The 505,410-nt window shown below is 32.7% G+C and overlaps 3 protein-coding genes across 4 annotated transcripts; 2 read left to right on the forward strand and 1 right to left on the reverse strand.

Moving 5' to 3' along the window:
- Positions 1-3,255: 3,255 nt before the first annotated feature.
- LOC135128994 (neurotrimin-like) lies at positions 3,256-267,169 on the reverse strand. 2 transcript variants are annotated; one of them, XM_064056077.1, is made up of 10 exons: positions 267,064-267,169; positions 147,282-147,379; positions 116,333-116,540; positions 80,184-80,342; positions 60,903-61,031; positions 60,717-60,854; positions 53,030-53,179; positions 43,916-43,960; positions 32,477-32,533; positions 3,256-4,538 (listed from the first exon to the last, which is right to left on the reverse strand). In XM_064056077.1, the coding sequence occupies exons 1-10, from the start codon at positions 267,140-267,142 to the stop codon at positions 4,420-4,422; spliced, it is 1,182 nt and encodes a 393-aa protein (XP_063912147.1). In that variant the 5' UTR covers positions 267,143-267,169; the 3' UTR covers positions 3,256-4,419. The 2 variants fall into 2 exon arrangements, with proteins under 2 accessions (XP_063912147.1, XP_063912148.1); XM_064056078.1 differs by lacking the exon at positions 32,477-32,533.
- Positions 267,170-291,673: 24,504 nt separating this feature from the next.
- On the forward strand, positions 291,674-292,711 carry LOC135128824 (uncharacterized). Its single transcript, XM_064055903.1, has 2 exons — positions 291,674-292,006; positions 292,490-292,711. The coding sequence occupies exons 1-2, from the start codon at positions 291,674-291,676 to the stop codon at positions 292,709-292,711; spliced, it is 555 nt and encodes a 184-aa protein (XP_063911973.1).
- Positions 292,712-490,006: 197,295 nt separating this feature from the next.
- Positions 490,007-490,614, forward strand: LOC135128995 (calmodulin-like). The gene has a single exon (XM_064056079.1). The coding sequence runs from the start codon at positions 490,074-490,076 to the stop codon at positions 490,521-490,523; it is 450 nt and encodes a 149-aa protein (XP_063912149.1). The 5' UTR covers positions 490,007-490,073; the 3' UTR covers positions 490,524-490,614.
- Positions 490,615-505,410: the final 14,796 nt, after the last annotated feature.

Raw genomic sequence — 505,410 nt, forward strand, 5'->3', positions numbered from 1 at the left:
ATTTGTTATAGAAAAGTGAGCAGATGGTATTGACATCTAACAGAAATTAAAAGAAAATTCGACGGAACAATATTTTGGAAAAATTCGGTGTGAAATTCGAATTTTTTGAAATTTTTCAAAATTGCGATATCTCAATGGGCGATTCTAGAAAAACGGTTGGATTTATAGAAAGAATAAGGTTAGAAGTGACTTCTGCGGCCCGAAATCTACCAGAAAAGATTTTTTGTGAATTTCGATTTTCAAAAGTTACTTTCTAAGAAAATTCCTACCATTTTTCCAGAATACAAAAAAATGGAATGGGCGATTCTGCAAAAATGATAGGACTTATCGAAGAAATGAGTTTGAAACTAACGTCTGGAGGTCGAACTCTGTAAGAAAATGTTTAATTTCAAAAAATTCACTTTGGGACACAAATTAATGTCATCGTGCTGATTTGAAAAAGATAACTCATTTATGCTCCCGGTAGAACATTTAAAAATATTTGGGTTGAAAATAAAAGTTTTTTTTAAATCCACAAATTTAAATATTTCAATCAGCGATTCTGAAAAATTGGAAAGAAATGAGACCGAAATAACTTCTTGAGGTCGAAATCTATAAGAAAATGTCTTTAATTAAATCTCGAAAATTTGCCGAAATTTTTTTGAAAAATTGTACTATTGAAAAAGTTGCCAAAAAAAATTTCAAAAAATCTGGGTAATAGATTTCGTGGTGCTGATTCCAAAAATTGCGTGTTTATGCTCCCGATGCAAGATTTAAAAATATTAGATTTTGAAAATAAAGTTTTTTTTTAACCGAAAATTTAAATATACATTTCAGTAGGATAAGACTGAATTTTGCAAATGACATATCCCCTAAAAAAAGAGTGGGTGGGTGGGCGGGGCTAGTACCTGCTAAAATAAGACCGATCTTGGCCAATGAGATACCTTGTAAGAAAAGAGAGGGTGGGTGGGTGGCTGGGGTTAGTAGCTGCTAAGATAAAACTGATTTTAGCAGCTACTAGCTAGGATCTCATTTCATTTGCCAAAAACAGTCTTATCCTAGCAGGTACTAGACGAATGATAATTTAAAGTAATTAAGAGGGAGGGATGATGTAAATCTTCAAATTTGTCTACCACACATTGCTGGTTAGACAGAACCAAATCTAAGAATCTGCCATTGTTAGAAATACAAGATTGAAGATTTGGGTAATCTTCATTATTGTCTTGGAATGGAATAATAGAGTGCAAACAAAATCCCTCCACAAAGACGATTTCTATGAGTCAAAGAAAATATATTGAAGATGTTTTAGTTCGCTTTGGGATGGAAAACTCAAAACCAGTAACGACCCCGATAGATAATATTATTAAACTGAGCAAGAAAATGCAGCCAATTACTAAAGAAGAAATTTCTGAGATGAAAAGGATATCACTTTGTTTCTCGATCGAAAAAACTCGATAGTGATAAAATCTCGTTTGCTGATTGGTTGAGAGGCTGAGTTGGTGAGACATTTCTGTCACATTTTTCGATTCTGTCATAAAATCAAGTCTTCATGGAGTGATATTTTCTCGATAGCTCTGAGTGAAGTGATAAACTTTGGAGACACAACCTCGAAATTTATGTCAAAATAGAAGTTCAAAATCGTAATTCTGAGTTATAAGTTCTTAAAATTAAGGTAATTGTAAACTTTTGAGTATTTAATAAGGTTATATGCAAAGAATAAATGCAAACTTTGCATTTAAAAGCTACGCAATGACATTTATCGCAAGTGATAATTTATCACTTCGATCGAGAAACAAAATCCCACCCCATATCAGTCCCTTATAGGCTATTTGATGTATTTAGCAGTCTCTACGCGTCTTGACATTGCTTATTCAGTTTATTTTCTGAGCCAGTACACCACTAATCCAGCCAAAGCTCACTCACAAGCGGATTATCAGATATTTGAGACAGACAACGTATCACGATTTTGGTTTATCAGAAGACAGAAGATCCAGGATTTGTATTCAAGTTCGCAGGTGCTGCTGTAACCTGGGAATCAAAGAAGCAGAACAGTGTAGCCTTGTCGAGTACCGAAGCGGAGTATATGGCTTTAAGCGAGACAACAAAAGAAACAGTCTACCTCCGTAATTTACTGTCATCTGTCAATTACATTTTTTTAATCTTATTATTATTGTTGAGTAAAACGTTGTGTTTATCTTCCACGAGTAAATCCATCAGTCCTGTTAATGTAATTTAGAGCAACATTGTTGGAAAAGTTTTATTAGTATACAAAAAAAATACACGTTAGTTTAAATATTGTTGTTTCATGTTTTGTAGCAGTAGTGCATTTTCATGAAATTTTAAAAAAATTAATGTTTTGTAACAGTATCATGATCACACAACGTAAAAGCAAGCTTTACTAATTTTAACAACTAGTTGTTTAAGAATTTACTAACAATAGCTAATGGGCTTGTTAAAATTTAAATAGATTGAAATACACCGCATGAAACATTTATTACAGCGGCGTCCTGTTCCCGTAGTTTCCACCCTCGCTTCTAGCACAAATTGTTTGACAAACTTACCTTTCTATCTTGATATCCTTTATTATTCTTCAAGAGTTGTTAAAGAGCCATAATTACACAGCTTATAACCCTCTCTCTCTCTCTGACGCCGTTCTGAGCAACCCGATCCGTCTATACGGCAATATTTCGTTAGCGTTTTGTCACAAGTCATGAGTGGAGGCTCCATGACTTCCATTTATCGTGTGTTCTTCAGCACAATTTTAAATAACGATGCGAGATAAAGACGCTGTCTGCGTAAATTTTAACGAGACCGCCCGGAAACTACACAACTTGCACGGTTTTGATAACACTCCAACACCTCATTGCGATAATGCCTTTTGTGACGTAGAAGGCAAAAGTCGACTGCGTTCGTGGCTTTGTGTTCTTTTATAATTACAACGACGTTTTGGCTGTTCAACACGATCAACAGTCGACTTCAAATAAAACAAGAACTTTTACCGATATTGCTGGGGGATCCTCGCCAAATCGTTATCTTCCCTCGAATACACGTGCCAAGGATTTTAAGTGCTGCATTTACGGAAGTGCTAATGAAATTTATCCTGTCTTTTAAACCTATACATATAAATCGGTTTATTGTGCGGTCCATTAAAATTGACGCTACAACAATCAAACCGGGGCGAGATTATCGATAAATTGAAACGAGGAACGGCGGGGTGGAATATAAATTGGGCCGAAATGAAACGAGCTTTTAGAAAACTATTTTTATTTTCTTAGCAAGTTTCTTGATTTTTTCACAATACAAAATGGAATGATATACGGCTAGTCACCTACTCATTATTTATACACAAAGAGAATAAACTAGACAGGAAGAAACCTCGATATTTGACTTTGATTGGTAGGGATATGTTTAGCGACCAAGTTTGACATCCCTGAATACTGCATACTAATTTCGTTTTGATTGTAAGACAACTGCAAACATACACAGCGGAATCGGGAATGAAGCTTGCGAGAGCACGCACATCCATCTGGGGACGATTGTTCGCAACCGGTTATTGTTCCAGGAACAATTGTTCAAAGAAACATTGTTCGAACTACCGGTATTCCAATTTAAAACTGACCCAGCAAAATGTTTAACAAGTCTGTAATATCTCAAAATCCAATTCAAGCTTCGGGTGATTTTGCTCTGTTGTAAAAATGTGAAGTGTGTAAATGTCAAAGAAAAAATATTTGCTGACATTTTGCAAAATAATCAGTTTTGATATGTGTTATATAAATAAAAATAATTTGGCCTGCGTTGAAACAATGTGGTCTTTGAAAAATAAAACAGATTTCGAACGATCGTCCGCCCACGCACATCAGTTTCAGTTTTCAGAGAGCGGTTTGCAGACACCCCTAAGTTTAAAATGATCGGTCCCTTTCAAAATCCGTTTCGTTCGTGAATGACATCAGTATGTGCATAAATTTAGCTAGTCTAAGAAGTTGCATGTCGCTGTAATCCATATGTATGCGGCCCTGGCTGTACAACATCCACATACGACCTATTATTATACATACTGCCAATAATTTTATACTCTAAATTATGCGCTATTGCTTAAATTACTAACAAATTACCCACAAAGAATACAGTTATCGTCAGTCATAAACCGCTATATAAACCCGCCGCCGCGTCCATTTCAGAAGCATATAATTCATGAACGAGCTGTACATAAGCAGTAATCGTGGAAACGGCGCAAACATTGACCCGAGTACCTGTCGATACGAAAACCAAAATTCCAATCACTATATGCTTCGAACGGACCATATCACTAAAACCACTTGTAGCGAAGGAAGCATATAAAAAATAGTTAAGGAAGAGAAATTCATCGTCTGAACAACACAACTTGTTTCAGCGTTAATCTTGAGATTTCTCTTGTACACAGCACAACATGAGTAAGATTTATTATTGTAGGACCAAAGGCAGCGCGACTAAAAAAGCTACGAAGATAAGTTCGGTTTTTGCACGTTCCCCGGAACCGTCCTCCTCTTCCTGGAACAACGAATCCGGCTGGTCGTCCAACCCTGTAACAAAATCCGACAGCTTAATTTCAATCGAGACACGCTCCCAGAGGATGCTACACTGATCAAACATCCTGTTTCTAATTATTACGATCGTCGACAAGGGTTCTAGTAAGCATATCGCCGGCGTTTTTTTAAAATTCCACTCGGAGAATTTGAATCCGAAAACCATTTGTCTGCAGGACGTCGGGATTTCTTGGGTTAAATGGGGAAATTAGTCATCCGTGGCGATATAGCGAGAGTTACTACTAGTTTTTGTGCGGGGAAATATGTCTAGTGTTGAAAAAGCTAAAGTTGGGGGAATTTATGGAACGCAATCGTCCTAAAAAGAGTCATTTTTACAAAAATTATAGCTCTATTAACTTAAAACAGTGCGCTGGAGGAGTGCTAGAGAAAACGATATTTAAATTTTAAAAAGTAAAAAAGCGGCATCTAACGGTTTGTGCAGAAGCGAATTAAGATTATTCAGCTAGAGACAGAAACAATACTTTAAATTTAAATTGTATTTTTAATCGAGACGTCGATTCCATGGGTGTACCAAAGCTAGAAACCCAGACGAAAATTTGAATAAGAAAATTTAAATTTTTTACGTAGTTTGCTTGTTAGCCTAGAGTTCCTCTCATTCATTTAACAGTTAGTTTTTAGAGAAAAAAATACTTCATCCGTATTTTTTTAATCGTTTTTGTCTCCTTCAACAATGATTTTTTAAATTTTTGGATTTTAAAAAGATTATTTTCAAATCGATCGTTTTAAAATCTTGCAATGGGCGCATAAACACGCCATGTTTTTTGAATAAGCGGGACTAAATCGATATCGCAGAATTTTTTGGGAATTTTTTGGCAACTTATTCAAAAACCAAAATTTTCGACAATTTTTTAATTATGTCAGAAATGACATGAAATTGATTTTTAATTTCGGTTATTTAAAACATGGAAATGGTAATTGCTATTATCAGTTTGCGGAAAATTTTCTATCCTATAGCAGCATTTTTCGGTCAACTGGAATCATATTTGAAGATTCTAAGGAAAATTTTTGGAAAATCTTCCCTCGTTTTCCTCGATAATGTGAGCAATTGTATCGGCAATGACCTCAAATTCCTGATCCACAGAGAAATTCTCTGTAGATGCGATAGTACAATTTTCCGGTCGACTAAAGCCATATTTTTGATTTTCTGGAAATTTTGGAATTTAGAGCGTAAAGAGCTTAGAGAGTTTCTAGAAAATCTAAAATGGAGAAAACCTACCTAGAAGTGAGAATCTAGAATATCTAGAAATCCTAGAATGTATAGAGTCTACAGAAAGTATAAAGTCGAGGATACTCCTGATGATAGACAAGGTAGGATATCTAGAAAACCTATCAAACGTGTAGAGCTTGAAGCATCTATAGAATATTGTTTCAAAACCGAGAGAATGTAGACAATTTAAGTTATCTGAATTTTAAAAATTTGAAAAATTTCATAGTAGCTAGAAAACCCACAAAATTTATAAACTCTAGCAAGTCTAGAATCTATAGTTAGCAATTTAAGGGCTGGAGAATCTAAAGAGAATTTAGAGTGTCTACGAAACATAGAAGGCTTCTAGATCAATCAAGAAAATGTAGAGCACATAGAAACTTTAGAAAATCTAGAAGATCTAGAATCTTTTGGTTTAAGGTATAGAAGGTAAAGAATTTAGAAAGACTAGAGAACCTACAAAATGCAGATAGCCTACCTAGAAGTGGTAATCTACAATGCCTAGAGGCCCTAGAGTGTATAGACCCCACAGAAAGTACAAAGTCGTAGGTTACTCCTCACAAGATAGGAAATCTGGAAACCCTATCAGACCTAGAGTCTATACTTTGCAAATTAGGGATTGGAGAATCTAGAAAGAATTTGGAGAGTCTTTGGAAATTGGAAGGCTTCTAGATCATTGAAAATATAGAGCACTTAGAAACTTTAGAAAATCTTGAAAATCTGGACTCTTTTAGTTTAGAGTTTAGAGTATCTGCAGACTCTACAAATGGACAGACCATTCCGAGAAGAGAAAATCTAGAATGCCTAGAAGCCCTACAGTGTCTAGGGTCCACAGAAAGTGTAAAGTGGAGGTGGTGTCTTGATTATAGGAGAGGTAACATATCTAGAAACCCTATCAGAAGTATCTATAGAATATAGCATCCAAACCGAGGGAATATTTTCCTGATATTTCTCTAGTATTTAAAAAATTATTGCAAAAATGATACGAAATTCATTTTTAATGGAAAATTATTTCCATAATAACGTAAAATTCTTGGAAAATCTTTTGTCGTTTTCGAGTAATTGGATGAGTTGTAGTAGTAACGTAACCTACGGAAAATTCTCTATAAACAAACAGGATGGCACAGTTTTTCGGTCAACTAGAGCCCTATCTATGTATCTTCCGTAAAATTTTTCATTAAAATTTCCTCCATTTTCTTTAGTTAAAGATCTATGACAGATATCACATAATTTTAATGTTAATTTTCCATTGATTCGAGCCATATTTGAGAAAACTTTTGCAAAATATTTCCTCGTTTTACTCTACTATTTGAAGAATTCTAGTAAAAATAACATGTAATTTGTTACTTATGGAAAATTCTCTGTATGGGCATATTTAAAGATTTTCCGGAAAATTCTGCGAAAATTCTTCTTCCTTGCATTTCTCGAATATTTGACGATATATGACAACAGCGACTTGGAAGTCTTAACCTGCAAAGAATTTTCTATATGATAGCATAAATTCTGGTCGACTAAAGTTATAGTCGAAGATTTTCCGGAAAATTGTTGGAAAATATTTCCTCATTTGGTTATTTGAAAATCTGTGGCAATAACGACTTGAAATTCTTCTTTTTCTATACGATGGAATCAGAATTGAAAATTCCTCGGAAAATTTTGGGAAAAAAGGTCCTCGTTTTTTTCGATAATTCAAAGAGTTATAGCAGAAATAACATTCAATGCATAATGATCTACGGAAAAACCTCACAAAATAAAAGGGTTTCTAGTCTACGAAAGGCGTATTTATAGATTTTCAGGAAAATATATGGCACACATTTCCTCGTTCCTTTCGAATCGTTGAAGATATATGTCGATATAGATTTGGAATTTGGAAAAATTTATTATGATAGCATCATTTTCCGGCCGGCTAGCGCCTTAGTTAAAGATTGTTTTGGAAAATTGTTGGAAACTATTTCGTTTTGGGTTATTTGAAAATTTGTGGCAAAACGACTTGAGATTCTTAACATGCGGAAAATTTTCTTTTCACAAGACAAAATCATTTCTGGTCGATTTTCGATGGCTCCTACCATCTTTCCAAAATAAAAATATAAAGAAAAAAAATTTTCTAACGGGATATTTTAAAATCTTGTACCGGAAGTATACACACACTACCTTTTTGGAAGACAGCACGACGAAATCTTTATTCTAGAATTTCTGCAAATTTTTGCTGATTTTTTCAAAAACAAAATTTTGCGAAAACCCCCTGTGAAGATTTCGGCCAATTTATGGACAATTTTCGAAATTTAACTACATAGATAAATTCGAGATGATGTCATTAATTTTTAATGGGTATAAGTGTTTCATGAAAGTGCAAACAAAATTATAGTTAAGGACTATTTTAACACACTTTTTGACCTGACATTATTAAGTTTTTGGACAAAGTTAATTCGTAAAATTATGTTAAATTCTGTTCCCAACAAGTCCAAATTAGTTTATTACAAAAAAATTTAAACAATTTTGTTATACCAGGTGTCCTAGTTTAACCGTTCCACTCTAATAACTAAGTGTATCAGTTATTCGAAAAGACGGAAATCTGAAATTTAGAACCGTTAATTAACACTAAGTTATTTTTCAAGTGAATGTGGTTTTTGAGTGGTTAAACAATACTAACAGACACTTAAGTACTGTAAAATATTCGGTTTTTGAATGTCTAAAATTGAGAATGGAAATAGTTAGTTATATAGTGGGGTTTCTAGCTCACACTTTGACCGAAAAATTTTAAACTGTGCGCCGGATTCTGGAATGAAAATTTGAATTTGGGCTCAGTTAGGCCATGATCGTATTTTTCCGACTCAGTTTAGTCAAAGTCGACTAACTCCGGGTACGATCGACAGTCGTGTTTCGCGCATATTCGCGTTTTATCATATTGTTACCAAATAAACTCATACGCCGCCTATAGGTTTTTCTCTTATGTGTGTCTATGATGGGTAAATTCCAGAAAGACCCCGATCACACATCTAGAAGGAAGTATCGGTTTAAATAGAGGCCACCGTCGGGAACGAGGATTAATCAGTGGAGTCGAGTCCAACGAGTGTCGAGAAAACCCAGTGAAGTTGTGCCAGAATTATTTTATACATAATCGCTGTAATAGTCAGTCGTGTAAATTCGAGTTATTAAGAAATTAATTGTTGAGTTTTACCCACGCCAATTTTATTCACCAATCAAGGTAACAATATAATTGTCGAGTGAGTCGATCTTGGCCGAGGTAAACCGCGGCCTAAATTTTCCGTCCAAGTGGCCTATAACCCAAGAACGCATGCGCAGAAATAAGGATTTCAAATTGTCCAGCCAAAAAGTGGGCTAGAAGCCCCACTGTATAACTACTGGATTGTACACAAAGCTTGATTAATGAAACAAATTCGTCAAAATTACTGATAAAATGTTTTTTAGACAGTCTAATCTTCAACAAAGATTTATTAATTTTGTATTTAAAAAAACATTTATTTTCAAACCCAAAAATTTTAAAATCTTGCTACATTTTTAGAATTAATACGACGAAGTCTATGTTCTAGAATATTTTGGCAACTTTTTCGAAAGCAAAATTTTTGAAAATTTCAGTCAATTTTTGACAATTTTTTAAATTTAACTAAAAATCGTTTGTTATGGTTTTGGGTCTGCAAATGTTAGTTTCGGACTCATTTCTTCGAATGTTCTAACAAATTTTCGACAATTTTTTGGATTTGAAAAAGGGATATTTTCAAATTTTGACTATTTCCAGTCAACTAACGCCGTGCGTGGGGCTAGTACTTGCTAAAAATTAAAAAATGACCAATTGAAAAATTGGATAAATGAGAAATCGGAAAATCGTACAACTGTTTAATCGGAAAATCAAAAACTGAAATATCGAAAATTGAAAAAAAAACAATCTTCTAAAATCGAATTCAAAATTACAATTTTCATTTTTTTTAGATTTTTTAGATTTTTCAACTTTGGAATATTTCATTTGATAATTGGTTTGACAATTTTGCAGTTTCTAATTCCAATCTTTTGATTTTTCAAGTTTTAACTTTACAATTTTGGAATTTTTTGATTTTTTAACGAAGAGAACAATTTTATTCAAACCGAAATTATGAAAAATCGAAAAATCCAAAAATTGAAAATTAGAAACAAAATTTTCAGATGTTTTAAAGTTACGGTAAACATGGCAATCGCTGATCAAAATTACTTTTCACTCTTTTTCAACAACTCGTTGACAAAAAATCAAAAATCGAAAATTTAAAAAAATAAATATCTATTTTCTCAATATTTTTAAAATTCAAATAATTGAGAAATAGGAAAACTACCAAAATTGTAAAATTAAAAAATCGAAAGTTTTTTTCAGTTGCCCAGAGACATGAAAAATCGAAAGATCAAAAAATTGAAAATTGAAAAAGCGAGAAATTGAAAAATTCGAAAGTTAAAATATCGAAAAACTGAAAAATTTAGTAGTACCCGCTATGATAAGACTGATTTTGGCAAATGATCTACTCTCTAAGAAAACAAAGGGCGGATGGGTGGGGCTAGCACTTGCCAAATAACCTACCCTCTAAGAAAATAAAAGGCGCATGGGTCGGACTAGTATTTGCCAAAATAAGATTAATTTTGGCCAATGACCTACTCTTCTAAGAAAATAAAGAATAGGTCATCTGCCAAAGTCCGTCTTATCTTGGCAAGGATGTGACTGATTTTTGCAAATGAAATATCCTCTAAGAAAATAAAGGTGGGAAAACGTCAAAAATTTAATTTATTACGCAGAAATGATACGTTCACCTAGGAAAAGGATGTCACATTTCATTTTCACGCTTCAAAAAAGATGGTAAAAATTTTAGAAGTGAAGCCTTAAAAAACTTCTTGAGGTTGAAATTAACAAAAGAAATTATTTTGGTCATTTTCGACAGTCCTTCGGAAAAGGTCATAAAATTCAGCCGACCAAAAATTTGGGCAAGTTGCTAAAAATCCTGAAGAAATTCTGGAAAATACATTTCGACGAACTAAATTCTAAAACCTAGCATACTCATGGTTTCGGACCCATCTTTAAATTTCACAAGTTTTTACAAGATTAATAGGGACAAAGTTAGCTTTATCTTAACAAGTACACGGACCGCCCACCCACCCTTTACTTTCTTAGAGGGTATGTCATTTGCCAAGATCAGTCTTATCTTAACATGTACTAGCCCCACCCACCCACCCACTATTTTCTCAGAGGATATGTCATTTGCCAAAACAAGACTTATGTTAGCAAGTACTAACCCCACCCACCCGCCCTTACTGGTTAGTACTTGCTAAGATAAATCTTATTTTGGCAGATGACATATCGTCTGAGAAAATACGGGTGGGTGGGCGGGGCTAGTACTTGCTCAGATAAGACTAATTTTGGCAGATGATCCCCTCTTATAAGAAAATAAAGGGTGGGTGGGCGGGACTATTACCTTTTCTTGGAAGAGTAGGTCATTTACCAAAATGAGTCTTATTTTGACAAATACTTGCCTAGCCCACCCGTCTTTTATTTTCTGGGAGGGTAGGTTATTTGGCAAGTACTAGCAAATTTCAATCCAATTGCGACAATTTTCTAAATTTAACTAAATACTTTTTCTTGTAGATTTTGGGGTGCAGAAGCCACTTCCGGACTCGATATTATCAAAAGCACTAAAAAGTTAATAATTTTAAAGCAATTAATGAACAAAATGCATACAAAAAATATGTTAGCAAGTACTAGCCCCACCCACCCGCCCTTACTGGCTACTAGTTGCTAAGATAAATCTTATTTTGGCAGATGACATATCCTCTGAGAAAATACGGGTGGGTGGGCGGGGCTAGTACTTGCTCAGATAAGACTAATTTTGGCAGATGACCCCCTCTTATAAGAAAATAAAGGGTGGGTGGGCGGGACTATTACCTTTTCTTGGAAGAGTAGGTCATTTACCAAAACGAGTCTTATTTTGACAAATACTAGCCTAGCCCACCCGTCTTTTATTTTCTGGGAGGGTAGGTTATTTGGCAAGTACTAGCAAATTTCGATCCAATTGCGACTTTTTTCTAAATTTAACTAAATACTTTTTCTTGTAGATTTTGGGGTGCAGAAGTCACTTCCGGACTCGATATTATCAAAAGCACTAAAAAGTCAATAATTTTAAAGCAATTAATGAATAAAATGCATACAAATCGTAAAGATGTTAAATCAGTGAGAAATATACAATTCTTAGAAAACATACACCAGTCTATGCGAAATATAAAAGATGGTGTCATTTGCGCAAAAACTAGCACAAAAAAAATGTTAACGATTTAGTAATTTTATAGATTTTGTATATAACAGTTAGTGTTTCTAAATTTCAAACTTCTTTTTTTTTTTAATATCAATATCCGAGCGATTATAGTAGAAGAGGTTAATTTAGACAATTTAGACAATCTAAAAAAAGTGTATTCCAGTTTAAGTCGGTTATTTAGTACAATTCAACGTTTGTCAAACGTACCATTATCATGAGTAACTTAGCAAAATTATATGTTGGCTGCGACAAAAGCATGCTTTAGTAATGCCATCCTGTAACAGACAATCTATAATATTGATGAGGATGGATTGAAATACGGGTGGTGGGTGAATCTATAGTTAAAAACGGTCGGTTCTATGGTGATTTTATTACCCAAAAGGAACAATAAAAAGCTTTACTTTGTGTCGCTCAAACCCGTCGCTATTTCACACGTATTTAATATCAAATAAAAGCTAAATCTGTGTTTTTAACGGTTAACCTGTTTGAGCAACAAGCGTTAATTTCAAGAGCCTTTCCTATCGATATTTTGTATATCTATGATTCTATGAAATAGTCCAAAAAGTAGCGCTTTCAGAAAACTTTAATAAAATTGTTTATATTTTGTAGATATACACATTTTAAAATAGTTATAAAAAGGAGTCGCAACACTCTGTGGTAAAAACAAAACAAATTATAAATTTATAGCTGTGTTTGTTAAATAAATGTGCCCGTTTTTGTTGAAACTTTATATTCCGTGTTAACTGAAAAACACAATCCAACCGTTTTGTTTTATTTTTGAATTATTTATCTACTGCACGAAAGTTGCATACGATTGAATATTTCATATTGTTTAACTTCTGTTGTTATGTTTTAATGTAAATATATATACAATATTTATTTTGTGAGGCAATTTATTAATAAAACATTAATTTTTTTCTTAACAGATTATATGTTTATAAATTTGTAATATATCTAGCTGTGTATTTTTACAGATTCTGATTCTTCAAAAAGCACAGAGATCGAAACAAAGCTTTTTCGTTAAAAAATTCGTGGTCGTAGATAAAATGCCCCAAAATCCGAATTTCCTGATTACCTTTATTAGTAAATCACTCAAGCTGCAATTCTCCTGCATGCAGAAAGCAAGAAAGCTCGCAGCTGCGTCAATCAATCACTTTTTCTCGCAACTGAACAATCCGACGCGCTGAAACAATCCTTCGTGCACATTTTTTATTAAATTTTAAATTTTTGCCCAACATGATCGCGGGAACAGGAGTAATGGGGTGAGCTTGATTTCGAATCAATCTCGAGCTTACGCGACAGATATTAAAAGACATGTGCTCCACCGCTCCCATAAATCATCAGTCCCCAATGTATGGATAGGCGGCGAAAAGATGAAAAAGGAGCCGCAGGAAAGCGATGAATATAGACAACAAACTCGTACGCAGGAGTTGTGTCCTTAAACAATGGAGCCGCAGAACACGGATCGGATTTTTTTCCAGATTTTAATAATATTCGGTCGTGGCGCGTTTATCGGCTGAATGGGTTGCTGAATGATGTCGGGAATCATGGAGTATGGGAGATTTTGCCCGGGAAAGGTCAAGTGGTTAGATAGTGTTTATTAAAGCAGGAACTAGGAAACGAAAAAATAGAAAATCCGTTGTATTGACTATTCTGTCTGAAATATACGGATAAATGAAAATTAAAAACATCGTGACAATTCAAACTTCAAACTTCTCATTTGGCCCACGCGTCGTACAACCTGTTGCCTCAATCAAGTCGACGACATGTAAAATTAACTAGGACCCTTAAAACAAATAACAACTGCTCAAAGGACTAGCCAATTATTTCGTGACAATAATGAAGGCGTCAATTAATAAGTTTTCACAGGATTTTGATTAGTTTTTTTTGCCAAAGGCAGTGACCCAGAGGTATTGGTCACGTTTCACAAGGCAAGGAAGGAATTTGTTGTATAAACTCTTTAGACCAATTTTTCCGACGTACTGCAGATTTATGAATCTTTGTGCAAGTTCAGAACTCGTTGATAGTAACTTCAGTTTTCCAGTGTTTGCCCAGGAGACAAAAGTGTTTTCTACGAAACTCGTTTCTGAGTTCGGGTATTGTTTATTTGATCAAAAACATCAGTTCTACCATTCGATTTTACGAATTTTAGAAATTTGGAGAATTGTTTCAGATTGTATATAGGGAGGAAACGCGACCATCGACAAATAGTGCTGTGGGATTGATTTTTCATGAATCAGGTCAATCGTATCGAAATTATGTTCCATTTTTTTTAAATCATTGCTCAAAACTTTATAATCAATCAAATATAACCAAGTAGTACCAATTGAATGCGAAGTTCATCCTGTCTTACTTAATCTATTGTAGTGCGAGTTCGTGTGAAGTTTGTAGCAGACACCTTTGTTTCTATTGTCACTTTACTTTAGTTGGTAAGAGTTATAAAGTAAAGTCTCAGAGAAAATTGATTCCCAGGTTTAATCTGTGTGGCGAAATTAGACATGACCAAACTTTTTTAATTGATAATTTTCAATAGAGCGCGTATATTTTAACTATTCTCTTTTTAAATGCAGAACCTAGTTTCGTTTCGACCCTCTGAGTTCTGCACAATGCTTCAAATTAAAAAAATTAAAAAAGAAATGTTTTATATCGTGGAATTCTTAAATTTCTAATCTAGGGTGGCTTTGGAAAAAAAACACTTGTCGTTGATAATGTCATACAGTTGATACACGTACCTTCCGTCAAACTTTTGTGTTGAAACCGTCAAAAGCAAATACTTAGTAATTTTGATTGAATAAATTTATGTAATTTTCAAAAATCATAGTTAAAGTTGGAAAACCAACGTATGTTTTTTACTTTCCGGGCGTAACAAAAACAGACTTTTTCGTTTCCGTTTGTTTGCGGTCTGTCTATGATCTCCCTGTCATCTGTGTCGATATTTATAAGGTAGATGACAGATAATCTTCAAAACAACTGGATTGATTGTTGTCAAATTGTATATTTATAATTTCTGAAAACGTTCCTTAAAAATTTTACATAGTAAATTATATTTATTATTTAGTTAGGAACCACTGGGGTAATGAAAATTTTTTAAAAACCGTCAAAAATTCCAAAAAATAGATCTCGACAAACTGATGAAATGAAATGCATGAAATAAGTTTGTTAAATGTTCTCTCAGCAAGTCTTTCGAAAAATTCGATTTGAAAATATATATTTTTTTAAATAAATATATCATATTTTCGAAGAATGTTTCAATAATTCCAAAAATACGTGTGGTACTGACAAGTTGAGATTTTTGAAAAGTTGCCCAAAACCCTTCAAAAAATTCTGGGAAGTAGATTTCGACGAGCTGATACGAACAACATGAAAATGTTTTTGTTAATGGTCTCACATCAAAATTTTTAAAAAACTTTTATTCAAAAATGGATTTTTTTTTTAAATACGAGTACAGATATAGAAATGTTGAACAATAGTAAAAAAATCATGTATCGAAAAATTGAGGTTTGTGCAAAGCGCCTAACGATCTTCGAAAAAATCTGAGATATAAATCTGAAAGAGCTGATTCGAAAAAACTGAAGTGGTTTAATGGTCTCTACTATGATTTTGGAAAAATTCGAGGTGAAAAGTTCCCTAAAAATATTAAAAATATTCTGAACTCGACGAGCCAATCTGAAAAAATACTGTCTTCCGACAAATTCGAATTGAAAATGATTTTCTAAATATAACGTATTTTCGAAAAATGGTCAAACATTAACAGATTAAAATTAAAAAAAAAAAAACTCAAAAGATGGGCAATGGATCTCGAGGAGAGCTGATCCGAAAAACATAAAAGTGTTTGAATTGTCGCGGACTAAGATTCGAAAAATTCGATTTGAAAATAGATTTTTTTTTTTTAATATGTACCTTAATATCGAAATGTTGAAAAATAGTCAAAAAAAAATCATACATTAAAAAATTCAGGTTTTTGAAAAGTGCCTCAAGATCCTCCAAAAATTTGGGAATTAAAAGAATCTCAAAAGGCCGATTCGAAAAACTTGGCTGGTTTTAATGGTCTCGGACCAAGATTTTGGAAAAATTCGGTTTGAGAAGTTGAGATCTTTGAAAAGTTACCTAAAGATATTCAAAAAACCTCTGGGATATAAATATCTCGACGAGCTGATGTGAATAACAAAGTACTTAAGTTGTCCCGGACGAAGATTTCCGACAAATTAGATTTGAAAATCATTTTCTAAATACATTGTATTTTCGAAAAATGCTCAAGAAATTAATATTGCCTAATTAAGATTTTTGAAAAAAAATTCTCAAAATTTTCTGGGCTACGGATGTCGAGGAGAGCTAATGCGAAACACAGAAGGGTATTTGAATAGTCGCGGGCTAAGATTTTCGAAAAATTTGCTTTGAGAATGAAATTCTTTCAAATAACATGTATCGAAATGTTGAAAAATAGTCAAAAAAATGCATACATTGAAATATTGAGGTTTTTAAAAAGTGCCTCAAAAACCTAAAGTGTTTTAATGGACTCGGACCACGATTTTGGAAAAATTCGGTTTGAAAAGTTGAGATTTTTGAAAAGTTGCTTAAAAATTCATACATTGAGAAATCGAGGTTTTTGAAAAGGGCCTCGAAATACTCCAAATATTCTGGGATGAAAAGAATCTCAAAAGACTGATTCGAAAAACCTAGTGTTTTAATTGTCTCGAACCAAGATTTTGGAAAAATTCGGTTTAAAAACTTGAGGTTTTTGAAAAGTTACCTAAAAATATTCAAAAAATTTTGGGATATACTTAGTTTTCGACGAGCTGATTTAAAAAACAAAGTATTTAAGTGATCCCGGACCAAGTCTTCCAACAAATTCGATTTGAAAACGATTTTCGAAATATACTGTGTTTTCGAAAAATGGTAAAAAATTGACTGATTAAGATTAAAAAAAAAATCCTCAAAAAATTTTGGGCTGTGAATCTCGAAGAGAGCTGATCCGAAAAATATAAGCGTTTGAATAGTCGTGGACTAAGATATTCGAAAAATTCGATTTGAAAATCGATTTTTTTCTAAACATGTACCTTGTATCGAAATGTTGAAAAATAGTCAAAAAAAAACATACATTGAAAAATCGAGGTTTTTGAAATGTGCCTCAAAATACTCCAAATATTCTGGGATTAAAAGAATCTCAAAAGTCTGATTCGAAAAACCTAAAGTGTTTTAATGGTCTCGGACCAAGATTTTGGAAAAATTTGGTTTGAACAGTTGAGATTTTTGAAAAGTTACCTAACAAATTCAAAAAATTTTGGCATAGAGATTTCGACGAGCCGATCTAAAAAACAAAGTAGTTAAGTGATCCCAGACCAAGTCTTCCAACAAATTCGATTTGAAAATGATTTTCTAAGTATACTATATTTCGAAAAATCGTCAAAAATTGACTGGTTAAGATTTAAAAACAATCCTCAAAGAAGTCTGAGCTGTGGATCTCGAAGAGAGCTGATCCGAATAACATAGAAGTGTTTGAGTAGTCGCGAGCTAAGATTTTCGAAAAATTCGATTTGAAAACGGGAATTCTTTAAATACCTTATATCGAAATGTTGAAAAATAGTCAAAAAAATGCATACATTGAAAAACTGAGGTTTTTAAAAAGTGCCTAAAGACCCTCGAAAAATTCTGAGATTGAAGGCATCTCAAAAAGCTGATACCAGAAACCTAAAGTGTTTTAATGGTCTCGGACCAAGATTTTTGAAAAATTTGATTTGAAAATAGTTTTTTAAATATATTGCATTTTCGAAAGATGGTCAAAAAATTAATGTTGACTGGTTAAGATTTTTGAAAAAAAAATCCTCAAAAATTTCTGGGCTATGGATCTCCAAGAGAGCTAATCTGAAAAAAATAAGTGCTTGATTAGTTGCGGACCAAGATTTTCGAAAAATTCGAATTGAAAATGGAGATTTTTTTTTAAATATGTACTTTATATCGAAATGTTGAAAATTAGTCAAAAAAAATCATGCATTAAAAAATTGAGGTTTTTGAAACGTCCCTCATGATCCTTTAAAAATTTGTCCAGATTTTGGAAAAATTCGGTTTGAAAAGTTGAGATTTTTGAAAAGTTACTTAAAAATATTAAAAAAATTCTGGGAGCCGATCTGAAAAACAAAACATTTAGGTGATCCTGGACCAAGTCGTCCGGCAAATTCGATTCGAAAATGATTTTCTAAATATATTGTATTTTCGAAAAATGGTCAAAAAATTAATATTGACTAGGTAAAATTAAAAAAAAATCCACAAAAAACTCTGGGCTATGGATCTCGAAGAGATAAAAAAAAACTTAAAAGTGTTTGAATAGTAGAGGACTAAGATTTTCGAAAATTTTATTTTGAAAATGGAATTTTTTAAAAACTTTAGGTATATCGAAATGTTGAAAAATACTTAAAAAAATCATACATTGAAAAATTGAGGTTTTTGAGAAGTACCTAGAAATCCTCTAAAAATTCTCAGATTAAAGAAATCTCAAAAAGTTGATTCGAAAAACCTAAGGTGTTTTAATGGTCTCGGACCAAGATTTTGAAAAAATTCGATTTGAAAATTTTCCTAAAAATATTTAAAAAATTCTGATCTCGACCAGCCAATGTGAAAAACAAAGTATTTAAGTGTTTCCGAACCAAGTCTTCCAACAAATTCGATTTGGAAATGATTTTTAATATACTCTGTATTTTCGAAAAATCGTCAAAAATTGACTAATATTTTTGAAAAAAAATCCTCCAAAAATTCTGGACTATGGATCTCGCAGTGAGCTGATCCGAAAAACATAAAAGTATTTTAATAGTCTCGGGCTAAAACTTTCGAAAAATTCAATTTAAAAATAATTTTTTTTTAAGTATGTACCTTATATAGAAATGTTGAAAAATAGTCAAAAAAAATCATACATTGAAAAACTGAGGTTTTTGAAAAGGACCTAAACATCCTCGAAAAATTCTGAAATCTCAAAAAGCTGATTCGAAAAATATAAATTGTTTTAATGATCTCGGAACAAGATTTTGAAAAAATTCGATTTGAAAAGTTCCTTAAAAATATTTAGAAAATTCTGATCTTGACAAGCCAATGTGGAAAAATAAAGTATTTAAGTTGTTCTGGACTAACACTTCCGACAAATTCGATTTGAAAATGATTATTTAATATATTCTGTATTTTCGAAAAATTGTCAAAAATTGACTGGATAAGATTTTTGAAAAAAAAATCCTCCAAAAATTCTGGACTATGGATCTCGAACTGAGCTGATCCGATAAACATAAAAGTGTTTTAATAGTCTCGAGCTAAAACTTTCGAAAAAGTCAATTTAAAAATTACTTTTTTTTTTAAATACCTTATATAGAAATGTTCAAAAATAATAAAAAAAAAATCATACATTGAAAAACTGAGGTTTTCGAAAAGAACCTAAAGATCCTTGAAAAATTCTGGCACTGAAGGAATCTCAAAAAGCTGATTCGAAAAATCAAAAGTGTTTTAATGGTCCCGGACCAAGATTTTGAATAAATTCGATTTGAAAAGTTCCTTAAAAATGTTTAGAAAATTCTGATCTCGACCAGCCAATCTGAAAATCAAAGTGTTTAAGTTGTTCCGGGCCAAGTCTTCCCACAAATTCGATTTGAAAATGATTTTTTAATATATTCTGTATTTTAGAAAAATTGTCAAAAATTGACTGGATAAGATTTTTGAAACAAAATCCTCCAAAAATTCTGGACTTTGGATCTCGAACTGAGCTGATCCGACAAACATGAAAGTGTTTTAAAAGTCTCGGTCTGAAACTTTCGAAAAAGTCAATTTAAAAATTTTTTTTTAAATACCTTATATACAAATGTTGAAAAATCGTCAAAAAAAAATCATACATTGAAACACTGAGGTTTTTGAAAGAACCTAGAGATCCTCGAAAAATTCTGAGACTGAAGGAATCTCAAAAAACTGATTCGAAAAATCCAAAGTGTTTTAATAGTCTCGGACCAAGATTTTGAAAAAATTGGATTTGAAAATTTCCCTAAAAATATTCAAAAAATTCTGATTTGGACCAGCCAATCTGAAAAATAAAGTACTTAAGTGGTTCCGGACCAAGTCTTCCGACAAATTCGATTTGAAAATGATTTTTAATATATTCTGTATTTTCGAAAAATTGTCAAAAATTGATTGGTTAAGATTTTTGAATAAAAATCCCCCAAAAATTCTGGGCTACGGATCTCGAAATGAGCTGATCCGAAAAACATAAAAGTATTTCAATAGTCTCGGGCTAAGATTTTCGAATAATTCGACTTGAAAATGGATTTTTTTAAATACCTTGTATTAAAATGTTGAAAAACAGTCAAAAAATGTATACATTGAAAAATTCAGGTTTCTGAAAAATACCTAGAAATCCTCGAAAAATTCTCAGACTAAGAGTCTCAAAAAGCTGATACGGAAAACCTAAAGTATTTTAATGGTTTCAGACCAAGATTTAAAAAGAAAAATCGGTTTCAAAGATTGAGATTTTTAAAAAGTTGCCTAAAAATATTCAAAAAACTCTCTAAGAGGCGACCTAAAAAACAAGGTACTTAAGGGGTCCCGGACCATGGCTTCCGACAAATTCGATTTGAAGATGAGTTTCTAAATATATTGTATTTTCGAAAAATGGTCAAAAAATTAACATTGAATGGTTAAGACTTTTGAAAAAAAAATCTTCAAAAAATTCTGGGCTACGGATCTCGAAGAGAGCTGTTCCGAAGAACACAAACATGTTTGAAAAATCTGGGACTAAGATTTTCCAAAAATTCGATTTGAAAATGGTCAAAAAATTCATATTGACCATTGAAAAGTTTCAAATTTTTGTAAAGTGCTTAAAAATCCTTAAAAAATTCTGGGATGTAAATCTCAACGGGGTGATCTGAAATACAAAAAGTAGGTATTTGAATGATTTTAGAAAAGTTTATTTCATAACGAATTTTTTTAAATATAGTGAAATTTCAAAAAATGGTAAAAAAATTGATACTTGGGCTTTTCAAAAAAGTCTACAAGATCTTGACGAACCGATTGGTAAAACATAAATTCGATTTGAAAATGAATTTCTTTAAAGACATCGAAATCTCGAAAAATGATCAAAACATTAGGATATGGTAAAAATCTTCAAAACTTTGTATAGGTAGATCTCTTCGAAAAATATAATGTGTTTTAATGGCCTCGTACCAAGACTTTAGAAAAATTCTATTTAACTATCTAGGTATCGAAATCCCTCAAAAAGTAAGGGTAGAGAGAAGCTTAGATTTTTTTTGAAAAGTTGTCAAAAAATCCTCAAAAAATTCTGGGATATAGATCTCACTTGCTGATTCGCGAAACACAACGTGTCAATAGTTCCGGATCAAAGTTATCGAAAATTAGGTTCAAAAATAAAATTTTTAAAATATCTCGAAATTCCGAAAAATGTCAAAAATCCATACGGCGTAGTATTACAAAACTGATATTTTTTAAAAGTTGCTTGAAAAAAGCTCAAAAAATTCTATGATGAGGCGTTAATGGTCCGGGAACAAAATTCTTTAAATATGCCAAAAGTTCGGAAAACGATTAATATTATTATTAACAGATCATCAAATAATCGATCATCAGATGTTTCCCCAAAAATAATAATTAATTGTTAGCTTTAGACTCTGAACAAGTAACCCGCCACAACCACAAACAGTTAGATTTACAAGATTTCATTTTGCTTGAAGATCTTGACTCTCCAAAATTACTGCGTTATTAATATAACTAACTAAACTGTTCTTTCTAGATCATTGGTTCATAAATCGCCCACAAACTTTCTTCCAACTTCGCCACCATCTAGCAGACTTCCTAAGTAAACCACCCCATAAAGCACAAACAGCACACTCAAATGCGAACCAACCTGTCTTCGCGTTTTTGTTATTCCTCACCATTATTTATTTATCATCAAATACTCCTCAAGCATCGAACAAGAGCAGTACAATCCTGCCTGAGATTCGATTACATCTCAGTTACTGCACAATGCATTGGAATATCGGAAAACAGAATTCAAGGATTAAAAAGACTCGAGCTTGGAGCACTTACTTTAAATAAACTTCGCCTAACAACCATTTCGCGCTCTTTCTCGTGTCTTACAAGGCAGTGTTGTTGTAATCTCGCAAAAATTACAGCTTTGAGACATCTTCGACTGTTAATGTTATGCCGGTCTGAAATCAGTTATGCCAACTGTGAAGCGTCAGATTTAGTCAACGTTTCGATCGCAGGGTGTTACATATTTAAAAACAGTAAGAAGCTTTGGAGGAATAAGTGACTCTAAAATATTAGTCGAAGTGGAAAGAGTTTAAACCGTGAACGTGAGACTTAGTTCTAGATTTGTCGGAAGTTGGATTGGTAGTTTTGTTTTAAGTTTAGTCGGGGGATTAGCTTGAGGGGGCTTATCTTATTCATTATGATGTTGATATTCGTACAATTTAATTATATATTAAATGGGAGTATTCTGGATTAAAACTCTGTGTTTACCTCGTTTCTATTGACAAATATAATCTTAGTAAATACATATGTGGGTTTGATGCGACAGGTACATACTCACGAAAGAAGTAATTTGAATTGTTTTTACCAAATATCTGATTAATGTTGTGTTAGCTACATATTTACTTCGAAATGTTAAAACTCCAACCGTGCGTCCCTGGGTCGACGCACTCTTTTTTTTATTATTATTTTTTGAGACTAGTGAAACCCCCGTACATAACATACTGAAGTTACCAATGTGTCGCAGTGAGTATGTAGTCAGCATGTAACAAGGCTCGTACTATGTTAATTATATTACACGGTAGAGGGAACGTAGATGGGCGCAGTATGTAATGTAAGATCGATCAAGTTCGGAGGCATCGTCAACTTGCATTAACATCGGTGCAACGTAACTGTGTTCACCGCAAATTATCAACTTCTCCAATCTTAGTCTTTTATTAATCTATATTAAAGCTATTTCAGACAGATGGTCTAATGCCTGTACATGCAAATGCGATAATAATAGCTGCACCAATAGATAAGGACTTTTATACATCCTCTATCGCTGTGTTACTGCTATGCAAAGTTCCTGAAGCTGCAGGATTATTGTTGCAAGCTTATACTTGCAAATGGTGGTTGGCAAATGTGCACTTCACGAATAATAATTAACATTTAGAGAGGTTCCAGCACTTCTTTTGTTCTCTATAAAATTTCAAAACACAGTCAGACAAAACACAATGTTAATATGCCTGTAACGAACAAATTTATTGTTGTTTGAAGCTTTTACAGACGAGTTTATTACATCGGCTGTGTTTGTTAGTCACAGGATGTTTTGTGCGGCACTCAACCATATTTCGCAAGTAGTTTTAAGTCACTGATCAAAACCTTTGTGCTCCGCCGTTGTTTGTGTTTAACAGGCTGTGCTGATCTGAAATAATTGTGCTATAATTATATAATGCGGCGCACAACTCTGTAAACAAAATTAAATTATCCTTTTAGGTTTTCACTTAATGGCTTCTTCAAACTCCAAACTCCCGAAAGTTTACTGAGCCATGAAGTTCACATGGATGAAAATAATAATTTAAATTTCTTGTTGTTCGCCTCTTCCGTATCTTGAATTTTAGTAAACTCCCAGGTGGTTTAGGTAGGTACATAAAGCATATTTAGGTAGGTTGTAGTTCGTCTGGAAAGTAGGTACTTTACACGTCTGCAATGATTCTCCAAGTAAGTTATTCTTGTGAAGCAACTTGTTTTTACGAGGAAATATTTTGATGGGGAATTTTTATAACCGCAAGCATTTTGTTATATGAAGTAAGATATTACAAAAAAGCAAAGGGATAGCACGAAAAAGGCTTGTTTCAGCACGGGTTATTATATTTGCCGCGTTTAAAAGTAAATAGTAGGGGCTGTTACGTGAAACTTGCATCGTCGCTTCTATTTTGTATGAATAGAAGGTAATTTACTGGTGAAAGTAAATTCGAATTCAGTCTTTATACATTACCTTTTTAATGTACATCAAAGAAGCTGGGTTGACATTTAAAGCACTAAATGGACGAAGTCACAACTACAAAAAATCAAGCAAACATTCTTAAATGTGTTTGGCTTGAGTATGTAGTGTCTGGGGATTGGTTGTTAATATTCTTCTATTTTTTTATTCGCTTTCATTTCATATGACTGCTTTTACTTTTTTTTAACACAGCGTAATAAAATTTCTTTAGAGTTGCTACATAAAAGCATCCTTAGCGTGGCTTTGACGCAAAAATGTCTATCACAAAATTAAATTCGTCGCTAAAATGTTACAGGTGTTAACATACGGTTAAACTATCGTTTACAACCACCACATTTGAAATTGCCGGCAGCAGATTAGAACTTAGTAAATACGAATTAATATTTAGCTGTAGGTATCAGATATCATTCCATAGTATCAATTAATTAGCAAATCAATACAGGTAACGCGAACTACATAATCAGCTTTGATAATAATATATGATAATGGCTAATTAAAATTGTCATCCAATGTAAAGCAGCAGTAAGATGGAAATCCGTTTCTATGGAACGGAACTGAATACAAATTATTCGCTAAAAATCTGCCTTGGTTCGAACAGCGAAAGCGACATTCAACTCTAGAGAAGTAGACTAAATTACAAAATAAGTAGTACGCTCCATAAAAAAACACGAAAAATGCACACAAAGAAAGATGATAGATATTGTGGTTGAAAATTAGGACTTGGGCAAGGACTGGTATTTTTAGGTCCAGTTTTTAGACGGCGTGCTAAGAAAATGTTACTTCCGTTAAGATGAAACAAATGCTACATGAAGTTCCCCCTGGGTAATTTGTGTCGTATGCCTATGGGGGTGAATAATGCGGAATATGAAGCCATCTGAAAATATGATACGGTGATGGAAATCAAGAAAAAGAGAGACACATTTTACCGACGTGAACTCATTTACAGAGTAGTGGGCTAGGGGAAGTGGTGCACACATGTGTTACATAACACTGCAACATTTATGTGCAATTACTGAACTGAATTTTTGAAAAGTTTCGTAAAAATCCGGTTAAAATAAAATGGATTTTAGAAATGTTTGGCTTGAAAGTAATTTTTGAGTTAAGTCTTGGATAATTTTGAAGGTGATCGAAAAAAGGTTCAAAATTTTCGTAAGTATCTATTGAAAAATTGAGCTTTTTAGAAAGTTGTCTACAATTTTACAAAAATTTGTAAGGTATAATCTCGACGTGCTAATTCGAAAAGTATAACGTGGTGATAGTCATAAAGCAATATATTAGAAATATTCAGTTCCAAACTCAATTTTTTTAATACCTAAAAATGCCATATTCCATTGGGATATTCTGGAAAATGAATTTTCGTAAAAATGGGGACGAAAACATCTTTTGGAAGTAGAAATATACGAAAAATCTCTTCAGGTAATTTCCGAAGGTGCTAAAGTCGAAATTTTCATGAATATTGAAAATTTGAGCTTTTGGAAAGGTTGCCCAAGGATGTATATCTCGACTTACTGATTCGAAAAATTTTGCATGTTTATGTTTTCAGGGCTAGATTTTAGAAATACTTGGTTTGAAGTTCAAATTTTTTATGAAATATTAAAGGTGCCATAATTCTTGTGAGTGATTCTGGAAAACTCCTGGAAAATGCGAAGAAATCAAGCCGGAAACAAGTTTGGAGGTCGAAATGTACAAAAAAAAGTTCTACCTAGTAATTTTCTAAGGTGGTCAGAAAAGCTTGAAATTTTCATATAGTAAGGAAATAATTCAAAGAAGTTACTCTTTTGATTTTTGTATCAAAAAATTGAACTTTTTGAAAATTGCATAAAAATCCACCAAAAATTCCAGGATTAAAAATTTCGACGTCCTAATTGGAAATAGTTATTTTTCTTACAAGTACCTCAATGCAGTTTTTGAAGACGAATCGCTGGTGTTTACGGACGAGACGTAGCCGAGTCCTGAACAGCAGATGAGCCCGTAAAAACTTTTTTAGGTACGTGTTATAACAACAACAAAAACTTTTAGGTCCTAGTCCGAAGAAACAACGATTAATCCGAAAATACTGTGCAGTACTAGAGCGAAAAAAAAGTAGGAGTGTTCAAAGAAATGAGACCGAAAATGTTGAAGTAACTTTGGGACTTGGCCAAAAAAGGTCCCAAATTTCATAAGAGGGAATTTTGAAAAACGGGGTTTTCTGAAAAGTTGCCTAAAATCCACAAAAAATTCTGAAACGTACACCTTGACAACTTAGTTCGATAAATGCAGCTCGTCGATGGTCCCGGAGCAAGATCTACGAAATATTCGGGTGCAAAATAGAGTTTTGTTAACATTCCAAAAATTACCATATTTCGATTGGCGACTCTAGCGGTTGTGGTGGGTATTTTCCAAGAAATCAACTTTGAAATAGCTTTTAAAGATCGAAATTCTAGCCAACTTTGAAAGGTTGCCGGAAAAGGGTCGAAAATTTCATAAGGCTGGAAAAAATATATGAGAAAGTTGGACTGAATTTTTTTTTTTTAATCGGAAAAATTGCAATAATTTTTTGGGTGATTCTGGAAAAATGGTACGAGATTTCGATAAAATAAACCCGAAAATAAATTCTGGAATTCGCAGCCTACAGAAAAATCTGTTAGGTAATTTTCGAAGCTGGTTGGAAAATGTCTAAATAAATTTTCATAAAGGGGAAATATTACAAGCTTTTTGAAAAGTCGGCCTAAAATCCAGAAAAAAGTCTAAGTTGTAGATCCTGGCCACCTAATTCTTAAAATATAGCTTGTTGATTGTTCCGGAGCCAAATATTCGGCTTCAAATTCAATTTTTGCAAAAATCTAAAAGTAGCCATATTTTGTTTGGAGATTCCGGAAAATGGTAAGAATTATTATAAAAAAATCTTTAGCTAATTTCCAAAGGTAGTCGAAAAAAGGTCAAAATTTTCAAAATAAGAGAAGAATACTGAAAATTTGCGATTTTTGAAAAGTTTTTGAAAATCCACAAAAATTGCGGAACATAGATTTTGATTAGTTAATTAGAAAGACACAGCTTGTTGATTTGCTGTTCTGGCAGAAGTTTGAAGAAATGAAGTTGAAACTAGTTACTAAATAGATCTATGAAAAAAATATCTAATTAGTTTTCCATGATGACCGAAAATGGTAAGAATTTTCAAAAAAATCAAGCCGAAAATAAATTCTGGAATTCGCAAACTACAGAAAAATCTGTTAGGTAATTTTTGAAACTGCCTGGAAAATGTCTAATTAGATTTTTATAAGGGCGAATATTGAAAGATTGCGCTTTTTAGAAGTCGCCCTAAAATCCAGAAAAAATCTAAGTTGTAGAACTTGGCCACCTAATTCGAAAAATATAGCTTGTTGATTGTTCTGAAGCGAAATATTCGGTTTCAAATTCAATTATTGTAAAAATTCTAAAAGTTGTCATATTTTGTTTGAAGATTCCGGAAAATGGTAAGAACTATTATAAATAAATCTCTAGCTAATTTTCAAAGGTAGTCGAAAAAAGGTCACAATTTTCAAAATGAGAGAAGAATACTGAAAATTTGCGAATTTTGAAAAGTTTTTAAAATTCACAAAAATTGCGGAATATAGATTTTGATTAGTTAACTAGAAAAACATAGCTTGTTGATTTGCTGTTCTGGCAGAAGTTTGAAGAAATCAAGTTAAAACTAGCTATTGCATCTATGAAAAAATATCTAACTAATTTTCCATGGTGACCGAAAATGGTAAGAATTCTCACAGAAATGAAGCCGAGAATAGCTTCCGGAGGTTGTAATCTACGAAAAAAATTTTTAACTAATTTTCAAAGGTAGTCGGAAAAGGGTAAAAATTTTCAAAATGAGAGAAGAATATTGAAAATTTGCGTTTTTTGAAAATTTTCTTAAAAATCCGGAAAAATTTCGGAATATTGGTTTTGATTAGCTAACTTGAAAAATATAGTTTGTTGATTTGCTATTATGGCAGAAGTTCGAAAAAATGAAGTTGAAACTAGTTACTAGATCTATGAAAAAAATATCTAACTAATTTTCCACGGTGACCGAAAATGGTAAGAATTTTCGAAGAAGTGAAGCCGAAAATAGCTTCCAGAGGTTGTAATCTGCGAAAAAAATATTTAGCTAATTTCCAAAGGTAGTCGAAAAAAGGTCAAAATTTTCAAAATGAGAGAAGAATACTGAAAATTTGCGATTTTTGAAAAGTTTTTAAAAATCCACAAAAATTGCGGAACATAGATTTTGATTAGCTAACTAGAACAATATAGCTTGTTGATTTGCAATTCTGACAGAAGTCGAAGGAATGAAGTTGAAACTAGCTACTAGATCTATGAAAAGAATATCTAACTAATTTTCCACAGTGGCCGAAAATGGCAAGAATTTTCGAAGAAATGAAGACGAAAATAGTTTCCGGAGGTTGTAATCTACGAAAAACATTTTTAGCTAATTTACAGAGGTAGTCAAGAAAGGTCAAAATCTTCAAAAAGAGAGAAGGATATTGAAAATTTATGCTTTTTGAAGTTTCTTAAAAATCCAGAAAAAATCCGGAATATAGATTTTGATTTGCTAACTAGTAAAACATACCTTGTTGATTTGCTGTTCTGGCAGAAGTTCGAAGAAATCAGGTTAAAACTAGCTACTATGAGGTCTATGAAAAAATATCTAAATAATTTTCCAGACTGACCGAAAATGGTTAGAATTTTCGAAGAAATGAAGCCGAAAATAGCTTCCGGAGTTTGCAATCTATGAAAATCATGTTTAACTAATTTACAGAGGTAGTCGAAAAAGGTCAAAATCTTCAAAAAGAGAGAAGGATTTTGAAAATTTGCGCTTTTTTGAAGTTTCTTAAAAATCCAGAACAATTTCGGAATATAGATTTTGATTAGCTAACTAGAAAAATGTAGCTTGTTGATTTGCTATTCTGGCAAAAGTTCGAAGAAATGAAGTTAAAACTAGCTACTACATCTATGAAAATTTATCTAACTAATTTTCCATGGTGACTGAAAATGGTAAGAATTTTCAAAGAAATGAAGCCGAAAAAGCTTCCGGAAGTTGTAATCTACGAAAAAAATATTTAGCTAATTTTCAAAAGTGATCGAAAAAAGGTCAAAATTTTCAAAATGAGAGAAGGATATTGAAAATTTGCGTTTTTTGAAAAGTTTCTTAAAAATCCAAAAAAATTTCGGAATATAGATTTTGATTAGCTAGCTAGAAAAATATAGCTTGTTGATTTGCTATTCTGGCAGAAGTGCGAAGAAATGAAGTTGAAACTAGCTACTAGAACTATGAAAAAATATCTAACTAATTTTCCACGGTGACCGAAAATGGTAAGAATTTTCGAAGAAATGAAGCTGAAAATAGATTCCGGAGGTTTTAATCTACGAAAAAAATTTTTAACTAATTTTCAAAGGTAGTCGGAACAGAGTCAATATTTTCACAATGAGAGAAGAATACTGAAAATTTTCACTTTTTGAAAAGTTTCTTAAAAATCCAGAAAAATTTCGGAATATAGATTTTGATTAGCTAACTAAAAAAATATAGCTTGTTGATTTCCTATTCTGGCAGAAGTTCGAAGAAATGAAGTTGAAACTAGCTACTAGAACTATGAAAATATATCTACCTAATTTTTCACGGTGGCCGAAAATGGTAAGAAGTGAAGATGAAAATAGCTTCCGGAGGTTGTAATCTACGAAAAAAATGTTTAAGTAATTTTCAAAGGTAGTCGGAAAAGGGTCAAAATTTTCAAAATTAGAGAAGAATATTGAAAATGGATGCTCTTTGAAAAGTTTCTTAAAAATTCATAAAAATTGGGGAATATAGATTTTGATTAGCTGCTGATTTGGGGTTAAGATTGTGAAAATATTGGGTCTCAAAATTAAATATTTAGAAAATTCTAAAAAATTCATATTTCATTTATAAAATAATTCTGGCAAAAATTGTAGGAACTCTGAATCAATTAAAAATTATCTTTAGTTAATTTTCAAAGGTGGTCGAAAAAGGGTGGAAAATCTCTAAAGGGGGGGAGTGTGGAAAAACTAAACTTTGCCTAAAAATTAGCACGAAATTCTGAGATATAGATCCTGTTTATCGTCCTGGGGTGAGATTTTAGAAATTCGATTTGTTAAACCCTAAATATTGCAATTATTCTCTGAGCGATTCTGGGAAAGTGGTAGGAATTTTCGAAAAAATAAGACCAAAGATAAATTACGGAATTCGTAAAATACAGAAAAATCTCTCTTAGTAATTTTCAAAGCAGATCAACAAAACTTTGAAATATTCATACTGAGAAAATGCGCTTTTTGAAAAATTGCTTAAAATCCACAAAAAATTCTGAGATTTAGATTTTAATTATATTTAATTAAGAAAATGTAGCTTTTTCATAAGCAAAATTTTCAAAATATTTTGAATTTTTTTTGAACTCTTAAAAATTGTATTATTTTATTTCACGATTCTGGCAAAAATGGTAGGAAATTTATAAAAATAATCAATCTAAAGCTCAAAAAGAGTCAAAAATTTCCCAAGCTTCAAATATAGAAATATCTGACGTGTTTACGATTCCGGAGTAAGATGTTGGAGACATTGGGCTTGTTTTCATCTAAAATATTGTAATAATTCTTTGAGTAATTTTAAAAAACGGTCGGATGTTATCAAAGAAATGAGATCGAAATTAAAAAAAAATTAAAAGTGCAAAAAAAAATTCTGGAACCTAGATTTTGACTAGCCAATTCGAAAACTATAACTTTGTAATGATTCCAAAGCAAGATTTCCGTACTTTTCGTTTTCAAAATATAGTTTTTTAATCTTAAAAATTACCATATTTCGATTTTGTATTCCAGCAGAAGTGATAGGAATTTTCAAAGAAATGAAATTGAAAATAGCTATTAGATCTATAAAAAAATATCTAACTAATTTTCCACGGTGACCGAAAGAGGTTTTTGAAAAAATTACCTCAAAATAAGCAAAAAATTCTGAAAAATATAGCATGTTTATGGTCCCGTAGTAAAATTTTAGAAATATTCGACTTGAAATAATTTTGTCTTAATCCAAAATATTGCAACAATTCTTTGAACGATTTTGGGAGATTAGAAGGAAGTTTTCGAAGAAATGAGACCGAAAATAAATTCTGAAAATCATAATCCAAAGAAAAATCTCTTGGTCAAAAAAGTTTCAAATTTTCATAAAGAAACATTATTGAAATATTATTTTTGGAAGTTCTTTTTCTTCTAAATCCTGTTAATCACGATATGGTGGGAATTTAAAACATGAAACCGAAATTAACTTTGAAGATTGAAATCTACAAAAAAATGTCATAATAGTCATTAAGTAATTTTCACGATTTTGTGGTCAAAGAAAGCTCTAAATTTTCGTTAGAAAAATTTAGCTTTCGGAAAGTTGAGAAAATTAAAAAATAATTAGATCTCCACATATTGATTCGAAAAAACAGCATGTTAAGGGTCTCGAGTAAAATTATAGAAATATTTGGTTTGAAAAAAAAAAAAAGAATTTCAAGCCAAAAATTGCCCTTTTTCATTGGCCGATTCTGGAAAAATTGTAAGGAATGAGGCCAAAATTAACTTCTGCCTATCGAAAATAGCGAATAAACTCTAGGTAATTTTCGATGATGATCAAAAAAGTGTCCAAATTTTCCGAAGGGGGGAAATTTTGAAAAATTTAACTTTTGGAAAAATTGTGGAATCTAGATTTGGACTAGTTAGTTTAAAAAATAGCTTCATGATGGCAAGATTTTCTAAATATTCGGTGTCAAACTAAAGTTTTGTTAACCGAGAATAGATTCTAGAATTCGAAATGTATCAAAAATATCTTTAAGTAGTCTGAATTTTTGCAGCATTATAAAACTACACGCTTGTCCAAATACTACTCACTACACCGAAATCCGTGATTATTTTGCATGCTGTGGAACATAATATTTATGAAAGATGTCTCGTGAGGAAGTGCGAAGTGAACTAAATAACACAATTTAAAAATCTGGTGCGGCGTTCCATGCAACACAACGATCGTGTAAAACTGTCCGCGGTGTTTGTATTTTTCATTTTATGCGATCAAAGCCGAAAGCTCATCCTCCCCTAATAAAAATTTAACTAGAAGAGCTGGAGTTTCCTTACACGTTTAATTATTTCTTAGTCGCTGAAAACGAGCTCTTCCAGTGTCACGCTCCAAACCCGGAACGTACACCTTGGAAGTACGATCGGCCGAATCGAAGACGTAGTATCTTTATGAGTAAAATTTTTCCGGGTTTTGTGTCGGTTAAAAATGTGTGCCTTTGCGGTGCAACATAACGTGGAAAGCGTCGGTCTGCGGGTTGGGGTCGATTTATTATTTATGGTCATCCTCGTACTCTGTATACTTAGGGGACCATAAGCGGGTTCGTAAGATCCACGAAATATTCATTGCAATATGAATAATTTTCGAAAGCAATTGATTACTCACCGTCGGCGATATTTTCCAGTTCTCCGATGACGTCGTTGGTTTTCTTTTTTAGTTTGCCTGTGGTAACACAACGGCCTAAATTAATAACAGAAACGCTACGGTCGCGTCCTAATATATAATTTATAAAACGTAAGCGGCGTTACTTTACGGGGAAAATCAATTAAATGTGGCACCTAGCATGAATTTTTAATTAGTGTTTTTGTTGTGTAAACTGTTTAGCGCAGCGTTCATTTTTTCGCGCGATGTTTTTTATCTCTTTGTGTAATTTGTTTGCTCTTTTCACATGGCGCAAAATTCTGCGACATCGTAGTGTAAAGTCAAGTTTAGACGGCCTTTTCAACGCAAATTCGTATCGAGAGATCCAATATTAAATTCAATACAATGACTATATTTAGAAACCACGTTTAAGTTCCTAGTAACTGAATCAATTTCTATTCGAAAATTGTAGAATTCTAAAAATACACAACTAAAAAATTTATGAAAATTCTAGCTGAAATCCGAACCTGCGGCAACTTTTTTATAATTTTGTTAAGATTGCTACAGCAACTAACCCTGTTTTTTTCTGATGTCCCTTGATACTACCGAGTTTCGGATGACGGGAATTTTTCTCGTCTCTAAAGCTAATAAGCATACAAATGCCGCAAGTCAAGCCTGCTATCTAAATAATTCAGACTCTTTGTTGTTTACTTTTTACTTCCTGATAGTAACCTAGGTAAGTATTGTAGGAGGGTCCACCCGACTAAATAATAGCTTTCATGTTTCCGTCTATCGTCTGTAGTCCCCACCAACAATTTGATGACGTTATCTCAAAATATTGCACAGTAAGTGCCACTTGAATTTTAAAGAACACACTTCTGTGTTTGTGGTTTATGAATACACCTTGAATTTTTTCGCTATTATGGGAAATAAAGTTATAGTATACAGGTGACCCAAAAAAATTAGAGATTGAAGCAGTTTATTTTATTAAGCAACTATTGACTTGACTATTGTCAAGAAAATAACGACTATTATTATTTTTACTTCCCGAGACAGATAATCTAAACTACTGCCCGGTTGTTGTCAAATTTTGTGTGTAATATGTTAGAAATATTGTATACATGGTAAAACGCTAATCAAAATTTGTTTGATCATCTCTACCCATATTTTATAAAAAAATATATTCCTCCACTTGTAGTATATGAATTCGTGTTCAGTTTTTGCCCTAAGTGCCCAGATTTTTGTAAAAAAAAAAAGTCAAAATACTTAGTGTAACATTTTACAATATAACTTTGAAACTGCAAAGCCGAACGCTTTGAAACCTTGCAAACATTTTAAGGTTATCGGAAACATGGTAAATAGTTCATAAAAAATTATCCGTTTACGACCCTCATCTTAGAACTTTGTCTTTATCTTAGACATGCAGATTATTAGAAAAAAAATCCAAATTGTATAACAACAAAAACCGAATGATGTAACATTTTAGGTTAATCAAAATTTATCCATTTATCCCGTCCTAAAAAAATTTTACTTAATAAATCTTAAAATATGCACAATATTAAGAGTCTATACTTGTGCATTCATATTTTTTTAATTGCTTACACCAGGTGATTAAAAAAAAATAATGAAGGAAGCGACAATCTCAAAGTTAAATTTGATAATTTTTTCTAGTTTCGCTTAATGAACATCTTCAGGGGACAATTAAAATAACACTGGATACATATGATTTTATTTTAATAGGTCAACGTGTATCTAATGTTATTTTAATTCCCCCCGAATTTTATTTTATTTTATTTAGTAAAATCATAGAGAACAAAACTCTTCCAAAACAAAAATATTCGAAAATCTAAAAAAGGTTTACTAAAAATTCACAAAAAATTCTGGGATATAGATTTCCACGTACTCACTCGAAAAATTTAGATCGTTTATGACCTCGGAGCAAAATTTCAAAAAGTTCGTGTTTTTTGAGTCGAACTTTTAAAATTCTAAAAACTGCCAAATTTTATATTGGAGATTTTGGAAATATGCTAGGAATATTCGAAGAAATCCACCCGAAAATAACTTCTGGAGGAGAAGGTGATCGAGAAAACATCGAAAATTGGGAAATTGAGTTTTGGCCAAAATTACCTAAACACAAACACAAATCCAAGTAGAAAATTTCGACGACTGCAAACAAATTTCGAAAACCCTGGAGAACCCTTAGATTTTTATTTTGTAAATTAACTATTTAGCATAACTCCAGAAAATCTAAGTGGTAAAATTTAAGAAAAATAATACAAATTCGATACGAGAAGTGGTAAAGTAAATTTTGGAAGAACAAAAGTAAAAATAATTTATGAACGTCTAAATCTAAGAAAAAAAAATCTCTTCAGGTAATTTTCGAAAATCTAAAAAAAGGTTTACCAAAAATTCACAAAAAATTCTGGGATATAGATTTCCACGTGCTCATTCGAAACATTTCGATCCTTTATGGCCTTGGAGCAAAATTTGAAAAAGTTCCTCTTTTTTGAGTCCAATTTTTAAAATTCTAAAAACTGCCAAATTTTATGTTGGAGATTTTGGAAATCTGCTAAGAATATTCGAAGAAATCCACCCGAAAATACCTTCTGGAGGAGAAGGTGATCGAGAAAACATCGAAAATTGGGAAAATGAGTTTTGGCCAAAATTACCTAAATAAAAACACAAATCCAAATAGAAAATTTCGGCGACTGCAAACAAATTTAGAAAACCCTGTAGAACCCTTAGATTTTTATTTTGTAATTTAACTATTTAGCATAACTCCAGAAAATCTAAGTGGTAAAATTTAAGAAAAATAATACAAATTCGATACGAGAAGTGGTAAAGTAAATTTTGGAAGAAAAAAAGTAAAAATAATTTATGAACGTCTAAATCTAAGAAAAAAAATCTCTTCAGGTAATTTTCGAAAATCTAAAAAAGGTTTACCAAAAATTCAGAAAAAATTCTGGGATATAGATTTCCACGTACTCACTCGAAAAATTTAGATCGTTTATGACCTCGGAGCAAAATTTGAAAAAGTTTCTGTTTTTTGAGTCCAATTTTTAAAATTCTAAAAACTGCCAAATTTTATATTGGAGATTTTGGAAATATGCTAGGAATATTCGAAGAAATCCACCCGAAAATAACTTCTGGAGGAGAAGGTGATCGAGAAAACATCGAAAATTGGGAAATTGAGTTTTGGCCAAAATTACCTAAACACAAACACAAATCCAAGTAGAAAATTTCGACGACTGCAAACAAATTTCGAAAACCCTGGAGAACCCTTAGATTTTTATTTTGTAAATTAACTATTTAGCATAACTCCAGAAAATCTAAGTGGTAAAATTTAAGAAAAATAATACAAATTCGATACGAGAAGTGGTAAAGTAAATTTTGGAAGAACAAAAGTAAAAATAATTTATGAACGTCTAAATCTAAGAAAAAAAAATCTCTTCAGGTAATTTTCGAAAATCTAAAAAAGGTTTACCAAAAATTCACAAAAAATTCTGGGATATAGATTTCCACGTACTCACTCGAAAAATTTAGATCGTTTATGACCTCGGAGCAAAATTTGAAAAAGTTTCTGTTTTTTGAGTCCAATTTTTAAAATTCTAAAAACTGCCAAATTTTATATTGGAGATTTTGGAAATATGCTAGGAATATTCGAAGAAATCCACCCGAAAATAACTTCTGGAGGAGAAGGTGATCGAGAAAACATCGAAAATTGAGAAATTGAGTTTTGGCCAAAATTACCTAAACACAAACACAAATCCAAGTAGAAAATTTCGACGACTGCAAACAAATTTCGAAAACCCTGGAGAACCCTTAGATTTTTATTTTGTAAATTAACTATTTAGCATAACTCCAGAAAATCTAAGTGGTTAAATTTAAGAAAAATAATACAAATTCGATACGAGAAGTGGTAAAGTAAATTTTGGAAGAACAAAAGTAAAAATAATTTATGAACGTCTAAATCTAAGAAAAAAAAATCTCTTCAGGTAATTTTCGAAAATCTAAAAAAAGGTTTACCAAAAATTCACAAAAAATTCTGGGATATAGATTTCAACGTGCTCATTCGAAACATTTCGATCCTTTATGGCCTCGGAGCAAAATTTGAAAAGTTCCTGTTTTTTGAGTCCAATTTTTAAAATTCTAAAAACTGCCAAATTTTATGTTGGAGATTTTGGAAATCTGCTAGGAATATTCGAAGAAATCCACCCGAAAATACCTTCTGGAGGAGAAGGTGATCGAGAAAACATCGAAAATTGGGAAATTGAGTTTTGGCCAAAATTACCTAAATACAAACACAAATCCAAATAGAAAAATTCGACGACTGCAAACAAATTTCGGAAACCCTGCAGAATCCTTAGATTTTTATTTTGTAAATTAACTATTTAGCATAACTCTAGAAAATCTAAGTGGTAAAATTTAAGAAAAATAATACAAATTCGATACGAGAAGTGGTAAAGTAAATTTTGGAAGAAAAAAAGCAAAAATAATTTATGTACGTCTAAATCTAAGAAAAAAATATCTCTTCAAGTAATTTGCGAAAATCTAAAAAAGGTTTACCAAAAATTCACAAAAAATTCTGGGATATACATTTCCACGTGCTCACTCGAAAAATTTAGATCGTTTATGACCTCGGAGCAAAATTTGAAAAAGTTCCTGTTTTTTGAGTCCAATTTTTAAAATTCTAAAAACTGCCAAATTTTATATTGGAGATTTTGGAAATATGCTAGGAATATTCGAAGAAATCCACCCGAAAATAACTTCTGGAGGAGAAGGTGATCGAGAAAACATCGAAAATTGGGAAATTGAGTTTTTGCCAAAATTACGTAAATACAAACACAAATACAAATAGAAAATTTCGACGACTGCAAACAAATTTCGAAAACCCTGGAGAACCCTTAGATTTTTATTTTGTAAATTAGCTATTTAGCATAACTCCAGAAAATCTAAGTGGTAAAATTTAAGAAAAATAATACAAATTCGATACGAGAAGTGGTAAAGTAAATTTTGGAAGAAAGAAAGTAAAAATAATTTATGAACGTCTAAATCTAAGAAAAATTATCTCTTCAGGTAATTTTCGAAAATCTAAGAAAGCTTTACCAAAAATTCACAAAAAATTCTGGGATATAGATTTCCACGTGCTAACTCGAAAAATTTAGATCGTTTATGACCTCGGAGCAAATTTGAAAAAGTTCCTGTTTTTTGAGTCCTATTTTTACAATTCTAAACACTGCCAAATTTTATATTGGAGATTTTGGAAATATGCTAGGAATATTCGAAGAAATCCACCCGAAAATAATTTCTGGAGAAGAAGGTGATCGAGAAACATCGAAAATTGAGAAATTGAGTTTTGGCCAAAATTACCTAAATACAAACACAAATCTAAATAGAAAATTTTGACGACTGCAAACAAATTTCGAAAACCCTAGAGAACCCTTAGATTTTTATTTTGTAAATTAACTATTTAGTGTAACTCCAGAAAATCTAAGTGGTCAAATTTAAGAAAAATAATAAAAATTCGATACGAGAAGTGGTAAAGTAAATTTTGGAAGACAAAAAGTAAAAATAATTTATGAACGTCTAAATCTAAAAAAAAAAAATCTCTTCAGGTAATTTTCGAAAATTTAAAAAAGGTTTACCAAAAATTCACAAAAAATTCTGGGATATAGATTTCCACGTACTGACTCGAAAAATTTAGATCGTTTATGACCTCGGAGCAAAATTTGAAAAAGTTTCTGTTTTTTGAGTCGAACTTTTAAAATTCTATAATCTGCCAAATTTTATATTGGAGATTTTGGAAATATGCTAGGAATATTCGAAGAAATCCACCCGAAAATAACCTCTGGAGGAGAAGGTGATCGAGAAAACATCGAAAATTGAGAAATTGAGTTTTGGCCAAAATTACCTAAATACAAACACAAATTCAACTAGAAAATTTCGACGACTGCAAACAAATTTCGAAAACCCTGGAGAACCCTTCAATTTTTATTTTGTAAATTAACTATTTAACATAACTCCAGAAAATCTAAGTGGTAAAATTTAAGAAAAATAAGACAAATTCGACACGAGAAGTGGTAAAGTAAATTTTGGAAAAAAAAAAGTAAAAATAATTTATGAACGTCTAAATCTAAGAAAAAAAATCTCTTCAGGTAATTTTCGAAAATCTAAAGAAGGTTTACCAAAAATTCACAAAAAATTCTGAGATATAAATTTCCACGTGCTCACTCGAAAAATTTAGATCGTTTATGACCTCGGAGCAAAATTTGAAAAAGTTCCTGTTTTTTGAGTCCAATTTTTAAAATTCTATAAGCTGCCTAATTTTATATTGGAGATTTTGGAAATATGCTAGAAATATTCGAAGAAATCCATCCGAAAATAACTTCTGGAGGAGAAGGTGATCGAGAAAACATCGAAAATTGAGAAATTGAGTTTTGCCTAAAATTACCTAATAATAATTTAAATCCAAATAGAAAACTTCGACGACTGCAAACAAATTTCGGAAACCCTGGGGAACCCTTAAATTTTTATTTTGTAAATTAACTATTTAGCATAACTCCAGAAAATCTAAGTGGTAAAATTGAAGAAAAATAATACAAATTCGATACGAGAAGTGGTAAAGTAAATTTTGGAAGAAAAAAAAGTGAAAATAATTTATGAACGTCTAAATCTAAGAAAAAAAAATCTCTTCAGGTAATTTTCGAAAATCTAAAAAAGGTTTACCAAAAATTCACGAAAAATTCTGTGATATAGATTTTCACGTACTCACTCGAAAAATTAAGATCCTTTATGACCTCGGAGCAAAATTTGAAAAAGTTCCTGGTTTTTGAGTCCAATTTTTAAAATTCTAAAAACTGCCAAATTTTATATTGGAGATTTTGGAAATATGCTAGGAATATTCGAAGAAATCCACCCGAAAATAACTTCTGGAGGAGAAGGTGATCGAGAAAACATCGAAAATTGAAAAATTGAGTTTTGGCCAAAATTACCTAAATACAAACACAAATCCAAATAGAAAATTTCGACGACTGCAAACAAATTTCGAAAACCGTGGAGAACCCTTAGATTTTTATTTTGTAAATTAACTATTTAGTGTAACTCCAGAAAATCTAAGTGGTAAAATTTAAGAAAAATAATACAAATTCGATACGAGAAGTGGTTTTAGACATATTCGGTTTCCAAGTCATTTTCTTACACATCTCAAAAAATGCTATTTTTCAACTCAAAATAATTTGTAGAGGTCAAAATCTATGAAAAAATCTCTTCAGGTAATTTTCGAAAGTCCAAAAAAGCTCGAAAATTTAAAAATTGAATTTTTTGGAAATCTTATCTAAGCAATTGCAAAAAATTCTAGGACATAGATTTCGTCGTAATGATTTGAAAAATCGCGTGCTTAAGGTCCCGCATTTGGGAAATTTTTGGTACGATAACTCACTTTTTTGAAAAATTATAAAAATTCCCATAATTCAATTGGAGCTTCTGGAAAAATTCTAGGAGATATCGAAGAAATGGAGCCGAAAATAACTTCCAGAGGTCGAAATCTACAAGAAAATGTCTTTAACTGAATTTCGAAAATTGTCGAAAATGGGCCGAAATTTTCAGGTGAAAAATTGTTCTAAATTTGCTCCATTCCAAGAGACTTCGCACACAATTAATATATATATATTTAGATATATTTTAAACAGGCTTAAGAAATATATTTTAATCACGTTCCTCATTTCGCAATTTGAGTATTATTTTGAGAGAATTTTCTCGCCTCCAAAGTACGGTCCTACAAAGAATTAAAAATGATATAGTCTGATTTTTGAGCCAATTTTTTATGCTAATTTCTATATGTAAAAACATATAGGCGGGCGCGACATTACTCTATTCCTAAATTTTCCAGGGAATGGGATGAACCGTACCTGATTTTTTAATCCCAGCATTATGTGTCCAAAATAAAAGACAGTTTAAATAATAAACAAAAAAAATATAATAATACAGACGACAGACAACAGACTGATGACAGGCAAACAGCAAACAGGCCGACACAGGAGACCACTTCTTCGTACTCTGGGGGTCAAAAAACCTCGAGAAAATACGAAAGTAGCAGGTCGCCCTATGGACTCGATTACAGTACTTCGATTACGCCCACGGAAGTAATAAGAGTACTAGTTTAAATCGCAAGGTCATCTACATCTTGGTGAAATAAACAAATCTATTTTGATGTGTACAGTGTAAAAATAATTTGTTATAATTGAGGGTTCGAATTTTCTCGATGGGTCTGTCCGTCTGTCTGTCTGTCCGCCGTCGGTGGCAATTTTTATTAGTCAGACAATCTCCGACACTAAGTACTAGCCGCCCAACCCCCTCTTCTCATTCTAACGACTAAGTGTAAGATCATTCATTTCATTTAGACTGGGTAAAATCAATCACTGAAAAGGAGGCAGGGGGTGGGCGGGGCCCATTATGTTCTTCTGGACTGGTCCAGAAGTGGAAACCAATAATAGAATCTAGGATGTGAAAAAAGTAAAAAAAGCCCTAATCGTTATTTTTTTTTTGTTATACTATTCTCTATACAATTTATTTCTTATTTCATGTACCTGACCTAACTTGAGCTAACGTGACCTGACCTGTCCTGACTTCTCTATTGTCTCAAATAAATAAATTTTAGACATTTCTGTGTATATATTTTTTTAAATAAATTGTATTTTGTGATATAAACATTCATAAAAATGTCCTTTCTTATCTACAAAAATTTTATACCTAGCGAGCGATTTTGACGAAACTGTAAAAATTGCTATATTTCGGTTAGCGATTTTGGAAAAACGGTGGGAAAACGAAGCCGAAAATGACTTCTGTATATCGAAATTTAGAAGAAAATGTATTTTTATTAATCAAGTAATTTTCGAAAACAGTTTAAAAGTGGTCGAAAATGTCAAAAGCGCCAAAATCAGTCGTATCTTATTAAATACTAGCCCCGCCCACCCACCTTCTATTTTGTTAAAGAGTATGTCATTTGACAAAATCAGGCTTATCTTAGCAAGTACTTTAAAGTTTTAGTTTTAAATTGTATAAAATAACATAGTCCTACACATATAGTTCATGACTCGGGCTTAAGTTTTTACCCGAAACTTTTATATTTTTTGTAACAATATTTTCTAATTTGATTTTTAATCCGCATATCTGAATGCTTTAAAATCTTGCAGATGTTTTAAGTTATCATAAGCATGGGAAAATTTTATTCAAAATATATGTATTTGTTTATCCCCTCTCCAAAAATTTTGACATCACCTCAAAATTTTGCCTAATAAATCCTATCTAAAATGTGCAAAATAAAATAAGTCAATACTTATATACATATAATTATCATTGCAGTTATTTATATTGTTTAGATCTGCCAGTTGGCTCACTCGATTTTTTCGAAAATTTGGAGATACAGTATTGTAATTATTAGCATTACGCTGCACCAATCCATGTTGACATACTTTGATGACGTCATCACAAAATTGTGTAAAGTAAAAACTCATATTTATATCAATTTATAGGGATTCTTATAAAAAATAATATTCGCAAAATCAAATTTTACAATTTTTCGAGAATGCTGGATATGTGTCATTCATTGTACTACAGGGGCGTGGGAAGTTTTCGAAGCCACCTTCGAGCAATTTTTTTAAATATGTCTACATTAATATTCAAAAGGTTAACACTTTTAGCTTATATTACCTACGTAATTTAAGTTTTTGAAAACGATAACCAAATAATCTAAATTGTAAAATGTCATCATAAATTTTGATTTTTTTTTTTGTACATGTACAAGGTAAAAATCAAGGGAATTCATAAACCACAGGTAGAGAAATATATTATTTCCACGTTATTTCAAAAAAATTCAGACACAATCAACTATGAATGTGGAAAATATTTAATAAAAAATAAATAAAAAAACAATAAGATTCATAAACCACTGGTATAAATTATATTTATTATTTCCATGTTATCTAATAAAAATTTCAGAAACTATCAACTCTTGACGTAGAAAATTTTAGTAGCTAGTACCTGCTAGGATAAGACTGATTTTGGCGAATGAGAACTCTATAAAAGAAAAGAGGGCGTGTGGGCGGGGATAGTACCTGCTAAAATCTGTTTTATCTTAGCAGCTACTAGCCTCGCCCTTAGAGGATAAGTCATTTACCTAAATCAGTTTTTTCTTAGCAAGTATTAGCCCCGCCCACCCGCCTTTTCTTCTGTTAGGGGGTATCTAATTTGCCAAAATCAGTCTTATCTTAATTGTAGCGTTTTAAAAATTTTAACTGAATGGATTAGTTATGTAGTTTCTGAGATAAACTGATAAATTCGCAAAAAATAAAAAAAATGTGGACATAATTATGAAATCAAAAATAAAGAGTGGATTATAAAGGCACAACAAAAAAAAAACTAATCTAGAGTTACTTTTCACCAAAAAAACAAGAAAGTAATCACCGTTATCTTATCATTGGCCCAGTAATACTCAACATAGTTGACTTGTCCTATTCTTACCTAATTCAATATCAACTGAACTGTCCGGTCCTGTCTTGTCCTAACCTCACTTGACCTCTTCTGACCTGACCTGATCTGGCCTGACCTGACCTTATCTGACCCGACCTAACATGTTCAATTTTATAGTAACTGAATCATCGATATGGTTCAAAAAAATTCAAGACATAAAAATGCCATCAAAATTTAAGTTGGACTAGCTGGATCGCTCGGTATATATCTGCGTTTTTCAGTTCCAAGTCTGTAATAAGTTGAATTAACATGGCCCGACCTAACCGAACCGATCTGTGTTCTAGTTGGTGAAAAAGCTGAACCATCAGTCTTGTTGACTGATAATAATAAACCAAGATCCCAGGATTTAAATATCTCGTCAAAGTTTTAGTCGCTCAGTTATTTGGATCGCTCTATACATATGTGCGTTTAGTGTAGACTATTCTAAGGTTTTCTAATGACCCCTCGAGTTTTCTTTTTCATTTCGGTAGCACACCAGCGCAAATTAATATAAGAAACGCAACGATCCCGTCTAATATATAATTTATAAAACGTAACCGGCGTTGATTTGTAAGTGAAATAAATTATGAAATTGCATGTTAACATGACGTTTCCACCTAAATTCGCCAGTAAGTGACTGGGAAGTGCGGAATCGTGCTTGTTAATCGTGACAGTCTGCGCCATGCTGGGCTTTTGTGTATTAATCAAGAGTCGGCGCGAACTTTAAACCGCGCTTTCTTCCACAACCGGATCTCTCGACGGATTTTGCACGCCCGGGGGCAATTTATCCACAGTTATTATTAATAACTCGGTTAATTGATTGCGGGGAATGTTCTTCGTATGGAACATAAATACGCATCACCGCGCGATAAATTACCGACACAGAGAGAGCCGGCTTAGTTTTATAAATTACGTCACGTACCTTCCAACTTTCGGGGTTAAATGTTACGAACTCACCTTTCCTTGATAAACCATTTGAAAGTTTTGATGGCTTAGGTATGGCTGTAAAAAATATGAGCTACATTTAATGCCTGTCAATCAAACGAAAACTGTTCGGGGTTTTACACAAGGGGAATGAATGAACCGAAACGCTCTTTTATTATGTCTTATAAATACGTACTTTGCAAAGCTGTTTCTTCCACGTATAAATATCGAAAAATCTTAATCGCCCTTAGAGTCGCATCAAAATACTAGAAGGAAATTGTATTAACGTCCAATTTAATAGCGGGCGTACACAGAATGACCATTTGTTGGCAAATTAGTCGATAAAGTTTGTCTTTTTAAGTATTTACGTTTAGATCACCTCAACTGGGGATCTATTTTTATGGTTTCGCTGCCTGGAAATAAAATGTGTTGGCATTATTGACAAAGGATCAGTGCAGGTTCTAAGAGGATTATTTGCGATAAGTATTGTCAACGAGCGACAAACATTTAAAGAAACCACAAGTTCTTTGTTCACTTCACGTATAAGTACGAAACCACAATAAAATTAACTGAGTATTTTATTTTAGACTTAGTGTTGAATATTTGCCTTTAAAGTGTTAAAACCAATAATCAGTTAATTAATTTTATATTACTGTAATGAACTGGAAACTCTATGACAGGCAAGTGCTAATAAGTTTACACTTAAATTCTAGCTAAAATACATTAATTGTACATTACCTTTGATTAATTTGGTGTCACTGTCACCGTCTTTATGTAAACTGAATATTAGCATTTTATAATAGGTAATAATTCAACAAGAATTTTCTGTAGAAACTTTGAAATATAATGTCAGTCATCTGTCAATGCTGATTAAAAGTCATTATCCAGTGTAAAGAGCCTTATAACAAAACTACAATATCTTTATTTATAGTGGTTTTGTAGGAAGATGTCGAGATATTGTTCTCATAGTAAAATTTTGACTTGAGTGTGTACATTATGTAATTTTATGAAGTGTGTGTGCACAGCTATTGAAGAAAATTGGCTACAAAATGTTCTATTTATATATACATTACATAATTTTGTAATAATATAGGAAAAGTTATCTTTCAGTACAAAGCGTCTATTTTTGACGGAGACGAAATCGAGATCAAAAACACCGCTCCTTCTTTTTGTTTATAATTTTTTTGCTGACTTGCCTGATCACAAATATTAGGTCTTGTGTGCTTCTTCCCTTTCTTAACCCGCATTACGTTTCGCTATACTCGTTTTAATCTTTTCTTTATTTTCCTTTCCATTATTTTTCTCCGATATGTGCTTTTCTTAATTTCATCATTTCTGTTGCTTCTGATTAGTGAGACATAATTTTTCTTGCTATATTGAATCTATTTCCTGTGATTAGTTCTGCTCATCGTGTCCTTTTCTTTCCGAGATAGTCGGCGTTTTTTTTTTTGAAAAAATTTAAAAAAATTTTGGGGTTTTTGATATTTTTTTTAATTTAAAAGAATCAGGGAGGCTTGTGAAACTTTGCTTTTAAAAAATTTTTTTTTAAGAATCTAGAAAAGTCTTGGAGCGAGCCTACAGATGTTCTTAGAAACTCTAGCGTCATTTTTGAGAAGAATTTAGGTGAATTTTGGAAGCTCCTGGTGTTTTGTTTGTTTTTAAGAGGATTTGGAAGAATCTTGCGCCCTCTAATCTCCTTTTTTGTAAGAGTTTAAAAAATCTCAGGATTCCTTTTAGTTTAGTTTTAGCTTGTTTTAATGAAAAATTGAAAGATTCTTGGGACTCCTACTGTCCTTTTTTGAAAAAATTAAAAAGAATCTCGGTATTCTTGGTGTTTTATTTTTGCAAAAATCTCGGATATTTATCTACAGAAAGCATTTGAAAGGGTTTGAATAAAATTTGGAATCCTATTGTCCTTTTTTGAAACTCTAAAGTATTTAGGGGGTTCTTGATGTTGTCTTTTTGAAAGAATGTGGAAGAATCTCGGGGTTCCTGGGGTTTTGTTTTTGGAAAGATCTGAAAGAATCTTGGGGATTAGAAGTGTCTTCTTTTAAGAATTTAGAAAAATCTTAGGACCGCCAGGTGTTTTGTTTTTGAAAGAATTTAAACAAAATTTCGTGGGTTGTAGGTGTTTCATTTTTGAAAAAAATTTAAAGAATCTTTGGATTCGTGAAGATCTGTTTTTGATATGATTTTAAAGAAACTTGGGGCTCTTATTATTTTTTTGAAATAATTTAAAAGAAATCGGCGGTTTTGTTTTTTGTTTTTGAAAGGATCGGAAAAAATTCTTAGAAATTCTAGCGTCATTTTTGAGAAGAATTTAGGTGAATCTTGGAAGCTCCTAGTGTTTTGTTTGTTTTTAAGAGGATTTGGAAGAATCTTGGGACCTTTAATCTTCTTTTTTCTAAGAGTTTGAAAAATCCCAGGATTCCTTTTAGTTTAGTTTTAGCTTTTTTTAATGAAATATTGAAAGATTCTTGGGACTCCTACTGTCCTTTTTTGAAAGAATTAAAAAGAATCTCCGTATTCTTGGTGTTTTATTTTTGCAAAAATCTCCGGTATTTATTTACAGAAAGCATTTGAAAGGGTTTGAATAAAATTTGGAATCCTATTGTCCTTTTTTGAAACTCTAAAGTATTTAGGGGGTTCTTGATGTTGTCTTTTTGAAAGAATGTGGAAGAATCTCGGGGTTCCTGGGGTTTTGTTTTTGGAAAGATCTGAAAGAATCTTGGGGATTAGAAGTGTCTTCTTTTAAGAATTTAGAAAAATCTTAGGACCGCCAGGTGTTTTGTTTTTGAAAGAATTTAAACAAAATTTCGTGGGTTGTAGGTGTTTCATTTTTGAAAAAAATTTAAAGAATCTTTGGATTCGTGAAGATCTGTTTTTGATATGATCTTAAAGAAACTTGGGGCTCTTATCATTTTTTTGAAAGAATTTAAAAGAAATCGGCGGTTTTGTTTTTTGTTTTTGAAAGGATCGGAAAAAATTCTTTAAATCCCTAGCGTCATTTTTGAAAAGACTTTAAAAGAATATTGCGAGGTCTTGGTGTTCTGTTTTTGAAAGAATCTCGGTGTTTCTGCCGTTTTGCTTTTGAAAAATTCTGGAAGAATCTTGGTGCTCAGAAGTGTCTTTTTGTAAAGAATCTTAAGGGTCCCTGGTGTTCTGTTTTTGAAGGATTTAGAAAAAATTGGTGCCAGTTGTGGTTTGTTTTAAGAAGAATTTGAAAGAATTTTGGAACTACTGGTAAGAATTTAGAAGATCTCGGGGTTACTGGTATTTTGCAAGAACTTGAATGAGTCTTGGTCTCTTGGTGCCTTTTTTTAATTAAATAGAATATCTGGAGCTACTGATTTGTTTAGTTTTTCAAAGAATTTAAAAGAATTTTTGGGATTCTTGGTATATTCTTATTGACACAATTTGTAAAAATCTCAGTTTCTGCTGATTTGCTTTTGAGAACATTTTAAAAAATTTTGGCGACTCAGTTGGTTCCTTATAGTAAAATTTTGAAAGATTCTTGGGACTCCTGGGAATTTAAAACAATTTGAAATGTTCCACCCCTTTTATTTCTGAAAGAATTAAAATGTATCTCGGGGTTGTTGGTGGTTTGTTTTTGAAAAAATCTGAGGGTTTTACTTATTTAAAGTACATATTTGGAAGAATTTTAACGCCCCTTTTAGGAAGATATTGAAAGAATCTTGGGAATCCCAGTTTTTTTTTTTAAAGAATTCTGAAGTATCCTTGGGGGTTAATGGTGTTTTATTTATGAAAAACTATGAAAGAATCTTGGGTCTCAAAAGTGTCTTGTTTTAAGAATTTAGAAATATCTTAGGGTCTCCAGGTGTTTTGTTTTTAAATGATTTTAAAAGAATCCCGTTGTAAGTGTTTCATTTCTTAAAGAATTTGAAAGAATCTCGAGATCCCCGATGTATTGTTATTGAAAAATTAAAAAAAAATATAGGCTGTTTTTTGTTTCGTTTTTAAAAGAATTTTGAAAAGAACTTAGGAGAATATTGTCAGTTCTTGGTGTTCTGTTTTTGAAAGAATCTCGGTGTTTCTGGTGTTTTGATTCTGAATAATTCTGGAAGAATCTTGGTGCTCAGAAGTGTCTTTTTGTAAAGAATTTAGAAGAATCTCAAGGGCCCTTGGTGTTTTGTTTATGAAAGGGTTTAGAAAAAAAAAATTGCGCCAGTTGTCGTGTGTTTTAAGAAAAATTTGAAAGAAGTTTGGGACATCCAGTGTCTTTTTTGAAAAAAATAAAAAAAAATTCGAGGGCTCCAGTTGTTTTTTTTTCTGTAAGAGTCTAGAATATCTCGGAGTTCTTGGTATTTTTTTTTTTTTAAAGAGCTTGAATGAGTCTTGGGGTGTTAGTGTCTTTTTGTTAGTTGAAAAGAATATCCGGAGCTCCTGATATGTTTTGTTTTTCAAAGAATTTAAAAGAATTTTTGGGATTCTTGGTATTTTCCTATTGACACAATTTGTGAAAATATGAGTTTCTGCTGTTTTGTTTTTGAGAATATTTTAAATAATTTTGGCGTCTCTGTTGGTTACTTATAGTAAAAATTTGAAATATTCTTAGGACTCTTGGCAATTTAAAAGAATTTGAACGGTTCCAGAACTCTTATTTCTGAAAAAGAAACTCCGGGTTGTTGGTGTTTTCTTTTTGAAAAAATTTCGGGGTTTTGTTTATTGAAACCATTTGGAAGATTTTTAAAGCCTCTTTTTTGAAAGAATTCTAAAATATCCTTGCGGGTTCCTGGGGTTTTATTTCTGAAAAGCCATGAAAGAATTTAGAAAAATCTTGCAGTCTCCAGACGTTTTGTTTTTGAATGAATCTCAAATAATTCCGTTGTATGTGTTTCATTTCGGAAAGAATTTGAAAGAATCTCGGGATCCCTGATATTTTGTTTTTGAAATAATCTGAAAAAAAAATTGCGGCCCTTATTGTCTTTTTATTAAGAATTCAAAAAAACCTTGGGAGTTCTAGGTGTATTGTTTTTGAAAAAATTGTTGGAACCCCTAGCATCATTTTTGGAAAAAATGTCAGTGTTTCTGGTGTTTTGATTCTGAAAAAATCTGGAAGAATCTTGGTGCTCAGAAGTGTCTTTTCGTAAATAACTTACAAGAATCACAAGGACCCCTAGTATTCTGTTTTTGAAAGGATTTAGTAAAAATTTGCGCCACTTGTGATTTGTTCTAAGAAGAATTTGAAAGAATCTTGGGACCTCTAGTGTCTTTTTTTGATAGAATTTAAAGGAACTTCGAGAGCTCCAGCTGTCTTGTTTTTGCAAGAATTTGGAAGATTTCAGGGTTCCTGGTATTTTTTCAAGAACTTCCATGAGTCTTGAGACTCTTATTGTCTTTTTTTTTAAGAACTGACAAGAAACTCCTGATATGCTTGGTTTTTCAAAGAATTTGAAAAACTTTCGGGATTTTAGTATATTCTTTTTGACATTATTTGAAAAAAATCTCAGAGTTCTTGGTGTTTCGTTTTTGAAAACATTTAAAAGATGCTTGAGACTCCTATTGTCCTTTTTTGTAAGAATTTAAAAGGATTTGAAGGGTTCCAACTGTTTTGTTTATGAAAGAATTAAAAAGAATTTTGGGGTTCTTGGTGTTTTGTTTTTGAAAGAATCTCAGGGCTTTCTTTATTGAAAACATTTGAAAGAATTTTAGCGCCCCTGGTGGCTGTTTTAAAAAGAGATTTAAAGAATCTCGGGAATCTTAGTGTTCTTTTTGAAAGAATTCGTAAGTATCTCGGGCGTTGAATCTTAGGGATCAGAAGTGTCTTTTTTCAGATTTTATAAAAATCGTGGAGCCTCCAAGTGTTTTGTTTTTGAAAGAATTTAAAAGGATCTCGTTGTAGGTGTTTCATTCCTGAAAGAAACTTTTTTTTAAGAATTTAAAAGAACCTTGTAAGTTCCAGGTGTATTGTTTTTGAAAAAAATTAAAAGAATATAGGCGATTTTTTTTCGTTTTTGAAAGAATTTGAAAAAATTCTTGGAACCCCAGCGTCATTTTTGAAAAGAATTCATTGGGGGCTACTGGTGTTCTGTTTATGAAAGAACCTCGGTGTTTCTGGTGTTTGATTTTGAAAAATTATAGAGGAATCTTGGTACTCAGAAATGTCGTTTTATGAAGAATTTAGAAGAATCTCGAGGATTTTGTGTTTTGTTTATGAAAGAATTTAGAACAAAAATTAACACCAGTTCTGGTTATAGTATTCTTTTCTGAAAGAATTTTAAAAAATTTCGAGAGCTCCAGATGTTTTTTTTTTGTAAGATATGAAAGAACTCTGGTTTCTTGGTATTTGTTTCAGGAATTTGAATAAGTGTTGGGATCCTTGGTGTCTTTTTTAAAAATTGACAAGAACTTCCAGCGCTCCTGATGTTTTTGTTTTTCAAGTCAATTAAAAGAATTTTGGGGATTCCAGGTATTTTCTTTTTCAAAAAATTTGAAAGAATCTCGGAGGTCTTCTTTTTGAAAACATTTGAAAGAATTTTGGCGCCTTAGTTGGTTTGCTTTAATAAAAATTTGAAAGATTCTTTGGACCCTTAGTTTGCTTTTTTGGAAGAATTTCAAGGGTTCCAACTGTTTTATTTCTGATAGAGTTAAAAAAACCGCGGGGTTCTTGGTGTTTTGTTTTTGAAAGAATCTCGACGCTTTATTCTTCGAAAGCATTTGAAAGAATTTTGGCTCTTAAGGTGGTTTGCTTTAGGAAGAGTTTGAAAGAATTTTGGGAATCCTATTGTCCTTTTTTTAAAATAAATTTGAAGGATCTCGGCGTTCTTGGTGTTTTATTTTTGAAAAAAAATGAAAGAATCTTGAAGATCAAAGAATTTAAAGTATGTCGGGGATCCAGATGTTGTTCTCAAATAATTTAAAAGAATTTCCAGAGTTCCTGATGTATTGCTTTTGAAAGAATTTGAAAAAATTTGAATGAAAAAACCTCTTGATCTCATCCTCCGTCAATTCTTGGAATAGTTGTTACCATCTATCCATTATTTTTTCTTGGTGTGTAATTGTCTTTTGTGTTGTTCACATTATATTCCTTCTTTTGTTTTAACTCCTTAAATATTCTGAAAAAAAAATTTTTATCTCTGTTGTTTGAGCCATTTTCTCTCCGAATTTTGTTCATTATTCTTGTTTTGCTTTCTTTATTGCCTTCTTCACTTTTTCATTTTTCTTTGTATGCCTCAAAATCAAGTATTTCTGCGGTTCACCATTCTGGTTCAAACGAATATCACCATATCTAATTTTTCAAAACATTCGTAAAAAAATGTTTTACACTTTTTATTACCAAAGCCTGTAAACAATAACCGGAAAGCTCTCCTGACAATCACTTGCTATTAAAAAAACTTAAAAACAAATCCATTTAACACATTACCTAAATTCGATAAATGCTGGAAATTCCGTGTTCATCCGACAAAGCGTATGTTATGCTTTTCATAACATAAATGCATTTTCTGTTTTAGAGCTCTCTAAATATTCCATCATTTTGAAATTTACATATATATTCCATTTAATAACATTTTAACGAATAAAAAGCGTATTTTTTAGTGAAAAGTGCCTAGACACCCAGACGGCTAGAATTATTGAATGCAGTAAAGTATATCTCTAAAAATAATTTCCACCACTTTCTTTCACTTTGCTGTTATTCGTGTTAATTTTTTACGTCGCGAGGTAATTAATTTAGTTCATTTGCACTGCACTTCATGAAAAATTCGTCCGGAATAATTATAGAGTAATTAAATTTGGAGCTCTTTTACAGGCAAATTTTTTAAATCGTTAAATTAAACTAGTTATAACGTGGTAAAAATATCCATAAAGCGGCAGAAAATGGTATAGGTTTTCTAAATTTAGAATTTACACGGTCAGTTTTCCCACAAATATGCGAATTTAGTTTCCTATAACTAATACAGACGTTCCACTTTCATAGATAAAACTGCGACTTTACAACTTTAACATCTACTAGACGTAAAACTTCTAAGATCTCGAGTAAGACTTCTCTTTTCATAAATCTGAATTCCAGAGCGATAATTTCGAACTTTATTTTCGTATCTATGATTTGTGAAACAGAGTTTACACTAGTGTTGGTCAATCTTAGATAATAATCAGTGTTAGGTGTATCACATTTGGAGCATCACAGTGTAACATCTAACGGAAATCTGCCATCACGGGATAAATGCCATTTGCTGACTTACATATTTTCCTTGATTCCCAGTTATCATCTACGTGATAATCGATTGGACAGCGATTATCCCAAAGTCATAAAACCAACAGAATTTTGTGAAGGTCTCTTGCATATACTATAACATTCCATACACGTTCAGATGGCCACAGGTGTTCTATTGATACACATTTTATTGTCTTACCTCCAATAAAGCTTTCATTTTATCTTTAGTTTCCTTCAAGTGTGCAGAACAAGCAAAAAAAAATTTCGATTTTGCTGCGGTAGAACTTAATATTGTTATAAGATTCCGCAACCATGAACTATAAAATTTATCTTCAGAATATTCTATTGGAAAATTTCTTTCTTCCTTGTCCTGATTAACTCCCAAAGAAGAATGACTCACAGCTTTCATTACAAAACGAAAATTAAAAATGGAAAACGCGAGAAACTCAAATCGAAAAATTAAAGAGACAAAAATTAAAAATTGAAGAATTGCGAAGAAGCGTCTTCGACGATTTTTTTTGTCGATTTTGACTCAACAAAAAATCTTTACAGACTTTACAAATCAATCGCTTATTCTCATACCTATATATAACGTGACATAACGTGTTTGTTGCGTCTGTCAAATACGCAAATTCAATATATAACAATAACTTACGTGGTCGTCGATTTCAATTAATATTTAATAGGTACACCCTCAACCCTAGCACACTAATGTACAACATCATTTAGTTCAAAAATAAATTAGAAATCCACTAGTCTCAAAGCACAAATGCCTAATTAGGAATATGGCTGTGTATTTAGTAAAGTGGAGCGAAGTTATTTAGTTTAGTTTTTGATGCATAAAACACGATTGCTCGCTCCACCAGTCAAAGAAGAAATATTTCAGTCGAGAGCCAGAATAAGTTTCCCCTTTCGGTTCATTCTTCTCCTAATCATTTAAAATTCATTCAGAAATATCAATGTAATCAACTTACCGAAAACGTGGATGGTTCCGTCCGTATCGCCCAAGGAGTTTTTCGATACACACTTGTAGTCCCTGTAGTCTTGTGGACCTATCGACCGTATGGTCAGTTTCATGTGGATCTGGTAGCCGGTGGTCGAGTACGATGGTTCGTATTTTCCACCTGGAAATGCGGAATAATTTACGATTTATGGCGGATATAAAATCCGTATAATAATTTCGTGCTGAAATTTTCAGCATGAAAAATATCGATTCGGCTACGTCACTACGGTATTTCATCGATTGACGACCAATCTCGCCACATTATTATTGCCGATGGCTGCGGCTGCAGTTTCACGCGAGGGACAATGCTCCCGAGCAAAAAAAGAATCGTTTTATTGCCGACATACTTCAAAAAAAAAATTGAGCTAAAAGCTAGATTTAATGACACTTTGACTGTTTACTGCCACTGAAACCTAATAACCTAATAAACAATATCAGGGACAGCCGAAGTATTAATTCACTTCTTGTTACTAAGTAGAAGACCGAAAATGGAAGCAGCCACGGAAGCTTGCAACACAGTAAATCGAGGACTCATGAAATCTACATATGTCAATCAGATGTCATATGTGTATAACAAAATTAAATTAGGACTGACTCGAATTATTCCAATTTCCCGGATCGATTTTTAGACATAATTAACTTAGTTATTACGCGGGTTTAATGCCACCAAAAACGGAAATTTAGTAATAGATGACGTAAAGCAGTTTAGCTCGCTTCAGTTCAGTAACTCTGAAAATTCTTTATTAAGAATTAAAATTTTATCTGAACCGTCAAATTCGCCACAAAATAGATGAGTTGAAATAATGAAGTTTAAATTATGTAGTACCGACGTAAAATATACAGGCTGTCCCAAGTGAAAATTGCGCATTAATTGTGGATTATTGAAAAAAAAAATACAATTCTTTTCGAATATATAAGGCGTTTCAATAACAAGTCACACGCTACAGTTGTATGTTTTAAACGGAATACGTTATAAATTTTACAATATATATATTTTTTATGAAAATAAAATAGCGTCTTTAAGTCACCTTATCTTAATAAATATATAAGTCAGCCAAGGTTAAACTTGTTTATACTAGGTAGTTAAGTATGGTTCGTTTCTTCATGGTTTTCAAATGGAACGTGCAGTATTTTACAAAATTTTTGAACTTGTCTTTATGGAAAGTTTTCTTTGGTGTTAAGTTAGTTAGAGTTTAACCTAAACATAATTTTAAAACTGTCCGGATGAATCTTAATAATCTTGTCATCAAAAGGAAGCCTCTTAGATATAAGTTCAAAAATATTATAAAATATAGGGTGTCCCATCTGAATAATGTAAGAGACTAAGAATATCAAATTTAGTAGCTGTACAAATAAATTAAAACACCCCTGAGCTTTTTCTATATTTGTTAAAGCAAGGTAAATAAAGAAATTTGTGCAAAATTCTAGACCTCCATTTTTAAATATGGCGGCGCTGGAAAATTTTAAATATGATCATTTTTAATTTGGAAGGATCAATATGTTGAAAACTGTTGTTAAAAAAACCGTTGTGTCTAATATTGATTTTGTTGTTTTATAATAACTAATAAGGATTCTACATCTGGAAAAATATATAGGGTGCGATACGTAAAAATGTAGCTATTGTATGGGACTGTGTAATGAAAATCTTGGATATTTGAAATAATTCAGACAGACCGTGGAAAATTATTTTCAGTTTGCCAAAAAACGGAAAAATGAAGTTTAAAATATAGAACAGTAATATAAAATATACAGGGTGTCTCAACATTTAGTGGCTGAAAATTAAGCATTTTATTGTAGGTTATGGCAGAAATCGTTTATTGGGGTCTAATATAAGTCAAGTAGGGTTACAATTTACATTTTTTTCAAATATATAAGGTGTTTCATCTACAAGTTACACGCTAAAGTTTTTTGATCAAAATTGCAATAATACACTGGGTGATTTTGGAAAAATGGCAAAAACTACAGAAGAAATGAGGACGAAACTAAGTTCTTGAGCTCGAATTCTATTAGAAGATGCCCTTAGTTAAATTTTCAAATTTATATTTTAACTTTAATAACGATAATTTTCAAAAAATTTCAGACAGAAAATTTTGCTTTTGAAAAAGTTTGATGCTTCCAGTGCAAGACTGAAAATATTCGGTTTGAAAATATATTTTTTTAAATCCAAAAAATTGCAATATCTCAGTAGGCGATTCTGCAAAAGTCATTAATGACACAAATCCGATACTAACTTCTGGATGTCGAAATCTGTAAGAAAATGTTTCCAGTTAAATTTTGAAAATTGTGATAAATTTAGACTTGGAATTTTAATTATGCTTGATGGTCACGTAATTTTAACAGATATATAAAAATTCAAGAAGGACTAAATGTATTGATACCGGGTGGTTAAATATGCCAATGGTCCATTTCCTAATTTTTAAATGGTAGGCCCTTTATTTAACAATATTTTTGAACTGGTTCTTAAGTTTTTTTGATAGTAGATTTGTTAGGTTTGTCATGGTAATCATAAATAAAAAAATACTTATATAAGGATTAAGACATAATTTCAAAAATTTCATAAAATACAGAGTGATTTGAATAATATATGAAATTGACAAATTGTGAATTTAGTAATCTCTCTAAATGAATTAATACACTTGAGTTTCTTCTACGTTTGTCAAGGTACAATTAGTAAAATATTTTGTGCAAAATCCTAGACCTCCATTTTTAAATATGGCGGCGTTGGGAAAATTTGAAACATTACCGTTTTTAAAATAAGACGACCTAATATGCTGAAGACTTTTGTTAAAAAAATCGATTTTCTCTTTTTATAATAAGGATTTTAAATTTGCAAAAATACATAGGGTGCGACATAAAAAAATACTTATAGCTGTTTTGTGAAACGTTCAAACGAAACTATTCCATGTTTGAAATAATTACCCAAAATTGTTTTCAATTATAAAAAATAGTTGAGTTGCAAATATGTGATTACTGATTATACAACACTGACGTAAAATATACAGGATGTTTCTACATTTGGTATCTGGAAATTACGTATTTCATCGTGTGTTATTGGAAAATTCCCTTAATCTCGTCTAAAATCACTCACTTAGGGCTATAAATAATAATTATCTTTAAATATACATGGTGTCTCGTTTACAAATTAAACACAAAAGTTGTGGTATTTGGTCTTTAAAAGGATTTTTTATAGTAGGTTTGTCAGGCTTTATCGTAATCGTAATTAAAAAACTATTAATACTAATCTTAAAAACTTGTAATCAAGAGGAAGCTTCTGAAATATAAAGTAAAAAATTTCATAAAATACAGGGTGATATATTTGACCAACATACGAAATTGGCGATTTGCGAATTTTATCACGCTCAGAAATAAATTAAAACTCAGTTGAGTTTTTCTTACACTTCTCAAGTGAAGTGTTTTGTCCAAAATTCTAGACCTCCATTTTTAAATATGGAGACGTTGAGAAAATTTTAAATATGACCATTTTTATTATAGAAGGGCTAATATGATGAAGACTGTTGTTGAAAAAAATTATTATCTTCTTTTATAACAAGGATTCTAAATGTATAAAAATATATAGGGTGTGACATAAAAAAATACTTATAGCTGTTTTGTGAAACGTTCAAACAAAACTATTCCATGTTTGAAATAATTGCCCAAAATTGTTTTCAATTATAAAAAATAGTTGAGTTGCAAATATGTGATTATACAACACTGACGTAAAATATACAGGATGTTTCTACATTTAGTATCTGGAAATTACGTATTTCATCGTGTGTTATTGGAAAATTCCCTTAATCTCGTCTAAAATCACTCACTTAGGGCTATCAATAACAATTATCTTTAAATATACATGGTGTTTCGTTTACAAATTAAACAAAAAAGTTGTGCTATTTGGTCTTTAAAAGGTTTTTTTTATAGTAGGTTTGTTAGGCTTTATCGTAATCGTAATAAAAAGACTTTAATGCTAATCTTAAAAAACTTGTAATCAAGAGGAAGCTTCTGAAATATAAAGTCAAAAATTTCATAAAATACAGGGTGATCCATTTGACCAACATACGAAATTGACAATTTGCTAATTTTATCACGCTCAGAAATAAATTAAAACTCAGTTGAGTTTTTCTTACACTTCTCAAGTGAAGTGTTTTATCCAAAATTCTAGACCTCCATTTTTAAATATGGAGACGTTGAGAAAATTTTAAATATGACCATTTTTATTATAGAAGGGCTAATATGATGAAGACTGTTGTTGAAAGAAATTATTATCTTCTTTTATAACAAGGATTCTAAATGTATAAAAATATATAGGGTGTGACATAAAAAAATACTTATAGCTGTTTTGTGAAACGTTCAAACGAAACTATTCCATATTTGAAATAATTGCCCAAAATTGTTTTCAATTATAAAAAATAATTGAGTTGCAAATATGTGATTATACAACACTGACGTAAAATATACAGGATGTTTCTACATTTAGTATCTGGAAATTACGTATTTCATCGTGTGTTATTGGAAAATTCCCTTAATCTCGTCTAAAATCACTCATTTTGGGCTATAAATAACAATTATTTTTAAATATACATGGTGTTTCGTTTACAAATTAAACAAAAAAGTTGTGGTATTTGGTCCTTAAAAGGATTTTTTTATAGTAGGTTTGTTAGGCTTTATCCTAATCCTAATAAAAAAACTGTTAATACTAATCTTAAAAAACCTGTAATGAAGAGGAAGCTTCTGAAATATAAAGTCAAAAATGTCATAAAATACAGGGTGATGCATTTGACCAACATACGAAATTGACAATTTGCGAATTTTATCGCGTTCAAAAATAAATTAAAACTCAGTTGGGTTTTTCTTACACTTCTCGAGCAAAGTGTTTTATCCAAAATTCTAGACCTCCTTTTTTAAATATGGAGACGTTGAGAAAATTTTAAATATGACCATTTTTAATATAGAAGGGCTAATATGATGAAGACTGTTGTTGAAAAAAAAATATTACCTTCTTTTATAACAAGGATTGTAATTGTATCAAAATATACAGGGTGTGACATAAAAAAATATAGCTGTTGTGTGGAACTTTCAAATCAAACACTTCTACGTTGGAAATAATTGTAAAAAATTGTTTTCAATTTAAATGAAGTTTGAATTAGATAACACTGACGTAAAATACACAGGGTGTTCCCAAGATTTAATGCCTGAAACTGGAGCACTTATTGTGAGTTATTGATAAAAATCGTTTAATGGGGTCTAATAAAACTCACTGAAGGCCATAATTTACAACTACTTGGAAATATATAAAGTATTTCATTGTCACTTGTCATCAACAGGAAGTTTGCTATATATAAACTGAAAAATGTCATAAAATGCAGGGTGTCCCATTTCAATAATATAAGAAATTGACAATTTGCAAATTTGCTCACCCGTATCAATAAATTAAAACACATTTGACTTTTCCCTTCATTTGTCAAGTAAAGTATTTTATGCAAAATTCTAGACCTCCATTTTTAAATATGGAGGCTTTAGGAAAATTTTAAATATGACTAGTTTTAATTTAGAACGGCTAATATAGTGAAGAGTTTTGTTGAAAAAAAATAATTATCTTCTCTTATCTAAAGATTCTAAATATATAAAAATATATAGGGTGTAACACAAAAAGCTATAGCTGTTGTGAGGAATTTTGAAACGAAACCCTTCTATGTTTGAAATATTTGTAGAAAATTGTTTTCCATTTAAATAAAGTTTAAATTTTTTAACACTGACATAAAGTGTACAGGATGTCACAACATTTGATGGCTGAAAATTACGCATTTATCGCTGGACATTGGAAAAAATCGTTTAATGGCGTCTAGCAGAGCTCGTACTTAGGGCTATTATTTAGAACTATTTTGAAATATATAAGGTGTTTTATTTACAAATTTCACACTAAAATGGTGTTGATTTAAATAGCATATACTATATATTTTACAGACAAATATTGTAGGAAAACTAAAAAAAGATTCGTAGATATCACATCAAAAAGTTATAAAATACGAGGTGTCTCATTTAAATAATATATACATATGAGAAATTGACAATCTGTGAATTTAGTCACAGATAAAATATAAATTAATACACCTTGAGTTTTTTCTTTGTGGATTCTAAATTTTTAAAAATATAAAGGGTGTGACAAAAAAATGTAGCCCTTGTGTTGAATTTTCAAACTAAATCCTTGTTTATTTGAAATCATTTTTTTATACTGTAGCCCTAAAGAGCTGTCTCAGACTGTATAAAAAAAAATTAATCATGCACCCCCAGACAGTTGGGACACCCTGTGTAATAAAAAATACATTAAAAAATGCATGTTTTAATTGAGTTGACGTTTTCTAAACAGTCGAAAAAACAAGGGTAGCAGATACAAAATTAATGGCCAGGAAAACGTATAAAACGGATTTAAAGTTCTTCCTGCGATCCAGCACAACATATAGCTAAAAACATTAATTAAAGAGTAGATAACAATATAAACTGAATACATTTTTAATATATAACGGGTGATCAAAAAGTTTTCAGATTAGAGTTGGCCATGGAAATGTTAGTCATGTCTTGACATTTGCAGTGTAATCAAAGACATGACAATATTTCCATGGCCAACTGTAATCTAAAAACTTTTTGATCCCCATTACGTGTGCAAAGGAAACAATTTAGCCGTAAATTGAGGGCCATTTTTTTATTAGAACCAGTATGTGGCCTACTGGTGAAAATGTCGATAGTATGCGATAAAACCGACTTTAATAGCACACTAAACAACATGCAAAGATGGCGTGAAAAGCGTAATAAAATTAGCCATTCCCTATTTAATGCCGCATACCACTCATACTATCATTCATGCAACGGATCACTGGCGATAGAATGGAGGGTAGGGTTTTACAGCATTGAGCAGTCTTCCGGGTAATGTTCCGGTCGTCAATAAAATGGCATAATTTTTACTGGCTTCGTCAAAAACACATAGTTTAGCGTAGTTAGGCAAAGTTATCAGTTTTACTGGAATACCTAAATCTGGTGTCACAAAAATTGACCAAGCGGTTTGTACGACCCTGTCTGGAGACACATAAAAGTTGTTCTGATAAAAAAAATGTGGTTCAAGTTTTTTTTTAAAATGCACATAAATATGAACCGTCTTTCTAGTGGCACAGGACGCGTTCGTGGATAAGATTTTCCCTGATCTAATAAAACAAAATATTTACGTTTATAAAAAATTATCGTGGGCCTACAATAAAAGAAAGTTTTGTGGGCGACCTCGTTCAAATATTTAGTCACATCTATTATCTTAGAAATATTGCGCGTGTGGCGTTTCCTCCGTGTGGTCGTCCCTTTATATCGAAGCTGATAAAATTATTATACCCCGGGAGGCGGAAATTAATGAGAAGTCACCGAGCTCGTTAATAAAAAAAAGTTATAAAAGTGGCGCGACAAACCTCGAAAATGAGAACAAAGCCGTCATCGTAATTAAAAAAAAGAGCCCGAAAGAGGAGACAATAACATAATAACGCGGGGGCGGCGTCGAACCCATAGGTGGCGGCCGATCGTGATCTAAGCTTTCGAGAGAACAGCGGTCAACCTGCGCCGGAGCTTATCTAAAAAGCAACACGTTTTCCTTTTACACGGAGAAATAATAAAAAAGTACTAACTCTGTGGAACGATTTCGCCTTTATCAGTGGTCCAGTAGTTAATAGACTTCGGATAGGCCTCCGAGCGGCATTCGAGTGTTATCTGCTGTCCTTCGTAAGCTCCGACGAGCTGATTCTGGATCTCCATCATTGGGGCAACTGGAAAAGAGCGGATGAGAATGAGCCATGGACGGGCGAAACGCTTACAATGCACGATGAGCATGATGCGTTTGCTGACAGATGGAGGAATCCCGTTGGAAGCGATGCACAGGTAAGGCCCCATTTGTTGCCTGCTCACCCCAGAAATGTTCAGGACCGGGCCGTCGATGCTGGCCACTAAAAACACAAAAGAGGGACAAAGTAAATTTTTCGTGTTTGCGAATCATCCGCGTGTTGACCTAAGTTATCGCGGATTTTACGCCCCTGCAGCCGCTGTAAATTCTGTTTAATGATCAGATTCGACCCGAATTTCCGACTTTTAATTCTCGGAAGCGCGGCACAATTCACAGCTCAGGTGCTGGATGCTTTCATGCGCTACTAGCTGAAGTTTTAAAATTGAAACTTGGGAGAAAATGACGTTTTGCACTTGTTGGCAGTTCGGTTATTAACGTGTTAAGGTCGACGAGATCAACGACTTCGTCTCGGCACCTAGTCGTCGTTTTGCTTTTTTAAGAATCTGGCACGAACTTCTCCAACTTTGTATAAAGAATATTTAATGGTACGTTTTTAACTTCGACGGTAACAACGACAAGTTCTAACTTCGGAAGTGACGAAATTTACCTGATTTGTTATTTGGTTTGTATAGATCTCTTTGAGCTTTCCGTTAAATCGCCTGATTCAGCGCTGAGAATAAATTACTTTATTATAGGCAACAAATATGCACCAGGACTTCAAAAGCGTTGGATTTTATTATCCTGTCTGATAGTTACAGCCGCTAATGAAACCCCGATAACGTGAAGCAAAAAAAAACAAGCAAAAAATAAAAGAATAAAATCGATGAGAAACAAACAAAACTGTATCGATTTTCAAGGTCGAGCGTGTCGCTATTCAAATGAATAGCTTATATCCTCAACCATAAAAATAATGAAAAGTTCATTTTTAACGAAAAATCACATGAAGCCTTAAATTCTTCACTTCTCTACGCTCTTTATCGTGAATTCGGAACTAGTTTCCCAAGATTGAGCCAATTTTGAGAAGTGTGCTACAACCCGATTAAAATTTTACAACAAAAGTTACTTTAGCTACTTATGTTAATATAGTCCAAGTTCACCAAGCTTAATTAACATATGTGAAATCACAATAAAGCTCTACCTCTCTCCAGTATTTTTTATTTTTATTTTAATTTAACTTCAACACGAAGTTGTCATGTCGCAGTTAAGAATGACAACCTTTTTACGAATTTTAGTGCGAGCAGCGACAACAATAATAGTTTTTTTTTGATATTATGGGTCACCACATAGTGCTTTCTAGTAGCAATATTATTTTTTTAAATCAGGCCGAATATGAATTTCTAGATACATTCGAAATGTAAAATAGTCTAGGACGAGTTGTATTAATGAGGACTCATAATTCCAGTTGCCCTTTCATTGGCTAAAAATATTAATTAATTAATTAATCATTGCTTACGTGAGAAGATATTTATAAAATAACTGGAAAGCTGAATATAGTAAACTTTAAAAAAAGAGAAATCAATAATTACCGATTAGTTTCCTTAGTCCTTACAATAGAGGAAATATTTGAGACAGTAATAAAAAAAAATCGTCGAAGTTTATTTCGACAGAACTTCCTCCCACTGAAGTTATATAATTAGTTTTTGCGATTTTTCTTTTGTGATAATCTCGATAAAGTGAAAACCAGTGGCGTAAATAACACCCCCTCAGGCCTTGCGCGCGTAAGTATAAAATATATCTAAAGCAGATAACCTACGGGGAAAATGTCCTCTCAACAGTAATAAACATTCTTAATTTCTAGTGTTTATGCTTACAGTTCGAAATAATTCGTCTATAAGCACGTTCAGGCTAAAAACATCAGCGGCCACATGTATTTGTAGTACAAGAAAATGGAATTTGATTGATTTTGTCTCGTTAAAACAGAGGAGAGGACTTATCAATTAATTAAGCTTTGATGAGTTGTTATTATAATAACTATTATTATTTTAAAATTATTAAATATAGTCGGGTGCAATATTACCGTAATTTTCGATCAAATTAGATGAACTCTCCTTGATTTAATTAAAAAAAAACTTGTAATTTCGGATATTATTGTCTGTCTAATAGAAATCAGGACAGACGGCAGACAGACAAACTGACGAAAACGGATGACTATTTTTCCATACCCTTAACGTTAATGATTTTTTTTAACAAATGTGTTGTGTTCAAGCCATTCTATATGTGACCTTGTAATATGTAAGTACCTTTATGTACTATTTTATCGAAAAATCCACTGTTTGCTTATAAAAGACTTCCTAACAAAAACTTAAACTTAGCCCCGCCCACCCACCCGTTCTCTCATTGGTTTCATGTGAAATAAGAAATAAATTTTATAGCAAATAATATAACAAAAAATTACAATTAGCACTTTTTTTCTTTTTTAACAGCCTACATTCTATTAGTTCCCATTCCTAATCTACAGAAGAACATATAATTAACACCACCCACTCCGTTTCCGTGATTACTTTTATTTGATTGATTTTATCTGGTCCGAATGAACGGTGGAACTTCGTGAACAGAAATAAAATCGTTAGATTTTGCCTTTTTTCCTTAATGTTCATTCTTTTTTTCATAACTAAACACTTACATGTTTGAAATGGTAAATTTTTGTAAAAAAATATCGATTTTGCAGTTAAGGTCTTCCCCCGCTCTGATAACGAATGACACATTCATCACAAATAAAATCAGAGCGGATGGGTTGGGCTTGGCCTTTTTTTTTCTTTGAACAACACCATTACTTAAGAACATGATCCACATGGTAATTTCTTAGAGAGAAACGAGATTTGCAATTAAGCTCCACCCCCTGACACACGACGAATAATAAAATATCATCACAATTGAGATAAAGTGGGTGGGCGGGGCCTAGATTTTGCCTTTTATTGTACGTTTTTCTTTTCATAATAAAATACTTAAAACATGTTTAAAATGGTAAATTTTTGCAGAGAAATATCGATTTTGCAGTGAAGCTCCCCCCCCCCCGTGATAACGCATGAAAAAATTAAAAAAAAATTTTTTTTAACAACATGATTATTTAACAACATCTTTCACGTAGTAATTTTGGAAAATGGCATGTCCTCTAAGAAAATAGAGGGCGGGTGGGCGGGGTTAGTACTTGCTATGATAAGACTAATTTTGGCATATATAGGGTCGTTATAATATATGGAAACGGTTAAATATCTTGAGAACCAGTTGTACAAATCAACTAAAAGTAGGTTATGGAATATAAGAAGTTGTGCTCTAATCGTCAAAAAAAAATATTTGAAATAAGAATGAATAAAGAAAGATAGATGACATAGTTGCTTTTGAAAATATCTTTAATTTGATATGACATTTGATAAATAATAACCTAGGATTCCATTTTTTTGATAAACTTTTGTTTTTACTAGAGTTTATTTTTTTAAGCCAACTGAAAATCCACGTTCGAAAAAAGGGAATATGTCTTGAGGCTTCGGATGAAAAAGAAGTGCTGTGGCTGTTTCTCCAAAGTGAGAGCTACTTTTGAAGTGCCGAACCCCAGCTGAAAGAACCGACCACCGGAAGTACCGATTTCCCGTTCCAGGTTCGTCGTCCCCAGGTCCAAGAGGAGCCCTTCCTGAAGAAAGTCTCGGTCCAGGAGGGAACGACCATACCGGGCGTTTTATTCTTTTTGTTTGTTCCCCAGGAGAGAGATCTGGCGCCCGAGCGTCCACCGCTCCCGACCTAAGGCGCCACCCCTGGTGGCGTGAAAGTCCCCGCATAAGCCTAGGTCCGCTAGGCCTGTTTCTATTTCAGCGGCACTATTTGGGCCAAGGCTTAACACCGAGGCACGCCATCCCCTTGTGTTATCGGCGAAATTCCGGACCGTCACCGTCCATCCCACCAGATTTTCGTTGCAATCTTGACAAACTCTTCTTAAATACTTTCTGTACAATGATTTCTGAAGGTAAAGAAAGCTAACGTGAAACGTCAAAAACATGAAAGTAGCCTATTGCCCGATGGACTCAATTAAATTGAGTTTCATTTTCTTAAGCTTGGAAGTAAAAATATCAAGATGAAAATTGCAGAGGCGCAATTTTAAGAAAGGAAAATAAGGTAAGTCTAAAGTTATTTAGACAGGGCTTTATTTTATGGTAAACCTTATAAATTAAATAAATATAGATAATACCAGTCATAACGAAATGAAATATCTTTTAAAAACAATGACACTGTCACTGTAGTTATTTTTTCGTATCTCTCAAACCAAACAAGGAACGTGTGGGTGTTGCCAACATCAGAATGTACACAATTTATTTCATGGCCTACTGGAGGACGTTTCTTCGTTCATATAGTGTAAAATTTTATTATAAAATTTCGATTTTATTTTGGGAAAAATCTGAAAACCTAAGGTAAAAACTCAAGGGGGATTCATAAGTTACAACTACCGGACTTTATTGTTTTATAAAATTCCAGTGCCATTTGTCAAAAAAAGATATTGACATGACGTCATCAAATTGTTGGTAGGGATGACTAGATACATTTTGGTACTGTTTTACCATTATATCTATACGATATTCCTAACAAACATATAAAATATGACATTAATTTTTGAGAGAACAACTAAGGCAAGTACTAGCTCCGCCCACCCACCCTTTATTTTTTTAGAAGAACAGGTCATCTGCCAAATCAGTCTTATCTTGGCAAGTACTAGCCCCGCCCACCCACCCTTTATTTTCTTGGAAGAGCGGGTCATCTGCCAAATTCAGTCTTATCTTGGCAAGTACTAGCCCCACCCACCCACCTTTACTTTTTTAGAGGATATGTCATTTGGCATAATCAATCTTACCTTAGCAAGTACTAGCCACGCCCACCCACCCTTTATTTTCTTGAAAGAGCGGATTATCTGCCAAATTCAGTCTTATCTTAGCAAGTACTAGCCCCACCCACCCACCCTTATTTTTTTAGAGGAAATGTCACTTGCCAAAATCAGTCTAATCTTAGCAAGTATATAGAGAGACTAGAAAATTGACTAAATATTTTTGATCTAATCAATAAATAAACTACTTCATTCACTAATTTTTTGAAACATCCTGTGTACAAAATTCTAAAAATAACAGTAACTGCACATATTAAAGCATGCTAATTTCTACAATTCAAATGAGATTGTCTTTGTAAAATTTTGAAACGACGTTATTAAAGGGATTCTACAGGACAAATTTAACACGTGGGCAAAATTTCAGTTATCGAGTTTGCAGTTTCTAAAACAACAATCAACAGTTTTTGTTGTACAATTTTCAATATTTTTTCAGTTACATGAGTATGTTTAACAATTAGCATTGATAATAATTAAACTAGAAGTAGTGAAACATTTGGTTCTTATACTTTAAACAGTATTTTCTCATTAAATTTTTGATGAGGAAGAACAGACAAATTTTACTAACTACACGATAATCTCACACTAAAACCATAATTTTACAATAATCTGTTCAGTAATTACCAAAATTAATTGTTTAGTGAAATTATCAACGCACTGACGACAGACACACAGACGACATTCTAACGGAAAAGGAAGACCTACTTTCCTACATTCTAGGAGGTATAAAACGTCTAGAAAAGATGAAATTGATAATTTAGTGAACAATGTCGAATTAGACTTAACAAATGTGTCCGATATGGTTCGTTGTAAGTAATAAATTACTAAACTATTATCTTTGCCCGACAACCAGACTTAAATTAATAACGTCATATCTTTGCGATAGGACACAGTGTTCCTAATAATACTACTTCTTTCACAAAGAATATTCTTGGTAAAGTGCCTCAAGGGTTAGTCCTGGAGTTCTTTTAGTTATTGATTTTCACAGATAACTTGCAAATTAGTCTTAATAAGGTAAGGAAAATTAGTTTGGAAACTAGTTTCATGTAAATACATTCCTCGTAAAACAACGACAACTTTAAAGTAATCTGAAGTTTTTATTTCCTGAGCGTAAGCCAAACTCATCTGACTAATTTTTTTCTACGTTTCATGACCCCAAGTGTACGAAAAAGTAGGTCTTCCATTTCCGTCTGTTTGTCCATCGTTTTTCTGTGTCGCTTTCTATTAGACAAATACTCTCCAAAATCACCAGAGCGATATACGTCAAAAAATAAAATAATATATAAAAATATACTTGTTGTTTATGAGTCAGCCTTGATTTTTAATCACAATTACTTAACAAAAATGTTTCTGCAATATTTGCTTTTTCAAACTTCTCTCTACGTACGTAATTTTCCCTTTCCTATCAAACTCTGCCCCCTTTCACGCTTTCAATTAACCGCTTCAGATCCATTGACAATTTGTTATCGACTTTTGATGATTCTCTAAATTGTCCTAATCACCTATGACTGTGTATGGACTCCAACTGTTTCCAAGCTCCCTCAATACATTTATCCACCCCTAGTGTTTGTCCTCTGCATACTCGTAACGAATTGTTGTGTAACAGCGATGAAAGACCTTAGAGAATACGTTATCGAACGTTTTAAATCTTAAAGTTAACTTGAAGCAAAACAACGTTTTTAATATCGGAGATACTCAAAGAAAAATTCTCTCAATGTCTGAAAACGACTGAAACTGCGTGCGACTCGTCCCTCACTGATTATATTTTATTCTTAATAAGACTGTTCTAATAAAATTACGCAGACGAGTGAAGAAGGGTTGTTATTTCGGAAAAATGTAATTACGTATTTTGATGGCCTCTCATTATTTGTGTTCTTTGAGACATCAAACTCTTAGTTTACGAACGAAAAATTCGGATTGGAGTCTGTGGAAGTTTTGCGCATAAGTTAAACTATTACCTCGCAGTGTGTCCATCTGTCATCATTCGGTCCCCGCGGACGTTTTATTAGCGGGCAAAGCCGCATCTGACTGAGATAAATTCCCGTTCGATATGATTTCTACGTAAGCTTCCGTAACAGAGCAAGAATGATGGAAATTAATTATTCATTTGAGACTGAACATAAAGAATGGTTCTTTTTTTGTTTGCGAACGACGCAAATCAATGGCAGAGTGTCTTCCGAATTTCGAGCGGCACACTCCGTCACGTTTTTCCCCGTCATTTACCGTGACTCCTAAATACTTGCATTATGCCTCTCCCGAATTTACATATTTTTATTACGAGTTTTCGATAAACTCTGCGTGACAATCGCAGTTTTCGCGCATTTTTCTCACCTGAATTTCATTCGCTCGACTCTGGGTATTTTCGACAATAGCAACTGTATTCCGAACTCAGGCAATTTCGGAAATTTCACACCCAATACACCGCACTTGAGATTAATATCTCGATTGGTACACACCCAGAAAGCTGAGCAGATAACGAGGAAATTCATTTTTCAGGGCCGTTTTCAATTTCTGTATTATACATATTGAACTTTACAGCGAGGTGGAAGCGCTGCCGAATTTGGCAGCCACCCTACCGAGAACTTTCATTAATTAGTAATTGCGTGAAAATAACACGCATGCCTTTATGCTTTCATAATCATAACCAACAAGGTAACAGATAGCAGCTGGTTAGCGGTTAGTCAATCGATTAAGCAGGGAGGTATGCACCAGAGCGCTTTGAAACCGCTGCAATCCACACGATGTGCTTTCTGCGCTGCAAGCGCAGGTGGAGCTCCGGGAGCTTTGGCGGAAAACCTACGTACAATAGAACAGCTTTTCATAAAACACGTCCATATTTTCCACATTTTCCGGCTTTTATTTTTTGCAATTGCCGTGATATGTACAACACCAGGAAGCTAATTTCTCCGTTCTGCGAAGGCGGAATATTTGGGATTGTTAAATCTGTGCAGAAAGCGAATGTTCACATTTATAACTGGCGATTGATGACAGACAGGCAGTAAAAAGAGATATGGTGGGTTTTGACTACTATAAACTGACGCATATCGGAAAGTATTGAAATTACGTTTCTACTGGTAATTCAGTGACCATTTTAGATAGTCACTGATCATTTCTAAAGTTAAAATATGTTAATATGAAAACTTAACACATTCGAGTAGTCAAACAATATAGTGGCAAAACGGTTAAACGTAGAAGACAGGGTGATGGCGAATTATATACAATACTAATTGTAACCACGGCATCACGCATATTTAATAAATTAATTGTAGTTGAAACTAATGTACGTTCGTTTCAAGATGAAATGATTGAACTGAAAAAAATCATGTGTTCCCCAGAAAACACTTCACGTATTCGTTGTTTACATTCCTGCAAATCTATCAGTTGCTGACTTCGAGTCTTTTTTCGACGGCGTCTAGTGTTCTTAAATTTTGTGCAGAACACAATGACTCTAAAACTGTTACTAAATAAATTTTCAAGTTTTTCAAATTTAAGGCAGTGTAATGCAGTCTTAAATAATACAAATTGCCTCTTAGTCTTGGTGTTTACTAATCTACCCAGTTGTAAATTATCTGAAGAAGCTCTTCCCTTGGTCATGGAAGATAAATACTATCCTTGCTTCAATATTGAATCGCACATAACTCAGGTTTCTCAAGATCCATTACATGTTTGTTGCTGACATTGACAAAATCCCTTCGTTTCTTGCGAAGGATTATTCCGCTATACTTGTCAAACCCTTTATTATATCTTCCAACTTTCTCTTCCTTTAGCAACTCTTTTTCTATTAGATGATGCAGGATATATACATTGTCCATAGCCCCTCTACCTCTTCTAAATCCCGCTTGACTTTCCGGTAATATACTCTTTTCGTTCATCTCTGTCACCAACCTTTCATTTAACACCATTGCGTTTATATGCCGTATTTGGGAGTTATTCCCCGATAATTCTCTACTTTTTCTTTACTACCCTTTTTATGAATTGGGCATATTTGCCCTACTCTCCATTCCCTGGGAAAACCTTTACCCGTCCACACATCATTCATTAACTCGCTCAATCTTTCAATCATCCCATCCGTCCCAAATATCCACACTTCGTTTACCAACCCATCTCTCCCCGGTGCTTTTCCTGTTTTCAGTTTTCCTACTTGTTTTCCTACTTCCTCTACTCGAATCTCAGCCTCCCTTTCTCTACCACCAATCCCGGTTTTACTATCTTGCACTATAATTCTCTCTTCCTTTCGATTCAACAGTTCCATAAAATGTTTCTTCCACTGTATTATAGGTATGTCTTCACTAATCGTGATTTTGTTCCTCCGTTCTTTATTTATATACTGCCATGCCTCTTGCTGAGTTCTTACGGCTTTAATTTTTTCTTCTTCTTCTTGCTGTATCTCTTCTTTCTTTTCTTTGCATCGATTTCTATAATTATTTTTTGCTTGTCAGTACTCTTCTTTTATACTTTTTCCCTTTTTCCACCTTCCTAAACATTTCCTTGCTTCTGTTTTTAAATCTCATGCATCTGCTATCCCACCATCTGTTTCTCTTTTCTAAATTTCTCGTTACAATTTCTTTTCTTATGGCTGCTGTTTCAATTTCTCTTTTTGATTCTTCCATTTTATTTTCAGTTTCTTTTTCTTTAAATTCCACTTCCAACATTTTTTTTAATAATGCTCAATTCCTTTTTCATTCCATACCCATATCTTCTTCTCTTTTCCTACTTCATTCCTTAAGCATCCGCTCCATCTACTTATGCCCCTCACTTTTACTTCTAGTGGCATGCGATGATTGGAGTCACTCTTTCTCCTATCTTGAATGTTTCTACCTCTTCTTCTGCTAATCCATTTACTATTACGTAGTCTATTACCGATTCCCCTCTTTTACCTATCCAGGTAAATTCCCCCTCCTCGTCCCCTTCCTTAACCCCATTCAAGACTTCCCAACCACTTTCTTTAATTAATTCCCGTAGCAATTTTCCGTCTTTGTTTTCTACTTTATCTTTCGATTTTCGTGTGTTTTCCCCGTCTTCTTCCCTGCTTTTGTTCCCTATTCTGGCATTAAAATCGCCTCCTAACAGTAGGAATTCTTCTTCGGACTCTTCGATTTTTTCTTGTATTTCTTGTTTCGTGTTTCTCATTCCTCTAATATATATTGTGCAGATTCTCCATCTTTTTTTATTTACAGTCAGTTTTCTTTCAACTATGCCTTCCATTTCTATTGCCCCCTCTTCTATTTCTTTTATATCTTTCTTCACTCCTGTTATGATTCCACCTTTTGCTCTACCCTTGCGTTTTTCTTTTTTTGCCCCTTGCAATTTCTATTGAAATTCCTTTGACAACACGTCTTTCAGTATCCATGTTTCTGTTAGTCCCACAAAAACAAAATTTTTCACGTAGTCCCAAAATAAATTATCTTTCTTTTTCAAACCCGCAATATTCCAAAAGAGTAATTTTAAACCACGTTTATCTTCCCCATTTTTCTTTCCCATTCCCCTATTATGTACAAAATCTACATTCTTAAACCTAAAGTCTTTATTTGTCCCATCATTACTCCCCTCCCCTTTGTGTTTCTTTCTTCAGTTAGTGGTGACTTGATTTGAGAAATTTTTCTTCTAATTTTCCTTTATTTTCATTCCATGTATACCTTTTTGTCCCCTACTTCCAGCTTCTTATAACCCACCCTTGTTGTGTATCTTTTTTTTCTTTCCTCTTTAGCTACCTCCCTAATTCCTTTTTGAATTTTTTCCTCTTGTACTGTTCAATCATTATCAATATATATTCTCTTTCCTCTCAGATTATTTTATTCTTCATCACCTCTTGTTTTTCCTCCCAAAGCGCCTTAACCAGTATTTTCTTGCTTTCCTCTTTCCCTATAATTATTGTTTCCAACACTTTTACTTCTACCTCAATTTCTTTTTTTCAAAAATACCTCTACTTCTTTTGCAACTGTTTTTTCCCGTATTTCCATACCCGTAATTATGAAATTCTTTCTTCTTTCTTGCCTCTCTTTTTTTTTCAACTTCTTCTCTAAATTATTGATTCTTTCTTCGAAGCTTCTCTCCTTTTCTTTCCATTCTTCTCTTTCTCTTTCCAGTATTCCATTTATTGTCTGTAATTCTTTTTTTACACCTTGTATTTTCTTCTCTCTGTTGTTTCATTTTTTCCATTAGTTGCTTCATCATTTCCATCAACGGCTCTTGTCCTTGCTTTACTTGTTCTCTTTCTTCCATTTTCAATGTTCGTCTTCGTGCTATCATTTCGAAGCTTCTCCATAACGGTGCAGTATATTTATTTTTGTATGTTATTAAAAAATAAATGCGCTTTTATGATGATTAAAAAACGGAGTCATTCATTATTAGATTATTACCGTATTACTAAACCGCTGATACTTTTCGCTGAAAAACCACTGGATTTTTGCTGTATAAAACAAATAAAGCCAATTTTGGGTTTTTGATAAAATTAATGATCTTCTCTAGGAATAAAGTCAGATCAAATTTTTGGGAAGGCGTTACATGAAGTGGGTTTTGATCAAATTTGGGCATCTTGACCGAAGTGAGCCGAGCATGCGCGTCAATTCAAATTTTTCCGCCAAAATGTGCAGAACCCCTTTTCATAGCAATCAGTCCAGTAGTTTTGGAGAGGAGAAACTAGACATACTTTTCCTATTCTAAGATCTATAAAAAGTCGGTAAAGTTAAAGAGTTTGTTTCTAGAACAAGATCAAGTATTTCATCAAGTTGTCAAAAAGTTGAACAAAAAACGTTTGAAACTAATAAATAAATCAAAAACATAACTTGGAAATATCGAGTTACTCTTAATTGCGATTTTTTTGTCCAGTTGGCAACATATTTAAAAGTTCAAGATGGCGTACGTGATTGACAATTTGACATTTATGACAGCAAGTCAGTAGCTGCCATTTTCTCAACACGTTTGTTAACATTTTCCAAAGAGAATGTACAAAAAATAATCGGAAAAAACTCATCTAGTAGGCCCTACAATGTATTTTTAAAGTACTGATGTTGGCATTACGTCTATTTGACACTAACTGTCTAACTCTTCATTTACCAACATCATTATTTTAAAAATAAATCACAATTATTGTTTGTGATTTATTTGTCACGTTGGCAACATATTTAAAATTTTGTGATGGCATACCTGACTGTGAAAATGAAATTTGAGGCACCAGGGTCCTGTCAAAGTTGACAATTGTGAAGTGACATATTAACATTGCTGCCAATAATTCAGAACTACCAACCCAAAAAGAGTCACCCGGTATTTCAGAACATCATTGAGACGTTGAGTTTCGCCAGAATTGAACACATATTTTTTTCTACTTATTTTATTTCACTTGGTAATTTTTCGTAGAAAAATAAATATTTTGCAATTAAGCGCCGTCCCTCGGCTTACGACGAATAAAAAAAATCATCAGAATTGAGATAGGGTGGGTGGGCGGGGCTTATATTTTGTTTTTTTTTTAATGTACACAGCCACCTTTTCATAATTTTCCATTTTAAACATGTTGCAAATTTCATGTTATAAAAAGAAGCGTAGGCATGTTAAAGCAAAAAGGAAAAATGTAAGCCCGCCCACCCACCCTGTCTCAATTGTGATGATTTTTTTTTATTCGCCGTGAACAAAGAAAGCGGAGCTTAACTGCAAAATTGTTATTTCTTTACAAGAAATTAAAAACATGTTTTTCAGTATCGGGTTGTTCAAAGAATACTACTGTATTAAAAAAAAAGAACGAAAATATAAACCCCACCCACCCACCCCATCTCAATTGTGATGATTTTTTTATTCTTAGAAACTTAAAACACGTTTAAAATTGTAAATTTTTCAGGTAGGGGTGGGGTTTAATCTTTGGCTTTAATTTTTTGTTAATATACATAGCATTTTTTGAATAATACGATCCTCAAAATCATGTTTTTAATTTCTCCTAGCGAAATAAGGATTTTGCAGGTAACCTCTGCCCCCTTGGCTTACGACGAACAAAAAAATCATTACAATTGAGATAGGGCGGGTGGACGGGGCTTATATTTTCCCCTTTCTCTTCAGATTCATCGTAGTTTTTTCAGAAGAAGAAACTTGAAATATGTTTAAAATGGTAAATTCTTGTAGACAAATATGGATCTTGCCATTAAGCTCCCCCCCTCGACCTGACAACGAATGAAAAACTCATCACAATTGAGAATTGACATCAAAAATTTGGTTTAATCATGAATATTCAGCCGGTATTTCAGAACATCATTGAGACATTGGGTGTCGCCAGAATTGAAGACATTTTTTTTTATTTCAAGTTTAGATTCCCTTTTCTGCCTTTAAAACCGGGTGACTCTGTATGTTTGTGATTTATTCGTCAGGTTGGCAATACATTTAAAATTTTGTATACCTGACTGTCAAAATGAAATTTAAGGCGCCAGGGCTCCTGTCAAAGTTGACAACTGTGAAGTGACATATGTGTTAACATTGCTGACAATAATTCAGAATTACCAACCCAAAAATTTGCCTTCATCATTAACAGACACCCGCTATTTCAGAACATCATTGAGTTTCACCAGAATTGAACACATATTTTTTTTACACATTTCGCATGGTAATTTCTCGTAGAAAAATAACTATTTTACAATTAAGTTTCGTCCCCCGGCTTACGACGCATAAAAAAAAATCATCAGAATTAAGATAGAGCGGGTAGGTGGGGCTTATATTTTGTCTTTTTTTTTTTTCTTAATATACATAGCCAACTTTTCACAACAAGAAACTTAAAATATGGTTAAAATGATACATTTTTGCAAGGAAATATGAATTTTTGCAACCATGGGGCGGAGCCTAATTGCCACATCGATATTTCCTTATACAAATTTTCCATTTTAAATATGTTATAGGTTTCATCATGTGAAAAGAAGTCTACATCATATTAAAACAAAAAGACAAAGTGTAAACCCGCCCACCCGTCTTGTCTCAATTGTGATAACTTTTTTTTTATTAGCCGTGAACCAGGCGAGCGGAGCTTAACTGCAAAATACTTATTTTTTACAAGAAATTAAAAACATGTTTTTGAGTATCGGGTTGTTCAACGAATCCTATCTATATTAAGAAAAAAGAACGAAAATATATTACCCCGCCCACCCACCATCTCAATTGTAAGGAATGAAAATTTCATGACTATTTAGATCGGGTTAGGTATGGGTGGGGCTTAATGTTTGACCTTAATTTTTTCTTAATATACATAGCACTTTTTGAATAACACGATACGCAAAACCTTGTTTTTAATTTCTCGTAGAGAAGTAAGAATTTTGCAGTTAAGCTCCGCCCCCTTGGCTCACGACGAATAAAAAAAATCATCACAATTGAGATAGGGCGGGTGGGCGGGGCTTACATTTTCCCTTTTTTCTTAATATAAATAGTCGTCTTTTCACAACAAGAAACTTAAAACATGGTTCTTTACAAGAAATTACAAACATATTCTTGAGTGTCGGGTTGTTTCAAGAATACTATGTATATTAAAAAAAAGCGAAAATATAGAATATTAACAACTTTTCGACTAAATATTTCTTTTCTAGAATATCATCCAGACTTGGTGGATCCCTGATACTGACAGAAAACGAAATAGAAGCTATCGACCGTACAGAGATCGAGGTACTTTTTGTAGAAAATGTCTTCGAACGGACTGTCTAGTGTAAAACTTAAAAGACTTGATATCATCTTTATCAATGTATTGTTACGAAAGAACCCATACGCAGCCCCGGTACGACGCGTATTGGTACTAGTATGTACGGCTATGGAAGCGGAAGTCGCGATGGGCAACCCAGAATAACCTCGAAGCGGCGTTTTCGGTCCATCGAGAGGAAATAGATGCCACCGTCGGGAACGATGATTATTCAGTTAATGAATCGAGTTAACCGAAGACAGATTATTTTGTACATAATCGCTGCGTAAATTTGAGTTATTGAGAAATAGGTTGTTGAGTTTTACCCACGCCGATTTTAAATATCCGTTCAACGTAAGACTGGTGTAGGAAGTGAGATTTGAGATTAATATAACAGATTTTACGACGACTTTTGGGCAGATGGGACAAGAATTCTGAAGATACCTGTCGAGACGGAAGCTCAAGCTGGGAAAATGGAGGAAAAGATCATGCCTATGCTTACAAAAATGGATGAGAAAATGGACAAGATAATGGAAAAAATGGACGAGAAAATGGGCGCAAGAAATAAAGAAATAAAAGAAGAAATGGGCGCAGGAATTAAAAAAATTGACGAAAAAATGGACGCAAGAAATAAAGAAACGGGCGAAACAATGGACTCAAGATTAGACAAAACGAACGAAAAAATAAGCGCAAGAAGGGTAGAAATGAACGAAAAAATAGAAATGATGGACACAACAGACATCATCTGATACTAGCAACGATGACTCATTGTAGCTGACGGCGGCCGGAGAGGAACCTGGAAGCGGATATCGCGACGGCTGTTCGAGAACAAGCCTAGAAGTAGTGACGGAGACCTCCGACAAGGACCGAGCGGTTGTTTAAATGGGAACCACCGTCGGGAGCAGTTAGTGAAGTCTAGACAAAGGGAGTAGAGTCTAGTCAAATCCATTATTCAGTCGAGTCGAGTCCAACGAGTATCGAGAAAACCCTGTCAAGTTGCGCCGGAATGATTTTGTACCTAATCGCTCTGTAACTTGTCGTGTAAATCCGAGTTACTAAGAAATAAATTAAACCCCCATTCAACCTAACAATTTGCAATAATTAATCTAGGTCAGATAATTTAAAAAATGATAATTCAGCATACGGGATATGCGCAATTAGAAGAGTTATCTATACCTTCAGAAGACTTACCACTCCAGCACACGATTTTTCGTGTTGCAAAAGTTCTGTAAACTGAGAACGGTTTCAATAGCCAGCGTAAAACATTACATTTGATTCAGAAATTTCAGTAGCATGTAGCATAGGAATATTTGAATGTATAGCATATAAATTAACTGGAGAGCAGCTTTTGATGTAGGTGGATTAAAAAAATTGTGGAAAGCATCAACAATTACCTTAGGGTCAGTAAATTCTGGACATACATTAGGTAATTTATTTGGATTTGCAAAAGCTTTTGATGTACTCGTAGTAGACTACAGTATTGTCTCGCACAAGTTACACTTGTGTGTAACAAGTTATTAAGCTGGAAAAACTAATTTACACTATGATGAAAAACAGAACGAATATTTTATATGACGAATATTAGTCAAATTAGATTCCAGTTATTTGTGGTTTATTTAAGTAAACATCAACAGCATAATTAGGGTATGTAACAAGACCTGATGAAAATTTCGTTGACAAAAAATCTTAATATTAGAACCATAGTCTCATCTAGTAAAGGATACCGTTGCGTTTCAGGCGCATAATAAAGAAAGTTTCTAAAAATTCGAGCAGACACCTGAAACTCAAGAGTCCTATTACGCGTTAAGTGTTTGTTAATGAAATAGAAAAAACTGAAAAGAACTTTCATTATCCCACCTTTGAAGTGTTCAGATAGTTTGTAGCTGTTGATTAGGACAAGTCCTTTTAAATCTAATACACGACTTTGTAGTTAATCTGAAAAAAAAGCATGGAAATCTAGGAAATCTACTAAGTCGCTTGGTAACCAACGCTAGTAAGTTAGAGTTTTTTAAGAAAAGCTGATATTCTTTCGGTCCTTTTGGCTCGTCACTTATTTAAAGTTACGAACTGAGTATTACCAAAAGTATCTTCTAATACTTCAATTGTGCTACATTCTCTCATCCGAACACTCTATTTTATTTAACTAGGTGTGAGAACACTAGCACAGTCGAGGTCGAGCATCAGAAAATCGTTAACGTGTTTAATTATGCTACCTCTTCTCATCCGAACACTCCTCTTTAGAAACATAGACTGTTTTGTTATTTTCCTAGTATGCACTATTTTGACACGACGTGTTTCATTTACTCGCCATATAGGTCCTTCATTATTAATTTAATAATCAGGCAGAAGTACGTGATGAAATATGCAATTACCGCATTATATCTCCACAAAATAGCTTCCCAAATTTACGTTTCATCAAATTTCTTAACTACTACTGTTTCGACACTGGAGTTGTGGTAAGTTGTCATTATTTGACGTTTCGCGCTGTAATTAATTCCTCTAGACGTCTCTAATATCAAACGCCCAACTACCGTCTGCAACTTTTATTACTGTTGTATTATACTGCACGACCTTGCCGTGGACGTTTATTAAATAAATATAAGTTGGCTTTTGAAATGTTGCTACCGTAGAAACGCTGCTTTGTGTTCTTTTTATTTTGAAAACCCTGCGATGTGGCTGTCTGAACGAAGCACTGAAATTACCGGTCAGTGTTATTACGGTGTTGTGCGACTTGATATATGGCTTTTTAAAATGAGTGAGCTTTCTTTAATTACATGCATTACATGTTAATTTTTGAATTCAATACCAAGGTTCATGTTTCAGTGAGTTATACAGTAAGGCCAAATTTTTTGTGTAATTGAGGTAAATTTTGGAAACATCGACCGATTGAAGCGTTTACTTTTATCAAATTTTGTTCATATTATTAAGTATCGGAAATGAAATTTGTTTGAAAATATTTTGTGCATTATGGATATACCATTAATCATGATGTTAAATCAGTTACAATTCAACATTATTTCGGAAACCCCTACAGCAAGTTTCTTTTTTTAACCGGTTGTAAATTCCAGTATTATGAATATTTTTCTCAATGTTGTTAAATTACGAGTGAAATTTGTAAAAAAGTTTAAAACATCGTGTAAAACATGTTGAAACTAAGTCGCACACAAAGGGAGAATTTGGGCGGACATAGAGGGATCAGATTAGATTAAGACTTCACGAAATTACTAGAAGCCAGCAAAAAATTTTGTTTTTTATGTCCTCATAATCCATTTAATCCTCCTGTTGGTGCTAATTACTAAGCAAGTTATATCTCTGAAGATTATTTTGGCTAAATATTACTTGTTGAAAATTTCCACGAAAAAGTGACGTTATAATTATAAAGCATACAAACAGTATATTAGTTAACTGAAGGCGAGGTGCGCTTTCACACCCTACACCACGTTAAAAATGGGTAAACTCTCCAGAATGTCCAAGTTTTGTGTCGTCTTCCTAGTTAGGTAAAGAAAGAGTGTTTGGATGAGCAGACGAGGTACAATTAAACAGGCCAAACGATTTTATGCTGTTCGACCTTCATTGTGCTGATCTTCTCATCGAATCATTCGCTTCCCAATCCCCACACCACGGATGATGAGCTCTTCGAATATTGCTACAGATTTACTTTAACCTTTAATGACAATTGACAGGTTGGGGCGACTTCTGCTGACAAATAGAAGATGAGATCATTGTCCAGGGGATGTGATCATTTTAAAAATTGTGGGTGGAAACCAGTGCGTAGCGTTACTACCTAATTAGATAAAGAAAGAGTGTTTGGATGAGAAAACCAGCACAATTAAAGTTGAACGTCATAAAATCGTTTGACCTGTTTTGTCAGAAGTAATGTAATAAATTATTTAGCAAAAATATTAAATGTGCTTAAGTGTTAAATTAATTTCCACTGTCTACCAAAATAATAAGGACGTAACAATAATGTTCCGGCTGGGTTAAAAGCAGCCTTCGGCTAGACGACCGGGACCTGTGTAAACATCTCCGAAAAGTTTTCTACTGAAGGCCAACAAAATCGTAAAACTCACGGATTTTACCGGTCGAGCGTGACCAAAGCATTGTACTCGAGTCCAACCGGTGAATGACTACTTTCATGTTTGCCCGACATTTCAACAAATAAGAACACATACGTAAAACGAGAAAGTACTTTGTGTCTACACCATTCCGAGCCTAATGAACTTTGTAAAATATCGTAAAATGTAGAAATGGGTCTAATTTGGTAGTTGGCCAAACTAAATTCGCATTGTGGTGAGACTTTTACCCCAAATTTATCCACTTTATGATTGTCTTAAAAACAGCCGAATTACAGCAAAGTTCTTAATCTGTGAGACCAAACACACAAATGCGTCTTACTACTACATTTACTAAAACATTTTATTTATGTTTTAAGTTAGGATACAAATTTTGTAAAATAATGTTTTAGCTCGTAGTAAGTAACCGTTCCCCAGTCTTAGGTCAATAATTAAGGGTGCGCAATTACCAACGCTAATTTAAACTTTGAGTCAAGACTTTATTTTTTCGCCAATTAGCGGTTAGTCGATTAATCAAGCAACCGAAATGCACCCGAACGCTGCATTTCTCTCGTCCTTTTCGTCTGATGAAGTATGAGTTTAATTCATCTTTCACAATTCATTACCGTCATTTCTTCACAAAGACGCGTTTATCGAATTAGTTCAATAACATGGTATAAATAAGAGGCGCGAGTTGCTCATTCATCAACTTTACGTCAAATCTTTGCTTCTGTTGTGTATCACATGATAAATTATAATCACCTTCTTCTCCAGTTGGCAGTTTGAGCGGCTCTCCGGTTTCTCGTCTCCAAGTAATTGAAGGTTCTGGTGATCCTTTGGCAACACAACGGAGATTCACGTTGGATCCCTCACGCACCACCATATCGGTGCTAGTAGGGTAGTCCAGGATATCCGGAGGCACTGAAAGAACAACAACAAACTCAGTTATTGCAAAACACACCGCCGAAGGACTTATCTGAGCAAACGTTTGCGGATTCCATCCAACAACATCGCTCGCGAACTTCTAAAGGCTAACAGATTTACTTAATATTAAACAAATACAGCTAACCACGGGACTGCGTATGGAAGGGTGTTGGAGGAATAAGTCTAATCATATTTATCAGTGTGAAAATAGTACCAGTCATAAATCTTAGTTTGTTCATAAAAACTTTCATCTAAAGCATTTATAGTTTTCTATTATTTACGTCAGTCTTTGTCTGGAAGCAGAAAATATTTATTTTCCTCTCTATAACGTCTATCAATATTAGTAGCAGAAGCAGGCCATCCTTTGTTTCGTTTCTCTCCCACAGTTTTCAATTTTGCATATAACTAGTTCTTTCATAGTTCTCTGCTTCAGGCGAACTTTATTTTCATGAAAGCTTGATTTAGTCAGTTTATGCCAGAAATTATGATTTAAATACTTAGATATGAAATGTACAAGACGGCATTAAACTGGTTTGCTTTTTTTTCACCATTAATATCTATTAAAACAATGGGGGCATTTTTTTAAGTAAAAAGCTCCAATTTGGTGTTTACCTCTAGAAGTGTTTTACGTATATTAGCGCAAATAAAGCGGAAAAATAACCATTTAGTTAATTCGTATATTTATAGAAAGTTTGGCATTAGTTCTAAAAGGTAGTATAAATTATTTTAATGCGGCTGACTTTGTATTAATAATGCAAACTACTATTGAAATTTTTTATTAATACGTTGACTCATGTTGACTGGAACGGAAAACTTCGATCTTGTCCATAGCATGAGATTTGTTCGTCAGGTCAGCTCAGGTCAGGTCAGATCAAAGGTCAGAAGGTCAAAAGTCAGTACGTGGAAAACCAGGAAAACAGATTGGGGATATCGTGATCTAAAAAATTCCGTTGAAATTTTAAAAATAACATACTCCTCTACTTGTGGTTTATGATTCTGTCTTGAGTTTTGACCCCAGGCGATGAGATTTTCTCAAACAAATACACATTATATATCAATATTTTATGTTATGTTTGAAAAAAGCCTTCTAGAAGGCCATCAAACTTATTTTTAAAATCGTTATGTTCCTTGTTCGGTTTCACAATTAGGGTCACATAGCTGGAATGCCAACTTCATGGTTCGACCCCAAATGTTAAGTTTGGATGATGTAGAATCGGACTAACGACCGCGAAACACGTGGAGGTCGCCGGTTCGATCTCCTCATAACCACCTACTTTTTTTACACTGTGATTGGTAATAAGTATATATATTTTTTTATTTCTAAAATAAAATTTAAAAATTTTTCGAAGAAGCTGAATTTGTTGGGCCTTAAGGTCGGGGAAAGTTGTACCTAAATAGCCTTAGACGAATTTTTCAATTTTAAAAAATTGATAAATCGATAAATCGAAAAATCCCAAAACTAAAATACCGAAAAATTGAAAAATAGAAAAATTGAGGAATTCAAAAACTGAAACATCGAAAAATCGATTAACCAAAAAATCGAGAAATAGAAAAATCAACAAATAGAGAACTTGGTAACGCTAAAAGTTGACTATTTGAAAAATGGAACAAAAAAAAAAATAAAAAATTGAAAAATTAAAAAATTGGAAAATGGTAAAACTGAAATGTCGGAAAAATTAGACAACGGAAATAAAAACTGAGAAATCGAAAATTTGAAAAACCGGGAAATTGAGGAATTGAAAATGCTAAAACTGAAATATGGAAAAATCGAGAATCCGAATCATCGAAAAATTGAAGATTCGAAATACCGAAAATCCCAAAACTGAAATATACCAAAAAAAAAATGAAAAATCAAAAACATTGAAAAATTGAGGAGTACAGAAACTGAAAAATCGATTAATCAAAAAGTCGAGAATTCTAAAAATCCATAAACCAAAAATTTAAAAACGCCAAAAATTGAAAATTTGAAAAACGGGAAAATTAAAAAAATGAAAAATTGAAGAATCAGAAAATTGAAAATTCGTAAAACTGAAATATCGGAAAACTTACAGATCTTAAAATAAAAAAATCATAAATCGAAAATTTGATGAACTGTCAAACTGAAGAATTGAAATTTCCAACACTGAAATATTGAAAAATCCCAAAACTATCCAAAAATTCATAAATCGATAAATCCAAAGATCCCGAAACTGAAATACCGAAAAGTTGAAAAATTGAAGAATTGAAAAACTGAAAAAACGAAAAATCGATTAATCAAAAAATCGAGAAATAGAAAAATCGACAAATCGAAAACTTGTGACTATTAAAAAATGGAACAATCAAAAAAATTAAAACTGAAACATCAAAAAATAGAAAAATCGTAAAACTGAAATTTCGGGAAATTGAGGAATTGAAAATGCTAAAACTAAAATATAAAAAAATCGAGAAACCGAATCATCGAAAAATCGAGAAAATGATGAATCGAAATACTAGAAATCCCAAAACTGAAATATACCAAAAAATTGAAAAATAAAAAAAAATTGAAAAATTGAGGAATACAGAAACTGAAAAGTCGAGAATTTGAAAAATCCACAAATTAAAAACTTAGAAACGCCAAAAAAAATTTCAAAAACGAGAGAATTAAAAAAATGAAAAATTCAAGAATAAAAAAATTGAAAAATCGTAAAACTGAAATTTCAGAAAATTTAGAGATCGAAAAATAAAAAAGATCAGAAATCGAAAATTTGAAAAATTGGGGAATTGAAGAACTGAAAATTCCGAAACTAAAACATGGGAAAATCGAGAAATCGAATCATCGAAAAATTGAAGAAACGAAATATTGAAAAGTCAAAAAACTATTGAAAAATTGATAAATCCATTAATCCAAAAATCGCAAAATTGAAATACCGAAAAATTGAAAAATTGAGGAATTCAAAAACTGAAAAATCGAAAAATTGATAAATTGAGAAATAGAAAAATCGAAAACTTAGTATCGTAATAATAATTTATTTTCTACAGTATCTATAGTATCGTCCAAAGTTGACTCTTTGAAAAATGGAAAAATCAAAAAAATGAAAAACTGAAGAATCGTTAAACTGAAATGTGGGAAAATTTAGAGATCGGAAATAAAAACCTGAGAAATCGATAATTTGAAAAACGGAAAATTGAGGAATTGAAAATGCGAAAACTGAAATATGAAAAAAATCGAGAAATCTATTCATCAAAAAATCGAAAAATTGAACATTCGAAATGTCGAAAAATCTCGAAACTGAAATATACCGAAAAATTGAAAAATAAAAAAAAATGAAAAATTGAGGAATGCAGAGAGTGAAAAATCGTTTAATCAAAAAGTCGAGAATTCGAAAAATCGTAAAACTGAAATGGAAAATTTAAAGATCAAAATATAAAAAAATCAGAAATCGAAAATTTGAAAAATCTGGAAATTGAAGAATTAAAAATTCCAACACAGAAATATGGGACAATTGAGAAATCGCATCATCGAAAAATCAAAAACTTGAATAATCGAAATATCGAAAAATCCAGAAACTGAAATAAACAGAAAAATTGAAAAATCAAAAAAATTTAAAAAATGAGGAATACAGAAAATGAAAAAAGTTTAATCGAAAAGTCAATAATTCGAAAAATCAACAAATCAAAAACTTAGAAACGCCAAACATTGAAAATTTGTAAACGGGAAAATCAACAAAATTAAAAATTGAAGAATCAAAAAATTCAAAAATCGTATAACTAAAATATTGGAAAATTTAGAGATCAAAAAATAAAAAAAATCAGAAATTCAAGAATTGAATATTCCAACACTGAAACATGGGACACTCGCGAAATAGAAAACTTGAAGAATCGAAATATCGAAAAATCTCGAAAGTGAAATATACCGAAAAAAATTGAAACATCGAGGAACACAAAAACTGAAAAATCGATTAATCGAGAAGTCCAGTATTTGAAAAATTCAAAAACGAAAACTTAGGAACGTCAAAAATTGAAAATTTGAAAATGAAAAAATAAAAAAAATAAAAAATTGAAGAATTAAAAAATCGTGAAACTGAAATTTCGAAAAGTTTAGAGATCGGAAAATAAAAAAAAGGAAATCGAAAATTTGACAAATCGAGAATCTGAAAAATTGAAAATGCCAAAACTGAAAATCGAAAAATGGAGAAATCCGTAGTTGAAAAATCGAGAAACCGAAAAATCTAAAATTCCAATAATTGGGAAAGAGAAAAATTTTAATGTTTTAAAAAAACTCGATACCTAGGATAGAAATTCAACACGGATTTATAAACTACAAATGGAGTGGTACGTTTTTTTTATAAAAGTAGTTTTTAGGGCCAGTTTATACAATTTCAAGTGAGATTAAGTTAATCAGGCATTTAACGAGGTGTTTAGCGAGTCCGATTGGCGTAGAATCGGTCACGTGTTACTCTAACGCCATGTTGAAAATTTAATTTCAATCAAATATTTAATTGAACTTCTGTAAACCGTGTTTTACTATTATAAAATTTGGAGAAGACATCTTTCAATTGTTGGTGGGGATCAAAATCTGACAACAATCTGTCCGGTAATTTCGGTTATTAAATTTCTAACCTATGTTTCGTACTGCAGGGGTCATGAAACGTCGAGACAATATAGAAGTAGCCAGTCATCTAATGGCTTCGATTACAATACTCCTTTAGCTTACTTTTGGGAAGTAAAAATAAAAATTTAAAAAATCAAATCTAAAAGTTGGAAAATTGAAAACTGAACTGCACTAGAATGTTAAAATGAGTTTTATCCGAATAAAAAAAGTTCAAATAAATAAATTCCCCAAATCAAATTTTATAATATTTCGTATTGTAGTTTTCAGTGGCGATTTTGGAAAAATGTTAAGAGAGTCTGAAACTAACTTCATTCTGGAGGTCGAAATCTGCAAGAAAATATTTTTAGATTCGAACATTGTCCAAAATTGCCCAAAATTTTCATAATTTTGCGAAATTTGCTTTTGAAACAGTTGTCAAAAAATTATGGGATATACACAGATTTCGACATATTACCGGTGCTAGGCTTGAAAATAGCCGGCTTGAAAATATTTTCTTTAATCCAAAAAAAACTGCAATATTTCACTGAAAGATTCAGGCAAAATAGTAGGAGCTTCAAAAGAAATAAGTCGGAAAGTAACTTCTAGAAGTCAAAATTTGTAAGAAAATGTTTTTAGTTAAATTTCTGATATTGTACAAAATTGGCCGAAATCGTCATAGTACCTATTGCAAAATTTTGCTTTTGAAAGAGTTGAAAGAAAATTCGTCTATACAATACTATTGATTTTTTCACATTCTTCGTGTTTTTTTATTTGTGATGAAACTCTTTCCTCTAGACGACATTTATTTGGTTTTTATAACAGTTTCGGATCATATTCGCTTCATCAGAATAATAATAACAAGTCAAGGGAGACCAAACGTTTTTTTTTTTTGTCCGACAGTAAAGCTCCTAAGACGATTTACTAACTATGGAACTTGTTCCTCAGGTAATAAGTATTATCGTATTTATTGGGAACACTTTTGTTCCCAATAAATTGAAATTTAGCTTTCCTTTATTATAGTATTTTTGTGTTTTTTCGATTCTGCACATTATTGGAATTTATTAATAACGAATCCCCTATTTTTTGAGTAAAAATCTTCGATTTTAAACCACGTCAAGCTACCTCATCCTGATGAAGGGGTATTTTTGGCACTTTGTATTGTGAAAATATCTACGAGTAAACTTGTTTTCTCGTCTGCCCTTGAAGGAAAGTTTCTTATTCAGTTAATAGACAGATTTCGAACATAAACCTAAAGTTTGGCGTTGCGGTTCTTTAGTAGCAAATGTTGTATAGTTAAGGCTGCTAGGTCAGTGATCGCAGTCTTTTGCAGACGATTACAAAACGAAAACATGGTTGCCCTCGTGGAGTAAGTTAAGTCTTGTCATCAATATTTTGGTCACCATGACATGTTCATTACTATATTTACCAACAACTGGTTGAATGTGGTTTTAACATGTCAAAACTTACTTATTTGATCTAGTTTGTAGAAAGTTATAAGAGCCGAATTGTTAAAATCTAGATCTAGAAGTAATCCTTCAATATTAAATTTTAGCAATTCTTCCGTAGGTCGTATTTTCGCGTGATGGACGTAAAAGTCATTACTTGCTACGCGTATTCGGATTAGAATAATGATCCCGCGTTACATATCAAACAATATTATGAAGGATCAGCTTTAAACCCGGTCTGCCGTTTTGATAAAAACGTAGTGTTGTATTATGATTAGGGCAAACATTTATTATGATTAAAGCGAACGAAAGGGATAAAAATTTTAAGAATTTATACCGTTATCGCTATTACTCCATAAGCCCGAAAAATCTCTTGCAGAGGTAGGCGTGCACGTAATCTGAAAGAGAGACGTAGAATTTTTCCTTAATTCTGATAAGAACTAAATTAAAAGAGGATCATGTCTAAGGGCTGATGTTTTATCTTTTGAAAACTTTAGGCTAATTAACGAATGGAAAGCTCATAGTTTATTCATTTCGATCTCCGGAGATTAATTAGTAATATTCCGTTCCACTACACACGAAGGTGACCTTTCCCGTTTCGGAGGAAAAGATTTCGAACGCGATTCGAGCCAACTGATTGGCTAAATAAACATTTTCAACATTCTAATTAATTCCATTAGTGTCAGTCCTCGGAAGATCCACAAAGAAAAAGAAAATAAATACTTGTTCGAGTTTCTCACCCCGAGAATGCGTTTCGGGTTTGCCGTATAAATCAATTAGCTAGTAGTTATAAGCCTCCCCGTGATGTTCCTACAAGCCCAGCACAAGAAGCGATGTTAAAACGTTCTATGATTCGGTGTTATGTAATTTGATGGCTGTTTTACATACATTTGCATGTTATTGGATAGCGGGGAAAGGTGGCTGAAACACGACCGACTCACTAACCACGCATGGAGAGACAGCTATTACCTCCGCAAATTTAGTGGCTTTTGCAGAAGTGGTTTTACCTGATGTCCTCGGATTAGCTCCGGTCTGTTATCCTACATTTATTATAACAGCTTCGCCTAATTTGATTATTAATTTATTTGGAAAGTTAGCCGGTTGCGACTCTCAACTCCAACAATCCGCTAAGCGGACATTACGAGTTTCAAAATTGGATGAGCTCTATCGCCAACATTGATCTCGGCCGAATTAACAGAAATAACACCCAATCTCGCTGCGCGTTGGGCTCGGGGGGCAATTACGCCTCCTGAATAATGCACCTCGACGTGATATGATGGTGTATTGTCTCGGTTACGCTAAACTTTTTGCCAGAATTCACCTGGTTTTGATCATCATTTACGCGTTCATAATCTTCCTAAAGTCTACAGGAGCTGAGATGAGTAAAAGGGATTGATATTAAAGACTATTGATATCAAATAGTCGACAATAGACCTTCATAGCAAATAATCTTTTTTCGTATTCTTTTAGAATATTAGAATTAATAGTTATTTATGGTTATTCTGGCGAGTCCCCCTAATATTGTCGTTATAGTCGGGGAAATTTAAAGTGGCAGCTCTGACTTTTAAATCCATAAAATGTTAACTTCATCAGACTTGGATCAGCGAAAATACTGATATTCACCCTCAGAAATAAGTTGCAATGACTCTTCAGAAAGCACAAAAATATCTAAGTTTCTGGTGATTTTTCATAAGAAAAATTAAAATCACTTCGATGACCACATATTGGAAAAAATTTCAAAAATCTTTTGAAATTTTCCTGTGTGACGTGCCGGTAGGAGTAGTTCTGATTTTGAACGAAATGTCGTAATTTTTAATTATTTATGAAAATAAAAAAATAGTTCTAGACTAAATAAGACTACAAAAACTTGTTTTCTGCTTTGGAGAGTAATTAAGAAAATCAAATTAAAAAGCTTTTTTTTTATTCATTTTCTCAAGAATAAGCATCCTTTATATTCTTGGAGTACTTGAAAATTAAATTGTTTGTGGGTATTTTCAACAAAATTTATTCCAACTTTTTCCTTCAATGTAAAATAATTATTTAAACTATTTTCGTCTTTGAAAAAATCGTACCAAGTAATAAACAGAAGGAAATATTTTAATGTTAACACTATAAAAGTTAAGTCTGTCATTTCAGATTTCCCTTACTATACCCTAAAACTGGTAAGAAATGGCGCCGATTGATCGTCCACAAAAGTCAATGGTGATCTTAAGGCTTCTAGAGAAAACTAACTGCAATTTTATTATGCAATATTTCTTAAAAAGTTTGTAGGATTTTGAAAGACGAAAGATAAAAATACGTTTCTATAGGTTTATTTTAAAAATAAAATAAATAATAACAATGCTTTGATTGCGCGTGCGCCATGAACAAATTAACAGCGTCTTCATGTGTGATAAATTCTGCGGATTTTATATCAAATAGCTGCAAACAATGTGGTCAGTTAGTTGCAAGAAATGTGATTCTATGTTTCATCCGTCTTGCCTAAACAGAGCCCTCCAAGTGAAAAATCCTATCTCTTTGTATGAGGTAGACCAAGGTGACTGTGACTCGGCTAACATCCATGAAATCGTAGCGGATGTATTAAGAAGCCATGAATTTAAGATGGCGATTAGTGTAATTGTAAATGAGGCAACAGAAGATTTGCTAGCAGAACTTAAAGAACTAAGAACTGAAGTTAGGAATTTGCGAGACTCGAACATCGAACTTATCAGATTCATCACGAAAAAAGAGTTCGCTACATCTGATAATAGTGATCCAAAGAAATCTAACCTAAAAACGCTTACGAAAATCACCAACAATCCATCAGTCATTGGCCAACTTGTTTTGGGTAAACAGATTCAGTTATCCTCTCAAAATGTACTAGCTGATCAAGAAAACCAGGAAATTCCAGACCAGATAATCCAGTAACACCTAATAAAGACAATTCAAGAAAAGTCCAGGCTACAAGGATAATTAAAACTGCAGTAGAAAACAATAATACGATTTCTGATGTCCCTAAGGATATTCCTTGGAAAGAAGACTCTTACAAACGTGACAGAAAAAAGAAGCAGATAGCTAATATAAGTACAGCAATTGAAGATCGTTCTAAAGGACTTCTTATTGGTACAGCTAAACGTGCATGGTTGTATGTAGGAAGAATCAGCAATAAAAATGCCACCGAAAATACTGTAGTCAACTATCTCAAAGAAGAATATCCGGATGAGGATTTTATTGTAGAAAAACTTGATACCGTGGGTAACAACTCTGCTTTCAAAATTGGAGTCCCTTTCTCACTATGTGCAAATCTGTCTCTACCTAACTTGTGGCCTCCAGGTGTATGTGTTAGGAGGTTCAATTTTTTAGTAAAAACAATCAAGGTAACGTCACCAGCAAAGTAAAAAATAAAATGAAAATACTGTTTGTAAATATTTGCTCCATGCGCAATAAAATAGGTGCACTAGAACTATTAACTATCTATGACTCCATTTCAGTGTTATGCATCTGGTTCTCAAAAACGGAATGTGAATTGTTAAAAACTGAAAATTTTACAGCTCAGTCGTATTTTTCAAGAGATCAAGAAAATTATGGTGGATCTATTATTTTTACAGCTCAAAATTTAAAATGCATACGACTGTGTAGCCTTGAACAACTTTCGATAGAAAAGGTATGTGAAATATCAGCAATTAAATTAATTGATAGTAATGTAGCAATTGTCAACATTTATCGTCTTCCGGCAGGGGAATTCAATTTATTTATAGATATTATGAATAAATTATTAAGTAAATTAGAACACTATCAAAATGTTATCATAGGTGGAGACTTTAATGTAGTGTTTAATTCTACCAGTATGAAGAAAACTTTACTATGCGACTTATTTTTAAGCTATAATCTCATACCAACTGTACATTTCAATACAACAGGGTCTAATCGTATTGACAATATATTTACTAATATCAGTTTTCAATTTCAAGTAGATCGTCTATATTTAGGTCTATCTGATCACATAGGTATGTTGTTATAATTTGACTGTTCAACTTATCCAGTTATGAACTATTATAAACAAATAAGGCCTATAACCAAACTTGGAAAATTTGATTTATATCATTATTTATATGGTGTAGATTGGACCTTTGAGCTTCAAAAATTTGACAGTAATCCAAATGCTGGTTTTCAGAGATTTCTTGAAATCAGTTTACATTATTATCATCTTTCGTTTCCTGTAAAAATTATTAAGGCGGATAACCCCAAAAGAATTAGTTGGTTCAATGATAAACTTAGACTAATAAAAGAGAAACTGTCTTTTTTACATGAGTTATATTTACTTACAAATAACGATGATGTAAAAGTAGCTATGATTACCCAAAAGAAATTATATCAAAATGAAATTAGGTTAGCAAAAATAAAGGCTAATGATGAATATATACAAAATTCTAAAAACTGTGTCAAAGCTACTTGGGAGGTCATTAAAAATAAAAATAACAGTGTTAATATAAATCATGACTCCAAGAAATGTAATCTAAATGCTAAGGACTTTAATAATTATTTTAACAGCATAGCAGATAGTATAGTCAATAATATGTCTCCTCCAAATTGTGATCCTATTTCTTTATTATGTTCAAATAGTGATTGTAAAAGTAATCATGAAAGATCTTATTTTAAGTTCGACGTAGTATCTTGTACCCATGTTCGTGAAATAATAGACAAATTACGTAACAATAAAGCTAATGATTGTTATGGTATCAGTGTGGATCTCATAAAAAGTATTAAAGATGTGATAATCTCCCCACTGACAAAATTGATAAACAATTGTATAGTAAGATCTACCTTTCCCAATTGTCTGAAAATAGCTACCGGCATTCCGATTTTTAAGAAGGGTGAAAAAAGTAATATGGGTAACTACCGGCCAATTTCCCTTTTGCCGATATTCTCTAAAATATTGGAAAAAAATTTATATCTACAATTAAAGTCATATTTAGAACAGAATAATCTAATTTGTCGAAACCAATTTGGTTTTCGAACTGGAAAAAGTAGTTCAAATGCCATCATTGATTTTGTAGATGGAATAAATGATTGTTTACACCAAGGTAAAGTTGCTTCCGCGACTTTTTTAGATTTGAGGAAAGCTTTCGACTGCGTGTCCCATTCTGTATTGATTCGGAAACTCTATTGCTACTATTTACTTCCTGAGAGTTGTAGATTAATATCGTCCTTTCTAGGAAATAGGTTGCAAAGAGTAATTTACAATGGGGAGTTATCGGAATTTGCAACCATTAGAAAAGGGGTTCCCCAAGGATCCGTCCTAGGCCCTTTACTTTTTCTAATTTACGTTAATGATTTACCGCTACATTTACAAGATACGAAATGTACACTATTTGCAGATGATACCTCACTTCTAAATAGTAACAATGAGTATAACGACGTATTAATGGAGGATAGGGACACGCAGGCGAGAGCTACTGAATGGTTTATCAATAATTTACTTTCAATAAATCAAGAAAAAACCGTCAGAATGCTTTTTTCACTGAGAACCTCTACTGTTAAATACAGTAACATGTTTTCTGACCATACTTTATTTCTAGGCATTAATATTGATCATAAATTAAATTGGAATGCACAGGGAATTGCTGTTTCTCACAAATTATCGTCAGTTACGTTTGTGTTAAGGCAACTAAAAGACAAGATGTCCTTGACAATATTAAAAACTGCCTATTTTGCTTTATTTCAGTCCACGTTGCTCTATGGTATTTTGGTTTGGGGACATTCTCACATCAGACATTTAATTTTTAAGTTACAGAGAAGGGTAATAAGGGTGATGCCTGGATTAAACTATAGGGCAGATTGTAGACAGAGTTTTATTAATTTAGAGATTATGACTTTTCCTTCGTTATATATCTTTTCAAGCTTAATGTACGTTAAACAAAATTTTCAAGACTATTATTGCCACGCTGATACCCATAAGTATTATACTAGACATAGAAACAACTTCATATCGAAACACATTAGATTAACATGCACTCAAAACTGTACAAGATACTACGGAGTTAAATTTTTTAATATGTTGCCACCAAAAGTCCGTATTTTGCCACTGCCCAAATTTAAAAAACAAGTACGGTCTTTTGTCATTAGAAATTGTTTTTATTCATTTGAGGATTACTTTCTATGTAATTTTAATTTTAATAATGTTATGTAACTTTAAGCCGGCATTGTGTATTTAATTTGGAATTTTGACTTATGTAAAACTGCGGTTGTCACATCAATAAAGGTATTTGATTGATTGATTGATTGATTGATTGGAATCATCAAATTTGTCAAACTTTTGACACTAAATTACAAAATTATTTTAATCCTGAGAGCATTTTTTCATCCATAGAAACCTTGTATTATCATTTTTCTTTCTATATTACAAAACACACTTTTGAAATCTGTAAAACAGAAAAGCAGTTAGTTAATTTTTAACATAGTCACTATAAAATGATGCAGGATTAGTTAAAAAGAAATTTTAAATAAAAGTTGAAATCCTTGCGAGTGACTGAACATATAAAGGACAGATACACATTTATTCTAGTCTTATAAAAGTTTATATTCAAGATTCGCTTATCCATTTTTTAATTGGGTGATTTGCCGGTTTCATGTTTTCTAGACGTTTCATGACCCCTAGAGTCTGTCTGTCTATCTACCTGTTTTTGTCGTGTTATTAAACAGACAATCAGGAAACTTGGACCGATGTTTAATCAAATTTTGTACGTATATCAGAAATATCATATAAATGGTTAAACGCTAACCAAAATTTGGCTAATCATCCTCACGAAGAATTTGATGACGTCATCTCAAAAGATTTTATATTAAAATCAGCTTTGAGTTTTCATCAAGAATGGTTTAGCGTTTTTTTTTGGAAAATTGGGAATACTGTAATGTTGGACCCGCCTATATTTAATAATTAATAATAAAATGAGACTTATTTACGGTACTGTAGCTTCTGTATTCATATATATTGTACCATGTCATGAACAAAAAAATCAACAGCAAGATAAATAATCATTCTCAGAGGTTTTTTTTGAATGGGAGTGAAAAGTGAAGAGTTTGTCAAAGAATCTTGTGTTCTCTTTCATCTTTCATATATGATTTCCGCAGAAAAAATCGATAATATTTTCCATAAAATTCATGGAGTTTTGTAAACTGAAAACAAAAGTCGAGAAATCTACAAATCAAGCAATCGAAATAGCCCCAAATTGATAAATCGAAAAATTAAAATTTGAAAATTTGCAAATTTAAACAAAATAAAATGAGAAACCACAAAATTAAAAAAATTGAAAAATCGTAAAACTAAAAAATAAAAAGAAACGGAAAATCCAGAAATGGAAAAATTAAACTTTGAGAAAAAAAGTTGAAGAAACGAAAAATTGAAAAATCCCGAAAATCAAACAGTAAAATCAAAAACCTGAAAAAGTGAAGTATTGAAAATCGTAAAGTCGCAAAATCGGAAAATCGATGAATCAAAAAATTTAACATTTAGAAACGCCAAAAATTAAAATATTGAAAAACCAGAAAATTTTAAAATCGACAGATTGAAGAATGGAAAAATTGAAAAATCGAGAAATCGTAAAATTAACATTTTGGAAAATTGTTAATTTAGATTTAAAAAAAATGAAAAATCCAAAAATTAGTTAAACTGAAAAATCGAGAAATTTAAACACCGAAAAATCGATAAAAAGTAAAATTTAAGAAACGAAACATTGAAAAAGTAAATAACTGAAAAAAAATCAGAAATACAGAAATAGAAAACTCTGAAACTTAAGAAAAAAATTGAACAATAGAAAAATTGAAAAATCCCGAAACTCAAATTGAAAAATCAAAAACCTGAAAAATTGAAAAATTGAAAATCAAAAAATCCAGAAGTCGAGCAATGGAATCAAAATATCGAAAATTCGGAAAGTCCACAACTCGAAAAATTGAAAGATCGTAAAGTCGAAAAATCAAAAAATCGAAAAGTCGGTTAAAATAAAAAAATTGAAAATTTAGGAACGCCTAAAATTAAAATATTGAAAAATCAACATATTGAAGAAGGGAAAAATTGAAAAATCGTAAAACTCAATTATCAGAAAATTGAGAATTTCGATAATCGAGAAATTGAAGATTCGAAAAATTCTCAATCATAAAAATGAAATGTCGAACAAAATGAGTAATCGGGAAATTGATGAATCGAAAAATTCAAATTTTAAAAATTGCGAATTTAGATTTAAAAAAATTTAAAAATAGAAAAACTAATGAAGCTGAAAAATCCAGAAATTTAAAAACCGAAAAATTGAAAAATCTAAAAATGCAAAATTTAAAATTCGAAACATTGAAAAATCATAAAACTGAAAAATCATAAAACTGAAAAAAAACGAGAAATGCAGAAATAGAGAAATTTTAAATTGAAGAAAAATTTGAAGAATCGAAAAATTGAAAAATCCTGAAGCTCAAATTGAAAAATCCAAAAACCTGGAAAATTGAAGAATGAATATCAAAAAATCCAGAAATCGTGAAATGGAAAAATCAAAATATTGAAAAATTCAAAAGTCGATAAGTCGAAAAATTGAGAAATCGTTAAGTCGAAAAATCAAAAAATCGAAAAGTCGATTAGTCAATAAATTGAAAATTTAGGAACGCCAAAAGTTGAAATATTGAAAAATCCAAAAATATAAAAATCAACAAATTGAAAAATCGCAAAATTCAATTATCAAAAATAGAGAATTTGAAAAATCGAGAAATTGAACATTCGAAAAATTCTCAATCCCAAAAATGAAATGTCGAAGAAATGGGTAATCGGGAAATTGATGAATCTAAAAGTTAAAATTGGAGAAATTGCGAATTTCGATTTAAAAAAAAATGAAAAATCGAAAAATTAATGAAGCTGAAAAATCGAGAAATTTAAAAACCGAAAAATTGAAAAATCAAAAATCTATAATTTATTTAAAAAATATAGCCCCACAACTAGCAACATGGTACCATCGAAGATCAAAGAATTGAGTTCGGTACTCACTTAAAACGGTGTCTATGAGAAGTTATTTAGGTGTCGAGAGTTTTCAATCCTTAATTTTTTAGTTTTTCGATTTTCAATTTTTCGTTTCGGTTTTTTATTTTCTTTATTTTTTCAATGTTTTGGTTTTATAATTTTTTGTTTTTTCAATTTTAATTTTTTAATTTTCCCTTTAATTTTCCGACTTGAATTTTTTGAATTGTTCACTCCTTTGTTTCAATTCTTAGATTTTGCAACGTTTCGATTCTTCAATTTTTTATGTGTTAAAATTTTTTATTTACTACTTTTGATTTCGGTTTTCTGTTTTCTTTAACTTTACAATTTTTCGATTTTTAAATTTTTTGTTTTTTCAATTTTTTGTTTCTTCATTTCTTCGATTTACAATTTTCATTTTTTTTCCAATTTTACGATATATAATACTCGTCAAGTGTTCATTTTTAAATCATTCAGATTTTCCATTTTCCAACTTTATGATGCTTCAATTTTTAATTTTTCAGTTTGTCGATTATTAATTTTTCATTTTAAACATTTAAAAATTTTTCATTTTAAACATTTAAAAATTTTTCATTTTAAACATTTAAAAATTTTAAAAGTAATTATTACACATTTAAAATTTTTCACTTTTCCAATTTTATCATTTTAAGATTTTTCATTTTGCCGATTTCAATTTCTCGATTTTAATTTTTCAGTTTCTTGACATTTAATGTTTCAGTTTTTCAATGAGTGAATTTACAGTTTTGACGATTCTTTCTATAAGTTTTCGATTTTAGAATTTTTGAGTTTTCCAATTTTTCGCTTTAGCGTTTTTCCTTCTTTCCAATTTTTCGATTCGTTAATATTGCCTTTTTTTAAGTTTCTCGCTGGATGCTTTTTCCTAAGTTGTTATTTACGTTTCGCAACTTCTCATTTAAAATTCATTTTCATTCTTTGCGATGGAATCTAAAATTTCTCATGTATAAAATATTGCCAGACAACATTCGTTTTTATACATAAAAAATTGGTCGAAGGTTAGTTCAGCAGAACTTCCCTCACCCCTGAAATGCAACAAATCCCACTTTTTTGCAAAATGATACAACATTGATTGGGAATTTTTATTTTCTGATAATTTCGATAAAGTAAAAAGCAGTAACGTTATTTATACTCCTGCAGTTTTTTAGCTTGAGTTTTTCAATTTTTAAATTTTTAAGTTTTTTAATTTCCCTTCAATTTTCCGACTTGAATTTTTTTAATTATTCATCTTTTTGCTTTGATTCTTAGTTTTTTTTTAATTTCGGTTTTTTTTGCCTTTAATTTTACAATTTTTCGATTTTTTGACGTTTCAGTTTTATAATTTTTTGTTTTTTCAATTATCGTTTCTTCAAGTCTTGGATTTGCAATTTTCAATTAATTTTTTTCTCCAATTTTACTGTATACAATACTCGTCGAGTGTTCATTTTTAAATCATTCAGATTTTCGTTTTCCAACTTTATGATGCTTCAATTTTTAATATTTCAGTTTTGCTATTTTTCAATTTTTCATTTTAAATATTTGAACATTTTAAAAGTAATTATTATGTTTTTAAAATTTTTCACTTTTTCAATTTTACGATTTTAGAATTTTTCATTTTCTCGATTTCAATTTCTCGATTTTTAATAGTGACTCTACAATTTTGACCATTCTATAAGTTTTCGATTTTAGAATTTTTGGGTTTTCCCATTTTTCGAGTTCGCGTTTTTTCTTCCTTCCAATTTTTTGATTCGTCAATTTTTCCTTTTTTTTTTAATTTCTCGTTTATAGTTTTCTGTTCCAGTTATTCGTTTCTTCCATTAACAGTTTTTACTTCGCGAGTGTAAATAAACCAACCAACTATAGCAGCTGAGTCCATCGGGTGACGGGCTAATTTCATATTTTCTCGATCTGTCATGATGCCTAGAATATAAAAAAATATGTCCCCGCTTTCTATCTGTTTGTCTGTCTGTACGCCGCCTGTGTCGGTTTTTTGTACACAAAAAATCTGTCTTAGCTTAAAACAATTTTTTCAATTATAACACGTGATAGAAACTCACTTATTCAGACTTAACTATTTAACTTATGATATTATGTCTAATGTGTTGGAGGGTTTTTCCTAAGTTGTTATTTAAATTTCATAACTTCTCATTTTAAAATCCATTTAAGAGATCTAAAATTTGTTTTTATATAACAAATTGGTCCAAGAACTTCCCTCGCCCCTAAAATGTAACCCAACAAACCGCACTTTTTTGAAAAATGATAAATATTATTTGCGACTTTTATTTTCTGATAACTTCTATAAAGTAAAAAGCAGTGACGTTATTTACCGCTTCTGCAGTTTTTTAGCTTGACTTTTTCAATTCTTGATTTTTTTGTTTCTTCATCTTTTCGATTTTCAATTTTTCAGTTTATAAGTTTAAATTTTCAGTTTTTCAATTTTCAAGTGTTCGAATTTACCAATTTCAATTCTTGATTTTTTTGTTTCTTCATCTTTTCGATTTTCAATTTTTCAGTTTATAAGTTTAAATTTTCAGTTTTTCAATTTTCAAGTGTTCGAATTTACCAAGTTTTCGATTTAGGTGTCGCGAGTTTCCGTTTATCGATTTGCAATTTTTCGTTTCGGTTTTTTATTTTCTTTGCTTTTTCAATTTTTACGGTTTTACAATGTTTCGGTTTTATAATTATTTGTTTTTTCATTTTTAATTTTTTTATTTTCCTTTCAATTTTTCAACTTGAATTTTTTGAATTGTTGATTTTTTGTTTCAATTCTTCAATTTTTCATGTGTCAAAATTTTCGATTTACAGTTTCATTTCGGTTCTATTTTCTTTAATTTTACAATTTTTAGATTTTTGATGTTCCGATTTTTAAATTTTTTGTTTTTTCAATTCTTCGATTTACAATTTTCATTTATTTTTTCTCCAGTTTTACGATATATAATACTCGTCAAATGTTCATTTTTAAATTATTCAGATTTTCGATTTTCAAACATTGTGATGCTTCAATTTCTATTTTTTAAGTTTCTCGATTTTTCAATTTTTCAATGTCTTGATATTTAATTTTTCAGTTTTTCGCTGATACAGTGTTCAATTATGACGATACTATAAGTTTTCGCTTTTAGAATATCTGGGTTTTCATATTTTTCGCTTTCGCGTTTTTTCTTCTTTCCATTTTTTCGATTCGTTAATTTTTCCCTTTTTTTTTAAATTTCTTGTTTTTAGTTTCTGTTCCAATTATTCGTTTAAGTTTTATATAAAATATATATTTACTCTTTTTATTTATGCAAGAAATAGTCGTTTTCTATTTATCTTTACATTTTGACACAAAAAGTTTCAACAACGATTTCATTTTTACTTCCCCGTCGTAAGCTAATCTCCGAAATTACCTGATCGATTGTTGTCAAATTTTACACGAATGTTAAAAATATCGTGTATTCAGCAAAACGTTAATCAAAATTTATCTAATCATCTTCACCAACAAATCAATGACGTCACCTGACAGTTTTGGTTGGTAAATGCTATTCAAGTTTTCTAAAATAACATACCTCTCTATTTGTGGTTTATGAATCCGCCTTGATTTTTTACCCAATACATCCAAATTTTCGCAAAAAAATCCAAGTTGTATAACAACCTTTGATACCATTTAATACAGATAATGCAATCGATCGGTCGTAAAGCTTAGTTAGAATATAAAAATTTATTAAGTAGAGTAACATAAAGTACAGGAGTATATTATTTTATCTAATTTTAGTAATATTTACTACGCAAGATTTTGAGGTGACGTCATCAAATTATTGGTGGGGATATTTAGGCAATTATCAACGCGCGAGCCGACCTGATTTCTATGCCAATTGTGTCATGAACTGATGATCTTCAAATAGCTGAAGTGTTTGTCATGTAATGTAAAACACTCTAATTGAATATATTGAATAATTTGAAACATCCTAATTAGACCAGCGTTCAAACAAAAATAACCGCATTGAAATCAATTCATCATTCAATTTTGTCGGTCCCGATTCTATTATAGGTTACATTATCGATCCTTTCAATACGCAATTATCGTACAACCTATTACTAAATAATAATAGCAAATAATTTTACACAATTAAAAAATTATAAAAGTCATTATTTTGTAGGGGAACTAGGGGCTTGTTGTAACAGGGGTAAGTTGTAACATTAAATTTTTACCCACAATTTAAACTCTTTAACGTCAGGTATTTTACTGAATTTAATTCTTGCACCATAAGACATCATGTCATCACAACCACTGTTCCTTGAGTCAGCGCAGTAAGTGGATGTGTGCACGTGTTTCGTTTTGGCCAAGTAATGTAAAATATTGCTTTAGTAAAATTTGCTTTTTCGTATCAGTTATTAATTAATTTAAAACTTTTAGTTTTGCATGTAGCTCAAAAATTACTCAGCTTTGATATTCCTTACACATTTTGACGCTAAGCCACATAATTTTGTCGAAATGTAATTAAATGTAGAAAATTGTGCTACGGGGCATGTTGTAACAATAGCTTTGGGGCAAGTTGTAACATGTTACAACTTATCCCAAATTCACTTCTACAAATCTCGTACCTAGCATACGAAAAGCGAGCCAAAATTTTGACCTATGCCATATATCGCTTTCCAGATATATTAAGAAAAAGGAAGACAACACTCAAATGTTTAATGTTAACTCTTTTTCTAAAAGTTCATTTCAGTTTTACTGAAAAAAAATTGTATATAATGATGTGTTGTGTTGATTTTTGAAAAATAAAGTCTAAATATGTATCAACATCAGCTTTATTTTTACGGGTACTACCTGTCTCATGGCTGTTACAACTAGCCCCAACCACGGGGCAAGTTGTAACAATGCACTTTTTTTAAGAAAATGCCTGGTGTGAAGTGAAGATGAACAATTTTGACCTTTTGCCTGTTCAGTCCAATAGGGGAATAGTTAGACTACCGATAGATACTTTTATAATGGTCAAACAGCTAATAGATACCAAATTATATTCGTTTTCCTAAAAACTGTTACAACAAGCCCCTACTACATATTTACGCCACCTCATGCGAATCCGTGAAGTTGCTTTGTATTTTTGTATCTTATTTATTTAATTTTCTTTTTTCACCCTACATTCTGGGCATGGAAGAAGTGTAATTCTCGCTAAAACATATTTCAGCCGCTTACGCATAGCACGTAGAAGATTAAAACGGGGCAGATACCGACTTGGGGGATTAATTAGCGAATCCTTTTTTTTCTTGTAGTATCAGTGGGAGGTGCGTGGTTTGGTGTTAGTTCATTTCTGCCGCTTTTTATTTAGTTTGATGATCATTTAATTAAACTGATTAATTAAGGGATTTGTTTGTTTTAACCACTTCGCTAATTTAAGATTTTTTTTGGTAAATAACCCTCCAATATTGTTCACTAGCACGAAATTATTGTATATAAGCACATTTTAATTGTTTGTAATTTCATCGTCTGAGAACTTGTTTGATCTACAGACCAGAGCGCGCTCAGGCTAGTGTCGACTCTCAGCGTTCAGAAGCGATTTGGTTGGCTTGGACTACAATTTCTGCAGGAAATAGTTGCTTGGTTGGATTTTATAACGCAGTGAACATTCTTGGTACATATTTAGATGGTTTTATTATGTCACATGTTCCACTCGATTTTGACACGCAACTATTTTTTTGTTTAACTAAGAATTAATTCTTTAGTTGTGTTTTGTACTAAATAGCAAAACGTTTTAAAAAGAATATTATTGAAGTTGTAATAATCCCATGGATTTTTTCCGGGAAAATGTAATTGTTTTTATGTTTTGGAAACATTGTGTTCTGCTTTGTATGAAGTTATGAATGTTTTTTCTAACAACTTTTGGCGTTATTTTCGATTCATTGTTTGACATTAGCACTGAAAAAAAATGATAAATTAAAATAATCGAAAATTTGAAAAATCGAAAATCCAAGATGTCAAGATTTCGAAACATTAAAAAATCGAAATATGGGAAAATCGAAAAAATGTAAAATTAAAAAATCTAAAATTTAAAAACCGAAAAACCAAATCTCGAAACTCCAAAATTTAAGAAATCAAAAAATTGAAAAATTGAATAACTGAAAAATCGAAACATCGAAAAATTGGAAAATCGAATAACCGAAAATCTGAAAAGCAAAAAAGCGAAAAACCGAGAACTCGAAAAATCAAAAGAGGAGTCGAAGAGTCGAACAATTAAGAAACCGAAATAGGCCAAAATTGAAAAACCGAAAAGTTAAAAATTGAAAAATTGATAAATCGAGAAATTGACAATCAAAATATCGAAAAATCAAAATCTCGATAAATCGAGAAATCAAAAACTAAAAATTCGAAAAATTGAGAAATTGAGGAATCGAAAAAAACGCAAAGTTAAAAGTTGAAAAATTGAAAAAACGGAAAAATAAAAAAAAACAAAAAAACGGAAAAATAGAAAAACTGCGAAACCGAAATCGGCCAATATAAAAAATCGAAAAGTTATAAAATGAAAAACTGATAAATCGAAAAACTGAACAATCAAATCTCGATAAATTGGGAAATCAAAACATTGAAAAATTGAAAAATTAATAAATCGAAAATTTGAAAAAACGAAAAATTCAAAAACAGAAAATCTAAAACCGGGATGTCGAAAAACTGAAAAACAGAAAACGTAAAACTGGGAAGTCGAAGAATCGAAAGATTTGAAAAATTCAAAAACTTGAAAAATTGAAAAATTGCACAATTAAAAACTTTACTAATTTAGTACTAAATACTAAATGCTAAATATACTAAATATTTAAAAAGCGAAAAATTGAAGAATTCGACAACGGGAAAATAGATCATTTGAAAGTCAAAAAATGAATTGAAAAATGAAAATCTGAAAACTTAGAAAAGTCAAAAATTGAAAACTCGAAATATTTTAAAACAGTAAAATTAAAAGGAGAAAAATTGGAAAAATGAAACACTGAAATATCGGGAAATTGAAAAGTTGTAAAGTCGAAAAATTGAATAATAAATAATCTGAAAAATCCCTAAACTGAAATTTCGAAAAACTGAAAAATGAAAGAAAAGCTGAAGAATAGATAAATTGAAAGATCTCAAAAGTGAATTATCCAAAAACCGAGAAATTAAAAAATTTCAAAATTGAGAAACCGAAAAGTCAGGAGTGAAGTCAAAAAATCCAAACCTTAAAAAATTGAAAAATTGACAAATCAAAAACTTAAAAAATTGAAAAATTGAAGCATTGAAAAAACGAAAAATCTATAAAAGTCAAATCTGAAAAACTGAAAAATCAAATTATTGAAAAATCATAAAATTGAAGAGAGAAATTGGAAAAACGCAAAAATTGAAACATCGGAAAATTGAGAAATCATGGAATTGAAAAACTGAGAAATTGTAAATTCGAAAAATTCAATACTAAACTAAAAATTCCGAAAACTGAAATATCCAAAGTGAAATATCCAAAAACTGAGAAATTAAAAAATTGAAAAATTGTGAAACCAAACATTCAAAAGAGTGAAGACGAAAAATCAAAACCTTAAAAAATTTAAAAATTGAAAAATCAAAAACCTAAAAATTGGAAAAAACGGAAAAATAGAAAAACTGAGTAACCGAAATCGGCCAATATAAAAAATCGAAAAGTTATAAAATGAAAAACTGATAAATCAAAAAACTAAACAATCAAATCTCGATAAATCGGGAAATGAAAACATTGAAAACTTGAAAAATTAATAAATCGAAAATTTGAAAAAACGAAAAATCTAAAACCGGGATGTCGAAAAATTGAAAAACAGAAAACGTAAAACTGGGAAGTCGAAGAATCGAAAGATTTGAAAAATTCCAAAACTTGAAAAATTGAAATATCGAGAAATCGAAAAATCTAAAATTTAAATATTGAAAAGTGAAAGTATCAAAAAATTGAAAAATCGAAAAAATAAAAAAATCCACACATCGAAAAATTCAGAAATCAAAAAATTGGAAAATTTCAAAATTAAAAATCTTACTAATTTAGTACTAAATACTAAATACTAAATACTAAAAATACTATATATTTAAAAATCGAAAAATTGAAGAATTGGACAACAGAAAAACAGATCATTTGAAAGTCAAAAAATGAATTGAAAAATCGAAAATCTGAAAATTTAGAAAAGTCAAAAATTGAAAAATCGAAATATTTTAAAACAGTAAAATTAAAAAGGAGAAAAATTGGACAAATGAAAAACTGAAATATCGGGAAATTGAAAAGTTGTAAAATCGAAAAATTGAATAATAAATAATCTGAAAAATCCCTAAACTGAAATTTCGAAAAACTGAAATATGAAAGAAAAACTGAAGAATAGATAAATTGAAAGATCTCAAAAGTGAATTATCCAAAAACTGAGGAATTAAAAAATTTAAAAATTGAGAAACCGAAAAGTCAGGAGTGAAGTCGCAAAATCCAAACCTTAAAAAATTGAAAAATTGAAAAATCAAAAACTTAAAAAATTGAAAAAATGAAGCATTGAAAAAACGAAAAATCTATAAAAGTCAAATCTGAAAAATTGAAAAATCAAATTATTGAAAAATCATAAAATTGAAGAGAGAAATTGGAAAAACGCAAAAATTGAAACATCGGAAAATTGAGAAATCATGGAATTGAAAAACTGAGAAATTGTAAATTCGAAAAATTCAATACTAAACTAAAAATTCCGAAAACTGAAATATCCAAAGTGAAATATCCAAAAACTGAGAAATTAAAAAATTGAAAAATTGTGAAACCAAAATTCAAAAGAGTGCAGACGAAAAATCAAAACCTTAAAAAATTGAAAAATTGAAAAATCAAAAACCAAAAAACTGAAAAATTGAAGAATTGAAGAAACGAAAAATCTATAGAAGTCAAATCTGAAAAATTGAAAAATCAAATATTCGTAAAAAATCGTAATATTGAAAAGGAGAAAAATTGGAGAAATATAAAATTGAAACATCGCAAAATTGAGAAATGATGGAATTGAAAAATTGAGAAATTGTAAAATCTAAAAATTTGATAATAAACTGAGAAATCCGAAAACTGAAACTTCGAAAAATTGAAAAATCAAAGAAAAAGTGAAAAATCCCAAAACTGAAATATCCAAAACTAAGAAATAAAAAAATTGAAAAATTAAGAAATCGACAAATCAAAAACCTGAAAAATCGTAAAAATTGAACAAATGAAAAAATGAAAATCGAGAAATTGAAAAATTGAGAGTATAAAAGTGAAAAATCGAAAAATCGAAATATTTAAAAATCGTAAATTTCAAAAAACGTAAAACTAAGTAACATCTGAAAATTGAGAAACCGAAAAACTGAAAATCGAGCAATTGAAAAATTGAGAAATTGTATAATCCAAAAATTGAATAATAAATAAACTGAAAAATCCCAAAACTAAAATTTTGAAAAACTGAGAATTCGATTCAACTTTCGAAGCAAGAAATCGAAAAGCCGACTAACCGAAAAATCTCAAAGACAGGATAAAAATTTAACCCGAATTCTTAAACTACAAGTTCAAGGCTATGTCACTTTTTAACATTTAAAGTATTAGTTGTCAAGTTATTTTATTTTAAAATAGATGCATACCTGAATAATTTGTTTTCCTCGATAAATTATGGTTAGGATATGTATCAGATCACGGATCATGGCTTATAGCTCAAATCGTTTCTGAACGCTTAGAGTCGATATTAGCCTGAGTGCGCTCTGGTTTATGGATCAAACAAGTCTCAGATGACGATTTATCATTTAGAAGGAATGATAGCGTAGCTGTTGGAATTCGTCAGCGCGAAGTTCTTGATTAACATGTTTACAAAACTATAAAACAATTCGGTGTATCGGTACAGACAAACTCGGAGTCTTCACGATCTCGATACAATGTAGGTAGTTCTCAAAAATATAAAAGTTTCTCGCTGGAGGGATTTTCTTTGACGCTTTTGATGCTACACAACAAAGAACATTTTTTTACAAAGAAGCCAGAAATTGCATTAAATCGGGAATAATATCGTTCGAAAGATAAATATTTATGTCACAATTGTAGAAATTGCGGTCGTAGGTGTAACGTCCAGTTAAACTCGACAAAATACATTCTAGAATTTCTGAAATTATTAAAATTTCAAAAAGAAATATTTATGTCGTTGAGCTTTGATTAGAAAACGTATTCAGTAAAAATAAATCGTTTGATACACTAATTTCGAGGTATCATAAAACAGATTAATATCTGATGGGGCATAAAGCGTGCCCTTCCGCAGCATTCTGGAATTCAACTTCAATTTGGTGATTTTTAAGCGATGACAAATAAGGGGCAATTTTCTACCCTGACCCTCTTCTCGAGTCGTGTCACGTTTCTGTACAAAATAAGGGACGAAAATGCAATCCCTAAGATTTCATATTACCTACACCTAAAAACATCAATAAGTATGAGGAGAAGCTCTAACAACACTCGTGAAGAGATAAAAAGATTTTACCGATGCAAAGGCGTACAGCAATAAATTTTCGTAAACACAAAGTAATTTAAATTTAATACAGATAGGGAAATATCGCCAGTTCCTTCGAAATAAACGCTGGGTTGTTACTTCTTTTCACGGAAAAAAACATCAGATTGGCCTGCTTTGTCAGACATGTAGTGATATCAGGATTTGCCTTCATCAGAATGTAATTAATTGTGTGATAAATGATAACATAAGAAAAAATTATTTCTATTGTAATTATTTTTGTTCAAAGTGATGCGCTACGAGGTATAAATAATTTCGTCCTCACAAAATATCTTCGTCAATTAAGGTAAATTAAAAGATTTCAATTATGTAACAAAATAATTAATTCAGTGAAGCCTCGCCTTTTACGTCGAATGTTTACAAACTAAACAAGTACACAGATTTAATTAGAAAAGTAAAAATACAGTCACGTTGAACAAAGTATTGTTTAATTAAAAACTGAAATAAGAAAATTTTGCAACATTCCAGTATTTCAGACTTTATGAGCTCTGCACTAGAAGAAATCTGAAAAACGGAATTAAAATCTGATACCACTATTACACAGCCGACACCAGGCTGCTTTGTCTTTCTTTTACATTGGAAGTCCAATAATTTATCGAGAAACGTCGGAAACATCATTTAAAAATTTCAGATGCCGACAGGAAAAAATGCATTCTCAGACAGTCGTTATTGCTTTTGTATTCACCAATGTCAAATTCAAATTGATGTGAGACACGCGATTGGTACATAACAGTTTTTTATTGTTTGATTATTTCTATCGAAATAAAATCTATCTCAATCGGCTGGCTTGTAATTGCAATCGTAAAATTTCTTTCTTAATTTATTGCTGATTGGTTAATATTCCAGTTTTCCGAATAAATTTTCTAAAATTTTGTAGATTTCTTCTATGTCTAGCTGCTACTAAATGCAATTTCATTCTGTTACTCTACAGTACCCCATAACATGAATAACGACATTGGAGAGGATTTATTTACACATTATGCGGTATTCTAAGAGTTTGTAAATTCTATGATGCAAGCAGCAGTAATGGGAAAGTCGATATTCAATTTCTAAACATTTTATTGTGCTGTTTTAAATGTGCGTCGTCTTTCAGAGTTAAAAATTTATTATTTTTGTGTAGCCTCCACACGGATTCTGGTCTTGACATTAAAAAACCTTCGCGTGGGATAACTGTAAGCGAACTTCCATAAAACTTATTCAAATTTATGCAAAGTATGCTTAGAATTTCATTTAAGACTTTTTCGGGAGTTTTTATATACAAATATACTCTCAAAAATTATGACGGTTTATAATACGATTAGGGAGTGGAACACTAGAGCGTTAATCGTAGTCAACTCTAAATCCAAATATTTTCGACACCGGTTTTTGTTTTATGTTGGTATTAGTGAAATGTTTTAAATATCAGCACCATTTAACTTTTTATGTTCGTTGAAAAAATCTCGTTTATCGCACGCACGTTCGTAAGGAATTGCTTACCAATTATTATTTTCAAATAACATGCGAAAGTTATGTTAATCAGATCACAAATGTTCCACTAAGCTTGACAAATTGTTTACTGTTAAAAACCAAACATTTTACTTCTCGTACAATATCGTAGTACTCAGAATTGAATGTCTAGAAGTCCAAAAGGGTAACACGGAAATATGCCGAAGAAGTTAGAAGCAGCAATAACGTAAAGTTAATATAATTTTGCATAATCAACAACCTGAGAATATTAAATTCCTACTTTGAATGTAGAGACCTTTATACGTATATCGTAGAAGTTAAAGGAAGACATGAAAAATCGATAAGTGACTGTGTAGTAGCAGCAAAAGAAATTAAAAAAATATGTAGAGACGCGAAATTGAATGGAAATGAGGAGATTTCAACGAACCACTATTTGCTGATAAAAACGTCGGAAAGCAACTATACAAAACCGAGAAAAATAAGTGCAACAAATAGACACTTAGAATGTTTACGAGTCTAAGCAATGCGGGATCGATTGTTCGTTGCAGCTCCGCTTATATTTGTAGTATAAAAGGTTGGTATAAAATGTAAATTTTATCGTGAAAATCTGGATGATTAGGGAAAAACTCAAGGGGGATTCATAAACCATATTACTGTATAAAATTTAAGTATTGCTACTAACTATTGTACAAACTTTTGATCAAATTGTTGAATGTTCCTTTCAATATGCGATGTAAACCAATAAGGAAAATTAGAATGTGAAATCCATTTATTAAATATTTTGCGTAGGGTTGGATCAAAATGATCGAAGCGATGTTAAGTTTCCAGCCAATAATATGGTTAAGGATTTAAAAATTGTTCTAAATCATTAGATGAGATGTCTGGAGGTATGGATGCAATGTCCACAAAAATTGAAACTCTGAGATAACAAAGTTTATGTACGAAGGACGACGGTAATAAGAGGAACAATGCTTGAACGTAAAAATGTATCTGTTTCGGAATAGGAATATGTTATCAAAATAGTAAGGAAAATCCACCTGCTGTAACGCGTCCAGGTCGAATACTTCTCTCAGGCTGTATAAGATTGCAAAAAGACAACTGAGAATGTAAAACCGGAAATCATCAAAGGCAGGGGAAAGTATCAATGTCTTACGTGATATTTTATCACAACATAATTAATAGAGATTGGAGAAACCAATACAACAAGACGATTTCAGTCGGTGCACAAATAAACTGAAAATAAAAGGCAAAATTTGTGAACATAAACATCTGTCGACTTCTACGGAAAATGCTCGTGTTTTCTCGACATTTCATGGTTCCAAGAGTACAACAAAATAGGTCCCCGTTTCCAGCTGCCTGTCTGTATGTTGTTTCTGTGTCTATTTTTATTATTTTGTTAAGTAGTATATAATCGTTTCTGGGGATTTTAATGTCCAATTTGAGACTTCTCCAAATAAAGCTCATATTTTATTTAATATAAGTGTGTTCTTCTGTCGAGTAGGAGTGGAAACTAATAGATAATAGAATATAGGATGTGAAAAAAGTAAAAAAAAGCGCTAATCCAAAGTTTTTTTTGTTATACTATTTGCTACAAAATTGATTTCTTATTTCATGCATCCGACCTAACTTCAACTAATTTTCGGACATAGTTGAAAAATGGTCAATAATGTCAAAAGTGGCAAAATCAATCTTATCTTATCAAATACTAACCCCCACCCACCCACCCTCTATTTTCTTAAAGGGTATGTCATTTGCCAAAATTAGTCTTACCTTAGCAAGTACTAGCCCCGCCCACCCGCCCTCTATTTTCTTGGAAGGTATGCCATTTGCCAAAATCAGTCTTACTTTAGTAAGTACTAGCCCCGCCCACCCCCCCCCCTTCTCATTCTAACGATTATTTTTATTTCTGTTGAGTACAAGATCATTCATTTTACTCAAATTGGATAAAATCAATCACTGAAAAGAAGACAGGGTCGGTGGGCGGGGCTAATTATGTTCCTCTATCTGGTGGGAGTGGAAACTAATACACAATAGTACAGTGACCTTATTTCGTTCTTAAAAATTGCTAAGATTATTCCTGTTTTAAAAAAGAATTGTCCAAATGTTGTTTCCAATTATAGACCAATACCGCTTGTATCCATTAAGTAAAATATTTGTGACCATTCTTACAATGCAATTTAATGAACATTTGGAAAGGAATGACTTACTGCAGAGCTCTCAATTTCGTTTTCTTAATAATAGATCCACGAGTTTAGCTGCTACTACACTTTGGAATGAAGTTCTTCAGACAATTGGAAACAAAAGTTAGTCTTCAATGTTAAGTTTTGACTTATCTAAAGCCTTCGATTGTGTCGACCACAGTATTATTTTACAGAAGCTTCAATATTATTCTATCAATACGAACAGTATAATATTAATTGAATCGTTCTTAAGCACAAGAACTCAGTTTGTTCACTTTATCTATATTAGCGCTTCTATGGTGGTAGCTATTTGTTTCCATCTCTTCCGGTCTGTGACTACGCTTTTCCAGTTTTTCACTCCATTTGCTTTCAGATCTTTCTGCACCTCTTTCTTGGGCATCCTCTTCTTCGTTTCTCACCCCTTCTTTCTTCTAATACTCTTTTTGGTGTTCTTTGTCCTGGCATTCTAGTTATGTGTCCTAACCATCCGATTCTTTTGCTCGAATTTTTTGTGTGATCCTCGGTCTTCTATACAGGTTGATGACTTCCTGTTTGTCCTTCTTCTCCATTCTCCTTCTGTACTTTTGACCCCTCCGAAATTTTTTCTCAGTATTTTTCTTTACAATGTTTCTAATTTCATTTCGTCTTGTTTATTCAGTGTCCATGTTTCACTTGCATACGTTACCACTGGTCTTATGATTGTTTCGTACATTCGTATTTTTGATTTTCGTGATATAATTTTTCCCTGCATTTTAGCATTCTTTTTTCTTTTCCTTTGTTTCTTTGGCTTTATTTATTATTTATTTATTAAATATATCTGTCTTCTTTACGTCATCTGTATTCAATTCCATGTATTCCGTCTTCTGCTTATTTACCGTTAGACCGTACTTCTTCACCTCTTTTCAAATTGCTTAAAACCCCGTTCTAGCTCCTTTCTTGATCTTGTAAGCAAGGCAATTTTTTTGGTATTTCTAGCTTTTCCATTGCTTCGTATAAGATATTTCGGTCTATGGTATCGTAGGCTTGTTTAAAGTCTATGAAAATTATGTGGAGGCTTAGGTTTTGTTCATAGCTGTTATTTTGGATCGTTTTTAGAGTAAAAACGTGATTTATGATTGATCTTCCTGCTCTAAACCCTCTTTGATATTCTCCTATTGTTTGCGCAATCTAGTTTTTATGATTTTTGCTAAGATCTTATAAATTAGCTGATATATTCTCTTGGTAAGTTGTTCTGCTTTTCAGTAGTTCTGCAGGTACTAGTTCATTTTCTTCTTTTTTCACTACTTTTGGCTGTTGTTCTTCCTCCGTCTTGTCATTTAGTAGGTCTTCAAAATATTCCGCCCATCTGTCTAGTTGTTCTACTATGTCTCCAATCAGCTGTCTTTCTTTACTTCTGCAGTATACCGTTCTCGTGCTCGTGGTCTGTCTTGTCTTCCTGACTTCTTGGTAGACATTTTGTATCTATTTGCTTTGGTAGTGTTTTTCTATTGTATCTGTTTTTTTTTTTTCAAAGATTCTCTCTTTTTCCGTCTGCATATTTGCTTGTCTATTTTCCTTTTTTCTTCATAATCTTTTATTGCTTCCTTTCTTGGTTTTTGATCTTTTCCTATTTTTGCAATGTTTCTACTTAGATTCTTCATCATACCAATCTTCCTTTCTACTTCTTTGTTCGGTTATGTCCATGTATTTCTTTGCTGTTTCTACCATTTCTGCTTCAATTTGGCTCCATTCATCTTCTATTGCTTCGTGCGTTGTATCTTTAGTTCCTAGTCTTTTATTTAATTCTGTCTCAATTTGTTGTGTTATTTCTAGTCTTTTAGTATCCCAGCATTGAACCTTTTTCTTTCTTTTTTTAGTTTTCTATTGGTTGTCCACTTTAGCAGTATTAATTCAACTGTCCAGAAAATATATATGGGTGTTCCGCAGGCTTCGATACTTGGCCCTTTGCTTTTTCAACATATATTAATGACCTTCCAAATTGTATTACCAATGGCAAATGTATATTCTATGCCGATGACACCCGCCCGCCCGCCCTTTCTTTTCTTAGAGGGTACCTCATTTGTCCAAATCACTCTTATCTTAGCAAGTACTAACCCCGCCCACCCACCCTCTCTTTTCTTAGAAAATTTGTCATTAGCCAAAATGAGTCTTATCTTAACAGCTACTAGCCCCGCCTACCCACCTTCTCTTTTGTCAGAGGGTAAGTCATTTGCCAAATTCAGTTTTATCTTAGCAGGTATTAGCCACGCCCACCCGCCCTCTAACTAATGACTAACTTTTTACTTTTATAAAATTACGTTTTTTTTGTAATCTACATCATAAAAATTTGTTTTACTATTTTTATGGAACTCCCGAAACCCCGTACGTAACGTACTGAATAGTTAATCCGCCATTTTTCAGACATCCGGTTTTTTGACTCATAAGTGTCATCATAAAAACTCCTAAAATAAAATTTCATAATTATTTGAAGAAAACAGTTTTGTTGAATTGTACTTAAGGGACATGAGGGCATTTGTCTAAACACCCTTGGACCAATTTTTACATTTGCATTTCGTTCCTACAGAGGTTTTTCTACGTTAACAGCGGAAAAATAAATTATGGATTTCTCTATAAAAATTAAAAGGTTTTATGATAACTCCATATCCAACATGAGGAAATTACCCAGATTATTTTGTTCGTCAAGCTGCACATTGCGGAAAATTTTATAGTTATTATCGTAACCGGGGCTGGCTGGGGACTCATGTGCAGCTCCGACAACTACGTATTAGTTACTGTAATTCAAAGTATGTCATAAACTTTTTTAATTTTAATTTTTCCTATGAATTCAGCGAACGAAGTAGATATAAATTTCTGAACACACAAAATATTGCTACTAAGTAAATCCATACTCTACCCCGGTACGACGCCTATGGGTTTTCCAGTATGTACTTTGCGAGGATGACCGGTGACTCATCATCGCCGACGGCGGCGTGCGAATAAAGAAAAGCCTAGAAGCGGTTCGCGGGAAGTTTCGATGGCGCACTGCAGGAAGCAGCAATCGCGAACTCTGAGCTGTACATTAAAGCTGAATAGTTAGTTGTGTGGGTGCAAATTATCGAGAAATAAATTGTAGGGTTTTACTCATGCCAACTGAATTTGCGTAAATCATAAAAACTAAGAAATCTTCACTTAGAAATTCGATAAGTTTTATTTTCCATAGAAACACACACATATGTTAGATTTGAATCTACATTTTTGATTTGTTAAATTAACTTTAATTATTCGTGATACTTGGACTGCACTATGCATTAAAGGTTGCATAGTTACATTTTAGGTCTATTTTTGTAAAAAAAAAGGAATAAGGTTATTTAGACCAACTTCTTCTCATAAACTGCGTCATTCATTAATTTTTTCACCATGATTCTTAAATAGAGTTTATTCAAAATTTTGAAATAACGTCATCAAGTTTTGAGGAGGGGGGATAAAATTTAAACTTTAATTAACGACTCACTAGCTCTACGAGTACCTCAAAACGTTTACGACGTTTTATAGCATTCTGTTTGCTAATTTCTAAGTTATAAAATATAGTTAGCTACCTTCGATTTATTTAAAAAAAATGTGGATAGGGTAAAAGGTCAAGACGGTTCATCAGATAACAAGTGCAATCAAATTACTAGTGGGGATGATCAGGTTAATTTTGCTTAACTTTTTAAAATACATATAAAATTCGACAACAATCAATTCAGTAGTTTCGGAGATTATATGTATAATAAATGGCGACACAGATGATAGACAAACGACAGAGAGACGACAGAACGTCAAAAGACATGACGAAAACAGGTAATCTATTTTTTCATTCTCTAGGGATCAAGAAACGTCGATAAAACATGACAATACCATAGTCTTTCGACGAACGACCTTATTAAAATTTGTACTTTCTTAGTTTACGCTCGGAAAGGAAAAAACAAAAGCATGGACCCTATTACTACTAGCTGGCAGTTTGTCACCACTTGTCATGGTACAGCGAGAAATCTCATCTAAACTAAATATGTGTTACTGAAATACGTAGTAACTGCCAAGATAAGACTGATTTTGGCAAATGAAATATCCTCTAAGAGAAGGGAGGGCGGGTGGGCGGGGCTAGTATCTGCTAAGATAAGACTGAATTTATCTAATGAGATACCTTCCAAGAAAAAAGAGGGTGGGTGGGTGGGGCTAGTACCTGCTACTATAAGACTGACTTTGGCAAATGAGATCTCTCTTAGAAAAGAGAGGGCGGGTGAGTGGGGCTAGCATCTGCCAAAATCAGATTTGTCTTAACAGGTACTAGCCCCACCCACCCACCCTTTCGTTTCTTAAAAAGTATGTCATCTGCCAAAATGAGTTTTATCTTAGAAGATCCTAGTCCCACCCACCCACCCTCTCTTTTCTTACAAGGTATTTCATTTGCCAATATCAGTTTTATCTTAGCAGCTACTACCTAGGATAAGACTGATTTTGGCAAATCACATAGTTTCCAAAAAAATAGAGGGTGGGTGGGCGGGGCTAGTAACTGCCAAGATAAGACTGATTTTGGCAAATAAAATATCCTCTAAGAGAAGTGAGGGTGGGTGGGCGGGGCTAGTATCTGCTAAGACAAGACTGAATTTACCAAATGTGATACCTTCCAAGAAAAGAGAGGGTGGGTGGGCGGGGCTAGTACCTGCTACGATAAGACTGATTTTCGCAAAGAGATCTCTTGGCAAACATTTTTGTTCTAGTCTTCTTATACTGTTGTTTTTCTAATTTTCGACACAAATGAGTCTTTTCTTAGGCTACATCTTTGGTATGTTTTAAGACTGTGGTAACCGAATTTGAAACAAATTTTCGCGCTGAAAGTGATTAACAGCGGTGCGAAATCAGATTTGAATAATTTGAACTAAAAATTTTTAACGACGCTAACACGTTAGGAGTTTAATTGTTAACTAGTTCTAACATAATTTAACAGTCAGGAACTTGCTTAGATAAATCATAGCTAGGAGATTTCATGAAAGTCACTTAGTCAGGACTCGTTTGATTTTGTTTGTCTAATTATGAATAAGGTTTCTGGATGCAAATACTTAAGTGTTAATTTATAACATTTTTTAATTTCTCACACAAGATCGCTCATAATTCATTAACGGCTAAAATCAAACTAACGTTGCCCCACTTTGGGAAAAGACCGTAAATGTAAAAAGCAGAATTCATAATATCGTAGACTAGGGCGAGATTAAAATAATTTCTTGCTTTAGGCAGTTATCATCGTTATTATCACCGTTATCATCATTACATCACCGAGGCATTTTCTCGCAAATTTAAACATTACATCACCGAGGCATTTCCTCGCAACGTGGAAAATGACATCACCGAGACATTTGCTCGCAACGTTAAAAATTACATCACCGAGGCATTTCCTCGCAACGCTAAAAATTACATCACCGAGACGCTTATTTCTCGCAACGCTGACTGCACAATTTTAACTTCAGTAATTTTCGTTGATGTATAATTTAAATTGAACGTAAACTTTTATGCTCGGCAGTAAGTTTCTAACCTCATGTAATATTTTATCTGTACAAGTTTATTTCACACTAGATCTTTTGTTTTTATAAATCTTTGCTAGTTTTTTTTTATGTAAATATTTTGTTGATGAATATTTCCATCATATAAATTATCTAATGTCTAATCTTAATCTCAAATAAGAATTATTTGTTGTTTAAAATTTCACAAGATTGTATGGCGAATTTAAATGTTGTTTATTACCCTTTTTGAACTTTAACACTTGTTCAGTTGTAGTTTAATGTTCGAGTTACAGAAATTGAACATTTAAACGGTATTCCGGTTAGATAACGCAATAACACTTGGCAGAAGCGGAGTGCGCGGTCCTTTTTCGAGCTATCAAGCTACTTTTCGGCCGGATTTCCTTTGTCAACAAATTATTATTAATACACTAGATCAGAAATTAAAAAATTACCATGAAACCAGACAAAGTTACTGGTTTCGAAGAAACTTTGATTTTATTTCATTAGTTAGTAGCCTTTAATGCATTTTTTACCCTACAAGTTTTAAGCTCTATGCTCGCATAAGATTCGCTTAATATTTCGATTATTTTACTTTATTTTGAAACCCATTTGTTCCACAATTTTCTCATTTTTAAATTTTAGATACAAACTTAAACCAATTAAATATTATCCTCCCATATTGCAGTTTTCGTTTTTTAGTTTTAGCTGTTTCCCAACTCACCCTAGCATTTCCACTGAGCCAACTAAATTTTTGTTTTTTTTTGATAAATTTTTGTCAGAAAATTTCAACTCGAACCAGGTATATTCAAGAACACTGACTTGATTTGATTGGAAAGCTTTTTCTTTTTATCTTATTGAACCGAAAATGTCCCGCCCCCGCAAAAATCTTCCATGAATTTGACCTCTTGTGGTCGGAGTCAGGCAGCAACACAGGTCATGTTTTCTTTGGCACTCCACTGCACTCCGACTTTATTCAAATAAAACCACTTCTTTCGCCTGTTATACAAAAGCGTTTGTAGGTAGTTTTTCTGTCGCACAAGAAGAGGCGTCTGTTGTTCAGATTATACTATTGAATTACAAGTCCTGAGAGAAGTTTTCCTGAGAGGCAGAACGATGAGTGAATCGCACAACACACAAATAGCAAATAAGAGCGAGAACGGGAATAAAACAATCCGTTCGTGGAGATCTCGCACACTTGCTATTCATTACTTGCCTCGAGAGCCCTCTTACGGCCGACCGACCTACTTCTAGCAAGGATTTGTATACAATTTGCCTCGGATCACATCATCTTGCTTTGACTAAGGTTAAGGGAATTAGAAGGAAGTGTTGGAGAAAGGAAATGCTTTTACGTGCGCCATTTTTTCTTTGTTCTGAACTTACCGACCACATCCAGATATCCCACTTGGCTTTTCATTGGATCGGTATTTATTTGACACATGTACCAGCCCCGGTCGGACTCGCGTACCTCCTTTATGTGCAAATACCACGTCTTGTGTTCGCTGTGGGTCACTCCTATGCGGTGATTCTTTGTGATCACATGATTGTGGATCGTGAGGATGGTTTGGGTGTCAACTCGCAGCCATGCCACCTGAAAAGACGCAAAATGAAAAATTGCCAGAATTTCGGAAGCTCTAGATGCGAACGAACCGAGTTCGACACAGTTTTAATGAAACAACTAAATGCAGCCCGCAATTCTTCTAACTTCTAAATCCAACTCTACCAGTTTGTAACATAACAGTAATGTGTAAACGCAATTAAAAATTGTATGCCCGTCAAAGAATTGATGACGTCATATAGATCTATACCGTTTTATCTGGAGATTTACGTCTTTGCTCTTATTTTTGACTTTAACTCCTAGAGTTATTCTAAAAATACTTAGTTATACAGAATAATTAAGCTGATTTAAATTACTGGAAGCTTCTGGATGTTCAAAGGGGTAAGGTAAATCGTATGCGTTAGAACGTTTGTTTGACTTAATCTTATATATATATATTTGAGTGATGTAGTCTAGCGCTTAAGACGTGATAGAGGTATGTTCATTAATTCGTACTGTGAGATTAAACGGTGTAATTCTACCAAGCAGGATTTCGTTGCTTGTTGCACTTTCCAGATTCCCTGTAACACATACGAATATCATTCCACGTAATTCTGAGATACATCGTCTGTGTAATAGGAACATTTTGCTTTTTTGTGGGCATTAATTGCTTGAAACTAAAACCCGGCAAGTGGAAGGAACGCCTAACATTTTCGATAGTGAAATGTTGTTACCTGTTTAAAATTACGAGGAAATTTATAGCTTAGTTTTTAAGTGTAAAATACCTGCGACTAATTTGTTGCAGAAATGAAAACGCCAAACAAAATTCGTGTGGTCATCCTAACTGACAACTTGATGGCGCCATCTCAAAATTTTGCATGGTAATTGTTATTTTGTTCTGAATTTGTTCAAAACATTTTAATTGTAATGATTTAATAATAATTTTGTTAATGTAAAGTTGATTTGTATTTTAATAAAGATACAGAATCCAGTGAAACATTATTCATTTATTTCCCTAACGATTTCTCCCTTTACAGTCTACTTCTAAACAGTTATTGTGAGTTTAGCTTTACCAATATGATTACCTCATCACTCACTGCTGAATACACAGACAAAATATTTGTTTATTTTGCGAATTTAAAATAAATACTTCTGTAAAAAGCAATTTTCGCTTTAAATTATTCACAAATATTTAACGAAAATATTTGGAAACAAAAATGTATAATAATGCATTTTTACTAAAACGTTGGTATTTATTAGGTTATAGATACAAATTTTTCTCTAAATTATTTCGCTGTGTTTTATGTTTGTTCCTAGAGTATTACAAAGCTCACAGTAGTTGCGATGAGAAAGAGGAAATTTTACAGTAGTCAAATAAATAAACGAAACTGTTTTGCAAACGTTCCCGTTCAGCATCGCCGCCTCCCCACGAACCGAAACAGCACCGTCCAGACAGGAGCCAGCTAGAGGGACGTTTGTTATTTTAGATTTTACAGCTGGTGTTAGGGAATATAAGAAGACTATTTTTAAGTTTAGCTATTGCGTTATCACGACCCCTAGAAATCCGTTTTTAAAGTTAAAATCCCCCAAGTGCATCCTCTTCGGATAGGGAGTTGGCGCCCGAGCAAATTTTTTTGGTCGTTCGTATTAAATATACGATACCCCATATATCTGTGTTACTAATGATGAGATTTTGACGTAGGTTCTTACTCTGACCAAAAAGAAATTTGACAGTCCTTTGTCCAGCGGTACTTCCTGACGCAGATAATACTAGTAGACGGTCAACATATTTTTGACTTCGCTCCTCCGTCAATATACTCTCAAATGTCTTAGTTTTAATCCTTAATATCAGAACTTGTGTGTTTATTTCCTATCGTTACAAATTCTTATCATTGTTCTACATATGCACACATTCGTTGATTAAGATTAGTGATTTTGTAGAAAATAAAGGGATTAGAAGAAACAGTTAATTTTTCTTACTTCATCAATCTGTTTTGTAATTAGTAGTTATATGCTGGGGGTTCTAGCTCATTCATATGGAAAATTAACGTCGAAAATCGTAAAAAAACCTAAAACCTCCTGTTAAATTGGCCATCGTCAGTCGGAAAAATTACTTACGAAATGTTCAGAATTTCGTGAAATTTTTACGATTTTCCATGTTAATTACCACATGAGACCCCCCCCCCCCCATCATTCTTCCAGAGTTATTCTTTGTATATTAGTTGTTTATACCTAATTCTTACATTGAAAAATCCTCAACTAAAGTTTTTCTGAAATTTTTAGGATTTCTTAAGTTAATTTCTCATAAGAATGACACAGGGCCCCCACCATTCTTCCAGAGTTATTCTTTCTATATTGGTTGTTTGTGTCACACATATTTCCATTGAATAATCCTCAACTAAAATTTTGGCAGAAAACTTTACCTTCTGGGAGGTACGTTTAGATAGTCGTTATACACTTTTCTAAAAATTTTATAATTTCCCATAAGAATGAACCAGAACCCCCACCATTCTTCCAGAGTTACTCTTTCTATACTGGCTGTTTGTACCTCACTTTTCCATTGAAGGATCCTCAACTAAAATTTCGGCATAAAACTTTATTTCCCGAGCGTAAGCTAAGTATTTTTGTAAAGTGTATAAGATTCTTATGAAATTTTCTGAAAGTTTTATGATTTCTTATGTTAATTTCCTATAAGAATGACTCCCACCACTCTTCCAGAGGATGAAGAAGTGTTGTGGCTGTTTTTATTTCTGGAAGTGAGAAGTGTGCAGTTTGACCCTCCGACCACCGTAAGCACCTTTTTGCGTAACGGTTTTTGGAATCGCCGCCCCCGAGCGAAAAACCGTCACCGTTTTTTTTTGTCGTCGCCATCACAAGTCGGTACCGTCGTGCAATTTCCAGGTTCAAGGTCGCCGTCCCCAAGTCCAGGAGGAGCCCGTCCTGAAGGAAGTCTTCGCCCAGGAGGAACGACCGTGCCGGTCATTTAATTCACTTTTGTTTGTAAAACCGTTTTGTATTTTTTAATTTAAGTTTAGCCGTAACTTTTATTATTTTAGGCGTGTGTGGCAGCGAATAAACCCGATTTATTGTTAAAATATTCCTTGCAGTTTTATATTATTATCTTGTTTGCGGGCGCTCATCACCTGAAATCCGTGTCTCCGGCTTGAGAGCAACCCCGGCGCTCCCTACCTCGGAGTGGGAGCAGCCGCCTCATAAGCTTAGGTCGGCCAGACGTGTTTGTTTATGTCAGCGACACTAGTCACCCAAAGCTTGATACCCAGGTCCGGTACGCCGCCACCACACCGGAATTTCGTCGCACAATCCCCAACAAAAATTTTGACGTAAAACTTTACTTCGTGATGGTAATGTGTGTAAGGTCCTTTTGAATTTTTCTGGAACTTTTATGATCCCGTGTTAATTGTCCATAAGAGTGAGCCAGAAGCCCCATCATTCTTCCACAGTTATTCTTTCCACACTGGTGGTATGTACCACATTTTTTCATTGAACTATAATACTCAACTAAAATTTTGCCATAAAACTTCACTTTCTGAGAGGAAGCTTGTTATTGTGATGTGTATACGGTCGTTATAAATTTTTCTAAAAATTTTAAGATTTCCCATGTTAATTTTCCGTAAGAATGAGGCAGAACCCCCACCATTCTTCCAGACTTTTTCTTTCTATACTGGTGGTTTCTAGCACATTTTTCCATTGAACAATCCTCGACTAAAATTTTGGCATAAAAACTTACTTCCCGAGAGTAAGCTAAGTATTATTGTAATGTGTATTAGGTTCGTTGGATGACTGATCAATTGCAAGCTTTCTCGACGTTTCGTGACCTCTAGAGTACGGAACAGTAGGTCTCCTCTTTCCGTCTGTCAGTTCTGTGTTTAACTAAAATTTGTCTAATTGTCCGCACCAATAATTTGACTCATGCACTCGTGGTTTATGAATTTGCCTATACTGGTGGTTTGTACCACATTTTTCCATTGAACAATCCTCAACTAAAATTTTAGCATAAAACTTTACGTTCTGGGAGGAACGTTTATATACTCGTTATACATTTTTCTAAAATTTTTATAACTTCCCATGTTAATTTCCCATAAGTATGAACCAGAACCCCCACCATTCTTCCAGAGTTACTCTTTCTATATTGGCTATTTGTACTTCATTCTTCCATTGAAAAATCCTCAACTAAAATTTCGGCATAAAACTTTATTTCCCGAGCGTAAGCTACGTATTTTTGTAAAGTGTATAAGATTCTTCTGAAATTTTTATGATTTCTTATGTTAATTTCCTATAAGAATGACTCCCGCCACTCTTCCAGAGGGTGAAGAAGTGTTGTGGCTATTTTTATTCTGGAAGTGAGAAGTGTGCAGTATGACCCTCCGACCACCGTAACTACCTTTTGGATCATCTGCCCGTTTGCGTAACGGTTTTTGGAATCGCCGCCCCCGAGCGAAAAACCGTATCACCGTCACCGGGTTTTTTTGTCGTCGGCGTCACAAGTCGGAACCGTCGTGCGTTTTCCAGCTTCAAGGTCGCCGCCCCCAAGTCCAGGAGGAGCCCGTCCTGAAGGAAGTCGTCGCCCAGGAGGAACGACCGTGCCCGTCATTTATTTCAATTTTGTTTGTAAAACCATTTTGTATTTATTTAATTTAAGTTTAGTCGTAAGTTTTATTATTTTAGCCGTGTGTGACATCGAATAAACCCGATTTACTGTTAAAATATTCCTTGCAGTTTTATTTTATTATCTTGTTTTCGCGGGCGCTCACCACCTGAAATTCGTGTCTCCGGCTTGAGGGCAACCCGGGCGCTCCCTACCCCGGAGAGGGAGCTGGCGCCTCATAAACTTAGGTCGACTAGACGTGTTTGTTTATATCAGCGACACTAGTCGGCCAAAGCTTGGTACCCAGATCTGGTACGCCGCCACCACACCGGAATTTCGTCGCACAATCCCCAACAAAAATTTTGACGTAAAACTTTACTTCGTGATGGTAATGTGTGTAAGGTCCTTTTGAATTTTTCTGGAACTTTTATGATTCCCGTGTTAATTGTCCATAAGAGTGAGCCAGAAGCCCCATCATTCTTCCACAGTTGGTGGTATGTACCACATTTTTTCATTGAAGAATCCTTAGCTATAATTTTGGCATAAAACTTTACTTCCTGAGAGTAAGCTAAGTAAGTATTATTGCAATGTGTACTTCATTCGTTGAACGAGTGATAAATTTCAACCTTTCTCGACGTTTCATGACCTCTAGAGTACGGAATAGTAGGTCTCCTGTTTCCCTCTGTGACCACCAATAACTTGACTCGGGCACTTGTGGTTTATGAATATGCCTTGATTTTCACAATTCCAGAGTTTACAAAAAAATTGTCTCTGGAGTATTTTCCACGTGTTTCATGTTTCCGATATTTCTCTCATGCTTCAAATGTTACACATGCTTGGTGGTTTTTTTTCAGACTGTCTGGTATAATCAATATTTTTTCAAATTATAGTAGCTATTTTCAAATAAATAAAATTTTACAATATCAAATTTTGTAATTTATCAGGAAACTGGATCTAAGGAGTGGGGGAAGTTCTGTCTAAATAATTTTAGACCAATTTTTTAGAAAAAGTGTAGACGGTGTAAGAAAAAAAGGCAACTGTGAGAGTATCAAACCCGCTATTGAGTAATTGCTGACAAAAATCTGAATGTCTAGGATAAAAACTCAAGATGGATTCATAAATCACAAGTACAGGACATTGTTATTTTATAAAATTCAAAGGACATTTATCTTGTAAAATTTTGTCACTTTCTATTCATATTAGACAGATAATCTCCGAAACTACCGAACCGATTGTCGTCAACTTTTCTGTGTGTGTTAGGAATGTCGTGTAGTCGATAAAACACCAACCAAAATTTTGTCTAATCAGCCCCACCAGTAATTTGATGACGTGATCTCATCTAGTAAAGGTTATCGAAAATATATGGAATAATACACTCCTGTATTCGTGGTTTATTAATCCGTCTCGATTTTTATCACAATTACTTTACAATATATTACATTGTTAATATTACCACGAAATGAATAAAATTTTCAAAATCATAACATAAGTCAACAGAATAATTAATCCGAAACATGCTTAAAATTTTGGTCAAACATAGGTACAAATTTGACATCGCAGTGCTGCCACACCTCGGAAGTTACTTTTCAGTTTACTAAAAGTAAAAATTGTTAAATTAAATTATGCATAAAAGTTGAAAGATAATCGCAGGTAGAGGAAGAGGTTTATGAATAAATCCGGAACAAACTGTAGTAAAGTTTGTGTTGAAAACTTTTGCAAGGTTTCCGATCTAATTATTGGAAATACATTAGACAAATTATAAAACTTATTTACATTAAATGAAGGCACCGAGTTTGTCCTACACGACACACATACGATTTATTACTACCGACGAAATGACTTTTTTTGAGAAAAATTTCTCAAAAACGGTCAAATTTGGTTATTTTGTAAAAAAGTGGTACTACGACAACATTTTAGAAAATCTTTAAAAATTTATTAATGTTATCAAAATGAACGCAGGTTTAACCAGTCTGACAACGTTCCCAAGCTCATTAAAAATAATTATCCTAAATCATATTCTTTGAGCTGATATTTTCCGCTTGAATGTACTTATAACCCACCTGGAAGGTGTATAGTCGTTGTAATTACGTAATTACGCCATTACGTGTTGTCCTGAGATTCATTAATTTTTGTTTTAGGAGCATTTCGTTCTTGTAGAACATATAGGCAGTAAATTTAAAAGGGAGCTTAAAATTTTATGATTTTACCAATAAAATCGTGATTATAGTTTTAAGTACGAAGCACAATTTTGCGTAATTATGTGGTAATTTCAACTAAAAGTTTGTAGCGCAACATGACAGCAATAAAAATGTAAAAAATCATCACCTAGCGTTATTTCCTATTGCACAATGGACATAAGGATTAACAAATAATTGTAGTTTATTTATGCATAAATTGAATACTACAGTTAGGTCACACCGCTGCGTAAAAGCTCATTTAAAAACTAAGCTCGCTTCATGCGTTATGCATCAAAAGCACAGCTATCAAACGAAAATTCTCCATCTAAATAACGTTTTTGCCAACACTTGAATACAATTAAACAAACAAACAAAGGAAACTGTTTATGATGCAAAACACTTTGCTTCGGTGCCTTTGCCGCAATAACAAAATTCCACGTACATATTTTCAAGGGTTTGAGTCGTCCGTCGTGATTAAAATTTGTGCGGTTATTGCTCTGATCGCTGTCGTTGCTAAAAACAGTCACATATGAAAACCGAATTGAGTTGTCCTGTTTTCGTTGTTTGCCGAATTTGTGTGTTTTGCATCGTTTCCTGTGTTAATTTGGTGTTTATAAATTTTTGATGATAATCTGCCTGTACAAATATGCACAAAGGAAATCAAATTGAATAACATATACACGAAATTATCACCACAGCATTTTCAGTGGTTGCTCTTTGTGTCGCGCATAAACGACGTAATGGTTTTTTTATGACTTAGAAAAATCCATATCTGCCACATTAACGTCACTTCTCTATGACCCATCTAACATGTCGATATCACGTGGCGGAGAAAACGAATAAATAACTCGACGCTTCTAAGTCTGTGTTTGTTGTTGACGTTTTGGACTGCAAAAATGCGCTCAATGTTTTATATTTTTCTAGTACTTATTTCTTCCCGGGCGGAGTAAGGAAACTTCGGTCCACTAAAACAAAATAAAATGATTCTGCAGCCGTGAACTTGGTTCCGTCCCATTACCTCCACATAACTAGACGAAAATTACAGTTCCAGTTATGGTGAGTAAAACAGGACCATACGTGACTTAGACCTGTAACGACCGTCGTTACAAAATGCAAAATGCCAGCCGGCCATTTCTTCGCCCTTTATTGGCGTCTTTCCAGGTGAATTAAGTAATATTGAACGGTAACTGCTGACGTGTCGTTCCGTGTTTTTATTGTTATATAACTGTAAATCCGTGTTTCTTGAAGTTATTGGATATCGGGAAACATCACTTGTTCCACCAGCGGTGCTAAACTAAGTTGGCTAACTTGGTTTGCATGTAAGTTTGGGTCGCCACACCTTTTAATCCCTTCGGGTCTCTATTTAATTCGGCTTTGTGAATCCGGGTTTTGATATTACATTACGAATATATCTGATATGGGTGCTTCTGTAGGCCAGGCGTTAATCCGCAAGGTTGAATATATTGCGTTCTTTTGTGGAATAACTTTCGGATGACAGATAACAAGGAGTAATGAAGAAAATATCTAGCGATTTCATTTATTTAATTTTATTTAACAGGCGAGTTGAGTTCATTGTTTCACTTTATTGTTTTATTTTTGTTAATAAAAGAAATACAAGGGAATTTCAGTATTTCTGTAATACAATGTGCTTAATGAAATTTGCAAGTTTCTAACGAAATACAAAATATCGCTGGCAATATAATGTAACTGTACAATGTATGTGCTAATCAATTTTCCGTTCAGAAAAGGAATATTTGTTTGATATCAATTAAAATCTGTTATGTTTGTATATGTAAAATTCCACGGCCTCTGCAAATTTATTTTTTTTCCTAAAAATCTGAATACTAACAAATCAAAATGGAAAATTTAAACAACATTGACTATGTACATTTTTGAGGTAATATTTTCACATTCTTAGTGGGACGATTAGACAAAATTTTAATTGGCGCTTTGTCACCTAGACGAACTTCATAATACACATATAAAATTTGACAACGATCGGCTGTGTAGTTTTGGAGATTATTAGACAGACATACAGACGGAAACGGGTGAAATATTCTTCATGCTTATAAAATGTTGAGAAAATATGAAAGTAGCCATTCGTCCGATGGATCCTATTAAAATACTTCCTTAACTAACATCTACACTTCCTCCCACAATTTGGTCGTTAAAGTTACTCATCAAAACTTCGATAATTGACAAATCTGACAGTTGTTATATTGTTCATTTTTGCAAGCTATTAGATATGACACCTGATTAACAAATTTGCAATATAGTGTCCATAAGAGTCGCTATTTACATCTCGTCGCCTGAGAACTTGTTTGATCCATAGACCGGAGCGCACTCAGGAATGTCGACTCTAAGCGTTCAAAATTTCTGCGGTAAATTGAAATATCGAAAAATTTGAAAATCTAAAATTTAAAAATTACGATAATTGAAATACAGAAGAACTGAAAACTTGAGGAAACGAAAAACCTGAAATTTTAAAATTGAAAAGTTAAAATAGTTGAAAAATTGAGAGGTCGAAAAATCGAAAAGTCGGAATATTAAAAAATCCCTAAACTTAAATATGGGAAGATTAAAAAATAGAAGAAAAATTGAAACAATAACAAAATTGAACGAAATATCCAAAACTTAGGTAATTAAAAAACTGAGAAATCGAAAAGTCAAAAAAGCAAAGTTAAAAAATCGCAAACTGAAAAACTCGAAAAACTGAAAACTCAAAAACCTGACAAATCGAAAAATTGAAGAACTGAAGAACTGAAATATCGAAACTTGGGGAAGTCTAGAATTGGGAAAATCAAAAACTAGATTAATTTAGAAATCGGAAAAGTGAAAATTCAGAAACGTCAAAATTTGAAAAATGGAGAAATCCTAATATCAAATACAAAAAATAAAAATTCGAAAATCCAAATTTAAAAATCGAGAAACTCAAATATCAAGAAATCGACAAATCGAAACTCGAAAATTGAAAAATCGGATAATTCAAAAATCGAAACATCGAAAAATCTAAAAACCGACAAATCGAAAAATTCAAAATATCGAAAAATCGAGGAGTCGAAAACTCGAGAAGCTGAAAAATCGAAAAATTGACCAACCGAAATACACCAGAATCAAAAAATCGGAAAGCTAAAAATGGAAAATCGGGAAATTGAACAATCAAAAGATCGAAGCATTCGAAGCTCGATCAATCGAGATCTCGAAAAATTGAAAATTTAAAAAGTTGAAAAATTAAAATATCGAAAAGTTGAAAAATCTAAAGTTTAAAAAACGAAAAACTGAAATAAAAAATCGAAAAATCCAGAAGTCGAAAAATCAAAAAATCTAAGAATCGAAATATTGAAAAACCCCAAAACTGAAAGAAATATCCAAAAATTGCGAAATTAAAAAATTGAAAAATTGAGAAATCGAAAAACCAAAAAAGCAAATTCAGTCCTTTTCGTCCGTTTCTTCCTGTTTGGTCCTTTTTGATCCTTTTCGTGCTTTTTCGTTCTTTTCGTCCTTTTTGATCGTTTTCGTCCTTTCCGTCCTTTTTGGTCTTTTTCGTCCTTTTCGTCCTTTGTCGTCCTTTTCGTCCTTTTCGGTCCTTTTCGTCCGTTTCGTCCTTTTTCGTCCTTTTTCGTCCTTTTTGGTTCTTTTCGTCCTTTTTCGTCCTTATACTTTTTTCGTGCTTTTTGGTTCTTTTCGTCCTTTTCGTCCTTTTCGTCCTTATCGTCCTTTTTCGTCCTGTTTCGTCCTTTCTGATTCTTTTTCGTCCTATTTGGTTCTTTTCGTCCTTTTTCGTCCTTCTTGATCCTTTTTCGTCTTTTAACTTTTTTCGTCCTTTGTCGTCCATGTTCGTCCTTTTTCGTCGTTTTCGTCCTCTTTGATCCTTTTTGTCCTTTCCGTCCTTTTTAGTCCTTTTCGTCCTTGTCGTCCTTTTTCGTCCTTTTCGTCCTTTTGTTATTTTTTCGTCCGTTTCGTCTGTTTTCGTCCCTTTTTGTCCGGATCAAAAAGGACGAAAAGAACCAATAAACTTATTATTATTATTGGTTATTTTCGTCCTTTTTAATCCTTTTTCATCCTCTTACTTTTTTCGTCCTTTCTCGCCCTTGCTCGTCCTGTTTTGTCCTTTTCGTCCTTTTCGTCCTTTCTGATCCTTTTCGTCCTTTTGGTGCTTTTGGTCGTTTTACGTCCTTTTTCGTCCTCTTCGTCCTTTTCGTCCTTTTTGGTCCATTTCGTCCTTTTCGTCCTTTTTTGTCCTTTTTGATCATTTTTCGTCCTTTTTGGTTTTTTTCGTCCTCATTCGTCCTTTTCGTCCTTTTTCGTCCTTTTCGTCGTTTTTGGTCCTTTTTCTTCCGTTTCGTCCTTTATCGTCCTTTCTCGTCATTATCGTTCTTTTTCATCCTTATTCGTCCTTTTTGATCCTTTTTCGTCCTTTTTGGTCCATTTCGTCCTTTTCGTCCTTTTTCGTCCTTTTCGTTCTTATCGTCCTTTTTCGTCCTTTTCGTCCTTATCGTCCTTTTTCGTCCTTTTCGTCCTTATCGTCCTTTTTCGTCCTTTTTCGTCCTTTTTGATCCTTTTTCGTCCTCTTTGGTTCTTTTCGTCCTTTTTCGTCCTTTTCGTCCTTTTTCGTCCTTTTCGTCCTTTTTCGTCCTTTTCGTCCTCATCGTCCTTTTTCGTCCATGTTCGTCCTTTTTCGTCCTTTTCGTCCTTGTTGATCCTTTTTCGTCCTGTTTCGTCCTGTTTGATCCTTTTTCGTCCTTTTTCGTCCTTTTCGTCTTTATCGTCCTTTTTCGTCCTTTTTGATCATTTTTCGTCCTTATTGGTTTTTTTCGTCCTCATTCGTCCTTTTCGTCCTTTTTCGTCCTTTTCGTCGTTTTTGGTCCTTTTTCTTCCGTTTCGTCCTTTATCGTCCTTTTTGGTTCTTTTCGTCCTTTTTCGTCCTTCTCGTACTTATCGTCCTTTTTCGTCATTTTTCGTCCTCTTCAATCCTTTTTCGTTCTTTTACTCTTTTCGTCCTTTTTCGTTCTTGTTGGTTCTGTTTCGTCCTTTTCGTCCTTTTTGGTCATTTTCGTCATTTTCGTCCTTTTCGTCCGTTTCGTCCTTTTTCGTCGTTTTGGATCCTTTTCGTCCTTTTTCGTCCTTTCCGTCCTTTTCCGTCCTTTTTCGTCCTTATTGATCCTTTTTCGTCATTTTTCGTCCTTTTTGATCCTTTTTCGTCCTTTTTGGTTTTTTCGTCCATTTTCGTCCTTTTCGTCTTTATCGTCCTTTTTCGTCCTGTTTGATCATTTTTCGTCCTTTTTGGTTTTTTTTGTCCCTTTTCGTACTTTTCGTCCTTTTTCGTCCTTTTCTTCCTTTTTGGTCCTTTTTCGTCCGTTTCGTCCTTTATGCTCCTTTTTAGTTCTTTTCGTCCTTTTTCGTCCTTCTCGTCCTTATCGTCCTTTTTCGTTTTTTTTCGTCCTTTTCAATCCTTTTTCGTCCGTTTACTCTTTTTTCGTCCTTTTCCGTCCTTGTTCGTTCTGTTTCGTCCTTTTCGTCCTTTTTGGTCCTTTTCGTCATTTTCGTCCTTTTTCGTCCTTTTCGTCCTTTTCCGTTCTTTATCGTCCTTTTTTTCCTTTTTGTCCTTTTTCGTCTTTTTCGTCCTTTCACTCTTTTTTCGTCCTTTTTCGTCCTTGTTTGTTCTGGTTCGTCCTTTTCGTATTTGTTGGTCCTTCTTGATCCTTTTTCGTCTTTTTACTTTTTTTGTCCTTTTTGTTTCTTTTCGTCCTTTTTGATCCTTTTTCGTCCTTTTTCGTCCCTTTTGATCCTTTTTCGTCCTTTTTCGTCCCTTTTGATCCTTTTTCGTCATTTTTGGTTTTTTCGTCCATTTTCGTCCTTTTCGTCTTTATCGTCCTTTTTCGTCCTGTTTGATCATTTTTCGTCCTTTTTGGTTTTTTCGTCCTTTTTCGTCCTTTTTTTCCTTTTTCGTCCTTTTCGTCCTTTTTGGTCCTTTTTCGTCCGTTTCGTCCTTTATCGTCCTTTTTGGTTCTTTTCGTCCTTTTTCGTCCTTCTCGTCCTTATCGTCCTTTTTCGTCTTTTTTCGTCCTTTTCAACCCTTTTTCGTCCGTTTACTCTTTTTTCGTCCTTTTCCGTCCTTGTTCGTTCTGTTTCGTCCTTTTCGTCCTTTTTGGTCCTTTTCGTCATTTTCGTCCTTTTTCGTCCTTTTCGTCCTTTTCCGTTCTTTATCGTCCTTTTTTTCCTTTTTGTCCTTTTTCGTCTTTTTCGTCCTTTCTCGTCCTTTTCGTCCTTTTTCGTCTTTTTTTGCCCTTTTTGGTCCTTTTCTTCCTTGACAAAGTATTAAAGGGAAAACTTTTTTCGTCCTTTTTTGTCCTTGTTCGTCCTGTTTCGTCCTTTTGTCCTTTTTGATCCTTTTCGTCCTTTTTCGTCCTTTTTCGCCCTTTTTGATCCTTTTTCGTCCTTTTACTTTTTTCGTCCTTTTTCGTCCTTGTTCGTCCTGTTTCGTCCTTTTCGTCCTTTTCGGTCCTTTTCGTCATTTTCGTCCTTTTCTGCCTGTTTCGTCCTTTTCGTCCTGTTTCGGCCTTTTCGTCCTTTTCGTCCTTTTTCGTCCTTTTTTGCCCTTTTTGGTTCTTTCCTTCCTTGACTAAGTATAAATTGGAAAATATTGTTCATTTTGTTTTCCAAAAATCTTGACGTCTAAGATCAGGTCGCGTTGATTATTCTGCCAAATTTCAGTTGAAAATGAGTGCTATTTAGAAAACTCATTACAACGACGTAAAGTTTTAGTACGTAAGTCCCTATAGCCACAGTTAAAAAAGGGTTCGGACAATTTTTCTGAAGTAATTGTAAATTTCTCAGTCTTTAAAATTTTTCTGCATTGGTATTATTGCTAGATCTTTGTCGGTGTTTAAGACCCCACTCTGTTCTAAATATTTTATGAAAAGCAAATTTCAAGAAGCTGATCTAAGGTTATAGAGACGGTAGGCGAAGAAAGGGCCGATTGATAAGGTTGTATATCATGTTGTCAATCGTTTAAATTTTTGAATTTTGAAATTCAGTTGAACTATAAGCTTTTCACAACAATTATTTTTGATCTCATAAAATTGTCAGCTTAATACCTACCAAAGTTTTGCTTTTATTCATATTATTGCTATACTTTCGTCGACGCTTAAAACTCCATTATCTTGTGTTTTCTGAATGAACAAATTTTGGGAAGTAGGTAATAAACATAAATAAAGTGTGTGGATAGTTTTTCTTAAGTTATTATTGGTTCCTCAAAGCACTGTATAGACAAACACTGTCCACTCAAAATGTTCATAGAACAGTTTTATATATTTGTTTTTTCAGTGACCATATTCTTTCCATTTCTGGGTATCAGTAGACGAAACAACCGATTCATTTGCCAATTGTTTTTGGAATATTAGTGCGCATTCGTTAATATAATTGTTAAAATTGCGAATGCATAGAACAACAAACGAAACTAGTATTTAAACACGCCCTCAAACACGTGTAGTAATAAAGCAACTAAATTATTGAGTAGAGAGCACGTAACTAACAGAGCCGTTAATGCACGAAATCCAACACCTCCGAAGAGAACTCGCTGAAATAGAGGGCATGTATGAAGCTCGTTTACAGAGAAAGAAGAGATCAATTACGTAACAACGATCACATCATTTGTTAGATGACTTCGACTACTCAACAAACTCTATCGATGCCAGTAGTGATGAATCTGAATTTAAATCAGTTGTTAAGAAATGTTGGTTTCATCTTGGAAAAGTTCATAGGAATGTAAGAGGCAACAAATTGGTTTGAAATTAAGCTCTTGAATGGTCTTTATAACACTATTAATTGGGCACGCGATGTTATTGTGAAAAGATTCTTTTTTCTGTGGCATCAATCTGGACAATTTGCACAGTTCTTGAATAATAAATGGAGTTTCAAGTTCTTGTGTTTGAAGTGACTACACGAAACGGGCGCCACTTCTTTCTCCAGTCGAATAGTCCCAGTTTCGGACATTACGTCGGCGCGGCTGTCACGAATTAATCCCTGACCCCGGAATCCTTGTCACGCTTTCCAAAATTTGCACCATTACGATTTATAAGAAAAAATTAATACTCAATCCAGAGTGAGGAAAATCATCGGATAAAATAACTTTATATTACATTGATATTGACCGATATTAAGTTTCATACGCGCTCTTGTTAATGAGATTTAAAATGTGCTTAAATTATGTTGTGTCTTACGCTTTTGTAATATGATGAAAATGTTCACTCGACAATAATTTTGTTGTTATATAAAAAAAAAATCCTCGTTAGTTCCTGAGCGTAACCCGGACAGATAGTCTTGTAGTGGCGTTTTGATACATATCCAATTTCGTGTTTTCTTGACCTTTCAATTATTATTATACTGATATATAACTGAAATCTGTTGTAATTTTCAAGACATGTTCCGTCAAATGTAACAACAAAATACAAAAACTAATAAAGTGTTTAGCAACAGTCAAGTTTAATAATATAAAAAATGTAGTTTCAATGTGATACTCGTTATACAAGTGTAAAAACTAACTGAAGCTTCTGAAACTATGATATTCTCAATATTTCGAACAACCTCCTATGTTTTAAATACGAATAAAAAATGCAATATATATTATTATAATATCCGTAGCATACAACACATTTAACTCAATATAACCTGTCAGGACTTTTTATAAAAATCTGAGGAAATCCGACCAAAAGTTCATTCTTTTATGGCCTTTTAATCCATCTAATCCTTCTTGCTGGTGTTAATTACGTCGTGTATGCGTAAAGATTATTTAAACCAAATATTATGAAAAAATTCTCCAAATAACTGACGTTATGTCTCATCAAATTAACTTTGTCCTTTTGGAGCTTCACAGCACGTTAAAATTAAGTTCGTCAAAATGTAAAGTTTTCATTTAAGGGGTCTTAAAGTAATGCTAATGACGAAATGACTATCAATATAAACTACATTAAGCTTCTAATTTAACTTGTTGGCAAGTTAGTGAAAAAGTTATTTGTTTTTTTATTGTTGGTAACATTTTAGACAATTTTATTCAAAAATGTTTTTATATAACCCGTTGTAAACGTCATGCGAACGAAATAATAACTGAATACAGCAATGTTGCGCTCGCCTATATTTAATAATAATAAAATAATTATTTTCATAACAAGAGCTACTTACCAAAAATTATGTTCAGAACGTTTTGCTCCATTGTAGCTTAATTAATAATTTTAGTGTCTCCTCTGTTTTGAGAAGACAACTTGCTACGTGCTTAATCGTCGCATTCTTTTTGATGTATAAACACATACAATTGAAAATAAACCTAGCAAAATTAGATTTTTAATCTTTCGAAGAACCTGTATATATCCGAAATAATTCAGAGGCGAGGGAAGTTCTGTTCTAAACAAGCTGAGACCAATTTTAAACTACGGTGTTTTCAGATGTTCGATTTGTTGGTTTACTTAGCGCCTTGTGAGTAGTTTTAACTTTTCTAGAAACCTTCTTTCTGTGCAAAAACTAGTTTTAATATTTTTGACGTACCTGGAAATCATTAAGTCTTATTTTCGTTTAACTCATCTGCATACAGAGTGTTCAATTAGTTTATGAACGAAAGCGAAATAACTGATTGTTTGTAATCTCTTAAAGGTGTCATTTAAAAAAGAGATTTTTTTTTCGAATTCAACGAGACCTAACTTTAAAATGGCACAAGATTTCGCATTGCGGTTCAAAGTTTTCGATTTCTTGAGGTTTTTTAGGTCCGTGACCCGATTTTCAAGATGAATAGTCGCTCTGTTTAGGTTGGAAGGGCGAATCTATACGAAGGTGTGATTTCTGTGGTGGAATAAAAAAAGTTTTTTTTCAAATTCAATGTAACTGAACTTCAAAACGGCACGAGGTTGGGCATTACAGTTTAAAGTTTTCTATTCTATGAGGTTTTTTAGTTCCGTAAGCTACTTTTCGGACCGAATTGTCGATCCGTTTAGTTTGGGCCTCAAAACATTTTTTTTAACGAAACCTAATTTCAAAATGGAACGAAATTCCAAAGTGCAGTTTAAAGCATTTGATTCTTTGAGGACTTACAATTTCATAGGCCAAATTTCAGATCGCATGGGTGATCCGTTTAAGCTGGAAAGACAAATTACAAGAAGGTGTCATTTTTAGCTTACAAAATAGACGTTATTCAATTTCAACCAGACCTAATTTCAAGACGGGAAGAGATCCTAAGGTGCGGTTTGAAGCGTTGGATTCCTTGAGGCTTCCTAGTTTTGTAGTCCACTTTTCAGCGTTTATTGTTCAGAGATGAATTATAGAAAGCTGTCACTGTTGGTTTAAAAAGCAATGGTAAATAACATTGCAAATCGAAACATTAGATTCTTTGAAGATTTCCAAGCAGCATACGATGCAGTGGTTTAAAGCACTCGAGGTTTTGATGCTCTTAAGTTCCATAATCCAATTTTCAAACCGAATGGTTAATCCGTTTAGTTTGGAGAGGCAAACATTATGAAGGTGTCATTTTTGACTTAAAAACAGTCCCTTTTCAATTTCAACGAAACTTAACTTCAAAACGGCATCAGACTCCGCATTGCGGTTTAAAGCATTCGATTCGTTGAAGCTTTTTAGTTCCGTGAGCTAATTTTCAGACCGGATAGTCGATATTTTTAGGTAGGAAAGACGAATTGAAAGAAGGTGTCATTTTCAGCTTAAAACAGACTTTTTTCAATTTTAGCGAGACCTAACTTCAAAACAGCACAAGTTTCAACATTTGGGTTTAGAGCATTCGATTTATTGAAGCTTTTTAATTCCGTAGCTCAATTCTCAGAATAAATTAGTAATTCTGTTTAAGCTGAAAAGACGATTACGAATATAGGAAGGTGTCATTTCTGATAAAAAAAGTCATTGTCAATTTCAACGAGACCCAACTTCAAAACAGTACGAGATTCTGCATTGAGCACTCGATTTATTAACGATTTTTAGTTCCGTAAGCTAATTTTAACGCTGAACAGTAGATCCGTACAGTTTGGAGAGGCGAATTATGGAAAAGTGTCATGTTTGACTTCAAAACAGGCTTTTTTCAACTTCAACGAAAGCTGATCTCAAAACGGCAAGAAATTCAGAAATGGGGTTCAAGGCATTCAATTCGTTGAGGTTTTATAATTCAGCAAACCAATTTTCGAATCCGATCGACGATCTGTTTAAGTTGGGGAGACGAATTTATTGGAAGGTATCATTTTTGGCTTAAGAACGGCACCTTTCAATTTCAACGAAATCAAACTTCAAAACGGCACAAGATTTCGCATTGCGGCTTAAAACATTCGATTCGTTGAGGCTTTTTAGTTCCGTAGGAAAATTTCCAGACCGTATAGTCAATCCGTTTAGGTTAAAAGCACCAATTACAGCAAGGTATCATTTTTAGCTTTAAAAACAGATTTTCTTCAAATTCAACAAGACCTAACTACAAAACGTCACGTAATTTTACATTGCAGTTTAAAGCATTCGATTCCTTGATGGCCTCTAGTTTTGGAAGCATTTTCAGACGGGATAGTTGATCCGTTTAGGTTGGAGAGACGAAATACAGTCTTTCTTCAATTTCAACAAGACCTAATCTCAAAACGGCACAAGACTGAAGTTTTTTAGTTCCGTGGACAGATTTTTCAGACCAGACAGTCATTGTCGGATGTCATTCTTGGCTTAAAAACAGCTTCTTTTTAATTTCAACACCTAATTTCAAAACGGTACAAAATTTGTCGTTGCGGTTTAAACTGTTCGATTCCTTGAAGTTCTTTAGTTTCGCAGACCGGATGGTTGATAATTTTTAAGTGGACAAAATGATTATAAGAAAGTATCGTTTTTGGGTTAATTTTTTGTTTATTCAACGAGACGTAACTTTAAAACCGCACGAGATTCTACATTGCAGTTTAAACACTCGATTCCTTGAGATTTCTTCTTAACCACTGTTAAATCGGATAGTCGATCGGTTTAGGTTGGAGAAACAAATTATAAAAAGGTGTCATCCCGGGCTTAAAAAGAGTCTTTTTTTAATTTTAACCCCAATTTCGAAACGGCACGAAATATCGTATTGTGGTTTTCAGATCCGTTAATAGAGCCGTTTATGTTGGAGAGACGAATTATTTGAGAGTGTCATTTTTGGTTCAGAAGCAGTCTTCTTTCAATATCAACGAGACCTAACTTCAAAACGGGACAATATTCCGGATTGCAGCTTCAAGCGTTGGATTCCCTGAGCATTTTCAGTTTTGTAAGCCCATTGTTAGACCGGATACTCGATCCGCCTGGCTTGGAAAGACGAGTTAGAAAAATGTGTCATTTTTGACTTGAAAAACACACTTTTCAATTTCAACAAAACATAATTTTGGTTTAAAGAATTCGATTCCTTGAGACATTTCAGTGCCGCAAACGAATCTTCGAATCTGATAGTCGATGTGTCTAGGTTGGAGAGACGAATTATTTGAAAGTGTCATTATCGCTTTAAAAAGAGTCTTGCTTCAAAATGGCACAAGATTCCGCTTTGAGGTTTGAAGCATTGGATTCCCTGAGAATTTTTAGTTTCGTAGACCAATTTTTATACTAGATGGTCGATCTGGCTAGATTGGAGCGACGAATTACAGGAATGTGTCATTTTTGACTTGAAAAACACACTTTTTTCAATTTCAACAAAATATAATTTCAAATTGTCACGAAATTCCGAATTTCGGTTTAAAAAATTCGATTCCTTGAGGCTTTTCAGTTCCGCAAAGCAATCTTTGCATCCGATAGTCGATCCGTTTAGGTTGGAGAGACGAATTATTTCAAAGTGTAATTATTGGCTCGAAAGCAGACTTTTTTCAATTTCAACGATACCAAACTTCAAAACTTCACAAGATTCCACATGACGATTTGAAACATTCGATTCCCTGAGGAGTTTTAGTTTCGCAGGCAAATTTTTAGACCTGATAATCGATCCGTCTAGGTTGGAGAGACGAATTACAGCAATGTGTCATTTTTGATTTGAAAAACCGACTTTTTTCTGTTTGAAAGAAACAATTTCAAATTGTCACAAAATTCCGAACTTAAGTTTAGAGCATTCGCTTTCGTGAGGCTTTTTAGTTCCGTGAACCAATCTTCGCATCCGATAGTCAATCCGTTTAGGGTGGAGGGACGAATTATTTGAAAGTATCATTTTTGGCTCAACAGCAGTCTTCTGCCAATTTCAACGAGACCTAACTTCAAAATGGTACAATATTCCGAACTGCGGTTTGAAGCACCGAATTCCCTGATAATTTTTAGTTTCGTAAGCCAATTCGGAATTATTACACGAATGTGTCATTTTTGACTTGAAAAACACACTTTTTTCAATTTCAATAAAATATCATTTCAAATCGTTACGAAATTCTGACTTTCGGTTTAAAGAATTCGATTCCTTGAGGCTTTTCAGTTCCGCAAAGCAATCTTTGGATCCGATAGTCGATCCGTTTAGGTTGGAGAGACGAATTATTTGAAAGTGTAAATATTGGCTCGAAAGCAGTTTTCTTTCAATTTCAACGATATCTAACTTCGAAACGGCCCAAAATTCGGCATTTCGATTTAAAGCATTGGATTCCCTGAGGGGTTTTAGTTTCGCAGGCCAATTTTTAGAACTGATAGTCGATCCGTCTAGGTTGGAGAGACGAATTACAGCTATGTGTCATTTTTGACTTGATAAACCGACTTTTTTCAGTTTCAAAGAAACAATTTCAAATCATCATAAAATTCCGAATTTCAGTTTAAGGCATTCGATTCCGTGAGGCTTTTTAGTTCCGTGAACCAATCGTCGGATCCGATAGTCGATCCGTTTAGGTTGGAGTGATGAATTATTTGAAAGTGTCATTTTTGCTCAACAACAGTCTTCTGCCAATTTCAACGAGACCTGACTTCAAAATGGTACAAGATTCCGAACTGCGGTTTGAAGCAACGAATTCCCTGAGGATTTTTAGTTTCGTGAGCCAATTCGGAATTATTACAGGAATGTGTCATTTTTGACTTGAAAAACACACTTTTTTCAATTTGAACAAAATATCATTTCAAATTGTCACGAAATCTCGAATTTCGGTTTAAAGACGAATTATTGGAACGTCTCTAAAAATTGCGAAACGATCCATTTGAACGACGTAAATCGCTACAATTCGTTTGGCCTCTTTGTAGTAAAAAATATGTGAATTTATAACAAATAAAATTTGTCGAGCTTTCTGGTTATGTAAATATTTAATGTGTTACTTACGATAAAACATTCTGCATAATGTAAAACATATTTTCTCATTTATTTGCAAAAAGGGAGTAGCCAAGCAACAGAGGACTGTTGGAACACTAAAACGGACAAATGTTAAAATTTATTGAAAACGAAAATGCTAAGAAAGAAGATTAATATTTACTGACTATAAGTCGTGCATACATTCTGTAGACACAAATTCTAAGCTTAATTTTTTGCATTTTAAGTTTACCCCGGTAACGGTAATAATAATAATTAATAATGTATATAAAATATGACCTCTATAAAAATATAACATGAATAATTTGTTATTAAAATCCTGAAAGCATATTATAAAACACTAATATTTTTAATCATAATTTATTCTTCTAGCTTTGATAATATATATACACACAAAGTTTGAATCTACTGATAAAGGAAACATCTAGTTTAAAAGAACAAAACATCCATTCTAATAGGAATTATTTGTTTGTAATTTGTTCTTCTCGACTATAGCAGAATAACGTTTTTGTAGGTTTTACAGTTCATAGAAAATTTACGTGGGTTTTAAATTATCGTAAATGTTACCTTTGAGTTCCTAATAAAGAATAATAAAATAAGTTTAAGTTGAATTGCCCGCACTAGAACAAAGCTTTCAAAAGATCCATTAGGTAAATGTACTCTCCCTTCGAGCTAAGAACAACAGCGTACACCAAAACTTCAATATTTCATTACATCCTCGAAACACATCCCCGCGCTGTTTTATGTGCAAAATTCTCTAAACCATCGCCGTAAAACAGAAGACCGTTCCGCATGTCACCGCGCAACTAGGTGCAGCCCCCAGTTTTAGGTAGAAATACGTCTTTATTAACTTTTGACCGACAGTCAGGCAACATTATGTCAAATTCTTATCACCTGGCGAGGTATCGCGTCGCATGATCGATCCCTGTTGTTCCTGGATGACAACATGGAATCAAATAAGACACGCCAAAGGGAACACAAAGGAAAAAATTCAGATATAGCGGCGAGAAGAACCTCTGCAAAAACGCGGTCTGCCGCGTCAAAACTAATTTATTTCTGCGCTAATGACGGTTTAGCCGCCCAGTTCGATGTTAAGTGTCGTCGAAAAATTACCTCAGCATCTGCTTTTGTGGACCACCTCATCATCACCGTCCCGAATTACGCAATAATTATTATCGCCAGCGATACAATTCTGCAAAGAAAATCCAATTAGGGGTTGTTTTTGTGTTTGTTTCGTTCTCATCATGCAATTTAGTAATTGTGCAAACTAATTTTTGTTGCGGTATTTGTCAGTGTCGGATTCGGTCGGCGCTGAAACGGCTAGAATTAATGAAAATTTCATTAGTTTAATAAAATTAAAGCGGTAATTTTTGACGTGTTGTTTAAATAATCAGCCATAAAACTGCGACGGTGGGATGGAATGTGTCACTCTCGTTAGCACGTCACTAACAAACTCATTAACAGAACTCTGCCTTTTCAAGAATATTAATTTACCCCGGCTCGGATACAAAGAACCGAATCGTTTTGTTGTCGGAGTTTAACTCAAACAAAACAAATTGTTTTTCAGCCATTAGTCATCGACACCGCGTGGCGGTTTGGCGTGTTTCGATCAAACAGTATGAAACATTAATATTATATGATTTTGTAGCTGAATGATAAGGGATGGAAGACAGGTCCCCGCGGAACACCTTTCATGATTGTTATGAGTGTTATGGCGATAATCTATAAAACGTTTGCGTTTTTTTCAAAAGTTCGAAAGGAAGTTTTTTCGACGTGCACAACATCATCAATCATTAAAAATTGACTCATACATTAAAGGCCACTCGCCTGGGTCTAGCTTCTCGAAGCATGTTGAACTTGGTAATGCGTGTGCTTTTCCATAAAAAACTAATTGTTTACATTTACGTAGTGCAGCTCATAGGACCAATTGTTAAAGCACACGATTAAAATTTCAGGAGGCTAACACACTAATGTCTCACGATAGTGCTAGAAAAGCTGAAAAAATGTAAATATTTATTTAGAGGTCAAACAACATAAAAATAGATACGAATTAATACGAAGTTATAAAACCTATAATTAAAAAAAAATCCAATACGGTATTTTGGTAAAAGTTGGATTAGCACAGGCATCTAACGAAATAAACAACTTCAAAATTTTGGCTTCAGCAAACACCTAACTTAAAAAAAATGGAAATTTTAGTTGTGTTCATCCGATAAAAAAGTAGCTTACGGTTGGGAAGTAAAATTACGATTGTAAATATTTTTTAGGGATTCCTGTCCAGCTTGTTCTTTTGAACTCATTAATCATACTTTAATCACCACTGCCTCTGATTCCAACAAAACATATTCTGTAAAATTGTTTATATTTGGTCTGGCGCGGAGTGCGGGGAAATCGGATGAAACAATTAGTCAAACACGTAGAGAATAATTCAGAAACGAAAGTAAAACGGCTTTTTTAAACTTATTAAGTTGTTTTCTTCTTGTTGTTGCTGTTGTAATAGTCTGTGTAATTTAGTTCCGCTAGGATATAGTCCAAAAATAATTCATAAATGGATAACAAAATTATTATTACTTTCCGAGTATAACCTAAGAAAGTATTGTAATAGGTTTCATGGGGCAAATAGCTACTTTCATGTTTTCTCCACGTTCCACGACCCCTAGAATGCGAAACAATGTGTCTATCGCTTCCGTCATTATTCATAGCAAGTAGGCATTAAATTTTATAAAATAACATGTTTCACTACTTATGGTTTATGAATCCGTCTTGAGATTTTCCCTGAGCCATCCAAAGTTTATCAAAAAATTCGTAATTGTATTTTATTCTAATATGAGCGCATGTTGTGCAAGGATATTCGGTGGATTTTTGACGTGAAGGTTGGGCAATTTTGTAATTATATGATGGGGGTTCTAAAGCATTTTGACCTCATTTGACCTGTCCTAGGACCTCCATCATTTTCCATCGACAGATCGTTGACCTGTACTAGGACCCCCATTATTTTCTGTGGACCAATTTGATTTGTCTTAGGCCTCTCAGCCTAGGACGGGTGGTCGATAGAAAATTATGCCGTTTCTAAAACAGGTCAAATGAGGTCAAATTGTCCTAGAAACAGCATCACGTTCGATTCTCGCACAGGCTTTTTTTTACACTGTTATTAGTACTATCTATAATTTTGTATTGAACAAATCAACGGTATGCAAAGGCGAAATAGTCAGATTTTAAGAATTTTCTCAAATGGCAGAGATTTTCTTAAAATTTGCTCCACTTAGTAAGTTCAACCTCCTGAACAAGAATCTGCCTTCAAATTTGCTCTCTGAGGCCGCAATAATTTTTTGGTAGCTGACTTTTATAACCAAGTAAATAAGGTGCGCTTTCCTAACATAATGCGTTCTAATAAAAGGCAGTGGCGGAGTCTGCAAGAATCTTAAAAAAAATGTATAGGGTGGCATTAAAAAAGTAGATTGTCGAAGGCAAACACCAGAAAAGTTATATCTCCAGTGTCAAAATTCATTATAGGGTGTCAAAAATTTGTAAGGTATTATTTAATTTCTTACACTGTCATTGTATTGTCTATATATTTCTGAATGTTATAGAAGTTATCACAAATTAAATTTCGCAAAATCAAAGATTTAAAGATTCTAGATATTACTTACTTCCTTGCCCTTAAAAACATAACCTCATGGCATGACAGAAATTTTCTCCCATAGATTTCTTTGACAAGGAATTTTTTCAAAATCATTGGTATAAGTTTATTTAAACAGAACTTTTCTCGCCCCTGAAGTACAGTCCAAAAAATTTGGCTGCTAAGATAAAACTGATTTTGGCAAATGACACACCCTCTAAGAAAAGGGAGGGTGGGCGGTTCGGGGCTAGTACCTGCTAAGATAAGACTGATATTAGAAAATGACGTATCCTGTAAGACATTCAATTAAATTATTATAAGAAAAGACACTAAAGCACTTTCAAATTCCAAAATTCTTTCCAAACAGAAATACCTATAGTTTCAAGATTGTACAAAAATTTTTCAAAAAAAAAACGCGGTCCCAAAATTAACTCAAAAAGTCCCCCAAAATGGTTTTAATAATTTACAAAAAAAATCTCCCTGGGTTTCCAAAATAATACACCATGGGTACCCAAGAGTCTCCCAAATTAAAAAAAAACACTGTCGGACTCTAGATTGTTTCAAATTCGTAAAAAATAAAACACTAAAAGCTGAAAAGATTTTGTCACGTTCATCCAGCAGGAGACCTAAAATTAACTGCGAACATTTTAGGTGTTTTTAGGTTTCTCAATTTTTCGATATTTTATTTTTTCGTCTTTTCAATAAAAAATCAAAACAATTTTTTGATTTTTGATTTTGGCTATTTCCATTTTTCGAAGAAACACATCGAAAATATAAGATCAACACGAACAAAAATCCTGCTTTACAATTTTTCAAAATTTCAGTTTGAAGTAATCTTGTTCTTTTTGTCCAAAATTTGAAAATGCAAATTGAAAACTTGATTGTTTAAAAGCTAAAATTTGAATTGAAGACACGAAAATTAGAATTATCATTTAATTCAAATAAACGAATAATTAAAATATCTACAAACTGAAAAATCGAAGGAACGAAAAATTCAAAAACCGGAAACTTAAAAAGTCGAAACGTCTACATATAAGCGAAAAATTGGAAATCGAAAAACTGAAGGAATGAAAATATGCAAGATCAAGAACTTAAAAATTCGAAAAATTGAAAAACTGTAAAATTGAATAATTCTAAGTCGAAAAAGTCAAACTAAAAAATCTGAAAAATTCAAGAGTTGATAAATAGAAACTTTGAAAAACTTAAAACAAATTCGAGAAATGGCAAAATCGGAAAACTAATGAATTTTTAAAAACTCAATAATGTGTGTTGTTAAAAAAATGTTCAGTCAACACAATATAAGTAAGCGCGGTGTAAGTGATTAAAATTTGATTAGTTACAAAAATAAAATTACAAAATCAAAAAATAAAAAGTTCCAAAAATTCTAAAATTGAAAAATTAAAAATTGAAAACTGGAAAGCCTAAAATCGGAAAACTGTAAAGTCCAAAAATTGAAGAAACAAAACTTCATAAGTGGAAAATATGAAAATCGGAATATTAAAAATCGAGAAACTGGATCATCCAAAAACTGAAAAAACGATCTAGAAATTGACAAATCGAGGTAACTGTAAAATCGAAAAATTGTAAATTAAAAAATTGAAACAACCAAATCTTGATAAATCAAAATGTTGAAAAACTTTAATTTAAAACTCTAAAAACTTGCAAAACGAAATACTGTACAATTAAAAAATTGCAAAATAAAAATCGAAAAAATGAAAAATCATATTAACAAAAAACGGTAATTTTTAAAAATTCGAAAATAGGTTCTATTAAAAAATCTTCAATTAACACGATGTAAATAAACGTGGTGAAAGCAATAACATTCGAATAACACCGATGTGCTTTGTTGTTATTGTCGAAATTAATACATACCCTCATTAAAAATCATAGTGTTACAAAAATTTATATAAAAATTGAAAAAGTAAAAACGACAAAATCGTAAAACTGAAAAATTCAAAAGTTCAGAAATCAAAAATTGAAAAAGCCTAAAGTTGAAAATACGAAAAACTGCAAATCGAAGAATTGAAAATCACGTTTTTTGGCTTGCTTAATGATTCTAGCAGTTAAAAATATCTGACGTATCAAAAATTGCCAACGTTTTTAAAACCCTACGTTTAAAATGTTCGCAGTTAATTTAATAAAGGAATCTGTTGTTTTGTTGCTGGATAAAATGGAAAATATATTTTGAACTTTGTTTTATTTTTTACGAATTTGAAAAAGTCGTGAGTGCCGCAGTGTTTTTTTACGTATTGCGGGAGACTCTTAGGTACCCATGGTGTATTATTTTGGGAGTCCATGGGGTTTTTTTTGTAAATTATTTAAAACAATTTTGGAGGACTTTGGTGTTTTATTTTTGGAATTTGTGACCCTACCTTTTTTTTGAAAAATTTGAAATAATTTTGAGCTTCTAGGTATTCCTGTTTGGAAAAAATTTGAAAGTGTTTTGGAGCCTCTAGTGTCTTTTCTTATAATAATTCTTTTCATAACAGGTACTAGCCCCGTCCACCCACCCACCCTTGGTCATTTGCCAAAATCGGTCTTATTTTAGCAGTTACTAGCCCCGCCCCACTGTTAGCACTCGAACTGATAAGTGATAACATCTGCAAACCGGTCTAGGACAATTCGGCGCGGCCGACTTGGCGCGGCCGACTTGGCGCGAGACATTTTGGCGCAAAGCCAACTTGGCGCAGGGACACTTTGGCGCAAGCCATCTTGGCGCGGGCCATTTTGGCGTGGATGAACTCGTACCAAGAAAAATAGATATAAATATACAAAAATTGCAGCCGTTGTTAGCATAACCTAATTTTTATAGTCAGCAACGCGTGGAGGGGTAATGTCGACTTTTTAATGGACACACGGGCGCTTCGCGCCCTGCACCCCATTATAAACATACTCCTAAATGTGGAACTTCTTGCTCCGTGGATCATTTAGTTATTGGAATTTGTGCGAATGAAACTTTGTATTTGGTTGCCTACATTTGGCATAAATAACAAGGTGCTAACCACAGTACGAACAAGAAGTATTTTTTATATTATATACCGACGTACTCGCGCCAAGATGGCTTGCGCCAAAATGTCCCTGCGCCAAGTTGGCTTTGCGCCAAAATGGCTCGCGCCAAGTCGGCCGCGCCAAGTTGGCCGCGCCAAGTCGGCCGCGCCAAATAGTCCCATTCCGTCTGCAAACATAGTGTGACTTTCCTGTTGTTATACAAATTATATATATTTATTGTTCCGGCAATTAATGTGGTTACTCTTTCATTAGTGGCAGAAAGTACCGAAAAAACATTCACATAATTGTTGTTTATTGTATTTTATAGCATGGTTGTATTTTGGCACGCAATAATCAAATGCTATGTTAAATATCAGTCGACAAACAATGTTTTATTATTGGTTTATTGATTAATTCTGTAAACAAAGAAACTGGTTACAAAATTTTAAATTAGCTATTCTGTTGGTGTAAACCGCGAATAATTAATTAAATTTTTAACAAGTGAAAAACAGGAAAGGAAAATTTGTCCAAATTGCTTTCCTTTCTTGGAAAATCATCTCAAAAGATTCGAATTATTTGCCAAAGTTTACATTAAAAACACCAACTGACAACCTGACCATGTCAATCAGGGCACAGACTAGATCAAAGTATGTAATAATGTTCTGATAAGTGACACATACACATTTACAAAAGGGTAAAAACGTAGCGCATAAAATTAATGAAAGCTTTATGTCTAAATGTGTCAACAAAAGCTGATAATTGCTTTGAACATTGCAAGCTTTGTATTACATTATTACAAAATAAACGCAAAGGAATTGAAATGTCAGAGGTTGCAGCATCCCTCTCTGAACAAAAACAAAACAGCGCAAAAAAGCACTATTTATGTGTAATTAAAGATTTTAACACATTTCACGTATGGAGCTTAACACAACATCGCTGCAATATGTTTGGTTAAAGCTAATAACTGTTTGTTAAATAAACAAGCTAATATTTTGTTGATTTGTGCCCGTTACGGAAAAGTTAAATTTAACTTAAGCCGTAATTTACAGCTACACACAACAGACAAAATTACATTTCGCTAGTTAAATCCGTTTTGTTGTACAAAGCTTTCCGAATGAGACCATAAATTCGTGCCACATATTATTTGACACCGCGAAGTGAGCTTAGGAAGTGAACCGCAGCGGCGGTCATTGTGCTTATTCGACTAAATACAACTTTCCATGTCCGAAGGAGCGATGTCACAAGGTCACCCCGAAATATCCACGCAGGATTTATAATTGCGGAATATCGTTAGCGTTATCTGAAATGCAAATCTTTAAAGCAAACATTTAAAAGACCATTTCTCTTTCTTAAAAAAGGCACCCGTGTGTTTTTTAACAATTAGTAGATCGATAACGGCTTATTTTTAGAAGAAAATGACTTTAATAGCTGTGGTTGATATGAATCAGTTTCGAAGGTTGTTATATAGTAAATTCCTATGAAAGCAGTAAATCTTTTGTGTTGTTCTGGGGAAGGTAACTTCGGTATTGAACGTCTATCGTGCGACTTGGGCGAAGCGCGCTGCTTTCGAAATTCGGGACTCGACGTTATCATGACTACCATTAGCGACAGGACGGAGATCACTAAAGGGCGAATTTTAGGCTAAAATGTTGGTATTTTGCATAATAAGCGATTATTCGTTGAAATTTGGATACTAATAATATAGTTATATTTGTTTTTAATATAATAAATGGGTTCAAATTCTACAATAAGCTAAAATGTTTCATTTAATTTAGAATTACACAACAATGAGGGAGCTGGCGCCCGAGCACCACCGCTCCCGACCAAAGGCGCCATTCTCAGTAACGTATAAGCGTAGGTCGGCCAGACGTGTTTCTTGTCAGCGGCACTAGTGCACTGTTGGTGTATTTAATTGGCCTGAAACCTCGACATCACGTCCAGGAAAGAACATTAAAAACGCCGAACTGCGTCCAACGATTTTCTTGCAAAAATGTAAAATTATAAATAACATTTCCCTTTTGGTATGCTCAAAATTATCCTCGCTACTTCATAAACTTATACCGGTTATGCGTATGTATAAACCTGTCAGCCGCATTTGTTTAGATTTATTTGTTTTTCATTTCTTTCTGCGCTCAGTTAAATCTAAATAATTTTTTCGCGTATTCATTGTTTCCGTTTTACCTTAAAGTTGGCTCGATCATTGAAAGAGATATACTCGAATAAAATTGGAATTTCAGCCGCACTCAAACAAGATTGTACATTTCCGAAACACGCTGCTATGCATACACAAATACCCACTTTGTTAAGCGAAAGTTTAAAATCTCGATTTTATTTATCGAAATCGTAGAGGTACACTTTGCATAGTGCATCGGAGACGTGCTCCAGGTCACATGCATTTTTTCGTGGGCGGTGTTTTCCATCCCGAGAACGTGATCTAGACAGTACGTGATGGATATCGAGATTATTTCGTTTCTTTTCACGCAACGACTGCGCTCTTATTTTAGAAAATTTAATTTCGTCGTTGCAAAGAAAATCAGCAGTTTATTAAATGTGGGTGAACTTTTTTACATGTGACAATAGTTCTCCAGATTTTTCGTTGTTTTTCTCACTCTGATTATGAGACAGACAGCTTGCGTTAATATTGTAGTGGAGCTACAAAACAAAGTAATAATCTTAGCAATTTGGTATGCAGGAATAATTCACATCCACATCAAAAGATTCCTTTGATCAGACCACAAGCACCACTGGACCTCGTCCAAATACTCCAACAATGGAATCATTATGGGGAAAATTTTTATAATCCACCATATGTGTTAGCGGTGTAAATAAAATAGAAGCCGTTTACTAATTTACGCCCTATTAAAATGTATGTGTTAATTAACAGTGATTGTTTTTCATTATGCGCTACAGTGATCAGAAGTATTACTTGTTCAAACAATTAGCGAACATGTGTAATTTACAAAGTGCCAAATTTTGTTTACCTTGTTTTTGCTACCATACCTAATTTCATTATTCATTACAATTAGAATCGAAATATACAGAGTATTTGAGAATTTATGTCGACTGCTGGTAAAACATGGAAAAATAAGCCGTTTTGCAACACCTTGCCAAATTCGTCAAAATTTATTTATTGGTAAATAATTCAAAACGCAATAATAAACCAAACCTTGTATCCTCCCAGATCCTCCACCAAGCACGATAGAATAGCCTCCCTGCCGACGGGCACAGTAACATTCGTAATGGGTGCACTGAACTTCGGATTTTCTGGAAAAAAACGTTTTCATTAGTTCCCAAATTACGAACAAAAGAACTTATGATAAATTCATCAGGTAATGAAATATGCATCGCATCCAGGGTGTTCTTAATAACGGTGCTGGTTTATTTCCCGGGTGCAGTAATTTAATGGAGTGTGTTAATGACTGGCTGCGCGCAAACCAGAGCGACACAGATTAGCGAATGAACAAAGCTCCGCAGGACTTCCGGTCCAAAGCTCGGCGACTTTCACCCTCGCACGTACTCCATTCTAATAGTGTTCGAGTCATGAGCACAGTAAAAACTTCGGAGTTGCAGGAGCGGATCCGACGGAGCCCCAGAAGTGGCAGCTTTGGAGGGTGTTCGATAAACTAAAAAAGAGCTTAATTTTATACGTTATTATACTTCGTCGAATATTTTTTTTTTTAATTTAACAATCCATCTATCCACTAGATGCTCTGTTTTCTGAGAGCTTTCATGATTCTCCATTACTGTGACATATTTCTTCTCTTTCTCGTCCTATCCTGTATTACGAAACGCGTGTTTTTGACTTGGCTGAAGGTGATTACAATCTGTTAAGTGAATTTTATGCGTCGGTTCATTGGGGTTTTTTACTAATTAGTTGTGAAATATAGCGGCTGTAATTATCCAAAGTGGTTTACTTTTGAAGTTAAAGAGCTCTGTCGAAGAAAGCGGGAAGTGCATTATTAACATACAAAATCGGGGAAATTAAAATCAACGACTGTATCTTTGGCATAAGATTTATATTGTAATTTTAGTGAAATAACTACTGAAAATTATGTATTTTGTATGTTTCAAATCCTATTTTGTCAGAATATCAGTCGCCTTTTAATGAGACTTTCCCTGATTGATGTCAAATTTTAACTGGGTAAACCATAGACTGTTAATTATGAAGTTGCAAAGATTAAGCTTAGAGATTAACACTTAATTAGTTATGGTCGTTTTTGTGGAGTAGGATGCAACAAGTACTCCTTGAGGATTGTATTTCTTACTTTTTTTAAAGTTCCTTCTGCTGTACCACAAAGTACCCACTGTGGCCACATCCTTCTCTTTATTTGCTAATGGTGTGACTCACTGCTTTCAGTATTCGAATCACTTACAATGAGCAGACGATCTAATGCTTATCATTATCTACATTTTTAAATATAGATAACTAATAGATATGCATAACTATATTTTCGCCTATTTGGTTTCCAATTTATAATACAACTGTTTACTGTTGAAGAAAGTCCACAAGGACTGTCTTCGAACACTGGCTTTTAGGATTGGTCATCGGTAGATTATAGGTCATTGGTAGATTATAGACTAGTAGGAAAAAAGTGGGTTTTATTGGGGTAATATTGACAGTTTGGCCTCATTTAACCGACCTCGGCTTGCGGGATTATCGAAAATAATGGGGGTCCTAGGACAGATGGTCGGCTGAAAGAGACGAGGTCCTAGTTCAGATCAAATTGATTTACAAAAACTAATTGAGGTCCTCAAACAAATCAAGTTGATCTACAAAAAATGATTGAGGTCCTCGGGCAATCAAATTGATCGACAAAAAATCATAGGTGTCTTAAAACAGAAAATGATGCCGGTTCTAAGACAAAGCAAATTGATCGTCCAAAAATTCTAAAATTCAATTTATATTGAAGATCTTAATGAGGAAACCATTGTTTATGGCGATCTGTTTGATTAGATCATGTTCTTTTTGGGAGGCAGTTTCAGAAAGAACGCTGGGAAATGCAAATTTTTTCATTTTTGACTTAGGTCTGTCGAATTTTGGATGGCGTGTTCATTGCCGAAGGGGAGAATTCCCCTAAGGATTTGATTGAACAATTTCGAAAAGTTCGATACTGCGGAATTGGTAAATTAAACTAGGGACTTGAGAGGGCAAGGGTGTGGCTTGCTTATTTTAGGCTAAACATATGCTTGGGGGATCTAGGTATTCATGCAGTAGCTGTTAGCTATTCGTTTAATTTTAATTTCCGATTGTATTAATTTTTCAAAATCCTGGGGAAGTCCCAACTAGTAGGGGCGAAACGTTGGTAAAATAAAAATTATGCAAAGCCGAAAATTGTTCGAGTCCGCAACCCGAAACAAAATTGGTGTTTATCTCAGGATAACTATCACTAACCGAGACAATTCAGTGTATTTAGGTTGGCCGAGTGGCCTAACAACAGAGAGCGAGGGTTCGAATCCCACACCTGACAATTTTTTTTCAGCGATTTATAAATTAAATACCAAATAAAACAATTAAGGGCAGTAAGGTGCCGAACGGTGTAGAGCGTGAGATGTAAGCTCTGATTCTCGAAGGAGAGCGTGGGTTCGAATCCCACACCTGGCAGTTTTTTTCCTATGCGTTCTGCAATTTTGTTTTGCGTTTAATGAAAACACATTTTCATGTTATGTTATTGCGCATACAAAAGCTTGTAAGACTGACTCTTTCTTCAAGTTAGAAATGAAAGACGACATTTCAACTTTACAAACAGTAAAATAATTGGCAGTAAATAAATCGCGGACGAATAAATCGATATTTACGTAACTACAAAATAGATAGGAGGATACAATTCGAGTTTGCGCAAATCACAGCCTCTACGAACTCGACCAAATCAAGACGAACTCACCCGATGGAGTCAAGTCAACCGAGTACAAAGCGAAATCAGAACTTTGGATGAAAAGTAGTGCGGTTTCTAGCTCAGGTCAAATGCGGTGAAAATGAGCTAAGAACCCCACTATATAACTATTAGAGTGTATGTATCCTATGTCTCTCATTACAATACTTCTGTCTACAATGTCACTCCTCTCGATATTATTACATTTTTTCCTGGTTTCACTTTTTTCTTCTATCATCTTTTCGCATTCTTCATCGAAATATTGTTTGTTTTTCTTCGGGGATCCTAGGCCTAGTGTTTTATGCACTGCTAGGATAACATTTTTTTGATGTCGTTCCATTCGGTCTTTGCTGTTTTCATTGTTGTGTTCATGGATTATTGGAGTTCTAACTCCTTTCTTTTCGTATTATAGAACACGTATACGACGCGCGCCGGAATAGGAAGTCGAATTCGGCACCGACACCAACACCGACACCGACACCGGTCTGAACTGAGTCTGAAAATAAGCATGTAATGCCGCGCTATATTGGAGTTTTAACCCCTTTTTTTGGTATTATAAAACACGTTACGATGGGCGCCGGAATAAGATGTCGAGTTCGAGCTACGAGTTTGTTCTTCGGATGATTATTTTTCAGTGGTCTGGCTGTTTGTGAGGTCTGTTATATTAGTTGCTTGTGTGTTTTTTTTATGTTTTGGAAGCTGAATTCGTTCCCGTTGATTGTTAATTTGTTGTAGGTAAGTCTTGTTTCTTTCTTCGCTTTCTCGATACGCTACTTTTGGCAGTTTTTTCCTATGTTTCATTATTTTCTTTGAGAACTCTTCTTGGATGTTCGTTTCTTAGTTTCTTCTTTTCCCATTCTTTTTCTAGGTTGTCGACTCTTTCTTCTTGTTCTTTTACCTTGGGTTTTAGTTGTGGTTTCCATTTTGTAGTTGTTCGAGTATTTGCAGGTTTTTTTCCGTTTTTTCTAGTTTGTTCAGCTTACTTTCTTCTGGGTTTTTTAGTCTTTAATTCCTCTGTAATTTTTTGGCGTGCTATGTTTACTTAGTTACCTATGATTATTTGCTAGATAGCCCTTTTCGGTGGATCGATTTGTCAAGTAGTGAATAACTATAATTAGGCGTTCCGCAGGGTACTGTATTCGGACCTCTCCTGTTTCTTGTATATATATAGCCGACTTAAGAAAGCATATTCTGTCAACATGTGCGTTTTATGTTGAAGATTTTAAGATCTAATTCGTCGTGCAAAAGATATATTAGTAGACTACTTCGACTAATAAATTGAAAACTATAGTCATGGATTGGTCTCAATAACTAACATGAATATCTGCAAATGAAAGAAGCGCTGCGTTTAAATTGTGCTGCATTAAAAATGAGTGTAAAAATAAAGCAATTTGCGTAAATTGTTCAAGAATAAATAACACTTGATATTAGTCATTCAGGTCTTGAATTAAATTGCGAAGTTTATAAAAGGCAAGCGCAAATTGTTTAAAGTCGAACTCAATATTCACAATAGCAGTTACCGTATCAGAGCAATACTAAATTAGAAACTTTGCCGTCAGATTCAAATAACAGAAACCTTTATAATTCGTACCAATTCAATATTTACTATTTAAGGAGTAAAATTCTGGAATTTGAAGCTATTTTGAAAGAATGTGAACCGTTCGAAATAAGTAATTGGCAATACTTTAAAAATCAGTTTACATATAAAGAAGTTTAATAATAATTGGTTATCACGCCTCGCTTTATTTTTCGTTACTCCAAATCTGTCACATGTCCTATCCCTTCCAGGGCCCCGAAATCTGGCAGCCCGCCCCTGCAGGCACATCGCGTTCGCCCCCCGAAAGTATACTTTAGCTACACATTCCATGTTTTCAAGCGGCAACGTGAATTTTTCATTTCCTTAATTTCCTCGAAAAATCGTCGACGGAAAATTTTTAAGGAACATGTGTTTCGTGAGTTATGATGGTAGATTTTCCGGTGAGCTTCGGCTTGCTTGTTTTAATGTGATTACGTGTTGCAAGTATCAGATTCTAATATTGTTTCAGTGACGAGTTTTAACCGAACTTGCGAGACTATCATGCTGCAAATGCTGTACCTAATCGTCTTTAACAGTTCGGAGGGAAATGTAATTAAGGCTATAATTAATGTTCCGGTACGGATGATGGCAGTACTGCAGGTAGAACTAATAATCTCATGGATAGAAGACATTTTCATTAAAGATTATTTCTTACTACACGCTGCGCTCCAAATTTACGATTCAGGAGTCAGACCGGCGAGAAACGAAATGCAATTTCACGTTTTAACATACGCTGGAAATCAATATCTAATCAAAAAGTTTCTCTTAAGCGCTGGCAAGCTAAGATTATGCACATGTAGTGCTCTTTAAGACTTTCAAAGTAAAACGTATATTCTAGAAAAAGTGGTAGGTTTTTCGACGGAACTTTCCTCGCTCCTAAAGTGCAGCCCAACAAATTCACTTCTTTGAAAAATGATAAAAATCTTTTGCGATTTATGTTTTCTCGTAACTGCTATAAAGTAAAAAACAACTACCGCAGCTTCTTCTGAATGAATTTTTGAATTTTTGCCATTTTTTGTTTCTCCAAATTTTCGACTTTGAGATTTTATTTTCTCAGTTTTCGAATTTTTCAATTTTTTGATTTGGGTTTCTTGAGTTTTCAGTTTTTAATTTTTCAATTTACGATTGCCAATTTTTGGCGTCGGTTTTTTATTTTTTTATTTTTTCATTTTCGAATTTATAATTTTTTGTTCCTTCCATTTTAATTTTTTCATTTTCGCTCCTTCAATTTTCCTGTTCGAAACAGTCCAATTTTTTTTTGTTTCTTCAATTCTTAAATTTTGTTTTTTTTTGCGATTCACAATTCTTCGAGTTTTCAATTTTTTTTAAATTTTCAATTTTTCGTGCCTTAAAATTTTCGGTTTGTAATTTTCGTTTCGGTTTCTCTTTTCTGCATTTTTATAATTTTTCGAGTTTTCGATCTTCCGATTTTGTAAGTTTTTGTTTTATCAATTTTTCGTTTCTTCAGTGTTTCAGTTTCAATTTTCAATTTTTATTTTTTTTTATTTCATCAGTTTTACAATGCGCAGCTCTTCAAGTTATCATTTTTAAATTTTCCAGTCGTCCGATTTTCCAACTTTTGGATGCTTCAGTTTTTAGTATTTCATTTCTTCGATTTTTCCATTTTTCATTTCTTAAATTTATCGATTTACATTCTCAATTTATTATTTTCTTTATTTTTCAATTTTTTAGTTTTTCAATGTTCTGATTTTGAAATTTTTTATTTTTTACTATGTGAAATCTTCCAATTTTTAGATTTTTAATTTTTCGTTTTCTCAATTTTAGATTTTTATGTGTCTTGATTTTTCAGTTTTTCGCGTCTTCATTTTTGATTTGCAGTATTTATAGTTTTCTTTTTAAATATGTAATCAATTAATCATAAAAGCAATGTTTAAAATTTTTCACTTTATCAATTTTACGAATTTTAAATTTTTGGGTGCTCCAATTTCTCGCTTTTGGGCTTTTTCTTCTGTTTATCTTATCAATTCATTAATTTTTTCTAGTTTTTAGTTTCTCGTTATTAGTTTTCTGTTTCAATTTTTGGTTTCTAGGGTTCTTCGATTCGCAGTTTTTCGAGTTTCCACTTTTTTAATTTTGCGATTTTTCCTTTGTTCAAGTTTTTTCATTATAAATTTTTCAATTTCTCGGTATTTAATTTTTCACCTTCTAATCTTCCAATAATGCAGTTTTACAAGTTTGAAATTTAGACGGTTATATAATTTTTTAATTTTACAATTTTTGGGTTTTCCAATTTTTGGGTTTTCCAATTTTTCATTTTCGCGTTTTTTCTTCTTACCAATTTTTGGATTCATTAATTTTTTAGATTTTTAAGTCTTTCGTTTTTAGATTTGTGTTTCAGTTTTTGGTTTCCTGGGTTCTTCAATTTGCAATTTTTCGATTTTCCAATTCTTTCATTTCGCAATTTTTCGTTTTTGCAAGTTTTTCGATTTCTAATTTTTCAATTTCTCGGAAATTAGTTGTTCACTTTCTTAATCTTCCAATGTTACAGTTTTCCTACTTTACAATTTAAATGATTCTGTAATAATTTTTCAACTCAACAATTTTTGGGTTTTCCGATTTTTCGGTTTCGCGTGTTTTCTTCTTTCCAATTTTTCGATTAATTATTTATTTTTAAGTTTCTCGATTTTAGTTTTCTGTCTCAATTTTTCGTCTGTTCGGTTCTTCGATTTTAAGTTTTCAGTTTTTGAGTTTTTCGAATTTCAGTTTTGTCCCATTTTTTTACATTCTCGAAAGTGCAAAAATGAGAAAACACAATATACAAAAGTCAAAATATTGACAATTAAAGGAATTGGAAAATGGCAAAATTGAAAAATTTAATCATTGGAAAATCGAGGAAATGAAAAATCGAAGATTGAAAATTTGAAAAATTGAATAAACGAAAAATTACGACAATTAAAAAAGATTGCAATCCAGAAAATGAAAATTGAAAAAAGGAAAATGAAAAATAAAAATTAAGAACTTGAACAACTGAGGAAATGAAAAATCGAAAAAATACAAATTGAAAAACTTAAAAATCGAAAAATTGCAGCAATCAAAGAACGAAATATTAAAAAAATCGAAATATCGAAAATTGAAAAAAACGGGAAGTCGGAAAATTCTCTGTTCGGCTCTTCGATTTGCATTTTTTTTTATGTTCCAATTTTTCCACATTGCAATTTTTCGTTTTTGCAGTTTTTCGATTTTTCAATTTTGTCCGATTTTTGTAGCCTCTCGATTTCTAATTTTCCGGTTTCTCAACTTTTCTTAACAAAAAATCGAAAAATTGCAAAAGTGTAAAATTGAAAAATGAAAAATAAAAAAAACGAAAAAAAAAATGTGAAACCAAAACTTTGAAAAATTTAAAAACTGGAAATCAAGAACCTGAAAGATTAAAAATTCAGAAACTTAGAAATCGAAAAAGTGTAAAATTGAAAAAATACAAAATACTGAAATCGAGATACATGTTGACAATTAAAGAAATTGGAAAATCGCAAAATTGAAAAATTTAAACGTTGGAAAATCGAGGAAATGAAAAATTGAAGATCGAAAATTTGAAAGATTGAATAAACGAAAGATTATAAATTTTAAAAAGCAGTGAAATCGAAAAAATGAAAGTTAAAATAGAGGAAAATGAAAAACAAAATTAAGAACTTGAACAACTGAGAAAATGGAAAATTAAAAAATCAAAAAATTATAACAGTGAAAAAACAAAATATTGAAACAATGAAAATATTGAAAATTTAAGAAATCGGAAAATCGTCTGTTCGGTTTTTCGACTTGTAATTGTTCGATATTCGATTCCATTTTTCCACTTTGCAATTTTTCGTTTTTACAGTTTTTCGATTATTCAATTTTGTCCGATTTTTTTGGTCTCTAGATTTTTTATTTTCCGTTTTTTCAACTTTTCTTAACAAAAAATGGAAAAACTGAGAAAGCGTAAAATCGGAAAATCGTCTGTTCGGTTCCTCGATTTGCAAATTTCCGATGTTCCATTTTTCCACTTTGCATTTTTCATTTTTTCAGTTTTTCGATTTTTCAATTTTGTCCGATTTTTTTAGTCTTCCGATTTTTAATTTTCCGGTTTTTCAACTTTTCTTAACAAAAAATGGAAAAATTGCAAAAGCGTAAAATCGAAAAATTGCTTCACTGAAAAAACAAAATATTGAAAAAATCGAAATATTGAAAATTAAGAAAATCGGAAAATCGTCTGTTCGGTTCCTCGATTTGCAATTTTCCGATGTTCCATTTTTTCCAGGTTGCAATTTTTTGTTTTTTCAGTTTTTTGACTTTTCCATTTTGTGATATTTTTAATCTCTCGATTTTTAGTTTTCCAGTTTTTCAACTTTTCGTAACAAAAAGTTGAAAATGTGTAAAAGTGTAAATGAAAAATAAAAAAACAAAAAAAAAATATAAAACGCAAATTTTGAAAACTCAAGAACCTGAAAGAAACTTTGAAATCGAAAAAGTGCAAAACTAAAAAACGCAATATATTGAAATCGAAATATTGACAATTAAACAAATTGGAAATTCGCAAAATTGAACAATTTAAAAACTGATAAATCGAGGAGTGGAAAATTAAAAAATTGAATATTTGAAAAATTGAATAAATGAAAAATTACACCATTTCAAAAACATTGAAATCGAGAAAATGAAAATTGAAAAAGAGGAAAATGAAAAATAAAAATTAGGAACTTGAGCAACTGAGGATATGAAAAATTGAAAGATAAAAACTGAGAAACTCAAAAATCGAAAAATTGCAGCATTGAAAAGACAAAATATTGAAAAAAAAATGGACATATTGAAAATTTAAAAAATAGGAAAATTGTCTGTTTGGTCCCTCGATTCGCAGTTTTCTGATGTTCTATTTTTTCCACTTTGCAATTTTTCGTTTTTTTAGTTTTTTGATTTTTCAATTTTGTCCGATATTTTTAGTCTCTCGATTTTTAATTTTCCGGATTTTCAACTTTTTGTAACAAAAAATGGAAATAGTGTAAAATTGAAAAATGAAAAATAAAAAAAGAAAATTTTGAAAAATCTAAATAGGTATCTACTGGAAATCGAGAACCTGAAATATTAAAAATTGAGAAACTTAGAAATCGAAAAACTGCATAATTGAAAAAACGCAATATAGTAAAATCGAAATATGGACATTTAAATAAATTGGAAATTAGAAAAATTGAATAATCGCAAAATTATAAAATATAAAAAACACTGAAATCGAGAAAGCGAAAATTTAAGAACTTGAACAACTAAGGAGACGAAAAATTGAAAAATCGAAGGAATAAAAATTGAGAAACTTAAAGATCGAAAAATTGCAACACTGAAAAAACGAAATGTTGAAAATTAAAGATATCGGAAAATCGAATAATAGAGTAATCGAAAAATTACACAATTGAAAAACTTAAATCTTATTAGAAAATCGAGGCATTGAATAATTAAGCAATGAAGATTTGAAAAACTGAATAAACGAAAAATTATAAAACCTAAAGAAACATTGAAAAAATAAAAGAAATGAAAAAACGAAAAATTGTGTTATAAAATCGAGAAAATGAAAATTAAAGAAGCGAGAAAATGAAAAATAAAAATTAGGAACTTGAATAATTGAAAAAGAAAAAAATCACAAAAATTAAACTAGAGACACTGAAACATCGAAAAATTAAAGAAAAAAAAGAAATTCGAACAATTAAAAATGGAGAACTAAAAAATCGATAAAAGAAAAAGCGAAAAATTGAAAAAAATTCAGGAAATGAAAAACCGAAAAACTGCGAAATCAAAAAATTATAAAATCGAAGAATTAACAAAATGAAAAATTCTGACATCAAAAAATTGCAAAATCGATGAAACACGAAAAACGAAAACTTCTGATACAAAAAATTGGTGTGAATTTTATTTCTTTATGATAACCCTGATAAGTTAAAATAAAAATATGTAATGTTAAAATAAAGGTTTTTTTGTTTATTTCAAGTGGGTTTTTCCAATACAAAATTTTGTCATGATATCATTAACATTTTTGTAAGGACACGTAAATTAATTTGGATAAATGTAGTGTAATAAAACAGTACAGTATTCCAAATTTTCCACAAAAAATTCCTCATTCATTATTTTTTTAATCAACTTGTATAAGTAATTGTAAAAACTAAGAGTGCACTGATAAATCACAAGTATAGATAGAGTCATAATATTTTGCATATTTCAGAGACGATTTATTTAGTAAAATTTTTAAATGACGCCATCAATTTATTCGAGGAGATAAACGAATAAATTTTGATTAAGGATATCCTTAAAACATTTGCAAGATTTCACAACAATTTCAATCAATAATTGTGTTTTTTTTTTACAAAAATTTGGATCTTTAAGGTGAAAACTCCACACGGATTGATACACCAAAAGTGCAGAAGTATCTTATTTTATAAAAATAAAAACAAATTTACCATTTTAGTTTCGGAGATTATCTGTCTAATAAAAATTCGCCGAGACCACAGACAGACAGACAGACAGACGGAAACCACCGGAGACCAATTTCTTCGGGGTCATGAAAGGTCCGATAAACATAAAAGTAGGGAGTCGGTCAATGGACTCGATTACAATACTTCCTTAACTTACTCTCGGGAAGTAAAAACATGAATATAAAAAAAAAACTGTGTCAGTTGATTAAAAATTAATTAAAAACATATTCATATTTAAATGATTCTTTGTTGTTTCTGTGCGTTTAAAGCGGTGGAAACGTCCGTGTAAACAATTCCCATTCCATTGTGTACTTGTTATCTGTATAAAAGAAAACACAAAAATTGCTAGCCCATATAAATAAGCTACAAATACTGCTTGCTTACGGTAACTTTCCCTTCTCTAAATATTTTCTTTCCATTTGTGTACCGACACTCTCATTAAATACATAAAAACCCGAATCAATAAAAAAATAATTCTTATCCACGTAATATAAAACTGATTGAGGATTTTCGTTGTTTATCTTGAAAACGAAAATTCAAACACTAGCATACGTCTAAATCCCGGCGAAGAACCTCGAATAAATGACGAAGTATAATTGAATGTTGGTCCTGCTGTTCTTTCCTTGAGGTATTTATCATTATCAGTCTTTGGATCTTTCACAGCGGACCCGGGGAGACTTCTCTTAAGTGATTGAATACACTTGGAGTCTCCAAGCTCTTCTCCGATCTTATATACTCTATCGTGATTATATTAAGTGATGGTCTGATGCTGTGAAATTCCCTCTATTACGAGCTGAATGTGCGCTTGCTAGTTTTGATAATAGAGAGAATTTGCAGCGAACTTGGATTAAAAACGACTTTTCCAACTTTGGATCTTCGAAAGCCGCTTGTACTATTAATTTGTCTCCGGTCATACCTCTTCGATAAAAATATAAATGGTGTCTGAAATATTAATTTTTCAGCCGCACTTATTCGGAGGAAAATAAAAACAGAAAGAACATAAAAGCGTCCCTTTAGCCAGAATATATTCGGAAACTGAGAAAAGAGTGCACTTGTAAGCTATCTCAATGGTAGCAAACAGGTGTCATAAACCAAATACGTGCGATGCCGACGTTTTACTACCTATCTAGAAAAAAGAAACCGAATGCTGAAAACGGGGACTTGCTTTTACTCGTAAGCATTTGGATACAAATCGCGAAAATTAATAGCAGTGAGATTGCCACTTGGTCGCTGATGGATTTTCCTAAGTCATTTCATTATCTCAAGAATTTGCCAAAGTTGGTAATTTATAATTAATCCGGTTCAAAGAAGAAGTTATTTTGTTTTTAGTGGCTGTAAAATAGTAGCTGCAGTCGCTCGCTCTTAAAATTTAGGTTATGTATGTTCATAACAAGCCCTAGAATACTTATTTAGTCGTATTTAGTTTAATTTTACTCAAACTAAATAAATAACGAATTAAAATAATCATTTTCGTGGTCGTATTTGTACAAAATTAGAAATGCGAAAACCTCATTAATTTTGTACGGTTTTCGTATTTACTCGTCAATATTAATTACAGCTTGTTTCAAAATTATTTTTTGTTGAAGTAGAAAAAACGGTGAAAACATTCGGAGACGATTGATATTATTAGTAAACTCTCCCCGGGCATTTATAATTTACAATCTTCGTTTACAAGTCAACACCGGAGTGACAGTCGGTTCAGTTTAAAATTGAATGAAAATTTAATACTGGAGGTATTTTAAAAGTCTTCGCCACGACTTGAAACGTTTTAGGAATTTTCTGAACGTCGTCTGATAAAAACTGTTTTAATTAGGGTTTGTTCACTGACATTTAGTTTCTGCACAAATTTTTGTTTTTGTTATTAGCTTTCGATGAATCTCTTTTCAATAGTCCTGTCGTCCTCATGAACATAAAATAGGTAGATAATTTGTCATGCTGCACGAATTTTTGTTATGAAAACGTGAAATTACGGTCGCATTTAATTAAAGTAATGTATTTGGTCGATTTTCCATGCACGTGCTAGAATATAAATTCACGATAATTAAAGCAAATCAGAAATTAATCATGTATCTGAGTCTCTTACTCAATTTTACAACAAATTTCTGGGGAAAATAAAAATCTTGTCATGATGTCTTCCATTCTATGAAGTACATGGACAACAGTAGAAGCAGAAGAAATAATAAAGAACAAAATACCGATAGAAGATCGAGAAATTTCGCTTATTTTGTGCAAATCGTGTTTTTTCTTGTGTTCTCTTTATTTTCTTCTTCATATATTCTTCTGCTAATTGCTGGTGAAATCCGTTCTTTTCATCTATCTTCTTTCTGATTTCTAACCCTTTTTTCCTCTTTTCTTCTAGCTCTATAAATATGTAGGTATAGCTGCATGCTTGTGCAAACTAGGATGGTCTGATCTACGTATTATTTATGATTATCCCTGTGTTTGATGTCTTCCTAAACACTTCTAACTCTATCTTTATTCTATATCTGCTACCACTGATCTTGTTCGTATCTCTTCTGCGGTGTTTTCTTTATGTAAGTTTCATTGTTCAATACATTTTTTGTATTTTGTTTTGTCTTTATTCACTTTTTTCAAAAAAATCTCTCCATTCACCAAGTTTTTCTTAAAAATTTCGTTACCTTTTTCTGTTATACATATCCGTTTTCCTTATTACTACTGTATTTCCCTTGCTTCTGATTTTGTACCTGCCAATTCATTGTCATTCATTTTATTTTGTATATTCTTTATTGCTTCGTTTTCTTCCTTCTTTTCTTTGGATTTTTTTTTCATTATTTTTTCTGTTGTTACTTTATTACTTCTTCTACCGTGTTCAATTCTAGAATTTTATTCTTTTCATTTCTGGTTCTTTTTTTAGTAATTCTGCTTCTGTGTGAACTCTGTGCCACTCACGTTGGTTGAGTAGAATTTTTATTCTGTTTTTCTTCTGCATTATTCTATGATCTTGCATACTGTCTTTCTTTACTTCTTCTTTTTACACTTTCTTTTTTTCATATTCATTTTTCCTTTTTTGTTTTCTCTTATCCTTTCTACCTTTGTCTTTATGTTTCGTATTATTGCTGTTAGTTGTTGTTTATTTATTTTCTGACACGAGCATGTATAGGCGATATGAAAATTGTAGAGTGCCCTGAAGATGTGGAAATAAGATACCACGAAACCAGGTCGGCGTTACATTAATCAAAAAGATAACAACAAAATCCAATTGAGTATAATTATGCCAAAAAACAAACATGAATTGACAAAATAATTATCTTCATAGAATGGACGACGTCAGCATAAAATTTGAAAAATTGCAACTTTATTTAAAGAAACGTCAAAAATTGGAAAACTAAAACTATCGAGAAATTGAAAAGATCAAAAATTGAAAATCGAAATATTGAGAAATAGGTGACTTGAAAAATGGTTAATTGAACAACCATAAATTGAACAAAATTTGGAAAAATAAAAAACAAAAGATCAAAATGTCTAGAAATGCAAGAAATGAAAAACAAGAAAATTGAGAAACTCTAAGAATTAAAAATCGCGAAGTAACATTCAAAACTGAGATATGGAAAAATCGAAAATTGCAAAACTTTTAGATTGAAGAATCGGAAATATGGAAAGTCGAAAAACTGAAAATTCGAAACTTGGAAAATTAAAAATTTTAAAAACCTATAAATGGAAATTCAAAACTTTGAAAACACGAAAGAACAAAAAACTGAAACCTGAAAAGTGAGTTAATTAAAAATCATCAATTTCAAAATTGGAAAATAAAAAATTTCAAGTAATTGACAAATTCAAAAATTGAAAAATAGATGACTTGAAAACTCGGATAATTGAACCACCATAAATTGAAAAGAAATTAAAAATCGAGAAGTTAACATTAAAAATCGAGATATTGAAAAATCAAAAAATTGGAAATTCGAAAAAATGAAAATTCGAAACTTGGAAAATAAAAAAATTGAACATTGAAAAATATTAATAATCTAGAATTGGAAATTTAACATTTTGAAAAACCTAAGAACCAAGAAATCGAAAAATTAAAGTCAGAAAAATCGCCAGTTTAAAAATTGAAAAAACGGAAAATTGGAAAATCAAAAATTGGAAAATAAAAAATATCGAGAAATTGAAAAATTGAAAATCGAAAAATTGAAAAGTAGATGACTTGAAAAATCGGATAATTGAACAACTATAAACGAAAAAAATATTTTGAAAAAACAAAAAACAACAAACTAAAATTTCTAGAAATGGAAGAAATGAAAAGTGAGAAAATTGAGAAACTCTAGAAATTCAAAATTGAGAAGTTAACATTAAAAATCGAGATATTGAAAAATCGAGAAATTGGAAATTCGAAAAAATGAAAATTCGAATGTTGGAAAATTAAAAATTTTAAAAATGCAAAATACGAATAACCCAGCATTAGAAGTTAAACATTTTGAAAAACCGGAAAACCAAGAAATCGAAAAATTGAAGTCAGATACATAATTGAAAAATCACCAATTTAAAATTGAAAAATCGGAAAATGGGAATATAAAAAATATCTAGAAATTGAAAAATTCAAAAATCAAAAATTGAAAAACTGAAAAAAGATGGCTAGAAAAATCGGAGAATTGAACAACCACAAATTGAAAAAAAAAATTGAAAAAATAAAAAACAAAATTAAAATGTCTAGAAATGGAAGAAATGAAAAGCGAGAAAATTGAGAAAATAGAAATTAAAAATCGAGAAGTTAACATTAAAAAACGATATAAAAAAAAATTGCAAAACTTTTAGATTGAAAAATCGGAAATATGGAAAGTCGAAAAACTGAAAATTCGAAACTTGGAAAATTAAAAATTTTAAAAATTCACAACTGGAAATTCAAACTTTGAAAACGATAAAACCCAAAAAACGAAAAACTGAAAAGTTAATTAACTGAAAAATCGGAAAATTGGAAAACCAAGAATTGGAAAATTAAATATAACGAGTAATTGAAAAATTCAACAATTGAAAAATAGATGACTTGAAAAATCAGATAATTGAACAACCATAAGTTGAAAATAAAAACTGAAAAAAGAAAAAACAAAGAATTAAAATGTATAGAAATGGAAGAAATGAAAAACGAATAAACTGAGAAACGGAAGAAATTAAAAATAGACCAGTGAACATTAAAAATCGAGATATTGAAAAATCGAAATTTACAAAATTTCAAGGTGAAAAATCGAAAATTTGGAAATTCGAAAAAATGAAAATTCGAAACTTGGAAAATTAAAAATTTGAACATTGAAAAATGTTAATAATCTAGAATTGGAAATTCAACATTTTGAAAAACCTAAAAACCAAGAAATCGAAAAATTGAGGTAAGAAAAATCACCAATTTAAAAATTAAAAAAACGAAAAATTGGAAAATCAATAATTGGAAAGTAAAAAATATCGAGAAATTGAAAAATTGAAAAATTGAAAATCAAAAAATTGAAAATAGATGACTTAAAAAATCGGATAATTGAACAACTATAAACGGAAAAAATATTTTGAAAAAAACAAAAAACAACGAATTAAAATGTCTAGAAATGGAAGAAATGAAAAGTGAGAAAATTGAGAAGCTAGAAACTCAAAATTGAGAAGTTAACATTAAAAATTGAGATGTTAAAAGATTCGAAAAAATGAAAATTCGAATGTTGGAAAATTAAAAATTTGAAAATTGAAAAATACGAATAACCTAGAATTCGAAATTCAATATTTTGAAAAACCGGAAAACCAAGAAATCGAAAAATTGAAGTCAGATAATTGAAAAATTACTAATTTAAAAATTGAAAACAAGGAAAATTGGAAAATGAAAAATATCTAGAAATTGAAAAATTCAAAATTTGAAAATCGAAAAACTGAAAAAAGATGACTTGAAAAATTGGAGAATTGAGCAACCATAAATTGAAATAAAAAATTGAAAAAGTAAAAAACAAAAAATTAAAATTTATAGAAACGGAAGAAATGAAAAGCGATAAAGTTAAGAAACTCTAGAAATTAAAATTCGATATATAGAACAGTCAAAAATTGCAAAACTTTTAGATTGAAAAATCGGAAATATGGTAAGTCGAAAAACTGAAAATCCGAAACTTGGAAAATTGAAAATTTTAAAAACCTAAAATTGGAAATTCAAAACTTTGAAAACACGAAAAACCAAAACATCGAAATACTGAAAATGCCGTTCATTGAAAAATCAATTCAAAAATAGAAAAATCGGAAAATTTGAAAATCAAAAATTGGAAAATTACAAATTTGGAGAAAGTGCAAAATTAATAAATTGAAAATCGAAAAATGCAAAATAGATGGCTTGAAAAATCGGATAATTGAACAACCATAAATTGAAAAAAAAATTGAAAAAACAAAAAAATAAAATGTGTAGAAATGGAAGAAATGAAAAACAAAAAACTGAGAAACTGAAAAAATAAAAAATTGAGAAGTTAAAATTAAAAGTCGGGATGTTGAAAAATCTAAAGTTGCAAAATTTCGAGACTGAAAATCGAAAATGTGGAAAGTATGAAAATTCGAAACTTGAACTTGAAAATTTGAAAATTGAAAAATATGAATAACCTAGAATTGGAAATTCAACAATTTGAAAAACCGGAAAACCAACAAATCGAAAAATTGAAGTCAGATAATTGAACAATTACAAATTTAAAAATTGAAAAATCGGAAAATTGACAAAAAAAAATTGAAAAAATAAAAAACAAAAAATTAAAATTTCTAGAAATGGAAGAAATGGAAAGCGAGAAAACTGAGAGACTCTAGAAATTAAAAATCGAAAAGTTAACATTAAGAATCGTGATATAGAAAAATCGAAAAATGCAGAACTTGATTGAAAAATCGGAAATATGGAAAATCGAAAAACTGAAAATTAAAATTTTAAAAACCTAGAATTGCAAATGTAAAACTGAAAACACGAAAAACCAAAAAGTCGAAATACTGAAAAGTCCGTTAATTAAAAAATCGATTAAAAAATTGGAAAATCGGAAAATTTGAAAATCAAAAATTGGAAAATTAAAAATATAGAGAAATTGAAAAGTTCAAAAATTGATGGCTTGAAAAATCGGATAATTGAACAACCATAATTTAAAAAAAAAGCAAAAACTTGAAATGTCTAGAGATGACAAAAATTAATAACGAAAAAACTGATAAACTGAAGAAATTGAAAATCAAGAAGTTAACATTAAAAGTGAAGATAATCAAAAATCGAAAATTTCAAAATTTCAAGACTGAAGAATCGAAATGTGGAAATTCGAAAAACTAGAAATTCGAAACTTGGAAATTTAAAAATTTGAAAATTGAAAAACTTTGAAAAACCGAAAAACCAAAAAATGGAAAAATTAATTATGAACTTAAAAATTGAAAAATCAGAAAAATGGAAAATCAAAATTTGGAAAATTAAAAATGGAGAAATCGAAAAACTGAAAAACAAAAAAATTGACAAAATGTAAAATCGAAAAATTGCAAAATTCTAAAATCGAAAAATCAAAAATGCAAAAAACCGACTAATTGAAAATTCAAAAAAAGAAAAATGAAAAAACTGCAAACTGAGAACCAAAAATTGTAGTAAATTTGAAACACTGAAATACTGCAGCCTTGAAAAACTGAAAAATCGTAGAATGGAGAAGTCAAACCATTGAAAAACGAAAAATAATAGGAGTAATAAGTAATATCAGGAAATCGCAAAAACTGAAACAAAGAAAAAATGACAAAATTGAAGAATTAGTGCAAATGATTCCGTTTATTTTGTAATCTTTTGATTCCACAGTTTTTCTGTGGGATTTTCGAGTTTTCAATACTACATTTTTCGATTTTTTCATTCAAAATTTATTCGTGCATTTTGTGTATTCCCTCTTAAAAAATTGATGACGTCTCCTCAGAATTTTGCTGAATAAATACTATACAAATTTTATTTTGTTTTAACTTGTTTATATAGAATGACTAATTTTCAAATTGTTTGTTTTTCATATTATTCAAATGAGACATCTTGTATGTATAACATTTTCGAGCTTAAGTGTAAGGCCGCTTTTTTCGATATCAAATTTGTTGAGATTTACCTGATAGTTTTTTTTGGGATCATGATTTGGAATAAATTTAGAATCAAAAAAAGCTTTTTCAAAAAAGAGTTCGAAGGTTTCGTAAAATACAGGGTGTCTTACTTGAAGAACACTGGAAAGCTGACAATTTGCAAATTTACTCACTCTGTATAAATAAATTTAAACCTTGTTCGATTCTTTACACATACTTTAAGACAAATTTTCACGATAAATGCATAATTTTCCGCCACCAGATCTTTGAGACACACTGTATTGTTAGGTATGCCTATTAAATTAAAACAAAATGTACGAAAATGTTTTTGAACTTTTATTGGCACAACCGTGAACGTACTGGAAGAACGAAAATGTATTTTCTTTGTAACTCGTGTAAACGAAAATTCTAATAAAAGATTTCTTTTTAAGCCGAATGTATTTATACAACAAATTGTTTTTGCCTTGAAAATAATAAACCTAACGATGATTTGAAAACCGGCTAACGGAACAAAAAATCCATTTGGGGATATGTTTTTGAAAGAAGGTTTGCTAAATAACTTCTAGAATTGTCGTCATTAACCTTTATAGTGGAAATAAATATATTAACCTTTGGTATATACAGTATAACACTAGACACAAAGTTATTGATTTTTCAGATGTCAGTGTAGGTAGGTGAGGCATTTTCAAATTATATTCGATAAAGTCGATTGTTATTTTTTGGAACAAAATATCGTAATAATTTTTTAGTGCAAAATTGTTAATTTTTAGAGTGACGTCACGCAATTTCCGAAAAGCATGTACCACCAAATTTTGGTTGATTTTCTCGTTTTTTAGAGAAGTTTTCAAAGATCGCGCCATCTTTCCCAGGTACCCTCTACTACCGAACAAATAGTTGCTATTACTCAATTAATGTAAGTAAAAAAGCCCGAATCAATAGTCATAACGAAACCCAGACAAAATAAATATTGCTTAACAATTCCCCGAGCAAGCTAGTGAATATCGGAACTCGAAATAATTCATAAGTTATTAAATAAATCATAGCAAAGGTAAAAACTATTTTTAGTCCGTGAAATCCTTGGGCCATTTTAAACGTAAATAAATTTTCCACGCTCGCATAGTACTTTGTATTAATTATGAAAAGTTTCAGCAATGAAAAGCGTGACAAACGGAAACACGAGCGTATGGCAAAAAAATAAAATAAGCTTCCCGAGAGAGACATAATCCTTTCAAGGAGACGTTTGCCGTGTAATTAGCCGTGAATAATTTCGTAATTGAAGCTTGCATAATTCACAAATCTTATTTATTTGGGCGCAGTAAGCTGAATATTTCTTTTCCCCTCGTTGAAAAAATTAGTGGTTTAGTGCTCTGCTCCGGATAATTATCGCCGTGGATCCTACAATTATAATAATTAATTCAACAGCTGTCGATGGCGGTTCTCGGCGGCGGGCCTCGAAAGATCGCCAGATTAAAAGTAGCGTGACCGACGGGCATAAAAACAAAATATCACTGCAGAAACGAAATTCCCTCCTCCCTAATTTCGTTCCTTAAATATAAAACGAGGAAATGAAGCAGACATGAGTGAGAAGTGCGATGCAGTCGGAAGCCTGTCTAAGCTAATAAAAAAATATGGCTTCTGGAATTTGGAACAGGTGGTTTCGGCGTTTGGCGCACTTTTGACAAACATCTTCAGGAAATTAAGGTGGCTGAAGTGCGACGGAAGATGGAAGAAGGAGATAACTGTATCAAGCTGAATCGTTTCTGATTGAGAATGGGGAATGCGAGGAATTTATAGCTAGGGTCGGATGAATTAAAGGTCAGTGGGAGCGAGGTGGCGGCGAAGAGTGTGAAAGAGAGAGGGTTTTCCAAATAGTTGATAGTGGAAATTCAGTGTGTTTAAAAGTTTTTCGAGTGTTTGCGAATTTCTGTTGATTCTCAAACCCGTCTGTAAAAATAAACTCAAGTTTCGAACGAACTTTGAGTAATTATGGAGTGGGATTTGATGTTTCGGGTTGATCTTTGACTACGGACGAAAGCGAATGTACATCTAAAGGATTGAATACAACTTCAGTGATCGAATCTTCTTGTTCACTAAAAGTTGTGTCTGTCAGTTTATCCTTCGACTGTAGAACCAAAGAATGCAAAATCTCCGAAACTTTGTTGTTTTTCAAAGAATCCTTGAAGATTTGAGGAAGCATTTGTGATAAACTGAAGCAGAAACCAGAACTTCTGTTAAGTAAAATTATAATATCGGACCTAAGCACAAGTTTCTGGATGTTTTTACTAAAGTATTACGTTGTAACACACTTCTTAACTTCTCACTCGAGCTTGCTAATGATGCATTTATGGCATGACCTTGACAAAGTGCGGTTAAATTCATACTCCCGTGCACTCGAAGAACACAGGGTTTAATATTTTCTTATACTTTTATTAATTCGGTTCAGATCTAATGTTTCTCTTGCGTGTTTAATAATATTTTGCGGCTTGAATTCACCATTTATTCTCGGCGACACCAGCTATTGATTGAATATGTGTGGTAATCCGCAAAAATTATTTGATATAATTAATAACTTGAAATAATTGAACATCATGTAAATTCTTTGTTGGTTGAAATTCTTGAGGGTGGTGTAATTAATTTCAGTAATTTTAATATTCATTCACTCACCGTTATCAATTCTAGAAAAATTGAATTTGAACTTAATTGAAAAAAAGAGCACAAAGCGGAACAGACGGTTTCTAGTTAACTCCTCACTAAACGAGGCTTCTTCGGGATCCTGGGGAGACGACGACGTTGAAGTGCACCGAATCCAAAATCCTGGAAATGGTCGACGAGGGACTGATGAAGAAACACATGAACTCGATACATGTCATACAAACGTTTTAATTTTATAATTTTTCTTGTTTTAATGTGAACTTTTTCAATTTTTGGATTTTTCAAATTTTTGTTTCTTCAATATTTGATTTGTAATTTTTCTAGTTTACATTTTAAATACATTATATATTTTTTTGTTTTTTTTTTATATATATATATATAATAAATAAAAATTTGCATATAAAATATGCAATAATAAAAAAATTAAAAATTTTCACTTTTTCATTTTTACAAGATTTTTCAGTTTTTCGAGTTTTAATTTTCTCGCTTTTGGTTCTTCTGTTTTACTTTTGGGTTTCTTCCATTCTTCGATTTGCAATTTCTCGATTTTCCACTTTTTCGATTTTGCAATTTTTCGTTTTCTATTTTTCAGTTTTTTCCGATTTTTCGTTTTTCAGTTTTAAATGAATCGATTTTTCAAGTTTTCGAACTTTTGGAATAAAAAAAATTCCAGAATTATAAAAGAAAAACGAAAATTCAGAACTCCAAAAATTGCATAATTAAAAATTTGAAAAATTGGACCATAGAGCAATTGAAAAATAAAAAAATAAAATTTGGAAAGTTGAACCAAACGGAAAAATATGAACTATAGAGGTACGTTAAAAAAAATAAAGGAAATGAAAAAACGAAAAATTGTGCTATAAAATCGAGAAAATAAAAATTAAAAAGCGGGAAAATGAAAGATAAAAATATCAAGATCTTGAAAAATTGAAGAAACGAGAAATTAATAAAATAAAGAATATCAAAAAACGAAAAATTGCCAAATCAAAAAATCAAAAAATGGAGGAAAAAGAAAAAACGAAAAATTGTTATATCGAAAAATTGTGAAAACAAAAAATTGTAAAGTCGAAACAGTGAAAAATTAAAAATCGAGGAAATGAAAAATTATAAATTAAGAACATGAAAAATTGAAGAAACGAAAAATCGAAAAATTGAAAAATCAAAAAATTGGAAATTCGAGGAATTGAAAAATTTGAATAAAGAACTTGAAAAATTGAAGAAAAGAAATATTGAAAATTGCAAATTGGAACAATGAAAAAACAAAAAATTGAAAAATTTCGAAGTTGAAGAGTTGAAAAAGTGAAAAAATAAACCTGAAAAGACGAAAAATTGTTAAGATCGAAGATAAAGGAAAAACGGAAAATTGTCAAACCAAAAAATCAAAAATGGAGGAAAAAGAGAACACGAAAAATTGTTGTATGGAAAAATTGTGATAAAAAAATTGTGAAACAGTGAAAATTTAAAAATCGTGAAAAAGAAAAATTATAAATTAAGAACATGAAAAATTTAAGAAACGAAAAATTCAAAAAATTATAAAATTGGAAATTGAAAAATCAAAATCAAGAACTTGAAAAACTGAAGAAAAAGAAATTGAAAATTGCAAATCGGAACAATGAAGAAACGAAAAATTGAAAAATTTGGAAGTCGAGGAATAGAAAAATTAAAGTTGAAAAGTTGAAAAATTATATCAAAAAATTGTAAAATTCAAGAAAAAGCAAAAACGAAAAATTGTCAAATTAAAAAATCAAAAAATGGAGAAAAAAGGAAAAACTAAAGACTGTTGTACTGAAAAATTGTGATAGCAAAAAATTGTAAAGTCGAAACAATGGAAAATTGAAAATCGAGAAAATAAAAATTAAAAAAGCGGGAGAATGAAAGATAAAAAAATGAAGATCTTGATAAATTGAAGAAACGAGAAATTGAAAAATCGAAAAGTTAGAAACTGAGAAATTAAAAATGAACTAAAGAAAATCAAAAAATGAAATGTTTTCAAATCAAAAAGTCAAAACAGTGAAAAATTAAAAATCGAGAAAATGAAAAATTATAATTTAAGAACATGAAAAATTGAAGAAATGAAAAATTGAAGAAATGAAAAATTGAAAAATTGAAGAAAAGAAAAATTGAAAATTGCAAATTGGAACAATGAATAAACGAAAAATTGAAAAATTTGGAAGTTGAGGCATTGAAAAAATAAAGCTGAAAAGACTAAAAATTGTGACATCAAAAAATTGTAAAATCGAAGAAAAAGGGAAAACGGAAATTGTCAAACCAAAAAATCAAAAACGGAGGAAAAAGAGAAAACGAAAAATTGTTATAACAAAAAATTGTAAAGTTGGAATAGTGAAAAATTAAAAATCGAGAAAAAGAAAAATTATAAATTAAAAACATGAAAAATTGAAGAAACGAAAAATTGAAAAATCGAAAAATCAAATAATTGTAAAATTGGAAATTGAAAAATCAAAACCAAAAACTTGAAAAACTGAAAAAAAAAGAAATTGAAAATTGCAAATCGGAACAATGAAGAAATGAAAAATTGAAAAATTTGGGAGTCGAGGAATTAAAACATTAAAGTTAAAAAGACGAAAAATTATGACATCAAAAAATTGTAAAATCGAAGAAAAAACAAAAACGAAAAATTGTCAAATTAAAAAATCAAAAAATGGAGGAAAAAGGAAAAATTAAAAATTGTTATATTGTAAAATCGAAACAGCGGAAAATTTAAAATCGAGAAAATAAAAACTAAAAAAGCGGGAGAATGAAAGATGAAAAAAAACGAGATCTTGATAAATTGAAGAAACGTGAAATTGAAAAATCAAAAAATTAGAAACTGAGAAACTAAAAATTGAAGAACCAAAAATCGAAAAGTTGAAAGTGAAGAAAATCAAAAAACGAAAAATTGTCAAAAAGTCGAAACAGTAAGAAATTAAAAATCGAGAAAAAGAAAAATTATAATTTAAGAAGATGAAGAAGTGAAGAAACGAAAAATTGAAAATTGCAACTTGGAACGGAACAATGGAAAAACGAAAAATGGAAAAATTTGGAAGTTGAGGAGTTGTAAAATTGAAAAAATAAAGCTGAAAAGACGATAAATTGTGACAACAAAAAATCGTAAGATCGAAGAAAAAGGAAAAACGGAAAATTGTCAAACCAAATAATCAAAAATGGAGGAAAAAGAGAAAATGCAAAATTGTAATATCGACAAACTGTGATAACAAAAAACTGTGAAATTGAAACAGTGAAAAATTAAAATAAAAAAAAAGAAAAATTATAAATTAAGAACATGAAAAATTGAAAAAAACGGAAAATTGAAAAATTGTAAAATTGAGAAATTGAAAAATTAAAACTAAGAACTTAAAGAATTGAAGAAAAAGAAATGGAAAATTGCAAATTGGAACAACGAAAAAACGAAAGATTAAAAAATTTGAAAATCCAGGAAAAAGGAAAAATTAAAGTTGAAAAGACGAAAAATTGTAAAATCGAAGGAAAAGCAATAACGAAAAATTGTCAAATAAAAAAATTAGAGAATAAGAAAAAACTGAAAATTGTTATATAAGTATATCGAAAAATTGTGGCAACAAAAAAATGTAAAGAAAATTATAATTTAAGAACATGAAAAATTGAAAAACCGAAAAATTGAAAAATTGAAAAATCAAAAAATTGTAAAATTGAGAAATTGAAAAATTAAAACCAAAAACTTGAGTAATTGAACAAACAGAAATTGAAAATTGCAAATCGGAACAATGAAAAAACGAAAAATTAAAAAAATTGAAAATCCAGGAAAAAGGAAAGATTAAAGTTGAAAAGACGAAAAAATGTGCTATATAAAAAAATTGTAAAATCGAAGAAAAAACACAAACGAATAATTGTCTAATCAAAGAATCAAAAAATGGAGGAAAAAGAGATAACGAAAAGTTGTAATATCGAAAAACTGTGATGACACAAAACTGTAAATTTGAAACAGTGAAAAATTAAAAATCAAAAAAAAGAAAAATTATAAATTAAGAACATGAAACATTGAAAAAACGAAGCTTTGAAATATTATAAAATTGAGAAATTGAAAAATTAAAACTAAGAACTTAAAGAATTGAAGAAAAAGAAATGGAAAATTGCAAATTGGAACAATGAAAAAACGAAAAATTAAAAAATTTGAAAATCCAGGAAAAAGGAAAAATTAAAGTTGAAAAGACGAAAAATTGTAAAATCGAAGAAAAAGCAAAAACGAAAAATTGTCAAATCAAAAAATTAAGGAATAAGAAAAAACTGAAAACTGTTATATAAGTATATCGAAAAATTGTGATAACAAAAAAATGTAAAGCAAATTATCAATTAAGAACATGAAAAATTGAAAAACCGAAAAATTGAAAAATTGAAAAATCAAGAAATTGTAAAATTGAGAAAGTGAAATATTAAAACCAAAAACTTGAATAATTGAACAAAAAGAAATTGAAAATTGCAAATCGGAACAATGAAAAAACGAAAAATTAAAAAATTTCAAAATCTAGGAAAAAGGAAAGATTAAAGTTGAAAAGACGAAAAATTGTGATATCAAAAAATTGTAAAATCGAAGAAAAAGCAAAAACGAAAAATTGTCAAATCAAAAAATCAAAAAATGGAGGAAAAAGATAGAACTAAAAATTCTTATTTCGAAAAATTGTGAAATAAAAAATTGTACAATCAAAGGAGATGGAAAAACGAAAAATTATCAAACCAAAAAATCAGAAATGGAGGAAAAAGAGAAAACGAAAAATTGTGGTAATAAAAAACTGTAAAGTCGAAACGCAAAAAATTAAACATCGAGAAAAGAAAAATTATAAATTAAGAACAAATGAAAAATTGAAAAAACGAAAAATTGAAAAATTAAAAAATTGAGAAATTGAAAAATTAAAACCAAGAACTTGAAGAATTGAAGAAAGAGAAATTGAAAATTGCAAATCGAAACAATGAAGAAACGAGAAATGAAAAAAATTGAAAATAGAGAAATTGAAAAATTAAAGTTGAAAAGACGAAAAATTGTAAAATTGAAGAAAAAGGAAAAACGAAAAATTGTCAAATCAAAAAATCAAAAAATGGAGGAATATAAAAAAACTAAAAATTGTTATATATATCGAAAAATTGTGATAACAAAAAATTGTGAAGACGAAACAATGAAAAATTAAAAATTGAGAAAATGAAAAATTGTAAACTAAGAACATGAAAGACTGAAACGAAAAATTGAAAAAACACAAAATTATAAAATTGAGAAATTGAAAAATTAAAATCAAGAACTTGAAAACTGAAGAAACGAAAAATTGGAAGTGGAGGAATTGAAAAATTGAATAAATTAAAGTTGGAAGGACGAAAAATTATGAAATAGAAAATTGTAAAATTCAAGAAAAAGGAAAATCGAAAAATTGTAATTCCAAATAATAAATTGATAGAAGGTAAATAAGTCCGGGTTTTTCGAAATATTATAAGATTTAGGGCCAATTTTATAGAAATCGAATTAAATATTTAATCCTTAATTTAACAGAGGATTAAAATGTAAAATATGAGCCCGTGATTGGTTAAAACATGCACGTTGCCTAGCAACGGATCTCAATTAAAAGTTAATCGCGAATTACCATTAAATCGCTGTGTATAAACCGGGCCTTAATTATATATAAAGTACAATATTCCCAAATGTTCGGGAAAATGGAGTGAGTCGTTCCTGCTTTAATCAGTACAATAAATTGCCTCACCCTGTATAAGTAATTCTAAAAACTATGAGTGCATTGACAAACTACAAGTATAGGGTATTTATTTGGAAAAATTTTAACATGACGTCATCAGTTGTTTTGGAGGGGTTAAACAAATAAATTTTGATTAACGATTTACCAGAAACGCAAATGTCCACGAAAACTTTCACTTTTTTGAAGAATTTTGAAACGATGATCGATCGCGAGAAAAATAATTAAACTTAAATCGTTAATGGGTGTTGTAACCTGTCAAGGCGTCAGGTGTTCTTCGAAAATCCATTTTAGGACCACTAGTTTTCTTAACATACTTTAATGATCTTGGCTACACTCTAACGTACAAAAACAAAGAGTTTACAAAAGTATAATTTTGGTTAGCTCTCTATAAGTCAATAATATCACCTTTTGTGTCCACAAATTCATAAATCATGCATTAATTACCAATCGAGAAACAGTCGAACAAAAAAGTTTAAAGTTTCGACGCTTTCTTATCGACCAAATAATCGACTAGATGGAACAACCAAATAAATATTCAAGTTAAAAAAATTTCGTATACATTGTTTATAAACTTAAGAAATAACGTTCAACTTGTCTTTTTTATGTAAACTTTTTTAACAATAGAAAAGACTCTAGCTTCTAGTTACTAAAGAAGATATATTTTATGGTTATAAACATCAACGTCCTATTGTAATGCCTCGAAAAATACTCCGTTGCGTAAATCACGATTTTTACCTACTAATTGCAACGAAACAAGAACTGATATTCGCTGGGATACGTTGAAAGCCATCAAGCGTTTCGCTGTATTGAAAATGCATTCTTTTATTTTTTGCAATTAGTAGTTAGATGCATCGTTTGTTACCGGTGAAATTCCATTAATTACTACCTTGTTACAAAATATCTCTGATGGAATTCATTTTCTGTTTCTCCTTTTAACTTAAAACCTGGGAGGATGAGAACATGTTAAATATAAAAATCATTTCATGGTGACATAACACACAAGATATTACTACAGGGTTTCTATAAATGATTAATATAGAAGCGTGCCGCCTATCACTTTATGTCTATTTTAAAAAACAGCATGTTTCTCTAGTACTTCTTTCCTTTAGTTTTGGTAATGTAGCTCCTGATGTTCCACTGAGGACTAAACTATGTCAAATTTCTTCAACCGTGTCTTTTAACTTTATATTGACAATTCGATTTTTTTTCCTTCGAATGACTGAAATTTAACTGCATTCGAATCAAATTCCAAAATTCCAAACTTTGCGGAAATGTGTTATTGCCGCCAAAACTAAATGATGGTAAAGGGCAAAGGCTACTCTGATCTAATATAGTTTGAGCTAACTATCATGACCACCATAATAACACCACCTCCAAGATTTAAAAATGGAGAAAGTTAATATTTCCATCAAAACTTTGGGAATCCCCGTATATTTAAGACAGCTAAAATCAGGCTTGTTAACCCTCGGATTCCAGAACTTTTATTGTTGTCGTTGTCATCATCACTGCTCCTACTTGAAATTTTTTCTATAATTAATTCAGCAGCTGTCGATGGCGGTTTTGAGCGGCGGGCCTCGAAAGATCGCCAGATTAAAAGTAGCGTGACCGGGAGGCATAAAAAGAAAATATCACTGGCGAAATGAAATTTTCTGCTCTCTAATTCAGCCCCTTAAATATCAAACAAGGCAATAAAGCACAATTTTCTCTATGCTCCCGTCCCCGGCATTCATTTCTCCTGCATGTTATGCATGTATAGGTGGCGGTTCCGCGCCCCTTCTCGCCAGCCGCCCCCAGCCGGTCCAATGATTTCAATCCATATTACTTCCGCAAAGTGGAGGCATTCTCGGGATTTTATGATTGCGCACAATATTAGCTATTTGTTATTTTCACAGTCGGCTTAAATCTACAAATGTCAGATTCAATCGCGCGATTCAAATCGAATGATGCAGTCGTGTATGTTCCACAATATGCAGTCGCACGTGATTGGATGCTGAAAAAATGGTAGGATTGGCATTTCGGTCGGAGCTCGGTTGTTCGGTATTAACAAAAGGAAATAAGAAGAAGGATTTAAACTGACCTGGCGGTAAAATAAAATCGATGTGTAAAGTTGGCGTTTTCGCGTGAGTTAACGGAATAAAATACAAATTTCAACGGACTGTGTACGTATTGGGGTTATAAATAAATATGTGAGGTTTATGATTTCTGAAGGGCACACTGAATAGAGCTGTTTACAGTAAAGTACATATAATTAACTCCTTGCTTTTACAAGGGGTTTTAAGAACGGTTTTTGCTCCATAAACGCCATGGCCGTTGATTACAAATAATAGTCGTTTTAATAGTCTACGAGTTCACTAGCACGATAACAACAACACATTTTTGTCCACAGGTGTTCCATTATTATCTGATAATCTCCTAGTTGGTGACAACATGAAAAATATATGTAAATTTTCGTAACACATTTCTTCTAAATAGCTTTAGTTTCGATTACAGTTAAAGCTTAGAACCATTCAGTATTTTTTTGACGACTCTTTAGCAATACGGTAGCTATTTTATCAAGAAGTTCCATCAGGTTTTAAACTTAAAAACAGTTTCAAGAAATTTAGACTTCCCCTTGCAGTCATTTGTAATAGAGAAGCTATTTCCAAGGTTTCTCTTGGTTTGGGTTCTTAGCCTCGAAAAAACCTCATTGACAAATTTAAATTTTCTTTTGACCTTTTTGAGAATCCCAGTTTTGAATTGGGACACCGCAACATGCAGCACGTGCTTATTAGCCAGGGTTCCACTGACGAAGATTTCTGAATTTTACAGTCCATACGTTTAGTTGACTTAAGAACTGAAAGGTATCAACAGTTCCGTAAAGCTGTCTTAAAGGTCAAGTAAGGTCAGGTCAGGTCAGGTGGGGTGAGGTTTCGTGCGAGTCTTTCAGAAGCTGCATATTGACCTGACCCTCAGTATGGAAGGGGTGGCTATAAGAATGAAAGAATGGAGGGTGCTAGAACACGAGGATATGTGTGATCATCAGGACATCGTATAAGTGCTAGGTGCGACAGGGGAATGAAGACGATTCACAAAGGGAAGGATTTGGTTTGTGAAACGTTGAAAGTGTTAGAGTAAAAGGTGTGATGCAGTACTGAAAACGAGGACGAGTATGGGAAAGAGGAAAGGAGTGTATTGGTGGACGGACGAGCTAACGAATAAAAGGAAAGTATGTTTAAGGAAGAGAAGGAAACGGATGAGGTGCCAGAAAAAATCAAGAGAACCCCAACAGTCGATTGAACTGAAAATTTAGACCCAAAGATTCAAAGAAAAGGCGTGGAAGAGAGTATACGAGGAGGCAGATAGGAATCTGTAGGGAGAAGGGTCCACGATTGTTACAAAATGGATGGGGAGAGGAATGAAAGGTATTGCATGTGGGGAAAATGTCATGGAGGAGTCCCACAAGCTCTTTCCGGAGCACGGGCCTCAAGAATGGACGAATCTGGTGGTGGACGAGCTGCGGCAGCAGGGAGGGTGAAGAAGGACAAGGCACCGGGTCCAGACCGAATACCACCAGAAGAGTATAAAATTTATGCAAAAGAATGTGAAAAAGAATGTTTTGGGGCTGATGAATAGCTGTCTCGAGAAAGGACAAATCCCCAAGGAATGGCAAGACTGGTGTTGATTGAAAAAGAAAGAAAGGAAGGGGAGAAAAAGAAATGTAGGCCCATCTGCCTGGTGAATGGGATGGGAAAGCTGTATGAGGGAATGTTGACGTTCGGAGGCTCGGGAACTCAGTATGGATTTAGGGCCGGTCGATCGACGATCGACTCCATAATGGATCCATGGAAGTATCCTCTTTAATTAAAAATGTAAAACTTTCTCGACGGCGCCAAATGTCTTATTAAGGATGTGAAACCTTCTCGGGGGTCCCAACTGTTTTTTGTAATAATGTGAAACCTTCTCGGGGGACCCAAAAGGTGTTTTTTAATGTGAAACCTTCTCGGGGGCTCCAAATGTATATTTATGTGAAACCTTCTCGAGGGCCGTAACTGTCATTATTAAAAATGTAAAACCTTCTCGGGGGTCTCATCTGTCTTTTGTAAAAATGTGAAACCTTCTCGGAGGCCCCAAATGAATACTTTTGGGAATGTGAAACCTTGTCAGGGGTCTCAAATGTCTTTTTTAAAATTGTAAAACCTTCTCGGGGGCCCCAAATGTCTTTTTTTTAATATGAAACCTTCTCGGGGGTCATAACTGTCATTATTAAAAATCTAAAACTTTCTCGGGGGCCACAAATGAATTTTTTTGAGAATGTGAAACTTTCTCGGAGGTCACAAATGTCTTTTGTGAAAATATGAAACCTTCTCGGGGGGTCCAAAGTCCTTTCCTTTAATGTGAAACCTTCTCAGGGGTCCCAACTGTCTTCTTTAAAAATGTGAAACCTTCTCGAGAGTCTCACCTGTTTCTATTAAAAATGTAAAACCTTCTCGGGGGCCCCAACTGTATTTTTTATGTGAAACCTTCTCGGGGGTCCTAACTGTCTATATTAAAAATGTAAAACCTTCTCGCGGGCCCCAAATGTCTTTTTTTTAATGTGAAACCTTCTCAGAGGTTCCAACTATCTTCTTTAAAAATGTGAAACCTTCTCGGAGTTCTTTAGTTTTGAAAAATTCTCAAAAAATTCTAAGACAGATTTCGACGTGCTGGTTCTAAAAACACAGCGTTTCTATAGTTCCAAGACACGATTTCAAAATATTCAGCTTGAAATGCACTTTTTTAAAAAAATTCAAAAAAATCACATTTCAGTGGGCAATTTTGGAAAACCGATTAAGGCCGAAATTAACTTCTGGAGGGCGAAATGTACATTGTTCCAGTTTAGAAGTCGAAAAATCCCGAAATTTTCATAAATTATTGAAATTTTTTTAATATTTTTTTAGTTTGAAAATATTATCTAAGAATTTCCAAAAAATTTTAGGATAGATTTCAATTTCCAAAATATAACGTTTTTATCTTCCCCTGGTAAGATTTTAAACAAATTCGGATAAAAAAAAATTATTCATATTTTAATGGTCGACTCTGGAAAATAAGAGGAGTTATCGAAGAAATGAAGCCGAAAGTGGTCGAAAAATTCCGAAATTTTCATAAAAATATTGAAAAATATTTTGGTTTTGAATAAATTGTGCAAAAATTTCGAAAAAATTTTGTATATAAATTTCGACCCGCTGATTCTAAAAACAGTGTTTTTATCAGGCAAAATTTTACGAATATTCACCTTGGTGTGCAATTTAAAAAAAAATCCAAAAAACATTTATTTCAATGGACCAATCCGAAAACATGGTAGTTTTCGAAAAAGTGGAGCCGAAAATAGGTCGAACCGTACAATGTCTTTGGTTAGGCCTCGAAGGCGGTAGAAAAATTTAGAAATTTTCATAAAAATTCACAAAAATTTTGATTTTGAAAAAGTTCCTTCAAAATTCTCAAAAAATTCTAGGATATTGTTACGAAATACACCCTTATGCCGCCCCAGTACGACGCCTATGGCGGTCGAGAGCCTTCTGGACGTACGCACGGCGCTGATGGGTGAATCATCGCTGTTGACGGCCGAGAGGCGGGCGCATAAAGACAGGTCTGGAGCGTCTCGAAGCGGCGTCCAGGGGAGTCTCGAAGCGGAGTCGCGATGGATGTTCGTGAAGGATCTCGATCAGAGACTATGGGTTTAAATAGAGGCGACCGTAGGTAATGGATTCATTCATCCAGTGAAGACAGTCGAGAGCGCCGGAATAATTTCTGTACATATTCGTTGCAATAGATAGTGTTGTAATTCCAACTAAAGAAATACATTTTTGAGTTTTACCAACGCCCGATTTATTATTCGCCCGTCAAGCGTAACACTGGTGTCAGAAGTGGGATTAATTGTGAAATAAATCGGGATTCGAATTGGGTTGGTGCTACTAGGGGAGACCGGAACAAAGTGAACTTTCGAGAAAATTCTCTCCCGCGGTAAGAGTGGAACAACGGAATTAGACTTTCATCACCTGACATTGGCTTCGAGAATTGACATCTGTCAAGACTCTAGAAGTTTCTAGAAGAAAATTTTATGGCGACTACCACAAGAGCGCAAACAGCCAACATGGAGGAACAACTGACAAAAATGATGAAAATGTTGAGCGAAAATCAAAGAATAATGGAAGAAAGTAGAAAAGAAGATCGAAGAATAATGGAAGAAAATAGAAAAGAAAATCGCAGAATAATGGAAGAAAATCAAAGAATAATGGAAGAAAGTAGAAAAGAAGAGCGAAGAATAATGGAAGAAAATTTAAAAGCTATGCAAACTACACTTTTGAACAGCCGAAGCGAAATCCTCCAAGTTGTGCGAAATGAAGTGGACGAGGTGAGAAATGAAATGGAAAACAAGATCAAGGAGCTCGAAGAAAGGTTGCAAACACCACGACCTACAATTGCGACCCCTGCAGAATTCAGTCCGGTGAGAGTTCAACCCCCTATTTTTGATGGGCAGACGTCGTGGACTACTTATAAGAAGCAATTTGAAGCTGCGGCCTTGTCGAATAGCTGGAATGACCAACAGAAAGCGACCGCTTTGGTAGTAGCACTACGAGGTGCGGCCCTGGAGATTCTACAGACATTATCAGAAGAGAACCAGAGGGACTATACCGCCTTGACGACCGCCCTCGAATTGAGATTTGGAGATGAACACCTCCGGCAGGTTTTCGTAGCGCAGCTTAAATCTAGGATTCAGAAGAGTAGTGAATCTCTTCAGGAGTTTGCGGCTGATGTTAAACGTTTGGTACACCTCGCCTATCCTGAAGCTCCGCAAGACTTCCAAGACAGACTGGCAGCAGAAACCTTCGTAAACGGCGTAAGAGATAGTGAGGTAAGAAGAGTCCTGCAAATCTCCGGGTTCAAGAAACCATCCGAGGCGCTGATTCGAGCGTTAGAAGTGGACGCCGCATACAACAGCTCACCTCGTTCCAACGTTAAGATACGAGGCATCGGGGTTGAGGGCGAAGTAAACCCTATTCAAGAGAGTCTCGACAAAATGAGCGAGAACTTTGAGAAACTCGCCCGCGAAATAATTGCCGAAATCAAGACGGGCAGTTCTAGACAACATGGAGGGCGCCTAGAATGTTACAGGTGTGGGCGTCAAGGGCATGTTAGGAGGGATTGCCGTGTTAGATCGCCAGCGCCGATGAGGAGATCGCAGCCGCGACCTCCTCTACATCAGGAGCAGGAAAACTAAAGGCAGTCGGTACCTCGGGGCGCGTACTGGCTGCTAAAAGAGAAGCCCCAACTACTATAATGGTTAGAAGTATCGCGGGGAGCGTCGACAGTCCGACAATCAGCGGAAAAATCAATGGACGGGAATCGAAGATCATCATCGACACAGGAGCCGAAGTGTCCCTTGCACGCAGATCCAGGTTACAAAATTGCCACATTAAATCAGTATGTACCGCCACGAATGTAATGACGGTCACAGGAGAAACAACACCGGTTCTGGGTACAGCGGTGGTGAATGTAGAGCTCGGTCGACTCCGAATAAGGCATGAAGTTCTGGTGGCGGAAATCGCTGACGATTTCATTCTGGGTATGGACCTAATCAGCCGGTATGGTTTAATGATCGACCCAGAACAGAAAATTCTGCGTTTTGGAGCCGAAGAATTTGTGCTGGGACGTCCGAATGTGGAAGGTGCAACGGTCAGACTAGTGGTCTGTCAGACAACGAAGGTAGATGGTAATGCAGAAGTCATCGTCCCCGCCAGAGTAGAGACGAACCCCGGATACAGTTTGGGGATGGTACAGCCGGCACGTGACTCGACCCACAAACTCCTGATCGCGAGCACCCTAGTCAAAACCGATCGTGACATACCCTTACGTGTGGCAAACGTGTTTCCCAATGCAGTCAATATTAGAAAAGGGGAGATTATCGGAATGTGTGAGCCAGTCGCCCGAGTATTGAACTGCGAGGAAGAAGACGTTGAGAATGAATCTTGGGAAGGGGATACCAAAGGCTTGGAGGTCAACTGGGACCAGCTGTCTGCTCGTGAGAGAAAACTGGCCAAAGGACTCATTCGTAGGCACCGTAATGTCTTCGCCTCAGAGGAGGAACCATTCGGGAAGACCAACATCGTAGAACACCGAATAAACACTGGTGACACTCAACCGATCCGTCAGGCTCCTCGAAGACTACCCCTAGCCAAACAAGAAGAAGCTACAAGACTCGTGGACAACATGTTGAGAGATGGGGTAATTGAAGAATCCAACAGCGCGTGGTCATCTCCAGTAGTCTTGGTCACCAAGAAGGACGGGACTACCCGATTTTGCGTCGATTACAGGAAACTGAACGACGTGACGAAGAAAGACAGTTACCCCCTTCCTCGAATAGACGATACCTTGACGACCCTATCCGGCTCGGCGTGGTTTTCGACTTTGGACTTGAAGAGTGGCTACTGGCAAGTAGGCTTGCACCCGGACGACAAAGAAAAGACTGCGTTCTCCACCGGAAGTGGCCTCTATCACTTCACCGTTATGCCCTTCGGGTTATGTAATGCGCCAGCAACATTCGAGCGGCTGATGGAGATGGTGCTAAAAGGACTGACATGGAAGACCTGTCTGGTATACCTCGACGACGTCATGATTATGGGCAAAACGTTTGACGACCATCTGAAGAATCTCGAGGAGGTGCTAGAACGAATGGAAAACGCTCGTTTGAAACTAAATCCCAAGAAATGCTCGCTCTTCCAGAAAAGAGTCGAATTCCTGGGCCATATCGTGTCGGAGAAGGGAATAGAAACCAACCCGACGAAAGTTCTTGCTATCCGGGATTGGCCCATACCAAGAGACAAGCATGAACTACGAAGCTTCTTGGGACTCTGCACATATTACCGACGATTTGTAGAAGGGTATGCCGACATCGCAGCACCGTTACACCAACTGACGGAACAGAAGGCGACTTTCAAGTGGAGCAGTACATGTGAGATGGCCTTTAAAAGACTGAAGACGGCTTTGTGCACCAGCCCCATTTTGGCTTACCCCAGGGACAAAGGAATGTTCGTCCTCGATACCGATGCGAGTAACTCGGGAGTTGGGGCCGTATTGTCGCAGATACAAGATGGGGAGGAAAGGGTTATCGAATATTTTAGTAAATTACATTCCAAACCAGAGAGAAATTACTGTGCCACGAGGAAGGAACTGCTAGCCATTGTCAAAGCCGTCAACCACTTCCACAAGTATCTATACGGACAGGAGTTTCTGATCAGGACCGACCACGCTGCCCTCTCGTGGCTACTGCGGATAAAGAATCCCGAGGGCCAAGTAGCGCGTTGGCTGGAACGACTACAGCAGTACCACTTTAGGATCAAACACCGAGCGGGTCGACTTCACAACAACGCTGACGCTTTGTCAAGACGTCCGTGTGGAGAGTGCAAGCACTGCGACAGGATCGACGCGGAAGAAGGGAACCTGCCCGTTCGTCGGACGATTTTTGAGCAAGATGAAGAATGGACAACGGCGCGGTTAAAGCGTGAGCAAGAAGCAGACGACATAATCGGACCAATACTAAAGTGGAAGGAGGAAGGAGTCGAACGACCCGGCTGGGCAGAATTGTCCGACCAATCCCCCAGTTTGAAGGCGTTATGGGCCCAATGGGATTCCTTGGTCATGGAAAATGGGCTTTTGAAGCGAAAGTGGGAGAGTCCTGATGGGCGTACCTCTAAGACGATGCTGGTACTCCCCAAGGTAAAGGTTTCCAAGGTCTTAGAGGAAGTTCATGCCGGAACATCTGGGGCCCATTTCGGAGTGAATAAGACTTTGTTGAAAATCCGGGAGAGGTTTTATTGGGTAGGCTATCGTGACGACGTCGAAAGTTGGTGTCGCAAGTGTACGACGTGTGCGGCCAGCCAAGGTCCTCATACCAGGGCGAGGGGAAAAATGAAGAAATATAATGTTGGGGCACCTTTCGAAAGAATCGCCATTGATGTGGCCGGTCCGTTCCCTGTAACAAACGACGGCAACAAGTTTATCCTGGTGGCTAGCGACTACTTCAGCAAGTGGCCAGATGCCTATGCCATTCCAAATCAGGAAGCCGTCACGGTCGCGAAAGTACTGGTTGACAATTGGATCAGTAGGTTTGGCGTCCCCTTGGAACTTCACTCAGACCAGGGACGCAATTTCGAATCCAACGTCTTCCAAAGAGTGATGCAGCTACTGGGAATACGTAAGACAAGGACAACGCCACTACACCCACAGTCCGACGGCATGGTGGAAAGGTTCAATCGGACTATGGAGCAACACCTTTCGAAAGTGGTAGAAGAGCACCAAAGGGATTGGGACCAGCACCTTCCACTATTCCTGCTGGCCTACCGCGCAGCTATCCACGACACCACGGGCCAAACACCTGCTCACGTTGTATTTGGGAAGGAACTGCGGCTGCCCTGTGACCTAGTCTTTGGATTGGCATCCGAAGAACCAATGGAAGTACGTGACTACGTGGACGAACTGAAAGAGAAGTTGGTCAACGTGCATGAACTAGTGAGGGGCCGGATCAAGATTGCCAGTGACCGAATGAAGACCCGTTATGATGTGAAGGCCAACTGTGGCGGATTCCAGGAAGATGACTTAGTGTGGCTGTATAACCCCCGACGGAAGAAGGGACGTTGCCCAAAACTGGCTCCTGACTGGGAAGGTCCATACACTATCGTCACTAGAATAAATGACGTAGTTTATCGGATCCAACGTGGACCAAAGACGAAGATGAAGATCGTTCATCTCGATCGACTAAAACGGTACGAAGGAAACAACGAAGACGCTTCCGATCGGGACGATCGGATTTGAAGAGGGGGGCAGTGTTACGAAATACACCCTTATGCCGCCCCAGTACGACGCCTATGGCGGTCGAGAGCCTTCTGGACGTACGCACGGCGCTGATGGGTGAATCATCGCTGTTGACGGCCGAGAGGCGGGCGCATAAAGACAGGTCTGGAGCGTCTCGAAGCGGCGTCCAGGGGAGTCTCGAAGCGGAGTCGCGATGGATGTTCGTGAAGGATCTCGATCAGAGACTATGGGTTTAAATAGAGGCGACCGTAGGTAATGGATTCATTCATCCAGTGAAGACAGTCGAGAGCGCCGGAATAATTTCTGTACATATTCGTTGCAATAGATAGTGTTGTAATTCCAACTAAAGAAATACATTTTTGAGTTTTACCAACGCCCGATTTATTATTCGCCCGTCAAGCGTAACAATATATATTTCGACGTACTGATTCCAAAAATATAGCGTTTTTATAGTTCCAGGGCAAGATTTTAGAAATACTAAGCTTGAAGTGCATTTCTTAAATCTAAAAAATCTCATTTAATTCCAATGGGCAATTCTGGAAAAATGGTAAGAACAATGGGAGAAGTGACACCGGAAGCAACGTCTGGAGGGCCAAAGGTACACGAAAATGTTTTTGGTCAGGTCAGGTCAGGTCAGGTCAGGTCAGGTGGTAGAAAAATTCCGAAATTTTAATAAAAATGGTGACAAATTTTGGTTTTGAAAAAGTTGCCTAGAAATCCTCAAAAAATTCCAGGACATAGATTTCGACATGCTGATTCCAAAAATATAACGTTTTTGTGGTCCCAGGGCAAGATTTTAGAAATATTGAACTTGAATGCAAGAAACTACTTTATTTCAATGGACGATTCTGGAAAAAATGGTAGGAGTTATCGAAGAAATGACGTCGAAAGCAACTTCAAGAGGTCTAAATATAGAAGACAATGTATTTAGTTAAATTTAGATGGTGATCGAAAAACTCCCAGATTTTCATTAAAATATTGAAAAAATTGTCTAAAAATTCTCAAAAATTTTTTATATAAATTTCGACGTGCTAATCCCCAAAACAGTGTTTTTTATGGTCCCCATTCAAAATTTTAAAAATGTACAGCTTGGAGTGCATTTTTTTTTTAAATCCAAAAAACCATTTTATTTCAGTGCACCAATCAGAAAATATGGTAGCAGTTATCGAAGAAGTGAGACCGAAAGTAGTTCGAAATATACGAGAAAATATCTTTGGTCAAATCATAAAAATTGTGAAAAATTTAGGTTTTGAAAAGGTTGTCTAAAAATAGTCAAAAAAATCTAGAATATAAATTTCGACGTGCTGATTCCAAAAATATATAAATAACTTCTAGAGGGAGAAATATACAAGAAAATATCAATGTTCAAGTTTAGAAAGTGGTAGAAAAATTTCGAAAACTGTAAACCTTCTCAGAGGTTCCAACTATCTTCTTTAAAAATGTGAAACCTCGGAGGCCCCAAATGAATTCTTTTGAGAATGTGAAACCTTGTCGGGGGTCTCAACTGTCTTTTTTAAAAATGTAAAACCTTCTCGGGGGCCCCAAATGTCTTTTTTCTTTAATGTGAAACCTTCTCAGAGGTTCCAACTATCTTCTTTAAAAATGTGAAACCTTCTCGGGAGTCTCAACTGTCTCTATTAAAAATGTAAAACCTTCTCGGAAGCCCCAACTGTATTTTTTATGTGAAACCTTTCTCGGGGGTCCTAACTGTCTTTATTAAAAATGTAAAACCTTCTCGCGGGCCTCAAATGTATTTTTTGAAAATGTGAAACATTCTCGGGGGTCCCAACTGTCTTTTGTAAAAATGTGAAACCTTCTTGGGGGCTCCAAATGTATTTTTGTTTAATGTGAAACCTTTTCGGGGGGCCCAAAGGTCTTTTTTTTAATGTGAAACCTAATTATCCTAACTGTCCCTTTTGAAAATGTAAAACCCTCTCGGGGGCCCCAAATGAATTTTTTTAAGAATGTGTAACCTTGTCGGGGGTCTCAATTGTCTTTTTTAAAAATGTAAAACCTCCTCGGGGACCCCAAATGTCTTTTTTTTAATGTGCAAACTTCTCGGGGCCCCAAATATCTTTTTTTTTAATGTGAAACCTTCTCAGGAGTCCCAACTATCTTCTTTAAAAATGTGAAACCTTCTCGGAGGTCCCAAATCTATTTTTTTGATAATGTGAAACCTTCTAGGGGGATCCAAATATATTTCTGTTTAATGTGAAAATATGATGACTGTATAGTAGTGGTTTATCACTACATTAATATTTTTTAGATTTGCTTATACGGGGTGTTTCAAAAAAATTAATGAATCAATCAATTAGTTTTATTGAATAAATCAAGAGTTGCAAAAATCAATACTCTGAAATCTTGCAGATATTTTAGAGTTATTGTAAGCAAGTAACCAAACATATCTGTTTATTTCCCCCAAAAAGTTGATGACGTCATCTCAAAATTTTTCCGAATAAATTGTACCCAAAATGTGCAAAATATGATGAGTTTTAACTTGTGATTTATCATTGCATTCATATTTTTTAGATTTGCCCCTTATTTTCTCAGAGGATATGTCATTTGCCAAAATTAATCTTATCTTACCAAGGACTAGCCCCGCCCACACATCCTCTAGTTCCTTGCAGGGTATGGCATCTGCCAAATCAGTCGTATCTAAGCAAGGACTAGCCCCGCCCACCCGCCCTGTATTTTCTTGCAGGGTATGGCATCTGCCAAAATCAGTTTTATCTTAGCAAGGATACATGGGGTACCCGGCGGTTTTGTGTGATGGTGACTGTAGACGTTTGGAATGCCTTCAACACGGTATCGTGAAATAGGATTCTAGAATCTTTGGTTGGTATGGGGATGGAACCGTACCTCGTGAACGTTGTGTAGTCCTATCTGAGTGATAAAGTGGTTTAAACGGAGAGTTTGAAATGACTGCCGGGTCGGTCCTGGGACCGCTCTTATGGAACATTTTTTATGTTCAGGTATTAAGAATGGAGGTATCTAATGGATAAAGATCATCGAGTACGCAGATAATCTGGCGATAGGAAAGAATGAGGAGGACTTGAGAGAAAGGACCATAGAGGAACTGCGGCTCGTGGGTGTATGGATGGAGGCCAATGGTTTCTCACTTGCACCCGATAAGAGCAAAGCGGTGCTGTTGGTACTAAAAAGGACGATACGAGAGATAAGTGCGCGTATGGAAGATAGAACGATTGAGCCCCAGGAAGCGGTGAGGTACCTTGGGGTGGAATTCCAAAGAAACTTCAGGGTAGCCGACCAAGTTGAACGGGTGGTAAGAAAGGCGGACAGGGTGCCCGGGCTGACTGCTAGCCAATGTAGGTGGACCCAGGACGAGTAAAAGGAGCGTGCTATGTAGTGTCGTCCATGGGATTTTGTTGTATGGGGCGGAGGCGTGGATCGATGGATACCGCATACAGAAGTATGGACTGTGTGTGCTCTCTGCGGTCCCTCCGCTGGACCTGGTGGCGGAAGAACGTCTCTGCGAATGCCAGAGAAGGAAGAAATGATAGGGAGAGAGAGAAGAGTATTTAAGTACACCTTCCAGGTGCTCACTGGTCATGGGAGTTTTGGGACCTATCTCAAAAGGATAGGCAAGATTGACTGTGTAGCTTGCTGGTACTGCGAGGAAGCGGTGGACGAGAACGTGGAGCATGCGATTTTTGAATGTAACAGATGGGCGTGCGTGAGAGAAGAATGTGAAACGGAAGTGGGCAGGAGAGTGAATGTAGATAATATGATCGAGCTGATGTTAAAGAATGAAGAGGGATGGATAGCAATAGAAAGGATGCTAGTCACGATAATGAAAACTTGTTTGAAGAATCAACACACGATAGAGATACGACACAGGAGAAAATAAAAGATTACATGTTTGAAGAATAAACATACGATAAAGAAAAAACAAAGAAAGGAAGGATGGACAAGAAAAGAATAGGAAGAAAAAAGAAAAGTAAAGAAGTGAAGAAAAAAATGGTTAAATAAGAAGAAATTGACGACCAACCACCACTCTGAACTAATGCCAGCGCGGTTCCGAGGGGGTAGGAGAACACCTGGTCCGGGAAGGAGTTTTAGCCGGTAAAAGAGACTACCAGGGAGAGTAGAACCTAAGTCCCAGGTAGCCATGAGGGGTTCCCCTTTCACAAAAAAAAGGTCAGCCATAGCACCTCAGGTCGTATCGCGTCGGGTTGAAACGGGTCAGGTCAGGCCAAGTCATATTACCTTCTCTCGTTCCAAGATCAAGCCAACAATCCTATTTGTTTCAAACTTATTATTGAAAACAAAATGTGAAATTTCGAAGTACTTTAATAAACTAAAATGGTAGTATAGAAAGTGGCTGACGTCACAACCCATGTGACCACCACTATGGGGTCCTTTCTAGTATTTGATCAAAAATGTTCCTTTAGACTTTGGACAGTTTTGACATTAGACGAGGCTTCAGGAATTTTTAATTTTCGCAATGTAGTGGCTTTAGTGAGTTTTAAATTTGATTTTTGATTGAAGATAGGGGATTCTAAACTGTGGATATTGATTATTTGGTTTAAGTATTGCAACATACACGTTTAAGAGAATAAATTAACTAAGTGTCGGGTACAGAATTCGAACCTTCGCATGTTTTCCGAACCAGAACTCTTTTCTAGCGCCTCAGTTCAGTTGAAGCGACCTAAATTAGGTATAAAAAAACCCTCTGAATTTGTTTTAAATTTGGGGATCGGTAATTTCGTTTAAACTCAAATAACACGTTTACAGTTGAAGAACGGGGTCTTTCCAACAGTCCAAAACGGATATGTTGGACGTGTTTTAAAATCATGATATTTCAATATTGCTTCCACCATATTCTGATTATTAAACTGTTTTTAAAGAGTATTACATTATGTTTGATACGCTTTTCTGTAACAATTTTTTTTTAACTCTAATATCCGAGAATATTACGGATATACAAGTGAATTATATTGGACACGTATATTGTCAAATTTAACAACGTCTGCTGGGGACGATAAAGCAACGTTTGTACAATTTGTATAGTTTTCACTTCCCACATTTCATTTTCAGATCGGCGCAGAATTTCCCATTTTCTGAATGGCATCAATATAGATTTAGTTGTGTTGATTATACGTAACATCTGTAGGTAATGTCATCCGTTTTTAGTGTTATCAGTGACGTTTACGACGGTTTCGACATGGGGATCGAGTTTATAAATTTTTAATTCTTTTGTGGTACATTTTATTCTGTGCACTGTGATGTCCCGTTTCGAAATTAAATTTAGCGCCACCACGAATCTCAGTTTAAAATAATAAATCATCTTAGTTGTGGAAATGACTTTTTATGCTGTCTTCGGTATTTCTAAAACCGGTATGTTTCATTTTGTTTGTCAAACATGTGTAAGTAGTCTACAATAAGTTAATGTATCTATCTAAAGGGCTGGATGATTTTACCTAAGTTATTATCTACTTTTAATAAATTCTCAATCGAGATTTTATAATAGTAACTGGCTTGTGTGTAAATCTTAAATTAAACTCTGATCCATTTTGAAAGGGAGAAAGTTGAGAATGATTGTCAATTGTATTAATATCACCTTCAACTCATAACGGGAAGAAGTATTTTATGTTAATGTTGTGTTACATACACACAATAAACCCCGATCAACGTGTAAACTTTTGACAGGGTTTATCGTATCCTAGGACTAGGAGTTTTAAACTTCGTATCATTTTCGTCCTTCGAACAATTTATTTTTGTTAGTGTTAGTCTTATTTTCTTTGCCATCACACTGTCATAATAACTTTAGTTACGTTAGCAATAAGTTTACTATTAAATTTTATGCTCAAATACGAACCTCTAAACTTGAAATGCCGAGGATATATATTTCTATACCTAATTCAAATCGTTTCGTTGAATGGACTAAGCTGCTGGATTTAAGTTTTTATTGAGAAAACAAGCGCAGGTTCTAATTCTGCACCCGCCACTGTGCGACTTCTTTTCTTCAGAACGTAGATTTTAATACCTTAACCCAAATTACCAATATACAGAATTCAGAATCCCTAAATCTCCAGGTGCAGTCAAAATGCAGAACCCCGAAAGCCCCGTATTCTGTCAAAATCCTGTATACTTCTGGGGCAGGTGTAACTTTTACAGCGATACTTTTGGCCAGTTTATAAACGCACAATTCTCGACTCCGAATATATTTCTGATCGAATTGCGGTCGTCTATCTACCTATGACCTTTTCTGCAATTAATGAACGTACATGTTGTGGTCTTCCGTACATCCTTTTCCCATTTGCCGCTTTATTTATCTACGATTTTGTAAATTCCTAAATGACTTGAGGCTCTTTATCTAGCTGTGACATCTACAAAACTTAGTAATATATTGAAAAGTTTGGTATTTACAGACATTTAAGATATCTGGATTTGCTTAATAAATTCTGTAATTAAGATTTTTTTTTGCCTATGAATAATTACTAACCTATTTAACCCAAACGACGGATCACCTATATAGCAGTCGACTGTTTATAAACAATTAATGAAGTTTGAAGACAAATAAAGTATCTTTGTGTTCTTTTATTCGTTTGAAAACCCATAAATACGTCGTTTATTTCCCATTTTCTGGCTAATGAGTCCAAATCAATAGATTCCTAGAATTTCCACGTGGTAATATTTAGAAACGCTTTCACTTGAGATGCGTTGCACGCTTAGGCTGGTTATAAGTCACAAATCGCTTAACTAATATCTGTAGTAATGATTCAAAGACAATTATGATTATTTTGCATTGTAGCAAACCCGCATGTGAAGAATTTGACCACCAGCTCTTAAATTTTCTTGTTTATGCAAAATTGCCTAAATTAATAAGAGAGATACTTACTCATAAATTTGGAACAAAGCAAAACGCGGTTCACTTTATAAACCACAAACGGTATTTTATATCTTCTGACAAATACTGTAGCCGTGGTGGGAGAAAACAAATGTGGTTATTTGTAGGTATATCCTAAAGAGACATTAAAGCCATCGGGTACGTTTCCCGCTTAAGTAATTTATAAACTTCACTTTATGGCCTACCTTCTTTTATCAAGGGAAATTATTAATGGAATCCACAATTATTCATTCTATGAAAAATTAAAGCCACATTATTACAGCCGATAAATACAACAATTATGTGTCTAGAATGGGGTGTCGTGACTTTATTCACAATGCCTCGAAAAATACGACTTCGGAAATGGGTCAGAATTATTTGTCGCGTAATTCCCGGCCTTTGATATTGACAAATTATTTAACCCAAAAGACCGTCAGTCAAAAATTAAACCTGTGATACTGGAACTGACCCAACAAAGGCCGGCGATTTAACAATTTTCATTCAGAAGCGATAAACATTGAATGTTTCCCTCAGCCGTTTTACACAAAGCCCGTCAAAAATCAACAATAACCTTGCGATTTCAGTAGTGTCATGCCATTCCGCGCGACATCAATATTTTTAGATAGTTGAGAGGCGGCTCGTCGACATGAAAACATCGCTGCAGCAAAATTGCCACAAGTCGACGAGGGATTTCAGGAACTGATTAACTTCAGAAAATTTAATAGATTCGATTAGATAGTTAACAGGAAGTTTGGTGTTATGTAAATCAAAATAAATTGTTCCCTTGAGTGAGTCTCTGACACTCAAAAAACTTAAGCTATGGAAATTGGGACTGGAAGTTTCTCGCTCCCGATCAAAGCGGGCTAAATTAATTACAAATAGCACTTCGCATGTCTTGTGTTTTGTTACTTCTAGGGGCAAAAATAAGTCATCAGATTGGAATTATTGATCAATCTAACTTGATAAAATTCGTTTAAGTAATGAAATTGCAGACCTGATTGTTAATTAATTTATTGCTGTACTGAACAGTAAACTAGATTAAGCAGATTGCGCGTCTATTAAGTTATTTATCGATCCGGGTTTATTTTTGATTAATTGTTGCTTTTCAGGTGCTATAATGGCTTGAAGAAAAAACAACACGGAATTAATTTTGATTGGTGGGCTCCAACGAGGTTCCTTTCTTAGTTTGCACTAACTAAAACTGCAAGATGATTAATAACTCAAAGTATACATAAACAGCATCAGATATACTGGTGTTTTGATTAAAGCACTCCGTTATACTTGCTTTTTTCTAAATCGAGTCATGTTCTTCGACTACACTGTAATGGTTCGTGATATTATCCGTTTCATGTAGGTTCATGCAAATTTGTTATTAAATTTTCGTTACAAAATTTAATAAACGGAGCATACACTGCTCCATGCTAGTCGACCGAATTTTTTGCATACGGTAACAATACCCCACCGGTGTCAGTAAATTCCGAGTTATTATTAGCGAGTAAAACAGAATCCATCATAGTCGAATACTATTAATATCCGGGAAGGCATCTCTTACAAAATAATGGTAAATTGTAAAACTGTAAAAGGAGTCAAAAAATACACGTTTCTGTCACTGTCTTAACTTAAAACAAGTGATAGAAAACTCACTTATTCAGGCCTAACTATTTTATTTATGATGTGTCTAAAAACCTGGACGGTTTTTCTTAAGTTATTATTTACTTCTCAGTTAAATTTTATTTCCAATCTCTGCAATGAAATCTAAAATTTGTTTATAAATAAAATATTGCCAAACAACGCTTCCTTAGGTTATTTCGACAGAAAATCCCTCGTCCCTGAACTGCAGCCCAACAAATCCCACTACTTAGAAAAATTATGAAAATCTTTTGTTTTTTTTGCTTCGGTTTTTACTTTCGTTATTTGCTCAGTTTTTCGATTTTTGAATGATTCGATTTCATAATTTTTTGTGTGTTCAATTTTAATTTTTTTATTTAGTCTTCTTCGATTTTCTCATTTGAATTTTTTCTGTTGTTCATTTTTTTGTTCCTTCAGTTCTTAGACATTGCAATCTTCAATTCACAATTATTCGATTTGTCAATTTTTTTAATGTTTTTTAATTTTTTGATTATTTAATTATTCCTGTTTTAAAATTTTCGACTTACAAATTTTCGTTTGGGTTTTTATTTTTCTTTATTTTTACAATTCTTCTATTTTCTTATGTTCTGATTTTATGATTGTTCTGTTCTTCAATTTTCCGTTTCTTCAATTTTTCGATTTGCAATTTTAATTATTTTTTTTTTGTTTCTTCGATTTTACGATAAACTCTTCGAGGGTTTTCTTTCAAAACTATCACATTTTCGATTTTCCGGCTTTTCCATGCTTCAATTTTTAGATTTTGCAATTTCTCGGTTTACAATTTCGCGAGTTTCCAGTTTTTAATTTTTCAATTTTTCATTTTAAATATTTAAAAAATTTTAAAGTTCTTATACTTTTCAAATTTTTACTTTTTCAATTTTACGATTTTAATGATGTTCAATTTTTCGTTTTTAATTTCTCGATTTTACAGATTTTCTATTTTACAATTTTGAAGTTTCCATAATTTTTTCATTTTAGAATATTTGGGTTTTCCATTTTTTCGCTTTGGCATTTTTTCCATTTTTTTTTTTCATTAATTTTTCCTTTCTTTAAGTTTCTTGTTTTAGTTTCTGTTTCAATTATTCGTTTCTGCGGTTCTTCGCTTTGTGATTTTAGATTTTCCACTTTTCCGATTTTGCAATTTTTCGTTTCTTCATTTTTTGATTTTCAATTTTTCCGGTTTTTCAAATTTTCGATTGCCCAACTTTTCGAATAAAAAAATGGAAAAATTCCAAAGGTGTAAAACTGAAAAATCAAAGATGAAGGAACGAAAAAGTATAAAACAAAAACTTTGAAAAATCGAAAAACTGGAAATAAAAAACTTGAAAATTGAAAGACCGAAAAATTGAAAAATCAAGTCGAGAAGGTGCAAAATTTCGAGAAAGTGCAACATAGAAATACCGAAATATTGAAAATTAGAGAAATAGGAAAATTGGTTAAGTTGAAAAATCCAAAAATCACAAAATTGAAAAATTTTAAAATTGGAAGATCGAGGAATGGAAATATCAAAGATTGAAAATTTGAATAACTGAAGAAAAATTGTAAAATCTAAGAAACATTGAACAATAAAGGAAACGAAAAAAAGCGAGAAAATGAAAAATAAAAATTATGAACTTGAAACATTGAGGCAACGAAAATTTAAAAGATTGAAAAATCACAAATTGAAAAACCGAAAAATCAAAATAATAAATTATAATTTAGAAAAATTGCAAAACTAAAAAATTGCAAATCGAAAACTTGAAAAAACGAACATTTAAAAATCGAAAAATTTAAAATTGAGAAAACAAAAAATTATAAAAACTTGAAAAATTGAAGAAACCAAAAATAAAATAATTTGGAAATTGAGAAATTGAAAAAATTGAAAAAGTTAAAGTTGAAAAAACTAATAATTGTGATATGAGCAAATTAGCCGAAGGTAAGTAAATCCAAAAAAGCAAAATTTTGTTAAACGATTTTGATTTTTTATGTTTAAATTTTTCAGTTTTCCAATTTTTCAAATTTCGGTTCTTTCAATTGCTAGATTTTTCAACAGTTTTTGGCTTCGATTTTTATTTTTTTTTTTTTTTCAATTTTTCATTCTTTTTGTTTTTTAAGTTCTTAGATATGGCAATTTTCGATTCACAGTTATTCAATTTTTCAATTTTTCCTGTTTTAAAAATTTTCAGTTTACATATTTTCATTTCGGTTTTTATTTTCTTTATTTTTACAATTTTTCGATTTTTGATGTTCCAATTTTATAATTTATGCTTCTCAGTTTTTTGCTTTCTTCAGTTTTTCAATTTGCAATTTTCATTTTTTAATTTATGTTTGTTTCTTCAATTTACATCCGCAAGTCTTCGAATTTTCATTTTTAAAAATTTGAGATTTTCGATTATTTAATTTTCGATGCTTCAATTTTTAGAATTTGCCATTTTTCGATTTGCAATTTCACGAGTTTTCCATTTTAAATTTTTAATTTTTTGATTTTTCACTTTTTCAGTTTTACGATTTTAGAATTTCTCAATTTTTCGATTTTAATTTCTTGATACTTAATTTTTCAGTTTTTCAATGTTTCAGTGTTTCGACTTTACAATTTTGACGATTCTATAATTTTTCCATTTTACAATTTTTGGGTTTTGCAGTTTTTGGCTTTCACTTTCTCCTTCTTTCCAAATATTCGATTAACAAATTTTTTCGGTTTTTAATTTCTCGTTTTTAGTTTGCTCTTTCAATTATTCGTTTCTTCGGTTCTTCGAATTGAAATTTTTAGACTTTCGACTTTTTCAATTTTGCAATTTTCGTTTTTCAGTCCATCGATTTTTCAATCTATTCCGATTTTTTATTTTTCGATTTCGATAAAAAATTCAAAATTGTAAAAATCAAAAATCACAAACAAAAAACGAAAAAATATAAAAAGAAAACTTTGAAAAATCAAAAAAATTGGAAATCAAGAACTAGAAAATTGAAGAAGTGAAAAATTGAAACATCAAAAGATTAAATAAAAATTGAGAGCCTTAAAAATCGAGAAAGTACAAAATTGAAAAATCAATTAAATTGGAAAATCTAAGAAACATTGAAACAATAAAGGCAACGAAAAAAAGCGAGAAAATGAAAAATAAAAATTAGGAACTTGAAACATTGAGGCAATGAAAATTTAGAAGATCGAAAAATCACAAATTGAGAAACCAAAAAATCAAAAAAATTAATTGTCATTTAGAAAAATTGCAAAACTAAAAAATTGCAAATCGAAAAGTTAAAAAAAACGAACATTTAAAAATCGAAAAATTTAAAATTGGTAAAATAAAAAATTATAAAAACATGAAAAATTGAAGAAAAGAAAAATGAAAAAAATTGGAAATTGAGAAATTGAAAAATTGAAAAAGTTAAAGTTGAAAAAACTAATAATTGTAATATGAGCAAATTGGTCGAAGGTAAGTAAATCCAAAAAATCAAAATTTTGTTATACAATTTTGATTTTTTTAAGTTTAAATTTTTCAGTTTTCCAATTTTTCAAATATTGGTTCTTTCAGTTGCTAGATTTTTCAACAGTTTTGGCTTCGATTTTTATTTTTTCAATTTTCCGATTTTTCAAAGTTTCGATTTTATAATGTTGTGTTTTTCAAGTTTAATTTTTTCATTTCCACTTCTTTGAATTTCACATTTGAGTTTTTTTAATTATGCATTTATTTTGTTTTTTAAGTGCATAGATATGGTAATTTTCGATTAACAATTATTCAAATTTTTAATTTTTCCGGTTTAAAAATTTTCAATTTACAATTTTCGTTTCGGTTTTCATTTTCTTTATTTCTACAATTTTTCGATTTTTCGATGTTCCAATTTTAATAATAATAATAATAATAATAATAGAGTTTATTTCCAACAGACTATGTTAGTCTATAGTGGATACATTCAAAACATAAATTTCATATATAGTATACGTTATTAAGATAAAAGAAAATAAATGCATGTACTAAAATACTGACAATAGGATCATAACAATAAACAAGTATATAAGTTAAAACACAAGGTAATAGAATTAAATACAGTGATGTGCAAAAATCTGCAATTAGATTATTGGAGGAGCAGCAACTTGTTTTTCATAGACTTAGACTTAAACGAGTCAAAGAAAATGTCAATATTCTGATTGCAGAGATTGTTATATAATCTAAAACATCGGTATAACGGTGAGTTGAAGTGATGGTATGTATTGGGAATAATAAATTGAAATGTGTGTGGATACCGACCTGCCATACGCGGTATTACAATATTTATTTGCGACAATAAGTTGGTACTCCCGAGACTGCCATGTAACAGTCTTTGGATGAAGATTAGAGAAGCTAAATTTCTTCTGCTTTCAAGAGAGTGCTCATTAGTCTGCTGTAAAAGATCTTGTTGGTCACAGTGTGTTACCGGGTAAACCCCAAACATTTTAAAGTACAAATATTTAATAAACTTCCTGAGAACTCTTTCCAACGTATAAATGTGGCATTGATGATATGGGGACCAAATTACACAACCATATTCCAACCTTGAACGAACAAGAGTATAAAATAACCTTTTGATACATTCTACATTTGTGAAGAGTTTAGTGTTTCTGACAATAAATCCAAGAGATCTTAATGCTTTAAGATCTCTACGCATAAATTTTATAATTTATGCGTCTCAATTTTCCGTTTCTCCAATTTTTCAATTTCATTTTTTAATTTTTATTTGTTTCTTCAATTTACAATAACTCTTCGACTGTTCATTTTTAGATTCTCGATTTTCCAAATTTTCGATGCTTCAATTTTTAGAGTTCGCAATTTTTCGATTTGCAATTTTACGAGTTTTCGATTTAAAATTTGTTACTTTTTTGATTTTTCAATTTTTCATTTTAAATATTTAAAAATTTTAAAACTTAATGTTATACTTCTAAAATTTTTCACTTTTTCAGTTTTACGATCTTAGAATTTTTCATTTTTCGATTTTAATTTCTCTATTTTTAATTTCTCAATTTCTCGATATTTAATTTTTCAGATTTTCAATGTTTCAGTTTTTCGACTTTACAATTTTGATGATTCTATAATTCTATAATTGTCTCATTTTACACTTTTTGGGTTTTCCAGTTTTTCACTTTTTTTCTACTTTCCGATTTTTCGATTAATTAATTTTTCGATTTTTAATTTCTCGTTTTTAGTTTTTTCTTTCAATTATTCGGTTTTTCGAATTGCAATTTTTCGAATCTCCACTTTTCTGATTTTGCATTTTTCGTTTGCCAGTTTTTCGATTTTTCAATTTATTCCGATTTTTAGTTTTTAGATTTTTTATTTTTCGATTTTTCAACTTCTCAAAAAAAATGCGAAGTTGTGAAATTGAAAAATCAAAAATAAAAAGCGAAAAAGTATAAAAAGAAAACTTTGAAAAATCAAAAAAATTGGAAATCAAGAACTAGTAAATTGAAGAACTGAACAATTGAAAAATTAAGAACCTTAAAAATCGAGAAAGTACAAAATTGAAAAAAAAAATTAATGAAAAGGAATCGGAAAATCGGATAATTGAGAAATCCAAAAAGTTCCAAAATTGAAAAATTTAAAAATTGGAAAATCGAAGAATTGAAAAATTAGACATTGAAAAGCAACGAAAAACGAAAAATTGTAATATAAAACCGAAAACAATAAAAATAAAAAGGTTCAAAATGAAAAATAAAAGTACAGAATTGAAGAAACGAAACAAAAATATAAAAAATCGAGAAATCAAAAGCCGAGAAACTGAAAAATGGAAAAAATGAAAAATTGAAAATTCGAAAAATTAACAATTGGGAAATCTAAAAATCTAAAAACCAGAACTTGACAATTGGGAAACCAAAATTTTTAAAAACGGAAAATGAAAATATTGAAAAAATAAAGGAAATGAAAAAACGTAAAAGTGGGAAATCAGAAAATGATAAAATCGAAAAATAAGAAAAAACTAAATACTATGATATCAAAAAATTGTAAAATCGAAGAAAAAAGAAGAAAAACAAAATTTTGTTATACAATTTTAAATTTTTTTCAAAAAATCTGCATGTCTAATTTGAATTTTTTCCAAAAATCTGGATGTTTAATGTGAAAACTCAACCGAGATTCATACACCACAACTGCAGAAGTATCTTATTTTATAATAATAAAAACAAATTTACCATTGTAAATTTTTTCAAACTGTTGGTGATGATTGGCCAAATTTTGGTTGGTCTTTTGCTATCTACATCATATTCCTTACACATTCACCAGTAGCTTCGGAGATTATGTATATATTAAAAATTCGGATAGGCAGACAGACAGACGGACAGGCAGACAGACAGACGGTCGGGAAGTAAAATGTTTTATCAAAGTGATGATCATAATTGGGGCGTTAGAAACCCAATACTTTGTATAGAAAATTATGTATTAAAAACGGAGTTCGAACTAAATTGTCCGTTGTGACCTTAGACGCTCACGTTTGTTATGATGGTAGCCAAACATTTGTTAGTGGGCTTAGAAGTTATACGTCGCTGTAATTTGTTTGTATGTAAGGTAATAAAGCCGATTCTGTCGCCTCACACTTGTGTATACGCTGAAATTAATCTTACAAAAACATGCATTTATTTCAGGCCTAATTATCAAATGTAGCTCTTAGTAACTAAAGCTATTAAGGTACTAAAAACACTCTCGTTAAATAAGCAATTTCAAATTCTCGCTTTTTACTTTGTTTATGTCGCAGCAAACTCCACCGAACGTAAATAATATTTCTGATACATAAATTACTGGGGCAGAAAGTTCATGTTTTGACTTCCCTCCACCGCCAGCCGTTAATTTCAAGCTTCTTTATTTCCACTTTGAGGAACTTTACGTAAACACGCAATTAAAACCTATAACAATAGTTTGTTATTTGAGAAATCGTTTGTAACTGTCACAGCAATTTCGTCGATTAAGGCGCGTTTTTTGAGGGCACGTGTCTTCCATTTCTTACCTTGCATAAGCAAAAGCAGACGATAAATTTTTAATATATGATAAGAACGCGGAACGGTAATGTATGTAGACCATTTCCATTCCGTAAGTGTAGCCTTTACAATGTTGCCATTTCGAAACGATCCCGGAGACTTGGGGTTTTCGTGATTTACATGAGGTCTGGTGTTTTTTTCAATTGAGGGGATGCCGCTGGTATTGATTAGCAATTAATCGAGTACGAACCTATTTTAAGATGGGAGTCCTTGATAGGAAGCGATAAAATCAACGTATGTGTATTCTGGGCTCTATCACAGGTGCTAAACATTTGTACCAGCTCGTGTAAGGGTCGCGCCTGTTTTCGAATTCGTTTAATGGAGGTTCGCCATTTAATAATGAGGACGTTATAACGCCGTTTTATTATAAAAAGGTTATGTTCGTTTAGATCGGGCACGGTTAGGCTCTTAGAGGAGTGATTCTTTTTCCCCTTTAATAAATCTTCGCACGTGGTCTCTTTGTAAATGGACGAATTTGAATAATTACGGACGATTTTTCAAACGATGATAAAGTAAATTGCTTAATCACGGAATTGATGGATGCCGGAGTCTTATTAATTTATTTCTTGTTCTGGGAACAATAGGGGAGGCTTTGTTCTGAATTTAATTCAAATTTCGTTTTTTAGAATGTAATTGTATAATTAACAAAATCACCGATATCGCTGTTTCGGGGATGGGGATGTTTCCGAGGAACAATAGCAAAAATGCAATATTGGCATGCAAAAACGAAAATACTACGTTTAGTTTGGAAACAATTTGTAACGATAAAAAAACAAATAAAAACGATATACACACGTAAAAAAATTGTTCGCTTGAATAGAATTCGATATTTGTCCTGTAACAAAAAAAATGCCTAACATTTATAAAATGTTCATCGATTTTGTTTAAACTTGCATGATACGTAGTGTTTTTAACGGGTAAATACCCAGTAGGTAAATGTTTCCAAAAATAAAACGAATTAAAAAAGAAAGTGCACCATTTTTGTATAAGCAGGCGCTTGTCTAGACTTCTTTATTGAGTGAGATTTTTTTAGCCGAGATAGATTTTTTCTGAATTTCTTGACTGTTTGCTCACGGTTTCTCTTATACCTTATTAGTATAAAATATTATACAATAAAAAGTGAAGGCGGACTCATAAACCAAAAGTACAGGAATAGACTCTGGTGGTAGGTGCAGTAAAGATGAAGGGATGTAGAGAATTTTACTCCGTGAAAATGTGGTTGCTTTGGAGTTTGTTATTTGTTATTTTATAAAATTTTGAGGTGGTGGTTTCTAATCCTTGATGTGGCTGAGCAGACAAATTTTGGTTAACTATCAGTCCAGTAGTTTCGGAGAATATCAGTCAAATAAATGTGGACACTGACAACAGACGACTGACAAATGAAACTCAGTGACCTGTTTTTAAACTACGGGTTTCGAAATTTCGGAAAACCTGAAAGTACCTTTACAATATTTCCTTAGCTTACGTTCACTTGTTTTGAAAAATTATAAAACTTGATCTTGCGAAATTTTATTTGTTTATAACCTGCTGACAGTGAAAACAATATACATAAACTAGTCCCCAGTAAGACAAAAAATTATGCAATTTGATTTGCATAAATAATACCTCCATAATCTTTGCACAGTGGGGGAGCAAATTCCGAGGAACGCAGTACGCACAAGTACGGATAATGTAAAATATATTTAAAGTGGATAACCAACGAGAAAAAATGTGCTTCCAACAATAGTAACGTACTGAACTTCGAGTGTTTATGTTTATACATCGAAAGAATGTCACGTAGAAATGTATTTAATTTGAACGAGTTTATCTGATATTCCTAATATACATACGAAATTTGACAACAATCGGTCCAGAAATATCTGTGTTATAAAAATCGACACAGACAGACAAACGGACAGCAGACAGACGGACGGTAGACACAGACAGAAACCACGTTTTTCGTACTGTACAGGTCATGAAATACTGAGATGGATCATCCTGAAAGAAGCTACAGAATTACCAGGAATATGGTCTAAAATAATTAGAAAAAAAATTTGGAACACAAAATTGTATCAAAAAGAACGTTGAGGCTTAGCGACACGTTTGGACAAACATAAATAATGGAAGGAAATAAATGGAAGCAAAAACAGTGATGGAATAAATTACGTCATAGAAAGATGAGACACAACAGAAAAATCTTGTGAAGTAGAAAAGTGTTAAAACTGGACACGGAGATTTGGAGAAATCCATCGATAATTATCTCTTAAATAAAACAAAATGTTAACCAACAAAAAATTGCAGACAAAACTTCCCTCGCTCCTAAATTATTATAGGAAAAAAAAGACTTAAGAAATTGTTTGCTAAAATGAGCCATTTAAAAGCAATTTAATTTTAAACAATTTTTAAAAATGTATTTGCTCAAAATTGGTGGAGACCCCGGAATGACAAATTATTTTAAAGATACTTGTTTGAAAACTGTCAAAATATATTGACGTCTGGTGATGTACTTTACAAAAAATTATGTTTTGCTTCTAATATATGTCGAAACTGTTTCGAAATAAGAAAACCAACATATATTTGAATTGACATAAATGTCCCGTTTTTAGTTCTATTTGACCACTCATAATTTTTTAGTCGTTGGTGCGTCTTCTGAGTCATTTGAAAAACTACGTCAAAAATAAGCACAAATTCGTGATTTTGAAGTAATCTTTTCTTAGAGTTAGCGATTTTAAGAATTTTTAATTATTTGCTCAAAATTGGTGGAGGCGCCGGGATAACAAATTATTTTAACGATACCAATTTGAAAACTATCAAAATACATTGACGTCTATTCATGTACTTTACAAGAAATTATGTCTTGATTCTAATCTACATATATCGAAACTGTTTCGAAATAAGAAAATCAACATCTGTTTGAATTCAGATAAATATCTCGGTTTTAGTTCTATTTGACTATTAATAATTTTTTAGTCATTGGTGTATTTTTTGACTCATTTGAAAAACTACGTTCAAAAATAAGCACAAATTCGTGATCTTGAAGTAATCTTCTCTTAGAGTTAGCGATTTTAAGAATTTTTAATTATTTGCTCAAAATTGGAGGAGGTGCCGGGATAACAAATTATTTCAAAGGTACCAATTTGAAAACAGTCCAAAATACATTACGTCTGTTCATGTACTTTACAAAAAATTATATCTTGACAACAATCAGTGCGGTAGTTTCGTAGATTATCTGTTTAGTACAAATCCGGCACGTAGACGGAAGCGGGAGACCTATTTTTTCATACTTTAGAGGTTATAAAACATCGAGAAAGGTAATATTATTACAATATTTTCTTAGCTTACAATCGGATTTAAGGAGGATCAAAATGAAAATGTCTATTTTGAGAAAATGTGTAGGAGAAGATTAAAATAATTTGACAGTTTTCAAAGGCTGAGGCAGCACAATGAGTCCAATCCTTTTTTTCCTCTTTAAGTAAAAATTTTTCCAGTAACTCCTATAAGTTAAAATAGGGATATCTGCAGACGGCGAAACTACAGGTATGACAAGTGAATTTTTCATAGTAACATTTTGTGTGACGCCACTAACATTTTAAGGCCGAAAAAAATTAATATGCTAGAAAAACGTGAGAAAAAATGCCACAAAAACAACCACAAAAAGGCAAAAAAGCCCTATTAAATAAACGTAAGAAAGCCGTTTAAAAGGGACACAAGAGACGACAAAAGAAAAAGCGAAGAAAGGCGATCAAAAAGACAAAAAAAGACGAAAAAATGCAACAGAGAAAGGGTCACTAAAAACGCGACAAAAATGGCAACAAACAAGTGACAAAAAAGGAGTCAAAATGATGTCAAAAAGACGACAATAAATGCGTGAAAAAAAGGCAGAAGTAAGTGCCAAAGAAGGCTATAAAAATGACACAAAAAATAGTAAAAAAAGCCCAAAAGTGTGACAAAAAATAACTGTAAATGTGCCAACGTTGACGCAAAAGAAGATACGAAAACACAATAAAAAAAATTGGTCTAAAGAGTTTAGACAGTACTTCCCTCGCTGTCGGAAGCTTGACGACTGCATGCCTATTGTGTTTTTTTTCTCATTACATTTTTGTACTGGGTAATTTAAAAAAAAATTGCTATGACGTCATCAACATTTTTGCAAGGACACGTATATCAGTTGGGATAGATGTAGTGTAATACTAAGAATAAAAAAATTTGATTGTGGACATAAATTTGTACGAATGCAAGAACATCGTTCTTTATTTATAGTTTTCCAACGAGCGGTGGATGTATGAAATCATGTATGAACACTGTTATTTCGAAATCCACTTATAAGTAGAAACCAGTGGCAAGACACTGAAAATTAAATTATTGCGCAATTTAAATGAAAGAAATGAAAAAGTGTCCACTGGCGTATATTTCTATCGCGGTTATATGAAGTGTCTTGAAATGATTGAAACATTTGGTTATATGTATTGAAAGATGGAGGCCACTTCCGAAATTTTTGTGACCCATTTAAGTTTTGACGGTGAAAATTAAATTGTGAGGAAGAGCAACACTTCTTATTTAAAATTTTCCAACTATTGTTGGGTGTATTAATCATTTATGTCCAATTTCAAAATCTATAAGTGGAAACCAATCAACAAAAATTGAAAATGAAATTATTGTGCTAACGGCAAACAAATTAATTGAAAGAATTGAAAAAAATATCTGCACTTATCTGGCAACAATTATTGTAACTTGGTCCAATTTTTAAAATTTGGAGATATATATCCTCAATGATTTTTCAGCACTCACTCGTCCACAGTTTTTTTCGAATTGGCTTCGCATTTCGCAATCGCAACTGTTTCGTCTCGCCACCCAAACAAGTGATTCCCCCCGCGCCGCTCGTCGTTTCGAACTTCCGCTTTTTGCTATGGCTGGGAGTTTGTTTATATAAACTATGTCTCAACGTGCGATAAAGAAATGACACGGTCAGTGGCGTAACTGAAGCAAATGCATATGTACTTTTTCTCTGCTTCTCTCGATGTATAAACATAAACAGTCGAAGTTAATCATGTATTGATAATATATAAAATGATTAAGAGATTTTCTTCCGATCACAAAAAAAAATTTCAACATTTGCTATTTATAATGCTTATTCAAGAACACACAATAACAAATAAATAAATATTATAACATTATTGTTGCGAAAATCGGAAGTGCTGTTCTTTATTTGATGGGCGAAAAAAGTTGGAAGTGCCGGGATCTGCTACCGGAACTTCTAATTGCACTGCACACTCCACCTCCACTAAACCACCGGCCACAGTTGCTTATGTTAAAACTCATCATATTTTGCACATTTTGAGTTAAACTTTTTTGGCAAAAATTGTAGATGACGTCATGAATTTTTTCGGGGGAATAAACAGATATATTTTCATTAACAATTTACCATGCTCACAATCAATTTTAACCATCTGCAAGATTTAAAAATATTCAGTTTAGCAATTCTTGATTTATTCACTAAAATAAAGTGACTGATTCATTTCTTTTTTTGAGTCACCCTGTATAAGCAAGTTAAAAAATTTGAAATGCAATGATTAGTTACAAGTATAGTCAGATCATATACTTTATTCAGCAAAATTGTGAGAAGACGTAATGTTTTTTTTTGGGGTTGATAAAGAGATACATTTTGATTAAACAGTTACCATGCTTACAATAACTTCAAAACGTCAAGATTTCTAAGTATTCAGTTTTGCAAAATCAATTCACTCTGTCATTAATTTTTATTCAGACACCCTGTATAAGCAAATATTAAAAATTTTACAAGTATAGTCAGATCATATACTTTATTCAGCAAAATTGTGAGAAGACGTAATGAATTTTTTTGGGGGTTGATAAAGAGATACATTTTGATTAAACAGTTACCATGCTTACAATAACTTCAAAACGTCAAGATTTCTAAGTATTCAGTTTTGCAAAATCAATTCACTCCGTCATTAATTTTTTTCAGACACCCTGTATAAGCAAATATTAAAAATTTTAATTCAGTGATAAATCACAAGTATGGACTCATCATACTTTACACATTGAAGATGGCATTTTTTCAGCAAAATTTTGGGGTGACGTCATAAATTTTTTAGGGGGGACGACCAAATACATTTTGATCAAAAATTTACCATGCTTATGATAATTTTAAAATATCTTCAAGATTTCGAAGCATTCGGTTTTGTAGTTCCTGAGTAAATCAGTAAAATAAATTTACGCTTTCATTTATTTTCTTGAATCACCCTGTATATGCAAATCCAAAAAATATGAATGGAGTGATAGATCACAAGTACAGACTGATCATATTTTGTGCGTTTTAGATATGATTTATTCGGCAAATTTTCGAGCTGACGTCATCAAGTTTTTGGAGGGGATAAGCAAATATATTTTGACTAAACATTTATTATACTCTTTATAACCTTAAAACGTCTGCAAGATGCCAGAGCATTCCGTTTTGTAGTTCCTGATTAAATCAATAAAATATATTTAAGCATTCATTAATTTTTTTGAGTCACTCTGTATATGCAAATCCAAAAAATATGAATGGAGTGATAAATGACAAGTACAGGCTCATCATATTTTGTACATTTTAGATATGATTTATTCGGCAAACTTTCGAGCTGACGTCATCAAGTTTTTGGAGGGGATAAGCAAATATATTTTGACTAAACATTTATTATGCTCTTTATGACCTTAAAACATCTGCAGGATTTCAGAGCATTCGGTTTTGTAGTTCCTGATTAAATCAATAAAATATATTTACGCATTTATTAATTTTTTTGAGTCACCCTGTATATGCAAATCCAAAAAATATGAATGGAGTGATAGATCACAAGTACAGACTCATCATATTTTGTACATTTTAGATATAATTTATTCCACAAACTTTTGAGCTGACGTCATCAAGTTTTTGGAGGGGATAAGCAAATATTTTTTGACTAAAGATTTATGATGCTCTTTATAGCCTTAAAACATCTGCAACATTTCAAAGCATTCTGGTTAGCAGATTAAAAATAAAATTTCAAAATGTTGTTTTATAATTTTGATTTTTTTTCCAAAAATCTGGAGGTTTCGGGTGAAAAGTCGATTCAGAGTTGTAAACTACATGTGTAGGACTATGTTATTTTATACAATTGAAAACCCATTTACTATGTACAATTTTGAAGTGACGTCATCGCATTAGTGGTGGGGATGATTAGACAAATTTTGGTTAGCGTTTTACCATCTACATGATATTCTTAATATAAGTACAAAATTTCACAACAATCGGTCGAGTACTTTCGGAGATTATCTGTCTAATAAAAATCCGGGACGGCAGACGGACGGACAGACGGACAGACGGACAGACGGACAGACAGACGGAAATGGGAGACCTATTTCTTCGTCTTCTAGGGGTCATGAAAGATCGAGAAAACGTAAAAGTAGAGAGTCGGCCGACGGACTCGATTACAATACTTCCTTTGCTTACGCTCGGGAAGTAAAAAGCGGTGTTAAATATTAGCCGACTAAAAGAATGCAATAAAAAATGTTCACAAAAAAGTATAAAAACGTGACGAAAATGATGAAAAATGGAACAACATAATATCAAAGAACAATAAAAGGCAACGAAACATTGACAAAAAATGCTCGTAATAAGATTTTTATAACTACGGCATTAAGTTTTTAGAAAGGACAAAAATAGTAAAACAGTCTGATAAATATACGACACACAAATGAGAAAAAAATGCGATGAAAAACGAAGACATCCAAAAGAGCGACGATAAATTACTGCAAAAAGACGACAGAAGAAAATCGGAAATAGGGACAAAAAACGATAAAAAAGTTTAATAAACAAAAAGGACCATTATAAGGATGGAAAAAAGCGATAAAAGCCAAAAACATGAGCAAAAAAGGCAACAAAAAAAGGGACAGCTACAAAAAGGGCCCAAAACTGCAACGAAAAATTCTAAACAATTATACAAATTACGGCTATGAAAGGGGAGTCAAATCAAATGTGAGAAAAATTTTGGCACAAAGAAAAAGATATAACTTGAAAAAGAAAGAGGCGACTCTTTAGTCACTTTTTTATCGCTTCGTTCCTTTGAACGCAACAAAGAGAGTCCCAAAAAAGGTAAACAAAGAGAACAATATATATGGAAAGAAAAGTGGTAAAAACATGACAGAAAGGGTGTAAAAAAGGGGTATTAAAAAAGCGACCATTTAGAACAAATAAAAAGTACCAAAAATTTTGGTAGAAAAAAGAAAAGAAAACACGACAAAAAAGTCGAAAGTGGATAAAAGCACCACAATAAACACGCAGAAAAGGCTATAAGAAAAGTGACACCTGAGTTGTAATATAAAAAAGGTGACAAAAAAACTGCGAAAAAAAATAAAAAAATACCACTGAAAGAAGGGGTGTCAAATAGACTGTGAAAAAAATTGTGACCAAAAAAGGCGACTGAAAGAATGGGAAAAAGAAGGCAACAAAAAAGTGAATAAAAACGCCGCAAAAAAAATAAGTACCCAAAACAAAAGTTACAAAAAAAGGTGATTAAAACAAATAACAAAAAAGGCGCAAAAAAAGACTATAAAAAGCAGCTTCTTAACCCTGACATCATAAAATGGGCGACAAAGCAGCCACAAAAAATGGTACATGAAAACGCTAAAAAAGTGATAGTTCCTAAAAATTATACAAAACGGCCAAAAATGCTACTAAAAAAATGGGTCGATTAAAATTTTACAAAAATTACAGCAATAAAAGGGATAGAAAACGCAATAAAGGAAGAAAAAAAACAATAAAAAAGAGACAAAATCTTGAAAAAAAAATACAATGATGGGCAAACAATAGGCTGCAAAAAAGGCGATAAAAACTCCAAAAAGGGCAAAAAGGCTATCACTTATTTAGAAAAGGAAAAAAATCACGAAAAAAGCCTATAAAAAGTGAATCCAAAAAAATTGCCACAAATAAGGGCTAACAAAATGGAACAATAAAAACAGAATTTCCCTCACCCCTGAAGTGCAGCCAAATAAAGTCTACGTCTCTGAAAAATTATCTCTTTTTTGCGATTTTTGTTATCTGATAACCTGTATGAAGTAAAAACCAGTGACCTAAATAACGTTTCCGCAACTTAGTTGCCCTGAATTTTTTCTTAAATTTTTCATTTTTTTCAGTTCCTTCATTTTTTCGATTTGCATTTTTCCGAGTTTTCAAGCTTAAATCTTTCAATTTTTCAACTTTTGAATTCAATTTCTAGATTCTGCAATTTTTTGATTTGAGTTTCTCGAGTTTTCAATTTTGAATTTTTCCATTTGCAATTTTTCATTTCAGTTTTTATTTTCTTTAATTTTACAATTTTCCAATATTCCGATTTTATCATTTTTTGATTTTTCAATTTCACTTTTTTTCAATTTTTCGTTTCGTTAGTGTTTCAATTTGCAATTTTTACATTAAATTTTTTTTCTTGAATTATACGGTATCTCTTCGAGTTTTCATTTTTAAATTTTCCAGTGTTCCGATTTTCCAACTTTTGGACGTTTCAATTTTTACATTTTTCAGCTTTTCATTTCTTCAGTTTTTCGAGAAAAACGTGACTTACATTAGGAGTGCAGTCAAAAATTATTGAATAATAGATTGACTTTATGTTTTTTATTATAATATTGCTTGTTCTTTGAACAAAAATTGTTGAAAGAAAACTATGTATATCAAGAAAAAACCAAAGATTAAGCCCTATCCACCCGCCCGATCGCAATTCAAATTTCATATAGTAATTTGACGATAAATAAAGCATTCATCACAATTGAGAAGGGGTGGGAAAACACAACAAAAAAAGCGGTGATAAATATTAGCCGACTAAAAGAATGCAATCAAAAATCTACACAAACAAAGTATGAAAACGCGACGAAAATGACAAAAAAGGGAACAAGATAATATCAAAGAACAATAAAAGATGTCAAAAAAGGCTATGAAAGAGAACGAAAGAACGACAGGAGAATGTGAAAACTGACAATAAAAAAGTTCCCTAAAACCATGGCATTTAAAAAGGCGACAAGACAAGAACCAAAAAAGCGGTAAATAAAACAAAATGTCCGACAAGCAAGGCATAAGAAATTCAATTAAAAAAGAAAATCAATAACGTATAAAAATGTGCGAAAAATTGAAAAAAGACAAGAAAACACATCAAAAAAAGTATGTGACAAAAAAAAACGATAAAATGGGGGAGTGAAAGAGCATAGCCGAAAAGTGGATCAAAAAAGGGGCCGAAATATTGCCAAAAAAATGTAATAACGTAATAACATTTTTATGATGACGTCATTAAGTTTTTACAAAGGACAAAAACAGTAAAACAATCTGATAAACACCTGACACAAAAGTGACAAAAAATTCGACCAAAAACGAAACAATCCAAAAAAGCGACGATAAATAAGCGCAAAAAAGACGACAAAAGAAAATGGATAAAAAACGCGACCTAAAAAAAAGATGACAGAAAAAACCGAGACTAAAAGAACGATAAAAAAATCGATAAATTTTCCAGTTTTCCGATTTTCCAACTTTTAGACGTTTCAATTTTTAGATTTTACAGTTTTTCATTTTTTCAGTTTTTCGAGAAGAACGAGAAAGTACAAGTTATTCTACCTGACTTACATTAGGAGTACAGTCCAAAACATAAAGTAAATAGATTTACTTTATGTTTTTTATTATAATATTTCTTGTTCTTTGCACCAAAAATTGTTGAAAGAAAACTATGTATATAAAGAAAAAACCAAAGATTAAGAAATTTGAATTGAGATCCACCTACCCGATCTCAATTCAAATTTCATATGGTAATTTCTTGTAAAGAAATAAGGATTTTGTAACTAGACTCCGCCCCTTCAGCTCACGATAAATAAAGCATTCATCACAATTGAGGGGGGGTGGGCGGGCGGGGCTTATATTTTTTTCATATTTTGTTAAAATACGAAGTCTTCTTTTCCCAACAAACACATGAAAACATGTTTAACTGTCCTGTTGTTGAAAGAAAACTCTATAGGTTTATTAAAAAAAAGCAAAGATTAAGCCCCACCCACCCGCCCCGATCTCAATCGTGATGAATTTTTTATTCGTTGTTAGACCGAGGGGCGGAGCGTAATTGCAAAATACCTATTTCTCTATTGATTTGGATGAGTTTGTCTTCTCAAAACAGAGGAATTAAGATTATTAATTAAACCACAATTGAACAAAATGTCTTACGTTTTCTCACATTCTCGACAAAATAGGGTAACTGACTCGTTTTTAATTAGACCAATAAAAATTTGTGATTACACCATCAACATGGATAATACTATAGTCATAGAAAAAACACAAGAAAAAACCTGCAAGGGAGAAATATTCGATGTCGAAAACAAGGGCAAAAATTTGCAATGAATTAGAAACAAAATTTGAGAAGCTAAACTTAGACATGTTGATAACACCCGAAATTAAACAGGAAGGGAAAGGAGATACTTAAGAAATTGGATTGGGTTGATACAAGAAATATTAAAAATAGAACTGGTGCTGAAGAATAAAATCAAAATAGTGGCGCAAAATTTAAGAAGAGGATAATACTTGGGAAAAATAGATATAATCAAAGAACAGGGAATACCGGACAAATTAACCTTTACATACCTTAACAAATACCACTGAATTAACAGTTTGGATATAATAATATGGTAGTCCTATATTAGAGAAAATTGAAATTATTATAGCAGCTTTTATTGAAGTTGAATCTGAGGCAAAACCACTGGATAAATAACCAAGTAAAAATCAGCAAACATGGATGTTATTAGTTATTACCGCCTCTAGCTGTAATTACAAACACATAAACATCCCACAATTTTGAAAACCAATGTTATATGCACACGCATTTTTCCAGTTTTGACTTTATTACACTTCACTCTTTTTGACAAAAGTACAGCCACCCCTAGTCTGAAGTTTTTTAATCAAAATATTCAGTAATAAAAATGCGCGTTCAAGGTGGCAAATATATTAGTTATACTTTCCGAGAACACGACAATGAATTATAATCTTGCAGAAAGTAAAAATACGTGCAACGGAAGACTGCTGCAATTTATCATACTGAAACCTCTGTTCTATAATTTATGAAAAGAAAAATTAGTCTAAATCCTCAAAAAATAGAGAACAGTCCGAATATTACGAACTCCAAGGAGTTGCATTCTTCATGCAAATGGCACCTAATTAACCTTACGCTAGGCAGTAGCGCCGGTTTTTTCACTTTTATTATAAAGAATATTTTAACCCGCAGCGGCTGAGACTGAGACGAAAGATTTTCTGAGATCGTTTTATAGTGTCAACTTTTGATAACAGTTTGGTGTACGTAGGTGTAGCTGCCTTTGACAATTTCGCGAAGGCGTGGGAGGTGCGAAATGATTTATCGAAAATTGAAAACAATCGTTAATTAATTAAAAATCTTTATTAACTCCGCTCATAAAGGGCGCTTACATAAATAAACTCTAACGAATTTTCCGACAAGTGATAAATTGGGTAATGCGTTGTATCCACGTATTTTTATCGAGCGCGAACAAGCGCACCCAGAATTAATTTAGAAACAGTGTTCTAATTCGTTCATCTTAATTAGATAACTACAGAGAATTTAATTACCATTGTGTCGCTGTTACAATTAACCCAAGATTTTCCACCCCGGAATTCTCACGCTATTTTGTTGATTGATTGACGAAGTCGCAATCATTATTTAGCTATTTCCAAATATCAAAAAGCGAATTATATTTACGATTCAAACGCTGTCTTCGACAATGACAAATTGTTCTTCAGGGAATCAAAATATATTAACTCCTTGAACAATTTTTCTAAAAGTTCCGCTTCAAAACTTGCCTTAATTATAGGATTCTTATACCCTGCGAGAAATGAAATTATTGATTACCGAAGCAATATTTACTAATGGACTTATTGAGTTCGTCAAAACGCAAGAACGTCTAATGGATGGGCGTCTAAGTGGTATTGAATCATGTCAGCAGAACACGATATTTGGAAGGTTCGTTAAAATCTCAGAGTATGCCGTTTGCTGCACGAAAATCTACATAGAAAGAGACGAGACTTTCAGGTGAGTTCCGTAATGCAATACTTTCAATCAGTTGAGTAAATATTGGAGCTAATTCGCTTTAGTTTGTCCAAGAAAAACCAAAAAATCTGCATTTCCAATTAAGTAGTGCTCCGGAGGAAAGAGCAACGTCGCTGCATGCAGTGGAAGCGAGCTATTAGGATATCAAAGAATATCTGAAAACATGGTATTTACATTTATATTTTAATTTACTTACAAGAGACTGTAAAGAAAATTTACTTGCTTTCAGAAGTTATTAAGTAAAAACTACTAACCAACTTTTTTCGGTTTAATATGATTGCTGCTGGTGGAACAGCTAAGTTTTAAGTGCGTTTAATTAGATAATAACCTCGGTTTTTGAGGTAAGCTTTATAACTTTATACACTTTGCACTAATTTAATATTAAACCAAAAAGATTAGAAAATTAATTATTAAATAAGTTAACCCCAAGATCTACGAAATGAAAGGAACCAAACATGAAATACAAAAATAAATTTAAGGTAGCTACCTATTTGTCTAGAACTAAAAAGGTAATTGGCGCTATCTATCAAATGTTAGAAAAAATTATATAAAACATTATTTAAATCTGCTTGTAATTCTTGACAATTTTTTACAGATATAACTGCTTTAATAATCTTGAGATTATCGGCATGAAAAAGAAACTTGGAAAATTTAAAGCAATGACTTGGGTCATTTATTATAAACAAAAGAAATAAAATTGGGCCACAATGGGAACCCTGTGGTACGCCGACTGTAACTTTAAACGGATCGAAAAGATAGTTCCCAATTTTAGTTTGTTGTCATCTGTCTGTTAGAAATTAAGTTAACCAACCAATTGTGCATTGTCTAGAACCAAGTTTATGCAGTTTCAAAATCAGAACATTGTGATGAACTCGATCAAACACTTTGGCAAAATCACTATAAATAGAGTCAACTTGGGCTCTCTTTGTAAAGGACTCGAGATTTTGTTGCGATTTTGAGGTTATGTGCGTCAAAAATGTCATAGATTTGTTGACATTTCAACGTTCCTCCCGATGTCTACGTTGATTATAGTGGAATTTTTAAACTTGCTGTGGACGTTGATAATAACTTTGATGTTCAACTTTTGCCGTCTTTAAAGGGGTTGTAAAAGGAAAGTGGAGAATTTAAGTTAATTACTACAAAATTTACCATTTTAGACATGTTTTAAGTTTCTTGTTGTCGAAATAAGTCTACACATATTAAGAAAAAAAAAGAAAAAGTGTAGCCCCGCCCACCCACCCTATCTCAATTGTGATGATTTTTTTTTCATTGTGAGCCAATTAGGCGGAGCTTAACTGCAAAATTCTTATTTCTGTACGAGAAATTAAAAATATGTTTTTGAGTATCGTGTTGATCAAAGAATACTATGTACCCAAGTATATTACAAAAAAAATAAAGCCGAAGATTGGGTCCTCCCCATACCCGCCCCGATCTCAATTCTCCATTGTTATGAATTTTTCATTCGTTGTCAGATTGAGGGGCGGACCTTAATTGCAAGATCTATATTTGTCTACAAGAATTTATCATTTTAAAGATGTTTTAAGTTTCTTGTCCTGAAAAGACGACAACGTATCTTAAGAAAAAAAGGCAAAATATAAGCCCCGCCCACCCACCCTACGTCAATTGTGATGATTTTTTTTAATCGTCGAGAGAGAAGGAGAAGAATTTAATTGCAAAATGCTTATTATTTCTCTACAAGAAATTACCATGTAAGACATGTTTTTGACATATTAAGAAAAAATTAAAGCCAAAGATTAAACCCCACCCATACCTGCCTTGATCTGAATATTAATGAAGTTTTCATTCGTTCGCATATCTAGGAGTGGAGCCTATTTGCAAAATCCATATTTCCTTACAAAAATTTACCATTTTAAACATGTTTTAAGTTTCTAATAAAAAAAAAATCATCACAATTGAGAGGGGGTGGGTGGGCGAGGTTTATATTTTGCCTTTTTTTCTTTGTATAGAAAGTATTCTTTGAACAACACGATACTCAAAAACCGAAATTTAAACATTTATTAACCGCAATCAGTATATCCCCACTTCTAGATTCAGTTTAATCCAAAAATCCAGAACCCGAAAAATCGAAAAGTCGAAATACTAAAAAATCCCAAAACTGAAATATCGAAAAATTGCAAAATAGAAGAAAAATTGAAGAATCGAAAGACTGAAAAATCACAAAATTGAACGAAATATCCAGAAATAGGGAAATCAAAAAATTGAAAAATTGAGAAATCGAAAAGTCCGAAAAGCAAAGTCGAAAAATTTCAAAATATAAAAAATCAAAAATTTCAAAAATTAAGAACCTGAAAATCGAAAAATTAAAGAACTGAAGAACTGTAAAATAGAAACTGGGATGTCGAGAAATGAAACTATCAAAAAATAGATTAATTGAGAAATCGGAAAACTGATAATTCAGAAACGTCAAAATTTGAAAAATTTACAAATGTTAAAGAACTGAAAAATCGAAAAATCTAAAATTTAAAACATTGAAAAATCAAAATGCCGTAAAATTGAAAAATGGAGAAATTCAAACATCAAAAAATCCAAAAAATAGAAATTCGAAAATCTAAAAAAATTCAAAAATTGAAAAATCGGATAGTTCAAAAATTGAAACATCGAAAAACCGAAAAGTAAAAAATCGAAAAACCGACAAACCGAAAGAGGAAAATTCAAAAACTGGGACATCGAGAAATCGAAAAGTCAAAAGATCGAGAAATCGAGTAGTCGAAAAGTCGAGATTTCGAAAAATGGAAAAATTGAGAAACCGAAATCTGCCAAAACCGAAAAATCGAAATGTTAAAAATGGAAAAATTTGATAAATCGCGAGATTGAACAATCAAAACATCGAAACATCCGAATCTCGATCAGTCGATATCTCAAAAAATTGAAAAATCGAAAATTTAAAAATTCGGAAAATTGAAAAATTAAAATGTAGAACTGAAAAGTCGGGAAATCGAGGAAATTAGAATTTTAAAACTGAAAAATTAAAAGATCTAAAAGTTGAAAAATTGACAAAACCCAAAGTTTAAAAAACGAAAAACTGAAAACCCAAAAACCAAAAATCGAAAAATTCAGAACTCAAAAAATCGAAAAGTCGAAGAATCGAAATACTGAAAAATTACAAAACTGAAAGAAATATCCAAAAATTGATAAATTAAAAAAATGTCGAAAAATCGAAAAATCGAAGAATTCAAGAACTGAAAAATCAAAAGAGAAGAGACGAATAATTAAAATAGCGCTAAATTGAAAAACCGAGAAATACAAACATCAAAAAACCAAAAAATTAAAATTCGGAAATCTAAAATTTTAAAAATCGAAAACCTGAATAATTGACAAATCGAGAATTTGAAACTTTGGTAAATCGAGAAATTAAACAATCAAAATATCGAAACATCTGAATTGGAGAAAATCGAAATATTTAAAAAAGAAAAATTGGAAATTGGAAAATGTACAAATTCGGAAAATTGAACAATTGAAAATTGAACTGAAAACTCAAGGAAACGAAAAATCTTTGAATTTTAAAAATTGAAAAATGACAAAAATCGAAACATTGAAAAATTGGAAAATCAAAAAATTTTAAAGTTCAAAAGTAAAAAATCGAAAAACAGAGAAATCCAAAAATTGAAACACCAAAAAATTCTTAAACTGGTACATCGAGAATTCTAAAAATCAAAGGATCGAGTAATTGATGAGTTGAAATTCGAGAAAAAAAATTAAAAATTAAAAATCGATAAATCGAGAAATTGAACAATCAAAACATCGAAACATCCGAATTCGATACATCGAGAAATTGATAGATAGAAGAACTGAGAAATCGACAAATCAAGAAATTGAAACTCCAGAACTTAAAAAATTGAAAAATTGAAAAATCCAAAAATCGAAACGTTGAAAAATTCTTAAACTGGGACATCCAGAATCGAAAAATCACATGATCGAGAAATTGAGGAGTTAAAATTCCAGAAGAAAAGTTAAAAATTGAAAAATCGAAATATTTATAAAAAGAAAAATTGGAAAATCAAAAATGTACAAATTCGGAAAATTGAAAAATTGAAGATTGAACTTAAAACTCAAGGAACCGAAAAATCTAGAATTTTAAAAATTGACAAATAGAAAATTCGAAACATTGAAAAGCCCAAAATTAAAAAATCGAAAAACCGAGAAATCCTAAAATCAAAACAGAAAAATTCTTAAACTGGACACCCAGAAATCGAAAAATCAAAAGTCCAGAATTTGAGGAGTCGAAATTCGAGAAGAATTGATAAATCCATAAATTGAACAATCAAAACATCGAATCATCTGAATTCGATAAATCGAGAAATCAAAAGATTGAAAAATCGAAATATTTTAAAAATGAAAAATTGAAAAATTGAACTATAGAAGAACTGAAAACTCAAGGCATCGAAAAACCTAGAATTTGAAACTTGGAAACATCAAAAAGATGAAAAATTGAGAAATCGAAGTATAAAACACCCCAAAAATTTAAAATCTAATGTTTAGAAAATCCAAAAAGTAAGAAACCGAGAAATCAAGAAAAAATCTAGAATCGCAAAAATCGAAAAATCGGACAATTGAAGAACTAAAAAATCAAAACTTTGAGAAATGGTGAAATGGGAAAATCAAAAATAGATTAATTGACCAATCGGAAAATTGAAAACTCAGCAACGTCAAAATTTGAAACATTGAAAAATAAATTAAAGAACTGAAAAATAAAAAAAATCGAGAAATCGAAAAACCTAAAATTTAAATCATTGAACAATTCACGCAAAATTGAAAAATCGAGAAATCCTAGCATTAAAATATCAAAAAATAAAAATTCGAAAATTCAAAATTTAAAAATCGAAAAACAGAAAAATCGGCAAATCTAGAAATCGAAACTCCAGAATTTAAAAAATTGAAAAATCGGATAACTGAAAAACCGAAATATTGAAAAATTGGAAAATCAAAAAATTGAAAAGCCCAAAAGTTAAAAATCGAAAAACCGAAATATCCAAAAATTGAGACATGGAAAAGTTCTTATACTGGGACAACGAGAAATCGAAAAATTGAGGAGTCGAAATTCGAGAAGAAAAGTTAAAAATTGAAAAATGGTTAAAACGAGAAATTGTGACAATCAAAACACCGAAACATCTGAATTCGATAAGTCGAGAAATCAAAAAACTGAAAAGCCGAAAATTAAAAAATCCGAAAAATTAAAAAAATTAAATATGTATAGAAGAACTGAAAACTCAACGAATCAAAAATCCTAAAATTTTAAAATTTGAAAAATGAAAACATCGAAAATTTGAAAAATTAAAAAATCGGAATTATAAAACATTCGAAAAATTGAAAAATCTAATGTTTAAAAAATCCAAATAGTAAAAAATCGAGAAATCGAAAAAAATCTAGGAGTCGAAAAATCGAGAATACGAAAAATCGTAATTTTTAAAAATCCCAAAACTGAAATAAATATCCAAAAAATTGAGAAATTGAGAAATCGAAAAACTAAAAAGCGAAGTCGAAAAATCAGAAGCTTAAAAAATCGAAAAATTGAAAATTTAGTAACATTAAAATTTGAAAAATTGAAAAATCGAAATATTTTAAAACCGAAAACTTGAAGCATCGGAAAATTGAGAAATGGAAAAATAAAAAGATCGAGAAATCGAAAATTTCAAGAATGGAAAAATTGAAAAAGCCCAATTATTCCTTGTAAAGTCCGACCAGATCGTCGAAGCGTGTTGTCTTCGTAGTGGATGTGTGTCAGATTAGTTCTAAAGAAAGTCGCTTAGAGTCGATATTGGTTTGAGTACGCTCTGGTCTGTAGATCAAACAAGTTCTCAGGGGACGAGGTTAGGATCAGACAGGTTCAAACATTTTACGTGAGTCATTTCTAATGTAAAATTTTGAAAAACATTTAATAATCAACTAGTTTCATAAAAATTATAGCTAAAATAGAAATACTGTAAACAGCATTTTCTTACATAGTTAATTTAATTAATCTTAATTTGAATTCTTGCATTGTAAATAAACGTTACAGGACGTTTTTTAATAATAAATTATTAAAAAAATCATTTTGGTGTATTAGACACTTTTCTTCCATATTTTGATGCCTATCGTCGGAGCTTGATTAACAACTGTACATTTTTTACCTGGTATTTTTAGAACACTCGATATATGGTGCCTAGTACTATTCTATTTCGACAATACTTGAAATATGCCACCAATTACCATTTTAGTTCTAGGGCATTGGGTAGATGTCTTTAATTTACTTTTGTATTTTATGTTTCATTCCTTTAATTTCATAGTTACATCTTAAAGTTGTGTTAATAACATCTCTCAAGTAGAAATGGTGTAATATAAATAAAAATATATGTAACCACTAATTCCTCTTCATCATTTAGCTCTGATGATGGTACCGAAACATGTTAGCCCTCACTTTATAGTAAAAGTATCTTATGTGGTAATTTTCCCATCTTTTTGGTTTAAAATACTAATCATAGCCACTCTGAGAAAAAGATCTGAACTACCAGATTTAATTTAATACAGTGAATAAAATGCCCTCATTAGTTTTGTGGTGGAATTATGCATGACAACAAATTCCTATGCAACACACTACAATAAAAAAATCCAAAAACAATTTGCTTTTACACTGTGTTATCAAGAACTCATACTCCGGTAAATGAATGCAGATTACAAAAATTAATTTAAACCCGCTTTATAGAAAACGTTTTGAATTTTAATTCCGTTGGAAATGGAAGTAACATTTTGCTCTTTTTTGTAAACATTTATATAGAAATGTAAATACTTAATACGCGTTTCATTTATATTCTGCGTTATGGTACGAAAAAATTCGAAAAAATCAGGGCTTTGTCACGTATCCACCTGGAGACCGCTCTTCCAGGTAAAATGGGAACGGTTTTTCGTATTGTGTTACCCGACAAAGCGGGAATTTTTCCCTGCGGTTCCCATTTTCGTCTCAAACAAGGTGAAATTATCCATAAACCGTTCCGCCGTATTAGTTTTACGATAATAGATTATAAACCTTATGTTTGGGAAACTATTTGCTATGTAAACTATACCAGCTTGGCTTAGCATAAAATGCTGAGGCATCCTAAAATTTAACAAGGATTACGAGCCTAATAAAATCCACATTACACAGTTTGTTAGGGGTTGTAACCTCACATTAGGAAACATTGTGGTTGTATTATTTGACCGACTTTATGGTCAGTTTTAGCGCGTGTTAAAAAAGATATTTCATTAAGAAATTTTCCGGACGCGCATGAGTCTTAAACAGAGATTTCACATTGCGGGGATTTGGCCTGTCGTTCGTGTGAGAATTAATAAATTATTCAAACAGGGATATGCAAATCCGGGCCGGAATGCGTTAATGATTTATATTTTTGTTGGAGTAATTACACTTTTATGTGTGTGTTACAGATTTAAAGCAAACAGAAGTATAGAGTAAACCCTGCCGTCCACATGGTCGCTATTAAATTTTTCATTATTATTGTAATAAAGGCAAACAGACATTGTTAGCACTGGATCTTATTCATTACGCTCATATTTCCGGATGTTTAGTCAGTACTTTCATCCGAATTTCGTATTAACCCTTTTGAGATAAGTTTCAAATTTAATTAAAATTTAGGGACGTTTTAGGAGCTAAATTTTAAAATTATCGGATTACGCTCGCTCAATTACCAATAATTTCGGAGCACGTGAGGGCCATGCAATAATTTGGTTCGCTTCTGAAATGCTTTTTAGCTGATTACTTAATTAAAATTAAAAATTAGATACACATCTCCCTTCAAAGATTCTTTTGAAAATGAAGAGCGTAGAAAGCTCACAAATGATCTGCCACGTGTCCAAAGGATCTGGACAAACAAAGATAAAATTGTTGGCGTGCTTAAAATTTAAATTGCTATAATTAATGCTGGTACACCGGAGTTATTTATCCCTATCAGTGGAACTTTTCTTTGCTTCTTTGAAAAATCATAACAATGTTTGCGATTTTTCTTCTGATAACCTCTGTAAAGTAAAAACCAGTGGCATCATTTCATCATCCCGCAGCTTTTTCTAATTTTTTGTTTTTTCGCCTTTTCGATTTGCAATTTTTCAAGTTTTGAATATTTAATTTTTCAGTTTTCCGATTTCCAATTTTTCGTTTCGGTTTTTTATTTTCTTATTTATCAATTCTTTGATTTATTCAAGGTTACAAGTTTCTATTTTTTTAATTTTTCAATATCAATCTTTTCATTTTCGCTTCTTCAATTTTCCAATTTGGATTTTTTACTTTTTCACTTTTTTGTTTGTTTCTTCAGTTCTTAGATTTTGCAATTTTTCGAGTTACAATTCCTCGAACTTTAAATTTTTTGAAATTCTTCAATTTTTTGATTCCATAATGTTTTATGTCTTAAAATTTTTCGTTTCTGTTTTTCATTCCATTTTCTTAATTTTTACAATTTTGCGATTTTGATATTCCGATTTTATAATTTTTTGCTTTTCCATTTTTCATTTCTTCAGATTTTCGATTTGTATTTTTCAATTTTTATTTTTTTTTGTTTCTCTAATTTTTCGATATGCAACTCTTCGAGTTTTTTTTTTTAATTTTTCAATCTTTCAATTTTCCAACTTTTGGAATTTCAATTTTTAGATTTTGCAATTTTTCGATTTGGGATTTTCGAGTTTTCAATATTTAATTTTTCAATTTGTAATTTTTCGAGTCGATTTTTTATTTTCTCCATTTTTTCAATTTTTCGATTTTTCAATGTTTTGATTTTATAATTTCTTGTCATATCAATTTTGGTTTTTTCATTTTTGCATCTTCAATTTTCCGTTTTGGATTGTGTATTTTTTTAATTTTTTTGTTTCATCAATTCCTAGATTTTGCATTTTTCATTTTGGGTTTCTGGAATTTTCAATTTTTAATTTTTCAATTTTTCGAATTTCAATTTTTCGATTCGCTTTTTATTACCTTTATATTTTCAATTTTTCGATTTTTCATAGTTTCGATTTTGTAATTTTTTGTGAACTCCATTATAATTTTTTCATTTCCGCTTCTTCAATTATCCGATTAGAATTTTTCAATTTTTCTTTTTTTTCTTCAGTTCACAGATTTGGCAATTTTTCGATTCACTGTTCAAGTTTTCAGTTTTTAAAAAATTTTCAATTTATCATTTCTTCAATATTCTTGTCTTAAAATTCGCGATTTGCAGTTTTTCGTTTGAGTTTTTATTTTCTTTATTTTTATCAATTTTAGACTTTTTGAAATTCCGATTTTATACTTTTTTTTGTTCTTTCAATTTCTCCTTTTATTAATTTTTGATTTCCGATTTTCTATTTTTCGTTTTTTGTTTCTTCATATTCTTGATACGCAACTCTTCGAGTTTTTATTTTCAAATTTTTCAATTTTCGACTTTCCAACTTTGGGATGGCTCGACCTACAGGTTTTGCAACTTTCGATTTGCCATTTTACGAGTTTTCAATTTTTGATTCATCAATTAATCGATTTTTCAATTTTTCATTTCTTCAATTTTTCGATTTAGAATTTTTTATTTTCTTTATTTTTTCAACTTTTCGGTGTTTCATTGTTCCGATTATATAATTTTTCTTTCTTTTTCGGTGTGAATTCTTAGATTTTGAATTTTGGAATTGTTTTGTTTTTAATGTTTGTGGTTTTCATTTTATTATTATTTATTTATATTAAAAATTTTTCACTTTTTTCAGTTTTACGATTGTAAATTTTTTCAATTTTTCGATTTTAATTGTTTCATTTTTAATTTCTTAACCTAATTTTTCAGTTTTCCGATGTTTCAATCTTACAGTTTTTTGACTTTATAATTCTGACGATTATATATTTTTGAGTTTTGAAATTCTTGGCTTGGTGTTTTTTTTTTTTTCATTACATGTTTTCGATTTTTAATTTTCGGTCTCACTTTTTCGTTTTTTCGGGTCTTCTATTTGCAGTTTTTCGCTTTTCCACTTTTTTGTTTTTCAGTTTTTCCAAGTTTCAATTTTTCTGATTTTTTAGTTATTCGATTATTCAATTTTTGGAATCAAAAAAAAGGGAAAATTGACAAATTGTTAAATTTTAAAATCATTGATGGAAAAAATTAAAAAGTATAAAATGAAAAAAATTTAAAAAGTGGAAATCAAAAATTTTAAAAAGTGGAAAAATTTTCAAGTCCTGAAGAACTGAAAAATTGAAAAACCGGAGGATTAAAAATTGAGAAAGTGGAAAACTGATAAAACGAAATATTGTAAAATCGAAATGTTGAAAATTAAAGAAATCCAAAAAAGGAAATAATTGATAAATCCAAAAATTGCTAAATTGAAAGATTTAAAAATTGTAAAATCGAGGAAATGAAAAATCAAAGATTGAAAATTTGAAAAATGAAATGAATGAAAAACTATAAAGTCTAAAAAACATTCAAAAAAATAAAGAAATGCAAAAACGAAAAATTGTGGTATAATATCAAGAAAATGAAAATTAAAAAAGTGGGAAAACAAAATGGAAATCAAGAACTTGAAAAATTGTGGCAACGAAAAATTGAAAAATCGAAAAATGAAACATTGAGAAACAGGAAAATCGAAAAAATGAAAAATTGTAATATCGAAAAATTGCTAAATTAAAAACTTGCAAATCAACCATTTAAAAACTAAACTAAAAAATAGATCAATAGAAATCGAAAAATTAAAAAAAAAAGAAAATGATAAAATGAAGAATCGTGAAATCAAAAAGTGATAAATTTCGAAGAAACAGCAAAAACGAAAAATTGAGATATCGAAAAATTGAATAATTAAAAAACACGAAAATGAAAATTTTTAATTAAGAACTTGAAAAATTGTAGAAACGAAAAACTGAAGAATCAAACAATTAAAAACTTAATAATAAAAAGTAGATAAAATGACAAAAATTTCGAACAAACAGAAAAAACGAAAAATAGAGATATAAAAAAATTGCTGATTCGAAAAATTCAAAAATTGAAAATCGGGAAAATAATAATTTATAAATTAAGACCTTGAAAAAATGAAGACACGAAAAACTGAAAAATGGAAAAAAAAAATCAGAAATTAATAAGTAGGCAAATGAAAAATCGAACAATTGAAAAAAATATAGAAAGTGGTAAAACGTAATTCAGATTGTGAAATCAAAAAATGATAAATTTGAAGAAACAGAAAAACGAAAAATTGAGATATCAAAAAATTGAAAAATTACAAATTTTGAAAATGAAAATTTATAAACAACTTGAAATGTTGAAGGAATGAAAAACTAAAAAAACAAAAACTTAGAAACTCAAAAATAGATAAACGGAAAACAGAAAGATTGAAAAAATAAAGAGAATGAAAAAATGAAAAATTGGGATATCAAAAAATTGTCATGTCGAAAAATTGAGAAATCAAAAATCGTGAAAATGAAAATTTATAAATAAGAGCTTGAAAAATTGAAGAGTCAAAAAACTGGAAAATCAAAAATTGTAAAATTGAGAAATTTAAAACTGAAAGTCGACAACCTGAAAAACTGAAGAAACGAAAATTTGAAAAATAGGAAATTAAAAAATCAGAGACTACAATATCGAACGAAAATTCGAATAAAACGTAAAATCGAGAAAAGCAAAGTGAAACACCGAAGAAACGAAAGCGAGAAATTGAAAAATTGGAAAAATCAAATTTGAGAAAACGGAAAACTGTAATAACAAAAAATCGTAAGATCGAAGAAAAAGGAAAAACGAAAAGTTGTGAAATCAAAAAATGATAAAGTTCGAAGAAACAGAAAAAACGGAAAATTGAGATATCAAAAAATAGTAAATCCAAAAAATTGAAAAAGTAAAAATCGTGATAATGAAAATTTACAAAAAATTTGAAAAATTGAAGAAACAGAAAACTAAAAATCAAACAATTAAAAACTTAGAAACTAAAAAATAGAAAAGCGGAAAATCGAAACATTGAAAAAATAAAGAAAACGAAAAAAAAAATTGTGAACTCAAAAAAAGTAAAACTAGGAAAATTTAAAACTGAAAGACAAGAACTGGAAAACTGAAGAAACGAAAATTTGAAAAATAGAAAAATTAAAAACTGAGAAACTACTAAATAGATAAACGAAAAATCGAAAAATTGAAAATAGTAAAGAAAATGAAAAAACGAAATTCAAATTATGGAATCAAAAACTGATAAATTTCCAAGAAACCGAAACGAAAAATTGAAAATTTTAAAAATCGTGAAATTGAAAGTTTAGAAAAGTCTTGAAAAATTGAAGAAAAGAAAAACTGAAAAACTAAACAATTTAAAAATAGTGAAAATGAAAATTCATAAAGTAAAACTGGAAAATAAAAAAATTGTAAAATTTGTGAAATTTGTAACTGAAAGTCAAGAACTTGAAATATTGAAGAAACGAAAATTTGAAAAATCGAAAAATTAATAATTCAGAGACTAGGAAATCGAAAAACGAATATTCGAATAAAATGTAAAATCGAGAAGTTGAAAAATTTGGAAGGCGAGACATTGGAAAATTGAAAATTGGAAAAATCAAAGTTGAGAAAACGAATAAATATAATATCAAAAAATTGGTGGAAAGTAAATAAATCCAGATACAATAAATTGCCTCAATCATTAATTTTTTTGAGTCATGCTGTACAAATAATTCTAAAATCTATAAATGCATTGATAAACCACAAGTATAAAAGTCATCAATTTTTTGCGGAGAACAAACGAATATATTTTGATTCATAATTAACGATGTTTACAGTGACCTTAAAACGTTTGCAAGATTTCAGAGCATTCGGTTTTGGAGTTTCAGAGTTATTAAGATGGGAATGATTAGCCAAATTTTGATTAGCATTCTACCATCTATGTGATATACCTACAAAATTTGACAACAATTGGTAGGGTAGTTTCGGAGATTATCTGTCTAATAAAAATCGCATAGACGGCAGACAGACAGACCAGACGGACAGACAGACGGAAACGAGATCTATTTCTTCGTACTCGTTTACAATACTTCCTTAGCTTACTGACCGTGTTCGAGATGAAGTGAATCCTTTCCAAATCTGGGTATCAGTAAGTGTAACTAACGATTCACTTGGCAGGTATTCCAATTGTATGTTAAATATTTTACTGAAAATCCGGCCTTCATGACTTCATTTCCCACACTTGTCAAGCAAAGCATCCATTACGCACGACCTCCCTCCAGCCAGCAATAACTTTAGCACGAGTACGTCGAGCAGGTTATATCTGCCATGTCTGGAATAATGTGTAATCAAAACAGCAATTACGTGTATCAAACTTCCTAAAGCGGTGTGTGTGTTGTCGCTTGAATAAACACTTACAAAGTGAAATCATTTCAGACAGACTCAGCGTAAATTTTACGACACCACCATAAAGAATTCGATTGTAGCCTGAAGTAATGTGCACAGAAGAATTTCTTTATTAAATAATAAAACTGGATGATGTCTGTGCGAAATTAGCTGCGAGCTAATTAAAAATCCCCAGGTCGGCTTGGCCGCCCCGGATAAATCAACACTAGTCCTTGCTCGGAGGAAAATTCGCGCTGCATCTTGGCTCCATTATTCCATAGTTTGTTGTAAACAAAATCTCCGAGTTAGTGCACAATAATAATTTCGCACGGCTTGTAAATAACAATTGTTTTCGTTTTGATACATATTTATAATGTAACAAAGAGGGCTCGCGCTGTGATCTCTTGCACAGAAATTTTGATGAAAGTTCCACGCAAAAATAAACATGATGGAAAATATGTTATGACTGGAATTTACAAAGTTTGACGTTAACAAATCCCTCTTTCCCTTAGACGCGGTGTGCTTAAAAAATAAGCCATGTTGTGTAACACGAACTACGTATATTTTGAAGCACATTAAGTTAGCACTAATGGCACCTTAGTTTAGAACTTGATACGTGAGAAAGTGAATCTTAAAAAAATCGGACGGTTAATAATGAAGAGGCAAACAGTCTAGGTCGCTGGAAACCGCGACGACTTAAAAAACTGCGACATTTAAAATGTTAAAATAGAAGTAATATTTATGTAAGGCGGAGCTGATATTTTATTCCTAGGACAGCGAGACTGCACACCAACGCGTTAGAAATAAAATCCTGGCGAGCAACTCCCTTTGGAACAAACCTTAGTAAAAAGGATTGGGTTGGGTACTCCAGTTCTTGGTGAAAATAGGCTGACTTTATGACGGCTCGTGGGTATAAGTGAAGGAAGGACACACCGTCAAAACTGATATATTTATTGATAGTGTTATTTATTAGAAGCAGGCTAATTTCTCGTTTATTCCGTTATAAGAAAGTTTAAAAAACTAAAATAGCTTAACGAGGACTGGATTTTGCTTTACAATAAACATTCTTAGAAACCATTAACTCAGAACAGGAAGAGGAGACTGCCGACGGTCGCAGTTTACGATTGTTTCTGCTTCTTTGATAATCTGCCTACATTTTTGAATTAAAACAAATATTTTTTAACATTTTGTAACTACAGAAAAATTCTTCCCAAAGTACAGACAAACAAATACAGCTTCGAGAAATTGTCAAGTTTAATTTAGAGATTTTTTTTCTGATAAGGTAAAATTAATACTTGTGTGGATTGTTAAAGTGCAAGTTAAGAAGCAAGATGAAGATGTTTCTAGTGAGTTTTTCTATATAAAAAAATTTTTCATCCGTTCAATCAATACGTACAATTCTTCTTGAAAATGTTCGAAAATGGGTCGAACTTTGAGTGGGGAAATATTAAAATTTCAAAATTTGTCTAAAAATCCACCAAAAGTTCTAAGATATAGATCTCTAACGAGCTGATTCCAAAAATACCATGTGTTTCTGATCACGAGGCAATATTTTCGAAAAATTCGGTTTGACATTCAATTTTTTTAAATATAACAAAGACTGCGATACCTCATGGATAATTCTGCAAAAACGGTTGGAATTATTGAAGAAACAACTTCAAAAGTAACTTATAGAGATTGAAATTTACAAGAAAATGTGTTTTGCTAAGTTTCAAAAATGGCGAAAAATGTTAAAAATGGTCAAAAATTTGAAGAATTTCGACCCATTTGAAGAGTTTCAAAAAATCTCACTTTTGAAAAAGACGTCGAAAAATCCACAAAAAATTTCTGAGATATAAATCTCGACGTGCTATTCTCAAAAATATAATGTATTTATAGTCAAGGAGCAATATTTTCGAAATATTCGCTAATTTTTTAAAAATGACAAAAATTGTGATATTTCAGTGGGCAATTTTGGAAAAACGGTTGGAGTTATCAAAGAAACGACTCCGGAGACCGGGTATTGAGTTCAAAATCTACAAGAAAATATATTCAGATAATTTCGAGTTTCCAAAATGGTCGAAAAGGAGTCGCAATTTGAAGAATATTGAAAATTTCAATTTTGTAAAAGTTGTCTAAAAGTCCACAAAAATTCTTGAATATAAGTAAATATCGAGGTGCTGATTAAAAAATATCGTGTTTGTGGTCACGGAGCAATATTTTCAGAATAAGGAGTGTTCATTTTATTAAACGGACACCTTTAAAGTAACGCCAATTTTCTAATTTTTAAGCTAAATTATTCTAGTTTTTGTATATGAAAGCTTTAAATTATATCTATTAAATGCTATTTTTGTTTTCAAAATAACGTTATTTCTTTTTAAAATGAAGCGAATCGCCATTGGGGCAAGAAAATTATTTTTGCAAAAGTGATGCTACGAAAAATTTCCGTTGGGGGAACTGGCTAAAATAACTAAATGTTCAAAATCAGCAGTGTTCCAAATAATCAAAAAGTTTGGGGAGTTTAATACTTTAGAAGATTTGCTCAAATCCAGACCGAGAAAAGGCCCGCTTAACGAAAATATTGAGAAAAACATCATTAAGCTGCTAAAATTAACGAAATGTATGTCTGTGCGGGAAATACCGAAGAAGCAAGGTATTACCGTAGGTACTGTACAAAATATAAAGACTCAGAATAACAGTAGAACGTATTAAAGCAAAAAATCCCAAAAAGAAGCGAAAAGCAGCGCATACAGTTTCAAAAAAAAAAGCGGGAAGTTATAAACAATTTTGGTCAGGAACAAAAATCGTTGTGTTTTGATGGACAACGAAACGAAGGTTAAAATGGATTGCAATACACTACCCGGCTCCCAGTTTTATAATGCAGTCGTAGGGGAAGATGTCCTCGATGACATGAAAACAAAAAAAATTGAAAAGTTTGGGAAAAAAGTCTTAGTGTGGCAAACCATTTGTTTCTGTGGGTTAAAAATTTTTAGTTTTTTTTTACGATTGGAACAATTGGGGGCGATGATTACAGGAAAGAATGTATAAAAACACGATTATCGCCTGTTTATCGCAAACATATCATAACCCTCCATCGTTTTGGCCAGATTTGGCTTCGGTTCACTATGCTGGTGCCACTCAGGAGCTTCTTAATGCCAATAATGTACAGTTTTTAAAAAAGGAAGATAAACCACCCAACTGTCCTGAGCTTCGTCCACTTGAGCGATAATAGGCAAATATGAAAGCAGTGTTAAGAAAGGATGGCCGAACAACATCATGACTTGGAGAATTTAAAAAAATGTGGCCTCCTGCTACGAAGAAAATCACAAACAAACCTATGCAAAGAGTGATTCGCGGTATTCGCGCAATAGTTAGAAAATTTGATAGTTTCTGAATATAATTGATTAGAGAATAAGAATAATTGTTTCATATAACATTGTTAAACATGTTTATAAAAAAAAATTAAATTAGCCCAAAGTACTCGAATTAGTAGCAATTTTTCAGTGTTCGCTTTATAAAATGAACATTCCTTACTCTGTTTTGAATTCGAATTTTTAAAAAAATGTGGAAAAACGGTTGAAGTTATCAAAGAAACGACTCCGAAAGTGACTTCTAGAGTTTGAAATTTTTAAAATGTATTCAGAAAAGTTTCAAAAAAGTCGGAAATGGATCGAATTTAAACAACATTGAAAATTTCAATTTCGAAAAAGTTGTCTAAAAATTCTCAAAAAATTCTGAGAAATAGATCTCGACGTGCTCATTCCAAAAATATAGCGTATTCGGTATGGGATTTTATTTTTTATATAACTACTCCAAAAGTAACTTCTAGAGATTGAAATTTACAAGAAAATGTGTTTTGCTATGTTTTAAAAATAGTGAAAAATGTCAAAAATGGTCAAAAATTTGAGGAATTTCCACGCATTTGAAAGAGGTTAAAAAAATCTTACTTTTGAAAAAGACGTCGAAAAATCTACAAAAATTTCTGGGATATAAATCTCGACGTGCTGGTTGGAAAAATACAATGTATTTATAGTTACGGACCAGTGTTTTCGAAATACATATTTGATAATTTTTTAAAAACTACAAAAATTGCGATAATTCAATCGGCAATTCTGGGAAAACGGTTCGAATTATCTAAGAAACGACTCCCAAAGTGACTTTTAGAATTCAAAATCTGCAGAAAAATGTGTTTAGTTTAGTTAAAATGGTCGAAATTTGAAGACGGAGAAAGTATTGAACCATTTCATTTTTGGAATAGTTGTCTAAAAATCCATAAAAAATTCTGGAGATACTGATTCCAAAAGTGCAACTTCTTTGTGGTCATGTAGAAATATTTGCGAAATATTGAACTTTATATAAAAAATTATTCAATATTAATTCTGGCAAAACTGCAAGGAAACGCGTCGAAAATGTGTCGAAATTTGAAAAAAACGGAAATATTAGAAAATTTCACTTTTGAAAAAGTTGTCTGAAAATCTACAAAAAACTGTGGAATATACGTAGATCTCGACGTGCTGATACCAAATATACGTATTTATGGTCATATTTTCGAAATTCTCGGTTTTGAATTCGAATTTTATAAAAATTCCAAAATTTGTGATATTTCAGTTGGCAATTTTGATGGATAATTCCGAAAAAACGGTTGGAGTTATCGAAGAAGCAACTCCAAAAGTGACTTCTAGAGATCGCAGTTTGCAAAAAAATGTGTATTGCTAAGTTTGGATAATAGACAAACATGTCAAAAAAGTCAAAAATATCAAAAATTTTGAAGAATTTCGACCCATTTGAAAGAGTTTCGAAAACACTAACTTTTGAAAAGTTGTTTAAAAGTACACAGAAAATTCTGAAATATAAACCACGACGTGCTGATTCCAAAAATGTAACGTATTTATGGTCAAGGAGCAATATTTTCGAAATACGTGATTTTAAATTCGATTTTTTTTAAATTACTAAAGTTGTGATAATTTAGTGTGTAATTTTGGAGAAAACGGTGGCAACTATCAAAGAAAAGATTCCGGAAGTGACTTCTAGATTTAAAAATCTACAAGAAAATATATTCAGGTAATTTAAAAAATGGTCAAAAATGGGTCGAAATTTGAAGAATATTGAAAATTTCAATGTTGAAAAAGTTGTCTAAAAATCCGCAAAAAATTCTAGGATACAGATCTCGACGTGCTGATTCCAAAAATATATCGTGTTTATGATCAGGGAGCAATATTTTCGGAAAATTTGGTTTGGAATTCAAATTTTTTAGATATTACAAAATCTGCCCTACTTTATGGATAATTTTGGAAAAACGGTTGGAGTTATAGAAGAAACAACTCTAAAAGTAACTTCTCGAGGCCGAAATTTACAAGACAATGTGTTTTGCTAAGTTTCGAAAATGGTCAAAAATGCCAAGAATAACAAAAATAATCAAAAATTTCAACCCATTTGAAAGAGTTTCGAAAAATTTCACGTTTAAAAGGTTATCTAAAATTCCATAAACAATTCTGGGATATAGATCTTCACGTGCAGATTCAAAAATATAGCTCGTCACCAAGCAATATTTTCGAAATATTAACTGTTTTGAATTCAAAATTTAAAACCCTCCAAAAATTGCGATATTTCAATATACAATTTTGGGAAAAAGGGGCCGAAACTGACTTCTATAGTTCGAAATCTACAAGAAAATGTATTTAGTTAATTTTGAGAATGGTGGAAAATGAGTCGAAATTTGATGGAGGACAACCGAAAAATTTCGTTTTTGAAAAAGTTGTCCTTCAATCTAAAAAAAAACTTTGCGATATAGATCTCGAAATATTCGGTTTTGCAATCAAATTTTTTAAAAAATTCAAAAAATTTCGATATTTCAATGGGCAATTGTGGATAAACGATCGAAGTTATCGAAGAAACGAGATAGAAAAATATGTATTTAATTACGTTTCGAAGATGGTTGAAAATGGGTCCAAATTTGAAAAATATTGGAGGATTTCACTTTTGAAAAAGTTGTCTAAAAGTCCACAAAAAGGCTTAGATCTCGACGTGCTATTTCTCAAAATATAGCGTGTTTATGCTCACGGAGCAATATTTTCGAAATTCTCGGTTTTGAATAAAAATTTTTCAAAAATTCCAAAAATTGCCATAATTCAATATTAATTCTGGTAAAACTACAAGAAAATGTGTTTCGTTAAGTTTCAAAAACGGTCGGAAATGGCTCGAAATTTGAAGAAAGCGAGAGTATTGAAAATTTCAAAAGTTGTCTCAAAATCGACAAAAAATTCTGGTATACAGATTTCAAAGAGCTGATTCCAAAAATATAGCGTGTTTATGATCACAGAGCAATATTTTTGAAAAATTCTGTTTGAAAATGGCATTTTTAAATGCATATTACAAAAACTGCGATACTTCATGGATAATTCTGGAAAAACGTTTGGAGTGATAGAACAAATGAATCCAAAAGTGACTCATAGAGATGGAAATCTTCAAAAAAAGTGTTTGGCTATCTTTCGAAAATGGTCAGAAATGGGTCGAAATTTGAAGAATATTAAAAATTTCGATTTTGAAAAAGTTATCTAAAAATCTCGACCTGCTGATTCCAAAAATATAGCGTGTTCATGATTACGAAACAATATTTTCGAAAATTCAGTTTGGAATTCAAATTTTTTAATATAATAATTCTGGAAAAACGGTATCGAAAAAACGCTCCAAAAGTGACTTCTAGAGATCGACATTTACAAGACAATTTGTTTTGCAAAGTTTCGAAAAAGATCAAAAACTTCAAAAATATCGAAAATGGGCTTTTTGAAAGTGTTTTGAAAAATTTAAATTTTAAAAGAGTTGCGTAAAGGTCCACAAAAACTTGTGGGATATAAATCTCGACGTGCTGATTTCAAAAATGTAAGTTATTTATGGTCACAGAGCAATATTTTCGAAATATTCTGTCTTGAATTGAATTTTTTTCAAAATTGCAAAAACAGCGATATTTCTATAGGCTGGACAATGATTCCAGAAGTTATTTCTAGAACAAAATATGCTTATCTGATCGGTCGAAATTCGAAGAGGGGATGGTTTTGAAAAATTTAATTTTTGAACAAATCCATTAAAAAAATCGAAGAAACTACTCCAAAAGTGACTTCTGGACATAAAAATTTACAAGAAAATGTGTTTTGCTAAGTTTGGAAAACGGTCAAAAATGTCAAAAATGTTCAAAAATTTGTAGAATTTCCACCCATTGAAAAGAGCTCCAAAAAATTTTACTTTTGAAAAAATTCTCTACAAATCCCCAAAAAATTCTTGGAAATTAATCTCGACGTGCTGTTTTCAAAAATATAACGTACTTATGCTCATGGAGCAATATTTTCGAAATATTCGATTTTGAAATTAAATTTTTAAAAATTACAAAATTGCCTATATTTCAGTTTGTAATTTTGGAAAAATGGTTGAAGTTATCAACGAAATAACTACAGAAGTGACTAGAATTCAAAACTTACAAGAAAACATATTCAGATAATTTCAAAAATGGTCAAAAATGGGTCGAAATTTGATGAATATTGAAAAGTTCAATTTCGAAAAAGTTGTCTAAAAATTCTCAAAAAATTCTGGGATACAGAGCTCGACGTGCTGATTCCAAGTGTATATCGAGTGTATGATCAAGGAGCAATATTTTCGAAAAAATCGGTTTGGAATTAAATTTTTTTTAATATTACAAAATCTGCAATACTTGGATAATTTTTGAAAAACGGTTGGAGTTATCGAAAAAACAATTCCAAAAGTGACTTCTAGAGACCGACATTTACAAGACAATGTGTTTTGCTAAGTTTCGAAAATGGCCAAAATTGCCAGAAATTTCAAAAATGGTCAAATTTGAAGAATTTCAACCCACTGGAAAGAATTTCAGAAAATTTCACTTTTAAAAAGTTATCTAAAATTCTATAAACAATTCTGGCATATAGATTTCGTCGTGCTGATTCAAAAATATAGCTTTTTTATGGTCACCAAGCAATATTTTCGAAATATGTATTAACTGTTTTGAATTCAAATTTTAAAACACTCCAAAAATTTCGATGTTTCAATATACAACCACTCCGCAAGAGACTTCTAGAGTTCAAAATCTAAAAGAAAATAATTTTGGTATGTTTCGAAAATGGTCAAAAATGGGTTGAATTTGAAGAATATTGAAAAATTCAATTTTGAAAAAGTGGTCTAAAAATCCTCAAAAAATTCTAGGATACAGACCTCGACGTGCTGATTCCAAAAATATATCGAGTTTATGATCAAGGAGCAATATTTTTGAAAAATTCGGTTTGGAATTAAATTTTTTTAAACATTACAAAATCTGCAATACTTATGGATAATTTTGGAAAAACGGTTGGAGTTATCGAAAAAACAATTCCAAAAGTGACTTCTAGAGACAGACATTTACAAGACAATGTGTTTTGCTAAGTTTCGAAAATGGTCAAAAATGACAAAAATATCAAAAATGTTAAAAAATTTGATGAATTTCAACCCATTGCAAAGAGTTTCGAAAAATTTCACTTTTGAAAAGTTATCCAAAATTCTATAAACATTTCTGGGATATAGATCTGGACGTGTTTGTTCAAAAATACAGCTTGTTTATGATCACTAAGGGATATTTTCGAAATATTAACTGTTTTGAATTCAAATTTTAAAACATTCCAAAAATTGCGATATTTCAATATACCACGACTCCGGAAGTGACTTCTAGAGTTCAAAATCGACAAGAAAATATATTTAGACAAGTTTCGACAAGAGCCAAGAATGGGTTGAAATTTTAAAAATATTGAAAATTTCAATTTTGAAAAATGTGTCTAAAAATCCGCAAAAAATTCTAGGATGCAGATCTCGACGTGCTGATTCCAAAAATATATCGTGTTTATGATGACGGAGCAATATTTTCAAAAAATTCAGTTTGGAATTCAAATTTTTTAAATATTACAAAATCTGCGATAATTTATGGATAATATTTCAGTTCTAGAGACCGAAATTTACAGAACAATTTGTGTTGCTAAATTTCAAAAACAGTCAAAAACGCCAAAAACATAAAGAATGGTCAGAAATTTGAAGAATTTCAACCCATTTGAAAGAGTTTCGAAAGTTTTCACTTTTGAAAAAATTGTCTAAAAATCCACAAAAATTTCGTACTTAATATACTTAAATCTCTACTATATGGTCACCAAGCAATATTTTTGAAATATTCTGTTTTGGATTAAAATTTTAAATATGTAATTCCAAAAACTGCGATATTTCAATATACAATTCCGGGAAAACGGGACCGAAACTGACTTGTACAGTTCGAAATCTGTAAGAAAATGTATTCAGTTAAATTTTGAAAAGATCGAAAATGGGTCGAAATTTTGGAGGGAGGAGTTTTGAAAAATCGATGCCGACGAGTTGATTCCAAAAATATAGCGTGTCTATGGGCACGGAGCAATATTTTCGAAATATTCGGTTTTTGAATTAGGTTTTTTTTTAATTCCAAAAATTGCAATATTTCAAAACGCAATTTTGGGAAAACGATTGGAGTTATCTAAGAAACGACTCCGGTTTTTACAGTTCGAAATCTACAAGAAAATATATTTTGTTAAGTTTCGAAAATGGTCGAAAATGATCGAAAATGGGTCAAAATTTGAAGAAATGGGGAGTATTGAAAAAGTTGTATAAAAACCACAAAAATGCTTAGAGTATAAATCTCGACGTGCTAATTCCCAAAATATAGCCTGTTTATGGTGAAATATTCTGCTTTGAATTTAATTTTTTTGAAAATTCCAAAAACTGCTATATTTCCATAAGACGCACAACGACTCCGGAATTTATTTCTAGAGTACTAAATCTACAATAAAATGTGTTTAGTTAAGTTTCCAAAATATTCTAAAATGGGTCGAAATGTGAAAAGTGGGAGTTTTGAAAAAAATGATTTTGAACAGGTTGCCTTAAAATCCACCAAAATGGCGACGAATTGATTCCAAAAATATAACATGTTTATGGTCCTGGAGCAATATTTTCGAAATATAGGAGGTTTTGATACTTTTTTTTAATTCCAAAAATTGCAATATTTCAGAAGACAATTCGGGAAAAACGGTTGAAGTTATCGAAAAAACGATTCCGGAAATGACTACAAAAATAACGTGTTTAGGGTCACCTGACCTGGCCTGACCTGAGCTGATCTGACCTAGCTACCCACAAAATAATATGTAAACAACGGAACACAGAATGTGTTCCTGCTTTCAATTGTTAGCCCTTTAATTCTATCTTTAGAATTAATTTTAATTTCATCTAGTCCGTTTATTTTGCTACTATATACCACACCGATACGAATCGTCGAACGGTTTCCGGATGTTTATCTATCCGAACAATGCAACTTCGATTCTATCTGTACGAAAACAGAAAAGGGATTATAATAATATTTAATAAGTACAACTATAAATTGTCTCGAAAGTTTCTGAATCAGATAATATAAGTATTTTAAAACACAACTACACAAGAGTTGTTTTTTAAAGCGGTGTAGATTTGTATCATAACTCTCTCATCCAGATGACATTATTTTCGTGGTATATCACCCTGTTGCAGCGAAAAGCAAATTTAAATATATAATTCGCCCTCATATTTATTTCGTAAGAAATGCTCCCCCTCGCAAGCAGCCAAAGTCGTGAAATATTTGCCTAACGTAATACACATGTTCCCCTAATCCTGCGAATGTGAACAGAATTATTCTGGAACTGCCGTACATCCACAACACACGTCGGAAATCCAGTTAGAACCCAGTGGGGTACAATAGAAGTTGTAGTAGGAAAGTAAAAAGAATAGTGTCTGGTGAAAAAACGTCGCCCATTCAGCCAGTTTGCACGCCTCTGCCCCTCGCCAGGGAGACGCTCGAATTCATTTTTCGGCGCGTTATTAGATTTGCGAAACGTTATACAGGGGGGCTTCGGGGTGCATCCTGGCCCGGCGATTTCTATGCTAAGTGCACGTGCAGTTGTGTGGTGATCCGACCACTCATCCGCGCTATTTCCCGCTTAGCTTGTGTTTTCTCGTCGGTAAATGCGTTGTTTATCCCCCGGGAACTCATAAAAGTGATCCAATCATCTCCCACATCGTCAGCCACTGCCGGCCTCTACGTGCTGACCCCTAACTCTAAACTAAATTTGTAAATGTTCACGTACGCTTTGAACTCACGTTCCTCCGCTATCAACTTATGCATTAAAACATGCGACAAAACACACCACGTGGACGCCCGATCGCACGCTATTTTTGAGCACGTATGGACGTTTATCTGGCCAATATGTTGTTTCATTTGCCGGGCACGGACGAATCCGCTTAATTTGCTGTTAAGTCCGGTGACGCGAACCAAGGGCTGGGGACCATACGTGGTCAATGAGGAAAAGATCAGGGGGAACAGCTGGACGGAGCTAAATTTGTCGGGCGTGTTATTGCAATCTTACAGCGGTTAAGTTACGTGAAGTTTTGCCGAAACACTGCAGGTCGTCCAAAACGACAAGAGTGTGAACCTTGACGTGGTCAATTTTCCGTCTGTCTGTCTGTCTGTCTGCCGCTGCCCGGATTTTTATTAGATAGATATTCTCCAAAACCACTGGATCGATTGCTGTTAAATTTTATATCATGTGTATTAGGAATATCGTGTAGACGGTAAAACACTAATCATCTCCATCAAAAAGTAGGATAATATTTGTTAAATCACAGTATGTAGATACCAATTAATCTCAGTTGATGGCTTAAGAGTTTATATTGATTTGGGGGCTCTAGTCAGGATTGTTTCGGTTAAAAGAAAAAAAAGGAAAACAGAATCTGAGACGTCGGGAGGGTTTCGAATACAAATCAACGTAGGATACGGCACAGGGGTCACCGAAAAGATCAGTGCGGACGAATGCGGATTGCACAAAATGAAATCACGTGATGGTCGCGGTGAGTTTTCCAAAGGGAAAAACAATTTTCTTAGTGGTAAATATGGATTAATTGATTAATTTTCGAAAGGGTAGTTTTCTCGTTATTTCGTAAATTATTTAGGTTATTATTGTTTTTTTAACGTGGATACTGCGGTGGAATATTAAATCATCTATAAAGTGGTTTTACTAAGTAATTCTAATATACTGAATATATTATAATAAATTATGTTAGATACATAGCTCCAAACGTAACGTTCTATATTCGTAGGAGGAAAATCAGGTCAGTTGTTTCTAACAAAATAAATACAAACCTGAATTAACAGATAAATATTACCACATATTTCAAGGTACAAGCAATTCTAGCTAAGTATACCGATTCCTAAACCTACTCAATCTATTTTTGATAAAAACATAGCCAGAAGCGCAAATTTTCTGTTATTTTTTTCGATGTTCAACATTTCCAAATCTCGCTTTGTAACCCGGAAGCGATTAAAAATAATGAAAAGCCCGGCAATCGAATGAGATCTGAGTTGAAAGCTCTTTGAACTATTTGCAAGTGCACTTTTTTATTTAGTGTGTTTAGTTCAATCTCGTAGAAAAAAGTTTCGCTGGCGAGCTCACATCATTTTGAATGAAATGTTCGAACTAAATTTACTCCCCAAAGATTATTTTTAATGAAATATTGTTTCTAAAATGTTAAAAATACTTAACTGTATTTTCATCAACATTAAATAAAAAAAATAATGAACTCATAACTGAAAAAGCTGAAACCAATAAAAAATGGCACGCTAAAAAGATAAACAGAGATATTTATGGAAAGGACGACAGAATACATAGAGATGAATAGAGTTATCAAAGCGGTCTATTGGAGAACTGGTGAAGTGTCAACCCATAGGAAAGAGTGTCTAAAATTAAGAAGGCTAACACAAAGGACACGGAAAAGCGAAAGACCTAGAAACCTAGAATTTAAACAGGCAAAAAAACTAGGGCGAGATATTAAAAAAGCCAAAAATCGGCACCGAGAAAAAATCTGCGTAAATATATATACAATACCAAAATTAGGTGGAAAAATTAACATTCCTGGAAACTGGAAGAAAGTAGTACTAGTACTACTGAGGAAGACCACAACTTGAAGAGGATGGAACATTCTCTTAAATTCTTAAAAAAAGACACTAGCCACATCAGGGTTATTTCAATTTTTTTAAAACTGAAAACAGCAGGGATTCCAAAGATTCTTTGAAATTCGTTCTAGAACAAAATGCCATAGGACTCCGAGGTTCTTTTAATCTTTTCAAATAAAAACAAAGCGGGGGCAAGATTATTCTCATTTCTTAAAAAAAACACCAAGAGTTTATCAAATTTGTTCCAAAACAAAACATCACCAAGTCCCAAACTTATTTCAAAAGCAAAACATCAGGAATTCCAATATTGTTTCAAGTTCTTCAAGGAAAGATAATAGGAACTCCAAGATTCTTTAAAATTTTTTCAAAATGAAAACACTAGTGGTCTCCAAGAACCTTTCAAATTTATTCCGGGACAAAATACCAAAAGTTTCCAAAGCCCCCAAGATTCCTTTATATCCTTGAAAATAACACAAGGGTCTTCAAGGTTCTTTTATGTTTTTTTTTAACCAAAAACACTGAGGGACCTAAAATTCTAAATTCTTTAAAAACACTAGGAACCTCAGTTTTTTTTTGAAAATAAAAACAGTGGAAACTCCAAGATTCTTTCAAAGTCGTTCCAGAACAAAACACCATACTTAGGGGTTCAAAGTATCTTAACCTCTGCAAATATAAAAGGGTAAGATTCTTGAAATTTATTAAGAAAAATTCCAGGGATCCCAAGGGTTTTTAAATTTTTTTCAGAACTAAAACACCAGAGGTCACAAGATTCTTTCAAACTATTGCAAAAGCAAAATACCAGGGATGCCAACATTCTTCTAAGTTCTTTAAGGAAAAGAAACCCACAGATTCTTTCAAATTCTCCAGGACAAAATGCTAGACGTTCCAAAACATCTTTCAACAAAAAATACCATAGGTTCTTTTAATCTTTTTCAAAAGAAAACGAGATTCCACTACATTAAAACAAAATCACCGGGAACCTCAAGATTCTTTCAAATTTTTAAGAACGAAATGTCAGAAATTCCCAAACCTCCAAGATTCTTTCAAATTCTCAAAACACCATAGGCCCTCAAAGTTCTTTGGACCTTTTCAAATATAAAACAAGAGGCCGGGTAACATTCTTCCAATTTCTTAAGAAAAACACCAAGGATTCCAAGGGTTTTTTTTAAACACCAGATGTCACAAGATTCTTTCAAATTTGTTGTACAAAATACCAGAAAGTCCCAAAATTATTTCAAATTATTTCAAAAACAAAACACCAGGGATGCCAACATTTTTTTCAGTTCTTTAAGGAAAAGTACTAGGAACCCCCAGATTCTTTCAAGTTCTTTACAGCTAGAACTAGAATTTCCCAAAAATTTTTCAACAAAAAATACCGCAGTTTATTTTAATCTTTTTAAAAAGAAAACACTAGGGCCCCATGAGATTCCACTAAATTAAAAAGAAAAGACCAGGAACCTCGAGATGTTTTCAAATTTTTCAGAATGAAAACACTGGAAATCCCTAAGAATCTTCCAAATTCATTCCAGAACAAAATATCAGAAGTTCCCAAGCCTCCAAGATTCCTTCAAATTTGTTGCAAAACAAAACATCAGGAAGTCCTAAAATTATTTCAAATTATTTTAAAAACAAGACACCAAGGATCCCAGCATTATTTTCAGTTCTTTAAGGAAAGGCAACAGGAACCCCAAAATTCTTTCAAATTCTTCACAGCACAAAATACTAGAAATTCCCATAAAATCATTTCAACAAAAAATATCATAGCTTTTCTTTTTTAAAAGAAAATACTACCAAGAGTCCTCTAAGTCCGTAAAAAACACTAGGGATTTCAACATTCTTTCAAATTTGTTCGGAATTAAAACACTAGGGGTCTCCAAAAATCTTTCAAATTCGTTCCAGAACAAAATACCAAATGTTCCCAAAGGCCCCAGAATTCCTTCAAATTTTTAAAAATAACACCGGAGTCTTATTTTTTTTTTTAAAGCGAAAACATTGAAGGCCCCTAAGATTCTTATAAATTCTTAAAAAAAAACAAATATTGACCTAATTTGTTTTTTTACTTTATCCAAAATAAAAACAGTGGGAATCCTAAGATTCTTTCAAATTTGTTCCAGAATAAAACACCATAAACCTTCAAGGATTTTTTAACCACTTTAAATGTAAACCAAAAGGAAGGGCAGGTTTCCTCTAATTTCTGAAGAGAAACATGAAGGATTCCAAGAATTTTCATTTTTTTCAGAACCAAAAACGAGGATTTTAAAATTATTCCAAAACAAAACACTAGGAAGTTTTAAACTTATTTCTAACTTATTTGGAAAACAAAACACCAGCGATTCCAACACTTCTAAGTTATTTAAGAAAAGGTACTAGGAACCCCAAGATTCTTTCAAATTCTTTCCAGTATAAAGTACTAGAAGTTCCCAAAACTATTTCAACAAAATATAGGTTGTTTTAATTTTCTATTTCAACAAAATATAGGTTGTTATAATTTTTTTTCAAAATAAAATTCTACATTGCTCTGAAATCCTAAAAACAGTAGGGGCCCGAAGATTTTTCAAACTCTTTCAGAACGAAAACAATAGGGGTCCTAAGAATCGTTCAAATTCACTCCGGAACAAAATACCAGAAGTCTCCAAGATTCCCTTAAATTCTTAAAAATAACACCAGGGTCTCCAAGATACTTTTAATTTTTTTTCAAAACGAAAGAAGGGAAGGGGCAACATTCTTCTAATTTTATTAGAAAAACACCAAATTTTTTCAGAACTAAAACATCAAGAGACCTCCAAGATTGTTTCAAATTTGTTCCAAAACAAAATATCAGAAAGTTTCAAAATTATTTCAAATTAGCACAAAATACTAGGAGTAGTTTCCAAAAATCTTTGAAGAAAAAATACCATAGGTTCTTTTAATATTTTTCAAAAAAAAAACACTAGATCCCTCTAAATTTTTAAAAAAACAATAGAGACATCAAGATTCTTTAAATTTTTTTCAAAATGAATACAATAGGGGTCCCCAAGTATCTTTTAAATTCGTTCCTGTAAAAAATTTCAGAAGTTTCCAAGCTCCCCAAAATTCCTTAAAATCCTTAAAACCAACACTGTGTCCCCAAGATTCTTTTCATTTTGTTCAAAACGAAAACACTGAAGGCCCCTAGGATTCTTATAAAATTCTTAAAAAAAAACAAATATGGACCTCAATTTTTTTTTTACTTTTTCCAAAATAAGAACAGTGGAAATCCTAAGCTTCTTTCAAATTTGTTCCAGAATAAAACACCATAAACCTTGAAGGACATTTTAACCTCTTTAAATGTAAAACAAAAAGAAGGGCAAGTTTTCTCTAATTTCTGAAGAGAAACATCAAGGATTCCAAGAGTTTTCAATGTTTTTCAGAACTAAAACCAAGGATTTTAAAATTGTTCCAAAACAAAACAGTAGAAAGTTCTAAACTTATTTCTAACTTATTTGAAAAACAAAACACCAGGTGTTCCAACACTCTTCTAAGTTATTTAAGAAAAGGTACTAGGAACCCCAAGATTCTTTCGAATTCTTTCCAGTGTAAAGTACCAGAAGTTCCCAAAACTATTTCAACAAAATATAGGTTGTTTTAATCTTTTCCAACATAATATACTACATTCCTTTGAAATCCTAAAAACAGTAGGGGCCCCGAAGATTTTTCAAACTGTTTCAGAATGAAAACAATAGGGGTCCTAAGAATCTTTCAAATTCACTCCGGAACAAAATTCCAGAAGACTCCAAGATTCCCTTAAATTCTTAAAAATAACGCCAGGGTTTCCAAGATACTTTTATTTTTTTTCAAAACGAAACAAGGGAAGGGGCAACATTCTTCCAATTTCATTAGAAAAACACCACGGACCCCAAGGATTTTTCAAATTTTTTTCAGAATTAAAACATCAAGAGACCTCCAAGATTGTTTGAAATTTGTTCCAAAACAAAAGTTTCAAAATTATTTCAAATTAGCACAAAATACTAGGAGTAGTTCCCAACAACCTTTCGAGAAAAAATACCATAGGTTCTTTTAATATTTTTCAAAAAAAAAACACTAGATCCCTCTAAATTCTTAAAAAAACAATAAGAGACATCAAGATTCTTTAAGTTTTTTTTCAAAATGAATACAATAGTTGTTCCCAAGAATATTTTAAATTCGTTCCGGTAAAAAATTCCAGAAATATCCAAGGTCCCCAAGATTCTGTGAAATTCTTATAACCAAGAGGCCCCTAAGATTCTTCTAAATAAAAAGATACTAGGGAATGAAAATGAAAACAATAAGGGTTCCAAATATTCTTTCAAATTCCTTCGAGAACAGAACACCATAAGTTTCTTAATATAAACTCATCTTTAATCTTCAAAATTAAAATTTTTATAATTCACTTCTTGAAATTCTATTTATTCTCTCTTCAAATATAAAATAAGGGAATGAGGACAAGATTCTTCTCATTTTTTAAGAAAAACACCAAGGATCCCAACAGTATTTCAATTTTTTTCTTTCATATTCTTTCCGGTACAAAATACTAGAATTTCCCAAAAATCTTTCAGTAAAAAATACCATAGATTCTTTAAATCTTTTTGAAGGCAAACACTTGGACCCCAGAAGATTCATCTAAATTCTCAAGATTCTTTCAAATTCGTTCCAGAACAACATGCCAGAAGTTTCCAAGCCACAAAATTCCTTCAAATTCTTAAAAATAGCATTAGGGTTCCCAAGACTCTTTCATATTTCTTCAAAAAAAAAAATACAGGAAAGTCCCAAAACTATTTCAAATTATTTCAAAAACAAAACCCTGAGATTGCCAACATTCTTTAAGAAAAAGTACTCGGGACCCCAAGATTCTTTCAAATTCTTTCCAGCGCAATATATTTGAAGTTCCCAAAAAATTTTTAACAAAAGATACCATAGGTTCTTTTAATCTTTTTCAAAAGGAAATACTAGGGCCCCACGAGATTCCTCTAAATTCTTTAAAAAACACAGGAACCTCAAGATTCTTTAAAATTTTTTCAGAATGAAAACAATTTTTAAAATTCGTTCCAGAACAATAAACCAGAAGTTCCCAAGTCCGCAAAAACACCATAGGTCTTCGAACTTCTTTTAAACTCTTCAAATATGAAATAAGAGGGGAGACAAGATAATTTCTTAAGAAATAAACTAAGGATGCCACGAGTTTTTCAACTTTTTTCAGAAATAAAACATCAACAATCCCCAAGATTCTTTTAAATTTAGTTCAAAACAAAATTCCAGGAAGTTCCAAAATTATTTTAAATTATTTCAAAACCAAAACACCAAGAATCCCAAGATTCTTTTAAGTTCTTTAAGAAAAGGCACTAGATTCTTTCAAAATCTTTCCAGTACAAAATACTAGAAGTTCCTAAAAATCTTTCAACAAAAAAATACAACAAAATCAAAACAGTAGGGGTCCTAAATATTCTTTCGAATTCGTTCAAGAACACAACACCATAAGGTTCTGAATATAAACTCATCTTTAATCTCCAAAATAAAATTTTAATAAACTACTTCTTGATATTCTATTTATTCTCTCTTCAAGTATGAAACAAAAAAGGGAGGGCAAGATTATTCTCATTTCTTAAGAAACACACCAAGGATCCCAAGATTCTTTCAAATTGGTTCCAAAACAAACAGTCAGAGTGTCCTAAAATTATTTCAAATTATTTCAAAAATAAAACACCAATGATCACAACATTCCTTTAAGTAATTTAAGAAAGACACTAAAAACCTCAAGATTCTTCCCAGCACAAAATACTAGAAGTTCCCAAAAATCTTTCAGTAAAAAATACGATAGATCCTTTAAATCTTCTTCACACCACAAGATTCCTCTAAATTCGTAAAAAAAAACACGAAGAACCTCAAAATTCTTTCATATATTTTAAGAATAAAAACACTAGAGGTTGACAAAAATCTTTCAAATTCGTTCCAGAACAACGTACCAGAAGTTCCCAAATCCCCAAAAATTCCTTTAAATTCTTGAAAATTACTTTAGGGTTCCCGAGATTCTTTCACACCATAGGCCATCAAACTCTTCAAATATGAAACAAGGGGAGGCAAGCTAATTTCTTAAGAAAAACGTCAAAGATCCCAAGGCTTTTTCAATTTATTTCGCACTAAACCAGAGGCTCCGAAGATTGTATCAAATTTGTTCCAAAACAAAATACCAGAAAGTTCCAAAATTATTTCAAATTATTTCAAAAACAAAACGTCAACGATCCCAACATTCTTTTAAGTTCTTTAAAGCAATGCATTACGAATTCCAAAATTTCTTCAAATTCTTTCCAGCACAAAATTCTAGACATCCCCAAAAATTCTTCTCCTTTCAAATTAGTTTCAAAACGAAACACCTGGGACTCCAACATTCTTTTAAATTCTTAAAAAGACACTACGACCCCCAACACTTTTACACTTTTTTTAGCAGTAAAACACCAGGGATTCTTTCTTTTTTTTTCAGCATCAAAGGACCGGGGGTTCCAATATTCTTTTAAATTCTTAACAAGCGACTCTAGGGATCACAAAAATCTTTCACATTTTTTCAGAACTAACACACCAAAGATCCCCAATATTATTCTAAATATGTTCCAAAACGAAGTACCAGAGAGTCGTGAGATTTTTTCCAATTGTTTTTTATACCAGGGATACAAATTTTCTTTTTGGATTGTTTAAGAAACGAAACTAGAAACCCCAAGATTCTTTCAAATTCTTTGTACAACATAAGAGTAAACATTCTCAAAATCCTTTCCAGAACAATATTTTATAAGCCCCCAGGATTCTTTTAATGTTTTCCTAAAGAAAATACTGGAGGGATCAAGATTCCTATAAATTCCTAAGTAAAACGTTAAGGACCTCAAAATTCTTTCAAAGCCGTTCTCGACGTTTCATGACCCCTAGGCCAGCAAAGATTAGGCCCCTCGTTTCCGTCTGTCTATCCGTCGTCGGTTGCCCATCATCTATGTGCATTTTTATTAACTTTCAAAAATAAGACATCGAGGGACTCCAGGATTCCTCTAAGTTCTTTAACAAGCACTGGAAATCTCAAGACTGATAATAATTAATCAGTACGGATTCAGGAGGAGTCGTTCAACAATGGACGCCATTAGCAGAGTCTCTCAGGTAGCAGAAACGGAAATGAAAAAACTCTAAAATCTAGAAAGTTAGTAGCTTATCGGTAATAATAATATGGGCACTGAGGTAACGAACAAAGTTTTAGTGTAGTCAGAAGGAGCTATGCACCTAATTACTAATTAAACAAAATTTGTACCCCAGATCGGATATGACTGGGACAATATGTATGTAAAAGAAGACTCTCAGCACATTTTTTAGTTTAAAAATCGTGCGTATTGCATTCGTTCGGGTACCTTTAGGGTTAAATTTAAATTAATGAAAAAACTGGGTTTCCTGGCACTAAGGTATTGATTTGACCAAGATAACAAACTTCATTAAGGTAAAACTAATGTGTAGTTTCTGTATCTCTGGACAACGTGCCAACTTTAACCTAGTGAGTTCAACTTGTTGCACTCGGCTAAGTTTACTAATGTTTGTCCTACTGTCTTTCTGAAATGTGTGTTTTTACATTTTTATTGTTTTATAGTCAAGATCTACATTATTTCACTGAAGCCTGCAGATTTTAGTAAAATACAAAATTGTATCTTCAATAAAAATTACGCCAATATTTGAACGTGTGAACATTTTACAAACAAATTTCAAACAGTTTCCATTCGAATACTCAGAATAGGGAGATTTATGCGACAAAAGTCTGCTTCTTGGAACAACAAAACCAGAAAAATTTCAATAGGACAGCGTCGGTCAAGCCGTCCTTAGCGCAATCCCCACTGAAATCCAGTAGGTGAACTCCAGCAAAATAAAGTTCCTCAAGTCTTGTTTTTCCCAACCTACGGTATTTTTGAGCACGTATGGGCGTTTATCTGGTCAATATGTTGTTTTATTTGCCGAGCACGAACGAATCGCCGCTTAATTCGCAGTTAAATTCGATGGCGCGAATCACGGGGGACTTGAGCCGAGCAAAAATTCAGCATCGAGGGTTTATTAAGGGTCAATAAAAAGGAAAGTCATTAAGTAAACGAACATTACGTTTCACGCTACGGAAGCTATTAAAATTACCACATGCACTGAGTAAGAGGTATTCGATGCATAAAATCCACCAAAGTACAAAAGGAATAAAAGCTGTAATTGAAATTAAAACGAGAATAAAATAGGTCCCAGAACGAAAAAGAATTGAAGACCATAGTAAATTGCAAAATTTAATTTTCTCGCGGAGGGAGCAGCTACGGCGGGAATATTATCTGCAACTTTTTCTGATTGTCTGCATAGAGGATAAATTCATTTCCGGCGGTCGGAGCGGGCTGTACGGCGGGGTTAAAAATTTAAAAAGTAATAATCAGAACGAGCTGGGTAGGAATAACTTTTATAAATAGAACTAAAAGATATATCAGGATAATTATGTTTACCATATGTCAAAACCCATCATTAGCGTCAAGTTAAGAGTTAATTTAATCATATGTGAAACGTGAGTTCAGAGTAGTTGAAATTTTGTTTGATCATATATGACAATATTTTAACTTCCCAAGGGTAAAGAAGTATTGTAATCGAGTCCATCGACCGACTCCCTACTTTTATGTTTTCTACGAAGAAATACGTCTCCCGTTTCCGTTTGTCTCTGTCTGCCTGCGGTCTGTCCGAATTTTTATTAGACAGATGATCTCCGAAACTACTGGATCGATTGTTGTCAAATTTTGTATGTGTATTAGAAATATCATGTAGATGGTAAAACGCTAACCAAAATGTGGCTAATTTTATTTTTATTAAGTCAGAAATTTCTTTATTTATTCCTAACTAAACTCACTGCAGTCATATAATTTTGTGAAAAATCTGGATTCGTTTACCTTGCACCAATTTTTCGTTTTTTCTTTTTCTTAGATTTTAGAAGTTTTTGATAACTTTTCGTTTTTTCAACCTTAATTTTATAAATTTTTCAATTTCTCACATTTTTAAAGTTTTCGTTTTTTCAGTGTTTCGATACGCAATTTTTCAATTTTGCAATTTCTTGTTTTTACTTTTGTGTCTCAATTTTTAATTTTTTGATTTTTCATTTTTCGTTTCTTCAAGTTTTCAAGTTCTTGATGTTTCTTCAGATTCTCAATTTTACAATTGTTTTATTTCAATTTTTCGATTTAACAAATTTTTATATCACAGTTTTTCATTTATTTTTTAGTTCGATTTTACCATTTTTTTATTTCATAGTTTTTAATTTTTCCATTTTAGTTATTTAAAAAAAAATCAATTATTCATTTTTCGAATTTTTGGTTTCTCAATTTTTAATTTTTCGTGTTTTCAATTTACGGTTGTTCAATTTTTCGATTTGCAATTTTTCGATATTATACAATCTTCCATTTTTTCAATTTTCCAGTTTTTCATTTTTTAATATTTCGCTTTTTCAAAATTTTCTTTCCTCAAATTCAAATTCTTGATTTTTATTTTTCGATTTTCATTCTTTTTTAATTGTCATTTTCTAGATTTTACAGTTTTTGGTCTTTCATTTCCTTAAGTTTTACACTGTTCTTTTAGCTTTTATAATTTATGGTTTTTTCAATTTTTCATATTTTCAATCTTTGATTTCTCAATTCATCGATTGTCTAATTTTTAACTTTCTCAATATTTCGATTTTACAGTATTTCGTTTTTTCAAATTTGCACTTTTTCGGTTCTTCAATTTCCAGGCTCTTCAACTCCGGTTTTTAGATTTTTCAAAGTTTTCGTTTAATGCTTTCGTTTTTTCATTTTTTATTTTTCAATTTTACAATTTTGCAATTTTCCATTTTTTTTTTGATACGAAAAGTTGAAAAATCGAAAACTGAAAAAATCGAAAAACTGAGAAACCGGGGAAAATTGAAAAATCGAAAAACTGAAAAACGATAAATTGTAAAATCGAAATATCGAAAATCGAAAAATTGAAACAGAAAAACTAAAAACAAGAAACATAAAATTCAAAAAATTTAACGAATCGGAAAATTAGAAAGAAAAGTTGTAAAAACCAAAATTTATAGAATCGTCAAAATTGTAAAATCGAAAAACTGTGACACTGAAAGATAGAAAAACTGAAAAATTAAATATAGAGAAATTGGAAAATTAAAAATTGAAAAATTAGAATAGAAAAATCTAAAAATTCTAAAATGGTACAACAATTGAAAAAGTGCAGAAATTTAAAAATTATTATTAATATTATTACATATTTAAAATAGAAAACCAGAAAAATTACAATTCAAAACTTGAAAATGCGAAGAATTAAAATATCTAAAAGTTGAAAAATCTAATAATTGAAAAATCCAAAAATTCAAAAGATTCACATTCAAAAAGAAACTGTATAAAATCAGAAAATTGAAAACTGCAAAAATTCGCAAAAATATTGACAATAAAAAAAAGAAAATGTAAATCGATAAATTGGAGAAACGAAAACTGGAAAACTCGGAAAATTGAAAATTCGCTAAATTACAAATCGAAAAATTGCAAAATCTAAAATCTGACGCATCCAAAATTTGTAAACTTGGAGGGCTGAAAATTTTAAAAATGAAAACTTCAAGAGTTGTATATTGTAAAACTGAAGAAACAAAAACAAGGAAAAATTGAAAATTACAAATCGAAAAATTGATAAAACGGAAAATTATAAAATCGGATCATCGAATAATCAAAAAATTCCAAAAATGAAAAAAATCAAAAACCGAAATGAAAAACTACAAATCGAAAATTTTAAGACATGAAAAATTGAAAGATCTAAAAACATTTGAAAACTGGAGGAAATGTGGATGGAAAAACTGCAAAATTTAAAAATTGACGAAAAAAACAAGGAAAAAGTGAAATAATTCTAATCGAAAAATCGAAGAAATGAAAAATTGACAAATCGATAAATTGAAGATATGAGAAATTGAAACAGGAAAATTTAAAAATGAAAACGCGAAAATTTGCAAATTGTAAGAAAACAAAAAATTATAAAATCGGAATAGTTAAAAATCGAAAAATCGTTAAAATAAAAAATGTAAAAACCCGAAACGGAAAACTGCAAATCGAGAATTTTTACATATAAAAATTCATGAATCAAAAAATAAAAAAAAAATTTAAAATTGATAACTTCAGGAATTGTGGTTAAAAATTTTGAAAAATCTAAGAATTGAAGAAACCAAAAACCAAAAAGAAATAATTAAAATTAAAAAACAAATTATAAAATTTAAATACTGAAAAATTGAAAAAGTAAAGAAAATAACCAAAACCAAACATGGCAAAGAGAAAAATTGTAGAATTAATAATTGAAATTTCAAGAAACCCAAATTTTTAATTTTTCGATTTTAAAGTTCTGCAAGTTTTCCATTTTTTAATTCGAAAACTTGAAAAACTCAAAGCTTGAAACGTCGAAAAACTGAAGAAACGAAAAATTGAAGCAGAACACCAAAAAGGAGAAACTTAAAATCGAAAAAATTAGAGAATCGAACTATTGAAAAGACGAAAAACGTGAAACCAAAAAATTGGACAACTCAAAAAACTGTAAAATTGAAAAATAAAAAATGGAAAAATTAAAATCGGAAAATTGAAAAATTCTGAAATCGTAAAATTGAAAAAAAGGAAATTTGAGAAATTGAAACACCGAAAAATTGAATAAAATAAAAAGTTATAAATCGTAAATCAGAAAATTGAAGAAATGAGAAATTAAAAAATCGAATACTAACTGAAAAATTAAAAGTTGAACAAACGTGCAAAATCTAAAATTTGAAGCATTCAAAAGTTGGAAAATGAAAAACTGAACAATTTAAAAATAAAAATTCGAAAAATTGCATATTGTAAAATTCAAAAACAAAAAGAAATGAAAAATTGTAAATTGCATATCGAAAACTGAAAAAAACAAAAAATAAAAAATCGGAACACTGAAAAATGGAAAAATTATAAAAATGAAGAAAATAATAAACCGAAACGAAAAATTGCAAATCGAAAATTTCAATGCATGAAAAACTGAAGAATTCAAAAACTGAATAATCTAAGAATTGAAGAAACCAGAAACCAAAAAGAAATAATTAAAATTAAAAAACAAAAAATTATGAAATTGGAATATTGAAAAATTGAAAAAAATAAAGAAAATAAACAACCAAAATAAAACATTGCAAAGAGAAAAATTGAAGAATGAATTGAAATTTCAAGAAGCAAAAATTTTTATTTTTTCAATTTTAAAGTTTTGCAAATTTTCCATTTTTTAGTTCGAAAAGTGGAAAAACTAGAAGATGGAAAATCGAAAAACTGAAAAATGAAAGCTAGTATTTTGCTTCAATTTTTCGTTTTTTCAGTTTTTCGATTTTTCATCTAGCAGTTTTTCAAACTTTCGAATTAAAAAATGGAAAACTTGCAAAACTTTAAAACCGAAAAAATAAAAAATTGGAACCCTGAAAAACGGAAAAATTAAGAAAATAAAAAACTGAAACGAAAAAATGCAAATCGCAAATTTTAATGCATAAAAAACTGAAGAATTAAAAAATTGAAACCTCGAGGAATTGAATAAACAATAACCGAAAAATTGAAAAAATTCAAACTGGAGAATTCAAAAAACCAAAATAAAAATTTTAAATTGAAAAATAAAAAATTACACTGGTCAACAAAATTCAATTTTTTCTCTCTAACTTTGACATAATTGTAATGTTTTCGTTTAATTTGTCTCTGTGTTTGTAACAAAGGGCATAAACCTTACAACTTAGCTCAATTAAAAATAAAAATGCATATTTGATGTTAAAAACAAAAAAGCAGGTAAAACAATTTAATTTTTGTATCTTTAACGGCAAAAAGTGATGTATTAACAAAAGAACAACCATAATTAAGAAAAAAACAACGATTGTAGTTTAAAAAACGAAAAAAACAAAAGAAACAGCTAAGACCGACGTTTTTTCGCTTGCCTCCTATGGATTTCATTAGAGATCTCTCGCTTGATGGTCCCGCAGTATTCTGCGGTGTTAGGTGTTCCATCGATCTTGGTAACGTTTTTGTATCCACAAAATGCCCAGATGGAAGCGTTCTCTATGTCCGACACTCACGTCGTCATAATTTTTGGGGAAAAAATCAAGATGCGAATACATAAAATGCACTTTTAAGAATATGTTAATTTTAAATTTTTTATATGATGATAACATGTTTTCTACTTACTAAACGTAGTTTTCTTATTGTTTCCCAAGAAGTTTGTAGCAATTTGATCACAAAAAAATACACCTTATAGAAAGTTTCCTATTACTTAATAGTACGATTTTTGTATTTTTCAAAGGATAATATTGAAGATTACGTTTAAATGAGAGCTAAGTTTGGGTTTAGCCGTTTATAATATCATTTAAAATTGTTAATTAAATAATAATTGGCTGCTATAATAAAAGTTAGAGTTTAGCTGTTGACCAGTGTTATCAATGAAAAATTCCAAAATTGAAAAAATTAAAAAAAAAACAAAATCTGTAACGAAAAATTGGAAAATTATTGGAAACTTGAGAAACCCAAATCGAAAAATTCCTTTAACTTTAAAAACTTTACAGAGGTCATGAGAAAACAAAAATCGTAAAAGATTTTTATAAATTTTCAAAGAAGCGGAATTTGTTAGACTATACGTCACAGACAGCGGAAGTTCTGCCGAAATAACCTTCGACCATTTTTTTTTAATATCATAAAGCCAGAGAATCGCTCATTTCTCCGTCTCCCTTACGTTTTTCGTTAACACATCGTAGAGTTGAATTGTCGTCATCTGCGACACAAAGTTATAACTTTCAACAATTTTTCGAGCCATTACCTATCTTATTAAGTCATTATATTTTAAGTTTTCCCCTTAATTTCCTTACCTTCTGCAGAGCTCGCGAAAACTTTGCAGCTTCAAGACGTTCTTGGCTTAAGTTATCACAGTGATTTTTCCTTTGTATTTCAACTTGTCGACGAAAAAATTAAAACATTGTTTGGAGCATCAGACGCTGTCGTTTAGAATTTTTAATGAAATAATTTCAGTTACAAAGTTTGCAGTGTCGTTGTTTTGTCTGGAAATAGTGCAACACAGTCGTACCAACACCTGATAAAAAAGACTAAAAACGGTCTAATAAAAGACACAGTCGCCCATTTAGGCGAACACCGTAATAACAGTATCCATTCTAATAAGAAACCGTTTGGGAAATGAGGAAAAGATGCCAGTTACTTAGACGTACGAATAATATAAAAAATTTAATAAACTTTATGGTTTCCTGGTTGCCCAAATCTAATAATATAAATATGAATCTACCGGTTATTATACGACAAGGCGTGCTTCGCCCTTTTTACTGTTACATTTGATTTTAATTATTTTAATCTAGCTACATCTAAAGCAAGAAATACGATTCCAAAAGGAAGAGGGAAGCCACCCTTCGAATATTAAATTTCGCTGATTTTTCACACCAAAATTTCGCTTTACCGTCTCTTAATTTTACAATATCCGGTAAAATTGTCTTCTGTATTTTGTGAGGATTCGGTGCGATAGAGACATTGAACGGAAAAAGGCGGCTCGGGGTGCTGACGACGTAAAATATTCATAACCACAAACGCGGACTCTCAGAATACGAGAAGGATCAGGAAGAACGAATTTGCGAAGGTCAGTACTGTCATAGTTTATCCAGACAAATACGACTAATTATTCACAATGTTTGAATTAGTCTCCTAATTTAAAAAATTGTTAATTCCGGCGTCATTTCTCTTAATCTTGCGGTAAATTTGGCAAATGGCCAGGCACGAGTTGTAGACGTAACAAATGAGCTACAGTGTAATGAGTTAATGACACTTTATCTGACTAGTTCGTACATTTTTTTAATAAAATTGTTTTTTGGGTGAGGGTAGTAGGAAGCGTGATTAATGTCGCACTCTCGTGATAGATGTGATAATAATGTAAAAGGAAAGATTAGATCTAAAAATCATTTTTATCCACACAAGAGTGTTTTATTTCGGAGATGCCTTTTAAACAAAACACTCCATGCTTTCAAATTTTTTTTGGGTAAATTGATACTTAAACAGGGTGTTTTCAGTTTTAACAAGTATTTCGTTTTTATCCCGTAAACCCTTCGCAGAAATAGAAAATGTAATATAAAGAATTTGAGCTCTCCTTGAGGAAACCTTCAAACCTACCGTTAGAACTGTTGCGAGGTAAAGGGCTTAAAAATAATCCGATCGGATTTAAACTCAGTAAACTTTTCACGAAATTTAGGACATTTTTAACAGAAATATTTCACTATCGAAAATAAATTGATCCTTCGTTCGACAGTTAGGCACAAAGAAAAAACGCTCCTTATATATGATATATTGTTAGATTAACGTACAATGTTATTAAATGTGTCACAGTCGAAATCTTCTCTTAAGAGTGATAGAGACTAAAGTTGCATATTTTTATATGTATGTATTGAGTTTTTAGTTTTATAATCACGTTATAAAATTTTAGTAACGTTCTGAGCATACGCTTTTTATCTAGGTTTATTAGTTAACTGCTTGTCCGACTTAATCCAAGTTCTAGAACAATCCAAACTGGATATTTTATAGATAGGTAAAAAAGTATAGGCTTTATTTTTTAATTCACATAAAACACCCTGTATAGCCCTAAATAGTTTTAGTATGGGCTGCTCAAAGAATCGTGTAACTTTGGGATTTGACTTTTTTCTATCATTAATAATTAAAATATATTGAAACATTCGTACTTATTGACTGTGTAATTACTAAATTGGATATATTTTCTGCAAATATTTAACTCCGGTCCGGAAACCCTTTTTAAGAAACAATCTCCATCAAATTGTAATAATAGCACTGCGTAAGTAGCAAAAGAGCATAAGGTAGAAATTTTTAATGCTTTGATCATCTCACTTGGGTATTTGAATGATTTAGTCAAAAGTATTCTAAGAAATTTTCAACAATCAATTATATTTTCCCGCTTTTGAAGCACAAATCCTACTGAACTGAATCTCAAGGCGTATTTACTGTTAAAAGTAGTAAGTTCAGATAAATATTAGAAGTACGACGTTCGTGTACATTGTATTAAATTTTATAAAATTTAAATATTATTTAGTACGCAAAATTTTGACGTTATGTCATCAATTTATTTATGAGCATGATTATACAAATTTTGTTTTGCGTTTTACCATGTAGAAGATATTACTGAAATACATATAAAATTTGACAGCAATCGGTTCAGTAGTTTGGGAACTTATCGATTTAATAAGTGTCGACACAAACGACAGACAGGCAGACGACATAAAGAGGCGACAAACAAACTGACGCTAGATAGACAAAAACGGGGAACCCATTTTTTTCTATTCTACAGACGCCTAGTTTACGCTCGGGAAGTAACAAGAAAAATAAACAACTACAGAAAACTAATTCCTTTTTCAGCTAGACGTGTTTTAGATGTATTTGGGAAACTTCTCCAACACTCTGAAAAAATCTATGAAGCCCATGGTGTTTTGTTTTCTAAAGAATTTGAAAAGTCTCAAGAGTCACTAGTACCTTTTTCTAAGATTATGATAAATCCTAGGGGACTACTTGTATTTCTTCTAAGAATCTCAAAGAATCTTGAGAAATGCTTTCGGGGCCTTTGTTTTGTTTCTAAAAAAAAAAACAAACTTGGAATAACGGAAGAGAAAATTAGGGACCCAGCGTGAATGTGATATAATCCTGGAAGCCCCTTGTGTAATTTTTGCTTTTTCTTAATATACCTAGTCGTCTTTTCAAAACAAGAAACTTAAAACATGTTTAAAATGGTACATTTTGTAGACAATTATGGATTTTGCAATTGAGCCCCGCCCCTCAATCTGACAACGAATGAAAAATTCATCAAAAGTGAGGATTAACATCGGGGCGGATATGGGTAGGGCCTAATATTTGGCTTTATTTTCTTCTTAATATAGATATATAGTATTCTTTGAACAACAAGATATTCAAAAACATCTTTTTAATTCCTCGTAGAGAAGTAAGGATTTTGTAATTAAACTCCGCCCTCTTGGCTAACGACAAATAACAAAAATCATTACAATTGAGATCGGGTGGGTGGGTGGGGCTTATATTTTGCCTGTTTTTCTTAATATACATAGCCATATTTTCACAACAAGAAACTTAAAACATAGTTAAAATGGTACATTTTTGCAAGGAAATATAGATTTTGCAATTATGGGCGGAGGCTAATTGCAAAATCGACATTTCCTTATACAAATTTTCCACTTTTAAACACGTTGCAAGTTTCATGTTGTGAAAAGAAGTCCACGCATATTGAAACAAAAAGACAAAATGTAGGCCCGCCCACCCGCCCTATCTCAATTGTGATGATCTTTTTCTATTCGCCATGAACCAAGGGAGCAGTGCTTAACTACAAAATAGTTATTTCTTTACAAGGAATTAATAACATGTTTTTGAGTATCGTATCGTTCAAAGAATACTATGTATATTAAGAAAAAACGGCAAAATATAAAACCCTTCCACCCACCCCACCTCAATTGTGATTCTTTGTATATTTTTAACAATATGAAAATATCCGGATAGACCCTTGTTTTTCTAAAATAGTCTTAAAAAATCTAAGGAGCCCACGGCATTTTGTTTTTAAAAGAATTAATAGTCTCAAGAGTACCTAGTAACTTAGTACCTTTTTTTCGGAATGTGAAAACACCTAGTTGACCATTTGTTATTTTTCTAAGAAAGTGAAAGAATCCTAGGAGCCTTTGTTTTGTTGTTGAAACAATTCAAAAAGATCCTGGAAAAAGGGACGAAAAAGTAAGGGACCCAGCACCTTTCTTTTAAGAGTGTGGATACTTTGTATTTTTGTTTTAGAATGTTAAAGGATTTTAGAGATCCGTTGTCTCTTTGAAACACTGGAGCCCTTGGTGTTTTGCTTTTGAAACAATTTGAACAGGCTCAAGAGTCCCTAGTACCTTTTTCTGGAATTGTGAAAAATCTTAGGGGTCTATTTGTATTTTATCTAAAAATCTCAAAGAATCTTGAAAAGTGCTTTCGGAGCCTTTGTTTTGTTTCTAAAAAAAGTCGGAAAGATCTTAGAAAAAAGGAAGAAAAAATTAGGCACTCAGCGTTGTTTGTCAAGAATGTGATATAATTCTGGAAGCCCCTTGTGTATTTAGTTTGAAAGAATTAAGAGTCTCCAGAGTCTTTAGTACCTTTTTTTCGGAATGTGAAAAACTTAGTTGACCATTTGTATTTTATTTAAGAAAGTGAAAAAATCGTAGGGGCCTTTGTTGTGTTTTGGAAAAAAATTCCAAAATATCTTAGAAAATGAAAGAAAAATTAAGGGACTCATTGTATTTTTTTAAGAGCGATAGAATTTTGGAAGCCCCTTGTACCTTTTTTAAAGATTGTGGAAGAACTTGTGGATCTTTGTATTTTCATAAGAATATGAAAGAACCTTGAGGTCCCCTACCTATTTGAAATACTATGAAAAACCAAAAGAAGCCCATGATATTTTGATTTTGAGAGAATTTAAAGAGTATCAACAATCCCAAGAAATTCTTTTAGGAATGTGAAATTTTTGTATTTTTTAAGAATATGAAGGATTCTTAAGGGCATTTCTATTGTTAAGAAAAAAATCGAAAATATCTTGGAAAAAACAAAAGGAACATTAAAGGAATCAGTGTCGTCTCTTTCTAAGAATGTGATAGAATTCCGGAAGCCCCTGGTATCTTTTTTTTTTAAGAATGTGAAAAGCTCTTTGAGGTCCCTTGTTTTTCTGAAACACTCTGACTAAATATTGGATGCCCATCGTATTTTGTTTTTGAAAGAATTTAAAGAGTCCCTAATACCTTATTTGAAATGTTAAAAAACCTAGGATTATTTGTATTTTTTTAAGAACGTGAAAATATCTTGGGAAGACCCTGGGGCCTTTTTTTAATAAAGTGAAAGAACTTGTGGACCCTTCGTATCTTTTGAAGAATGTGTAAAAATCTTCAAGTCTGTTGTCTTTTTGAAACATTGAAAAAATCTCAGAGGTCCATGGTGTTTTGTTTTTGAAAGAATTTAAATAATCTCAAGAGTCTATTGTTTCTTTGGAAACCTGAGAATCATTTTAAGAATGTGAAAAATTCTTGGGGTCTTTGTTTTGTGGCAGAAAAAATTGTAAAAGATCCCGGAAAAAGGAAGAAAAATTAAGGCACTGGAAGCCTCAGGTGTTTTTTTATTTTTAAATAATGTGAAAGAACTTACGGATCCTTTGTATATTTTTAACAACGTGAAAGAGCTTTGGGGGTCCTTTTTATTTTTGAAACACTCTGAGAAAATCTAGAGAATCCGTGGTGTTTTGTTTTTGAAAGAATTTGAAGAGTCTCAAGAGTCTCTAATATCTTTTTTCTGGTCTTCTAATAGAGCTATTAAAGCACCCAAATGACGTCATATCGGTGCGTTAATAGAGGAAAGGGGTTCTGAAATAGATCTGGTGTAATTTAGATCACTAAGATTGGTAGCCATGACGAAATGTCAGGTGAATGTCAGTGGCAAATGCCAAATTAAAATTTCCCGTATTTCGGGAGGCGTCAGGACTTCACTAACTTCTTCACAAGACATTTTAACCAATTTTAACTCGAATTGATTCGAATTACAGTTGTTGTTGTGAAAATTCGATCTTCAAATATTTCGCGGTTCCTGTCAGACCAACCCATCACCAACCACGACAAAATTCCCCATATTTAAAAAAACGCAAATTTCAATTAAATTTTGCGGTAGAAAAAATAGTATAACTCTTTCATAAGGCGATTGTGGCACTCATCCTTTATATATAATTCGCGGGGTCTTTGTTTTGTTTGAGAAAAAAATTTCAAAAATCTTGGAAAAAAAATTTACGGACACTGTATATTTTTAAGAACGTGGAAGAAACTTTGGTGTCCTTGGTCTTTTTGAAACACTCTGAAAAATTTAGAGAACCTATGGTGTTTTGTTTTTGAAAGAATTTGAAGTGTCTGAAGAGTCCCTAGTACTTCGGAATGTGAAAGAATATTGGGGATCTCTTGTCTTTTTCACACACTTTTTTGAAAGGATTTGAGGAGTCTCAATCCTAAGTACATTTTTTAAGTATGTGGGAAAACCAAGGAAACTTTTTGTATTTTTTTGAGAATATGAAAGAAGCTTAGGGACATTTCTTTTGTTTCAGAAAAAAATGAAAATATCTTGGAAAAAAAGAACGAAAAATTAAGGGACCCAATGTCTTTTTTTTTAAACGAGATAGAATTCTGGAAACCCCTGGAGTCTTTTTTTTAAGAATGTGAAAGAAGGTCCGTTATGTTCTTGAAACACACTGAAAAATCTAGGAAGCCTATGATGTTTTGTTTTTGGAAGAATTGGAAGAGTCTCAAGAGTTTCTACTTCCTTTTAATAGGAATGTGAAGGAACCTTGATGGCCTTTGTTTTGTTTCTGAAAAAATTTGATTTGAAAAAAATGTAAAGAAATTAAGTGACCCGGTGTCCATTTTTAAGAATTTTAAAGATTGTGGAAGCCCCGAGTCTTTTTTTTTAAGAACGTGAAAGAGTTTGTGGATTCTTTGTATTTTCTGAACAATGTGGAACAATCTTGGGATCTCTTCTCTTTTTAATACATTCTGAAAAAATCAAGGAAGGTAATGATATTTTGTTTTTGAAAGAATTTGAAGAGTCTCAAGAATTCCAAGTACAATTTTTTAGGAATGTGAAAAAACCTGAAGGACCATTTGTATTTTTTAAGAATGTGAAAGATTATTGGGGGCATTTCGTTTGTTTTAGAAAAAATCGAAAAGATATTTGAAAAATCGAAGGAAAATTAAGAAACCTGGTGTATTTATTTAAGAATATTATAGAATTTTGGAAATCCCTGGAGTCTTCTTCTGAAAAATGTGAAAAAAACTTGAGGGTCCCGCATTTTCTTGAAACACCCTGAAAGAAAATCTAGGGAGCCCATGATATTTTGATTTTGAAAGAATTTGAAGAGTGTCAAGAATCCCTAGTGTCTTTTTTTTAGGAATGTGAAACTACTTTGGTGGTCTTTGTTTTGTTTCATAAAAAAATTTACTTGGAAAAAAAGAAAGAAATTAAAGGACCCAATGTCTATTTTTAAGAATGTTAAAGGATTGTGGAAGCTACAAGTGTTTTTTTAAAGAAAGTGAAAGAATTTGTGGATTCTTTGTATATGTATTTTTAAAAATATGAAAGAATTGTGAGCGTCTTTTGTCTTTTTGAAACACTCTGAAAAAAAATCAAAGGACCACATGGTGTTTTATTTTTGAAAGAATTTAAAAAGTCTGAAGAGTCCCTAGTATTTCGGAATGTGAAAAAAATCAAAGAAACCATTTCTACATTTTTAAGAATGTGAAAGAATCTTCAGGACCCCTGTTTTTTTTTTTTCATAAAAAAGTCAAAAAGATTTTGGAAAAAACGAATAAAAGTGAAGGAACACCGTGTTTTTTTTAAGAATGTGAAAGAACTTATGGATCCTTTGTACTTTCTTAAGAATGTGAAATTTTCTTGGGGGTCCCCGCCTTTGCGAAACATCCTGAATAAATCTAGGGAGCCCATGGCGTTTTGCTTTTGAAAGAATTTGAAGAGTCTCAAGAGTGATTGGGAATGTGAAAAAATCTAAGTATAGTTTTAGAAACTTCATTGTACCCTATAAAATTTTATTGGCAATAACGAGACGGACAGTAGTACAATAGCAAGAGATATTTAAACTTAAAGTTGTCGCGTGCCGGTAATCCCCAGATGTTAGAACGCAGAAAAATCCGAACGAAAATGAGCATTATTTTATAAGTACAACTACCTGCTGAATATTTTCCGACAAATTAATAATAATAATAATAATAGTCAATAAAATTTTATAGGGTAGAATGAAATTTCCAAAACTATAACCAATTTGTATTTTTTGTAAGAATGTGGGCGAATCTTCGCGGCCCCTGTTTTTTTTTGTCAAAAAAAACGAACAGATTTTGGAAAAAAGGAAGGAAATTTGAGACCCGGTGTTTTTTTTTTCTTTCTAAGAATGTGATAAAATTCTAGAAGCTACTGGTGTCTTTTTTTTAAAGAATGAGGAAGAACTTGTGGATACTCTGTATTTTCTTAAGAATGTGAAAGAATTTTCGGGGTCCCCTGGCTTTTTGAAACACTCTCAAGAAATCTAGTTAGTCCATGGTGCTTTGTTTTTGAAAGAAGAGTCTTAAGAGTAGCTAATGTTTTCTTTGGGAATGTGATACAACCTTGAGGAACTTTGGCATTTTTTTTTAACAAAAATAAATTTAAAAATTCTTTCGGCCAAAATGTAACCAAATTTATTATTTGACCATACTTTAATTCAGTGTTATTGTTGGATATATAAAATCGATCGGACTGTCACTATTCAAAATAATTTTGAAAGTTACAAAAAACTTTTAAATTGTTCACAATCAATCTGTGACAAATTTTTCATTTTTTTTAATCTATCTACCTGAATCAGTATTTTGTTTTTGTAAGTATCAACTTAGACTTATGAACTTAAGAATATCGTTAATTTAGAGCGCCATTTTGAAAACGGGTTGGCCATATGCGAAAATTTGTCGGTGTCGTGGGGATTATAACGTGTTTGAATTAATGTTGCAGATTATCCAAAACGCACAAGTTAGCTCAATGGAATACTACATATGTGCGTTAACATTGACAGCAGTGAATAAAACTTCATTATGCGTTTTAAACCGTTATTTAGGCTAATTAAGGAACAGAATAGAGTCAGAATTACAGACGTGGTAGCTACAAGCCGGTAGATGGAGGCACAAAATATGACACTGATAGTGTGGTAACGCAAGATGCTTTATAAGGACCCATGTAACATAATATATGATGGCGTCGTAAAAATCGCAAAATATGGGGAGAAAATTATGGTCTTCACAGACGATAGTAATGTAAATGCAGAACTACAAGGTAAGTATTTTGTACTGGGATGAAAAGGAAAAAAGATGGGTCTAGAGTTTTCTAAGTGGAAGGAATTGACCTAAGTACACTAATAATGAAGACATTAACCGACTATGTGGCAGAAAAAACAATTGGATACAAATTGAACGATGGTTTTGACAATCTTCTAGATGTCGTGGTCTAGAATTCTGTAGTTTAGCATAGTTACAATTGTTAGCATTTGTGTTAAATTTGACAAACTGGTTTACGTATTATAACGTATATTGTCGATAGAGACAGACATATACGCTGCTCCTGCTACTCCAGAACACGTTTTAGAGCTAAACCGGTAGATAATTCTATGTCACCATAAATTTTCCCCCGCAATTAGTTAGCCCATCACACAAAAGAAACTTTTAGGGATGCGTCGGTTCCAGCGTTTTTCAGACAATAGGTGAGTGTAGTCGCGGCTTTACTTCGTAATAACCCCAGAGATGCACCTACAACGGCAGGACCATTTCCTCCAAAAAATGATACCACCCCGCAGGATAATACACTAAATATTCATAAAACGTCGAACGGGCCGCCACCTTATCCAGGACTATTATAAGATATTGGTCCTGGGTACAAGTGGCTCCCATTCATAACCCTCACGTTGCTTTTACCGCTCCGTTACCCTCACCTAATTGGACCGTTTGGGGTTGTTGGGGTTAACAAGATAACACTCGAGTTTTCTTTTCAGGTGAATTTACGACAGGTGTCAATTTTCAGGCGGTTAATGGGGCAAATTTAATCTTCTTTCATGCTGGACCGTTTAAACTTGTTAAAATCTCTCCACACTTCTTGGGAAGTTTGCAGCACGCGCCCAGACGCGACCGCAATGACTAATAAATGCGCTCCACTAAATAACCGGATATTAACGAGATTATTGCTCGCCGAAAGCGAACCCTTTCAAATGACCAACTTGCCGACTTTTCCCATTAAACACCTTCCGTTCGGGTTTAATCCCGGTAAAAATACGCCTTTCTTACGTACCGCTCTAAATATTTTCATATTCGACCCGGTCTGCCGGGATTATCCCATAGAAAATTTATCGGCACAATTAAATTTTGAAGGAAGTTTTCGAGTCTGATTTACGAGCGGTTGCCGCCACTACTTTCTAGATTTCGCGATAACTGAGCGAAGCGTCTTATTTTCATATTCCTCGTGTTTTATTTTTATGCGTTCGTTAGAGCGGCGATAAAAAATTATTAGGGATTGTTTATAAGGGAGTCTTGTTCCTGAATGCCGGTGGGACTAGTTAACATGCAAATTAAGGACGTAAAACGGCCGCTGCATAAAAAGAAGTAACGAGCTTGCAAATTTTCACGCTTTTACTAGATTTTTTATTGTTGCAGTTTGAGAGTTAAAAAGTAAACTGCACCTACTATATTATAAACGCTTTATTTTAAAATTTGAATAGCTGGCGGACCTGGACAAGCTTATCCGATAAAACACCCACGGCGCTATATCTACTTTTCATGCATAATTCTTGTAACAATAAAAAAATATTAGAGCAAGAGCCAGAAGCAAGATTAAAAGGCCACCACTTTCAGAAAAAAGAGAGATCAAACACGAATTAAATTTACGACTGAACAAAAACTATACAGCACTAGCAAAAACAGAAATCGATCATAATATTATTCTTCGATATATTTTCAAAGAAAAGTTGCTGCAAGGGCTATTTCTGCCGTCATACAAAAAAAATTTCAGACAGCTTCAGAGCAAAATATTGGTGTGTTATGATTCGACTTTGGAATAAAAATTTACAAATTTATTTCTTCAATGTGCGTTTTGTTATTGTTACCAGGAATTAAATTTAATACAGTAAAGGCTCGATGTTATCTTTTCAGGGCGGAAAGTTCTACAATAACAATATCGAATTAATTAAATATTTCAAACAAGCAGATTTATAGTTATTATTGTTCAGTAATAAATTAGCCCTTTAAACTGCATTGAGCGAGGAAAAAATTTATTTAAACCGTTCACTTTATTCATTTTTAGTTCCTGTTAAATCCATGTATTTTTTAGAAGCGATTGATTACTTTTGGATCGCGAAAATATAAATATTAGCTTAAATCGGAAAAATATTATGATGTTTGAATTCAATTGACTCAGCAAAATTGCAGATAACGTCATCAAATTTTGAGGGAGAAAAACTTTGTTAATTAAATCGTGCCGTTCACACCAAATTGTAAACCGAATTTCACATTTATCAAATCGAAACTGTTAGAACGTTTTCCTAGATTACACACATGTTATTAAATTCCTCTCAACATTTAAAATTTCGTCAGTTTTTTCGATTCCTCACTGAATCAGATTAATATAAATATATACATAATATAAATTGTCAAAACTTTCAAACCAGGAAATTTTGGTCGTGTCTACTTTAGTTTAGCTAAATGTTTATGGGATTATGGAAGCTCGCAAAGAAGAGGTGGAGAAGCCTGACACCTCTGAAACAGTGATACCTCACTGAACAAGCTTACGACATTTATTTTATCATTGATGTTTATGACAGGCGATGACGAGACGGCAAAATTCACAAATATCAAAGTTAACTTATATAATAATAGTAAAATATAAAAGTTAGTCGATAATATCAGGACCGGCTCTGCCCTTGACCCAGCAGGTTGAGCGTCCGTTTAATTAAGCTGAACTGAACCGAATCGGACTCTCTTGAGTGCGGACGGGTCTTGCTCGAGCCGGGCCGAGCTGTTCACGAGCCTCAACCAGGCCGAACTCTGTACGCATACACGAACCTACTAAATCTGAATTATAGTCATAAAATATAATCGAAGTTGAGAAATTTCCCTCACTGCAGTCACTGTGTTCCAGATATGTCACTGAAAAGACCTAAAAAATGACCCGCTGTATTGTTTAATTTTTGATACAATAAGCTGTGTGGTGGACGAGCCAGCTTAGATCCACTTGACGAATAAGATCCGAGCCGAGCCTAGATTATCGGACCTTCGGACCGGACCGAGCCAAGCCTATAACATGTGCTTACTAAAGAGCCGAGACGGGCTATGCAATCTAGTTCACAAACAAGCCCCAAGCCGAGTTTAGGATATCGGAATTCGAGCCCACAAAATCTCGACAACTGCGTTTTGTGGGTTTTTTTAATGAGTCATAGGGATTTGATGGGAATAATAATATATAAATATATAAACAAACACTTGAAGTAAAAGCTTGTTATTGTTGCTGAGAGACCATTTTTCCCGTTTGTTACCTGCTTTAAGCATAAATTTTATATCCTCCGGACTTGTGCATTTTTTCTACAACTTCTAGTAAATTCCAAATAATGAAAAAAATACATACAAAAAATTTTTACATGTTGAAATTAATAAAATTGGAGGAGTTTTTAGCTTTGCTGCAAAATGAAAAAAAATCCGAAAATACACCGGACATTGCTATCAAAAAGTTCGACTACTCTTTTGGGAAACCAAATTGGAAATATGGTCTGTGATTTGAGTAACCGGGACAATCTTATTACCAGAATATGGTTGGTCAAATTATAAGTTGAAGATTTGAGTTTGCCACCAAATGTCCTATAAAAAAAATACCTAGTGTGTTTTTACTTTTAAGTGGCCTATTTTTATATTTTTTAACATTTTATAAATTATGACAAGGTATTTAGATACATGGCAAGGAACAGAAAATAAACTACTGCTTCTGAGATAGAATATGATTAGGATAAATAAGCAACAAGGTTGATAACTTTTTTTCTAATTATGTTTATGTCGTACTTGGAGTGGACGACCGTGCGCTCGATTATCGCGTTTCGGGCAGTTCGCCCGGTCCCGTCCCGTATAATCGCACCTTAAGAAGGTGAAGTAATACCCAGTTATTTATTCAATGGCCCTCCAGCTTAGGCCCATGTAAAGTATAAAATCCGACCCTTGACCGAATTTTTATAGATCTCGTTCAGTGCTCAATCCGCCCACTTTTATGCTACATAATACTGCACACGCAACTTTCGAATTTTCTATAATAAAACTAAAATAATGGCACGCCGGCCATAAAACGCCTCCAATAAAACGGGTGCAGCCGCGTTAAGCCTAATCCTCACCTAGATAATCGGCAGTCACCGCGACGACCACTGTTGCCAGAACCACGATGGACCGAAAGCGCGCGCGTTTTTCACCCATTGGACCTGCCGTCGGGTGCAGGCTGAAGCCACATACCGACTGGTGCGACGCCGACGACGTCGACGACGCCGCGACCACGATGCATGATTGAAGCGCCTGCGTAACTGACATTTACTTCTTGTTCGCATCGTCGGCCCGACTTTAAAATGCTTGTTTGTCACGGAAAAGCGGAGCAACAACAAACAAGCATGTGCCGGCAAATTATGACGACGACGCGAAGGAGGGCCGAAGGGACGCTCATTAACACGTCGTCTATTTGTTGCGGTCCTCCTCGAATCTGACGCAAATGAGGTGGCACGCGTGGGTCCGGTGGAACTGACCGGACGAAATAATGTGGAGATGTATAATCAGGGCGCTTTTAGAGAAAAGCGTGCGGATTTCGAGGCGTTAAAATTTTTATTCGGAGCTTTTCCGACCACCACAGACGTCTTTGTCGAGCTTTAAGAATGTTTTGGCAAATTGCTTATTAAAGGTGCATAAACACATACGACGTCAGTTTAACTTTCATATAAGTGTTCATGTTCTGAATACCCTTTTCCGAATAATGTCGTATTAAAGTTTTTTTTTCTCCTCATTTTTCTTCTCCTAGCCCTCCGTACCTCTTTCATCCAACTTATACCTAAACCATTTTCACTCAAAATTTTCTTTGTACTTTCCTCTCCCTTTTTCAACTTTGTGCACTCTTTCTACAAACCTACACACCCTATCATCTTCATCCATCCAGAATCTATTTTCACCCTCCTCAATTCCACACCTGAATCTCCCGAATGTCTTTTTCGGGCAGTCCTCGATTATTATTCCCAGCTATTGACCATTGCATCTGAACAGGCGATCAATTTTTGAAAAATTGATATAATATTGCTAGAATAAATGAAATTAATTTCACAAGTAGTTTTTTCGTTTAAATTGTGCTACATTAATAATTTGTACTTACAATTTTCCACAGTTTTACAGAAGTTCGGCGTTTTCTATTTGAAAAACGCCTTTGTTTTTCGTCCATTCCCTTAATTTGTCCTTTAAAGACGATTTGGGTTTGGGAATTTTAATAAATGATATAAACACTAGATGATAAACGATTTTTAAAACACTTTAGCACTTTTGACCTTCACTTTACGAAAACCCAACATGAACTAATTGATATAGGAAGTGAGCTCGAAAAGAAAGTAGTAGAAGGGCTTGGTATATTTAACACATCAAAGCTTTTCCTAGAAAAGCTGGAGACAACTTTTGTCGGGGTCTCTAAATGGGTATTTTAATTATTTTAACATCTACCTACATACTTAGCTGTGCAATAAAATTTTTTCTTTGATGGTTTACGGAGAAAAATAGATTTGTGTCCGACCCTTTTATCCAAAACTCGGGTTGGATTATCTTTCTTTATACTTAGTACCGGAAATATTAAATGTGACATATGCTTTGGGATATAGAAAATTCAGATTTTAGAATAAAATTAATACTCATGATCAAAAATTGGCGAATAGGCAAAAACAAGTAGGGCTCAAATAAAATGATTGTCTCAGGTACACATTTTTTACTACTTTCATGCATTTGCCGCTTTCACTCACAATATTTCCCTCTAACTTTCCATACACCTTTCTGTATTTCGGTCTTTTTCTCCTTCCGACACTCTAGCAATATCTTACATTCTTCTATTTCATCCATCTTGTCCTCATACCTGGCTGCTCTTTCCTACTATCACCCTCAAGTTTTCCCTTTGTAATTCCTCCTTTACTATGTACCTTGGAGTCTCCTCAGATTCATTATCAAATCCCCAGGCCTCCACACCGTACACTACTTAATATACTTTCCAAAATATTAAATATCATCATCCTCCTTCTACCCAAATTTGCTGTCCCCTATTTCCCAGAGTATCCTTAGTACCTTAAATAATGTAAACCTCTGGTTGAACCGAACTTCCAGGTACTTAAATTCATTCCCTATTCAACTTCTTTCCCTTCCCTTCCCACAACCATTCTACTTCTTTATATTTTTTCCCTACGTTCACTTCTATTTTCTTCCTTCTCATATTTCATTCTAACTATTCTTTCATCCCCCTTTCATTCCTTGAGATAATTACCTAATTATCCGCATAAGCAAGGGACTACACCTCATCTCTTTTCCTAGGTGTAACCACCTCCTCCTTCCATTGCCGTAGAACTTTTCCTGGTACGTGTACCTCATTCATTATCTCTACCAGTCTTTCTGTCATTCTTTCCGACCCATACTTCAAGGCTTTATTCTGTATTCCGTCCCTCCCCATTTTCAGGTTCTTAATCTTTCATAATCATAATACCTCTTCCTTCTTTATGAACATTTTTTTGTGTTTTTTGTGTTTCTGTATCTTCCTTCTGCGTCTTTTCTACATTTATACTTCCGCTTAGCTGCTTCATAAAGTAGTCTTTCCATACTGGCTTGCTAATTTCTTCTGACGCATTCTTTCCTTTTTTTTTCAATCTTGGTTTAAGTACTTCCAAACTTCTTTGACCGTTTTTACTTGTCTTAACCTATTTTCTTCTTCATTTCTTATTCGCTCTTGTCTTTCTTTGCATTTTTGCCTATAATTTAACCTTGGGTTCCAGTACGATGTTTGCTTCACTTTTTCCTTCCCCGTTGCAGCTTTGCAGCTGGTTTCTTACGTCCTTTTCCGGTTAATTGCATTCTTTGTTTCGCCATTTCTTCCTTCTCCCTTTTCTTGTTGTCTACGTTATGGGGATGAGATTTGAATTACAATTTCGTGTTGAAAAAAAAAAAATTAATCAAGAATATAGTTAGACATAGGCAACCATGTGCACGTTTAGTTCTTTTCTGGTAGTGGATAGTTCTCCTAGGGAATTTCTGTTGAGAAGGTTGGTAGAAGTTGATTTGATAGCTAAAGCGTGGTTTGTTTGGTGTGAGTGAAACAATCTAATGAGTAAGCTGCGTTAAGTTTAGTTGGTTTGGTAGCCAGAAAAATAGGAATCCCTTTGTTTAACGGCAATGAATCGTAACGACTACGACACCACAGTTTCCTCAACACGCGTAGCTAATTCTTACGGTTTTTCCAAGCGGAAATATGCGAATTTTCGATAGACGCTAACACGTGGTGTAAATTTGTTTTATTTTTTGTAAATTCACAGTTCATGTTAGGATTTTAACCGTATACTGGTTCGAACACAACTTAACAGTCATCAGATTCTCCAGATAAAGTACTTGCAGGAGATTTCACCAAATTCATTTAGTCAGGACTCATCCTTTGTTTATCAAATTATTAATAAGATTTCTGGATGCCTATACTTGAGTGTTATATTATAACACTTAGTAATTCTTCACACAAAATTCCTAATAGTTCATTTACGGAAGTTAAAATTAACCTAACGTTGTCCCACTCTGGGAAATGGACCCTGAAAGTGCGGTAGAATTCATAACATCGTGGACTGAGGTATGCGGATTAAAAGATTTCTTCCCTTAGACAATTATTAACATCATAGCATCACCACATCACCGAGACATTTTTCTCGCAACACCGCATGCATTTTGTGTTTATTTCGCATGTGTTTTGTCTGGAATAAGCTGGGGACAATCAAGTATAAACTCCCAAAGCTAATGGTTTAAGTAACTAATCACTTCGATCAAGTGTGGAATCATTTAACATAATGTAAATTCTTTGTTTGAATTGTTGATCAAGTATGGTATTATTTAACATAATGTAAATCGTTTGTTTGAATCGTTGATAAAGTGTGGCGTAATTTAACATAATGTAAAATCTTTGTTTGAATCGTTCATAAAGTGTGGCATAATTTAACTTCAATTCTTTGTTCTGCAGCAGCCATCTTGATAGGATTGATCACATTTCTGGGAGACATATTTTTGATGCATTTTTTTTTGAACGGCGCATTCGTCCAACGCCATTTTGAACCTCCAGATTATCTGCTATGTTTTTTTTTGTGTGTTTGTTTGAGAGAATATAAAACGATGGCCCACAATGTAGCTCAATAACTTCACTTTTAAAAATTAACAATAAGTCGGACATAAAATATTAAACTCATGTAATTTTGTTAGCTTTGCTATTTTTCACCTCATACGATTTTTCCCTATCACACAATTTTAGCTTCAGTAATTTTCTTTGCTGTATAATTTAAATTCAACGTAAATTTTCATGTTCTGCAGTTTCTAACCTCACGTAATTTTTTTGTCCGCACAAGTTTTTTTCACACCAGATCCCTTTTGTTTTATAAATTTTTGCTAGTCTTTTCTTTATCTAAATATTCTGTTGATTAATGCTTCCATCGTGTAATTATCTGATGTTCAATCTTAATCTTAGATGAGAATTCTTTGCTATTTCAAATTTCACGAGTTTGTATGGGGAATTTCAATGTTGTATATTGCTCTTTTTGAAACTTTAACACTTGTTCAGTTGTCGTTTAATATCAGAGTTATAGAAAGTGAAAATTTAGAATGGAATTGAGATAAATGACACAATAACACGTGGCGGAAGCGGAGTGCGCGGTTCCCTGTCGAGTTGGCGCGGTCGGGATAACACAATGCTGCCGGCTTATTTACTGCCCTGATTTCCAACCACGAGTTTGCGTGATAGAAGAGTGCTGGGCGGCATGCTTTCAGATAGAATAGAATTACCGTCGTGGTGGGAGAACAGCCACAACCAGGAGTCCTAAACTCCGCTGGTGCTACAACGCTCCCTGTGGTTAATTTTGCTGTGTTCTAGAATGAAATTGAGATAGTTCGATAGCCACATTTTTATACCGCTCTGGTTCCGCTGTCGCTGCATACAGTTTTTATTAAAATTTTGTCCTCCTGTTGACTGCCATAATTTAGATTTGCCGCCCCACGTCAATGGATGATTATCTCTTAGGACTTAAGTTCAAAAGAAGAAGATAACTGATGAAAGTTTAAAAAAGTTCTTTATATTTGAATGGAAAGAAGCATCGGTTTCATGCACTTTGCATAAAAGTGCAGAAGATATCGCACGCGTACTCAAAAAATTCTATAGGAAGACGACAAGGCATTAAAGAACTAAGAATGGAGAGTTCAGTAAGAGTTTCGGTTTGAAAAAATAACTTAGATAAAGTAAATTTCAAAAAATCTTAACATAGTTCTATTGAGAAACTTGGAAATTTAGAAATATTTCAACCTTCCAGAACTTAAGTCAAGCAGAATATAACTGACGAAGTTTCGTAAGGGTTTTCCATATTTAATGAAAGATACATATCATTATTACACGACGTTTTATAAAGGGATTAAGAAACCAAAAATGAAAAGTGCAGTACGAGTTTCGGTTAGAAAATCTCAGCTATATAAAGTTAGATTCGGAAGAACTTAAGTTCAAGAAGAAAATAACTGACGAAGTTTTGTAAAGGTTTTCAATATTTCAATGGGAGAGAATACTATTTTGACACACTTTTGGACTGCTTCGATCATATAATTGTCTGATGTCCAATCTTAATCTCAGATGAGAATTTTTTGTTATTTCAAATGTCACGAGAATGTATGGCGAATTTAAATGTGGTTTATTGCTCTTGTTGAAACTTTAACACTCATTCAAATGTCGTTTAATATCGGAATTATAGAAAGTGAACATTTACAATGGAATTGAGATAAATAACACAATAACACGTGGCGGAAGCTAGGTGCGCGGTTCCCTGTCGAGTTGGCGCGGTCGGAATGACGCAATGCTGTCGGCTTATTTATGGCCCTGATTTCCAACCACGAGTTTGCGTGATAGAAGGGTGTTGGGCGGCATGCTTTCATATAGAATAGAATTACCGTCGTGGTGGGAGAACAACCACAACCAGGAGTCCTAAACTCCACTGGTGCTACAACGCTCCCTGTGGTTAATTTTGCTGTGTTCTAGAATGAAATTGAGATAGTTCGATAGCCACATTTTTATACCGCTCTGGTTCCGCTGTCGCTGCATACAGTTTTTATTAAAATTTTGTTCTCCTGTTGACTGCCATAATTTAAATTTGCCGCCACACGTCAATGGATGATTATCTCTTAGGCTTAAGTTCAAAAGAAGAAGATAACTGATGAAAATTTATGCAAGTTCTCGATATTTGAATGGAAAGAAGCATCGGTTTCATGCACTTTGCAAAAAACTGCAGAATATATCGCACGCGTACTCAAAAAATTCTAAGTAAAACGACAAGGGATTAAAGAACTAAGAATGGAAATTTCGGTAAGAGTTTCGGTTTGAAAAAATAACTTAAATAAAATAAATTTCAAAAGATCTTAACTTAGTTCTATTGAGAAACTTGGAAATTTAGAAATATTTGAACCTTTCAGAGCTTAAGTCAAGCAGAATATAACTGACGAAGTTTCGTAAGGGTTTTCCATATTTAATGGAAAGGTACATCATTATTACATGAAGTTTTATAAAGGGATCAAGGAACCACGAATGAGTACGAGTTTCGGTTAGAAAATCTCAGCTATATAAAGTTAGATTGAGAAGAAGTTAAGTTCAAGAAGAAAATAACTCAATTCAATATTTCAATGGAAAAGAATATTATTTTGACACACCTTTGGAAAAGTGCTGAAGATGTTAATAGAAAATTATTTAAATTAGGGGATCTTGTTATAAGTGCAGAAGATATCAGATGAAACACTAGAAGATTTGTATTGGAAAACGAGAAAAGAATGAAGAATGAAAAATGTAGACTTCAGCCGAAGTTTTGGTTTTAAAAAGAGACCAAATAAAATGAATTTAAAAAGATCTTAACATTTATTGAAAACTTCAAGATTTGAAAATAATTCGAGTGCATTGTGGAATTCAATTTCAAGTAGAAGATTTCTAACGGTGATTGGTACAGGTTTTGTCTGCTTCAATGGAAATGAACATGAATTTGACACACTAAAAAATATACGCTGTAAGAAGCATATTTTTGAAGATTATAATAGAATTCGCATCAAAATCTTCGACATTGCAACATTATTTTAGAATTCATATAAAATAGAATCTTTAAGGAAAGGAACATTATCTTGCTACACTTTGTACAACTTGAAAAAAAAACATTAAAATTTCCAAAAAGTCTGACATATACAAAAATATTATGCTACTTTCTAGAAAAATTCAGTTTACAACAAATAACAATAATGATATAAAGATTTAATGTTTTGTTCTAAATTTAGATTTATAGAGGAGAATCGGTAAAACATATAGAAGCTTAAATGAATTTCCAATAAAGAAAGTTCACTCGTCTGAAAAAAACCAACAGTTGCGCCTACGCAATCGAGAACTGAATATAGGTATTATAGAGAAGATTGTGGAATAATGAAATACAAAACTGACATTGAAAATATTTAAAATTGTATTAAAAAAATAACTATACGAGAAATCCATCAACTAGAGAACTTTCTTTACAAACCAGTGTCTCAGATTCAGAACTGTCTGTATGATCAGTTGGTCAACAAAGAACAAAGCTAATCCAATTTGCCGTGTCCTCGTTGTTCCTGTATGATTCCTAGACCACAAAAAATAAATCCTCCTTATTTGTTTAAAACGCATTTGTTCAAACCCAGTTGTACCACGTAACAACCTAAGAATCATCCATCCCTTCCACGTCGTCTTTTAATTATACACACAATGCATTCGGCACCGGCTAAGACCAAATCAGAAAAACCATCATCCCTGATGACAGGCCTTAAACCCGTGTCCCTGACCAAAGCCGAACGCACTTTCACTCCTGCCCGGTCAAAATATTGTTCGATGAAAAACGAGCGTTTGTCTTCGCCTTTTATCCGGCTCAGCTCTCGCGGAAATGAAGTTTCCAGTTTTTGCCTCGTTATTATTTCCTTCGGTCAGTTCCACCGGAGTGAAGCGTGACACCTCATTTGAGTCAGATTCGAGGAGGACCGCAATAAATAGACGACGTGTTAATGAGCGTCCCTTCGGCTTTTCTTCGTGTCGTCGTAATAATTTGCCGGCACATGCTTGTTTATTGTTGCTTCGCTTTTCCGTGACAAGCAGGCGTTTTAAAGTTGAGCCGACGATCCGAACAAGAAGTAAATGTCAGTTACGCAGGCGCTTCAATCTTGCTCAGGGAGACGAGTTGCAACAATGAGGGGGCTGAAATAAAGTATAATTTGGAGATGCAGGGACTCAGAGAATATGGAAGTTTTAATTTGATGCATTTCCGACGACTGGGGCAAATTGCTTCACGGAGTAACTGTAAATATTGCATAACTGCATTGTTTTATTTGTTAACAGTAAATGCAGCGCAACGAGTAAAATTGCAAAAAAACAAATAGAAATATTGCAGTACCCAACTAATTGACAATTTATACTTATTTAAATAATATATAATAATGGACAGTTAAATTTTGTTCATTGTTACGGCATTTTTCGATTCCGGCTGTATATCGGAACATGACCATTTAGGTTTTATAGACGAATAAAACACAGTGTCACTACTAAATGAAAATATGAATATAAAGTACTGCACAAGCACAACTATTTAAAAAAAAAACTTTTATCACCACAATCCTCAATTCGTAGGATTATACTGCAACCAATATGATAAAAATTAATATATATTTCACAAAAACAAGGAATCTTATATCAGTCAGTTACAGCTGGAATTGTCGGTTGTCACTCGATGGGTTGCAAATATTGCGGACTACTGAATCAAACCAAACTAGTGGGTTTGAATCAAGCCCAATGCATCTTTTGAAAAGATAGATAATATTTCGACGGTTCATTGTCAAGACTTCATTATAATATTTGGCGGAGATGTAGAAGTATTGAGTGGCCAAATACTCAATAACTCAATCATGATACCTTCAACGACTTTGCTTCTGACAAATTTAAAAATACAAAGATTGTTTTTACTGGTTATCCATTTTCGCCAGATCGTCCCGTCTTAAACAAATTTGTATATGAGATTAATTGTCATTTACATAAAATTGCAACATCTAATACGCATACCAAAATATTTTTTCTTGATGTAAATAAATTTATACTTAGGCAGATTCAATCTCATAATATTTTCAACATTGACGCTACCCAGACAACTATAACATTATCTGTTGTTAATTACATATCTTGAAGCAATATTGATGCCTTAAATACTGTACCTATTTGTCCGATGAGATGTCAACATTATCCTTCTGCTCCCAGAAATCAAACATTTACCACTCCAATCAATAACTCTACTTCTAGGTACGGTAAATCTAAGTTTTTTCGAATCGGTTCGTCTGCGTTCCCATATTTTACTTAATAGTACTTTCACCACTACGACTCTGAGCTGTTTATATTACAATGTTAGAGGCTTAAACTCCAAATTCAGAACTATTTCCTGAGAACTATTGCATCTTTCGCTCTGATCGAAAGTATAAACATCTGGGTGTTGCCAGAGGTGGTGGAGTTTTGGAGTTTCCAATATTACCAACGCTATTCCGCCCATAGACTATGTAGGAATTGAAATCTTTCTCTCCAAGTACTTTTATCTTTACTGTTTATATCCCTCCATCTGTATCTATTACTGATTATGTGGCTTTCTTTGATCTTGTTAGTACTCTTGATCAAATCCATAACAATCTTGTTCTCTTCGTAGGTGATTTTAATACTCTCAAGTTTGGATCCGAATTAAACAATAACTTCAGTCACTGCTTTAACAACTTTGTATCATTTTGCGGCTTCAGCCAATATAATCATATCCTGAATAACTACGACAGTTTGCTTGATCTTATATTTTCTACCTTTTCCTGCATCGCTTTGAGATATGATTTTTTCCTGGTACCAGAAGATCCATTTTATTTTACATTATTATTCCACATTGATTTGGTGCCTTCCAAGAAAAATGGTAATTTCTGCAGAACGTCGTACTTACACATATCTTTAGTATTTTGTTAAAGTCATCTACATTTCCTATAATATCTGGAAATTGACACAAATTTGTTCGGTATTAAAGAAAGCGGATGCCTCCCAAGTCATAAATTATAGACCTTTATCCATCTTATGCAATTTTTTCAAAGTATTTGAAAGCCTCTTGTATGCTCGTATTTATACTTCTATCAAAAATTATATTTCTGAATATCAACATGGGTTTATGCAAGGAAAATCCACCATCACTAATCTAGCATGTTTTACTCAGTTCGCCTCTAATGTGCTAGACAGAAATAGTCAAGTTGATGTTATATATACGAATTTTCAGCAGGCCTTCGATCAAATTGATCAGTGTTATAATGTTTCACTTGAAATCTTCTCCACCTTTTCTTAAGCGTATCAAAGCAATGTCTCTTTCCATTGAAATATCGAAAAGCTTTAGGTAACTTCGTCAGTGATCTTCTCAATGAACTTGAGCTTTCAAATTTAGTTGAAATATTTCCAAATCTCCACTTTTCTAAAAAATCTTCTTAAATTCACGTTATTTGGCTTCTCTTTCAAACCGAACCTCTGACTTAAAACTACGTTCTTGATTCTTTTACCTCCAATTGTCTTTCAGTGGAATTTTTGCAAACTCTTTCAAAGCTGTGTTATTTTCCATTAAAACAAATAGAACCTTGACGGAATTTTGTTTGTTCTCTTCTTCTTAGACTTGCATCCTGAATTATAATTGAAATATTTTCAAATCTGGCAATTTCTATACAGAACTCTGTTAGGATCTTCTCAAATTTACGTTATTTAGCCCAAATTTTCAAACCAAACTTCAAGATACTTCATTCTTCTATCCTTTTGGTTTCCTATAGGAATGTTCCAGTGTTTCACTTGATATCTTCTCCACCTTTCCTTAAGCGTATCAAAGCTATATTCCTTTCCGTTGAAATATCGAAAAGCTTTAGGTAACTTCGTTAGTGATCTTCTCAATGAACTTGAGTTTTGAAATTTAGTTGAAATATTTCCAAATCTCCACCTTTCTGAATGGAGTTCTGTTAAAATCTTCTTAAACTCACGTTATTTGGCTTCTTTTTCAAACCGAACCTCTGACTTAAACCTACTTCTTGATTCCTTTATCTCCAATTGTCTTCCAGTCAAATTTCTGCAAACTCTTTCAAACTTGTGTTGTTTTCCATTAAAACCAATAGAACCTTGACGGAATTTTGTTTGTCCTCTTCTTCTTGAACTTGCATCCTGAATTATAACTGAAACATTTTCAAATCTGGAAATTTCTATACGGAACCCTGTTAGGATCTTCTGAAATTTACGTTATTTAGCTCCAAGTTTGAAACCAAACTTCAAGATACGTCATTCTTCGGTCCTTTTGTTTTCCTATAGAAATGTTATAGTGTTTCACTTGAAATCTTCTCCACCTTTCCTTAAGCGTATCAAAGCAATGTCCCTTTCCATTGAAATATCGAAAAGCTTTAGGTAACTTCGTCAGTGATCTTCTCAATGAACTTGAGCAAAATTTTTCAAATTTAGTTGAAATATTTCCAAATCTCCATGTTTCTGAATGGAGTTCTGTTAAAATCTTCTTAAACTCACGTTATTTGGCTCCTTTTTCAAACCGAACTTCTGACTTAAATCTACGTTCCTGATTGTTTTATCTCCAATTATCTTCCAGTGGAATTTTTGCAAACTTTTGTAACCTGTGTTATTTTCCAATGAAACAAATAGAACCTTGACGGAATTTTGTTTGTTCTTTTATTTTTAAACTTGCATCCTGAATTATAACTGAAATATTTTCAAATATGAAAATTTCTATACAGAACTCTGTTAGAACCTTCTCAAATTTACGTTATTTAGCTCCAAGTTTCAAAACAAACTTCAAGATCCTGCATTCTTCTATCCTTTTGGTTTCTTATAGAAATGTTATAGTGTTTCACTTGAAATCTTTTCCACCTTTCCTTAAGCGTATCAAAGTAATGTCCCTTTCCATTGAAATATCGAAAAGCTTTAGGTAACTTCGTCAGTGATCTTCTCAGTGAACTTGAGTTTTGAAATGGAGTTGAAATATTTCCAAATTTCCATGTTTCTGAATGGAGTTCTGTTAAAATCTTCTTAAACTCACGTTATTTGGCTCCTTTTTTAAACCGAACCCCTGACTTAAATCTACGTTCTTGATTGTTTTATCTCCAATTGTCTTTCAGTGGAATTTTTGAAAACTTTTCAAACTTGTGTTATTTTCCATTAAAACAAATAAAACCTTGATGGAATTTCGTTTGTCCTCTTCTTCTTGAACTTGCATCCTGAATTATAACTGAAATATTTTCAAATCTGGCAATTTCTATACAGAACTCTGTTAGGATCTTCTCAAATTTACGTTATTTAGCTCAAATTTTCAAACCAAACTTCAAGATACTTCATTCTCCTATCCTTTTGGTTTCCTACAGGAATGTACCAGTGTTTCACTTGATATCTTCTCCACCTTTCCTTAAGCGTATCAAAGCTATATTCCTTTCCGTTGAAATATCGAAAAGCTTTAGGTAACTTCGTTAGTGATCTTCTCATTGAACTTGAGTTTTGAAATTTAGTTGAAATATTTCCAAATCTCCGTTTTTCTGAATGGAGTTCTGTTAAAATCTTCTTAAATTCACGTTATTTGGCTCCTTCTTCAAACCGAATCTCTGACTTAAATCTACGTTCTTGATTCTTTTATCTCCAATTGTCTTCCAGTGGAATTTTTGCAAACTCTTTCAAACCTGAATCATTTTCCATTAAAATAAATAAAACCTTTAGGGAATTTTATTTGTTTTCTTCTACTTGAATTTGCATTATGAACTGTAGCGCAAACATTTTCAAATCTGGAACTTTCTATCCACAACTTTGTTAAGATCTTCTCAGATTTAGGTTATTTAGCTCCAATTTTAAAACCGAACTTCTACTTGAACTTCATGTTCTTCACTCTCCATTTTTCTCTTAAAATATCTAGAAGATTTGCGAAACATCTTCAAGTATCTTCTTTAACGTGATTTCTCTCTTAAGACCTTATCAGTTTCACGTCGTTTAAGGTCGCCTTTCAAATCAAACCTTCTTCATTCGTCAATCAAAGCAAATTGAGGTATGAAATTTAGTTGAAATAATTCGAAATCTCAAAATTTCTAAGTAGAATTCTGCCACAATATTCTCAGATTCACGTAATTTGAATTCTTCGTTCCACAGAATTTCACAAAAGGTTTTGAGACTTCTTAATTGATTGAAATACATAGATCGAAATATCACTTGAAAATTTAAGAAAATTGTAAATTTTAATTAAATTAATTTAGATACAGAGGGCAAAAATGTGAAAGAGATAAAAAGAAAAGAGAGGTGATAAGGACGAAACTATTAACAGAAAATGAGAAGAAGAGAAGGTGGAAAAGGAGCAAGAGACAAAATGAATTAAGGTCTAAAGGAAGACACAAGGAAAGGAGACGAAGGAGGAAAAATATTACTTATTTATTTATCATATGTTGTAGACAATTTTAGCATTTCTAGTAGTTATCACAACAATTCCATCTAACTCCAAAAGATAGGGGTAGAAAGATAGAGAACCAAGAAGTCAGAAGAAGAAGAAGGCGATGCGAGAGAGGCAGATGGAAAGAAAGATAGACAGGGAAACAATCAAAGATGAAGCAAGCCAAGAGAGGAAAGTCAGAAGATACGTAGAATGAGGACAATAGATGGCGAGAAATACAAGAAGAGTACAAAAATAAAAACACAAGGAAATAGACATTGCAAAGTGTGTCAATGCAATCTTCATTTCCGGCAGAATATTTAAGACCTTTACGAAACTTCTTCAGCTATCTTCTTTACTAGGGTCCTGAAATGTAGCTGAAATCTTTGCAAATCTCGATCAAAGTAAATTGAGGCCTGAAATTCGGGTTAAATAATTCCAAATCTCTAAATAGTATTGTTCTGGTGTCCTACCTTCTGTGTAAAAATAAAAAAATGGTAGTTTTCAAGCAATACTAGTTAGTGATGTAGCTGTTATTTCTGTAGTTGTGATATACTGCAGGCTGTAAAATTAAAAAATTGTGAGTGAAAAAATTCAATGGAGTTTACCTAGCCAGCCAAAAATAAAGATTTTATTATGGACTCTAGGACTGTTTTGTTGTCTAATAATTACATTTAAGCATACTTTTTTCTGTTACTCCTGTACAAACGGATACCAATGAAACTTCGTTTGATTCCGAGAAAAAAATGGAATATTTATTTTAATAAATGGTTGTATAGCGAAAATCCTGGAATCAGTTATCGACCAAGTTAAGTAAATGTATGTTTTGCTGTCATGAATAACACGAATTCTGCATTATCAAATATTTAGTCATTAAACTGTTGTGTTCAAAGTACATAGATCCGAATTATATTTTAACTGATGGCTTTGACAGAGCTAGTTTGGGTGTGGGGATTGTTGACAAATTTGAGAGCACTTAAAATCCAATTTAAGTTTTACATAACCAAAAAATTAGCTTTCGCCGAAAATTTAAAAGTACTTTATCTACTTTGCAGGCAGAATTTTAGTTATATTAAGGTATAAATAAAAATACTGAATTTAGAATGATACCTAAATTATTTAAAAAATGAAAAGCAAGGCAAATTTTAGGTATACTAAATTTAAATTATTGACAAGAATAGATGCAAGTTAAAAACTTTCGAGTAAATGTTTCAAAATTTTCTAAAAAAAATTGTATCTACAACGCTCCTCAAAAAACATAAATGAAACCATAAAAGCTCCACTTGAGCTTTCCAATATTTCGCACCACAAATACAAAACCCGTTCTCTATTCACCCCTTTCTTCCAAGTTCCCCCAAGGCTAACCTCCTTATTTCTTTCTTGATTTAATTTTTTGATTTTAAACTTTTATTGTTTATGGCAAGTGCCACGCAAGCCCTCACACTATTTTCGGTATTTGTGCTCGTTTAATAGTTTATTTCCATGCGAAACCATACGGTTTAATCGAAATTGAGCCATGGCTGGCAACTGAATATTCGATCAGGTCCGACTGTGCTCCCCGGCCCGAAACAAATTGAGTTCGTGTTTTTTATGGATTCGTCTTTAATTTGTGTACGTTTTTATTGTTGATTTTTATGTCTCTCCGAAGACTTATTGGACTTTTATTTAGTTTTAAGGTTCGAGTGCATTTGTCGCAACGTTGACGCAAAATTTAAATCTAATATGTTTGGAATTGGATTTTCATGTTGCGCCGCAATCAAAGATTGAAAATATAAGTTCACGCGATTAAATCCACGGGCGTGTTGGGGTTGTAGTTTGAATTAGCGGTTTACGAAAAAATTGGTGGTTGTTGAAAGGAGCGGACGGTGTAAATTTCGATCTCGTCAATTTGTCGATAGATGTTTCTATCGCTTCCTCGAGCTTGCGAGCTTCCGTGCTTTTTAGGAGGTGGGTCGGAGGCAGATGTCACTCTGTCATGTGGGTTCACGCTTTTTCGGTATAAAAATAATAGGTGGTTTGAAGGGTTAGTCGTTCAAAAATAAAGCTTTATTTATTAAATTATTATATATATATTATAAAAAATGATGTATGATAATCGTCACATTCTTACTAATGTTACTTACAGAATTATTAAATAAATGTTTGTAAATTATTTGATTTACTGAATTCGTTCTTTTCAATAAATTTCCTATTAAGATAACCTGTAATTCTGAAGAGTCCATTTTGACCAAATAATTAATAATCTTTAATTTTAAATATATGACTCTATTCCTTTTGTAAAAGTTTGCGAATTGACTAAATGTTATGTATTTAGAAAACAAAAAAATTTCTTAACATTTATTTAAACACTCATCCCCCTAACTTCCTGCACCCCTGGAGTACAGACGAACGAATACAGCTTAAAAAAATTAAAAATTTTAGGTTTGCTAATTTTATTTTTTTATGATACCCGAATAACATTTTATCAAGCACACTTATAATAATTTGAATAGGTGCACTATAATATTAATAATAACAATGCGGTATTCTCAAATTTTCGGGAACCTAGGTTCTCGATTTGACTACTAAAAAAAACCTGTGGTCCGGTATTGATTCCCCGACCTCTCATCTACGAACAAGACATCGTAAATAATACGAAAATATAAAAATAATAAACAAAAACAAGGTAGATTCGTAAACCACAAGTACAGGAATACGTTATTTTGAAAAACTTAAACTGCCTTTGGTAAAAAAAATTTTCGTGGTCGTTATCAAATTGTTGCTGGGGATGAGTAGATAAGTTTTGGTTATTGATTTTCCATCTGCACAATATTCCTAAAATACATTTCTAAAATACCTACAAAATGTGACGGCTGTCAGTAATAATCGATACAGACGACAGATGACAAACGCAAAGATGAACTAATTTTTTATGGATTAAAAATTTAAAGTCACTTTCGTTGAGTTGTCACAAATAACTGAGAAAAACAGGAAATTGGATTCCAAAATATTTTCAAAAAAATTCTGTAACAAGCTCTGCTTGAACGGAAAAGTATACTATTATCGAGGTTCCTCTCCAGTTTGCAAATTCTAAAGTCATTTTTGTTATAGGGCTTTAGGCAGCCGAAAAAATCATAACATTTTCTGAACATTTCCCAAAAAATTGTTGGAAAGGGCTTTATTCAAATGCTAAAGGAGACAACTTGAAACATAAATTCTTGTAAACAACGAATCTGAAGTGTTAAACGGATTATATTCAAGTAGGAAAAATAGACAATTTTTCGTAAATGATCAACTATTTTTTCATAGCTCTTAAAGAGATTGAAAAAATGGAAACATTATTTGTAAAAATTAAAAAAAAATGTTTGAACTGATTGCCATTCAAATGGAAATAGGTGCTGACTAAAATGCAATTCTTCATATGTTAAAGATTTTTTTGAAAATTACAAAACTAAAATCACTTTTACTGAGTTGTCACAAATAACCGAGAAAAACAGGAAATTGGATTCCAAAAATTAAAAAAAATTTTACACGAGCTCTATTCGAACAAAATGTTTTATCCAAGTCGAGAAAAAGGCTAGTATATAGATATTTATCGTAAAAGATCAAATCTGAAGCCATTTTCGCTATTGCTCTTAAAATGGCCGAAAAAACTGGAACAATTATTTGCAAAATAACTTTTGTTGAGTTGTCACAAATAACCGAGAAAAACAGGAAATTAGATTCCAACAAATTTTCAAAAAAATTTGCTTGAATGGAAAAATAAACTACCTTATCGAGGTTCCTCCGCAGAACACGAATCTGAAGTTATTTTTCCTATAAGGCTTAAAACAGCCAAGAAAATCGGGATATTTGATGAAAATTTAAAAAAAAATGCTGAAGATATTTTAATCAAATAATAAAACCGACATCTTTAAACATAACTTTTTGTACATTATGAATCTGGAGTTCTTAAACGGGTTATACTTAAGTGGAAAAAATACTAGTTAATAGATAATTTTTCGTAGATCATCAATCTAAAGATAGACAGACGACAGATGACAGGCAAACGCAAACAGGAGAACTATCTTTTCGTGGATAATAAAACATTGACTATTCTTTAGATGGACCCAATTACAAAACTTCGTTAGCTTACTCTCGGAAAATGGAAAGGCCGAATTGACGCAGGTAGATACAGAGAATGATAAAGGAACAGTAAATCAGAGGGAGGGGAAAAGAGGACAATAAATATAGACGAGGAGAAAGACAGACAGAAAGACGGTGACCAAAAGAGGAGAAAGTGAGAGGAAAAAAAAACAGCACTATGCAAGAAATACAGATGGAGAGAAAACCAAAGGGGGTATAATACAAGACAGGAAAAACAGAACAAAAAACGAACAGATGGAGAGAAATTCAGATCGGAAGAAAAGTAGATGAGAAAAAAATGAAGAGAAAAAAAGTAGAAGAGGAGAAAGATATGGGAGAAAGGAACATAGTGTGAAACAGAAGGAGGAACATAGAGACTAAAAATTAGAAGGGGAGGAAAGCAGAATGACAAAGTTAGACGGGGAGAATGAGAAAAAGATGGAAAGAAGAAGAACTAAGGAGGGGTAGAGAGACGGTGCAAACATTAAGAAGAAAAAGACAGAATAAGAAAGAGACGGTTTCAAACATAAACGAAAATTAAAGTGAAAATGTGAAAGACCGATGGAGAAACAAATAAAGGAAAGAGAATCAAAAAAGGACAGAAGAACAGGACAAAAAATCAGACGAGGATAAAGAAAGATGAGCATCAAGTTGAAGGAGGAAGCAATCAGAGGCAAAGAAAAATGGATAAAAGATGAGACAGTGAGGGGGAGAAAAAAAGAGAAGGTGGAAGACAATAGAAGAGGAGATAGATGGAGAAGAGAAAGAAGAAGAACGAAATGGCAGAGGGCAGATACAGGTTGAATAAAAACAGAATATGTGAAGATAGGAAGGAAAGCAAAGAGGGGATAGCCAGAGGGGAAATCAAGAGAAGGTTAGAAAGCAAAATGGGAACAAATAGGAAAGTGAATTCCAGATGTAAAGAAAGACACAGGAGAGAAATACAGAAGAAAAGACAACATAATTTTATCGCTATAGTAAAATTTGGCTTTTTTAGTGCTAATTACAATCATTTAAGATATCTCAAAGAGACAGATGGCAGAAACGCAGAGGGGGAGAAAGAAAAATGGAGAAAAATAGATGGACAGAATATCAGAGGGCAGCAAAAGACAGAGGAAGTATGACAACAAAAAAAAAGCAGATGTAGAGAGAGACATATGGGTAGAGAAGCAAAGAGAATAAAAACACATGGAGAGTTAATCAACGGAAAGAAAGTCGAACAGAAGCAAAAGAGGGGAGAAGAGCAGAACGAGAATGTTAAATGATGGATAAGGGAGAGGGGGAAAAACTCAAAAGATGAGAAAGTTAGAAGAGAAGGAAGCCAGATGAGGAGGAAAACAAAAGCAAGAAAACCAGGCTCGAATCAAGCAGAAGGGGAATAAGACAGAAAGTGGGTAGGGAAGAAAGACAGAAGAGAAGGAATATCACTTTATTGCAGTAAATAGCAAAATTTTACATTTCTGCTAGTAATTCCAATGGTATCATCTAACCAAAACAAACAAAAGAACAGAGAAACAGAAATTCATAGAGGGAGAAAACGAAACAACAACGAAATGGAGAGATAGACAAATAGGAAAAGGTGGGAAGATGAGAATAAATAGACGGGGTAGAAAAAGAGTGCAAAAAGTACAGTTAAAAGCAAGATAGAGGAGTAAGAAGAGGAAAACAATAAAAAAACACAGGGGGATAAAGGCAAAATGAGGAAAACCGAAGAGTATAGAGACAGTTGAGTAGACAATCAAAGGAGCAAAAACAGAAAAAAGCAAATGGCGGAAGAAGAGAAGGAAAATTACAACGGGTGGAAATATAAACTAAAACAAATACAGAGGATAAACCCATCAGAAGTCGCGAAAACCAAAGGAGCAAGAAGCGAGACGGAGAAACGAAAGGAAGGGGAGGGAATACAAGATGAAAAAGACAAAAAGGGCAAGATGATGGCGAAAAAAGCAGAGGAGGATATAGTAAAAACCCGAAATATAGTAGAGAATGGTAGAAGAGAACAAAGACAGATGGGTAGAAAATCAAAAGGGAGAAAGCAAGTCAAACGGGAGAAAGCATAAGGAGAGCAAGAAAGATAGTGAATCACAAATGGAAAGAAAGACACAAGGAAAAAACAGAAGAGCAGAAATATCACTTTATTGCTGTAGTAGAACTTAGCAGTTCACAATGGAATCATATAACTCACAAGGACAGGATGATAAAGGTAGTGGACTAAGACGACAGGCGGAAATTAAGAGGAAATTAGAATACAAAAAAATAGGAACGGGGAGGAAAAAAATAGAAGAGGGGAATGAGGGGGTAAAAAATACGAATGAGTAGAGTAGGTAGGCAGAGAAGCGGAGATAAGAAAGCAGAGGAGAAGCCAGAGACAATGAGAAAGTCAGATGAGAAGAAACACAGATGTGGAAGAAAGCAGGATGATGGTGATGATGATCATAGGTGGGGAGATATATATGGCAGAATAAAAATAAAAGCAGGTAAGGAAACAGACAGAGGTGGAGGAACACAAAGGGAGAAGTATAAGGTTAAAAGTTCGGATGGAAAGAAACAGAGAGAGAATGGTAGAAAAGAGGAAGACCAGAAGGGAAAAAAGATCGAAATAAAGGGAAGCAAAGGGGAGAAAGACTAATCGGTTAACCAGCAAAGGGAAAAATTAGAAAAAGAACCAGGAAGGGAGGGAATGATAAATAAGAAAAAACACAAGGTAAAAAGACGGAGGCGGTATAAATGTAAGGTGAAACATAGTAATTTTTATCGCAATTTTGAAAAAAGTGACAAAATTGTTATAAAAATTTTCCAAGAAAATTAGCTACTTGTAGAAATAGAATAAGAAAATATCTTACAGATGCTCAGTCTTTGAAATCTGAATCCGACTCCAAAATGTGTCAATGAAGGTCCAACTTTCCAGGAAATGAGGCATTAACAAAGTGTAATATCAGTAAATTAAAATCCAGAGTTTTCTTCAAGGTTCTGATAAAATTCTCTTCCAAGTTCAAGTAAGACATGTTAACAGTGGTAATTAATTTTTTTATGTATCTTATAGTGGCACAGAATCGACGAGCCGCACTACAGGTTTTATGAAGTGTTGACAGCAAAAAACTGAAAAATATCTCTGAATCTAGGACACTAATACAATTTGTATTTGATTTAGATTGCCACTATAAACTAATCAAGCATCAGTTATGCAGCCACTGTTGCATTAAACTTCTGCATATATCCACGTAATGTATGTAACAGTAATTGGTTAAAATAACACCGATCGATTGATTTTCCATAATAAACAAACACAACGTTAAAAACAAAACATGATAATAATTTAACACTCAACTCCGGATCGAGAATAATAGGGCTTAAAACTGAATCGAATTTGAATTAAATATTTTTTATTGAAAACGTGTAAAATTAAAACGACATATTTAATCAGTGAAGCAACATACTGCACAATCCGTCATAAATTAAACATAAACAAACGGTGTTTCATAATTTAATGAATTCGCATTTTCCTGAACCATCAAAACCTATTTGTATATTGTAAATGGAAAATTTGTTATTTAACTACTAAATTAAAACGTGCATTTAAAAGCAATCCTTATAATGTTCTTTACATGTTTCTCATTGTTTTAGTTATCGTACTTATGTCCCATTCCCTCTTTTATGTGTTTCAGACGATAAACAAAATTTGTCCTCACCGTCGTCTAGGTGTTAAAAATTGTGTTCATATTTCTTGCTTCCCACTAACAAATTCTGTTATAAAGAGGCCACATTTTCTTACTTTTTTGTTGTTTGTTTCAGTGTTTTTACCTCTTACTTTTAGAGTTTTGAGCTATTATTCTACGGCGTTGTAATTCGCTTGCCCGGCGCCTCCACCATTTTTCGTGCCGCGAAAATACGTCAGTTAAAATAAAGCAGATAAAGCACGCATGACGTAACAAATATTTTTAAGCTAATTTGGAGTGCGAGAATAATTAATGAAGTTTTTCCTTCGTGCTTAGGCCGTAATTTAATTAGTAAGATCGTGAAGTTTTAATTAATTGCTGTTTAAATGTGTTAATGCCAGAAACGACTATAATAACAATAACACAGTCGGTACGTGTACGTAGAATTTGGTCACGCATCACGTTCGCTGCACTTTGTGCGAATACCAGTCCATACGGAATTTCGTAAATAAAAATAGCACAATCAAGATTAGCACTTAAGCTCAGCAATAGCGGCCACACAATAATATTAACACATCACGCTAACTCGGAATAAATGATAACGAATGCGGCAAGCGGGCATTCGGCTGTGATAGTAAATATGTTGAAGGGTGGCTCATTGAATTATCTTAATTTTATCATAACTCCCCGTTCGTTCTAGGACGATGGAGTGCGCTCGCTTTTAGGTGGAAATTTTAATTGGCGGATTTTAATACGCGGAATGCCTTGAAAAGCCTTTTCCGATCACGCTCAGTTTAACTAATTCCGATTTCGCTTACCGGTGCTTTTTGTTACGTGAACAAACAAGCAATGTTTGCTACATGATTTCGGTAAAAATTTCAGCGCGAAACCAACAGGAAATTTCGAGGGATTTGCTTGCTGTTAATGACCAATTATAAATAAACATCTGAATTTACACACTGCTGGAAAGAATTAAAATCAAAAGATTCATCGGCTCGGAGATACGGAACTTCGGTCAAATTAATTGACAGTAACATCCAAACAGTATCTACCCCAGGCTGTTCGTGTTAATTTCGGTTACAGATCAAATAAAAGATGTGAAATTCGCTGAATTAATTTTGTACAACTCAGTCAAACGCGAAATCTAATTTTCTAAATAAAGATGCGAGGCTTTACAAAGAATTATTGCGCTGGAGCATAAAATTCGTGACCTGGGGGCAGAGTGAGGTAAAATGCTAAATCTTATCAATTCAAAGGACTATCAAAGCGAGCTGAAAATTAAACTATTGTTTAAATATTTAAACATGAATACATTTGCCAACGGTGTGGGCTTTCTAAAATTTGACGTAAAATTACGAATTTTCTGAGCTGGAACTCATGCAAATCTCTAGTTTATTTCATTGAGATATTGAAAAATTGAGGTTTTTTATGAAATTCTTTAAAAATCCTTGTCCAAAAATTAGGAAAAAAATCGTGTTTATGCAGGAATAAGAAAAATAATACCAAGTTGATATGACGCACAGTTTTAGAAATGTTCGATTTCAAAATTAAATTTCTAAAAAAATCTCTGAGAACCCCAAGAAGTTGGTTGTAATTTTCAAAGGATTAGAGCCGGATCAGATTTTAGGAAATCGAAAACAACAAAAACATCTCTTTTACAACATTACGACTGTGTCAAGAAAAGGTCAAAAAATTAAAAAAGGAGGGTATTGAAAAATTGAAATTTTGACGAACTACCATAGAAAATTTTGAAGTCATCGTGGCATTTTTCTTAAGAACATGTTTAACGCAATTCTAGAAAAACTGGGTGGCAAAAATTAAGAAAAAAGTTCTATTTATTTTATTTACGCAAGAGTAACGCATTTATGATAGAAAATAATGTCAAGTCAATATGACGCCTGGTTCTGGAAATGTTTCAAACAAAATTTTTAAAGATTTTCTGAAAACCCCGTAATTAATTTTAGTGATTCCGGGAAAATGGTTGGATTTTAGAAGAACTGGAGCCAGATCAGACTTGGGGAGGCCGAAATCAACAAAACATGTTTTTTATTCGTTTCGAGGGTGGTCAAGAAAGCATCAAAATCTTATAAAGAGAGATTTCTTTAAAAACCTTGAGAAAATTCTAGAAGATATATTTCAACGATTTCAATCCAAAAATATGACATGTTGATGCTGTCGGACCAAGACTGATGATTATCATCGAAAATTTTGGACTAAAGGTAGTAGTTTCCTTAAAGACGTGTCTAACTAGATTCTGGAAAAATTTTATGGTAAAAAAAATTCTATTTACGTAAAAATAGCGCATCTAAGTATAAGGGAAAATATAAGTCAATAAGAGGCCTGGTTTAGGAAATGTTCGATTTCAAAGTCAAATCTTTAAAGAATGTCTGAAAATCCTGTAATTTATTTTAGCAATTCTATGCAATTGGTTGGAATTTTTAAGAAACTTACTGGGAGAAGAAAACAGGATGACAAGTATAGACGGGGAGAAATATAGACAGATGAACAGTCAAAAATGGTGACCAACAGTAGAGAAAGTGCGGGGGAAAAAGGAAAAACAGGGAGGAAGAACTCTGCAAGAAATACAAATGATGAGAAGGCTAGGGGGGATGGGATACAACAGAGGTAAAACAGAGCAGGAAAGGACAGATGGAGAGAAATTCAGATCGGAAGAAAAGTAAAGGAGAGAAAGATTGAAAAATAAGCCAAGGAGAGAAAGAAAAAAGGACAGAAGAGCAAAGCAAGCAAGGAATTTAGATGTGGAAGAAACTCAAACGAGATCAAAGGTAGAGAAAGAAGCAATCAGAGATGGAGAATGTGGTGGAAAATACGAGAGGGAAACGACGGAGAGGAGAAAAGACGAAGAGAGAAAAAGAGATAAAGGAAAATAGAAGGGGAGAAAAACATGAGAGAAAGGAAGGTAGTGAGAAAGAGAAGGAGAAAGATAGAAGGAGTGAAAATTAGAGGAGGAGCAAAATGACAAATTTAGACGGGGAGAAAGACAGAAAGAAGAACAGTCAGCAATGGAGACAGAAGAAAAAGGAAAAAGTTTGAGGGAGAGAAATTAAAGAAGGATAGAGAGACGGTGCAAAAATTAGAAAAAAACATCAGAAGATGTGGATACAAGGCACAGGATAGAAAAAACATTATAGGAGAGAGAGCAGATAAACACAGACGATGAAAGAGACAAAGGGGTGAAAGATCGATGGGGAAAAAGAGAGGATGGGGGACAATAAAAGAGAAGATACATGGGGAGGAGAAAAATGAAAAACGAAAAAGGCAGAGGGTAGACACAGATAGAATAGAGGCAGAATATGAAAAGATGAGGAGAAAAGCAAAGAATGCCAGATGAAAAGAAAGACACAGGAGAAAAATACAGAAGAAGAGAGATATAACTTTATATACAGTAAAATTTGGCTCTTCTAATGTTAATCATAATCGTTTTAAACATCTCAAAAAGACAAATGGCAGAAAGGCTGATAAAGACAAAGAAAACGACAGAAGGAGTAAGACACAAGAAAGGAAAAGCAGAAGAGATTAAAGGCAGATGTAAAGAAAAATATATGGAAGGAAAAGCAAAGAGAAGAAAAATAGATGGGAAGTTAATCATTGGAAAGAAGCAAAAGAGTGCAGAAGATCAGAACGAAAATGTTAGACTGTGGCAGAGATTGACGATAATAAGTGTGGAGAAGGAGAAAGACAAGAGAATAGAAGGAAAATACAAGAGGAGACATTCAGAAAAGAGCAAGATGAATGGTGGAAAAGACAGAATGGGAGAAAAACAAAAGATGAAAGAGGTATAAGAGAAGGAACACAGATGAGGAGGAAAAACAAAAGTGAGAAAATCAGACCCAAGTGAAGCTAAGGACAGAAAACCGAAGGGGAGCAAGACAGATGGCCAACAGGGGAGAAAGACCGAAGGGAAGAAATATCACTTTATTACAGTAAATAGCAAAATTTGATATTTCTGGTAGTAATCACAATGGTATCATATAACTAAAACAAGCAAAAGAATAGAGGGAGAGAGATTCATAAAGGGAGAAAACAAGGCGATATCGAAATAAAGAGATAGACAGAGAAGAAAAGATAGAGGAGTTAGAAAAGAAAAACGAAAAAAAAACAGATGAGGGTAATGGCACAAAAGAAGAAATAGTGATGAGGAGAAAGACAAGTGGAAAGGAAGATAGAAGAAAAAGAACAAAAATAACGGGAAGCAAGATGAGTAGACAATCAAAGGAGAAAAAACAGAAATGAAAAAATTACGATGGGTGGAAATATAGATGAGAACAAATACAGAGGAGAAACCAATCAGCAGTCGAGAAAGGCAAAGGAAAAAGAAGCGAGGAGTAGGAGGAAGGAAAAAGGTGGAGGGCATACAGAATGAAAAAGACAGAAAGGAGAAAGATGAAGGGCGAAAAATGCAGAGGAGTAAGTACCGAAGAGCAGAAATACAGAAGATGAAAACGACAGAAGAGAAGAAAGATAGATGGGCAGAAAATTAAAAGAGGGAAAGCAAGCCAAACGGGAGACAGCACAAGGTGAGCAAGAAAGTAAATGATAAATGTAAAGAACGATACCAGAAAAAAAAAACAAAAGAGCAGAAATATCACTTTGTTTTGTAGTAGAAGTAGCAGTAGTAGACAATTTTTTACCTAAGAATAGCGCATCTAAGTATAACGGAACATATAAGTCAATATGAGGCCTGGTTTAGGAAATATTCGATTTCAAAGTCAAATCTTTAAAGAATGTCTGAAAACCCTACATTTTATTTTAGCAATTCTATGAAATTGGTTGGAATTTTTAAGAAATTAGAACAGAATCAGACATCTGGACATAGCAATCAACAAAAAACTCCTGTTTCGTGCGTTTAAAAGGTGGAACAACCCACAAAATTCTGAAAGATAGATTTCGATAAGCTGAATCCAAAAATATGAAACGTTGATTCTTCTGGACCACAACTGACGACTACCATCGACAATTTGGAGTAGTGGACTCTGTGGTCAAAATATATGAAAAAAATCATGTTTGCCCAGAAATAAAGCATCTACCAGGGAAAATAGTGCCAGGTCGATATAAAGCCGTGTTTTGGAAATGTTCGAGTTCAAATGCAAATTTTTAAAAATCTCTGAAAACCCCATTGTTCATTTTAACGGTACCGGAAAAACGGTTGTAATTTCTGAACTATAGCCAGATCAGACTCCACGGGATCGAAATCAACAACGTTACTTTCTTTTCACTTTTTGCTTTATTTGTAGTCTCTGGAATCCCCTCATTTAAATGTTTTTCGTTTCATTTTGTGTATTGGTTGCTTCAGCTCTTTTTTCGTTTTTTTTTCTAGCGTTTTTGCTGTTCCTGCTACTTTGTTCATTTTCTTGTTTTATTTTATTTCTAGCTTTTGAGCGTAATATGCTAAAAAAGTATTGTAATAAGGTTCATTCGTCGAATGCCTGTTTTCATATTTTCTCGACGTTTCATGATCCATAGGAAATAAAAAATTGGGTCTTCCGTTTCCGTCTGTACAAAATTACTGGTCTTTCTATTATCGAAGTTTATAGGCATACATTAGGAATATCTGGTATATAACAGATCACTAAAATTGATTTGATCATCTCCTCTAATAATTTGATGACGTCATTTCATAATTTTGCGTGGTAAACTTTATTCAAATTTTATAACATGGCACACTCCTATACCTGTGGTTTATGAATTTTCCTTGATTTTTCCAAAAAACTCAAAATTGTGTAATGTTTTATAACATTTCAATGAAACTGCTTCTCTGTATTTTTATTTCCGCTATTTAACATTGTTCTAGCAACTCTTTGAAGTATTCTTTCCATCCACTCTCAATGTTTTTTTCTTCCGTAAGCATACGTTCACTTGTATTTTATTTATTTTTAGTTTTTTCACACTTTTTAATTTATCGTAGAACATTTTCTACTTTTTAATACATAATTATTTAATTTAATCAATTTATTACTAAAGTCTAAATTAGACGTTTTATTTTTAATAATTTTAATAAACTTGTCTGCAGTATTTTTTTAATTTATGTATGTCATAATCTTTTTAACGCTGTTAGTCAAGTATTTTATCCAGTGTTTCTTCTCTGCTTTTATCGCTTTTTTTATTTACTCTCTTCACCACGTTGATCTTTCTTTCCATTAATTATTAATTTTTGTACCACCACAACTTTCTTTTGCTGCTCACTTAATATCTTTTCCACCTTTATTCTATTTTTTGGTCATTCCTTTCCGTAGCTTGTAGATTCTTGCTTTTCCTCCTGTTATTCGTCTTCTTCTTTCTTTATCTACTTTTATTTCATTTTCCTTAAGTTGTGATCTATTCTTGTCTTTGATTGCCTCTTCTTCTTAATATTTTTCATCAGTTTCCTGATTCCTTCATCGATGAAAAAATACTCTATATATAACTGGTTTGTTTCCATCAATTCGATCATTCCTTGTTTATTTGTGTACGTTTTTCTGTACAAATGTGATATTCCCTGCTATAAAATCATTTTCAGTGCATAGATTTATAATTTTTGTTCCTTTATCATTTCTTGTGTTCTGGTCTTCTTTTTTAGTCATTTCTCTACATCTGAATTATTCTTTCCTACTCTGCCATTTTTAAAATCTCTTTACTATTACTCTATTTTTTCCTGTCATATCTTCACTCCTTAAAGTTTCTCAAGATCTGCATTTTTCTTTCCAAGAGGAGGCTATGCAAGTATTATAATAGGATTCATCTGGCAAACGGCTATTTCCATGTTGTCGAGATGTTCTTGACCTCTCTCTGTCGTCCGTTGTCTGTCTGGTTTTTTTTATATGACAGATAGTCTCGATTGTTGTTAAATTTTATCTGTACGTTAGGAATATTGTGAAAAATACTACCTAAATTTTATAAAATAATATACTCCTGTAGTTGGGGTTGATAATAATATTAAATTCAAAAAGCTGTTTTGTTAGGAACATGTCATATTGTTCGTAAGTTTCTTGAACAGTCTGATCATGTCAGTCAGATTAGATTAGCACCAGTAGGTCAGAGTAGTGTAGGTCACTTTTCATGTGATGCGCGGATAAATGGTCGGTAGTTAGGCTAGACTTTTGGGGATGGGGTGAGATTAGAGAATAATAGCAGACTAATTTGTATGCTGTAATTCTAGAATCTCGAAAGTTGTTCTGTTAATCTAATCAATGCATATCATTACTTGGTCTTAGTACCCGTAATGATAGAAGTCTTGCCTGAATGCCGGTCATTTCCGGGTCAGTGGTGGGTCTTATTAATAATAATAGTAATAATAATAATAACCTTTATTTTCTTTTGGGACAAAAAAAATTGTATAAGGACGACAAAAAAAATTGTATAAGGACGTCAAAAAAAATATGTAAAATGAGACATAACACTAAAGACGACATCATCAAATACAAAAAATACACTAAAAAAAATAGGACAAAGAGGACACAAAAGAAAAAAAATCACGCAGCGAAACAACTAAAAATAGCCAGTAACATATGGATTTCGAATAAGACTACTAATGCACAATTCTAAAATACTCGTCAACAGTGTAAAAGAATGAATCCGCCTTGATTTTTCCCCAGGCATTAAGATTTTAACAAACAAATCCAAATTTTATATAATTTTGCCAACCCCTAGGTGGCAGTTTTTCTTATTGGTAAAATGTCCCAAAATAAAATTCTATAATTTTTGGAAGCTGAATTTTTTGGGCTATATTTCAGGAACGGATTAAGTTCTGCCTAAATCACCCTAGACCTATAATTTTATCTTTTGTTGTATTAGCTGTCAGTTATATTTTTCTTCTTGTTTTATTTTTATTTCTGCTACGGTTTATTCACTAATAAATGAAACGTAATAAACTGAAATGGCTTTTTCAAAATATTAGTTTTTATTAACAAAAATCTAAGCAAACTTAAATGATTTTGTAATTACCAAATACGAAAAACTATGACCGAAAAACGCTTGAAATCTATTTAACTCGTTTTAGATTCATATATCTCCTACATATTTTATTGCAAAGTCGCTACATTCACACGTTTATATCGATCATAAAATTTTCCCCTTAAAAATTTAGAAGAAATTATAACCAACCCCTTTTATTTTTTAAAAGACATCGTGCCAAAGTTCGCTTTCGGCGAAAAATATTTAAACGCAAGTTATTTTTTAATGACCCCTGTTCACTTCTATCTGTCGTATTTAAAGCGCCAAATTTAGCCCCATTTAACTATTCTCCAGCCGCTTTGACCCAAATTCGCCCGAAATTAAAAGTTTTTAGCTACCATTAACATTATTAACACCTTGCGAAATCTCACAGAAGTAGGCAAGCGTAAAATATTTTCATACACCTATATTTAATATTTCTTTTATATTTGTAACAGCCAGTCCATAAACACGCAACTCTTTCCCAAATAAAACCGACGTTTTATTTTACGACATCCCAATGGGAATACAAGAGTAATGGCTTCCTTGCATATACAACTTTGGCCGGAAATAAAAAACAACGTGTCTCTTCGCTAAAATTAAATTTTGCCGGATTATACGCAATTAGGCTGCATAAATAAATTCCATTCGGCATAAAAGAAATGTGGCGAGGAGCCGGCTGGGAGGCATCTTTCTCTTTCGCTCCGAAAACAAAACAAAAAACCTATAATACCATCCGAAATCAAACGCAAAACATACATAATTCATACAGGAAGGAAGTGTATAATCTGAGATTCGTTCACGAAATGTAAGACAATGGTGTAATATTAGAAATGTATAGCGTAAGGCATCCAGATATTGACATTTGAAATGGTATGATGTTTTTATATGGCTTCGCACGAGGACGAAATGTTTTCATTATGTGTGGCGTGTTTCCATCGTTGGGTTATTCATTCGATTTTATAATTTGTCGATCGTCTTTCGCACTTGAACCAAATTTGTTTCCATTTATCGTCGCACAGAAATCATTTACACGATAATTTGCTTTCGAACGAAACATTTTTTGTAGTTTATTGGAACGGTTTATCATTGCCATGTATCAAGATTAATACTGTCATGAGATGCTTTATTAGCGTGCTTGGTAATAAAACGCTGGCTGCAATAAATAAGCGATTATTACTTTTGTTCTGATAAGTGTTTTATTCCCGTTGGACAGGAATTAGGAATATCGATATGTAGCCTTAAATAAATGATTAAATGTACTTAAAACTGGCTCGTTTGGTTGCTATTTTAATTCGAAGTGTATATGAGCTGAATCCATCTTGTTTTGCGCTACTCAGCAGGATATTCTTCAAACTTCTAACAATCGCTGCTGAACTATCAACTATATAAATTTATCACCGTTCGATATGTAACTACCGTAATATTTAATTAGCGTGAAGTAATTACCTAAAATTTGTTCAGCAAACTTTGCTGTTTGAAAGTCTAATTAGGCGTTCTGCTGTTCTAAGTACATTTCAGAGAAGGAAGTTTCAGTTGCATAAGTGCATACTCCAACGAAATTTTTACTCCTAATTGATGGGGTGTGATGGGTGTCTTTTCATGATTAATTAACCGAATACGTTGCTGCACAAAGTCAAAGGAAAGCCGTATCTTCAACTACTTACTCAATCTTTTTGTTGAACTATAAATACCAGTGTTAATTTTATTAAGAAAAATAAAATTAGTTACTTAAATGGTTTCTATTACTAAATACGCCTTAAATAATTATTAAACATACGTTACCAACAATTGAATATGTTTATAACTTCTAAATTATTTTCCGTTTATTTGATTAAATAGATCAAACGATTTTATTATGTTCGACCTTAATTGTACTAGTCTTCTCATATGAACATTTCTTTATCTAACTAGGTAGTACTGCACCACTACTACTACCACGCACAAATTTCTAAAGTGATCACGTCCTCTGAATAACCGCGATCTCGCTTTCTATTTTATGGCACTGCGGTTCATTAAGTTTAAAATGAGCGTGCAAGAATATTTGGAAGAGCTTGCGTTCTAGAGTGTTCAGATGAGAAGACTATTACAATTAGGGAAAACTCAAAATTTCAACATGTGATCGATAAACTGAAAAATAGAAAAGTTGAAGTATCTCAGAATTAAAAATTTTAAAAGTTGAAAAATTTTTTAGAGCGAAAAGCCAAGCTGCCAGGAAATTGAAACATAAAAAAAATCGTAAAACCGCAAAATTGAATAATCCAAAAATCGAAGAATTGAAAACTAGAAATATAGAGAAAAACTGACAAACCGAAAAATCGAGAAATCGAAAAATCTGAAATTTAAAACATTGAAAAATTGAGAAATCGAGAAATCGATGCTCCAAAATTTAAAAAACTGAAAAAAGTGAACATCAAAAAATCGAAACATCGAAAAATTCTAAATCTGAGACATTGAGAAATCGAAAAATAAGAGAATCGAGAAATCGAGGAGTTGAAAAGTGGAGAAGTCGAAAAATCGAAAAACTGAGAAACCGAAATAGGCCAAAATCAAAAAATTGAAAAGTTAAAGTTTGAAAAACTGATGAATTAAAATTTGAAAAAAGAAAAATTGGAAAATCGGAAATTTAAGAATTCGGAAAATCAAAACCTAAAGTATACGGAACTGAAAACTCGAGAAACCGGAAAATCTAGATTTTAAAAGATTGAAAAATTAAAATATTGAAGAATTGAAAAATCGAGAAATGTAAAAATCGAAAAGTTGACATATACTTTAAGAATCGAAAAACCAAGTTGGCAAAAAAAATCGCAAAATTGACAAATAGAAATACTGAAGAACTGAAAAATCGAAAAATCAAAAAATTGAAAAAATTGAAAAATTAAAATATCGAAATATTGAAAAATACAAATTCGGACACCTAAAATTTAGAAATAAAAAAATGAAAATTTTAAATTCGAGAAATTAAAACTTCAAAATTTAAAAAATTGGAAAATTGAAAAATCGGGTAATTGAACAATCGAAACATCGAAAAATTGGAAGTAAAAAGTAAAAAATCGAAAAACCGAAAAATCGAAACATAGAAAATTTCAAAAACTGGGACATTGAGAAAACTGAGAATCCGAAATACGCCTAAATCGAAAAATCGAAAAATTAAAAATTGAAAAATTGGTAAATCGAGAACTTGAACAACCAAAAAATCCAAATGTCCGAATCTCCATAAATCGAGACATCAAAAATTTGAAAAATCGAACATTTAAAAATTCGGAAAAAATGAAGAAGAATTGAAAGCTCGAGAAAACGAAAAATTCAGAATTGTAAAAGTTGAAAAATTAAAATATCGAAAAGTTTAAAAACCTAAAGTAAAAACGAAAAATTGAAAATTCAAAATGTGCAAAATCGAGAAATCAGAAAATAGGGGAATCGAGAAATCGAGGAGTCGAAAAGTGGAGAAGTCGAAAAATCAAAAAATTTAATAACTGAAAAATTAAAAATCGAAATATTGAAAAAGCGAGAAATCTAAACATCAAAAAAAATACAAATTCGGACAGCTAAAATTTAGAAATAAAAAACTGAAAAATCGAAAATCCAGAAATTAATACTTCAAAATTTAAAAAATTGAAAAATTGAAAAATCGGGTAATTGAACAATCGAAACATCGAAAAATTGGAAGTAAAAAGTAAAAAATCGAAAAATCGAACCATCGAAAAATTCAAAAACTGATACATTGAGAAATTGAAAAATCAGTGGATCGAGCACTAAAGGAGGCGAAAAGTCGAATAGTCTAAAGCCTGAGAATCCGAAATACGCCAAAATCGAAAAATCGAAAAGTTAAAAATTGAAAAATTGATAAATCGAGAAATTGAACAACCAAAAAATCGAAATTTCTGAATTTCGATAAATCGAGACATCAAAAATTTGGAAAAGAAGAGGAATTGAAAGCTGGAGAAAACGAAAAATTCAGAGTTTTAAAAGTTGAAAAATTCAAATATCGAAAAGTTTAAAAACGTAAAGTAAAATCGAAAAATTGAAAATTCAAAATGTACAAAATCGAGAAATCAGAAAATCCAGAAGTCAAGACATCGAGAAGTCGAAAAATCAAAATACTCAAATATCTCAAAACTGAAATATCTAAAAATTGAAAAATATAGGAAAAATTGAAGATTGGAAAAATTGAAAAATTTCAAAACTGGAAGAAATATCCAAAAATTGAGAAAGTAAAAAATTGAAAAATTGAAATATTTTAATGAAAATTTAAAAAATCGGAAAATTGAAAAATTCAACTATAGAAGAACCGAAAAGTCGAGAAATCAAAAAAATGTAGATTTATAAAAATTGGAAAATTAAAGTATCGAAAAGTTGAAAAATTGAGAAATCGAAATATTAGCAGTCGCAAAACTGAAAAATCTAAAATTTAAAAAACGAAAAACTAAAAATCCAAAAAATAAAAAATAGAAAAATCCAAGTATCGAAATGCTGAAAAACTGAAGAATCGAAAAATTAAAAAATCCTAGAATTGAAAGAAATCCAAAAAATGTGAAAAAAGGAAAAGCGCCATTTCGAAAACTTTAAAACTGAACAATCTAAAAATTGAAGAACTGAAAATTTAGGAACGTCAAAATTGTGAAAAATTGAAGAATCTAAATATCTCAAAGTCGTAAAATTGAAGAGGAGAAAAATTGAGAAACCGTAAAACTGAAACATCCACAAATTGAGAAATCAATAAATAAAAAAAAAATCAAGAAATCGAAACTTTGCGGAACGAAAAAATTGAAAGAAAAAGCCCAAAATTGAAATATTGAAAAACTGGGAAATTTAAAGTTGAAAAATCGAGATATCGAAAAGCTGAAAAATCCCAATACCGAAGATTAAAATTCGATGCGTGGTCATAAACCACAAGTTCAGATCACAACGCATAAATTTTGACTAATTGTGTAACATGTTTACAATTGTAAAATGTTGTTGATTTTTTTTTCCAAAAATCTTAATGCCTAAGATAAAAAGTCAGCACGGATTCATAAACTATAAACGGAGGATATAAAATTTAAATAACATTAATAACTATTGTAAAATTTGGAGGTTACGTCATTTCTTTGTTGGTGGGGATGAGAGACAAATTTTGGTGAGCGTTTTACCATTTGATAATACAATTTGAAATGTAAATTTTGTCATTCGAGAAAATTATGTATGAAATCGTTAAGATGTTCACTTATTCGTTGTCAAGTCCAACCAGATTGTCGAAACCAGTTAGTTCTGTGCAGTGGATGTGTAACAGTCAGATTAGCTTTATCGAAAGAGTCGATATTGGCCTGAGTGCGCTCTGGTCTGTAGATCAAACAAGTTCTCAGGCGACGTAAATCCACCACAGTTTGTAGGTGACCTGATACTGTTTTAATATGGTGTTTCGATGATTGACTCTGGCGAATTTCGTTGCTTATATGCCTGCCGAAGACAAATCCTCCGGCAACATAAGGGAACCATTGGGTGAACTGAAAATACCTTTCTTTATCCTCTCTGTTGTTATTTTTTTATATATTATTCATATTTTTTATTAGGTTATTATTAATAACAATAACTGATTACTACGTGTCCACTGTTGATAGGAGGACAACAATTAATATAAACAATATTGCACTGATCACAAAACATGTCCTTCCGAGCAATGAAATTAAAAATTGGAAATTCATGAACTAAAAATGAAGTGTGGAAACTAAAAACTCTGCTAAGTGGACACATGTCGCCTTATTGTGTAGTATTTTTTACTATTACATAATTGAAAGCATAATTCCCAAGCCACTCCTATTAATAAATTTCTCAACTTCAACATGAGAAGCATATGTCTACACTTAAATTCGATTATCTATTCGTACGACTCTCGGAAATTAGATTTCAAGAACTCGTCACAGAGAAGCGAATCAAGCATACTGCAATTTTTATAAACAATTTAATTTTCATGGACCAAAACCGATATTAAAATATGACGATTTTAAATCACGCTCGATATTCGTTTCAAGAACAGCAAATCCATTCGTCACTCAGCTGTAGACGTATCACTTCAGTTCGAGTCGGACGATAATTTTCATCAAAAGCCGTTAAACCTATGTAATAATTGTGCCTCGTCTTCTCATCCAAACACTCGTTCTTTATCTAACTACGAAGTAGAGCTACGTACGCGTTTCGACTCATAATTTTTAAAGTAGATACAACTTCTGCACAAGTATTTTTCACCAGAAGTCTCTCCAACCTGTCAGTTGTCATATATGTATAATTTTGTAAATAGTAGGTATATAAAATACAGTGGATGGATAGCCAGCAGACGCAAGAATATTGTTAAATCTTACACTTTAGTGATATATTTTCACACCTGGGATAACATTTCCTTAAACGTCTACCTAGTTAGGTGAACAAAGAGTGTTGGAATGAGAAGACGATGCACAATTAAACAGGTCAAACGATTTTGTGACGTTAGATCTTGATTGTGTTAGTCTTCTCATCCAAAGAGTGTTCCACAATCCTGTCTAATCATTCACGAGCCTTCGTAGAGTACACACCACTGTCGAAAACGGCCGGTGTTGACAATGATCTGAGGATACCCTCTGCCAGACTTCTATATTTACAGTTTTTTTTTATAATTCTCTATGTATGACTCAACTTTTTCTAATGGAAAACCTCTCACACCATAATGATTCAATTTGTTAATTAAAATGTTTTTAGCAAGAGGGCTGATGGCCTTTAATAAAATTAAAAACATCGTTTTTTTCTGGTGAGTACACTAGTGTTTGTATAAAATAAAAACGGCTGTGTTTGGCGCTTTTAATTAAAAAAAAAACATGTTGATGTTTACTAACCAGTTTATATTTATTGAAAAAAATCGCTATCTGTCATGCTATAATAAGTTCAAATATTTTGGAGAATCTAGATTTATCGGGCGACAGTTATCATACCGCGCTGGATTTCATTTTTTAATCACACGTTTTATTACAGTTATTAGTTTTAATTTTTCTGGAAATAGTCCCTAATTCAATGAATTTCAATTATATAACTTAATGGTGTGCAAAGCTCCAAGGAACAAAATTTAATGAGGTTGCTGAATATTTCGTTCCGTCGACAAGAGTTACTAGATTTTAATTCACGAATAAAGTTAAAAACTTCGTTGCTGAAACAGGTTTTAAATTTATAGAAGTGTATATGCAAAGCATGAGTTGGATATGTTGACTTTTTAGTTAAGTTTTACAATTTTCCTTTTTAATATTGTTCCTAATTTGTTTATTCATATATCGTTCTCTTTAAAACTAGTTCAAACATGAAATTTTTAGATATTTAGAGCGACACCGCATATTTCGAAGAAATTTTGTGCATATAAATCCGCTCTTTAATCATGATATAAGATCGGTAGTAACAAAATGACACCAGAAGAATTTAACTCTCCGGCTAGAAGTTGGCGCGAACTTGATAATTTTGGTTGCAGGATGCCTCTTAGCAAGTTTGAAAGCAGAGCTGCATATACTCGATGTCCTGAATTCCTGACTAAACCGCTGACCTAAGGACCGCAGAGTCAAGCATTAACATTTGCTTTGTTTCGCACATTTCAAACAACATTTTATTCCATCTAAATAAAGAGAAACGAATAAACCAAAACAGAAAGAAACAGCTTGTCTACAAAAAATTCTCTTTACACACTTTTAACTAGAACGACGTTGAAATTTTAATCAAATTCAGTTTTTGCAGTCTAGATGAAAAACAGTTCTTTGATTAAATCTCGTGCATAACGTATTCAGCTCACCAATCTCCTGTTAAAGCAAATATTAATGAGTGCAAATGAGTTAAAATGCTTGCATAATAAAAAAATAACATCACGCTTTGCCGCCTTCTCCGGCACAATGTGTATGTAAAGTCAACACACTGCGAAGTCAATCAATTTTAAATGATTAATGGAAATTGTAGTCGCGATCACGTTAGGTGACAAGCTGGTCTGGGTAATCAAGTGTTGAAAAACTAACACGTCATTCTGGTTGAGCAAGACATAATGTGGGTTTTGTACGCAAACAAACTAGGACGTACGGGGTAAATGTTCTAGGGTTTTTGTGTGGGTTTGGACTGGATTTTTGGGAGCGGAAGCAAAACAAAACAAGACAACAAAACAAGACAAATTTAAATAAATAAAACAAAACGAAGATGATCAACAAAAAATCTATTGGAAGTCTAGATAGTTTCTAAGCCGTAATACCACATATGCCCTTGAGTTCGATTAGCACAAACTAATTTCTAATCGTTCTATTTGGAGCTGTAACTATGTGCGCATTAACTCAGTAACTTTCTAACAATTAAACCGTCTACAAAATATCTGTTTTCATGCTGTTCTAATAATTTCGTAAGTTGTTTGCAAACTGCTGTCGACAGAAAAATCAATCCGACGATATTAGGATATTGCGCTCTCAAAATATGTGAAACCCTACGGAACACAGCTACGGAAGAGTATTCTGTCTAGTAGAAACACTTTCGTGACCATAAAAATCCGTCCAGGAAACAATCTGCGTACATTATAGACGAAGACATTAATGTCTAAACTCAATCTACGTCTTTGTCCCGATATCCATCTAGAGAACAGTGAATAGCCACGTGTCCTTTCTGTCATTTGAACTCCTGTGAGCAGCCTATTATGTGTTAATTAGCGCGAGACCGCATAAATTTCTCGGCAGTCGTCGTGAGGTTCTGAATAGGCGACGACTTTGTTCGTATCAGGAAGGAGTCGACAAAGTTTGTCTTATTTATGGTCATGTGAGTAAAACAGAACCACCCCGATATACATGTTTAAGTCACATTAATGTCGCTGACGGCCCCGGCAGAGGTATCATTAAGACGAATGGCGTGTAACCCGAAATCACGAACATATTCTACCGGAATATTTAGGTTCCGCAAGAATCTCGCAATCTAAACATCAATACCGACCGTATTTCTTAAGGAGTTTCGAAGCCCCCACCACTGAAACAACTCAAATGCATCACGGCGGTGTTTAAAACTGTGTTATTAAACACTCGCGTTAAAATGATATTTATACGGTTATTAAATGGTGTTTAAAGTAAGAAGTGATGTTTTAGATTGTTCAAAAATGTATAGTCATGGAGCAACACGTTTTTGAATAGAAATTAATAGTCAACATTAAGTAAAATGACAGTTGAATATGAGCATTTTTATATCTACACGACTCAATGCTCTTGAATACAAAAGCAATTTAATTTGACAGACCAGACCTAAATCTATGCTAAAATGGGTAGACAGAACAGCAGCGTTTAAATTTTGGTTTTACCTTACTTCCAACGCTTCAAAGCAAGCACTCATTATAAAGTCAAAATATTAACTGTTTTTTTAGAAAACAACACTCCACTATGTGTTACTAAATTTAAGACAGAATATTACAGTATGTCATATCTAGGACTAAGTTAACTTCACCTGTTGCCGCTAGAAAATGATTATGAACCAGAATTCCACATAATTATATACTTAGCATTTGCAATTTAGGGCATTCATTTCACGCAGGTGTAGTCAAATGTTTGTTGACAACACAACTATGTTTATTATAGAAGCCCGTAAATATGCATGTAACTATGGCCCTTTGGGCAAAATTTAGATATTTGACAAAATTTTGTTATAATGCACGGAGTGTCGTTGTTTCTGTAGGTACGACAAGGTTTGAACTAAGAGAATTGTTAATATTATACACTACCTAGGGACCTCTCAGACAGAACTAAGTGTAAATAAGATTCAGTCGTGAAAATTTACTCATTCGTACAACAGCATCGAATTTAAATATTTCGATGAACCAAAAGAGAGTACAATAAAATGTATATTTACAGTCAACATTTTTTTAATGTTTAGACAGATTTCAGCGTATATTATTTACCAAAAACCTATTTTTTTTTAATCTAGAGATGATGATTTTTTTTCGCTTTTGCGTTTGTCAGGTCTTTGTGTAAAGCTATCTCTTTTCCTCTTATATGCCCACGCTAATCAAGTGAAATAAAAATACGCATGTTCCTGATTATTATTTATTATATACTTAGTTGATAAAAATTACAAAGAAGGTTCGAATAAGAAAAGGAATCTAAAAAGATCGGAGTATATATCTAAATAGAGAAATCTAGGCAACATTTAAAATTTTGTAAGAAATATATAGAACCTATGAAAGAATAACTATACAGCAAACGACTATTATTACTATTTTTCTCCATACTAAGAGTGCAGAGTAGTTAATATCCAAAGCTTCCAGCGACGTTATTTTTGTTAACTTAGGCACGTTTTTTCCAACTTGTTAGATTTCTAATGAACTGTCGTTGACAAAAATGTTGCCTGGATAAACTCTGTGAGAATCACTGTTAAATACAATGGTACCTTGTTGGATAATTAGTGCTTCTCTGTTTTACAGCAGTTAAGAAAATTGTCTTCTAATGCTGAAAAGGCAAATTTATCTAGGAAAACAACTTTACTAAAAAAATATTTGAAGTTTTCAGTTGTTATTATATTATATGAAATGTGTTCAAGGCAAATAACCAACGGAAAAGAGTGTATTATTATCAATGTACATGTTTAACTTCGATTGTTTCTGTTTATACATCGAAAGAATGTCACGTAGAAATGTGTTTAATTTGAATGAGTTGTGTCCTCAAAACAGAAAACTAAAATTATTAAGCCACAATGGAACAAAATGTTTTGTTTATAATTATTATTATTCTTATTTGATCATAATTAAATAAAAACGTGAGTATTCTCACACTTTATAGAAAATGAGTTTCTATAAAGTCACCTAGAAATTAGTTTGATTTAAATGAGTTTGTCTTCTCAAAACAGGACTAAAATTATTAATTAAACCACAATCAAACAAAATATTTAGATATTATAATTATTATTTCGCAGTACCGCTGGTCGGCGTTCTCTCCGATACACCCACTGCGCCACGAAGATTTACAAACTGTTGGGAATAAAACATTATTATACCTTGCAAATGTTTTTGCGAAAATTTGAACGTTTAGCGAATTTAGCGGATTCGTACACTACAAATATATTTTTATGTAACTTTAGAATTATTTTAAAATACCATCCATTGAAATGACGTCATCAAATTGTCGGTGGGTAGTGTTCTTTATATCGTCTGTGCTGTTCATCCTGTTCGTCCTGTTCCTTCCTTTTGTCATTTCGTCCTTTTCGTCCCTTTCGTCCTCTTCGTCCTTTTTCGTCCTTTTCGTCATTTTCGTCCTTTTTCGTCCATCTTCGTCCATTTCGTACTTTTCACACTTTACGTCATTTTCTGTCCATTTTCGTCCTTTTTCGTCCTTGTTCGTCCTTTTCGTCCCTTTCGTCCTATTTCGTCTTTATTATCCATTTTCGTCCTTGTTCGTTCTTTTCGTCCTTTTGGTCCTTTTTCGTCCTTTTATCCTTTTTCGTCCGTTTCGTTCTTTTCGTCCTTTTCGTCCTTTTCGTCCTTTTCGTCCTTTTTCGTCCTTTTTCGTCCTTATTCGTCCTTTTCGTACTTGTCGACCTTTTCGTCCTTTCCGTCCTTTTTCGTCCTTTTTTGTCTTTTTCGTCCTTCGTCCCTCATCGTTTTCGTCATTCGTCCTTTTCGTTCTTTTCGTCCTTCGTCCTTTTCGTCATTTGTTCTTTTCGTCCTTCGTTATTTTCGTCCTTTTTCGTCCTTTGTCGTCCTTTTTCGTCCTTCCTCGTCCTTTTCGCACTTTCCGTCGTTTTTCGTCCATTTTCGTCCATTTCGTACTTTTCGACCTTTTCGTCATTTTCGTCCTTTCTCGTCCTTTTCGTCCTTTTCGTAAATTTTCCTTCGTTTTCGTCCTTTTACGTCCTTAGTATCCTTTTTCGTCCGTTTCGTCCTTTTCTATCCTTTTTCGTACTTCTTCGTATTTTCGTCCTTTTTCGTTCTTGTTCGTCCTTCTTCGCCGTTTTCGTCCATTTTCGTCCTTTTTCGTCCTTGTCCGTCCTTTTCTTCCTTTTTCGTCCTCATTGTCCTTTTTGTCTATTTGGTCCTTTTCATCCTTCTTATCCTTTTTCACCCTTGTTCGTCCTTCTTCGCCCTTTTCGTCCATTTTCGTCCTTTTTCGTCATTGTCCGTCCTTTTCGTCCTTTCTCATCCTTTTCGTCCTTTTCGTCCTTTTTCCTCCTTTTCGTACTTTTTCGTCCTTATTATCCTTTTTTGTGTTTTTCGTCGTTTTCCTCCTTTTTCGGCCTTTTTCGTCCTTGTCGTCCTTTTTCGTCCTTATTTTCCTTTTTCGTCCTTTTCGTCCTTTTTAATAATAATAATGCATTTATTAAATCAAAAAAGAAAGGTCCAAAAGGAACAAAAACACTTTAAAACTGATATAATTTTGTCCCAACAAGTAATCTAAATAATTTGCATTTTCATTTTCGTCCCTGTTCGTCCTTTTCCGTCCTTATTATCCTTTTTCGTCTTTGTTCGATTTTTTCGTCGTTTTCGTCCATCTTCGTCCTTATTATCCTTTTTTGTCCTTTTCGTCGTTTTCGTCCTTTTACGCCCTTTTTCGTCCTTCTCGTCCTTCTTCGTCCTTAGTTTCCTTTTTCGTTCTTTTCGTCCTTTTTCGTCCTTGTTCGTCGTTTTCGTCCTCTTCCGTCCTTATTCGTCCTTTTCCGTCCTTATTATTCTTTTTCGTTCTTGTTCGGTCTTTTCGTCCTTTTCGTCCTTTTCGTCCTTTTCGTCCTTTTCGTCCTTTTCGTCCTTCGTCCTTCGTCCTTTTCGATCTTTTCGTCCTTCGTCCTTTTTGTCATTTGTCCTTTTCATCCTTCGTCTTTTTCGTCCTTCTCGTCCTTCAAGGATTTGGGTATTCTGATATTTTGAAGTTTGGGAATTATGGTGTTCTAATATACTTACAAAATTTGACAATAATCGGTACGACTGCTTTTTTCGTACTGTAAGGATCATGAAACGTCGAGAACACACTAAAATGGCCATTCGTCCGATGGCATTCGTCCGATGGACTCGATTACAATACTTCTTACACTTCATGCTCATAAAGTACTGGGTTTGTACACACTGCTAATATTAATTTAAAAAAAACCTAGTTGTCGTAAATTTTCCTCCTTTTTCGTCCGTTTCGTCTTTTTCTGTCCTTTTTCGTACTTTTGCGTACTTTTTCGTCCTTTTTCGTCCTTTTCGTCCTTTTCGTTCTTTACCGTCCTTTCTCGACTTTTTTCGTTATTGTTCGTCCTTCTTCTTCCTTTTCGTCCTTCTTCGTCATTTTTCGTCCTTTTTCGTCCTTTTTCGTCCTCTTTCGTTCTTTTCCGTCCTTTTTCGTCCTTTCTGTCCTTTTCGTCCTTATTCATCCTTTTCGTCCTTTTCGTCCTTCTTGTCCTTTTTCGTCCTTTACGTCCTTTTTCGTCCTTATTTCCCTTTTTCGTCCTTCTTCGTCCTTTTTCATCCTTTGTCGTTCTTTTTCGTCCTTTTCGTCCTTTTCGCCCATTTTCGTCTTTTCCGTCTTTTTTCGTCCTTATTTTCGTTTTTCGTCCTTTTCGTCGTTGTCATTTTTCGTCCTTTTTCGTCGTATTTCGTCCTTTTTCATCCTTATTATCCTTTTTCGTCCGTTTTGTCCTTTTCGTCCTTTTCGTCCTTTTCGTATTTTTCGACCTTTTCCTCCTTTTTCGACCTTTTTCGTCCTTTTCATCCTTCGTCCTTCATCGTTTTTGTCCTTCGTCCTTTTCGTTTTTTGCGTCCCTCGTCCTTTTCGTCAGTTGTCCTTTTCGTCCTTCGTTTTTTTCGTCCTTTTTGTCCTTCGAGGATTTGGATTTTCTCATATTTTGGGGTTTGGGAATTATGGTGTTCTAATATAACTACAAAATTTGACAATAATTGGTACGACTGCTTTTTTCGTACTGTAGGGGTCATGAAACGTCGAGAAAACACTAAAATGTCCATTCGTCCGATGGACTCGATTACAATACTTCTTACACTTCATGCTCATAAAGTACTGGGTTTGTACACACTGCTAATATTAATTTAAAAAAAACCTAGTTGTCTAAAGCCAAAAATAGGCGGATTCATAAATCACCACCATAAAAATATGTTATTTCATAAAATTTAGGTAACATTTATTACGCAGAATCGTGAGGTGATGTCATCAGATTGTTTATGGGAATGTATTAGACAAATTTTGAATAGCGTTTTACTATATACACAGCATTCCTAAAAAACGTCTAAAATTTGGGAACAAACGATCCAGTTGTTTCGGAAATTTTTGTCTGAACTTAATCATCTTCATCAATAATTTGCTGATGTCATCTTAAGTGTCTACATTAAAATTAAATGTTATAGAATAACATACTCGTAGATTTGTGGTGTATGAACCCGTTTTGACATCCAAATTTTCACAAAAAAAATCGTGTACGAATATAACCACCACGCTGATACATCTCGTGTAGTTTATGACTCCGTGTTGATTTTTTACCCGAAGCGTTCAGATTTTTGGAAGAAAAATCAAAATTAAAAAACAACATTTTGCAATTTAATTTTGAATCTGCAACACCGAATGCTTTGAAATCTTGCAGATATTTGAAAGTTATGATAAGCATAATACATTTTTAATAAAAATATATGTTCTTATCCCCTCCAAAAAATTGATGGCGTCACCTCAGAATCTAAAATGTCCAAAATATGATGAGTTTATACTTGCGATTTATCAATAGATTCATATTTTTTTAAATTGCTTATACAGGCTGACCCAAAAAAATTGCCGAATGCGCGAATTTACTTTATTGAGTTAATCAGGAACTGCAAAATTCTTTGAATATTTTGGAGATGTTTCAAAGTTATCATAAACATGGTAAATTTTTGATAAAAATGTATTTGCTTTTCCCCCCTAAAAAATTGGTGACGTCACCTCAAAATATTGCTGAATAAATCCTGACTTAAATGTGCAAAATATGATAAGTCTCAACTTTGATTTATCACTGCATTAATATTTTTTAGATTTGTTTATACAGGGTGACTCAAAAAAATTAATGAATGAGCCAATTTATTTTAATGATTAAATCAGGAACGGCTCGCTCCATTTTCCCAAAAAATTTTGGGAATACAATACTGTCATTTTTAATATTACACTGCACCAATCCAGTTTGATATAGTCCTTGCAAAAATGTTGATGACGTCTTCACAAATTTTTAATTGGTTAAATTAAGAATGAGTCAGCCCATTTCCTCTAAAATGTGAGAATACGAACGTCTTTATGTAATAATGATAAACTAAGAATTATAATATTCGACTGTGGTTTTATTAAGGATTTTAGTCTACGGTTGTGAGAAGACAAAGTCATTCACATTAGAACTACTTTCTACGTAATATTCTTTCGATGTATAAACATAAACAAACACTTAAGCTTTAGATTGTTATTACCTAGTGCTGAAGGACATTTTGTCGCGTTAGATAATTGTTTTAAATAAAACGCTGATTTTGTGGATTGTTGATGTTTCGAAAATACTTTATTTTCTTCTTCAGGATTCTAAAAATAGCAACAATTATTATCACTTATGCTAGCTAAACATAATAAAGTGTTTATTGTATATTTTACATCATATACCAATTCATTTCCTCACTTTCTCCTTAATTACTATTGTTAAAAACAGTTTTATGACTATAAACACGTTAAAATTATTAACCTACGTCAATTAAACAAAAACTAAACACACAAATCACCACTTTATCATAATTATTAATATACTATACAATGAGATAAACACAAATATCAAAAAATATCAAAGTTTAATACAAAAAAAAAAGATGATTCTTGGATAGTTTGTTTCCGTGATGTTGTCACCACCAGAGTCAATTAGTATTGTAGCAGAACTGCGACGAAAGCATTTACAGAAAACGTTGTAACCTTTTTGAGTATATATTCTTCAAATGTTCTTTAGAATAAGGCGTGTAAGCTGGGAAATTTGGATAGATCCACTTTATGTTTAATGTTTTCTGAAAAGTTCACTTAAAAATAAAAGGTCAAATAAATTTTTCTAAAATTATCTACTTTTCTATTGTCTAGACCATTTTACTATACAGAAATATGACTCACCAAAGTCCCTGCATTCACAATAGTCCTGCTGGCACTTGACGTGCAACCAAACATCAATACCAACCCCGCTTCTGAAGAAAGCAGTTTGAGAACTGCCACAGCCCGAGCAAAACAAGTCAAATGCATAATGTCGGGTTAGAGCTGCTGCCAATTTGGGTACATTTCTAAAACGATAAAAGCACCAGTTTGGTGTACTTTAAAAATACATCAACCCCAAAATCAGCTGCACGCACACGCTTTATATTCTTAGTGTATGTAAATAGGGTTTTATTGCTGCCATATTACTTTTATATCGATATGATCGTCTGAGAGTAGCGATAGCCGCCTCATTAGTACCCTACAAATTACCCCAGACTGCTTTGTACTAGTTGTTCACTGAGTTATGGAAACCGTCACGAATGGTCTTTTTATTGACATAACGAAAACTTTTCTAATTACAATTTGCGTTGCGGCTTGCATGGCTTTGCTATGACTGGTGATTAATTCCTTTCGAGTTCCTCCGACTGGTTTATATAATAAATGCGGTGTTAACGTGTGGTAATGATTCATGGGGTTCGGTAATGGAACGTACGGAGTGATGCCTCTAGCGGAATTATTAAATACGAGTTTCTTAGCAGGGAAGAGAAAAGGCATTCGTTGCAAATTTAAGGCAAAGATTGTTGACAGCTAATTATCTACAAAGTGCTACAGTTATAATTAGAGCTAAATTTAATTAAGATTAATTTGCTATATTATTATATTTTTGTTTCGTTTCGCTATTATATTACGTATGTAATTATCTAACTCACTCTGTTCGTTTCTGGTTAGTAATTAATATTTTTAGTGTTTCAATGATTATAGGTCGTAATAACGCGCTGTCCAACTTTATTTAATTTTTATTCCTATTTCATGCCTCACATTTTATGGGGCTTTTTAATATTCTATTCAATGAAAAAATTTCAGCTTTCAGCTAATGACCTGCTCGAGCGTTCTTTAGGTTCTTCATATTGTTGGGACAAACGACTTCAAACTCACGCTATGTCTTTAACTACCACTTTTAAATCAGTCATTTCCAGTTTCGATCTAATCTCAAATCTAAGCGGATACTTTGTGTTTGTAATAAAATTTCGTGGGTACGCAATATTTATCTCTCAGTTAATACTATTAACAACATAAAAGATTTAATAGGTTTAACTAGATAAAACGCAGACGTTAAAAAAATGTCAGGTGTGGAATTCGAACCCACGCTTCCTTTCGAGAATCAGATCTTGAATCTGACGCTTTAAATTGCTCGGTCAACCTCAATTGATTGATAAAAAAAGAACTGTCAGGTGTGGGACTCGAAACCACGCTCTCAACAACAAACAGAAACAGCTTCCTTTAGTTGAGTGAGAGGACTGTTCGAGTTTTACAATAAATTATCTCTTTAAATAGTTAATGAACTGTTTTAAAAGAATTTCATGTACATAATTGTGGATTTGTTTCCATACATTTCTACACTTGTTGACGTTAATTATCACTAGAGAGCGGATTTATAAGCACAAAGAAATTAAGAATAAGCGCTTAAATAAGCACAACATTTTCAATAAAAAAGTTTTATTTTAAGCAAAAAAGCATTAAATAAGCATAACACTTTCATAAAAAAAGTTTTATTTTAAGCAAAAAAGCATTAAAAACATAATCATATTACAAATCAAAGAACACTTCTTAGAACTTTAGATAAAAATATTTGTATCAACAGATCGCTAAAACTACCGTATGTACCTATTTTTTTTGAATTTTTAACCTTTGTAAAAGGAATTTTAAAAGTTCGCAGCTGTTGTGTATTCTTAGAAAAATAAATGGTTTAAGGATACATCAGTACTGATATTTTTCTTAACTGTGTTTTATGCACAACTGTATTTCACTAACAAGTCACCACCCCGAGCACCGGTGAACTATTAAACGATTTTTAAGTTTAATTTAATATGCAATGACCCCTTATTTTTTTAACTAACCATAGAAATTTATTTCAATTAAAGTTTCAAACTGAACTTCTTGTCCCAACTCGCCATATGTTGAAGACCTGACTCTGTTCTTCCTTTTTTTTCAGGGACCCCTGGATTCGCCAAGAGATGTCTTTCTTATTAATCTCTTTTTACTAGACTCTTTTTTTTTTATTCTCATCTTATTTCTTCTGTGTCATCACTTCCTTGACGAGATTGTTGATTACCTAACATTTTGAGTTATCAGCAGTTATAGCCCTTCTAACTGTTTCATACATTGTCTTCTTCTTGATTCCCACTGAAGACAATAGAAAAAAGTGTTATCTGTAGTGTAGTAGTATCGTCATTCTTCTGTTCCTGTTTTCCCTATTTTTTTCAAGTCCATGTGCTTCCTCGGACATTCTGGTCCATCCTTATTTTTTTCATCTCACTTTCGGTTTTCTCCCATGCCTCCTTCCTTTCTCTTGTCAGAGGTGTATGGGGATAAACTTCGCCAACTCCGTTGCCACTGTTGTATAGTAATACAGCATCTCCGAGATCATGGTACCTACGACTCTCAAACTAAAGAATACTTACTGCAAGCTGAAGAACAAATTTTTGAGCGCGTTGAAAAAGTGTCCGACATAGCACTCGCCGACTTGCAGGTGCAGTTGGAGTTTTATAGTTTATAGTTCATCGTACATTAGAACAAGTCCTACATCCACACCACGTTCAAAAAGTGCAAGCTTTGGAGCCCTCTGATTTTCCACATCGTCTAATTTACTGCGAATGTCGCGAACATCTTAATTTTTTAAATTGCATTCTATTTACGGATGAAGAAGGTCAGTAGAAACGGACCAGCAACTTGATCTCCGCGTTCACACGACCTCAGACTATTGAAGAGCTTCAACGAGTGGAAGTGGCAGCCGGTACAGTTCGTGGAACTCCCGGAGGTATTTACGTGTTCATGCAAATATGTTGCGACGTGTTGAAACCTGTATTACTAGTCAAGGACAACATTTTGAACATTTTTTTTTGTAAAAAGGTAGTAGCATTCTAGGTTACTACTATTTTTTTTCTAATAAACAATGTAGAATGAACCAAACATCTGTCAGAATAAAAAGTTTGTCAACATTATTAAAAATCGGTCCTTTTCAGGACCACCATTTGTTTCTACAACTAATAATCTTTCGCATTGACCTTTAACGATGAATGAATACATGAATAAACGAATGATAACCAGCATCGGTTTTACTTTTAATTGGAACCGAAAGTGTTTACAACGATTTTATTTGAACGTTTTCCCACCTGCTGTTTAAGAGCTGGATCAGTGGCATCGCATTGAGGGTGGTGCATGGAGCTTTTGCCCCATTCGACTTTTAATTTGTTTCTTATATATTTCCACACTACGCTACGTGATCTCGTGGGTGGTTACAATTATTGCATATATTTCGAAATCGCCTTGTATATCCTCTACTCATTTCCAAGGAAATTTTTCTCTGCACCCTTCCAAGGATGCTGGTTTCCATGTTAACGCCTCATTTAGAACCTTCTGTTAGCTCCCTATCTAGGCTAAAGATGTTATCGTCTTTATGTGTAGTTCGAATTTAATATTAGTTTAAAGTCAACTTGACAGTGTTGCTTTTTTCCAGAGAACCTCATTAATGGTGTTGTTCCGGGTCTCAGCTTAATTTTTAATTTTGTAGACCCATGGGTATTCCTATTAGGGCTACAGACATGTCGTCCGCATATGCTATGGTGGGAGTAACTCCTTCGGGTAGTTGCTAGCTTAATATTCGTTTATATAAGATATTCAAGGCAATGGTCAAAAAACAGAACCCTGTGGAGCCCCTCGACTGACACTGATCTCTTCTTCCTCTATTAACAAATACCTGTCTGCTAAGTAGCTCATGAGTGTCTTTACCAAGTAGTCACTGATCTTTTAACGCGCAGTTCTTCGATTATAATATCCAACCGTGCCGCACTGAAAGCATTACGTATATCTGACATTTGAAGTGCAAAAGTGTCTGATTTTAAGCGTGTTCTTTCTTTTTTTTTTGCTGCAAAACATATGGATCGAACTGTATACTATGATCTACACTGAGTTACCTTAGCTAACCTGACTTGACCTGATTTGACCCTTTCGTCTACAATAACTGTATGATCTACATAGTCTGATACCAAAGTAGTGGTCTAGAGTTGATAAAAATCACACATGACCTCTTATGACTTGATTTGTGATGACCTAAACTGAGCTGCCTTAACTTGTTCTGACTTGACCTGATTTGACTCCTTCGTGTACAACTTTTTGACGCGGTATAGACCTGACCTGTCATAATTTGCCCTGTCGTGACCTTACTTACCATGACCTAATTGGTTAACCGGATCTGACCTGACCTGACCTACCATGTTATCTTTTTATGTTGTTCCCGTTATGACCTGACGTATCATGACCTTTTCATGACATGACCTCACCTGATAATCCCAACCCGATCTAACTAGACCTGACCTTTTTTTAGATAGTGTTTTTCCCTTTCGGTCTCGGCTGTTGTTCTGTCAGGGAATAACTTTATTGTAAATCTCATGTTCTGCGGCATTTTTCCATAGACTAGATTCGTCTCGTTTTTTATACTGCCGGAAAATATCCCGTCAATCTCCTATTGACCCTTTCACTGCTTTGTCTATCTCTTCTCTCTTCTTCTTTCTTCGTCCTCTTTTTTATCATCGCTTCTTTGATTGATCCTGTTCCAATCCTGCATTTTTCTCCTCATTTCCTTTCCGACTGCTTCCCTTTCTCTCTCCTATTTTCTATATTCACGGATCGTATGCTTTTTAGTGTGTTCTGCGTTTCTACACTCCCAGAATTTCTGGTCTTCCACTTTACCACTGTTCTTTCTGTAAGTTTTTAAGTTCCGTGAACGTGACCTGTCCCAATTTCTTGTTTATCCACCTTCCAATATCTGGAATAAATCTTTTTGTAAATGCGGTTTGTCCCGTCTTCGAGTTCCATCTTTGTTGCAATTTCTATATTTGGCGAGTCCTTTTTTCTTTTTTCGTTATTCCGGAACGAACCTGTTTCGCCTCTCCTCCGCACAGCATGTAAGGAACATCACTCCCGCAGAGACGTATTGGTCATCAGTCTACTCAATACTCCTACGAGATCTTCTCCATCTTTCCGCGCTCTCGCTAATATGTTCTGTAAAAGAGAGTCCCCTGTCTATCACCACATCCAGATAGTTCATGTCATCTCTTTCCATTCTTTCCTCTCCACGACTATGGCTATCAATTTCTCTGGAGCCAGTGTTAGTTCTTAGCGTCTCTAACTTCTCATTTTTTACTCGACGAAATCAAGATGAGATCATGCACCCTCAGAATCGGCTAATACAATACATTCCCCAAAAGTGCATCAAAGATCGATCCCTGCGGTACCCCGCAGCACATCCTTGCACACTGACCATGGTTACCCACTATTGCCTTTAAGAACTTAAGAAAATTCCAGTAAACCTGCTCTTCTTTTATACTCTTTTATACTTTCCCATGTCATTAAATTAAACGCATTCTGTACGTCTAGGGTCACGACTTTGCGCCACTTATTTTTCGTAATCTTGATCAATTGTGTAACTCTATCATTCGCATTTATCGTGAAAGTAATCTCTTTGAAACAACATTGTATATGATTCTTCTCATCTATCGATTTCCTCAATAGCATCACTGTGGCTTTGTCCCATATCTTTGGAGACCCGTTCTCTCAGTACTTATCGAGGTCTCTCCTCGAACACTGCCTGCCATATCTGCATCGTCAGTCCAACCGTACCGGGAGCTTTTTTTTTCGTCTTTCCTGCCGCCCACTTCAGTTATTTCAGTTTGGGAGGAGATTCTCTGAGATTCTCTCCCACCTGAACTGTTTGAGAACATTATCTTGACATAACCTTTTTTTCAGGATACAAGAAATCCATCATGGACACCTAGTGCGGGTATCCCACGATCTATTGAACTAGGTATTGCTTCTCCTGGGTTTGTGAGGTCGCTTAAGAACTACCTTTTCGTATTACTTCCAAGCGCCTAATGCCATCCTGTTAAACGTTCATTGTTCTCCTTCTGATGTAGGACTTGCTAAATCGATTTTATGATGGCATTTCAATATTCCTCTTTCTCTAAAAGTAGCCCACCAACATTTTCTGAGTCTATGTGCATACCACATCTGTTGTTTGCTAGAACCCACTTCCTTATCTATCTCCCTCCGACTCGATTTTGGCAGTTGTGGGAAGGTAACTGCTAAACACACAGTGGTCAGTCTGCGTAAAATAATAGGCTGGCTGCCTGACCACAACGTCGTCCCACCCATTTTCCGATGTTTGGTATCATGACGTTGCACTACTCTCTATACTCTGCCTACCTCTTGTCTTAAGCCTCTAGGATGTCATGCCTGGCTGTTGTCCTGTGGTTAATGTCGTTATCATATTTATATAGATGTTAGCTCCAATAGTGCTTCCGTTGGTGTAGTTCTATAATTCAACGAGACTCATCACTGTCCTTCTTTGTATTTTGGTCAACATATCACGGTATCCATATACCTAATCACATTTCGCCATATTGACATTGGCGTAGCGTATAATAGGACTGAATATGCAACCGACATTAGGACTTTTCATTTGGTTGCGCTTTGGCCTGCTCTGTTATAGATTACTCTAGTTGTTGCCCTAAATGCTGAGCCACATTCGTATCCATGCCAAATATGATTCCAAGGTAATTTATATGCTGCTTGAAGCTTGATCGTCATCTGTTCTTCCACGATAACAAGTTCAGCCTGTCTCTATTTCTTCCTTTCTTTTGGTTTCGAGCTGACACCACTTTCGCGACTTCAGCTGGCCTGAACTGATCTTAGCTGACGTTTTTTATATTATAGAGGAGGCCAGAAATCTTGTAAAGAAGTTCTATACGCGCTGGCCGTTCTAAGTGCCATAGGTCGTTGTGCTCTCATTACCCACACCTTGTATATTTCAACATTCATGGCCTCTTGCCATATGGCGGCGTCATATAGAAGAGTCGAAAGTGTCACGGCACACATGACCGCCAAGAGGACGGTGAAAGCCCTCGTCGTCTTCTTTGTCTTTTCGGATGCCTTCTGCATCTCTGCAGCAAAAGTCATTTCTTTATCCAGACTATTCCCAGATATTCAACTATTTCTTCCACCCTGACCTCGTGGTGTCCGAGCATAAAGTATGCCTCTTTCGTCTTTGGACTCATTCCGAAAATTGTTGCTTTTGTCTTTTCTGGAGCTAGATTCAGTTCGTTGATTTTCATCTAGGTGCTAACCAGGAACAGGCTTCGGTTTGCACATTCCACGACTCTGTTTATGGTGACCGCGCATACCACTACCGCCAAATCATCCGCACAACAGACGAGTTCCACTTCCTTCCCCATATTTATGTCCATAATGTCATCGTAGAGGATGTTCCATAAGGTTGGCCCCAGGACTGATCCTTGGGGCACTCCTCCTTCTACATTTCTCTCTACGTCTTTCCATATTTTAGTCTTTCTATCGTGGAAGTATGACGTAATTACGTTGGTGAGGTACGTTGAAATCTTTCTTCCTTTTGAGCTTCCACAAAATTACCTTCCATGACGCTTCATTGAACACGTTTTTAACGTCTGCTAAAATAATTGCACAATGTTTCTTCCAATTTTTAGAGATATCTACAATCTTCTGAATGGTGTCTATCGTCTTCTTCCCTTTGGTGAAGCCGTATTGGTTTGGGTTCAAACCCCCACTGTTTTCAATTTCTTGGATCAGATGTTCGTTTCTCAAGACAAGAACTTCTGGGGTAAGCCCAAGAAATGCTACTGAAACATGTGTGCAACTACTAATGAAAATAATGAGACGTATGTCAAACATTTAGTAGACAAATAGGTCTAAACTTAGTGTCTTCCTTCTCTTCCTTTTTTGTTTTTTTTTTATGAGCACTAGTTTTGCAACTTTCCACTCCTGAGGGAACTCATTTTCTTTTAGAAGATGGTTATATAAGTCTTTAAAGAAGGAGGCATTCTACTTTATCAATTCCTTGGCTACGTCCGGCGTGATTCCGTCCGGACCTGGGGCTTTTCCTGGCTTTATTTTTGCACATGCCTGGAGGATTTCCTCTTCTTTAAATTCTTGAACATCTACTGGACTTACTTTAGCCAATATCTCGCTCTCTCTGGCGATAAATAGGTCTTCAAATATTTCGAGTCGTTTTTCCACTTGCAACTTGACTCTTGGGCCGCCGGCTTTCAGTTGCGATTTCACTATCTTATACGCATCTCCAAAGATGTCACATTCAAGTATCTGACATAATTCCTTCCAGTTATTCTGTTTAGATTTTTTAATTTCTTGTCTTAGCTTTTTTGTTTCAGTCACATACCTATTCCTCGTGAGCATTATCTCTTTTTATCCAATCTTCCTCTCTTTGGAATTTTCTTCTTTTCTTCTTCTTTATTTTTTTTCTAATACGTCCACGGCTGGTATTAGACCTATTGTAGCATTAAAGTACTCCATCAGTTCGGATATTTATGTTTTTTTTTATTAAAAATTGTATGACTCTTCACACAAATATGGATATTTCAGGAAGGATGACAGGGACAAAAAAAAAACAGGTCGTGGACGAGACGCTGTAGGACAAAACGGACCGAAAATGGAACTAGCGGGGACGTACAAAATTAATCAGTGTAGATTGGTCTTCAAAAATTTTGGCAGATAAAACTCTATTTTTAAATTTCGCATATAGCACTAGTAAATTTGAACTGGAATTATTATTTTTGAAAATTAAATTTCAAACTTCTTATTTGAATAGGGAGTTTCAACAATGAAAAGAACTGAAACGAAAAAAAAAACTCCTTGTAATTTTGTCATTCTAAAAGTTGTTTTAGCTAAGTAAAATATGAGTATTATAAATTCATAAATCCCTTTCAAATATACTTGATTTCACCGATGTTCTCATTTCCATTCTTTTCGATATTAAAAAAAAAATTGTAAAATTTATTTGCTAAACGGCTCAAGTATTTGTGGAGTCGTCAGAATATATTTTCATAATAGTATGCTGAATTAATGCTGTAACGAAAATATTTAATCACCAGAGATTGTGACCGCCAAAAGCTCAATTAATTACCGTCAATTACGGAAAATGATTTGTATCTAAGACGAACATGACCATCCAAAGCAGCTTACATCTAATTGTGGAAAAACAAAAAAATGAATCGTTCGTAATTCCAGCAAATACTTTATTACTGCGCTTGCCGTTCTCAATACCTTGCATTCGATTTCCCAGGTTAAAAGCCATTCTTTTGTCGTCATTTTTAGCATCCCGCCAATTATTCCCAAATACTTTAGGGCTTTCAGTAAATAATACCCTTCGCAATTTAGCGGCACCATAATCCTGCTTCCATCATTTCTGATCGAGTTCTCTCGCATCCCAGAGGAATTTATCTGAAACATCAACATTGTAAAAGCGGCGATGTCATATTCCGCATTTATTGAATTCGTGCGCCACACTGGTTGTAATTTCATAAAATTGGAAACAATAGTGGTAACACATCAGCATGCACGTCGCAACGACCCTACAATAATGCTAATGTTAGTTAATACCGACGGGACGTCCTGGGCCTAATCCGCTCATCGCCGTGATATTAGCCGCGTACAATATTAAACAGCGGCTTGTGGAGTATTCAATCGGCCGCCGCCGAGTTCCGGTTCAGGAGGCTCCAATTTCAGATACCTCCACACTTTCCTCTATATTATGCATAATTCTGTAGTCAACTTTCTAATGGCGCTCTCTACACCGACATAAATTATGGAGTGGTGGTGAGTGGGTTCAATTGTTCGGAGTACTAGCGGCCCCGGGTTAGCAAGATCATCGGTACTTCCGACCAGCGGATGAGGTCGAAATCATTGCTGTGGAGACGACAGATCGATAGGTATACGGAGGTGATCCACTGTGTACTTTTATGTAATGGTTACGTGATAATTAGAGAGCGGATTTCTAGGTTTAATGCTTTTTGTGAAAAATTTAAGCACTTCAAAACTTTTTTATATCTGTAACTATGATACAATTTGGAGTCATTTGACACATTTTTTTTATGCTTATTTGCTTTTTTTTCAATTTTATGCATATTAAAACTTATATGCTTATTTAGTGCTTTTTCCGACGAATATGAGTTTTAATGCATATTTTGTTCAAATGCCGGCCTTGTTGGGATGACAAATATTTGTTAGTTAGACGTATCGTATCGTATGCATTTTACCTGGACTTGACCATTGAAGTACACTTACTCAAGACCCTTTCTGTGAATAGGTTCCGCTCGTTTGGGTAATAAAATTTTATTATAGGATTGGAAAAATGCTCCATAGATTTTATGACTTTAAATCCTTACTTCCGTTGATAATGAATTAAAGCTTTTAACCAGATGTTCTTTTTCGGCATTTTGCGGCAAGACCGTTGAAGATTTTCTAGAAAAAAGGATTATTGTACCCAACTACCTACCTTAAAATTTTTCTAATGGAAACTTTTAAGTAAATGAACCGTTTGTTTCACAACCATCAGTCTATCGCATCTGTCGTAGTACAGTGTTATACGTGGTTCTCCCTTGTTACATGTTGAGTTCTTTTTGATTATATTACTAATATTTTAAAAGAATGCCGAAAGTAAAATCGACGCCAGATGAGTGGATAAGGGATTTTCCAGAATTAAAATTAGAAAACAACAAAATATTCTGCAGAGCTTGTGTGAAAACCGTAAAGCCACTATTTTTTTTTTATCTATTTTTCTTTGTTAATCCTGTATATGTACGTTGTTTTAGATTCAAAGTGAAAAAAAATATAACGTGACGCAACATGTCAGAACGACTCTTCACGTAGAAAGGAAGAAAATGTTTGAAGTTTCTAAAATTAAACAGCAGACCATACATGAATCTGTTGCATCTACTTCCACAAAAGATGAGCAGTTTCAGTTTAATTTCGATTTATGTAAAATGATGATCCAGTCCAATATACCTTTAAAAAAATTGGAGAAAGGCTCTCTTCAAGAATTCCTTGAAAAACACTGCAATCGACATATTCCGGTTGAAAGTACTCTCCGAAAAAATTATGTAGGCCCAGTGTTTCAGCAAGTTTACAACGAAATTAAACATCGCACTGGAGATACTTATTTATGGTTCGCTGTCGATGAAACAACCGATAGTTGTGGAAGATACGTGGCAAGTTTAATTGTTGGAATCTTAAACGAAAATTTCCCTAGTCGAGGGTATGTAGTAAGTTTGAAAATGTTAGATAAAACAAATGGCAATACGATTACCAGATTTGTAAATGACAGTCTTACGTCACTATTTTTGCCAAATGCCGTACCGGCGAATAAAATTTTATTGATGATCTCAGATGCAGCTCGTTATATGTTGAAAGCAGGGAATAATCTAAAAATATTGTACCCCAATTTAATTCACTCTACTTGCATTGCCCACGGTTTAAACAGTGTGGCTGAAGGAATACGTTTGCAGTTTCCTACTGTTAATAAATTAGTGGCAAATGGTAAAAAGATTTTTGTTAAAGCCCCACTAAGAGTGCAACATTTTAAGGAAAAATTTCCAAACATACCATTGCCCCCAGAGCCGATTATAACGAGGTGGGGAACATGGTTACAGGCCACATTTTATTATGACAAATATATCAAAGAATTTGAGGAAGTAGTTAGGGAGTTTAGCGAAGATTCTTCTAAATCGATTAAAGATTGCATAAATATTTTGGAAAACAAAGATTTGCGACAAGATCTAGCTTTTCTAAGAAGCAATTATCAATTGGTATGTGTTGTAATAGAAAAGTTAGAAAAACCCAACATGTTGTTGGTAGATGCCATAAACTTAGTGAAAGAATTTAAACAACAAGCAAACGCAGTAAGGGGTGATATTGGTACTAGAGTATCTCAAAAACTTGACGAAGTGTTAAATAAAAATGCAGGTTTCGGTGTTCTTTCCGACTTTGCTCGTGTTTTAAAGGCCAGAAGGTGGAAAATTTGGAGTTAGATTCAACATTAGTTGCAAAATTCAAATTTGCGCCAACAACGAGTGTGGATGTTGAACGCACATTCTCCAATTTTAAACACATTTTAAATGATCGGCGAAAAAAATTTACAGTGGACAACTTGGAACATATTACAATCATAAATTGTTTTAAAGAAAACTGAAATACGTGTGTAAAATATAAAGTCTAGGATTATTGTAATAATATTTTACAGACACACAGTCAACGTAAAACTTATACAGGGTCATTATAAAATATTGTAGTCGAAGAAGGCCATGATTTTGGTGACATTTTGTGCCGCCTTTTTCAGTTTTGTGGAAAGGATTACACTAATATTGGAATTTTTATTTTTAACGCCACATTAGTTGACATTAGCGGCTGCACTGTTTCAACGCTTCATCAAATTCTGTCAGATGTCAATAATTTTTTCGTTTGTACTGGTACGTTTTCCCTCACTTTGTGCGTTAATTGACTTGTCTTGTTTTCATTTTTGCTGTCTTCCCCTTTGTTAGAACTTTAATAAGTGTCTCAAAAAACAGTTTTTATCAAAACTACAGATCATTGTGGAATAATCTCAGGTAATGAACAGAGAGGAATAACTATGGTCAGTGTTACAAATGATTTTTTTAGTTCTTTAACGCAATCATCATGCCTATTACCGTAATGGGGTGTTAAATGAGGATGGGGATGGAGTGTACTCTGTGGAGGCGTCTAAAAACTAGTATCTAGTGAAATGTTCTGTTGTCATTGATGAAGACTCTTTGAAGACACTATACGGCGAATTATGGCCAGATTTAACGACACTGGTAGCATTTCTAAGTGAAAACCGACGGGGAGACCTCAAGTTAGTGAAGACGTTGTTGAAGATTTAAGGATGAGAATGGAACAAAGTCCGAATAAAGCTTTGTCAAAAATCTTTACTGTCTGGAGTACCATACAGCCCATGTCAGAAAATCGTAAAAGAGAAGTTACATATGCATCCATACAAGATTTTGTTGGTTCAGGAGCTGCAACCAGCTGATTTTCCTTGCCGCGTTGGGTATTGTAGTTGGTTTCAAGCTGATATGGACGATAACGGGATTCTCGATTTGTCGTTCTTTTCTGATGAAGCCTGGTTTCATCTGTTAGGCTATTATGTCAACTGACAGAACTTCAGAATTTGGTGTATAGAAAATACTCACGCTTTTGAAGAAACACCATCACACGCAATGAAGGTTGGTGTGTGGTTAGCTGTTTCCAGACGACGATTCATAGGCCTGATACTTTTTCAAGTAAATGAATGTGATCAATAAACAAAATTAGATGTAGAAAGTGTATGTAGGTACTGCAATAAAGTTTTTTATTTTCAGTAACTTTCATTTTTCTTTCGGTGTTAGTTGCATTCTCTTAATTTAAAACTTACTTCAACTTGCTGTTTAGTAATAATTGTAATTTTACTATTAGGAAAGTTAAAAATCTTTATTAAACATTCTGTTGTTTCAAGAGATCTCATAATCATCTACAGAACTCTTAACACTATGCTCCTGAAATTTTATTGGTTTTTTCATCTTTTTTGTTATAGAAATTTTGAAAAATCTTGATATTAGGATGGCCATGTGGGCGTGTTTTGGGTAGAACCTCTTTGACATTCCTGTTATGCAGATCTGGCATGTTTCAGATATCTAGAAATTGCAAAGCTGAAGGTAATGTTTGGACATAGCAGTTTTCACCTATTGTAGGGATGAAGATCAAGGCTTTCAGTTGTGTTTTTTCAAGAGAAAAGCACCGGTCACAAACCATGTCTGCACCAATATTTTGACGATTCCTTACAATTTACAAACAGAACTTTCGCGGGATCACAACTTTGGCAAATTTATTTACTGCAAAAACTCATTAGGTACTCATAGTGTTCGTTAACTGTGATAAGACTTGCTCTGCCATTGTCCATTACGTGATTTTTCACAATTTTTACCTTCAGGGTACCTATAAAAATGTAATTTTTTAAATAATTACCGTGTTCATTGGTTTCGACAAACTTAACCTCACTTTTTGGATTTCATTATTTGAAAAATTATTGCTCCTTTGCAAAACAGACCAGATGATTTATTCTGTTCAACTCCAATCGACTTTCCAATGTGTAATTCATGACAAAGCCCTTAAACGTTTTTCTGACAATTTACAATTTTTGAAACTGAAATGTATTGCAGTGGCGTTCACAAATGCTCGATAACACTGCAACCCTTAATGCTCTGGCCTGGCGTCTTTTCGTGTCTATTTAAAAAGAAATTAAATCGCAAACCTGGCATATTAATTTTTGACACATTTGATAGATTTGTTTCGACGTTCGTGACATTTCAAAAGAGTTGAAATCATTTTGGTGATTAGCGGCACGAGAAAAATTTCAATTGTTTTTCATAGGTGAGTTGACTACAGTATTTTATAATGACCCTGTAGATTTACACACAAAAACTGTAAATTCCTCAAAATGACCCTGTTAAGACCCGACCCTTAAATATTGCTGTTGTAGAACAATATATTTTCCATGCATGCACACACATTGTAAAACTAGCGTATTTATTTCCTCCTCAACAATAAGAAAATGAAACTATAAACCTGATAGTAATTCTAGTCTACCTTTTTACATAACGAGTAAGTTTCTCATGTTTTCTGGCTTTATGAACACTTTATATGCAAAATAATGTAGCAACATGAACGTGAGAGGCTCGTATTATCAATCTTCTTTCTTGGTTGCTATTCATAAGAGGCTGTAAATTAAATTCACTTGTGTTACATATTTTCATATTTTTATTTTGAATTCTATTTGAAATTATGAATAATTCGGAGTTAGCAAACAACAGTTTGGCCTTATTAACGTTAGTCCGAGCAAACTGTCCGCAATTATTGTAACGTCGCTGTTCATTTTTTGTCCGTAATAAACCCCTATTAAACAAATAACCACGACACGAAACCAAACCGACAAAGCAATAAAACAAAGCGTAAATCCCGACTTGATCCAAGAAGTCGCGGCCACTAATGGTGTCCTGGACACGAACACGCGACTGCAGCCAATCACATCGTGTGTGGCATTAACAGGACTCTGCTTCTTAAGTTTATACCGACAGATTTCGCGAGGGTTGACGAGAATTGGAGACAAATAGGAGGGAAGTTGACGCGATTTTATCGTGGTTGGCATGTGGAAGTTTATATGCGTTTTCGAAGCCGAAACATCACGTAAAAAACGTTCTCAAGATGTTATACACATTGTGTTGTCGATCCTGACATAAAGTGGGCGATCGATATCAATTTTCTTATAAAAAGGAATGCCGGCGAAATTAAGAACATTGCCTGGTTCGGATTTATCCTCAAATTTAATTTCCGTTTTAATCAAAATTCGTCCTGGATATTTGTTATTTTTCCAGGTAAATGATCCGGAAAAATTTTTAAGTGATTAGGAGCTGGATTTGTGTGCCCATTGATTATGGGATAATTGGAAAACATATTTTTTGCGTCATGTTTAAAACAGTGCGCGCTAAATCAGGTGGAACGTTTCGATCATTATTGTGTTCGAATTTGGTGCGCAAAAAAACGAAATCAATGGGAATTAATTTATTGCTACAATTTGCAGGGAATATGCACTAAATCACGGTTATGATTTAGTAGAGAATCAGACAATATGGTCATGTGGATAGAGTTGTATATAATTTCCTGTGTAGTCGGCAGCATGTTCAACCGAACCCATCCCTTTCGATTCAGGATATAAAACACGTGCACCACTAAGCACGACAGTGAAATACAATAACTCTAAAGCTAACATAGTGAGCAAACAAATGGCACAAAGTATTTTCTAGTAAATAATAATTCGTGATCGATGTATTCAGAGTGCGATTATTGTGTCGCTATTAAATCGGAGATTACACCTACGTTATCCACTAAATATTGACAATTAAATTAACATCCACTACATGGCTATAAATAGAGCTTTCATTTAGCTCACATGAATACGTCAGCGAAACATTTATAACCAAGGCTATATATGAACGTTAAGATATACAGGGTGATTATTTTATCTGTTCACGCCTGAATATTTTCGTGTAGGCAACATATTGTACACATCAGAAGCAACTTTGATCAGTCAATTAATCTTCTTCAATTAGCATTTATAGTTAGTTAAAAATACACAATGTCATAAATGACAACAAAGACGTGAAGCAACTAATAATGGCATAATTCAAACAAAATAGAGCGTAATTTATTCAATCCTTAAACGATTGCAAAGAAAAGAAAATAAATAACTAGCTATCCTATAATAAGTGCTCAAACTACCCCTTTTATCTTTTTTCACACAGCTCTATCCTGCGTTCAAACTTTATATGTAGTCTAATTAGAATCTCGGGTGTTATCTGAAGATCTGTACGACACTACGATCCTTTGGCGCAAATGATCTTCATTTTGAATTGGAATGGCTGAAATGGCATGGGTGAAATCCGTTTGCTCTCAGAATTTTACAAACCGAATTTTAACATCAGGATTTGTCTTGTGATCTGCCGTTGATTCACGTGCGGATTTGCTTCTATAATGTCAATCAGAGCAGCTTTATATTCTGGCATTATTACTATCCGACGCCTAATTTTAGTTTTCTTAAATTGATCAGCTTCTCTTAACTTTTTTCAAGTTTTCTAAATGCTTGGTTAGAAGGAATTGTATCGCCTGACATATACTTAGACGAGCGACAGCATAGAAATTTCCATTAGTTTCCCAAAATTAAATTCATATCGATTTTTTAATTCCTCGATTTTAAAATTTTTCAGTTTCTCGATTTCTAATTGTTCGATTACTCAATTTACCGTTTTCAGTGTATCAGTTCTTCAATTAGTTTTTGATTTTTTAAATTTAGATTTCTCCATTTTTCGTTTTCTTAAATTTTAGACTTTTCAATTTTTCGATTTCTAGGTTTTTCAAATATTCGATTTTTCAAACTTCAACACTTCAATTTTGGGAATTTTTCCATTTCTGAATTTCTCAATGCTTCAATATTTTAATTTTAGATATTACTGTCAATTTCTCAATCTATTAATGCTTGCATTTCTCGATGTTTAAATTTTTCAATTTTCCGTTGTTTCGATTTGTCGGTTTTACGATTTTTTGACTTTTCGGCTTTTCATTTTTTCAAATTTTCAATTTTCGAGTTTTCGATTTTGCGAATTTTCCAATTTTTTTAATTTCGTTTTTACTACTTTTCAATTTTTCTATTTTTAGACTTTCCGATTTTCGATATTTCGTTTTTTCTTTATTTCGACTGCGATTTTTCGACTGCGACTTTTCGATTTTTTGAAATTTCGATTCCTGAATTTTAGATTTTTCAGTTTTTCCATTTTCGACATTTAGAATTTCAATTTTTGGATTTCAATATTTTAATTTTTTTTTTTTTTCATATTTCAATTTTTCGATTTTATTTCTAGATTTCTGGGTTTTTCAATGTCTAAAATTTTTTGATTTCTTAGTTTTTCAAGCTGAAAACTGCCTTACTTTTCAATTTTCAATTTTGAGATTTTTTCCATTTTTAGATTTTTGAATTTTTCGATATTTTAATTTCTGATTTTTCCGTTTGTTCAATGTTTCGATTTGTCAATTTTTTGTTGTTTCGATTTCTCGGTTTTTCGATTTTAGAATTTTGCGATTCTCCAACCTTCGAAATTTCGTTTTTTCTAGAGCTGGGTTTCCGACGTTTTGATTTTTCGATTTTCGATTTTTAGATTTTCGAATTTTCGGTTTTCCGATTTTTCGGGTTTTCGTTTTTTCGAATATTTGATTTACCTATCGAGTTTACGGTTGTCGGCACTCGAATTTTCAATTTATTTCCTTTTCAATTTCTCGATTTTTGCATTATCCCGTTCTTCGATTTTTTTCAAGTTTTTGATTTTTTATATTTTTAATTTTCGATTTTTCAATTTTTCAATTCCTCAGTTTTTAGACTTCAATCTATTCCCTTTTGAATTTTCGATATTCGAATGTCCATGTTTTTCGCGATTTTTTGATTCCTCAAATTTTCGGCATTTCTACTTTTCGATTTTGGATTTTTCGAATTCTTGCTTCTTCCATTCCTCAGTTTGCAGACTTATCAATTTTCTTAGTTTTCTATTTCTCAAATTTTCAATTATATTCTTCAGTTTTTCAATTTTCTACTTTTTTTATTCTTCGTTTTTTGAATTCTCAACCTCTACATTTTTCGATTTTTTGTCTTTTCAGCTTTTCGATTTTTAAAATTTTCAATTTTGGAAATTTTGAACGTTCGTTTTTTCTATATTTCGTTTCTTAGGTTTTTCGCTTTTTCTAGACCACGGTTTCCGAATTTTTCACATTTCGGATTTCCGATTTTCTTTCTTTAGATTTTCGAATTTTCGGGTTTCGGATTTCTTAGATTTTCGTTTTTTCGAATTTTCAATTTGTTACTTTTCCAATTTCTCGATTCTTCTATTTTGTAATTGTTAGGTTTTTCGAATTTTCGATTTTTCATTTTTGAATTTTCGATTTTTCAATTTTTCAATTCTTCGATTTGTAGACTCAATTTTTTTGGTTTTAAGTTTTTCAATTTTCGCATTTCCAATTCTTTTTGTCTTTTCGATTTTTTTTTATTTCTCGAGTTTTCGATTATCGAATTTTCAAATTTTCTACTTTTCGATTTTCAATTTCTCGATCTTATGATGTTTGCATTTCTCGATGTTTCAATTTTTCATTTTTTAGTTGTTTTGATTTCTCGGTTTTTCGTTTTTTCAAATTTTCGCTTTTTCAATATTCCAATTTTTTTAATTTCGATGTCACTATTTTTCGATTTTTCTATTTTTAGACTTTTCGATTTTCCATATTTTACGTTTTTCCTGTTTTGATTCTTGGATTTTTCAACTTTTTGAAATTTGAATTATAGAGTATTTGATTTTTCGGTTTTTCCGTTTTCGATTTTTCGATTTTTAATTTTTGGATTTCAATTTTAAAATTTTGTAATATTTCAATTTTGCAATTTTTCAAATTTTCCATTTCTCGATTTCTCGGATTTTCAATGATTCAAATTTTTCGATTTCTCAGTCGTAGACTGTCTGACCTTTCAATGCTTCAATTTTGAGACTTTCTCCATTTTTGGATTTTTAAATTTTTCGATATTTTAATTTCAGATTTTTCAGTTTGTCGATTTCTTGACTTCTCCACTCTTCCGATTTCTCGATCTTTCGGTGCTTCGACTTCTCCATGTTTCATTTTGTCAATTTTTCGCTGTTTCGATTTCTCGGTTTTTTGATTTTTCGAAAATTTAGAATTTTCCATTATTCGGTTTTAGAATTTTGCGATTTTCCAACTTTCGATATTTCGTTTTTTCTATATACTTCGATTCTCGGATTTTTTGTTTTTTCTAGAACTCGATTTTAGCCATTTTGATGTTTCGATTTGTCGATTTTCGATTTATAAATTTTCGAATTTTCGATTTTCCGATTTCTGGGGTTTTTTCGAATATTTGATTTAATTATCGAGTTTACGGTTGTTAATATTCGAATTTTCAATTTATTTTCTTTTCGATTTCTCGATTCTTGTTTTATTCAATTCTTCTATTTTTTCCATTTTTTGTTCTTCTCGATTTTTTGATTTTTCGAGTTTCCGAAATTCGAATTTTCAACATTTCTACTTTTCGATTTTGGATTTTTCGAATTTTTGGTTCTTCCATGTATATATTCCTCAGTTTTTAGACTTATCAATTTTCTTACTTTTCGATTTCTCAAATTTTCAGTTACATTCTTCCGTTTTTCAATTTTCTACTTTTTTTATTCTTCGTTTTCTGATTTTTCAACTCTTCTATTTCACGAGTTTTTGACTTTTCAGCTTTCCGATTTTTAAAATTTTCAATTATCGAAATTTGGAATGTTCGTTTTTTCTGTATTTCGTTTCTTAGATTTTTCGATTTTTCTATAGCTCGGTTTTCGAATTTTTCACATTTCGGTTTTCCGATTTCTTGGATTTTCGTTTTTTCGAAAATTTGATTCATCGAATTTTCGGTTTTGGATATTCAAATTTTCAATTTGTTTCCTTTCCGATTTCTCGATTGTTCTATTTTGTAATTCTTAGATTTTTCTAATTTTCGAGTTTTCATTTTCAAATTTTCGATTTTTCAATTTTTCAATTCTTCAGTCTGTAGACTTCAATTGTTTTGTTTTCAAATTTTCGATATTCGAATTTCCAATTAATTTTACTTTTCGTATTTTTGATTTCGCCAGTTTACGATTTTCAATTTTCAAATTTTCAGTTTAATTCCTTTTCGATTTCTTGATTCTTCTATTTTTCAATTCTTAAATTTTTGGAAGTTCAGTTTCTTAATTTTTTGAATTTTTTTATTTTCGTTTTTGTTTTAATTCTTCAATTTGAAGACCAACATTTTTTTTGATGTTCAGTTTTTCGATATTCGAATTTTCAAATTTTTTACTTTTCGGTTTTTTGATTTCTCGAGTTTTCGATTTTCGATATTCCAATTTTCAAACTTTCTACTTTTCAATTTTTGATTTTTTGAATTTTCGGTTCTTCCATTTTTATATTCTTCAGTTTCTAGTCTTTTCAACTTTTTACTTTTCTATTTCTCAAATTTTCAATTCCACTCTTTAGTTTTTCAAATTTTCAATTTGTTGTATTTTTCGTTTTTTGATTTCTCGATTTTTCGACTTTTCAGGTTTCGATTTTTCAAATTTTTAATGTTCCAAATTTCGAATTTTCGTTTTCTCTATACTTCAATTCTTGAATTTTTCGATTTCTCTAGATCTCAATTTTCAAATTGTTGATATTTCGGTTTTTCGATTTTAGATTTTTAGATTTTCGATTTTCGGGTTTTCCGATTCCCAATTTTTTTACTTTTCGATTTTTTGATTTCTCTAGCTTTTGCTTTTTTATTTTTCGAATTTCCAGTCCTTCCATTTTTATGTTCTTCAGTTTTTAGATTTTTAAATTTTTTTACTATTTGATTTCGCAAATTTTCAATTCCATTCTTCAGTTTTTCAATTCTGCAATTTGTTTTGTTTTTTGGTTTCTAGACTTCTCGATTTTTCCATTTTTTGTTTTGACTTTCATGAAAATTCTTTTATTTTTTTTTATTTTCCGATTTCCTGACATCAACCATATCTGATTTCTCGGAGATTTCTCGGAGCTGTTACGCTATGGATTTTTACTTTTTGGAGGTAAAAAACGAAAAATTGCAAAATCAAATTGTATAATTTTTTAAAGAAGCGGGATTTATTAGGTTTTACTTCAAGGGTAAGGAAAGTTCTGTCGAAATAACCTCGACTTAATTTCGATCACTTCGACTGAAAGTCGAGTTAGCTGAGTGGTCTAAGGTGCTAGATTTAGGCTCTGGTTCGACTAAAAAAGCGCAGGTTCGAATTCTGCACCTGGCAATATTGTTAACTTCCTTTTTAATGTATATATCACAATTAAATCGAAATAAATTAAACCAAATTGCCAATATCCAAAATTCAAAATTCCTGAAGCAACTCCCATCTACACAGTCAATCGGACATTGAGGCCACGTGGGCGGTGACGTCACACCCTTTTCTATACTACTATGGTCATAATTTTCGGTCCACTTTTAGAGTATCTGGAATCTCAGAATGGGCATTACCTTTTTCTTGAAATTTTTAGTACGAACTGCGTTGAAAGTACAACTAAAAACACTGCACTTAATGCAATTTTGGATGTATATATTGAAGTTTATTAATTCGAAATTTTGTATTATGAAAATGTTCCAAACGTTTGTTTACATCTAATAAATTAAATAAATTTAATTAAACCTAAATTTCCGCGTCACTTTGTGCTGAAAATTGTGAAAACAAAATTAATTATATATCGACGTTTTCAATACTGAAATACATTGTTTCAAAATGGGTGAAAAGTGATTCATATGGAAATCTAAGAAATAAGGTTGTTATATCTTATACACAGTAATTAAAAGAAAATGAGTAAGTTTGTCACAAAATTAGGGATGAATACCTAAAAACGTTTCGGAGGCGGATCACCATCATAATAGAACGCAGTTTGTATTGAGTATTCTGACATATTATAACAAAAGGAAGCACACATTAATGAGTAACAGCTAGTTCCATTTCAAACCACAACAAACTTGCAACCTTAACCCACTTTTATGTTCCATAGCAAATCAATCGATCTGCAGCAATTTAAATGTTTAATGGCAACGTAATTGCTAAACATTCTCGCTTTGGGAGCTTTCCTCGAACGAATTCCTTTGCTTTACGGAAGGACTGCCAGATCCGACTGTTCGCCACTGCAACGGTATGCAGTGTGCAGTCTTAATTAATAATAACTACCAATAGCAAACTGTTGTGCACTGGCTAAATATATTAGACCTCGACTAGAGAGAGCCCTTCATCTTGGGGGAGTACAACAAAGACAAATTTTACATGACATCCTACTCTCCAAGACCGCCGTTGTTTCCCCCGACAGATAAACACCATTATATCCACTGCCAAATTTATGTAAGTTAAATTCAATTCGTTGTGTCCTCTGCCCTGTCAAACCCATTTAATACCGATGCCAATCATAATTTAGCGTTTCCGCATTGCCGAAACCGAATGCAAACTATTCGAGTGCAATAATTTGAATAGTTGACCAAGTGCAATTTGCGGGGCTTTTTATTTGGCGGGTACTGGCTAAGTGGGGTCATTTGATGAATGAACAAGTTCGTGGATTTTGAGTGTTTCATCCCTGGAGACCAGGAGATCGCATATTCTTGTGCTTTCCGTCTGTTTGTCTGTTGGCAACTGTGCTAAGCAGTTAATCCAGAAAACGGTTTACGCATGATTTTTCTAATGTTTTTAAATGTTTCTAAAAATTGTGGTCAAAGGAGTATTTAAAATTCTAATGAAAAATATCCGTTGCATGACTGCATGAATGGAGTGCAATGGTCGATCGGTCACATTAAGTCAGGCCAGGTCAAGTCAGGTCAGCTCAGGTCAACAATGAAAAACACTATCTATATATTTATGGACTTTTCAGCTTTTCGAGTTTTCAAATTTTCAATTTTCGTAATTTTTAAATTTTCGATTTATCAATTTTTCGGTTTTTGGATATTCAAATTTTTAATTTCGATTTTCCGATTTTAGAATTTTCGATTTGTCGACATTAGATATTTCGTTTTTTATTTATTTCGATTCTTGAACTTTCCGAAATGTCGATTTTCGAATTTTTTATTTTTCGAATTTTCGAACTTTTGATTTTTAGGTTTGAAATTTTTTGTTTTCCGGTGCTTGGATTTTCGAATACATATTTTTGATTTTTCGATATGAATTTTCAATTTGTTTTCTTTTCGTTTTCCCAATTTTTCAATTTTTAATTCTTCGATTTTTCAAATTTTCGATTTTCTGACCTTTCAATTTTTGATTTTTTGAATTTTCGATTCTTCAATTTTGTATTTAGAATACAATTTTATATATTTCGATTCCCGGATTTTTTGATTTTTCGAAATCTCTATTTTCGAATTTTTGATTTTTCGATTTCTCGATTTTTAGATTTCCCGATTTTTAAATTTTGATTCTTCGACTTCTTAATATTTAAATTTTCCATGTTCGATCTTTTGATTCCTCGATTTTTCAATTTTTTTGATGTGTTCGATATTTCAATTTTTCGATACCCCAATTTTTCTATATTTAAGTTTTGAAATTTTTCATTTTCTTGATTTTTCAATTTTTCTATTTTTTTAATTTTAGATTTTTCATTTTCTCTATTTCTCGTTTTTTAACTTTTCCCAGTTTTTCGTTTCAAGTTTATTTTTTTAAACCTCACGTGTTTCGATTCTTCAATTTTCCAATATTACGATATTTTAAATTTCTAATATCTCAATTTTTCGATTTTTCAAGTTTCGAGTTCTCAACTTTTCAACATTTCAGTTTTACATTCTGATCGTTTGATGTTTGGATTTCTCGATGTTTCAATTTTTCAATTTTCCACTCTTTTGTTTTTCCGATTTCTCGACTTCACCTTTTCGAGCTTTCAAATTTACAATTTTTGATTTATCGATTTTTCCAATTATGGATTTTTTTTAAATTCGATTTATCGATTTTTTAATTTTTCCATTTTTCGACTTTGGAATTTTCGATTTTTCGACATTCGATAGTTTGTTGTTTATATATTTGAATTCTTGAACTTTTCAATTTTTCGAAATCTCGATTTTCGAATTTTTTATTTTTCGAACTTACGATTTTGAGATTGTCGAATTTTTTGTTTTTCTGCTCTCCGATTTTTGATTTTTCGAATATTTAATTAACGGAATTTTTGATTTATTTTTTCGATATTCGAATTTTCAAAGTGTTTCCTTTTTTATTTCACGATTTTTCGATTTTTTGAGTTTTCGATTTCTGATTTTATGAATTTTCGATTTTTCAATTTTAATTTTATTCAGTATTTATTAGACTTCAATTGTTTTCCGTTTCGATTTCTCGATTTCTCGTTCTTTAATTTTTCGATTTTTCAATTTTTCGTTATTTTTTTTAATTTTACGTTTTTCGGTTCTTCAATTTTCCGATTTTACGGTACTTTTAAAAAAAATAACAATATCGTAAAAAAACTATCTCAGTTTCTAGATTTCTCGATTGCTCAAATTTCCGATTTCTCAACTTTTCAACATTTCGGTTTTAGGTTCGGATTTCTCAATCTTTTGATGTTTTAGATATCTCAATGTTTCAACTTTTCAATTTTCCACTCTTTTGATTTCCCTATTTCTCGAAATCTCGATTTTCGAATTCTTAGCTTTCAGAATTTTCGATTTTTAGATTTTCGAATCTTTTGTTTTCCGGTTTTCGGATTTTCGTTTTTTCGAATATTTGATTGACCGAATTTTTGACCTTTGGATGTCCGAATTTTCAATATGTTTTCTTTTCAATTTCTCGATTTTTTAGTTCTTAGATTTTTAAAATTTTCGGTTTCTCGTTTTTTAGTTTATTACATTTTCAATTTTTCGATTTTTAGTATTTTTTTAAATTTCACGTTTTTAGATTGTATTATATTTTAATTTTTTAATATCTGAATTTTTCGATTTCTGGATTTTTTAATTTCTCCATTTTTCAACTTTTCGATTTTTCGATGCAAGAATTTTCGTTTCTTCTATATCCGATATTTCTTTTGCTATGTATTTCGATTCTTGGATTTTTCGAATTATTGATTTTTAGATTTTCGGATTTTTTGTTTTCCGGTTATTATTTTCGTTTTTTCGAATATTTGATAAATAGTATTTTTGATTTTTCGATTTCAGAATTTTCAAATTGTAACTTTCTCGATTTCTCGATTTTTGATTTTTTTAATTTTCGATTTTTCAATTTCTCCTTTATTCGGTAATTAAAGTTAAATTGTTTTACTTTTCGATTTTCAATTTTGTATTCTGAATGGATGTCCCATTGCCTCTTAACAGGGTAATAAGGTACAATGGGACATCCAAATCAAAAGAGGTAAGTCATTCTGCGGAAAATCGATAAAGGTGTAGAACTTAATAAAAATAGAAAAGAGAGATAAATTTTACATGTATTTTTCGATTTTCGAGCATTTCGATTTCCCGATTTTTAGATATCTCAATTTTGAAATTTTTCGATTTCTCGATTTTTTGATGCTTCGATTTGTCCATATTTTAATATTTTGTGTTCGATCTTTCGATTACTCGATATTCCAATTTCTTTATGTCTCGATTTTTCAATTTTTCGATTTTCCAATTTTTCTATATTTCAGTTTTGGAATTTTTCATTCTCTAATTTTTCAATTTTTCGATTATTCAATTATTCAATTTTTCGATTTTTCAATTTTTCGTTTTCACGTTTTTCAATTCTTTTATTGTCCGATTTACCGATATTTTAATTGTTCAAAATCTCAATTTTTCGATTTCTCTTCTCGATTTTTCAAGTTTTCGATTTCTCAACTTTTAAACAAAAAAAATTTAGGTTCTGATTTGTTATATATATTGATATTTTCTATGATTCAGTTTTTCATTTTTCCTCTGTTTTATTTCCAGATTTTTCGGTTTTTCGATTTCTCGAATTTTCGGCTTTTCGAGTTTTCCAATTTTTGAAATTTAAAATTTTCGGTTTATCCATTGAATTTTTCGATTTTTCGAAATCTCGATTTTCGAATTTTTAATTTTTCGAATTTTCGGTTTTTGGATTTTCGAATTTTTGTTTTTCGCTTCTCGGATTTTCTATTTTTCGAATATTTGATTGATCTAATTTTTGTTTCTTAGATATCCGAATTTTCAATGTGTTTCCTTTTCGATTTCTCGATTCTTCAATATTTTAATTCTGCAATTTTTTGAATTTTCGAATTCTCGTTTTATAAATTTGCAGTTGTTCGATTTTTTAATAAATGGTGTTTTTTTAATTTCGCGCTTTTTGATTCTTCAATTTATCAATTTTATGATACTTGAATTTTTTAATATCTCAATTTTTCAATTTTTGGGTTTTTCAAGTTTACGATATCTCAACTTTTCAATATTTGAATTTTAGATTGTGATTTCACGATCTTTTGAGTTTTGCATTTCTCGGAGTTTAAATTTCTCAATCTTCCATTGTTTTGATTTTCCGATTTATCGGTTTTTCGAATTCTGGACTTTTCGGTTTTTCGAATTTTCACATTTCCAATTTTCGACATTTACAGTTTTCGATTTACCCATTTTTCCAATTTTCTTTCGATTTTTCTTAATTTCGATTTATTGATTTTTTAATTTTTCTATTTTTGGACTTTGGAATTTTCGACATTCAATATTTCCTTGTTTATATATTTGGATTCTTGGATTTATCGAGATCTCTTTTTTAGATTGTCGAATTTTTTGTTTTTCAGTTCTCGAATTTTCGTTTTTTCGAATATTTGATTGATGGAATTTTTGATTTTTCGATATCCGAATTTTGAATGTGTTTTCTTTTCGATTTTTCGGTTTTTCAATTTTTTAGTTCTTCGATTTTTCAAATTTTCGATCTTTTAAATTTTTGGTTACTCGTTTTTTAATTTTTCACTTTTTCGTATTTTTTTAAATTTCACGTTTTTCGATTCATCAATTTTCAGATTGTGTTATATTTTAATTTTTTATATCCTTCCTTTTTTCGTTTTTTCTATATCCGATATTTCTTTTGTTATATATTTCGATTCTTGGATTTTTCGAATTTTTGAATTTTCAAGTTTTCGATTTATCAACTTTTCAACAAAAAAAATTAGATTCTGATTTGGAGATCTATTGATGTTTTCGATGTTTCAATTTTTCATTTTTGCTCTGTTTTAATTTCCCGATTTTTGGGTTTTTCGATTTCTCGACTTTTTGACTTTTCGAGTTTTCAAATTACCAATTTTCGAAATTTAAAATTTTCGATTTTTCGAAGTTTTGATTCTTCGGTATTCGATATTTCGTTATTAATATAGTTGGATTCTTAGATTTTTCGATTTTTCGAAATCTGGATTTTCAAATTTTTAATTTTTCGAATTTTCGGTTTTTGGATTTTCGAATTTTTGTTTTCCACTTCTCGAATTTTTTATTATTCGAATATTTGCTTGATCTAATTTTTGATTCTTCGATATCCGAATTTTTCGATTTCTCGATTCTTCAATATTTTAATTCTGAGATTTTTGAATTTTCGATTTCTCGTTTTATAAATTTTCGGTTTTTCGATATTTCAATTTCCAACATTTGAATTTTAGATTTTGATTTCTCTATCTTGTGATTTTTGGATTTCTAGGTTTTAGATTTTTCAAATTTTCCACTGTTTTGATTTCAAATTATCGAAATTTAGAATTTTCGATTTACCCACTTTTCCAATTTTCTTCCGATTTTTTTAATTTCGATTTATCGATTTTTTAATTTTTCTATTTTTCGACTTTGGAATTTTTTCATTCGATATTTCATTGTTTATATATTTCGATTCTTGGATTTTTCGAAATCTCTTTTTTAGATTGTGGAATTTTTTGTTTTTCGGTTCTCGGATTTTCGTTTTTTCGAATATTTGCTTAATCGAATGTTTATTTCTCTATATCCGAATTCTCAATGAGTCTCCTTCCCGATTTTTCGATTCTTCAATTTTTTATTCTTTTGATATTATGGATTTTTGAGTTTTCGATTTTTGAATTTTCGATTTTTAGATTTTTCTTTTATTCAGTATTTATTAGACTTCAATTGTTTTCCCTTTCAATTTTTCGATTTCTCGTTTTTTAATTTTTCAGTTTTTCGATTCTTCAATTTTCCGATTTTACGATACACCCTTTTCCTTTTTATTATTATCATTATTATTATTATTTTTATTAAAAGCAAATAATCAAATCTAGTTTCTAACGTCAAAATCTCATGAATGAGAGTTTAAACTGCCAATAATCGACCACGGCCAAATCAAAAGTTGTGAATCATTCTGCACAAAATCCATAAATGTCTAGAATTTAATACAAAGTATACAATGTATTTTAAGAATATCATGTAGACGATAAAACGCTAACTAAAATTTGTGTAATCATCGTCAGCAACAATCTGATGCTGTAACCTCAAAATATTGCAAGGTAAAAATTATTCAAATTTACAAAATACCATACTTCTACACTTGTAGTTTATGAATCCGATTTTTAACACAGAATTGCTCGATTTTTTACAAATTCACTTTGAAATTGCAACTCTTTACGGACGCCAATACAAAAATGGCACAATCTGTTGTATGATTTTTCAAGAAAGCTCGATTTGTTGGGCTGTTCAAAAACGAGGGAAGTTCTGCCGACATAACCTTCGATCTGTTTTTCGCTAGTACACGTTATGCTTAATTTAATTATGTATTTAATAAAAATTAGATTAGCCAAGTGATCCAAGGCGATAGATTTAAGCTTTGGTCCGATTAAAAGAGCGCAGGTTCGAATTCTGCACCTGGCAATATTGTTGACTTCCTTTTTAATGTGTATGGCAGAATTAAATCGAAATAAATTAAACCAAATTGCCTTTATTCAGAGTTAAAAATTCCTGAAGAGGTATCTACTGCCAAAATTCCCCCAGCAACTCCCATATAGCATCAACCGACCATGAAATAATCTTTTTTATTCTTGATATTTTAAATAAGCTACCAAAAGTAACTTTATAATTTCTTGAATGGTGATTTAAAAAAAAAAAAAAAATTAGAGAAGTTGTTAATTAGGTGAAGCTGTGGAGTTTCAAACTTCAAATATCAACTTTGATGACAATTAGCAGGCTGACAACCTAAAAAATGTGAAATTACTAGTATTTCGTTACCAATTTAATTTTTTTCCTGTTTTTTTTTTTCATTGTGCGTCGACAATAGCAAGATATGATTTTATAAAATTAAAACAAGATTTAGCGAGCAACTGTTTTAGATAAGACCCTTAAATTCAGCCGTAATCAATCCAGTAGTTTCCGTGATGGAGTATCTAATAAAATCGACAACAAACAGACGGACGGAAACGGGACTTAAAAATATATTGGAGAACTGGGAAGATCTACAACTGAAACACATCATCATTTACATAACAACGAAAAATTCGTTACACTATTCACGTACTTTAACGGCTATGCTACCAATTCTATTAGACTAACAAAGAATGGTTTAATTTTTTGGGGTGGTGGGGATAATACGTCGTTTGGGTGAGTCTCAATACACCAAACAATTTTTAAATGTATTGGAGAAATCATAATTGAAATTCTGAAGCCACAATGTCATATTGTGCATTCTTGAACTAATATATTTATTTATCCCCACCAAAAATTCGATGACGTCACCGCAAACATTAAGCAAAGCATATTTTCAAATTCTGTGTTGTTAACCTGCACGCAAACCTTGGTAATTCTACAACTAGAAAACTTCAGTGCAAATATAACTCTAACTGTTTTTCCAGAAATAACAAGCAGATTGGTAGCTTATTTAGGGGTATCTACGTGCTCGGTAAAGTTGAAATCACGACAAACTTAGAGTGTTACCTGTTATTACGACGAGAGTATTGCATGTTAACAACATACATTCACGGCTGTCGATTCCGAGAAAGCTGCTTATAATAATAGTTCTCTAAATCGATCTGACTGCTGCCTGCAGAACTTTTGTTGTTCGGATTCTATAATAAACATTAACAAAAAGTTCGACTGGGGCGATATGACACGCGAATCCAAATATTTACTTTAGCTATAAAAAAGTTAAGCACTTAACGAGATTGGAGGGTCGGAGCTTTGGTTGAGCTTTCTTGCGTATTACGCGGTACGAAGATGTAAAATACTAGCGAGAGGAGCATGAAGGTAATTATAGTTTTTAATGATTGTAGGAAGCACAACTGGACGAGAGCTCCGGGAAATACTGCGTTTGCTAACGAGCAAATATCATGTACTATCTTCTCATTAGAGAGGTTGATTAAAAGTAAGACAAAATAAAATGGAATTTAATTTCCTCACGTAAGATCGTTAATATCGTTTTGTAACACAAGTAATTACAAATTTTCGATAAATCGTTTAAACGATTTTTCGATAAGGTCGAGTTATAGTTGCTAAAATTGTTTGGAAAGTGGTTATTGTTGTTGAGAGATTAGTAGGGAGTTTAACGGTCTGGCGAGTGCAGGAAATCATAAATAATTATTAACTGTTTCGTGCTAAGATTCGGAACAGATCACGATGTAGTGTATTGATTAGCTAGAAGCTGTTACATTCGTCAATACTGCCTGTGAAACAGACTACACAACCTTAGTACGGTGTCCTCCAAAAAAAATCCAGTCCTTTTGTTACTAAATTGGCATGTCAACAAATATTTTGTGTGCTTTCGGTATTGTTTCGTTATAATATTTTGTGATGAATATTTGTTTAATGGAGGCAAGCGCTCACAATTTTATTTGTTTCCTGAATTCATATAATAGCTCTAAAATGTTGTTGCAATTTTAAAAGTAGTATTTTTTTATAAAATCAAAATAGGATAATGGGGATGGAAATTAACACATAAACGTTTCAACAACGGTAAATAGGGACTAATAGAAACAATATTTTATTATTCATTGGAGTTGTTACAAATATGTTATGCATTAAAGCTATTACTGATTGTTGTGTGGTAATAAATCCTTGACATATAAAAAAGTAATTATATTTGTGTACAAAATATACCTAAATTATGGTGTCCACATAAAAAAATATTATATTTCAATAAGTTGCTTATCGAGAGTTATCACAAAGCTGACATCTAAGTTAAAAAGCACTGAATGAAAAGCTTAATTTACCTGTAGAGTGTACTATGATATGTACAACATTTAGTCGTTCTATTGTAAACATGTAGATAAAGAGCAGAATTATATGCACAAATATTTGTCAAAATATTGTGGTTCTACAGTGTCTAGTTAATATTTTTTCAAATTATTCTTCCCATTTTTACTTGTCAATATCAGGTATTGTATGACTGTATGCTCAGTCGACATGAACCTAGTTTTGTGATTTAAGAGAACTTGTTTGATCTACAGACCAGAGCGCGCTCAAGCCAATGTCGACTCTAAGCGTTCAGAGATTTGGCTGATTTGGACAATATCATTTCTGCGGGAAATAGTTGATTGGTTGGATTTAATAAGTGAACATTTTTGGTACATATTTAGATGGTTTTATTTACAAATATATATAAGTTTCACTCGATTTTGACATGCAACTATTTTTTTTTACTAAGAATTAGTTCTTTAATCGTGTTTTATGCTAGTAAAACGTCTTAAATTAACAATTTTGCGGGGATTGTAATAATCCGAGGGATTTTTTTTCGGGAAAATGTAAGTTGTTTTTATATTTTGGAAACATTGTCTTTGTATAGATTATTAAATATTGTTAAAGACCAAATTTTGTGTTTATTTTCGATACATTCTATGATATTAACATTGAAAAAAAAAAAATAAAAAATTAGAAATCGAAAAATTTTAAAAATCGAAAAACCGAAAAATTGAAAAACCGAAAATCGAAAAATCGAAAAATCGAAACTCAAAAATTAAAAAAAAATGAAAAATCGGATAATAATTGAAAAATCGAAACATTGTAAAACTGGAAAATCGAAAAACCGAAAACCCAAAAAGTAAAAAATCGAAAAGTCAAAACATCGAGAAATCGAAAATTCGAAAGGTCGAAAAACTGAGAAACCGAAATAGGCCAAAATCGAAAAATCGAAAAGTTAAAAATTGAAAAATCGATATATCGAGAAATTGAGCAATCAAAACATCGAAACATCCAAACCTCGATAAATCGAGAATTCAAAAAATTTCAAAATTCGAAACATTGAAAAATTGAGATATTGAGAAATTGAAAGATCAAAAGCTCGAGAAATCGAATAGTACATAAGTCGAAAAATCGAAAAATTGAGAAATCGAAATAGGCCAAAATCGAAAAAACTGAGAAAATTAAATTTAAAAAAATTGGAAAATCGAAAAATCTAAAAGCGGAAAAATAAATAAACGAAAAAGGGGAAAAATTGGAAAACTGAGAAACCAAGTAAAAAATCTACACATCGAAATCCAGAAGCCAAAAATCGAAAAGTCGAAGAATCGAAATATCGAAAAATCCCAAAACTGAAATATCCAAAATCTGAGAATCTAAAAAATTGAAAAATTGAGAAATCAAAAAACTAAAAAAAGTGAAGTCGCAAAATCGAAACCTTAAAAAAATCGAAAAATTGAAAAATTGAAGAACTGGAAAATCGAAACAGTCTAAAGTCAAGAAGGGAAAAATTAAAACACTGATTAGTTGAAAAACCGAAAAATTGAGAAGTCAAAAACTGAAAAATCCCAAAACTGAATTATCCAAAAGCTTAGAATCTGAAAACTGAAAACAAGTGAAGTCAAAAAATCGAAGTCTTAAAAAAATCAAAAAATTTAAAAATCAGAAACCTGAAAATACGAAAAATTGAAAAATTGAAGAACTGGAAAATCGAAATAGTCTAAAGTCAAGAAGTGGGAAAAACAAAACATCGATTAATTGAAAAACCGATAAACTGAGAAGTCAAAACCTGAAAAATCCCAAAACTGAAATATCCACATGCTGAAAATCTGAAAAACTGAAAATCTGAAAGCTGAAAAATTGAGAAAATGAAAAATCAAAAAATTGAAGTCGAAAAATCGAAGCTTTAAAAAAATGCAAAAATGAAAAATCAGAAACCTAAAAAATCGAAAAATTGAAAAATTGGAGAACTGGAAAATGGAAAGTCTAAAGTCAAGAAATGGGAAAAACAAAACATCGATTAAATCAAAAACCGAAAAATTGAGAAGTCAAGAACTGAAAAATCCCAAACCTGAAATATCCACATGCTGAAAATCTGAAAAACTGAAAATCTGAAAGCTGAAAAATTGAGAAAATGAAAAATCAAAAAATTGAAGTCGAAAAATCGAAGCTTTAAAAAAATGCAAAAATGAAAAATCAGAAACCTAAAAAATCGAAAAATTGAAAAATTGGAGAACTGGAAAATGGAAAGTCTAAAGTCAAGAAATGGGAAAAACAAAACATCGATTAAATCAAAAACCGAAAAATTGAGAAGTCAAGAACTGAAAAATCCCAAACCTGAAATATCCACAAGCTGAAAATCTGAAAAACTGAAAATCTGAAAGCTGAAAAATTGAGATAATGAAAAATCAAAAAATTGAAGTCGAAAAATAGAAACCTTAAAAAAATAAAAAAATTTAAAAATCGGAAACCTGAAAAATCGAAAAATTGAAAAACTGAAGAATTGGAAAATCGAAATAGTCTAAAGCCAAGAAGTGGGAAAAACAAAACATCGATTAATTGAAAAACCGAAAAATTGAGAAGTCAAAACCGAAATATCCAGAAGCTGAAGATCTGAAAAACTGAAAAATTGAGAAACTCAAAAATCAACAAATTGAAGTCGAAAAATCGAAACCTCAAAAAAAGTCAAAAAATTGAAAAATCAAAAACTTGAAAAACTGAAAAATCGAAGAATTGAACTGGAAAATAGAAAGACTCGAAAATCAAGAAACAGAAAAATCAAAATATGGATTAATTGAAAAACCGAAAAATTGATAAGTCAAAATTTGAAAAATCGAAAAATCAATAAATTAAAAAAAATCATAAAATTGAAAAAGCGTAGAACTAAAACATCGGAAATTGAAAATCGAGAAATTGAAAAATTGAGAAATTGAGAAATCAAAAAGTCAAAAAAGTGAATTCGAAAATTCAAATCCTCAAAAAATTGAAACAATGAAAAATCAAAAACCTAAAAAATTGAAAAATTGAAGGATTGAAGAAATGAAAAATCGATAAACTGAGAGTTTTTAAAGTCAAATTTGAAAAATCGAAAAATCGAAATATTTAAAAATTGCAAAATGGAAGAGAAAAAGTTGAAAAGCGTAAAATTGAAACACCTGAAAATTGAAAAATCGAAAAATTAATAATAAATAAACTGAAAAATCTCAAAACGAAAATTGCGAAAAATGTAAAAATGAAGGAAAAGCAGGAAAATTCCATTTTTGGGTTTTTTGTGTATTTCTCTGTTTTTTGAGAAATCGAAAAATCAAAAAAGTGAAGTCGAAATATCGAAACCTCAAAAAAGTCGAAAAATTGGAAAATCAAAGACTTGAAAAAGTGAAAAATTGAAGAACTGGAAAATAGGAAGAGTCGAAAATCAAGAAACGGAAAAAAGAAAATATCCATTAATTGAAAAAACGAAAAATTGTTACATTAAAAAAAATCATAAAGAGAAATTGAGAAATCAAAAAGTCAAAAAAGTGAATTCCAAAATTCAAAACCTCAAAAACTTGAAAAACCAAAAAAAATGAAAAATTGAAGAATTGAAGAAATGAAAAATTGAAAAACTGAGAGTTTTTAAAAAGTGAAAAATCGAAAAATTTAAAAATTGTAAAATTGAAGAAAAAAATTTGAAAACCGTAAAATTGAAAAATCGAGAAATTGAATATCGTGAAATTAAAAAATTGTAAAATCGAAAAATTAATAATAAATAAGCTGAAAAATCTCAAAACGAAAATTTAAAAAAATTGAAAAATGAAAGAAAAACTGGAAAATCCCAAAACTGAAATATCCACAAACTGAGAAATTAAAAAATTGCAAAAGTGGGAAATCGAAAATTCCAAAGAGTGAATTCGAAAAATCGAAACCATGAAAAACAAAAAAATTGAAAAATCAAAAATCTGATAAATCGAAAAATTGAACAATTGAAAAACTGAGAAATTGAGAAATCAAAAATCAAAAAAGTGAATTCGAAAATTCAAAACCTCAAAAAATTGAAAAATTGAACAACTGAAGAAATGAAAAATTGAAAAACTGAGAGTTTTGAAAGTATTTGAGAATGTTAAGATTAAGCACTTTGTTTGTTTGTTTTTTTTTGTTTTGTTGCTTTCTCTTCTTTTTAATATTTGCTTATTTATAAGAAATAATAAACATTACTACTACTAACTGAAAAATCGAAACAGTCAAAGGCAAAAAATGGGAACATCAAACCATCCATTAATTGAGAAATCTAAAAATTGAAAGTTTATAAATGTCGAAAAATTGAAAAGTCAAAATATTTAAAAATCGATAAATTGAAGACGCGAAAAATTGAAAAAACGTAAACCTGAAACATCGGAAAGTTGAGAAATCGCAAAACTGAAAATCCAGAAATTGAAAAATTGAGAAATTATAAAATCCAAAACTTGAATAATAAATAAACTGTAAAACTGAAAATTCGGAAGCCGGAAAAGCAAGAAATCGAATAGCGAAAAAATCGAAAAATCTCAATGTCGAGGATAAAAATTCAACGCGGATTCTTAAATCACGAGTTCAGCACTATGTTACTGTTTACCATTTAAAGTAGTTGTCAAGTAATTTTATTTTATTATAAGACGCATGTACATAAATGAATAATTTATTTTCTACTATCATGCTACTCTTTTTTATCGTATATTCAACCGATGCCATGTAATAATTTGTATGATTGTAATACTCACTATTCAGGTAACCCAGCCCTCAAGAGCTTTCAAATGTAAATTTTGTCATTCGGTAAGATATACTAAATCGTTAAGATGCTCAAACATTTGGCTCTTACTTTTAAAATTAAATATTGCAAGTCTTTCCCGTAGAAATTATGTTCGAAACCGGTTTATAGATCAAATCGTTTCTTGACGCTTAGAGTCGACATTGGCCTGAGTACGCTCTGGTCTCTAGATCAAACAAGTTCTCAGGCGACGAAATGACGCTGATAAATCAAACTCACTAATTTAGGAAAAAAAACACCAATTTGACTTCATCTTTCGAGCTTGTGAAGTTCTCGGGTAAGTTGTTTTCAAAATTTTTTAATAATTTATAATAGACACTTAAATAAATATTTTCTAATTTTTGCTCGTACTAGCTCTTAAAAGCCAAAGCTCATACTACATTTTTAAGTATTACACTATAACAGAGATTTGTATCTTGTAATATATATCCAGTTTTCAGAAACTAGAGAAGTTTGAAAGCGCAACTTTAACTGTAAGATATGCGTTCCACGTTTTACAAAACTTTAGCAAAAGTGGAATCATTAAAACAGAGTGAATAAAACTCACCCATTTCTTTCGATCTGATGTAAAATAGTCGGTTAAAGATCATTTTATTGTTGGATTTATCGCCTTAAATTACTTTGCCACTGTCAGCGATCGTTATCTAGACGGTCTACAAAATTCTTGACAGAAATTTGTATTAGTCAAAGGGCTCTCAACACACACATACAACGAATACTTTTCCGCACTGCCACAGAAAAACTTTCTTCAGTGAAATTTATAACATCGTTCGCAAAATATTTCCGTTTTTAATAAGCCTACAACAAGAAATTACAGTAAACTCTCTCCAGATCTTAGCAAATTTTCTCCTTTCGAAGCTTAATATTTCACTTTAACAATCTTGTAATCTCAAAAGCTAATTAATCGTACACAACAAGGCTTCTAATTATTATTATAAACTTAAAGCATGTTGTCAGGATGATACGATTTTTTCACAAGGACAAAGCGTCACAGTAATAAATTAAATTTATTACATTCCCCCGTTATGAAAAGTTTTACTGGGACTTATTATCTTCTAATTTCCTCCTTAACCGTGAATATCCCGCAGCAGTAATTTTGTTGGGGCTTAGTGGAAGTTAAAATTACATTTTCCTCTTTGTGACCACCAAATGTTTATAAAATTCATATTTATGCCAGGGGAGTGTGGAAATTGTACACCTATATAAATTAAAGCTCGAAGAAAAAGCGGCGATTCGAAGCTGAAAATTGTTTTCACGCTGAACTGGTAATAATTAATACCACGGGACATTGAAATTAATTTTTGAACACTATTCTACTTTAGTGGCGAAGATAAACCATTTCGGTTTTTAATCTCGGCACTCTATTCGGGCCACGGTCTAATAAAATCGCGTAAACCACAACGTAGTGTGAAAGCGGTCTATAAAACTAGCATTACATATGTAGTTTGCGAGAATAATAAAAGCAGTTTAAATTTTACAACCAAATAAAACCCTCTTTATTCAGCATTGTCTAGCAAACTGGATGGTGTCGTAAGTCTGATATTGTGCTTGTAGTACATAAATAATGACCCCGTAAAATATAGCCTCTGCAGCACCTAATTTATTTATTTCTACGTAGAGATAATTACTAGTTTGCTATAAATTAATCTCTTTGATCAGTTAAATGTAGGCCCTGAATTTTGTCTATCACCGGAAAGCGCCCGGAATTTCGCTGGTTATTTATCGCTCATCAATCAGCATTTTGAGTTAATTAGTATCTAATCAACACCATTGATTAATTATAGGAGATAATTAATTCACTGGCGCTTTTACGAATTTTCAAATAATGAAACGAACGAAAAAAGTGGAATTAAAATTTACATATGACGCAGGATGCAATAATTTCGGATTTTAAAATTGATTACATATTCTTTTAGGTTTTGGGTTGAGATTTTTATCGTTACAAATAGTGTCAATATAGAACGCAGTAAGCCAAAAATAGAAACTACGAAAGTCATAAAAGTCATAATTAAATCCGTTAGATTCTTACCTTTTAATATATTTTTTTTCATTCAAAAGTTTCAACTAAACAGCTCCATCTGCCAGGTAAAAGCCAAACTCTAACTCAACCAAGCCTCGAATCAGCTAGAACGCTGAGCGTCTATTCAAATCAATACTCGGAAACGAGATCTGAAATTACAGTTATGGTAAGAAAATTAAATTATTTCAAGTTTTCTGTGTTCTACAAATGAATTTGTACACGGTTGAAGCTCTTTGAAGTTAAAGTTTTCACTGAAACTTGCAGATGGCGCCACTTACACGAGTTCTGAAACACAGTTTTTAATTCTTTGTTTTCCTAATTAAAATCAAATAACATACGAATCTGTAGCTTTATTTATATTCTTTATAAATGATACAGTCAAAGCAACATATTTTGACTTAATTAATCACATGTTATAATAGGTAACCGACTTATTCATAAAGTAGTAAACGACTTAAGTATTCTAGACATCATAAAAAAAATTTTTTTTCGTTAAACGACGTCGGTTACGGTGACTTGATGACAGCAATGAAAAACTTTTTAAGTGATAATTTGCAATTTTTCACATTATCATTCTCGAATCCTCTTACAAAATGTGCTGTTTCTGAGGTTTATATTGAAGCGCGCTAGATTTTATTTGTATTGTATATTTGATACAATTTATCAGAAATTATAGACTTAATATAGTATACAGAAATACATAATTATATTTGCTTGATTATGTTGACAACATTTATATAAACTAGACAGCATACAGCTAAATTTTACGAAGGAATAATTATTATTATGCGGTGGATAAATCCTGAATATACATTATACATTTGCTTAACGATAATAATTAATCTGCGAGATTTGATTAATGTTAATCATATGAAATTGTATTATAGAGAACAAATGGACGCAATTTGCTTACTGCTAAATCTGTCAGATGAATGCAATGGATTGATTATAAAATTATTGTGTACTATTTTACATTAATGTTTTAGAATTCAAAAACTAGCCTATAATCACCATTAATTACTGAGTGAATTATTATTATTAATAACCTAAACACTGTTTTACTTTTACTCACATATTTACTTGAGAGAAATACTCTCGAGAGTAGCTGTCGAGAGCCGTTCTCTCAAGCCGACACATTTGTAAGAACAACTCACGGACTTCGTCTACCTGAAGGCGACTCTCCCAATACAAACAATTTTCGTTACTGGCAAGCTTGGATTGTCTAAAGATCAAACAGCGGACCTAACTGTATGTTTTAGTTTCTTGGTACAAAGAAACAAAGACTACATAAATCTGGAACTCAAACATAGAGCGCGGATGGAAATTAATGACTCAATTATGTTCTCAGATTATGAGTGCTTAAGTAATGTGAAAAGTAGGTGACGTTAACTTTATTAATTATAATTACACATCATATAGTTTGCAAACTAAGTGATTAATTACTATCCATTGATTATTTTAGTACGGGATTAAACTACACACAAAGAAGTATATTTTCTTTATTATATTTTATAATAAAGCGTGTATTATATGTTAAAACTATGCTGCATATTAATTTTTAATAGTGACCTATATTTATTTTGTGTGTTTTCTACAACTGCTTCGTAAAAGAAAAAGTAACAAAAAGCGCATAAAATTATAAATTCTTTCTTCTGAAATTAAGCCATCGAGGGCTCTTTAAAAATTACCCGAGAATGAAATAGACAAGTACTAGAGAGAAACTATCAAGAGTTCTCGCGAGAGTAACTCTCAAGTGGAAGCTTATGGACAGCACAAACTGGGTACTATACAAACTATGTTAGTCAAGCAAAACTAAACGAGTACAAAAAATGGTGTCCCATTTTTCAGATACAACTGGAGTAGGTATCTCGTAGTTGATCGTAGAAATAATTTCAGTCCAGAATGACACTGTTCGATTGATAACTTTCCCAAATTGGAATAAATGCGGATTTTGGTCTAAAAACTGTTACGGATCCCGTGGACACTATCTGACAGTAAGGCAGTAAACTCACGAGAGCTGTTTGAGAGCTATCCGAGAGTGAAAGTCGCCGAAATATCCTCTCAAATGGACAAGTGCTTGAAAGTAATTGTCTAGAGTTGTAGCGAAAGTTACTCTCAAGTGGCCACGTAGCTTAAAGTACACGATTTTGCCATAAATTTTCCCAAACAGCATTGGTGGAAGTTTGCTGATCCCTCTTTGCTTGTGATAGTCACTAGTCTTTTGTTTTGGCTGTTTTTACATCGGGGTCCTGGCTACTTTCATATTTTCTCAGGCCATTCAGTATTTTTCAGGGACTAGTCCAAGAAAAGGTAATCAAAGACGAAAGAAGGCTCTCTGATTTTCGCAAAACATCATAACTGTACTGTAAAATGCTATTTTTGTATACTAATAAAATTTTATGGCCCTTTTAGTGTCATTTAAACCAACAATACGTTGGGATTTTGTTTGGTCTGATGTTCAGGGTCGTATTTAAAAAAATAGCAGCTTAATTGTTCAAAAACTAGACCTACAAATTTTTGATATATTACGTAATGTTTTGTTCAGAAAAGTAGTTACATAGTGAGACCTCTGGTCCACTTTTTGGCGGGAAAATTTGAATTTCAGGCCATTTCGATAAAGTTTGAGTAACTTTCGGGCACGGTCAGCATATTTCTTTTGCATAAATTCGCGTCTTATACCTTCTGTATAAATGCCCGAAGTTAGTCGACCTTGGCACAAATTTTTCCTCCGATTACTGGCCTAGAATTCAAATTTTCTCGCTAAAAAGTGGGCCAGAAGCCCCATTATATACCTAATCAGAAATGTTCTTGACAAAATAGCTCAGCGACAAAATAGCTTCCGAGAAAACAGAATAGCCCGGTATGAAATTTTTGTAAAAAAAAAGAAATCATTATTAATTTTTGTTCCACAAAATACAGTTGATTTATTCATACGAATGTTTAATTAAAATTTGTTTATTTGAGAAAATAGAGAGGTCAGTTCAAGTCAGGGAGGTTGTCCCGGGTTGTGTCGTGGTGTCACCGAGTTTTTGGAAGGGAGTAAAAGTAATTTTGATCAGCGATTGGCATGTTTACCGTATGTTTAAAACATCTGAAAATTTTATTTCCAATTTTCAATTTTTGGATTTTTCGATTTTACAAAATTTCGGTTCGAATAAATTTGTTTTTTTTTGTTAAAAAATCGAAAAAATGACAAATCGTGAAAAGGAAAGATTTTAACTTGAGAACTTGAAACATTAAGAACAAAAAATTCCAAAAGTGTAAAGTTAAAACTTGAAAAATCAAAAGATTGGAATTAAAAACTGCAAAATTGTCAAACAAATTATCAAATGAAATATTCAAAAATTGAAAAATCTAAAAACTAAAAAAAATGAAAACTGGAATTTCGAATTGGATTTTATTAGATTTGTTTTTTTTCAGTTTTTCGATATTTCAGTTTTTGATTTTCCGATTAAACAATTGTACAATTTTCCAATTTTTCATTTATCCAATTTTTCAATTTGTCATTTTTTCATTTAATTTTTTTTTTATTTTTAGCATGTACTAGCGCCACCTACCCAGCCTTTATTTTCTTAGAAGAATAAGTCATCTGCCAAAATCAGTATTTTCTTGGCAAGTACTAACCCCGCCCACCCACCCTTTATTTTCTTAGAAGAGTGGGTCATCTGCCAAAATGAGTCTTATCTTGACAAGTACTAGTTAGATTTTTCAAAGACCACAATTTGATAATTCTTGGATCTGTGGATTAAAAATTTCAGTTTCCAAAATTTCAGGATCCAAGACCTGACGATTTAAGTATTTCAGTATTTACAGTTTTAGGATTTCAGGACTGTGGAATTCGAGTTCGTAATTTCAGGATTCAAAACGTCAAGCTCCATTATTTAAAGACTTGATAATTTTGGGTTAATGGATTCAGTATTTTCAGTATTCAAAAGTTCAGAAAGCAAATTTTTCAATAACCTGAGATTCTATTATTATGGATTTCAAGAATCACCCTTTTATAATAAATTTCAGTACTATAATTTTGGCTTTCGTAATTTTAGGTCTCAGAACGTTATCATTATCAATATCCACAATTTAAAGATCTCATTTTCATGAACTAATATTTTAGGAGTCAAAATTTCAGTCCATTTCAGGATTTCAAGAATATGGATCAGCTTTCGCAATTTCAAGTTTTGGAAGTTCAGTGTCTAGGATATAAGAAAGGTTGTTTTTTTTAAATATTGACGGTTTTGAATTCGCCACTGCGTATTTCACTGTTCTAAATTTCCCAGATCTACTAACTGAATATTTTAGTATTTTCGATTTCAGCATAGAAAGGTTTGCGATTTCAGAACTGTGGATTTCGTAATTTCTAATTACAGAATTTAAAATATGAAGGTTCCAGATCTAAAGTGTAAACATTACGGAGTTAAATAAATGATAATTTTGGAATATTGGATTGAGGATTTCAATATTCAGATTTTCAGAATCCTTCATTTTAAAAATCACAGTTTTAGTATTTCATTACTGTGAATTTTCAGTATCCATAACTTAAGGATTGTAATATTCTAGATTTCAATAGTGATCGTTTGAAGATTTCAGAATTCACAATTTTAGGATTCCAGCAATGTAAATTTCAGGTTTCGTAGTTAAAGTTTCAGTATGTTAAGGTCTATGAATGAAGGAAAAAAGTTGATAATTTTGCATCTGGACTGAAGATTTCAGTTTTCAAAATTTTAGTATTCAAAATTTGAAGATTTAGGTATCTCAGTGGACACAGTTTTACAATTGCAAAACTGTGGAGTTAGGGTTTCATAATATCAGGATTTAAAACCTCAAGATCCATGATTTAAAGACTTGAGATTCTGTAAATCAGTGTAAAGGTATCTAACGGATTTTTTCATTATTATGGATTTTGGCTTTCGTAATTTAAGGGTTGAGAACATCATTATTTCATCACTATCATCAGTATCTAGAATTTAAAGATCTGGGAAATTTTCATGGAATAAAATATTTTGAATCAAAATTTTAGTTTGTCTTAAGATTTCAGGATTATGGATCAGCTTTCGGAATTTTAGGTTTTAGAACTTCAGTCTCTAAAATTTAAGGTTTTAATTCCTCGATTGTGTATTTCACTATTCTAAATTTCAAGATCTACACAACTTGAGGATTTCAGTAGTTTGGATTTTAACATATAGGGATTTAGGATTTCAGGACCGTCGTTTTCGTGTTTCATAATCACAGAATTCAAACTATATTCACGATTTAGAGTGTTTCAGTAACCAATTTTTCGAGTCGACATATTTTCTCGCAAAATTCAAAATCTGAAAGTTTCTTTCTTTCGAAAATCACAGTTATTTTATTTTTTTATTATTTTATTACTGTGAACTTTGGGTTTTGTTATTTCGGAGTTTAGAATGTCAGTCTTTGGATTTAAGGACTTACGGAATCAAAGTTTCAGAATCCATAACTTAAGAAATTCTAGATTTCAGGATTGATCGTTTGGTGATTTCAGGATTATGGATGTTTGGTTTCGTAATTTCAAGTTTTAGAACGTAAAGATCTAGGAATTAAGAAACTGTAAATTTCATGATTTTGCATTTTAGAAGTTGAGATTTTATAATCCACAGTTTCAGGATTCTAGCACTGTGGATTTGAGGATTCGTAATTATGGATTTCAGAATGTTAAGGTTCAGGAGTCAAGGATAACAAATTGATAATTTTGGATCTCTGGATTGAAGGTTTCAGTTTCTAAAATTGCAGGATTCAAAATCTAAAGATTTAAGTATTCACGGTTTTAGGATTTAACGACTGTGGTATTCGGGCTCGTAATTTCAGGATTTAAAACGTCAAGGTCCATAATTTAAAGACTTCAAATTCCACAGATGGGGGGATTATGATGATAATGTACTGGGGATTTCAGTATTCAAAATTTCAGAATCTACATATTTCCTCGCAAAATTCATAACTTGAAGATTTCTTCATTCTAAAAATCACAGTTTTAGTATTTCATTACTGTGAATTTTGGGTTTCGTAATTCTAGGATTTAGAATGTCAGAATTCAGCAGTTAAGGATTTGAGGAGTCAATATTTCAGTACCATAAGTTAAGAAATGTAATATTTTATATTTCAGGAGTGATCTTTTGGTGATTTCAGAATAATGGATATTAGGTTCCGTAATTTCAAGTTTTATAACGTAAATATTTGGGATTTAAGGATCTGGGAATTTTATGATTTGGAATTTTAGAAGTCCAGGTTTCAAGATCCACAGTTTTAGGATTCCACCGCTGTAGATTTCAGGTTTCTAATTACAGGTTTTCTTAATCTTAAAATCTGGGTGTTAAGGATTACAATTTCATAATTTTGGACTTCTGGATTAAGGGTTTCAGTATTCAAAATTTCAGGATTCAAAAGTTGAGGATTTAAGTATTTTACAATACACAATTTTAGGATTCCAGGCCTGTGGAATTAGGGTTCGTAATTTCAGGGGTCAAAACGTTAAGACCCATGATTTAAAAACTTCAAATTCCATAAATCAGTAGATTATGATGAAGATGATAATGCACTGGGGATATACATAGTATTCAAAATTTCAGCATCTGCATATTTCTTCAGCAAATTCATATCTTGAATATTTCTTCAGCAAATTCATATCTTGAATATTTCTTCATTATAAAAATCACAGTTTCAGTATTTAATTACTGTGAATTGTAGGTTTCGTAAATTTGGGTTTCAGAATCTCAGTATTCAGGATTTAAGGACTTGAGGATCCAATATTTCAGAATCCATGACCTAAGAAATGTAATACTCCAGATTTCAGAAGTGTCGTTTGGTGATTTTTGGTTTCGTAATTTCAAGTTTTTGAACGTAAATATCTAGGATTTAAGGATCTGGGAATTTCAGGAGTACAGAATTCAGAATCTACAGTTTTAGGATTCGAGCGCTGCAGATTTCAGATTTCGTAAGTACAGTTTTCATAATGTTAAAGTCTAGGCGTTAAGGATCATAATTTCATAAATTTAGATATCTCGACTAAAGATTTCATTTTCAAAATTTAAGGACCCAAAACTTGACGATTTAAGTATTTCAGTGCACACAGTTTTAGAATTTCAGGATTCAAAACGTCAAGCCCCATGATTTAAACTTGAGATTCCATAAGTATATCATTATTTTGTGATTGACTGATTGATTGATCAGTGGATTGACGATTTCAGTATTCAAAATTTCAGAAAACACATTCTTTCATCCAGTATTTATAAGTTCAAAACTTGCGATTTTATTATTCTAGATTTCAAGAATCACCGTCGTATGATTTCAGCATTACAGATTTTGGCTTTCGAATTTTAGGTTTTAGAACGTTATCAATATCAAGAATTTAAAGGTGCCTGGTTGAGAAATAAAATTTTCATGAATTCAAATTTTACGAGTCAAAATTTCAGTGCCCTTTAGGATTTCAGTATCATGGATCAGCTTTCGCAATTTCAGGTTCTAGGATTTCAGTGTCTAGAAGTTTAAGGTTTTAAATTCCTCGATTGTGTATTCCTCACAAGTTGAGGATTTTTGTAGTTTGGATTTTAGCATATGGGGATTTAGTATTTCAGGGCTGTAGATTTCGTGTTTCATAATTACAGAGTTCAAGATATCATGATTCACGATTTAAAGTGTTAAGATTTCGGAGTTCCGTAAATCATGATTTGGAATAATGGATTGAGGATTTCAGTTTTAAAATTTTCAGAATCCAAGCAATTCCTCGCAAAATTCATAACAGTATGAATGTCAGTATTGGGTATTTACGGACTTGAGGAATCAAAATTTCGGTATTCATAACTCAGGAATTGTTAAATTCTAGATTTCAGGATTGTCGACGTTAGGTTTTGTAATTTCAAGTTTAGACCGTCACTGTCTAAGAATTCAGGATGTCGAAATTTCATGATTTTGAATTTTGGAAGTCGAGATTTCATAATCCACAGGATTAGGATTCTAGCACGTGGATTTCAGGTTTCGTAATTACGGATTTCAGAATATTAAGGCCTGTGGGTCATGGATCACAATTTCATAATTTTGGATTTCTAGATTATAGATTTCAGTACCTATACACAGTTTTCGGATTTCAGGACTGTGGAATTCGGGTTCGTAATTTCGGGATTCAAATCCTCAATATCCATGATCTAAAGACTTCAAATTCCACAGATGGGTGGATTATGATGATAATGGACTGAGGATTTCAGTATTCAAAATTTCAGAATCTACATATTTCCTCCAAAAATTCATTACTTGAAAATTTCTTCATTCTAAAAATCACAGTTTTAGTATTTCGTTACTGTGAATTTTGGGTTTCGTAATTTTAGGATTTAGAATGTCAGAATTAAGCATTTAAGGACTTGAGGTGTCAATATTTCAGCATCTATATAGCTTAAGAATTGTAAAATTCTAGATTTCAGGATAGTGGACGTTAGGTTTCGTAATTTCAAGTTTTGGACCGTCATTATCTAAGAACTAAGGATGTGGAAATTTCATGCTTTTAAATATTAGAAGTCGAGATTTCATTCTAGGGTTTTAGGATTCTGGCAGGTGGATTGCAGGTTTCGTAATTACGGGTTTCAGAATGTTAAGGTCGAGCAGTTAAAGACCACAATTTTTGATAATTTCGGATTTCTGTATTAAATATTTTAGTTTTCAAAATTTATGAATTCAAAGCTTTTAAAGTATTTCAGAAAAGACAGCTTTAGGATTTCAGGACTATGTAATTCGGGTTTGTAATTTCAGCTTCAAAACGTCAAGTTTCATGATCTAAAAACTTGAGATTCCATAAATCATTTTCATCATATCATCATTTTGGATTAGTAGAAAGAGGATTTCAGTATTCAAAATTTTAGGAAGCACTTTTTTCATGTTGGATTTATTATAACTTAGGATTTTAGATTTTATTGCTTTTTCGTAATTTTAGGAATTAGAACGTTATCAATATAAATAATTTAAAGATCTGTGGTTGAGAAATAAAATTTTCATGAATTGAAATTTTATTCGTCAAAATTTCAGTGCGCTTCAGGATTTCAGGGTCATGGATCAGCTTTCGCAATTTCAGGTTTTAGAACTTCAGTGTCTAGAATTCTTGTGTATTTCACTGTTCTAAATTTGAACATCTACACAACTTGAGGATTCTAGCATATAGAGATTTAGGATTTCAGGGCTGTGGATTTCGTGTTTCATAATTACAGAATTCAAAATATTATGATTCATGATTAAAATGTTAAGATTTCAGAGTTCAATAAATCATGATTTTGGATTAATGGATTGAGGATTTCAGTATTCAAATTTTCAGAATTCACATATTTCTTCGCAAAATTTGTAACTTAAAGATTTCTTTATTTCAAAGAAGGAATTCAGGAGTCCAAGTTTCAGTATCCCTAACTTAAGAATTGTAAAATTTTAGATTACAGGATTGTGGACGTTGGATTTCGTAATTTGAAATTCCAGACCGTCATTGTCTAAGAATTAAAGATGTGGAAATTTTATGATTTTGAATTCTAGAAGTCGAGATTTCATAATCCACAGTTTTAGGATTCTAGCACGTGGATTTCAGGTTTCGTAATGACGGATTTCAGAATGTCAAGGTCGAGCATTAAGGATCACAATTTTTGATAATTTCGGGTTTCTGTGTTAAATATTTTAGTTTTCAAAACTCATGGATTCAAAGTTTTATAGTATTTCAGAAAAGACAGCTTTAGGATTTCCGGACTATGTAATTTGGGTTTGTAATTTCAGCTTCAAAACGTCAAGTGTCATGATCTAAAAACTTTAGATTCCATAAATCATTTTCATCATATCATCATTTTGGATTAGTATACAGAGGATTTCAGTATTCAAAATTTCAGGAACCACTTTTTTCATGTTGGATTTAAAACTTAGGATTTTAGATTGTATTGCTCTTTCGTAATTTTAGGAATTAGAACGTTATCAACATCAAGAATTTAAAGATCTGGTGTTGAGAAATAAAATTTTTATGAATTGAAATTTTATTCGTCAAAATTTCAGTTCACTTTAGGATTACAGGATCATGGATCAGCTTTCGCAATTTCAGGTTTTAGAACTTCAGTGTCTAGAAGTCTTGTGTATTTCGCTATTCTAAATTTGAAGATCCACACAACTTGAGGATTTTAGCATATAGAGATTTAGGATTTCAAGGCTGTGGATTTCGTGTTTCATATTTACAGAATTCAAAATATCGTGATTCATGATTTAAAATGTTAAGATTTCGTAGCTCAATATATCATGATTTTGGATTAATGGATTGAGGATTTCAGTAGGTATTCAAATTTTCTGAATTCACATATTTCCTCGCAAAATTTATAACTTAAAGATTTCTTTATTTCACAGAGAGACTTGAGGAGTCAAAGTTTCAGTATCTATAACTTAAGAATTGTAAAATTCTAGATTTCAGAATTGTGGACGTTGGATTTCGTAATTTCAAATTCCAGACCGTCATTATCTAAGAACTAAGGATGTGGAAATTTCATGATTTTGAATTCTTGAAGGGGAGATTTCATAATCCACAGTTTTAGGATTCTGGCACGTGGATTTCAGGTTTCGTAATTACGGATTTCAGAATGTTAAGGTCGAGGAGTCAAGGATCAAAATTTTTGATAATTTCTTATTTCTGTATTAAATATTTTAGTTTTAAAAATTTATGGATTCAAAGTTTTTAAAGTATATCAGAAAAGACAGCTTTAGGATTTCAGGACTATGTAATTCGGGTTTGTAATTTCAGCTTCAAAACGTCAAGTTTCATGATCTAAAAACTTGAGATTCCGTAAATCATTTTCATCATATCATCATTTTGGATTAGTAGAAAGAGGATTTCAGAATTCAAAATTTCAGGAAGCACTTTTTTCATGCTCGATTTATAACTTATAATTTTAGATTTAATTGATCTTTCGTAATTTTAGGAATTAGAACGTTATCAACATCAAGAATTTAAAGATCTGGTGTTGAGAAATAAAATTTTCATGAATTGAAATTTTATTCGTCAAAATTTCAGTGCGCTTCAGGATTTCAGGATCATGGATCAGCTTTCGCAATTTCAGGTTTTAGAACTTCAGTGTCTAGAATTTTTGTGTATTTCACTGTTCTAAATTCGAAGATCTACACAACTTGAGGATTTTAGCATATAGAGATTTAGGATTTCAGGGCTGTGGATTTTGTGTTTCATAATTACAGAATTCAAAATATCATGATTTATGATTAAAATGTTAAGATTTCAGAGTTCAGTAAATCATGATTTTGGATTAATGGATTGAGGATGTCAGTATTCAAATTTTCAGAATTCACATATTTCCTCGCAAAATTTATAACTTAAAGATTTCTTTATTTTAAAGAAGGACTTGAGGAGTCAAAGTTTCAGTATCCCTAACTTAAGAATTGTAAAATTCTAGATTACAGGACTGTGGACGTTGGATTTCGTAATTTTAAATTCCAGACCGTCATTGTCTAAGAACTAAGGATGTGGAAATTTCATAATTTTGAATTCTGCAAGTCGAGATTTCCTAATCCACAGTTTTAGGATTCTGCCAGGTTGATTTCAGGTTTCATAATTACGGATTTCAGAATGTTAGGGTCGAGGAGTCAAGGATCACAACTCTTGATAATTTCGAATTTCTGTATTAAATATTTTAGTTTTCAAAATTTATGGATTCAAAGGTTTTAAATTATATCAGAAAAGACATCTTTAGGATTTCATGACTATGTAATTCGGGTTTGTAATTTCAGCTTCAAAACGTCAAGTTTCATGATCTAAAAACTTGAGATTCCATAAATCATTTTCATCATATCATCATTTTGGATTAGTAGAAAGCGGACTTCAGAATTCAAAATTTCAGGAAGCACTTTTTTCATGCTCGATTTATAACTTAGGATTTTAGATTTTATTGCTCTTTCGTAATTTTAGGAATTAGAACGTTATCAATATCAAGAATTTAAAGATCTGGGGTTGAGAAATAAAATTTTCATGAATTGAAATTTTATTCGTCAAAATTTCAGTGCGCTTCAGGATTTCAGGATCATGGATCAGCTTTCGCAATTTCAGGTTTTAGAACTTCAGTGTCTAGAATTTTTGTGTATTTCACTGTTCTAAATTCGAAGATCTACACAACTTGAGGATTTTAGCATATAGAGATTTAGGATTTCAGGGCTGTGGATTTTGTGTTTCATAATTACAGAATTCAAAATATCATGATTTATGATTAAAATGTTAAGATTTCAGAGTTCAGTAAATCATGATTTTGGATTAATGGATTGAGGATGTCAGTATTCAAATTTTCAGAATTCACATATTTCCTCGCAAAATTTATAACTTAAAGATTTCTTTATTTTAAAGAAGGACTTGAGGAGTCAAAGTTTCAGTATCCCTAACTTAAGAATTGTAAAATTCTAGATTACAGGACTGTGGACGTTGGATTTCGTAATTTTAAATTCCAGACCGTCATTGTCTAAGAACTAAGGATGTGGAAATTTCATAATTTTGAATTCTGCAAGTCGAGATTTCCTAATCCACAGTTTTAGGATTCTGCCAGGTTGATTTCAGGTTTCATAATTACGGATTTCAGAATGTTAGGGTCGAGGAGTCAAGGATCACAACTCTTGATAATTTCGAATTTCTGTATTAAATATTTTAGTTTTCAAAATTTATGGATTCAAAGGTTTTAAATTATATCAGAAAAGACATCTTTAGGATTTCATGACTATGTAATTCGGGTTTGTAATTTCAGCTTCAAAACGTCAAGTTTCATGATCTAAAAACTTGAGATTCCATAAATCATTTTCATCATATCATCATTTTGGATTAGTAGAAAGCGGACTTCAGAATTCAAAATTTCAGGAAGCACTTTTTTCATGCTCGATTTATAACTTAGGATTTTAGATTTTATTGCTCTTTCGTAATTTTAGGAATTAGAACGTTATCAATATCAAGAATTTAAAGATCTGGGGTTGAGAAATAAAATTTTCATGAATTGAAATTTTATTCGTCAAAATGTCAGTGCGCTTTAGGATTTCAGGATCATGGATCAGCATTCGCAATTTCAGGTTTCAGAACTTCAGTGTCTAGAAGTCTTGTGTATTTCACTATTCTAAATTTGAAGATCTACACAACTTGAGGATTTTAGCATATAGAGATTTAGGATTTCAGGGCTGTGGATTTCGTGTTTCATAATTACAGAATTCAAAATATCATGATTCATGATTTAAAATGTTAAGATTTCGGAGTTCAATAAATCATGATTTTGGATTAATGGATTGAGGATTTCAGTATTCAAATTTTCGGAATTCACATATTTCCTCGCAAAATTTATAACTTAAAGATTTCTTTATTTTAAAGAAGGACTTGAGGAGTCAAAGTTTCAGTATCCCTAACTTAAGAATTGTAAAATTCTAGATTACAGGATTGTGGACTTTGGATTTCGTAATTTTAAATTCCAGACCGTCATTGTCTAAGAACTAAGGATGTGGAAATTTCATAATTTTGAATTCTACAAGTCGAGATTTCCAAATCCACAGTTTTAGGATTCTGCCAGGTAGATTTCAGGTTTCATAATTACGGATTTCAGAATGTTAAGGTCGAGGAGTCAAGGATCACAATTCTTGATAATTTCGAATTTCTGTATTAAATATTTTAGTTTTCAAAGTTTATGGATTCAAAGGTTTTAAATTATATCAGAAAAGACATCTTTAGGATTTCATGACTATGTAATTCGGGTTTGTAATTTCAGCTTCAAAACGTCAAGTTTCACGATCTAAAAACTTGAGATTCCACAAATCATTTTCATCATATCATCATTTTGGGTTAAGGGAAAGAGGATTTCAGTGTTCAAAATTTCAGAAAGCAGTTTTTTAATGTAGGATTCATAACTTGAGATTTTAGATATTATTACTCTTTCGTAATTTTAGGAATTAGAACATTCTCATTATCAAGAACTGAATTAGGATTTTAGTACATATTTGGGATTTTAGCATATAGAGGTTTAGGATCTCAAGACTGGATTTCGTGTTTCAAAATTACAGAACTCAAAATCTTCATTCGGAAATTTATAGTTTTAGTACTTCAAAAGTGTAATATTCTAGATTTCGGGAGATACCGTGATAGTGATTTCAGAACTATGGATGTTAGGTTTCGTAATTCCAAGTTTAAGAATGTCTGTAAAAATTTGAGAATTTCATGATTTTGAATTTTAGAAGTCGAAATTTGAAAATCCACAGTTTTAGGATTACAGCACTGTGGATTTCAGGTTTCGTAATTATAGATTTTAAAATATTAAAAATCACAATTTGATAATCTTGAGTTTCAAGACACAAAACTAGAGTATACACGGTTTTAGGATTTCACTACTATGGAATTCAAAACGTCAATATCAACGATTTAAAGACCTGAGATTCCATAAATCATTATACCATGATGACCACCAGTATTCAAAATTTCAAGAACCACATTTTGCATCATGCAGGATTCATAACTTGATGATTTTATTATTGTGGATTTCAAGAATCACCGTTTTAGGATTTCAGTATTATATGGATTTACGTAAATTTTAACCTGAAATGCTGTTGTACAAGTGTTTTTTCAACGAGCATCAAAATCAAAAGAAGACTGAACTTCCACCGGTATCAAAAAATTAGATTATTCATTACGGTGTGAAGAGGATGTATTATTGCTACAATCACGTTGAATGATTAATAATAATAAATATACCGTGGCTGACACACGAATTTTTATTCATACATATTTTATAAATAGCTTATTTAAAATTAAATTATATTAATGAAAATATATATTTTGCCAATTCGATAAAATGCATGAGTTGTGAATTCCTTTTTTAATTTTATTTAACACAATACAACTCTAATGAACTTTTTAACATTATTCTGAATATGTGACATTTGTAAACTTTATTTATATTAAGTTTAGACATAATATGGTTTCATTGTGAACATTGAAATGGTTGGAATAATTATTATTATATATGAAACTGTTTAATTTGGCGTGAGGTAGTATTTACTCTAGGACATCAAGTGATCTGCTGAAAAGCTCGCGCTCTGAATACCTACTTAAAATAAAAAAGTAGTTGTTGAAATTCCCTCTTCTTCCCATTATAGGTGTTTTCTCTTTAGATCATGCAGAAGATTATTGACTTAAAAACAGTCTCCAGATAACGAGACTAGCAAATAGGAAAACTAACTACTTTAAAGTTTCACACCAAATTTCCAGCGTTGTTTACCGAAATTCGTAGCAGCTCGTTCAATATAAGCCATTACCTTTTGTGTATTTTGTAAACAGCCCGCTACTTTTTTGTGTAAATTAAAAAGTCAGGTGATAATTGCAAAAAGTTTTATCGCCCGACTATATCGTAATTTATGTGGGCATTTATTCGGGGAGGGCTCGCGCAGAGCCTCCGTGGCGGAATTCTCGGCGGATCGCGGGGTTTAACGTTTGTTTTAGTTATATCTGTAAAAGTTGCATGCATGGAACACCTTTAGAATCTTTTAGCTTTCATAAATATCAATCGCGGTTATGTGTTATCGAAGTCGGCTAATGCCTGTATTAGAGTCACGTAGTAAAAGTTGGATGAAATGTTCTGTTTCGATTTGGGACTGCTGCAAATCCCTCACAATCTTAGAGATCTCTTGCAATCCAATATGGGAACAGTTGATCCCCGAGTTGAACAAAGCCAATATCTGCGCTCCCCCATTCTATTTATTCAAACAGCAGAGGTGCGAAGTTTTTTGTTGAACGGCTATTTTGTAAACAAATTACCGTTCAGATAAAAGTTTTAACGCAAATCCCTTTATCGCGGCCAATGAATAATGCAGCGCACTTACGCTAGATACAAAAGCTCGGCCGTCTTCAGCTCGCATCAATCATCGCCTCGCCCCGCCTCATTTATAATTCTAATTTCACCTACTAATAAATGATTCAATTAGTTTTTGTCTTTTCTAAACCGAAACGGCGATTTGTTAAAAGCGCACCCTTTAAGACACGCCCGACAACTATTATTATGATCCACAAAACATTCACCGTTGTCGGCACATCATCTTCTACACGACGGAATTTTCGCAACATTCTATTCAACAACAAATGAAATATGAACGAATGAATCGTTAACAAATTGCGCCTTCTGGCAAAAGCGTTCGTCTGAAATTTCAAATCTACATTCCGAAATTTGTTTTTAAATGATACTTGAAACTCGACTCGAATTGTCACTCTTCCATTGGTGTTTCGAACGTTGCTTTTTTCTCACTGTGGTAGACCATAATGTTAGTAATTATTTACGCCGGACCGATTTCACATGAAAATGTTTTTCTATTGTGTTATTTCTACCGAACGAGCTGTTTCGTAATTTATGAACATGAATGTGGAAGATTTAGATGAAAAAATGAGCATGTCGAAACGTTTCTAACTTTCATTTCAATCTTTCTTTTACAAAATTATGTGTTGCCAGGTTAATGAAACTGTTTGTGTTTCTTGATCTAGCCTTGTTTATAAATTCCCATGTTTTGATAAAATAAGTGTGGGTGTTTCAAATTCGCGGTAAAAATCGTCCTACGGAGTTTCTTCACACTGTTAGACTATCTCTCGACGATTCTACTAATTTTAATTTAAACGTAATGCTGTTAGTGCCACTTCGGACCAAGTTGTTCTAGGTAAAGTTCTGAGAGCGGAGTAGTATTTATGAAGTATTAATAATATGCTCTCCGCAGACCAATTTTATATCAATACACCTATTTTATACATTTAAAATTGTAATATTATTTATCAGAGTCGTTATTGGTTTTAAAAGTAATGCTCAATTTGTATATCACTTACGGATATGAGATATAATAAAAATCTTAGAATGAAACCTTGAGTTACTCTTTACTATTGCGATAGTACTTTGTGTGATGACGCGAGCTTTAAGTATCTTATTTTGCGGTAACGTTTGACTCAAATTTTGGGAACAATCCGTACAGTCCTACTTTGTAAGTTAGGTAATTTACGCTGTTAAATGCTTAAGAGAAATTTAAACAGAGCATTATAGTTGACAACTTATTATGTAATGGTTGCATGGTTTCTCGGAGTTCTTGCTCTATAGCTCTAGTAGTAAATTTTTTCCCTTAATAACATGAAATACATTGTAAATAAATGTTTTAAATCTTGTCATCTTGGACAAAAAATAGTTCTTATATATACAGTGTGTCTGTGCATTTTTAATACGTAGTGATAACCCAAACTTCCTGCCTTTAAATTGACCTGGAAAGACCCGCGACAAATTTAAAAATTCAAAATTTGGACTTGGTTGTGATCGTCTAACAAAATGGAAACCTACGTTGTGTTTTTTTTTGAAAAGTGGCGGGAAGACGTTCTTTCATACAAGTATTACAAATATTGAAAATCACAAATTTAATAGAAACAAAGCAAAACCTGAATTAAAGTAACTGGATGCAAATACACAAGTTATTACTGGTGAGTGGCCTCAAATTCAAAGTTATGGCAGTTAACAGGAGCACAACAAAAGTATCGCTGGGGCGTTCTAGCACAAGCGGAGTTTGGAGCTACCGGTCGGGGCTGTTCTCCCCCTCGACGGTGATTCTACCTATCGCTAGCCTACCCAAACAGCACATTACACATCTCTAGGACGAACATGCCGTCCGAAAGTAGGCCGTAGTCGGATTTCGGCTAAGGATAGAAGCCGAGAACGTTACAACATCGGCGGCCACCCCGATGAATCTATCCAAACCTGTACCCTTTGTGCAGACGACGCCAGCTCGACTAGGAACCGCACTTCGCTTCCGCCACGTTTTCTGTGTTATTTAACCTCAATTCCATTTTAAATGTTCAATTCTTCATAACTCTGATATTAACAACAACGAAACAAGTGTTAAAGTTTCAAAGAGCAATAAACAACATTTTAATTCGCCATACAATCTTGTGAAATTTTAAACAACAAATAATTCTTATGTGCGACAAAAATTGGGCATCGAATAATTTATATGACAGAAACATTCATCAACAAAATATTTACAAAACAAAAACTAGCAAAAATTTATAAAAACAAAAGATCTGGTGTGAAATATACTTGTGCGAATAAAATATTATGTGAGGTTAAAACTGCAGAGCATGAAATTTACGTTCAATTAAAATTATACAACAGAGAAAATTACTGAAGTTAAAATTGTGAGATAGAGAAATATTGTATGAGGTGAAAAAATGCAAAGTTAACAAAATTTACATGAGATTAATACTTGCCACACTTTATCAACGATTCAAACAAGGAGTTTACATTATGTCAAATTATATCAAGATTTAAGTGATTGGTTACTAAAAAAAAGCAATTCACTTTGAGAGTTTAGACTACCGTAACAAAACACATAATAAACAGACACAAAAATATACAATCATCGTTGCGAGGAAAAAGCATCTCGGTGATGTTATCAATCTCCAGGGTTGCGAGGACATGCCTCGATGAAGTAACCAATCTGTAGGGTTGTGAGGACATGCCTTGATGATTTAATCAATATAACGCCTACGGGAAGAAATTATTTTAACCCCCCGCCAGTTCGCAGTAAAAATTTTGTTAATTTAACTGCCGTAAATGAACTATTAGCAATCTTGTGTGAAGAATTAAGAAGTGTTTTAATGTAACACTTACGTATTGGCGAGTTTACAAACAATAAAACAAATTTTCAGCACGTGTTTCGCGTCGAACGAACGTCCACACTTTTTTCCGAGTAAAAAGCCGCAAGAATTAGTTACACGTGTTGGGGAAAACTGTGTCGTCATCATTACAATTAATTTTCGTTAAACAAAAGCTTCCTCCCGTTTTATCAACTACCAAACCAACTAATTTAAACTAGCTCTTACCACGTGTTTACATTCACAAAAACACATCCAGAGTGACGGTCCGCCATGCCGCCCTCTTTCTAATCACCAGCCCTCTATCTAAAATCCCTAGGGCTACGAATTGTCCAACTATCCAGCAAGCGTTACCGAGCACCTGGTTGCCTATGTTTAACGATTTTTTTGATGAATTTTTCCTTCTCAAATTGAAATTATTCAAATGTGATTTCGCGCCGCTGTTATTTAATTTCAGAGCAAAAATTTTTATTTAAATTCGGTCACCACAACGTAAAAGTTATCAAGTAAATGAGAAAACGAGTTGAAAATTTAAAAGAATGTCCCGAAAATTGTTCAAAAAAAGTCTTATAGAAAATAATTGTTGAATTATAAACCTCAAGTCGCCGAAACTGTATGTCTTAAATAAAAGAGTATAAATGTTCCTAATTTTTTTTTTAAATCCTTTAAAAAGCGTTTGGTCGACTTGTCATTTCATAAAAAATTATTCAATGTTTACAAACGTGAAACCACTATTGTGGTAGTTCTACAAGTAACGAAAAAATGGAGTTCAAGATTTTCCAAAACTTTTCTCGAAAATCTTCTAAACTGAATCCGCTCGAATGGAAAGATATTTTATAGAGAATTATTCTTGAGTTACAAATCTGAAATCGTCGTCACTGTTGCGATTCAAATTAATGAGAAAAATATTCAAAATTTCCAAATATTTTTTGGAAAATCCTTATTTCTACGGGGTTTAAACGATGGAAAGATGATGCCATTTTGTAAATAATTGTTCACTACATGCAATTACTACTCTTTGAATAGGCGAGAAAATGGACCACACAATTTCCAAATGATTTTGAAATCGTTGTGACGTGAGCTTTTCAATTGGGCGAGAAAATGGGATTCATATTTCTCCAAAAATTTTCCGGAAAATATTTTAAACTGACTGCTCCAAAGGAAAATTAATGAAAACAACGTACTTAATCAAAATTTCCAAGCATTTTCCGGAAAAATTTTTACCATTGTTTATATACCATACAGGGTGCTGAAAAAATGGCGTAGCAACTCTATGACACGTTGTTGGGGACTGTTTACAAAACAGAGAAAAAGTAATTTAAAAAATAGGCCCAGATGTAGAAAATATTGCCCTTCAAAATCAACTTTTATTTTCAATATTTCACCATATTTTAATTCATCACTTAGCGTTGGATACAATTAGACTTTTATTATTCAAAATAATTTTGGGGGTATCATGTTTTCATCCACAGTTTTCTTCAAGTTATAATATAACAAAAAATTTAAAAAGTGTGGCTAATTTTTGGAGTTTATTGATTTATCGGTTAAAATTGTTCTTTTGTTTCTGTAGTGAACGTCAAGGAATTTTTTAAAGATTTTTTCCAAACTTAGACTTGAGAACTTAATAATATACCGTTGAGTGATGTCCCATTTTTTCAGCATCATATCTGAAAATCAATCTTAATATGGTTCTTTGAGCAGGCAAAACAATGGATTACACGTTTTCCAAATAATTTTCGAAAAATCCTTTCAAAAGAGTCTTAATGCATAAAAAGATATGCATCATTATAGAGAGTAGTTCATAGTTTACGGATCTGGAATTCTTATTGCGTGAGCTTTTTAAAAGAGCGAGAAATTAGAATTAAAAATTTTTCCAAAAATTTTCCGGGAAATCTTTTGAATTGTATCCATTTTAAAGGAAAGAATTATTCTAGAGAACTGTTTTTTAATTACAAATCTGAGACTGCCGTCGCTATTGCTCTTCGTATTAATGAGAAAAACGAATTCAAAATTTCCGAACATTTCTCGAAAACTATTTTACACAAGGTCTAATGAAATGAGTGAGAAAACTGACCTCAAAATTTTCCAAAAATTTTCCGGAAAATCTTTTAAAAGGAAAGTCTCGAAAGGAAAGAGGTAATATAGAGTATTATATTTTACTCCTCTACAAATCTGAAGCCATGGCCCTTCAAATTAACTGAGAAAAACGATTTAAAAATTTCCAAACATTTGTTGTTGGGTGAGCTTCTGAAGTGAGCGAAAACATTGAATTCAAAATTTTGCAAAAAATTTCCTGAAAATCTTTTAAACCGAATCCGCTCCGAAGGAAACGGATGTTATAGAGAATTATTTTTGTAGCTACAAATCTGAAACCGTCTGCACTATGAATCTTCAAATTCATGAGAAAAACGAATTCAAAATTTCCAAAGATTTTTGGAAAATCCTTTACACAAGGTCTAATCGATGGCCGTTGAGGCTATCTTGTAAAGAACTGTTCGTGTATTACTTATATATCTGAAAACACTCTTACGACTGATCTTTGGATAGGTGAAAAATTAGACTACAAAATTTCCAAATTTTTAGCAAAATGATTTCAAATGATCCTGAACGAATGAGAAGACATGCTATATTATTTGGTTTGGTGGATACTTTACGAATTTGAAATCGTTGTTGCGTGAGTGTGAAATGAGCGAGAAAATCAAATCCAAGATATTCCAAAAAATTTTCCGGAAAAATGTTTAAGCTGAATTTGCTAGAACGACACGAGATGTTATAGAGAATTATTTGTAGAAATTCAAAATCATGTGAACAACTAATTCAAAATTTCCCAGCATTTTTGGAAAATATTTTACCCAAGGTCTAATCCTAATCAATAGAACTTAGAAATAATTTTCGAAACATCCTTTCAAATGGATCTGAACGAATAACAATACCAACAATAACAATGTTCAATTATAGTGAGTAGTTACTAAATCGTTGTTGCGTGAGCTTCTCAAATAAACGAGAAAATGGAATTAGAAATTTGGCAAAAATTTTCCGGAAAACCTTTTAAACTGATTCCTCTCAAAAATAAAGAGATTTTATAGAAAATTATTTTTTTATTAGAAATCTGTAGCCGTCCAAATAACTGTGAAAAACGATTTAAAAATTTCCAAACATTTTTCGGAAAACCCTTATTTTGTAAAAAATTAGTCATGTATTAATTATCTGAAATCACTCTTACGATGTTTCTTGGAATAGGCGGAAAATTAGACTACACATTTCCAAATTTTTCGGAAAATTCTTTCAAATGTGTTTGAACGAATAAGACACGCTACTTGATCGAGATTAGTGTATACTTTACGAATTTGAAATTGTTGTTACGTGGGTTTCTCTAATGAGCGAGAAAATGGAATTCAAAGTTTTCCAAAATTTTACCGAAAATCTTTTAAATTAAATCCGTTCGAAAGAAAAGAGATGTTATAGAGAATTATTTTTGAGGTACAAATCGTCGTCACTACTGCGATTCAAATTAATAAGAAAGACAGGGTTTAAAAGATTGGCAGATGTTGCAATTTTGTAAATAATTGTTTGTGTATTACATAATATATATGCAATCACTCTTACGATGTCTCTTTGAATAGGCGAGAAAATGGACCACACAATTTCCAAATAATTTTGCGAAAATTATTTCCAATGGGTCCGAGGGAATAACAAGATGTGCTACATTATAGAGAGTAGCGCCAACTTTACGAAATTTTCCGAATTTTTCCGAAAAATTTTTCAAATGGATCTGAACGAATGAGAAGACATGATATATTGTTGAGATTACTGCGTACTTTACGTGAGTGTGAAATGAGCGAGAAATGGAATCCAAAATTTTCGAAAAAATTTTTCCGAAGATTTGTTAAACTGGCTCCGCTAGAAAGGCAGGAGATGTTATAGAGGATTGTTTGTAAATTACGAATCTAAAGTTGTCGTCACGCTGGCCCTTCAGATTAATGAAAAAACAAATTATCAAAAAATTCCGAATAATTTTCGGAAAATGCTTCCGAATGCGTCGGGGCCAATAACAAAATATGCTATATTATAGAGTATAGAGAGTAGTTCATACTTTACGAATCTGAAATCGGTGTTATGTGAGTTTCTCAAGTGAGCCAGAACATTGAATACAAAATTTTCGAAATATTTTCCGGAAAATTTTTTAAACCGAATCCGCTCGAAAGAAAACAGATGAACACTTTAAGTACCGCACCATGTTTGTCAGTTTTTCATTCTAGACCGCGGCTTTTCTTGATGGATAGAAAAATAAAAACACTTGCTCCCGATGTTTTTTTGATCAAAACAATCTATTTTAATGTCAAATTTGAGTTTTGGGCACTGTCCAATTTTGTGGACGGCGGTCTATGGTAACAAACTTTATATTTTAGAACTGACGTCCAGTTAAGTAGACGTGTTTTTTTTGATAAATTTCCAAGTTTTTTGGACAATTATGTGATTATTCGAAAGTAAAAGCACACCAAACTGCACAGATGGCATTTTCTCATTTTTTTTACAGAAATTTGACCATATACAAATGGGTATGGGAAGCATTTGTATCGCCATCTACGCAAAATACGTAAATTTGTTTTTACAGAGATCTGCAAATAGTGAATTACACTTTTGAACCTGTGGCAAATCATGAAACAATCCCGCAGACCATACAAACAATCGTTCCTTCAGAATTAAATATAAATTTGCGTCCAGTATACTGGATGCGGTCTGTGAGTAAAAACCACTGTGTCCAATAAATTAGACGGCGGTACTTAAGGTGTTAAAGAGAATAATTTTTTGTAGCAACGAATCTGAAACCGTCTTCACTACGGACTTGCAAATTTATGAGAAAAACGAATTCAAAATTTCAAAAAATGTTTGCAAAATCCGTTACCCAAGGCCTAATCGATGGAAGTTGATGCCAGTTCTTAAAGAATTGTTCGTGTATTTAATATCTTAAATCACTGTTACGATGACTCATTGAATAGTTGAAAAAATTGACTTAATAATTTCCAAATAATTTTCGAAACATTTTTTCAAATGGTTCTGAGCCAATAACGACACCAACAATAACAATATACTATATTATAGGCAGTTGTCCATACTTAGAAAATCGTTGTTGCGTGAGCTTCTCAAATCAGCGAGAAAATAGAATTCACAATTTTCCAAAAATTTTCCGGAAAATCTTCTAAATTAAATCTATTCGAAAGGAAAGAGATGTTATAGGGAATTATTTTTGACTGACAAATCTAAAGCCGTCTTCACAATGGAGCTTCAAATGAATGAGGAAAATGAATTCAAAACTTTCAAATATTTTTCGACAAATCCTTTACACAGGGTCTAAACAATCGTAAAGTAATGCAGTTTTGTAAAAATTGTTTGTCTATTATGTATATGAAATCACTCTTGCGATGGCTCTTTGAACAGGCGAAAAAATGGACTTCGCAATTTCCCAAAAATTTTCGGAAAATCCTTTCCGATGGGTCTCCCCGCTTAAAAAGGTATGCTATACCTACTATAGAGCGTAATTCATATTTTACGACTTTGAAATAATTGTTGCGTGAGATTCTCAAATGAGCCGGAAAATGGAATTCAAAATTTTACAAAAATTTCCCGAAAAACCTTTCAAATTGTATCCGCTTGAAGGGGAAGATATGTTATGGAGGCTTCCTTATTTCTGAATTACAACTCTAAAATCGTGGTCACGGTGGCGCTTCAGTTGAATGATAAAAACGAATTCAAAATTGCCAAACATTTTCCTGAAAATCTTTACAGCGTGTGTAAACGATTGGAAATCTATGTCATTTTGTAACGAATTGTTCGTATATTAAATATGTAAGTATTTGAAATCACTCTTACGCGGCTATTTGAATTACTAGAATGTGGACCACACAATTTCCAAATAATTTTCGGAAAATCCTTTCAAGTGGTTCTGAGCAAATAGCAAGATATGTCTACTATAGAGATTAGCTCATACTTTAGGAATTTTAAATCGTTGTTGGGTGAGTTTATCTAATGAACGACAAAATGGAATTCAAAGTTTTCCAAAATTTTCAAATAATTTTGGGAAATCCTTTCAAATGGTGTCTGAGCGAATGACAGGGTATGCTATATTATAGATAATTCTTCATAATTTACGAATTTCCATTTGCTGTTGGGTGACTTTCTCAAATGAGAGAAAATGTAAATCATAATTTTCCACAAATTTTCCGGGAAATCTTTTAAACTGAATCCGCTCGAAGGGCAAAAGTTATTGTAGAGAATTACTTGTGTGTTACAAATCTGAATACGTCGCCAATATTGATCTTCAAATTATTGGGAGAAATGAATTCAAAATTTATAAACATTTTTTGGAAAATCCTTTAAACAAAGTCTAATACATCGGAAGGTATTTGAATAAGTAAATAGGAAAATAGTGTACAAATAAAATTATGAGTTTCAAGTGTGTCTTAAATCCTTTAAAAGAAGTCTCTAAAATCGAAAGAAAATGGTACCGACTTAAATTACAAATTTAAAGGTGCTTTCGCAGTAGTTCTTCAAAAACGGACCAAAAACAACTTTAAAAGTAAAAAAACTAGGAAAATTCTTTAAAATGGGTCTGGGATAACAGTAATTAGTGCAATCTGATGGAAAAATTCTCATAAAATACAAATACAAAATAGTCGTTGAGGCGTCTCTCTAAATATACGAGAAAATCGAATTCAAAATTTTCCATTTTTTCACTTCAGTGGATTAAGACCAGTTGCAAAATTTAGAGATCGAAATCTACAAAAAAATGTATTCAGCCAAGTTTAGAAAATTTAACTATAGTGGAAAACGTGTCGAAATTTGAAGAAAGTAATTGAAAATTTTTACTTTGTAAAAGTTGCCCAAAAATAAACCCACAAAAGTTCTACTTGCTGATCCCAAAACTATAGCGTGTTTATGCTCACACAGCAATATTTTCGAAATATTCAATTTTAAAATAAAACTTTTTAAAATTTCCAAAATTTGCGTTATTTTAATGGCAGATTCAGGAAAAACGGTTGGAGTTATCGAAGAAACGTGGCGGAAGTGACATCTCGAGCCGAAAACCTACAAGAAAATATATTCAGTTGAAGTTAGAAAATGGTCGAAAACCGGTCGAAATTTGAGGAAATTTGGAAAAATTTCGCTTTTGAAAAATTGGATAGGAATACACAAAAAATACAAAGATATAGATTTCGACGTAGTGATTCTAAAAACATAGTGTGTTTATGCGCACGTAGTAACATTTTCAAAATATTCGCCTTTCATGTAAATTTTTTTAAAAATTCCAAAAATTCCGATATTTCAGTGGGCGATTCTGAAAAAGCAAACGTATGTACTTAAGTTTTTAAAATGATCTAAAATGGGTCAAAACTTAAAGAAGGCAGGGGTACTGAAATTTTTTGTCCCTGAATTTTGAGTTGTTCGACTTCTGGAAATTATTTCGGTGGTTTGTTACAAATTTGGAATATTTTATTGTGCAAGGTTTTTTTTAAAATCTTAGACATATTCACATTTGATCCGGTTTTAGATCCGTAGGTATCTGGATGTGTAGAAATTTGCGGATTCTTACATTACTATTATTTAGAACTGCCTGGGACAACGTCTTGACATACTCAGATTATTGATGTTTCACTTGTGGAAAGCTAGGGAAAATGCCACGATCGGAGTGGAATTTGATTCTCCCACTTATCAGAGGGTATCCTGATTACTAGACCACCAGATGTCATGATTACTTTTTCCCACTTTCGACATTATATTGTGCCGCCACAGTACTCCCCCCCCCAAAAAAGGTCGACGGTATTGCAGTTGCTCCTACTCCAGACTATTTTTGTGTTCGTTGTTGTGACCCACTGTTTTCATAATTTTAAGTTTCTTATAAAAAATATATACAAAAAATGGACTTTTAAAAAATATTTTCTAACTCTAATTACTCAAATGCGCCATACTTAATGATGGAATTTTGGACTTTTGAATATAATTTTTTATGTACTTTTTTTCGAAACATGTATTTTTGGTGTTTGAATCTCGATTATAGGGTTATCATTTCCAGAAGTATCAATTTAATTCCCCAAAACGTGATTTTGCCTTCTACAAGTATTAGGCGTGTAACTTTTAAGATGGGGAGCTTAAAGGACGCTTAGTCCGCTTCGGGGAGCCTTGTCAAAATATTAAACTACATATGTAATTTATCTCGTATATATACACCCCATTATGTAGATATCACGCAGTGCTTGAAGGAAAATTAACAAGACCTTAACAAGATGGCCATAAGCTACGAGCAACTAATTAAGACCAGAAACTGTGCAAAACTTGTAAAAGGTAGTCTTTCTCATTAAGTACTAAACTAGTAAAAAGCACCTTTGAAACAGAAAGAATCATTTCTTAATAAATTCATAATTAACACAATGTTTAATAACCCTTGTTTAGTGCTGCTAGTTGCTAATAAATTGCTCCTAGCTTCGGCGAAAATGCTAAAAATTACTGAAGAAAATCCCGCTGAACAAAAATGAACTTCATTTAGCTGTAATTGACTGATGAAACGGCCTGACGATTCGGCGTTTTCAGTGAGCGCCTCACCAGTCCTGTCTATTAATTTAAATGTATGTCGCATAGTGGAAATTAGTCGTGGAAATTCCCAGCCTCATAGCTCATCTCGGCGGCAGTAAAATTGAATTACCCAAATGGGTATAAAGTTTAAGGTTAATTAAACATTAACCATAGTTAGTAGGTAAAGGGCTACCTTGTTGTATGACTAAGTGGGACGTTCCACATCAACAAGTGGTTCCCCGTTGATTAGCGGCCCTATGTATCGGGTGCATTTTAGCGGGCCTGTGACTTCGAAAAATCGCCAAATCTTAATGCTCTTTGCCGCTTCTTTCCTCGCCTGTCCGTATCTTGTCGGTGCGAGTATTAAGTCTGACATGCTGTAATTGCTTTCCATTGGATCATTCAGACAACTGAGTTAGCATTTCGTGCCCGGACCTCTGATAAATCTTTTATCATGTCCTACGACGTCCGTGATTACACGGAAAATAAAACAAACACAGAGTTTGCTGTTTAATGATTATTTGGGAAGTTACCTAGCGCCTTATCACTGTACGATTTCCTCCACACGCTACATTATTCAGGGACTTTAAGCTACTTGTATTAAGGTAAGTGCATGCTGCATTCAAACTCGCTTCATTTTCTATAGAGCGCAGCTCGTGCAGAATGCTATGTTTCCCATCAGTGAGCACTTGAACATTTCAATCTTAATTTTCATTCGGGAGATACCTGGGGCAAGGATTCTATTCATGGAGGATTATTTCGTCCATTTTCGTGGTATTTCTGGACACGGACAGTAAAAAAGATACAGCCAGTTTTAATGAATTAGTATAGAGAATGTAGGATTATAACTTCATTAAGGGAAATACTTATAGTTGAAATACTTGTGACATTCTTTTACAATTCGTTGGAGGATTAACTCTGAGTATTACGTTTTTTTATTATATATTATATGGAATGAATATTTTAAAAGTATTTTCAAAGCAAATGGAGGCCACTCTGGAATTTTCAAGTTAAATTAATAAGTTAAAGTTAAAATCTATTTCAAAAATTTAGCAAGCTTTGAACATATTGGTGTGATGTCGGCTATTAAAAATTAGTAAATAATTTTATGAGAAGTGTCAGCATGACAGTATACTATGATACACTAAATACTTTCATGAAACTTTGAAGATATTAATTGTTTTTAGCAAAATAAAGTAAATATTGTAAATTTTGTCGCATTTAAATCCTGAACTAAATAATTTCTCAATGTTAAAATATCTGTATGTTATTTGAAAAATTAAGCAAACTGTGTCAAATATGCCATCCTTTTAGCTAAACCTCTATGTCTTTTTTAAATCAATTGTTTGACTTTGGTTAAACTATCGTCTGTTATTTAAACTAGATCTCTATGGTATAAAAGGAATTCTTTGTTATTTGTCAAAATCAGTCTTATCTTAGCAGCTACTAGCCTCGCCCCCCCCCTTAGAGGGTATGTCATTTTCCAAAATCAGTTTTATTTTAGCAAGTACGGATGACTAACTTTTTCAAAAAATGATAAAAATTTGGAAACATTACGAGTTTACTTATATGCATAAGATGGGAAATTTGAACATCTTTTCTAGTTTTTAGTTGGGTTTGCTTTAATGGATTTTTGTTTCGTTGGTTTTGTTTCTGTTTGTAATTTATAAATGTCTTATACAATTTTTTTTGGCTTATTTATTATTGAAAAATAACAGCTTGTTTTATTAATAATAATGCACAACGATTAATGACTACTGGTTTTTATATATACGTTACTAAGAAATCAGAAAGTAAACACGCATTAGGTGTGTGCAACCTTGGCAATTTTACATTTATAAAAATTTTTTTTTTCATAATATACATCATAAAGATTTTTTGTATTATCTTTATGCGACTCCCGAAAATCCTGTACATAACGTACTGAAGAGTTAATCTGCCATTTTTCAGACACAGGGTATAGTTTTTTTTTAGAATTTATTCATGATTAGATATATTTTCGTTGTATTTTCATCCAATTTAAATTTGTTTTTTTACTCTGTTTTAACTACTAGATAAAATTTGATATTAAACTAAATTAAACCCTCTTCAGGACACTATACGGTATAACTAGGTACTCAAATTACAAATTTTCATACAATTACGTTTAAATGATTATAAGCTTTACATGAAACAGTACAATGCAACCATTGCAACCATAAATAAACGAATTTTACTACGTCTTCTCATTTGAACACTCTTCTTTATTTAACTACCTAGTAGTGCAACGTATTTGTTTCCAAGCACAATTTTTAAAGTGATCACCTCGTCTGAACATTTGTCGCCAGAGTTCGTCCTAGTCTGTCAATTGTGAATAAGTTTAAAGTAAATCTGGAATTATATCCGAATTTAAGAAGTATTTATTGTAAAACAAACTGAAACTGGGGACATTGAAAAAAAAATTATCCAAAAATCCACAAAAGTTCTGGGATATAGACCCGATGTACCGATTTGAAAGATATAGTGCCTTAATAGTTCTAGAACAAAATTTTTGAAACATTTATCCTGAAATTATTTTTTTTTTAATTTGGAAAATACAGAAAATTCTTTAGGTAATCTTCGAAGGTGGTTTAAAAAAGGCGAAAAACTTTATAAACATATAAAAAATTGTGCTTTAAAAAATGTTGACAGAAAATCCACATAAAAAACCAAGATATAGCTCTCGACGCACTGATTCGAAAAATATGGCATATTTGTCATCCCGGTGCAGGATTTTTAAACTATTAGGTTTAAAACGATTTTTTTATGTCCTAAAATTTGACATATTTCGTGGAGGAATTTTAGAAATATGGTAGATTTTTTTTAGGTAATTTTCGAAGTTGGTTGACAAAAAGTCGAAATTTTCATAACGGAAATTCTATCTTTTATAATAATAATAATAAGTAATAACAATAATAATTTATTTATCTAGGAGACCAGTAATACAAAAATTTAAATATTTAATATTACATAAAACGATTTAAATAATTAAAAAAAGAACAGATATAAACCGCGACGTGTTTTTCTTTTTAATGTATGATTTTTTTTAAAGCTCCTAAAAATTGCCATAGTTTTTTGAACGATTATAAAAAAATTGCAAGTTATCCCAGAGCCAGATTTTAGAAATATTTAGACTGAAATTCAATTTTACAAATAGTGGCAAAAAGGGAGACCATTCTGAAAAAGCAGTAATCGTTTTTGGAACATATGAAGCTAAAATTATCTTCTGAAGATCGAAATATACAAAAAATGAAGGTGGAAAGAATAAGGTAAAGATTACATAAAATCCATAAAAAGAGCAAATTTCATTGGCTTATTTTGAAGAATGTTTGAAGAAATGGGGCCAAATATATCTTCTGGAGGTCGAATTTACAAACAATTCCTTATTATTGCTATTAAAATTATTATTACGAGGTTACCGAAAATTTAAAAAACTCAAGATATTTGAACATTTTGGGAAACTTTAATAATAATTTAGTATAATACTCATATATTAACGTAACAGTTGGAGAGTATAGCTAGACTGAACACCAATTCGTTTTAAATACAGATATTCTAAAAACAACGGTTACATTATATATACTTTTTAAAAGAATTTATTGAAGATTTTGTAAATTTTCATCATATTTTCATTCAATTTAAATTTATTTTCTTACTCTGTTTTAAATTCAGGATATAATTTGACAATAAACTAAATTAAATCCTCCTTAGGACATTGTCCAGTACAACCGGATATCTAAATTGCAAATTTTCATACAATTACGTCTCATTGATTATGAACCTTACACGAAACAGTTCGACGACATAAATAAAGGAATTTTGCTACGTCTTCTCATCCTAACACTATTCTTTGTCTAGTTAGGTAGTAGAGCAAAATATTCGTTTCCACGCACAATGTTGAAAGTGATCACATCCTCTGAACAACGATCTTATATGAATCATATCATATTAGTCGTCGGAGATCGCCCTAGCCTGTCAATTGTCAATAAGTTTAAAGTAAGTCTGCGATGATAACCGAATTTAGGAAATATTTATTGTAAAATGAACTGAAAAATGGAATCTTTGAAAAAAAATCCACAAAAATTTTGGAATATAGACTTGGGCGTACGTATTGATTCGACAAATATAATATCTTCATTGTTCCGGAGCAAAATTTTTGTAATATTAGGTTTGAGCCAAAAATACATCCTGGAGGTCGTAACCGACGAAAAATCACTTGTGGTAATTTTCGTGGGTGGCAGAAAACAACTCGAAATTTTCGTAAGTTTTCGAAAAATTGAGTTTTTCAAAAATGTGTCTAAAAATCCACAAAAAATTCTTAAATACAGACTTCGACGTACCCATTTGAAAGATATAGTGCCTTTATAGTTTTGGTGCAAAATTTTTGAAATTCAATGTTTTCTTAAACCTAAAAGTTGTCATATTTCATTGGGGGATTCTGGAAAATAGATGTATACAAATAATCTCTTTAGGTGATTTTCGGAGATGGTCGAAAAAAGGCCAAAATTTCACAAATATTGAAGAAGAAACACATATAAAGCGAAGAGGTAGATCCTAAAATTTTTTTTTCATGGGTCAATTTTGGAAAAATGGTAGACATTTGTTTTAGGCAACTTTCCAAGGTAGTTGAAAAAAAAGTCCAAAGTTTCATGAGGGAAACTTGACCTTTCGAAAAAGATGCATACAATTTTTCAGAAAATGAACAGATAGAAATTTCGAAGTGTTAATTCGAAACTATGGACCCGAGGTAAGATTTTAGAAATTTTCTTTTTGAAGTATAATTTCTTTAAAAGTTCCAAAAAATTGCCATACTTCATTGAAAGATTCTAGAAAAACTGCAAATTATCCCTGAGCTAGATTTTGGAAATATTTGGTCTGAAATTCAATTTTCCGAAAAGTGTTAAAAAGTGGGATATTTCATTGGGCCATTCTGAAAAACGGTAATAGTTTTCGAAAGAATGAAACCAAGATTCTCTTCTAAAGATCTAAATATACAAAAAAATTTCTTTAGGTAATTTTCGAACAAGGTCTCAAGAAGGTAAAAAATTACTTAAATCCACAAAAAGAGGTGAGATATAGCGCACTGATTGGAAAAATATAGGATTACTTAATATATCAAATTTCATTGGCTTACTTTTTTTTGAAGAATTTTTGAAGAAATGGAGCCAAAGTATCTTCTGGAGATCGAATTTACAAACAAATCTGTTTAAGGAATTGTTGCTATTAAAATTATTATTACGAGGTTACCAAAAATTTAAACGACTCAAGAACTTTTAATATTTTGGAAAACTTTTATTATAATTTACTGGGATACTCATAAATTAAGAACGTAACCTTTGGCGAGTACAGCTAGACTGAACACTAATTCGTTTTAAATAAATATATATATTTTATATAAAACAACGACTACATTATATAGTTTTGTAAAGAATTCATTGATGATTATGTCAATTTTCAATGCATTTTCATTTAATTTAAATTTATTTCTTAATCTTTTTTAAATTCAGGTATAATTTGACATTAAACTAAATTAAACCGTTCTCAGGACACTGTCCGGTATAACTAGGTACTTAAATTGCCAATTTCGATACAATTACGTCTAGATAATTATAAACCTTACACGAGGCAGTACAATGCAACCAATGCAATCATAAATAAACGAATTTTGCTACGTTTTCTCATCGGAACACTTTTCTTTGTTTAACTAGGTAGTAGTACAACGTACTTGTTTTACGTGCCATTTTTAAAGTGATTTGTAAAGTGAACAGGGATCTCATCGCCAGACATAGCCCTAACCTGTCAACTGCCAATAAGTTTAAATAAAGTAAATATGAAATGATATCCGAATTTAAGAAGTATTTATTGTAAAATAAACTGAAACTAGGGGTACTGAAAATTGGATTGTTTGAAAAAATTGTCTAAAAATCCCCAAAATTCTAGAAAATAGACCTAAACGTATTGACTCGAAAAATAAACGTGTTCATGATTCCGAAGAACGATTTTTGTAATGTTAGGTCTGAAATTATTTTTTTTCCATCCTAAAAATTGACATATTTTGTTGGGCGATTCTGGAAAAATGGTGAGTATGAAACCAAAAAGAAATCCTGAAAATCGTACTCTACAGAAAAATCACTTGTAGTAATTTTCGTAGGTGGCCGAAAGCAGGTCGAAAATTTCATAAACTGAAAAATTGTCAAAATATACACAAAAAAATTATAAATAAATTAAATTTTTGAAATATTTATCTTCAAATTCAATTTTTTTAATCTTAAAATTTCCATATTTCATTGGGCAATTCTGGAAAATAGAGGAAACTATGTACAAAAAAATTTCTTTAGGTGATTCGAAAAATATACCTGCCATCTTCGTGATCCCGGTGCAGAATTTTAAAATATTTGCTTTGAAACGATTTTTTTTATATACAAAAATATTTCATTAAACAATTTTGGAAAAATGGTACACATTTTTAAAGAATTGGTGCCGAAAGTATCGACCGGAGGTCTAATTATAGTAAAAATCTATCTATAGTAATTTTCGAAGGTGGTTGAAATAAAGCTGAAATTTTCATGGCAGAAAAAAGACCAAAAATTTCATAAATATTGAAAAATTGGGCTTCGAAAATCCATATTAAAACGCCAAAATATGTCCTTTTTCGTCCTTTTCGTCCTTCCTCGTCCTTTTCGTCCTTTTTCGTCCTTATTATCCTTTTTCGTCCTTTTTCATGCTTTCTATCTTTTTTCGTCCTTTTCGTCTTTTTTCGTCTTTTTTGTCCTTTTACGTCCTTATTATCCTTTTTTGATGCACTGATACGAAAAATATAACACATTTCTGATCCCTGAGCAGGATTTTTAAAATATTTGGTTAGAAACAGTTTCTTTTTATACCCTAAAATTTGCATTTCATTGGGAAATTTTGGAAAAAAAATGATAAAAATCTCTACAGAAATTGGACCAAAAGTGTCGACCGAAGGTCGAATTATAAGAAAATATAAAGATGCGTAAACATTTTCAGAAAATGAATAGATGTAAACCTAAGTGTTGATTCGAAAGTGATGGACCCGAAGCAAGATTTTAGAAATATCCGTTTTGAAGTATGGTTTTTTTAAAAAGTCCCAAAACTGCCATACGTCATTGAATGATTCTAGAAAAATTGCAATAGTTTGTAGAGAAATGGGTCCGACAATAAATTGTGGAAGTCGGAATGTACAGATACAAAAGTCGAAATTTTCATGAGGGGGAGTTTTGAAAAATTGAGTTTTTGAAAATATTGTCTAAAAATCTACAAAAAAAAATAGGTAATATTTTGTGCTAAGTTTAGAAGCTTAACGAAAATGAGTAGATATTTTCATAAGGTGTTGAAAAATTGAGATTGGAAAAAGTTGTCCAAAAATTTATAAAATTATAATTCCAGAACTTGATAATGGAAATATCCAGTCTGAAATTAAATTTTTCCAAAAAATGCTGAAAAGTGGAAGTATTTGTTAAAATAAAATTGATTTTTTGTGGATTTTTAAGCCACTTTGTCAAAAGCTCAATTTTTCAATATCCTTATGAAATTTTTGAATTTTCCCGAGCATTATCGAAAATTTTCCAAACATTTTGTTGTGTTGATTTCGGATGGTGAACTCATTTTCGAACACATTTCTTCGAAAATTCCAACCAGTTTCCCAGAACCATCAAAATGAAATATGCCAATTTTTGGGGTTATTTAAAAATGTGATTTTGAAATTGAAAGTTTGGAAAATCTTGGTCTATATTTTTCTAATTAGCACGTCAAGATCTATATTCTAGATTTTTTGTAGATTTTTAGTTACATTTTTTAAAAGATCAATGTTTTATTGCTTCCCACCTTACAAGAATTTTTACTTTTTTTTGAATTACCTTCATTTTGAAACTGAAAATTTGGAAAATCTTGCTCTGGGGCCCCAAAAGCTTTATTTTTTGGATCAGTTTCTTGAAATCTATATATCCCTGAATTTTTCGTGGATTCTTAAGCAACTTTGTCAAAAGCTCAATTTTTCAATATCCTTATAAAATTTTTCACATTTTTCCGAGCATTATCGAAAATTTCCCCAAAATTTTTTTTGTTGATTTTGATAATACTTTTAGAATAATTGGCTGAAATATTCCGAAAAGTGTCGAAAGAAGGCAAAAAATTTCATGTTAAAATATTCAAAAATTGAACTTTTATTAAAGTTACTTAAAAACCACACAAGAGCTAGAATATAGATCTCTACGCACTGATTCGAAAAATTTTGCATGTTTGTGATTACGGAGCAAGTAATTTTCGAAGGTCATTGCGAAAAGGGTTAAATTTTCAAAATGCGGTCTTGAAAATTGAGCTTCTGGAAAAGTTAGCTGAAAATCCACAAAAATCCAGGTTTTAGATCTCGAGGTGCCTATTTAATTAAATATTGTTGCAATTTTGTTATATAACTACAAGATAACATCACCGTAGCAGTGTCATATAACATTCTTTTACTGATGTTTATAAACAATAAGAGAAATACAGATGTTAAACTACATAAATATAGCTATCTCTAATTACTTAGTTCCAGTAAATTGAGATTTCGTTTGAAAGACTGCCACCAAAATAGCTACAGTTTCGTTATCCTGAAAAAATATCTAAAATGTGGGTCACTTCCTTGACGAATTTTATCAGCTTCAAGACTTAGCATAACAATGATGGAAGCGAATTTTAAGAACCATTTGTTTTTCCATTATAAGATGTTTTAAAGTAAACATAAATATAAATTCGTGATCATGCAAATATTTTACCGAAAATGAACTCTTCCTCGGATCAATTTGAGCAACTTCAATGATTTTGAATTAAAAAGGTGGATGCGTCGGGATAATTACTTCATATATATATTTTAAGATTGTGAACAAAAATTAAATTTCTGGATAAAATTACATACTTTGCAAAAGGATATATATTTAATTAAATGTTGTAGTATCTGGATAGTATTTCAGCTTTCATTTATTCTTAATTCGCTGAATATAACACAAAGAAACTTCGATAATGTTCCGTTTAGTTATAGATTGAATAGATGTTCAGAGTAGTAAAGTGTACCTTCAAATATTCATGTAACTTTCCCCATCCGAAAAAATCATAAGCACTAACTTATCTAATAAATTAAACAAATTAAGCTTCGTCTGGCCTCTCCACCGCAGCTTTCGTAACCCTAGTGCTAACTGGCTTATTTTCGCGATCTGCCACTTTAGCATTTTGCGCTGGAAATGGGAGCGGCCAAAACGCGGGCACAATGCAATATTCAAGATCTTCTGTTTGAACTAAGGAAAATAAATTGTCTGGCTTGTATAATAGATGAGGGAAGTTCACAGGCCAAAATGATGGCGTGCCACGGAGAAATCTCGATTCGTGCGGTGGTCGTGTATACTTGTTGAAGGTATTTCAGCCGTTCCCTCTAAACATTTAGTCCGTCTCTTCGAATCTTGTTATTACCTGAAAACTTTTCAGCCGGCTTTAACGAAAAATCCCGTTATAACGAACTGCAACCGCCAACTTCATAAACGCAGCAAATTAGCCATGGAATTGTTAAATGTCCGGAAAGTTTTGTGCAGTCTAGGTAAAGTGGATCAGAAAACCGGTTAGCGTTTTTATTCCCTTTGAAATAAGAATAGGGAAAATGCCACGCAAACTACCGTTAAAGGAAAAATAGCTCTGCTAGACAGACTTAATTCTCCTAATTAGCTCTAGTTTCCATTTTCTGTAAATAACTCTACGTTTGACTATCAAAATAGTACAGACATTTGGTACTACACATTAACAAGCCAAACTATGTTTGTACAAATATCGATAAAATCGTGCTTCCACAAATTCCACCCGTATTTGCTGGGAGATAAAACTCTGAGCTTAATGAGGCCTCGTACAGAAAATTCAGGATTAATTGTATTTAAATTTTTTGCCACTCCACAATCTCGAACCGTATCTCTACCTGTTCGCATGAAAAGGGTAACAATTCTGAGTGGCATTTCAAAAGTAAGTGGAGTGTTTTTTAGCTGCGGGGCTTACATTTTAAGCTTATTGAACATGCTTTATTTCAAATGCGCATCGGGTCCTGTTTTTATTGTTATGACAAAAAGTTCGTCAACCATTCCCAGTGTGCTTTCATAAGTGGTGCTGGCGTCGGTTAACATAAAGCTTTGAGCTGCAAAATGAACTAGATTCGGAGCAAAAACGTTATTAGCATGCAGCGTTTTACGATAGATCATTTTTAAAAATTCAAGCTTACGCTTTATCTTGCTAGATTATTCAGACGTGTGATTTAGGTTTGAGCTTTAATAAATAAATTCGAGTAGCGTGACAGTTAATTATTTATTTAGAGATATTTGGAGAAAGATGAATGTCCAGTTCTTTAGTAAATTGACAAATTAATTAAAATTTACTTCGACGACGAGTAACGAAGCTTTGAAGTTGCTCTTGCCCCGAGGTGAGGGACTTTTAATAAACGGAACTTAAGAAAAAAAACAAGTTTTCGCAAGTAAGTTATCAGGATTTTCGAGATGAACTCTTTGTTAGAGCGATACAGTTAAGTTTAATTCAAGCGCACTAAAATACTGGAAAATTTATTATTAGGGTAGAAAATTTTAAGAGAACATTACAGCAGTTAACAAAAAACAACTTAACTGTGCCTCTTACTCAAGTCCATTTAAGCGTCGCCGACGTTTTTGTTCATAGTATGTTATAATTTCATGCAGAGTGTTCATAAAATGTAAAATAAACTGGATAAAATATTTAGAAATGGAGTATCCCAAAAAGATAGGTGGATATGCCCATTTATATTTTATGTGTTCTCTATGTCTTAGGAACAGGTTTGAAATTTAACTGACTCTGAAAGTTATAACGTCTGGAATTCTTGATGTGCCTTTTTAAATAGCACTTTAAATTTGTATCATTCATTCAATTAAAACATTGGATTTATTTGTACAAAATTTGATAATTTTACTTTAAAATTATTTATTATCCCGGCACCTCCACCAATTTTATACGAAAGATGAAAGTTGTTTGTGTCAATTTAGAGAACAATTTCCTTTAACCGATTTTCTCACAGTCACAATTCTGCAGGTATTTTCAACGTATATCTTCAAACAACGAAGCAAAACTTCTTTCTGTGAGAAAAATCCTAGTCGCTCAAATCTTAAAAAGCGTGTTTTTGCTGGAAAAACCGAAGTTGTTTCCATCGTGCCAAAAACAGGTATTTTCTCGCGTAGAATTAATCCCCATTTTGTAATTTTGTTCAGATAACGAGGTATTTAAATAAACAAATATAACTTCTTCCAAACAAATATTATTTTATGTAGGAGTTTCCTTTAAATAAATATTTCAAATAAACGATTTTAAAGTTAATTATAATTTCGGAGCTTCCACCTTTTTCGCACGAAAAATTAAAATTGGTTAAAATGATTTGAAGAGGCTTTATATAAAGCGGGATAGCTTGATATGTTCAAACATCGGGAAATTCTGGGTCATAACCTTTTGAAAAACAATGACAAAAAACACTTTCCTACCTGACTGAAATTACGTTTCTAGAACAATTTGGACCCGCTAAATCAGTTGTTCAATGTTTTCATCATTTTAGAGGAAAATTTTCTTTAAACTATATTCAAAAACAAAATGTCAAGTTTGAGAACCCATAACTGGCGAACGACACCAGAGTCAGATTTCTAGTTTTCACTGCTAGATTTCTTGAAATCTTCTAATCATACTGGTTAATTTACAAGACGAAATAGTTGTCCATTTCGAATCGACTAACCAAAATGTAGGACAGTGTCATTTTCCGGAAATCCTGCTGACAAAATTTTGTAAAAAAAAAAATTAGGACGACTTACAGGTATTTTTGCGTTCAGCTTCTAGTTCAAAAGGCTGAAAATAGCAAGGAAACCAAATTTCAGCCGGTATTGGGTCAAATCTGAAATTTTCACAATTTGAGCCATTAAACATAAGAAGCTTCAATAATTAGAAAAAACAAAAATTAGGAGGGCTTGGAGGCACTTCTTGAACCTAAATTCTTGTTTAGCAAGTTCGAGTTCGTAAAGAGAGCAATTTTAACATGAATAAGGATCTCGTTAAGCGCGATAGCTTAAAAAATATTCTAGGACTGATATTTAGCTTCTAGAGCTTTATACCATATTGTAAAGCAAAACACCCAGTGTGAATCCTTGAAATTTTTAATTAAAAAATATATAGGACGGTGTCATTTTTCGAAGGGTCGATGAATAAAAACTAAAAAAAAATCAGGACAACTTGCAGGCATTGGCTCAGCTCAAATTCTTGTTCAGGAGGTTGGAATTAGTTACGAAACCAAATTCCAGACAGCTATTACTTCAAATCTGAAATGATGGACAAAAATGTAGAAAGGTGTCATTTTTCAGGAGTGTAGTTGACTAAAAAATTTAGAAAAAATCAGGACGGTTTGCGGGTATTTTCTGAGCTCAGATTCTCGTTCAGGAGAATCCACTGTGTAAAGTAGCTCAAATCTGAAATTTTCGCCATTTGAGGCATATTAAAGTGGTGAAAGAATCATGGAAAAATTCCAAAATTTCAAAAACAATCAGCACAGTCTGGAGACAGTTTTTGAACTCAAATTCTTATTAAGGAACTTCGAGTTAGTAAACACAATAATTTTCACACAAATTGGGATCGATTTAAGCGAGATAAAATGAAAAATTCAAGAAAGTTAAAAAACACATTTTCCTATTTGACAGAAATTCAGTTTCTGGAGTATTTCGGCATTAGTTGTAAAATATTATACAAAAATATAGGAGGGTGCCATTTTCGGGAGTGCCGATAATGCCGAAATCAAATGCCAGCTCAAATTTGAAATTTTCACAATATGAGGCATGGTGTAAAAATGACGTTTCAATGTTTAAAAAATTAAAAAAAAAATCAAAACGGCCTGGAGACGCTTTTGAAGGGAAGTTCTTGTTCAAGAGGCTGGAATTAGTAAAGCAATTTTCACACAAATCGAGGTCCCTTTAAGCTGGTAAGCTTAAAACATTGAAAACTTTTGTGATAGAATATAAAAGAGATCTCAGAGAATCTGACTATAAATTTTTAAGAAATTTGGGCCAGGTGAGTGAGTTTCTGGAATCAATTGTTAAAAATTTTCATTATTTCAGACGTACTGTACTTCTTCTTCAGATCATTGCGACGAAATTCCGGTGTGACGGGCAGTAACGGTCCGGAACCTCGCGGATAACGTGTGGTGGCGGCGTACCTGGAGCCTTGGGCCGACTAATGTCGCTGATTTAAAAACACCTCTGGCCGACCTAAGCTTATGCGGCGACCTTCGGTCAGGGAGAGGGAGCGCCGGGGTTGCTCTCAAACCGGAGACACGGATCTCAGACGGTGAGCGCCCCAGAAAACACAAGAATAAAATAAAACGGCAAGAAATATTTTTACACAATAAATCGGTTTATTCCCTGCCAGCAGCTACACGTCTAAAATAATAAAACTTACAGCTAATCTGAAATAAAATAAATAATACAAACGGTTTTACAAAGTACAAGAATAAGACGTCCGGCACGCTCCTTCCTCCTGGGCGGCGACTGCCTTCTGGACGGGCTCCTCCTGGCTCTGGGGGCGGCGACCTTGAACCTGGAAATCGCCCGGAGACGGTACGGCGACCCAAGAGGGGAGCGCTGTGGCGGTACTCGATGCGTGCACGACGGTTTCGTCTTATGACGGCGACGACAAAAAAAGCAGTGACGGTGGTACGATTTTTCGCTCGGGGGCGGCGATTCAACAACCTTTACCCCCGGCTCTCGCACAGTACGCGTAACGGTTTGCGGCCCTCGAAAATTCGCTTCGTTACATCATATGCGAAAGCAAAATTTCAAATTTAACAACTCATAATTCGCAGACGGCTGTAGATTTCGATTTCTAGTTTTTACCTTCTAATTTTATAAGTGTTGTAGTCATATTGGTTAACTGTTGGGATAAAATCGATATCAGTTTCGATTTGACGTACAAAAATATATGAAGGTGTCATTTTTCGGAAACATTAAAAAAAATTAAGACGATCTGCGGGTATTTTTTGAGCTCAAATTTTCATTCAGAAGGGTCCACTGTGATTAGTAGGAACAGCAATTCTCACACAAATCGAAGTCGGTTTATGCAAGAGGGTGTAAAAATTTGAGAAATTTTAAACAAAAAGACACAATTTCTCTCTATATGAAATTTCTTTTCTAGGATAGGTAACTTAGCCTCACTGAGCCCGTTTCTGGTATCAATTGTACAATATGATCATTATTTAAGACCAAATCTTTCTTTAGACCAAAATGTTAAGTTTTTGGTCCATAATTGGGAAACAACAATAGATTTCGATTTCTATTTTTCATAGTTCGATTTTTTTAAGTATGAGGAGGCTCGACTTATCAAGGAAACCAAATATTTACAGAGCCATTTAGCTCAAATCCGGTATATTATTCCCATTTGTGGCTCAACATAAGAACGATTAATGAAGATTAAAAAAAAAATCAGGACAGTCTGCAGGCCCTTTTTTAATTAAAATTCTTTTTAAGGAGGCTTGAGTTGGTAAAGATAACAATTTTCATACAAATTGCAATCGGTTGAAACGATATAGCTGGAAAAATTCAAAAATTTTGGGTTAGGGCCTTTCGAAAAAAGGAAGTCAAAAAACATTTTTCTATTTGACTTAAATTTAGTTTTCAGAGTACTTTGGCCTCACTGAATCCGTTTTTGGCATCAGTTGTTGAATGTTATACAAAAATATAGGAGGGTGCTGTTTTCGGGAATAAAAGTAAAAAAACATGGAAGGATTTGCAGCCAATTGCTGAGTTCAAATTTTTATTCAAGAGGCCCGGTTTAGTTAGAAAACCAAATTCTGGACAGCTATATCACGTAAAACGATGTTTCAATGCTTCTGAAGAGAAATTCTTGTTCAAGAGGTTGGAGTTAGTAAAGACAGCAATTTTCACGCAAATCGAGGTCTGTTTAAGCGAGTACGTGTAGAAAATTGCAAAATTTTGGGTTAGAAAATTTTGAAAAAGAGACGTCTAAAAGGTATTTTCCCATCTAAGTGAAATTTCGGTTCTAGAGTAACTTGGTCTCGCTGAGTCCGTTTCTAGCATTAATTGTTCAACATTATCATTATTTAAAATATCTAGTTTGTCAGTACATAACTCGGGAACGGCAACAAGTTTGGATCTCTATTTTTCACTTTTCGGTTTGTTGAAGTTTTATAATCATATTTGTTAATTAACAGCTTGAAATCAATATTAATGGACTAAAATATAAGACCGTGTCAGTTTTCGGAAGTGTCGTTAACTAAAAAATTGGAAAAAATTGGAACGATCTGTTAGTATCTCTTTAGCTTAAATTTTCGGTCAAGAGATTTGAATTAATAAGGAAACCAAAGTTCATGCACTTTTTTAACATAAAATCTTCTTCAAGAAGTTCGAATTAATCAAGACAACAATTTTCACATAAATCGAGTTCGGCTTAAGCGAGATAGTTTGAAAAATTGAAAAATTCTGGGTTATGTCAAAAAATCACAATTTCAGATGTTCAATATTTTATTTTCTTCTGGTTCCCTAATTTCTCTGGTTAATCGTTATCCTGAAATTTGTATCAGTTTCTGTTTTACGTACAAAAAATTCTGTTTCTAAGTCTGTCTCAGGTATCAGTTGTTGAAGATTTTCATTATTTTGGGCAAAATCGTTCTTTAAACAACATGCAATAACAAATTGTCCAGTTTAACTAACATAACTAACAAGCAGCAGTTGATTTCGATTCATAGTTTTCACTGTGAAGTTTTCTAATTATTCTGGTTAATTTTCAGGCCGAAATTGATGTCTGTTCGAATCGAAGGACAAAAATATAGGATGGTTTAATTTTTTGAGGACATGACGGTAATTAAAAAAAAAATTAATAAAATCAGGACGATCTGTAGTATATATCGAGCTCATCCCTGTTCAGGAGACGCCAATTATTACAGATAGGAATTTTCACATAAATCGGTGACCGTTTAAGCGATGGAGATAGCTTTAATTAAATTTGAAAAATTCTGGGTCAGGACGTTTCAAAAAAAGATTGTCAAAAAAAGAATTTCCTATCAGATTTATATTGCGTGTCTGGAGTAACTTGGGTCTGGTGAGTCCGTTTTTGGATTTAATTGTTGAATATTTTCATTACTGTAAACGAAAGTTTTTTTTAAACTATACTCGAAAGCAAAATGTCAAGTTTCATATCCATTAACTCGCCAAGGGTGATAGATTTTGATTTCTAGTTTTCACTGTTCGATTCCCTGAAGTCTCGGTTAAGTTAAGTTTACTAATTATGCCCGTTAATCTTCAGCACGAAATAAATATGTGTCTGTTTCCAATCGACGAACAAAAACCAAGGACTTTCGGAAGTATCGATGACCAAAAATTCGAAAAAAAAAACCTGCACGACTATTTAGCTCAAATACGATAAAGGCAACAATTTTCACACAAATCGCTATAGGTTTAAGCGAGATAGCTCGAAATATTCAAAAATTCTGAGTTAGGACCTCTCGAAAAAATTAAGTCAAAAAAAACACATTTCCCTATTTGGCTGAAATTTAGTTTCTAGACTACTTCAGCTCCAATCAATCTATTTTTTACATCAGTTTGTGAATATTATACAAAAATATAGAACAATGTTATTTTCAGGAGTGTCGTTTATTAAAAAATAAAAAAAAAATCGGATGAATTGTGCGTTTTTCCTGAGCTAAGATTCTCGTTCAGCCACGATTCCAGAATTTTAAAAAAATAAGGACGACCTTGAAAAAATTTCCTTAAGAGGGTCTAATTATTTACGCAATTTTCACCTTGATCTTAAACCTTTTAAGCAAAATTTTCCCACAATCTCGAATTTTCTTTTTGTTCGGAAAATGAAAAAAAAAATTTTGTGTGCGAGTTTTCGTTAATTCTTAAAATAAATTTTGAAATTATTTATTAATCCGAGCCTCTCCATTTTACATAAAAATCAAAAAGCGCTCCAAAGCGGAATTTTCTCAAGATCTTTAAGTCAAATTAAGAAAATATTCCTGTCCGGAAAATCCCACTTGCTCAAATCCATTCAAAATCAGTTAATTAATTTGATTATAAATTTGTCTTCATATTAATTGTCATCTAGTTTAAAACAAAATCTTAAACAAATGTAGCTTTTCTTATAAAAACATTATTACATGTAAAAATTTCCATTAAATTCTTCGTAAAATTAATTATAATTGCAGCTCCTCCTCCATTTTTGACAAAAACGTGAATATACATAAATCGCTTTAAACTAGAATTTCCCTCAAGCGAAATTTTTTCAGGATCACGAATGCGTGATCACTTTCGCTACATGTCTTCAAATAAAATAGGAAAACGCAAGGTTGATCAAATACCTCAACAAAGCTTATTTGACTTGTTTAAAATTTATTCTCGTTTTGTTAGTGTGCTGAGATATCAAGTTTTCTCTATATTGTCAGTATTAAATGATTTTAAATTAAAGTTGCTCAAAACGATACAAAGAGAGATTTTGCTTAAGTTAAATTTTCCCAGAATCACCAATGCTCCTTATTGCCGTCAAATAACGAAGAAAAATGTCTTTTTATGCGGAAATAAAAGTAGCTCAAATCGTTCCATAAAGCAATAATTTATGTGATTTTAAGTTGGTGCTCGTTTTGTTATTTTGTGCAGATAACGAGATATTTAGGAAAATGTATAATTTCTTGTAATGGAACTTTTTATGCAGACTTTTCTGTTATTGAAATAAACCTTTAAATTCCAGCTATAATTAAAATAGCTTAAATCGGTTGAAATAAGCCTGCATCGTACGCAAAATTTTCCCAAACTAACTGAGTTAAAGGTACTCAAATCATTGCATAAAAAAGTAATTTAGCGTGCCTCAACAATATCCTGTATTATTTCATTTTGTTCAGATATGAAGACATTTAAAGGAACCCAGTAAACCAGTTGTGATGTTGACGTGACAGGTACGTACTCACAAAAGAACAATAAGTACATCGCATGATTATGTCCTAACGATATACCTGGAATGTAAGCTATATAACATCACAATGGAGTACTCATGCTATGTAACAAACACGTAATTTTGACTACATTTACTGCATATCTCATTATTATGTCGCAGCGATATAGCTTGCATATAAGCATTTAAACATCACACTGTGGTACCCCTGTTATGTAACTAACACCTAATGTTAACTGCATTTACTAGATATCTCATTATTGTGTCGCAGCGATATAGTTGGCAGGTAAGCCTTGTAACATCACAATGGAGTACTACGGTTATGTAACCAATAAGTAATGTCAACTGTAGTTACCAGATATCTGATTAATATATATATATATATATATATATACATGCTTCGGAATATTTTATTTTTATTAGTTAATTATGCAAAGTGTTTTTCAGTTGATTTTACAAAATGGCATGTTAAATCGAAAATTAACGTTTCTGACAGGGCAACAGCAAAAAACATTTAAAAACATACATATCGAGTATTATATAGCTCTATTTTATATTTATTATTTATGTTTGTGTTGCAAGTAAATAGTATATTCATAAACAAAAGATGCTGAGTCTTAAAAAAAGAAATTTCTTCCCTGTCTTAAATCTTGCACAACCGAGATGACGCCAATAGTGAGTTGCTCTTAATTTTTTTTTTCATATTATATTTCCTGTAATTATATTTATTTATAATTTTATTTTTATATGTCCATAACGACCTGCGCTTTATAAAACAGAACAAAAGACTTAATGCACATAGTTTATGATCAGAATTAAAAAATGTTCGATCTAACAGGTAATACGAATTAAGACTAGTAATAAGACATTATTTTTTAACCTCTGCCTATGCGTCACTGCCAAAAAGGAACAATTATACATATACAGAATTTTGAAATGAGCTCGAAAAATAAAATGATATATATTTCATTATTTTTTTAATTCTAATGCAAAATATGTTGATCGGCAACAAAAGCAACAAAAAGAAAAAAATCGAAATTAAAAAACTAATCTATTTCAAGGTCAGCGATATCGTTCTTAAATAAAAATGAATTAAATAATTTCTTCACCTTCATCGTAAGGAAAATAAATAATAATTTGAATACGAAACAATAATTGATCATCGAGTTTTGTGTATTGACTTTCGCACTCAGTTATAGGTATATCTGTTTAACATTAAATTTTCAAAAGTTTAGATTTTTCCAATGTAATCTTGGCCTCTAAAATAAACTGGTAATGTATAATGTATAATTATAATTGAGTATTTTCGTGGTTGATTTTTAAATTATTATTTATTCAAAAAACTCACTTAATTTCATATCCAATATGTAACTAACTGAAAACTGATAATAAAACAGCAGATATGCCGAAATAGTGTAGACTTTTTTTAATGTCGGTAATAGAGTGTAGGTATAATAACTAGAGAGCGGAAAATATGCAGCAAAATTTTGGGAAATATGATCATATGACATGCATCAAATTTATGCAAATATGCAATAACTTTCTTAATATATGCAGAGATATGCAATTGCATATGCTCCAAAAATAAAAAAAAGCGTAATAACCGAACTAAATTTATTTACAAATTGCAAAAACACCTCACCTTTTATTACAAAAAATACATAAATCACATTGCAAAGTGTTTAATTAGATCTCACTGACAAATAAATGACATTTTTTAAGATAATATTCTTATACTCAAAAATAAATATTTGTAAACAGAACGAATTAAAAAATAGTAGTAATCGACTATTTAATTACTATTTTGGTAACAATTTATTTTTAAATATTTTTCGAAATATTCTAACAAAAATTTTTCCGGTGATTCTAAAGTATGTATTTGTAAATAGAAAAACTGCGTACTGCGTCCACAGATGTAAAAATACTTATCGGATTGGAGCAGTCACAACAAAACACAGTTCCTTCTTGAAGAATAAGTTCAGGAAAAGGTTTAATTCATAAATTAATTTGAGTTATCTACATATTGACACACATCTCTATCGCTTTAAATACTTAAATGCAAACTCACGATGAAAAATAATAGGATAACGTCCCTTCGACCATCATAAAAGACCATTACTACAACGAACAAAAATATTGAAATGCACGGTATTTCCAAAAGTAATTAGGACCCGAATTTACCTGGAAGGATGGTTTAACACCCGGTGGTTCCTCGAAACTACTATAAAACCCAAACCTTTCCCAGTTATTTGAAGCTCAGGACAATATTTGCAATATGATTAATGAAATTTCGTTTTTCTAGAAAAATGCCGATCGAATAGCATTTTTTTTTCAAAGTAGCACAAAAATTGATAAAAATGCAAAATATGGACCCGTTACGTGAAATATGCAGCAGAAGGTAAATATATGCAAATATGCAATTTTTTTATAGCTGTTACTTAGTTTATATCGTGGATTTCAAGCCGATTGACTCAGTCCGATCCCATTGAAACTAATGGTATAAACGCTGCAGATCGAATGTTGAAGCGGATTGACTATCAAAATTCGATCCGACAAACTAGTCGGATCGAATCGAACCGATCGGATCTAAGACGGATTCAAATGCTTGAAGATGCGATGTAAACGGACTTGAACTTTTATAGGTTTATTATTTATGTTGACCACTTCACAGATAAAAAGAAATAATGTTACACTATTATCTTTCTCCAAATGTCAAACTCAAACCAATTTCAAACTACAAATCAGTAGATCGAACGGACTGTTTTCCGTGATATAAACGCCCGTAGATTAAAGTGAGTTTGACAATTTCGATCGTCTCGAAATTCGATCGGATCGAAATCTACGATATAAACAAACTATGTATTCATTTTTAATTAGCATGATTCGTTCACATATTAAATATCAAGACTTATATGCAAAAAATAACGGATATGCAAATTTCATAAAATCCGCTCTCTAATAATAATCAATACATCGGGTATGTTTCTGTTGTTGTCTTCGTTGGACACCACTGTATTTACAGTATCTAAGCAGGTATACGTTTCCGCCCCTAAAATCCCACGTGCGGCATCCTTTGCCCACGTAAATACAGTACCTGGAATGAAAACAGAAACAGAAATAGTTTTACAATACCTTATCAAAATTTAAAAAAACCACTATGGTATTATTTGAAATTTATTGTTAAAGATTATATGGTCAATTAGATGTGGGTCGTCGTATTCTTTAAAAAATGACCTTCGTCAGTGAGTTCGTAATGCTTAATTAATAATTATATTCAGAGCGAAAAATACAACGGCTTTATTAGAAATATACCAAAGACAAGTTTTTTTCATTGTAATAATTTCTAAGAATTATTTCTGTAAACTTGTTTACTTGAAATGTTATTTTGTAAGTACCTGCTTGGCAAATTATAAATAGAACATCTGTAAGGTGACCAGATTTCAAAAGTCCGAAATCGGAACATTAGTTTCCATTTCCATCGTAATCTGATATATAACTGCTTTGAAAATTTTTAGTTGTAATATACTAACAGTACTGACATATGCTGACATTTAAAACAGTGCTGACAACCGTATCGATACAAGTTTTGTTCCCAATTTTTCACAAAATAAAATTACTATTCATGAAAATTAGTGATTTATCCGAGGATTTATTTTTATTCTTATCAGATTTATATAGAAATCGGAACATTCACGGAACGAATGTTTTAATCGGAACATTTATTAGACGAAATTTGAAATAGGAATTATTAGAGTATTGAAATCGATACAGTTCCGATCACATCGGCAAGTCTGGTCACCTTAAACATCTGGGGTAATATAAGGGAAGACCCAACGACACAAACAAAGCCATAAAAATTCTTTGCCCATTGTCCCTGAAACGGGACAAGGTTTTGAAGAGTTCATTCGTCGAATTTTGATTTTATAAAGACGTTTATAAACTATGATGGGTAGCAAAAAAACTAGAGAGTGGTTAATTTTGATTTTATTAATTTTATTTTATTTAATGAAAAAATAACGCTCAACTTCTGCATTTACTATCCACCAGATGTTTGGGGGGTGCAGTCGGACCTTTGTTGGTTTGGTTTGTCTATGAGTCGGACGATCCCTTTTTTCCGCATTTATGGTTATTGCACTTCACACTCACAGTGAAGCTGTCGAATTCCATTTAGCCATTTCGTTTACAACCACCGAACCTTTCTCGTGAATCCGTAACTCACTTCATTTTTAATGCAGTTTTGTGAAATTGTGCCATTCAGCGTGGGTTGAATTTACACTAGGTAAGTTAATATAATTCTAATGAAGTAATCATTTTAATTTTTACATGCTTCTGTTGTTTTTGATAACTGTACGTAAATAACAACAACAGTTTTTTCAGACAAGCTGGAAATACCACCATTAATCACTGAAGATACTCCCGCTGATTTTGAAGAACTTACGGTGATTGTTTTTGAGAGTGAGGCGCTTTGCCATAACATGTTGCAAAGGTATGTTACTGCAATTTTTTATGAACTAGGTGCTAATGAACATAATTTTACTCTAGACTTGAAACAAATACAAATAATATGTGCGAAACAAAAGAAATTCTAAAGGAAACGAGTGAACAAATCTCCAATATGAAAACGTCATCAAATGTGACAAATCAAAAAGAAAACAGTAATAGAAGATATGCCGCCAAGACCACAAGTAACCAAATTTTGAGGAATTAGAAGATTATCTCTGCCTACTACAACAAGCAGGTTTCTTTGTAAGTTAAAAAAATACAATTAGTCCAGTCAAATTAGCGATCAACCTCGGAATGAGAGATAATAAGCTGAATTTTCGTATATACCTTCATTTTAGCGTTCTAAAAGTTGTCTCAAAAGTCTCATAAAATCTCGTGTCTGCGTCGTAAATTATTCAAGGTCAAAGGTCAAGAAAAACATTATTTTGCGATTATCTCGGTTTCTATTGCTCTAATGATGTTAACACTTATTATCATAATTGTAGAGCACAAAATTTGGGACAAATTTTATTTGAAACATTTTTTGATACACTTAATCGTTTTTGAGATAGAGGGCAGTGGGCGCGCAGCGTTCATCCATACATACTGTAATGCAATCAACCGTGAATATCTGTGAATACTACCTTGAATTTTGAAAAATTTGTATGATTTATCAGTTAATACATTGCATTTAATAACATTTTGCATATTTTCAATACATTTATTTAATAATACTTACCTACTTTGTATAATTAAAAACTCTTTAAATGACATATTTATTGTAGATATATCTTAGGTTAGATTATTATATATCTTAAAGTTATATTAATTTTTTCAAAGTAAATTTTAAGGAAGTTAAACGAGTTAATATATTTTAATTTTATCTTTATTCAGCAGCTGTACATTTCTTACGATTGAAATTGAATTGCAGTGAAAATCTATAAATTGTTAATAATATAAAGAACAAAAGTATCAATTTTCTTCTTCTTCACCGTCATCTTCTGGACGTTCGGGAATTTCTGTTTCATCGTCGTCATCTTCGGTGCCCTGAATTGTTGTTTCCAGACCTTCCAGTTATAATCATGATAGAAAAATAAGTATTTAAAAACTTACACATTTTAAAGATATAAATAAATTGAGATATACAATAAATATTTCATTAAATGAGTTTTTAATTACACAAAGTAGGTAAGTATTATTCTATGAATATATTGAAAATATGTAAAATGTTATTAAATACAATGTATTAATTGATTAATAATACAAATTATTCAAAATTCAAGGTAGTATTCACAGATATTCACGGTTGATTGCATTACAGTACGTATGGACGAGCGCTGCGCGCTCACTGTCCTCTATCTCAAAAACGATTGAGCGCATGAAAAAATATTTCAAATCAAATTTGTTCCAAATTTTGTGCTCTACAATTATAATAATAATTGTTAACATCATTGGAGCAATAGAAACTGAGATAATTGCAAAAAACTGTTTATCTTGACCTTTGACCTTGAATAACTTACGACGCAGACACGAGATTTTATGAGACTTTTGAGACAACTTTTAGAACGCCAAAATTAAGGCGTATACAAAAATTCAGCTTATTGTCTCTCATTCCGAGGTTGATCCCTTTTTTATGCTAAAATGACTGGACTAAATATATTTATATGTACTTACATATAACATAATTTTGGATATTATATACAGGTAGATGCCTGTAATACTATAACACTTTTTAGTCACCTACTAAACATGACACATTTCGCTTAACACGTTACATACATAGTGGGTTGCAGAAAAGTCTTATAGTGAAGCACCCTGTATGTTATACATACGCGGTGACTTCCAAATAGATTCGGAAAAAAAAACCTTTAATTGTCACACGGATTCAAAGTAATTAAATTGCTGCTCCAGTTTCAAGAAACAAATACGGAACATCTTGTTAAATGTAAATCATGCGGCAATGATTTATTCAGTTTCCATTGTGACTAAATTTTTTCTTTATTTTTGCTGTGTGTTGCTTAGATGAAAACAAATGGCACTGAATGAGGTGTAGATCTTGATATTTTTTCCCCTGAATTAGGACTAGATAAAAGAAATTACTTAAAATTTTCTTACTTCGTGATGTTGTGGTTTTATTTTCCGAACTTATTTCAGAGTCACTCGATATATACACATAAAAATATTTTCTTCTTTTCTTATTTCAGGAACTGCTATCGTCCCAGATAGGTGGTAATGGGAAAAAGAACAATGTGGGGGGTATATTAAAAAAAAAAATTCAGTGAATTTGCTGTAGCTTGTTTGTTCGGTAGGAAAATTCCAAAATGGCTGGGACAAAAACAATGAATATTATGAAAGGTATTTTTTTTTGCAATAAATATAATTATTACAATTTTTATTTTTGAAGAAATTACAATGAAGACCCATTCCGCAATAGAAAAAGAAGTAGAACAACGCTGCTCAGAGTGGCTACGGCATTCTAGTCAACGCCTGAAGAAAGAAAAAACGACAGTTTATAGTTTCTGTGTCTTTTTTTAAGTGTAAATTATATTGTATTATTTTCGAATTAGGAAATCATATATATATTTATTTATTTATATTATGAATTTATATTAATTTTTATATTTTATTACTTATTACATATTATATTTTTTCAAACATTGAATAAAATAATAATTTACTGTAAGCTCTAAATTTTACTCTCCATATCCATATCCCTAAATGGTAACTAGATTTTCTGAAATGCCTATTCATATCGCATAGATCATGTTAATAAAATATACTGAGAGTCATATGTTTACGATGTTGCGATATATACGTAACGTCTATGTCCATTTAATACGTTATATTGGCGTTTAAAATAAAACGTAACAGATACATCAAAATATAGAGAATCTAGCGACATACTAACACAACGTTATGATGATGTACCAGCGAGCACGTCTCTAGTCTGAAACAGTGTGGATGTCACCAGTATGTTACAAGCATGGGTCACTGTTGATTACATTACATAGCACAGGGAAAGCAAATGTACGCAGTTTGGGATGTAACAGCTAACAAGATCGTAGACAGAGTTAAGTGGCATTAACATCGTTACGACGTAACTGTGTTTACTGGGAAAGAAAATTTTCTTTTAAAGTGTTACTTTACACCGAACAAATTTACTTTAAAGAAGATGGGTTTTCAAAGTTGCCACGACTATACAACAAAACAATAAAAAATAACTTGATTTAACACTTTTGTGTGGCTCAGCTGAATAAATCTAAGTGCCCCCATAAATTCAAAGTCCAGCCCTGCACATCCCAGCTATAATAAACATTTATTATGAACAAACTTCCAGCTCACCACACGTACGAGAAAACAATACCCAAGCCGCATTTACATGCCGACCTTTGATCCGAGCCGCGATTTGCTGGTGGGGGCGGCGCAGGCAATTACCCGAACTAGCTCTAGGCCCGGGAAGCAGTAAACGTCGCCTTTAAAAATACCTATTGTGTGTAGAATTTGTTGAAGCGTTGATAGTTTTTAGTTCGCTTTTTGTTGGCCGTTATCCAGAGCCAGACAAATGTTTGGCGTAGCCATTGGGATTGCTCGTCGGAAGCCGGTATCCGTTGCAGAATCTGAATGGGACTTAACTATTATTTTAAAAGGAAGCGCGAGTGACACGACAAGACGTTCGTGAGCGCCCCTGGAGGCGGCCGCCTTACCTTTCCGTCCACGTCGCGATTCTATTGTTGTGAAACGTGTGTCGTTGCGGATTTTCACGTTGTGACAGTTGGCTGCGCGCCCTCGGGGACGGCATGATTTGTGGCGGCGAACAGGCCGCCGCTGACGGATGACAATATCCGGCCGCTCGTGTTGATGAATCGCATGACGTTCGCCGCCACCGACGGGTTAATAGCACGCAGGACCGGTCGAGAGGCCGGCGTGAGTGGCGGTTCGTGCAGGAGGTCCTTGGCGGACCGTGCCGTGATAAATTTTATTTTGTTTTTCGCTAATTTGGAGTTTTCGCTGGACTGTGAAGGCGTGTAATGGCGATTAAATCTTCTGTTTTTAAAACGAGCTAATTAAGGCGGATTTAGGGGTTTAGTTAAGTCTTCGTGGAATTTTTCTTTTTGATGAGAGTTTGTATCTTTTTGGAGAGCAAGTATTACGTTGTACAATATCATTACTTAAAGCACAAAAAATGTTGTCGTTATCAATGGGGAAACTAAACTAAACTTGAAATAATACCAAGTACCAAGAATCATTAGTTATTATCCTTGTCTTCAAAACAGCGCAAAACAGACTGCAAAAATACAAGATTCCGGTCATTTTTAAAATGAAAAGTTATGACCGTGTAATTCGATATAATAAAAAGTTTTAGTGGTTGAAAATTAGTCACGTCTTTAAATACCGTTTACCCACGTATAATAAAGTCTTGATTAGGTCAAAACTTACGTCAGGTCAAGTCAGGTCAGGTCAGGTCAGGTCAATTAGAAATTAAATCACTGCGCCCAGCAAGTGGTGGAGTATGTTATAGAAATAGCAAAAGGACTGGGCGGAAAAAAGACTCCAGAGTGGTGTGCAGCCACATTAATTGATGTACAAACCGCATTTAACCCGGCATCATGGAATAAAATAATACAACAGCTTGAAAATAGAGGGATTTCGAAATATTTAGTAAATATGATGAAGAACTACTTCACAGAAAGGCAAATTCGAACTGACAAGTCAAAAACAATGGAAGTTGGAGGAGGAGTTCCACAGGGATCAGTAATTGGGCCGACCCTGTGGAATAATAATAATAATAATAATAATATTTGTTAATATCAGGAAGCAAAATCGAAGAGGTCAAGTTTGAGATGTGTAACAAGTGCATTTGTACGAGTGCACGTGCAACCCCAAAAAAGGTCATTGTCGCGAGTTCATTTGTCTCAGCTGTCCTTCATGGGTCGAAATTCTTGTTAACGACCCCTTAAAAATCACTTCTTCCGAACCTTCCCAGAAAATCCCAACAAATAGATCCATATACTTCCTTTGTCCCATCTAGCTATATCCCATCCTCTCTGCATGTGGCACTGGACCCTCGGGTTAACTTTATAGTACCACATGTCCAATCTTTTCCGAGGGAGTCGTTAAAAAAGTAAATTGAGTTTCAAGCGTGCCTAGCCCTTTTGTCGAATTTCAAGAAACGGCACAGTTTTATAGCGACCATGATGGATGGGGACAGAGGCAGAGAAGGGCTTTGTTTGAGAGATCCCGTTATCGAAATGGCATGATGCGATCCCTCACTTTGTAAATAATTGTGTACAGATGTTTTGAGAAAACAAAAGGTTGGAAATTCGGATGGATGACGGACATAGATCTGGCCTACCACAGGTGGAATAAAGTTTGCAGTTCCACCTGTGAGAAACAGCCGAGTCATAAGTAAAAGAACGTTTGATGGGTTCGAGATCTATGTCTGGCTATCCTAGTTAAGTCGCGAGCCAGTGGCCACTCCAAAAAGCTGTTCGATAGTTATTTTATACTGTAATTGCTATTGTTAGGGGATTTTTGATAAGAATTTGTCAATCGACGGCGATTTGAGCGGTTTTGCTGGTATAGACGAGAGAGAACGAGAAAGCACTTCTTTCCAACACAGGGGAATTTCATCCCATTGGTTTTTCTTTGTTAGCCCCTTTGACGTCGGGTGGAGTCTCCACTCTGGGCGAACTTATAAAAGAGTAGTTTGGTCAATTTTTGTCAGTTCTCTGGTCGGGATTTTGTAGTGTGCAACTCGTTCCTTCTCGACGCGTTCTTTGTTTTAAATTTTGCTTCAAAGTGTCTTAGTGTTCATTTTTGTCCAGTGTTAAATTATGTAACCTACTTACAGGATTTCAAATAAATGCTACTGTATTGTTACCTCACGAAGTGGGTTTCAACCCGAGCCCAATAAAACTACGTTTACGACAAATGATATTATTAAAGATATTACATACGATAAGCCAATCACTGTTAAAATATGTGGGAGGGCACCTCTTCTCTCTCAGCGTAGGCGGCGGAGGCTCCTGACTCTTCCTTCGGTTCTCAGGTCCCGTCTCTTCCCGAAAATCTTCCTTGAAAAGCCCCTGAACTTGATTCTCTTCCTCCCGAGCTCCTCACTCGCTCCTGCCCCGCTATCTCTCCTGTTCTTATCTCCCTTTTTCTCCCCGTTTTTTCCCGTAGCTCACACCAACACTACGCGTGATAGATGCGCCACCACTTCGAATCCAAATCAATTCAAAATTAAATAAAAATCCGTTACACACCCCCCTATGATAACAAAAAAATTTAAATTAAACATAATTAAAATTTTTTTCCATAAGATGTATCCCACCTAAGAAAAAGGAAAGAAATTGTAAATAAAAAAAGATTCCAGTCATACTCCAGAATTTTCTAAGGAGTAAACAACAAAAGAATTTTGAGAGCCATTTTCGTGAAACAGGAAATGTCTCTTTGAATAGGAATTCGAATCCAAGAATTTGCAGATTCAGAGATTCACGAACAAAAACATCCTCCATCGGGAGAACATGAAACCTCTGACTGCTAATCGACGAAGGGCAAAGTTAAATGTTAAAATCGAGAATCAAATGTCAAAATCTGGAAGTAAACGTCAGAATCGAGAAGAAATTGTCAAAATCAGGGTTTTATTGTGTGCACACGTCGTAATTGGGAAAAAAATTAAATTGTCCTGAGTCGGAAAAAAACCTACTTATCCACTCACCAGATTCATACCACATACACGAGATCACTCATACGTCATATTCTCTCTCTCAGGCACATAGACTTAAAAAAATCATTCGTCGGTACTACTGTCTCCACGATCATCACCCCGAAACGGCTTAAGATCTTTAACGTGCCAGTTTCCTAGGTTTTGATGACTCTCAGCCTCCGCTAATCTATATACGAGACGAGAGATAACCTTGGTGACGATACATGGTACATATTTTGGAGCCAGTTTACTGGAAAAGTGCTTTGATGCGTCTGAAAGTACATAATTGCGTTTCCACACCCGGTCACCTACTTGATAGGAATCAGCAGAACGGCGTCGTAAATTATACGTGTGAGAATTTCTTTTATACGCGGCCGTTAGTTTTTGACGCACTGTCTTGTAGATTTCAGACAAGCCCTCCAAATTTTCAAAATATTGACTCCGGTCAGGGTTCGTTAAATCAACTTTCGATGGGTCGCTGTTCCTGTTATAAAAATCTCCTGAAATTGGTACGTACCGACCAAAATTTATATACGTAGGAGATAATCCGGTGGCTTCATGAATGGCCGTTCGAAGCGCAAACCCAATTTTTGGTAAATGGACGTCCCAATACCGATGATTATTATCCTTAATGTAGGAACGAATAGCAGCCCCGGCTACTCTGTTCACTCGTTCTACGCTGTTTGTTTGGGGATGGTATTTTGCGTTATACCAAATCTTACATTTGTACAAATCCGCTAGCTTCTGAAAATCACGCGAAACAAATTGAGTACCATTGTCGCAGGTGATGATTTGAGGGACACCAAACATCAAGAAGACGTTTTCTTCTACAAATTTGATAATTGACTTGGAATTTGCCTTACGAAGAGGATGTAATAAAATGAACTTGCTGAACCAATCACAGACCATTAAAATATAACAATGCCCCTGCATACTACGAGGAAGAGGACCTAAAATATCAATTGAAATCAATTGCCATGGGAAAGTAGCCTTCTTAGAAGAACCCATCAATCCGGGAGCAGCTACATTAGTTGCCTTTTGAGCTGAACAAGTTGAACATCGAGAGACATATCGTTTAACATCAGTTTGCATGCCAGGCCAAAAATAGAGTTCTTGTATCCGTTCCAGAGTTTTATATGATCCAAGGTGAGCTGCTAGAGGAGAGTCGTGGCTTTCACGAAGCACTTCCAGCCGTTGTGATTTGGGTACTACTATTCGCCAACTTGGAAGGACATTTGGGACTCGATACCGAGGCCTCGCATGTTTATATAGGACACCATCCTTAACTAAATAATCCGGATAATCGTTTGGACGTTCCTCGAGATTTTTAAGCATGCTATGGTACCACTTATCTGTGTTTGCCGGCCTCACCTGAATTACAGCAACCTCTGGCAGTGGCGCTCGACTTAAGGCATCCGGCACCACGTTCATAAAACCCTTTCGGTGTTCTAAAACAAACTCAAACTGTTGCAGCTTCACTGCCCACCTTGCCAATCTACCACTGGGATCCTTTAAGTTGTTAAGCCACAGGAGACTGTGATGATCAGTTACTACGGTGAATTTTGCCCCCTCAATATACGGCCTGAATTTATCTATCCCGAATAGAACTGCCAGGCATTCTCTTTCGGTTACCGAATATTTTTTCTCAGCCGGCGAAAGAGTGCGACTAGCGTAAGCTATCACTACCTCACCTCCTTTGCTATCTGGTTGTGTTAGAACCGCTGCCACTCCCACATCCGAAGCATCACTCTGGATGGTAAAGGGTTTAGAAAAATCTGGGCTTACCAACAAAGGAGCGTTTATCAAGGCATTTTTGAGTTGGTGGAAACAATTATCCGCTTCCTGCGTCCACACCAACCTATTTCTTTTTCGCTTGCCCAGGAGAAGAGCTGTTAAAGGAGAGGTGAAATCTGAAAATTTCGGAATAAAGCGCCTGTACCAGCCGCAGAGCCCAAGAAATCGTTTCATTTCTGTGACTGTTTGGGGTTTAGGAAATTCCGCCATGGCGGCGACTTTTTCTGGATCTGTATGCAAACCTGATTTATCCACAACAAAACCAAGGTACTTTAAAGATGGTAGGCAGTACTCACACTTCTCTGCATTGATGGTTAAGTTGGCTTCTTTCAAGCGTTGGTAAACCTCCCTAAGCACTTGAAGATGTTGTTCAAACGTTGGTGTCGAGATAACAATGTCATCCAAAAAAACAAACACATATGGTTCCAACGAAGGACCTAACACTTGGTCCATTAGACGTTGCAAAGTCTGAGGAGCATTCGACAGACCAAACGGTAGCACCACGAATTCATAAAGCCCTCGAGAGGGAACAACAAAGGCAGTCTTTTCGCAGGACGTATCCTCTAAGGGAATTTGCCAAAAAGCGGACTTAAGATCAATTTTTGATAGATACCGTGCTCCAGTTAACATGTTTAAGATGTAATCGACTTTAGGTAAAGGGTAAGCATCTGGTTTGGTCACAGAGTTAAGTTTTCGACCGTCGAAACAAAAGCGCTTCTCACCGTTTGTTTTATTTACCAATAAAACAGGAGAGGACCAAGGACTCGATGAAGGCCGCACAACTCCCAACTCCAACATCTTGTCTAGTTCCCGATTGAGGTGAACCAGCATGTAAGGTGAGATCTGATGATGACGTTGCTTAATTGGTCGCGCATTACCAGTATCTATAAAATGAACGGTTCGTGTGGTTCTTCCCAATTTCGTACCTTTTTCCCACGATAACTCATAGAAGAGATTTTTGACCTTCTGAAGCTCTGACATTTGAGACGGACTTAAGTCCTGTAGTGAACGAATACCTTGCATCGCCGCCACTAAGATATCATCTTGACGATTAACTGCCCTAATAGAATCCTTACTCTGCGCCGTACAGCTAAAAGAAGAAAAATCAATCGCTAAGCCAAACTGACGGCAAAAATCACTGCCAAAAATAACTGAATGTTTGAGAGATGGAACTACCCAAAACTTAATCGTACGCGAGATACCATCGACAGTAACCGGAAAATATACATACCCCACTACCTGCTGTTGTACCCCATCAGCAGTCCCTACAGTGGATGCCTCCGATTCATAAATGGATAGATTTAGATGATCTAACAAACCAAGTCCTTCCCCACCAACGATAGAATGAGTCGCGCCGCTGTCAAGTAGTCCTGTAATTGAATTTCCCAAAACTTCTACTGCCAAATAAGGTCGATTATCATGAGATGTCTCTACAAGTAAAGTATTAATTGTTTCCTTCCCTGAAACTAATCGCTGTGAACACGTAGTTTGGCTAGGGGCCTTAGGGAAGTAACGAAAGCGGTGGCCCGATGGTAAGCGCTTTCCCCCACTTAGTTTTCCGGCCTACACCGTGGGCAGTTAGGGTGGATGACACCTACTTTTCCACAGCCAGCACAAGTAGGTTTTTTCGGGGTTTTATTAGGACATTCACGCCGAAAATGACCCGGTTTCCGACATGCATAACATGTCAATTCACTTTTTTGGTGTGGAGCAGAAATGTTAGAGGTATTACGAAATTGAGGGGTCGAGAATAACTTATTTTCTTGGTTATCCCCGTCTGGACAAGCTAAATCGGGTTCTAGCAGAGCGATGCTTCGCCGCGGAGGTGGTCGAAATTTTTCCTGATTGGCTAAAACGCTTTCCAGGGTCCTACAGATATCCGACAACTGAGTAAACGTTTTAATGTCGTGCAAAGCGAGGTGGGTTTGGAAAACCGGTAAGAGATTACGACGAATTAGATGCAATTGGGAAATTTCAGGTGGAATATCCGACAACCGATTAAACAAATTGCGCATAGTCGCCAGATACAAAACAACTGACTCACGAGATCCCTGCGTTCGATTATGAATTTCCTTAAGAAGTTCCTGATCATAATCTGGCGGCAAAAAATCTCGCTTTAAAGCCTGAATCAGCTGATCCCACGAACTGACTGATGGTTTTATCGATCTATACCACAAAAGTGCCTTTCCATCGAATAAATCTACAGCGGACCTAAATAATTCCGCTTTTGAGGTATTTCGAGCCACTCGCAATTCCTCTATCCGTTGTAAAAACCCATTGACCGAATCATGCTGAGACTTACCATCAAAAGTTACATTCCATTTGTGTACCGGAGTAGGCTTAAGGATCGTAGTGTTCTGGTTGACTCCCGCCGGACTCGCGGTCGCATCATCTGGAGGTAGAGAGGTTTGTTCCACCATTTCATACCTGGTTTCATCCAATGCTTCCGCCATCGCCATTTGATCATGTTTGAATTCTTGCACAGCTACGGGCGCCGTCGCTGGGAATCGATGTAAGCGACCCATTACATGATAGTACTTGGTGAGAAGTCTCCTGTTCCCATCCCCCCGTCGACCATCAAAAGAATCCAACAAGGCTCGGATATCACTTAGTGTTGTTTCAACCTCCGTTTTTTCCGCCTCGAAATCGAAATTGGGATTAGCATACATGACTTCACCACGATTCAAATCTTCTCGTAGTCTCCGTCGCAGCTGTTTACGCTTTGTATCTAGATCTAAGCGATCGGGCGTAACCCCCCGCACTTTTAACTCGTGATTAACTTCGCTCGATTTCAAAAAATTTGGTTCCATATTAAAAGAGGATCCTGCCATCATAAACGCAGTTTAAAGGACTCTACTAAACGTTGGGCGCCAAAAATTATGTAACCTACTTACAGGATTTCAAATAAATGCTACTGTATTGTTACCTCACGAAGTGGGTTTCAACCCGAGCCCAATAAAACTACGTTTACGACAAATGATATTATTAAAGATATTACATACGATAAGCCAATCACTGTTAAAATATGTGGGAGGGCACCTCTTCTCTCTCAGCGTAGGCGGCGGAGGCTCCTGACTCTTCCTTCGGTTCTCAGGTCCCGTCTCTTCCCGAAAATCTTCCTTGAAAAGCCCCTGAACTTGATTCTCTTCCTCCCGAGCTCCTCACTCGCTCCTGCCCCGCTATCTCCTCCGTTCTTATCTCCCTTTTTCTCCCCGTTTTTTCCCGTAGCTCACACCAACACTACGCGTGATAGATGCGCCACCACTTCGAATCCAAATCAATTCAAAATTAAATAAAAATCCGTTACAATTTTTATTTGTTTTATTTTCTAAATTTGTGGAAGTCACCGCGAGCGGTGATCCACTTGTTCATTTTGGGTTTTTGTGTAAATTTTTGATTAATTCATTAGTGTGTGTAAATAAATAAGGGTGACCGATTTTCAACTACGTTGGACTTTCTTTTTGCGGACTTTGCGGCCGACCCTTGCGTCTAAAACAATAGTGATCGCGGAAACTAGTGAGTGACTCCGTGCCCTCGAGCAGCGAAAAGGGAAGTTTCGAAAGGTAAGAGAATTCCCATTTTTCTGTGATGTGTGATTAACACTTCTCAGGTAGAAGACCAGATAAAAACACGCTACCCGATTAACGATAATTTAATTTTTCAAAAATAATATTTTTTTTTATAACTCACGCCCCAGCCTTGTTAGGCTGGTTACAGATGGAGAATACCCAAATAATACTCGAACCGACAGTCATCTACTTATAGGAGTAATTCTCGACCCGAGACTGATATTTGGGAAGCCTATAAACTATGCCAGAAAAAAAAACAGAAAAACAGCAGCAGCCTTAGGGAAGCTATTACCTAATCTGGAAATACCGAAAGCCAGTAAGAGGAGTCCATAATAAGTACTATATGGCGCACCTGTTTGATATGAGACCATGAAAATAGAAAGATACAAAAACATGGTAAAGTCAACACAAAGGGCTATGTCAACACGAATAAGTAGCGCATATACTCGTAGAACAGTATCATATGACGCCCTGATGGTGATATTTCGGGACAATCCCTATCTATCTACCAGCGGAGGAACGGAAAAGACTACACGAAAACAGGAATAGACAGACACAAGATCACAAGGAGGAAAGAAAATATACTATGGAAAAATGGTAAAATGAACGGAACATAACCAACAAGGGGCAATGGACCAAAAAATTATTAGCAACTATAACTCCATGGGTACAAAGGGAATTCGGAGAAACAGTGACAAGAATAGGGAAAAGATAATCCCCAATATGTATGTATTGTCCGGAAAATGATGACGCCGAACACACACTATTCAAGTGCGATCGATTCAGAGAGGAAAGAGCAGAACTCAAAACAATACGACAAAGAGATAAATGTAGGGAAAATGTTATATCGACAAGGAAAGAAAGAGACGAAGAAAGAAGAGAATCGAGAGCCAAGGCTTTCCAATGTTATGTGGTAAACGGCTCCGGAAAGCCTAGGAGAAAAGGGGAGGGGTTTTAGTGTTTTAGTGAGGGAAAAATCCTACATTCCCCCGCGGAATTGATAGATATAATCTTCCCGCGGGGAACCTTTTGAAGGTTTCCCCTCCTCGCAAAGGAAAAAAAGTTCAGGTCAGGTCAGCACTGGCACGGGAAGTGGGATGAGATTTGTAATAAATTAGATGAAAATATATTCGGGGACGGATACAAAATTGCATTCAACCAATTTAAGATCACCCAACCTAAGGTTACACTGACAACGACGGTGAGAACAAGGATCTCTAAAGAATTCTTTGTGTTGAAAACGAACGGCTACCTGGATGTGTCCAAATACAAGAAATTATAGATGTAATAAGATAAAACTAGGTAAGGCCCCAGGGACCGGACATCCTCCCACCAGAGATTATCAGAGAATCGGTACTAGGAGAGGTCAACTTCTACAAAAAATTATTCAATAGCTTGTTGAGAATGAATAAATTTCCGGATACATGGAAGAAAACAAGACTAGTACTAGTAGAAAAACCTAAGAAACAGTCAAGGAAACAACCAAATACCGACCAGTCTGTCTTGTCAGCTCTCTGGGCAAAGTTTATGAAAACCTGATTAAGAAAAATCCAAATAAAGAGATTAGCGAAAGGGGTGGGCTGCAAGAAATGCCATATGGATTTAGAGATGGATGAAATAGGATCACCGGAATGGTGTGCTCTCAATTCGATAGACGTCCAAAACGTATTCAATACAGAGGACTGGAAATTGATAATCGGGAAACTACATTAAAGAGAAATTATCTAGTGAACACCATCAAAAACTATCTTAACAAAAGGAAAGTACAAATAGACAAAAACACCACATTGGAGACAGGAGAGAAAGCACCACAAGGATCAGTGATAGATCCGATCTTACTAAACATCCTATATGACGAAATTATCAAAATCGATGTCCCCGATGGAACCACACTGATGTGCTACGCCGACGACCTAGGTATGGTAATTACGGCCCCTACAAAAGAACAGTTGATGTCTAAAGGAAACGTAACTTTAAACAAGGTCAAACTATGGACGACCATCAACAAACTCCAAATAGCCAAAGAAAAAACGAAGGCAATAATACTCAATTCCAAGAGGAAAACAAAAGATATACTTAGAATTTGAGTTGGAAAACCACAAAATAATACCTAGTGAAAGCATCAAATACCTAGGGCAACAGCAAGGGCCTTGGAGTGCTTAACACCGAATATACGAGGACCGAAAATGAAAGAGAGAAATATGCTCTACATGGCGGTACCATCGATCTTACTCTATGGAGCACCGGTATGGCAAAGAGCACTGAAAATTCAAAAATACAAGAATATAATGAAATCCACCCAACGGGTATGTGGAGCCTTTAGAACGGTCTCCTATGACACAGCCATGGTGACTGCAGGAATGACCCGGATACATATATTAGCTGAAGAAAGAAAAGGGCCGTACAAGAACTCGATAACGGACACAACAGACAGACTTGAAGCTCGACAAATAACCCTCATCAAATAGCAAGAGGAATGGAAAAGCGCCACGAAGGGAAAATCGACACACAGGCTAATTGGAAACATTAAACAGTGGATGACGAGAAAATGGGGACAAGTAAGCTACCAAATGTGCCAAATCCTATCCGGACACGGATGTTTTATGAAGTAAGTAGCTGCAATAAAAAATAGAGGAAATGGAAAGTAGGAGTGTATGTAATGTGAATCTGAAGATGATTCGGAGTATACACTCTTTTACTGCCATAAATGGGATGATGCGAGAAATGACCTACAAGAGAAGATTCGTACCAAGCTACGAGTAGAAAACCTCTTTGACAAAATGCTGGGTAGCGATGGAAGCTGGGAAATGGTAGAAGAATTTACAACGAAAATAATAGGACAAAAAGAGAAGAACGAGAGAGAGAAAGAACTTAAGGTAGAAGATTCTAGATAAGAAGTATGACACAGGCCTCTGATGATGCGTGACAAACGGAACCAGGGCCTGGAAGTAAAGGAGAAGGGTTTTAAGGAGAGTTTTAGAATCCCACACACTGAATATCTTTTTGTCCTCCTTAGGAAAAAAAAGGTCAGAACAAGTTAAATCAGGTCAGGTCAGGTCAGGGTAGATCAGGTTAGGTCAGGTGAGGGAGTCAAACATTAGTGAGTATCTGACAAATCTCATTGGAAACTACCTGTGTAAAAGAGAAATTCTGTTTGGGAAAAAAGGGGGGGGGTACCACAAGGCTCAGTGTTGGGCCCCACCCTGTGGAATGTGCTATATAACGAGGCGCTGACGGCCAGGATGCCGAGAAACTGCAAAATTTTTGCCTTTGAGGACGATTTAGCGTTAATGGTTGCGGCGGAAGAAGAGCAGGAATTGGTACAGAAGGCGAATGAGGCTTTGGCTATAGTGAAGCACAATATGAGTCAATACAGGCTGGAGCTGGCCCACCAGAAAACAGAGGCAGTAATCCTGAAAAGCAAGAGAGACAGAACCAAAGTAGTTTTCAATTTGGATGGGGTGGTAGTGGTACCCGCAAAAAATGTTAAATATCTGGGCATCTGGATAGATAGCAAAATGATATATGGAGAGCATATAAGGAAAACTGTGGTAAAAGCCAATAAGGTGACGGCGGCGCTTAGTGGAGTGCTCCCAAACGTAGGAGGTCCAGGATACTGGAAAAGAAAATTATTATACAACGCGGTAGATATTGCCACGAAGCTGAGGACACGGCAGAACATACATTTTTCGAGTGTGAGAAATGGGAACGGTGGAGAACCGAGATAGAGCTGGATGTAGACATAAGCAATACACCTGGAAATGTGATAACAAAAATGATCGAAAGTCCAAGAAACTGGAAGATAATCGAAAATTATGTAGCACGGGTAATAAAGCAGAAAGAAAGGGACGAAAGTGACGAGACAGAGAGAACATGAGCGCCAGAAGAACGACAAGACAGGCCGAACATACTGACGTGGTGCCCAAAGGGACGTTTCCGGTATGTTGATGGCAACAAGGAGGGGTTTTAGTGGGTTCGGCCAACTCAGGATGAGTGGAGAACCCCACACTCCCCCTTGCAATGACACCAGCGGGGGGCGCCTGAATAGCAGGTTTCCCCTCCACAAAAAAAATAGGTCAGGTGAGGTCAGGTTAAGTCAGGTCAGATTAGGTCAGGTCTGGTCAGGTCAGGTCAGTTCTATTCCAAGGAATGGAAATAAACAAACAAATAGGGAACCAAAAAAGAGGGTGTACTGGTAGAACAAAGAAACAGCTAACTTGTGCAGACAATGTTCCGACAAAAAGACAAATTTTACCAGAATTATTAAAAGACAATACCGGTAACAACAGTACCAGCACGAGCAGATAGAACTGGCCCACCGGGAATATAAAGAGGAGAGGAAAAGTCCGGGATTTGGAGAGCAAAAACAGGGAAATGGATAGAAATGGTGAATATTGTTAACAATGACCATGGGGGAGAGGAAGTTCTGAGGACGCTGTTTTCACAGAGCCCAAGTACAGAATGGGAGAGGAACTTAAAACGGAAGGACTGCCCCTCAAACTGGAAGAGTTGGTGGAGTTGATTTAGATGGTAAGTGAGGTTTCGAGACGCACTAAAGAGATGTATGTAGTCGTGATCCTAGATGTACAGAATGCGTTCAGTTCATATGGGGAAGTAGGTATAGAAGAAAATCTGTTATTGGGATATTGCAAGGTACGTAAAGACCATAATAGCAGAATATTTTACCAACCACAGCATAGAGGGTTACATGATGGGCACTTTTGCCGAATATAGTAACGCCTCTATCCTGAGGATAGAGTATGCCGATGACCTCATTTTGATCTCATCAGGTAAGAAGGAGGAAGAGCTAGAGAGAAGGGTGAATGAGAAATTGGAGAAAATACGAGAGGAAATCGGTAAGATGAATAGGAAGTTGGCGATGTAGAAATCAGAAGCAGTGATGGTGGTGGACAGATTCGAGGAGACAAATCTGGATCTGAGAATACGGAATAAACCGCTGAAGATAAAAGATAAAATAAAATACCTAATGAGGAGCCAGATAAGAGACCCTCGTCTACAGAATACAACAAAGAGACCAGATAAAGGCGGGGAAACTCATAGGAGTACTGGGCAGATTGTGCACGCAAAAGGGAAAAACTGTAACTAAAAAAGGGTCAAGTCAGGTCAAGTCAGGTCAGGTCAGGTCAGGTCAGGTCTGGGGTGCGATTTTGTTTCTCGATCAAAAAAAAACTCGATAGCGATAAAATCTCGTTTGCTGGTTGAGATGCTACATTTTTGTAACATTTCTCGATTCTGTCACGAAATCAAGTCTTCATGGAGTGATATTTTCTCGATAGCTCTGAGTAAAGCGATAAATTTTGGAGACATAACCTCGAAATTTATGTCAAAATAGAAGTTTAAAATCGTAATTCTGAGTTATAAGTTCTTAAAATTAAGGTAATTGTAAAGTTTTAAGCATTTAATAAGCTTATATGCAAAGAATAAATGCAAACTTTTGCATTTAAGAGCTACGCATACTACGCAATGGCATTTATCGCAAGTGATAATTTATCACTTCGCTCGAGAAACATAATCGCACCCCAGGTCACGTTAGATCCGATCAGGTCAGGTCAAGTTAGGTTAAACAACGCCAGGGCACAATAGGTTAGAGGAGGTCAGGTTATGTTAGATCAGTGAACTAGGGACAATGAGTTCGAGCCTCGACTTATAAATAAACATCGACAAAGTATTGCCTAGATAAATATTCATTTGAGGAGAAGTTGCGTCATCTTGTAAATCTAGATATACCTACTTAGATTTTTATTTTAACGATATTTAATCTAATTTGTGATGACTCAAGTCCTCTACCAAAATTAATAATTGCTGAAAAAATTATAAATCCGCTTGTACTTTAAAATTTAGTAACTCTCACTAGGACCTACACTGTGTTTGAAAATAACGAAAAGTTGCAAATTTATAAGTATATGAGAAATATCCAAATAATAATTACAATTTATCAGTGTTTTACTGATATAATAAATTCAGGTAATTTTTCGTAAGAAATAAATAAGTGTTATATGTTGCTTGGAAGAAAAAAAAAACCTAAATCACATTTTGTAGGACATATAGGACAGAAAGGAAAAAATCAGTTCTTCCTTTCTCAAATTTATCCATTGATAACAAAAATGTACCAGTAGTAAATAGGGTGAAATTTTAACTTATTTATTGATTGCAGACTGCAAATTCGTGCTAACTTAAAAGTAAAAAAAATCTCACCGTAAATTTATTGTGGGTACTTTAATTTTAGCATATTAAATTTCAAAATGAGAAAAGACTAATTAAAAACTTGATTCTCTTTATTCTGAATGGTTCTTCATTAGTTTATTGTCCTTTTCTTGATTACGAAACTAAACGTATTGGTTGCAAACAATTAAAACTCTTTTAGTGTATTTACAGACGAAGAAAGCACCATTGTGCATCACAAAACATTAAAATAAGTATTTCGGGTCAGCAAAGATCCAAATTAGTTTTAAATATCAAGTTTTTATTTATCTATAAAATATACCAATGGGAAAAATGGTTTCTCAATGTCTCAGTACACACATAACTTAAAAAATATTTATGTTTATTTTTCAAAAGAATTGTACTGTTAGCACCTTCGGATAACAAGCATCTGCGTTGAAAGAAAATGAGATTTGATTGATTTGGTCCGCTCAAAAAACAGGGAAGAGCGCTAAACATTTAATTAATTAAGCTAAGACAAGCTAAAATGTATTCTTACATTTTCGAGACAATGCGGTGGTGTGAACAATATTGATTTTATAAAAAAAATGTCGCTTAGGTTAAAAAAAAGAACACAGTTTAAGGTTGGTTCATGATCATTCTAAATTAAAATAACTAATTGTAGTAATTTTTCCTTAAATCCTCATTTTGCGAAAAAACTTTTATTCAAATTAAATACAGACACTGAGTCTTATTTCTGTCACACTGGTAATTAAACAAAAACAATAAGCAAGTATTTTTTTAAGTCAATGAAAAACGTCTTCAAGTTGACAATCGATGGTTGATTACTTTGTGCTTTTTACTGTAGAACTGACACTTCCACCTTTTATTTGAGCGCAATTTATGAAAGTTTTGATTTTGTTAAATTTATGTACCTTAGTAATCTTGACATTATTGTCAGATAAGCAGAGAAAGTCACTTCTTTTTGTAATATATTGTATTATTTGCATACAAATACATAAATCCCGTTTTTGTTGTGTTTTCAAACATCCAGCTTGGTTTTATTAAAGATAGTTTAGATTACCCAACAGCAAATAGAAATGAGGTCAATTTTATTGTACTTATTGTAAGTGCAGGTAACATTGGAAGTAGAATAAAATAATCAAATACCAACTTCAAGACTTCTTCTCTTAGTAGCAGACCACCACCCACATAAGAAAAAGTAAATATAACTAAAAGTTTATAAATTTGAAAACTCATATCAAATCGATAAGTAACAAAAGGTTTTTCAAAGAATGCACGAACATACGAACGTGTTATTTTCGGAAAAAGATGGATTTACAACTTTGATCTTTTATATTACTTTAGTTCGGGCTTTAACAAATATTTGAACTTTCTAGGAAAACCTTAGCTTTGTAACTGTTCAATCATACCCGAGCGTATTTGATAAACCTATTTTCCTTAGACAGTGAGATTTATGTGACGTTTAACATCACTGTCCGAAAACTGTTACCGATTGAGCAATTATTTCTCTCAGCCCCAAAAATGTCCACGTTTTACTGATGACTAAAAGCACAGACATCGTCATCACCATGTCATAAATCACCGCAAATCGATAGGAATATCACTTATGTGTCAATTCACGACAAAATTAGTTATCGATTTTACCAGAACAAAAAATCCGTTTCCGCTGAAATTACCATTATTAATTCTCCAGCAGCAAAATCCCGCGTAGCCGCCACTGGCCAGGATATGATTCGATTACGGCCGGTGATGGCGGCGATTTTTGATAAATTCCAGGTCCCCAGAGATATACTCGGATAAGAAATATAGGCAATAGTTTCGCAGATAGGGGTAATAAATCTCGGAATTCGATCTTGAGAAAACCATAAATTGCACCTGCGATCGGGAATAACGCTAACCGGCTCACTAGCATCAGGATGCAAAGCAGAATCGGTCTGTTTCTGTACTCGCGCCCAAATAGAAAACAGATCCGGCGATAATTCAGTACAATGTATTTATTTATCGCTTTCATATTTCAGCCCTATCGCGAATAAAACTTAACCGAGCAAGACGTACGACCGCGTCAAGATCTATGAGACCGATGCACACGAACGCCTCACACAACCCATCCTTCATAACCGCTTCCGACTCCCTTGCGGCATCAGGATCCCAAATATTACGACCATGACGCGACGTCGACACGACCGCGACGTCTAATTGACAATTGTTGCGTCTCTGTCTCAGACGCATCACGAATTTTCTCTTCGGCGGTTATGCCATTAGGTTAATATAGTAGAGCAAGTTGATTTTGGTCTTTTTGTGATAAACCGTTGTGCTTCTAGCACCTGCTAGTATCGAGTTTCAGCCACAGCGATCGTTAGCAGAGGAATTGCTAGTTCTGAGTGCCGCTTTCTCGATCGAACTAGAAGGAAAAACGAGTGTAATTAGTGCAATATCAGTTTATTAATGATTTATTATATAGGCTTCGGATTTTAGGGCGTTAAAAAATGAATAAAAGGAGGCATTTTAAGGTCCCAAAATTGACGAATTAGGTTATAAAAATCTTAGTTTAAGTTGAAAACCTAGAGGAAAAAATATGTGTTCAACGAAAAAGCATACATTAAAAAAATATATATTAAAAAAAAAACATTGAACAAAACATTATAGAAACAAATATTTCGTGTAACAAACAAAAAAATGATTAAATAAACAAACGATCTATAGTTACGTCCACTAATTCTAAGTTATCGCAAAAAAATGATGATCAAATTAAAGCAAGTCGTATTTAACAAAAAATAAAATCATAATTCAGGTATTTAAAACGAGTTACAAAAGCAAACTATATATTTCTCTAAATTTTCGATTGTAAATTTACACCTTTGATCACTTAAAACACTTTTAAGTTTTGAAAACGTGCGTTCCACATCGCAAGAAGTGTTTTAATATATTAGTAGACCTAACTAGCGAATACAAATTTAGTTGTTTAGGCATAACCAAACAGCGGATTTCTGGGTTAAATGCTTCTTGTGAAAAATGTAAGCACTTCAAAACTTTTTTATATCTGTAACTATGATACAATTTGGAGTCATTTGACACATTTTTTTTTTATGCTTATTTGCTTTTTTTCAATTTTATGCATATTAAAACTTATATGCTTATTTAATGCTTTTTTCCACGAATATGACTTTTAATGCATATTTTGTTCAAATGCCGGCCTTGTCGGGATGACAAATACTTGTTAGTTAGCCGTATCGTATCGTATGCATTTTACCTGGACTTGACCATTGAAGTACACTTACTCAAGACACTTTCTGTGAATAGGTTCCGGTCGTTTGGGTAATAAAATTTTATTATAGAATTGCAAAAATACTCCACAGATTTTATGACTTTCAATCCTTATTTCCGTTGATAATGAATTAAAGCTTTTAACCAGATGTTCTTTTTCGGCATTTTGCGGCAAGACCGTTGAAGATATTCTAGAAAACAGGATTATTGTACCCAACTACCTACCTTAAAATTTTTCTAATGGAATCTTTTAAGTAAATGAACCGTTTATTTCACAACCATCAGTCTATCGCATCTGTCGTAGTACAGTGTTATACGTGGTTCTCCCTTGTTACATGTTGAGTTCTTTTTGGTAATATTACTAATATTTTAAAAGAATGCCGCAAGTAAAATCGACGCCGGATGAGTGGATAAGGGATTTTTCAGAATTAAAATTAGAAAACAATAAAATATTCTGCTGAGCTTGTGTGAAAACCATAAGCCCACTAATTTTTTCTTATCTATTTTCCTTTGTTAATCCTGTATATGTACGTTGTTTTAGATTCAAAGTGATAAAAAATATAACGTGACGCAACATGTCAGAACGACTCTTCATGTAGAAAGGAAGAAAATGTTTGAAGCAGACCATACATGAATCTGTTGCATCTACTTCCACAAAAGATGAGCAGTTTCAGTTTAATTTCGATTTGTGTAAAATGATGATCCAGTCCAATATACCTTTAAAAAAATTGGCGAAAGGCCCTCTTCAAGAATTCCTTGAAAAACACTGCAATCGACATATTCCGGTTGAAAGTACTCTCCGAAAAAATCATGTAGGCCCAGTGTTTCAGCAAGTTTACAACGAAATTAAACATCGCATTGGAGATAATTATTTATGGTTCGCTGTCGATGAAACAACCGATAGTTGTGGAAGATACGTGGCAAGTTTAATTGTTGGAATCTTAAATGAAAATTTCCCTAGTCGAGGGTATGTAGTAAGTTTTAAAATGTTAGATAAAACAAATGGCAATACGATTACCAGATTTGTAAATGACAGTCTTACGTCACTATTTTTGCCAAGTGCCGTACCGGCGAATAAAATTTTATTGATGATCTCGGATGCAGCTCGTTATATGTTGAAAGCAGGGAATAATCTAAAAATATTGTACCCCAATTTAATTCACTCTACTTGCATTGCCCATGGTTTAAACAGAGTGGCTGAAGGAATACGTTTGCAGTTTCCTACTGTTAATAAATTAGTGCCAAATGGTAAAAAGATTTTTGTTAAAGCCCCACAAAGAGTGAAACATTTTAAGGAAAAATTTCCAAACATACCATTGCCCCAGAGCCGATTATAACGAGGTGGGGAACATGGTTACAGGCCACATTTTATTACGACAAATATATCAAAAAATTTGAGGAAGTAGTACGGAGTTTAGCGAAGATTCTTCTAAATCGATTAAATATTGCACAAATATTTTGGAAAACAAAGATTTGCGACAAGATCTAGCTTTTCTAAGAAGCAATTATCAATTCGTATGTGAGGTAATAGAAAAGTTAGAAAAACCCAACATGTTGTTGGTAGATGCCATAAACTTAGTGAAAGAATTTAAACAACAAGCAAACGCAGTAAGGGGTGCTATTGGTACTAGAGTATCTCAAAAACTTGACGAAGTGTTAAATAAAATGCAGGTTTCGGTGTTCTTTCCGACGTTGCTCGTGTTTTACAAGGCCAGAAGTTGGAAAATTTGGAATTAGATTCAACATTAGTTGCAAAATTCAAATTTGCGCCAACAACGAGTTTGGATGTTGAACGCACATTCTCCAATTTTAAACACATTTTAAATGATCGGCGAAAAAATTTTACAGTGGACAACTTGGAACATATTACAATCATAAATTGTTTTAAAGAAAACTGAAATACGTGTGTAAAATATAAAGTCTAGGATTATTGTAATAATATTTTATCCAAAGTTCTAAGAAGTGTTCTTTGATTTGTAATATGATTATGTTTTTAATGCTTTTTTGCTTAAAATAAAACTTTTTAAATGAAAGTGTTATGCTTATTTAATGCTTTTTTGCTTAAAATAAAACTTTTTTATTGAAAATGTTGTGCTTATTTAAGCGCTTATTCTTAATTTTTTTTTTGCTTATAAATCCGCTCTCTATTCATAACAGAAACCTGGCTTCCAACTGATTTCCCCGCACATCTAGTTACTATAGCTAACTATGAATTTATAGGTAAGCGTAAAAAGATTGGGTTGTGGTGGGGGTGTAGGTTTATACATTAATAAACAGATCAATTTTAGTTATATCAGTTCTGATCTTATATCAGTTAATAATGACCTTGAACAGCTATGGATCTGCATAAAAATTCAGAAAATGAAGATCGCAGTAGAAGTTTTATATAGGCCCCCGTCCAAACCTACAAACTGTATTGACAACCTCGAAATCACCCTGGCAAACTTAACAGCCGAGATGGACGAAATAGTATTATACGCCTAAAGTCATCCAGAGAAATCCTAGATCATGGTACTGTAGACTTACTGCATGTAACGGATCACTTGTTAACTTTTTGTGAAATCAACTTGCAGCCTCCAAAACATAAAATTAACACGGTTACCTATAGAAGTTTTAAGTATTTTGATTCAAATGAATTTTCTCGAGATGCCTCCCTTATAAACTGGAATCATATTATTAATCTTAAATCTATTAACGACAAGTTATCTTTTTTTATCTCAGCAATATTCAGCCCTCTTCGACGTTCATGCCCCTCTCAAAACCATCACTACTAAGAGACCTGCTAAACCTTATATAACCGACACGATAAAGGAAATAATCAAACTCAAAGACAAAGCAAGGAAAAAGTATATTTAATCTAGAGAAAAAACTCATTACCAGGCGTATAAAGATCTCAAGAACAAAAAAAAAAACTGCTTATGTGAAATACGAACTTAATGCTTGTAAAAAGAATTCAAGGAAACAATGAAATAAGTTTAGTGATCTTGGAGTACATCAACGAAAATCTAACGAAATAGCACCTGAACTAACTGATCCAAATCGCATAAACAATTTCTTTTGCAACGTTCCTTCAACATCTATTGATCCTAATTTGGTGGAATTCTTGAATTAAAATCGACACCACAATCCACATCAAACTTTAGAACTTACATTAGTTACTACGGAAGGAGTCAAAAATGCTCTATTATCTGCATCTGCTTAAACGTATTTTTCCTTTCTGTGGAGACACAATTACTCATTTAATTAATACATCCTTTTTATAAGATATGGTTCCTAAAGTGTGGAAAAAAGCAGTTGTTGTTCCGCTGGCCAAAGTTACGAAAGCGGCTAATTTAATTGTCAGTCACATCTAAAATAGTAGAGAAGATTATAACCTACAGAATTATGAAATACATGAACGAATTTAATATTCTACCTTTATATCAGTCTGGTTTCAGAAGAAATTACAGCACTTGCAGCGCCTTACTGAATATAACTTCTGACATCGCGACAGCTTTTGATGACTCCCAGTTATGTATACTAATGCTCCTGGACTACAGTAAGGCATTCGACATGGTGAATCATCAACTACTTTTAGCGAAACTTAGATACTATGGTCTAGCCGAAGCATACTGCAATTGGTTCAACAGCTATTTATCAAATAGAAAGCAAGTCGTCAAATTAGAAGATAACGTGTCGTCAGAAATTGAAATGGATGTATGAGTCCCTCAAGGTAGCTCTCTGTCTCCGATACTTTTCACCATTTTTACTGCAGATTTACCATCCTGTCTATCCTCAGACGTCTCTGCTCATCTATACGCGGACGATACACAAATGTATGTGTTTTGTAATCCTCAAGATATTAACTCAGCAGTATACTTACTAAACAAGAATTTGGAACGTACGTCAGAGTGGTCCTCAAATAATGGTTTAAGTCTCAATGCAAATAAATGTAAATGCATGTGTATTGGTTCTCCTATGTTACGTGCAAAAGGTCTATCTTTATTAAGTAGTGAAATTAGAATTCAGCGCAAAGTAATTAATATCAGCATGTGCGAAAGAAACTAAGGTGTGTTAATAGATTCACATTTGAACTTTCAAGAACATGTTATTAAAAAGTGTAAGAAAGTTTATTTCATACTGCGTACCTTATATCTAGAGAGCGGATTTATAAGCACAAAAAAATTAAGAATAAGCGCTTAAGTAAGCACAACATTTTCAATAAAAAAGTTTTATTTTAAGCAAAAAAGCATCAAAAACATAATCATATTACAAATCAAAGAACACTTCTTAGAACTTTGGATAAAATATTATTACAATAATCCTAGACTTTATATTTTACACACGTATTTCAGTTTTCTTTAAAACAATTTATGATTGTAATATGTTCCAAGTTGTCCACTGTAAAATTTTTTCGCCGATCATTTAAAATGTGTTGAAAATTGGAGAATGTGCGTTCAACATCCACATTCGTTGTTGGCGCAAATTTGAATTTTGCAACTAATGTTGAATCTAACTCCACATTTTCCACCTTCTAGCCTTGTAAAAAACGAGCAACGGAAAGAACACCGAAACCTACATTTTTATTTAACACTTCGTCAAGTTTTTGAGATACTCTAGTACCAATATCACCCCTTACTGCGTTTGCTTGTTTAAATTCTTTCACTAAGTTTATGGCATCTACCAACAACATGTTGGGTTTTTCTAACTTTTCTATTACCTCACATACGAATTGATAATTGCTTCTTAGAAGAGCTAGATCTTGTCGCAAATCTTTGTTTTCCAAAATATTTATGAAATCTTTAATCGATTGAGAAGAATCTTCGCTAAACTCCGTAACTACTTCCTCAAATTCTTTGATATATTTGTCATAATAAAATGTGGCCTGTAACCCTGTTCCCCACATCGTTATAAGCGGCTCTGGGGGCAATGGCATGTTTGGAAATTTTTCCTTAAAATGTTGCACTCTTAGTGGGGGTTTAACAAAAATCTATTTACCATTTGCCACTAATTTATTAACAGTAGGAAACTGCAAACGTATTCCTTCAGCCACTCTGTTTAAACCGTGGGCAATGCAAGTAGAATGAATTAAATTGGGGTACAATATTTTTAGATTATTCCCTGCTTTCAACATATAACGAGCTGCATCCGAGATCATCAATAAAATTTTATTCACCGGTACGGCATTTGGCAAAAATAGTAATGGTAATCGTATTGCCATTTGTTTTATCTAACATTTTCAAACTTACTACATACCCTCGACTAGGGAAATTTTCATTTAAGATTCCAACAATTAAACTTGCTACGTATCTTCCACAACTATCGGTTGTTTCATCGACAGCGAACCATAAATAATTATCTCCAATGCGATGTTTAATTTCGTTGTAAACTTGCTGAAACACTGGGCCTACATAATTTTTTCGGAGAGTACTTTCAACCGGAATATGTCCATTGCAGTGTTTTTCAAGGAATTCTTGAAGAGGGCCTTTCTCCAATTTTTTTAAAGGTATATTGGACTGGATCATCATTTTACATAAATCGAAATTAAACTGAAACTGCTCATCTTTTGTGGAAGTAGATGCAACAGATTCATGTATGGTCTGCTGTTTAATTTTAGAAACTTCAAACATTTTCTTCCTTTCTATATGAGGAGTCGTTCTGACATGTTGCGTCACGTTATATTTTTTATCACATTGAATCTAAAACAACGTACATATACAGGATTAACAAAGGAAAATTGATAAAAAAAAAATAGTGGGCTTACGGTTTTCACACAAGCTCTGCAAAATATTTTGTTGTTTTCTAATTTTAATTCTGGAAAATCCCTTATCCACTCATCCGGCGTCGATTTTACTGTAAAATATTAGTAATATTACCAAAAAGAACTCAACATGAACCACGTATAACACTGTACTACGACAGATGCGATAGACTGATGGTTGTGAAATAAAGGGTTCATTTACTTAAAACTTTCCATTAGAAAAATTTTAAAGTAGGTAGTTGGGTACAATAACCCTTTTTTCTGGAAAATCTTCAACGGTCTTGCCGCAAAATGCCGAAAAAGAATATCTGGTTAAAAGCTTTAATTCATTATCAACGGAAGTAAGGATTTAAAGTCATAAAATCTATGGAGTATTTTTCCATTCCTATAATAAAATTTTATTACCCAAACGACCGGAACCTATTCACAGAAAGGGTCTTGAGTAAGTGTACTTCAATGGTCAAGTCCAGGTAAAATGCATACGATACGATACGGCTAACTAACAAGTATTTGTCATCCCGACAAAGCCGGCATTTGAACAAAATATGCATTAAAACTCATATTCGTCGAAAAAAGCATTAAATAAGCATATAAGTTTTAATATGCATAAAATTGAAAAAAAAGCAAATAAGCATAAAAAAAATGTGTCAAATGACTCCAAATTGTATCATAGTTACAGATATAAAAAAGTTTTGAAGTGCTTACATTTTTCACAAAAAGCATTAAACCTAGAATTCCGGTCTCTATTGATCATGTATGAAGCACCATCTGATACAAACCATTTAACTTTTTTGTGTTCAGTTCCTTTTGGTCACAATAAAGCTACAAATTAACAATTAAATAAATTATAATAATTTCAATGCTTTAAATTATCAATAGCACACCCAATGATTCGTTTATAATTCTCGAGATTGTGTTGCTATTAGTTTTATCAAGCTGCTTCAAAGCTAGTAGAAATGGACGGCCAGCTTCTTCAGAAGATAACTTTCCAATTACTAAATGGGCTATGTATCTTCCTAATCTGTCCGTCGTCTCATCGACGCTAATCCATATATCATTATTATAGAATTTCTAATTTGTTTAATTACCTGTAAATTATAAAGTTTATGTTAAAATGTTTCTAAATAAAAATTCTAGTGCCCACCATATCGTAATCTTTTGGTAAATAATGTTTTCTCAGAGTGCTTTCTGAGGGTAAATGCCTTCCTGTATATTTATGCATAAAATTTTTAAACTCAGGACAACTAACTTTATTCCATTGAATATTTGCTGCGGTAAATGCCCTACATAAACCGGTGCAAAATTGCTTAAAATCATTGTTGCAACTAATGTTTAATAAAGTCTGTTTACTGGATTTATTCTCGTTCTTTTTATGTGCATCGCTAATGTAGTGTTGTTTAAAGTGTGATTTTTTTTCGCACTTAAACTAGGAAACAGAAACGTGAACATAATTCAAGCTTCAGTATTTTAAATGTTTACTTAGAACTTTTCCACATAATTTGCAGAATAACTCATTGTATTAAAAACCACTAAATTCATGTTAAGATTTTTTATTTTATTAACAAGAAAATTAATAGCTTTAAGTTTACAAAAAAAAAGGTAGAGTGAAAGACGTTGTACAGTTGAAGGCTTATAATATAGTTTCGAAGAATCAGCCAGCGGGATCGGCGGCTCCGTTGGCAGCTGGAAGGGTTCGCGCCCTCTCCGCTTCTTGTTGTCGGGTAGGCGTCTGACAAAATCTGCATAAGGAAATCATTGCACTAAATAGCAAAGTTTTGAAGACGCAAGACCTTTAATTTTAATTTGCCCCTGGGATGTAATTCATTATTATGCATGAGCTCCTCGGTCCCCAGCTGGGAACAGATTGGTCTGCATACAGAACAGAAGTTTGGATAACGCACACCGACGAGCCAAGGTAAGACCGTGAAATGGAACTTCTCCAGATAGCGTAATCGGCTGCAATAAACAACGGTTCCTAGCGCAATTATTTCGCCTAGCTAGACCGGTCGTCTTGATGCAATATTTAGGGAAACGCTAAGGACGGACATGGATCACGAATCGGGCGACTGATTATACGATTACCTGAACGTGTTTGGAGAGGCCATCAATCACCACCGCCCCTAACGGAAAGCAGTTCCTGCTAAATGACCGCCGCCATGAGCGAGCTTCTGCATAGAAATAACCAATTGACTCGGCGTGCCACGTTAAATAATCATAAACAACAAATCACCTGGAACAGAGCGCGCTTAAGGCTCCAAATTGCCCAGGCCGATAATGAGAATCATCCGAAGGGCCCACGATCGCCGACCGTTAAATATAAATGCCAGAAATCTAAGCGGGACCATGTGTTTTATGAGGGCGCATTCCGACCGAAATTAATTCACGTCTGTTTGTATATTTTACTCATAACGCACATTAAAATGATTAAATTTTACTTTTCTACATAACGTCCTAAATAAATTTAACAAAAACCTTTCCGCTGCGCAGTCTTCTAAAGCTACTCTAATTCAAAGACTCATTAAAAATTCAACAACTTGCTAGATTACCTCACCACGTATAACTCGCAGTTTTGTGATTACATACAGTGTGTCCAACTTTTCGTGAAAATACTTAGACGATTTATTATGTAGTGCTTTTCGTAATATATTACCCCATAAGTGATAAATTTAGTGAGCTCGTTTACACTTGTTAGGGCAAAATGATTACTTTATTTCACACAGACTTGAAAACTACTGCTACTACTATTTTCTTATATGACCACGAAGGAATTTCTATGCAATCTGCCATGTATTTATTGGTCTGAATTAATTTTGCTCCTTTGCTGTTTAAATAATTAATTAATATAGTTATCCTATTTCTAAAGTGCTGCATAATTTTTCCTAAGTTATTATTTACGTTTCATAATTTCTCAGTCGAGATTTTAAAAATAATACTTTCGTAATGTGTAGAATTTCATCGGAAATATGGCAGATATTTACTTCCAACTGCAAAATCAGCCAGTGGGAAATTAAAATGAAAGTTGATTTTTGGTGTTATATGTCATTTTCTGTCACATGTCAAACTGGTCTAGAACTCCTATCCCTTTGTGGCAATGGCTACACCGGCCACCTCATTTAACCTGGGCCAGAACTCCCAACATGTAACTGTTTTTTCGTTTTATTTGGTTATTTGAAGAGAATTAAAAAAACGGAGATTTCTCTATAAGCGAAAACTTTTACTTCCCGAGCCTAAGCTAACGAAGTATACTGTAATCGAGTCCATCGGATGACTGGCTGCTTACATATTTTCTCGAGGTTTTATGGCCCCTAGAGCACGACAAAATATTTAGGTCTCCCGTTTCGGTTTCTCTCTCTCTCTCTCTCTCTCTCTCTCTCTCTCTCTCTCTGCCGTCTGTCCGGATTTTATTCGACTGTTAATATCCGAAACTACTGGACGATTCATTGTCAAATTTTATAGGTGTATTAAGGTAATGTTGTAGATGCTAACAAGCTAACAAAAATTTGGCTAAACATCCCCAGCAACAATAGGATAACGTCATCTCCAAAATTTACCTTAATAAATATTAATTAGATTTTAATTAACAAGATATTCAGTTGTTACGTTTCCGGAAAAAAAATGAAAATTGTGTAACATTCCTCAATTTAACTTTGAAACTGTAAACGCGAATGCCCTGAAATCTGGTAAAGGTTCTAAGTTTACAGTAAATATGGTAAATCGTTAATCAAAATTTATTGGTTAATGAAATTGATTTTTCAATTCCTCAAATCCGATTTCTTTATTTTCCGGTATTGCGGTATTTTAGTTTTACTAAGTATTTATCAATTTCTGGATCTTTAATTTTTTCAATTTTTCAATAATTTAATTTGTACTGTTTCTAACTTTTTTATTTCTTGATTTGACGATTTTTCGACTTCTAGACATTTCGACTGTTATAATTTTCCATATTTTTTTGATTAGACCATTTTTCGAATTTTCCAGGTTTTTGATTTTACAAGTTTCCCATTTTATTTTTTGATTTTTCGACTTTTCAATTTCTTGATCTTTATTAAAATCGAAAAATTATTTTCGATAGCTCGGTTTTTCGATGTTTCAGTTTCGCAATTTTTTGGTTTTTCGGTTAAAATTTTCTTCAATGTTGTTTTCAAAGTTTTGGATTTTTAGTTTTTTAAATTTTTCAAAATTTAATAAAAATTTATTAGTTTATGAAATCGATATTTCCCAATTCCTCAGCTCCGATTTGTTTATTTTCCGGTATTTCAGTTTTACTATTCAATTTTTTGATTTTTAATTCTTTCGATTTTTCATTAGTTAATTTTTAGTGTTTCTAACTTTTTGATTTTTTAATTTCTAGATTATTCAACTTCTGGACTTCTCGAGTATTAGATTTTTCGATATTTTGATTTTCCCAATTTTAGCTTTCTCTATTTTCAAATTTTCAATTCTTCAATTTTTCGGGTTTTTTAATTTTTCTGTATCTCGGTTTTTCGATGTTTCAGTTTTGCGGTTTTTCAGTTTTTCCGTTAAATTCTTCTTCGATTTCGTTTTTAAAGTTTTCGATTTTTCAGTGTTATCAGAAACTGATCAGCTTCGATGTTGTGATTTTTCGATTTTTCGATTCTTCAATTTTTTTTAACTACAATTTTTCAAACATTAAAATATCAATCTTTCGATTTTGCACTATTTCGATATTTTGAAGTTTCAATTTCTCAATTTTTCGATTTCCTAATTTTTCTACATTTCAATTTCAATATTTTTCATTTCTCGTTTTTTAAATATGTCGATTCTTCAATTTTTAGATTTTTCGGTTTTTCAGGTTTTCAGTTCTCCGATTATATAAATTTTTCCATTTTCTATTTCTCTTTTATTGTTATTCGATCTTTTAATTTTTCGATTTTTCAATTTTAAATTTTTCTATTTTTCAATTTTTCGAAATTTTCCATTTCTCACATTCTCAGTTTTTCAATGTTTAAAATTTTTCGATTTCTCGATTTTTCAACTTTTAAACACTTCGTTTTGGAAATTGTTGCATTTCTGGAACTTTAAAAGTTTTTACTATTTTAATTTCAGATTTCTCGATATCTAGATTATTTTATATTTTTCTATTTTTGAATTTTTCGATGTTTCGATTTTTCGATTTTTCAACTATTCGGTTTTTCGAATTTTCGATTTTTCGATATTTAAAATTTTCTAATTTTAATTTCTCGATTTTTCAGTTTTTCCATTTGTCAACTTTCCGATTTTCCTATACTCAATTTTTCGTTTTTTCTATATTTCGATCCTTGAGTTTTTTGAAAATCTCGTTTTCGAATTTTTGATTTTTTGATTTTTCGATTTTCAATTTTTAAATTTTCGAACTTTCGGTTCCGATTTCTCTGATTTTCATTTTTCTGAATATTTATTTCCTTTTCGATTTCTCCTTACTTCAATTTTTGAGTTGTTCGATTTTTCGAATTTTCGTTTTTTTTTCTTTCCATTCTTCAATTTTTAGACTTTTGAAATTTTTTATTTTTCGATTTTTCGGTGTTCGAATTTTCAACTTTTTACTTTGCTATTTTCAATTTTTCCACTCTTCAGTTTTTCGACATTTTCGTTCATTCAATTTTTACATGCTCAGTTTTTCAATGATTTTTTATTTTTCGATTTTTTGACTTTCCGGAAGATTTTTCTATTTTTTCGATTTTGATTTTAGAACTTTCGTTTTTTCTTTCCTCATCTCGGTTATTCAATGTTTAAAATTTTTCGATTTCTCGATTTTTCAGCTTTTTAACTTTTCAACACTTTATTCTGGAAATTTTTCCATTTCTGGATTTTCCAATTTTTCTCTACACATTTTATTTTAAGATTTTACGGTTTGTTGATTTCTCGACTATCGACTTTTCAATTTTTCGCTGGTTCGACTTTTGGATTTTTCGATATTCGAAATTTTTCAATTTTGATATCTTGATGTTTTAATTTTTCCATTTGTCGACTTTTCCATTTTTCGATTTTCCAGTTTTCCAGTTTAGAATTCTCGATTTTCCGACACTATATTTCGTTTTTTCTATATATTTCGACTCTTGAATATTTCGATTTTTTTAGAAATCTCAATTTTCGAATTTTTGATTTTCCGGTTTTTCGATTTTCAATTTTTAGATTTTCGAACTTTCGGTTCCAATTTCTGGGATTTTTGTTTTTCCGAATATTTGTTTCTATTACTCGATTTTTCAGTTTTTCAGTTTTTCGGTTTTTAAAATCTTAGATTTTTCGAATTTTCGATATTTGATGTTACAATCCTTCCATTCGAATTTTCAACTTCTTTTCTTTGCTATTTACAATTTTTCAATTCTTCAGTTTTTCGATTTGTCGATTTTCAATTTTGTGATTTCTCGAATTTTCGATTTTCAATACTTGAATTTTTACCCTTTCTACTTTTCGATTTTTTTATGCTTCAGTTTTTCAATGAATCATTTTTTTCATTTTTCGATTTTTTGACTTTTTTCAATGTTTTCGATCTTGATTTTGAAACTTTCCACTTTTCGTTTTTGATTTTTCAATTTTCAGTTTTTCCATTTATCGATTTTCGATTTTTTCGGAGTTGTTATTTAGGCCACTAGTTTTTACTTTATAGAGGTAAAAAACAAAAATCGCAAAATCAAATTTTATAATTTTTCGAAAATGCAGGATTATCCGTTTTACTGCAAGGGCAAGGGAGCTTCCGACTTTTATCAATTTTGTTCAAGTGAAATGGAACATTTCAAACAGTTTCAAACACAGTTTTTAATCGTCGTCATCTGCGAAAATTCTCTGCAACCTACAACTTTTTTTGCAGGAGTAGAGCGACTTCTGTATTTAACCTCGCACTTTGTTGTAAGTTTTCTTAGTAGATTGAAGAAATCTTTCAAAGGCGACTTTATTATCGTAATCAACACGATCAACAACCAACAACTAGATAATTTTTCTTAAGTTATCATTTACTTTTCATAATTTCTCAATCGAGATTTTAAAAATAATACATCTGTAATATACAAAATTTAATCTAAAATGTGCCAGAAATTTACCTACACCTGCAAAATTTGTTATTTGTCAGGAGAAAACAACAGAAATTTTGAAGTTACGTCATCAAATTGTAAGAGGCACAAATGACAGCGACACCTAGAGAGATGGAAACGAGGAGACTAATTTTTCATACTCTAGGTATCATGAAACGTGGAAAAATCATGAAAGTAGCTATTTGCCGGACATGATGCAGTTTGACCTCATTTGACCTGGACAGAACCCCCAACATGTAACTACATTTTTACTTTCTTTGTGGTTATTTGAAAACACATAGAAAAACGGAATTTTCTCTCAGGCTATAATTTTTACTTGCCGAGCGTAAACTAAGGAGTCCGTCCGGTGATTGGCTACTTTTATGTTTTCTCGAGGTTTCATGCTAAATCTGTCTGTCCATCTGTCTGTCTGTCTGCCGTCTGTCCGGATTTTATTAGACGATTATCTCCGAAACTACTCGACCATTCGTTGTCAAATTTTATATGTGTATTAGGATTATCGTGTATATGGTAAAACGTTAATCAAAATTTGGCTAATCATCCCCACTAACAATAGGATGACGTCATCTCCAAAATTTACATTGGTGGATGTGAATTAAATTTAATAAAATAAGATACTGCACTTGTGGTTTATGAAACTGTTGATTTTTTCCAGATTTTTGGAAAAAACTGTACTTTATATTCAGAAGTTTTATACTAAATCATCTGGGGGTAATATTGTGGAATATTGAAATCTCCAATAAAAAAACTATTTGTGAATAGAGAATTATTTAAAGGTTTCTTCAAAACATTCGATATGTAATGCTGGTTTATTATAAAACTAAATATCATTAAAAAGCAGCTAAGTATTTTTCGAAGTTTTAAACGTTTCTGAATAAAAGTTTCTCCGATATGGAAAGATACATCGGAAACAGAAGTGGTCCTCTATAAAACCTTCGCTGTACCGAACTCGTTAAAAACTTCTATTATGTGTTGTTTTATTGCGTGTACCTGTTGCAGCGCGAGCAATTGTTTTACTAAGTTCCCGAGTTATTATTGAGCATCTCGGACGTCCTTATTGTTCATTCAAATGATTATTATTCCTGTATATCTAAATAAATTACGTCGGAAATTATTTGTCCAAATATTTTGGCAGCGCGTTGTATGGGTTCAGTTTCCGGCGAGACGCTCGGATGGTAGAAAGCTTTCGCCGGAATAATTATATCGATTAAGCTGAAAATCCTGAACGACAAAGGATTTGGATACAGATCCGCTTTTGTAGTTTGCGAGCGTGTTGGTTGAGTCGATTCATTTAATAACGTAGAACAATAGTTACATTTACCAAAGAATGACATTGTCGGGCTCCATTAACGAAATCATCGATATCGAGGACGTTTCGTGCCTCCCGCGGCCATCATCACGTTCGGCTTAAAATATGCGATCGAGGAGCCGTTTGGGCAATGTTGCGTTGCTTGTTTTACATTCCTGTCGATCCCGCGAACAAGAACTTTGAAATGCAACCTGTCTAGCCGTTGACGAGAAAACCATTACTCATAAGTCCCGCAGGACGTACCGCTGCCTGTCACTTGTTAGAAGACCAATCCTTTGTGACAGATTGGACCTGTAACATATTTTTCTAGGCTGCAATTCCTCGAAAAGCTGATGTTCCTTATACCAGACGTATGGGACTTGAAAGTGACAATGCACCATTTTCCTCTTTACTAATTCAGGAGGTGAGGTAATGTTTTATACACGGGCGAACTGTTACGCCGTCTGCTTCGATGTTCCTGAAGGATATCCAGGACTAATGATCGACAGGACGAAATTATGATGTTAGATACACGTGCAAACAGCGGCGTGTAGAGGACGTGCTTGAAACAAGCCAAAGTTAAAACATTACAATAATAATAATAATGAACGTGATATGTACAAGCAGTTACAAAAATGTAGCTAAATCATTTAATTAATTACTTAATTACTTCAATGCGCTATATACAATTCTGCCACATTTTAAAACAAATAGCAATACTTTTTAACCCATGATTAAATAAATCACGCATTAAATCAACTGGTTATCTGTGTACAACATTCGTTCTATTTACCGAATAATAAAATACACATGTTATAGCGAATCGATTCTTGGTACATTCAAATTTAGTTTACTAATACGAGAATTTGTCAAATAGACCGGTGATTAAAACTCAACTTTGTTTGGGTGATTTTTATTAATTAACGTCATTCATTTACATTCCACATCTTTTTCGAGATTGATTTTCTACAATTCGAAATATATTTAAAAAAAGGTAAATTTGTGGCATATTTCCGATTAAATTCTGTATATTACAAATGTATTATTTTTAAAATTCCGACTGAGAAATTGTGAAAAGTAAATAATAACTTAAGAAAAATTATTCAGCACGTTAGAAATAGAATAGAATAGGATAGAACTTTGAATAAGTGAATTTCTACGTATCAGCTGTACAGCACTCGTTGATCACGATTATAAAGTCGCTATTCAGAGATATCTTCAATGTACTAGAAAAACTTATAACAAAGTGCAAACATTTCCTTGACAGAATTCCCCTCGTATTTGGAATAAGGTCCAATAAATCCCGCATTTTCAAGTCGAAAGATTGAACTTTAAATTTGAGAAACCGAAAAGTAAAAAAATAGAAAAGCAAAAAAGTCGAAAATTCGAATATCGAAAAATCAAAAAGCACAAAAACTGAAAAGTTCAAAATCTGGAGAATAGAAAAATGAAAAATTCAATATTCAAAAAGAGAAAGATTTTGAAGTATCGAAACAACGAAACATCGAGTTGGAAAATCAAAAATTCTAAAATCGAAAATGGTAAAATCGAAAAATTCCTCCAATTTCTCGATTTTACCAGTTTCAAAAATTTGAAAAACCAAAGAGTTGAAAAATTGAACAATGAAGAGATCGAGAAGAAACGAATTGAAAATTCAAATATCGGGAAGTCGAAAATTTGAAATTCTAAAATCGAAAAATCGAATACTTGTAAACCAAAAAAGTCAAAAACTCGAAACCTCTTCTTTATTTTACCTCTATAAAGTAAAAACCACTGGCGTAAATAACAACAACGAAAAATCGAAGATTAAAAAATCGAAAAATCGGGAGTCCTAGAAATCAAAAATCTAAAGCTAAGGACAATTGAAACATAGGAAAATTGAAGGATGGAATTGAAAATTTGAGAAACCGAAAAGTAAAAAAATTGAAAATTCTGAAAACTGAAGAATGTAAAAATTGAAAAGCCAAAAATTCCAAAATCAAAAATCGAAAAGTAGAAAGATTGAAATTCGGGTATCGAAAATCAAAAACTCAAGAAATAAAAAATCCAAAAGTAAAATAATTGAAAAAGCGCAAACTTGAAGAATGCAAAAATTGAAAATCGAAAAACAAAACCGTCGAGAAGTCGAAGCTCAAAAATCAAAAAGTAAAAAATTGAAAAGTCGAAAATATGAAGAACAGAAAAAATGAAAAATTCAAGTTTCAAAAAGTCAAAATGAAAAATTTGAACAACTGAATACTCAAAATTTCAAGATTTAGAAAAATCAAAAAATTCAAGAATCGAAATATAGAAAAAAAGAAATATCGAAGGTCAAAAAATCGAAAATTCTAAAATCGAAAAATCGAAATTAAAGTATATCGAGTACTCGAAATATGAAAAAATAAAAAAAATCAAAACCTCTATTGTCGATTTTAGCTCTATCAAGTAATCCAAAAATGGATAAATGAAAAAACGAAAAATCGGAAATCAAAAATTCGAAAGCTCTTCTGGAAAGTCAAAATACCGTAAAGTAAAATCAATTGAAAAATCAAAAAACTGAAGAATGTGAAAATTGAAAAATCAAAAATCGGGAAATAGAAAGATTGAAAATTCTAGTACCGATATTCGCGAACTCAAAAATAAAAAATTCAAGACTAAAATAACTGAAAAATCGAAAAACTGCAGAATGGAAAAATTGAAAATCGAAAACCAAAAAACACGAGAATTCGAATATCAAAAACTCAAAAAATAAAAAAAAATTAAAGGTCTAAAATCAGGAGGAAGGAAAAAATGAAAAATTCAGGATTCGAGAAATCAAAATTCAATAATCCGAAAAATCAAAAATTTGAAAACCGAAGAATCGAAAACTGAAGAATCGGGAAACCCAAAAGGAAACAAACCGAAGATACACTTATACACAATATATCAAAAAACCGAAAATTTGACACAACAAATATATTTGAAAAAAAGAAGACCCGAGAAAACGGAACCAAAAATTCTAAAATCGAAAAACCAAAAAATTCGAATTTCGAGATTTTGAAAAAGCGGAAAATACAATAATCGAGATATAGAAAAAACGAAACATTGGAATTCGGAAAATTGTAAAATCGAAAAATAAAAAAATTGAAAATTCTAAAAACTGAAGTATGCAAAAAAATAAAAAATTCGAAATACCAAAAACCGAAAAAAAGAAAGATTGAAAATTCGAGTATCGAGAATCGAAAAGTCAAGAAATAAAAAAATCCAAAAGCAAAATTATTGAAAAATCAAAAAAACTAAAGAATGGAAAATTTGAAAATCGAAAAGAAAAAAAATCGAAAATTCAAAATTAAAGTAAATCGAATAAGTACTTGAAAAATGGAAAAACCAAAAATTCGAAACCTTTATTCTCTACTTTACCTATATAAAGTAAAAACCACTGGCGTAAATAACAACTTCGGAACTCGAAAATATCGATAAATGGAAAAACGCAAAATCGAAAACTTTTTAGGAAAGTCAAAATATCGAAAATTAAAGATAATAAAAAAATCGAAAAACGGAAAAATGGAATTAAAAATTTGAATAATTGAAAAGTAAAAAAAATTGCAGTGTAAAGAAGTTGAAGAATATGAAAATTAAAAAATGGAAAATGCCAAAATCAAAACTCGAAGAGTAGAAAGATTGAAAATTCGAGCATGGCAAATCGAAAACTCGAAAAGTAAAATAATTAAAATTCAAAAAACTGAAGAATGGAAAAATTGAAAAATCGAAGATTGAAAAAAATAAAAATCAAACGTACAAAAATCGAAAGTTTGAAAAATTGATGTATTGACAAATTGAAGAATGGAGAAAACGAAAATTCTAAAATCGAAAATGGTAAAACCGATAAATTGAAGGAAAGAACTGAAAATTTGAGGAACCGAAAAGTAAAAAAATTGGAAATTCTAAAAACTGAAGAATGTAAACATTGAAAATTCAAAAATTCGATAAATCAAAAATCGGAGAGTAGAAAGATTGAAAATTCGAGTATCGAAAATCGAAAACTCTAGAAATAAAATAATCCACAAGTAATAACAAAATAACAACAAAATCTAAAAACTGACGAATGGAAAAATGGAAAATCGAAAAGCAAAAAAAGCGAAAATTCGAATATCCAAACATCAACAATTAAAAAAAATTTAAAAAGTAAAATTTTAAAAACTGCAGAATCAAAAAATTGAAGAGTGGAGAAATCGAGAAGGAAAGAAATCAGTGAAAATTCATATACCGAAAAGTCGAAGATTCTATAAATCAAATATTTAAAAAAACGAAAATTCGAAAATGGGAAAACCCAAAATCAAAAATTTGAGATTTCGAAAAATCAAAAAATCCAAGAATCGAAATACAGAAAAAACGAAATATCGAAAGCCAAAAAAACGAAAATTCTAATATCGAAAATTCTAAAACCGAAAAATCGAAATTAAATTAAATCGAATACTCGAAAAATATGAAAATCGAAAATTCGAAACCTCAATTCTCTATTTTACCTCTATAAAGTAAAATAAAGAATAAAAATCGAAAAATTGAAAAATGGAATTGAAGATTTGAAAAAAGTTGGGAAGTCTAAAAATTGAATAACAGAAAATTCAGGTATCGGAAATCGAAAATTGGAGAAATCAAAAAATCGAAAAGTAAAATAATAGAAGGAATAGCAAAACTGAAGAATATAAAAAATGAAAAATTGAAAATTCAAAAAATTAAAAATCAAAAATACGAAAATTCGAAAATTCTGAAGTTGAAAATCCTAAAATGGAAAAACCAAAATAATTAATGGAAATCGAATACTCGAGAAATGGGAAAATCAAAAATTCGATACCCCAATTTTCTATTTTACCTCTATATAAAGTAGAAGCTACTAATCGATAAGTGGATTATTATTATTATTATTATTATTATTAAAATGAAGCGTTCGGGCAGAGACCGAAGTCTGTTATGCCCGCGCAAGACGACAATTGATGCAATCACAAATTATTTTAAATATAATAAATTATGGATATAACTATATACAACTATCTACGGTTTCGAAAGGTGTCGTAGTTGACCTTAAATCTAGGAACGGATAAACGAAAAATCTAAAATCAAAAAATCGAAAATTGTTCAGGAAAGTCGAAGAATCTAAAAAATATTTAAAATTCCAAAAATGAAGAATGGAATTGGAAATTTGCCTAATCCAAATGTAAAAAAACTGCAAAATCCAAAAATTGAAGGATAAAAATTTGGAAAATTGAAAATTCCCCAAATCAAAGTTCGAAAAGTAGATAGTTTGAAAATTCGAATATCGAAAATCGAAAACTCGAGAAATCGAAAAGTCAAAATGTAAAATAATTAATAAATAAAATTCTGAAGCATGGGAAAACTGAAATTTCGAAGATTCAAAAATCAAAAATACCAAAAATCGAAAATTCGGAAAAACGAACTATTGAAAAAATGAAGAATGGACAAATCGAAAAGGAAACAAATTGAAAACTTCAATTATCAAAAAATCGAACATTCGAAAATTTAAAAATTTTTTGAATTTTTTGATTTTACCATTTTCAAAAATTTTAAAAACCGAAGAATCGAAAAGGAAGCAAATTGTTGAAAGTCCAAATATCGAAAAAATCCAAAAGTAGAAAAATCGAAAATGAATACCGAAAATTCTGAAATCGAAATTAAAGTACCAAGTACTCAAAAATCAAAAAATTGCGAAGTCTCCAGGAAAGTAAAAAATCTTAACAATAAAAACAACTGAAAAATTGAAAATTTGAAGAATGTTCCACTATTGTAAACATGGTGTGTATCCAGTTAGATCATATCCTAATGATATTTTGGTAAAATAATTTAATTTTTATAAACTAAAGACTAAAAGAACTATTGGTAACATTTATTTTCGTTTTAAACTACTTAATTCATGGTCTTCTTGGAAACAAAACTTATTAAAGCGTCTAAATAATAAATATTTATTTATTTAATTGCGTTACGTGAAAATATCTGCATCGACAAAACTACTATTAATTAAAAAACATTATATAAGCACGGAAGACAAATGGGACACGGATTATTAGACCGAATCTGCCAAGGTGAATTCTTACGTAATACAAATGATTATTGCAAATTTTCAGCCAGATTAATCTTCCGGTTTGGTTTCAGTTCAACTGCGGACTTGTAATAAATCTGGTGACCACAACATGGTTAGCTTGCTCTGAACCGATTTATTTGTTGGAGTCTGTATTTCTATATGTTTGTACCTCTGGTCAGCAACGAAATTTGTAGCTATTTATCTTTTGATGTATTTTATTACTGGATTCGATTGGTCAATTAACAACCGCTTGTGACGTCGGTGATATAATAACGTTTCAGGAAAAATGAGGAAGTAAATTAATTTTGTGCAAGGAGTTGCTTTGTGAAGCGTTAAGAATTACAATTACGCTTGTCGTAGAAGTGATGCGTTTAACAAAAAGTAAAAAAAGATTGATTGTAGTGTGCACATGCGACGTATTTCGGAATGATTTAATAACAAGCTATATTGCACAGTATTTTACTGTTGTTAGTACTTTTTTCCAGAATGTAAGTTAATGAAGTGGATATTACCAAATTTATAGAAGGTTATTAATTAATTTTCTATGCATTAAAGGGGTAGTTCCACACTGTTCTGCTTGTTTTTTTGTGGACTATTAATATTTAAATTTAATTAAAATATTCGCTGGATCGTTATTTGCCTGGAGTATCTTGCAGCGTCCAAACAAGCTGTCTCATCACGATTAATTTCTGATCGACGTGAGACATTATATTGTATTATATTACTATAGGAATTTATCGCAGCCCCTTGTACATGACTGTTGATGCTTGTCTTTTTTGTTTGACCCAGATGGGATGTGAAAGCGACAATCTCAGCCCTCTTTTATTTCTGCCTGGTAATGTTATAATTAAAACCTAGAAAGTTTTCTATGCTGACAGACTACCAAATTTCAAATACTCTGAAATGTCTCTTTCTTATTTATTTCTTTAGCAGTTGAACCCGTCGAAGAAAAGTGATGGGGGTCCTAGTCCAGTTTGACTTCATCTAACCTGGTCCAGGACCCCCATTATATAATTACTATTTACTTTTTTCAGTTGTTTGAATAGACAGGAAAAATGAGATAAGCTAACATTTTTTGTAACATTTTCGAAAACACTTTTTAAACTTAAAAAAAAATGGAAATTGCATTTTTTTTTCATTTTTCTCAGTGCATTGAAGAGATATTCCAAAGGCTCTACAGTTGATATTTTTTTGCCAGAATATAGCGACTTATGTCTCAAATGAAATTTTTGGAAAAATTATTATTTATAGCAATTTTCGGTTGTTGTATGTATTTATTCTCTATTCACATTTCATTCAAAATTTGGAGAATCGTCAAAATTTCCTGATTTTTTAGAAATGATGAAGACACAGACTGTGCAAACAGTATTTTCAAACGAACAAAATGTTATGAAATTTGAAAATACTGACTATCTAGACAATATGTTTTCAACTTGAAAATATGAAATTTGTCTCCTTCAGCACTTTTTCGACCCCTTGTTAAATTAACCTTAATAGAATATACCTACAATATTCAGTGTGATCTTCCTATCTAGTACGAATCTTTTGGGTTAAACTCAGACTATACAGGACAAGTTGCTCGCTTAGGATGGTTGGATACTGTTGTGTGTTCCTCTAAGCCATGTTGGTGACTCTTGGACTCGGTAAATTCTGTTAAATATCCTAATTCAACACGCACTTAGGGGACATCATTTATTACTAAAAAAATATAGCACTTTAACAGTTATCGTTAACATAAAAAAAATTGAAATTTGTTTCGGTTATTTGAAGGTACAGAAGAATGGATAGTTCTCGATACGCCAGCAATTTTTTCCACTTGAATAACATTTGTAACATTCTTAAAAACAGTTTTCAGAGTCCATAAAAAAAAATTGGAAAAATTTCGAAAGAGTTCCCACGTTTCTCAATACGTTGAAGAGGTGTGACAACAGTGACTTGAGAATCATCTCTAAGGTGACTCTTTTTGCCAGAATAGAGCAACTTAACTATTTTCAGAAACAAGCTTTCGAAACTTTTGGAAAACTTATTCTCACATATTTTGATTGTTGGGTAACTTCACCATCGTAATCAGCGGAAAATCTTCGATGGGCTAATATTTGTTTGACAGCAGAATAGAACCACTTTTAACATTAGAACTTGTTCTTAAGAATTTTTAGAAATGACTACGAACAAACGGTTTCAGATTCGTAAGAGAGATTTTCGGAGAGATTCGCGGAGGTAGTTTTTATATGTTGACGTGTGTTTCCATCCGAATAAGATCACTTGTATCATTTTCAAAAAAAATTTTGGAAAGTTTTAAGAACATTTTTGCCACACTTTTCCTCGATTATTTCACGAGGTATCCAGAAAGGAATTTCAAAATCGTAATCGACGAATAATTCTTTGTCAGTTACACTTATTTTCCAAAGAATAAAGCTATTTTTTCACATAAAAAACATGTTGGAAATTTTTTTATGTTGGAAATTTTTGAAAATATTTGAAGGGACTTTAAGAGAAATTCATCGAAACACGTGATTTATGGAGACTACTATGTTACCACATTTCCCTATCACTTGTAAAATTTCGAAAAAAATTTTGAAAAATTGTTCCGTATATTGTTTGGTTATTTCAAGAGGCAACCATTAAGGCATTTCAAAGCTACTTTTTTTATTCAGGTGTCCAAAGCGGGACCTCAGAATCGTATTTAACGAACAATTCTGTGTCGATTACATTACTTGTCCGACAAATTAAAGCCACTTTCAACAAAATAAATTTTTGGAAATTTTTTAAAATGTTTTAAGTGATTTTAAGAGGAAGTGTCTCAGATTCGTAATTTGTCTTTTGTTTATATGTTAGCGTGTTTTTCTATGTGAATAGGGCAACTTGTAACATTTACAAAAAATGTTTGAAAAATTGTGCCATTCTTTGCTTGTTTCAAGACATAACCATTAAGGAATTTCAAAACCGTAATCAGCTAAGAACTCTCTGTCGATTATATTTGTTTTCTGATAGAATGCAGGCGCTATTAAGATAAGAATTTTTTCGAAATTTTTGAACATATTTGAAGTGACTTTAAGAGAAACTGTCTCAGATCCAGAAGAATTTGCTGAGACTTCTTTATATTTTAACGGATTTCTTCATCTGAATAAGGCCGTCTGTAACATTGTCAAAAAATTGTTTGGAAACTTTTTGGAAAATTTTTCCCCATTTTTTTGGTTATTTTTGGTTATTTTAAGAGATGTGCAGAAAGGAATTTCAAAAAATTAATGAGCGAACAATTCTCTGTCGACTACACTATTTGTTCTCCGTCAAGGTAAAACAACTTTCTGATAATTTTTGAAAATACTTGCTTGAAGTAACATTAAGAAAAATCGTTTCAGTTCCATAATAATTTGCGGAGACTCCTATATATATTAAGATATGTTTCCATCTGAACAGGGCCATTTGTAACATTTTCAAAAAATGTTTACAAAGTTTTTGGCAAGTTTTTCCCCATTTCTTAGATTACTTCAAGAGATGTATAAAAAGGAATTTGAAAATTCATACCATTGTCTGTCGACAACACTCCTGTGCCACAGAATAGAGCCACTTTTGACATATAGAATTTTTGAAGTTACTTTAAGAAAAACTGCCTTAGATTCATAATTTATACAGAGTTTTCTATATGTATGGTAGTGCAATTTTGCATCTGAATAGGTCCATTGTCAACAATTTGAAAAAAAAATTTGGAAAGTTTTTGGACAGTTGTTCTACATTTCTATGCTACTTTTAACGAACAATTCTCTGCTTCTCTACTTGTCCGACAAAATAAAGCCACTTTTAACATGCACTCTATATTTTTGTGTGCTTTTCCATTTGAATAGGTCCACTTGGAACGTTTCCAAGAAAATTTTTTGAAAGTTTTTGAGAATTGTTCCCTACTTCTTTGGATATTTGTGTCTAAGATTCATAATTTGTGAAGACTTTTCAATATGCTGGCGTATTTTTCCACCTACCCTATTTGAGCCCGTTGAAAAAAAGTGATGGGGGTCCTAGTTCAGTTTGACTTCAGCTGACCTGGTCTAGAACCCCATCACATAATTAATTTTTTACTTTTTTCAGTTATTTGGAGAGACAGAAAAATGGAGATCAGCTAACATTTTTTTGTAATATTTTTAAACACAAATTAAACTTAAAAAAAATAAAACTTTGCATCTGTTTCTTAGTGCATTGAAGAGATATCCCAAAGACTCCACAGTTGATACTTTTTTGCCAGAATAGAGCGACTTATGTGTCGAACGAAATGTTTGTAAATTTTTGGAAAAAATATTTCGTGCAATTTTGTGTTGTTCTATTTATCATCAAAATTTCCTGATTTTTTAAAAATGATAAAGGAAAGAGAGCCTCAGTAATTTCATAATTAGAAACTTGAAAGGTTTCTAGTGTTACTGAGAAAATTTCAAACACTTGAGAAGTTACTTCCTTATTTTTTTTTTCAACTTGGAAATACTGAATCCTAAATATAGAGAACGTGTTTCTAACTCGAAAACTTAAAGTTTATCTCCTTCAGCACTTTTTCAACTCCTTGTTAAATGAATCTTAATAAAATATACAATATTCAGTGTGATCTTCCTGTCTAGTAGGAATTTTCTGGGTTAAACTCAGACTATTCAGGACAAGTTGCTCGCTCAGGATGGTTGGATACTATTGTGTTCCTTTGAGCCATGTTGGTCTTTTCCACAATTTTAAAAACAGTTTTCAAAGTGCATAATCTCCCAGAATTCGCTATAATAACATAAAAGTGTCTTGAGAAGAGCCACTTGTAATATTTTCTAAACAAATTTTTGGGAATTTTTCGAAATATTTTTTCACTTTTAAAATTAGAACATTTTCTTGGGAATTTTTGGGAAGGGCTGTAAAGGAACAGCTTCAGATTCGTAATGAGCGAAGTTTTTTTTTTATATATCAACGTCTTTTTCCATCTGAACACTTCTATCATTCCCAAAAAAATTTTGAAAAGTTTTTGGAAAAAGTTCCCCGTTTCGTTACTTATTTTAAGAGATGTCCTGAAAGATATTTCAAAAAAGTAATCCGCGAACAAATCTCTGTGGACTACACTACTTGTTGTGTCACAGAATAAATCCACTTTCGACATTCAAAAATGTTGGTAATTTTTGAAAATACTTGAATTGAGTATTAGAAAAAACTGTCTCAGATCCATAATAATTTGGGAACTCTTCTTCATATATTGGTCTATCTTTCCATATGAATAGGATCATTTATAACATTTTCAAAAAAAAATTTGTCGCCGTTTTTGGAAAAAATTTTCCCCATTTCTTTGGTTATCTCAAGATATGTATAGAAATGAATTTCAAATTCGTAATCATCACATTATTCTCTGTCTACAACATTCTTGTTGTCCCACAGAATAAAGCCATTTTTAACTTCTTTATATGTAAGCGTATTTTTCCACCTGAATAAGGCCATTTGGAACATTTTCTGAAAATTTTTGGAACATTCTTCCTCATTTCTTTGCTTATTTGCAGGAAATGTCCAGAAAGGAATTTCAAAATCTTTCCGAAAAAATTTTTGTTCCAAAGTGTCCAAAAAGGAATTTCAAAATCGTAATCAGCGAATAGTTTTCTGTCGACGGCACTTGTTTTCAATAGAATAAATAAATCTTCTTTTCATAGGTAACAAAAAAATTGGAAATTTTTGAAAATATTTGAAATGAGTTTAAAAGAAACTGCCTCAAATTCGTAATTTGCGGAGATTTCTTTGTATTATGTTAGGGCATCTATGGCCATTTGAATAGAACCACTTGTAGTATTTTCTACATTAATTTTTGGGAGTATTTCGAAAAGTAATCAGCTAACAATTCTCTGTCGACTACACTACTTGTTGTCTGACAGAATAAATCCAGCTTCAACATAAAAAACTTTTGGTAATTTTTGAATATATTTGAAGTGATCAAGAACAACTGTCTCTGATCCATAATAATTTGTGGAGACTTCTTCATGTATTAGCGAATCTTTCCATCATTTTTCAAAAAAATATTTGCAAAGTTTTTGGAAAATTTTTCCCCATTTCTTTGGTTATTTCAGGAGGTGTATAGAAATGAATTTCATAATCGTAATCATCATACCATTCTTTGTCGACTCTTGTTGTCCCACAGAATAAAGCCATTTTTAACATACAAAATTTTTGGAAATTTTTGACATTGTTTGAAGTGACTAAGAAAAATTGTCTCATTATCATAATTTGCGGAGATTTCTTTGTATATTAGCAGATTTTTCCATCTGAATAGGGCCACTAGCATAGCATAGTTTTGGACAGTTGTTCTAGATTTTTATATTTGTTTTAAGACGTGTGCAGAAAGAAATTTCAAAAAGGTGCCCTGAAAGAATTTTAAAATCGTTATCAACAAACAATTCTCTGTCGACTACACTATTTATCCGACAGCTTAAATTAAACAAAATTTTCAGAAATTTTTTAAAATATTTGACTTGATTTTAAAAAAATCTGTATTAGAGTCGTAATTTGAGGACACTTTTTTAAATACTACCATATTTTTCCATCTGAATAAGGCCAGTTTTAATGTTTCTACACAAATTTTTCAAAAGTTTTGGTAAAATTATTTCCCATTCCCAGGGTCATTTCAAAAGGGCTCCAAAAAGGAATTTCAAAATCGTAATCAGTAAACCATTCTCTGCCAAATACATTAATAATAATAATAATAATAATAATGTATATTCGTGCCCAAACTGTACAGTTTTTACATTCGTCAGAAAATAACAAACTAACACAACTTATATAAACATAAACACAAAAAAACATATACAAAAATTATTACAATCAATGTCGATTTAAATACTCGTCATAATCATAGTAAACACCGTTTATCAAGAGTTGTTTAACTACCTTCTTAAATTTGACAAGATTGAGATTTTTTATATCAGCCGGCAAACAGTTATAAAATTTTATACCAAAGTATCTGTGAGCTGTCTGCGTTCTCGTTAGGCGAATACTCTTCAAACACAGTTTATCCCTAGTCCTAGTATTATATGCATGGAAATCCCCAAATTTGTCAAAGATATGGATATTTTGTTTTATATAGAGTAAACATTCATAAATAAATAGTGCCGGAAATGTCAAAATATTTAATTCCCTAAAAGCAGGGCGGCAATCAGCTCGATATGGTAGACCGGCAACTATCCGAATTGCTCTCCTTTGAATGGAGAATAGATAATGCCTGCAAGATGCGTGACCCCATATTAAGATTCCATATCGCAGGAAGCATTGAATGAGGGAACCAAAAGCGATTTTTAGAACTTCTTGTGATACTTGATTCGCAAGGCTTCTAAGCATAAATGTATTTTTGCTAAGTTGTTTCGCTAATATGACACCATGTTCTTTCCAAAGCAATTTGTCATCAATCGTGATTCCCAAGAATCTCGTAGTTGTTTGAATATTTGGTAAGAGTGTTAGATTAGCTAGATTTGGTGACTTTTTTAGGGAAAACAACATGTTGACACTTTTCCCCTCATGCAGTGCAAGCCCGTTACTACAAAGCCAGTCAGAAGCCTTTGATATCGCTCTCTGATTTCTGGTCAGGATTTCATAGCAGTTTTTGTCGGTAGTACTGATTGTTGTATCATCTGCAAATAGAATTACATTATTTTCGTTTAGTTCTATGGGAAAGTCATTAAAGAATATTAGAAATAACAAAGGTCCCAGTACCGACCCCTGGGGAACCCCACGGCTGACAGGAAGATCAGACGATGTTGTTCCTTTAAGGCTAACTCTCTGAAAGCGTTCAGTTAAGAAAGAACTGATAATTCTGCAACTATCTGGATGGATGTTATATACGTATAATTTACGAATAAGAGTCTCATGTGATACAAGATCAAAAGCTTTCGTTAAGTCCAGGTATGTTGCAATGCAGTAATTACCACTTTCAAAAACTTCCGAAATTTGATCTATAAAACTTAGTAATGCGTCAGATGTTGAGCACCCTTTACGGAATCCAAATTGGTTTTTAACTAAGATTTTGTTGTCTTCAAAAAATTTCGTTAATTGTATACATAACACTTTCTCTAAAATTTTCGAAAAGACAGGTAATAGGGATATAGGTCTATAGTTACTCTTGTCATTTATTTCACCTTTTTTGAACACTGGTATGACAATCCCTGTTTTCAAACATTTAGGAAAAGTTTTGTTTTGTATGCATAGATTTATTAATTTGGTGAGTGGCGTAATGATGACATCTTTCACATTTTTTATTAATTCCATGCTGAAGCCATATATGTCTCTAGATTTACTCGACTTTAAATTTGTAATAACATCTCGCACACAGCTCTCAGAAACTTCAGTAAAACGAAAATACATGGTAACATTATTACAAACATTATTATTATTACACATCAATCCTATAGGATCATATTTGGGCTCAGGTACATTTTCTAGTATATCATTGGCGATATTATTAAAATAATTGTTAAAAACATCAGGTGAGATATCGCTGTCCAAATTTTTATAATTATTTTTATTTCGTTTACTGTTTATTACGTCCCACATAGCCTTGGACTTATTTACTGCAGTACCTATATATTTATTATTCGCCTCATGTTTTGCTTTCTCTATGCTTTTGCGATACATATTTCTATACAATGTTTTATATTCTTTAATTAAATTATTTTTTGTACATATGTACAAATCGTCCAGAAATAACAAATTACTTCGCATGATTTGTAACTCATAGTTAAACCACTTAACCTTAGCTCGGTTATCACAATTATTATTACCTTTGAGTATGTTTTTTTTTGGAAAACATATTATATATTCAGCATAGATTACATCAATAAATTTTTTAAATTTGCTATTAATATTTATATTATCTAGAGTTATAAAGGTCCAGTCTAACTTCTTTAGGTTATTAAAAAACATAGTTTTACCCAAGCCTGTAAAAGGGCGAAACGATTTAGAAACTTTTTTACTTTTGTTTAATAAGTTTGTCTCAGTTATAATTTGTAGACTAAGAGCGCTATGGTCAGATATACCTGTATTAAGATTAGTAACCCTAACTAGTGACATATCTAGATTTGTGAAAATGTTATCTAAGCCATTTCCTAATCTAGTAGGAAAATTAACATGCGGCCTTAAGCCGTGACTAAGCAGCAAGTTAGTTAAGTTACGAGTATCTTCATTTGGTACAGTAAATGATGAGTTAAAGTCACCACCAATAAGTAAACTTTTCCTATTGTCATATAATAAATCCAACACTTGATTCAAAATTATCAGGAAATCAGAGTGCTTACCAGAGGGACTTCTATATATGGAAAGAACAGTCAAATTTAATGCAGGGATAAACACTGCCGACATTTCACATACTTTTTCCTGCGACAAGTTGGTGACTTCAGGGATGTTATTGCAAATAAGGGAGTTGTGAGTGAGAATCAGCGATCCTCCATATCCATAGGTCCTAGCAAAGTATGAAGACAGATTGTATTGGCTTATAATAAGAGATTCACACTCTTGTTTTAACAGCCAATGTTCACTAATACACAGCACTGAAAAAAATATTTTATTCTTCAGGAGAAGGGATTCAAGCAGATCCATTTTATTCCTAATTGATTGGATATTGAAGAACAAAATTTCAGTCAACTTCAATATGGGTACTTCTCGGCTATCTTGTAATTCTTGGGTTACTTGTTTACTACCAGTTAGGGACGAACATGAAGAGAACGTAAGATCAGGTTTAATGTTAGAATTGGTTGAGTACTTTTTCAACTGATTTGGATCACAGTCCTCCTGTTGACGATGAGGTTCTGGTGTCAAATTTTGGTTTACTCTCGTGAAAAAACCTGTAGCGTTGGACTTTGACGTTTGAAGGCCAAAATTCTGGACTGTACAGTTGTTTCACGATAATATCATCATAGTCCGTGTTGATACGAAAGGATTTATACACACCTTTAGAGTCCAATTTAAAGATCTGAAACTTTTGGTCGGGAAGCTTTTTATTGAGATATGACGCCACTTTCGCCTCGGTGGTGTCCTTATTACACCTGAATAAGTGTAACCATAACTGTGGTTTGGGTCCGCCGAAATCTGAGTCCGTAACTTCATTATTTGCACATCCTGTCACTATTTTTCTTGATTTAGCGGAATTTTTCTTGCTATTCTTTACACCGTTGTTTTCTAAGGTGTTTTTGTGGGGCAGGGTATCATCATTGTAGATAACCGTCTCGGTGGAGACATTAGAATTGTCCAAGGACGAATATTCATCATCACATCGTCTTTTGTTAAATTTAATGTTGATTTCCTTCGTTAGCTGATTATTTGCTGTTCTTAATTCGTTCACCTGTTCTTCTAGGGCAGCGATTTTATCGAGAAGATTTTTCGTAGCATCTTCGACGATTTTTTTGATAAAGTGTTTTAAACTTTCGCAGTTTACGTCACACAAGACATCACTTTTAGCTTTAGCACCACCTCGTGTCATGTTGAAGCTTAAATTTTGGTTAAGATTACTTATTTTCAGAGCGAGGAGTCAGGAGACAGCGACACACGTTCACACGTTCACACGTTCTGTGAGAATCTGATTTACTTGTGAGACGGAATAAATCCACTTTTAACATACAAACTTTACATGTTTTTGTGTTTTTCCATTTGAATAGAGCCACTTGGTACATTTCCAAGAATATTTTTCGAAAGTTTTTGAAAATTGTTCCCTACTTCTTTGGATATTTGTGTCTAAGATTCATAATTTGCGAAGACTTTTCAATATGCTGGCGTATTTTTCCACCTACCCTAGTTGAACTCGTCAAAAAAAGTGATGGGGGTCCTAGGCCAGTTTGACTTCATCTGACCTGGTCCAGAAATCTCATATACATTCACTTTTTATGAAATTTAGAAAAACTGAATCCTAAATCAAGACAATATGTTTTCAACTTGAAAACCTGAAATTTGTCACATTCAACTTAATAGAATATACAAGTCAAGTACGAATCTTTGGGTTAAACCCGGACTATTCACGATAAGTTGTTCGCTTAGGAATTTTTTGGTTTTCTCTCTATCATTATGATGAACCAAATCAATCATTTTTTGGAATCGATATATTCTGTTAAATGTCTAACTCAACATGCACTTAGAAGACATAATAGCTTAATTAAAAAAAAAATAAATAAAACTATAATACTTTAACAATCATTCTTAAGATGAAAAAAACTTGAACAATGTTTCTTACTTTCTCGGCTAAGTATTTTTTTTCTCCATCGAAAGCCGTTTGCAACATTTTTAAAAGCTTTTTCGAAGTTAATAATCTTCGAAAATTCGCTATAATAACCTTGAAATTTTTGTCTCGAGAAGCGCCACTTGTAGCATTTTCAAAAAAAATTTTTGGAATTTTTTCAAAATATTTTTCTCACTTCTAAGATTTTCTTGGGAATTTTTGGAAATGGCTACTAAGAATCGTCTTCAGATTTGTAATGTGCGAACCTTTTTTATATTGAATGTAAGCGAAGAAAAATGTTGCTGCCTCGGTGGAAATCGAACCCCCCGCTTGCCGGGCAGGAATCCTGACCACTAGACCACGAGGCCGATTATCTTTCTTCGCTTACCAACGTGTTATTGTGTCTCCACAATATATTAACGTATTTTTCTATCTAAATAAGGTCAAGCTTTTTTTAACATAAAAAAATGTTTGGAAATTTTTGAAGTTTTTTTTAATGTGGCTAAGATAACGTGATGTAATAAGAAAAACCATCTCAGATTCATAATTTGCAGAGAGTTCTTTATCTTTTAGAAGATTTTTCCATCTGAATAGGGCCCCTTGTATCGTTTCCAAACATTTTTTAAAAGTTTTTGGAAAATTGTTTCCTACTATTCGGGTTATTTCAAAAGATCTCCAGAAAAGAATTTCAAAATCACAAGCAGCAAATCATGCTCTATCAACCACACTACTTGTTGTTAGACGAAATAAAGCCACTTTTAACATAAAAACTTTATATGTTGGTGTATTTTTCCATCTGAATTGGACTACTCCAAAGAAATTTTCTGAAAATTTTTGTAAAATTCTTCCTCATTTCTTTGGTTATTGCAAGAGGTGTCCAGAAAGAAATTTCAAAATCTGTCCCAAATAATTTTTGGAAAGATTTGGAAAATTGTTCCCAACTATTTTGGTTGTTTCTAGGTGTCCAAAAAGGAATGTGAAAATCGTAATCAGCGATTACACTTGTTTTTCTGTCGACTACACTTGTTTTCCGATAGAATAAACCTTAATAAATAAAAAAAATTGAAAATTTTTGAAAATATTTTAAATGAATTTAAGAGATCGTGACTTCTTTATATTATGTTGAAATATTTGAAGTGATTTCAAGAGAAAGTGTTGTAGATCTGTAATTTGTGGAAACTTCTTTATATATTGGCGTATTTTTTTATTTGAATAGAGCAAGCTGTAGTAAGATTCCCAAAAAATTTTAGGAAAGATTTTGAAAAGTTATTATTCCTTATTCTCTTTGGTTAATTAAAGAGGTATGCAGAAAGGAATTTTAGAATCGTAATCATGTGACTGCACTTGTTTTCCTATAGAATAAAGCTACTTTTAACATGAAAAGATGTTTTTGGAAATATAATTTTTATAAATCTTTGGAAAATTTTTCCAAAGATTATTTCATGAGGTATTTCTAAGAGAACATCGAAATTGTAATAAGCTCTCTATTAGCAAACTGTTGTTTTGCAGCAGATTAGAGCCACTTTTGGAAAATTGTTTATATTTTCCCGGCTATTTGAACTGGCTTTGAAGAAACAGCCTCAGATTCGTAATCTCGACAGAACTCTTAAACGTTCGTCATAGTTTCAAGAAAAATTAGTCATAAATTTGTAATAAAATGTAAGCTACTTGAAACTATAATAACTGAGAACATTTTCGTTTCATTTAAAACAATTATTTCATCTCAGCAACACGGTTTCTATCCTGGACGTAGTACTGTAACTAATTTAAGTTCTTTTACTAACTTTACTTACACAGCATTAGAGGAGAGTTACCAAGTCGATACAATATACACTGATTTTAGCAAGGCTTTCGATCGAGTTGACCATGATATTCTACTTTACAAATTAAAACAATACGGCTTGGCCGGTAATCTTTACCAGTGGATCGAATCTTACTTAAAACAGAGGTCTCAAATAGTTCAGTTAGGGAACCATTATTCTGATCCAATTATTGTGACGTCAGGTGTTCCACAGGGCAGCCATCTTGGACCTGTTTTGTTTTCCTTATTTGTTAACGATTTGGCTTGTCTACTCGATGATTGCTTATTGTTTGCAGATGACTTAAAAATTTTTGGTAGAATTTCTAGTATTAACGACTGTCATTTACTTCAAAATAAACTTGAAATCATTAGTTCTTGGTGCGTTAACAACTCTATGGGAGTAAACACTGATAAATGTAAGGTTATAACATTTACCCGTAGATCTAACTGTATTGTGTTTCCATATACTTTGAATAATGTTACTCTCGAACGCGTTTCTGAAATCAACGACTTGGGTGTAATCTTAGATTCAGAGCTACGATTTGCTAGTCATTTTGATTTTGTTCTGAATAAGTCATTTCGAACTTGTGGCTTTATCAAACGTCAGTCTATTGATTTTTGGGATATTAGTTGTCTACACAAATTGTTTGTAACTCTAGTTAGACCGATTCTTGAATACTGTTTTGTTATTTGGTTCCCATTTTATAAAACCCACGTTGATCGTCTTGAAAGAGTACAACGTAAGTTTGTCAATTACCTACTTTTTAAAATGGGAATAAATAAGGATAATTATAGCTATGACCAAAGGCTTGTACTTGTAAACCTGGAACTACTGGAGAGTAGAAAACAAAAAGCTGAAATTCGTTTGGGTTATAAGTTGTTCCAGAATTGCATTGACTGCCCTGGCCTAGTTATGTTGTTTGATATTAGAGTACCTAGATTAGGTTCTCGTTGCTCTGAAACTTTTATACCTAGATTTCATCGTACTAATTTTACGTTTCATGCACCTATGGATAATATAGTTAGATCTATAAACAAAATTTCAAATAATCTGGACTTTTTTAATATAACTTTATCTTCTTTAAACAGCTACCTGAAAAATCTTTAAGTTGTATGGATTAATTATTTTTAGTTTTTATGTATTTCTTTTTTTTGTAATTAGTTTGCACATGTTTAGTTCTATTTTCGATATGTCGTCTTATGGATTTTGTATCTTTTCGACATTAAATACATATTATTATAAATCTATAAACCCAAAATTCGAGTGGACGATATTTTCAAAATTACCAAAATAGTTAGTACATCACTGTTGTATAAACTTGTTTGCTAAAGTTAAACTTGATTATCATTTAAAATTTGTAATAATACTAATAATACTTACTATTCATAACAAAGGAACATATAATCACTAGCGTGTCACGTGTCACCTGGTTCTGATTGATTGAACAATAATTGAAAATCATGGTAGAACTGGTACCCTATCAAAGTTATAGCCTTTCATCGATATTTGCTCAATCCTACCTTTTAATACAATCAGCAAGAGTCTGTTTAGCACCCGTTAATGGCCCATCGCACTCTTATGTTCCATTAGACTAGCTAAAAGATGGTAGAAGTGTGGTAAAAATCGATACTTCCAACCCCTAAAACGACACAGCTATCTCACCGTAGTCGAATGAAAAATAATGTTCCAAAGCAGTTATCTGTTTGCGTTTAAACCCCGGTAAGACAGTAAAACATTTTAAGAAAAATAACCTTTACTGCCACCATAAAAAGTGAGGTAATTAAGTTGTAATTTGGCACATGTTTTCGCTTTTTCACTGCACCCAACAAAGGGTGACTGAGCTATAAACAGATCACGTCAAGCCTTTGTTCTGTTATTTATGGCGAAAGTCGAAATCCCACTCAGTTATAGAAAGATTAATACCGCTGGTGTTGGAATCTGTTGCATGTTCGTAGTCGATTGATGGTCGTTCGTCGGTCAAATGAGTATTTTCGCAGAACTAATGATTACCTGTATTGTCTGACTCAGGATAAATAAATAAGTGCGACAATCTCGCTCAGTTTTTAATTACAGGCATTCAGCAGTTATCGTCTGCATCTAAGCAGTCGGTAGTCGGTCTGCGAGGGAACAATTTAAAGCCCGAGCTGCGTTCAGATCAGATATAATTTGAAGGCAATAGTATGTTCGTTTCAAGTGGCGCGTAACGACGCAGAGTAAAGCCTCTATTTATAACAATTCCGACGTTCTAATGTGTGCAAAGGATCAGTGAAAGCATTTTTGTAATTGCCTTTATGCAGCACGTACAGCTTGGGGATGTTGAAGCGTTCGTAATTATCACAAACCTTTAATTATTGCCCGGAGCAGTTCCTGTGTTGCTGCGCCATAATACAAAGGAGTTGTTACAGAATGGAAAATAAACACTAAGCTAGCACAAACAAATCTTTAACATATTTTCACGAGGGTTCGGCTTTCAACTACACGAGATTTTCCACGGCTGTATCAATTATTACAATTAATATTTCATAGCCTTGTCTGTGGATTCCGCTTTGTAAACTTACACCGGAACTACAAGCGACTTTTCCGCTTTGAATCCACTTTGTGCAGCCAATTTAACATATAGTGCATCGGAATTCGCTAATAAATGTACCTCCAGCACGTTTTCGATAAATTATCGAAAAATGTTTGCTCTAGTCTAATGAACACATACGATCAAAGGGGTGTGACTCCCCGGGCAATCTCCAGATTTAGTCAGAAACTGTTTGTTTGACGATGATGAGCGTTAGCTCCCGTAAAAATGGTTTAGTCGTGGTACCACCGCACAATATTGAACCCCTCGGCGCAGTCTGAATATTATTGTTTACACATTTACTTGAAATAACACAGAAAATTCGCTCTCGTGACGTTAAGATAGATTTCAGTTAGAGCCAGATTTTAATTAGTTGAGTAGGAAATTATTCAGCTGGAAGTTGAGGAATTTCCTCAGGTGAAGCAGTCATTAAAAATACCGAGTTCAGCGGCAAAGCGTCGTTTGATTTTATTGTAAACTATCGATTAAGTGGGCGATAAAAGTTGCCTTGTTCTGATGCTGCGTCCGATAATGTCACTCTATATAGGACTCCATTTAATAAGAAATATGACGTGTTCATTCCACGTTATAAACTGTGCAGCACACGTTCCTGAAACATAACAAATACCTTAAACGTTTCAGCACGTTCGCACTTATTTCACATCTAGACCGAAGGAATGTACTAAAGGGCCTAACGTTAGACCACTTTAATTTTCTTCGGCTCGTAGGAAAAAACGAGTGGGGAATTTCGGAAATATTTAATGGTAACGATTTAAACAAATTTACGAGGGCTGGAGAGTTTTTTTGGAATCGATGCAGCTGTGTTTGTGTGAATAAACCGGATAAATTGATAAAATCACAGCCGTTGTACTCGGTCAATGCTGTAAATTCAATGAACATGATATGACTGTGTAAATAAATGCTATACAAAAATTTTATTCAATTTTTGTTTTCAGTAAAAAATATTTTCTTCTCTAATTCAGTCACACACTTTGATATGGTTTCCGTTCGGTTGTTAGTAGAAAAACCAAGTAAGTCAGACTGTGCAGAAGCCTTAAATCTCTATGTTCTTCCTGTTCGAACGTACCTAATATACAGATTATACATTACTTAATTGAAGCCGACATGAGCTAAGTTGAAAACAAATTGACCTGGGTACACACTTGGCTGTGAGACTAGTGTCCGAGAATAAATTCAAGTCGTCAAATTCACTGTGACATTTACTTAACTGATAATTTTCAAAGCGAATCGATGTTTGAAATTAAATCTTGAATAGCGCAATATGTTACTTTCAAAATTTCGAATGAGAAGTTATTAAATCTAAATAATAACCTAATAATAACTCGTGGCTTACATTAACATTTACATCACTGCCACAAGTATTTCAACAGCAGAAGAAATCTCACTAAAGGATTGTAATATCACATTCGTAAATGTGTCAAAAACTCGAGTCTTGCTTGCAACAGTATACAAAAATATGTTGGAGCAATGTGGACGGAAATTCGAGCGGTCCGGCAAATGTTATAAAATTGCTAATTTCTTCGTTGTCATACAAGAAAAAAAACCTATAATTTTTGGAGATGGCCTGAAATAAAATAACAATTTTATTCCTTTACAAGTCCGAACTCTCCTGGAAAATTCACCAGGTGGTCAGTGATTGCAAACGACTAGTCTAAACAGAATGACGCAATGGATGGAATTTCCTACCGTTCCCTCCTTCTTTCTATCTTACTATCTCTTTCTTCTACTTTCTTCAAATTCCTTGCCTGTCATCATTTTTGAACGCAATTCAAGTCCATTGTCGCCAGTCTAACCTAGAGATAGTGGTACCACCCTAAAGCTGACCTTATGGAAAGGGTAAATAAGATCCGACCTGACCTGCTGCTGGTTATCCTCAAACGGAGATGGGGACTGACCAGCCAGTCGTCCATATCAGAATTCGAACTGTGACTGACGAAATTACATACCGTGGGGAGTTTCCGAAATCTTTTGGTCACACAGCATCTTGAGTCTGATTGTTATTTTTGATAATAATTATTGATATCGAGGGCCTCCGAGCTTTTAATTCACTTCTATATTTTCTTGTAGTAATAGTTTATTTGCAATTCCGCAATTTCTAGCGCTTATAAAAAAATCAAACGATCATTCAGTACTGACGGTTATAGGATTAATAATAATCTATATCTCCTCTATCTCGTATATTTTCTACATCTGCTACATCTTCTATATTTTATGTATTTGTCATATTTTTCATCCTTTCGACTTTGTTATAACGAGGGTAAAGCTATCAAGCCATTAGGTATTATTATTGTTATTACAGTGCATTTAAAGTCACATCCTTATATACGAGTACGCTTCATCAATAGCATTGGTGAAGTACCTATTGCAACAAATTTTTTCGGATGTGATTGTATATTGTGTTAATTTTTCCACTAGCCATTTCAATAATAATTATGGAGCCTACGAAAAAGGACGTAAAGGACGAAAAGGACGAAACTGGACGAACAAGGACGAAAAAGGACCGAAAAGGACGAAAAGGACAAAAAAAGGACGAAAAAAACGAAACAGGACGAAGAAAGACGAAAAAGGACCAGAAAAGACGAAAAGGACGAACAACGACGAAAAAGGACCGAAAAGGACGAAAAAGGACCAAAAATCAAAAAACGGGACGAAAAAGGACGAAAAGGACGAAGAAGGACGAAAAAGGACACAAAGGACGTAAAAGAACAATAAGGACGAAAAGGACGAAAAGGACCAACAGCACGAAAAACGACGAAACGGACGGAAAATGACTGAAAAGGACGAAAAGGATGAAAAGGACGAAACAGGACGAAAAGGACGAAAAGGACCAACAAGGACGGAGAAGGACGAAAAAGGACGAGAAGGACGAAAAGGATCTAAAATACGAAATGGACGAAAAAGGACTAAAAAGGACGAAAAGGACCAAAAAGGACCAAAAAGGACCAAAAAGGACGAAAAAGGACGAGAAGGATCAAAAAGACGAAAAGGACGAAAAAGGACGAAAAGAACGAAAGAAGACGAACAAGAACGAAAAAATACCAAAAAGGACGAAACAGGACGAAAAGGATCAGAAAGTACGAAAAGGACGAAAAAGGACGAAACAAGACGAACAAGTACGAAAAAGGACCAAAAAGGACGAAAAGGACGAAAAAGGACGAAAGGGATCAGAAAGTACGAAAAGAACGAAAAAAGACGAGAAGGACGAAAAGGACGAAACAGGACGAACAAATACGAAAAAGGACCAAAAAGGACGAAAAGGACGAAAAAGGACGAAAGGGATCAGAAAGTACGAAAAGAACGAAAAAAGACGAGAAGGACGAAAAGGACGAAACAGGACGAACAAATACGAAAAAGGACCAAAAAGGACGAATAAGGACGAAATGGATGAAACAGGACGAAAAAGGACGAAAAGGGCGAAGAAGGACGAAAAAGGACGAAAAGGATGAAACAGGACCGAAAAGGACCAAAAAGACGAAAAGGACGACATGGACGAAAAAGGACTAAAAGGGACCAAAAAGACAAAACAGGTCGAAAAGGATCAAAGAGGACGAAAATGACGAAAAAGGACACAAAGGAGGAAAAAGAACAATAAGGACGAAAAGGACCGACAAGCACGAAAAACGACGAAACGGACGGAAAATGACTGAAAAGGACGAAAAGGATGAAAAGGACCAACAAGGACGGAGAAGGACGAAAAAGGACGAAAAGAACGAAAAGGATCTAAAATACGAAATGAACGAAAAAGGACTAAAAAGGACGAAAAGGACCAAAAAGGACCAAAAAGGACCAAAAAGGACGAAAAAGGACGAAAAAGGACGAGAAGGATCAAAAAGACGAAAAAGACGAAAAAGGACGAAAAGAACGAAACAAGACGAACAAGAACGAAAAAAGACCAAAAAGGACGAAACAGGACGAAAAGGATCAGAAAGTACGAAAAGGACGAAACAAGACGAAAAGGATCAGAAAGTACGAAAAGAACGAAAAAAGACGAGAAATACGAAAAGGACGAAAAAGGACGAAACAGGACGAACAAATACGAAAAAGGACCAAATAGGACGAAAAGGAAGAAAAAGGACGAAAAGGACGAAACAGGACGAAAAAGGACGAAAAGAACGAAGAAGGACGAAAAAGGACGAAAAGAATGAAACAGGACCGAAAAGGACAAAAAAGACGAAAAGGACGAAATGGACGAAAAGGGACTAAAAGTGACCAAAAAGGACAAAACAGGTCGAAAAGGATCAAAGAGGACGAAAATGACGAAAAAGGACACAAAGGACGAAAAAGAACAATAAGGACGAAAAGGACGAAAAGGACGAAAAGGACGAAAAGGACGAAAAGGACCAAAAAGCACGAAAAACGACGAAACGGACGGAAAATGACTGAAAAGGACGAAAAGGATGAAAAGGACGAAACAGGACGAAAAGGACGAAAAGGACCAAGAAGGACGGAGAAGGACGAAAAAGGACGAAAAGGATCTAAAACACAAAATGGATGAAAAAGGACTAAAAAGGACGAAAAAACCAAAAAGGACCAAAAAGGACCAAAAAGGACGAAAAAGGACGAGAAGGATCAAAAATTCGAAAGGGACGAAAAAGGATGAAAAGAACGAAAAAGGACCGAGAAGGACGAAAAGGACGAAAAAGGACGCAAAGGACGAAACAGGACGAAAAAAGACGAAAAAGAACGAAAAGGATGAAACAGGACCGAAAAGGACCAAAAAGACGAAAAGGACGAAATGGACGAAAAAGGACTAAAAGGGACCAAAAAGGACAAAACAGGTCGAAAAGGATCAAAGAGGACGAAAATGACGAAAAAGGACACAAAGGACGAAAAAGAACAATAAGGCGAAAAGGACGAAAAGGACCAAAAAGCACGAAAAACGACGAAACGGACGGAAAATGACTGAAAAGGACGAAAAGGATGAAAAGGACGAAACAGGACGAAAAGGACGAAAAGGACCAACAAGGACGGAGAAGGACGAAAAAGGACGAAAAGGATCTAAAACACAAAATGGATGAAAAAGGACTAAAAAGGACGAAAAGGACCAAAAAGGACCAAAAGGGACCAAAAAGGACCAAAAAGGACGAAAAAGGACGAGAAGGATCATAAAGACGAAAAGGACGAAAAGGGACGAAAAGAACGAAAAAGGACCGAGAAGGACGAAAAGGACGAAAAAGGACGAAAAGTACGTAACAGGACGAACAAGAACGAAAAAGTACCAAAAAGGACGAAACAGGACGAAAAGGATCAGAAAGTACGAAAAGGACGAAAAAAGATGAGAAGGACGAAAAGGATGAAAAAGGATGAAACAGGACGAACAAATACGAAAAAGGACCAAAACAGACGAAAAGGACGAAAAAGGACGAAAAGGATGAAACAGGACGAAAAAGGACGAAAAGGACGAAGAAGGACGAAAAAGGACGAAAAGGATGAAATGGACGAAAAAGGACTAAAAAGGACCAAAAAGGACGAAACAGGACCAAAAGGATCAAAAAGGACGAAAAGGACGAAAAGGACGAAAAGGACGAAAAAGGACGAAAGAGGACGAAAAGGACGAAAAGGACGAAAAAGGACCAAAAAGGACGAAACAGGACGAACAAGGACGAAATGACAAACTTATTAACGGCGCCAGCGGAGATCTCCAGCTGGCTGCGGTACCACCATGGACACTCGCGTAACCTCCTTTTCCAGAATTGACAAAATGACATTGCCAAACTCAAAGCAATAATGGTTTAAGCATTTCATTTTAAATTCAGTTAGTATCAAGTGGTATTCGCATTTTGGGTTGCGTAAAACTAATTTTCAGAAGTAATTTTCACGTGACTAACCCTGTATATTTATTTTTTACACCCACATATGGTACAATTGAATTTTTCTTCAGTACAATACTAGTCACATAATAATAATTAAAAAGTAAGTTTTTAGTTGCATAAGTACCTACATTTCTTAGATTTTCCCAGTAACACAAAATTATTCTTGACGCTCTTACAAAAGTTTTTGCAATATATATTTACAATACACGTAAACCTTTCTTAAATATTGTAAAAGATCCGTTGCAATACTATTAGTTCATAAATTTTATTGTTTGGCGATATGTATAAAGACAAGAATAGACAATAGAGGCAATTCTGTATCAAAATGTGTTAAAATTTAAAGGTTGTTAATAAAAATATGATTTGTTAAATGATTGTATAATAAATCTAGTTAACACTTTTTTTTTATGTTGAGTACCTACTTATTACAATGAAGCTAGTTCCTATAATATAATAGGTAAAATAAGCAACGACATAAATAGTAACAATCTTTTAAAAAAATAACCAAAATAACAATTTATTAGTAAAAAATCTTATGTAACAAGGTGTTTACGCTCGTATTTTTTAATTTTTAAAGTGCAACTACAAACTTCGTCACTTATCTATATTCAAATTGTTTTTAATTTCATATTTACACCTTACCTAATTGCTAAATTTATTGCAACTCAAAATTCAGAATACAGTTGTAGAATCATTTAATCGAACACATTTCTATATTCAGAAGACCTGCCGCATAATTATACTCTCTACTTGATCTTCGCAAACAGCCTATCTATTGACGTACGACTCTCTAACAAGTGCTCTTTTCTACTTGTTACTGCAACCTAGTAGTAGTAAGCTCTTATTCAAGCGAGCCGAAAAGTGTCTGTCTCACAAATGTGCGTAAATTTATGGTGTTCACACTCCCTATTTTATTCTAGCCAATAACGAAAATTTTGAATTTGTCGTAAAACACAGCGACCTAACAGATATTAAAAATAATGTTTGCGCATATGGCTTTGCTTTTAATATTAACGCTCGAAATAACTTTCTGACAATATATCGGAAAACACTGGTTTATATTTTGATTGCGATGATAGTCCAATATTTATTTTTATTTATGTACGGTTCGGTTATTTCTTTAATTAAGTCCGTTCGTAATGACAAAAATGTCGATTCCTGTTAGGGTGTCATTTGTTTTTATGTGGTGAGGGCAGAGTTTGCGTCCTATTGGATAAAGCTTATAAAATTACTTCTCCAATTTGTTCGATCGAGTGACTTAGTTAATTTATTAGATTAAAGGCTCCCTGGAAGAGCGAAGAACTTGATAATAATTAGGGTAATTCCCATCGAAGGCACTGTTTAATCATAAAACAAACCTCAGCGGGGAGACTCAGAGGTATGTGGCTTTGGCCACTGCACATTTATTGTTTAGTCCGGATTAATTAGGACATGGTGCATCTCTAGTGGCACAAAGGCGCTAAATCGTCACTGGAACATTATCGCTTGAAACTAGTGTGGTGAAAAACTCTGTGTGTTGATAATTGTAGTAACTCCTGCCGCACTACTTAATCATAAAACAAACCTCAGCGGATACGGTTCGGTTTTATATGAGGTCTAGCAGCGGCGGCACATAGGAAATGCATTATTTAATAGTTCCGGATGTAATTAGGACATCTCGCAGTCTGCGGATGTTGCGCCCGGACGGCAATCTTATTCCCACAAGTCAAGTCCAAGTAACATGAATTTGCCAGGCCATTTCTCAACACGACGCAAGGTCTCCACTGGCCGCCACAGATTCTCCGGTACTTAGTCTCAGGGGTGCTAGCCGTTATTAATAATGTAGGCAGGGCCGAGTCCCGAATAGTCACACTCGAACAACTTTATGTGTTTTCTTTCAGGCGAGCTCTTAGCTGATAGAATAAATGTATGGAATGTGGACGCTTAGACCGATGTCCGGCAGACGTGTTTTTCGATCGACAACGCCTTGTCTATCATCCCCGGAGTAATCTCGAAATAATCCCTCACTGAAGCGGAAATGCGAGCTTAGCTTTAATTTTTAAAGCGATGCAGGCTGTTTTGCCCGGCGCATTACGTTAAATGAGAAAATCTTATTTAAAACGGCTACTAGAAGACTGGTTTTACCAATTTTGTGATTATGGGTTCTACAACAAATTTTCAGATTCTGACGGTGGCACATAGTAAAATTTATCCGACTTGGAACAATCCATTTCTGTTGAATCGAAAAAATTCTGGAGCTTTATTCAAAGCAAAAAAGGAACATCTAGATTTCCAGGCCTTCTGATCTATAAAGGTAATCTGATCCATCTGAAATTGTCGACGCTTTTGCAGATTTCTTTGATACTGTGTTTATTGCTTCTAAATCTATGGAGATTAATTCTAATATTTCTATTCCACCGTGCCAAATTCCTGTTGAAGATGTTCTGCTTAATTCTAAAAAATTCAAGGATTCTTTCGCAAAATTGGATAATCGAAAACGGAAACATCGAAAAACTGGAAAATCTAAAAATCAAAAGTTTGAGAAATCGAAAAGTCGAAAAATTGAGAAATCGAAATAGGCCAAAATCGGAGAATCGAAAAGTTAAAAAATAAAAAAAATTAAATATTGAGAAATCGAAAAATCAAAATATCAAGAAATCGAAAAATCCTGAAGTCGAAAAATCGAAAAAATTGAGAAAACGAAATAGGTCAAACTAAAAAATCGAATAGTCATAAATCGAGAAACTGAACAATCAAAATATCGAAATATCCATATCGAAATTTTGAAAAAAACGAAAAATAAAATTAAAAAATATAAAATCTTAACCAGGAAATCGAAAAATCGAAAGATTAAGAAGTCGAAACATTTGAAAAATTCGAAATTGAAAAATCTAAAATTTTAAAATTTGAAAAATCGAAAAAGTAAAAAAATTGACACATCGAAAAATTCCAGCAGTCAAAAATCGAAAAGTCGAAGAATCGAAATATTGAAAAATCCCAAACCTGAAGAATGAACGAAAAACTGAAAAACGAATAACTGAAAAATCTTAAAACTGAAATGTCCAAAAAGTAAGAATCTAAAAATTTAAAAATTGAAAAATTGCAATTTTTAAAAATCGTAAAATTGAAGAGAAAAATAGAAAAAACGTAAAACTGAAATATCGGAAAATTGAAAAATTGAGAAATTGTAAAATTGAAGCATTGAATGATACATAATCTGAAAAATCCCGAAACTGAAATTTCGAAAAATTGAAAAATGAAAGAAAAACTGAAGAATGGAAAAACGGAAAAATCTCAAAACTGAAATATCTAAAAACTCAGAAATTAAAAACTGAAAAATTGTGAAATCAAAAAGTCAAAAAGGTGAAGTCGAAAAATCAGAACCTTAAAAAATTGAAAAACTGAAAAATCAAAAACCTGAAATATCGAAGAATTGAAGATATGAAAAATCGAAAAACTGAGTTTATAAAGGTCAAATTTGAAAAATTGCAAAAACTAAATATTTAAAAATCGTAAAATTGAAGAGGAGAAAAATTGAAAATCGTGAAATTGAAAATTGAGAAATTGTAAAATCCAAAAATTAAATAAACTGAAAAATCTCAAAACTGAAATTTCGAAAAATTGAAAAATGAAAGAGAAACTGAAAAATCCCAAAACTGAAATATCCAAAAATGAGAAATCAAGAAATCGAAAAATCAAAAAGCTTAAAAATTGAAGAATTAAAAAGCTGGAAAATCGAAACAGTCGAAAATCAAGAAATGGGAAAATCGAAACATCGATTTATTGAAAAATCCAAAAATTGAGAATTTAGAAGAGTCAAAAACTGAAAAATCGTAATATTTAAAAATCGGTAAATTGAAGAGAAAAATTGAAAAAACGTACAACTGAAGCATCAGAAAATCGAAAAATTGACAATTTAGAATAAAGTCAAAAATCGAAAAGTCGAGGAATCGAAATATTGAAAAATCCCAAACCTGAAATGTCCAAAAAGTAAGAATCTAAAAATTTAAAAATTGAAAAATTGCAATTTTTAAAAATCGTAAAATTGAAGAGAAAAATTGAATAAACGTAAAACTGAAATATCGGAAAATTGAAAAATTGAGAAATTGTAAAATTGAAGCATTGAATGATACATAATCTGAAAAATCTCGAAACTGAAATTTCGAAAAATTGAAAAATGAAAGAAAAACTGAAGAATGGAAAAACGGAAAAATCTGAAAACTGAGAAATTAAAAACTGAAAAATTGTGAAATCATAAAGTCAAAAAGGTGAAATCGAAAAATCAAAACCTTAAAAAATTGAAAAACTGAAAAATCAAAAACCTGAAAAATCGAAGAATTGAAGATATGAAGAATCGAAAAACTGAGAGTTTATAAAGGTCAAATTTGAAAAATTGCAAAAATCAAATATTTAAAAATCGTAAAATTGGAGAGGAGAAAAATTGAAAATCGTGAAATTGAAAATTGAGAAATTGTAAAATCCAAAAATTAAATAAACTGAAATATCTCAAAACTGAAATTTCGAAAAATTGAAAAATGAAAGAGAAACTGAAAAATCCCAAAACTGAAATATCCAAAAATGAGAAATCAAGAAATCGAAAAATCAAAAAGCTTAAAAATTGAAGAATTGAAGAACTGGAAAATCGAAACAGTCGAAAATCAAGAAATGGGAAAATCGAAACATCGATTTATTGAAAAATCCAAAAATTGAGAATTTAGAAAAGTCAAAAACTGAAAAATCGTAATATTTAAAAATCGGTAAATTGAAGAGAAAAATTGAAAAAACGTACAACTGAAACATCGGAAAATCGAAAAATTGACAATTTAGAAATTAAGTCAAAAATTGAAAAATCGAAATATTTAAAATCGTAAAATTCAAGAGAAAAATGAAAAAACGTAAAACTGAAGCATCGAAAATTTGAGAAATCGAAAAATTGGAAATCGAGAACTTGAAAAATTGTAAAATCGAAAAATTGAATAAAAATAAATAATCTGAAAAATCCTAAAACTGAAATTTAGAAAAATTGAAAAACAAAAGCAAAACCGAAAAATCTAGAAATCAAAAAATCAAAAAAGTGAAGTCGAAAAATCAAAACCTTAAAAAATTGAAAAATCAAAAATCTAAAAACTGAATTATTGCAGAATTGAAGATATGAAAAATCGAAAAACTGAGAGTTTATAAAAGTCAAATTTGAAAAATTGCAAAAACCAAATATTTAAAAATCGTAAAATTGAAGAGGAGAAAAATTGAAAATCGTGAAATTGAAAATTGAGAAATTGTAAAATCCAAAAATTAAATAAACTGAAAAATCTCAAAGCTGAAATTTCGAGAAATTGAAAAATGAAAGAGAAACTGAAAAATCCCAAAACTGAAATATCCAAAAATGAGAGAAATCAAGAAATCGAAAAATCAAAAAGCTTAAAAATTGAAGAATTGAAGAACTGGAAAATCGAAACAGTCGAAAATCAAGAAATGGGAAAATCGAAACATCGATTTATTGAAAAATCCAAAAATTGAGAATTTAGAAAAGTCAAAAACTGAAAAATCGTAATATTTAAAAATCGGTAAATTGAAGAGAAAAATTGAAAAAACGTACAACTGAAACATCGGAAAATCGAAAAATTGACAATTTAGAATAAAGTCAAAAATTGAAAAATCGAAATATTTAAAAATCGTAAATTCAAGAGAAAAAATGAAAAAACGTAAAACTGAAGCATCGGAAATTTGAGAAATCGAAAAATTGAAAATCGAGAACTTGAAAAATTGTAAAATCGAAAAATTTAATAAAAATAAAAAATCTGAAAAATTATAAAACTGAAATTTCTAAAAATTGGAAAACAAAAGCAAAACCGAAAAATCTAGAAATCAAAAATCTAAAAATTGAATTATTGCAGAATTGAAGAAGTGCAAAAACGAAAAACTGAGATGTTTATAAAACTCAAAATCAAATATTTAAAAAATAGTAAAAATGAAGAGGAGAAAAATTGAAAATCGTGAAACTGAAAAATTGAGAAATTGTAAAATCAAAAAATCGAATAATAAATGAACTGAAATATCCAAAAATTAAAATTCCAAAAAATTTCAAAATTGAGAAATTGAAGAATCAAAAAAGTGAATTCGAAAAATCGAAACCTTTAAAAATAGAAAAATTGAAAAATCAAAAACCTGATAAATCGAAAAATTGATGAATTGAAGAACTGGAAAATCGAAATCGTCGAAAGTCATAAAATGGGAACACCAAAACATCATTTCTCCAAAATTTTCAAGATGATTCAAAATTGTTTAAAAATTCTAGTTTCAAACAAATATTTCGAACAAATATTCCGGGACTATCAACATGCTATGGTTTTCGAAAAAGGACGTCGAAATCCATATTTCAGAACTTTTTGTACATTTTGAAACAATTTGTCTGAAAACTCAATTTTTCAACCCGAAATTTTTTCGACAATTTTCGAAAATTCTTTAAGGAAATTTTGTTTGTAGATATTGACTGCCAGAACTTATTTTCGTATACATTTTTTAAAAAAATTCGAATTTCATACCGAATATTTCTAAAAGTTTGGTCCGGGACCATCAACACATTAAGGTTTTCGAATCAACACGTCGAAATCTATCTACATCTCAGAATTTTTTGCAGATTCTTAAACAACTTTTCGAAAATTCAATTTTTCGATACTCTTCCACACTTAACAAAATTTGCAACCCTTTTTAGAGCACCGTCAAAAATGAGTTAAAGAATGTCTTTGCAGATAAGTATCCAGTTCTTCAGAAATTCGTACCATCTTTCCCGAATTCCCAATAAGAAATACGGCAATCTTCAAAATTTTTTAGACATGCCAATTTATATAATTTCTCTAAAAACTTCTCCCCACCCTTACGAAATTTTCGATTTTTTTGCCACCTCCAGAATTTATTTAAAAGTTAATCACGAATTAACTTTAATTCGCTTTCTATAAGCCGGGTGTTTTATTTTCTGATAAATTTAAATGTTAAATTTATGTTTTGTTTGTGTATAAACTTGAACAAATGCCTTGAGCCTTTAGTGTATTATTTTTTATTAATTTGAAAAAGTCTTGAGTGGCGCGGTGCTTTTGTTTTTTTTTTTTTTTAATTCGGGAAACTCTTGGGTACCCATTTTGTATTATTTTGGGAGTCCATGGAGATTTTTTTTTTAATTATTTAGAATTTTGGGGAAGTTTGGTGTATTAATTTTGGAAAATTCTGACCTGACCTGTTTTTGAGTTAATTTTGGGACCCCGTTTTTTTTGAAAAATTTAAAACAATCTTGAGTTTCTAGGTATTGCTGGTTGGAAAGAATTTGAAAGTGTTTTGGAGCCTCTACTATCTTTCCTTATAATAATTTAATTAAATTTCTTAGAGGATACGTCATTTGCTAAAATCAGTCTTATCTTAGCAGGTACTAGCCCCATCCACCCACCCTCTCTTTTCTTAGAGGGTATGTCATTAGCCAAAATTGGTCTGATTTGAGCAACTATTAGTTCCGCCCACCAACCTTCTCTTTTCTTAGAGGGTATATCATTTGCCAAAATCAGTCTTATCTTAGCAGGTACTAACCTCGCCTACCCGCCCTCTCTTTTCTTAGAGGGTATCTCATTTGCCAATGCCAGTTTTATCTTAGGAACAAGTAGCCCCTCCAATTAATTTAGTGTGCGATTTATTTAATTGTATTTCTAAGAAATAACTGTCACGCTAACTTACTAAATATCGTAGCGTTGCAGATGTACGCCGAAAGCAATGTCCCCTGAAGAACTCGGGGTTAAGTTTGCTCTTTTTCAGTTTTTGAACATCAGTACTAACACGGACAGGATGGGAAAAATACCGACCGTCAAAACAGAAGAAACTGGTAATCAGTCTTGCCAAAAGTCCTGAAATCTGTACAAACAAAGCTCATTTGCTTATCGCTTATCGAATTTATATTACACCGGTAAATTACCCCTCAAGGGCGAGGTAAAGCCAAAGGTCCTGCGTGCTGGAAACTTTACCGCTTTGTGCAATAATTTCCTTATGCAGATTTTGCGAGACGCCTACCCGACAACAAGAAATAGACGAGGGCGCGAACCCTTCCAGCTGCCATCAACGCCACTGATACCGATCGCTTGCCGCAGATCGCTTACTCGAATAATTTCTTTAAGCCTCCTTCTTGCTTCATCAGACAACGGGATAAATTGTATAAATTGAACGGCACGGTTTGCAGGGGTTGTGGTTGCCGCGAATGAGCGCAAAAATGCACTCCGCCGACGCGCTAATCTCGCGAATCTGAACTTTTCTTGTATTTTTAATAAACTTTAATCGGATTCTGGCCGACTCGTTTTTAGGCACGCCTTAAAGTCACAACATTATTAGTCACCGCGTAAGTTTGCCGAAAATGAATTTTAGCTTTTTGCAGCGAAATGGTGGAGTAATGTGCTTGTTCTAATTTAATATTAATGGATCGTAAAATGTTTTTCGACATGTTTTGGCGGGGAAGAAAACTAAAGCGTAATTTTGCAAATAAAACTTTTTTAACGGATGGGTTCTTTATTTCTTTTGTTGTGGTATATATAACGTGGATATTTCATCAGGTTTATAGTTGTTTGGGCTGCGGAGTGCTGCTGTAAAACCTTAATTTGGAATGTATCTTGCAAAAAATAGAGGATGTTGTTTTGAATTTCACATTTTCAGCATAATGAATTTATCGTAGAAGTTATGACTTCCGAGGTCTTTTGTTTTTTTTTTATTTGTGAAAGTAATGTAGCACTTATCAATTTATATACGTCTCAACACTTAACACACTCGAGATTGCCAAGACTCTGATGGATTTAAAACACCAATAATAATAATTCATCCAGCAAATCAAGCTCGAGAAGAGGATATAAAATATACAGGGCAAATAAATGAAGAGAATAAAAAAATACCCAAAGAACAGAGTAATTTATAAGTACAAAAGACTTTTGCAGTAAGCATTTATTTGCAAATGTAAAGCCTCAAGGATGGAAAATATGGCAAATTTATTAGAAGAAACCAAGAAGGGAAGAAATAGAAGATATAGAAGATGTAGAGGATATAAAATATATAGAAGCTGTAGAAGATACAGAAGATACAGAATATACAGAAGATACAGAAGATGCAGAAGATACAGAAGATACAGAAATTACAGAAGATATAGAAGATACAGAAGATACAGGAGATAAAGAAAATACAGAAGATAAAGAAGTTACAGAAGATACAGAAGATACAGAAGATGTAGAAGATGTAGAAGATGAAGAAGATGTAGATGATGTAGAAGATGCAGAAGATGTAGAAGATGTAGAAGATATAGCAGATATAGAAGGTATAGAAGGTATGGAAGATATAGAAGATATAGAAGATACAGAAGGTATTGAAGATGTGGAATATGTAAGATAGAGGAGATATACTCAGTACATGGTATATAGGACACAATTTTGTTAAACAGTTGAAGTAGACTTTAATTAATTATTGAATGATTTCCCTTATGTGGAAAAGCATAAACGTAGGCCCCACAATTATTATTGGAATGAGTACTGGAAATATTAATACAATATTATTCATCACATCCCAAAAAATTTGTTGCAATACTTCGTCAATGCTATTCATGATTATAAAGATTTTGAGGTCATCAGCGTACTCGTATATAAGGATGTGACTTTAAATGCACTTTAATAACAATAATAATACCTCATGGCTTGATAGCTTTACCCTTGTTATAACAGAACCGAAAGGGTGAAAAATATGACAAATATATAAAATATAGAAGATGTAGCAGATATAAATACTACTGAGGATATACAATTGAAGCAGATATCGAAGGTATACGAGATAGAGTAGATATAGAAGATTTAGAATATATAGAATGAATAGGAGATATAGAATTATATATATGCTTAGATGCAACCGATTAATCACGAGAAAATTATTTTTAAAAATTCCTTTTACGATAGATATTTCTGTGACGTGTAAAACAGCTCTTAGATCTAAAATAAAAGGAAGAAATAATTGGTTTGCAGTTTTCCATGAATTACCCTGCTACGGGCCGCTACCTGATTTTATTATTCTCCGCACTTTGCATCCTACAAAAATTTACAACAAGGGGTGGAAAAGATTAGAGCCGCAGTTTACATCTGCCCATCTACATCCGGCAGATTAGGCAAATAATTCTGAGTATGAATAGTCGGCCTTCCGAGTGAAATGCCCCTCAATAAACTTTTCGAACTTCCCTAACTAAAAATTAGTCACGCCATTGCGAATAACCACTACTCAGTGGCGTCGTCATCCTGGTTGTTTCTACTTTTTAACGGTATTCACTGTTTGTATTACTTGTTACTCGTGATGACTAATATTTTAAATAATATTAATTAATAGATAATATAAATCTGTTATGTGCGGTGTTTTATTCAACAATTTTTATTCCATGAGCCGCTTCAAAAAAAAAAAAAAACTGTACGTCACTGTCATCGGTAGTCTTATCTGGGTAATGAGGGGTACTGTTTATGACACTTTATCAGTTTGGCTCGAAACCATCATCTTAAGTCTGGCACTTCCTCCAGTATGAGATATTCTTTACTCCATTGTCAAAACTAATCTTTTTACAATCTTGTTTACACAAATGGCGTAAAAGTGGAGATTGGTATATAGGTACTTAGCAAAGGAAATGTGATAAATTATTCATTCTTTCGTATCTACAATCTTTGATTATATCATGGATTAAAGATAATCCAGAACTAATTTGTAGTGACCACAAAATTGTCTGCAAAGAATGCAGTAAACTCCAAGATTAATTGTTAATATATAAATTCAAATTTCTTTGCACCAAATTTATTAAAAAAAATATATAGAATTTAATTTTTTAAACTATCAAACGTAATGAAAATAATACTTTTTCACTTAAAACTGTAACGAGAGTTTTTCACGATTTCATTGATTATGATAAATCTATAAATTTTTAATTTGACAGTTGTAATAATTTTAAAGCCATTTTTTTATTTAAAAAAAAAATGACGTGTGTAACACGTTTTGAAAGCTATTTTTTTCACTCGTTTAATTGACAAACTTTAAACTTGTGAGAAAAAAAGCATGAATCACTTACTTGAGTGTCTAATTAATAAGACGAACATTCCAAAAGAACATTACAGTAGCATAGCGACGAAATATGTGTCAGCATTAAACAGATTATTTTCCAATATATTTTATTTTTTTGCACTTTGGTTTAGTCGGAAATGAGCCTAATAGTTGTTGTTTTTATGGAACTCGTATGAATTTATTTTGACAGTTTTTTAGAAATAATGAAATTTTTGACAATATAGCACTTTATTTTATTTTCCTCATTCATAACAATTACTTATTTTCTCTATAAACGCTATCATTTTTCGCCTGCGATCGATTGTCGCATGCAGTGTTGGGAACAGATACTTTTAAAAGTATCTAGATACAGATTGTTTTCGATTTTTTCGAAATGTACCTAGATGCAGATACAAGAAAATATGGATTTTGCAATTATGGGGCGGAGCCTAATTGGAAAATAGATATTTCCTTATACAAATTTACCATTTTAAGCATGTTTTAAGTTTTATGTTGTGAAAAGAAATGTATACATATTAAAACTAAAACGCAAAATGTAAGCCCGCCCACCCGCCCTGTCTCAATTGTGATGATTCTTTTTTATTCGCCGTGAACCAAAATACTTATTTCTTTACAAAAAATTAAAAACATGTTTTTGAGTATGGTGTTGTTCAAAGAATAATATGTATATTAAGAGAAAAGAAAGTAAAATATAAACCCCGCCCACCCACCCTATCTCAATTGTAATGATTTTTTTTCTCAGAAACTTAAAACACGATTAAAATGGTACATTTTTGTAAAGAAATATGGATTTTGCAATCAAGCTTCACTCCCTTAGCTTACGAGGAATAAAAAAAATCATCAGAATTGAGACAGGGCGGGTGGGTGGGGCTAATATTTTGTCTTTTTTTTTTTCTTAATATATGTAGCCATCTTTTCACAACAAGAAACTTATGACTTAATGGTACATTTTTGCAAGGAAATATGGATTTTGCAATTATGGGGCGGAGCCTAACTGCAAAATCCATATTTGCTTACACAAATTTACCATTTTAAGCATGTTTTAAGTTTCAAGCTGTGAAAAGAAATTACACATATTAAAACAACAAAATATAACCCCCCCCCCCACCCACCCCACTTGAATTGTAATGATTTTTTTTCTCAGAAACTTAAAACATCATTAAAATTGTAAATTTTTGTAAAGAAATATGGATTTTGCAATTAAGCTCTACTCCTTTAGCTAACGAGGAATAAAAAAAATCATCCGAATAGACATAGAGCGGGTGGGCAGGGCTTATATTTTACATTTTTTTTTCTTAATATATATAGCCATCTTTTCGCAACAAAGCAACTTAGAACATGGTTAAAATGGTATATTTTTGCAAGGAAATATGGATTTTGGCATAATGGGGTGGAGTCCAATTGCAAAATCACTATTTTCTTACACAAATTTACTATTTTAAACATGTTTCAAGTTTCATGTTGTGAAAAGAAATGTGCACATATTAAAACAAAAAGGCAAAATGTAAGCCCGCCCACCCGCCTTGTCTCAATTGTGATGATTTTTTTTTATTCGCCATGAAGCAAGGAGGCGGAGCTTATCTGCAAAATACTTATTTCTTTACAAGAAATTAAAAAGATGTTTTCGAGTATCGTGTTGTTCAATAATACTATGTACATTAAGAGAAAAAAAAGCAAAATATAAACCCCGCCCACCCACCCCATCTCAATTGTAATGATTTTTTTTTTCTCAGAAACTTAAAACACGATTAATATGGTAAATTTTTGTAAAGAAATATGGATTGTGCAATTAAGGTCCACTCCCTTAGCTTACCAGGAATAAAAAAAATCATCAGAATTGAGACAGGGCGGGTGGGCGGGTTTAATATCTTGTCTTTTTTTCTCTTAATATATATAGCCATCTTTTCACAAGAAGAAACTTACGACATGGTTAAAATGGTACATTTTTGTAAGGAAATATGGATTTTGCAATTATGGGGCGGAGCCTAACTGCAAAATCCATATTCGCTTACACAAATTTACCATTTTAAGCATGTTTTAAGTTTCAAGCTGTCAAAAGAAATTACACATATTAAAACAACAAGGCAAAATGTAAGCCCGCCCACCCGCCCTGTCTCAATTGTGATTATTTTTTTTTATTCGCCGCGAACCAAGGAGGCGGAGCTTATCTGCAAAATACTTATTTCTTAATTAAAACCATGCTTTTGAGTATCGTGTTGTTTAAAGAATACTATGTACATTAAGAAAAAAAAAGCAAAATATAACCCCCCCCCCCACCCCACTTGAATTGTAATGATTTTTTTTCTCAGAAACTTAAAACACCATTAAAATTGTAAATTTTTGTATAGAAATATGGATTTTTCAATTAAGCTCCACTTCTTTAGCTAACGAGGAATAAAAAAAAATCATCCGAATAGAGATAGAGCGGGTGGGCGGGGCTTATAGTTTACATTTTTTTTCTTAATATACATAGCCATCTTTTCACAACAAAGCAACTTAGAACATGGTTAAAGTGGTATATTTTTGCAAGGAAATATGGATTTTGGCATAATGGGTGGAGTCCAATTGTAAAATCACTATTTTCTTATACAAATTTACCATTTTAAACATGTTTCAAGTTTCATGTTGTGAAAAGAAATGTGCACATATTAAAACAAAAAGGCAAAATGTAAGCCCGCCCACCCGCCTTGTCTCAATTGTGATGATTTTTTTTTATTCGCCGTGAAGCAAGGAGGCGGAGCTTATCTGCAAATTACTTATTTCTTTACAAGAAATTAAAAAGATGTTTTGCAGTATCGTGTTGTTCCAGAATACTATGTACATTAAGAGAAAAAAAAAGCAAAATATAAACCCCGCCCACCCACCCCATCTCAATTGTAATCATTTTTTTTTCTCAGAAACTTAAAACACGATTAATATGGTAAATTTTTGTAAAGAAATATGGATTTTGCAATTAACGTCCACTCCCTTAGCTTACGAGGAATAAAAAAAATCATCAGAATAGGGACAGGGCGGGTGGGCGGGGCTAATATTTTGTCTTTTTTTTTCTTAATATATATAGCCATCTTTTCACAAGAAGAAACTTACGACATGGTTAAAATGGTACATTTTTGTAAGGAAATTTGCATTTTGCAATTATGGGGCGGAGTCTAATTGCAAAATCGATATTTCCTTATACAAATTTACCATTTTAGACATGTTTTAAGTTTCATGTTGTGAAAAAAAATCTACACATATTAAAATAAAAAGGCAAAATATAAGCCCGCCCACCCGCCCTGTGTCGATTGTCATGATTTTTTTTTTATTCGCCGTGAGCCAAGGAGGCGGAGCTTATCTGTAAAATACTTATTTCTTTACAAGAGATTGAACATGTTTTTGAGTGTCGTGTTATTCAAAGAATATTATGTACATTAAGAAAAAAAAAGTAAAATATAAAGAAAACAGACACTTTAAAGCTTTGGCGAATAAAATAACTGAAAACATGTATTTTTTTATGTATTGTTTAATGATTTTTTTAAAATTAACAACATTTCGAACGTATTGTCACCTAAATTATTTCTTCTTGGTGTCAGAATTTGGTTTCCGCTACTAAACACCAGTTCCACAGGTGCAGAAGAAGGGATTGTAGTATTAAATTTAAAAAATAAACATTTTACTGTTGCATAGTTATTCAAGACTGACAAATCTTTTCTTTTTTCCTGCAAATAGGCCATCGCTTCGCTGTTTGATGTGTGGCAAATTGTGCAATATTTATTACGTAGGTACGCTTAAAAAGAATATTTTTTTTGTATTTATTCCCATACTACAGTGTCCAAATTGTGTTTGAGTATATCTAATAATTATCTCCAGCTTTAAAATTAATATTTCAAAAGAATAGGGGAAATGATTATTCTGTGCTGAAGGTCTGTTGTCGGCAACCTGTCATAAATTATTATTATTCTTCAATATCGGCTTACGATGTTTTTATGGCCATGTCCGGTAATCGTCTATCCCAGTGCGGCAGGTATATACATTTTAGGAAGAATTGCTGGTTCCGTTTAAGGCAAAATAAGTAATATTTGTTAGAAAGGTATTTAAACCCCTTATAGGATCAGAGGCTGCCTGGCAGGCCGGAATCACCAGAGTGCAACTTTAAATTTTCAGATTTTTGTTGAAACTCATTTTATTTTAATCTCGTTTCACGATTTCTGAGAATATATCACGATAAATTATTCTACCAAGGGTTGTAAAAATATTAATTTTATTGCCCAAGATTTACACTTAAACATAATCGGCACATTCTAGGGCAAAACGGACCTGCCAAGCCCGCCTCGCGTTAGGTCCAACAATGAAAAAGTGAAGAAATGACACATGTGGCAACAGGAAAAAATGCTACATTTGTCTGAAAAATAAAGATATAAAACAGTAACAAATATGGGATTTATGCGAGAGAAATGTATGTATTGAACATTCGATTAGTCGATTACAGAACTAATTTATACTAATTGAAAAAATTAATCATTATGTAACACGCAATTATTATTTTCTAAAAATAATAACATACCTTAAACAAATATTTTTACTATTAAAATTATTTTTATTTAATAACACAAATACGATCAGCGGGCCTACCGGACTCGGGTTGCTCAGATACACAGATAAAATGCATTGCCCCGATAAGCGTAAAACGCAGTGAATAGTGAATTGTGGTTTATGGTTTTTAAAATACCATCTTACCATGGCTTAGATTTATTACCCCTTAGGATTATATTTAAAGATGTATAAGTACTTAAAGGCTACAATGTGGGAATTTATGATATTTAAAATATGAATATTTCCGTGACAGAACACTATTAGTGGACCTCTTACCTCTATTTTTGTTTATGTGACCAAATTCACCAACATGAAGTATCAAAAATTACTACTAGTATAACTCAACTAATAACTACTGAAAAAAAAGCGGAATAAAAAAAATGTATCTGTATCTGCGCCATTTGTCGTGGCGACCAGTTGTCGCTGCGACCAATTGACGCTGCGATCAGTTGTTTGCGTCAATTGTCGCGCGACGAATTGTGCGCGACGAATTGACGCGGTACTCGATTAAAGTTGTATTGAGTCCTCTGCAATCTGATAAGTACAATCCTGGCTGTTTTGTTCAATTATGACTTTGTTTGTTAGACGCAAACAATTGTTTATTAAAACTGATGTTGATCTTTATAGAAAAAAGTCCCAAATTTTCCAAACGAAGTTAATAGCGTTATTTGCTTCGACTGGCGATCTTTTCAATACTCCTTGTTTCTATAAATAAAATATTAAAAGAATTCGCTTTGTTTATTCACTGCGAGCTGAAAACCGCCTCGCTTGACGTTTAGTACACGACAAATTACCTCATTTCCAGCGTTGGGTTGGTGGTCCGACTATAATGAATCCGGCGGTTTACCCTTATCGAAAATTTCTTCTTCGCTTTGCCGAGATATCATCAGAGCAATTTGACACGGTAAAATATTAGTGTCGTAACACCGGGACCGTAAATAACCCCAACTTTATGCAAAAATTTTTCATTTACCTAAATGTAATCATTTAAATGGAACGGCAAACGTGTCGATGGATATACGGAAGACCCGACGCACTTCAGTGCTGTTCGGAAATAATCTCCGAGCTCTGGCCGGTTTTAAAATGAACCGAAAACTGGATACCGATAACATAAAAAATCAATAGACTCCTGGAAAGAACAAAAACTTGGTGATCACGAGGGATAGCGAGATAGGAAAATATTTAGATTTCGCAGATCATTTCGCATGAACGTAGGGATTTCGGTGATAGCCCACGTACCGCAAAAAGCGATTATAAGATTCGTCAATGAATTTAAAACAAAGACAATCAATTATGCTGGAAGTAAACGCGACGGGTTTTTCCACTGGAATAAAAGCTTTTGTTCAGTGGTTACGCTTAAACCGGTTTGGACTACTTCTTGGAGCAACAAGCAACTGTTCTACGCGTCTCTGCGTGTATCCCCTAGTGGAAACCTTCATTTAAAATAATGAAAACGATAAAATGTGGTAAAACGTGCTACAAACTGAAAATTCCCATTGAGACAAGAATGCATTTATTTTCAATCTCCTAGTTTTAAAAGGACAGAAGGAGAACTTTTCATTCCATTTGCAACAAACGCTTGAACAAACAGACGATCCAGTATCAAGTAGGACAATTTTTATCTGAACTATTCGTCAAAAAATCACTCAACGTTAAAATTAATGAAATAATTTCACCTACATTCATCTTCACCTTCACCTCACTCGAAGCAACTCGCATTAACTTCTAAAAACACTCTTCGCTGCATCTCTTGAACTTGAATTTCAGTCTTGACGTTTGTTAAGCAGACAACTTTCCCCGCACTAATCGCAACTAAAGTTTAATTTAATACCCCCAACACATGTCCGCGTTTCCCTTCATAAAAATCCTGTGTAAGCAGCTGCGAGTTCTGAATGTTACGATTTTTATTGAAACTTTCGACGCACCAACTTCCCTTGCATTTGTGATATTTAAAGGAAATTTTTCATTTTTATGGGATCCTTCTCGTTCTATTCTCTGTGGAGCCATATGATAATTGAAATTGTTGCAAGATTGCAGAAAACTCGAAGGTGAGCGAACCTTTGTCTTCAAACTGAGAAAACATCGAAAATGGAATTCAATAATCTCCTGCAGCCTCGCCCTACGGGGCCATAAATGCATGCACAGCACCCTCTCGACAACGTAGACAACATTTTAATAAAAACGTCCACACTCCATATTCTCGTCGAATAAAATTGTTAATATATTGCGGAGTCGCACGCACTAAATATTGGAGTTTCGAACTTTTGGAGAAATTTTTTGGCTGCGTGCGTAATTACCTCGCAATGTAAGGCCTGAATTTCGAATATCGCATTTCTCGTTAGGGTACGCAAAAATGCAAAAGTTATTATGTTTCTGAGAAACTTCTGCTGGAGTTTTTTTGTGTAATTATGATCTGAAGGATTTTCTAAGGATTCGTAGGGGAGAGCACACATGGATAATAAACATTTTAATGACTTCTCTCTGTTGCTAAGGCTTTCTTGGTGTAGGTTAATCAAAGAGTGTCAAATTGTTGCATTCTACTCGGCGGAGAAACGGTTTATTTTCTAGAATTAGCATTATTTTAACATTAAGAAGTTGTGCTTACAATGCAGCAAGCAGACACTAACAACACGGTTGACTAGACATAATAAACGAGAATTCTCAGGATAACATTTATTGTTAGAAAGCTCCTACTTGGAACACATCTGCATGATTAAGGATTTTGTGTCAGCATTATATTGTTTTTGTTATTTTGGCTATAGTCTTGAAGTTGATGGACAGAGATAGAAAACTTTTTTGTCTGCAAAGTTCCCTATTAATAAACGAAATTAAATAATAATTAAAAAAAATAAGCCACCAGTTGAAAACAAAAAAAAAAACATAAATTTTCATCTAAATCTAACCTTTCGAAGATAACTTAGAAATAATATGAAGTACAGTATTGAAACAAACTGAGAAATAAAAAATCTAACTGAGATAGTAATTTTTGTAGTTTTACCTTCCATATTTTTATGGAATTGGATATATCTATATGAAATGTATGTAAGCTTTGCTAACCTACTTAATTAATCTTGTGTAAACTAAAGGAGCTACATCAACAGGAATAAGTTTATAGGGGTAGGATCCTAATTTACAGTTAACTTTGCTTGCTTGTGATGTATGCCTGGATGCAGCCAAATATAATTCATATGTCATAAGAAAAATTGTTCTGGAGTTATTTAGACAGAACTTTTCTGGCCAAAGGAACACAATCAAAGAAGTTCATTTTCTTAGATAAAGCACGAAAATTAATTTTATTTTTGTGGAAACATGCATATATTAAAATAAAAATATTTCTTAGCACATTTCTGAGGCGAAGTCATCAAAATTTTGGTGGAGAAAAAATGTTTTTATTTTTTAAAATTCTCCTTTTTAAAACTGGTGTTTCAAATTTTAATTACATTTTTATTCGATAAAGTATTTCTAGAAATGTTCCTATCTCAGAATTTTTATAACCCCAAAACATTATAACCTTATTCAGACTCCCTGCTTAGACAGTAATAACATTAGTTCGATAAAAAATTTCTTGGGTCATAGTCGGTTCTATTAAACAGTTTAATTGTTATTTTTTTTAGGTAAATTTGTCGCTCTAATACCGAAATAGATGTAGACTTGCTAAAAAACGAAGTTGGCTTGAAAAATCAATGTTCTCAAGGAAAAGGAATCTCTTTCTGTCAAGAGCCAAGAGTCTTGGATAAGTGGATGATATCATCGTCCTACTAAGAATGATGCACTAGAGACTTCTTTTCGTTCTACTGTTTTATTTTTTGAAGAAGTTGAAATTATTTTGGGAGCTTCTTGAGTTTTACTTTTTGAGGAAGTTTTAAGAAGCTTGGAAGTTCGTACTGTTATATTGCTAAAGAATTTGAAATAATTTTAGGGGCTTTTGGTGTACCTATCCGTTATTTAAAAAAATCGAAAAAATTTGGGGAAGAGTTCTAATGTACTCGTATTATTTCTCAAAGAAGTTGAGTCCACCTAGTGTTTTATTTTTTTTTTGCCTAATAACCTAGGCAACCTGGAGGTTGTATATTCTGAAGAATTTTAAAGAATCTTCGGGGCTCTTGATGTTTATTTTTTTACAGAAGTTGAAAGAATCTTCACAGTTCGTGGTATTTTATTTTTTGAAGAAACTAAAAGTATCTTGAAGGTTTGTATTAGATTTTTTTTTTTTAAATTGAACTAAACTTAAAACATGTACTGTCTTATTGTTTGAAAAATCGAAAGAAATTTAGGGGCTCCTGGTGTGTGTGAGTTTTGGAAGAACCTGGGGAGGAGGTCTAATATATTATTTTTTGAAAAAGTTGAAGTAACCTAATGAAAAAATGAGTCACCAAGTATTTAATTTTTTTAAAAAGCCTAAGAATAATCTAGTCGACTCGTAGTGTAATTTGGGAAGGGACCCTAATGTATTGTTTGTTGAAGAAGTTGAAGTAATCTTAAGGCCACCAAGTGCTTTATCGTTTTGAAGTCGAATTATCTAGGCAACCCGTAGTTTTTATCTTTTGAAGAAGTTGAAAGAACCCTTGGGACCCCTAGCGTTTTATTTTTGAAAAAGATGACAGTGTCGGAGAACCCTGGTGTTTTATTTTTTAAAGAAAGTAAAAAAAATTGGGGGCTCGTAGTGTTTAATTTTTTGAAGAGTTGAAAGAATTTTGGGGGTCCGTAGCGTTTCATTTCTGCAACTAGTTTTATTTTTTGAAGCGGTTGAAAGTATTTCCGGGGACCTAGTATTCATTTATTAAAGAAATTTGAAGAATCCTTGGACCCTAGTATTTTGTTTTTGAAGAAGTTGAAACAGTGTGTTGGGGTTCGTAGTGCTTTATTTTTTGAAGAAACTGAAAAAATCCTTGGGACCCATTGTGTTTTACTTTTTAAGGAAGTTGAAAAAATCTTGGTGGTACGTAGTGTTTTATTTCTTCAACAAGTTGAAATAATGTTGGGGGCTCCTAGTGTTTTACCTTTTGCAGAAGTTGAAAGAATATTGGGAGCCTTCAGCGTTTTGTTTTTTGAAGAAGTTGAAAGTATCTCGAGAGCATCTAGTGTTCATTTTTTTAAGAAATTTAAAGTATATTGGGGCTTCTAGTATTTTATTTTTTGAAGAAGTTGAAATGCTGTCGGAGATCCCTGGTGTTTTATTTTTTAAAGAAACGGAAAAAATTCTGGGGGCTCCTAGTGCTTTTTTCTTTTTTTTTTGAAAAGGTTGAAAGAATCTCGGAGGTTCGTTATGTCTCAATTCTTCAACAACTTTAAATAATGATGGGGGCTCCTAGTGTTTTATTTTTTGCAGAACTTGAAAGAATCTTGGGAGCCTTTGGCGTTTAATTTTTTGAAGCAGATGAAACTATCTTGGGGGCACCTAATATTCATTTCCTTTAGTAATTTAAGAGTTTAAGATGTTTTATTTTTGAAGAAGTTGAATTACTGTCAGGGATAACTGATGTTTTATATTTGAAAGTAACTGAAAGATTCCTGGGGGCTCGTAATGTTTTACTTTTTGGCGAAGTTGATAAGGTCTTGGGGGCTTCTAGTGTTTTTTTTTTGCAGAACTTTAACACTAGGAGGACGGCGTTTAACGCATACCTCTACGGACGGCTTGCGGTCATTTGACCGCTGTACTTTTTTTTCAGTAAAACATGGCCAATAGCGTAAATACTTTATTAATATTAATTAAATAACTAAATTACAGTAACATAAACATTAGAAAGTGGAAATCATAAATGAAACTTATGATTCAAAGCAATTTGCATACAAGAAATTTGTAACTTTAATATATTTTCCGTATAAATTATTTTTGCATCTATCGCGCGTTCGGTTTGCTTTATTGCGGCATTTAGTTGCATGGCATTGTTTTCTTTTTCCTGTGAACTTTTTCTTAGGCAGTAGGTCATTTTATGATTTTGACCTGACCTGACCCAACATCACTTGCTGGGAGTTCTTTTCACAATTTCAAGAGGAATTTTCGTCTGCTTATTTTCTTCGTTATCACTTCCTGATATAAAATCCATGCATTTATTACAGCCAAGTCTAAAATGTTATAAATAACTTGTCCTTGATCCCGCTTTGAACGAATTTTTTCCAGCCACTTGGTCCACAATATCGTCGCCATATTTTGTAAAGTTGCAATAGGCTATGGTGTCCAGAAGCTTTTTTCGATTATCTTGAATTATTATTTCAGGATGCATAGTGCTCAAAAGCAGAACATTTTTGTTTTTTTCTCTTGATATACAGTCGGCGTTATAGTATTATACTTCAGAACTTTTGTGTCATATACATTACCACTATCCGTCTCGAGGCGAATTGTTCAATTCTGCGAGTAATTCCAAATCTATCATATATTTTCTCACCGAATGTTGCGACATTTTCAAAGCAAAAATCACCAAGAAAAAGCACACACTTCACGAAAAGAACAAGATCCAAACCAAAGAATGTAATCACGTGCAATGCCAAAATAAATTAAGTTACCACGAAAATTACCAACCATCTTAGTGGAAATTAAGTCCAGATGTTAACAGTACGTGGTATGAGGTAATTTAAATTATTTCGAGAATTTTTGAAGCGATTTTATTGCAGCGGTCAAATGACCGCACTCCGTCTTTCTAGGAAGACATATCCTCACACAGGTGACGAACAGTCCTATTGAATTGCGATTTTTTCCACATACAATCAAGAACAAATAAATAATTGTCACGAAGGATGATAACGAAATACGTTATGAAACCAGAGATATCAAGAATAAAAAATTCGAAAGCGGTCAAATGACCGCCTCCGTCGTTCTAGTGTTAAAGAATCTTGGTAGAGTTTAGCGTTTTATTTTTTAAGGAACTGGAAGAATCTTAGAAGTTTGTATTTATTATCTTTTGAAAAAGTTGAACGAATCTCGAATTCCCTACTCTTTTGTTTTTTGAAGAAATATTAAGATTTCTGGAGTGTTTGTTTTTACGAGGAAGTTGAAATAATTTGGGAGGGACTCTGGTGTATTATTTCTTGAAGAAGTTGAAGTAATTTTATGATCACAATTTTTTTGTTTTGATGTCGAATTATCTAGGCGGCCTGTAGAGTTTTATGTTTTGCAGAAGTTGAAAGAATCTTGGGGCTTCATGTTTTAAAAAAATTGAAAGAATCTTGGGTGTTTCATTTTTTAAGGAAGTTGAAAGAATCTTGGGGGATCGTAGAGTTTCATTTCTTCAACAAGTTTTACTTTTTGAAGAGGTTGAAAGTATCTCGGAGGTTCCTGGTGTTTCAATTCTTCAACAAGTTGAAATAATGTTGTTGCTCCCAGTGTTTTATTTTTTGCAGAATTTGAAAGATTGCTGGGAGCCCTTAGCGTTTAATTTTTTGAAAAAGTTGAATTAGTGTCGGGAATAACTGGTGTTTTATTCTTTAAAGAAATTGAAATAGTCCTGTGGGGGCGGGTATTTTACTTTTTGAAGAAGTAAAAACAATTTTGGAGGTTTGTAGTGTTTAATTTCTTCAAGAAATTGAAATAATGTTGGGGACCCCTACAGTTTTATTTTTTGCAGAAGTTGAAAGAATCTTGGTAGTCATTAGCGTTTTGTTTTTTGAAAAAGCTAAAGGTATCTTGAGGGCACCTAGTGTTCATTTTTTGAAGAAATTTAAAGCATCTTGAAGTCGCTGGTGTTTTATTTTTAAAGAAGTTGAAAAAATGTCGAGGATCACTGGTGTTCTATTTTTGAAAGATACTGAAATAATCACTTTTTATAAAAGTTGAAAGAATCTTAAGAGCCTTTAGTGTTTTATATTTTGCAGGAATTGAAAAGATATCGGGGGCACCTTATGTTCATTTCTTGAAGAAATGTAAAGAATCTTGGGGCCCCCAGTGTTTTATTTTTGAAGAAGTTGAAGGAATATCGGGGGTCCCTGGTATTTTATTTTTTAAAGAAAGTGAAAATTTTCTGGGAGCCAGTAATGTTTTACATTTTAAAAAAATTGAAAGAATCTTGGGAGTTAATAGTGTTTTTTTTGCAGAAGTTGAAGAAATTTTGGTAGCTTTTAGCGTTTTGTTTTTTCAAGGAGTTGAAACTATCTCGAGAACACCTAGTGTTTATTTTTTGAAGAAATTTTAAGAATCTTGGGGCCCCTAGTGTTTTATTTTTGAAGCAGTTGAAATAATGTCTTGGATCCCTGATTTTCAATTATTTAAAAAAGCTGAAAAAATCCTGGGAGCCCGTAGTGTTTTACCTTTAGCAGAAGTTGAAAGAATCTTGGAAGCCTTTAGTTTTTTATTTTTTGAAGGAATTGAAAGTATCTCGGGGGCACCTAGTGTTCATTTTTTGAAGAAATTTAGAGAATCTTGAGGCTCTCAATGTTTCATTTTTGAAGAATTTGAAATTAAGTCGTGGATCCCTGGTATTTTATTTTTTAATAAAACTAAAAATTTTCTGGGAGTTCGTAATGTTTTACATTTTGAAAAAGTTCAAAGGATCTTGGGGGCTTATAGTGTTTTGTTTTTGCAGAAGTTGAAGAAATTTTGGTAGCTTTTAGCGTTTTGTTTTTTGAAGGAGTTGAAACTATCTCGAGAACACCTAGTGTTCATTTTGTGAAGAAATCTTAAGAATCTTGGGGCCCCAAGTGTTTTATTTTTGAAGCAGTTGAAATAATGTCTTGGAACCCTGATCTTCAATTATTTAAAGAAGCTGAAAAAATCCTGGAAGCCCGTAGTGTTTTACTTTTAGCTGAAATTGAAAGAATTTTGGGAGCCTTTAGTTTTTTATTTTTTGAAGAAATTGAAAGTATCTCGGGGGCACCTAGTGTTCATTTTTTGAAGAAATTTAAAGAATCTTGAGGCTCCCAATGTTTCATTTTTGAAGAAGTTGAAATTAAGTCGGGGATCCCGGGTATTTTATTTTTAAAAAACTTAAAGTTTTCTGGGGGTTCGTAATGTTTTATATTTTGAAAATGTTCAAAGGATCTTGGGGGCTTATAGTGTTTTTTTTTTGCAGAAGTTGAACAAATTTTAGTTGCCTTTAGCGTTTTGTTTTTTGAAGGAGTTGAAACTATCTCGAGAACACCTAGTGTTCATTTTGTGAAGAAATTTTAAGAATCTTGGCACCCCTAGTGTTTTATTTTTGAAGCAGTTGAAATAATGTCTTGGATCGTTGGTGTTCCATTTTTTAAAGAAGCTGAAAAAATCTGGGGAACCCGTAGTGTTTTACTTTTAACAGAAGTTGAAAGAATCTTGGGAGCCTAGAGTTTTTTCATTTTTTGAAGAAATTGAAAGTATCTCGGTGGCACCTAGCGTTCGCTTTTTGAAGAAATTTAAATAATCTTGAGGCTCCCAAAGTTTTATTTTTGGAGAAGTTGAAATAATTTCGGGAATGCCTAGTGTTCCATATTTTAAAGAAGCCGAAAAAATCCTGGGAGCCCGTAGTGTTTTACTTTTATCAGAAGTTGAAAGAATCTTGGGAGCCTTTAGTTTTTCATTTTTTGAAGGAGTTGAAAGTATCTCGGGGGCATCTAGTGTTCATTTTTTGAAGAAATGTAAAGAATCTTGGCTGTCCCAATGTTTCATTTTTGAAGAAGATGAATGAAATCATGTCGGGGATTCTTGGTACTTTATTTTTTAAAGAAACTGTAAGATTCTTGGAGATTCATAGTGTTTTACTATTTGGAGTTGAAAGAATCTTGGGGACTTCTAGTGCTTTTTTTGCAGATGTTGAAAGAATCTTGGTAGCCTTTAGCGTTTTGTATTTTAAAGGAGTTGAAGATATCTCAGGGGTACCTAATGTTCATTTTTTTAAGAAATTTAAAGAATCTTGGGGTCCCTAGTGTTTTATTTCTTCAAGAGCTTGAAATAATGTTGGGGGTCTCCAAGTGTTTTACTTTTTTAGAAGTTGAAGGACTTTTGGGATGCATAGTGTTTTATTTTTTGAGTAAGTTGAAAGGATATTTCGGACTCCCATTTACATAAGCCTGGACAATTCAGAACGCCAAAATTGTTTGGGTCCAACTAAATGTCTTAGATTTGTTTTTGACAATCCTTTACATGGGAGCAAGTAGTAGAATGCAAAAAGTTGAAAAGATGCGCTAAGTTTTGTTACCACGACTTAAGACGATGACAAGATTTTGTGGCTCAAACATTAAAAGTGCAGTCTGACTACACACAGGATTGCCAAAATTTGTAACTCTACAAAACCACAAAAAAAATGTGCGGACGAGGCACCATGTATCCCAAAAAAGCCCGAAAATTACGTTAACAACCAACGACAAGGTGAAGCCAATCTAGACAACAATATCATCCTTGGTATTTAAGGAAAAGCTCTTGTAGAGCTTTTCATGAAGCGGGAGTTTATTTTTTTTTTTAACTCCCTAAGGATTAAAAACAGTCATTACATTGTAATAAGTGGGGATTAGAATGAGAGAAAATGGGTCAGCGTTGAAAAAAAATTTTAAACAAAATCCGTCTGAAAAGACGTTCCCTTTCTATCATTTTGTGCGGTAAAATTCGGTAAAAGGGGTTATATATTTCGCGTGCTCGATATTACGTCAAATATTTCCCCATTTCATAATCTAATAAAAACATGTATGACAGGAGTTGTACAGTGAGAGGCTGACATCCCCCCACGCGAAATATTCCTCCTGAAAATTCCTCATTCATGCAGAAATATTTTGATAACTGCGTTGCTCCATCGTGTTTGCCTTAAAGTAATAAAGACGCGTCATCCACGCGAGGCAGGATAAAGTTAGCCTTTCAGCCCAACTTATAATACTGCCGGTTTCAGTGTCACATTAGAGTGTCGGTGGGCCGTACCAGGAGGGGTGGCGGCACAGACTGGGGACGGAAACGGGCGTCAGGTCGCGGCTTGCGCGGGCCATTGCTCGCTCACTGCCAGCCATATGGATTCGAACCCTATAAAAACAGCGAGATATTACGCCAGCCGGGGATATTGCCGGGATTTCGTTTAGAGTACACACGCCAATATTACTTTTAGAATTCGATCTATCTAAAATCTAAAACCGAACGATCTGTGTACGAGCTACGTGCCTAAAATTTTACGGCGACGTCGGCGTCGCGACGCCAGACCCTAATTACACATGATTGCATATATTTACCACGTCGTTGCTGCGAGCTTGACTCGTAAAACTCATAAAGGGGCCCTTCCGACCTGACTCTATTTAAAGTAATGCTCACCACTCGAAACAAAACTATTTCGCCAAGCTGGAAGAGATGTTCGCAGGCTCGCGAGCGGAATGCCGACAATGCCGCGTAAGTAGCCGGATGAAGACTTATTCCGCAGCTCAGGAGCGGCTTGCTGGAAACGCTAAATGCCTCTATTTCACGGGGTTTAAATTTCTTGGACCTGGCGCCGCCAAATTAACCCACCTGATTTTTCAGAGTTCTGGGGTCATAATAAAATTAAACTTAGAAAAAAATATTTTGAAAAAGTTGGCTAATATTTTCTGACAAAACCATCTGTCAGTGTCGTTTTCGCCCCCAAATATCCTTCCGTCCCTCGAAACTAACACAACCATGGCTGACCAACTCAGCGAGGAGCAGATGGCCGAGTACAAAGAAGTCTTCTCGTTGTTCGACAAAGACGGTGACGGCAGCATCACCACGGACGAACTGGGGGTGGTCTTAAAATCTCTGGGGCAAAACCCCACGGAGGCGGAACTTCTAGACTTGATCAGCGAGGTGGACGCCGACGGCAGCGGCACAATCGACTTCGACGAATTCCTGGTGATGATGTCCCGTAACGCCAGGGACATGGATAGTGAAGAGGAGATTCGTGAGGCATTTCGGGTGTTCGACAAAGACGGCAACGGGTTTATTTCGGAAGCTGAATTGCGCACTGTGACGACCAACCTGGGTCTCAAGCTAACCGACGAAGAGTTGGAAGAGATGGTCAGAGAAGCTGACTTGGACGGCGATGGAGAAGTCAGTTACGAGGAGTTTTTGATAATGATGACTACTTCTTGAAGAGTGGGGTAACTTGGGTCTAGATTTTCTTTCGAAGCGATGGATTCCAGCTGAAATCTGTAATTTTACAAAGCAAATTTAATTGGTAATAAATATCTAGAAACCAATTGTTCAAATCTTTGTACTAGAAGGTCTTCGTTTGATAGTTTTTGGACACTGTTGATTTCCATAAACTAACTGTTTCATCCAACCACACAGACAAAAATCACACGGATTGACATGTGGTGAACGCGGAGGCCAAGCCGTTGCACAAACTGTATAAAAAATATAAAACTGCTCGTCACTATCTTTTATTTAAATTCTATCGTTCCAAGTGTAAAGTGATTATTCAAAATGTTTAGGTATGGAATATTCATGCGCAAAATTGAAAATAATGCTTTATGGCGACACAATAATAAGTAGTGGTAAGTAAAGAAAGATAAGCTCCTCCGTAGTCTAGTGGTAAGGGCACCCGCCCGGCAAGCAGTAAACGTGCGGTTCGATTCCACCGGAGAAGCAACATTTTTCTTCGTTTACCCTACAGCTTCAATAGATATTAAGTCATTTTGGATGTTTCTCCACAACAAAAAAGGGAGCACATGAAATCCTGGCTTAATGCGCTGTGATGATAGAGATCAAACTGCACCACTTCCAGGAAAGTTAGTGCATTTCACTGCTACAACGACCGCAGCAAAGGGGTTGTTATGCATAATATTTATCAAAGCCTCATCGATTACAGGTATTGAGATTCTGCGTCTACCTAAACCTTGTAATGTCTTGTAATGGTCCCGTGTTGTCTCCACCTGCATTACAAAATGAATGGTCCTCTTCGGTGTCTCCAAAATCTCCGAAATTTGGCTGTATGTCATGCCATTTTGGGCAAAAGAAATAATTTTAATCTTGGTATTTTGCCATACTACGGGCATGGTGACAATGAATGTAATGCAACGTGACACTGATGTGAAAATTTTTTTAACTTTAAAATTTTTAAAATGACAGAAAATTGACGTCCAAGATTGTTGGGCAACAATATTTCTTTAAACGTTTACCTTGTTAGATAAGGAAATGTTCTGATGAGAAGACGTTTTGCACAAATAGACAGATCAAACGGTTTTATGATGTTCGACCTTAATTGAACTAGTCTTCTCATCTGAACATTCGGTTCCACCCACCCTAACGTACAAGAACTGCCCTTCCAAATATTGTTGCACCCTCACTTTAAACTTAATCAAGTGCAGCGCCAACTAGAGTCTAAAATAGGGGACCAGATCGCTGTTATTCTGAGGACGTGCTCAGTTTAAAAATTTCTGTTTGGAAGTAGTACGGGTGCCCTACTACCTAGTTAAATAAAGAAATGTTCAGATGAGAAGGCTAGTACAATTAAGGTCAAATATCAAAAAATCCTTTGACCTATCTAATTATAGCATCGATGCAGCTACCCTAAATCGTGGAGAAAAGTATAAAGGCCTGGGGATTACTTTTGACAGTAGACTAATGTTTAAATTTGGCTTCTCTGAGTCATTACTTAAACTATTCAGGTCGTACCTTATTAGTAGAATGCAGTCAATACGATATCGTAACTTCTATTCAGAAATATATTCGCCGACATCAAGAGTTCCTCAGACCTAATTTGAGACCACCTTTGTTTTTCCTCTTTATTAATGACATTGTTGAACATATATCTTCTGAAAAGTTGTTATTTGCAGATGACCTGAAATTGTTTATAGAAACTACTACTGATTATTGCAGGATTCTTCAAACCAACATTAATACTGTCGTTGAGTGGTTCAACACCAATCCTTTTTCACTAAATAAAAAGAAATGTTTTGCAGTTTCGTATACTAAAAAACAGGACCCTATTATCTTCAATTGTGCAAAACGTCTTCTCATCTGAATATTTCTTTATATAACTAGGTCGCAGACGTTTTTCAGGTACTGTTAATTATTTCCTTTTGCGTTCTAATACTTTTTCCTTAGCACAATGCGAGAAAAAACTCTAAAAACGCCACAAAATATTGAACGTCAACGTCATTCCACTGTCACAAAGTGTAAAACACCCGTTAAACATTGTAACATACTTTTTTAGTTTCGTCCTTTTTGACACTTGTCATCGTGGTTGTACCTATAGTATAAGAGTCAACGATGATAACAATGAAGCAAGTTGGCAAATCATATTTTAATTGTTGTAAATAAGATAGTAATTGCGGTTTGTATATAGAGACATACGAACAAGGCAGAGAGTACGATCGACCTCGTGGTGGCAATAATGAAGTGCTAAAGCTTATTCTCGAAAAAACCGTTAAGTCTCAACAGTAAAACTTTATTAAAATAACGAAAAATAAACTGCTAAATTTAAACAATAATTAATATTTCGTCGTTGCCCCATTTGATTCTATAACTTTACGTAATTTTCTTGGCATTAAAAGACACAAATTTATTTGGTAATTCTGGGGGAATTCGTGACATACACATGTTGGACCAAAGGAATAATTTTAATCTTGGTATTCTGCAATACTACGAGCATGGTGAAATGGTCAGATGAGAAGACGTTTTGCATAAATAGACAGACAAACGATTTTATGATGTTCGGCCTTAATTGTACTAGTCTTCTCATCTGAACATTCGGTCCCACCCATCCTAACGTACAAGAACATCACTTCCAAATATTGTTGCCGGTCACTTTAAACTTAATGAAGCGCAGCGCCAACTAGAGTCTAAAATAGGGGACCAGATCGAGGTTATTCTGAGGACGTGCTTAGTTTAAAAATTTCTGTTTGGAAGTAGTACGGGTGCCCTACTACCTAGTTAAATAAAGAAATGTTCAGATGAGAAGGCTAGTACAATTAAGGACAAACATAAAAAAATGGTTTGACCTGTCTAATTATAGCATCGATGCAGCTACCCTAAATCGTGGAGAAAAGTATAAAGGCCTGGGGATTACCTTTGACAGTAGACTAATGTTTAAATTTGGCTTTTCTGAGTCATTACTTAAACTATTCAGGTCGTACCTTATTAGTAGAATGCAGTCAATACGATATCGTAACTTCTGTTCAGAAATATATTCGCCGACATCAAGAGTTCCTCAGAGACCTAATTTGAGACCACCTTTGTTTTTACTCTTTATTAATGACATTTTTGAACACATATCTTCTGAAAAGTTGTTATTTGCAGATGACCTGAAATTGTTTATAGACACTACTACTGATTATTGCAGGAGTCTTAAAACCAACATTAATACTGTCGTTGAGTGGTTCAACACCAATCCTTTTTCACTAAATAAAAAGAAATGTTTTGCAGTTTCGTATACTAAAAAACAGGAACCTATTATCTTCAATTGTGCAAAACGTCTTCCCATCTGAACATTTCTTTATCTAACTAGGTTGCAGACGCTTTTCAGGTACTGTTAATTATCTCCTTTTGCGTTCTAATACTTTTTCCTTAGCACAATGCAAAAAAAAAACTCTAAAAACGCCACAAAATATTGAACGTCAACGTCATTCCACTGTCACAAATTGTAAAACACCCTTTAAACATTGTAACCTATTTTTATAGTTTCGTCCCTTTTGACACTTGTCATCGTGGTTGTACCTATAGTAAAAGAGTTAACGATGATAACTATGAAGCAAGTTGGCAAATCATATTCTAATAGTTGTAAAAAAGATCGTAGTTGCGATTTGTTTACAGAGACATACGAACAAGGCAGAGAGTACGATCGACCTCCTGGTGGCAATAATGAAGTGCTAAAGCTTATTCTCGAAAAAGCCACTAAGTCTCAACAGTAAAACTTTATTAAAATAACAAAAAATAAACTGCTAAATTTATACAATAATTAATGTTTTGTCATTGCCCCATTTGATTCTATAACTTTACGTAATCTGCTTGGCATTAAAAGACACAAATTTCTATTGTAATTCTGGGAGAATTCGTGTCATACACATGTTGGACAAATGGAATAATTTTACTCTTGGTACTCTGCGATACTACGGGCATGGTGAAATGTTCAGATGAGAAGACGTTTTGCATAAATAGACAGATCAAACGATTTTATAATGTTCGACCTTAATTGTGCTAGTCTTGTCATCTGAACATTCGGTCCCACCCACCCTAACATACAAGAACAGCACTTCCAAATATTGTTGCACGCTTACTTTAAACTTAATGAAGCGCAGCGCCAACTAGAGTCTAAAATAGGAGACTAGATCGCGGTTATTCTGAGGACGTGCTCAGTTTAAAAATTTCTGCTTGGAAGTAGTACCGGTGCACTACTACCTAGTTAAATAAAGAAATGTTCAGATGAGAAGACTAGTACAATTAAGGTCAAACATAATAAAATCGTTTGACCTGTCTAATTGTAGCATCGATGCAGCTACCCTAAATCGTGGAGAAAAGTATAAAGGCCTGGGGATTACCTTTGACAGTAGACTAATGTTTAAATTTGGCTTCTCTGAGTCATTACTTAAACTATTCAGGTCGTACCCTATTAGTAGAATGCAGTCAATACGATATCGTAACTTCTATTCAGAAATATATTCGCCGACGTCAAGAGTTCCTCAGAGACCAAATTTGAGACCACCCTTGTTTTTACTCTTTATTAATGACATTGTTGAACACATATCTTCTGAAAAGTTGTTATTTGCAGATGACCTGAAATTGTTTATAGAAACTACTACTGATTATTGCAGGATTCTTCAAACCAACATTAATACTGTCGTTGAGTGGTTCAAAACCAATCCTTTTTCACTAAATAAAAAGAAATGTTTTGCAGTTTCGTATACTAAAAAACAGGACCCTATTATCTTCAATTATGCAAAACGTCTTCTCATCTGAACATTTCTTTATCTAACTAGGTTGCAGACGCTTTTCAGGTACTGTTAATACTGTTATTTCCTTTTGCGTTCTAATACTTTTCCTTAACACAATGCGAAAAAAAACTCTAAAAACGCCACAAAATATTGAACGTCAACGTCATTCCATTGTCACAAAGTGTAAAACACCCGTTAAACATTGTAACATACTTTTTTAGTTTCGTCCTTTTTGACACTTGTCATCGTGGTTGTACCTATAGTATAAGAGTCAACGATGATAACAATGAAGCAAGTTCGCAAATCATATTTTAATTGTTGTAAATAAGATAGTAGTTGCGGTTTGTATACAGAGACATACGAACAAGGTGGAGAGTACGATCGACCTCCTGGTGGCAATAATGAAGTGCTAAAGCTTATTTTCGGAAAAACCATTAAGTCGCAACAGTAAAACTTTATTAAAATAACGAAAAATAAACTACTAAATTTAAACTATAATTAATATTTTGTTATTGCCCCATTTGATTCTATAACTTCACGTAATCTTCTTGGCTTTAAAAGACACAAATTTCTATTGTAATTCTGGGGGAATTCGTGGCATACACATGTTGGACAAAAGGAATAATTTGAATGTTGGTATTCTGCGATACTACGGGCATGTTGAAATGTTCAGATGAGAAGACGTTTTGCATAAATAGACAGATCAAACGATTTTATGATGTTCGACCTTAATTGTGCTAGCCTTCTCATCTGAACGTTCGGTCCCACCCACCCTAACGTACAAGAACAGCACTTCCAAATATTGTTGCACGCTCACTTTCAACTTAATGAGGCGCAACGCCAACTAGAGTCTAAAATAGGGGGCGAGATCATGGTTATTCAGAGGACGTCATCGGTTTAAAAATTTTGTGCATGGAATTAGAACCGGTGCAGTACTACCTAGTTCGATAAAGAAATGTTCGATGAGAAGACTAGTACAATTAAGGTCAAACATGATAAAATCGTTTGACCTGTCTAATTATAGCATCGATGCAGCTACCCTAAATCGTGGAGAAAAGTATAAAGGCCGGGGATTACCTTTGACAGTAGACTAATGTTTAAATTTGGCTTCTCTGAGTCATTACTTAAACTAATCAGGTCGTACCTTATTAGTAGAATGCTGTCAATACTATATCGTAACTTCTATTCAGAAATATATTCGTCGACATCAAGAGTTCCTCAGACCTAATTTGAGACCACCTTTGTTTTTACTCTTTATTAATGACATTGTTGAACATATATCTTCTGAAAAGTTGTTATTTGCAGATGACCTGAAATTGTTTATAGAAACTACTACTGATTATTGCAGGATTCTTCAAACCAACATTAATACTGTCGTTGAGTGGTGCAACACCAATCGTTTTTCACTAAATAAAAATAAATGTTTTGCAGTTTTGTATACTAAAAAACAGGACCCTATTATCTTCAATTGTGCAAAACGTCTTCTCATTTCAACATTTCTTTATCTAACTAGGTTGCAGACGCTTTTCAGGTTCTGTAAATTATTTCCTTTTTCGTTCTAATACTTTTTCCTTAGCACAATGCGAAAAAAACTCTAAACACGGCACAAAATATTGAACGTCAACGTCATTCCACTGTCACAAAGTGTAAATCACCTGTTAAACATTGTAACCTATTTTTTTAGTTTCGTCCTTTTTGACACTTGACACCGTGGTTGTACCTACAGTATAAGAGTCAACGATGATAACAATGAAGCAAGTTGGCAAATCATATTTTAATAGTTGTAAATAAGATAGTAGTTGCGGTTTGTATACAGAGACATACGAACAACGCAGAGAGTACGATCGACCTCCTGGTGGCAATAATGAAGTGTTAAAGCTTATTCTCGGCAAAACCATTAAGTCTCAACTGTAAAACTTTATTAAAATAACGAAAAATAAACTACTAAATTTAAACAATAATTAATATTTTGTCATTGCCCCATTTGATTCTATAACTTTACATTATCTTCTTGGCATTAAAAGACATAAATTTCTATTGTAATTCTGGGGGAATTCGTGACATACACATGTTGGACAAAAGGAATAATTTTAATCTTGGTATTCTGTGATACTACGGGCATGGTGAAATGTTCAGATGAGAAGACGTTTTGCATAAATAGACAGATCAAACGATTTTATGTGTTCGACATTAATTGTGCTAGTCTTCTCATCTGAACATTTGGTCCCACCCACCCTAACGTGCAAGAACTGCACTTCCAAATATTGTTGCACGTTCACTTTAAACTTAATGAAGCGCAGCGCCAACTAGAGTCTAAAATAGGGGGCGAGATCGTAGTTATTCAGAGGACGTCATCAATTTAAAAATTTGTGCATGGATGTAGAACCGGTGCAGTACTAACTAGTTTGATAAAGAAATGTTCAGATGAGAAGACTAGTACAATTAAGGTCAAACATCATAAAATCGTAAAGGCCTAGGGTTTACCTTTGACAGTAGACTAATGTTTAAATCAGACAAAAATATTTTATTTCAGCTAATGGATCCAAAATATTCTAAACGTATAAGCCAACTTCAACGCGTAATAATGCGTCAGAAAACCACACTTTTGTAAGCAAACATAAGGAACTAATGAACATCAACACTCCCAATAAAACGTTCGTTCATTTCATTTTATTTTCACTTAAATATTAAACACCACTGTAGTCCTCGTGGTAATTATTATTTATTTATGTCATTAGAAACAGTTCAACAATCTAACCATTTTCGAACGGGCGAAAAAAATTTGAAATTTCTTTCTTTCTGCGCACGATCAATAAATCTTGAACCGAACATTAAAATTTTATTAACGTTTTGGGCAATTTATACATGTGATGAAAATGTGAATCGCGCGTATTCTGTAAGCCCAAAATTGCGGTTACACCTACATTCAAAGCAAGTGAGTAATGGTTATTGTTTTGTTAACAATTGTTGCGTGTTGTGCCATTAATTCCGTAATCCAATTGAAATCGGCTCTGCATTCTATTTTTCCCTTGGAAATATATTTACAAAAAGCGGCGTTCCTCCGAACAACTTAAACGCTGCTCTTGAAGCGTGTTATCATTTTTTAAATCAGTTCCATTTAATTCATTTTGCGGATTTCCAGTTGCCTCCTTGAATATTTCAATTTTGAGCCAGCGTCGCTTTAGCGCCAACATTAATAAATTATAAAAGGAAAATATGAAAGGTATTTTTATCTTCGTTCGCCGGCAAAAACATCGACCATAACTTTGCATTATCATATCATATATCTTTTGAAATCATGTTACTTAAAATAAATTTGACTGTCACTTTTCCATTTATTAACATATTCTTATATAAAGTTTTCAAGTTATTAAAAGAATTTAGCAAGTCCGAGAATTTTCGGGGTGATGTAACATGATGCCACGAACCTCGCAGCGAAAACCCGAGTGCTCATAGTCCTACTGCGGTACTCAAGACGTTTTCCATTAAAACCCACCCTTGTTGGATAGATTGATGATTTTTGATGTATCACGCTACAGTTTTGTGTCGGAGAATGAACGCATTCCAAAATTTGAATAAAAGCTTGAGTGGTGTTGAGTCTTGGATAAAAGCTGTTAGGAAATTTTATCTAAACTTTATTGATTCAGTTGACACTAGCTGCGTATACGATTTCGAACGTGATACGGGATACAATCTAATTAAATGTTGTATATCCAACTAGAAAAAATACAATTATAAACAAGTAAATAACCTATTATCGAAAATATTCAACAAAAACAAATTTGTATGGAAACGTTAATTATATTTATTACCTGTTCCGGGAAAATAACCTTGGTCAAGTTTTATGTCCGCATAGGGAGTACGAAAGGTTCTATAATAATCTGATCTGGTACTACAATCAGAGCAACGTAACTCGAGGGATTGATTCACAAATACAACGGAACATTGAAAATAGTCCGGGATAGATGATAATGGTAAGATGATATGAAATTCTAAAACTCATTTTGGATTGAGTTTGCTAACAGGAGCAAAGGTCAGGTTTATCCGAACTTGTCAAACGCAGGGACAGTTCCAGTTCAAAGCTGGAATTCCCTAGTGAGTCGAAAGGTTCGAGTGACATTTGTATGCTAAGAAGTTTTATTTTCGGTGGAGGAAACAGTCCGTGTAGTACGATTACTACCCTTCGGGGGTTACAAACGTTTCAGTAACGTCAGTTAGTTTTCTGAGATATTGTAACCCTTTTCAAACTATTATCTTTGCCTTATAATGTTCATACTTCATACTTATATGTATTTAGATATCACAAGTTCCACCATTGCTTCAAATAACGTGTGTCCAGAGGCAATTTTGACTTTGATTTTTGTTCTAGGGAGACTTCGAAACTTAATATTTTAAGAGCTAGATTGGTCGTACCCTTTTATTAATTCGGTGTGTTTAGAGATCTATTAAAGCACCGTTTTGTGGGTTGGTATTCCTGACTCATAATGTGGCATAATTCAAATTTGATAGAGTTAGAAAACCCTGAATACCTACTTAATTGGGGATGAGCGAATCTGTGACGTAAACTTGTACTTGCTGTCAGTTCTTAGAACGGGATAGAAAAAACTAAAACATAAATTTTTGAAATTTGTTGGAGCTCGATATGCCAACTGAGAATATCAAAATAAGTATGTTTCATGACAGAACTTCCCTCGCCCACCAAACAAAATATGACATATACTTCAAGCAGATAATCAAAATGTTTTTGGTAAAATGGAAAAAACTGGAAAAATTGGAAGATCGACTAATCTAAACTTCAAATCTAAAAAAAATTCAGAAATTGAAAAATTATCAAAATTAAAATGTTGAAAAACTGAGAAGTCAAAAACTTGAAAGATCGAGTTAGGTAACCAAAAATCTAAAATTTAAAAATTGAAAAATTGGAGAATTCAAAAATCGAGAAATCGAAAAATTTAAAAATCTAGAATTATTATTATTGCTATAATTCCTTGTTTAAGATGTCCACGTGTCCCAGCAATAAATAATAAAAAATTTAGAAATCGTAGCATCAAAAAATCGAAAACTGAAGAATCGAAAAAGCGAAAAATTGAGAAATCGATAAATCGAAAATCCAGAAACTGAGATATAGAAAAATAAAAAAATCGAAAAATAGGAAATTGAAAAAATCGAAAAAAAATTTGACAAATCGAAAACTCTTCAGTTTTTTATAACATAATAATTCTTCAATTTATTAAAAAACTGAAGAATCCAAAAATCGAAACATCGAAAAGTCAAAAAATCGAAAAATTGAGGAATTGAAATACTCAGAATTCCAAAACGGAAATTAAAAAAATCGAGGTTTTGAGATGTAGAAAAACTAAAAAATTGGGAAATCGAAGATTCGAAAAATCGAAAACATTGAAAATTGAATCGACAATCGAAAAACTGAAAAATCCTAAAAGCGAAATATGAAAAATCGAGAAATTGAACAAAATTGCACAATTTCCAAAACTGAAACATCGAAAAATTGAAAAACTGAAAAGTGGAAAAATCGAAAAAACGAAAAAATGAAGTGGACAAATTGAAAAATTGAAGTATGTACTATTGAAAAACCGGAAAATTCAAAAATCTAGAATTCGAAACATCGAAAAGTCTAGAAATCGACAAATTGGGAAAACAAAAAAAAGAAAATTTGAAAAATTGAAAAATTGATAAATCGAAAAATGTAAGGATTATTGACAGAACTGAAAAATCCAAAAATCGAGAAATCAAAAGATGGAAAAGTCAAAAATTCTTAAAATTGAAGAATTGAAATATTGAAAAATACCAAAATAGAAATATCAAAAAAATGGTAAATGGATAAATCCAAAATCGGGAAATTGAGATGTTGAAAAATTAAAAAATTGGGAAATCAAAAATCGAAAAAATAAAAAATTGACATCGAAAAATCGGAAAATCGAAACATCGAAAAGTAAAGAAATCAAGAAAAAGGAAAATTGAAAAATTGAAAAATCAAAAAATCGAAAGTTCGGAAAATGGGGAAATCAAAAAGTCGAAAATTCAGTTAATCAAAAAATATAAAAATCAAAAACAGAAAGCTTAGAAAAGAATTGAAAAATTTATAAATTGGAAAACTTAAAATCGAAAAACTGAAAAATTCCAGAAGTAACACATAAGAAATCGAAAAACTGAATAATCAAGAAATCGAACAAAAGTCGAACAATCGAAAAAAAAACACAAAAATTGACCAACCGAAAAATTGAAGAACTATTGAAAAAGTGAAAAATCGGAAAATATAGAAATCGAAACATCGAAGTGTCTAAAAATCCAGAAATTGGGAAATCGAAAAATAGAAAATTCGAAAAATTGAAAAAATGAAAAATTGACTAAACGAAAAACGGAAGAATTATTGATAAAACTGAGAAATCGAAAAATCGGAAAATCGAGACATCGGAATGTGTAGAAATCGAGAAAACGGAAAATCGAAAAATTGAAAAATCAAAAAATCGAAAGGTCGGAAAATGGAAAAATTAAAAATTCGAAAATTCAGTTAATCGAAAAATATAAAAATCATAAACAGAAAGTTTAGAAAAGAATTGAAAAATTTATAAATTGGAAAACTTAAAATCGAAAAACTGAAAAATTCCAGAAGTGAAACATAAGAAATCGAAAAACTGAATAATCAAGAAATCGAACAAAAGTCGAACAATCGAAAAAAAAACACAAAAATTGACCAACCGAAAAATTGAAGAACTATTGAAAAAGTGAAAAATCGGAAAATATAGAAATCGAAACATCGAAGTGTCTAGAAATCGAGAAATTGGGAAATCGAAATATAGAAAATTCGAAAAATTGAAAAATGAAAAATTGACTAAACGAAAAACGGAAGAATTATTGATAAAACTGAGAAATCGAAAAATCGAGAAATCAAAAGATCGAGAAGTCAAAAAATTGAAATATGGAAGTACTCAAATATTGAAAAATTCCAAAACAGAAATAACAAAAAATTGGAAAATAGACAAATCGAAAAACTGATAAATCGATGAATCGAAATCGAGAAAATTGAAACTTGACGAATCGATTATTGAAGAACTGAAAAATCGAAAAATCTGAAAATCGAAATATCGAAAGGTACAGAAATCGAGAAAAGGGAAAATCGAAAAAGTGAAAAATCAAAAAATCGAAACGTCGAAAAGTCAGTTAATCGAAAAATATAAAAATCCAAAAATTTAAAATTTAGAAAAGCTAAGAATTGAGAAATTTATAAATTGCAAAACTTAAAATCGAAAAATTTAAAAATCCCAAAAGTGAAATATGAGAAATCGAACAAAAATTGAAGAATCGAAAAATTAAAAAAATTGCAAAACTGAAACATCGAAAAATTGAAAAAACGAAAAAATTAAAATTGATAAATTAAGACATTGAAGAACTTTCGAAAAACTGAAAAAACGAAAAACTTAAAATTGACAAATTAAGAAATTGAAGAACTTTCGAAAAACTGAAAAATCGAAAACTCGATAAATCAAAACATCGAAAAGTCAGAAATTCGAAAATCTAAATATCGAAAAATTTATAAATCCATAAATCAAAATTCCAGCAAATGAGAAAAAAGAAAATAGAAAAATTTTAAAATTGGAAAATCAAAAAATCGAAAGAATGAAAATTGACGAATGGAAAAATCGAAAAATCCAAACATCTAAAAGTAGAGAAATCGAGAAAAGGGAAAATCGAAAAATTAAAAAACCAAAAAATCAAAAAGTAGAAAAATGGAGAAATCAAAAATTTGAAAAATCAGTTGGTAATCGAAAAATATAAAAATCGAAAAATTTTAAATTTAGAAAATCTAAGAATTGAAAAATTTATAAATTAGAAAACTTAAATTAAAAAAATTGAAAAATCAAAAAATTGGAGAAATCCCAAAACTTAAACATCGAAAAACTAAAAAGTCCAAAATCGAAAAAACGAAAAATTGAATAATTGACGAATCAAAAAAGTTGAAGAATTACTGAAAAACTGAAAAATAGAAAAATTTGTAAATCGAATCATCGAAAAGTCTAGAAATCGAGAAACAGGAAAATCTAAAAATCAAAAACCCGAATAATCTAAAAAATTGAAAAATTGAAGAATTATTATTACTGTAAAACTCGAAAATCGAAAAATCGGGAAACCGTAACATCGAAAAGTAGAGAAATCGAGAAAAATTGTAAAATCAAAACATCTAAAAGTCTAAAAACGAGGAAATCGAACAAAAAATTGAAAATTTAAGAATTGCAAAAATCGAAAAATTGATAAATCGAAAAATTGGAAAATTGTAACACTGAACTATTGAGAATTGAGAAAGTGTGTAATAAAAAATAGATAAATCGAAAATTTGAATAATCGAGAAATTAAAGAACCGAAAAATTTAAGAATGCCAAAACTAAAATATTGAGATATCTCAAAATTGATAAACCGATAAATTGAAAAATCGAAAAGTCAAAATCCGAAAGATCGAAATAATGAAAAATTGAAAAGTTATTGAAAAACTGAAAAATTGAACCTGCAGAAGTAGAAAAGTCGAAAAATGAAGAAATCGAAAATCCAAGAAATTCTTCAGTCATGAAATCGAAAAATCGAGAATCCGAAAATTTAGGAAGCCCAAGACTTGAAAAATTGATAAATCGAAAACTTAAAAAATCAAAACATTAAAGAACGGATAATTGAAAAACTCCACAAATAAAGAAAATGGAAAAATCGAAAGTTTGAAAACGGAGAAATGGAAGAGTCGAAATATTCTAAAATCCCAAAACTCAAATTTCGAAAAATTGAAAAATCGAGAAATTGAGAAATCGAAGAATTGAGGAAAGAAGATCCAAAATACTGAACCACCACAAAACTGAACTATGAAAAAATTGTTAGTTTTGATTTTTTCCCAAAAATTTGTAGGTATGTCCGGGATGTAAATTAAACACGGATTCATAAAGCACAAGTGGAGGAGTACGTTATTTTGTAAAATTTCATTGTTGATGGGGAAAAACAGGCAAATTTTAATTAGCGTTTTACCATCAAAATAATACTCTTAACATACATATAAAATTTGACAATAAATAGAGATGGTAGTTTCGGCTGTTATCTGTCTAACAAAAATCGTAACAGATGACAGACAAACAAACAGACGGAAACGGGAGACCAATTTTTTGGTATTCTAGGGGTCATGAAACGTTGAGAAAATCTTATGTTATTAGTGGCTCTTTTACAAATTTCAACTCATGTGACAATGGTAAAGACAGAAATCACACACCACTAATTACAGTGAAAAGTTGTTCTTCTTATAATATTTCCATTGTCGCATTTACTCCTTTTGGAAATTATGAAATTGTTAAAAAAGTTTTAAGAATTATTTTTATTGCAAACCATTTTTCAGCAATTTTCAGTAAATCAGCTTTTTTATAATGTATTTACAAACCATTACCTTTTTCTTTCAAAGACGATCTTGATTTTTCGCCACCTCGGTCTATCCAACAGCCCTTGGCCCATCAAATTGTTTGTTTTAATGACAGATTTTCTTTCTTCTTCCCATTGTTCTCTATTTTAGAGTGCTACGACTTAATTGCTTATTATATTATCCTTTATGTGGGCTCAATTACAGTATAATTTGCTACAATAGATTAGCTTTGGCTACCTAATTATATTTTGGTCACTATTGTGGTGATGGGTACTTAAAATAACTAGTACAAAATCGTGTATAAACTGCCAAATTTCTTCGTACAACGAACTTTTTCTAATAAATTCTCGTCTACTACCAAAGCGATTTATCCAACAAGCCTATAAATTATTATTTTTATAAGTTTTTTTCAAAGATGTGGATGGTAAAAATCTTCAGAGGCAACAAGTAGTGTGTTATAAGCTATGCATTTTTGCTATTCCTTTACTCAAAAAAAAAACGCTATCTTCATCGCTATCAACTTTTTTGGATCAGATTTAGATCTACATTTTTTGTTCAAAGCCACCTACCCTTTATTAGATTGGCATTAGATATTCCTTGAACAGTGGCTTTCTACGAACAAGTTTATTAATAACAGTCTTCTGGTACCTAGTTGCTATTTTCTGTTTGAACTAAGTGCAGTGAAATACGGGTTATCTTCTCA

The sequence above is a fragment of the Zophobas morio genome, unplaced genomic scaffold (assembly GCF_036711695.1).
Source record: "Zophobas morio isolate AGI-343-1 ecotype UQ-CSIRO unplaced genomic scaffold, CSIRO_AGI_Zmor_V1 ptg000014l, whole genome shotgun sequence".
NCBI classification, from domain to species: domain Eukaryota; kingdom Metazoa; phylum Arthropoda; class Insecta; order Coleoptera; family Tenebrionidae; genus Zophobas; species Zophobas morio.

Bases quoted from the DNA above. Each gene is read 5' to 3' on its own strand.
- LOC135128824 (XM_064055903.1), top strand. From the start codon at position 291,674: ATGGCAGAAAGGCTGATAAAGACAAAGAAAACGACAGAAGGAGTAAGA. The intron at 292,007-292,489 runs GTATAAGAGAAG...GTGGAAATATAG, and splicing joins AAAAACAAAAGATGAAAGAG to ATGAGAACAAATACAGAGGA.
- LOC135128995 (XM_064056079.1), top strand. From the start codon at position 490,074: ATGGCTGACCAACTCAGCGAGGAGCAGATGGCCGAGTACAAAGAAGTC.
- LOC135128994 (XM_064056077.1), bottom strand. From the start codon at position 267,142: ATGGGTGAAAAACGCGCGCGCTTTCGGTCCATCGTGGTTCTGGCAACA. The intron at 61,032-80,183 runs GTGATTATAATT...TTGTGTTTTTAG, and splicing joins ACTGCCAACTGGAGAAGAAG to TGGCCAGCATCGACGGCCCG. The intron at 43,961-53,029 runs GTAAGTTGATTA...TATTTTTTACAG, and splicing joins CGGAACCATCCACGTTTTCG to CCATACCTAAGCCATCAAAA.